General features: G+C 44.7%; 8 protein-coding genes, 4 long non-coding RNA genes and 1 pseudogene across 31 annotated transcripts; 8 read left to right on the plus strand and 5 right to left on the minus strand.

Annotated features, from left to right (window-relative positions):
* Positions 1–66,532: 66,532 nt before the first annotated feature.
* TAFA3 (TAFA chemokine like family member 3) lies at positions 66,533–76,502 on the minus strand. 2 transcript variants are annotated; one of them, XM_036122294.2, is made up of 6 exons: positions 76,229–76,502; positions 74,958–75,015; positions 73,221–73,438; positions 72,509–72,658; positions 71,548–71,672; positions 66,533–70,412 (listed from the first exon to the last, which is right to left on the minus strand). In XM_036122294.2, exons 3-6 carry the CDS (start codon positions 73,435–73,437, stop codon positions 70,401–70,403), a joined length of 504 nt encoding a protein of 167 aa, XP_035978187.1. In that variant the 5' UTR covers position 73,438; positions 74,958–75,015; positions 76,229–76,502; the 3' UTR covers positions 66,533–70,400. The 2 variants fall into 2 exon arrangements, with proteins under 2 accessions (XP_035978187.1, XP_077928721.1); XM_078072595.1 differs by having other exon boundaries at positions 66,534–70,412; positions 73,323–73,438.
* Positions 76,503–78,966: 2,464 nt separating this feature from the next.
* On the plus strand, positions 78,967–84,095 carry PPM1J (protein phosphatase, Mg2+/Mn2+ dependent 1J). Of its 4 annotated transcripts, XM_036122525.2 has the most exons (10): positions 78,967–79,308; positions 80,660–80,774; positions 81,252–81,539; positions 81,820–81,932; positions 82,202–82,286; positions 82,861–82,979; positions 83,181–83,244; positions 83,397–83,504; positions 83,619–83,770; positions 83,919–84,095. In XM_036122525.2, the coding sequence occupies exons 1-10, from the start codon at positions 78,989–78,991 to the stop codon at positions 84,064–84,066; spliced, it is 1,512 nt and encodes a 503-aa protein (XP_035978418.1). In that variant the 5' UTR covers positions 78,967–78,988; the 3' UTR covers positions 84,067–84,095. The 4 variants fall into 4 exon arrangements, with proteins under 4 accessions (XP_035978418.1, XP_035978424.1, XP_035978431.1 ...); XM_036122531.2 differs by lacking the exon at positions 83,397–83,504; XM_036122538.2 differs by lacking the exons at positions 82,861–82,979; positions 83,181–83,244.
* A 2,575-nt stretch (positions 84,096–86,670) lies between these two features.
* Positions 86,671–92,757, plus strand: RHOC (ras homolog family member C). 2 transcript variants are annotated; one of them, XM_036122593.2, is made up of 5 exons: positions 86,671–86,783; positions 90,004–90,167; positions 90,694–90,814; positions 91,141–91,271; positions 92,103–92,757. In XM_036122593.2, exons 2-5 carry the CDS (start codon positions 90,012–90,014, stop codon positions 92,274–92,276), a joined length of 582 nt encoding a protein of 193 aa, XP_035978486.1. In that variant the 5' UTR covers positions 86,671–86,783; positions 90,004–90,011; the 3' UTR covers positions 92,277–92,757. The 2 variants fall into 2 exon arrangements, with proteins under 2 accessions (XP_035978486.1, XP_035978495.1); XM_036122602.2 differs by lacking the exon at positions 86,671–86,783 and adding an exon at positions 88,656–88,801.
* Positions 92,758–93,173: 416 nt separating this feature from the next.
* On the minus strand, positions 93,174–115,865 carry MOV10 (Mov10 RNA helicase). Of its 6 annotated transcripts, XM_036122349.2 has the most exons (22): positions 115,521–115,671; positions 105,032–105,172; positions 103,782–103,862; positions 103,048–103,251; positions 102,582–102,817; positions 102,135–102,393; positions 100,819–100,953; positions 100,036–100,204; positions 99,115–99,269; positions 98,706–98,882; positions 98,446–98,593; positions 97,877–98,035; positions 97,529–97,632; positions 97,255–97,352; positions 96,941–97,157; positions 95,857–95,974; positions 95,456–95,647; positions 95,139–95,213; positions 94,176–94,301; positions 94,003–94,091; positions 93,587–93,708; positions 93,174–93,512 (listed from the first exon to the last, which is right to left on the minus strand). In XM_036122349.2, exons 4-22 carry the CDS (start codon positions 103,218–103,220, stop codon positions 93,421–93,423), a joined length of 2,844 nt encoding a protein of 947 aa, XP_035978242.2. In that variant the 5' UTR covers positions 103,221–103,251; positions 103,782–103,862; positions 105,032–105,172; positions 115,521–115,671; the 3' UTR covers positions 93,174–93,420. The 6 variants fall into 6 exon arrangements, 5 of the variants coding, with proteins under 5 accessions (XP_035978242.2, XP_035978249.2, XP_035978222.2 ...); XM_036122356.2 differs by lacking the exon at positions 103,782–103,862; XM_036122329.2 differs by lacking the exons at positions 103,782–103,862; positions 105,032–105,172 and having other exon boundaries at positions 115,521–115,865.
* LOC144381883 (uncharacterized) lies at positions 115,664–127,687 on the plus strand. Its single transcript, XR_013447983.1, has 2 exons — positions 115,664–115,724; positions 127,362–127,687. It is a non-coding gene; the product is annotated as an uncharacterized LOC144381883 (long non-coding RNA).
* On the minus strand, positions 119,957–169,045 carry CAPZA1 (capping actin protein of muscle Z-line subunit alpha 1). Of its 2 annotated transcripts, XM_036122569.2 has the most exons (11): positions 168,890–168,944; positions 168,172–168,411; positions 145,604–145,667; positions 143,200–143,251; positions 139,908–139,971; positions 133,896–134,102; positions 131,060–131,139; positions 130,389–130,467; positions 124,976–125,047; positions 121,967–122,029; positions 119,957–121,585 (listed from the first exon to the last, which is right to left on the minus strand). In XM_036122569.2, exons 2-11 carry the CDS (start codon positions 168,226–168,228, stop codon positions 121,445–121,447), a joined length of 879 nt encoding a protein of 292 aa, XP_035978462.1. In that variant the 5' UTR covers positions 168,229–168,411; positions 168,890–168,944; the 3' UTR covers positions 119,957–121,444. The 2 variants fall into 2 exon arrangements, with proteins under 2 accessions (XP_035978462.1, XP_035978469.1); XM_036122576.2 differs by lacking the exon at positions 168,172–168,411 and having other exon boundaries at positions 168,890–169,045.
* On the plus strand, positions 145,937–146,019 carry LOC118554859 (U4 spliceosomal RNA; annotated as a pseudogene).
* Positions 169,046–169,199: 154 nt separating the features above from the next.
* ST7L (suppression of tumorigenicity 7 like) lies at positions 169,200–238,329 on the plus strand. 8 transcript variants are annotated; one of them, XM_078072599.1, is made up of 16 exons: positions 169,200–169,484; positions 171,829–171,911; positions 175,110–175,269; positions 177,112–177,166; positions 180,870–180,985; positions 187,309–187,387; positions 197,400–197,554; positions 199,069–199,166; positions 199,433–199,547; positions 201,214–201,286; positions 202,566–202,668; positions 220,087–220,237; positions 223,685–223,777; positions 229,938–230,077; positions 232,536–232,680; positions 238,034–238,329. In XM_078072599.1, exons 3-15 carry the CDS (start codon positions 175,188–175,190, stop codon positions 232,641–232,643), a joined length of 1,368 nt encoding a protein of 455 aa, XP_077928725.1. In that variant the 5' UTR covers positions 169,200–169,484; positions 171,829–171,911; positions 175,110–175,187; the 3' UTR covers positions 232,644–232,680; positions 238,034–238,329. The 8 variants fall into 8 exon arrangements, 6 of the variants coding, with proteins under 6 accessions (XP_077928725.1, XP_035978271.1, XP_035978281.1 ...); XM_036122378.2 differs by lacking the exon at positions 169,200–169,484 and adding an exon at positions 169,632–169,864; XM_036122388.2 differs by lacking the exons at positions 169,200–169,484; positions 238,034–238,329 and adding exons at positions 169,632–169,864; positions 237,306–238,025.
* Positions 238,330–247,968: 9,639 nt separating this feature from the next.
* On the minus strand, positions 247,969–254,261 carry WNT2B (Wnt family member 2B). Its single transcript, XM_078072601.1, has 4 exons — positions 254,046–254,261; positions 252,733–253,010; positions 252,015–252,279; positions 247,969–249,002 (listed from the first exon to the last, which is right to left on the minus strand). Exons 1-4 carry the CDS (start codon positions 254,170–254,172, stop codon positions 248,773–248,775), a joined length of 900 nt encoding a protein of 299 aa, XP_077928727.1. The 5' UTR covers positions 254,173–254,261; the 3' UTR covers positions 247,969–248,772.
* A 12,506-nt stretch (positions 254,262–266,767) lies between these two features.
* Positions 266,768–292,482, plus strand: LOC144381884 (uncharacterized). The gene is made up of 3 exons (XR_013447984.1): positions 266,768–267,028; positions 286,258–286,470; positions 292,351–292,482. It is a non-coding gene; the product is annotated as an uncharacterized LOC144381884 (long non-coding RNA).
* On the minus strand, positions 288,557–339,941 carry CTTNBP2NL (CTTNBP2 N-terminal like). Its single transcript, XM_036122369.2, has 6 exons — positions 339,868–339,941; positions 327,166–327,289; positions 324,154–324,261; positions 298,284–298,514; positions 294,269–294,376; positions 288,557–292,698 (listed from the first exon to the last, which is right to left on the minus strand). The coding sequence occupies exons 3-6, from the start codon at positions 324,250–324,252 to the stop codon at positions 291,232–291,234; spliced, it is 1,905 nt and encodes a 634-aa protein (XP_035978262.1). The 5' UTR covers positions 324,253–324,261; positions 327,166–327,289; positions 339,868–339,941; the 3' UTR covers positions 288,557–291,231.
* A 28,864-nt stretch (positions 339,942–368,805) lies between these two features.
* LOC118554793 (uncharacterized) lies at positions 368,806–430,312 on the plus strand. 2 transcript variants are annotated; one of them, XR_004926651.2, is made up of 6 exons: positions 368,806–369,130; positions 370,451–370,944; positions 372,512–376,135; positions 379,621–379,654; positions 379,918–379,997; positions 429,225–430,312. It is a non-coding gene; the product is annotated as an uncharacterized LOC118554793 (long non-coding RNA). The 2 variants fall into 2 exon arrangements; XR_004926652.2 differs by lacking the exon at positions 429,225–430,312 and adding an exon at positions 383,020–383,397.
* Positions 430,313–477,661: 47,349 nt separating this feature from the next.
* Positions 477,662–482,338, plus strand: LOC144381755 (uncharacterized). The gene is made up of 3 exons (XR_013447537.1): positions 477,662–477,798; positions 481,747–481,870; positions 482,164–482,338. It is a non-coding gene; the product is annotated as an uncharacterized LOC144381755 (long non-coding RNA).
* The last annotated feature ends 94,378 nt before the right edge of the window (positions 482,339–576,716 follow it).

Here is a 576,716-nt window from a genome sequence, read left to right on the forward strand (position 1 = left end):
TGCACAAAAGGCACAAAGGCCCTCCTACAGCTCCTGTCAGACTCAGGCTACTGAGCCTCATGGAAGAAGGCACAAATCTGCCAACAACAGGTCCGATACCTTGGTTTCCTCCTCACCCAAAGGAAAAGAGAACTAGGGCCAGAGAGGAAAATGGTCATCATCTCCCTGCCACAGTCCCAGACAAAAAGGGGCCCACGAGAATTCCTGGGGGCTGCAGGATTCTGCCGCATCTGGATCCCTGGTTTCTCGGCAATAGCAAGAACCCTTTATGATCTCTTAGGGGGAACAGATCGAGAACCCCCTGCCTGGACTGAGGAAGCAGAAGCCGCCTTCACAGAGATAAAGACTGCCCTGGGATGGGCTCCAGCCCCGGGCCTACCAGATGTAGAAAAACCCTTCAATCTCTTTGTGCATGAAAAGGAAAAAATAGCGCTCAGGGTACTCACCCAGAATGTAAGACCCTGGCAACCACCAGTTGCTAACCTGTCAAAGAAGCTGGACCCCGTGGCAGTAGGATGGCCACTGTGCCTCAGGGCGCTGGCAGCCACAGTCCTACTCATCAAGGAGGCAGACAAACTTACCCTTGGGCAAGAACTTAACGTCAAGGTCCCTCATGCCGTTGTGTCCCCCATGAACGCACAGGGACACCGCTTCCTTTCCAACTCTTGGCTAGCACAATACCAGGGGCTCCTCTGTGAAAACCCGCAGGTCACCCTCAGAACAGTAAGGACATTAAATCCAGCAACCTTTCTCCCCACAGAAGAGGGGGAACCAGACCGTGACTGCTCCGAGGTGACTGATGAAGTCTACGCGAGCCGTCCAGATCTGCGGGATCAAGCCATAAAGAATCCAGAGCTCATGCTGTTCAGCAATGGCAGCAGTTACCTACAGGAGGGTGCCCGGAAAGTGGGTTATGCAGTAACCACAACCACTGAAGTCCTAGAAGCTAAGGCATTACCAGCTGGATGGTCAGCTCAATGCACTGAATTATATGCCTTAGTCTGAGCCCTCACCCTCGGTGAAGGCAAGCGAGTCAACATCTATACTGACTCTCGGTACACCTTTGCTACTGTACATATACATGGAGCCATCTACAAGGAAAGGGGCCTCCTAACCACAGCAGGAAAAGCTATCAAGAACAAGGAGGAGATACTGACACTCCTTGAAGCCGTCTGGCTTCCAAAGGAAGTAGAAATCCTGCACTGTAAGGGACACCAGAAAGGAGACAACCCCATAGCATGGGGAAACCATCTGGCAGATGAGGCAGCCAAGACCGCAGCCAGTGAGGACATGGACAGAGCCCCTTCCCTCACCATGGCCCTAACACCCCCAGAACAAGTCCCTCCACCCAGTTACACTAAAAAGGAAAAGGAATGGGCCATGGCTGAGGGAGCCACCCTGACTGAAAAGGGATGGTGGATGATGCCAGACTGGAGCATCTTTGTTCCAACAGCAACTGGAGGGCATCTAGTCAAGGAATACCACCGACTCACTCATCTGGGAAAAACTGCATTAGAGGCCCTTCTCAAGAAGCACTACTACGTCAGTCAGCTGCCAGCACTGTGCTGAGCAATGAGTAAATGATGCATAACATGTGCTAAAAATAATGCTCAGTCTGCACCATGGCCCCCACCAGGTGTCCAGAGGATGGGAGCAACCCGCTTCAAAGATCTAGAGGTAGACTTCACAGATGTGCAGGCGAGCAGGGGGTTCAGATATCTCCTAGTAATAGTATGCACATACTCTGGGTGGGTTCAAGCCTTCCCGACTAGGACAGAACAAAGCCGGGAAGTAGATAAAGTCCTCTAACGGGAGATCGTGCCTTGGCTTGGCCTGCCATTAACAATGATAGTGAAAATGGACCCGCATTTGTGGCAGACATTGTATAGGTCTTGACCAAATCTCTCAACATTACATGGAGACTCCACACTGCTTACTGGACCCAAAGTTCAGGAAAAGTAGAGTGAATGAATCCCACCCTCAAGGGAACCTTAGCAAAGTTTTGTCAGGAGACTAACTTCCATGGCCGGATCTGCTACCCCTAGCTCTCCTACGTGCTCACTGCACGCCCAGGACATCAGGTTTCTCCCCATTTGAATTAATATATGGCCAGCCTCCCCCGTGCTTGGGAAGCCTTCCAGGAAACTTGCCTCAGGTTGGAGATAAAGGGATAAAGGAGCAGCTTCAGGCTCCGGGGGCGACCGTAAATAAATTACAAAAGTACACCATCGAGAGGGCCCCAATCTCCTTAGGGTCTCAGGTACACTCCTTCCAGACAGGGGACTCAGTTTGGGTCAAAGATTGGAAGAAAGACCCCCTCAAACTGCAGTGGACAGGGCCCCACACTGTTATTGTAACCGCCTCTACTGCCCTCAAGGTCTTAGGTGTTACCCCATGGGTCCATCACTCCAGAGTGAAGAAAGCTCATCATTCAGACAAGGAGCCGCACCAGTGGAGAGTCCAGCCAGACTTCACGAACCCTCTCCGGCTTCACCTTCGACGAGACTCCACCAACTGATGGACACCTGCTCACCGTGGTCCCTGACTCTCATCAGCATGATTTCCCTCATCTTGGGAGTCGGACTCTACACTGTTGCCCCTCCCGACTGGACTTTCCTCCAGAGGCTTACTATTGTCATTGCTTATTGGGTGTCCCTAGGGTGTATTACTGCACTTACTTGTCCAAGGGTTTCATCTGCTATCGGGTTAGCCATGATGGCTCCCTCTACCTAAGGTCATAGATCCCACTTTTACTGGCCATCTGCTGTCTACTCCTGAGCACATTTCACCATGGTTTTCCTGGCCCCAGTCAGTCCCGGTCTTCTGCTACCTGGTGTGCTGTTCCTCCTCACTGCCTCTAGCTTGCCCGGCCAGGCAAGGGGGGCAAACTCTCGTATCACCATTACTGGCAAATGGACTTTCCAGCTTATCCCCCTCAATCCTGCACCAGTGCCCCCACTGACTTCTTCCACCTGGGATGGGCACACACCAAAGGTTAACCTCCATTTTGATGGATGCCAGCTTCTTGATACCTCCTGGGAACCTGATAGATGGTGTTCTTACCATGGCCCTCACTCAGGTTACCAGCTGGTAGATATCTACATCTGTGGGGGCCCTACGCCTAAACAGCCAAACACCTGTCCTCAGTTCTGCTTGCAAGCCTGGGGTTGTGAGTCATGGGTGGCGACTTGGCCAGGAATGGAACAATGGTCCACCAAGTGGTGGCACTTCAAACAACACAGTGACATCCAGATTTCCTTGTCACGCAACGCCACCCATCCTCTTGCTCTAACAATCACTGTATACCACTCACCCTCTCAGTTTAGAACCCAATGCCACATCACGCGCTACAGGAATCATTCTCCTGTTGGGCCAATATCACCCTATAGGAACCAACCCCATGGCCAAATTTATGATTAAGTCCATGTTCACTCTAAGCCTTACAGTCAACCCCCAGAGTCAGACAGAAAATAACTCGCCCTGGCGCATCCCTGGGTCCCCCATCCACACGCAGCAAGCATCTATAGCGCAACTGTTAGGTATGATTAATGCCTCCCACCAAGCGCTTAACCACTCAAATCCACCCCTAGCATCTGACTGCTGGATCCGTATAAAGCCCGGTCCCGTCCAATACCTAGGTGTCATCCTCAACCAATCTACCGTGTCACCTCCCACCTTGGCACCGGGGACCTCAGATTATCCCTTTCTGGCTCTGGTACCAATGTATGGCAACTCTTCCTCTCCCATCACGGGCCACAATTGGGTCTGTGTGCCTAACAACACTTTTCTGGCTTGTGATCCAAGTGTATACATCTGCATCACCCCGCGCAATCAATCATGCACACTTGTCAGTCTCTTACCCGATCTTTCAGTCCTCCCTGGGAAGGATGCCCCACTCATACGGAGACCTCCTAGCCGCCCTCAACACTCCCCCCGTGGCCATCCCTCTTATCGTGAGCCTGCTGGCCGCATCACGTGTTGCCCTCGGTGCCACTGGCATCGGGATGTCTCAGGTTCAGTACCAGGGGTTAACTCAACAACTCACGGAGGACTTTTCCACCCTCACTCTGTCGGCCCTGGCCCTGCAGCGCCAACTCGATTCACTGGCCTCAGTGGTCCTCCAAAACAGGCATGGGCTCGACTTACTCACGGCCGTGCAGGGGGAGTTCTGCCTCTTCTTACAGGAGGAATGTTGTTTCTATGCTAATGAGTTGGGGGTGGTCCAAGAAACTCTGACCCAATTACAGGAACGAGTACATCGCCGGTGGGAATCACTCCAGCGGACAACTTGGTGGGATACCTTCTCACAATGGTTCCCTTGGTTCGCCCCCCTCATCTGCCCCCTCCTATTGCTTCTCCTCATAGTAGCATTTGGTCCTTGTATTCTTAATGCCCTTACTAGGTTTATCTACTCAAATTGCTAAAATCAGATTCCAGTTACTCCTTACTCACTATTGCCCTGTAGAAGATGAAATAATGCCCTCTAAACTAGGTGTTTAAAGGGGCATCAAAGGGGGGAATGATAAGGAAAATCTGTGTCCTAAGATGGCCGACGGAGCCAGCGAGAGAGTCCCAGTCCTTGCCCCAGGGCTCTTCTGGGTTCTTCTCCTTGCCCTGCTTCGTGCACGTGCCCAAAGTGCCAAGTATGCAGAAGTAGAGGTGTATAAATTGCCCCCTTTGTTTGTGCTTGGGGCTCAGACCTTTGGAGACAACTCTCCTCTGAGCCCGCCAGCGTTAAATAAACCTCCTGTCCTCCAAGATCTCCAGGTTCCGCTTGGTTCTTCTGTCGGGCGATCCAGTCCAGGTTCTGTAACAATACCACCATCTTCTTTGTATATTCATCTATCAATGGACACTTGGGTTGCTTCCATAATTTGGCTATTGTAAATAATGCTGCAATAAATATAGGGTTGTTTATGCCTTTTTGAATTAGTGTTTTCATATTCTTTGGGTAAATACCCAGTAGTAGAATTACTGGATCATATGGTAATTCCATTTGTAATTTTTGAAGGACCTTCATACTATTTTCCACAGTGGTTGCACCAGTTTGCATTCCCAACAACAATGCAGGAGGGTTCCTATTTCTCCAAATCCTTGCCAATACTTCTTTCTTGTTTTTGATTATAGTCATTCTGACAGGTGTGAGGTGATATCTCATTGTGGTTTTGATTTGCATTTGCCTGATGATTAGTATTGTTGAATATCTTTTAATGTGCCTATTGGCCATCTGTATGTCTTCTTTGGAGAAATGTCTGTTCATGTCTTCTGCCCATTTTTTAATTGGATTCTTTGTTTTTTTGGTGTTGAGTTGTATAAGTTCTTTTTTTTATATATAAGTTCTTTATATATTTTGGATACTAACCCTTTATCAGAAATATCATTTGCAAATATCTTCTCCCATTCAATATGTTGGTTTTTTTGTTTTGTTGATTGTTTCTTTTGCTATGCAGAAGCTTCTTTTTTTTTTAGATTTTTTTTTAATTTATTTATCAGAGAGAGAGAGACAGAGGCAGGCAGAGGGAGAAGCAGGCTCCTTGCTGAGCAAGGAGCCCGATGCAGGACTCGATCCCAGGACACTGGGATCATGACCTGAGCCGAAGGCAGACGCTTAACCAACTGAGCCACTCAGGCGCCCCGTTATGCAGAAGCTTCTTATTTTGATAAAGTCCCAATAATTTGCTTTTGCTTTTGTTTCTCTTGCCTCAGGAGACATACCTAGAAAAATGTTGCTATGGCCAATGTCAAAGAAATTACAGCCAGTTCTCTTCTAGGATTTTTATGGTTTCAGGTCTCGCATTTAGGCCTTTAATCCCTTTTGAGTTTATTTTTGTGCATGGTGTAAGAAAGTGATACAGTTTCATTCTTTTGCATGTGGTTGTCCAGTTTTCCCAACACCATATGTTGAAGAGACTGTCTTCTCCCCATTGGATATTTTTGCCTTCTTTGTTGAAGATTAATTGACCATATAATCATGGGTTTATTTCTGGGCTCTCTATTCTATTCCTACAAAGCCCTTTTACATACAGTTTATCATCCAGTCCCTGCCAAAACCCAGGGGGGTAGGTATAATTAGAAACAATGACCCCTCTAAGTGCACTGTGGTATCCTGGATTGGGTCCTGGAACTAAAACAGGACATTAATGGAAAAACTCGTCTGTAGTTTAGTTACTAGGATTGTCCAATGTTTACTTCTTAGTTCTGACAAATAAACCAAGATAATAAAAGAGGTTAACATCAGAGGAAACTGGGTGAAGAGTGTATAGGAACTCTGTACTAATTTTTCTGTAAATCTAAAATTCTAAAATGAAAAGTAAAGAAAAAAAGACCACAACACTGATCCCCTATCTGGGCCTTCATCCTAGCAGGGCATCTACTATCAGAAGAAGGCAAAGCAAGAACATTACAGCTCAGAGGTGAGCACTGAAGATGGTGCTGATGGAAGCTCTGGAAACAAACAAGGATGGAAGAGTCTGAGTCTTGGGTAGTCCTGAAGGGTGAATAATGGCCAAACTGGTCATTTGGGTCCTGCACCAAAAAGAGTAAGAAAATTCCTAGTCCCCAAAGAATTCACAATCTGATATATAATCCTTTTCCTTGGCATTGGAATTCATAATGTGACTTCCTCACTTGTGGATTTCTTTTTCTAATATTCTTTGCTGTTTCAAGAATTAAAACAGCTTGCATTTGCTGAGCTTACTCCACCTGTGTCCCAGGAGGAAGTGGCCAGCAGCCATTAAGAAGCCAGGAGGGGAAGTGGGCTGGGATTAAGTCACCTCATTTGGGGTGCTAATAATCTGTATGTGTATAATTCAGAGAAGTTCACCCTGGGTATTTCTCTTGTTGTCTTTTGTTGCTGTGTTTTATTCTCTGGGCCCTCCCACCCCTACTTTTTCTTTTGTTTTTTGTTTGTTTGTTTGTGTTTTGTTTTTTTTTTTTTTTAGAAAGAAAAGAAAGGGGCCTGACTGCTTTTCTGACTATAATTCTAAATGCTTTTCACATTGGAGGCTATAGAAACATTTGGTAATACCTGTTGCCCCGGTCCTAGAACTGGGTAAATTCCAAGCATTATCTACTTTCTCAGATGCTAAGGATAAGCACAAGCAAGGAAGATGTGGGCCTGCAGGGGGGTAGTTTTCTGAGCCAGAAGCTCTGGAATGCTCCTAAACTCCTTCTGGGGGTGGACGTTCCTCATATTTCTCATCACCAATATTCATACATCATTCTGCCTCGTGTCCCCCCTGTCAGCCCCTCCCGGCCACAGCCCTGGGTCAGGTGCTCATGCTGCCTCATCAGGATTCTTGAAATGGCTTTCTAAGGACTCCCAGCCTTGGATCTCACTTTGTCACTTCCAACGCATCCTCGACACCACCACCGTCAAAGTATGGCTATTAAAGGGTTAAAACAGGAATCATATAAATATAGAATGAGCATGTGATAAAGATGAACTCACCCATGAAGAAACTAGCAGAATGGTAAATCTAGTTCAAAGGGAAGTTCAAGAAGCTACATTCAATGAAAACCAGAATGCTGAAATAAGGTCGCAAGCTTCCAGGTACAATAAAACTAATTGTTGCTTTTCCACACATTTAGATTCCTCACCCAGGGCCTTCATTCCTGGGTCTTTATCCGAGGCCTTGGGCAGAGGTCCTACCGGACACTTCCGCCCAGGCATCCCTACAGGGGAGGAGGGGAAATCATGAAGACACTTTCCCCCACTCCTCAGTCCCCAAACTGCTGGAGCCTTTCGTTCGGGACTCCCTCAATAGTAGGAGGACCCCCCCCCCAAGTCTGCACTGATCCACTTGACCCTCCGGAGAATGGAACAGGGGGAGTGGGCACTTCCTCGGGTTTAGCCTCTTGATTTTACCACTGCAGTAAGTGGTTAAAGGATTAACATTTAAGGCTGGTTGCTTTAATCAACTACTCCGACACCTGACAGCTCGGCTCTTTCTCCTCTAGTTCAGCTGAGCTCCCAATAGAGTTATATTTTTTACTGGACAAGAGATCATTTGCAACTCTGCAAGGCAAAAATACACATATGTGTGGGCACATAACATCTCAGAGCCTGGGCCCTAAACAATAGTAAATAGACAGCAAAGGTTTGTTCTCCTAGGTGCTAGAACCTAGAGAGTGAAATAATCTGTGGGTGGGTCCATTAGACAAGGCTCCATCCAGTAGGACTTTGAAAGGACACATAATCATCCTTTGCCCTATTTCTAAGTTTTATTTACTTTTAATTTTTTTAAATTTTTAAAGATTTTTATTTATTTATTTGACAGAGAGAGACACAGCGAGAGAGGGAACACAAGCAGGGGGAGTGGGAGAGGGAGAAACAGGCTTCCTGCTGAGCAGGGAGCCCGATGCGGGGCTTGATCCCAGGACCCTGGGATCATGACCTGAGCCGAAGGCAGACGTTTAAGGCCTGAGCCATCCAGGCGCCCCTATTTCTAAGCTGTAGATAATTTTGTGTAACACTGTCAAAATGAGGTCCCATTGCAACACTGTCACATAATTGCGGCCGATCCCGTAGGCGTGGCAGGTGTGGCGTCGGAACTCAGTCGCCAGCTTCCACCGTATCTCCCACAAGCCCCGGGCCGGCGATATCTGCAGCTCCACGCCAAAGGCACCAGCTGCCCCAGCTGGTCATCCGGCCCAGCAAGAATGGAGGTCTTTGAAGGATAGACATGGGTTCTCCTTTGTCCTATGGGGTCGATGGTGGTTCTTTCCCACATCTCCAGTTTTTCTTCCCAACTCCTGCCCCTGCGGGTCTGCAGTAATCCCAGGCCCACACCACAGAGACAACCACCTTCCACAAAATTCGTCATTATCCCCACAGTTACATAAGGTCCAACTCCTAGAATAAATCGTTTATGTCATAGCATTCTTAGAGATTCTGTTCTCTGCATAACCCTGCCTGATAAACCCCCAACATTTTCCAGCAGCCCTTTTGGGTTCTTTTTGTCTCCTTGTGGCTAGAGGGCAACAGTTATTAAGAGAATGAACCTCGAAATTAAATTCCAGCTCAGGTTCTTCCCAGGTTTGAGTCTCTAGGCAAGTTATTTAGTTTCTCGAAGTTTCTACCTCTGTGAAATGGGAACGATAATAGAACTCCCTTAGAAGTTTCCTATGGGGATTAAATAAGGTTAATGGTAGTAAAATCCTTAGCACCGTCTCTGACCTAGTGTAAACACTTAGTAAATATTCACTATTAGCATTACCTCTATCAGAAATGGCGTTTGTCACATTGCCTCGCTTTTCTGAAGCACCATCATCACACACACCAGATTGTGAACTTCTTGAGACAATGAGCAAAGAGATATCCCTTCTGCTTAGAGGAGCTGGAGAGGCTTCCTGGAAGAGGTGACATTTTAGCTGGGTCCTGACTTGCTGGATTGGGATTTGGTAGACCAAGAGAAGAATGGCATTGCTTCTGGAAAATAAAAAACAGAGATCGGTGTGTAGAGACCATCAGCAAAACCAGCTAGCCTTTGAAATTGTAGTCTTAATGCAGCAAGCATGTATAAGCAGACTATGCATCAGGCCCTGGGCTAGGCAAGGAGGATAGAATGCTAAATAGGTTTTCTGTATATTGGGGGCAATAAAAGGAAAGTGCTTACAGCACAGTGTATGAGGAGCATAAAAGTGCAGGGGCTGAACTTCAGGGACCAAGAATGAATCAAGGGCAGAGTGTTTCTAAGCCCAGGTCTGATGAGGGCAGAAATAGAGGACATCTCTGTGGGCTTACGGCCTGCCTTGGAGAAATGAATGAAGAAGCATCTGTGTTCCACTCTACTGGCAGACGTCCCCCCTCCATTCCCTCCCTCGCACCCTTTTGGGTGAACATGGATTAATAATGAGCAGAAAGTGAATGTTCTAAGCCCAACTCCCCTGGAATTAAGACCCTGGATTATAGAAGAAGCAACCAGAGGCTGGAGTGGCGCATCTAAGGTTATTGAGAAGAAAATGGGAGGTGCCTGGGTGGCTCAGTCAGTTAAGTGTCTGCCTTTGGCTCAGGTCATGATCTCAGGATCCCGGGATCGAGCCCCGTGTCGGGCTCCCTGCTCAGCAGGGAGTCTGCTTCTGCCTCTCTCTCTGCCCATAAGTCCACTCGTGCTCGTTCTCTCTCTCTCTCAAATGGATAAATAAAATCTTAAAAAAAAAAAAAAAGAAAGAAAGAAAATGGTATTACATGCCTAAAAGAAATGTGTCCAAAGGGGGACTAGTCAACAAACACAGGAAAATGTGTTCTTTGTTGGAATATAAGTTCTGTGAGGCAGGGACTTTGAATATCTGAAGATTTTATCTCTCATATGCAGTCAAGGGCAAGGGATCTGGTAGTACTCAAATATATGTTGAATATATAAAATAATGAATGAATGAAGACTCAAGAGATGGATCTCATGGGGGGAGGGTTGCTCAGATATAGTCAGCCAAAGAACTGTCATTTAAACATTGGAAGCCTCATGGGCGCCTGGGTGGCTTAGTTGGTTAAATGTCTGCCTTTGGCTCAGGTCATGATCCCGGGGGTCCTGGGGGTCTTGGGATCGAGCCCCACATGGGGTTCCCTGCTCAGCAGGGAGCATGCTTCTCCCTCTCCTCCTCACTCATGCTCTCCTCCCCACTTGTGCTCTCCCTATCTCTGTTGCTATCTCTGTCATTCTCTCAAATAAAATCTTAAAAACAAAACAAAACATTGGAAGCATCAATCAACTCCTTTGATTTCGTTTTCTCCCCATCCCACAGCACCTTGTCTTACCTCCCCCCGACCCACAGTTCTCTCAGACAAAAAAAAGAGAGAGAATGCTCAGCATGCAAGAACATTCCAGTCCACATAGCTGATACTTTCCTGTAAGAACTCACCTCTAGGTGAGCTGGTATATAAATGATCAGTGTCCGTCAGGCTCCCAGGCTCCATACAACCATAGGACACCAACAAGACCAAAGCATTCTAAGCTCACCAAGGCGGTGCCGCCCAAGTGAGCCTCCTGCCCCACGGGCCTGGCGACACCTCCACCATACCACCCACCTCTTTTGATTTTGACCCAATCACTGAAGTGTTTCTCCAACCATGGGAGGTGACCAACGGGGTCTCTCTTAGCAGCCTGGCTCTCTTAGCAGCCTCCCTGCCCCCCACATCCCATCTGGGTCAGCCCCGGCCTCTGGGACGTTCCCCAGGATGCTGCCTCCCTTGTGCTGCCTTCTCAGGAGGGGCAGACACCCAGAGCACCTGCTCGGGACCCGCCACGGCTGTTAGGCCTGCGAGCCCGCCCAGCCGCCTCCCGCACCTGCTACACCTCACCCCATTCCCACCGAGGCCAGGGGGTGTGGTGGCTCTGGCCTCAGAGCCCGGCTCCAGCGCTCCCTGGCCATGTGGCCCTGGGAAGGTCACTTCACTCCTCTGTGCCCCGGTCCCCTCATCTGCAGAAGAAGGATAACAAGGGTTGTATCAGCCAGAGTTCCGTGCAGAAATCCGAACACTGGGGTATTTGGGGCAGAAAGTGATTCACACCGGGGCTTAGGTGCTTGGGGGATGGTCTGGGTGGCTGGATGGGGGAGGGGAGGAGGGAAGGCTGAGGCTTGAGAGGCTCTGCCCCCCCTGGAGCCTCCGGAGCTGGGGGCATCTGGAGCCACGGGGCTGTGAGCAGGGGTGGGACTGCGCCCAGGACAGCAGTGCAGGAAAAGACGCAGGTCTGCATGACCCTGCGTGTCAGGAGGGAGCAGCCAAAGCCCAGGAAGGCGGCCTCTGGCTCCCTTCCACCTTCCGAGTCCCAGGTGAGGCCCGAGAGGCGGCTCACAGCGGGCACCCACGCTCTGGAAGGAGGCAGCCTGGGAAATGCAGCTGTAGCTTTCTGCCTGCAAAGGCCAGGAAATAGGGGGGAAGGGGCCCTGGGTGCTCCTCAGCCACAGAAGGTTAACCACAACCCCGTTCGTGCCTGGAGAGCGCCCACCCCGCCCCCCCCAGGCACACAGCGGGTGCTGAAGGAAGGCGGTTCTGGGGAGGGTTCTGGGGAGGCTCCGGTGGTGGTGACCGCCAGCTCCAGGCCAGGCCCCAGGAGATACAACAGCGAACAAGACAGAGCCCGACCCTGAAGAAGGGCTGACCCTCCAGGGCCAGCAGAGACTGGAATCACCAAGGAATGTGGTTGGTGTAACAGTGTGTCTGTCCTAAAAGCCTGGGGAGCACAAGGAGCTGAGAGCAGAGGGTGTGGGGCAGGGCACCTGGTGGAGAGGGCACAATTTGTAAGTCTGGCCACCCAGCCTGGGGTGGTGTTCACAGAACAGAAACAGAGTTCATAGAAAGCCCCCTTCCCTCCCATCAACTTCAAGGCCTGCATGTAATTCAAGTCTCCAATATATTTTTTTAAGATTTTATTTATTCATTTGACAGAGAGACACAGCGAGAGCGGGAACACAAGCAGGGGGGAGTGGGAGAGGGAGAAGCAGGCTTCCCGCCAAGCAGGGAACCCGATGCTGGGCTCGATGTGGGGCTCGATCCCAGGACTCTGGGATCATGACCTGAGCCGAAGGCACCAGCTTAACGACTGAGCCACCCAGGCGCCCCTCAAGTCTCCAATATTTATAAACATTTATAATGTAGCAGAAACCAGGGAGACCTCTCTGGTCGCACCTGTGGGAGAAATGTTTTCCTGATGACCTTACAAGATCTACAGCTGGGGCAGAAGATGAGGGGACAGGAGGAGAAAGGAAAGGCTGTTGCCAATTTCTAGGCACCCTGTCCCTCTCTTCTCCGCAGTGTGCGGCCCTGCGCGGCCACCCTGGCCGCCTCCCTCCCAACACAAACCTCCCCCAGGCAGGCAGCCCCGACATGTGCCTTTTGAAGGCCTGGAAGCCTGCACATCCTGTTGCCCGGGGGACCTCACACGGCGCTTCTTCAAGGGTTTCCACACGAGGAACCTGGAGAGGGGGCCGGTCTGGGGGCAGACAGGACTCCCTCCGTCCCCTACTCCCCGCTGCCCCTCACCCCGCAGAAGGCGCCCTCCCCGGCCCCCCTCGGGTCCAGCGCCCCAGGCTGGATGCGGCAGCGCGGGGCGCCCTCGTGTGGCCGGAAGCGGCGCTGCAGTTCGCCCCCGTCGTCCTCCTCCCGCCCCGGCGCGCTGCTGGCTGAGCTCCTGGCCGAGCCCCCAGGGACCCCCCCTGCACCCCGCCCAGGGACCCCCCCTGCGCCCCCGCCCGCGCTCACTGCTCCCCCCGGGGCCGGCGCCCAAGCTGCCCGCCCTCCTTCTTTCACCCCTGAAGATTTTCTCCCTGTATCTTCCAAGTCAATATTCGTGCATATCAAGGAGTGTGTATTAGTTATCTAACCCCGTGTAACCGATCACCCCTAAAATGTAGCAGTTTAGAATCGCAAACACTATCTCCCAGACTTTGCGTGGGTAAGGAATTCGGGAGGAGCTTAGCTGACTGGCTCGGGCTCGAGTGTCTCATGCAGCTGCCGTGGAGTCCTTGGCCAAGACCGCCGACCTGTGAAAGCTGGGGTGGGCCCACTACCGAGCTCACCGTCAGCTGTCTGTCATGCTCAGGAGCCCTTCCTTCCCTGCCGCTGGGGCCTCCCCATAAGGCTGCTAGGAACGTGTTCCTTGGCTTCCCAAAGAGCAAATGCTCCCCGAGAAAGAGAGCAAGAGAAACCAAAATAGAAGACATAGTGTCCATTAGAATCTAATCTTGGCAGTGACATACCATCAAGTCTGCCCTATTCTTTTTTTTTATTTTTTATTGTTATGTTAATCCCCATACATTACATCATTAGTTTTAGATGTAGTGTTCCATGATTCATTGTTTGTGCATAACACCTAGTGCTCCATGCAGAACGTGCCCTCCTCAATACCCATCACCAGGCTAACCCATCCTCCCACCACCCCCCCCTCTAGAACCCTCAGTTTGTTTTTCAGAGTCCATCGTCTCTCATGGTTCGTCTACTCCTCCGATTTCCCCCAAGTCTGCCCTATTCTATTGATCACACAGGCCAATCCTGGGACAATGCAGAAGGAAATGAGAATTCCAGGAGGCAGTGATCCCTGGGGTCCTTCTTAGAGGCGACCTACCACAAAATTTTTTTTTTTTAAGATTTTATTTATTTATTTGACAGAGCGAGAGAGCACAAGCAGGGGGAGTGGGAGAAGGAAAGGGAGAAGCAGGGTCCCCGCTGAGCAGGGAGCCCGATGCCGGGCTTGATCCCGGGACTCTGGGATCATGACCTGAGCCAAAGGCAGATGCTTAACCATCTGAGCCACCCAGGCGCCCCACATTTTTTTTTTTTTGAAGATTTTATTTATTTATTTGACAGAGAGAGGCACAGCGAGAGAGGGAACACAAGCAGGGGGAGTGGGAGAGGGAGAAGCAGGCTTCCCGCTGAGCGTGGAGCCTGATGCTGGGCTCGATCCCAGGACCCTGAGATCATGACCTGAGCCGAAGGCAGACACTTAACAACTGAGCCACTCAGGCGCCCCAGACATTTTTTTTTTTTAAGATTTTATTTGTTTATATGAGAGAGAGAGCAGAGCAGGGGGAGGGGTGGAGGGAGAGAGAATCCCAAGAATCTCTGTGTTGAGGATGGAGCCCAACGTGGACCTCAGACCCTGAGATCATGACCCGAAATCAAGATTCAGAGGCCCAACCGACTGAGCCACCCAGGCACCCCCCCACAAACATATTTTTTAAATGTTAGTTATAAAACAAAATATGGTCAACCCCATGAACCCATCACTCACACCAGAACTAGAGGATCATGTGCTCCCTTTCATCTACTCTTCTGCCTCCCTGCGTAAGAGGTAATCATCTTGAATGTTGTATTTATCACTCTTTTGCTTTTTAGAAAGTTTTGTCACAAAGTTACGAATGTCTAAACAATCGTTTTGTATTTTTGATCTTTACAGAAATGGCTGGCTGTAGGTAGTGAAGTCCTTCTTAGAAGCTCCGAGCTTCTATAAAACTCTTCCTTTCCCTTTTGCTCCCGGCTCGGCAGTGGGTAGACCTTCCCTGTCTTCTTATTTCTGGGTTACCTCTATGTTCTTTATTTACCCATTCTCCTGTGATGGACATTTGGGTTGTTGTCTCCACTCCTTTGCCATTCAAATAGGATGCTAAGTCCCTTTGGGACAGGTCTGCACAGGTGCATGCACAAGTTTTGCACTTGCATACCTAAGCAGAGGGTGCTGGGTCCCCAGATACGCAAACCTCCCATTTCACAAGATAACGCCGAATTGTTTCCCAACGTGGTTGCACCAATTCACGCCGTCACCCGCAACTTACAGTTCTGTTGGTGCTTGGGCACGTATGGCGGAAAGGCGGACTCAGGGGCCTGGTGGAGGCGGGAGGCCGAAGGGCAGAGGCTGGCAGTGGGGGAACCCGCCTGCCCACGGACCCCAGCTCAACTCAGCCAGAGGGGCTTTGGGCCCCGTAATACTGTGTTTCATCATAACAAATATACATCAGCTCTTTATCCCTGTTTCTGGCACAGAGCACCTAAAAGCCTTGAAATTTCCAAAGCAAGGAAAGCCGACTAAGGGGTCTTTTGTTATGTTAATGAGGTGACTTGGCCACCACCTAAGGATGGGGGCTAGTTGCCTGAGGGGCCCGCACAGGATTGAGGACTGGAACTTTCCGTCCCACCCCTGGCCTCCGGGGAGGGGAAGAAGGGCTGTTGGTTGAATTAATCCCCGAAGGGTAATGATTTAATCTGTCGTGACTAGGCCATGAAACCTCCATAAAAACCCAAAGGAACAGGTTTCTGAGAGCTTCAGGGTGGGGGAACAGGTGAAGATTCCAGCAGGGTGCAGCGCCTGGGGAAGGCCCAGAAGCTCCACGCCCTTTCTGCGTACCTTACCCTTGGCAGCTGCCCCATCTGGCAGTTCCTGAGTTACAGCCTTTTAGAATAAACTGGTGAGCTAGTAAGTAAGATGTCTCTCTGAGTTCTGTGAGCCCCTCTAGCAAATTAATGGAGCCTGAGCAGGGGGTTGGGGGAACCTCAGATTCACAGCCCGTCAGCCAAAAGTACCTAGAGTTTCAACTGGTATCTGAAGGGCGGGGGCAGTCTTGTAGGACTTGTTAAACAAAATCAACTGAATAAATTTGAAGATCAAATTGGCTTTATTCAGCAAGTCATGAATCGGGCAGCATCCCATCAAGTAGAAGGGACCCCTGAGGAACTCAGGCTTTTCTAGGCAGAAGGAGGGGAGGACAAGGAAGTGAAAAGTGGATTATTTCAGGCAAGATTATCTTGCCTTTGGGGAAGGCAGGGGGTCTTATCAACAGATGACCTCCCTAGTACTGACCAGGAAATTCCAGACTGGTTGGTTTAAAAGTCCACTCCTGGGAGAAGCTAAAACTGTAATTAGGTTAGGTATTAAGGCTTGTGGGGCTTAGCAAAAGTGACTCCATTTTGCACCTGTTGTTTCTTTTTAACAGACTGATCCCTTAACCTGTGGAATCTGATGCTATCTCTGGGCAGATAGGGACAGAAGTGAGTCAAATTGTAGACACCCAGCTGGTGTTGGAAAATTGCTTGTTAGTGTGGGGAAACTTGCGATGCTTCTGCACACATGTGCACTCGCTGGAATTGGGTCCAGAAACCAAGCATTTCTCTGCTCACCCAGCTGCTTCTGTTGATCCGGGGAAAACCATTTATACCCTCCTTGTTGTAAGAATTTCATGTTATAAGGACTTTGTGAGAATCCTAACAAAGAATCCATTGCGCAGCAAACACTCACTATAACATCTTTCCTTTCTTCCCCTTGCCCCCCCCCCCCACCCATGCATCACTCCTTTGGAAAGTGGAAGTAAATAAAAGAAACAAATTCCCAAGCAAATCACAGCGCTCTGAACTCCATGATCATTAACAGAGCATTAATTAATTGCTTACCCACAGAAAGGAGAAGTTAATTACCTGCCATGGAAATTTTAAAAAGAAAAAAGGAAACATGAGTTTCAATTTTAATTAGGGCCCCTGCATGGTGGGAATGGGAATGAGCTGGTTTCTCTGGGATCTAATTGTTGGCAACTGAAGTGCGGGCCTCTGGTCCCTGCACAGCCTCCTGCTCCTCTACCTCCCACCCAGAACTCGGGCCAGAACTTCTCTCAGAGGAGGGGGAGAAAGGAGGGGCAGGACTGCTCCCTCCGGGACACTGGCCCTCACTCCTCAGGAGCCGCTCGCTCGAGGGCAGGGATGTGGAAACGGCTGGCTCCCTGCTGCCTGCAACGTCAAGGGAGGAATAGTGGGAGACGCTGTGAGGTGCTGTGGCCCAGACCCCCTCTAGGCGGGACCCGCTCCCCGGCCCGTGGGATTGTTGCCAGCACTCAGCCTCAGGTACCAGCCCCTCCCAGACACCTTCACTAGGTCACACTGCCTTCCCAGGCCAGCCCGCACCCAGCGATCAACGTGAGGTAAAGGCCACCGCGCTCACCTCGATTTGGGACAACCTTGAAGGTCATCTGAGCTCTTGTGCTCCTGGCGGGATGTGCAGGGCCGTTACTCACACTGCCGTGCACCTCCCCCACCCCCAGTCCCGCCTCCAACCCCTCTCTTCCACAGGTGCTAATCCCGAGAGGACTCCCTCACATATGTCCTACGAGCTCACCTCCATCTTGGAGCTTGCTTCTTGGGCATCCCAACTTGGGACAGAGATTGAAATTAAGCAGTGTTAAAATTTTACGTTTTAGCAGCGCCTGGGTGGCTCAGTCCGACTCTTGATTTCGGCTCAGGTAGTGATCTCAGGATCATGGGATCGAGCCCCGTGCCAGGCTCTGTGCTTGGTATCGAGTCTGCTTGAGATTCTCTCTCCCTCTGCCCCTCCCCTTTCTCTCTAAAATAAATAGATACACCTTTTTTTTAAGTTTACATTTTGTAGAATCATCAGATTAAGGGAACCTCAGAAGGCATCCGATTGTGCCCGGCCGCCCTCCCAATACAGCCATACACTCAGCATCTGACCCAGCTAACGGGGCATCGGCTGTGTGATAGTGTATGACAGTGACAGGCTTGTCACCTCACACAGTGACCCTTCGGTTTCTGGACAGCTCTGGCGGCTGGAAGGCTCGTATCCTGGTCAGCTCCTGCCAGGCACAGCCACAGAGCGAGCAACGGTCCGTGTGGGTGCCAGTCCCTTTTCAGGCTGTGAGGAATATGGGATGGTGCAGATCCTGTGCAAGCCCTCAGACCAGCCCAGGTCTAGATGTGGGCAGGGCCCTGGTTCCCAGCGTCCTCGGCAGTCCTGAGAACATGTGTGTGGGGCTCGGCACCACCCCCAGGCAATGGAGTCCAGGCCCATTGGAGGACAGTCACCCAGTGGTCTGGACACTGTCTCTATGAGCAGCCTGGTCCCCAACTGGCTTATGTCGAACATTTCCCCGTATTTTTTTTTTTTTTAAAGATTTTATTTATTTATTTGACAGAGAGAGACATAGCGAGAGAGGGAACACAAGCAGGGGGAGAGGGAGAAGCAGGCTTCCCACTGAGCAGGGAGCCCGACGCGGGGCTCAATCCCAGGACCCTGGGATCATGACCTGAGCCGAAGGCAGACGCTTAACGACTGAGCCACCCAGGCGCCCCCTGGTATTTTTGATAAGGCTTGTCCCTACCTGCTCCTCTAAGAGCATCCCTAGCCTAACCCCCTGGGATCCCATTTAAAAGCGGCAGAAGTTGGGCGCCTGGGTGGCTCAGTTGGTTAAGCCACTGCCTTCAGCTCAGGTCATGATCCTGGAGTCCCGGGATCGAGTCCCGCATCGGGCTCCCTGCTCGGCGGGGAGCCTGCTTCGCCCTCTGACCCTCCCCCCTCTCATGCTCTCTCTCTCTATCTCATTCTCTCTCTCAAATAAATAAATAAAATCTTTAAAAAAAAAAAAAAAGCGGCGTAAGTCCCCAAGCTGGGGACCAGTTAAGCTAAGATTGGAAGGAAGGGTCAGAGTTCACCAGGCAGAGGCGGTGGTGGGAAGGGCTCATGGCAGGTTGGGAAGCAGGAAGGAGCCCTCCTTGAGGTCCTGGGGCTAAAGGACCCACTTCCCTCCACACCTAGCACGTTGGTGAGGATTGAGCTCTGAGCCAGAAATCCAGTCGTGTGGGAGCTGGGCCGTAACCCCAGGGTCTGGGCTTCCTTGTGGAGCACGCCGAGCTTCCGCCTCCACCTTCTGCAGCCCCGGGAGACGGACCCCACCTTCTCAGCTTGCGCAAGAGCACACAGAGGCTGGGAGCCCTTCGCAGGGCACCAGAGGGCGGAGCTGAGAACCCAGCTCAGCACGCTTCTCTGGTCTCAGCCGCGTCTGGAGCAGGGATCCGCAGAGGTCTCCCCAGCTTCCCAGGGGCAGCAGAACTGGGAGTTGAGTCACGGATGCGCCGTCGTGGGAAAGCGGGACCTGCGGCACAGCGGTGTGCACCTGGTTTTCTCCTGGGCTGTGCTGGGCGGGAGAGTATCCAAGGATCCAGGGCCCAGACCCCCAGCTGTGACAAAGCCCTGCGACCTGGGGCAAGTCCTTTCATCTCAGAATCTCAGAGCAAAGGAAGGAAGCTGTTTCCATGTGAGAAAGGCCTCCAGTCATCCTGGAGGCAAGGAGAAGTGTGCAGATTTAAACTGCATCAGGAGAGGGGCTCCTGGGTGGCTCAGTCGGTTAAGCGACTGCCTTCGGCTCAGGTCATGATCCCAGGGTCCTGGGATAGAGCCCCACATCGGGCTCCCTGCTCAGCGGGGAGTCTGCTTCTCCCTCTCTCTCTGCCCCCCCCCCAGCTTGTGCTCTCTCTCTCTCTCTCATTCACTCTCTCCCTCACAAATAAATAAATAAATAACAAAATCTTTAAAAATAAATAAACTGCATCAGGAGAGAGTCAAGCCAGACCCGTGGAAGAAGATCCAGCCTGAGAGGGTGGTGAGCACGGAGGGGCCTGGATGGAGGCATCCAGCAGCTTCTCAGCTTCTTCTGGCTCTCAGCACAGGAAATGAGGGAGGGAGCCAGCCAGCCAGCGGCCGGCACAGGCTCAGAATGCCGGCTGACGCCCCAGGGTTGGCTGTGCCACTCAGGAGAGAGCATGGATCAGGCCGCAGGAAGGAAACGGACCCTTGAGGGGCCAGGAGGGTTGGGAGACACCTAGGGGAGCAGAAGGAGGGCAGGTTGTAGGGAAGGGGTGCCAGATTGAGCTTTCTGCAGGCGGGGCCCAGGGGGCAGGGAGGGAAGAGGATGCTGGCCTTTTGGGGCTGCAGGGCCCACAAACAAATGAGATGGAAATAAGGAGGCAGGATTCCCCTCATCTCAGCTGGACTCTCCTGAGCCCCACACAGTAGGAGGCTTCATCCTCTGGGGCCCGGCCCCTAAGGACCTTCCCTCTCCCGACAGCCTCCCCCTCACCTGGGCTCTCTCCCTGGGCTGTTCCTCTGGGGCACCTACGACAGCCAGGGCCTTCCAGGTAGTCCACACAAAAGCGTCTACGGTCTGATGAAGACAACCTGCGCATTCACCCTCCAGGCCTTCATTCCCTGGGCAGGAGTGAGGGGTGCGGATGGGGTGAGGCTGAGTTGCATCTGTCTACACCAGAGGAGCTGTGCACCAGCCTGAGTGCAGGGGAAAGGACAAAATGACCTCCTGGGGGGCTGTCCAGCCCCGAGACCACCATCAGTTATTGGATGGTAACTATTCAGCAAATGCTCAGCAGGGAGAGATGGACGAGCCCTCAGCACGGAGCAGAGTCCGGGGCTGGGCTGAGCTTGGGGCCTGTTCCCGAATTAGGACCCAGGTGGGGTCAGTTACTAGGAGCCACAGCCCAGGGGAAAATCCACCTGCAGACGAGCCTTCTCCGTGGCATTCTGGGCTCCGAACTGTGGAGAGGGCGGCAGGAACGGTAAGGAAATGTTCCCAAGCCAAGGCCAGGCCTATCTAAAAGTCACTGTTGTCAAAGGTCTGGGGTGGGTTGGAGGAGGAGGGCTACATCGTTCAGTAAGCCAGTGAGCAGGCTGAGTGACTCGCAGACGCAGACTGAGGCTGGTGCCCGGCTGGACTCAGGGAGCACCCTTGCCTCCTGGGCAGTGATGTTGGGGGACACAGAGGAGGAAGGCGGCGGACAGGCACGAAAGTGCAGCTTGATCGGGCTTTGTTTCTCAAGGTACTCGGGAAGCCGCACAGGCCTGGTGCATGAGGCTGGAACCCAGGACCTCAGGAGCCTGCCCTTCCTATCCCCAATCGCATTCCCGGACAGGATGCGTGGTGGGTCTCACTTTTCACATCATTCTCTCTTCTCTCTTCCACGTTCTGGTACTTGCGACAGTCCTGTAAGGTGAGATCTGGGATCACTGAGCCTGGAGCAACCAAAAATGACCTGGATTCTGAGCATGGCTTTGGCACAGCTAAGCTGTGTGACCTCAGGCAAGTTCCATCCCCTCTCTGGGCCTCCATAGCTGTATCTCTGTAGGATAAAGGTGTAGGCATTGATACACCTGAGGTCACTTCTAGCTCTGACATTCTCTGCTCTAAGCCCCATATAACGGATAAGGAAATTGAGGCTGAGTTTGTGGGTGGCATGATTGGGAGAAAGATCTCTTCCTGTTGCCCCACAGGGACCTACCTCCTGCCTCCCTCTTCCCTTAGTTCAACCCAGGAGCCCAAGAGGGTAGCACCCTCTGCTGTCCTGTCTGCATCCCGGAGACTCATTTAAAGGAGAATCCAGTTTTTGGCTCATTTTCTCATCTGGACCCAGAAGCAAGAAGCTGAGCAGCGCTTAATGAAGCCAGGACCAACCCAATTATCAAAGGCACTTGGGTTAATAAGCGCCTTTCAATTCATGCAGGGAGCTAACACACTCAGAATAAAAAGGGAAGAAAAGCCATTATCTTGATATGTCTGGGCTCCTACCTGGGCTGAGACCCATGAAGTCATTATGGGTAATTATGGGCTGTGGTCTAGCAGAGCACACAATCCCACTTGCGTACAGGTGATGGGGGGGAGCGTGTGGCCCCTGTGAGGTCATAAAAGGGCAACTTTCCATTTGTAGTTAGTTCCCTTCCATCCCGCTTCTTAGGAGTGTCCCCACCGTGCTCCTTCAGTTCATAGTTCTGGTTTCATCCTCAACAGATTTGTTATCCCAAGTCTCCTTTCGTTCAGGGAGAAAAGTCACTGTGCTCTGAGATTCTATCACTGGGTACTCCAGAAGCCTTACTGAAGGAGCTTTCCTAATCCCCCGCCCCCTCAGCTCCCTCTGGGCTGGTGGTTGTCGAGACGAAGGCAAGGCCACAAAGATGGTGGAAACTGGTCAGGTTAGGTTTGCTGATGGATCAAAGGGAAGTGGGAAGAGAGAAGAATCTCAGATGCTAGGGGGGTGTTTGGCTGGATGGGGGTAGCATTTACTGAGATGAAGAAGACCCAAGGAGAAGCTTGTTCGGAAGAGGGGAAATAGAAAACGATGTTTGGCCAGGTTATATTGGAGATCCCTATCATACACATCTCAAATTTGGGATCTAGGGAAGGGTCAGTTCTAGAGATAGAGATTTGAGAGTCATAGAATATATATAAATCCATAAATTGGCTGAAATCATTTAGGGCGAATGTGTACATAGAGAAGTAATGGGCTTGCAGGACTGGCCCCTGGCCCCGAGGCACCCGACATTGAGAAGCTGAGCAGAAGGGGAGCAATTGCAGATTGCTGGGATGTGCTGCCCCTGCCTCTGTGAAGACAGGAACAGGAAGCCAAGATCCCTTCTTCCTCCTCCAGCTTCCAGTCTCCTCCTAGTGATCTCCAGTCGCGGGATAGAACAGGGTGCTAAAGAGCCAGTCAGAAATGTGGTTTCCAAAGCTCTTGCCCTCGCATCGCAAAGTAGAGGATAGATAGGACAGATTTGAAGCCGAGAGACCAGAGCTAATGGGCGCCCGCAATCTGCCTAAGGCCAGTCTGGACAGGGCTTTCTCCCAGACTTTCCTCCTGGCCTCTGAGAGCTAAGAGGTGGCAGAGTAGAGCAAAGATCAGGGGAAGCAGGCATCAGCTGAGAGCTGCCATATTGGGGGAAGTAGATCAGTCCATTAGCGCTGAGATCGGAATGGAGCAGCTGGGAACTGGCAGTGTAAGAAACCCACAGAGAGGAGCACCGGAGTGGCTCGGTCTATTAAGCAGCTGCCTTCAGCTCAGGTCATGATCTCAGGGTCCTGGGATCGAGCCTCAGGTCAGGCTCCCCACTCCGTGGGCAGCCTGCTTCTCCCTCTCCCTCTGCTTGCTGCTTCCCCTGCTCATGCTCACTCTCTCAAGTAAATAAATAAATAAAATATTAAAAAAACAAAACCCCACAGAGAAAGCAGTCGAGGGAGCTAAACTGATGGGACGATGGGAGGAGAGGCAAGAGGGAGGGAGGTCAGCCTTCCCTAAGAATAAGGATGAGAAAATATTTGGGCTTTCAGCTGTGATTCAGAGTAAAGCTCAGAGAGCTAATTCCATCTTTGAAGCCTCCTCCCCCCACATCCATCTCTGGTCAAGGCAGAGAAGGTCAGGGAAGCCTTAGTCCTTCCTTTCAAATCCCTTTGTGTTTTGTTTCTTTGAGATTTTATTTATTTATTTACTTGAAAGAGAGAGAGAGAGCAGGAGCATGAACAGAGGGAAGAGGCAGAAGGAGAGGGAGAAGCAGGCTCCCTGCCGAGCAGGGAACCCAATACAGGGCTCGATCCCAGGGTCCTGAGATCATGACCTGAACCGAAGGCAGATGCTTAACCGACTGAGCCACCCAGGAGCCCCTCAAATCCCTTTGGATTAGGTGGTTTTCAAAGTCCATTTCAAAATGGACTTCACCTGGAACAGGGCAGGGTGCAGAGACTTCCCAGATCTGAGAAGGGGTGGGGACCCTTGGGATGGGGGAACCTAGGCAATTCAGTTGTCTGTCTGGAGCGCTCCCCCCCACACCAACAATTCTTTAATTTAATGTCCTAAAAACAAACAAAAGAGGTAGGAAGTACTGCTTCCCCAAGAGGTCCAGACTGACTCACTTCCATCAGCTCACCCTTCAGATTCTTCTCATGCTCACCATCCGCCAGCAAGGACAACAGCTCCTGGGATTTAAAGACTATCAACCATCACCATACAGACGGGCTCTCTGAGCTTAGTCTTCTTTGATCTCTCACCACCCAAGGTTTCCTGTAGAGGTCCTAGTGCTTGATAATTTGAATCCCACTCCCAGTCTCTATGGTCATATGGATCCCTCCAGTCTCCCATGGTTCCCTATATGGCCTCAAGACTGAAAGTATTTTTAAAAATTTTATCTTATTTTTAGTAAGCTCCACACCTAATATGGGGCTTGAACTCAGGACCCAGAGATCATGAGTCACATACTCTACTGACTGAGCCAGCCAGGTTACCCAAGACTGAAGGCATTGTAAATACTTACAATCAAGGACTGGGGAAGACATCCTAACACGCTCCCATCTGGCTTCTCATGACCACGTGAGTCTCAAGTCCTTCAGCATAGTCAGGGCCAGTCCTGGCCCCCAAGCAAGGACTCTGGCCACTAGGCCATCACATCTTGCGCCACAGAGCTCCCCACCTTCTGCGTAGGGCCTACCACTTAGTGCCCTTCTTGGAACTCTCAGCCCACATTCTACATCCGATCTGTGCAAAAACAGAGGATAGAACCTAAGCTCACCACTGATCTGGATGAAAGCCCTGGTGACTATTTAAACTGAAACACATTAATAGCTCTGAATATTTTATGCCAGGTACATTAGAAGAACGAGCATTTTTTATTGAAGGCTGACCCCCCCCCCCCCCATCATGGGTATTAATACATTTTGCTTCAGTGTGTCAGCCAAAGGGAAATTCACTTTAAGGAACAAGGGAGGAGGCTCTTGGTCTCCTAGGTACTTTTGCCTAAGGAGGTAAATCTTGCATGGATAGAAGGTGTGGCCTGGCTTCTGACAAAAGTTCTAGAAGGCTCATCAGGAGAGCCTTTAAACCACCATGTGAGTAAGAGTCCTGCCATCATATCCTGGACAAAACCAGGCGGGGCTGAGCTACAGCTCTTTCCAGCAGATATTAATTCCCCAGTGTCTGACGTGGAGCCCCTTCTGGTTTTCTACAGAGGATAATAAAGAAGTAAATGGGCTTAATTGATTAGAGAGGGATTTAGTTGGTACGAGAAACTCACAGCAAAGAGCGGCTCTGTTTTCTCATGCTGACCCACTATTTCCCTCATGTTGAGTCTCTGACATGGCCACCCTTGGCCTGTGCTCTCAACCTCATTCATCAGTCAGGGTCTGCCTGAGAAGCAAACCATTCTAGCTATTTTAAGCACAAGAAATGTAAATCAGAGATTTAGGCTGTGGGAAGGGTTGAAGGAGGGGGCTCTCAGCTGAGCCTCCAGGGTAGGTCATAGAACTTCATCCAGTCGACCCAGCAGAATGACCAGTCTACCCTTCTCTTTTCCTTATTTGTTGGTCAAGCTGCTGTTAATTTACTGTTAAAGAGATTAAGAAACTATAAAGAAAATATAGTTAGATACTAAAGCAATATAAAACATGTTAGTTGTATTTAAAAACTTTTTTTTTTTTTTTTTGGTCATAAGATAATGACTCTTCAAGTCTATTGCAGGGTGAGGAGTCAATGAGAAAAAATTTCCTAGGAGCATTTTTTGGGGGGAATTTCACTTATACGTTGCATCCTGCCTGCTTACTCAGCCTTGCTCTGATGCTTCCCTGGGCTTCTCTCCTCAGCATTCAGCTTCTTTATCGGGTCCAGCCTGTTTGCATCAATAAGGGTGGGGCCCCTTGTTCAAAAAGCAGGAGGGAGGGGCACCTGGGTGGCTCAGTCGGTTAAGCCAGGTCAGGCTCCGTGCTTGATGGGAGTCTGCTTGGATATGCTCTCCCTCTGCCCCTTCCCCCGCTCCCTTTCTCTCTCAAAAATAAATAAATAAATCTTAAAAAAAAAAAAAGGGAGGAAAGAAGGACCATTAAGGTTACTAATATATAAGGCTTTTCCTTTCTTCCATAGCTTCTCTCTTGACTTGTTATGGTCTTTACTGGCTGTTTAATCTCATTCTAAGTAAAATAAAAATAATAATAAATTTGAATTATTAACAGACATCTTACAGTTCATCTTTATATTGCACAATTCCAGTTTTACATGCAAGTGCAAGGTCATTTCGTTCATGTAAAGAATCACCAAAGTTACACGAGTCCTATTTCATAGTTTGTACATCCCTACGCATTTTGTTCTTAGGCAGCAGGCACAAAACGAACTCCGCTGTTTTTCCTTTATTTCTTGATATGCGCGCATCCTATTCCACTTTCAGCTTGCACGTAACCACAGGACCGAATGGAAAGAACTGTGGCTTGTCCCGGCTTTCCTTCTATATTATCGTTTTTGTTGTAAGTGGTTGCCAATCCAAAGAAGTACCAAGAAGAAGGGAAATGGTAAGTTTCCTTGGTTGTTCATGTTTCTCAGAACTCTCTTGCCCTCCTTCTGGTTTGAAGCAAGTTCTGGTGTGAAGACCAAGTGTGGCCTCCACGGGTGGTCAGCGCCCTACCACCACTTGCTCAGACTCCAATGGAACACGCCTACCTTGTATTCCTCCCACACAGGAGGGCCGGCACTCATCAGGCGTCACAAAAGCGACCTGCGAATGGGGCACCAAGGAGCAACAAACACGCACCTGCACGTCTCTTCTGTCCACGTCCGTGCTCCATTGTCCCGCTGGACTTAACAAACACCAGTTCAAAGACAAAATCATTAGGAATTTCAAGCAGGTGGCATGAAACAAACATGTGGCCAGGGTGTAGGGAAATCAGAAGGAAGAACACATTATTTGGGGTTAGAAGCAGCAGAACAGTTAGTCAGCCCCTTGGCGCGATGGGGCCAGCACCCCAGAAGGAGAGGGTGACATTGAAGGGGATTCCTCAAGAGACAAGGAGACCTTCTGTTGAGGGGCACAGCAAATCCCAGGCAAACCCACAGGGAAGGAACTGGTGAAATAAGTACGCCGACCTCACTTTCCTCCCTCCCTCCCATCTCCTGTGGGGGCTCTCCCATTGTAAAATGAATGGGAAGCCAGAGGGCAAGTGTACCCATCTATATAGGTCAGCCTCCCAGAGCAGAGAGCAGGGTAGAGAGGGGTGGGCAGTGGATGAGGGCGGGGGAGGGAAACAGAAAATATCCCTGGGCCAAGGGGAAGGAGCAAGACCCCAGCTGGGCCATTCATACTCTTTCCCCTTGGAATCAGAATTCTGAGTGGAATAATAGGACAGAAGGTGGTTGGGGCTCATTCACCCTAACTGCCGTGTTAGTTATTATTGAGGTGGCAAGACTACAAGTTCTTGCTACCTGGATCCCCAGAGCTGCCTTAGTTCTGGTCCTTTCCTTGACTTAGTTATTCAGCTGTTCCTGCTATGCTATAGGATGTCCTACATTCTTCCAGGAAATTCTCCTTTTGCTTTAGTTAGCAAGAGTTCACTTTTGTTGCTCGAAAGCAACAAAACGATATAAACTCAAGCTAGGAGGAAGGGAAGACTCCCTCAAACTGGCAGCTGGGTGGATTTTGTGGACTGGATATGGGAGAGCCAGGAAGCAGCGAGACCAGCTCGGAGGTGCCTTCAATAGTCCACGGGAAGGACAATAAGGGTCTGAACCAGGAACAAGAGGACATGCTCTGGTGAGCATCGAGCCAGTCTCTGCCACAGTTTCCTAAGTTAAATATATAGCATCAGACCATGCGATGAACAGCAAAAGGTCTAATTTGGGGTCTGGAAATGTGGTCACCGTATGTGTTGACTTCCAATGATGGACCAGGCATGGTGGGTTTTTTGGGAGAGACAAAGATTAGTAAGATCTCGGTCTGGCCCTATAGGATGTCACCTATATAAAGATCTTTAATTTGAGGTAAAAAGCAAGATGGGCCCTAAGAGAGGGCACAAAAAAAATCCAGTGGGAGAACTGGGGAGGAAGGGTGCTCCTTCCAACAGTTGGGACCTGGGAGCAGCACAAAGGCCTGGACTTGAAATGGGTACTCTAGTTCTGTTACAGAAAAATGATTCTGACACTTGTTAAAATGGTAAGGAAGACTTTATCCAGGACTATTGCAATAGGGGAGAGAGGTGGGACTCCACCCCCAGTACAAAGCAAGGACAGCCAGGACTTAGGAGGAGGAGGTCAGTGCGTGGAAAACCACTGAGAAGTCACAACAAGGGCAGAGGGATTCTTGCTCAACTGACTTAGGAGGGGTCTTTCCTAAGACAGGGCTGAGCAGGCACAGAAAGGACAGGGCACAGGTCAGGGGCCAGGGTTGAGGCCTAGTCGAGAAGAGGGCTTGGAAGAGCCTGACTAAAGTCTGGTCAAGGAGAGAGTCTTTGCTGGTCCTCGGCCCTTTGCAGAGAGCTGTGCACATAGGCAAGCATGCCCGGGGTGTGGAGAGGGATGTGTGGGGGGCAGGAGGAGGGTGGTGCACAAACAGATACACAAGCCTCCAGGTGGGGACCTGCCTCCAGTCCCTTAACCTCCCACTGTAGGAGTGTCTCCTGCTTTGGGACAAGTGTGCAGAAACCCTCATTATACTGAAGCAGGGGCTTATTTGTGCTCCAAACGGAAGCCAACAAAAGCTCTAGGATTCCCATCCTGGCTTCATTTTATTTTTTTTTAAGATTTTATTTATTTATTTGACAGAGAGAGCACAAGCAGGGGGAGCAGCAGAGGGAGAGGGAGAAGCAGGCTCCCCGCTGAGCAGGAAGCCTGATGCGGGGCTCCATCCCAGGACCCTGGGATCATGACCTGAGCCGAAGGCAGACTCTTAACCAACTGAGCCACCCAGGCGCCCCCTGGCTTCATTTTATCAAAGCCTTGCAGTCTCCTTTCTGAGGGACTGAGCATGGGGTGGGTTGGAAGAGCCCAGAAAGCGAGGACTCAGTGAGGGTCCCCAATGAACCTCATGCCTGGGAGCCTCTTGGGAGGGGTTTCTACCCCGAACCTGCTCAGACGTATCCACTGCCGAGTAATCGAACTATAAAACTATGCTGGAGTTGGGGTATACTTCTGGGTGTTAAGAAAAATTACCCAAAACTTGTAAATGGGGCAACAGTGTCCTGGTATATACTTTCACACTTTTACTACAGCATTTCCAATGAGCTTCCCCATTGGGACCCACAGTCTATAAAGTCAGATGCTGTTTGGAAAGAAAAACAAACAAACAAACAAACACAACCACAGGCCCCAAAATGGAATCACTTATGCTAGGCCACGTCACCCAACGGGGACTTAATACCTCACCTGATGGCAGTTTCAACCTCCCCGACTCAGGAATTTTCTCTGTGGTCCCACAGGGTGATCTGCCACATGGGTTCTTTCTATCGCCCAAAGGAAGATGAATTAATCCACCTAACAAGACCCTTCTGTCTTCAAAGGGAAGTGACCTCCCTCAAAATAATCCTTTTTTCTGTTCATGACTCCCTTATCCAGCCTATAAAAACCTCTCCCTTTCTGTAGCCCTTTGGAGCTCCCCTCTGCTTGTTAATTGGGATGCTGCCAGATTTATGCAATGATTAATAAAGCCAATTACATCTTTTTTTAAAGATTTATTTATTTGAGAGAGAGTGAGAGAGAGGGCGTGTGCATGCTCAGGGACAGAAGCAGAGGGAAAGAGAATCCAAAGCAGACTACTGAGTGCAGAGCCGGAGGTGGGACTCGATCCCAGGACCCTGAGATCATGACCCGAGCTGAAAACAAGAGTCGGGCGCTTAACCAAGTGAGCCACCCAGGTGCCCCTAAAGGCAATTACATCTTTAAAATTTTTGTTATTTATCGGGGCGCTTGGGTGGCTCAGTCGTTAAGTGTCATGATCCCGGGGTCCTGGGATGGAGCTCCTCATCGGGCTCCCTGCTCAGCGGGAAGCCTGCTTCTCCCTCTCCCACTCCCCCTGCTTGTGTTCCCTCTCTCCCTGTGTGTCTCTCTCTCTGTGAAAATAAATAAATACAATCTTTAATAAAAAAAAAAATTTTTTTTGTTATTTACCAGCGTTAACTTTTAGACAATCCGTCAGTAGCAATGATTTCTTTTTGGCCAATAGAGGGGCAAATGTATTCTGTCCAGTAGAAAAGATAGGTCTGAAGCCTATAGGTTTATCGCCCGGTAGGACACCAAGCATGTTTTGTAGTTAGCAATCTCTCTTTCTCTGGCTAGTCTCCTGCCTCAGGTATCCTTCTGTGAAATGGCTTTACCGTTCTGCTCATTCCCGCACTAATGAATTAAGAAATGCTCATGATACATTGTCATGAGAGTCATGTTTTCACTTTTTGAAAATGATATTTTGACAAGGGGAACTTTCCCTGACCTGCGGTTTCTTGCCCTTTCAGACTCCCCCATAGACAACCACATCATCCAAACACAGGGACGGAGACCACAGGATGTTTGCGTGAAGGTGATAGAGTGTGGGCGTGGGGGTGGGAGTTGCAAGGTGGTCTCGGGCGTGTTCCTAGAAGATGGAATGTGTTCCCTAGTTCATCTTGCAGCATCATGTCACTCTGGAGTCTCTGAGTCCCACAGACCTGAGTCTAGGCGCACAGCGATGAGTGAGCTGCTGGGGAGCCTGGGCCTGAGTCCCTCCAGTGACACGGACCTGTGGGAATTGTGTGCAGCCTCCTCTAGCTCTCCTTTTTGCCTGCTCCCTTGAGGGAGGGGGAGGTGAGGGAGGAAAACGGTCATCCCGTGGATCATCGGATTGGCCGGTAAGGGCACTAACCCAAATTCGCTCTCTCCGGGGAGTCACACAGCCTATACTAGGTGAGTTGTCCCACAAAGGGAGCTTCATCTGTAGCAAATAGGAATCACTGGTCCAAAGCCATGACTCCCCAAGTAAGGGTGAATGGGTTTCTTTTATTCAGGGTTAGGATGACTATTTAGAAAAAGGGGGCCTTGTCATTGTACGTAGAGGAGAGCATAGGTCATGTTTGTGCCCTAAGGAAACATACCTAAGCATACATTGCATGTTCTGTAAATGAGGCTTGTGTTCCTGGGCGGAGATTTTAGTATTATAATGAGGTAGTCACGCCACGGTCACTCCATGGTCCATCGGCACAGGCGTGATTTGGGGCTTCAGCCAGGGTGGTCTGGGCCACCCCTCCAAGGCGGCAGTTAATGCTTGAAGGGCAGTTTGGGTTTCTATTATGGGATGCTATGCACCTCTGGTTTTTTGCCCGAGTTAGGAGATAAACTGGAAAGAGGAGCTTAAGGGAAAATGTGGGACAAAGTTCGGTGCATACAAGCAGGTGGGCAGTAAAGGTCAGATCTTGGGGTCCAGCTGGTGACAAGTCTACCCACCCAACTTCCATCTGCAAGGGGCAGTTTTCCTTTTGCCCGCCCCCCCCCGCCCTGCTGTGTAAATCCTTTAGGATTCAACACAAACACCCTCTCTCTCTCTGTTTCTGTCTGTCTGTCTGTCTCTCTCTCTCTCTCTCTCTCTCACACACACACACACCTGTCTAAAAAGATCCCTGCTCCACTGTTCTCGCTTCCCCACTGCCCTCCAGGTGCTTCTCCTCCTTTTTTCCTAAATGCATAAGGGGCGTTGGAGTTAGAAAGAGAGAGAGATAGCTTAGTGAAGCTTGGCCAATGTCTCCCAGGTCAGATAACAGAGCTTGAGTTCTCAAGGAATCAAAACTAATTCCAAAAAAAATGATAACAGAGAGAAAGAAAAAAAAAAAAAAAGAAAAAGATATAAATGGCAAGGACCCAAAGCCAATTTGTTTTAGCATGCTAATGAAGCGTGCACTGAAATGCATTATTTTTGCATACATTACTTTGAAATGCAAATTACAAGAACTGTCAGTAACTGTCTCCCTAATCTCCTGGGGTTGAAGGGCAAAGGGGAGAAAAGAACTTGAAAACTCATTTGCCAACTCTCTTCTGAAGCAGAGAAACCTCTGCCATCCCCAGGCTTGTCTTCTGTCCCACACTAAGCAGTGAAGTCCGAGAGTCCTGCTCACACTAAAAGTCAACGTGTTACCTTCGCGGCCTGTGGCCTTCAGAGGGCTACCAGCCTCGGGGACAGGTCTAAGAGTCAGAAGGAAAGCATTCACCTTGTTTCAGTTTTAGTATCCTCTCTGTAACCCCAACCGAGCCACAAAAAGAAGAGGGACGGGGGGGAGGGGGATGTCAGTGAAGGGAACAGGCGAACCATTAAACTGTCCTCCGCAAAGCTGATTGGAACTCCCAAGTTCAGAGCCCAGGCCAACTCATTCAGAAATCAGCACTTCTGTTCCTAACCTTCTATCACCGGCCCAGCCGTGTAGGTCTCAGAACACTGGCAGTCTGCCATTCCTTTATCGTGTGCCTTCTGAGGAGTCTGACTTGTGGTTAAAAACCTGTGTGCTTTGGGGTGCCCGGGTGGCTCGGTTGGTTAAGCCTTCGACTCAATTGCAGCTCAGGTCATGATCTCAGGGTTGTGAGATCGAGCCCCGCCTCGGGCTCTGTGCTCAGCGCAGAGTCTGCTTGAGATTCTCTCTCCCTCTCCCTTTGCCCCTCCCTCCGCTCGTGGGCGCCCTCTCTCTCTCTTTCTCTCTCTTTCTCTCTCTCTCTCTCAAAATAAATAAAATCCTTAAAAAAACAAAACCAAAACCTGTGTGCTTTTTCAGGCCTAATGTGAGGCAATCACAAAGGCTTTCCCAGCAGGCCCCGGCAGGGCTGCCCTCCCCACCCCAGACCCGGCCACAGTCAGCGCCTTCAGGTCCCCAAGGGGCATTGCAGTTGGGTTGCCGGTGGAGGGGCCCTGGCCAGCACTTCTCTCACATACTCACATTCCTCCCCTAACGCCCTCATTCCTATGTCTCTCGCCCTGGGGCCCTGGGCAGGTGCTTTACAAGGTAGGAGAGGAGTATCTGGAAGACGCTTTTCCCTCTCTGACTCAGCGCTCAAGACTTTTCCACTCCAACCCTTCCTTTTTGCCTCCCTCCCTCAACCTGGGTCCACAAAACCGCCAAAGCCTTTTGAATTGATTCCTGAGTGAGACCACCTCATGTCTGTGTTGATCCACTTGACCCTCAGCTGGTGGGGAAAATGGAACAAAGAGCTGGTGCTTCTTTGGTTTGAACTTCTGGCTTATCCCATTGCACTAAGTGGTTAAAGGCTTAACTCATTTATGGCTGGTGACCTTTAATCAGCTACTCAACACCTGACAGCCCTCTCTCTCTCTCCCCTCCAGCTCAGCTGAACTCCTAACAACTGCTCTTGCTATTGTCAAATCTATTAGACTAGGAAGTCCTTAAGGCCAAAAGCACTCTTTCCTGATAATAACAGGTAAGTTTTTCAGCATTTGCTGAATGCCAGACATAATGCTATGCACTTTGTGTGCATTAGCTTGGCTAATTCTCATGATAGTTGCCTTTATGATTGATCATTGTGTGCCAAGCACATTCTTACTCCCTTTCTTTAGATGGGAAAATTGTGGTTTAAAGACATTAACTGACTTGCCCAAATCACACAGCTTATAAGCGGCACAGTGGGAATTGGAACGCAGGCCTGTGCAATCTAAGGTCCAAATACTTTCTGACTCTCCTCCCTAGCACCTCTACACTTGGCACTTGCCTGAATTCCTGGCATTCAGCAGGGGCTCAATAAATACCTCTTGTGTGAATAATTCTCAAGTGTCCATCTTCCTCCCTAATTGCTCATTCCTATGCCTCGTAGCGTTAACGCAGGACATTTCAGTGAGTTGCCCCAATGCCACTTCTCAACTTGCCCAACACTGAGTGAATCATCTCCTCCATCTAAACATCTCTCCTTCCCAGTGGTTCCATTTTTCCCCCTATACCACCACTTTCCAGCCCCCAACCTCACAATCCGGCAGTCCCGTGTACTTATCACTTCCCAACTACCCCCATCCCGCCCTCCACAGCTCCATACCTAACCTGATACCAAGTTTGATTGCTTTCCTCTTTGAAGGGGTTCTTAGATGTGCACCTTCCCACCTCTCTGAAACCACTCCGGTCTCGGCTCGCCTCGCCTGGGCTGATGACCAATACAGCTACCGGCTCAGTCCATCCCTTTGAGGACACTTCTCCCCTTGGCTTCTCAGATCCTTAACCTCACAAGGTCATAGAGCCTGATAATGGGCCACATAAAATTGCATTTTATGATAAAATAATACGTTTGGTTAGGCTTGGGTCAGAGTGGAATTGGAGGTCTGTGTTTTGTTGAGGAAAGGAGATTGGTAGTTTCATGTTGTTAAAAATCAGTATGAATTTTTTTTTAAGATTTTATTTATTTATTTGACAGAGAGGGCACCTGGGTGGCTCAGTTGGTTAAGCAACTGCCTTTGGCTCAGGTCATGATCCTGGAGTCCCGGGATCGAGTCCCACATCGGCCTCCCTGCTCAGCGGGGAGTCTGCTTCTCCCTCTGATCCTCCCCCTCTCATGCTCTCTGTCTCCCATTCTCTCTCTCAGATAAATAAATAAAATCTTTAAAAAAAAAAAAAGAAATAATCCTATTAGTAATTGAAGATTATGAAAAATCCTGGTAAGAATCAAGTTTGCTGCTCCTGGGACTGCAGAACAAAAACTTTAAAGGGCAATACCTTTGGCTGGTTGGGTCTGGAATTATTGGACGGTTAGATGTGAGAAGTGGGGTGTAACTACCCTGTCATCCTTAAGATATCCCAGCCTCCCAACCCAGGCCACTATCAGTCCCATCCACTGGTGGCTGGGCCCCATCAGGGTTGGAGCCAGGCCAGAAGGAGGGGGTGGAGGGAAGCCCTGCGCCTGGGGTCCAGGGAAGAAAGCATGTCTGTGCACCTCTGTGGGCCCTGAAACCATGGTCTCCATTAGCCCCACGGTCTTGCCTCTCCTCTCCTAAGATCAGAGCACAGGCATTTTAAAGACCCTATCTGTCAAGATATATGAAGCCTTTGCAGACTCTTGTGAAAGTTTACACAAATCTGATTATCCCCCCGTGAACTAAATTACAGTAAATTCCTCCAACAAGATTAGCATCAAATAAATTTGCTGAATCTACTGCCAGTAGCCTTGGCCAGTGCTGGGGAAAGAGCAGAAAAAAATAGAGACCTCGGTCCCTTTCCTAGTCCATTCCTTCATTCTCTCCCCACCCATTGCTGAAACTTCAAGGGTGAGAGCTTATAAGTCACACATGCCATTTCTTCAATGATCTGCATCCACTGGGGCAGAATTTCATCTGTCCCTGATCACATCCTGCCCTGTCCTTCCCTCCTGCCGGAGGGTAAACAGCCCTTCATTATCCCAGCAGCTTTGTCTCTCTTCCCTGGCAGTTCCTCCCGGCTGGGGAGTGATAACTGAACCAAACGTTGGAGCTGAGATGAAAGTGATTTTTGTCCCAGAGGTTTGGGCTTGGGGTGGGTGTGAATGGACCAATAATTGGGTGTAGCCTGGGGAGGTCCTGCTCCATTATTACACAACTCAGAAATGTGATCAGGATCTAAATCTAAAGTCTTTCCCCCTGGGAGCCCCAGCTTTCTCCTCACATTCCAGCTCTAAATCTCTCTTTAATGTGCCAGGAGAGCGGGACTTGTCATTAGTCATAACTGTCAATCATCATTCCCTCCATCTTACCAAGCAGTGTCACCTAATATCATCTCCTCTAACCTTACCACAGCCCAGAGGCCCAGGTGGGTTGTTACCTCTATTTCTTTCTTTCTTTCTCTTTTCTTTTTTAAGATTTTATTTATTTATTAGAGAGAGAGCTCACAAGCATGAGCAGGTGGGGGAGGGGGCAGAGGGAAAAGGAGAAGCAGACTCCCTGCTGAGCAGAGAGCCCTGCTGGTGGCCACGACTTGGGGCTCGATCCCAGGACCCTGGGATCATGACCTGAGCTGAAGGCAAACGCTTAACCAATTGAGCCACCCAGGTACCCCATTCATAGAAGATGAGCATGAAGCTCAAACACCCCTGAGCCAGGCTGAAACCCCATCCTGAAGAGACCTCAGTGGACTCTGCCTGTGCCCCGCCCACATGCCCTTGGCATTCACCTCCACACATCCAAGGTTACCACTTAGAACCTCTGTGTGCCTGGCCATCCAGAACTACCAGACATTTGAAGGCCCCGGGAGCAGCAAGTGACAACAGGGCAGGGCATAAGCACCTAGCTTCCCAGCCCTCAGCTGGGATGACTCTTCAGCATGTCCTACGCCGCTGCTAAGCTTCCCCAGCAGGATGGGGCTCCAGCTGCCCACAGTGGTAACTGGCTTGATAACAACCCTTTATTAGCGTCCTTCCTTTCCCACCCCTATGGTGTTTCCTGCGATCGTCTCCCAAAATACTTTCTTGCACGCACATCCGTGTCTCCCGGGCTTGCTTCAGGAGAAGCCAAACCAGGACAAGTCACTTCAAAGGATGGCGCCCTAACTCTGGCCCTGCGATGGCGGCAGTAACAACAGGGTTGATGGGCTTCTCTGGAGCCCCCAGTGGGGCACACCTGGGGTCTACAAGGTGGGTTCCAGGTAGAATGACCTGCTCTCACCAGGAGGTGCAAATCCCAGTACTGGACAGTATGGGATGGGTGATAGGCCCTCATGAGAGAGCAAAGAGAGAGTATGTCCCTGGAAGTCAGGACAACTTGGCATGACACACTGGAAAATACTTAGCAGGAACCTGAGTTTATTGTGCATTTATTCAAGTTTCTAAAAATATTTACATTTTCAGTTTATAATCCTAGCTAAGTGACGTCAGGCAAACCACCTAAGCATTCTTGTGCATTGTTCATCCATCCATTCATTCATCAGACATTTCGAAAGCTCTGTGCCAGGTAGAGTGCTAAGTGATGGATGGAGAGATGTGACTACCCTCTGGAGCCCCCTAGTCTAGAGGGACAGACCCTCACTGGATCTGTGCTCTGAGAGGAGTAAACTCAAGATGCATGAGGAGTGCATGGAGAGGCTTCTCGCCCAGGCTTAGAAAGCCAGGAAAGGGTCCCTGAAGGAGCTGCCCCCTGAGTTGAGTCTTCAAGTAGCAGTTACTAAAGGGAACAGCATCCACAGCAGAGGGAACAGTACATGGCAGATATGGAGTGCAGAGAAGCCAGAAGGAGACAGGGGACCCGAAGCTGCTTCTCCATGGTATATTCCTGAACAGGTCACTTCACCAGGCTGGACCTTGGCTTCCCACTCGAACTGCTTTCTTCAATACTTGGTATAAGATTAAATACAGCAATGAACATGAATGTATAAAGTTCTTTAGAAATCTGAAAGATTGAAGAGTGAGCCTGGCTGCACTTACCCTACCCCTTCTGCTGGGAAAGAAGATGGTGGTTGGAGAGGTGATGCACAGAGTCGTATTTTCCCTTCCCCCCACCTTGTCTAAGTAGCCAGTGTGGTGGGAGGGGCCATACCTCAGACTGAGCAGCAGTAAGCATAATCCTGTGTAATGGCATTTGACAGCCGAGGGGACACTTTTACAATGATTTAGTCTGCATTTTTTTTTTATTGAGCTCCTAGGCCGGGGACTCTTCCAGGCACTGGGAACACAATGAAGAACCAGGGAGACATACTTGTGCCGTGTGGAGCCCAGCGTGGGAGGGTCGGGCAAGTAAACAGGCGATTTCCACAATCACACCTCACCCCCACAACAGCTGAGATTCTGCTTCCCGATTTCTCAATGAGGAAATGGGCCCAGAAGCGAGCGATGACTTGCCCAGAGTCACAACCAGATCGTGGTGGTGCCCCAGCCACCCCAAGGTCCCATCCCAACTCCAAGTCTGTTGGAAATACGGTGACAGAAGAGGATCAAAACAAGCTGCAGCTAGGTTGCTGCTGATCCGAATGTCCCATATTGAAATCTCCCCTCTGGGGGCCGTGGAGAAAGATTGCCAAAGCCGCTGATAAAATACAACAGCTGTGGGAGGAGGCTTTACATTGGATGTGCTGAACGGGAGTCCTTGATAATCCGCGTTTCATCAGGCAGAGCCAGATGTTGGGGCGGTGGACAGAGGGTGTGCAGGGGAGTAGGGATGACAGGAGATTGGCAACCTCTCTTCCAGGAATGAGAGCCATGAGTTCCCAGGTGCAGTGAGAGGATCCCAGGCCAGCGTCAGGAGAGTGACTCTGGGCACCCTCTGTCCAGACAGCCGAAGTGCTTGGCTAGAGAAGCTCAATAAGCTATCTGTTCATTCATCCACGGGCCAGACAGCTACTGAGCACTGACCAGGAACCAGACATTGTACTCAGTGCCCCGGAAACAAGGTCCATGAGACACAGTCTCTGTAATCAAGGGACTTAACAGTTTAGGAGGAGAGACCAACAGGCTAACTAAGGAAGGAATGGAGTGTTGTAAATCTCTGCCCAGTGGGGACACACAGAGGCCACGGCCAATTCTCCTGGGGGATGTCTGAAAAGATTATACGGTGGGAGTGTGAATCTTGGAAGATCAGTAAGGTTTGTGAGGCACAGAGGGAGGAAAGGTATTCTGACATTAATAACATCAACATCTCCAGCAGTTACTGGATGTGTGAACGTGGAGGGCCACATCCGGCTTCTGCCTTGGCTGACTGACAGGTAGCGGGGCCCTTCACCAAGATGGAGGATGTGGAAGGAATATGGCACATCTGAGGAGGGGGAGAGATCGTGAGCTTTGTTTCAAACAGAGGGGGAGCATTCACTGAGATGAGAGCCCTGGGAATGGTCACACGAGTGGGTGGGTAGCAGAGGAGGACTGAGGCTTTAAAGTGTTGGAGAAGGGGTGCCTGGGTGGCTCAGTTGTTAAGCGTCTGCCTTCGGCTCAGGTCATGATCCCAGGATCCTGGGATTGAGCCCCGCATCAGGCTCTCTGCTCAGTGGGGAGCCTGCTTCTCCCTCTCCCTCTGCTCCTCCCCCCACTCTTGCACACACACTCTCTCTCTCTCTGTCTCTCTCAAATAAATAAATTAAAAAAAAATCTTAAAGTGTTGGAGAAGTTGTCTACATAAATATTGGACTCTCTTAAGTCAGACGGTTCGTATCTTGCCCGTAGACCATGCAATTTACTCCTAGTGGGCCTCCTTGCCTCGCGGCCTCTAAACTGCTTCCCAAGTGATCCTAGGAAGCAGGAAGCAGGTCAGGCCAGATCTTGTGGGTTTGCAAGGCACTGAAGAGTGTGAATGGTATACTATGATTTTGTGTTCAAACGTGGGGGGTTTATTATGGGTTGAATTGTGTCCCCACAAAAGATAGGATCAAGTCCTAACTCTTGGCACCTGTGAATATTACCTTACTTGAAAACAGGTCTTTGCAGATCTAATCAACTTAAAATAAGGTCCTACTGGATAAGGGTGGGCCCTAATCCAACGACCCCTGTCCTGATAAGGAGAGAGGGACTCAGGCGTAGAGACACAGGAGAAGGCCACGTGATGACAGAGGCAGAGACTGGAGTGATCCAGCTACAAGCCAAGGAATGCCACCATTGCGGGCAACCACCGGAAGTGGAAAAGAATGGAGGAAGGATTCTTCCCTAGAGCAGTCAGAGGGAGTGTGGCCCTGGATTTCAGATTTCTGGTCTCTGGAATTGAGAAAGAATAAATTTCTGTTGTTTCAAGCCACCAATTTGTGATATAGTTTGTTACAGCAATCTTAGGAAAATACAGAGGGGGAGAGGAATACGTATGTATTTATATAATTGCTTAGATTTTTGAAACTAAATAATGAAGGCTGAACTAGCGGCTGGCTGATCTAGGTTAGCCTGGCTGAAATGACTGGGCGTGGGGGGTGGGGGGGACTCAGCTCTGTACTGCAGGCTGCTAGCAGGCTTGTCCGGGCCTGTTCTCGGGGCCTCTGTAAAAGGTGCAGTGAGTAAGCAGAAGAGCCAAGGAGCCTTAATGTCTGGGCTTGGAATGGACACACCATCACTTCTGCTCCATTCTGTTGGCCAAAGAGAGGCAGGAGGTCAGCCCAGATTCAAGGGCGGGAGGGACTTCTCTTCTTTAGAGAGAGACTGAAAAAACCACACAGCAAAAGATAGGTATGCAGATACACAGAGTGGAGATCTTGAGCCATTAATGCAGTCAGTCTATCCCACGTGTGTGTGTGTGTGTGCGTGTGTGTGTGTGTAGTGGGATAAAGCAAATGAGTCATTATATTCAAGTTCTTAAGACAATTTTCAGAATAAGAGACAAGAGATACAAATCAAATGAGATGTAAAAACAGAAAACTAAGAAGTTAAGTGCAAATTATGTCATATAGATTTTGAGTTGGAAGTAATAGTACAAACTCGGGATTTTTTTCTAATAAAAAGAAAAATATATTTAAATATTTTTAAATTTAATTCTTAAGGAAAGTTATATTTTTCTTTACCTAAGAAATATCTATTTCTTAGCTCTGTTCACCAGAAAGACCTAGAAACAGTGGCAAGCTGGTAACAATGGGCGCTGCTCCTATTCATGCCGTGTTCCCAAATATCATTTCCCACTAAAAAGAACTAGGGCTATTTGGAGAAATGGTTAATTCCAGCTGGAGCTGGAGATGTACAAGATAAGCCTGAATCTTCTCACCTTGCCTGAAATCAGCGGCCCTCTGGAAGACTTCTGGGGTTATGTTGGAAGGACGCGGCAGTCAGCTTAATTGGGTTTCGGCTAGCCCAAGTTGGGAAAATGTGAGCATCAAGAAGAATAATGACCACAAAGGATTATAACGTGTCAAAAATATAAAATCTAAGAGTTTATAATTATACTTTAAAATAAAAACTCATCGTTTGTCACCTTCAGAGGTTTCTGGGACACTAACTCATTTTTCTGAAAATTGATAAATAAAAAGAAAAAATCAATGAAGCATTTATCCTGCCTTTCTTGTAAAAAAAAAAAAAAACTGTATTCAGGTTAACCAAGCAGATGACGTTATTTTATTTTATTTTTTTTTAGATTTTATTTATTTATCAGAGAGACAGAGGCAGGCAGAGGGAGAAGCAGGCCCCTTGCTGAGCAAGGAGCCCGATGTGGGACTCGATCCCAGAACTCTGGGATCATGACCTGAGCCGAAGGCAGACGCTTAACTGACTGAGCCACCCAGGCGTCCCAATGACGTTATTTTTAATAGAAGAATCACAGCTAATAATGTCAGGAGGAATTATTGAAATAGAAAACTACCATCATTGTAACTCATGATAAAATAATGAATCTAGGCAACCATTAGGCTTCTTGGGAAATTTATAATAAATGGTTCAGGCTGACATTACTTGAACCCACTGATCAATCTTCACTTCCATAAAAGCGGGACAGCCAAACATCACGTTCCCACTGATGAGCTACAACAGGAAGGGCATGCACGACACAGCCTTTGACATACGTGTTCAACAAAATATGAACCAGAATCTAATTGGCTTTGTTTGCGTACCCCTAGAAGCAGACCCCAAAACTAGGATTCACTTTAAATAGTTTATTTGGGGAGTGACCCCAGAAAACCCCAACAGGGAAACAGGAAAGTGAGACAGACACTGTGAATCCCACAACTCAACCTCTCTGCAGAACTCCAACAGTGGAGAACAAATTGCAGGGTCACGCACCTACGGGATGAACTCCCGGTCCATTGGTGAAGGTTTGCTCTTACGGACTTGGATTCTCCTGCATCCCTGACTTGCCCCGAGCACAGGTAAGTGTGGCTCAGAGTGAGACAAAAAGTCTTAGGCAGTGAGATGACAACCTTTGGCAGCAGAAATGAATGCTCAGGGAAATGGAGAAGCATCACCAGTGTTTGCTACAGTGATCAATACTGTAGACCTAACTTCTACTTTACAGTAGAGTAACACGTTCAACAGTACCCAGATCCAGCCAAATCCAGATTGAAGGCAGCCAAATCCAGAATGTGAAAAATACTACATGAGAAATGACCTGTATTTCTTTCACAAATTAACGGCTTTTTAGAAAAAAGGGGGTGGGGGGGTGGGGGGTACAGTCAGTTGAGCTTCTGACTCGGTTTCGGCTCAGGTTGTGATCTCAGGGTCGGGAGATGGAGCCCAGTGTAAGGGCTCTGTGCTCAGCGGGGAGTCTGCTTGAAAATCTCTCCCCCTCCCTCTGCCCCTCCTGCTCATACTCTCTCTCTCTCAAAATAAATAAATAAAAATAAATAAATAAATCTTTTTTTATTAAAAAAAGGGGGGGCGAGTATTATAGATTAATAGAGACTTAGGTGAAGTATCAACCAAATGCAATGTGTAAATTTGGATCCTTATTTACATAAAAATACTGTAAAAAGACACTTCATATAGTCAGAAAAATAATTGAACATGGACTGAGTATCAGAGAATATGAAGAAATTACTGCTTATTGAGTGTCGTTATGGTTATTGTGACAATGTTTTTTTTTTTTAAGATTTTTTAAAATTTATTTATTTGACAGAGAGATAGAGAACACAAGTAGGCAGAGCAGCAGGCAGAGGGAGAGGGAGAAGCAGACTCTCTGCTGAGCAGGGAGCCCGATGGGGGGCTTGATCCCAGGTCCTTGGGATCATGACCTGAGCCGAAGGCAGCCGCTTAACCGACTAAGCCACCCAGGTGCCCCACAATGTTATTTTTTTTAAGCCCTTATCAGAGATTTAAAAAAATAGACAAAGCAAATTTAGGCAATAGGCAAAATGTTAACAGCTGTTAAATCCAGGTGATGAGTGTCCTTATACTCTTCTGCCTACTTTTCTGCCTGTTGCAAACTTGATAAGAGAGGAGAAAGGGAAAGAGGAGGAGGAGAAGGGGTGATGGGAGGAGAGGATGCCAGACTACCTGAGTTTGAATCCTGACCGATGCTTTTTCTAGCTGACTTAACTTGAGCAAGTTGCTTAAATTCTGCCTGTTTCTCTGTCTTCGAATTAGGCTACTCACAGTGCCTAATTCATAAGATCAGGGTGAAGATTAAGTGAGTTAATATCAGTGCTCAGTAAATATTAGCTATTCTTACACCACTGAGAGCGAGGTCCTATGTATGATGTGCGGGGAATGCCAGCCTCTGCACCAGTCAGATCTAGCTGGGGGTGTGGTTCGGTAAGAATAGGGTAGCTCTTCGCGAAAACACGAAAGCACGTGGCTGGGGAGCGGAGGGGAAGCTGTGTTCAGGCCCCGGGAATCCCAAGAGGAGGAAAGTAGAGTACTTACTGCATAGACAAAATATTGGGAGAGGAAGTATGACGTCCCAGGTACATTTCACAACCAGGCAGCAGTAAACTCATTCCAATGAAGTATAGGAGCAGGGTGAGGTGAAGCCCCAAGATCTCTCTGGCAGAACACCAAGGCCAGGAGTCAGGGAGCAGTTACTGATATTTCTTTCACTCTAACTGCTACAGGGGACCTCTGGGTCTGGAACAGGAAGCATCAGGTGTAGCATGTACCCACTCATGAGGCCCTGACCTTGACAGACAGACTGTGTGAATAAGGCAGGCTCACCATGCCTCTTCTAAGGACTCTCTCATTCCAGAAGATGCGTGGTATGCAAATTTCAAAGAGCTTATAGGGCCGGAAGTTATATTTTCCTGCCTCAATTCAAGCCTCTGAAACCAAAGGAAGCTTTAATGGCTCAGTCTGGAAAAGAGGTCTGTGTTTCAGCTCCTCTCCAGCAGCATAAATACACGTAGCCAGAGTGAGAATGAGCAGTGTCTGCAGAATGGCTCTAGAGTGATTATGCTCCTCTTCCTCCCTCCGAGCTCCGGCAGGTGGAAATCCCTACTCAGTCACTCCATCGACTTCTGGATGGTGTACAGGGTTTGCTAGGTTCAGGGGACAAAACTAGCTATCATGCCCCAAACAGCCTGCTGGGCCCTTGGGGAGAATTCACAGGGCGGCTGCTTCCTCCCACCCTCCACCCAACCGATCATTTCCAGTCTGTCCTGGACTTGAGTGCCCTCTGGTGAGCAGTAGACCTGATGGACACATTCCCAGGAGCTTGGGAGGAGTAGAGAGAGCAGCGTGGTACAGTGGGGGTGCAACGGAAAAAAGCTTGAATTTGCAGTTTGGAGAACTGGTTTCAAGTCCTAGCTCTGCCTCCGACTTATTTGTTCATTTGTTTGTTTATTTATTTCTCTTGGGAAAGTCAGTTGACATCTCCAAGCGTCTGCTTCCTTATTTGTAAAATGAGAATAATAATAAAACCTTGTGAGATCAAGTGAGATAACGGGAGAGCAGAGGAACTCTTTTCAAAATTCAATTTCATGCAGAGCCCCAATACATAAAACAGATTAAATGGCATTTTATAATGATTTATTATTGTTTTAGTTTTTATTTAAGTAATCTCTACATCCATCGCGGGGCTCAGACTCACGACCCCGAGATCAAGAGTTGCATGCTCTCCTGACTGAGTCAGCCAGGTGCCCCCAAATGGCATTTTATATGAAGAAATGTAGTTTATAAATTAAGATTTATAATATTAACTTATTAAAGGCAATGCTATAATAATTAAGAGGCTGCTTTGATGAATAGAAAAATTTAAAATTGAGCTATTGGATGATGGTCCCAATCTCGTGTATCCTGTTTCTTTCTCACCTTTATTTTGGTTGCACAGAACAAGAATCCTCATTCACACAAATAAGTAGTTGTAAATTTTAGCAGTGTTTTAAACCTTGTAATCTTAGGGTCCTCTTTAACTCTCTTAATTCCAGAAGCTTTAAAGAAGACTCATAGGGATTTCCCCTCAAATAGAAACAATAACAGTTTCCAGCAGCAGCTCAAATTCTTTATTTTAATAGTGAAGTTAAACACAAGGTAACCCACTCTGACAATAAATGCTAACTGTCTAGAAAGATATCATCACAATGTATCATGTGTTAACTTATTATACAGCAACAATTACACCATGGAAAAAATTGTGTCTAAACACATGGGCCTCATCTTGCATTTTACTGGGTGTTTTTTGAGCCTGCTACTTTTTTTTTAGATTTTATTTTATTTATTTGTTAGAGAGAGAGAGAGCACAAGCAGGGGGAGCAGCAGGCAGAGGGAGAGGCAGGCTCCCCATTGAGCAGGGAGCCCGATGCGGGACTCGATCCCAGGACCCTGGGATCATGGCCTGAGCCGAAGGCAGACGCTTAACCGGCTGAGCCATCCAGGCGCCCCGAGCCTGCTATTTTTGCGTATTCGCCAGCACAATCGTGAGTAGACACAGGCGGGTCTAGATTTTTTTTTTAAATGACAGAGCTACCATCTTCCTAGTGAATCATACTTAAAAGAAGTTCTAACTGAACTTGCACAGTCATGGCAAAAAAAAGAAAAAAAAAAGCTTTATTTGGAGGTCTTTCTGCCAAAGGGGAGTTGGGAAAATGTTGTCCCTTGCTGCCATTCCTGGACAGCCCTAACACGAACACTAGGAGGAGGATGGGGCAGTTGTCCCCCTTCCCACTGGGCCATCCTGCAACTCCACACTGACCAGGCAGAAGCCCTCCCAGCCCCCCATGGCTCTTTCTAATTCCTTCCTAGCAGCCGAGACATCCTGCTCAGTTGCTGTGGCTGTGGACAGCAGGACATCCAGGTAGCCCCACCAGGATAAGAGACCCCTGCTGTTCTAGAAGCCCAGCTAAAGGGGGCACTACTGCCCCAAGGGTTGTCAAAAACCTGGGCAGCCTGTGTCCCTGCCATCTGACAGACTTGTTCGCTTCAGAGAATTAGGTTGATTAAGGTCTGTTAGAGAATCCAGCTGGAAAGAACAAGTCCCAGAACCATGCAAGGCTTCCTAAATACTGCAACTGAGACAGAGGGTTTTCCTTGAGGGGACTTGGGGGTTCTTAGTCCAAAAGTAGCTGGCACTTCATTTACTTCAGGGAGGAAAGGGAAGTTTCCAATAACTTCTGCAGGGACCTGACTTCATGGGGTTGGGCACAGTCTGTTCTGAGGAAGTTAGTAGACAGATGTGGTGTGACAAAAAGAACATTATATTCAAAATAAGGAGTCCCTTCGTTCAGAATCACAAGCTGAGAGACCTTGAACAAGTCACTTGACCTCTTAGAGCCTCAGTTTCCTTACCTGTAAATGGATACAATACCTTACAGGGTTGTGATCAGGACTTTACAAACCCATGTATGTGGAGCACCTAAGGCTGAACCTCAAAATTATTACTTACATCTGAATAGAATACACCTCAATTGGCCACAGATCCTTTTAAGTATGCTAACAGATATCAGGGGAAGGAGGAAAGTGTGAGAAAGTATATAAGGAGACTAACATCACTAAGAAAGAGTAGGTACCTGGTCAATAGAAGTATTATTATTTCACTTTCGAGAGTTGAAAGGGACCTGAGAAGTTGTCTAAATAGGCCCAGAACACACTGCTGAACTGATCCATAGAAACTGTGAGGAATCACAAATGCTTGTTTTCAGCCACTAAGTTTGGGGGTGATTTGTTGTACAGAAACAGTTAACAGATACAAAATGTAATAGACCTCTCTCATTCTTACCTCCCTACCCACTTTTTTCCCCACCAGTTTCAGTTTATGTGATTGTGGGAAAGCACAGACTATCACAGCTCCAGAAGTGGGCATGAGAACCAGGCCTGGCCCATAGGTTGTTAACTAAAGTCTGCCAGGAGCCTCCGGGAAAGCTTTTTCTTTTCTCATAAAGGAACAGTTGATGCTAGTGCCTTCCCTTCTCTTCTTACTGCCTTGAACCTGGTGGTGAGTTTTGGAGCCGCAGCAGCCATTTTGTAACCATGAGGCAACGCTAGGAGCATTTTGAGGCTGTTGATGCATTGCCGAACCACTAAATCAACAGTGGCAACTGCCTACCTCCAGTCTTCCTGATATAAAACAAAAATTAATCTTTATTTTTAAATACACCTTATCTTTGTGTTGGTAGTCAAGTTGTCTGTTTCTTGCAGTTGAAAGCATTCCTAACAGAGCATCTCACTAGCTACAATAATTAATCAAAGCTATAAAGAAAATTGAGATCACTACAAATTACAAATTATTTTTATATTACTCTTTCTTCTTTGTAACTTCCAGTATTTTTACCTTATTTTTTTTAAGATTTTATTTATTTATTTGAGAGAGAGCAAGAAAGAGAGAGAGATCGTGAGCAGGGGGGAGGGACAGAGGGGAAGGGAGAGGGAGAGAATCTCTAACAGACACTGCACTGAGTGCAGAGCCCCACACAGGGCACGGTGCAGGGCTCAATCCCATGACCCTGAGATCATGACCTGAGCTGAAACCAAGAGTCAGAGGCTTAACCAACTGAGCCATTCAGGTGCCCCAACTTCCAGTGTTCTTAAAAATGCCTTTTAGTAAGCACCTATTTTTGTGGTAATGAGAGGGGGGAATGAAGATTGAAACAATTTGCTAGCAACAAACTCAAAGGATAGAAGCAGCCTGACCTACTGTCAGAAGACAGACCCAGGTGTGACCTTATGATGTTCAATTTCCTTAACTATAAAGTGGACATAATGTTTCCTATCTACTTCGTATGGATATTGTTAGAATGAAATAAGATGGGGCGCCTGAGTGGCTCAGTCGTTAAGCGTCTGCCTTCGGCTCAGGTCATGATCCCAGGGTCCTGGGATCGAGCCCCGCATCCGGCTCCCTGCTCGGCAGGAAGCCTGCTTCTCCCTCTCCCACTCCCCCTCCTTGTGTTCCTGCTCTCACTGTGTCTCTCTCTGTCAAATAAATAAATAAAATCTTTAAAAAAAAAAAAAAAAGAATGAAATAAGATCATGTTTATAAGTGTACCTGGTGCTAAATACTCTTTGTGTTTCCTATTAAAGTAGGAGTTCAGATGTAAGTGGCTGGGGGCTCCTGAGGGCAGGGAGGAAAGACTGGGTGTGGGAGCCTGGACAGCCACCTTCTGGTCACACCCCATACTTCCGGATCCAACCGCACCCCTTTCTGGGTGGTCTCTGCCCCGCTTGTGCAGGGGACAATGCAGCCCACTTCATCTGCCTCTTTGAGAAGTGAAATTCCCCTGCCAGCTCCACATCCCATCCTACTTACTTCTCAGATCTTTTGTTGATACTGAGTCTCTTTCATCTTGGTGAGCCATGTGTATCCTTTAGATTGTTCTCTAGAACTAAGGAGTAACTCCCTTTCCCCCAGCTGTCCCTGCAGCACTTTTTCCTGGCCTTCTACAGCTCTGTGCCTGTCTGTGTCTCTCGTCTCTCTTCTTTCTCTCTCTCTCTAGAGGCTAATTAGCTTTCACAGACGTGTTCTTTACGGTTATATCTTCAATGTTAAAAAATGTGAATGGCAACCGAGGTTTCTGGTGTGAAGTTTCTCCTCTGAAGTCTCTTAACAAGACACCCGGGACTGATGAAGGCGTGGAAGTGATGCCCAGAATACTGAGACAGGACTTTCTTCTTCTGCAACGAAAGGGGTGCTGCACCCCTGCAATCCCCTGTCCACCCTTAAGGGGTCCCTTCGCGGTTTCCTCCCACGCTGGTCTGCAGTCCTCTACAGGAAGGCAAGGAGCCTTCAGCTACAGAGAGATCGCGGCCACAGGGACCCCTAGGGCTCCCCTGACACCTGCACGCCCACCCTCCCGCACGCGTCCTCGCCGGCGCCCACGCACGTCACGGGTCCGCTCCACCTGCTCACACGGACGTCGTGCGCATGCTCAGCCCGCAAACCAGAGGTGCCTGACAGCCGTAGCTTTGTACCGCATGCCTAGGGCACAGAAAGACTTCACGTATATTATTCTCAAACCACTACACTAATTCTGTAAAGTAGGAGTTATTAACCACCTTTTCGTGGATGAGGAAACTGACTCGGAAGCGGAAAGGCACCGGTCCAACGGCGCAGGGCGGGTAAATGGTAGAACCAGATTCTGATTCTAAGTCAGTCTGGTCTTTCCCTGTGCCATGCCACCTCCTGGCCTGAAGCTAAGCCCTGACACCGTTAGTTAGAGAACACCCACTTGATGGATCTCGATGGAAGAAACTGTTTTCCTCTGTTAGGCAACGTGATTTTCTGCAGAAAGGGAGCTTGGTACTTAAGTGTGCTTCATCAATGTTTTCCTCCCTCTCCTTCCCCCTTTACTATTTGCTGGAACTGAGTTTTGATTAAAAAAAAAAAAAAAAGCTTTACCCATTCACTTCATTAGTCAGCTAAATGGCAGAGAAAACATCCAAAGAGAAACGCGGAGCTTAGCCACTTCCTTTAGCCTCTTGTCCAGCCCAGGCACATTTCCTAGAGCATCCACAGAGCAGGGACCTTCACAACAGAGGAGGACACCGGGGTAGCTCTGTCAGTTGAGTCTGCCTTGAGGGGCGCCTGGGTGGCTCAGTCGTTAAGCGTCTGCCTTTGGCTCGGGTCATGAACCCAGGATCTTGTGATCGAGCCCCGCATCGGGCTCCGTGTTTGGCGGGAAGCCTGCTTCTCACACTCCCGCTCCCCCTGCTTATGTTCCCTCTCTCGCTGTGTCTCTCTGTCAAATAAATGAATAAAATCTTAAAAAAAAAAAAAAGAAGAGTCTGCCTTGGGCTCAGGTCATGATCCCGGGGTCCTAGGAAGGAGTCCTGCATCATGCTCCTTGCAGGGAGCCTGCCCCTCCCCTCTGCTCATGCTCTCTCTCTCTCTCTCTCTCTCTCAAAATAAATAAATAGAATCTTAAAAAACAAAAAAAGGCCAGAGAGGAGGTGTGGGTTCCACCAGTTGGCAGCAGTTACATTAAATTTGTCTAAATAAAGGTTGTTTCTTCTAACTCCAGGCTCAGGGAAACTCATGTTTCAGAGGTTAGGAAGCAGACCTGATATTTGGTTCATTTCCTAATAAAATGAAGTTTTTAACTGGAAGACAAAGAAAGGAGAAGCACATCTGACATATTATTAACACCTGGACATGTTATTAACACAGCTGCCTCTATAAATCCTAGGATGGAAAAAATGGAAAGGCATCTATCAATGTAGGCTGTGTTAGAGGAAAGTCTCCATTGGCCCTAATCACACTCATCACATGCAGACCTGTGCACGCACACACACACACACACACACACACACACACCGAGGGGTTAAAAAGACAGAACCTTGGGCCCCCGCCTCAAAATGTCTCAGTGATTCAACAAATGTTTGTAGGAATAGACGGTTTATAAAGAAGATAAAGTGAATGAAAGCAAACAAAAATCCTGTTTTGTTGTTGAAGAAACAAATGATCGAATAAATATTTGTTCCTGTAACAAATATGTACTGATCAACTATCCTAGGCCTAGTGTTTGGTGCTGCGGCTGGGAGAGCAAACAGTCAATGGTAAATGAAGCACAGTGCTCACTGGCCTTTACAGATTCCCAGCCTGTTGGGAGAGAGACACAAGTCAACGGACAACTTCAAAACCCTGGGGTAAGGGCTACAATATCAACTCTGTTCGGGTTCTCACTCCTACCGGCCACCCATTTGTCCTCAAACTAAGCTACAGATCAAAAACAGTCCCGATCCAAATCCCAGCGGGCTTTTTGGGGTAGAAATTGACAAGCTGCATTACAAAATTCATATGGAAATATAAAGTGCCTGGAATAATAGTCCAAACAACTTTTAAAAGAAGCTCTAAGTTGAGAAAATAACTCTGATTTCAATACTTATTATAAAGTCAAGGCAATCGAGATACTGTGGTCTTGGCACAAAGTGTACCTGGAGGGTGGAAGATGAGTGGTCTTGGAGAGAGATGGGCCGTGGCCCATTCTGAGACTGGGGCTTAGCTCTGTCTCCTGCTAGCTGTGCTCTCTGGGCTTCAGAACAGGGGTAAATTAGATGATACCTCGGTTTTCTCACAGCTCTGACAGGTCAAGTGTACAGGGCACAACTACGGCCTGTCCTTGGGTTGAGAAGTCAGGGATTTCACAAATAACTTGAGAACAACCCTGGGCCTTCATAAGCAGGGGAGCCTAGCAGATTGTGATGAGAGAAGGGAAAAGCAAGTGGGATGGAGTCACAGTGTTCACATCACACACACACATGCACACACACACACATGCACGCACACACACATGCACACATGGGCCAAGGAGGAAGTAAACCCTCAGACCAACAAGTATTGGCTAATTCCCTCTTCCTCCCCTGCTGCTTCTGGCCAGAATATCCGGCTGTCCAGTGAGGCGATCTCCCAGAATCCTCGCCACATGGACTTTGCCTCCTGCATCCTTCCCCATCAAACCACAACCTTCTCTCCCTGAAGTTGTGAGGGCTGCTTTGACAAGAAGTGAAATCAGCCTGGTCCCAAACCTCTGCTTCTCATCCAGTGTCCTGGGGCAGTTCCGGAACCTCTCTGTGCCACAGTGCCCTCTCCGGGGCGGTGGGGCTAACAGTCGTACCTCTCAGTGTGAGGGCGCTGCTGTGGGTTAAATAGTAGACTGCTGAGGGCTGTGCCTAATAGTCACTCTGTTACCAGTATTATTATTTGGTTAATTCTATTCTCCCGGACAGGCCATGGCAGGTACCACTGTTTGTCTCTGAGAGCCAAGGAATCCACTGGGAGGGATGAAAATAAAGAGAAAGGAGAGAAATGGCTGTGGTCACAGGGCTCACCAGCCTTGTCACTCCCATCCCACCCACCAAATCTATCTCTCCTCTTTTCCTCTCTGCCCCAGCGTCCTGCCCCCTCCGCTTTGACTTGTTTTTCCCCTCCTTCTGAGTTAGGAATCAAGCCTGGGACATGGGGACGGAAAGGGGGAGGAGGAGGTAGGGAAAGAAGGGGAAAGAAAAGAGGAGGAATGGAGATTTCTTTTTCTTACTTTCCTTCCTTTTCTTTTCTTCCAGTCTGACTTCTAGAAAGGGGCCTAGATCCATTCCAGCCCAGCACCTTCGTGGAAAGAACTGCTAACTGTGTTGTAATCATTCTGTATTAAGCAGGTTCCTTGTCCCCAAAGTCACACCAGCCGAGGCTAGCCAGCCCGGTGAGCCTCACTCTGAAGTGCAAGCTCTTTCTAGCCCCCCATCCCTGGGAACAGATGGGAGTGCCCACCCCCACCCAACTCCCTCAGGAGGGCGTGTATCCCGCCTCCACTCCCCTACCCTCTGCTGCCCCCACTCCCAGCAGCCTGACAGACCTTCCCCTCTCAACTAAAGCATCTGGCTTGCTCCACAACCAGCCCCCCACCCCCAATTTCTGTCAACATCACTGCATCCAATGTTTGACGTTCTCTGACGTTTTCTGACCTTAAGACAAGGATTAAATTTTTTTTTAAGATTTTATTTATTTATTTGACAGAGAAATAGACAGAAGAGCACAAGCAGAGGGAATGGCAGAGGGAGAGGGAGAAGCAGGCTCTGCACTGAGCAGGGAGCCCGATGCGGAACTCGATCCCAGGACCCTGAGATCATGACCTGAGCCGAAGGCAGACGCTTAACCATCTGAACCACCCAGGCACCCCAACAAGGATTAAATTTTTATCAGCAAAGTACAATGTTCATTGAGTTCAAGTCCTTGGTAAATGTCACCACCAGTGGAGTCCAAACCTACCCTCCCACCCCCCACCCCCACCTCTGGTCCCTACCCCGCAGTCAGTGGAGAACAGAAAGACTGGGGTGGGGCTTCTCATGAGCCTGAGAGGTGGCATGCTTCCAGTGCCCTCCTCTGAGCCCAGTGTTGGCTGTGGGCCCTGGAGTGAGCAGGGGCCCCTCGAGCTCCATGGGTCCTCTGTCACCTTTAGTGACACAGTGACATTTTGGAGGCTGAGCCTGCCTGTTTACCTGCTTCAGTTTTGATGGTTTCTACATGTTCCTACTGGGCCTCACTCTCTCTCCTCTCCTGTCCTCCCCTCTCCTCTGCCTGGGTCAGAATGCCATAACGGCGCTCTCTCCCTCTGTCTCCCCCCCGACCCCCCTAATCCACAACCCCAGGGAGGACTAGCACACAGAAAGTGGTGAGCTGGGAAATAATGGAAATTATTCCTCTGCTCCCACGAGCACCCCTCCCATCTGTGTAAATGACCTTGGGGAGGGAGAAAGAAGCTGTTTTTCCTCCCAGCGTCCTCCTGGTCAGACAGGGGACAGGTCCCCACCTCCAAGCACATATATGATGCCCCAGAGGCCACCCAAGGACGTGTACAGTAGATATCGGGCCAGAGGGTGATGGAGGGCAGCATCAACCCTGGACACTGGCCTGAAGGTGGGGGTGGGAGGCAGGAGGAAGACGGGGGTTTGCTTCAGAGGAGCCACTTGGGAAAACGAGAGGGCCCGGGGAGGGAGGAGGAGGCGGAGGTGGAACCAGATGGGCCACCCTGCTCTGTCTGCATCCCCTATAATGAACTATCTGCCAGAGACTAATTTCCCCTCGAATGAAACTCCATTCTTAGGCCCTTCATCTGTGTATTCATTTCAGAGTAATTTCATTTTCCCTGATCCAGGGACAGGAGGAACTGCTGCAGAACAGGAACCTAAATGTGGTGTTTATTCTTTGGAGGGACTGCAACCTCCCTTCAGCCCACATCCCCAGCCCTACCTTCTCCCAGCCCAGCAGACAAGAGCAGCAAATACTTATTTCATGCCAGTTGCTCTACACAGACGTGTATGTTCCTTGTAACAGCACTGGGAATGTTCCATTCTTAGCTTTACTGTATCAAAGAGGAAATGGAGGCACCGTGAGGTTAAATAACTTGACCAAGGACACTCAGTTAATAAGTAATGGTGTTCCGGAACCTGGACTGGATCGGCCGACGGAAGAACCAAGCGGCACCCAGAGATCTTGGAGAATAGGAGGTTTATTTACTGCCGGCGGGCTCAGAGGAGAGTGGTCTCCAAAGGTCTGAGCCCTGAGCACAAAGGGGGCAATTTATACACTTCTACTTCCGCATGCTTGGCACTTTTGGTGGGTGCGCAAAGCAGGGCAGGGAGGGAGGAGGACCCAGATTGGTGCACGCGGGAAGCAGAGTGGGGAGAAGACCCTGGATTGGTGCGCACGGGAAGCAGAGCAGGGAGAAGACCCCAGAAGAGCCCCGGGGCAAGGACTGGGACTCTCTTGCTGGCTCGGTCGGCCATCTTAGGACACAGATTTTCCTTATCAATGGGACCTGGTTCAAAGCCCCATGGCCTGGCTCCCAGGCCACAGCCTGAACCACTGCGCTTCACTGTCTCTTGGATGAGCCACAAGTTTACTTCCTCTACATAGGCAAGTCAAGCAGAGCCCCCTCTGGAAGCCTGAGACCTAGGCTGTTCCAGAAGCCCTTGGTAGAGGCTGAGGGAGGTCAGGACTCAGGATGGAGGCACACTGCGACAGGTGCAAGAGTGGAGGGGGGACCTGGAGCAAGTGTATCTGCAACCAGCAACAGCCATGAAGACCAACCATGGGGGCATCCGTCTAGAGGAGTCAGGGGACCAATCCTCTCACTGGCCATTCACTTCTCAGACAAGGCCTCCCGGTCCAGAGCAGAAATGTGCTGCCCAAGGCTGCCCATCATAGGGACACGTATGCCTCCAGGCAACATGGCTCTCGGGAGAGGCTGCTGAAGTCCTCTCTGATTCTTGGTCTCTTTCCCACTGCTCTCTGAGCCCCTCATGGTGCTCCCTCTCCTTAGGGAATAACTTTGTCAACATGGGGCTGCTGGTTCCAAAACTAGACAAAGACATAACAAAAGAAAACTGCAGACCAAGATCACTCATGAACACAGATGTAAAAATCCTTAACAAAATACGAGCACATCAAATCCAACAATGTATAGAAAGAAAAATACATCATGATCAAATGGGGTGCCACCCAGGAACGGTGTGAAATTGGTTTAACATTCAAAAATCAATCATTAATCTACCATATCAGTCAACTAAAAAAGGAAAGCTATATAATCATCTCAATAGGTGCATAAAAGCATTTGATGAAATTCACCACCCATTCAGGATAAAATTTCTCAGCATACTAGGAATAGAAGAGAACATCCTCAGTCTCATAAAGAATACTTATGAAAAAAAGCTCCATCATTTCTGCAGTATTGCTATGCACTGAAGGTTTACATCCTCCCAAAATTCATATGTTGAAGTCCTAATCCTCAAAGCAATAGTATTTGGAGGTGAGGCCTTTGAGAGGTAATTAGGTCCTGAGGGTGGAGCCTTTGTGAAAGCGATTAGTGCCTTTATAAATAAGAGAAGACAGGAGAGAGCTGTTTCCTTGCTACATCATATGAGGATACAGCAAGGAGGCATCCATCGGCAAACCGGGAAGAGGGCTCTCGTCAAGAACTGAGTCAGCTGGCACCTTTATATTGGGCTTTCCAGCCTCCAGAACTGTGAGAAATAAATTTCTGCTGTTTAAGCCATCCCGCTCTGGTAGTTTTATGACACTAGCCCAAACAGACAAAGACAAATATTATATTGGTTGCAGAGATCAGCCAGGTTGTGTGTGGGAGAAGACCGCACATGGGCTACAATGCAGAAGGTATTCATTAGGGGCCATCTTAAAGGCTGGCTACAAGTGCCGAAGTAATTCAATAGGGAAAGAGAAGTCCTTCCAACAAATGGTGCTGGAATAATGGGATATCTATATAGGAGAAAATGAACTTCAACCCCTACTTCACACCATATATAAAACTTAACTTGAGGGGTGCCTGGGTGGCTCAGTCAGTTAAGCATCTGCCTTCGGCTCAGGTCATGATCTCAGGGTCCTGGGATCAAGTCCAGTGTCGGGCTCCCTGCTCTGCAGGGAGTCTGCTTCTCCCTCTCTCTCTGCCCCTCCCCACCACTCATTCTCTCTCTCTCTCCCTCTCTGTCTCCAATAAATAAATAAAATCTTTTAAAAAATAATTAAAAAAACCTTAACTTGAAATGAATTATAGATCCAAACATAACAGCTAAAACTCATAATTCAGAATAAGAAAACAAAGGAGAAAAATCCACGCAGCCTTGCATAAGGCAAAAGATTTCTTAGGTAGGACCCAAAAATCACAAACCATAAAAGAAAATGATGATCATTGGACTTCATCAAAACTAAAACGTTAGGGGTGCCTGGCTGGCTCAGTCAGTAGAGCACGTGACTCTGATCTCGGGTTGTGAGTTCAAGCCCCATGTTGGGTGTAGAGATTAAACAAACAAAACTAAAACTGTACTCTTTGAAACACAGAGTTAAGAAAATGTAAAGACAAGCCACAGACTGAGAGAAAATAATGCAAAACATATCTGAAATATATATTAAAAAATTTCTACAGCTCAATAATATAAAACGAATGACCTGATAGAAAGGATCAAAAGATTTGAACAGACACTGCAGTAAAGAAGGTTTATGAATTTTAAGAATGGGCACATGAAAAGGTGCTAAGCATCATTACTTATTAGAGAAATAAAATCTAAAAATAGAATAAGATGCAACAGGACATCTAGTAGAATAACTAAAATTTAAAAGGCTTACAATACCAAGTGTTGGTGAATATGTGGAGATGACTAGAATGTTCATATGCTACTGGTGAGATTGTAAAGTGGCTCAACCAGTTTGGTAGCTTCTTATAAGATTAAAAAGTCATTTTCCGTATGACCCAGCAATTCTATTTCTAGGTATTTAGCCAAGAAAAAGGAAATCATAGGTGCACACAGACTGGTTCAAATGTTCATAACAGCTTAATTCAAAATAGCCAAAAACTGGGAAGAAATCCAAATGTCTACAGACAAGAGAAAGGATTAAACAAATTGCACTACAACCAGAGATGGTTGTAGTGTAGAGAGGATGGATCACTCAGCAATCAAAAGGAGTAAACTACTGATCCTTCCAGCAATAGGGAGGATTCTCAACATTACCCTGAGTGAAAGAAGTCAGACACAGAAGAGTTCATACTGTATGATTCCATATATATGAAATCCTGGGAAATACAAACATACAATCTATGTTTGTAGGGTTGCCTGGAGCCCAGGTATGAGGGGCGGGGGGAAGGGTAGCCAGGGACAGGGCACAAGGGAACTTTTGAGCGGATGAAAATGTTCTGTATCTTGATCAGGGTGGTGGTATACAAATGTGTCAAACCTCATCAAAATGTCCATTTAAAATGGGTGGATTTGGAGCGCCTGGGTGGTTTAGTGGGTTAAGCGTCTGCTTTGGGCTAGGGTCATGATCCCAGGGCCCTGGAGTCCATCGCAGCGTCCCGGGATCGAGTCCCGCATCTGGCTCCCTGCTCAGCGGGGAGTCGGCTTCTCCCTCTCCCCCTGCCGCTCCCCCTGCTTGTGTTCTCTCGCGCTCTCTCTCTCAAATAAATTAATAAAATCTTTTTTAAAAAATTAAGGAAGCGCAGCATTCCGTTGGGCTTTACCTTTTGTACCCCTCCATTTGCTCCCACAGGGCCCGGGGCCTCTCTGTCTGAGACTTTCTCCGAGTGCCACAGGGCCCGTCCTCCAGAGTGACCCAAGAGTTAACACGGCCACTGAGCAGGCAGAGGGGGCACAAGTTCGGTCCCAAAGGCAGGCCGGAGGAGGGGATGGGCGGCGAGGGGCGGGGGGCCGAGGCCAAGCCGGCCGCGTGGGGTGTTGCGCTGCCAAACCGCGCAAGGCCAGGCCTCTCAACGACACGCGCCGCCGCCCGCCAGTTCTGGCCACCACCGCGCGGAGGCGGGATGCGCCCAGCGGACTCGGAGAGCCTGTCCCCGCGGCGGGGACCCCGCCCTCGCGTCCCAGAGGCCTCGGGATGGCACCGTGGCGTCCCGAGACCTGGATGCACCCGACTCGGCGGGACCGGCGCGAGCACGCCGTCCGCTGCAGGCCACCGGCCCCGCGGGCAGGCAGGAGCCCGGCAGGCGAACCGCCTAAGGGGGGCCGCGGTCGGAAAGGAGATGCTTCCCTGGGGAGAGCACCCCGCCCGGGAGGTGACCCGCTCTGGCTGGTCGACCCGCTAATCGGCGTCGGGGCTCACTCGGGACGCGACTCCGCGGCTCGGAATCGCCTAGAGCTTTCGGGCACGCTGCGCCCCACTCCTGCCCCACTGAGGCGCGTCTTCCAGACGCCCCCCAGGTCTGCGCGCTCCACGGCTCCCGCGGCGCCACCGCCGAGACCCTCCCCACCCCGCCGCGGCTGCCGGCAGCCCGCACTGCTCACCGCGGAGACGCGCCTCCCTCCCCCAGTCCGGCACACATCCCAACACACATCCCAACACACACACCCCTACACCCCGACCCCCCACTTCACCTCCGCTCCTTCTCCCTCTGGAACATCTAACTAATGTCTTCAATTGTAACCGTTTCCTTGTAAACTTAATTAAAAGATTTAACTGTAAAGATTGTTGATGTTCAATAGGCTTACTAAGCAGCTTAATGTTTAAAGATCAGCAATTGAAAGCAAACAATTGTTTGCACATCTCCTTGGCTGGTGGCCGGCGTCCTAGCGCGCACCTGGGAGCTGGCGAGGAGCGCGAAAGAGACCTCGCCGCGTGGGAGCGACCTCGACCTTCCAGCCTTGAAGATTGTCCCAGGTATCAGTCCCAAGGAGAAAAATTCAGCGCTCTTATCCTCAGGGCCATGGCCATCAAGGCCTCATGGCTTCGTCTTAGGCAGAGAGGAAGCCCTTAGGGAGGGTGCAAAGCGGGACTTGGGGCAGCTTCCGTTGCTCCTGCAATTCGTTGTCTGCAGGAGCTCTGAGAGGCCCCGACAGCCCTCGTTTGGCCAGCTACCAACAGCTTTTCAGCGTCCACCTCCCAACCCTCGTCAAAAAACAGGAGATGCTCCATCACGTGCCTTCCGGGGCTCCGACCAGGCTCTGGCTGGAATAGATCAAGCTGGGTCTGGGAATCCATGTGCATAAAAAGAAGCGAAAGAGAAACGTAACCGTGTGCCAGAGTGAAAGGGAGACCAACGTCCCAAACCTGCTGCAAGCCCAAAGGCCCACCCTAAATAGCCTGTCCCTCCTAGGCAGTGTGGCCTCCCCTCTTCACCGCCAATTCCTAGGTATCTGGTCCCGGGCAGTTGCCACAGTCCATCTCCAAACTCATCCTCTAGCCTTTCCTTGCAATTAGCCAAATTTTGAATGATGGCCCCTTAAAACATCAGTAACCAAAAGTACCAATGCGTGCTTAGTAAATGTATCCTTTTGTCTGTATACTGCCCAGAAGGCGACTCCAGTGGAGGGGTTAGGGGCCTTGGGGAGGGCAGCAGGTCGGGATGCTGGGTTCTCAAACAGCGCAGAGGCAGTCACCTGTCTGGTGCATGGGTGGGGTGCGGGCACTCACTCCTGATTGTGGGAGAGAAAAAAGGCAAGCATCCGTTAGGGAATGGAGAGAGATCTCAGAGCTTGATAATATCTCCATCTTCCTCCCTCCTCCTTCTGGACCCCCAGGCAACCACTGCTTTTCCCTCAAGGCCTTATTACTTCTTTTATGGATTATTGCCAAGCTACTAACTGGTTTCTCTGTCTGTATATTCACCCCAGCATCTGGCCTGACAGTCCTGTCTCTAATGTGGCAACCTGCTTCTGCCCTAGCCTAGGACCTTGCGAGTTTCTCTGTTGTCATGAGACACAACTCAGACTACACGGCAGCCAGCTTCTTTCTGAGCTCATCCTTGGTCAATTTTCAGCCTCGTCTCTCATGGTCTCTCCTTACCTCTTATATTCCAGCCACAGCTAACTACTCAAGCCTTCCTCCTTTATAAATGCTTTCCCCTTGGCCTTTGTAGACATGACACACAGACACACACACACACACAGACACACAGACACACACACTTTTTACTTGGCTGATTCCCATTCACCTTTAAAGACTTGGTCCTCAGGATGCCTTCCTTATGCTGGGTTTAGTTTCTTTTCTAAATAGTTTGTACTATAGCACAGAGAACACACATCTATCATGACACTTATTACCCAGTTCATCCCTCAACCCCTCCCATCTTTTCTAAGCATTAACGGTAAAGCATTTGGACTCTGGGCAGCTCAGTCCTGGAGGAGATGGCCAGAACACAATCCATGTGTGCTGCAAGAATATGAGCTTTAGGGCACACCTGGGTGGCTCAGTCAGTTGAGCCACTGACTTTCTGTTTCAGCTGAGGTCATGATCTCATGGGTTTTGGGATCCAGCCTGGGATAAGGCTCCTGCTCAGCGGGGAGTCTGCCTGTAGATTCTCTCCCTCTGCCCCTCCTCCAGCTCTCTCTGCCTCTAAAATAAATGAATAAATCTAAAAAAAAAAAAAAAAAAAAGAATATGAGCTTTAGAGCTGAGCAGATGTGGGTTCAAACCCTATTTGGCTTTTTTATCCTGTGTGATCTTTGGCAAATTACTTAACCTCCTTGAGTTTAGAGTCCTTGTCTGTAAAATCATAATAGTAATACCCACCTTATGGAATTGTTGTGAGGATTAAATGAGACAATTCACATAAAAAATGTCTGCCCCTCAATTCTCACTTAGCATGTGCTTTTTCCTGGTCCTGAATTCCCAGCCAGTGAGACAGTTAATGAAGGCCCTCAGACTTTTTTCCCTTTCTGAGCTTTTGCATCTGTACATTGCTATCAATAACATGTCACAGGGTCTTGTGGAGATTAACTGATTCAAGGTTATGTGAAACCAGTTTATTGAATTATAATGACGTGATAGGACTCAAGCAGGAAACACTTTTTTTAAAGAGTGGGGAGGGGCAGAAGGAGAGAGAGAGAGAGAGAAAGAGAGAGAACCCCAAGCAGATTCCATGCCCGATGTGTGAGCCCGACAGGGGGCTCAACCTCACAACCCTCAGATCATGACCTGGGCTGAAATGAAGAGTTGGAGGCACTGACTGAGCCACCCAGGTACTCCGAGTAGAAAACAGTTTTAGTCTTTTTTTTTTTTTTTAAGATTTTATTTATTTGAGAGAGAGTGAGAGAGAGAGAGCGCACAAGAATGGGGGAGGGGCAGAAGGAGAGGGAGAGAAGCAGACTCCACAGCTGAGCAGGGAGCCCGATGCAGGACTCCATTCTAGGACCCTGGGATCATGACCTAAGCTGAAGGCAGAAGTTTAACGAACGGACTGAGCCACCCAGGCGCCCCAGAAACACTTTTATTCTTTATCATGCCTTCACCTTTAACCTCAACATGTGGACTCATTTTTGTGGTTCTGGATGAAATCTTGGGCAACTTCTGTGTATTTTTCTGGTTGCTTTCAGGTAGTAAATAGTCCTGGTCACTTTCATGAGTGAGAAAAGAGAAGGAAGTAATTGGTTAGCGTTTACATTAATACACTCATATTAATGTAAGGAAGAAATACTTGTAACACTACAGTCTTCATTGCTATATCTGGTCATGTGGTCAAAGCTAGTGTTTTTAACTGATTCTCTAGTATTCTTTCCATATTCTCTTTGCTTTCAGCAAACACCTCACCTAATACAATCACTTAAAAATATCAATATTAACATATTTTCGCCTAGGCAGATAAGTTATTTTCAAAACCAGAAGAGCCCACAGTTGAGGGTCTGGAAAGCAAACATTTCCCTAGTGGGTCACTAGGAGTAACAATGGGAGGAGCCATTACCATTTTAACCCCTTGATTTTCAGATTCATGATCCTGGCTATGGAAGAAACCAGCACTATATATTGGTTGATCACTGGGGGGCATATACAGCATTCTGGGGGACATTACCCTGCCCAGTGTTGGCACTCAACTCATGTTGTCACTGAGTGTCCAAAAGATCGTTCTACCTTTCCTTCAGGCCATTTAGTTTAAGGTGATCAGGCACATTGTAATTCTATGAATTCTGTGAATTCTATGATCATGAGCCCATTACCATGTTTCATTTGCTGCTAAATGAGTTCCTTGGTCAGAAGCTATACTTAGTGGAATACCATGACAATAAATAAGATATTCTATAAGTCTCTGGATGGTGCTTTTGGCCGAAGCATGTGAACAGGGAAGGAAACTCCATGGCCACAGTAAGTATCTACTTGTGAGAAGAAGCACTGCCCCTTCCATTATGGAAGAGTTCCAATATAACCGACCTATCACCAGGTGGCTGGCTGCTCACCCTGGAAAATGGTGCCAACACTGAGGGTTCAGTGCTGGTCTCTGCTGTTGGCAGTAACCATATCAGACTTGATGAGTGGGACCCTATGTTGCAGAGTCACGCAGAGTTTCTATCTTTGCCACCATTTGCACTTTGATCATGAGCCATTGGGCAAAGCCAGGGACGACTGGAGAAAATGGGCAGGGAAAGAATATGGCATCTTGATGTCTTGACTATTAAGATCCTCCTCCAATGAGGTTGCACTTTGGTGAACACTCAAGTAAGATATGAATATTTTCACACTTTGTGTCAGTTTAGAATGGTTCAGCCACCTACCTCTTCCCCATCATCCTTATCACCAAGTTCCCAAATACAGTCCCTCCAATACTCTGAACTAAAAGTCAAACCTTTAGCCATAGCACACACACACCCTTTCTTTAGGGTCTATCTATACCTCTGGCCATCTCTCGTTTCAGGCAAAATGAGCAATTATGTGTACCACTCAAATTTCTGCATACTGGGAAGACTTAAGAGTCCCCTCTGAGTGGGGCAGTAGTGAGTCAGCTCTCCACCTTCAGGTAGTACCCAAAATAATTCAAATCATGCAGAACCAACTCATCCGTGCAGAACCATCAGTAAAGCAGGTCAGCCTTTTTTTTTGTTCCTCAGTCAACTGGTCATAGAGAACTACTTGTGAGACCATAGGCATGGGTTGAGAAAGAGGAGGCAGTTTAGTAGAAATAAGAGCCATGGGAATCTGAGGCACTTGTTCATGCAACTCCTTTTGCCTTTAAGCCTTGCTCAAGTCCAATCATGTATACATACCTTTTCCACCGATAAGGGAATGCTGCTGTGAATGCTCATCTTTATGGCTTTGTGGCCAAAGAACACCCTGTTGATGATGGGCAGCTCAGGTCATCGGTAACATGGTGATTCACAGTCAAACATTCAATCTCTAGTAGCGTCCAATAAATGCTGGAAGCTATCAAAAGGAAACTAGTTATCTGAAGAGAAAGGCATAGTTTGATCTGTAACCCTAAGGGTTTACTCGGATTCATCTTCAGAGGCTACCAAGGGCTCTACACAGTGTCTGTGGCTCCATATGGTACCAGACACTTCAAGCACCATCGGACGTGACAGTCAGGATGGCCCAAGGGGCGGAGAAGTTGGTACAGCAGCCTATACGTTTTTGCAGATCCTTCTCTTGTTCTGGATCCTACTCAAAGCTGGAAGACTTTCGACTTTTCTGACAAATTAGTGAGAGCATCATGCCCAAATGAAGAACATGTTATTTTTGAAATCCAAAGAGGCCCACTAAGCATTGTACCTCTTCCTTACTGGTAGGAGAAGCCAAAGGCAGCAACTTGTCTTTCATCTGAGCAGAGATGTTTTGACATGTCCCCAGTCACCAGGCTCCTGGAAAATTTACCAGGGTGGCAAGCTCCTTAATTTCTGTAGGATTTATTTCACACCATCCTGCATGCATGGGTCTTACCGAAGTGTCTAGAGTACTCGCTAATTCCCACTCACCAGGTCCATCCAGCACGATGGCATCCGTGTGGTTGACAAAGCCCTGAGGAAGGAGAGTGAAGGTGTATGGCTGGCCCTACCAGTTGAAAGTAAAATGCTTCTGGTGATCTTTACTAACAGGTGTAAAGAAACGACATTTGCCAGACCAATAGCTGAATAACAGGTGCAAGGGATGTCTTTGCTTCAGTAGAGAACTCATGTCTGGAATAGAAGCTGAAATTGAGTCAGCCTAATTAAGTTTATGACAATCCACTGTTATTCCCCCAAATCCATCTGTATGCCACGCAGGACAAACAGGTGAGTTGAAAGAGGATAATCACCATTACTACATCCTTCAAGTTCTGACGGTGACGTTCATCTCTGCAATCTCTCCAGGAACGATATTGCTTTGGGCTTACCATTTTGGTAGGTACAGGCCATTCTAGAGGCTTCTTCTTGACGTATCCCACCATTTTAGCCCTCATTGCATGTGTTAGTGAACCAATATGGGGTGGAAATGGAAGCGGTTCTTCTCATACCTATCTCTAATGATTCATTAGCAAAATGCTACTTCTCGCTCCTAAAGCCTTGGGCACCGCTGGTTTAGAGGTATTCATTCCCAAGACAAGAATGTCTCCAGCAGGGGACACCAAAATGATTCCATTAAAATGGAAGTAGAGACTGCCACCTGGCTACTTTGAGTTCGGTTTTCAGAAATCTCAACCCTGCAGCTACAGGAAATACAGGTTTATTTTAAGGCAATCACAGAACAATCCTGCTCCCTTACCTATGTCTTGAGTTGGGAATTTAAAGCCCTGAGCTCATAGTTTTCTTTCACCACGTTCTTGAGTGCACTTGGAAGCAGCTGACTAACCCTATTGTATTCTTTATCTCCATTATATTGTTCAGTGGTAGCAACTACTTGGTCACCCAGAGCCTTACCTTCTATAGGTATTTGATTCCAGGTGAGTTTAGGTGACAATTAATGTACCTGTCTTGCCACTGTGTGCCATAGTCACCAGTGTCACCTTTACCCTTGGCAATAGGGTCATTAATGCCTTTAAATCTAACCGTATTAACTCAAGATTCCTATCCTTAAGGTTCTATTCCTCCGGAATCATTTCTACTACCTGTAATATATTTGAGATTGATTTGACAATGACACTAATAGTGTTAACCAGGGTTCGATCAGGAAAGGAGAAACAGTAGCAGTGTTGTGTAATAAGGGATTTATTAGAGGAATAAGGCCTTCTACATTTTTGGAGAAACTGGGGAAATATGCAGCTGAATGGAGAAGTTGGAGGATCAGAGAAAAGATACTAATCAGCCTTCTGAAATCAGGCATGTCCAGTTGTTAGAGCAGGATCTAGAGAGTTGGTGGAGTTTACATGGAAGGCTGTTGCCTCTGTATCTGGAGGTTGGCCTGGGGTTGCTGTTGGTCAGAAGGGCTGAGATTTGCTAAGAAAAGCTTGATATGAGGTGACCTGGGTGGCTCATTCGGTTAAGCATCCAACTCTTGATCTCAGCTCAGGTCTTGATCTCGGGGTCATGAGTTCAAGCCCCGCTTTGGGCCCCACGCTGAGCATGGAGCCTACTTTAAAAAAAAAAAAGAGAAAGAAAAAGGGAAAGTTTGATGTGGAGTGAGGGAAAGTGAGTATATAGCCTGGGACCTGCTGGCACCTTTAACCATGACAACCTTCAGAGAATAATTGCCACTGATGCACTTCTCTGCCTTCTAACTTCAGCACTCTAGGGAAGAGAACTCTGGGAAATATAGTTTCAGCTTACCCAAATCAACACAGTACAAAACCACCACACGCCATGTATTAGCTGCCTGATAGTGAGCAAATTGTTTCATGTCTATGAGTTTCTCTAAGTCTCTTTTCCATCTCAGGATTTGGGCATTGTCTTCTGGAACACTGTCACCAGTTTTCTGGAAGATGCCCTGTTGCTGGTATGTCCCACTTGATATGGGCACTACCTCCTCCCACTGGCCATCTAGGACTCCCTCTCAGCCCCAGGACTTGTGGCAGTCTTTGCCAGTTGGGGCCACCTCTCACTTCCAGGCAGCCTTCTTGGGCAGTCCACACAGGCCCTCAGAAAACATGCAAACATCTGTGCTCCACTAAAATCTGGATGTGCAGCTTGCTCCCAAGAGAGTTCTCTGGGCTCACTATCCAGGCCAGGAAACCGTAGCCACTGGCTTCCAGATCATTTTCAGGCCTGAGTCCCTCTGTGCCCCACTGTCCAATTGATTCAAGTCAAGCTCTTGGAGTTCTTTTCTGCAATCCCCCTAAGTAGGGTATAGTAAGAAAGAATCAACACCTAACCTTCCCCTTGGCTGGGGGAGGGAGGAGTGGCAACCTTCTCCAGACAGATTTTCACTACCACCTGTTTTTCCACTTGAACTCTCTTATACAGTCTGGACGTGGGTAATGGACTATTGATCACCCCTTTTCCAAATCTGCAGAAATAGTCCACCATCTTGATTTAGAATGTGGCAGTAGTTGAGAATAGTTGATACCTATCTTTCTTTTCCTGACCTTTGGGCCCTCTGCCCAAATTTTGAGATGGGAAAGGTTCCATTTAACATACTGTTACCTACAGAAAGAGCCTAACATGGTGCTTGACACAAGGTAGACATTCACTAACAGAGGTGATGGTGGATGGTCAAACATGTGAATCAATCCCACCTTTGAAATGGTTGGAACCCTCTCCCCCTAAGCCAGACTGAAAAGGAGTTTGTACCCTCATGTAAGGCTTAAAAGGTAGTTGCCTGGCCCTCCTTATGCCTCATCTACATGTCTCTTCCAAATACAATGTTTACAGCCATCGGAGTCCAGTAGCTTCTGTACGCGTGCACACACCCAGATCCATAACCCACACTCAGTGACAAATCACAAGTCCCAGGAGGTCAGGGACCAGCTTAGCTGTTCACAGTGGGGGAAGAGAGCAATGAGCCCTCTCCTGTTCTGAAGTCCCATCTCAGTCACAGTAGATGGAGTGGGAACGTGACCTCGTGCGCTGAGCCCCGGGTAGCCAGTGCGCCCTGGTCTGACATCCAGGCTGGCCTCTGTCTTGATTAGTCAGTCTCTGTGCTAATCGGGCGTTTCTATATTGTGAATATTAGCCTTGTTTGTGGGCATGGAGATACTCAAACCCACAGATGCACAGAAACACCAGCAGCATGTGTGTATACTGTCACATCTTTACTCAGAGGTGCACACGCAGTTACTTTCCTTGTGTTTAAAAGTAGAAGTTACATGAACTTGGCAAAAATAAACTGAGCTGATCTGGGGTGCGATAACGTATTAAGGAAGCATTTATCTGCTTCAAATCTTTCTCTTGGCCTCCTAGTCTTTATGTCTTCATTCCTTTGGTTGTTAGTTCCCCAACACAGGCACGGCCTCCAAGAAATTCCAAACCCAGAAATACAGCGTCGAGTCATCATTTTCCAGATTGTAGGCACATACTGAGAAAGGTTCAATTTAAACACGAGGGCAGGGATTGGCAAAAGTTTTCTAGAAAGGGTCTGATAGTAAATATTTTAGGCCTTGTGGGCCTTATGGTCTCTTTACAGTGACTCAACTGCTGTCCCAGCAGGGAAGTAGTCCTAGACAATAACAAACCAATGAGTACAGTTATGTTGCAATAAAACTTTATTTGCAAAAACAGTCAGTGGGCCAGATTCAGCCCATGGGCCTTAGTTTGCCGACCCCCACACTAGAATCTAAAGAAGACAGAAGCCATCAAAACTGGCTTCACAGGTCTTCCAAACGTTGATAGGGGCTCCATTCTATCTCCTTCAGAAAGGACAAAAATCCACTGTTTTGGGTGTGGCATCAGTTTTCTTCTAATTATTTTGTGTTGTGCTTTGGTATTTTGATGTTCTTCTGAACGAGTTTTCTCAATCCCTCCTTTTTGTCTTTATTTTTCTCTTTCTGCATATATATCCCTAAATGCTTCTCATTCTTCTTCATTCTGTCCCCTTGCACCCACGGGGTTTGGAGATTTTAGAATGAGACTCTTTCACATCCATCCTTGCTAAAAATCCTGGTTTCATTCAGGTTCCTCATCTGTATTGGAGTACAGAGGCAATGTACAGCAAAGAACACTCATCTGGATCACTAGGTAGGACATACCACCACCTTGCTGTGTGACTTTGAGCCAATCACCTAACCTCTCTGAGCTTCCCTTTCCTCATCTGTCAAATGAGAGAGTTGGCTAACTGATCTCTAAAATCCCTTCTAGCTCTAAGCTTGTGATTTTAGGAAGCTGCAGCCTCAACTTGAGGCAGCTGTCAGGGGCCATTAATTACAGTGTCACTCACAGACCTTAATGAAACTGCCAGGAGGTCACAGAAATTAACCACATGATCTCTGGTACTTGGCAACCTTCACAGCTGAGGGGGTGGAGATACCAGCTAACCTGAGAGAATCTGAGAACCCAGCCCACTGACAAATGACTCCAGGACCCCTATGCTCCAGGAAAATTAATTTGCGTTCCTAAACTGCCATTGAAGTAGCTACAAAATGGGCACAAATATTGACTCGTTGGAAACAGGACCCTAGGGAGCTACGGTTGGAAGTAGGAGGCTTTCTCTTCTCCACCAGACCCTCCTGTGTTGTATGGAGCTCTCCTGGCCACATAAAGGACACCTCTCAAAGCCCACCAAATAAATGTATGAGTAGGTCATGAGGAAATGGAAGCAAATTCCAGCATGTGCCAGAGGAAAGAGGCTTTCTCTGCAAGCAGAGGTGAGAGACCTCAGGGAGGATCAGGGAACCAGGACTCTGGCTGAGGCAGGGGCTGGTGGTGGTTGGCAGCTGAGGTGGGGGCCGTGGGGGGAATTTATACAGCATCATCCCCACTCTCTCAGGCGCCCCCAGCTCATAGCCCAGCGGCTCGTGGATGCAGCAGATGGGCAGGGGGCTGGCACCCTCCCCCGCTTTCTTGGACACAGTCTCAAGGGATGGGGAGGGAGTGGAGAAGCCCACATCCTGGCCTTCAGGAGAGCAGGCCTTTATTGTCTGACTCTGCTAAAGCTGCCTCATTTGTAGCCTAAATAATTCACTCACCAATCTCTCAAGGAGCATTAGAAGGAAAACAAAACCCAACCCAGCCCTCACACTCAGGTTCCCACTGCACTGAAGGCAGGCCAGGAGGCTGGGAGGCTGGGAGGCTGGGAGGCAGCCCCAACCTGCATAGAAGGCCTGCCTTCAAAAAGGTTCACTGGGACTGGCAACCTTCCAAAAACAGCCTGGGGTCTGGTTTTGTACAGCCCTGGAGCTAAGAATGGTTGTTACATTTTTAAAAGGCTTTTTTAAAAAACAAAATAAAACAAAACACAACAACAAAGAAAAACATGTCAGAGACTATATATGGCCTGTAAAGCCTAAAATCATTGCTACCTGGCCCTTTCCAGAAAGTTTGCCAAACCCCTTTGTCCATTCTGCAGTCTTAAAGGAAGAGAAAGAGATGACAACCTCTGACCTACTCCTTGACTACCCCACTCCCTGACCCCACTGTGTGCAGAGATTCAAAGTTGGCAGAGTTCTGATATTTACAATCGAGTGAGAAGCTGGCATTATTTTCCCCCCCATTACCCAAACCAGAACTAAACAAAAACAAGAAGAAAAACCTTCGAGTGGGGTAAACAGTCTTGGTTCCGCTGCTTGGGGAAGAAGAGAAAGAACCAGGGAGGGGCTGAGATTCAGCCTCAGCCAATCATGGGGGGGGGGGGTGTGTGTGTCAGAATTCAGCATTGTCCTGGTGGTCTCTACTGATACCCCTCCCTTCAGGCTCCACACCCTCCACACACATCCTGTGATCCTGGTGATCCCAGCTGATCCCAGCTGATCCTAGCAGTCACTGAGCCTATAATTCTTTTACTGATGAGATATCCAACTAGCCCCTGTCTCTGAGTCCCTGAAGCCTGTGTCGGTCTGACTCTGCCAACCCTCAATCCTGGACAGAGGCTCCATCCAGCCCTGCAAGGCCTCCCCTACTACCCAGGAGGGCCTTGGAAGGGAGAGGACTGTGACCAGCTCTGGACTCCACCCAGAGCCTCTCCTGGAGCCAGAGCTTCTGAGAGTTCCATTCAGCTTAAGCACTCGGGAAGAGATGTGTCAGACTAGACACAATGGAGCTTCCAGCTCAGAGCGCCCCGGGTGTAACTGGGGTGAGTGATCTCTGGCTGTCATGGGGCCTGGTAGTAATTTGGGGGGCTGAGGGCAGAGTAGAGATCCAGTGGTCCCACATGCTGGCATATAAGTATTCCGGATTACTTCAGGTAACAGGGACCTGTTCTAGAGTCTCCCAAGAAAAATGCTGCTGCTATCCTGCCAGTCCTTTGCAGGTTCCTGTTCTTGAGCTACAAATAATACGGAAGGCCCAAGTTGAATCCCATATCCAGGTTAAGCCAAAGGCCTTAGAGATTTGGAAGCCCAAACTGGAAGATCTGGGGCAAGTCATCTTACCTCTTTGGGACTCAGCTTCCTCATCTGTTAAAATAAGCAAATAAACAAAAACCTGAGGTCCTTGGATGGGGGCGATTTTAAGGTCCTGTCCATCCCATTCCCAATGAATAGCCCAAACTAGGCCACACCTCCGCAGAGCTTTGCTGGAAAGTTGTCTGGCTTCACGTCGGCTTTCCTTCCCCAAGTCAACCCAGTCCCAAGCAAATGAGATACAGTTGGTCTCTCAGGGAGGAGAGGTTTTCCTTCGGCATGTTGGCAGCTTGCTGGGTGTTCGGACTGACATGAGGGAGGGAGGTGGCGGGTGGTGAATGTGACGTCTTGTCTTCTTGCCTTGTGGTGAGGGGGTGGCTGAAGGGCTGTGGGAGTCTCACCCTCGTACCCCCAACGTGCCCACAGCGTATGGTCCAGAAGCTGTACACAGTCCCATACCTTTAATGTCAATTAGCTCAATTGTCTTTCAACAACTCTCCAACTTGACTGGACATTCCTCAAGGGCAGGAATTGTATCTTGACCTTCTTCTGGGTCCCCCAGGAGAACCCAGCACAACACTAGGTATGTGGCCGGAGATCCGTCCTTATCTGCTGAGCAACTCAATTGAAATGCCCCTGGAAAGAGTGATCCTGCACTTGGCACAGGGCGTGTGTCCAGGTAAGTGAATCTCCACTTTTGTTGGCTGATAACAATACCATTCTGCAGTCCATGGCTCGGTCAAGCTGTCCTGTCCAGGCCGTGACCCCAAGAACTATCGTGTGACCTAGAGAGCAGGCAATGGGGGAAGGCTGGAGAAGGGAATGCCCAAGACTCCCCAGGAGATATAGGTCATATGAAGGTCATTGATGCTGATCCCTTAGCCCTAAAGCAGTGCAGACTGGAAGAGCCTGGCTGGCTTGGCCTACACAAATGTAAATCAGCACACCTCACCACTGCTTGCCTCAGAGTGGTGACCCAAACTGCAAGCACAGCGATCTATGGGCGACCAACCCAAACCTATAAAACAGTGACAAATGTCACAAGCCCTGTGGTGGGTCTCACTGTTTTCTGGTCTTAACCACACTCAGAATGGCTGTCTCCCTTGCCTGCTTGCAGATAGGAAGCTCGCCACTTTTTCTTGCTGTAGCTCCTTCTGTTCTGTGCTCTCCAAATATGTGGCTCTCTTCAGAGCCCTGAAGGCTGCCTTCTCTTCTCTGTTTACGTGTCTGCTTGTTTGCTCTGTATGGTGGTGGAAAGGGAGGGCAGGAGGCAGAGTTCTGCCTTGCCCCAAGTGTCACTCCTCTGTTCAAAGGGTGATGGCAGAATCATGCCACTGATTAGCTATGACACACATGGAATTGCTAACAAGTTTGATAAAATTTTAATTACCCCTTGTTCCCTGGGGCAGGCAGCTAACCATGAAAGTAATAATCCTCTTGGGTGCCGTAGAAATAAGATAATAAAGTGAGTGGAAGATGGGTGTGAGCTGTAGGGAGTTAATCCTGGGGGTTGGGGCGGGGTCTGAGGCAGGGGTGGGTGGGCGGAGTGGCTCCCCCCCGCCCCCCGGCACAGATGCCCCTCCAAATTATCTGGACCATTTCCTAATTCTCTACCTTGTTCTTATGGACCTGGCATTTTCTGGGAGACAAACTCACCCTAGGGAGAAGAGGAAACCAAGGCATATGGAGCATCAGGGATTAGCCCAGGACACATCAGATTTCAAATCCTGAGGCCCTAACTCCGGTCCCCAGAGTGGAGACAGTCCAGAGGGACTGTCCAGCCACGCATGTGCCCACGTAGTCATGGATCTCACCTTGGGACATGGATCTCCTAGACCCCCCAGCTCCTGTGCCCCCCTCTGTCCCACCCCATGTGAAGGGGGAAGAGTAGGGTGGGATGGAGTGGCCATCCCCGGATACCTTGGTGGTTTTGACTTTGTGTCCGCTGCTGCAGCTCCATCCTGACAGATCTGGGAGCACTTTGCACTCCTCCCCCGGCAGGCAGGGCTCCATCTGACACCACCACTTCTGCAGGACAATGGAGGCTGTGGGAGCAGGGGGCAGTGAGGGCAGCTCTAAGCTGTCCTCGAGGACAGAGTGCAGTCAAGGGCAGGAAGTCCGTGCAGAATGAAGGGCGAGTTTGCACACCACTGGCTTTGGGTCCTGCATTCCCCTGTCTTCCCTGACTCCTGGCTGCCCAGAAAGGCAGTCTCGGGCTGAGGCTGGGGCACACACCATATCACATTCGATCCCACTGATCCCTATACGTCACCAAAGACAGCACGGGGAGAAGGCAGGGCAAGTTCTCGAAGGAGCCCTCCGGTCAGCAGAGGGGTACGATCTTCAGCATTCCCACCTGGTGTATGTGAGCAAGTGCGCACCCCAGGCCAGGAGTGCAAAGCAGGCATGCGCGTGAGCACAAGCGGGCACGTTTATAGTCCTGCCACGTGAGTGTGAGCTCACGAGCATGGGTGGGATCGTGAGAGAGAGGTGGGTGTGAGTGACACATGTGTGTCCACGTGAAGGCCACCGAAGAATGAGAGGGGGGTGCGTGTAAGAGGCCGGTGGAGGAGCAGGAGGTGAAGAGGTCAACGTCTGACGCCATGTTTGGGAGAGAAGATTCGAGTGACAGAATGTCTAGCGCTAGGCAGGGAGTGTGGATAAGAGGGAGGGCAGGCGCAGATCAGGACCTCTCCTTATCTATGAAGCGGGGATGGTCCCCATCTGCCCTCCTCCCCGCAGAGGTTACCCATCATTTGAGACTGATCCTGAAAGCCCTGGGCTGGTATGAAATTGCATCCCGAGCAGATGGTGCGGCCTGGACAGACCTTCTTATCTCTGTGATTGGGCCCTCCCCGCCGGGGCCCGGCCTCTCACTCACCGTCCACGCAGGAGGGCTTTGCCCGCGTGGTGCCGGCCACCTGGCCAGAAAAGCAAGAGCACTGGACAGTCTGGGAGCGCTCCTCGATGCGGTTCCGGTTGCAGCAGCGATGAGCAGCAATCACCTCGCAGGTGCCCTGTTTCACCAGGACTGGAGCGACCAGACAAGGTCAGGGGCCCAGCCCACAAGGCCCGGCAGCCCTGCTCCCCTCCCACCTGCCCTGCTTGTTCTTGGGCCCTCCTCCCAGCCAAGGGGCGGGGTGTTCAAAGGATGGCCAACTGCAGGGGAGGAGGAGGAAACGAAATCCTCCTGCGCCCTATCCTTCCTTCTGCCCCAGTTAGGCCACGCTCATCCCTCTTTGGCAGGGCCTGGCCCTTGAGCAGAAAAAAGGTGGAATTCCCCACCAGGCCCCACTTCCTCTGGCCTCTTCCGGGTGAGGGCAAGGGCCCTGGGGGCTTACATTGCGTGGGGAGGATCATCTGCTTACACAGGCTTTAGCCATCCCAGAAGGAAAACCACAGAATTAGGCCAGGAGGCTAGACTTAAGCCTCCACCCCAGGGCCTCTCTCCCTGCAGAACACCTTCTGGCCTGGAAGGAAAGGTGAGCCACAGGTCTGCCCACACCTTCTCTGGCCTGGGATCGCAGAGCGGGGCAGATTTTCCTGGGTGAAAAACAGAGAAGGAGCCAGAACCCCTAGAATCTGCATTTTACCTGGCCTTGGAGATCTGCCTGCTGTGGAATGGGGTGGGGCGGTGCCCAGCTCTGCCGGCATCCCGGGAAACCCTCCCCCAGGCTCTGCCTCCTCGCCCAAACCTGTGGGAGTTGGCGGCTGCAAGGAAGCTGAGGCAAGGCGGGTCCACAGGCAGGCCAGGGAAAGTACCAGTAGCCAGTGGCCCATACTCCAGTTCTGAGAGGTCCTCTCACGCATCCTGCCGAGAGAAGCACACAGCCGGCTCAAGGCTGAGCAGGAGCTCCCCAGCACCCGGCCCCAGCACCATGCGCTCTGGGAGGCCCAGAGGTGGGCAGGATGCACACCTCATCCCTAGGGGCTCTCCGCCTGGCACAAGCTCACCATACAAAGTGGTGAGTGCCGTGGTAGGAAAGGGAGCAGGGAGACTGCCCGGTCGGGAAAGTCACAGACAGCTTTGTAGGGGAGATGCCATTTAAGAGGGTCTTTTTTTTTTTTTTTTTAAGATTTTATTCATTTATGTGACACAGAGAGACAGCGAGAGAGGGAATACAAGCAGGGGGAGTGGGAGAGGGAGAAGCAGGCTTCCCGCTGAGCAGGGAGCCCGATGAGGGGCTCGATCCCAGGACCCTGGGATCATGACCTGAGCCGAAGGCAGCCGCTTAATGACTGAGCCACCCAGGCGCCCCTAAAAGGGTCTTGAAGGATGAACCCAACATGGTCCCTTGGAGGGCTGTGCCACGGGAGGAACAATACTGCTGACCCCCATTTGTTGAGCACTTGACCCAGGCACGTCACATACGTGCTCTTGCGGCCCTCACAACTGTCCTACAAAGTGGGATTATTTGTACCCACAGATGAGCAAACTGATCCTCAGAAAGCCTGGCGACAACTTAAACAAGCACCAATAAAGGACTGGCTAAATACATCCGTGGAGCATCTGTGCAAATGCAGTTACATCCAGGCCGCTGTAAAATAGAAGGAGGAAATGCTTTACGTACTGAGGCGTGCAAAGATCTCTAACGATAAGCCACCATTAAGGGGAAAACAAACAAACAAACACAAAGTGCAGGATGGTGTGTAGAAAATGCGTAAAAGGGAGGGATTATATATGTTGCTTAAATATGCATAAGCTAGCTCTGGAAAATGTACCAAAGAAAACCTAGTAACATTGATTGCCACCAAGAAGGGGAACCGGTTCACTCAGAGATGGGGGTAGAACGGAGACTTAATCTTTCTCCCTGTTGCTTTTTATTGGGGGGAGGAGGGTTGAACTGAACTATAGGAATGTAATACCAATTCAATTTTAACAAATTTAAATTTAGAAAAGAAGAAACGACACCAGGGCTAAGAGAAGTCAAATGACTGCCCCAGGCCAGGGACACGTGGGTGGCAGAGCCCAGAGCCCAGAAGCCTGTCCTATTCCTACCCCACTACTTTGGTTTCTCCTCGGTTCTCTTCCTCTATCCTTGATGGGTCAGGCCTCCCATCTATCTCAGAGGACGAGCTAGAAACAGAGGGGATTCCAAGGAAGCAGAGGCAGAGAGCAGCAGGGGGCTGCCCGGGCATACCAGGAGTCTCGACCACCCCTCCTCGGCTGCACGACTGGCCCCTTGGGACATCGCTGGAGTCCCTCAGGCATCAGCAGTCCTGGGAACACCAGAGACCAAACCAAATGCCGGGACCTTGGATAGGGTGCTTGATCTCTGTCACCACCACCCGCCCTCAACTGTCACCCCTTCAGCTTTCTCCTCACTCACCTTTTTGGGGATCTTTCAGCTTCTGTCTGTTCATCCACAGGCCTCAGATTCACCCCACCTAGACAAGTAGGAAAGATTCTTGGGGGGTTGCCAGGGACAGAGGGAGTCCATGGCCCTGCAGGAGGTGAGGGAGAGCCTGGGTGAGGACAAAAGGTACAATGGAGTAGAGCCCAATTCTGAAGCTGTTCTTCAAGGTGCAGGGTGGGGGGCGGAGACTGTCCTCTGCCTTGCAGACTCTGCGAACACACAGGGCAGCTAGCCCGGGAAGAGTAGCCTGAGGATTCCTCTGTCCCAGGAGTGAAGCAGGGCCGATAGTGGGGACGTGTCTAGTAATCCACGCTATCAGGGTTCTGGCCTTGGGAGGGAGCTGAAGGCCAGGGGAAGGATTCCTGAGCAGGATCTGACAAAATGCTGCTCCAAGAGGCCCCTGGAAAAGACCCTAAGGTCTTGAATCCTTTTGCCTCCACCTCCTATCCCCACTGCACCTGTGTCCCGGACTGGAGCAGAGCTGGCTCCATTCTGCCACCCTCACCCCCATTTCCATTCCGGAGGGCTAGAATGGGGTGCCTCCCGGTCCCTAGCCTCAGGGGCCCCAGCCCAACAGCTTCTCCATTTCTCCCGACGACCTCTCTTCCCTCAGCCTCCAAAGGGAGGTAGAGCTGAAGCGTGAAGCAGGTAGGATGGTGGGGCCCAGAGAGGACTAGGCGGACAGATGCAGGAAGTGGTGCCAATACCCCACAGATGGGAGTGTTCCACGGGCAAGAGCTTCCCAGCCTTCTAGATGTATCTCTTTTCTGAGTAGGTATCTCCTCTCCCTGTCCCCTTCAGGAACCTTCATTTTGATCATTTCAAATACAGCTTTGTCTTCTCTCAGGCAGTCCTCATCCCTTTTCCCTCTGAGCTGCCACACCCGCCAACCCAGCTCTCCCATGAACCCCAAGACCCCAAAAATGGGGGGTGTGCTTTTGGGCTGAGTCCTCAGGCATTCTATTCCCTCCCTCAGGGAGAAGGGGAAAAGGAAGCTTCTGGGGTTTGTTCTGGGGTTCCACACTCCTGCCTCAGTTTACCAGCCTATTTTCCCCAAACCTAGATGCAAGGTATGGGGAAGCTGAGTTAGCAGCCAGCATACCAGCGTGGAGTTGAGGATGTGGACCGCGAGAAGCTTTAAGTTTCCCTGCCTTCTCCCGGCCCCCTCCGGCGCCCACTCACTGCTCCAAATTTCTGAGCCCCCAGCCCCAGGATCCACCTGCCCCACGGCGGTGCCCACTTGCCTCTGAGTCCCGCACCAAGACTCCGAAAGGCGGACTTCAGGCGGGAGCAGCCGGCTCGGGTGCTGTCAAGTCAGGAGCCCCGTGTCCCTCACCAAGTTGCCGCCGGCTCCCTGAGGCGGCGGGGCTTCGGCCAAACTGGCATCACTGTCTTGCCCGACCCCGCTCTGGGCACGGGGAACTCCTGGCCCGCCCGGCCAGCTCTGCAAGGCTCAGTCGGGGTGTTTCTGAGGCTCCCGCCGGCAGGCCAGGGAGCGCGCAGCCGCCGCCGCCTCCCTGTCGCCGGGGGCCGTCCCCGCTCCGCCAGCCCCCGCCGCCTCCTCCCGGACAGCTCCGGGCGCCGCGCAGTGCGCTCGGCGGGGCGGGCGGGCACAGACGCGCGCAGCGGCCCCTGGCGGCCGAGGCCAGAAGAGCGAGGAGACGCCTGCCGGTCCCGCCGTGCTGTCCGCAGTCCGGGTGAACGTCTCCCTGGTGCAGGCTGGGCTAACCCAAAGGGGTCCCTCAAAACTCTCCGCCTTGTGGCTTCTGGGGTGGGAGGGGGCTGCGTGTGGGGAGGGATTGCCAAGAACCCCAAGGGTTTGGAGTCTTGAAGATTCTAGAACTGCACTATCCAGTAGGATAGCCACTAGTCGTATGTGGTTATTTAAGTTTAAATACAAATTAAATAAAATCTAAAAATTGTCTTTTATTTGCTGTTGACATCCCCACTGACCATCTGGTGCTGGAGCTAGGGATCTTTCTGTCCTGGCTCTGTGGCTGGTGGGTGCTGTGAAGAGCAGGTATTAGGGAGCAGGGTGACACAGAGAAGTGGTAAGCCAACTGCCCCAGAAACACTGAGTAATAAAAATAGCCAGAATGTTATATTTTTTCATCAGTCTTGGCTTGCTGTTGTTGTTTATGCCATTTATCTGAGAGCTGGTTCCAGTTTTTCTTAAACAGGAGGGAAATACCCATAGCAGCAGCATGGTCTTTACCTCCGTTTGCCTTTGCCACTCTATGGGCCTTTGGATCTGATTTGTTTTTCTTTTCTTGTGACTTCTATTTTTCTGGCTGTCTCTGCCCGAAGTGTAGGTATAATTACAGCAAGCCTAAAGACCTGAACAAAGGGTCACCTGAGTGGCTCATTCGGTTAAGCATCTGCCTTTGGCTCAGGTCATGATCTCAGGGTCCTGGGATCAAGCTGGGCATTGGGCTCTCTGCTCAGTGGGGAGTCTGCTTCTCCCTCTCTCTCTGCACCTCCCCCCCCCCAGCTCATGCTCTCTCTCTCTCTGTCTCAAATAAATAAATAAATAAATATTTAAAAAAAAATACCTGAATGACCAGTGTGAGATTTTTATTTGGAAGCGGCGAGGAAAGCCACCCCTTCTGGGGGCACATTTTAGCTCAGGAACAGAGAAGGTTATGTTCAGGGAGCATTCTGCCCACAGAGCCCAGAGATGGAGTCCCAACCATGAACTCGGTGCCAGTGATTCCTGAGGGCTACCCTGACTCGCATTAGGGCCACAGGGCCTTGTCCCCATTTGGACAGTGCATGGGGTAGGAGGTGTCTCTGGAGATGTACTGATCAATTCCCTGATAGCTGCCTTAGGAACAGGTCTCTTTGGACTCAGCACCACTTTTCCCTTACAAGCAAGCGCTTAGCCTGGCCTCTGTCTCCCCCTGGCGGTGCCTACGGATCTTGTTCAGCCTGCAGGCTTAGCCTCTGCCTTCAGAGGAGGAAGGTCAAAGAGGGGTAACCCTCACTCTTCTCTCTGCCATTCACCTCCTCCTTAGCCCCTCCTCCACGATCCCGACAAATCAGCTTGGCTCATCAGACAGAACGGAGTTTGGGCGTTTGGGGACTGGCACGGGTGTGAGTCTCTCGTTGGCTGTGTGACCTCTTGCGGCAAGTCCTGTAAAATGACAGGCGCGTCATCGGTAAAAAGAACATAAAACCCACCTTGAAGGGCTGCTGTTTGGTATAAATGGTCTAATATATGGAAAGTGCTTTGTAGCGGGCCTACTATATAGTAAGTCCGAACAGTTACTGTTGTTATCCTTATTAACTAGCCCTGCTGTGGTCAGGGGAGGCCTAAATGTGGGGGGAAATTGGGTCCTGAGAAGGAAAGTGGAGTCAGAGTGGCAACCACTCTCCCAGATCTAGAGGTGGTCGTCGGTGGGGAACAGCGCCGTCAGGAGCCCAAGAACTTACCCCGGCTCCCTAATTCAGGATGGTCGGCTCCAGCCCGCGTCCTCAGCACCCCCACAGCACACCCAGCACCAGCCCCTCGCCCTCACTCCAGCAGCCTCAGCCAGAGGTATTGTCACACCAGGTGCCTCACACCCAGCGGTGGCGGAAGCTGCTGGTTTCGCTCTGAAGTCACCAGCTCCATCACCCTCCGGGCAGGCTGGCTGAACCGCGGGCGAGGAGACACCACCTCCGCCCCCCTGTCACAATGGGGAAGGTCTAGCCGATGTCTCATCTAGAGCACGTATGAAATAGGATGTGCTTCCCTCGGTCCTCTTCCCACAACAGCAGACCCTTCTTCCCCAAAGAAACTGAGGCGGAGCGAAGCCTGCACGCGGCGGGAAGGAGCAGCGAGCTGGTGGGGCGGTGCCGGGGGCGGCCCAGAACAGGAGGAAGTTTTGCCGCGACCCGCCCTGCCCGCCCAGAGCCAATGGACGGGAAGAGCCCGCAGGAGCGAGCACCGCCCACCGCGCGCCCTAGGGGGCGGGGCCCGCCTCGGGGCGGGGCCACGGCCGAGGGCGGGGCAGGGAGGCAGCATGCTAAACCGGGTGCGCTCGGCCGTGGCGCACCTGGTGAGCTCTGGGGGCGCCCCGCCTCCGCGCCCCAAGTCCCCAGATCTGCCCAACGCGCCCTTGGCGCAGACCGCCGCTCCTCCAGAAGCGCCCAGGAGCCCTCCGGCGAGGGCTGGGAGCGCAGCGCCGGCGAAGACGGTAGAGGCTCGAGTGAGCTTCTCCCGACCGACCTTCCTGCAGCTGAGCCCAGGGGGGCTGCGACGCGCCGACGACCACGCTGGCCGGGCTGTGCAAAGCCCCCCGGACACCGGCCGTCGCCTGCCCTGGAGCACGGGCTACGCCGAGTGAGCGCCCCCGGGAAGACCCTGGGCAGGATGGGACCCCCAGCCCCCATCCCCTTCCCCAGCTGGGCATCGCCGGCGCTGGGCTGCGTGCCCCTCGCGGTGCTCGGCGCGAGGAGTTCCCTTCTCCCAGGACCTTTGCTTTCCTTTGGGCTTCGGGCCGCAGCGCCCCCCTCCCCCGCCCCCTTAAGCCCTTTCTCAAGTCGGTGCAGTCTTCCTCAGGACCTTTCAGCTCGTTGACTACCCTCACCCGCGGCGCCTCAGGACCTTGTTCCCTTCCAGAGCCCGGAGGGTGGAGGGCCCCGTGGAGGATGAGTTGGCCAGTTCTCAGTCGGGGCCCGGCAGTTTAATGGCTAAGGGAGGCGGGGTTTCAAGGAGGGGGGGGTGCCCTTTTAATAGAGGAGATGGCGGCTGGAGAGACTCGCTCCTGGGCTTCCCGACCCCAGCGCCCCAGTTCTCTGTCCCTCTTACCGTTCCCCTCCCCCTCCACACCCAGAAATAGCCCGCGACACCAGGCGGCCTCCGGCTTCCCCAGGGGCGAGGGAGGGGGCCGCCCGGGGAAGCAGGAGGGTCCCCTTTGAATGCCTCTCGGAGGGAGGGCATGGCACTGGCCTGGCAAAGAAGTGGACGCCCGGTCGTAGTGGGGAGCCGCCGGCTGACCCCCAGGCCGCGTGTATTTTTAATGTATCTACTGGGAAAGCAGAGCACTGAGGGAGATGGGGGCGCTGAGGTCGCTGAGGGTGGTGGCTGGTAGACCCCGGGCCCCACCACTAGCTCCTTTAGCTTTCTGTTTGAGAAGAGTCCGTGGTTCTGTGGCTCCTGCGCAGTCCAGGTGGGCTTCCACCCCTACCCTATTTCAATTCCTGTTTCCCTGTCTGGGCTGGAGCACTTCCTCACTGCCAAAGCCGCAGAAACTTTCACTGGATGATTTTAAGATAAAGGTGGGTGTGCCCATGAGGGTGGGGTGCTGTGGACGAGGCACTAGAAAAGTTGATTAGGCTCCAGGGTGGGATGGAGGGTCTTGGCAAGCAGGGTGGTTAAGATCTCCTGCTGCCCCTGCCCAGCCCCTTCCCCAGCAGCCCGTGGGGGTGCGCCCTTTGCCAGGGACCGGGGAACCGAGGCAGGAACGAGCTGCTGCTGGCCTTTCTGTGAGGTGGTGGGGCCTGACGCCCAGACGGTATTCCTTGTGCCTTGCCCTGCTTCCCTTCTCCTCCTCTTTCTGGCCTGGATCCCAGGTGGCTATGACCTTTCTCGGTTTGGCCAGCAGGCTAGAGAGGGTGTGTGTGTCTAAGGTGGGGGTTATTCCGGGACCTGGCCTGGTGTCCAACCTGATGTGGTCACTCTGGCCTGGCAGGGTCATCAACGCTGGCAAAAGTCGGCACAATGAGGACCAGGCTTGCTGTGAGGTGGTGTATGTGGAAGGTCGGAGGAGTGTTTCAGGGGCGCCTAGGGAGCCTAGCCAAGGCCAGGTAAGTCCCCACCCCCTTCCCTCGCCTCCAGAGATGGTGACACCTCTCCCCGCGGATTCTAGGCATCCAGTTTTAAATCTCAGACCTAACTCCTCACCCAACTAGCTTTCTACCTCTGGCACAGAAGCTTCTACCTCTGGCACAGAACTGACATTGACCAGTTAGAATGTCAGTATAAATGTTCCATTTACCAGTTAGAATGTAGGTGCTCCTGTATTTATGGATGATTTAATTCATTGCCAATGTTTATTTTTGTATCTTTTATCCTCCGAGTTTGGCTTTTTTTGATGCTTTACTTTCTGACACATAATAGGCCCTTGGTAAATGAGTGAATAAATCTAATTTGCCTTTCATACCAAACTCGGACCTCCTCTCTGATGTTTGTATGGTTGCCTAGAGTCTTGCTCTTCTCCTTGTATCACACACACACACACACACACACACTCCCTCATTCACCTCCAACTTTTCCTCCACCAGGGACTCTGTTTCTACTACTGGGGCCTGTTTGATGGGCATGCAGGGGGCGGAGCTGCCGAAATGGCCTCCAGGCTTCTGCACCGCCACATCCGGGAGCAGCTAAAGGACCTGGTAGAGATACTCCAGGACCCCTTGCCACCTCCCCTCTGCCTCCCGTCTACCCCAGGAGCCCCAGGTTCCTCTGATTCTTCTCACGTGGTTGGTCCTCAGTCCTGCTGGTCTTCACAGAAGGAAGTGACCCATGAGAGCCTGGTAGTGGGGGCCATAGAGAATGCCTTCCAGTTCATGGTGAGTGGGTGGTCCCCGGGCAGGAGCCTGCTAGGCAGATACTCTGGTCAACTCTGTATGGGAATCAAATAGCCTAAGGGGCCCTGAGTACCCACAACACCTTTGAGGGCCTGAGCAGAGCTTGGTTCAGAGGGAGGGAAGGGGGAGTTATACCCATGTCTGCCCTCCCCTCCTCCAGTGTGGCTTGGCTGGGCCAGTTTATTTCTGCAGATGGGGGCAGTGGTTGTGGGCCTGGAACCTGTTCTTCATTCACCCCCTCTGACCCTTCCTCACATGGCAGGATGAGCAGATGGCCCGGGAGCGGCGTGGCCACCAAGTGGAGGGGGGCTGCTGTGCACTGGTTGTGGTCTACTTGCTAGGCAAGGTGTATGTGGCCAATGCAGGGGACAGCAGGTATGGGGAGGGGGTAGGGGGCCACCCTCTGGGATGGGGGAATAGAAGAGAATGAGGTGGTGGGTGTTACAAATCAAAAACCGGAGGGAGGGATGGTGTCAGGAGCGGTCACAGACATAAGGGATGGCCTGAAATAGCCACGAGGGGAGGAAAGATGGGGGTCTGGGTGAGGAACCCCAAGGGTCATTGTGGGGAAGCCCTGGTCTTTCTGGAATTCTCCACAAGGGGGCTGAGGAGAGCCCAGCCAAACCTTTTCTTTCTCTGGGCAGAGCCATCATTGTCCGGAACGGTGAAATCATTCCCATGTCCCGGGAGTTCACCCCGGAGACTGAGCGCCAGCGTCTTCAGCTGCTTGTAAGTAGGAACTAACCTCCCTGCTCCCGTTCTTTGTTGACTCTCGTGGCTCTCTGTGGCCTGTGGCCCCACCCTCACCATCCGGACCGCTCCTTACGGGCTGCTCGCTGGGAAGGCCGCTCTGCTCGGCAGCAATGGCTGAGCTGGTAGAGTACGTAGCAGGAAGGAACGTGGGCTACTCCAGGGCTCCCACTGTGGCCCCCGCTGAGGAAGGAAGTGGAGTCAGAGGCGGGGAAAGGAAGTAGCCAAGGCCCCTGAGAGGCAGTATGGTTTAGTGCTTTAAAGTACTGACTCCGGAGCTGGACTGCCTGGGATTGAATCCTGGTTCGAGCCCTTTGCTCATTGTTTGACGTGCAGATGGTTCCCTTAAGTGGCATCAGTAGCTCCTGCCTTAAGGGTTGTCGTGAGGTTCGGCGAGTTCATATACATTATTCGTATTAGAACAGTGCATGGCACATGGTAAAGAAACCCCATTTAAGGCCCTGCTGTAATTAACCTCATCTGTATGGCAGGGTGTGCTCTAAGCCTAATGCCCCCCTGGCCCTCTGCTCTGTCCGGCCACTCCCAACCGCAGGGCTTCCTGAAACCAGAGCTGCTAGGTGGTGAATTCACCCACCTTGAGTTCCCCCGCAGAATTCAGCCCAAGGAGCTGGGGCAGAGGATGCTGTACCGGGACCAGAACATGACCGGCTGGTAACACTTCCTTCAGAGCTGGGGCCCGTTCCCATGGCAACACAACCAGTCCCTCACCAGCAGCAAGGTGGAAGCTGGAGGCGGGGCCAGTCTGGGGGCTGGGGGCATGTGGTCCTTAGGGGTTTGTGTGAGGGGCATGGCTCCTCGGGGAGAGGGGCTTTGATGCCTGGGTGATGCGTCCTCTACTCCCCCCCTCCCCAGGGCCTACAAAAAGATCGAGCTGGAGGATCTCAGGTTTCCTCTGGTCTGTGGGGAGGGCAAAAAGGTAAACTCCATGGTAGAGGTGGGAGAGGGCAGGAGGACCCACCACAACCTGTCTAGGGAGGTGGAGGTTCTACCCCAGGGCAGGGGTGGGAGGGCCCACAGCTTCAGAGGTTGGGAGAGGGCCGTGGCAGCACCCATACTCATTCCCTTTAGGCTCGAGTGATGGCCACCATTGGGGTGACCCGGGGCTTGGGAGACCACAACCTCAAGGTCTGCAGCTCCACTCTGCCCATCAAGCCCTTCCTCTCCTGCTTCCCTGAGGTGAGCCGTATGGGGGCTTCCTCAACTATACCTTCCCTCTGGGGGCCCCAGGCTGGCTTTCTCCCAGGGTCCCTTTGTCCCCCAGCTCCTTCTCCACTCTCTTCTCCCCGCCAGGTACGAGTGTATGACCTGACGCAGTACGAGCACTGCCCAGATGACGTGCTAGTCCTGGGAACAGATGGACTGTGGGATGTGACCAGTGACTGGGAGGTAGCTGCCACTGTGGACAGGGTGCTGTCGGCCTATGAGCCCAATGATGCCAGCAGGTAGGGCTTGTATGGTGGTGGGGGCGGGGGTGACAGTGGGGAAGGTAGGGGCAAAGGGAAGCAATGCTGGGGGCCCCACATGAGGGCCTGTGTATCGCTCTTCCCATATACATGTTGGAACATAAATGTGCACGTGTGCTTCTGGCAGGTACACAGCTCTGGCCCAAGCTCTGGTCCTGGGGGCCCGGGGCATCCCCAGGGACCGTGGCTGGCGTCTCCCCAACAACAAGCTGGGTTCCGGGGATGACATCTCGGTCTTCGTCATCCCTCTAGGGGGGCCAGGCAGTTACTCCTGAGGGGCTCAGCACCACCCCTCCCACCACCCTCCTAGCCTCTCCATGCTTACCCTCTGCTGACCCAAACTCTGAACTTGTCTCCCTGACCTCCTTTAGTGGTAATGTAACTGAAGAAGGGGTCAGATCCAAAACTAATAGCTAGTGGCAAATAAACCAGATGGATAAAAATGTGTGTCTTGGGGCACCTGGGTGGCTCAGTCGTTAAGTGTCTGCCTTTGGCTCAGGTCATGATCCCAGGGTCCTGGGATCGAGCCCCGCATCGGGCTCCCTGCTCGGCGGGAAGCCTGCTTCTCCCTCTCCCACTCCCCCTGCTTGTGTTCCCTCTCTCACTGTGTTTCTCTCTGTTAAATAAATAACTAAAATCTTTAAAAAAAAAAATGTGTGTCTTTATTTACTTTGATTAGAAACCAAAAGGCTCTTTCAGGTGGTGGAAAGAACAGCAAAGCAGTCCTAAAAATGTAGTGCTCCCAGGTTCTGTCTTCCCCTTCTGCTTGTCCCACTCCGTGTGCTCTCATCCACTTCCAAGTCAGTATTTCCCCCAGATCTTTCCTGGGCTTTAGGCCCACATGTCCTACCTGTCTCCTGAACATCTAGACATCCCACGGGCATTTCAACTCAGTGTACTTCAAATGGAATCCACCATTTCCCTACAAACGTGTGCCTTCTTCTGGTTCATCATGTCCATGGGTATCAGCTCATGAGCCCAAGTTAGAAATCTTAGCGTTGGTCACCTTTGGCTTCTGGCTCTTCCCCAGCAAGTCAATCAATCACTACGTGCTGTTAATTATATATCACAAAATATATTTCCTATTTGTCCACCTATCCCCATCCCTACTGTTACTACTACATTAGGCTTTTAACTCTATCTCCAGGTCATGCCCCTGTATCCCTGAATGTAACCTGTCCACAGTGGGAATCCAAGCTGGTTATTCCCTTGAGAGAACATTTCAGTGGCTCCCTACTGCACCTAGACCAAAATCAACACTCAACTCTTGAGTGTGGCAGACAAGGACATTCATGATCTGGCCACCGTGTCCTTCCCTAGCCCTATCTTTCAGCCCCACCCCCACTCTCCTGGGGGTTCCGTAACTCTTTGGGCCTATTGTGGCTCCAACCCATTTAACATCTACTCATCACCTTATCTGGAAAACCTGACTCGTCCTTCAGGGCTGGGTATCCCATAGCCCTTGCGTGCCTCCAACACAACCACTGCCTCCTGTAAATATAACATGGAGTAGCAGTTAAGGGCAGAGGCTCTAGAGTCCTCCTATCCAGGTCCTGGTGCCAAACCCACCACTAGCTCTGCAACCTCTCTGAGCCTCAATTTGCTTCTCAGCAAAATGGAAGTAACAGTGCTACCTCACAGAGGTATTGTAAGGACTAAAGGAGTTCATGTCTGTATGTGGAGCCAGGTGCATGCAATAAGGATTCAATAACTTGCTATCTTTAAGTTGTTTGTGTTTGCATTTGGACTGTTAAGTTCTTTGAAGACCGAAATCAATCTGCAGTGTATGTTTATTGAGCGGGTGAAGAGGCCTGGGGACCAAACTTCTCTGGACCTCAGCTTACTCATTTATCAAATGTGTGGGCTGCACTTCAGAGCTTTAAAATCAACATGACTCCTGACGTTCATTCATTCAGAGAATATTTCTTGAAAAACGTACCTGCCACACAACATGCTAGGCAGTGGGGAATGACAGGTGGGAGGGGGATAAAGGACAGCGGGGAGAGAGCACCAACTCTGGAGCCAGACGGGCCTGATTGTCTGAACTCTCACTCTGTTCCATACAAATCACAAAGATTTGGGCAAGCCACTTCTCTGAGCCTCAGTTTCCTTACAGGCAAAAGGAGATGGGTATACTTAACCCCAAGATCCGTGATGAGTACTAAAAGGACTGAACTATGTAGCGAACAGGTCACAAACTAATTAAGTATTGGTAGACGTCCTCATCCTCCATCCTTATCCACCTTAACAGAAAGAGATACACGGGTAGGTAAATACCCGATGTGACGTATCAGACCGGGCCAAGGGACACTTGGCCCTAGCGGCACCGAAATAACGCACTGGGGATGGAAGTTGACTTCCCAGCTGGGGATCAGGAAAAGCCTCCAGGAGTGCCCTTTGACGGGTACTCAGTAATTGGACTCAAGGAAATTCCAGGCAGGGGGAAGGGAACTGTCAAGTGGAAAGGTGGCCTGGGTCTCAAGGGATCCGAAAAGTCCTCAAGGCTGGGGCGTGAGGTTGGGCAGTACTTACGCGGCAGGGTTCTACTAGCTGGGGGCGGCCGTCTTCCGCAGCCCCCTCCCGCGAGGTCCCAGGGGGTGTAGGCGCGCGTGGCCGCTTGGCCACGGGAGGGCAGCAGCGGCCCTTTCCCGACCGCACCCCGAGCGCCTCACAACTTTCCCGACGCCGGTCCGCCCCTGGGGGCTGGAAGGCGGGGCAGAGGCTGAGTCCTCCAGGGGTCCCGCCCGCCGCCCACTCCCCGACCGGCCAGAGATTCCACCCTCGACCCCCGGCCAGCAGCCGGGGCGAGCGCGGTGGCCCCAGGCTGGGCGGTGGGCAGGCGGAGCCAAGGGCCGCCCCAACCCCGGCCGGTCCCTCCCCCTGCCGGGCCCGCCCCGCCCCGCCGCGGCGCTGAAGGAGGGCGGGGCGGGGCCCCCCGGGTCAGTCTCAGCCTCCGGCACTGGCGGCGCAGCTGGAGGCAGCGGAGCGGAAGGTACTCGGGGCCGGGGGCTGGGGTGGCGGGGCGTCCCGGGAACTCGTCCCCGGGAGAGCACTTTCGCCCTCCTCCGCTTGGCCGGAGCTCTGGGCGCCGGGCGGGGAGGGGGCTTCGGCCAGAGCGCGCCGGGCTGTGCTGGGGTCAGCCCGGCTGGCCCCTCCCTGGGCCGCGGCGAGGGCTGTCCCCCACCCCACTCCGGGAACTGCCCCGCGGGGTCTCTCGCCTCCTGTGTCCGAGCCTGGGTCTCTGCCCTTCCCCTCCCGGCTTCCCGGAACCTTCCCCGCCGGGCGAGAAGCCAGGAGGCAACTTAGGGTCTCCGCGAGGGAGCCCCAGTCCAGCCGCTCTGGCTCCCAGGCCGGGTGGCCCGATGTGGACGTGGGCCGGGGTGTGAGTCCGGGCACGAATCCGCCTGGAGGTGGGAATTCCCCCAGGCCGGACCGGTGGAATGGCGGGAACCGGGGCGTGGTGTGACCAGGGGGGGCTGCCACTGCTCCCAGAGGTCTGGACGCCTCCCTAGAAGGTTCCTGGAGTGTACCTGGGGCGGGAGGTAGGGGAGATTGGGAAGGGTCTAGCTCCTTTTTATGTGTGCAAGAATCTCCTCTCCTCCAGACCCCTCCCTCCCTTGCACCCCGCAAACCTGGCTAAAGATTATCCTGGGGCTTTGGACTGGGAAGGTCCGAGGCTCAGTCCTATGCTCACTTCTGATTTTAAAGTTGAGACGGTATCTGATTCCTCCCCTAGCCCTCAGGGCTGGCCTGCAGGGTACAGCCCACCCCGGGTCATCTGGAAATCTAGAGAATGCTTGAGGAGAGAGAGGGTGGGATGTCTTGTCTGCCTGAAGACCCCAGGAGCGTCAGGCTCCATTCCAGCCTCTGTCAGGGTTCGGGTGCCCCTCTTAGGGTCAGTGGGGCGGTTCTTCTGGGGCTGCCTCTCACAGGGAGCTGTTTTCCTTGCCATGTTGGCCTTGGGCCTAGTGTCCTGGCCTGGCCTAGGCCAGCTGCTCTTCTTGCCCAATGAGAGCCCGAAGGGAAAGTCTTCTCATTGAGCTGGGGGCTCCAGGTCACTTAATGCATGTCCTTGCCCCTGAATTCTGTCCCGTGGCTCCCGCCATCTGGTGCCACCTAGACTGCCCTGCTGCCCGAGGCCAGTGGCACGCTCACACCTTAGCAACTGGTACTCACCATGGGGGTGACTGCCCTTCATCAACACTGCCCATCCCAGGCGGGGCTACCCCAGCCTGTTTTCGCCCAGCTGGACCAATGGAACTAGCTGGACCGATGGGACTAGCGGGAGTGGGTGGGGGGAGCTGATCACCTGGGCAGAATCTCCAGGGAGCACCCCCTTTTTGAAGGTGGTGTCCATTTTTGAAGGGGACCTGCTGGCATGGTGAATGCCTTCTTGCCTGTCTCTCGGGGTACCGGGGAGAGAGCCCCTTTTGAGGTGGGGAGAGTGTGGCGGTATCCTCTCAACTCCTATAAATTCTCTCTGACTCATATCCACTTCCTCTCATCCCGGTTTTGTGCATGCGTGTGTGTGTGTGTGTGTGTGTGTGTGTGTGTGTGTGGAGAGGAGGCAGGCCACCCAGGATCCCACCGTTGAAGAGAACTAGCTTTGGGCTTGGAGCATTCGCTTTCCTGAAAGACAGACCAAGCCAGGGCTGTGGGGTGGTGGTGGTCTGTGGGGAGTACAAGAGTTCAGCCCAGTTTGACAGGATGTGGGACTGAGAGAAAAAGCCAGGTTTGGGGCAGAGATCAGGTTACCATCCCCTCCGCTCTTAACTACTCCCTGCCTGGTTGGTGAGGCCACTGGCCCATGTTCAGCTCTTTTTTGGGAGCTCCTCCCAGCTCGGGCTCTAGCCCCCTCCCCCTTCCCAACAGCCTCGACGGCATCTCGGCTCCGGAGCCCGCCCTCTCTTCCTCCAAGCCTGGAGGCTTGGGAACCTCAGCTGGCCAGAGGGCAGCTCCTCTCCCCAGGGAGGGAGGAAGTGAGGCTCGGCTCAGGGGCAGGGAGGCTGGGTAGGTGTGATGAACTGTGCAGATGCTTGCTCGGGTGTGTTGGGGGCCGGGGACCTACAGAAACCTCAGGAAGCTGACTCCTCGCCCTGAGTCACAGGGAGGGGTGGGCAGGGTCTTGGGGTGAGCTGGACAGAGAGGGGTGGAAGGGGCTGTTCCAGGGGGTGGGTGGAGGGGACTCCCTAGTGGATTATTCTCAGTCACTCTGCTGTGGTGGATGTGTGGTTCCCTACAGTGTGGTCATTGTCCCCTGCCTGGGGCTGAGTGACCCAGTGTTGCTGCCAGGCCCAGGAGGAAGGGGGGAGGAGGGCAGACTGCCCGAATGTGGGCTGTGGGCACTGCCGGGACTGAGCCTCCTTTGTGTGACTCGGGGATGGCTTTGGGGACAGGGTTGGGGTGGGCCAGGGAAGCCGGTTAGCTGCTGCCACTGCCCTCTGTCTGGGTTTCCCTGCCTCTCCTCTTTTTCCCATCTCTGGGGAGATAGGTAGAAAAGGCAACAGACCCCACAGTCCCACAGCCCTGCCTTGAATGCCATCCCTGCCACAACTCGGAACACGTCGTAACCTTACTGAGCCTCACTTTCCCAGTGCGTCAAAATGGGAAGCGCACCATCCACCTTTGCAGGCTTCTGGGGCCTGAGGGAGATGATTTTTGTTGAAATGCTCAGCCCGGTTTCCCTTACCCACCCGTCACCTGGTAGTTGCTTCTGCCAGCCTGTGGGAGAGGGACTCCTCACTTGTGACTGGGCAGGCATGACTTGTCCTGAGTGAGGGACAGTGTGTTGTTGATTGGACCCTAGTGATTATGAAACTTTAAAAGTATCAAAATCCTGGTAACGCATCAAGTCTGACTTGAAGCCCTGGTATATATAGCAGATTAAAGCTGGCTCTTCCAGGCATGTCCCTAATCCCTGAGCACCCCTCTAAGTGTCCAGGATCCCACAGCTGGTGGTTCCCAGGTGGGTGGTTCCTCCACCTTTCGCCTCTGTATTCTAATCTGTCCAGGGAGACCTGTCTCTGTATTCTCATCTCCCCAGGGAGACAGCTCAGTTGTCTTAACAATTGGTTCTTGGCAAGAGCACGCCTGAGCAAGCCCCTTTCCCTCTCTTTGCTGGAGGCCTCGGTTTCCAGGTCTTGGGGGCCCCAGAGAAATGGTTTTGGATTTACTGGCTTTTCCCAAAATCCACCCTGCCTTTTTTCTGTCAGCCCCGGCCATGGCTGCGATCAGAAAGAAGCTGGTGATTGTGGGGGATGGGGCCTGTGGGAAGACCTGCCTCCTCATCGTCTTCAGCAAGGATCAGTTCCCCGAAGTCTATGTCCCCACTGTCTTTGAGAACTACATCGCAGACATAGAGGTGGACGGCAAACAGGTGAAGGCCAAGGCCCTTCCTGTCTCCCCTGGGAACCCCGCCCCGTCACCATGGACCTTGGATGTCCTTCCTCACCATCCATCCATCCCTGCTCCTCTCCCCCTGCTGGAACAGTACAATTTAGGAAGCGAAATTGTACTTTTAGGAAATCTAGAGACACCTCCTGGTTCTCTACGCCCTGGCTCTGTAATCTGGGCCCAGTCCTTTTGCCTCCGAGCTTAAAGCCCCTCCGACTGCAAAATGGGGATAATGGTAAGGCTGCCTTCAAAGGTCTTTGTGACTTAAAATCAAATCATGGTGCTCCTAAACTACATAAAGATCCAGCATCCATGCCTCAGGATTTCTAGAAGCTCACCTTATTTACATTGTGTGACGGTGACTCGCATTGTCCCTGGCACAGAGCAAGTGCTCAGGAGAGAGATGTTGAGTGAACCTAAAGGACCAGTGGTTTCAGAGGACCTCTGGGTGGCAGGGGAGGGGTGGAACTGGGGCCCTCCGGCAGCGGCTCACTGGCCCTGTGCGTCAGGTGGAGCTGGCTCTGTGGGACACAGCTGGGCAGGAAGACTATGATCGCCTGCGGCCTCTCTCCTACCCGGACACTGACGTCATCCTCATGTGCTTCTCCATCGACAGCCCCGACAGCCTGGGTGAGGTGGGGGTGAGGGTGTTGGAGGAAGGGCACTGAGAAGCCCTTGGAATCAACCAACCCGAGGTAGCTGTCATCTCGGCTCATTTCAGCCACCTTCCGAGATGGGGTGCTGTTATCCTCCTGCGCTGGGAGGACACTGGCCCTTGGGAGGGCTTGGTGGGGGGTGCTGTGGTGGTGGGGGGGCTCTGAGCTGTGAAAGGGACTGTTGTGCCCAAGAGCCTCTAACAGTGCTGTGGGGAGATAAGAGGGCCCTGGGGGTGGTGTTGGGGGGGGCTTTCTAGCCTAAGCGGAGGCACCAACACCTGCTGGGACACACGTGTGCAGAAAACATTCCTGAGAAGTGGACCCCGGAGGTGAAGCACTTCTGCCCCAACGTGCCCATCATCCTGGTGGGGAACAAGAAGGACCTGAGGCAAGATGAGCACACCAGGAGAGAGCTGGCCAAGATGAAGCAGGTGGGTGGGGTGGCCAGGCCGGGAGCCCCTGGAAGGGCTGATGACCCTCGTAGGGCCTACCCTCCAGCTGACCTCCCCTTGTGAGGTGGGGTGAGGTTTGCCTCCTCCTCCCCAGTGAGGCAGAACCCCAGAAGGGCCCTTAGCCTCAGGTCCTGATGAAATTGTCAGGAAATGGAGGGACTTGTCCAAGGTCACCTGGCATTTTAATGTCTTCATCTGTTGTCCATTCGGTTTGGGTTGGGACTATTAAGAGTACCCCTGTCCTCAGAGACAGCTTCTTACGGTAGGTGTTCTGCTTGGGCTGTGGTTGAGCCATCAGGGTACACCTGGGGAGGTGTGGGCATTGGAAATGGCTGGAAAGCCCACAGAGGGCGGGCCCTGGCTTACCTGGTAAGTGGCTCTGTGGCCAGAGGACTAGAGTCTATATGAAGTTGCCAGGATGAGGAATACAGACTATCCTGGAAGGATAATTATGGCAGAGTTTTAAGCTGGGTCATACCTGTATGTTAGAGAAATTCCTTTGGCAGGCCTAGAGCCTGGATTGGAAACAAGTGAGAACAGAGGTGGGGGGGTTGGTGAGGAGGTGCTGGATATTGTTCGGGCCAGAGGAGGGTGTACCATGGGATATGGGGCCAATGGAGGCAATTTTTAATGTAAACATTAGTGGCTCAGGTCCTGGCCTAGAAACTGCCCTGGGTGGCTGGGGCTTGAGTGCTTTGTGGGGTGAGGGCTGGAGATTATTTGTTCTAGTTACTACACTTTACGGGTAAAGTGGGGAGAGGTACACTTAGCCAGCGTTGTCCTTTGACCTCTGGCCTCCTGTCTTCTCAGGAACCCGTGCGATCTGAGGAGGGCCGGGACATGGCAAACCGGATCAGTGCCTTTGGCTACCTCGAGTGCTCAGCCAAGACCAAGGAGGGGGTGAGGGAGGTATTCGAGATGGCCACTCGGGCCGGCCTCCAGGTTCGCAAGAATAAGCGCCGGAGGGGTTGTCCCATTCTCTGAGACCACCCAGGCCTCCCCTATTCCCCCCCTTCCCTTCCCAGGGGTGCAGAAGCTGCCCACCTCCTGGCCCCACCCTGTTAGGGCTCCTTATGGAAGGCTCCCTTTTCAGCTCCCTCCAGCCCAGGACTGCATCTGAGTTTCCCCAGCGCCACCAGCCCCCATGGTGGTGGTGGTGGTGGTGGTGGTAGGCCGGCCCTCCCTCCCCGCACTCTGGGTACCTAGACGAATTCCTGCCCTTCCAGAACAGAGTCCCTCCTGCTGCTGCCTCAGTCCAGGGCTGGGGCTCTCGATCCCTTAGGCCTTCCCCAGAGGATCATCACACACCAGCACTTTATACACTTCTGGCTCACAGGAGTGTCTGGGGTAGGGGACTGGGAGGGTGTAACCCCGAGCCCCGGGTCCCTGGCATCTCTGCTTTGGACAGGGACCTTGTCTCTGGCTCTACTTGGTGGGGGGCACGAATAAAGGCCACAGGCTCCAACATATGTGTGGCAGCTTCCTGTCTTTCTCTCCTGGTCCCTGTCTTGGCCGTGAGCCTAGAGTCCCATCTCTCCTAAGTCGCTTGCCAGGCTGGTCCCCAGTCTGCAAAGGCAGGACTCCGGGGCAGGCAGGGTGGAGTCTTGGAGCAAAGGATGAGGTCATGCCTGGCTCTGGGCCTTGGAGGCGGGTGAGGGGAGTGGTCTGGAGCAGGGGCTAAACTTAGAAGCCTGTGGGTGGCTTCCTTGCCACCTCCCACTGGGTTTCCTCCCCCTGGACCTGGGGGCTGGGTTCCTCTCTGGTCGGGAGGGGTATGGCCTTGGGCAGGGTGTGACAGTCCCACCCTCCCATCTGGGGTCGGTCTGGGAGCTCAGGAAGGCCACAAGGCCAGAGCGGGCCAGGCTGAGGAGACAAGGAGGCTTTTGCATAGAACAAGATTTTGTTTTCAGTTTTTCTTCCTCCCCCTACCCCCAATTGTTAGCAGCTTGATGTGTCATTCTCCCCAGCAGGGGAGGGGCTGGAATGGCTTGGGTTGTAAACTCCCTCCCCAGCCTTCCTGTCCCGCGGAGGGGCAGCTCGGCTGGGCTCTGGTTCAGGCTGGGTTCTGGTTCAGGGTCGGGTGGGCGGTTAAGGCTTGGCTGGTGTGAGAAGGCGGTCAGCTGTGTCTTCAGAGCTCATTCCTCCACTCTGGCTCTACTTGCAGGGACAGGCCATCTTCTCCCTCCCGCTCCTGGGGGAGGTAGTCGTGACTTTGGGGCCCTAGAAAGAAAAGAGGTGAGCCTGTCTTCCTTACCTCCTCCCCTAGTGCTGTCCCCTACCTGGCCCAGCCATACCTGAGGTAGAGGGCCTGAGCTTGCTCAGGCCTTGGAGCAAGTTCTGTCCCTGCTGCAGGTCCAGTTTGGCAGGGAAGGGGCACCCGGTATACCCCCCGTTTTCTTTACAGAACTCCAGGAATCTGTGGGGTACAGGGACAGTCACACACATAGAGCTGCGCAAGCCTGGCCGAAGAGCGCTGTTAGAAGCTGGAGGCTAGGCCTTGGTCCTGCTACACCGGCCTGTGCCTCCAGGCCAGTTGCTTATCCTCTGCCAGGTAACTTAAATGGGAGTATTGTGAGGACGAACCGACGACGAACCCACTGAACAGACCTGCGGATTAACTGAGCCACAAGGAGGTGCTTAATCTAGCTGCACCTGCCCCAGGCTGGAGGTTGTGGCTACCCAGAGGGATTATGGGGGTGGGAATGCTCACACTTTCCAGTCAGGGTCATGGCCCAGGAGGAGCGGGTTGCCCACCACGATGAGCAAAGCCTTGGCCCGGGTCACAGCCACGTTGAACCTCTGGAAGGAAGGAGTGCTAGGGTCATGGGAGGGAAGGACCTTAAGGAAGGAAGAATTCCTCAAACCAGCCACCAGCCCTCGAACCTTGGGGTTCTTAAGGAAACCCAGGTTAAAGTCCAGATCCAGCTGCACAAAGCTCTGGCTGCTCCGGACGGTGGAAATGAGGATGACGCTGCGCTCTTGGCCTTGGAACTCTTCCACGGAGCCCACCTGGAGGGTGAGAGACAGGGCCTGCAGTGTGGGGCTCACAGGGGAAGCAGAGGGGTGCGCCCTGCCTCAGGGAGCTGGAGCTCCAAGGCTGGTGCAGGGAAGTCCCGGGCATTCGTCGCAGTGGAGGGAGTGGGCAGGAAAGAGAATGGGAAGATTGCCCTGGAAGCTGACACCTGAAGGGGGAATCCAGGTAAGGGGGTGGGGTGCGGGCTAGAAAGGGTTCTCAGCCAAGAAAACACGGTTGCAAGGACTTGGTAACTCAGAGCAGTGGTTTTCAAACTTGCAGAAAGACAATCACTAAGTACTTGTTAAAGACAAACTGGAGGCCTTTAAATCGGAGAGCAAACCCCGGCTGCACGCTAGATCACCTGAGGAGCCCTACAAAAATAGCGATGCCCTGGTTCTGGCCCCAGGTAGCTGTGCCAACCCGCCAGGTGGGGCTCTGGCAGCGGGCGCACTAAAAGCTTTCCAGGTGATTCTTATCTGCAGGCAGTGGTGAGAAGCACCACCTGAGAGTCCAAGCACTGACTGACTCAGAGGGTGGGAAGGGTGAGCAGGGACACTATCACATGACGGGTCAGGCAGGCTGGGAGTTCGGACTTCATCCTCAGGGCAGAGGCCTCAAACCGGCCTGGTGGGTAAGAATCAAGAATCTGGTGGGGTGCTTCTTGGTCCTGGCCCAGAAGGGCAAGCCGCCAAGCCGGGATCTGCAGGAGGGAGAGGGCTGGGGAGGGCCCCGCTGTGTCTCAGGCAGTGAGCCAGTGAGCGTGGGGCACCTGGGGAGGTCTCTGGGAGTGGAGGGAAGTGCGGGGAGTGTGCAACAGTGGTGAGTGTCACCTTCAAGTCTTTGATGTCATCCAGTCCCCGAAGCTCCTTGTCAAGTTTGGTGATGCAATGACGGATTTTTTCCACCTGGAAGATGGGGACAGGTGCCTTTCTCTCATTCCATTACCCCAGTGCAAAAGGGAGCCAGGCAGGTGGCCAGGGAGCTGGGGGGCAAAGAGGCAGGGACAGCTGACCTCTGAGCTCTTCTGAGATATGGGGCCAGCAGAGGCCTGAGCTCCTGGAACCTCCACCTAGTGATCTGGCTACGAAGGAGGTGCCATCTGGAGGGGGGGGGGTGTCCCACCCTCGATGGGAACTGAGGGCCTGACCTGCTTCCGATATGGAGAGATGACACCCACGCTTCGGGGGCTCAGGCGGGCTTTGCCCTTCTTGGAGGAGGGGGCCAGAAGCAGCTTCAGGTAGGAAGTCACTGTGGCAGCCTCTTCCGGGTTGAAGAATGATGGGCTGTTGCCCTCACGCTCATCCTTGCCCATTACGCCATGAAAGATGATGGGAAAGCCCTGGATAGGGGGTCAGGGGAAACCTTCAGCCAGACCTCCCGTCTCCCTTCCCTTCCACCCCCACACCCATGCAGGCAATGTGGGATCCCAGGCCAAGGTGACAAAGCCTGTGACTTCCACTCAGAGCCGCCTCCTACCTTGCACCTTCAGTAGGAGGGAAGCTGGGGTACAGGGGCGGCAGCCTGAGCCCCTGCCCTGTTCAGCCTCACCTGTCGAGGCAGACCCTCCCAGCGGCAGAAACGCTCTCGGTCCACAACGTCGGCACAGGCCTGCAGCTCCCCTTCATAATAGAGTCGGTTAGGGATATCCAGGATGGTGGGGTGGGACCTGGGAGGCGGAGGAGGAAGATTACTTCTGCCCCACCCTCGGGGTTCCCCCTGCTCTACCTGCTCTGGGTCCACACACATCATCCTCCTGTTGCCCACCCCCTGGACGGCAGACCTGTTGAGCTATGGTGCGCCGCTAGGCACTCAACTGCACGAGGCAGAACCCAACGGGGTTCCCGAGAGCATCTGGTCCGTGGATTTCATGGGCCAAATTTAAAAGGAAAACACAAGAAAGGGGGAACCCATCCTCAGGTTTCAATTTTGCCAAGGACGGACAGTACAAAAACACTGATCATCTACTATTGCCATTATTTGACGAAATAACGTGTTAACTCTAAAAGCAGAAGTAAGGGCGCCTGGGTGGCTCAGTTGGTTAAGCGACTGCCTTCAGCTCAGGTCATGATCCTGAAGTCCCGGGATCGAGTCCCGCATCGGGCTCCCTGCTCGGCAGGGAGTCTGCTTCTCCCTCTGACCCTCCTCCCTCTCATGCTCTCTGTCTCTCATTCTCTCTCTCGCAAATAAGTAAAACCTTAAAAAAAAAAAAAAAAATAAAAAAATAAAAGCAGAAGTAATAACACAACAGCTAAGGCCGACTGAACTCGTAAGTGGGACTTAATCTGAGGAACTCCGAACTTAGGAATTCATCTGAGCATTTTAGGTCCATGAACTCCTTGACTAAAGCAGATATACAGCTCTTTAATTTGAGTAACGATTAGGTTTATGAAAAACCGCCTTGTCCCAATTTTGCTGATTTCTCCTCGGACTGCCAGGAGACCAGACAATCCCACAACACACAGCTAAGCAAACCGCTCTAAAGTGAAGCCACTTGCAAGGCCAGAGCCCATGAGTAGCAGTGATGGGGCCAGAGTGGAGATCCCATAACCTGGGAGCAGCAGGACCGCAGGATGGAGCCGCGGGCGGGGGGCTGCGCGGGGCGGGTGAAGGCACGGTGAGGGGGCGGGGCTACCTGTAGTTGCGCAGCAGCTTGGTTATGAACTGGGGGTTATAGCCATTGGAGCCCTTCTTGTACAGGGCGTTGTAGGTCAGCAGCCGCTCCAGCAGTGAGTACCCCAGCCCATGCTTCTGGGTCAGCGGGGAGCGCAGCACGGGCCCCAGCTGCCTAGGGTCTCCTGCCAGCACCAGCTGCCCTCCTGGATTGTCTGTTTCCTTGACTTCCATCAGCCCTGAGAGGCGGGGTGCCGTGGGGAGAAAGTTAAGCAGTGGGACCTCCCCCAACCCCATGCAGGGCGGTACACACGCAGCCCACCCTGAACCCCTCACCTGCTATGGCCACCAGACTCTCGGGCTCCATGGAGTGGCCGGCCTCGTCGATGAAGATGTGTGTGAAGTGATCGATGGGAAACTGAGCTGAGACCAACCTGGGGAGCGTCAGGCCGAGCAGGGGTCATATCCGGGCACCTGACCACCAAACTTGAATGCCCACCCTGGCTGGGCCCTCACCCCACTGCCAGGCACTGTTCTTCCCCAGCCCACTACCTCCTTACTTACACACACGATGGACACACACATACACCCACACGCACACACTTCCCACCTGCTGGCCGTGATGAGGGTGGTAATCAAGACACGATATTCCTGCAGCTTCTTCTTGGCAGGAAACACGTAATCCCCCTTCTTTGCATCCCAGTTGCAGCAGGGCTGTGGAGTGTGGAGAGAGGGGGGGGATCAGCCAGCTCCACCCACCCTCACCCTCACTCTGGGTCTCCCAGGCAATTTTCTTCACCGCCCACGCACGGAAATGGAAGGCCAGAGAGGGGTCCCGACCCACCCAAGCTCCTGCAGCGAGTATCAGAATCCAGGTAACCTCATTTCCTGGCCCCAGCATCTACCCTGAACCTCCCAGCACCTGCCATCCCTCAGCCCTGCACACTTCTCCAGGTACCTTGATGTCCTCGGGCACCATGCGAATGTCCCTGCTGGGGGCCAGGAGGCGGTAGATGGAGCTGGGCAGGTGGACCCGGAGCCGCTGACAGAGGAGGTCAGCCCCTGAGTTGGACGGAGTGCAGGCCAGGATGTGGGCTTTGGGCAAGTGTTTCACCACCTGGGGTGGGGATAGGCACAGTGTGGGAAGCAGCTTCTTTGGCTCCAGAGGGAGGGGTAGGGGAGAGACTTGGTTGTGACTCATGTTGGCACGGGGTGGCATTTGTGTCCCAGACCTGAGGGAGGCAGTGACACAAAAGGCAAGTTCTGACCACCCCCCGCCCCCCAGTCCAAGTACGCACTTTACTGCTGGAAACTTGGTGTAGTAAACATTTGAGTCTATGATGGCCGAAACATGATTGGTGACTCCCGAGTCGTGCAGGACCCACCCTGCCCAACAATGCTCAGCGGCCACACGGACTCTTGAGGCCAGCCCGGGGGTGATCAGGGAGCTGGAGGCACCCAGAATCTGGGAGCTGCTTGGTCCCCGGGGGACTCAGCGTAGGCCCCGGGTCTATGCTCAGGCCCCACCTGCTTGATGGCTTCCACTAGGGTGACAGTCTTGCCAGTGCCCGGAGGCCCAAAGATGATGTAGGGGGCTGGACGGGTGGTACCCATGACAATGTACTTCATGGCCTGCAGCTGCTCAGGGTTCGACTCCAGACTGCGGTCATATAGCCTGGCAGAGGGGCCCGAAACAGGATGTCACCTGGTGTCACAAAGGCCTTCCCGACTCCATCCCCAGTGCCCCCCACTCCAAGTAGCCCCAGAGCACCCCTGCCCGGTCTCACTTGAGCTTCACATCTGAGGGCAGCAGCGAGACCCCACGGGAGGCCACGGGAAAGAGCATGGGCCACAGCGGCCAGCGCCCCGTGAGCTCCAGGGCGCGGTGCTGCACCCGCAGGGGCTGGCGGTTGAAGGTAAAGTTCACCTTGAAGGTCAGCCCATCCACAAAGCGGCTCAGGAGGCTTTGGGAAAGGAGAGGGGGAAAGAGCTCCAGTCAGGGGCCAGGACTCTCTGCATCTACCCTGATTTCCAGTCCCACCAGCAGAAGCTGCTACTGAGGCATCTCGGGGTTCCCCCTGAAGAAAAGCTCTGTCCCCGGGGTACCCCTCATCTCAGGGAGAAACACATCTGCTGCTCTGGCCTAAGAAATATCTATACACCCTACTGGCAGCTCATTGTTCCCCCAACACCCACCTCGTGGAAAAGCTCAGCTTGACACGGTCCAGTTCCACCTTATGTACAAAGCCCTTGTAGGTGACAGGGTCCTCCTGATGGGTCTCAGAGGACAAAAGTGCGAACAGGTGGTCACCCCGTAGCACTGAGGGGCGGCTCTCGGTCACCCCGGGAACCTGTGGGGTGTGGACACAAGCAAGCTTCTATCCCAGGGATGGCTACTGGAGGGCCCAGCCGCCCGGCTCTCCAGACCTCCTCTGAGGGACAAGGACTGAGGCGCTGTCCTTCTACCCCAAGACCCAGGGAGCTTTGCTGCTTTCCTCTTCCACCTGCCAGGGCAGAAGTCGGGGGATGAGCAAAGAGACAAGTCTGCCCCAACTGCACAGAGATGCTGAGCCCAGCAGTCCTGGGAACGCTCCTTGAACAATTTCAGGACTTGAAAGCCAGATTCCCAGCCCATCCGTTTGCCCTCTTGGCCAACTCGGATCCTACTCTGCCCTTGAAATCTTGCTCGAAGCTCAGCTACTGCAGGAACCTTTCCCTGCTCATCCCCAGCCCCCGCCTCTCTTAGCTGGTGTCCTCCTCGGCGCCCGAGTGCAGGACTCTATGCTCATGTGTTACTCGGGGCTTATGCGTACGACACTCGACATCTGAGAGCGGGAAGGGATCTAAGATATCTAGCCCAGCTCTGTACTTTTCAGATAAGGGAACTAAGGCCCAGAGAGAGCACGGGACTTGCTCAAGGCCGCATAGTTAGCAGTAGCCCTGTGTGGACTAAAACCCAGGCCCTCCCTCCCCATGACCCGCTCCGACACCCATTGGGGCAGAGGAGGCCTACTCTGCTCCTTGCTGAGCCCTCTGGGGGCAGGAACGTGCTCCCCCCTCAGCCTACGGGCTGGCTGATGTGAGCCCGCCCTCCCTACACCACATCCGAGCCCTGACCTCCAGTGTGAGCAGCCTGGGGTTCTGGTCTGCGGGGTCCCAGGTCATGGGCACCGACTCCAGGTCATAATGGCGGATGTCATGCTCCATCTGCAGCTCCTCCAGGTGCAGCAGGAGCCGGAGCTTCACCTCGTAGTTCCTCCACTGCAGGCCTGTCTCCAGCTGGGCCCTGGCGTGACGGGCGGGTGGACGGGAGAACAGGACGGGTCAGGCACCGCACTGCCCGGGAGCAGCCACCCTCTCCCATCCACAGCTCTGGGGCCCTGGAAGCACCAGGAATCAGAGAAGACTAGAAGGGCAGAGAAGTGGGTGGGGCTCTGAGGCCTCGGAGCACGGAGCCCCGGCTCTCCACTCCTTCCTTCCGACCTCAGACCTGACTTGGCATCCGCACCACGGATCCTAGGGCCTGGAACATTCTCCCGCCAAGATGCTCCTGTGACGTACGCCCTCGCCTCATTCAAATGTCATTCTCTGCTCAAATACCACCTTCTCAAAGAGGCCAGCACTAACTGCCCTCCGCAAGACAGCACACCCCATCCCCTTATCTGAAAGTGCAGCTTTACCTGCGTTCTTCGTAGCCCTCGGCACTACACGAAACCATGAGATAGATGCTCATTTTCCCCCACTGCCATGGGCAAGGCCGTCATGTGAATGATTCACCTTGAACAGGGCCTGCTCAGTACGGGAATGAAGGAACGGAGCACAGGAGGCTGAGGACAGACTACGGGGCAGTGCGAAGAGACACAGAGAGCAGCATGAGGGGCGCGGAAGGGTGGCTCTTACTTGATCTCTGCAATCTCCTTTGGGGCAGTGAAGATACTTGTCCCCTGAAGAAGGATGGGGAGCAGCTGCCGGAGGCGAGGGGGTGGGTAGTATGTGCCCAGCGCCATACTCAGCTCCAGGTCATAGCCCTTAGCGCTGCAAGAGTGGGGGAAGCAAAGTGACCACAAATTCAGAACTCTCTCCCCTTCAGAGAGGTGGAGAAGGCCCCTCCCCGGAAGATGCAAGAAGCCCTTCTAGAAAACTATTGCTGAAGGGGGTCAGCAGCTTTTGCCCAAGGAGGCAGAACTCACTACCCGATGAAGCTGCTCATCCCAAGGCTGGACCGGTCTCATTTTTGGAAAGCACCATACTTGGAAACTTTCAAAAAACACATATGGGGGCGCATGGGTGGCTCAGTCAGTTAAGCGTCTGCCTTCGGCTCGGGTCATGATCCCAGGGTCCTGGGATCGAGCCCCGCATCGGGCTCTCTGCTCAGTGGGGAGCCTGCTTCTCCCTCTCCCTCTGCCTGCCGCTCCCCCTGCTTGTGCTCTCTCTCTGTCTCTGTCAAATAAATAAATAAAATCTTAAAAAAGAAAAACCCCACATATGTAAGACACGTATATGTAAATAGTATGGGTATAAGTGATCAGAAAATAGCTAATAAATGAGTAAATAAATCACATTCTCATCATCCAGGGATAACCAACATTTAACTTTTTGGTAGGTAAACTTCTAGACTTTGCCAATTTGTATTACATACATATAGTTTTAACAAAAAGAGCTCAATTGCCTACAGTTTGCTTTTCTAGCTCAGTATCTTGTAAACCTCTAGCCATGTCAAAAAAAGAGGTCTAAACAAATTATAGGATTCCACTCATATCAAATGTCCATATAGGCAATCTATAGACACAGAAGGCACATGCGTGGTTGCTCAGGGCTGGGAGGAATGGGGAGCAAATGGGGTGGCAGCTAAAGGGCATGGGTTCCTTTGTGGGTGATGAAGTGTTCTAAGACGGATCATGGGGATAGTTGCCCTGAGAACCTTTAAATGGGTGAATTGTATGGTATGTGAATTATCTCCATAAATCTGTAAAAAGGAGAGAGAGAGGGGTCTACCACAGGCTGCCTGACTATCTATCATACGATCGAAAATGCTTAGCATTTTTTCAGAGTCACCTGCAACTTTCTTCCCCAACAGAAAAGGTCTCCGAGGCCCAGAGGAGTTACAAACTCACTTGGGAAAGGGGCGCCGGCTCGGGCTCTGGGCTCTTCCCACGGGCCCCCACTGTCACGCAGGGCACCCCAGCCTGGACTGGGTTGGAGGGAAAAGGAGTTACCGATCAGGTCTCTCTCCTTCCTCTATCCGGCTCGTCACTACAGGGTTTCCAGTGATCCGGGTCCGCTTGAAGGGAGTCGTGGGCTTCAGCTGTGCAGCCAGGGGACTGTGGGCAACGGCGGCCAAGAATCGGGCAATGTAGAAAGTACCAGCTCCTTCTGAACCCGGCTCCCCGGGGCCCAGCAGCTCCCAGAGCACCGTGGCCGGGAAGTAGCCCACAAAGCTGGTCTTGCAATGGACATGGAGCTCGTAGCACTCGCCTGAGGGGGACAGCGGAGTGAGAGGGGACAGGGGAAGGACGCTCCCCCAGCAGCCGCAGCTCAGGGTAGGAGCCCCCCCCCCCACCCACCCAACAGAGGGACAGCAAGAGCGTGTTTCCAGAGGCACCAACTCCTCCCAGGGCAAGCCCCTGTCCACCAAAGGCTCTTTCCTGCGGAAACCCACTCACCGGGGCCCAGTGGGCAGGGGAGCTCCTGGTCTCCATTGTAGAAGGCAAACTGGGGGGTCCGGCAGAGTGGGAAGAGGTGAGTGAGGGTGACAGGCTGGGTTCCTCCGTTCCGAAGCCTCAGGGTCAGCACCTCCTTGCGGTTCAAATCCAGGCGGATAAGGAGCTGCCCATCTCGGGCTTCATGGGGCCCCTGGACTTCCACGTCCACCCCATGTTTCCCGTGAAGATACTCAGCCCTGGGGAGAGCGGGAGTCAAGGCGGGGCTGGGACAGGAGGGGCCTAGAACAGGGGAGGCTGGCGAAGTGCCCGCTGAGCTCAGGAACCCCACCGCCTCTCCCCAGACCCAACTAGCTCTTTCCCTACCCTTCCCCCACTCCTTGAAGGAGGGGGCCTTACCCCAAACTGAGGCCACCCACTCTTCCCTCAGCCAGACAGCTTCCCCCCGCCAACACCCACACCCACACACCTGTCGTAGAAGATCTTGGCTAGCAGTGACTTGTGGTGTTTGCTGATGTCTGACCCCAGCTTCACTCTCCTCTTTTCTGGGAACCACACGTTGGCCCAGCGGTCGAGTCTGAAGAACCTGACCCGAGTCTTGGTGACGTAGGCCAGATTTGCAATCTTCATTCCATACAGCATGGAGGAGAAGCCAGGGGCAGGGGTCCCAAAGCTGCCGGAAGCAGAGGAGACTGGGAAGTGAGGGAAGGCAGGGCTGCCGGGGGGGTGGGGGTGGGGGTGGGGGGAGAAGGGGACGCTGTCTGCGGGTCGCTCTGTGTGGGACACACCAGCCCTGCTGCGGAACAGGACAGGACCCAGGGACAGAGACTCAGGCCGGGGTCATAGGAATTTTTAATGTTTTCAGGGAATTCAAGAGGACTTCCCAAGACAAAATATGATTGTTTTAAAACAGCAGGTTGTAGAGTGTGCATTTCTGAGGAGGAAAGCCCAGTATTGGGCTGGTGATTTGGAGGACTAAGGGAAGAGAGACAAAGAAATGAAGATTTGCGGGGGCGGGGGCAGAAAAAAAAAAGATAGCAGCAACCCAGCGGAAAGAGCTAGGGTTAAGGGGAAGCCGAGTGAGCTGATTCGGAGGGGTGGACCTGGGGTCCTGCCTGACGGTGAGGAGGGAGAGAGGGGTCAGAGAGAGCACAGATGTCCAGGGTGTGTGGACAAGGTGGCTGATCAGACAGCAGTTTCCACCTGAAGTCAAAGGGTGCAGGTGGAACCCAAGCAGGAAGGGAAAGGATCCTTCTCCAGAGATCAAATAGCTTGGTTTTGTGCCTAGAGAAGGTGAAGACAGGGAAAACTGGTCAGAAGGACAATAACCTCAAGGTTTAGTGCCTGGAATTCAGTTTAGTCAACTCAACACTTACAGAGACCTGTTATGTGCCAGACCCTGCGCTAGGCCCTGGGGGGGGTGGTTCAATGAGGCAGGAGACCCAGGCCTGCCTCGAGGAACCCAGCATAGACTGAACACATGGATTCCGGCGTTGCTGCCGGGGGCGCAGCCAAGGAGGAGCACGGAGCCAGGCTGGCCACGAAGGCTTCCCGGGGACAGCGGTCTGAACCGAGTCCTGAAGAAGGAATGGGTGTCAACCACGCACGAGAGCTCGGAGCGCCAAGTGTGAGCCAAGGTGGAGGGCTATGCAAGAACAGGTGCAGGGGGTCAGGGGGACCTCCCACTTGGCCCCTGGCCGGGTCACCTCGGGCTACGTCACTTCTTGGAGTCTCACTTTCCTCCCCTATGGAACAGGGATAAGGACAAGTTACCTGGCGGGGTTGCTATGAGGGTTACATGAGGGACGGGCGCTGCGGTGTCCATCTAGCCCAGCGCCTGGCACATAAGGAGATCTCCGTAAGGTGTGCTACGATTAGTATTACACACAGCCGGGGGGCACTACGGTGAAAAGGGCGGGGTGGGCGGGGTGGGAGGCAGCAGAGGTGGGCAGGGACCAGGTCACATAGGTTGGCATGCCAGGCCAGGAAGCCTAGACTTGACCCTTCCCCTCCTTTCCTGACAACCAGGAGCTGGGGGGCATCCCCACATGTGACACATCCAAGATCTGGAGAGCTGACCACCCTCCCTCGGTGCGTTCTAGGGAACGCAAGCAAATTCGTTCGTAAGAACCATGGTAATCCCTATTTAACTTGGAAGGCTAAAGCAGCATGGTCACTCACTAGCGTGTAACGAGATCATTTATGATCCGCACCATTCCCTGGTGCCCCCTGCCTGTCACTCTGCCCCTCTCCCTTCTCACCCCGAGCAAATGAGACTGATACTATTCGGAAAACTTGTGAATCAGCTCTGATTTGTTTCAAAGAGATAATAAATCATTTCGAGAACATAACAGAAAATGCTCAGTAAATGTTACCTACTATTATTAGTATTCATATTAGTAGTAATAGTAGTACTAAGAGTAGCAGTGGTAGTAGGAGTAGCAACAACTTACTTTCAGCCCACGGCAGAGGCTACACTGTGGTTACAGAACCCCCGCGGGTGGTGGGTTTTAAGCAGGGGAGTGGCAAGATCTTATGTGCATTTCAGATCACTCTGGCATCAGGATTGGAGGATGGATTTGCTGGAGGCAAGACTGTAGGCAGGGACACCAGTTAGAAAAAGGCCATTGCAACAGTCCAATTAAAAGATGACAAGGGCCTGAATGAGGTGGTGGTGAGGACAGAAGAAGGGCCAGATCTGATAATATTTAGAATGTAAAATCAGCAGAATCTGGTGATTGACAGGAGCGGGGAATGGAAGCGGGGGAAGACAGTGCTCAAATCCATGGCTTGGCTTCCGGGACCATTCCTGAGATAGCAGGTAAAGACAGGAGGAGGAGAAGGAGGAGGCTGGAGGGCCGACCATAACGTTTGGATTTGGACATGTTCAGTTCGAGACTCCTGTGGTCCAGAGGCAGCTGGCTCCAGGAGTCGGAAACTGAGAACTCAGGCCAAAGTCAAGCCTGAGTCTGGCCTAACACTCAGGAGTCCTCGGTGGTAGTTACAACCATGGAGGTGTGTGGGATCTCCCCAGGCAGTGTGAGTCCTCTGAGAAGAGTCGTGACCTGGACAACCCAGGGAGGAGGAGAAAACTTCCTAAGAGAGGGAGGACAATCAGCAGGAAGTCTCCACATCAGGTATCAGGCTCAAATGCTGCCGCCGAGAGGTCCAGTCGCAAAGGGACAGAAATCAGGAAGCGTCACTGTCATTCACCAGGGCCCCTTGGTAAATTCCACAGATGGAGCACAAACTCAAATGGCAAGAGAAGCCAGGCTCCACGGGCATCTTCCCTACCTGAGCCCTCTCCGGCACCTGCACAGGCCCATTTCTGAGCCATCAGTGGAAGAAGGACTCACGTCCCTCCTAACTCCACTTAAGGAAACAACAGTGCAGGTGCTGTGAGATGCAGCCGGCTCTCAGCTTACTGCTGGGGAGCAAACAGGGCTCTGAGGGGCCTGAGCAAACCTGAGAGCGCATGCCCTGTCTCGGGTTGGGGCCGGGGGGGAGGTACTCCTTGCTACTCATCTCCAGACAGCTGTGGCCGGCAGGGAATGGAGGCCCAAGATGGCCAGATCTTTTGGCTTTTAAGAGAAGCCCAAATCAGGGCGCCTGGGTGGCTGAGTTGGCTGGCTGTCCGACTCTTGGTTTCGGCTCAGGTCATGATCTCCTGCTCCGGAGAGGGAGCCCCGTATGTCAGGCTCCCCGCTCAGTGGGCAGTCTGCTTCCCCTGAGCCCCCTCTCCCCACTCGAACACACACTCTCTCTCTCAAATAAATGAATCTTAAAAAGAGAGACAGAGAGAGAGAAGCCCAAATCAAAATTTGAATGTGAAATCTATTTTTGGAAACTTCCGCATGGGCCCGAGGGCAGGAGGAACTCAACTTTGCAAGTTTTGCAACTTCACTTCCGCCTTGGGTACTACCACCTAAGTACTTCTCAAATTACTCCCCATGCCTATTACCACTCCTCAAATTCCCCTACCCCTGGTCTAAGGCGACAGCCATAACAAAAAAAAATTTTTTCCGTCAGAAACTTACTACATACTTGTGGAAAAAAAAAGTCCCAATTCTTGTATTCTACATCTAGGCACCTAGATTTCTAGGAAAAAAGATGAACACATCCAGATGGCCAGATGAAAAGACGTTCCAAAGGTAGAGAAATGCAAATTACAGTCACACTGAGACACCATTTTACTTCCATTAGACCAACAAAAGTGGAAAATAGAGCATGTATTACTCTTGGGCATATGTGCAGAAGTGGGCTCTTTAACATTGCTGGTAGAAAGGTGAAGTACGACAACCTTTCGGGAAATAATCTGGCAACATCTCCGAACATCTGAAATATAGGTATCCTTTAACTCAGGAATCACATTCCTGGGAAGGTATCCCATAGAAAGAACAGTGCCTAAGGATCTGATCCAATAATATTTAGAATGTAAAACAAATGTAAAGTAATTAATGTAATGTAAAGTGAGGATGCTTACTGCAGATTTATTCAGTGGCCGAAAACTGGAAACAAAAAAAATGCCCATCAACAGGGAGATGGCTGAATAAATCGCCAATGCCTATACCATGGAATACTAGGCAGGGGTGAAAAAAACACATCACACCTACCCAGATGGCTAAAATTTAAAAGCCTGACAACACCAAATGTTGCCGAGGACATGGACACACCAGAACACTCCTGCATTGTCAGAGTATAAACTGGTACAATCCCTTCGGAAAAAGGCGCTGTTTCGTGTCAAACTAAACATATGTCCCAATGTTCTGATTTTTAACGAAAAGAACATTACGGGTGCAATAAAAATTCATTAAATAATGCAACTGTAACACCTAGTACAGACCTAGCACTGGTATTTATCCAATAAATACTTGCTGGCAGAATGAGTGAAAGGATTATCAAATAATTTCAGACTATGCTTTTATAGACAAAACAGATGACATTGCAAACACTCAACCACTCTATGCTCTGACATAGAGCACTCTGCTGGGCAGGGGCCTGGGGTGTTCCATGTCAAGTTCTATACATGGTCCAAACTTGGACATACATGTAATTATATAATAGTATTACATACCATTATAAATATAATAAATATATAATTTACATAATCCTTTACACATACTGTCCAAACTTGGACACACATACAATAATATATGAATATATATATAATAACTACACATATAAATAAATATAATATATATATAAAGGGAGGCAGGTAGTGGAAAGGAAGGAAAATGAAGACCATGACCCGGTCACACTACTTTTAGATGACTATGTACATTTGGAATTATTAGTTATAAGCAAAAAGAATAAATTAAGGCTGACTTAAGTGATAAGAGCTATTTATCAGTAAGTTGTGGGGAAGTTGAGAAATGGGCTCAGGAAACCGGCAGGAACCAGGGAGGGCTGAGAAGCCTCATCCTAGACAAGGTCACAACAGAGGATGAGTCCAGCTGCCAACCACCAAGAAAGAAGTCAAGCAACTTGCCTAAGATTTAAAAATAAAAATAAACACATATTTACCCTGTGACCCAGCAACTCTCCTCCCAGGTATATCCCCAAGTGAAATGTACAAGAATGTTCACAGAGATTTTATTCAACATGGCCCTAAACCCAGAGCAATGTTCATGAACAGAAGAACAGATAAACAAACTGTGATTTGTATTCAGAGGAAGTATAATAACTCAGTGATAAAAAGAAGCTGCTGATGAACACAACATGGATGAATCTCAACCAGGCTGGCTCAGTTGATTGAGCGGGCGGACTCTCTACCTTGGGGTCATGAGTTCTCACCCCACGTTTGCGGTAGAGTTTACTTAAAACAAACAAAACATTATGCTGAGTGAAAGGTGGCTTTCACAAGAGTGCATACCTGGGGCGCCTGGGTGGCGAAGTCGGTTAAGCGCCCGACACTTGGTTTCAGCTCAGGTCATGATCTCAGGGTTGTGAGATCCAATGGTGGGCTCAGTGGGAAGTCTGCTGGGAATTCTCTCTCTCTATCTCTGCCCCCCTTCTCAAATAAATAAATAAAATTTTTTTTTAAAAAAACAAAAAACCCCAAGAGTGCATACCTCTTGATTCCATTAAATGAAGTTCCAGACAAGCACAATCTCAAAAAAAAAAAAAAAAATCAGAGCAGTGGTCTCCTCTGGGTGGGTAAGGGTGAAGACCAACCAGGAAAGATGAGGGAAATTTTGGGGGTGATGTCATGTTCTATGTCTTGATAGGGACTACACAGGATGTATGGATTTGTTAAAACTCATAGAATGGTACAGTTAAAATGCGTCCATTTCACGGTCTATAAGTTTTACTTAAATTTGGAACTCTTACGGTTAATAATAATCATGCTGAAGTGTTTGGGGAGAGGTGCACTGAAGTCGGTAACTTACTCAGAAATGCATCGAAAATACTAAGATGGATCGATGGACAGGTGTGCAAAATACTAATTAAGAAATCTAGGTGAGGGTATATGGGGGTTTGCTGTACAATCATTTCAACTTTTCTTTTTGTTTGAAGTTTGTCATAATAAAATGTTGGGGAAAAAAATCCCAACGATGTATTAGAGGTCTACCAGATGATCAGGAATGACTTCTGTGATGTACTGCTGAGTAAGAAAAGCAGGATATGGAAAACGCAGATAGCATGATCCTTTTTATTTTTATTTATTTATTTTTTAAGATTTTATTTATTTATTTGAGAGAGAGAGAGCATTAAGCAGGGGGAGCGGCAGGCAGAGGGAGAGGGAGAAGCAAGCTCCCCTCGGAGCAGGGAGCCTGACTTGGGGCTCAATCCATCCCAGGACTCTGGGATCATGACCTGAGCCTGGGCAGACACTTAGCGACTGAGCCACCCAGGTGCCCCAGCATGATCCTTTTTAAGTAAAACAACCCAAAGAACACCCTGGTTGATATCATGAGTTTTCTGAGCATGGGGCAGAAAGTGGAAATGGAGGTGGGATACTGATATGGGGAGGGACCCACAATTACAAGGATATATTATAATGATCCCAGAGGGGGCAAACCGAGAGGTTTGATGTACATACGGGTGCATAAAGAGATAAATGATGGGGTGGACACCCAAAGGATCAAAAAACTTACTAACATAGAACATTAAGGGCCCTCACTCCCAACTACCAGTTTAACTGTTTGAGGTGTATTTTTCTATATGTACTTTTTTATATAAAGACTTTTTTTAAAAAAAAAGATTTTATTTATTTATTTGGCAAAGAGAGAGCGCACAAGCTGGGAGAGCGGCAGGCAGAGGGTGAAGCAGGCTCCCTGCTGAGCAGGGAGCCTGACGCAGGACTCAGGCACCCCTAGACTTTTTTTTTTTTAAGTAGGCTCCACAACGAATCCGGGGCTTGAACTCACAACCCTGAGATCAGCACCTGAGAAGAATCTGGGGACTGCTGCTCTAGGCAGAAAAATCTTACCTTTTACCTTTAATTCTGTTCTACTTAATGATGAAAGGAAGAGAGAATGAAAAATGAACCAAAGTGAAAAGGATATGTTAATATTGTACCTGCATCATGTAAAGCAAAACGTGGTTGGTTGAACATCATAAGTAGCAAATAGAGGAGTATATGAGTTTAACATATATGGCTAATATTGGTGAGGGCGTTGTTTATATCATCTTAAACTAGAGATATTTTCAAGGCATAAAAATTTCAAGACATTTGGGGCGCCTGGGTGGCTCAGTGGGTTAAGCATCTGCCTTTGGCTCAGGGTCATGATCCCAGGGTCCTGGGATCGAGCCCCGTGTCGGGCTCCTTGCTCAGTGAGGAGGAGCCTGCTTCTCCCTCTCCCAGCACTCTCTGGCTCTCTCTCTCAAATAAATAAATATCTTAAAAAAAAAAAAAAAAAGATCTGAGATCAAGAGTCAGACACTCCACCGACTAAGCCACCCAAGTGCCCCAAAGACTTTTTTAAGCACACAAATTTTTCCTATGTGCAGCACACTCTCTCCTGCAACAGACTTCTTTCACCACCATGGACATCCTTCTCGGACATTTTACCAAGCCACCTCGCTCTTTCCAATGGCTCTAAAGGACAGCACGGTATGAATGCAGGTGGTGTGTTTCACTACTTGTCCAGTGATAGACAGTTAGGCACCTACAATTTTTGGCTATTTCAGATGTTATAATAACCATCCATGCACAAAAACTCTTGTAGGAGATTCATGGGACAAATGCCTTCAAAGCAGAACTTCCGGGTCAAACAGAATGACTCTTCACAACTTCGGAAAGTTCTGCCAAACCGTCCTCTAAACGGGTTGTACAAACTTAATGTTATCACTGACAAGAATTTGAGAATACCTTTTTCCCAGACCCTAACGCCAGAAATCTTCAATCTTTTCAACTTTTGACAATCTGATAAACAAACAAACAAAAATGGTACCTTGCTTAAATCTGCATTTCCCTGATCACTGACGAAGTCGAGGATCTTTCCTTCTGTTTGTTAGTCATTTGGGTTTCTTCCCCTAAACCAGCAGGAGTTATCGCCAAACACAAATTGGATCATGGCCCCCATTCATGACTCCACGGTCTATAAGATGGAGTCCAACCTTTTAAATATGGCATACTTGGATCCTCTGCATAACAAGGATAAAGCTAAAACAGACGCCATCAACATTTATTGGACACTCCTGAAGTCCCTGCATGCATGATCTCATTTAATCCTCACAACCAGGTAGCAACTATTATTATCCCATTTTAGAGAAGAAGATACTGAGGCACAGGTCCTCACGTCAATCCCTCCTCAACCCTCAACCGTACCTCGGCCATTCCCAACTACTTGGATCACTCTCCAGACTTTCCTGTCCCTGTGGGCCTCCTCAGTCTGTAACGCCCTGCCCTTGGCCCCTGTTATTGTATGGTAAACAATAATGAATCTTTTTAGATGCAGTGCAGGAAAAGCAGCTAGAGAAACGGCATTTCGGAACAAAATATCAAATCTGGCAACGATCTTAAAGGGACATCTAGTTCTGTGTTTTACAAACTGTGAGTTGCAACTCTCATTAGTGGGTCAAGACCAGGATTTTTATAAAACTGAAGTAGAACAGAATAAAAAGTATCAGAGGGCAGGGAGTGAGACTCCTTACTGTTTCAAGGACACACATTGTTCTGTGAAAGCGGAGCATCCCAGGCCCCGAAGTAAAATGTATTCTTTACTGCCAACAGAGGTCTAACCACCCAGCCATTCTCCACGCCAGAAGCATCTTTCTACAACCCTGAATCCGTCAACTCCTACTATGAACTTTCTGTGCTTTCCTATTTCTGTTAAGATTAAAAGTAAGCAGACAAACAAGGCCTCTTGGCAGCGGGCAAGGTCCTGCCCCATGGGGCCCCTGCCTCCCTCTGGCCTTCCCGTGACGGTCACGGAGTTCACGCTAAGCTCGTGAAGGTGCTACTCCCCCTGGGTCTGGAATGCTGTCCCCTTCCCCCTTACGTCCGTGAACTCCCGTTTATCTTTCCAGATTCTGTTCCAACATCACTTTCTCCCAGAAACCTCAGATTCCTAGACCAGGTCGGGGCTCCGAGTTACACACTCCAATCGCGTCCTGGACCTTTTGTTCCTAGCACTTATCACAACCGTAATTAAATAATGATGTTTCACTGCCGCCTCCTTCCTTAGACAGGTCCCTTCTGTGCATCTACAGCAGCTCGTGCGGTTTTGCTTTGCTCACAGGAAGCATTCGGCCAAGATTCGTTGAAGGAAAGAATGAGTCTCCTGCCCAAGTTCCTGTCATGAAACTTCTCGTGACACCCGTCGTTCCTCCATACGACAGCCCCCCAACCATCACTGTAGTAATGACAGCTACCACTTCCAGAGCCCACGCAACAGGCTTCACAACATAAAGGCTTTTACCTAGGCCATAGCTCATTTTGGCCTCACCCAACCCTCAGAGAAGGGCATTCTTTTAGGCACGGTAACAGGAACATTTAGATAGCTGTTCAAAATCCAATGCAAAACTCGTAAGTGGCCCAGCCAAGATCTGAACTCCAGCTATCTAAACCCTATCCCAGCCCGTGCAGGACTCTGTTTCATTTGTCCACACATCTGCCACCGCCCCCCACCCCCACTAGACTACGATGAGAGGCAGGAACCCAGGCACAGGCGCAGAGCCTCATTAAACATTATTTGCTAAATAATGACCAACTTGGCAGCGAGCATCACAACATCCTGAAATAACCTAGCTGGCCCCTCCCGGCATAGGAAATCTCCCTAGAATTCCTGCCAGGGGGTGACTTGCTATAGCTCTCGGGCAGCCCATTCTCTCGGAGATCAACTCTAGATCAACTCGACTTACTAATTCAATTCCATCCTGCCAGTACTTACAGAGCATCTACGACCTACCCGGGGACTGCCGAAAGGTGCAAATGTGACCAAACGCCTGTCCCCACCTTCAGACGATCTGACAGTCCGGTCGGGGAGCCAGCCACATATGAGCTCCAGCACAACACAATTGGGCTATATAACCTGGCTGTGGAGAACGAGCGCCGAGGGCCCAGAGGAAGCAGCAGTGAATTCCCACTGGGAGGACGAGGGTTGATGTCACAGCATTCCAGCCTGGGTTTAAAGGATGCGTTAATAAAGTTCTCTCTAATCCTAACAGAAATCTCCAGCCACCAGGCCCGGGGAGGGGCGGGGGGCATGTTGAATGAACCTAGTTCTGCCTTCTGGAGTGTGACAGGTATAATCCTCTCCACCATGACAGTCTTCAAAATATTCAAGGATTACTACCTTGTTTTCTCCAATGTCTCTCTTTTCAAGCACACATTTCTCAAGGTTGTTTTTTTTTTTTTAAAGTAATCTCTACATCCAACACGAGGCTTGAACTCATGACCCTGAAATCAAGAGTGGCATGCTCTACCAACTGAGCCAGCCAGGTGCCCTCTCTTAGGTTTTTCTGACTGGGTCTCACGACAGAATATGAATCAACATAGAAGCTTTTTCTCTTCCTCCTCCCGAGTATTAACACTACCTCTAGCCTTCAAATCCAAGGCCAAGGTCAATGTCACCTTCTCCATCGAATTCCCTAATTACAGGAGTGGCTTCTATTTGCATAAGAAAACACAAAATTCCCTAATAATTACAGGGGGTGGTATCTTATTTGCATAAAAACAAATGCATATAGTAAAAATTACTTTTGAAACCCCTTAAATTCACCCATGATGTGCATTACATCTGGTTTTCCGTATATGCAGTCTGACAGAGCCGGTTTTTCCCCAGGACTGGAACATACTGCGTAGCTTTGGTTTAGAGCTGATAAAAAGACTCTCTCCTTGACCCAACTTTAGTCAGGCTCCTCTGAACCCCCTTCTCGATTAGGCCTCAACCTTGCCCCCCACCCCTTAATGTGTCCTCTTAGTAATTTCCCATCCACTGACCCATCTCTCTGCTGTTGGCTATCAATTCCCAGCTGTCTTTGCTGTGTTGGGAGTAAAGCTTGCTTTCCCCTACTACAGCAGTCTTAAATAAAGTCTTCTCCACCAGTCTAACAAGTATCCAAAGAATACATTCTGTAACAGAGCCAAAAGTAGTTGACTTGTGTTCAGAACCACGCTGTACTTACATTTTGTGAACATAAGTGAATTCAGGGATGTGAAGGGTTGATAATGTCTCAGTTGTAACTGCTCTTTCCTTAATTCTCTTCGGCAGAGAGAAGTATATTCCTTATCTCTATTATATTCCTCACGTTATTTGACCATTTATGATAGTATCTTGTATGCATGCATACGCCATGCCTTTATTATAGCCTCTGGCTCCCCTGGGCTCGCGTATTATTCATCTTTAGATTCCCCACAGTGCCCAGCACAGGGTGAAGGTATAAACAGGTCATAATCGTTGCCCCTTTCTCAGATGTTGCTCGAGCCTGTTAATGTCCCTCTTAGAATGTGACACTCATTACTTGGGGGAAAAAAAAATCCAGATATGATCTGGTCACTACGTCCTCCCCCAACCGAAACCACACTTCTGTTAACACAGTCTACCACTTCTTTGACTTTTAGCGGCCACACCGGCCTTCTGGTCTGTTAAAACCCAGAGCGTTTTTCAGGAGGAAAGACAGGAAGCCGACATCCCCACCACCCCGTATTTATTTGTGTAAGTCTTCACATTTATCCCTGTTAAATCGTGTCGTGGTTTTCGGCCCAAGGCTGCAGCCTGCTGATAGGTGCTTCTGAAGCACAATTCTGTGGTTTGCCAGAGAGAAGTGTCTGATTTTCACTTCGATGCTAGCCGGAAAAGGGGACCAAACAGCCCGCAGCCACAGGGGGAGAAGGGCCTCCAGGAGGCTGGCCCTGGGTCTCCATGGAGAAGCCACAGGTGCTAATGGAGGTTTGGTACGCACGTAGTTTGCGCCCTTTTCTTCTTTGCCGAGCTGCCCGAGATTCTCCCTCCGACCCCGGCTCTCCTCAGCTCCCCGGGATAGCGGACCCCCCCTGCAGCAGCCCCTCGGCAGCGGGGCGGGGGGTCCCCGCAGAGCCCGCGCCAGGGCCGGCGGCCAGCGGCAGGCAGCTCCCTCCCGCGGTCCCGCGATGCCTGGGCCCCCCTCCCGAGTTCCCCTCCCCCCACGCCGAGCGCAACCGCCCCCCCCCGCTCCCCGCCCTCCCCCCGCGAGCGGCGCGTGAGCGCGGGACCCCGCTCCCCGGCCCGGGCCGCCGGTGGTGGTGGGGGGGGCGCGCGGGCTGCGCGGGAGGCTCTGCGCGGGGACCGGGCGCAGGGGCCCGGCCGGGCAGAGCGGGCGGGCGGGCTCCGGGCGGCGCTGGCGGGGCGTGGGCACGGCGCGGGAGGGGAGGTCTGCGCCGCCCCGGGACCGGCTTGCGCCACTGGGGGAGCTGCGTCCCACCGCGCCCCGGGGCGGGAAGGGTGGCCCCGCGGCGGGGGTCGTGGCGGCGAGCTGGGCCCGCGAATCTGGGCCGGGGAGTGGGCCGGCCCGTACCTGATCTTGAAATCCCAGTTATAAATGGTCCGCAGCCGCTCGCGATCTGTCTCCATGTCCAGTCCCCGATCGACCAGGAAACTCTCGAAGCACTGGCCCGTCTCCCGGAGCTGCCGGCAGCTGAACTTACTGGGCATCGCGGCGGCGGCTGCGGCCCAGGCAGGAGGGTCCGTGGAAATGAAACTGAAAGTCGCCGCCGCGGATGTAAGTTGGCGGCCCTGGGATGCGGGTGCAGCAGGGGGAAGCCCCCTAACTCTGACCCCTGGTCCTGCAGGCTCCCTTCTCCCCACCAGGCTTCCCTCCTCTGTTCTTTTCCTACCTGAGCCTTCCCTTCGGTCTCTCCGTCCTATCCCCTCCCCCTCCTCCCATTAACTCTTTCCTAAGGAGTCTGACCCCTCCCTCAGGGCCCTCCCCTTACCCCAAGCTCCCTCCCCTGGCTTCGAGCCAGAATCCGAACGTGGCTACCGCCTGGGGCCCCCCGAGCCGCCCTGGCGGACGTCCGAGCCTCAGCTAGGGCTACTCCCACGCCCACCCCCCAGGGCCTCGGGACTTAGTGAAAAGCGGGAGAGCAAAGGGCAGGGACTGGGACCTGGGTTGGCTGCAGCTGGGCTGGGGCAGCTCATCCAGCACCTCCCCCAGACTGCTAGGGACAGAAACCAGTACGGAAGCGAGCGGCACGCCCCCCTCCCCCATTCTCCCTCCTCGGGCTTTTCAGACGCAGGGAGGAAAGCATAAGAGCCAAAAGTTCGGGGGAAAGAACCAAGTGTCTCTGAGATAAAGGTGTGTGTACGTGTGGGAGGGAGGGACAAGGGGCTCCGCCAGCACGAACAGTCATTACTTTTCTCAGCCGCACAGGTTTCGTTTTAGCGGAAAGGCTGGTGATCCCTGCCCTTGAGCTACATATTTGGGCACTTAATTGCATTCCAGTCTGTATTGCTCTTTAATTGTTACGAGTATATAAGCAAGGGTTGCCCCAGTCATCAAAATATCAGCCTGAGAGCAAGAGGCTCTTCTGTGAGGCAATAACTGGTTAATAGCTACAGCATCAGTACCAGGAAGAGAAGTAAAAAAGAGCAGCGCGCTTCAGAAGACAGACTATTAAGACAAACTAAGGGGGGGTGGGGCTCCCACGACAAACATAAAACAAGCCTCTGCATCTGTTTATGGTCCCTAATAATACACACACACACACACACGCACACACACTAGAATGGGGCAAAGATAATAAAAGTTATATAAAAAATGTGTTTAAACAAATATACCAGAGTTCCAAATATATCGAAGGTAGTGTTGTTCTCCAAAGTAATTCCCTGTAGGAGGCCACACACTCAATCTAACCTAGTGTGAGGAATGTCCAGCACCCAGGTCACGCTCCAGCTGGGCTACTCTTGTGCCTTTTCCCAGGCCAACAACCAACTAAAGCCAGGAATAACAGATTTTAGCAACAGGAAATGCAAAGTCAGTGGGAACCAAAGCTAATGGGAAGGGGAAAACAGGGCAGGGGAAGTTCTTAGAATTTGTCTTAGAAGTTGATTATGCCAAGTAGAGGAAAACACTAGAAGAGCCGATTTTACCCTTTTTCTCCGCGATTACCTGGTGAGGTCTGAGAGTGGGAAAGAGCGGAACCCCTTAAAATCGCCTTGTTACTTACCATTTCAAAAACGTACCATCGGCCACACCCACACTGAATGCCTGGCTCCGTTCTGATAAGCAGATCTAAGTCCCCATTACTTTTGGATACCTAACACGCCCTTCCTCCCTGGTTAGGCCCATCTCCTAGATGTTGTCAAAACATGCAAACAGGGATAGTGCAGTACCAACTTGAGTCAAAATGTGATGTGAGTGGCTGTGGTTACAGTGAAACCTCTCTAAACCAGTTTCATCTAGAAAAATACACTTCACGTGTTGTAATTATTTTCACACATGGCTGTCTAGATGTCTAGAATGGTCTTCCTTCCCACCTTTGACATCCAGCTTGGGTCTCACTTCTCGAAACCTTCCCCAAATCCATCTGCACTTGTAAGAGTCTGATTTTAAAGTGGTTGATTTTAGTATGGGTCCAAGTAACACTGAAGGGAATCTGAAAGTTAACCATGGCCAGCGACACTACTAGAATAAACCCATATAGCCTCCCAAGAGAACTACTTTGGAGAATATTAAAAGCTCTGTATTTTCTTCATTACTTCTCATTACCTCATAGTTACTTGGGTTCTACAATTCAGCATTTGAATGTTCTCTCAGTTCAGGTATTCCAACTAGACTGTAGTCCTTAAGGCAGCTGTAAGTGGCCCTTCAACTGAATGCTGACATTGGTGAGAGGCTGTGGCAGGTACAGCTGATCCTCATTATTTGCAGACTGTGTCTTTGCAAGTTCACCTACTCCCTTAAGTTTATTCATCACCCCCAAATCGGTACTTGTGGTACCTTTGTAGTCATTCGTGGACATGTGCAGAGAGCGGCAAAACAAATTCAAGTCGCCCGGTGTACGTGTTCCTAGCTGAAATGGAACAAGGTAATGTTCTGCCTTCTTGTTCCAGCTCCTATTATAAACAAACGTCCTTTTCGTGGTCACATTTTTTGCATGTTTGTCCTTTTTGTTGGTGATCTCCTTGCTTAAAATGGCCCCCACGCCTGTGTGGTGCTGCAGTGCTGTCTGGGGTTCCTAAGCACAATGCTGTGATAGGCCTTACAGAGAAAATTCCTTTTAGATAAGCTTTGTTCAGGCATGAGTTATATTGCTGTTGACTGGGAGTTCAATGTTAATGAATAAACAATGTGTATTAAATAAGGTGATTTAAATAGAAACACATATAAAACAAGATCATGTATTGATCTGTTGACAAAAATGTTGTGGCCAGAAGTTCCCAGGAACCTAATCCTGTATTCCCCTACGAGCAGTGTTTAGTATTTGCCAACTCAGTGTTTGCTGACAACTTTACACTTACTGTGAATAAGGAGAATCAACAGTATATTCTTATGTGTAATAGTGCTCTTTGATACATTGGATTTGAAGAGGTATGAGATTGGTCTCTGCCCTCAGAGAGCTAAGATCTACTGTCTTTTTATACATACTCTGTTCAAGGGAGAATTTTAGCTAGCTCAACTTGTCTTATGAGACCATCCAGTTTTGTTCTGTATTTACCAATCCTCCTTTCTTTGATTTCCCAAGCAGCAGGCACCTTGGTAGTTTTATGTAAGATTGTAAAATTATAAATGGACATTCAGATATAGATCAGTCTTTTGTGAGTTTGGAGAAAATGTGCCAAGGTTTGCCAAGCATCTCCCGAACCCAGATGAGTCCAGCATCAAAGTTCTAGATTATAAAAGAGAACAGGCACTGGAAACTAGGCGACTAACAGCAGCACAACCACCCAGGCTCAAATGAAACAAATAGTTTTCAGCAGTGTAATTTCAAATCCAAATATAGGAGTGAGGCCTCACAGAAAACTGCTTTCCATCTGGCTGAGAAACCTTTGCCCTAGGATCCCACAGGCTGATTGCAGCAGTGCACGATAAAATGGACACAATTCAAGCAAATATTCTGCTGAAGGAGGTTAAGGGAGTCAGGTCTCTGCAGGACTTGGCAAGAAGGGCTGACTTCCTCCCAATTATACAAGTAACCAAGGGCTTCAGATGGCCAAGAGATTAAGAGTTTTTACAAAAGTCTGTATGGGCTAGGGAAATGGATGGGATAGGCTGGGGACAGGCCGATGGAGTTATTAAGTTAAAGGCAAGAACATTCGAATCTGTTTGCACTACAAGTACAGAGTGTAGTACAACAAATGTTCCCCCCAAAAGGTGGGAATTTGAACTGGCCTTAGGTGGAATGTGAATCACTGCAACTCCTCGGGTTCTCTCTTAGGAACCAGGATAAAAACCTTTCTCTCATGTCTGTAGCGAAGTCCAATTTGCACGGAAGGGAAGCTGCATTTAGAGTTAAGTCAATGTGAAATATCACCCAAGGTCAGGGATTCTTTCATTTCTACTTCCTGCCTAGTGACCACAACCATACTTGGGCCTTGCTTTCTCAATGACAGAGAAGATAACTAGAAATGGAAAACAAAAAAACTTTGGGGTACCGGCTGGGTCAGTTGGTAGAGCATGCAACTCCTGATCTTGGGGTTTTGAGTTTGAGCCCATGTTGGGAGTAGAGATTACTTAAAAATAAAATATTAAAAGAAAAAAACCCAAAAAACCTGTGAACCATCCGTAGCCTCTGGGCGAAGAGCAGTATTATCCATAGAGACAATGCTCAAAAAAAAAAAAAAAAAAAAGAGCTGTTCTTTCCAAGTCTTTGGATAATCGCTGAATATGTAATAGGTAGGAACCAATTTCGGAAACCCTGAACATTCTCATCAGATAAGACCAAACACAGTTCTATCTTACCTTGAGAACAAAAACTGAAGAGATGGATTGAAAAGGAGAGACTCAGACAATTTAAGAACAAAACAGGTATATTTCTATTGGACTACCTGATACAGAGGATAGTGCGATATGAATGGATAGTATGAATGACACATAATACAAATATATTTTATTTGAAATAAACAAAAATGCTTACACAGCTCAACAGGTCACTTGGAAACAAACTTGCTTGACTGTATTACTGAGCAAAAACAAAGCTGAAGCACAAACACCCTTCTTTTTTGACATTTATTTGGAGATAGGTAGGAAGACACTACTTGGTTTTTTAAAAACTGACCTTCCCTTAAGGCCTGGTCATAGAAGTGTAAACAATGTAAATGAATCCACCATTACCAGTTGTCATATCATATCTATGTCACCTGTGTATTCTGAGATCACACATATACCTGCCAATATACCTGGGAAGGGTTGCTATATCACAGTTACATTTTCTTGGCAGGCAGGACTGAGGAAGAGTAATTTGGAACAAGTTTTACATCCTATTTAGAACAAATCACTAGTATTCCCTTAAATAACAGGTTACAATAGAAAGATACTGCCTGGAATGTATCCTTTTCACTTTGGTTCATTTTTAGTTTTTGTTTGTGATTTACATAGTTGTTTGATTCATCTGCTTATAGTACAATCCTGCCACAAAGTATTAAAGCACAAGATACCTATTATTCCTTCAACATCTGCATTTTTCAAGTTTTATACTCTACTACATCCCTAGTATGTCAGCAGTTCTTGAATAATAAAAAATAATAATAAATGGGTAAAACCCTTCTAAAAATGCAGATGTTTGTAACTATAATGGTACTAGATGGGAAGGAGACAATGAGGGAAAAGAAAAAAAGCAAACACGTTCATGTGCAGGGAATGTGGTTCAAGTCTTTGGATTTAAAAACAACTTCCCCAGAGAAGCTGACTATAATGGAATTTCCAGAAAACTTCCTTTGCCCCCACAAAAGGACCTGAAAAGCCCAATCCAAACTTTTGAAAACTACAGTTATGAGATGCTATAAATGATGATCAGAGCAGTTGGAGGGAGAAGGATGAATGTGTCTTCCACTCAGCTAGTTTGTAGCATAGCCTCTTTAGCTGTTGGTGGATCAGTAAAAACCACTGAAGTACCAGAAGTGCTTTGAAGGACAGGGGTAGAAAAGTACTGAGCATATTACCTGTCTATATCAGTAACAGGGCTTCATGGCTAGGAAAATTTTCTAAACAGTAAAATGACTCCAGGATAGATCTCTCTCTCTCTCCATCATTAAATGTGGCAGAATTAAAAAAAAAAAAAAAATTTACAAGTAGATATAGTGAAAACAAAATTACAAGGCAGAGAACATAAAAGAATCAAGACGATGCTATAGGTTCAACAGTATTCCATGAGGCTAGAAAACCTGTTAGCTCTGAAAGCCCTAGCAAAATATCACTCTCGTTTATAAATCACTTATTTATCATATGACCGCATGTTGAATCCTTTCTTTCCACATACTGAAGAATCCTACATTCAGCCTTTAAGCATTCTGCATTTCTTTGCCAATCTTGTAGCTGAGTATCTTGTTCCAGTCGATTTTGGTGCGGGTAACCGGAAGCTGCCGGCGCAAGGCCTTGAATGTGGTGTCTGACATTGTTTGATAGTTTTCACTAATTGCTGTCTGCAATAGATAATTGAAGAGAAGTTGCTTGAACGGAAATGGATGGTTGTGATTAGGAAAGTAACTCTGTAGTCAAAGGACATGCTTGAGTCTTCTAAGAAGAACAGACAGTATGTAATATTCCTAGTAAGCTCCTCTCCCATCTCTGAAGCGAGTTAAGAAGCCCACTTACATTATTTCTAAAACTAGGGCTATAATCCCTTCCAATGTTGAAACCTTGGCTGTGAGCACAATGCCAGGTTGCAAGGTCTGTAGTCTCCATACTTACACTGAACAACACCGATATTTATGTTAAAAGGACAGAGAAGTCTAACAAAATGTGTTAGCAGCAAAGTAATAAGGTACTAAAGATCTAGAAAAATTAGTTCCAAGTCTTCTTACCTGATATTCATTTTCTGCATGCTCTATGATTTTAATAAACTCCTTGGCAGTTTGGACTTCATTCTAATGGAGGAAGAGGGGAAATAGGAATTTTTTTTAAGTATAAGCAGTCAATAAAAAGATATTGAAAAGACCATCTTAAAGAAATCTTAAGATTTGTAGAACAATTTATAGTTTGTCAAGTGCTCCCATGCACGTTACCTTCTTTGATTCTCACCACTACCCTGTGAAGTAGATCTGTTATTAGCATCACCTTCATTTTGCAGATGAGAAAACAGAATCCTTGTAAGTGACTAGACCAAAATTATACAGCTCTTGAAAGATAAAGACAGGGTCTGAAAAAAGACCCCATGCTCTTTCCAATCTACCACAGTATGCCCAAATGTCTTGAAATTTTTTTTAAGATTTTATTTATTTATCAGAGAGCGAGAGAGAGCGCACACAAGCAGGGGGAGCGGCAGAGGCAGGGGGAGAAGCAGGCTTCCTGCAGAGCAGGGAGCCCGATGTGGGGCTCGATCCCTGGACCCTGGGATCATGACCTGAGCCAAAGGCAGCCGCTTAACCCCGACTGAGCCACTCAGGCGCCCCAAATGTCTTGAAATTTTTATGCCTTGAAAATATCTCTGGTTTAAGATGATATAAACAACGCCCTCACCAATATTAGCCATATATGTTAAACTCATATACTCCTCTATTTGCTACTTATGATGTTCAACCAACCACATTTTGCTTTACATGATGCAGGTACAATATTAATGTATCCTTTTCACTTTGGTTCATTTTTCATTCTCTCTTCCTTTCATCATTAAGTAGAACAGAATTAAAGGTAAAAGGTAAGATTTTTCTGCCTAGAGCAGCAGTCCCCAAATTCTTTCAGTCAAAACCATCTTTTGTTTTCACAGCAACACTAAGACAAATCACTTGCTTTTCCACTTCCCCTCCCAAGTGTGCATAATGCAGGTCCCAGAAGCTACATGATGTGTGATGGCTTCATCACTCTGATGGCTAATGGAATGTGTGGGCACATATGAGAATCCAGTTGTCTTTTATTAAGTCAGACACTATGCAATTCGTAAAAATGTAAATCAATGCCATTCTTTGCACTATTTTTCTTTTTTTTTGTTGGTTTGTAAAATATAGTTGTTTTTCATGAAAATGTTATTTAGGTTAACAAGTAATGGATTTCTTATTGTAATTTTTTTTTAAGATTTTATTTATTTGTCAGAGAGAGAGAGCACAAGCAGGGGGAGCAGCAGTGGGAGAGGGAGAAGCAGGCTCCCTGCTGAGAAAGGAGCCCGATGTGGGACTTGATCCCAGGACCCTAGGATCATGACCTGAGCCGAAGGCAGACGCTTAACTGACTGAACCACCCAGGTGTCCCTGTTATTATATTTTTAAATTAATAAATATTTAACATTTCTCAGTTTTAATTTCTAATAAGGTATATATTGACAGATATACATAAACAAAAGCTATTTGGTTTTTTTGGTTTTTATTTTATTTTATTTTATTTTTTTATTTTTTTTTTTTAAAGATTTTATTTATTTATTTGAGAGAGAGAGAATGAGAGACAGAGAGCATGAGAGGGAGGAGGGTCAGAGGGAGAAGCAGACTCCCTGCTGAGCAGGGAGCCCGATGCGGGACTCGATCCAGGGACTCCAGGATCATGACCTGAGCCGAAGGCAGTCGCTTAACCAACTGAGCCACCCAGGCGCCCTTGGTTTTTATTTTTAAAATTATTTTTTATTTTATTTCTTTTTTATTTTTATTTTTATTTATTTATTTATTTTTTTAAAGATTTTTTTTTTTTTAATTTATTTATTTGAGAGAGAGAGAGAATGAGAGAGAGCAAGCACATGAGAGGGGGGAGGGTCAGAGGGAGAAGCAGACTCCCTGCCGAGCAGGGAGCCCGATGCGGGACTCGATCCAGGGACTCCAGGATCATGACCTGAGCCGAAGGCAGTCGCTTAACCAACTGAGCCACCCAGGCGCCCTTATTTCTTTTTTAAAGATTTATTTATTTATTTTAGAGAGAGAGAGAGTGTGTGCGCGCCTGTTGGGGGGGGAGGGGCAGAGGGAAAGAATCTCAAGCAGACTCTTTGCGGAGTGCAGAACCTAATGTGAGGCTTGATCCCACAACCCCGAGATCACAACCTGAGCCGAAATAAGGAGTTGGATGCTTAACCAACTGAGCCACCCAAGTATCCCTTTAATTTTTTAAAAAGTTTTATTTATTTATTTTTTAAAGATTTTATTTATTTATTTGGGAGAGAGAGAGAAAGCACAAGCAGAGGGAGCAGCAGAGGGAGAGGGAGAAGCAGGCTCTGCAAGGAGTCCGATGCAGGGCTTGATCCCAGGACCAATTTTTTTTTTAAGATTTTTTTTTTTTTTTAAATGTAAGATCTACACTCAACATGGGGCTCGAACTCACAACCCTGAGATCAAGAGTCACATGCTCCACCGACCAAGCCAGCCAGGTGCCCCAAACAAAAGCTATTTGAAGGTGCTCGATAACTTCTAGGATATAAAGAAGTACTGAGAATGCAAAAAAAAATTATGTCCCTTCTTTCCAGGTATAGAACACAATACTTTTTAATTGAATATTTCTAAAAATGTTCAGCTTCTCTAGTGATACGAATGTAGCCCTAGAGGATTTGCTGGCAAACTTTCCTTCTTCCTGGTATTTATTGACTAAAGATATTGCTATCCTTGAGCAAATCTCACAATTGAGAAAGAGAAAGAAGTGTGGATTCTCTAAAGCCATTATCAATATTTGTCATTATATCATGTTATGTTACATTATGTTATATTTCATAATTACTTCTTATATTTAGTCAAAGACTGTGAACTAATATAGTGGGTTGATTGCATACTTTTATAAGCTGCCAAAAACAAAGCACTGAAAACAAACTGAATTTCTAGTGGCAGAATCAGTACTCAGGATCAAAATCAACTTTTTGAAGAAAACTGAGGCACAAGTGAGACAGATATTAAGTATTCCACACTCACCGAAACAGTTACTGAATCCTGTACATCTTTATGACTAACCAACTGAACATTGCCATCTTCATAATAGTGAACCTGTGTGAGACAATGGTTGAGCAAGTTTATGTGTAGTTCATACAGAAACCTATTGCTAAGGTACAAATCCATGCCTAAAGCCATGCCCAATCTTTTTTTTTTTTTTTTAAAGCCATCTCCAATCTTTACCAACTCTGAACAAAATATTAATATGACCAACTGTAACTTACAATGGTGGTTAAAATTCACAGAATACTTTAAATTTTTAAGAATTCTCACTTTTCTTAGCAGGGGAAACTGATTATTAATTAAGTTCAACAAATATTTATTATGTGTTATTGCATTCCAGGCACTGTGCTAGTATTGTGAATACAAAGACCTTAAATAAGATTCCACTCTTAAGAGTATTAAAATAATTAAAATAAAATCTAACATTAGTTTTTCTCTGTGAAAACCAAGGAATTTTAATGGATCCTAATCCCTTACACATCTCTCCACATATACAATCATCAATATTGGTAAGTAGATCTGACCAAGTGCAGGAAAAACTTAATTGACAGTTAAAGACAAATTGAAAAAAATATGCTACTGGTAAATCAGACTACAAAAAAGCAAGACAAAAGCAGTTCTGAGGATGTATGGTAAAGTGGGGTGCTACAATTATGAGACCAATTAGCAAGAAGGAGGCATACACAAGAGACAGACTAACCAACGACATATCAGAAAGTTTTGGCAACTTACAAGATAGGTTCAGTCACCTTAACATGGCTACAAACTGGCCATATAAAATAGGATGAGTATCCTTTTGTTATGTGCATTTGAACAGGGTCTTGCAAATAGGAGTTGTCACCTAAATGGACAAGTAGAGAAGGACATCTAGCAAGGGGATAAAAAAAGTACAAGAGAATGGTTTAGTTTAGGGAAGAATAAAGAACTCACTGCAGATGAGTATGTGTGCAGGGTAGTGTGGCAGGAGACAGTGCTCTGATGTAAGCTGGAGACAGACTGTGAAAAGCAAACTGCCTTATAAACCATGTTAAGAATTCAGACTTTATCCTATTAAAGGTGATGGGACTCAGGGAAAGGGAATGTTTTAGAAAGATTAGACTTGTGTTATGAAGAAAATCACATGGAGGGAGTGAAACTGGGGTATAATGCTAGAATAGTAGTCTAGGTACTGCCCGTTTCCTTCATCTAGTCCAGGCTACCAGGAGACATTTGGACAAAAAGGAATGTTTGTAGAGATAAAGCAGAAAAAAAGAACTATACCTACACTACTACAGCTATTGAGTCCTTACTATATGTTAAACACTATGCCAAACATTTTAGTTGTTACTTATATTATCTCATTCAATCTTTACAAAAACTCTGAAACAGGGACCATTGTTATTCCTATTTTTATTTTTTTTAAAGATTTTATTTATTTGACAGAGAGAGCACAAGCGGGAGATGGGGGGGTTGGCAGGCAGAGGGAAAGGGAGAAGCAGGCTCCCTGCTGAGCAAGGAGCCTGACACCAGGTTTGATCCCAGGACCGTGAGATCATGACCTGGGCTGAAGGCAGACGCTTAACTGACTGAGCCACCCAGGCACCCCTGTTATTCCTGTTTTACAGATAAGGAAACTGAGGCTTGAGGCAGTTTAATAACTTATCCATGTTCACATACCGAGTAGGAAGAGGAGCTAGAACATGAATTAGGTCAAATTCCAGAACTAAAACCATGTCCAACATGCATAATACCTCCCAGTGTTAAGTTCTGTCACAAAATTAGAAATTCCCTGATCCAGGTAGAAGTAACGTGTCTCATTAGGGACACTCTTCTAAGATATCATTAGAAGGGGATTAAAACAGCCAAGCCTTCATCTAGGCAGAAACCACTATCGTATTAGCAAGAAAAGCACTTCCCTGGGCAATATGAATCCACTACAGAGCCTTGTTTAAGGGGACAAAAATAGCTGGCTCTGTCCAGATGCGCAACACAAACTAGACTTTCCATACCTTCTCCAAACACTTAAATTTCATCTTTTGGCTTTCTAAAGGAGTTTAAAGAGAAAAAGACAATTTAAGAATACACTGGAAAAGCAGGGAGTTGATAAATGCCTGTAATACCTACATGCAAGATATCAGAACAGAAAAGATCTGGGCAAAAAAGACTGGGCTAAGTAATGATGACATATAAAGGTTAAAATTCCAACAGACAAGTGAGATAGGGAAGCCAAATGGACTCCATTCTAGAAAGGCCCTTTTTCTGCTGTTTCTCTGCTAAGTCCTATTTACTCATGTTCTCATACTTTGCATCTGAGTAAACCAAAGAAGTTATGTTCCCACTGCAAGGGGACACAAGAAAGTTAATCATTTTCTAAGTTTCATCCCAGGCTCCCAAACACCTGATAACATCTAAGAAGAAATGGATCCCAAGCACATTCTAGGACATTAGCTTCGAACAAACCTTGGTTGATACTGGCATTAATACACCCTACCTTCGGTGATTTATGGAATACACCTATTGTTCACCTGGCACTCACCTTTAATTGGAACCTATCCTGAATTCCTGAAGGAACATGTACCCTGGATCCCTTTCCAGTATAAATCCCTAACGCCAAGTGATGGGGAGACTCACTTTTCCTTTCCTAAGTCTCCCAGACACTCCATCTGCTATACTCTACCACTTACACTATTCAATAAACTCTGCTCTCACTTCCTCTTGGCTTGAGTTTCATTCCTATGCTATGCAAAACCAAGGACCCTCCTGGCTGGTCCTATGGGGCCCCCTCTGAGTCTTCAGATCTGGCCTGCCTATGTTACAAGGACAAGGATGTTCAAAATACAGGTGGGTCACACCCAGACACTAGTTTTGTTTGATCATTTTTTAACTAAGAAACTGAAAGTCCAGAGGCTGAAAAGAACACTAGGAAGAGGAGTGAGTACAAACAGGACGAGGGATATTTAAAAAAATAGAGCTCTGTCCAGAGAAGAAACAAGGACTTACATATTTGAGACAGGTGTCTCAGAACCCATCTGAAAGAAGGAATTATGCAGGGCACATCTTTTTTTGTCCAAGAATAAGGACTATGCAACTGGTTTGAACTTCTATCATGTGTCTTAAGAACTAGAACATGAATAGGAATATAGAATAAGGCCGCTAAGGCTTGCTGTTTATAAACTCAGTTGAAAATTCTAAAAATATTGACTTCATTATCTAATACACCAATGACAAATTAAGCTTAAACTCTGAGGGTTTCCTTTTTTTTAATTTTTAAAAATTTTTTAAAGATTTTATTTTTAAGTAATCTCTATACCCAGCACGGTGCTTGAACTTACAACTCCGAGATCAAGAACCAGCCGGGTGCTGCAAACCCTGTTGTAAAACGAAACTTTTTCTTTTTTGGGCAGGGAAGGGAACAAATCATTTTACTGAGGTGCTTAGGGGGAGGAGTCCAAGGGCTGGGAGGACAATGACATCAGATATCCTCAATGAGATCCTTGGCCAGGATCTCCCCAGCTTCAAAGTTGCCAAAAGCAATAAAACCTTTCTAGGTCTCATCTGCTAATAAAAATTTCAACATGACTATCATCAACATAAATCCTCAGAAACTGTTGACTTCCCAGAACTACCCTTTTGCCTATAGAATAACCAAAGGGCTAAATATCTTAGTGACTTTTCCAAGTAATTCTCACTCTGATTTTTAAGATATGTATATGAAGCAAGCTTTTCCCCAAGGTGTGGTGAGCCAATCTGGTTAGAAGGTGTAAATAAGGTCTGGGTACTGACCCCTATTTGAAGTCTTATCAGAAACTATCACCCTTTATGATATGTACACTTAATTTATAGGTTTGCATTTGCAAAGTTGAAACACAAGCAACTATTTCCTTCTAGAAGAAAATAAAGTTACATAAATTTATAGTAAGCTGCTCAGTTAATGCTAATGTCACAGTTACGGGAGATCTAAAGCATTAGGCTACTCATATATACGGTTAAACAGAAATAGAATAATACATATGTTGTCTTAGGTTGGGCTCCCCCAGAAGCATACCCCTAGACAAAGATTTGAGAGGAAGTAATTTGGGAGGTAATCTCAGGAAGGACTAGTAGGGACTGTGTTACTGAGACACAGAAGGGAAGGAAGTGTTATAGGTGCATTAATGAACAGGTTATAGCTGGGCCCTGGACTCTGGAAGACTTAGCAGAACATGCTTCAGAGTTGTCCGACCTAACAGGTGAGGAAGCTGGCATATTTATCTACCAACTCTGGTATGTCACTACAGATTGCTCTAGAGCTGTGAACTTAACATTTCTAGCTTGCCTCATCTGAGTCGGGCATGCTCCTGTGGCTAGAAGTTCCCAGGAAGAAAGCTGCTGTTACTTGTAGCAGGGAGCTATCCTGAAAAGAGTGGGTACAGATGATATCTACCACATATGCTCTGATTAAATTATACCATTTAAAAAGGCAGCTCTTGCTAATTGTTATAAAAGCAAGACTTAACGCAATATAATAGAGGTACGATTAAATACTGATTTTCTCAGTTATCATTAACTTTTAATCTGACCTGAGAGTTAGCTGGGCTTAAGAATTAAATCACCCTCAATTTGAAAGTCAAATCTCTGCTAGGATATCAGAAGACTTTGACCCAGATAGGCATCCAATGAATTAACAAGCTCCTTATTCATCTGCCTATCTGTTCTGAAACAAGCATTAGAACTCTGCTCAGCTTGGTTACTTATATTCCATACATGATGACACTTGGCAATTCTCTCTAGTTCCTCTGTGTTATTTACTTGATTTTAAAACCTTCTGTTATTACTGTAAAAAACAAAACAATAATCCCATTCATGTAGCTGTTTTCAGAGCAAAGAGTTCAGTTTTATGTCTATGTACACACTTAAATGAGGTAATATACAAGAGACCCTAAGTAAGTTACAGCAGCTGCTAGTCACTTAATAATTGTTTTATTCTTTCTTAGAACTGCTATTTTAAAAAATTATTGTTATTATTATTATTATTTAAGTAGGCTCCATGCCCAGTGTGGAGCCCAATGCAGGGCTTGAACGAACTCACAACCCTGAGATCAAGACCTGAGCTGAGATCAGGAGCAGATGCTTAACTGACTGAACCACCCAGGTGCCCCCAGAACTGCTATTTGATAATTCCTGGAAAAACCTTAGGTTATCTTTGGAAGAGAAAAATAATAAGCAAGCAGTACATACCACATGACTATCCTTTATCAATCCAGAATAGCTCTTTTTAACTACTTCCCCACAAAGGAGGCTATTTCTATTTACTACCGTTCATCTTCCTTTGCATCTATCTACATATAGTTGTTCCTTACTTCAAATACCAACTTCCATGTTTGTTTTCAAGATGTGACATTTTAACATGGCCTATTAACATGTGGGGTCTCACCTGAATCTTAAGTACTCCAACCACCTGGGCTGTAGGTGGTGTGATGGTGAACTTCCACTCTGATCTCCAACGACCATTCCTATTAAAACACATACAAGACTGCATAGTTAGCTATTAGCCCAAGAAAGAGGTGATTTGCCACTAAGGCAGAGAATTTGGGAAGGGGGGGGTAAAAGTCATTTCCAGTTTGACATATCTAAGGCTCTGTCTACTCAAATATAAGTCTATATTCAAGTGCCTAAACATAAGCCTTTTCTAAGTTATTTTGACTTTCATTTTTCAATCTTGGAATAGAAAACCATGCCTATACTGTTCATGGGAGGCTCTTCCACACACAGATGGATGGGCTGCTGAGTTTTGCAATTAACTCACATATTATTAACCAAACCCAAGTAAAACTCAGATTTTCAACTAGGCACTTTATTAATCAATCACTTATTCTCACTCGATATTAACAACACTTTTTAAAAAGATAGATTATAAAATCTCAGAATTGAAAGGAATCTAAATGTTCATATCTAAATCCCTCGTTTTACAGATGGGGAACTGAAGTCTCTCAGTCAAATAAGTTATCCCAAACTAGTTAGATTAAAAACCAAGTTTCAACTGCTGGTTTGGTTTCTTTCCAATATAAATTAGATACAAATAGAAGAGAACATCTGCTTTCTTACCAGAAGTTTTTAGGCTGAAACTGGTGGCTTTCAATACATGCAATAATGGTCTGTTGCCCATCTATAGTTTTAGCATAAACCTATTGTTAAAAAAAAAAAAAGTTAGACTCTGAAAACATATTTAATCTAAGTGACAAACACTGTACAAAAGCAGCATACTAAATTCTTGGGGGAGACAAAGAATCAGGCAGGATGAGCTTATAACTCACAAGACTTCATGGGATGTGAACACAGAGCAGAACATGTTTAGTTCCACAAGAGACCATGACACAATGAACGCAGAAGGAAATACTACTCCTGACTAGGGGTACAAGGGAGATGCCGGTTAGGCTGGGCCTTACAAGACAGGTGAGATACTCATAAGCAGAGACTGAGAGGGAAGATGAGTAAACTGTTCAGACAGGAAACTGGGGGCTTGTTCAGTGAAATGGTGATAATCCAGGATAGTAGATTTAAGTCCTGTAGTTGTAGATGTAAGGTAAAAAGTCTGGACATTATTCTACAGGCAACGGACAGAACCAAAACAATATAACCGGAACTAAACGAAGAATAATATTGGTATACAGGATACAATGGAGGAAAAGCTGAAGTTGGTTAGGAGGCCAGAGCATTAATCTAGGCAATATGTCAGGGTAGTATCAGTGGGTATCAGGATGCAGAAGCATAACCAAGTCTAGCAATATACTGCAAGTGAAGGGCAAAAAAGGGGAAAGAGCCAAAGTACTTGCACGCTGAGATGACCAGAAAGATAGTAGTGTCATTAACAAATTGGGAAATTCAGCTAGTAGTTAGAAACCCCAACTGTTCCTTAATGTGGAAGAGGTGAACAGAAATGCAATACGAAGGAAAAGCAAAAAAAACAAATAGTGCTTTACAGTCCACAAAATGTTTTCATGTTTACTTTCCCTATATTGAATAACTATGAGCTTTCAAGAGAGAGAAATACAGCAATGGGGAATGCATACATTTACAAAGGTAGGGGAGAAGAAAAGAAGTAGAAATAGAATGAGTAAAGGGTGCTGACAGAGCAGTCTAAGCAAAAGAGAATTTCTGGAAGTAGCTGGTTGGTCTCAGTGTGAAATAGCATATGGAAGTCAAGGATGAAGAAAAGGATACTGAATCAGGCAATTCAGGAACCATCAATAACCTCAGAGAGAAATTTCTGTAAAGACTGAAGCCAAAATTCACAGGGTTAAGAAGTAGATAGGTAATGAAGAAGTGGCACTAGTAGGAGCAGAATGCTCCCAGGTGTGGTTATGTAGCAGAGAGAGATAAGGGAAGGAAAGAAGTGAAGGAGAGTGAGGAGGAGCAAGAGAGAAAAAGAGAAGAGAAGTAACTTACAGAAATTATTATGACTGAGGAAAAGTTTGTTCTCCTTAAGGACAGGAGAAATAAAAATATTTCTAGGTAAAGAGAAATGTATCAGATAGGATAATATAAAATCAAGAATAAGGATCCTTCTTCCTAAGATTAAGTACAGTGGAAGAGGGAAGACTGCTGAGTGTGGAAAGAAGAGAAAAAGATTTCATGTCAGTCTTACTAAAATGTGGGGGATCAGAAAGATGCCTAAGGACAATGGGAATGGTTTGGAACACGCTATATAGAAAACATCATAGGGAATATTGAGGTGACATTAAGAATTACTAAGCAGGAAAGCTCTGAAGATATAAAACACTTGGGTACAGTAGACACTGTTAGAACAATTCCATGGCTTTCTGTAGCTCATATGTTAGCTAAGACAAGTGAGAAAAGGACAAAGTAGGGTTACTTGGTGTAGAAGCTCTCCAAATTAAGAAGAGGTAGTGCCAAATTTTAAATAGGTAACAAATGTTAAGTAGAAAATACATTTAGGATTGCAAAGTCAATTTCTAAAAGAGTGTGTGTCATGTCTTCCTTTGCAATACTGGGTTGCAAAATGGAACTGTACTTACCCACCATAATGGGTTTTCTCCGTTATTTAAAAAATAAAAAACAAAAAACATGTAATAATAACAATATCCAACATTTAGGCAGAGCTTTCTTTGTGCCATTTTCCAAGCATTTTATATGCATTATTAGCTCATTTAATCTTCACAACAATCCTATGAGGTAAGAACTATTATTTCCATTTTGTAAGTGAAAACAGGCACTGAGATGTTAACTCATTTGCCCAAGGTCACATAGCTAATTAAGTGGCAAGACAAGGATTCAAACCAGTTAGTACGGCTTTAAGTAAGGGCTCTTAACCGATATTCTATCACTGCCATTTAACTCATCATTATTACATACTGAAAATATTCTAATAGACATTTTTTAATCATATCTGCAATTTTACAAAGGAAAAATCACGATAGTCAAATTTAGCATTTTTTAACATCAAGAGGTAGGAAAAAAAAGTCAAATTACCTGATTAAAAAAAATAGTTCAAATAGTTTTGACAATCCAATGAAAGCATGTAAACTATGTAAAAAGTAGCCTTCTATAAAAATGCCTATACCAAAAAGTCATAAATGTGGCAATAGCTGTCTTGACAGTCTTAATTTACTTTCTCCCCATGTCTAAAGATGTTTAAAAACTTTTTTTGATGGGTATAAGGCAATTTCTGATGAATAAATAAGACAAAGGTGAAATAGGATGCAATGAAATTTAAAATTTTTATGCACTGGGATTTTTAAAAAGAATTTTCCATATAAAATTTTCCATTCATACAAACTCTTTCAAAAATGAGTTAGGGAATAAAATACAGAGGAGACTCTAAGAAGAAAGAAGTGATATTTGCCTGGCCAAAGCCCCCAAAGGATAAGGTAAATGTAAGAAATAAAACATTCTTTAATAATGAAGCAGGCAGATACTTAACAGTACAGAAGCCATTGGAATAATGATCTTTCACATAGGTCCTTAGAGCACTGTCACAGGATTCTCTCCAAGACTTCAGACCTCCATCTACATCCTCTGGCTGGGGGTCACTTGCTTCTTTCCGTAAGTGATCAAACTTAAAGGAAATTTTGTTTCTTGGATCTAAAAATCTGCTATTCCCCAGGTCACCATGTTCTGTAATTAAGACCTTCCAAAGAATAATTACAAATATGAGTAATTGTAAAAAGACAGTTCTTGTCAAATTTTACAAAACAAATAAAAATTCTGAAGACAGTTAACTTTTCATTTAGACTTGGGTTTCTCTTCCATATTGATTTTTTAACAAAGTCATATTTTTTTTTAAATTTAATTTTATTTTTTAAGTAAACTCTACCCCGAACGTGGGGCTTGAACCCATGACCCCAAGATCAAGAGTAGCATGCTCTATTGACTGAGCCAGCCAGGTGCTCCTCAAGTCACATTTTTATTCTTTTTTCTTAAGATTTATTTATTTATTTATTTGAGAAAGAGAGAGAGAGAGGTTGGGGGGGGAGAGGGAGACACTCAAGCAGACTCTGTGCGGAGCCTAACTAGGGGCTTATCTCACAACCCTGAGATCACGACTTGAGCTGAAATAGAGTTGGACGTTCAACCAACTGCACCACCCAGGCGCTCCTCACATTTTTATTCTTATAAAAATATTACATTTATGGTTAAGCCACCTCTAAACCACAACATTTCCCCATCCTACCATTCATTTCTTGGTTTCTGTCTAATGTATTGCCAATGTATATACCTTATACATAGCTATAACAATAACTTATCTGTACACTTTTATATTCTTTTTTTACATATTTCATAAAACTTCCCCAGTCATTATACTTAGCATTTAAAATAGGTAATACATTCACATGGTTCAATAATGAAAAAATATATATAAAGTGAGATCTTTTTCTCACCTTTAACTCCTATTCACCAAATTCCTAATAAATTTCCTCTTCTCCACAAGGCAATTGATTTTATTAATTTAAAGCAAGGGTCAGCATGGCAGGTGCCACTTGTTTTTGTAAAGTTTTATTGAACACAGCCCTGCTTGTATGTTTTTGTATTGTCTATGGCTGCTTTCCTGCAATAGCAGGGTTGAGTAGTCACAACTGACCCCGTCCAGCAAAGCTGAAAATATTTACTCTCTGGCTCTTTAAAAAAAATTTGCCAATCCCTGATATATTCTTTCAGAGTTTCTTTTTTACAAATATAAGTATGAATATGTATTCTAACTCCCCACCCCTTTCTTTAACTCAAAAACTAGCATACTATACTATACTTAGTGTTATGGTTTTTTTTTTTTTTAAAACTTAATATATCTAGAAGAACTTTCCCGATAAGTACTCTGAGAACTTCTTTGTTTTTGTTACAGTTGTATACTACACCATTGTATGGATATACAAAAATTTATTCAACCAGTCCTCTATTAATGGATAGTTGGGTTGTTTCCAATCTTTTGCTATTATGAACAATACTGCAACAAATGTCCTTGTATGTTCATTATGTACAAATTATGTATGTGTGCCAAGCACTCATGTGAGATAAATTCTCTGAAGGGGGACAACTATGTCAAAGGGAAAAATGTATTCATAATATGGACATGCATAATATAGGGTGTCATACCAAGTTACAAGCACATCATGAATAGAAATTTTAATTGGCATTTCTTTTCATTTTTTAAAGTCATTTTCTAGTTGAACTCTTTATTAATTAGGCAGATAAAATTTTGCATGTGTCAAGTTTCACTTATTTTTTCCTAATTTCCCATTTGTCTTTTGACACATTTACCATTTTTAATAATTACACATAATTTCACAATAGTGACATACCATAATATACTTAATCATTTCTGAATTGAAGGAGGTTTAAGCTACTTACAGTTTCCATTATCGAGAGCCACTATAAATTCTACCATAAATAAAATCTTCTGCTTAAAAAAAATTCTTTGGAAAGAATTCCTAGTTTTGAGATTCCTGTCCTTATTACTAGACTAACCTTTAAAAAACTTGCTTATAATGATGGTGGGAACCATGAATGTAACTATTTCCTTAGTCTTACCCTCATAAAGCTTTCAAAAATCATCACAATTCTGTAACTTTCATAACTAAAAGGTAAATATATTCACATTAAATTTTAATCTGCATTTCCTTAATTACTACTTCTGGGCGATCTAACACTTGTCTTTCTTTTCTCTTTTTTCTTTTTTTTTTTTGATCTAACACTTTTCTAAGTATGCTTTGTTATTTCCCACTTGGGTGCAAGTGGTTCATGTCTGTTGCTTGTTTATTCACTGAACTCTTGGCATCATCCTTAGGTATCTGAATAACCTCTTTATCTATTATGCTTGAAAAACAGATCTACTCCTTTTTAAATCTTATTTTTAAGCCTTTTTATTATGCAACGGTCACTTTCTTTTATAAACTTCTTTCTTTTAAGTTTTTATTTATTTCAGTGCTCTCTACATCCAATGTGGGGCTGAAAATCAAAATCCTGAGATCAAGAGTTGTATGCTCCACTGACTGAGCCAGCCAGGCGCCTGCCTCCTTTTATGAACTTTTCTAATGTTTCATCATTACTTAAGTTATGATTCCCTTTCCATTTCCTACTAAATTTTTATGTTTTAAAAAAATATTTTACATTTAAACTCCACCTGGAATTAATCAAAATGTACAGTTGGCACTGGAAATCAAAGTTAGATTAATCTCATAAATTTTATCAATTGTTTCCTTTTCCCTTCTGTTTTATGGTACTTAGGGGCTTTCTGATTGTTGCCTTGTGTCTTTCATTAGTCTTCTTTCATTTGTTTATCTTGATCAGAATAATCTTGTATGGTCTATTTTTCATAGGAATTGTATGAAATCTATTTGAAAAACAAAGTTTCCGTATCATTTTTCTTATTCAGATAAGCTTTCCATATTATTTATACTTCTTATTCAGAAACATGGCATTTAAATCTATTTAATTTTCTATTTATTTCCTTGATTAAAGTGCGTGTGTGTGAACTGTATTGCAGACTTTTGCTAGTTTCCAATCCAAATCTATTCTCTCCTTTCCCTTACTAACAAAACTGCAAAGATTTTCAAAAAGACAATGTTAAAAAAAATGACACTTTCCAGCTAGGAATGACAGAGTTAAAGGAGTTCTGTCAATAACTTATCAGTGGAAGTTGCTTCTGGAAAGGCCAATAGCACTTTTTCCAACTTCCTCTTTTTCCCTTCCTGGAACATGGATTCAATGCCCTGAAATGGGGCAGCTCTCTTAAAGAGCATGATAATGAGGGGTGCCTGGGTGGCTCAGTCGGTTGGGCGTCTGCCTTCAGCTCAGGTCATGATCCCAGGGACCTGGGATGGAGCCCTGTGTCAGGCTCCCTGCTCAGCGAGGAGCCTGCTTCTCCCTCTCCCCGCCTGCTTGCGAGTTCTCTCTCTCGCTATCTCTCTCTCTCAAATCAATCAAGCTTAAAAAAAAAAAGAGCACGATAATGAAAACGACACCTATGGAAGGCGGAATAGAGAGCTGGAAGCAACTAGGATCTCTGATGACATGGTGAAGCTACTGTAACAGCTCTAATATTATCTCTGGACTTTTTTTTTTTTTTTAATTTTTTATTTATTTGCGAGAGAGAGAATGAGAGACAGAGAGCATGAGAGGGAGGAGGGTCAGAGGGAGAAGCAGACTGCCTGCTGAGCAGGGAGCCTGATGTGGGACTCGATCCTGGGACTCCAGGATCATGACCTGAGCCGAAGGCAGTCGCTTAACCAACTGAGCCACCCAGGCGCCCCTCTCTGGACTTCTTATATGACAAAAATCTCTACTTAGTTAACCTACTGTAGTCAATTTTTATTATATGCAGGAGTGTCATCTATTTTATTTTTGTCTTATTTTTTCCTTTGTGAGTATGTGTGTTTTATGGCAGCTACTTTATTTTTTTCAAAGATTTTATTTTTAAGTAATCTCTATACCCAACATGGTGCTCGAACTTAAAACCCTGAGATCAAGCACTGCATGCTCTACTCACTGAGACACCCAGGCGCGCCCCTATGGCATCTTTAATAATTTATACATCTTTCCTTGTTTTAGTGTCCAGTAATGGGTTTTTGTTGTTGCTGTTGTTATGGCTAAGAATGCAATCTCCTTTTGACTATATTTTAAGCTGGCTACTACTGGTACCTGGGAATGTTCTTATAATGTGTATCTGGACACATCTTATTATTTCAATAATTCCTCTCTATCTGCAAGCAATTTCTATTTTTTCAGTATTTATCTTTTACACTTGTAATTAATCTATTTTCATTAAAATTCAGATAAGCAAAAATATAAACCAAAACAAAAAAATATATATATAAACCAAAACAAACAATAAGCAAAACAAAATCTAGTAATCCTGTAATTCCAACACACAGAGTTAACATTTTGGTGTATATTTTCCCACATTTCTTTTTCTATGCACATGTATGTATCTTATAGTTTTGATTCTTAAGATGCATATGTCCTCCCATGACTTAACATTTCATAAAATGGGATTCATCTTATACTTGATGGCATCTTAGGACTGTGTCATAGTTTAATTGGCAGTGTTTTTTCTTAGTGATACATAAAATAATGGTGCACTTTTCACAAAATTTAATATACAATGATTCTGGAGTGCTTCGGTGGCTCAGTTCATTAAGTGTCTGCCTTCGGCTCAGGTCATGATCCCAGGGTCCTGGGATCGAACTCCACATTGGGCTCCCTGCTCAGGGTAGAGCTTGCTTCTCCCTCTCCTTCTGCCCCTCCTCCCCACTCATGCTTTCTCTTTCTCTCAAATAAATAAATAAAATCTTAAAAAAAAAAAAAAAAGATGCACTGATATATTAAGTTCACTTATATATCTATTTCAAAAATAAACTAGCACAATTCTACATATGCTCCTTTATGTTCTAGCTTAATATATCACAAACATCTTCTCAGGTCAGCATTTCCAGATCAGTATTTATACTGGTTTTCAATGACTACATGGTATTTTGGTCTACAGATAATTAATTTAATGTTGGGCATTTAGATTGTTCCCAACTTTTCACTATTATAAACCTTGCTTCAAATAATCTTTTTAATACATTTACATACTTATTTTCCTAGGAGAAATTCTGCAGGTTTATGGGTTCAAAGAAGATTGAGACTTTTATTTTTTATTTTTATTTTTTAAAGATTTTATTTATTTTTTTGATAGAGACACAGAGAGAGAGGGAACACAAGCAGGGGGAGTGGGAGAGGGAGAAGCAGGCTCTCCGCTGAGCAGGGAGCCCGATGCGGGGCTCGATCCCAGGACCCTGGGATCATGACCTGAGCCGAAGGCAGACACTTAACGACTGAGCCACCCAGGCGCCCCGAAGATTGAGACTTTTAAAAAGCATTTGGTATTTAGTGACATATTGCCTTTGAAGTGTACATTAATGAATTTGCAAAAGTCCTGTCATACCTGTTCAGGCCTCCTTTATTTTATATAGAAGGCAATAATGTGAGGATGATGATTACTGAAACAACATTTACTGAACACTTACCATGAGGACTATGGCCAAGGGACTGAAGCACCTCATTACAGAAAAAAATGTCATACAATGTTAATAACTATGATAATAATGGAAATATTTGCTTTGTTCCTCTATTTAAATAGGGATGCCTATTTTCCTATACAATGTCAAATTTGATGTATCATGTTATTCTCACCAAGGAGAATTACATACAACTATAAAATCTGTGTAAAACTCAACTCTTATTTTCACTATTTTATTAGGGGCAGCTCTCTTTTCCAGTCAAAGAAACTCCAAGTATTACGAGAGAGAGGAAGAATTTCCTAATATGTAGAACATTTACAAAAGCTATGAAAACTAAGACATGAATTTATTCAGCATCTTATCTTCAGACATCTGCTTTGGTTTCTAAGATTTCTACTACCACCCAGGCACAGCCTACCAAAATGAACAGTCATTACCTGATCTTCATATCCTTCTATCTTCACAGGTGTGAACTGATCCATGTTATACTGGGCAAATGCACTGTTTTTTAAAAAGTAAAAAAAGGAGGGGGGAAGAATTATATATAAATACAAAGGTAATTCACATAACAGTGAAAGAGAATGTGAAAACACTCTCTGGTGCTCTTTCCCTTTCTCTCTAGGCAACTGGTGTTTTCCTAATGCCTTCCAGCTTTCTGAAGGAACTCTTCTCCACAAAGATCTCAGATGTGCCCTATACTCTGAAATTACCTTTTCCTCTCCACCCCTAGGCTCCAATATAACTCCCCCTTAGACTATTCCTAAGTTTTAAGAAATCCAGTTTTCATGAATTACCAACAGTTTTCATCATTTAGACAGAAGCTTTCAGTAATTCAAAAAAATCTTCAATTGATGCACATTTTAGCAATGCTGTCTTCTTTATTCTGGGCTCTCTAAGGTAAGGCAGGTAGGAGAGACCACAATTAAATGTACTGGAAGACATCTGACATGAGGAGAGGGTGAAGTAAGAGTTGAGCATGAGTCAAGTCTCCGATGAGAGTTTAAGGCAGAAGAGATTATCTGAAAAGGGGGATATGAATAATCAAAGTGCATGCCTAATATTATTGTTTACTTGTCCAGTGCTACATTTATAAAATTGCATTTTCAATGGCTCCCTAGTACATCTTACAAAGTAAGCAAAAAGGTAAAGTGAAAAAAAATGGAAATAAGCTGCAGTGTAAAGAAGCATAATACACTTACAAAGTATCAGTCTTCTCAGAGAATTCTCTTGCCAAGGGAAGAGTTAAACACCTCTCCAGCCCAATTTTAACTTAGTAAAACACCTACTAGACCACTATTTTTAAGCAGACTATTAAATTCTTCCTAGACCTTTCAAGAGAAACCAAAGAAACAAATACTTAAAGCTAATCTTCAATCTTTTCATTTTAAGTTATTGTTGTGCTTTTTAATTAATCATTTCCTCAGAACACCACAACCCAATTAACAAAATGAGTCCTCAACACAGTAGTTCTTCAGAAAGGAATATAAATTAAGTGTTCATGGAAGTGGATTTTTTTTTTTTTAGAAAAGCTTAAGGAGTAAGGAATAAATAAGTATTCCATTCTAAAATACATCCTAAGATTATAGATTACAAATAACAACATCAAAATTTGTTAACATTTAATCCAATCTCAAGAAAATGGTATTTCCATTCTACCATTTCTGTGGGCCCAAAACTTGAGATCATCTTTGATTCTTCTTTCTCTCAAATTTCACATGCAATCCCATCAGCAAATCTTAAAGGTTCTACCTTGAATACATATTCAGAATCTGATTCCTTCCCATCACCCTTACTACTACCACTCTAGTCCAAACCACCGCCATTTATCTCTGAACTACTGCAGTAAGTCTTCTAACTACTCATCTTCCTTCAATCTTTGCCCCCTGCATAGCAACCAGTGATTATTCTAAAATATAATCTCATCGAGTCATTCTCTGCTCAGAACACTAATAATCTGCCCTCTCTTTCACAATAAAATCCTCTCTTTAACATGGCCTACAACACCCTAGTTAGTCCAGAAGGGCTGGGAATTATCAGAGAATGGTTCTAGGGATCGAAGCAAAGGCAGAAATCCAGGAAACAGTAAATCCGAAGTTGTTCAGGCCTCCTTTATTTTATATAGAAGGCAATAATGTGAGGATGATGATTACTGAAACAACATTTACTGAACACTTACTATGAGGACTATGGCCAAGGGACTGAAGCACCTCATTACAGAAAAAAAAAACCTGAATTTTTCATCCCTGTGGAAAATCAAATATTTGGGCATAAGACAGTTCTCCTTTAGTAAGAATGTTCTCTGAAAATCTAGAATCTATAAGAAACAGAGTATTTATGAAAACAAAGCTTTATTGTCAGGGCAATTAAAGCATCTGAACTAAATACCAAGTTCTACTGTTACTCCTAATTGGAAATGGGACAACAGGCTTAAGATACAATCAGTCTTGGGTCTTGGCATTCCACTCCCCCATCTCCTCTTCAGCAGTACTTTATCACGTGAAGGACAGAGTAGATTTATTTTGGGTAGCAGGATATACTAAGACCAATATATGGCAGGCAAGGAACTTGCCCTTGAAATAGTGAATTCCTTATTATTAGAAGCATTCAGATTGGATAATCATCTTTTGACAAAATGTAGATGAGGTTCTCTCAATGATAGAGCAGAGATAGACGGGTTGAACTAGCAAATCATGAATGCCTTTTTCTATGGCATTCTGTGCATCTAAGAGAAACCAGCATTAGAATGTATCTTTGGTGTGTGCCTAAATCAATGTATAATTAGAGTATCATTCATGATGACAATTATAGTGATGCTGTACAAATGTTAGGGTTTGCAGAATCTGGTCCCAAAATGAGGTTCAAAAGAGCAGCATGGACAGGGCAGAAGATGACTGTTTCCCAGGTAGCAGCTCTTAAGACAGTTTTCTATAGCTAAAATCTAAACCAACTGATTATCACACCAAATGCTTTTATGATAATTATTTGTTGCTCTACATCAAAATCCTTGTCCCATCCTCTTTACCCCACCCTTTCCCAGTCATTATCCTTTTCCGGTTTCCTCTTTACAAAGGAACTCTGGGCCAATTACATAGACAGTAACTGAAAGAGAATTTTGTATGTAAAGGAGAGTAGTGATAAAGCCAGATAACAGGGGGCCTTGAAAGCTAGACAGTGTTTAGATTTGAAGAAAACAAAAACACACATCACTGTAATGTTTTTGAGGACAAAGATAAAATGAAAATGGTATTTTCATTTAATTAGCCTGATAGTGATAAGGAATCAATGACTAGGTTGAATAACCATGCTATTATTCTACAGTTAATTCTATTAAGGCACTTTATGAATATCTACTATTTTGTGGCAATTTGAGAACATTATTCCTCAATAGCAGCCTAATTTTTCTATAGCTAGCATTTAAAAAAAATTCAACATGAACTAAAAGGAGTATAGAAGAAACCCTAACAGCTCATATTAAGCTCTGCTTTAATAGGGAAGATCTGGGCAAAAAGAAAAATAAAAAAAAATAAGATCACATATAATAAGTTTAAAGGAAGTAAACAACATGGCATGTTTTCTCCAAGTAAAAAAATACAACTAAAACTGCTAAAACCAACTGTTTTATACTGAAGTATTCTATTTTAAACTTAGTTTTCAGGGTACAAATTTATTATCAACATAGTTTATCCAAAATTAAAATAAATATATAAGTGGATCTTGAAGGATACTTACTGTGCTGCCCCTTCCCTGAGGAGATTGTCATTATTAAGCAGTAGCCGGACATCTGAGGAAAAAACATTAAAAGATGCTAAAATATTCAATAAAGGACAAACTTCAGAAATTTTTTAGTATATGTGCTGCCGAAGCGAGCACAAACTTCAGAAATTTTTTAAAAATTGGGCTTTGCAAAGTTAGTTTTCGGATATATGTACACATAGAAATTCTTTTTATTTTTGTAAATATTTTTGACAGAGAGAGAGAGAGAGAACACACAAGCAGGGGGAGCAGCAGGCAGAGGGAGAAGCAGGCCTCCTGTGGAGCAGGGAGCCCCATGAGGGGCTCCATCCCAGGACTCTGGGATCATGACCTGAGCCGAAGGCAGATGCTTAACCGACTGAGCCACCCAGGTGCCCCTACATAGAAATTCTAAAAAACAAAATGAACAGATGCTAATGTTCATAAATTTGCATGTAATTATTTGTGGTACAATAATCCAACAATAACTTCTCAAAGAATTATTCATAGCAAATGAAAAACATGGTTTAAAGAAAGTTATAGTTAGGACTGTTAATTTTGTATCTAAAGAATCCTTTAAAATGAGATTAAGAATTGGAGGCTTTTCTATTAACATCACACCAAGAAAGCTGGGCAAAATTCAGTCAGTGGCAGTGCAATTGGCAAATATATTTTTCTATGAAGCATCTAATGTAGGGGACTATATCCTTTTAAAAAGCTGTGTGTCAAGAGTCTAGTCACTCTTCTTTTGGAAGAGAAGGGTCCTTGTCACATAAGAAACTACCAAGCATTAACTCCAACAGGGAAGACTAATCATAAGCCAAAGGCCATTGACTCTTAGGGCTTCTGAAAGAAGAGGCTGGCGGAGGCCAGTGTGTAGCATGCCAGTAAAAACCAGCCCTCATGCCATAAGTAGCTTGCCAATTTTTTTTTTTTAGTTGCTTGCCAATTCTTAATCTAATGCTTTCATATCAATTATTCTCATGATATTCCTGTAAAGTACATTCAGTTGTCAGAAATAAAACAAGGGACTTCTAACTACAAAGGCTATTAATTTTGTTAAGACAAGAATTTATTTGAGCTAATCAGCTGGATAAAGTTCAAGTCGTAGGAAAATTTCCTAAAAGCTCAGTTGTTGAAAATTTGTATTTGGTTGATACGGAAAAAAGACCAGAGAAAATAAGGCTGCATTTGTTTCTCTTGCTATTAGTGTTCAAAATCTACAAATAACTCTATAAGGAACAATGTCTGGATTTATTTCTATTGTATTATTTACTCCTTATAGTAAATGTTTATATGTTCTCCTGGTTACTCTTTCTCTACATCATTAATTTTTATCGGTGGAGATTACTGATTGTTCTATGATGTATGGGGCTCTGGACCAAGTACAGATGAATATCACATAGTTCCTCTTAAGTAGGTAGCCATCTAATGTAAAACTAGAATTTCAAAATAAATGTTTGCTCAAATGAGCCAAGATGCACAAAGAACTTTACAATGAATTTAACAACTTAAAATGGGATTGTAGGGGCGCCTGGGTGGCTCAGTCGTTAAGCGTCTGCCTTCGGCTCAGGTCATGATCCCAGGGTCCTGGGATCGAGCCCAGCATCGGGCTCCCTGCTCAGCAGGAAGCCTGCTTCTCCCTCTCCCTCTCCCCCTGCTTGTGTTCCCTCTCTCGCTGTGTCTCTCTCTGTCAAGTAAATAAATAAAATCTTAAAAAAAAAAAAAATTAATTAAAAAAAATGGGATTGTAATGATTGATTTTATCATGGAGTTCAAGATGCCTCATCTACATTTTTCATTCTATATTACATTAAGCCAGTGAATAGCACAGAAGGTTATAAATGTATTGGAACAGTGGTTCCCAAACTGGCTGTGACTCAGAATCACCCAGGAGAACTTGATAAAACAGATTACCCAATTCCACCTCAGATCTAATGAATGAGAAATCTTAAGAGGATGGTAATGCTGGAAGCTGTATATGTAACAAGCTTCCCAGATGCAGTAAGTTCAGCCCCAATGGATTTAGAAAGTGTCCTATATGTATTACGGGCACATCTTGAATGAAAGCACTGCAGAAGCTTAAGCTATGACTTATAATGATAGATATAAAATTATGAAAACAATTTAATATTGCTTCTCAATTTAATCATATTAAACTACTTTAAATCATTTCTCACATAAGATAGGTATCCTAATTTATGGGTTAAGAATTTGCTTTTGACTCAGACCTAGGTTTGAATTCTTGCTCTGACACTTGACTAGCTAGGTGGCATTGGATAAGTTATTTTCACCTGTTTGAATCTTGATTTCCTTAGCTATAGCTATAATGTGCTGTAAGGATTAAAAGAGATAGCTTATACGTAATTAAGGAGAGCTTAAAATACTAATATTTACTCACCATTGAACACTTCATTAAATTCCCCTGGGGGCGCATGAGTGATGAATTTAGCAGCTATGCGTACCTAAAGAGAAATAAATAAAATAAGAGTAATATATAAAAGGAGAAGGAATTAACAGATTACAAAAATTTCTTCACATTCCTTGAAATAACACTTCCTGTTTAAACCTTTACTGTTTAGTAGCAAAATTTTTTTTCACAAAATACCCGAAAACTTTTATCATCAATATAGGTTGTCCTGATTTGGGGATATCCATGCTGCTTTGATTTTTAATTTTTCTTTAAAAAGTTGAATAATCTGTTTTTGGTCAAAATACACTACAGTCATAGCTTTGCCCAGTCCAGTGGCAGTATCATAGCCAATGAGGTTTATCTGAGGCACAATTATTGCTAATTTAAAACTTTTCCCAAAATATACCACAGTCACAAAAAGAGAAAGCTATGATCCTAATCTCTTATAAACATTTAAGCAAAACTAAATAAAATATGAGTAAACTGGTAGGATACCAAATTGTGTTTATAGTATTTATCCCAATGCAAGGATGGGTTCAATACTAATAAATCATATAAAGGAGGAAACCCTTGCGATTCTCTTAACTCATACTGGGAAAAAAAGACAAAATTCAACACTCAAATATCATAAAACAACAACAAAACTACTAATTCTGGGTAGGAATAAATTTCTTTAACTTGAAAAAGGATTATCTACCAAAATTCTACAGCATACCTAATAATGATGCAACAATGCAAGCAGTGTCCCTAATTTTAAAAACAAGACAAAGATGACTTCTATCACCTAAACTATTAAATGCTGTCCTAAAGGTTCTAAAGAATACTATCGACAATATTTCTTCTAAATCCCTCTCCTGCCCCCTATTGCCATTCTACTTTTCTGGATCTCCTATTTGAGATGGATGCTGAAATCTTTGGATCTAACTTGCATATCTCATTTTTTTCTCCTATATTTTTATCTTCTTTTGTCATTTTATACTTTATTTGGCGAGAAGGCCTCAGAGCTCCATTTTTCAATTCACGAAAATGCTCTTCAGTTATGTCTATTTTGCTATTCAGATAATTATTTTAACTGTTCTACTTTTAATTTCCATGACTTTTATTTTTGTGTGTATAATAATCTCTTGAGTCTCCTTGAGGGTATTAACTACACTGACTTTAAAGTCTTGCTCTATGGACTGTTTCCTAAGAATTTAGATCTACTTTTTGTTTGAGTTTGGTGCTTTTCTTTCGTAGCACTGGTTTTCCACAAATGTTTGGTGTTCCTCCTTGAATTTAATTTAGCTTATCTGTTCTGTTTACCTGCAATTTGTCTCCAGTGATTATAGGGGAGGGAAAGAGTAGACTCGCTGCTGGGTATGAGCAGATTAATTTCTGAGTGAGCTTCATAAGGGCCAGAGGCTACCTGAGGTATTGCCCTGCCTCTCTGCTCTCAGTGCTCATTCTCAACGCTATATATATGTATTTTTTAAAAAGATTTATTTATTTATTTGTGAGAGAGAGCACAAGCAGGGGGAGCGGCAGAGGGAGAGGGAGAAACAGGCTCCCCAAGCAGGGAGCCAGATGTGGGGCTCGATCCCAGGACCCTGAGATCATGACCCAAGTCTAAGGCAGATGCTCAACCAATTGAGCCACCCAGGTGCCCCTCAATGCTATATTCTGAGGACAGATGCATTTCTGTCTGTAGTTTAGGCCAAATGGGAGAGAAAAGAGGAGCCAAGTGGTACAGTTAGCTTACAGAACAGTTCCCCAATTAATCTACACCAAGACTCAGAAGAGTCCTTTCTTTCTTGCTTCTTAAATAAAGTTCTTCCAAATGGCTCCCACTTCCATAACAGTTTTCTTTAATGTGTTTTGGGTTATGATTTCTTCTGATCTTACTTTTGCCCCCTATGTATTTACCATTCTGCTTTCTTTCTATGAAGAACTGCTAAAAAATTTTGGTCCAATGATGGCACTCTCACTTTTCAAACAGTTACTAGTTCATTTCTCCTCTCATTCTATTTTTCCCTACTCTTTTCAAAATTCTAGTAAGGTTTGGCATAAAAGGTGAGGTGAAACCATGTGCTCAGTCTGCCATATAATTTAATCTCTTAGCTCTCATCAAGTCAAATGTGACATACAAAGAATGTACAAACCCATTTAAAAGAAAAAATAATTTGGAGTATCATTTTGCATTATACATATGTAATTATGATGTTAGCAATAACAGGACTGACCTCAAATGAGTCTCGCAGTATAATTCTAACACACTATGACAGAAAGAATGTTGAAAATTCCCTAATTTTTGATGTGATAATGAGTATGAAGATGATTCAATTCACTGATGAGGGGCAAAGAGGAACATGATATATCTATCTACCAATAAACTGAGCCCTGCTTTCTAATAAGGCATCCTCTGTTGACTTCTTAATTTCCTTCAAACAATTTTAAATTCTTGCTGACCCAATCAAATTAAGGCTACCATCAAAGTCAAACCATTCTTAAAAAGAAAAAAAGACTTTCAAGAGTCTTGAAAATAAGGCTGGGAACTGAGAAGAAAATAAGAAAAAGACAAAAAACACTTTACAACTTTAGGTTTATATGGAAAAGAAAAGCTAAAGCTGTCCCATGGACAAACTTATTTCTTTGTCAAGATAGACCTACTGACTGGGGCGTCTGGGTGGCTCAGTTGTTAAGCGTCTGCCTTCGGCTCAGGTCATGATCCCAGGGTCCTGGGATCGAGCCCCGCACCAGACTCCCTGCTCAGCGGGAAGCCTGCTTCTCCCTCTCCCACTCCCGCTGCTTCTGTTCCCTCTCTCGCTGTCTCTCTGTCAAATAAATAAATAAAATCTAAAAAAAAAAAAAAAAAAGATAGGCCTACTGACTGATGGAGCAAGGTACACCGGAAACCTGGATTCTAATTACTGGCTGTGTTGGTCCATTAACTAACTAGATTTGTCATTCTAGAAACACTACTAACCTTTTTTGGTCCTGAATTTCCTCATTATAATCCAATTCCTAAAAGAGATGAGAAGATCTGCAAAATTTCTTTGAGCTATAACTCTACCTGATTCTTTAAGACTTAGAAAACAAAACCTATATGTGTGTGGAAGCAGAGGGGAGGAATCCACACCACAAACACTTTATTTTTTTATTTTTTATTTTTAAAGATTTTTTATTTATTTATTTGAGAGAGAGAATGAGATGGAGAGAGAGCATGAGAGGGGGGAGGGTCAGAGGGAGAAGCAGACTCCCTGCCGAGCAGGGAGCCTGATGCGGGACTCGATCCCGGGACTCCAGGATCATGACCTGAGCCGAAGGCAGTAGCTTAACCAACTGAGCCACCCAGGCGCCCCCACACCACAAACACTTTAAAATATTCTTATGTACATAAAGTTTGAGAACCCTGCCATGACAGGGTAATTACAGATAATGTATTAGTTTTCTGGGATGAAAACTGGTGGAGATTGAGAGGAATACTCCATAAAGCTCTTATATTAACTAACAATAAAAAGAGCGGTTCTAATTAGGAAATAAGAAATGCTGCTCGACTCATGAAAATTATACTACACAGGGCTAACAGTTCCCATATGGATTGCCAACTGTGTATATTTGCGTTGGCATGTGCAGTTAATCATATTTCTGTCCTCATCAACTGTTGCTGTCAATCACTCATTTAAGAATGAGTCAATCACTCATTTAAGAAATTAGTAAACCTACTTCGACAGCAAACCTATAGTCTATTTGTGGCAGTATTGCGGCTATGGTCTATCCCACTTCTGTCCAGGTGCTTTTCCCATAACCCTTACATAATTGTGAAACTCCCTTCAGTCAAGAAAATTTAAGTGTTTGTAGTTCAAGGACGACACATACGTAGTAATACAGCAAGCAAGAATTAAAGGCTACAGTGAGGCACCAAGAAGATGTAATCAACTCTACATATGTATATAAGGAGGGGTGGGGTGGCCTTTAAATACAGTGATGTATGAGCTGGATTGAAGGATGAATAATACCAATGAGGGCATTCCAGTCAGAGGAAACAGTATGTACAAACTAAGACAACACAGTACAACAAACTGAATGTAGATATTTAAAAGATTTACAAAATGTAAAATAGTCCTACTTTTCCCACTAATTCTTTTTTTGTTTTGGAAAATAAAGCTTTTTTTTCCCCCCAAACAAAATACCAATCATTTATATTAACAGGTAATAATTATGTTTTTAAATAAACTAATGCCTTAAAAATCTCTTAAATTTTAATATTTAGTAAATAGATATAAGCTACATAAATAAAAACTTGATTCCTAAGAGTGTAAAGGAGTCCCGAGAGCAAAAACGTCTGAGAAGGGGCACCTGGGTGGCTCAGTCGTTAAGCGTCTGCCTTCGGCTCATGGGATCGAGCCCCACATCGGGCTCCCTGCTCTGCGAGAAGCCTGCTTCTCCCTCTCCCATTCCCCCTGCTTGTGTTCCCTCTGTCGCTGTCTCTCTGTCAAATAAATTTTAAAAATCTTAAAAAAAAAAAAAAAGTCTGAGAAGTGTTCTGTTGACATAGGTTGATGTTTATCATACGCTGTTGAGTGAAAAAAGTTCACACGATGTATTCCCGTTTTATTAAGAGTAAATATATTTACATACAAGTATAGCTACTAATTTTAATTAGGATTTCCTCTGGTATTACAAGATATTTTTCTTTCCTTTTTTGGCTTATCTCCATGTTCAAAAAGCTGTACAAGGAACATAAATTACTTGTATGATAAAGAGAATTTTTTTTCCCTCGAAGTTAGTACTTCTTAATCCCCTTTATCTATTTCACCCATTACTTCATTACTTGTATGTTAAAGATAATTTTTAAATTTTTAAAAATCAAAAGAGGAGCATGCGAACATCTCCCATCTAATAAATTTTTTTAAAAAATGAAAGAGGACAGGGGCGCCTGCTGGCTCAGTCAGTAGAGCATGAGACTCTTGATCTTGGGGTTGTGAATTTGGTTGTGAATTTGAGCCCCACGCTGGGTATAGAGATTACTTAAAAATAAAGTCTTAAAAAAAAAAAAAGATGAAAGAGGACATAAACAAGATAAAGGCTTTGGAGTGACATCAAAACTGAAAGCATGGGTCAAGGAAGCTATAGGTCAAGGAAGCTAAAGGACAGGATAAAGTGAATGCTAAAAGCAACAAGGAAGGCTTTTCAAAGTTATACTTTGCATATGCTTTTTGACCAGGAGCTTAACCTTATTCACTTCCTAGCTGCATAATGCCTTATGCTAGAAAATTTAGGATAGTTAATTGGTTAAATGAAGGGATTATATTGAAAAAGAAAAGTAAACTAAAACCTTGCTTCCATTTTCTAAAGGAAAAAAAACCACAAAGTGCACAAAAGTCAGAGGAGGAGGAATATCAAGTAGTAGTATTTGAATTCAGGCTTAAGTGCTGAAGAATTATAATTAAAGTGCTGAAAAAAAAAGTAAGTGATCTCCATAAATCTGAGAATATCAAGAATAGGAAAAATGGGGGCGCCTGGGTGGCTCAGATGGTTAAGTGTCGGCCTTCGGCTCAGGTCACGATCTCCAGGTCCTGGGATCCAGCCCCATTTCCAGCTCCCAGCTCAGCAGGGAGTCTGCTTCCCCCTCTCCCTCTGCCTTTCCCCCTGCTTGTGCTCTCTGTCTCTCAAATGAATAGGTAAAATCTTTAAAAAAAAAAAAAAAAAAAAAAAAAGGAAAAATGTCCAATTAAAGAAATTAAAACATCCCCTAATTTTTTTTTTTTTTAAGATTTTATTTACTTATTTGACAGAGAGAGACAGCGAGAGCAGGAACACAAGCAGGTGGAGTGGGAGAGGGAGAAGCAGGCTTCCCTCTGAGCAGGGAGCCCGATTCGGGGCTCGATCCCAGGACCCCGGATCATGACCTGCGCCAAAGGCAGATGCTTAACTTAAGACTGAGCCACCCAGACGCCCCAACATCCCCCAATTTTTAAATGAAAGCTGGTGACAGGTGAAGACATATATGCAACAGCAAGGGTGAAATTCTAAATGAATGGCTAAAAAGAATGTAGTCATCATTAAATGCCAAAGTTGGATCCCAAAAACACTATCATGGTCAATAATCCCTGTGTTATTTTCTGAGAGTTACTAAAAAAGGTGGACTACTTAGTATCAGATAAATCTTAGTATTTGTCAGTCTTTGACAACAGACTTTGAAGTGGCATGGTGATTTGTCACTATAACAATACCATAAAAATACCCTGAAATAGTAGTTGAAATCTTAATGCTACATTTATATATTCTCTATAAAAATCTAAAGTCTGCTCCATGGTCTCCAAGGCCCTTCAAAATTTGATTCCCTCACCCCCATGTCCTACTGTTTAGCTACTAGACCTTACAGCTATACTACTGCCTCGGGGCGATCACATTTCTTGTTCCTTTTGCCAGAAATGCTCTTCTGTCAGAGCATCTCTTTTCAGTCAAGTCTCTGTTCAAATGTCACCTCCTGACGTCCTGACTCCTACATACAAATTAGCCTCGATACTTTCTGTACCCTTCACAATTCTAGCCCATTTACTTTTTTTCTTCAGGGAACTTGTCAACACTGAACTACAGGGATGCCTGGTGGGCTCAGTTGGTGAAGCGTCTGACTCTGGATCTCAGCTCAGGTCATGATCTAGGGGCTGAGAGGTCAAGCCCCATGTAGGGCTCTGTGCTGGGTGTGGAACCTGCTTAAGAATCTCTCTTTTCCCTCTGCCCCCCTTCCCCCTCCCTCTCTCTAAAGGAAAAAAAAAAAAGAACTATACTTATGTTTCTTGCTCAACACCCCCAAAAGAATTCCAAGAACACAGAGCATGGATCAGCAAACTGCTAATGTAAAAGGCCAGACAGTGAACATTTTAGGGCTACGTGGGCCAGATGGTCTTGGTCCCAACTGTAAACAAATGAGCACAGTTGTGTTCCAGTAAGTTTTATTTATTTTTAATTGAGGTACTATTGGGAAATAAAGTTGTAAGATATTTAAAGTGTATGATGTGATTTGATAAACGTATACATTGTAAAGGATTGCCCCCACTGGGCTAATTTTTTAAAAATTTTTATTTATTCATTTGACAGAGAGAGAGAGAGAGCCCAGGGAAGGGGAGCAGCAGGCAGAGGGTGAGGGAGAAGCAGGCTCCCCACTGAGCAGAGAGCCAGGCCTGCCAATCCCAGGACTCAGAGATCTGAGCCGAAGGCAGACGCCCAACCGACCGAGACACCCAGATGACCTGCTAATTATTTTTTAAAAAGATTTTTTTATTTGACAGAGAGAAAGAGAGTGAGAGAACACAAGCAGGGGGAGTGGCAGAGGGAGAGGGAGCAGATCCCCGCCGAGCAGAAAACCAGACCCAGGGCTCCATACAGCACCCCAGGATCATGATCAGATGCTTAACAGACTGAACCACCCAGGCACTCCCCCCCCCCAAACATTATTTTGGATACTCTTATTTGTATTTCATGTAATTTTCCCATGTCATGAAATATTCTTCTTCTGATTTTCCCCCCTAACCATTCAAAAAACATTAGCGTGTAGTCTATATAAAAACATGCAGCGGATCAGATTTGCCAAGCCCTGGCACAGAACATAAGAACTCATTATGCTTGTTCCTTGCTGTATATGCAGAACTGAGATCTGGCACATGCTAGGAATGTAAATTAATGACTACTATTTTATTGTTTACAAAACTCTTTCATAACCAGTTTCTCTTTTGATCTTAAAACAGCTTGTTTAAGTAGGCAGGCAAGAGACACTTACCCCATTATAAAAGGAATAGATTCAGATAGTTTAAGTGCCTTGTCCAAGGTCATATACCTATACAGAGGTGGACCTGGAACTGGATAATCAACTATACTATGCAGTAGTAACAGGTATTAAAATTCAGGAGGATTATCTTTAGCATGGTATCACATGGATTTAGCCTAGCCCTTCTAGAATTTTTTTTTTTTATATCAGGAATTGAGTAGAGCCTTGCTTATGAAAGCTGCAGTTGAAACAAAGTTAGGAGGGATAAATACAATGATAAAAAATAATTTTAAAAGTCAGTATTATCTAGCTTCAAAACTGGGTCAAAACTGACAAGATGAAGGGCACCTGGGTGGCTTACCCGGCTAAGCATCTGCCTTCAGCTCAGGTCATGATCCCAGGGTCCTGAGACGGAGTCCCACTTTGGGGTCCCTGCTCAGCAGGGAGTCTGCTTCTCCCTCTACCCCTCCCCCTTGCTCATGATCTCTCACTCTCTCTCCAATAAATAGATTTAAAAAAAAAATCTAACAAGATGAAATTTGGTAGAGGTAAAACACATCAGTGGCAGAAGTAAAAAGGGAAAGAGAAATGGCTTAGTAGTTAGTGATTGCAAAAATATTTTTGAGGCAATACAAATGATGGATGACACTTTTAAAAACAGTGATTTAATCATTCTTAAGACTGGGGTGGGGAAAGAAAGTTGAAAGCAGGTATGTCGGGGTGCTTGGGTGGCTCAGCCAGTTAAGCGTCTGCCTTCGGCTCAGATCATGATCCCAGGGACCGAGCCCCGCATCAGGCTCCCTGTTTACGGGGAGCCTGCTTCTCCCTCTCTCTCTGCTTGTGCTCTCTCACTCACTCACTCGCTCTCAAATAAATAAAATAATAATAAAAAAAAGAAAGCATATATCCTATAGAAGGGAGGCATGTCATCCCCAGCCTAATAGAGAATCACTGATATGGAGGTTCTGGTTGAACAAAAACTGCTTTAAAAAAAAACAAAAACAAGGTTTTTAAAATAAATCCCGATTCCATAAAGTAGTAGTTTTACTGCACGTAGCATTTATCTGCAGTGAAGGATATAACTCCATGTATATCTACTTTATTTTATTTATTTTGTAAGAGATTTTAACTAATCTCTACACCCAATGGGGGGTTCAAACCTATACAACCTGGAGATCAATAGTCACACACTCCACCAACTGAGCCAACCAGGCGCCCCTCCACGTATATATTTTTTAAGTTTAAAAAAATTTTTATTTTATTTATTTTTTAGAGTGGGGGAGGGGCAGAGGGAAAAGGAGAGAGAGAGATTCTTAAGCAGGCTCAGTCTCACAACTCCAAGATCATGATCTGAGCTAAAGTCAAGAGTCACATGCTCCACCAACTGAGCCAGCCAGGCGCCTGCACATACATATATTTTGAAAGGAGAGTAACTCAAGTCTTACACACAATTCTAATCCTTTATATACTTAAATACTCCAATAATGTTGATTTCACAGAATCCACTGTATTATGTTTCTAACCTAAAAAGGGAGAATTTATTTATTTTTTTAAAAGATTTATTTGTCATAGAGAGAGACAGAGAGAGAGAAAGAGAGAGCGTGGCAGGGAGAGGGGGAAGCAGGCTTCCCGCTGAGCAAGGAGCCCCATGCGATGTGAGGGGTGCCTGAGTGGCTCAATTGTTAAGCATCTGCCTTCAGCTCAGGTCATGATCCCAGCGTCCTGGGATCGAGCCCCGCATCAGGCTCCCTGCTCCGCGGGAAGCCTGCTTCTCCCTTTCCCACTCCCCCTGCTTGTGTTCCCTCTCTCGCTGCCTCTTTCTCTGCCAAAAAATAAATAAAAAAATCTAAAAAAAAAAAGGAGCCCGATGCAGCACTCGATCCCAGAACCCTGGGATCATGACCTGAGCCAAAGGCAGACCTTACTTAACCAACTGAGCTACCCAGGCATCCAAAAGGGAGAATTTTGAATCTATAAGTATCATTAAGAGATAAGTTCTCCTAGATTTCAGTTTCCTCCCATTCTCCGTATTCTTTTCACCTCTCCCTAAAAGGGGGAAATAAAGAAAAATACCTAATCTTTGCAAGATTCAAAATTTCATTATTACATTACTAATACCTGTACTGAAAGTTTAAACATCAAACTGAGAAAGTAATAAACCTTTTATTGTTCCCCAGAAACTGCTAATTCTTTTTTTTTTTTTTAAGATTTTATTTATTTATTTGAGAGAGAGAGAATGAGAGACAGAGAGCACGAGAGGGAAGAGGGTCAGAGGGAGAAGCAGACCCCCTGCTGAGCAGGGAGCCCGATGCGGGACTCGATCCCAGGACTCCAGGATCATGACCTGAGCCAAAGGCAGTCGCTTAACCAACTGAGCCACCCAGGCGCCCCAGAAACTGCGAATTCTGTTAATTTTCAACTACTATAGTAAGAAACTTTAGAAAATATATTAAAAGACACTTAGAAAATTTATAAAACTTGGGTTTTTAGCTTATTAAATAATAATCTTTTAATAACAGACCCCACATATTTCAACATTACATCTATTCATAACTAGCTTTTAAAATTATTTTCTTGACAACCACATACAACAGGACTCGAGTACTTAACAACTACAGCTCTGTTTGAATGTCAGTGGATAACTCTGTACAGGCAAGGAAGAAATTTTTCCCTAGATAATAGCGCCATTCTACTTATCAGGAAGGCCCAGGCCAGTTTATATTGCCTAATATACTTGTATATATTGTATACTTCAGGAGCCAGATCTCTGTCAGCTTGTTTCTCTGGTGTCTACCAAAATCTTTACCTCCCTCATTGGACTACTGTGTGTATTAAAGACTTTGCTTCTGGGATTGACTTACACTGTCTTGAAAGTTTTGCCTCTCTTCTTATCTTTGCTGGTCTAAACCCTTCCCATCTTTTAAGGTTGGGTTCTTCTGTTTCTTTCCAAGAAGTACTCCCAGTACTTATAATTTCAAGAATCATCTACCATATTATAACATACTTTACCACACTTTGTTTGAACATTTATTATAGCACCTAAAATATAATTGCTATTGATAATTAGTTCTATAGATACTATCCTGTCCCCCAAAACTGAAGTTTTCTTTGCAAACTGCCTTGCTTTCCTTTTCTGTACTATACAAGGTCTAGCAAAGTAAACAGTATATAGCAGGCAATTGCTAAATGTTTACAAAAACCCTTTTGAATAAAACAATACTATGGAAGTCTTCTTAGCTTTTCATATTATTATGGGATACTATGGCAAAATGGAAAGATACAGGCTCTGGAGTTGGGACAGACCTGGATTTGAATTTCAATCACTTAATGTCTTTAAATCACATCCTTACCGTAAAGTGGGATAGTATCTACTTCTTACAATTTTTGTGAAATTAAATAAGATAATAATATTTGTCTTTGGCAGAATATTCAAAATATAGGGGCACCTGGCTGGCTCAGCTGGTGGAGCATGCAACTCTTGATTTCGGGGTTGTGGGTTCAAGCCCTATGTCAGGTGTAGAGATTATTTAAAAATAAAATCTTTTTTTTTTTTTTAAAGATTTTATTTATTTATTTGACAGAGAGAGAGATAGCGAGAGCAGGAACACAAGCAGGGGAGTGGGAGAGGGAGAAGCAGGCTTCCCGCCAAGCAGGGAGCCCGATGTGGGGCTCAATCCCGGGACCCTGGGATCATGACCTGAGCCGAAGGCAGACGCTTAACGACTGAGCCACCCAGGCGCCCCTAAAAATAAAATCTTAAAAAAATAAAAAAATAGGCACAATAAATGTCAGCTATTGTTAACTGGTCCTAGCAAGACAATTGCTGCTTTAAATTATCAAACTGAACAAACCCTTCAAATTATTAAGAAAATACTTTCTCTTTTCTAGAAATTCTTTGGATCCTAGTCACCTTATATTCCCCATCATTACAGTCTTTACCAAAAACTGTAAACAGCAGCAACCTTTTTACTGACCAAAAGTTCTCCAAAATGTCTCTGCTTCACTTCCCTTTAAAGTAGTAACACATCTTCCAAAGTTTACCTATGTTTTCAACCAGGCTACACTTAAAAAAGAATAGTAACCAATTGTACTTTTATAAATGTTTATTTTCCTTATATTATTCTACATCATTCCAGAAGTATTCAAGGATTAATAACTACATTTCTCCTCCTGAAAGAGATTTACCTTATTCTTATCCACTTGAGAGAGTAAGTTCTGTTTGCATGAAATTCAATGCTATTTCCTAAGAGATTTTTTTTGTTTGAAGATATTTAGATGTTATTTTTTTAAGGCTTTACTTTTTTTTTAAGATTTTATTTATTTATTTGAGATAGAGTGAGCGAGCGAGAGAGCAGGAGCAGGAGAGCAGAGGGAGAGGGTGAAGCAGGCTCCCCGCTGAGCAGGGACTCGATCCCAGGACTCTGGGATCATGAACTGAGCCGAAGGCAGACGTGCTTAACTGACGTGCTTAACTGACTGAGAACCCAGGCGCCCCAAGGCTTTACTCTTTTTAAGAGCAGTTTTAGGTTCACAGCAAAACTAAGAAGTTAAAGAAATGTTCCATACACTCCCTGCCCCCCAACGTCACATCTCTTCCATTATTAACACCCCTAGCGTAGTTCATTTGTTCATTTCATGAACTTATGCTGATACATCATCATCATCCAAAGCCCAGGGTTTACATTAGGGTTCACTGTTTTGTGTTGTACATTCTATAGATTTGGACAAATGTATGACATGTATCCACCATTACAGAATCATAGAGAATATATATATATATATATTTTTTTTTTTTTAAAGATTTTATTTATTTATTTGACAGAGAGAGACACAGCGAGAGAAGGAACACAAGCAGGGGGAGTGGGAGAGGGAGAAGCAGGCTTCCCGCGGAGCAGGGAGCCCGATGCGGGGCTCGATCCCAGGACCCTGGGATCATGACCCGAGCTGAAGGCAGACGCTTAACAACTGAGCCACCCAGGTGCCCCAGAATCATAGAGAATATTCACTGTGCTCTGCCTACTCTTCCCTCCCTCCCCCTTGCATGGTTTTGTTGTTTTCTTTTGTTTTAAGATTTTTTAAGATTTATTTGGAACAGAGAGAGAGTTTGAGAGCAAGAGTGGGGACGGGGAGTGTGGGTGCAGAGGGAGAAGCCGACTCCCCACTGAGCAGGGAGCCCAACGTGGAGGTCCATCCCAGGACCCTGGGATCATGACCTGAGCCGAAGGCAGGTGCTTAACTGCCTGAGCCACCCAGGTGCCCACCAACCCCCCTCATATTATTTTGACAAGAAATAATTTTTTTTTAAACATACATTGCCTCAATGTGGTTCATTTCTTCATCTGATTCTAAAGCTTTTAGTATATCAACAATAACCTGTCTGGGGCAATAATTTAATAGGCAAGTTCCAAGCTGCTGACATGTATATATGATAGTACAAAAGCTGTAGAATTGTGTCTTTATCAAATAAACAAATCCCTCCTGGCTGAGGGTTCTCAGAGGCTAGTGAGAATTTAATTTAGGGCTGTAATTCTAGAAAAAAAAAAATATTCTCAGTGATCTCTAGGACCAAATGGAATATTGGTTTCATTAAATAAAACTTACTGTAGCTGCTAGCTGTTTTTTTTAAATTTCAAATAAACTAAATATTATTTTCCTAGTTTAGAACTAGAGACACTATAAACACTCAGAATGTACTTAGAAATAAAAATTTAGCTATATATAGTTTATCATTATCAGTAAGGGCGAAGGCTTAAAAGCATAAAATGTCTTAAATTAGGATCAATATTATAAAAAACAAATGATGGCACTTCCAAATAATTTGCCTTGTTTACTCTTTCTAAACCATTTTAAAGTAGTTCTTAGAAACTGTTTCTCTATTAGCAACCAATTATAAGTTTTGTCAGGTAGAGAAAGCAGGTAAGTTTGTTTTAAGTAGAGCAATTTCATTCACTCATTCATTCATGGAAGATCTAATTGGCTTTATTTAATGATTAATGAACTGGGCAGCATCCCATCTAGCAAATAGAAAGGAACTCCCAACAATTTCATTTTAAAACTTCTATCGACTCTAGGGTGCCTGGGTGGCTCAGTTGGTTAAGCGACTGCCTTTGGCTCAGGTCATGATCCCGGGGTCCTGGGAATGAGTCCCACAATGGGCTTCCCTTGCTCAGCGGGAAGCCTGCTTCTCCCTCTCCCTCTGCCTGCCACTCTCCCGGCTTGTGCTCTCTCTCTCTGTCAAATAAATAAATAAAATCTTTAAAAAAACAAACACACACAAACAAAAAAACCTATCAACTCTAAAGAATAATTGCTTGAAAATTTATATTAAAGTAATTATATAACACACATGGAATATCAAAGTATCTTCTCGACCAAATGTTAGTCAGGCTCCTCTGAGCCCTCTCTTCAGCTAGGCCTTGATCTTGGCTCCATCCTATCTATGACCTGCCTAACCCAGTCCTACCAAGAATCCTGTTGTCAGTTTAGTGAGAATTCCCCCACTTCTGATATCTGATCAAGTTCCTTATCCCCCCCACCTTTGATGTGTAAGTCCTCAATCTGCCTTTAACAAGACTCCTGTTAGATGTGTTTAGCAAGAATCCCTCTACCCGTGAGTGTCCTCTTAGTAATTTTCTATCCACTGACCCCCTCATTCTGCTTGATGGCTATAGATCCCTGGCTGTTTCTGCCTCATTTGGAGCTGAGCTCTAGCTCTCTACACTAATGCAGAAATGTTGAATAAAGTCTTCTTATTTTAACAAGTGAAAGAATAATTTTTTCTTTAACAGGGCCATCATTGTATTTTATGTCACCTAGTATAACAGTATAAAATCATGACATACTTAAGCATAAAACTTACAACAGACAAGAACCAAAAATCTGCTCTTGCCTATTTTATTTTCTAGTTAATCTTTCCCAACAATTCCCTTTTAACTTCTCTATGCATGAAGTTAGAAGGAAATCATCCCTTCGTTCTCATTCTGGACTCTCCTAATATAAAACCTCAGAATGTTGGTAAAAAGATTTCCAAGTATACGTCGTAAGTGTTCATTTAGAAGTTCAAAGTCAGTGGTAAGCCTTAAGACATCAGCTACTGAACAGAAAAAAAAAATTTAAGTACTGGCTCAATCTCAGTGAAGACTTAAAAAATTGTCTTACCTTAAATGCAAAGTACCATTGCTATTCATATGGAAGGAGGTAAGAGACCCTATTTATTTTTTTAAGATTTTATTTATTTATTTGACACAGAGAGAGAGAGAGAGCGCAAGCAAACGTGCGCACAAGCAGGCAGAGCGGCAGGCAGAGGGAGAGGGAGAAGCAGGCTCCCTGCTCAGCTGGGAGCCCAATGTGGGGCTCGATCCCAGGACCCCCAGATCATGACCTTAGCCAAAGGCAGATGCTTAACCGACTAAGCCACCCAGGTGCCCCAAGACCCTATTTGTTTTAATTAGAGGATCTAAATGTCTAGATCAAGAACTGAGGAAGTAAAAAAGTCAGATATGTTCTAATGAGTCAGAAAAAAAGATAAAAATGAGTGAAAAGATCACAGAAGTAACTTGTTGCTTAGGAGCTGTGTTAAAATGTACACACTCTCACCACCTATTCTAGGTGACTGGGCAGACAGTTAAAGGATTCCAAGCGCCAGATATACAATGGGCATTGTTTTGGAAATAGGAAGACCAAGTTAAGAAACTAGGGAAAAATCCACACCGAACACCCTGAGATGCAGATGCCGAGAGCAATGACCAAAGTCCAAAAGGGCAGAGTTCCGTGGTGAGAACCTTTGCCGCATGGAAACAAAAGCAGTGGGAAACAGGAAGCTTCTGACATGAAGATCTACTGCACATCTGGCATGTTATGGCATTCTAAGTTAAAAGTACATCTTTTTGCCAATTTTAATTTTTCTTCAAAATCTTTGGAAGTCAAACGTAGTTTCCCATGCCAGCTTTAACATTTAACTGCTTAGGTCTTTGTTTCTTCATCTGTGGGTATAATACCTGCTTATATCTAGGACTGTTTTAAGAATCCAATGAGGTAACATGAGACAGACTTACACATAGCAGATACTTAAGTTTCTTTCCCTAAGTAAATGCCTAGATGTTACTGAAGTTTGAGTAACATGTTTTCTTTAAAGTTTGGATCTTTGTATTTACCAGTTTGTTCATTCACTCAAAACAACAGAACACTTTACTGGGTCCCAGGCACTGAGAGGAGTACTAAAGATAAAGACAAAAAGATTAGTGAAAGGGGCGCCTGGGCGGCTCAGTTAGTTAAGCGTCTGCCTTGGGCTCAGGTCATGATCCCAGGGTCCTGAGGTCAAGCCCCCATCAGGCTCGCTGCTCAGCAGGGAGTCTTCTCCCTCTCCCTATGCCCCCAACGCCTCACTTATGGGCTCTCGATCTCTTGCTCTCTCATTCTCAAATAAATAAATAAAATCTTAAAAAAAAAAAAAAAGAATAGTGAAAGAACCCAACAAATCCCCTTTTGCCTTAAGCTGATGGTTCTGAACTTCTGCTATATGTTAGGACACGCTGGGAACTTTAAAAATACTGATGCTTGGGTTTCACCCACAGAAACTCTGAGGTAACAGATACAGGGTATGGCTTGGGCATCAAGATTTTTTTTTTTTTAAGATTGTATACAGTCAGCACCTTGGCTTTTCAAATTTTTGTACACTTTACCACTGTTAGCAAACAAATCTATACAAATAACAGCCCTCAGTAAAGATCTATCAATCATTTAAAAATAACTATAATTCAAAGCCAAATTACTAGTGCACATACAGAGCACAGAACTTAAGAGGAAAGAGGAGATGGATATGGGCTGGGTTGGTGAAAGACTACTGTAAGGAAGCGGAAGGTGGGTCTAAACTGAGCTCTCCAAAGTGCTTTAGATTGTAGGGGGAAAAAAGAAGGAGGGCATTACAAATGAGGGAACAGGGGCACCTGGGTGGCTCAGTTGGTTAAGCGACTGCCTTCAGCTCAGGTCATGATCCTGGAGTCCCAGGATCCAGTCCCGCATCGGGCTCCCTGCTGAGCAGGGAGTCTGCTTCTCCCTCTGACCCTCCCCCCTCATGCTCTCTCTCTCTCTCTCTCTCTCTCTCTCAAATAAATAAATAAATAATCTTTAAAACAACAACAACAACAACAACAACACAAATGAGGGAACAGTAAGAATGACAAAAGGTAGGGAAAAAACAGCCTTTTGTAAGCAGACCAGTTTCATAGGAACAGAGGCTTTATTTGGAGATAATAGAAGAGTAGATTAAGATGAGTCAGATGACAGTAGTTTTGCTAATATCAAGTCTGGTTTTATTCTGTAGGTAATGGAGAAGTGCTGAAGCTTTCTGAGTGGGAAGCTCCATTAATAAAATTAAACTGTTAGCAATATGGAAGTATTGGAGTCCTCAATACGGCTTCACAAAATCTGAAAATCAGTCTGTCCTCTAACAGTTAGCTATGAAATCAAGACATACTATTAAAGTCAGATTCATTCATTCATTCAACAAATATCTGACAGCGTACTATGTGTCAGCACTGTTTTAGGCAATGGAGACTAACCAGTGTATGATTTTTGTGGACCTTACATTCAAATGGAGAAACAACAGACAACATTAAATAAACTACATGGTCTGATAGCCATTGATAAATGCTAAGGAATAAAAAATAAAGGAAGGTAAGGGGATAATGAAATGTCAGGATTTGGAAATATACAGGGTGACCAGAGAAGATTTCATGACTTCTGATGAAAGAGCTGAAGTAAGGATATAGAAGAGAACTCCAGCGTACAGAGCAAATGCAAAGACCCTTTTAGGTGAGAATGTGTGGTTAGAACAGGGAAGACCAGCAGAAAATAGGTGAGGTCAGAGAGGTAAGTGGTAAAGACACAGGGACTTGGAGTCAGAGTAAGAACTTTTATTCTGAAGAGGATGGGAAGCCATTGATTTTGAGCAAAAAAGTGACATGTTCCGACTTACATTTTCTAACCAGATTATTCTGGGTGCTGCACTGAAGATAGCCTGCTGGCTGGTGAGGAGGAGGCAAAAGTAGCAGCAGGGACACCAGAGAGAAAACTACTGCAATAACCTCAGTGAGCAATCACAGTGGCTTCTTCCATAGTATCTGGAATAAGGTGTGGTGAAAAACAGTCAAATTCTGGGTATATTTTGAAGGCAGAGCCTACAGGATTTGCTAATAGACTATATGTGGATTGTGAAAGAAACAGGAGTCAAAGATGACACTAAACTTTTTGGCCTGAGCAACTCAAGAATGAAGATGTTATTAAGAGGGGAAGGACTGCAGAAGCTGTAATATGTAAAATTTTGATACGTGAAAATGTAGAGAGAAAAAAGAGGCTGGAGGCAAAGAGAACAATTAAGAATGTTGTTAAAAATAATTCAAGCATCAGAAAAGGTCCTGAATGAAGGCTAATAGGAAAAGGATATGTGGATGGGCTGGACGTATTGTTAAGTAAAAGGTACATTTGTTTGCTTGTATATGCACAGAATAGAAAAGGTATAGAAGAAAGTGGTAATATTGGCTGCCTCTCAGGAACTGGATGGCTAGAAAACAGGGTGGGGAGACGTTTTACTCATGCTCTGTCCTACATTTTAATTTTAAGCAATGTGATTATAGTTCCTATACATTAAAAATAATTTTCTTAAAAATACTAATGGAAATGGAGGAACAGAATCTAATGACAGGAAGGAAGAACTTACAGAACTGGAATACTATTTGAATGTGAGAGAAGAGGCTAAGAAGGAAAAAGATGATGCCAACGTTCTGAGCCTGTGTGACTAAAAGGGAACAATAGTGGAATGAACTGAAATGCAAAGGGTGTCAGGAGGTTCTGATGAAGGGAAAAGGGAAAACAACAGGTAAGTGCATGTTAAAATTATCACCTAGTTCAGAAATCCCCAAGTAGTTAAATGGTCTTCAGTATCATGACTGATTTCTCCTACCCAGGGTTTCTATTTTCAGGAGCTGATCCATATAAGAACTTGAACTTCTTCTTCTTTTTTTTTTTTGGCATGTGAGAAAGTGAGAGAAATTCCTGAGTAGAAAAGCACAAATGATACCTGATCTTATAGTGTGTGCTTTTCTGAGCTCTAAAGGAGAGAACTTAAAGCAGATGAAGGAAATACTTTTATTAGGGCTTCTGCAAGCCTAGATGTATATACTCATTGTCATTTGGGTATGCATAAGGCTTTGCAGTTTTATGGTATTTACCAGGTGGTATTTACCAGGAAAAATGCTCCCAGAGGAATCTAATGTTCCCAGCAGTGGCATGGCAGATCACCAGCAATAGCAGATGCTCAGGCACAACGAATGTCCAAAGAACCCAGAGTGTGGGACACATTCCGGAACCCAAGAAATACCTAGAGATTACCAGAAATAATTGGGGGCAGGGGGAGGGGTGATGGAGCATGAGCTGAGGAAATATGAGAATGAAGGAAAAGTGTGACTGATTGGTCTGCTTCATATAAATAGGTTGTGCCTCAACTATGTACCTGGTGCTATGCTAGGCACTAAATAAAAAGATAGGGTTTCAGTTACCAAAGAATTCAGTTTCATTATCAGGCAAATGTGCAAAAGCAGAAAATGACAGAAACTCCTTAAACACTTTAATGTTTCATTTTTTAAAACAGACTGTTTTTATTAGTTTGTAAAAGTTAGTTAAACTTTGTTGGGTTACTTTGATCCAATTCTCCTTATCTATTTTACATGAAAACTGAGGCCCACACAGGTTAAGTGATGTTTCCAAAATCACACTGGTGGCTAAAAAGCTCAGCAGAGAGAGGCCAAATCTCCTGACACTCAGAATCATTCTTTCCCACTACACAATATTTCATTTATAATTCATTGAATGGACACCTCTATTCTGGTTTTTTCATTCATGGTTACATGGGAAAAACATGTGCATGTGAAAAAATGCACAGCTTCTGATTCAGACAAACCTAGGGTCTGAATTTTCCGACAAATTACACTACTTTCCTTAGCATTAACCTACACTCTTAACCAAAGACTGGGCATCTGAGTTTGCAACTGTTTAGGCTTTATGCGCCTATCCAAGGATTTTGTAACAGATTCTATAAATACTACTCAGCTAATCTAACTGAAAAAAGGGAAGATAAAGAATGGCAGTACTAATACGAATTGATGACTTGTTAGAAAACACCTATGGCAAATAAGCTCTAGGGTTTATCCTATGAGGGTAATAAATCATCTAGTAAATTAAGGAGGTAATATATAATTTAAAAAATCCAATTTAAAAGGATATTTTTCATGAGCTCTAACAGAGCCCTCAAATTTCTGTATCTATTTACATTTTCACATCTCTCCTAAGTAATTCTGATAAACCTGATTCTCAAAAAGTGCCTTAAAGATGATATGATTATCTAAGCTTAAGGCATATAGATTCATTTCTCAGTTACGGCATTTCTGAGGTTGTTCACAAATATCCTACTAGTTAATAAGCTGAAAGGAAAAATATGCTAATTGCACTTTTTTCAGCCTTAAAATTCTTTCTGCAATTACGTTTTAAAAATGCTGAATCATGAAATAAAGGAAACAGTGCAAGGAACCCAAATGAGAAATTTGTCTCATACTTCAAGTTTCCTAATTATGGTATCTTGTCATTTTGGTCTTGTTAAGCATTTGGAACCAAGTAACTGAAGAGTCTAAGTGACTAGAAGAATACAACTCATTCTCAGAAACTGAACTCGATAAAACTAAAAGCATTTATTTCTGCAAGTTGTTTTACACTTTCAACTTCCTGTTTTATTTAGGCAGCTCATCATGACCATTTCAGGTAACAATGTAGAAGTTCAAAAACCCAACTTCCTCTTTGTAAAGTGATAAAAACCCTAAGCAGTTACTTATGAGAATGGTTGATCTTACTAGCTTTTATAGAAGTACTTGCAAGGAAATCAGAGACTACCAACACCAAATTCACCTCTGGGTTCACTACTTTTAGGAAATGCAACAAAGATAAAAAGCAATATTAAAATATATATGCATGACATAAATGCCTTAAAAAAAATCCAAATCAAATGCAGTTGAGAATTTGGTTAAAAAGAGGATAAAATGGAAACGTTATAGAGTTCCTTAAAGGAAGAATCAATACAAATTACAGCTGAAAATATCCTGATTTTAAAAATTTGTAATTGTGCCTTGGCTGTGAAAATTTTATAGGACAAGAATCTCTCTTAAGGGTTGTTTATGAATGCTAAGACATTCATATCAACTAGTTTTGTTGGAAAAATACTTCAATTCCTGAATTCCTGAGTTAAAAGGAATTAGAAGTCCGGAGGAAAAGGGGGCAATGTAGCTATGAAGCTAAAGGAGAACTGAAGTAATCTTACAAGTCAAGGCCCTTTCTTTTTACTTACAGAGAAGCTAAAGGAGAACTGAAGTAATCTTACAAGTCAAGGCCCTTTCTTTTTACTTACAGATTCGCAACAGAGAAATACAGTTCAGTTTCTGTCTGGGAATAAGAATCTAACAAAATTTCAGTGATCTCAAATCATATGGATTATATGAGACTTCTTAATATCCGCTATTCATAGTTATCCACAATAATGAAGATGTAGCTAATCTAAAACTGTTTACTGAATATGAAATTCATCAGCATTTTTGGACAGATTTACCATACTAATTTTGACATGCTTGCTGTGTCATTATTAAAATTAAGCAACAAAAGAAGTATGCTGGGAAATAAGAGGAAACTGGTCACAAATCTGTTATAAAATCAAGACTATTAACGTTACTAAACATTGTCAATATCCAAAGACATCTCAATTTGCACTTTTCTTTTGAAATACATGTATTATATTTTCCCAAGTTTAATTAAAAAGGCATTCTAACCTATTGTGAAAGACAAAAACCCAACAATACTAGTAAATGTAGTATTGTTTGGACACCATAAACTTTGAAGTTTACTGTTATTTAAGTTTTTAGTGAAATTTTGTTGTAACAATATTTTTCCTTAAAACAAGTGGACCATCAGTTGAGCTAACAAATGTTTGGCTATTCTGATTTTTACTATAATTTAATTTCATCCGAATCAAAACTCTTTGACTTAGACTAGACATTTTATTACAGTCTTCTCTTCAGCATAAATTCATATATACGATGTCCTTTTCTCCCCTAAGTTTTACACATGAGAATTTTCAAGAATGAGAAAATTCAATGCTAAAGTATTATTCAATGACTTGTGTTTAGCACATTCTTCAGTATTTCAAAATGACATGGTATATGTAAGTATGACATATCAAATTATTCTGTACCGAGTACTCCTGGATCATAAACAGTCCCTTGCGCCATCCCATTCTTTTATTAAAAAAAGAAAGAGCCCAGACACATTTACAGAGCAAGAAAGAGTGCACTTTTTGTTACAGCCACTGTGGGAAACAAAAGACATAATTCTTGTCCTATAACAAGTCATCTAGTGAAATCACTCTAATTTCTACAGGCCCTAAAATCAGGTAGTTACTGAAAAGCCTGACAAAGTGTTAAGAAAGGTGTGCAGCTGTCAGCAAAAAGTTATTCCACCTAACGTAGAATATGCTCTTGTATTTAAAACACATTTGAAGAAGTAAATAGGCAAATTACACACTGACAAATTTAACTATACTCAAATACACCACAGTGGAGCATCAAAGAAGGCACGATGTTTTGTCCAGACTTGAATGTGTTAATATGAAGTTTATGTGCTATATAAAAAACCTTTATAGAGTTAAAAAAAAAAAAATCCGCTGGCTATTCTTGATTTGTTAACAAGAAATAGAAAACTATTTTTCAAAAATTACCGTTAATAGGATGTAAGACGCAAGGGATGGAGTCATCGCGGGCTTATGTGCATACATACAATCAATCAAGGGAGTGTCTACGGGGAAGAGTGGTGTTCAAATTCTGAAGCAAATGTCCTGAGGCTTACACATTTATTACTGAGAATCAGTTCAGCCGATAGTCAGTGAGAAAAGAGTGGATGGGCGGACAACACATGGGGACCTCTCCCTGTCGAGGAGTCGTGACAGCAAAATCACTTCCTGAGGAAGGAGGAGCAAAAGGGAAGTTAAGAGGCCACCCTGACCAGGAAGTGACTCGCCCTAAACTAGCCTCAATCATATTTAAAAATGGGGGGATGGGGAGAGCCCCAACAGTTAAAGGCGGTAAAATAACTGCTTCTTGATACGTCGAGACATCACCATTGCCCCCTCTCCTAATTACAGAAAAAAGTCCACAGTCACGATTCAATAAAGGAAAGTCTCTTCTCTTGCACGAAGGTCACTGGGCTGTGCCTCAGGCCCAGGAGGAGAAAAAGAGAGTTGAGGAATGGGGAACTGGGGCCACCGTGAGGCAGACGAAAGCCCCTAAAGAGAGAAGCGTCCCAACTGCAGAGCGTATGCCAGCACAGGCCAAGGAGCTTCTTTTTCCTGGGGACACTGCCAGGGTTCCCACCGCTGCCAGGTCGGGCCCCTGTTCCCTGTCGCGAGAGGAGGCAAGAGAGAGAGGCGGACCCCTTACCTTCTCCTCATCCGACACCCGGTCCTCGAAGTCGGCCATCTTGGGCTGCTCTGGCCCAACCCGGCCCCGGCGCGAGGCAGGCCGGGAAGGAAGCTGAGTGATGGAATCACCGCGGGGGCCGTCGGAAGGACCCGCCCGGAAACGCCGACCTAGAGGGCGCCATGTCAGTTACGGGCGGGGTGGTGGCTTCGAGCGTCGCCGCTCCGGGAAGTCTCAAACGCTGCCTTAAGCCTTTTCCTTAAATGATTTTAAGTCTAATCGCTTCCTCACTGAGTTACATTCATTTCCCCCATTCATCTGTGAGACGCTGGGAGCGTGTTTCGACTATTCCTGACACCCGAGCTCCATCCGACCAAATAGCAATTGCTACTGTAGGTTTTCCCAGTACCAGTGATCTCCGTGGCAGCCCGAGTCCAAAGGGCTAAGTGCTGCTCGGGCCCTGGAACGGTCGGTGGCTTTTCCAACCCCAGGAATAGGGTGAGAGGTGACTCTCACACGTATGGAAGCAAAAACATTTCACTCCGAGATCACATCTCAGTCCAGTTCCTCCAGAATATGTGCCGCTAGTCACCCCTTCCCGCCCTTCGAAGGAAAGGTAACCCCAGTCCTGGGGCTCTCCTCCACCTTCCAAATTTTCTTGGTCCGCTTTCCTTGGGACTCAGCCTCCACAGAGGCCAACTTCAGGTCCGCCACTATCCCAGGATTCCCGACTCCCGGTTTCCTGCCCTTCTCCCCTCCCAGCTCCCGGAGCCTGCGGGAGCGGCAAGATGGCGGACGGTGACGGCTTGGGTGAAGCAGCGAGTGCGGCGGCATCTCCTCCTGCACCTGCTCCCGGCCTGAACCTGTCGCTGGGCTGGAGGGAGCGGCTGCGGGCCGGGCTGGCGGGGACTGGGGCTTCGCTGTGGTTCGTGGCGGGGCTGGGACTGCTTTACGCTCTGAGGGTCCCGCTGAGGCTGTGTGAGAATTTGGCTGCGGGTGAGAGGCCCAGACCTCCCTGGGGACGGGCGGGGGAGCTAGAAGAGGGGCCGGGGGCAAGGGGCAAAGGGTAGAGATTCTCCGCAGTCACTGGAGGGCTTTGGAGAATGAGTCGGTGGTGCGCGACCTAGTAGCAACTCCGCAGCTGATTGTCAAACCTGAGCCGCGGCTATGGGCTCCTCCCTTGAGCTCTTAAGATCCGCCCCCTCTCTTCTGTCCTCGTTTACCCGAGGAAGAGCCACCTGACAAGCTGTAGGCTTCAGGTGGTATGACAGATGAGAGCATTTTCATATCGGTTGCAGAATTTATATACACTCCCAGCATTGGTAGGATCCCTTGAAAATCATTCTTTTGAGTCTTTCGCGGATTAGCTAAGAGTTCCCACACCCAGACAACAAAGATGAACGCTTCTGCAAAGACCTAAAAGGAAAAAAATGCCATGACCTTAGCCAACTATTATCATATTTTAAGATAGTTCTGTCAAGAAAGTTTTCGTGGTATCTTGGTCTATTCTTTGCTTTAGGCTTTATCTTGAGTAATAAAACAGTACAGGAAGTAAAGGGAAAGAGAGCTACAAACAGTAATGGGTTCTTTCCTTACTTCTTTTAACATTTGTAGAAAGCTTGCTATATTAGTCTGAGCTGAAGATACAAAGACGTATAAGAAGTGATGATCCCCGTGGATTCTGCAAATACTATCCTTTACCTGTAGCCAGGACAAAGTGGATGGGAGCCAGGGCCTCTTACCATGTCATTACAGTATTTTCACTCAAGCTCTGAACAAGATGAAAGTATTTCTGCTGTGTGATGACTGTGACTATCAGTACCTGTGGTTTATTTTTCTGCAGCAAGAAAAGGCAAATGTCTCCTTTTCTACTTCATAAAATGACCTGAAATACTGTGAGATAATGTTCGGAAATATTTTGGACTTTTTAAAACATAGGTTCTATGTAAGTTCAGATATAACTAACATACTAAAACTAAATAAATTGGCCTTCCTAGACTGTTTGAAAGAGCTAATTTGGTGTCTCTGTCACTGGTTAATGAAGTGCTTACTAGTGGTTTGCATGCTCAGTGAAATATTATTCATTGACTTTTATCATTTATTTTTCCACGTGTTAACTAGATCACCATTTAGATGAGAGTAGTTAACTATGATAGATTTTTATTTATTTCTGAAACCCGTAGTATTTATGAGACAGTTATTTGAAGTGAAAAATCTGGTCCAGGCTTTCAGTGAGTCAGGTTCACGGAGTTCTCTCAGTCTGTTGCTATTGTCTTTGGTTTATTTTGCCTCTCTATCTGACATACCAAATACATACACATACTCTAATTTGAAACACTGGTTTGTACCTCACCAAAATAATTAGGGAGTGGTTCTAAATCTCTTTTGTAACAGGATGTTTGTTTAGTTTATCCTTCGGGATTTGCAAAACTTCTTGTCGAAGTTATGGTTGATAGGTTCTTAATTTATTCTCAAAAGTAAACTGAATTATCTCATTTTGATTTGCTTATTTAACAAATTATCAATTTAAAATGCTACCCTTACATGTTCAAAGGTAATTTTTAAGATATGATAGAATGGGAATTTAAAGTACCTTTTTAGGGGCGCCTGGGTGGCTCAGTCGTTAAGCGACTGTCTTCGGCTCAGGTCATGATCCCGGAGTCCTGGGATCGAGCCCCGCATCGAGCCCGTATTGGGCTCCCTGCTCAGCGGGAAGCCTGCTTCTCCCTCTCCCACTCCCCCTGCTTGTGTTCCCTCTCTCTCTCTGTCAAATAAATTAAAAAAATCTTTAAAAAAAAAAAAAAACCTTTTTAAAAATTACAACTTTCTCAAATGAATCTCATACTAGATATTAAAACTATTTATGTTCCTCCACTCATAAAGACACCTGCATATTTTAACTTGAGTATTTTGAATTTGCGTTTTTTTTAAACTTTGATTTTTTTTTTTTCCTTTTGCAGTGACAGTATTTTTAAATTCATTGACACCCAAATTCTACGTGGCACTTACAGGAACATCTTCTTTGATATCAGGACTAATATTTGTAAGTAGTTTCCATTTCCTTCATGGTTTGGTATTTATCTAAAGATCAAATATCTTTATGGTTACAATAATTATAAATACTTATAGATCAGCATTCTCAACATATTTCAGAATTTGAAAAAACACTGCATCTTCCTCTCCACTTTTAGAGACTGGCAGTATTCATTTGTATATGAAAGACTATTGTATAATGGAAGGAGCAGGGGTTGGTGGTGGGTTCCCAACTAAATGCTTGCAGGGCCCAATTTAGTAACAAAAATGAATGAAATAGAGTGTAAAAATTAGGTTCCTTATTTACTTTTAGGACTGGGTAATCTGGACAATGCATGCTCCTTCTGGAAGGGGATAAAGCTAGTTGTTGCCATATAGATTTGCAGACCACTATAATGAGATCTTCCAATTTTTCATATGATTTGAAAGAATCTGGATGCAACAAGTTTTTATATAAAAGTCTCCCAATCTTGGCAACATTAATCTTGGCAACATCGGGCAAACGAAAAATTATGTCTTGAATTCAGCCTATAGGTTGCCAGTTATCTTCTCTGGAGTATTTAAGAGCAGAGTATTGGAGCCAAGCTAACCATCCCTTTATTTATTTATGTTTTAATTGTCAGAAGAAAATTTTTTAATTGAAGTATAGCTGACGTACAATATTATATTAGTTTTCAGAACCATCACTTTAGTTGTGTGACTTTGAGCAAGTTAATTAACTTTTCTAAGCTTTAATTTCCTCATCTATAAACTGGGGATGATAATATCAACTTCATAGGATTATGAAAACTAAATGAGATAATGTGTCTAAGAGCTTTCAATAACATGGTAGCTAGCTCAGAGTGAGCACTTAATGAATTTTGGGCCATTATTATTCTGAGATGACTTAACTTTCATTCAGCTTTCCCTTGTCTTAATTGGCTGAACTATCATTTTCAATTAAGAAATTAAAAAATATATATACATAATCTCTATTAACATCCCTGGGAACTAGTGTCTCCTAGTATAAACTTTGGAAAAATACTGCTACAGATAAAAATCTTAGGAAGTATGGCATACATGACCAATGAATTTTTCTGTGCTTTTTTTCTCATCTCTAGATGGTGCTCTTCTATTATAGTAGAAATAATGGCATTTGTATTGGAGTGTCTTTTGTTTCTGGTTTTTTTTTTAATAGGGACTAATACTTGGCCATTTTGTTAAAGTGAAATGCTAGACAAGAAAGGGATTTTCTCTTGATCAAAAAAAAAAAAAAATACTGAGGAATTTAAGATGAAATCTATGTGTTAGTATAGTTAAATTAGTTAAAATTTACTGATTATAAAGCCCACTCATAGTTAAGCATATTTTAGCATATTTAGTCAATAACATGTAAAAATCTAAATAAAGAGAATGATCTATCTCTAAACAACTGATGAGTGGAAAAAGCATTAGTCTTGGAACCAGAAGATGTAGTTTTGAGTCTCAACTCTGCCACTTAATAGCTGATAACTTTGGGCAAGTCACATAATTCTCTGAGTCTTAATTTCCTCATTTATAAGGGCGGAAAAGCTTACATATACATTATAGATGTATAAAACATAACATGTATAATATATAAAACAGTTCTTAACATTTGTTCTTTTTTAAACCAGAGTTTTAAATTTACAAAAATTAAGAAATTCATACTGTAATAGCATCATATGGTGGTGGTACACTTGTGGTGAGCAAAGCATAATGTGTAGAGAAGTCAGATCACTATATTATACACCTGAAACTAATGTAACATTGTGGATCAACTATACTCAAATAAAAAAACTTTTTTAAGTAAATGAATTAGGCTCAGTAAGAGATTAACAACAGTAGCTAATAATAAAATAGTGGTTATAACAATATACAATAAGAAAATTAGGAAATTCAAATAACATTTTAAAGGTTAAACTGTGTCATGACCCTTATAATATTGATGAGTTTTTATTAGCGAAGGTTATTATGTTTATAATTTCTTTTACCCCCTGAAATACTGAAGCTATCTATGCTGTTTGTGTTACTTCCATCTGAAGGGGAAGGAGCTAGCGTGCTTGGGAGCTTGAAGAATAACAATGAAGCCAGTTGTTTAGCTAATTATTACAAGTGAAAAGATTACTCTGAAAGGAAAATGCAAGATCCAGTGGGAGTGCATATAATACTCTTTTCTGTTCTGTGGAATCAGGGAAAGTTCCCTGAGGACCTGTCATTTAAGCTGAAACCTGAAAGAGCCAGGTAAAGGTAGTTGAGAATGCTAGAGTGTCCAAATATGAAACATTCTTCTAATTCAACACAGAGAGCCTTTTTTTTTTTTTTTTAAGTAATCTCTAGCCCAACATGGGGCTTGAACTTAGAACCTGGAGATTTAAGAGTTGCATGCTCTGCTGACTGAGCCAGCCAGGCGCTCCCACAGAGCTTCTTTTGATTCCTCTTTTTATAACAGTGATAGATCTTGAAAACATAAAAGAGTGAATATCATGATTTTTAAATGGTTCAATATGAGAATCAGCCTCTTAACCTACATTAATTATACTGCCAAATACTGGAGTAGTACTTCATTGTTTAAAAGGCATTTACAATTCTTGTTAACCATATTTAATGATAGGACATTGAGGCTCTGAGAGGCTAGAGGTTAAGTGACTTACCCAGAGCACACAGGTGGACTGGGAGTCAAATGTGGGCTTTCTAGCCCTAGTCTTAATCCACCATGCTAGTTATTTCAAAATTGTTTTTCTTTTAATTATGCTACAGATGGAGTAAAATGACAATGTAACGTAACAGAAGATTATTTACAGATTAAATGCTTCTTGCTGGTTTGTTTATTTGTTTGTTTTAAGTAATCTCTACACCCAACATGGAGCTCAAACTCACAACCCAGAGACCAAGAGTCACATGCCCTACTGACTGAGCCAGCCAGGCACCCTTGTTTCTTGTTGTTTTTTTTAATATTTCATTTACAGATATATTTCTTCTAGTTTTGCCTCAGCTTGTCTAAATTTCATAACAAAGCTATAAAAAAGGTATTTTATTTTTGCCTGGCATGTGCTATTGGGGAATCTTATGTTTGGCTTATTTTTTGGGAGGAGAGTACATTTAAAATTAAATTAAACGGGAACATCGTGAAAGAATGTTTTAATTTGAGCTCAAATGTCTGCTGATCAGTTCTATTTTAAGTCAAGGATTTTTTGTTTGTTTGTCATAGATATTTGAATGGTGGTACTTCCATAAGCACGGCACATCTTTTATTGAACAAGTATCTGTGAGCCATTTGCGACCACTGATGGGAGGAACAGAAAGCATTTCAGAGGCAGGTTCTCCTTCTAGCAACAGAGAAAGTGAAACCAGCAGACAGAATTTGTCAGGTGACTATTTATGTAAAAAGTTTTCAGAGCTGTATAGTTAAGATTGTGTTTGTCTCTGGGAGAGAGAAAACTCACAAGAGAGAAGTTTGTCTTTCATGTAAATATAGGTAATCTGCAGCTGATACGGAGAGCAATGATCATCAGAGACCCAGTCTCCCATTTTGTTAGCCTGCCATCTCTAAGTGAAGTTTTTCCTTGTGGTCCAAGACAGTTGCTCTCGTTTATGCCATCATACCCACATTCTAATCAGCAGGAAGGAGACTAGGCCAGTAGAAGGCCACCCTTTCCCCCTACTCAATCCCACAGCAGCCAAGGATACTTCTCGGAGTGTTACATACTATTTCAGCTTACTTCGTACTGGTCAGACCTCTGCCAAATGGCCACAAGTAGCTATAAGGGAAGCTAGAAATTGTAACCATTTTCTTAGCATACATATGCTCAGCTAGTAATTAGGAGATCTTCTTAGATAAAGGAGAGAACAGAGACAATTAGCCGTTTCTGCCAACATAGCAAAGTTAGGAAAAATACTTTTTCTTCTCAATATATTTACAAAAGCATCAAAATCTTAGTTATTCATGTATACATAATCCATTGTCATACTTTAATTGTAGGCTATTCCTCTATATGTAATCCAGTAATACAAAGTAAATATTATTAATGATATGCAATTAGGAAAGTAAAAATTTGAAGGCCAGATAGAAATGATATTTTTGGATTATTGTCCCTTTAATTTGATATCAGTAAAATTCATACAGTGATAATAGAAATGACCTAATTCCATAGAGTGCCATAAAGTCTCATTTGTTCAGTAAACCTAACCACTAGAGTTGTATTAGTTTAGTAGAAAAATACTGCCACTTTTTAGATGTGGTCAGGGAAAGTCTCTGAGAGAGTGCCATTTAAGCTGAGCCCTGAAGCATGAATGGTATTGACCAGGAATAGTAGGGATGGGACTGGCAACCATTTAAGAGTACAGGAAGGAATAATGGTATTTTTCTTTCCCCTTTTCTTTTCTCCTCTTTCATAAAATAATTACAGAACTCCTAAGAATGAGACATATTAAGATGAATATGACATAGATCTGTCTGCAAGAAGCTGAGTCCAGTATATAAATAATTATGACAATAATGCATTATGTAATCTTATTCCATGTTGTGAGATTGAGTATATCATTGCATACAGAGAGCGAAGACACTCCCTACCCTGCACTCTAGCCTAGCTATACTGTGTGGCTTTTATGATCCTTCCTCTCCTTAGAATGTTCTTAATCTGGCAACCTTCTACTCATCTTTTACCATGATTCAATGTCAGTTCAGATGTTACCTCCTTTCTAAAGCCTTTTCTAATTTCCCCAGAGAAAAATTAATCACTTTCTTTTTTTCTTCTCTTGGAACAAAAAGTATCTCTACTATAGCACTTATCACACAGTTTAGATGGTAGTTTACGTGACTGACTCTCATGTGACATTTCATTCATTTAAACAAGTCAGTTCCAAATGCTGTGCTAGGCTCCAAGAATACAAAAATGAACAAAGTTGTAAAAGCTCATATTCTAAAGGGAGAAACTGAAAACCAAATGGATAATCACATTGTAATATGTTAAGTGAAGTGCTGTAATTGAATTATGAACTAAATGCTATAGAGATAAAAATAGGAGACTGACTAGATTTAATTGTATGTTGCGTGACAGCAGGGGTGGTCCAGGCCTTATTCATCTTTGTGCTGTCTGGCTAGCACTGTGCATAGCATACAGTGACTATACAATGAATGTTGGTGAAATTAAGATTTAACTGCAGTTGATTAAGCTAATTCATTTCCCTTTTTCCTCCCCTTTGTTTTTTAGAATGCAAGGTATGGAGAAACCCTCTAAATCTTTTCCGAGGAGCAGAATATAGGAGGTATTGCATTTTGCTTTCAGTATAATTATAGCATTAGTTTTAGAGTAGAAGTATTACGGAAACATTTGTTTTTATAAACACATCACAGCTCTTCTAGTTGGAGACACTGATGTATAATAAGGTAAAATGATTAGCCCAAGCTTTAATTGGCAGCATCTTCACTGTATTTACTTCAATAATCATGAGAAACATTGCTTCAAACCATATGTTTGTGATAATAGTAAGTATACATTTGGCTCCTGGTTTTGGCAAAAAGCCTTTTCAGAGAATTCATGAGATTAAGAAAAGAAGTACAAATGTCAACATATGGTTATACATATATGCTCAATTCCAAAATTTGAGGACTCACAAGAAAATATCAACTTGAACGTTGAATATGAACTTCATTTGTGCAACAGTACCAGGGTATAGTATTTTTTTTTAATTTTTTTTTTTTTTTGAAAGAAAGAGAGCACACACGCATGTGTGGGGAGGAGCAGAGGCAGAGGCAGAGGGAAGAGAGACTCTCAAGCGAACTCCCCCAACATGGGGCTTAATCTCATGACCCTGTTATCATGACCTGAGCTGAAATCAAGAGTTGGTCGCTCAACCAACTGAGCCACCCAGGCGCCCCTTGTATTTTATATTTCTATTTGCTGTCCACACTACTATGTCCATTTCTCTTCTGGTTTTAACTCTAAACGAGAAAACAGCTTTTGACACTTAAACCCAAAGATACTTTGTTTTAATAAGAATTGTGTTTTACCTGGAGGTAGACTGGGGCATGTTATTTAATTCATTGAACAAGAAACATTAGGTGTCTACTATGTATGGCCACTGTGCAAAATGATGGGGATACAGAGTGACTGAGCAATAATCCCTGTGCTTAAAGACTCGATAGTGTAGGATAGTAATATCCTGGGAAGGGAAAGCTAGGTTTTTATGAGTGATGCCTTTAGTCTTTATTAAGGGATTCTGCAAGAAACAAGTCCTTGAACTTCTCAGTCCATTTGTTGAAATAAAAAGATTTTAGGCTATTTCTTATTGTTTTACAGTGTTCACAAAGATATAAAAAAATAAATTTCCTGTCTTGTTATCGGGAACACTTATACTTCTTTTTGAATGATTAGTTTCTCTTAATGTAAAAGTCTCAATTGCATTGATAATCATTGTGTGGTTTTAGAAAGCTTAAAGTCCTATTGTAGTCAGCGTTTAGTAAGTGTGCAGAACTCTGATATGTATTTCATATGTTAGATTCATTCCTGGCTCACTGTATGTTCAAATTTTTGCTTTTACTGAGTCTTTTTTATTTGCTTCTAATTAAGGTCATTAATATTGTACATTATATTTTTTTAACTCCTTTAAATCATTTTGGGAATAATGTAGATCGTTAATAAGTAGTCTTTTTACAAGTTTAGAATATGTAGCAAAACTTTGCTAGTTGAACAAGGATCTACTTTTTTTTTTTTTTTAAGATTTTATTTATTTATTTGACAGAGAGACAGTGAGAGAGGGAACACAAGCAGGGGGAGCAGGAGAGGGAGAAGCAGGCTTCCTGCTGAGCAGGGAGCCCGATGCGGGGCTCGATCCCAGGACCCTGGGACCATGACTTGAGCTGAAGGCAGATGTGTAACGACTGAGCCACCCAGGCGCCCCTACTTTTTTTTTTCTTTACGATAATTTCTCGCAAAATAGCTTAAAAACTTTAAATAGTAATGCAACTTGGACTATTAAATTACTTAAAATCTTTTATCATGTACATTTAAATAATACTTATAATGTGCTTTTAAAATACCTTTTTTTGGATTTTAAAATGTATGTATAGTCACTGTAGAAAATTGGAAAAATGAAGAGATGTATCAAAAGGAAAGTAAAAAAAAGAAAAAGTAAAAATCACCTTTTCCTACCACTAAGTGAAAACTGCTATTAGTATTTCCATCCAGTCTCTCTTCTGTATGCATGTATAGAAACAAAACTTGGGCATCATTATGTGTATATAATTTTACATCCTTTTTTTCTAACACAGTGTATGAATTTTCCACAGAATTTCTTTATATATGAATTGCTTTTTTTTTTTTTTTTTTTTTAAGAGGGGGAAGCAGAGGGGCAAAGGGAGAGGGAGAGAGAGAATCTTAAGCAGATGCTCCACTGGGTGTGGAGCCTGACAAGGGGCTTACTCCCAGGACCCTGAAATCATGACCTGAGCTGAAATCAAGAGTCAGACGCTTAAAGCCGACTGAGTCACCCAAGTGCCCCTTCATACATGAATTTCTTCAAAAACATGGTTTTTAATGATTGTACTCTATTCTGTTGTATGGAGGTACCTTACCTTACCTATTGCTCCCCTATCTGGGTCACAGATTATGTTTCACAGTCAACATTTACACTAGAGGGGTATCTTTATATATAAATATTTAGCATATGATATTAAACATCTGTGATTATTTCCTTAGGGCTGATTTGTAGCACTGAGATTCCGGAATTAAAGGGTTGAACAGTTTTTCCCCTCTCCCTGTTACTATTTTCTTTTTTTATTTATGGAGATTTTCAAAAATTAAAAAGTAGAGAGAATGGCATAGTAGAATTCCACACACCCATCCCCTACCTAGATGTGAATATTTTTAAGACTCCTAATAGATATTACCTAATTGATTTTTGGAAAGAGAAATGTAAATGCCAATTTACACTTATACCAGCAGTATGTGTGAGTCCATATTCCACCTCATCCTCAGCAACATATATTTGCCATTTGACAGATGAAAAGTAAAAATTTGTTAATTTAATTCACTCTTTGTTAATTACTGAGATTGGACCTTTAAAAATGTATTTATTAGCCAGTTTTGTTTTTTTTTTAAGATTTTATTTATTTATTTGGCAGAGAGAGAGATAGCGAGAACAGGAACACAAGCAAGGGGGAGTGGGAGAGGGAGAAGCAGGCTTCCTGCTGAGCAGGGAGCCCAGTGCGGGGCTCAATCCCAGGACCCTGGGATCATGACCAGAGCTGAAGCAGACGCTTAACGACTGAGCCACCCAGGCGCCCCTATTAGCCAGTTTGTTAACTTGCTATTAATTGTTGTGGGTTTCAGGGGGATATGAAAGTTTAAATTTCTAATTTAGTAAAATCTGGAAAAAGTTTCTATTTGCTTTCTGCTTTGAAAGCCCTTTACCATTTTGACATCTAATAAAAGGCCACCTATGTTTTCTTCTAGCTTCTTTGTAGTTTTACTTTTAATAATTCTAATTCACTGAGAATTTAAGTATATTTAATAAGGTATGTATCTAAGTCAAATTGTTCTATCCCCTCATCTAATTTAGAAGCACTAATAATCTGGCCTTTTCCCTTTTGATTTTTGATGTTTTATTGTCATACTCTAAGTAGTTTGTATTGTTATCTCTTGTTTTTCTGATAATAAGCTTTTAAAACATCCTGAAATATGGGCGCCTGGGTGGCTCAGTTGGTTAAGCCACTGCCTTCGGCTCAGGTCATGATCCTGGAGTCCCGGGATCGAGTCCCACATCGGGCTCCCTGCTCAGTGGGGGGTCTGCTCCCTCTGACCCTCCCCCTTCTCATGCTCTCATTCTCTCTCTCAAATAAATAAGTAAAATCTTTAAAACATCCTGAAATAGAAGTTGTAGCAGTATATTTTTGCATTTTAAATAGTGTCTGTTGTAGGTAAAGGTTCTCTCATGTTCAATTTACATATTTTCTTGTGTTTTGGTAAAGATACACTTGGGTGACTGGTAAAGAGCCACTTACATACTATGACATGAATTTGTCAGCTCAGGACCATCAGACGTTTTTCACCTGTGACACGGACTTTTTACGTCCTTCAGACACAGGTATGTGTCATATCTGTTCATGGGGTAAACAGTGGTGATGAAAATTATTTTAAAAAGTCTTTAGAGTTACTAATTATAATATACAAAGTTATTTGGCTTGAGGTTGTTTTGCATCATGGATAAGAGACCCAGATAAAATTGAAACTAATTATGAATGTAAACTAGGTTGTTACACTACCTACCTTTCTTATAAGGAATTTAAAGTATTTTATAAAAATGTAAAATTACTTCTTTTATTACTTAAAAAACCTTTCAGATCAAATACAGCAACTGTTCATGCAGAGAACAGTATACCCAGTTTGGTCTGGGGAATTAACATGTGCAATTATACATAAGAGTAAGGCAAAGTGTAAACCCAGGCATGGCATGTAGATTAAAATGGAGTATATTTTATCCCAGTCATAAATTAGAGGTGCATGGAAAGTGGTGGAAGATCATAGAAATGTCTGTGTTTAGGTCTAAGTCTTCTCTATGGAAGATAGTATTGAGACTCTTAAATACATGGTTAAAGACAGAGATCTTTATCACTATTCTTTTACTTGGAATGCCCTCTCCTTTCATATCTATCCTCCCACTTTTATGCTTCCTGCTTTTATCCTTCAAGATCCAAATTAAAAGTCACATTCTCTAGGAACCCTTCTCTGGGAACTCCAGAGTTAAACACTTTCTTCTCTGCAGTTCTACAGTACTTAGTCCAAGCCTCACTGAAACCATTCTAGTTAATTTATTCAACCACAAACATTTACTTGTTAATTTTATCATGTTGTTTTATTTTATTTTTTTTATTATGTTATGTTAATCACCATACATTACATCATTAGTTTTTTTTTTTTTTAAGATTTTATTTATTTATTTGACAGAGAGAGGCACAGGGAGAGAGGCAACACACGCAGGGGGAGTGGGAGAGGGAGAAGCAGGCTTCCCACAGAGCAGGCAGCCCGATGCGGGGCTCGATCCCAGGACCCTGGGATCATGACCTGAGCGGAAGGCAGACACTTAACGACTGAGCCACCCAGGCGCCCCACATCATTAGTTTTTGATGCAGTGTTCCATGATTCATTGTTTGCGTATAACACCCAGTGCTCCATTCATGTTGTTTTAATGTTTATCTTCCCTAATAGAGTGGGAAACTTTGGAAAGCAGGGACTATATTCTCATCATCTTTGAATCTTTATCGTCTAGCACATTGTCTGGCATACAGTAAATATTAATATTTATTCTTTGATGAAAGTATCAGTGAATGACCTTGGTGTCACAGATGTCTTAAGCAGTTTCACTAATAATAGCTAACACTTGTATAGCACTTATTATGCACCAAGCACTGTTCCAAGCAATTTATATAAATGTACTGATTTAATATTCCCAATCATTTTATGAGATAGGTACTTTTATCAGCCTCAGAAATAAAGGAATGGAAAAAAGGAAGGAAAGAAAGAAGGAAGGCAGGCAGGCAGGCAAAGGAAAATCAAGTTATATGCCAAGTAATCTAGGTAATAAATGATAAAGCTGGATTTCAAATTCAGGTCTGACTCTTAACCACTATACTACTACTGCTTCTACTCACCGTAGTGATAGGCAAAAGAAAATCACCACTAGGGGTCTGAAAAATAGCCAGTTTTCCAGCATTGAAGTGAATTTTTTGTGATCTATATCTGTTGGACTAAATATACTAAGGGTGGATGATAGCAGGAAATCCAAGGATCTTTGGAATGGTTACATAAATGGGTTTAATTGCAAATAGAAAAAGGAATTGCTTTATGTTTACATGCTTAGTGTTTATATTAATGGCAAAAGTGTTGGGTTGGGGAAATAACAGAAATAGAAATTAGTATGTCATGTTAACTTTAAGGACTAAAGTTGACTCTAAAAGTAACTCTAGAAATTAAGGCTTTTCCTCCTTGTCACAAGCAGAATTGCAGACATTGGCGGGCTTTTCAAGTAGCAACCATGGCTATCCACTAAAGCTGTGCTCTTAAAACATTTTTGTTCACTTATCTCCTAAAGGATTTTGAAAAACTATGTATCCTTTCAAACATTTTTAACTTGATATCATAAGATTAAATAATTGCAAAGAATATGATTTTTAGCATATTAAAGACAGTTGAAAATAAAACTAGAATACCCTATATTTGAATGTATCTCAAGAAATCTAATGACTTGATACCCACCATTATCCATTGAAAAAGACATTGATGAATACTCTTTAGCAGTAGTAAATTTTATGTAAGTCCTTTTGCTTCTTGAACTCATCCATTTCATACGTCTATATTATTTTATTATAATTATTATATACTTGAGAGTCTTATCACACATGCTTTTCCACAGTAAAATTTTTTGTGTAAGTTTTTAAAAATTTTAATTTCCTTTTATCATAAGATTCTAAATGGTATCATGTACTTTAGTTATATTTTTGTCAAATCCTTGGAGCTACATATTTGGTATTTTCAGCTTTAGAAAATGTTCTCCATATAACCTTGTTGGCCGGGTGAGTTCTCATTGTCAATTCTATCAACCAAATCAGACCGACTTTCTGACAGAAAAGTCTGACTTCATTTTAAGTCAAATAAACATGTTAACATGCATCTCTGTGACAACCATTTCTCTTCAGAATTTAGATTCTAAGAAAGATAGATAATTCTTGGAGCTTTGCCTAGAGCCTATCACTTGGCCAAAATAAGATTCCACCGCCTTTATTATCCTTTTTTTTTTTTTTAAAAGATTTTATTTATTTATTTGACAGAGAGAGAGAGAACAAGTAGGCAGATAGGCAGGCAGAGGGAGAGGGAGAAGCAGGCTCCCCGCTGAGCAGGGAGCCGGAGACGGGGCCTGATCCCAGGACCCTGGGGTCATGACCTGAGCCGAAGGCAGCCGCTTAACCGGCTGAGCCACCCAGGCGCCCCTATTATCCTTTACTAGTGCCCCCTTTGCCTTGCTGTGAGGGGACCTTCCCTTAGTAGCAACACATTCTTTGACAGTAAGGGGCGAGGGGTGCTGATAAGTGGAACTGATAAAAATTGTTATCACTCCCTCCCCTACAACATACTTGCATTCAGAGTATCCAGGGGCTAGAATACTCTTATTTCTAAAGCCAAGCTTCACTGTTAAGTAAAAGCAATTCCTGTTGTAGGTGCCTTGACAAACAAATGGCTTTCCCAAAACCCAAACTTTGAATTGTCCTTTGGGCACTTGGAGATTTTTACACTTTAGGGATTGCACCTTAGAAAGATTCAGGAGGGGGGCGCCTGGGTGGCTCAGATGGTTAAGCATCTGCCTTCGGCTCAGGTCATGATTCCAGGGTCCTGGGATCGAGCCCCACATCGGGCTCCTGGCTCAGCAGGGAGCCTGCTTCTCCTTCTCCCTCTGCCTCTCTCCCTGCTCATGCTCTCTCTCTCTGTATCTCTGTGTCTCAAATGAATAAATAAAATCTTTAAAAAAAAAAAAAAAAAAAGAAAGATTCAGGAGGGATGAGAAGTTAAGAGTTTTTTCTGTAAAGTAGAAGAAGGGAATATATCTTTTGGGGAGTGGCGAAGCAGATGTTGGGTAGGAAAGGGAAACCAGCATGATGCATAGACCAATCAGAGGAACATTCTTCAAGTAGATCAGTTCTAGGAAAGAGTCATATAATGTTGAGACTTTATAAATTGGTTTTCTTAAAACCACACATGCTATTTTGGTCCTTGCAAAGTTTCGTGTACTTCTAGAGGTATGCATAATCCCATGTAAATACCGAGCTCAAGGACAGACTCCATCTGTGAATTGATCCATTTTGATCTTTTCAGACACTCACATAAAGGTAATGATTTATATCTGTAGTTTTATATTTAAAAATGTATACATATGTGTGATATTACAAATTTCTCCTGATGAATTGTCATCAGTTACTAAGTTAGTAGATTCTGTTCTCATCTTATTCATTTATTTATTTAAGGCAGAAAACAAACATATCTTCAGGACCAGCCAGCAGTATTCTTTTTTCGTTGTTTTTTTTTTTTAAGATTTTATTTTTAAGTAATCTTTACACCCAACGTGGGGCTCAGACTCACAACCCTGAGCTCAAGAGTTTCATGCTCTACCAACTGAGCCATACAGGCGCCCCTGGTCAGCAGTGTTTTTGGAATAATTTGTTTTCATGGTATTTTCTCTTCAACACTTAAGAATCAGGAGATTTAACATTTGAACCCAGATTTACACTTTTTAGAAGTTGGAAAATATGGCAAAACTGGACCTGTAAGTCCACCTTGTAATAATCAATTAGACCCAAGCTGTGACTCTCTCCTTTAGACAGTGCACATGCTTTTAGTTTACGCATCTATGTTTTCTGCTTGGTCTTTGTAGGCATCTACATTTACAACCTCTGATTTTGGGATTGACTATTCTCTTTTCTGCTTGATAGCATATTGGAATATTATTTAACTTAAAAAAATAGATAAATTTGATTGAATTGCTGATTGCTTGTGTTGTTTTTTAAGCATATCAAGAGCTCTTAAAGAGGACAGTTAAGCAGCTCTTTCTGCCCACGGGTCCTGTCCCTGTGCTTTAATAAAACCACCTTTTTGCATTAAAAAAAAAAAAAAAGAGGACAGTTAAATACTAAATCAGCATTTTCCTTTTAATTATTCCTAAGCCTTGTTTTAGAAAGAAATACAAATTTTTCTTCTTGTACTTTATTTCCCCTTTCCCCTTTGACTTGGAACTGAATAAGTTGTGAGGATTAATCTTGAAAGTCTGGATAGAGCAGTTGAAAACTTAAGAATACGAATAAGAAAAAATGCTTAAAGGTGGATCAGATGACCTTAGTAAAAAAGAAAGAAGTGCAAAGAAGATGAGATAGTTTCCATGTATTAAATTAGCAAAGATTGATACTACTCAGTGTTGCTAAGTAGGGAAACAGTCTCTCTGTTTCTATCCTCCACTCTCCTCCACTGCCTGAAAGAATGTAAATTAATACAATCTTATTGAGAAGAGTTTGGGAGTTTATATCCAAAATCTTTTAAAAGATGCATACATTTTAATCAACGATTCCACTTCCAGAAAGGAAATATTGGGCCAGGCATGCAAAGGTAGATGTTGAAAGATGGTTATTACAACATTTCTATAATTAGCGAAAAATTGGGTGTAACTTAATAATTTAAAAGAATTATTTCAATAAATTTTGACATATACTTAATAGACTAGAAGACCAAATAGCCATTTAAAATGTTGATTAAGATTTCAGTATCCAAATTTGACTTGTAAGTTAAATCATGTAAGTTAAAGAAGAAAGCCCCATCATTAAAACTGACAAGTCTAATATTATTCTTTATTTTTATGTAATATTTTAAAGTTTCAGCAAAATCCTATTCTTTACCTGGTTATTATCAGATGGGTGCTGACTTGCATCAATTTGTCAAGTTCAGGAAGCATTAGCTGTCAGACAGCTGGTGACATGTTCGATATGAGAAATGTATTTTTGTTACACAAGTGGAATATATTGTCTTCTTTTCTAAGCCAAGACTAATATTTTGTTTCCAAAGGAAAACTCAAACATTTTCCACATTATTCTTTCTGGACAGTTGTAGGTTTTGTTCCAAAAGCAACATTCATAGATTCTTTATTTTTCTTATCAAACTTGAAATAGGCCAGATAGTTTCATGAATCTACTTTATTTGTTTGTTTAATTTTTAACAAACTTATTGTTTAGTATGAAATTTTATTGAGTATTTATTAGTATTAAATTTTCATTTTGGTATAGTAAATGGTAGCAAAACTAATATTATTATTTTAGAGAGACCTTAATTCAGGCTTTTGTTGAATCTTGGTACAGACATTTTCCATAAATGTACTAAATTCTAAATTAATTGCTTGTTCCACCTTTTTGTACAAAATGCAAATTCAAACATTCTTCCCGGATTGAATCATTGATTAGACAAAGACTTTGTTTTTAAGTGTTTTGTATATTTTTAACAGTTCCATAGGCCCTTTTCAAAGTGATAAAAGAACTAGAATATTTCATATTGATTATAATGTGATGTCACATAATTTTAATATGCATTTAGAAATATAAATGTTCATGTATAATAATGGTGTAATTAACTGGATTAAATACCTTATATATTGTACTCAAATCAGAGAAAGAATATATTTTTCTTATGTGTGATGCTTCCAAATTTAATTTAAATTTCTCATAAGATTAAGATGAACTGACACCCCAATTTCTAGTTTCTTATGTTTAAGAACATGTTATTTAAATCTTTGTTTACTCTCCTAGCTCATTCTTCACACGTTTTGCATAAGATTATTTATGTTTACCATCTCATCTACTTTTTGAAATATTTTTCCTACAGTTATGCAGAAGGCATGGAGGGAAAGAAATCCTCCAGCTCGAATCAAAGCAGCCTATCAAGCTTTAGAATTAAACAATGAGTAAGTTTGAAATATATGGAAAGTAAGTTTGTTTTGAAGGAAACTCAGGCAAATGATTTCATGTTCTTATGTCTCTTCCTAAGACACTTGGAGTCATTAGCAATCCCCTTTCTTTTTTTCTATACTAGAGACAAATTTTGCAGTGTTCATAGACATCTGTACTTTGCTTCTGAAATTACAAACTTATCAGTGCTTTTGAATAGAAATTATCCTAGAGATACTTTTTTAAATGGAGAATGTTGATCTAATTGGTGATAATTCTTGATAGTTAAAGAGTACTAAAATACTTATGCCACCTTTTTAAATTTTGTTTTTCATTTAAATCATTCATTTAAAGCATTCATTCAGTCCTGAGAACTTTAGTTGCTAATGGGTTTGGAGGCATGCAAAGAGGATTCAAAATAAGGAAAATGTAGCATTTATTTTTTATAGCTCTTTGTATAGATTCTATATTTTGAAAAGGCAAATGTAAAATTATAAGTTAACCTAATATTTAAGTGAAACAGATCAATAAGTATTAATCTGATACTAAATAAATGCCAAGAGTAAAATATGGCCCCAGTTGGGGTTAATCAAGAAATGCTTCCTGAATGATGTGAATTTAGCATTGTCCTCTGTATCCCTCAACAACCCCACCCCCCAAAATATGTTATCATTATTAAGAAGACCTTCCCAAGGTGGAGCAAAAATCACAGTGTAGGGAACTCAAAAGCAGTGAATCAACTTTATTGAAACTCTGGAAACTAATCAAAAGTTTAAAGCATCCTAGAGAATGCTTAATCAATTAAAAAAACAGCCAAATTTCTGTAAGTGAGCTTTATGGTGTTTTGACTTACACTGGCTCCATCCCCCACTCCCTTGCTCAGTGGCAGCTTTGAAGACAAAAGTCAGCATTCTGGGTATAGGTTCCTACTACCAGAGGAAGTGGAATGGATCTTATTGTTAAAGAATTGCGCTTGTTTATTTTGACCTGTCTGGTTGGCTCTCTGAAGGACCAGCTCAAAGGTCTTGCCTTTATTTGGGTTAATTCAGAACTCTCCCAGCGCAGACACAGCTATACTGGGGGGGGCATTTGTTGAAAACATTTAAAGGCAAATGCATTAGTCCCTGCTGCCCTGGGGCAAGTGATAACAGCTGGGGCAAACAATAGACAAACCAGAAAGCTTGAGAGGAAAGGCTGGGGAATGAGATACTTTGGAAAATAAAGGCTTTGAAAAACTCTGACATATTCCTGGGAATCTCAGATGTCCCACACATGCCCAGGTTTGGGCACATGCTCAGAAATGACTTAAGACCCTAAGCTCTGTCTAAATTTCAGGTTCTGCACAAACAGAAAGTAAAGGCTAAGGCAGAGTTGTAAACTGCCTGACTGAATGTTGAAGGTGTGCCCCAACACACACACAGAACCAATCTGCAGACTTGGGTTTTTTTGTTTTGTTTTTGGTTCCAGGTGTTTAAGGCAATCTCTATCAAATCACTGGCTGATGAATAAGCTAAAGGAGCAGAGGCTTCACTGGTCATATATGATAATGACTACAAACTTCAGATTAGTTCAGAGAAGTCATTAAACAAATAACTACAACAACAACAAGCCATGGGGAGGAGGGGGAAATCTGATTGCTAGAGTTGCTAGATTATAATCTTCAAAAGGTGCAGTTTTAAAGAAATTACAAGACATTCAAAGAAACAAACTATGCCTCATACACAGAAAAGAAAGGAAATGAATGGAGACTGTCCTCAAGGAAGTCCTCAAGACTTGGACTTTCCAGACAAAAACTTTAAATCAGATACTGTAAATATGCTCAAAGAGGTAAAGGAAGCCATGTACAAAGAACAAAAGGAAGTCATGAGAAGGATATCTCACCACTAGAGAATATCAATAAAGATTTAGAAATCTAGAAAGAAATTTAGGAAAAAAGTTTAGAAATAAAGATCAAGAAGCTCAGTGAACCTGAAGTAAGATATAATCAAAGAAATCTACAGTGAGACACATTATAATCAAGCTTTCAAAAACCAAGGACAAGGGGAAATTCCTGAAAACAGCAAGAGAGAAGTGATTCATCATGAATGAGTGATCCTCAATAAGATTAACAGCTGAGTTCTCATCAGAAACCATAGAAGCCAGAAGGCAGTGGGATGACAAAATCAAAATTCTGAAGAAAACTGTCAGCTTAGGATTCTTTTTCTTTTTTCTTTTTTTAAGATTTTATTTATTTAAGAAAGAGCACGCACAAGCATGAGCATGGGAGAGGGGCAGAAGCTGGCTCCCTCCTGAGCAGGGAGCCCAATTCGGGGCTTGATCCTGGAACCCGGGGATCATGACCTGAGCCAAAGGCAGGTGCTTAACTGACTGAGCCACCCAGGTGCCTCCACAGCTAAAGATTCTATATCCAACAAACCTATTCTTCAAAAATGAAGGAGAAATTAAGACATTCCCAGATAAACAGAAACTGAGAGAGTTCATTGCTAGTAGACCTATATTATAAGAAATGCTAAAAGGAGTTTTTCAAGGTGAAATAAAAGGATACTAGACAGTCTTGACTCCACACAAAGCAATAAAGAACACCAGTAAAGATAATTACATAAGCAAATATAAAAGTTAATGTATTTTGGGTTTGCAACAATTATTTTTTCAATATGATTTAGAAGACAACAATGTCAAACTAATTATAAATCTATATTGATGGACATACAGTTTATAAAAATGTAATTTGTGACAATAACAACATAAGGTATGGGGTGGGGGAAGAGCTATATAGAAGCAAAGTTTTGTATGCTATTGAAACTAAGTTGGTATTAACTGAAACTACATTGCTGTAAATTAAGATGTTAAAAGTAATTGTTAATTATTAACCACTAAGAAATAACTAAAAAAATATAGTAAAAGAAGCTAGAAGGGAATCAAAATGGTATGCTAGAAAATACCTAACACAATTACTGCCAGAAATAAGGACAAAAAAGGATATATAGAAAACAAATAGGAAAATAGCAGAAACAAGTCCTTCCTTATCATTAATTACTTAAATGTAAATGGATTAAACTCTGCAGTTAAAGGCATTGATTGGCAGAATGGATTTAAAAAACAGTTCAGCTATATGCTGTCTATAAGAGATTCATTTTAGATACAAAGATACAAAGAAGTAGAAGGTAAAAGTATGGAAAAAGATATTCCATGCAAATAGTAACCAAAAGAGAGATGCAGTGGCTATCCTATATCAGACAAAATAGACTTCAAGACAAAAAAAATTTTTTTAATTATTTGAGAGAGAGAGAGCAAGCAAGGGGAGGAAAAGAGGGAGAGGGACAAGCAGACTCTGTGCTGAGCATGGAGCCCAACACGGGACTTGATCTGAAACCCTGAGATCATGACCTGAGCTGAAATCAAGAGCCAGATGCTCAACCAGCTGAGCCACCCAGACGCTCCAACAAAATTTTTATAAGATAATTACATTATATAATGATAAAAGAGGTTTAATTCATCAAGAAGATACAACAATTATAAACTTATATGCATTTAATAACAGAGACCCAAAATATATGAAGCAAAAATTGACAGAATTGAAGGGAGGAATAGACAGTTGTTGGAAGCTTCAACACCATTTCAATAATGGATAGAATAATTAGACAAAAGATACACAATGAAATGAAAGACTTGAACAGCACTATAAACTAACTAGACCTAACAGACGTCCATATAGCGCTCTATCCAACAATAGTAGAGTACATGTTCTTCTCAAGTGTACATGGAACATTCTCTAGGATATATCATATGATATAAAGAATTCTCAATAAATTTCAAAAGATTGAAATTATACAAAGTACTTCAGCCACAGTGGAATAAAATTAGAAATCAAAAACACAAGGAGATCTGGAAATTTCACAATATTGGGACATGTGGAAGTTAGGCAAGAGTCTTAAACAACCAGTGAGTCAAAGAAGAAATCACAAAGAAAAGATAGAAAATACTTTGGGATGGATGAGTGAAAATGAAAGCACAACATACCAAAACTTAAGAGATACAGAGAAAGTGGAAACTGTAAACACAATACTAAAGAAAAACAGATCTCAAATCAATAACTTAAACTTTATACCGTAAGAAACTAGAAAATGAAGAGCCAACTAAACTACATGCAGAAGGAAAGCAGTAACAAAGAATAGAGTGAGATAAACAAAATAGAGAATAGAAAAGCAATAGAATCAATGAAACCAAAGGTTGGTTTTTTAAAAGATCAACAAAATTGGGGCACCTGGGTGACTCAGTCAGTTAGGTGTCTGCCTTTGGCTCAGATTATGCTCCCAGGGTCCTGGGACCAAGACCCGTGTCGCACTCCCGAGTCAGTGGAAAACCTGCTTCTCCCTCTCCCTCTGCTGCTCCTCCTTCTTGTGTGCTCTTTCTCTCCCTCTGTCAAATAAATAAATAAAATCTTAAAAAAATAAAGATCAACAAAATTGACAAACTTTTAGCTAGACTGACCAATTAAAAAAGAAGACTCAGATTACTGAAATTAAGAATGAAACTGGGAACATTACTACTTACCTTACAGAAATTAAAAGCTGAATACAGTGAACAATTTTATGTTTATAAATTAGATAAATGGACAAATTTCTAACAACACACTACCAAAACTGATTCAAGAAATAGAAAATCTGAGTAGACCTATAACAAGTGAAGATGATGGAATCAGTAATTTAAAAACTTCCAAACAAAGAAAACCCAGGACTAGATCCCTTCACTGGCAAGTGCTACCGAGAACTAGAAGAAGAATAAACACCAGTCCTTCTTAAACTCTTCAAAGAAATAGAAGGGAAGTAATTCTTCCTGACTCATCCTGTGAAGCCAATATTACCCTCATACCAAAACCAGACAAAGACATCACAAGAAACAAAAATTATAGACTAATATCCATTATGAATATAGATGCAAAAATCCTCAACAAAATACCTAGCACAGCAAATCCAGCAGCATATTAGAAGAATTATACACCAGGAACAAGTGGGGTTTGTCCCAAGAAGGCAAGGGTGGTGTAAAATATGAAAATCAGTCAATGTAAGATACCACATTAATAGAAAAAAAGAATAAGAACCACATGGTCATCTCTGTTGATACAGAAAATGTATTTGACAAAATCCTACACTATTTTATGATAAAAACACTAAGAAAAAAGGAATAGAGGGAAACTTCCTCAAACTGATAAAGGGCATCTGTGAAAAACCCACAGCTAACTACATATTTACAGATGAAAGACTGAAAAGTTTCTTTCTAAGATCAAGGTAAGACAAGGACATCATTTCTCTACTTCTGTTTAACGTTGTACTGGAAGTGCTAGCCAGTGCAATTGAGTAAGAAGAAGGAGGGAAGATGGCTTCCAAATCAGAAGGGAAAAAGTTAAAAAACCATCTTTATTCATAGATTATATGATCTTATACATAGAAAATCTCAAAGAATCCACACACAAAAAAAACCGTTACAGCTAGCAAAAGAGTTCAACAAAATTATTGTCTACGGGACATATAGAAAACAAATAGGAAAATGGCAGAAACAAGTCCTTCCTTATATCTGTCATATATCTATATACTAGGAGTGGACAGTCTGAAAAAGAAATTTATTTATTTATTTTAAAGGATTTATTTATTTGACAGAGAGAGACATAGTGAGAGAGGGAACATAAGCAGGGGGAGTAGGAGAGGGAGAAGCAGACTTCCCGCAGAGCAGGGAGCCTGATGCGGGGCTCAATCCCAGGACTCTGGGATCACGACCTGAGCTGAAGGCAGACGCTTAACGACTGAGCCACCCAGGTGCCCCAGAAATTTATTTTTTTAATATTTTATTTATTTATTAGAGAGTGGGGGGTGGGGAGAGGGAGAAGCAGGTTCCCCACAGAGCAGGGAGCCCAATGTGGGGCTCAATCCCAGAACCCCAAGATCATGACCTGAGCCAAAGGCAGACGTTTAACTGACTGAGCCACCCAGGCATCCCTGAAAAAGAAATTTAAAAAACAATTCCATTTACAATAGCATCAAAAGTGTTAAAATACTTAAATGGGGCGCCTGGGTGGCTCGGTCGTCAAGCGTCTGCCTTCAGCTCAGGTCATGATCCCAGGGTCCTGGGATCGAGCCCCGCATCGGGCTCCCTGCTCAGCGGGAAGCCTGCTTTTCCCTCTCCCACTCCCCCTGCTTGTGTTCCCTCTCTCGCTGTGTCTCTGTCAAATAAATAAAAAAAAAAAAAAAAAAAAAAGTGTTAAAATACTTAAAGATAAATTTAACCAAAGAGTGTAAGACTTGTACACTTTTTAAAAATGACAAAGTATTGTTGAAAAAGTTAAAGAATATCTAAATAAATGGAAAGACATCCCATGTTTATGAATTGGAATACTTAACATTGTTAAGATGGCAGCACTCCTCAAGTTGGTCTATAAATTCAGTGCAATCCCTATCAAAATTTCAATTGCCGTTATGAAATGGACAAGCTGATCCTAAAATTCACATTGAATTACAGGAGTCCTCAAACAGCCAAAACAACCTTGAAAAAGAACAAAGTTGGAAAACTCACTTCCTGATTTCAAAGCTTACTATGAAGCTGCAGTAATTAAATCATAAAAACAGACATCTAGATTAATGGAATCAAGTTGAGCCCAGAAATAAACCCATGCATTTATGGTCAATTGATTTTTTTTTAAAAGATTTATTTATTTTAGAGAGAGAGTGAGTGAGAGAGTGAGAGAAGGGGCAGAGGGAGAGAAACAGACTCCCCACTGAGTGGGGATCCCGAAGCAGGGCTTGATCTCATGACCCTGAGATCATGACCTGAGCTGAAACCAACAGTTGGGTGCCCAACTGACTGAGCCATCTAGGAGCCCCTGTGGTCAATTGATTTTTGACAAGGGTGCCAAGACCATTCAATGGGGAAAGAATAGTCTTCTCATTAAGTGATAGTGGGCAGATGGATAGCCACATGCAAAAGCAACCCTTAACTCACATCATGCACAATTAATTCAAAAAACAAAATAAAAATTAATCTAAGATCTAAATTTAAGTGCTTAGACAGAGAAAGAAAACATAGGGACAGATTTTTATGACTGGATTTGGCAATGTTTTCTTAGATATGACACCAAAAGCACAAGCAACAACAAAGAAAAAATTAGATAAATTAGACTTCGTCAAAGTTAAAAGCTTTTGTGCATTGAAGGATACTATCAAGAAAGTGAAAAGGCAACCCACAGAATGAGAGAAAATATTTGCAAGCCATATTTGATAAGAGTCCAGTATCCAGACTATATCAAGAATTCTTATAACTCAGTTACAAAATGATAATCCAATTAAAAATGGATGAAGGATTTCAACAGACATTTCTTCAAAGAAGGATTTAAACAGACATTCATATAAATGACCAATAAGCACATGAAAAGGTGCTCAGCATCATTCATAATTAGGGAAATGAAAGTGAAAACAACAGTGACATGCCCCTTCATAAGATGAGTATAACAAAAACAAAAACCTCCAGAAAATACCAAGTGTTTGCAAAAATACGGAGAAATAAGAACCGTCATACATTGCAGAGGAATGTAAAATGGTATCGCCACTGTGGAAAACAGGGCAGCAGCTCCTCAAAAAGATAAAATTAGAACTATTATATGACCCAGCAGTTCCACACCTAGGCATATACTGAAGAGTACTAAAAGCAGGTGTTTACAGCAATATTATTATAGCCCCAAACTGGAACCAACTCAGATGTCCATCAGCTGATTATGATTGGATAAACAGAATTGGTATATTTACACAGTGGTATATTAGTCATAAAAAGGAATGAAATACTGCTCCGTGCTACATGAGTGAACCTTGTATATATATTATAAGTCCCTGAATGACCTACTTTAAAATTAGCCAATTTTAGTATGTGAATTTTACCTTAATTAAAAAAACCCCAACCTTCCTAACAGTGAGATTCATTCAATACTTATAGAATTAATTTCTGTATTAACATCTCCATTAAAAATATTTTTGAACTGGGGCACCTGGGTGGCCCAGTTGTTAAGCGTCTGCCTTCGGCTCAGGTCATGATCCCAGGGTTTTGGGATGGAGCCCCACATCGGGTTCCCTGCTCCGCGGGAAGCCTGCTTCTCCCTCTCCCACTCCCTCTGCTTGTGTTCCCTCTCTCGCTGTGTTTCTCTGTCAAATAAATGAATAAAATCTTAAAATATATATATATATTTTTGAACGAATATAGGAAAGCTCTCAGAGGAAGAACCTCTTTTTATCATATAGTTAAACTGTAATTTAAAATACTTATATTTTGATTCTACTGCATCAATTTATACCCATCTAGATCTTTTAAAAATGTTTTTATTTTGTTATTTAAGAACATTTGAATTGGGCTTAGAATGGCAGTTTGGGAGCCTAGTGTTTAAAGCAGCAATATATCTAATGTTTCAGAGAAATCTGATATATGTAATGGAGAAATCTCTGTTGGTTAGTGAAATTATCATATAGTTCAATTTAGTGTACTATTTGAAGGATGCTGAAATGGTTTGATTTGCATTTTCTGAATTCAAAAGATCCTCCTTGTCCCCAGCGGTTTGATAGCTACCTTGCCATCATTTTTTTTTAAAAGATTTTATTTATTTATTTTTTTAGAGAGACAATGTGAATGGGGGGAGGGGCAAATGGAGAGGGGAGACAGAATCCCAAGCAGACTCCCTGCTGAGTGTAGAGCCCAACGCAGGGCTCAATCTCACGACCCTGAGATCATGACCTGAGCTGAAAAGAAGAGTCCCAGGCAACCCCCCCTTGCCATCATTTTTGTTTCATGCCTGGTCTTATACTTTTGCCAACAATTTCTCTTCTCTTGCTTAAACAGCGTTCAATAGAAATATAACATGAACCATATATGTAACTAAATTTTCTGGTAGCCAGATTTTAAAAGTAAAAAGAAATAGGTGAAATTAATTTAACGAATATATTTTATTTAGCTATATTCCAAATATTAAAATATTATTTTAACATATAATTGATATATTTCTTAAACTATTAAAGTATTTTACATTCTTCTAAGTCTTCAAAATCCAGTGTGCTCGTTACACTGACATCAGATCTCAATTTGGACTAGGCACGTTTCAGGTGTTCAATAACTACATGTAGTGAAGGACTTCAGTACTGGACAATGCAAGCTTAGATAATCAGAACTAGGACATTGTCTCCAGAAAAACTAGGATATGTACTTGCTATTTCTGGGAATGGAAAGGAAACTTTTTCTCTTTTTTACCCCCAAACAAGTTAACTTACCTTATTAGCCAGCTTTTGACATAACTGATACAAAGAGAAATCTTTGTGTTTTAGTGGGATGAAGAAAGGAAACTTGGAGTGAGCCTGGGTGTGATGAGTAAGAGCAGCAGTGTAGGAGGAAAGACTGGAATTCAGACCAAGGAAGTTTTGCTGTAATACGATTGAGGCTAAGTCCAAGAGAGGATGGGGCAGCACGCAGAAGGAAGGCTCAGGGTTGGGAAAAAGGGCTAGCCCTGGAATGATATATTTCAAAGTCAAATGTTAAAAGGTACCTAGTTGGCCATGGGACTTTCTTCTCAATCTTCATCCTCTCCCATACTTGCCCCTGTTAGATGGATATTACAGAGTATATAGTGGCTAAGAGCAGGCATGACCCCTAGAGTATATAGTCCCTTGAACTACTTTTTAGGTAATTCTTTATAGATCTTATTTCCCCCCCTTTCACAAAAGGAAAATATGAGACAAGCAGTTAGAGAATAGATAGAGAAGTAAAGCAGGTAGAAAATAAAGTGAAGAAAAGAAAAGTAGGAAAGGAGAAAAACTGTGGAAACACCAAAAATATACCAATATACCCCTAATAAATTAGAATATTGAGTGAAGGTTTTTTTTCTTCTTCAAGAGATGGAAAATGTAGGTAAAGGTAGGGAAATGTGATGCAGAACAAAGGGCATATCCAAGAGAAAATACTTCTTCACCATTTTACTTAAAATTGCCTTGCTTGCCTTCTTCATAGCTGCGCCACTGCATACGTTCTACTGGCTGAGGAAGAAGCAACAACTATTGTAGATGCTGAAAGATTATTTAAACAGGCACTCAAGGCAGGAGAAACAATTTACAGGCGGTCACAGCAGTGCCAGCACCAAAGTCCTCAGCATGAAGCTCAACTGAGTAAGCAAATTTGAACTGATTTTTACCTGTCTTTTATTTAGCTCCTGCAGTTGGCTCTTTTATGTTTAAGACACAAAACAACAATAATGAAAACAACCCTTAATACTTAGAAGTTAGCTTCTTTTCATAAGAGATAACTAATCTATTCATTATGTCTATAAGCCAGCAAGACAAATAGGCATTAGCTAGAGAATGCTTGTGGAAGGGAACAGATGTGCTTTGGTTATTGAGAGATGTGCTGCTTTGAGACTTAAGGTAATTTATTTCATGTGAGAATTGGGCTGGTCATTGGAGAAGCACAACTCAAAAATATCCAAGATTCAGGAGAGCCTTCTAGTAATGATAAGCAGCTATTACCTTTATCCTCACCCTTCCCCCAAGCAGTAGTAGAAGTACATCATTTGGTGTGCCCTTCAGACTGTATGTACCTCCACACAGTGCCAGGAAGTGACCCCTTTAGTATAACATCCAGTCTACACGTGGCATCAGTTCTTTCTTTCTTTGACTTTTCTCTATGGTATGTTTGAGAACATATGGGCCAAAGCAACTGAGATTCTTTCCTCTCTTAGGGATGCTCTCTCGGTTACTATTGAGATACTTCCACCAAAGATGTTAGAATCTGTAGAGCTGCTGCTTCCTGCTGTTTTTCGTGGCCAGAGGGTTTTAGTTTAATGATTTTGGCAGATAATGGGCAATAAATTGAAATATGTTTACATAATGCATTATCTGCTAGCAGTTAAGTTCTAAATCTTTTGTTTGTGGAAATTAAAATTTGGATAATGTTTTCTCTCCAAACTAAATATTGATGTATACAGTATGTTTCCTTAATGTATGTTGTTATAGCACACAACTGTGGGAATATATAATTTTGCAGTCTGGAACTAATGAAACTACATCTGTGAAAAAGCCATGCCATTTGTCTTTGTATATCTCAAATATGATTCTGAGATAGTTACAGAAATATTTGTGAGCTCTTACTAGAAAGAGTTTTATAGTTTGTTAATTACTAGCTGTTGAGCAAAAGTTCACACTAGCCATGGAGATTTTGTTTTGAACATCTTTTGTTTGTCAGTTCAAACAATAGAGAATATTAAAATAATAGATTGTTTATGCAGTAACTCAAAATAATAGGTCAGAATTAGTTTTTCCTATTAATGTATATATTTCTTTTATGTTAAAATATACTTGTCAAGTTTACACTGATTAATTTATATATAATGTATTCAGATTACTTATTGTTAGAGGCAAAAGTAATTCTATATATATATAGATTTTAAGCTTTTACCATAAAAAACTTCAAACATATACAAAAATAGAACAGTATAATGAACCCCCATTCAATGTTAGTCACCCAAATTCAATAATCATTAATAGTCTTCCATTCTGACACAGTTTAATTTTAATTGAAACTTCCCGGGTAAGCAAATAATTACTTATAGTTAATGGATAATATGTTAATGAAATAGTACTTTGTAATACAAAGTGATAGTTGTGTCATTTTTTTTTTTAAATAGGAAGAGATACCAATGTACTGGTATATATTAAAAGAAGATTAGCAATGTGTGCAAGAAAATTAGGAAGAATAAGAGAAGCAGTAAAAATAATGAGAGATGTAAGTAAGTTTGATGATTGGATGTTTATATTTCTTCCTTCAGAAACTGAAAATGTGGTTTAAGTTGCCAATTATTTTAATGTAAAATCATTGTTTTTTAATTGGTAGTTTTTATAACAAGCTATTTATTAATATACATGTACTTCTAAGGGTTGAGTCTCCACAGTTTTGTTAAGAAACTAAAGAATTTCTACTTTAATGAATCAGATTCAGCTCTATTGAGTTCCTTTGCTATAATTTTAATCTTTTTTCCTTTTAATGTACAGTTGATGAAAGAATTCCCTCCTCTTACCATGTTGAACATCCATGAGAATCTCCTAGAATCACTTTTAGAATTACAGGCCTATGCAGATGTTCAGGCAGTCCTAGCAAAATATGATGGTGAGTGATAATTGACTTAGTTGATAGCATGGTTAAAATATTTTTTTCAATTATGTAATCATAAATTTGATCCTATTCTGGTATTTCTTTGATTTTCTCTTCCCATCTTACTAGTCAGTATTTGGAATCCATGGATACAAGTTATAGTTTCTTCTTTATCAAGACTTTTGGGAGCAAAAGCCTACAAGCAGGAACTTTTCTTCTGTAAAAATTTATTCATTTGTTTATTGAGTGAGGGGCTTGGAATACAATGGTGAACAAGAAGACATGGACTTAGTCCTTGTAGGATTTCCAGTTTAGTAAAGGAACATACAGACAAATGAATAGTAGTTATATTGAAGCATAGTGTGTTAGGTGAGATAATTGGAAAAGTATGGGGTGCTATGGACATAGGATGGTACCTCATTTGTTTTGGAGTGTCAGAGACAGTTAACAGAAGTTGCTTTATGGTATGTATAAGAAATTCAGAATAACATTTTTACAATGCTTTTTGGTTACAAAGTATAATTTGTTATTTCATATGATCAGTATAATAATCTTGTGAGGTGGTAGGACAAGTTTGTTTACTCTTGTTAGTAAAAAGGAAACTGGAGTTGAAGAAGGTTAAGTAATTGGGTAAGGTCCCAGCCAGTAAGTGTGGCAAGCTAACACTTAAATCCAGGTATTCCATTTCTTTGTTTACTAGTCTTCCAATAGTAAGAAGTCAATATATATTGGCTCTTTTTATTATTATACTAAACAGTGCCAGTTCACCACAAATGGAGTTGGGAGAATTTTTAAGAAGCATGACCATTCTCCTCATTCTGAGTGAGGCATCAGCTTTTAACATCCAGATGAAAACATCCTAACTAGCATAATATTTCTGGTCATATCTTTCACTATAACATAGGTACAGGTCACATATTCACGGTTGTTCTGTTGTAAGTTCCTAGCCATTAGCTTGGGAATCCCCATGACTTGGAAAGTTTGAAATGTGTCACACTTGGAAAGAGAAGTTTATTTCTTTTAAACATCTGGAATTCTTACAAGTGCTTCACAATAGTGTAGGCTCATGGAGAAATTTGTGAGAAATTCTTTCCATATGTAACTTATCGGGTGCGTGGCCTGCTTATGATACAGTGAACAGGCTTAGCAACCAAATACAAAAAATCAGATAGGACCTGATTTATTCAAAATAAAATAAAACTAACAACTTAGATATGCTTCTGTATTTTCAGCTGTTTTTATGATTCCCCAGTTTTTACCATTCTAGAATCCTGTAGAAGCTAAAAGCAAATTTATTTCTTTAGTTCTCGATTTGCTGGTGTAACTCTGGAATCTAAAACTTCGAGAGAGTCCACTAGTACTACTCTCCTGATAACATTATTTTGGGCATTCTTTAAGAAAGGATTGATATAATTAATTATATTATAATTCCTGATTCTTTTTTTTATTTTATAAAAAATCCTTTAAGACAATGTAGAAAATACAAAAACATTGGAAGAAGAAAAAATTAAAATCACCTGTTGTATTACCTGGATTTGACTCCTGTTAAATATTTCTTTTTTTTTTTTTTTCCTGAATCTTAGTTTTTATCTGTTGAATTTGTACCAGGAATTATTCTTATTAAAAATTGTCTTAAGATATTTTTTGTGATTCTTACCTAAGTTGAAAATTACAATTACAGATATAAGCCTTCCAAAGTCAGCAGCAATCTGTTATACAGCAGCACTATTGAAGACAAGGACTGTTTCAGATAAGTAAGTATTGAAAACTACAGTAATTCAGAAAGACTACTAAACGCAAGGCGGGTTTCCCCTGCTATCTGAAAGTTCACTTTATGCCACTTCACTTTTATAAAACACTTACATTAATACCTGTGTTTGCTAACCGAAAGAAATCTGAACAGGGTGCTCACATTTATGAAATGGTAATTGCTTCTTCCCTTTACGCCATTCCAGCTTAGGAAAGGTTTCTTAGGAACGCTCTACTTGCAGATCGCAGGGGAAACCTGTATTGTTTTTCACCACTGACTTTAAACAATCCTTTTCCTCCCTATTTCCTTTTTTTTTTTTTTTTTTTTTTTAAGATTTTATTTATTTATTTATTTGAGAGAGAGAGAGAGAGAGAGAAACAGCATGAGAGGAGAGAGGGTCAAAGGGAGAAGCAGGCTCCCCACTGAGCCGGGAGCCGGATGTGGGACTCGATCCCAGGACTCCGGGACCATGACCTGAGCCGAAGGCAGTCGCTTAATCAACTAAGCCACCCAGGCGCCCTCCCTATTTCCTTTTGAATAACCCTTGATCTATCTCATGGGGCTTTGAGGCTTCTTACTAGTGTAGTGAGCACGGTTTTTAGAGCTAAATAAACCTGGATTCCAATTCACAGTCTACTGTATACCAGCTGTGGAACTTTGGGCACGTTAATCAGTTTGAGTCTCTTCCTTTCTGTAAAATGAGAATAATAATACTGTAGCATGGTTGTTTTTGGAGTACATTGTAGCTATGATGATAATAAGGTGTATGGTAGGGAAATAGTTTGATGCTGTCTGTTCTGAGATTATAATTCTAAAGTCTGTTTCCCTTGTCTTTTTGGCTGTCCTTAATGAATTTCTCTTTATTCCACAGATAAGATTTTCAGAAACCAAAGGGCAACCATTTTCTTTCGCCTTAGATTACTATGCCTCAATATGAATTAGAATGGAATATTCACAGTCTGTTTCCTCTCGGTGAAAATTTTATACGAATGTACCTCTATTTCATGAGATTCTCTGGATGTCCCTATGTAGCATTTCTTATTTTATCACCTTTCCCAGAATGTACCAGTGGACTTCTGAAGGCTTTCACTACCTAAATTTGAAGATTTCCATTTCTTATGCTGCCCTTCTTTATATGTTGACCCAAGGGCTTTATTTCATGTTTAGTAGTTATTTGGCTTTGTCTTTGGCTATCACCAGAAACCCCTGCTTCAGGAAGTTAGATTATGATCAAAATCCATGGATTTTTATATTAATTTTTTCATGTTGTGGTTTTCTTACAGATTCTCTCCCGAAACAGCTTCCAGAAGAGGACTAAGCACAGCAGAAATCAATGCTGTGGAAGCAATTCATAGAGCTGTGGAATTTAATCCTCATGTTCCAAAAGTGAGAAATTTTATGATGAAAATGCTACATTTATTTGAGTTTACCAAACTCATGAAAGTATGTAGACCAAAGTTTGGGTCTCTATAATTCTAGTCAGAATTACTTCAGTCTGTTATATATATATATATATATTTTTTTTTTTTAAAGATTTTATTTATTTATTTGACAGAGACAGACACAGTGAGAGAGGGAACACAAGCAGTGGGAGTGAGAGAGGGAGAAGCAGGCTTCCTGCGGAGCATGGAGCCCGATGTGGGGCTCGATCCCAGGACCCTGGGATCATGACCTGAGCTGAAGGCAGACGCTTAACGACTGAGCCACCCAGGCGCCCTGTTATATATTTTTTTAAAGATTTATTTATTTATTTGAGAGAGAGAGCTCGCATGAGCATGCACATTGGGGGCAGAGGCAGAGGGAGAGGGAGAGAGAGCCCTAAGCAGACTCTGCACTGAGTGCGGAGCCTGAGGCAGGGCTCGATCTCATGACCCTGAGATCACAACCTGAGCTGAAACCAAGAGTTGGACACTCAACCGACTGCACCACCCAGGCACCCCAAGTCTGTTAACAATTTTGATACTTATTGACTATAAAGGGAATCTGGAGTTTTCTTTGTGAGAAGGATTTTCATTACAAATTTCATTTCATTAGTTTAATTGATTAATTACAAGTTTAGTTTCTTTAGGCATTCCATGACTATTCAAATTTGTTCTTCTTGTGTTGGTTTTTGTTGTTATATTTTTCTAGGAATTTATTTCATAAAAATTTTGAAATTTATTGGCACAAAGATTTCATAAAATCCTTTCGTTATCTTGTTAATGTTTGCAGGATCAATTGTGATACCCACTGTTTAGTTCCTAACACTAGTTTTTTTATTTTCTTAACCAGATTCCCCAGGGATCTATCAATTTTATTAGTCTTTGCAAAGAACCAAGCTCTGGCTTTGTCAATCCGCTCTACTATTCGTTTCCTGGTTCATTCATTTCTGCTCTTTATGGGCTTTTTTCAACTTTCTTTGGCTCTATTTTATTATTTTTTTATTTCCTGTATCTTTTTGTATAGGTACTTAAATTAACACATTATTTTTCAGCCTTTCTTCTTTCTAAAATATTTGTTCAAGTCGGTAAACCTCTAAGTACAATGTTAACTGCATTGGATAGCAGTATTTTTTGTTTAATTTAATTCAACATATTTTCTAATTTCCATCTTGATTTCCTCTTTCTAAATATATCTTTAGAGATATATTTATTCCATTTAGCTATTTCTTAATTTCCAAACATGTGAAGATTATCTTTTTATCCATGATTTCTAGCATAATTGCATTATGGCCAGAGAACATACTCTATGATTTCACTCCTTTGAAACATTTTTCAATTCTTGAATTTCTGTTTATTTTTCACATCTCCTGTGTTATTTATAGTTTGTGATTCTCTGCCAAAATTTAAAATATACTTTTTTATCTCTTTGAAAATAGTTTAAAGTAGTTATCTTAAAGTCTTTCTCTGATAATCCACATATCTGGAACTTCTGTCTGTTTCTATAATGTGTTTTTTTCTGCTACAATTTCTTCTTGTCTTGCTTTCTCTTTTGCCTGATTTTCTTTGACTATGTACCCGCTATTTTAATGTAAAAAAAATGTAGAAATAACTTGAAACTTCAGATAATAGTATCGTCCTTCAGAGAGGATTTTCTTTGCTCTTAGATGCTTAGAAGAAGCAACCAGCAGGACAGAATCATCTTAATTCAGTTTCAGGGATTGATATTTTCTGGTCTCCCCAGATGACTAGAAACTGGGCTGAAATCCATGAATGTCTGGGTTTATTTCTGGTTCACCCTTATTCCTAGGATGAAGCTTTTCTGGGTCCCAATTCAATCCTGAGGATTTTACTAAGACTCTCACTCTTAGCACACCAGGAACTCCTGACTTTTGTTCCTTTAGCCTTATAAAACTGGCATAAAAAATGAACAGCCTCTTAGCCATCTTGTCCAGAATTGGCAAATGTGGCTTCTCTTATTGCTGCCTTCTTTGGACTGTTTGTTAATTCCTTACCCTTTGTTAATTCTCTGATGTATTTGATTAGGTTTTTAAAAATATTTTGTTGTTTGAGAGGGTTGATCTGAATTATCCAGTCTTCAATTATTGGAAGCAGAAGTTTGAAAATCCTTCTATATGAAATGCTCTGCTCTCTCATGCTGCAGAGTGGTTAAGAGAATGGATTCTGCAACTACACTGCCGAGGTTTGAATTCTGGCTCCACTACTTCCTAGATGTATGACCTGGGACAGGTTACTCAATTTCTCTGGACTTGAGTGACCTTGTGTATAAAATGGGGCTAATAATCATTATCCCTTAGAGTTGTTATTAAGATTAAATGAATTCATATCTTTAAAGTGCTTAGAAGAATGCCTGACACACAGTAAACATTTCAGAAGTGATTTTTAATGTTATTATCCAGGATGGGATAGAAATCTGTTCCCCTGTGCGAAGGTAAGCAGCAGTTATTAATCAGAACTATTCAAATTATTAATCAGAACTATTCAAATTAAATACATCCCTAAGGTCTCTAAAATTTTTATTTATTTTAATTCCCACTCAAAAAAACAAAATCTGCACCCTGCAGTTGTAGACTTGTTTTCTGCTTCAAAAATGCTCTCATGCAAAGTGTATTCTCAGCAGTAACAATTCTGATAATGTGCATTGTGTATTTGTCTTCAAAACTACTGCTGAAGGCACTTGGGTGGAGGGAGGGTAGTAGAAATCCCAGGCATTGCCCTATTTAAATTAAACTGTTAGATAGATAAAATATATTAATCTCCAGATTGAATCTGCTCTAGATAATCTATAATGCTTTTAGGGATACTTTTTTTTTTTTTTTTTACTTTAAACACACACACGAGAAGTTAAAGAAGACCTAAATAAATGGAGATATGTACCATGTACGTGGATTAGAAGACTCAATATTGTTAAGATCACAGGTCTCTCCAAACTGATCTGTAGATTCAATCTAATTCCTATTAAAATCCTATCAGGCCTGTTTGTAGAAATTCACAAGCTCATCCTAAAATTGATAAGAAAATGCAAAGGACATAAAATAGCCAAAACAATTTTGAGAAAGAACAAAATTGGAAGTTACCCAAGTTTACCCAATTTCAAGACCTTTTTAAGCTATAGTAGTTAAAATTATATTGGCATAAATATTAAAATATAGATCAATCGAAGACAATAAATAATCCTGAAATAAACTCACTTAATGATGATCAGTTGATTTTCTTTTTTTTTTTTTTAAAGATTTCATTTATTTATTTGAGGGGTAGAGAGGGTCAGAGAGAGAAGCAGACTCCCCGCTAAGCAGGGAGCCCGATGCGGGACTTGATCTCGGGACTCCGGGATCATGACATGAGCCGAAGGCAGTCACTTAACCGACTCAGCCACTCAGGCACCCCATCAATTGATTTTCAAGAAGAATTCCAAGGCAATGGGTGCCAAGGATAGTCTTTTTTATGGGGCTGGAACAAATGGTGCTGGAACAATCAGTTATCTAGATGGAGGAAAAAAGAAAAAAGAACCCAGACCCTTCCTTCACACCATTTACAAAAATGAAGTCAATATGGAACATAGATCTAAATGTAGGAGGTAAAATTATAAAACTTAGAGAAGGAAACAGAAGAAAATCTTTGTGACTTTGGGTTAGGCAAAGATTTCTTCAAAAACATGATCCATAAAAAAGTGGATAAATTGGACTCCTTAAAGTGTTTGCTCCTCAAAAGACATCATTAAGAAAATGGAAAGCCAAAGACTAGGGAAAAATATTTGCAAGTCATATACTATTAAAGTTCCATATCCAGAACTTATAAAGAACTCTTACAGCTCAATAATAAGAGGACAAACAACTTAATTAAGTTAGCGGGGCGCCTGGGTGGCTCAGTCATTAAGCGTCTGCCTTTGGCTCAGGTCATGATCCCAGAGTCCTGGGATCAAGCCCCGCATCGGGCTCCCTGCTCTGCGGGAAGCCTGCTTCTCCCTCTCCCACTCCGCCTGCTTGTGTTCCCTCTCTTGCTGTGTCTCTCTGTCAAATAAATAAAATCTTTAAAAAAAAAAAAGTAATTAGCAAAGGATTCAATAGTCACTTCACCAAAGAAGATATATGAATAGGTAATAAGCACATGAGAAGATAGCATCATTAGTCATTGGAGAAATACAAATTAAAAGCACAATATGATATTACTCTATACCCACTCAAATGGCTATACTCACAAAGACTGACAAAATCAAGTGTTGGCAAAATGTGGAGAAACTGCATACATTGCTGCTGGGCATATAAATTAGTATAGCTACTTTGGAAACAATTTTGTAGTTAAACATATGCTGGCCTTATGACCCATCAATTTCAGTCCTAGATATCTACCCAAGAGCAATAAAAACTTATGTCATACAGAGACTTGTATGCAAGTGTTCATAATAGTATTATTCACAATAGCCAAAAACTTGAAACAGTCCAAAAACAGGTGAGTGAACAAATAAATTGTAGTTATCTCCATACAATGGAACACTTCTTAGCACTAAAAAGGAACAAACTATAAGTACTTGTAACAACATAGATGGACCTCAAATAGTTTATGCCAAGGAAAGAAACCAGACACAAAAGACAGCATATTATATGATTTCATTAATATGAAATTTCTCGAGCAGGGAAAACAATAGACACAAAAAGCAGATCAGTGGTTCCCTGGAGCTGAGGGTGGGAGTATGGATTGACTGCAGACCAGCGTGAGGGAGCTTTTTGTGGTGATGGTTGCACAACTGTATAAATTCACTAAAAATCATTGAACTGTATACTTACAATGGTGAATTTTGTGATATGAAATACATATCTCAGTAAAACTGTAATGTATAATTTAAGTATATATTTAGTATATAATGTGTATATACTTTAACATTTTTAAATCATTTCTATTTGTAGGTAGAAATTTAAGTATTTTCCCCCAGCTAAACATCAAAGCCAGTTGACAGTTCCACTCTATCAAAATATCTAGCTAAGTAGAATGGTGCTATAAGCCTTACAGTATTGTTTGTGGATACACACTGTAGGCTGGGTATTTTTAAACAGGATCATTATTAAGGTTTTTTGGAGAAAATTTAAGCTCCAACAACTTGGATAATATCCCACCTAAATAACATTGGCGTTACATGAACTGGAGAGCTCTGGTCTGTAAGGCTATTTTTGCTAGGGTTTTACAAGTGATGAAGTATGTACTGATTCAGATTCCTCTTCCACCAATTATGTTCTCTATCCCTGTCTTTCAGCTGGAGCCAAGCAAACATAAAGGGCTGTAGGAGTTTTCTTCCTCAAACTTCAACTGTGGGTTGTGATAGCTTATTTAACCTAATGAACAGTGACCTTTACGTAAATAAATAAATAAATAAATAAATTTAATCTTCTTTTATTTTTACAAATTTATTACACAAATTTGTCAAATGTTGTATGACTCTTACCAGTAAAATGACAAAGGATAAAGCTATTTTAGCAGGAAATATTTTTTGGCAACTCTCCACATAACTACAACAGAAATGGCTGCAGGTCTAGCTGTGCAATTTGTTAAAGCTGGAAACTATTAGAAGCGCAATAGAGAAAGATCACATAAATCTCTTCAGGCTATGAATTCGCTTTAGATATTTCATTAATATTGATTGTTTGTACAGATTTTTTTAATCTACTGAATGAATTTCAGTGTACAGTAACTATGATAGTAATAGCAAAAAATTAGAACAGCATGTTTTCATGGGTTTTGACTTGTTCTTCATTACCTAGCTATGGCTTTGGTTCAAAATTTTTTTTAGTCGCCAAACAAGAAAAAGATTGTGCATCTTTCAGCTACTATAGAAATAGGTTCTTTTTTAAGAGTAGAAAATGTTTCATACCTTTTGACTATTCCACAACACCATGTTTCAGTCATTCTAGTGTCTTGTATCCTTTATTATCCAACCATCAGAGTTTTATAGAAGGTATTCTTTTTTTTAATTGAGATAATTCACATGCCATAAAATTCACCCTTTTAAAGTACAAAATTCAGTGGTTTTTAGTATATTCTTAAGGCTCTACAATCATCATCACTATCTAATACTAGAACATTTTCATTGCCCCAGAATGAAACGCGGTACCTATTAATAGTCACTCCCCATTCTTTTCTTCCCTAATCTCTGGCATCCACTAATCTTTTTTTTTTTTTTTTTAATTTTCATTTATTTATTTATTTATTTATTTATTATTTTTTAAATTTTTTTAAATTTTTTTATTGTTATGTTAATCCCCATACATTACATCATTAGTTTTAGATATAGTGTTCCATGATTCATTGTTTGTGCATAACACCCAGTGCTCCATGAAGAACGTGCCCTCCTCAATACCCATCACCAGGCTAACCCATCCTCCCACCCCCCTCCCCTCTAGAACCCTCAGTTTGTTTTTCAGAGTCCATTGTCTCTCATGGTTCTTCTCCCCCTCCGATTTCCCCCCCTTCATTCTTCCCCTCCTGCTACATTCTTCTTCTTCTTTTTTTCTTTCTTAACATATATTGCATTATTTGTTTCAGAGGTACAGATCTGAGATTCAACAGTCTTGCACAATTCACAGCGCTTACCAGAGCACATACTCTCCCCAGTGTCCATCACCAGTCACCCCATCCCTCCCACCCCACCCCCCACTCCAGCAACCCTCAGTTTGTTTCCTGAGATTAAGAATTCCTCATATCAGTGAGGTCATATGATACATGTCTTTCTCTGTTTGACTTATTTCGCTCAGCATAATACCCTCCAGTTCCATCCATGTCGTTGCAAATAGCAAGATCTCATTCCTTTTGATGGCTGCATAATATTCCATTGTATATATATACCACATCTTCTTTATCCATTCATCTGTTGATGGACATCTTGGCTCCTTCCACAGTTTGGCTACTGTGGACATTGCTGCTATAAACATCGGGGTGCACGTACCCTTTCGGGTCCCTACATTTGTATCTTTGGGGTAAATACCCAGTAGTGCAATTGCTGGATCGTATGGTAGCTCTATTTTCAACTTTTTGAGGAACCTCCATACTGTTTTCCAGAGTGGCTGCACCAGCTTGCATTCCCACCAACAGTGTAGGAGGGTTCCCCTTTCTCCACATCCCCGCCAACATCTGTCATTTCCTGACTTGTTAATTTTAGCCATTCTGACTGGTGTGAGGTGGTATCTCATTGAGGTTTTGATTTGGATTTCCCTGATGGCATCCACTAATCTTCTTTCTCTCTCTGTGGATTTGGAATCAGAATATGTGGCCTTTTTGTGTCTGACTTAGCATAATGTAGCATGTATCAATACTTCATTCCTTTTTATGGCTGAATAATATTCCATTGTATGGATAAGACTACATTTTCTTTATTCATCAATTGATGGCCATTCGGGTTGGTCCCACTTTTTGGCTATTTTGAATAATTATGCAATGAATATTCATGTGCACGTTTTTTTGTGAACACGTGGTTTCACTTCTTGGCTATAAACCTAGTAGCAGAATTGTTGGATCATATGGTAATTCCATGTTTAACTTTTTGAGAGACTTCCAAACTGTTTTCCAAAGTGGGTGCACTGTTTTACATTCCCACCAGCAATGTGTGAGGGTTTCAACTTCCATACATCCATGCCAACACTTGTTATTATTTGTCTTTTGATTATAGTTATCCTAGTAGGTGTGAACGGTGTCTCGTTGTGGTTTGGGTTTGCATTTCCTTAATGACTAATGATGTCAAACATCTATCTTTTAATGTGCTTTTTGGCCATTTGTATGACTTCTTTGGATAAAAGTTTATTCAAATCCTTTGAACACTTTTAATTTGTCTTTTTATTGTAGAAGGTATTCTTTAACATTATTCTTATGGTAAGCTATTGACACTCTTGACTGATATGGTCCAAAACCATTATGAATCTCCATAGTTGAAAATACCACTGTAACATAACTTCACCCCTGAAATGTAAATACGAGGATAGGTCATGAACCTTGCTGAGATATGAATGCTGAAGAGTCAGGGTTACTCATTAGATAAGTTACTCACATGTGTGCACAAGCCTCAGAGCACATGATTCAGATTTGTGCCTTAGCAAAATGATGGCTTTATAAGTCATGGATGTTTAGAGATACCATAGATGATTGAAATTGTAAGTATTAAATCCATGTCAGTGACCTATATAGATGTGATTGTTGACCTATTATACTTTACATATTAATTAAAATAGTATTGTCCCCAGCTTTAACTTAGAATCTAAAAATAGCTAGCTGCAATATTTCATTGAAGGTTTGTTTCCTAAGCATACTACCACCAAATTCTTCTAAATTTTACTGTTTTTATATTTAAATTTGAAATAATTATCTTTTTAAAAAGATTATTTATTTTAGAGAGAGAGAGTGTGCGCCAGAGCAATAGTGCAGGGGAGAAGGGCAGAGGGAGAGGAAGAGAATCTCAAGCAGACTCCATGCTGAGCACAGAGCCCAACGCAGGGCTTGATCCCACAATCCATGGGATCACGACCTGAGCCAAAACCAAGAGTTGGACGCTTAACTGACTGAGCCACCCAGGGGCCCCTGAAATAATTATCTTAAAAACAAAACCACAGGAATGCCTGGGTGGCTCAGTCGGTTAAGCATCTACCTTCGGCTCATGATCCCAAGGTCCTGGAATTGAGTCCCGCATCGGGCTTCTTGCTGAGCAGGGAATCTGCTTCTCCCTCTACCTGCCACTCCCCCTGCTTGTGCTCTCTCTCTCTCTGACAAATAAATAAGATCTTAAAAAAAAAAAATCACAGAATAGAAAGTCCAGAAATATATCCACATGTATAGTGTCCATTGATTTTTTTTTTTTTTAATCAAAATTTCTGTTTGTATTTTTGCAACTGATTTGTTTGGCAAAGGATTCCTATTCAGAATATATATATAGTGTGAAAAATGACCAAAAGCCTTGAACAGATACTTCATAAAAGAAGACATTGGAATGTCCAATAAACACATAAAGATGTGCTCAACATCATTAGTTATCAGGGAAATGCAATATAAAATCACAAGGTGCTGCTTCACACCTACCAGAATGGCTATAATTAAAAAGACTGATAAAATGTTGGTAAGATTGTATAACAATTAGAGCTCTGACACTTTGCTGCTAAACGTATAAAATGATACAACCACTTTAGAAAACTATTTGGCAATTTCTTATAAAGTTAAGCGTATATCTCACTTCTGTGAGCCAGCAATTCCACTCCAAGGTATAGACCCAAGAGAAATGAAACTGTATTTTTCCAAAAAGAATGTGAATGTTCATAACAGCTTTATTCATGATAGCCCCAAACTGGAAACAACCCAGATGTGCATTAACAAGTAAATGGACAAATTGCGATATATTTATTTAGTGGGATACTATTCAGCAATAAAAAGAAAGAACTGATACAAGTAAAATACGATTGAATCTCAAAAATACAGTATGGTACAGAAGAGTACAAGATGAATGATTCTACTCATGTGACGTTGAAAGGTGAACTGTGCTGGGAAGAAATCAGAATAGTAGTTACCTAAGGTGGTCAAGGCAGAGAGTTAACTGGAAAGGAGAACTTTCTGGGGTGATGAAAGTATTCTATGTCTTCATTTGGGTGTTACTTGTCCTCATTTGTCAAAACTAATTGAATTGCAGGAGTTAGGTCTGTGCATTTTACTGTTTTTAAATTATACCTCAGTAAAGAAAAAGAATTTGACTCAGCATGGAAAGCACTGTCAAAGTATCATGCCTTCTGATTAAATGCAATGATCTGTATGAAGCACTTAACACAGTGTCTGAGTATCAGGCAAGAGTATTGATCATGGCGAGTATTGTTTTATTATACCTCCACTGCCATTTTCTCTTCCTGTTTAAGCTGTTCTGTATGCACTCTTTTCTTGTGAATATTATTTTAGTGCTTATTGGCCTTAGCATGTGTCAAATTTGGGGATTTTGTTGAGACAAGGTAAAGGTGAAGTAATTGAGACAGTTAGGAATTAACTAATTTGAATTAGTTAATACCCTGAAAATAATTTATTTTGTGTCTGGCAGGAGAAGCTCTTGAGGGAAGAGTAAAGTAGAACATTTAAAAACAAAATAACAAACTTGAGCACATGTTTCAGAATATGTTATCTGTAGCTTTTAAAAATCATTATTTCTTATTTTACAAAAAAAGCTGTTTTGGGTTGCCAAGAAACCAGACCATGCCTGGAGGTTTCTTTAATTGCAAGGGGAATTTTAAAAATAAATTGATACAGAAAAGGAAAAATCCATTCTGGTTGATCAGAAATTGAAGCATGAAGGATGTTCTGAGTCCCATCCACTAACAGAAGATACCAGCTCTTTAGCAGCAAGCTTACATTTCATTGGCCAAACTATCTCTATTATAGCAGCATATATGAAGGATAAAAGAGGGAAACGTGCACTTGATGGAGACTTAATGGTATGGCAGGAATCAAAGGAGAAATGGGAAGTGGTGTTGAAATCTCTGACCCAAACTTAGGGCACAGAAAAGCACTATACCTTTCTGTTGTATTATGCTCTGGCCTAGGTGGACGAGTAGATATATAAAATGCTTATCTCTTGAGGTACTGCTCTGTAGGATGATATGGAAAGGAGTTTTCCTGTGGCAAATGCCCTCTCTAGTCTCCCTTCCTTTTCTTTTCAACATAAGATCACTTTCTCTTTGCTCCTGAGGCTGCCAGGAGTATTATGTTTTATTTCAATTTATTAATGTAGCAATTCTGTTTACTTTCTTTCTGGGAACTGTCTTTAGTCTCCCCCCTAATACACATCCATGTGGACTCTTTGCATTCAAGCTGCCTGCCCAATCTCATAGAATGTGCACTGAGAAAACTAATTGCAGAGATAAATTGGTTCTTGATGTGCATGACTGATCAAGAGCAAAGTACCTTAATTTCAGATGCCTTCAGAGAGATTTTTCTTTAACCTCTGCTTTTAAGAGGAAGATTATAAAGTATTATCATTACTTCAGGTCAGAATTATATTGCTTTTGGTCAAAAGCTGTTGTAAGATTTACAAAGTAATAGAAACGAAGTAATCTAAAGATAAATTATGAAGATCAAAGCAATTCAAAATTAAAGTGAATTTGAGTGTAAGCATAGGTATGGTTTTAGAGTAAAAAAGGCCTCAGACCATACATCATTTATGTCTTTTTTTTTTTTAACTACTAAAATAGCTTTAATTTTTTTTTTTTAATTTTTAGGGAAAAGCAAGAGACTTGAGTGTCATTTGAGTATGTTATCCATAGTTGGATACAAATTGTTCCAACAATTTCGGTTCTGTTCCAGATATAACAGTAGAGTGATTGATTTGGAGGTAATACGGAAGGTCCTGCAGCATATACTAGGTACCAGCCTTGGTTTATATCTTCAACTGTATTTTATTTGCTGATAATTTCCAAACCTGTATGTTTTAACTCTGGCTTCCTTCCTTGTCTATAGACTTGTATTTCTATCTAGTTGTGGAAATTTTTACCTGGATATCTGATAGGTACCTCAGCCACTTCAATGTGTCTCAAACTGAATTTTTAAAAAAAGATTTTATTTATTTATTTGAGAGAGAGAGCAGGCAGAGGAGCAGAGGGAGAGGGACAAGCAGACCCTGTGTTGGGCGCAGAGCTGACGCGGGGCTCGATCTCACGACCCTGAGATCGTGACCTGAGCTAGAATCAAGAGTCAGATGCTTAACCAACTGAGCCACCCAGGTGCCCCTCAAACTGAATTTTTTAAATCTTATTTTTAAGTGTCTTCTCCAGTTTGCCTGTCTTTCCTTATTTCTGTATTTTGATTTATGGCTTCACTATCATCTTCTCATCATTAAGCTTTACTTCTGCCCTTCCCAAACTGCCAACTCATAATCTTTTTGAAATGTCTTTCAGATCTAGCCATCTACTCCATCCTCTCTGTCACTGACCAGTGTAGGCCCTCACTACCTGCTCTTTAAAAAATTATCATTATTATTATAAAAGTAATGAGTGCTTCATAAAAAAGAAATCAGACCCTTCAGAAGTTTATAAAATAAAAAATCCAATTCTACTTCTTTCATGTAACTACTGTTTCTGTTTGGTTTATATTATTGCCAGACATTTTCTATGCATTTCTAAACACAGGTAAAGATATAGAAATAATCTCAAATACTTTCCATCTTTTGCTGGGGTGATTAAAACATATGTCTCAGTAGTCTCCCTGCCATAATCCTATCTCCATACTGGCCATCACCAGAGCTGTCTACCTAAATAGCAAAGCTGCTCTGCTTAAAGAGCCCTCTTTGTTCCCTATCACCTGTCAGATAAGGACCAACCCCTTAGTATTGCATATACAGAAACCCTTCACAGTCTGGGCCTGGCATCTGTCTCCAACCTTATTCCTTGCTGCTTCTGCTTTGCTCCTTATCTTATTATTCCCTGGATTGGTCATGTCTCATCATGTCTCCCTACCTTTGTACATATGCTTAATTTCTTCTCTACATGGCAAGTTTCTACTCATTCTTCAGGATCTTGCTCATCTGTTGCCTCTTCTGTAGAGGTGTCTTTACCATTTTTCCCAAGCAGAGATAATGGCTCTCTCTTCTCCATTCCTTCAATGCCTTAATCATATCTTGGCTTTGGTTTGGTTTTGTTTGTTTTTTGGTCTGTTTGTATGTCTCTTCCTTAGTTCCCTAAAAAGCAGAACTCTTGTTTTACATATCATTTTATGTTTGAAACTCTGCTTAATGCGTAACAGGCTTCAGTAGATGTTTGGTAAATAGACATGTCTGTACTTTGGACTTATTTTGCTATAAAGACCTAAGTTAGACAAACCAAGTTAAACAAAGTAAAATTTTAGATCCCATCACTTTTTGGGGAATTTTGAAGCCGTTTTACTTAACGTTCTTATGAGTTTCACTTAATGTTATTATTTTTGGCCTTTTAAGAATGGTAGTACAATTTCAGCATGACCTTATTTCTTATAAAATAACTCAGCTTTTTTTTTTTTTTAAGATTTTATTTACCTGAGAGAGAGAGCATGAGAGGGGGGAGGGTCAGACGGAGAAGCAGACTCCTCGCTGAGCAGGGAGCCCGATGCAGGACTCGATCCCAGGACTCCAGGATCATGACCCAAGCTGAAGGCAGTCACCCAACCAACTGAGCCACCCAGGCGCCCCAAAATAACCAGCTTTTAGTGGAACACTATATAACAATTAAAAATAATGAGTTAGATCTATATAGAGATAAGAAGAGATGTACAAGATATACTGTGAAGTAAAAAGTGAGTTCCATAAAAGTTTGATCCTGTTTTTAAGGATGTTATGTGTAAAGAAATCCAGACAAATATAAATTAGATTATCCTTTTCTCTTTATTCTTTTATTCTCTAGTCTTTTTTTAAAAAAGATTTTATTTATTTTATTTTAGAGAGAGCACAAGAGTGTGAGCAGGGGGAGGGGCAGAGGGAGCAAGCAGACTCCGAGCTGAGTGTGGAGCCCAACGTGGGGCTCCATCTCACAGCCCTGAGAACATGACCTGAGCTGAAACCAAGAGTCAGATGCTCAACTGACTGAGCCATCTAGGCGCCCCTATTCCCCAGTCTTTTAATATAGTATTTCTACTATGTAATTCTGCAGTGTTTGAATTTTTATGCACTAAGCATGTACTTTCAGAAGCAGAAAAAAACCCCAAACCAAACCAACCACTTTTCAGTTTTCAACCTTTCATATTCTTTTTTTTTTTTTTTTTAAAGATTTTATTTATTTGAGAGAGAGAGCATGAGAGGGAGGAGGGTCAGAGGGAGAAGCAGACTCCCCACTGAGCAGGGAGCCCGATGCGGGACTCGATCCCGGGACTCCAGGATCATGACCTGAGCCGAAGGCAGTCGCTTAACCAACTGAGCCACCCAGGCGCCCCAACCTTTCATATTCTTATTCACAGAAAAATAAAGTCTAGGTAGCAAAAGTTTATTTTGTTTTGTTTTTAGTTTGCCCAGAGAGTTAAAAAATATCTTTAAGAAAAAACTGAAATATAAACATGAGTCTGAAGACATTTTAGCTGTATATATCAGATCAGGTCAGTTAGTAAGTGTCTAAGTGCCTACTTTGGGAGTGGAGTGTGCCAGGTGCTATAGTAGAATATGAAGGATGTGGTTTCTATTGTGTAGTTACTTACAGCTTATGCTGGGTAGCAGAAATTCCTGAGTAGCATTTTGTGAAGGAAATAAGTTATAATCCTATAATTACCTACTTTAAAGATATCTTCCTTAAACGGAAAATTTTCCCTTATATTTTGAGAGTGGAACTTTATTTCAGTGTCTTATTATAAACTGAAACATAAGAATTGCTTTGTTTTAAAGTCAAATTGGAAAGGACATTTGCTTGTAGGTGAGATGTAATGAAAAATAAGATAGCATAAGAAGATTTTTTTTAATGATTAAATGGCAAAGATTTTAAAATATAACTCCTGAAGTCAGTTCCTAATAAACATGCCATATGTGTTTGACTATCTGAATTGTCACTCAGATCATTAAACTGAAAATATATAGTTGCTGTTCAAAAAAGTATTTTCTTGACATATTTAGTTGATATTTTCTCTAAGTTTGAATAATTGTTAAGTGAATATCTTTGGCTTACCAATTGCTAAGTGGCTACCAAGGTAGGTTTAATTTAAAGTTTCAGGGTTCTAAAACTCATTGAAAATAATTTGGGATACTTTGTCTCTTCTACCTGTAAAATGAAGTAGAATTTTAATAGAAAGGACTTGGTTTACGTATTAAAACAGTTTTCGTCTGAAAATGAGATACTCTTTTTATGATGGAGATTCCATTGTGACTGCTGCTTTTTTTTTTTTTTTTTTTTTTGCTTCCTACTGAAGAAGCTCTTAGTGCACTTGCTAAGAACATAAGGAGTCATGTCAGAGGTCAGCTATTTGAGTCCATTTTCCCACAGCCGCCTGGTGCGAGTGATCTTTTACTGTGTTTTAAAAAAATGGGCAAGGATTAGAGAGGATTAGAAAGAATATTACCCTCCTGAATATAGGCCCAAGGCACTAAGGGGAGAGAACCCAACCAGGCAGCAAATGGGCTTTGCTTGACCAGGACACAACCTCTGCTGCATTCCTTTAAGAAACTGAATGGGAAATGTTAAGTCCCCAAACTGGATTAGTAAATAATCTCATAGCTTGTGACATCTGCTAAAATAAATTGATGAGCAGACTGCATTCTTACACTTTGAGGAGAGAGCCAGAGACATCAAGATTAACTATTATTTTTTTTTTCCAGCTTTATTGAGGTATAGGAGTAAGAGTAATTAAAGATGGGCATTAAGCTCAGTGAGTGTTGGAAAGGCACATTTCATAAAAAAGAAAAAATTATTTTAGATATATTAATACAGTGCATACATATATATTGATTAATAACCTAAGGCTCAATTTTGAAACCACCACACTTTTTTGTTTCTTCCTGCTTGTAGCAGTTTTACAGTGTTTCACAAGTTTCAGCTCAAATTTATGTTGTTTATCTCCTTAGTTTGTGTAACAACCTGAGGAACTTAGAATTTGAAGTTTGAGAATGTATCATTTACAACACTTCTTAGAAGTGTTTCTCTTTCTATATTTTATAACAGAAGTTAAGTGGTTTGGACCTTACGACACATAATTTGGTATCAAGTTATGTAGCACCGAAGAGGTTGTTTCAAACCAGTCTAGTAGGGGAAATGTACTCTGGGTTTAGTCTTTGGAGGAAGTATTTAGCTAAGTGTTTTTTGAAAAGTTTTGTTTTAAGTTGACCACTTTAATAGTAAAGATGATGTACAAGTGGTTAATTTTGTGTCTTTTTTCATGGAATTAGTACATTTAATTATACTGCTTTTGTTGTGGATTATAATATTAAGGCAAGTATTTTCTTCAAGACTTTAAGATATCATTTAATTTCATATGTGAATAAGAACTGATAGGCCGTAACTTCTTTAAGAGGCACACTCACTAATTCCTTAAACGTGTCTTGCTCTAAGCATTCTTAGCCTCGTTCAAGTTGGCCTGTATTCCAACCCGCTGTTTCCCTACCCCACCACCCAGTCTGTTCATCTACATTTTACACATCTTTATATGTCAGTTCATATCCCCAATTCCATCAAGTGGTTTATTTTCAACTCCTAAATCATAATTAATACCTCCTGAACATATAGTTACCACATGACCCAGCACTTCCATTCCTAGGTATATACCCAAGAGAGATGAAAACATATGTTCCAATAAAAACTTGTGCATGAATGTTTATCGCAGCATTATTCATAATAGCCAAAAGATGAAAACAACCAAATGGTCACCAAATAATGAATGGATAAACAAATGTGGAATGTCCATATGATGGAATATTACTCAGCCACAAAAAGGAACAAGGTGCTGGTATGTGATGTAACATGGACGTACCTTGAAAACGCTGTGTGGGGTGAAAGAAACCGGTTACAATAAACCATATATTATGTGAGTCTTTTTGTATAAAATAGCCAGAACAGGCAAATCTATAGAGATGCAAAGTAGATTAGTGGTTGCTTAGGGGGAATGGGGGTTAGAGGGTAATAACTAAAGAGGATGGGGATTCTTTTTGCCGTGGTGAAAATGTTCTAAAATTGACTGTGGTAATAGTTGTACTTATCTGTGAATATACTAAAAACTATTGAGTTGTACACTTTTTTTTGAGTCATATACTTTAAATGGGTGAATTGTAAAATATGAATTATATCTCAATAAACCTATTATAAAAAAAGCTGAAAAAATTAATATCTTCTATCCAAATTCTTATATACACTGTTTATACCTCTAATAAAGCACTCAGCATAGTCTTATTATAATCATTAACTTAAGAAATCTGTCTTTCTATTACAGTAGGAAGCTCCAGAGAATCTAGTGTTTCCTAACATAGTGCTTTGCTCTCAGTAGATATTAATTTAATTGAACTTATTCACAATTAAGTTCTTCCACCTATAAGATGGGAATGAGAGAAAAAAAGAATTGAATGTCACCACAAAATGTTGTTCCAAAATTGTATTTTATGATTTTTATACTTAATTCTCTTTTGGAAAAATAGATATTTGCTCTCACATTATTTCCTCAGCTTGAATTTCCATTATGTATTTAGCAAGGTCATACGTAAGCCGTTTATCACCTTATTTTTGCCCTTAGGAATATTCTGATCTTTGGAATTTGCATAGATGAGCATTTTATACACATGCTATCAGTGTGACCCTCTTGTCATCTCAACTAGCTTAATATTTGTTTTTTAACATAAAATTTGAATCTACATTTTTGTGGGTGTTTGAACTTAACGTAATTTAATTTTTCGTTTTTCTGTGGTGTGTCTTTGTGTGTGTTATCTTTCTAGTACTTACTAGAGATGAAAAGTCTAATTTTACCTCCAGAGCACATTCTGAAGCGGGGTGATAGTGAAGCAATCGCCTATGCTTTCTTCCATCTTCAGCACTGGAAGAGAATAGAAGGTGCTCTTAATCTGTTACAGTGTACGTGGGAAGGCAGTAAGTATTCTTTTCCAAATGTACCGCTAATCTCTCGGACTATTCACTGCATTCCCAGGCAGCCTTTTTAAATCAGATTGTCTGAGTTTCCCTAAGTATTGTTGTTCAGATTGGTTTCAAAGTGAACCCAGAGGTGTTTATTTGGTTTATTGGTAGGAGAAATTTAATGTACTTATACTGATGCCACATTTAGGAAGAGCAAAATGAGAAACTGTTACAGTATTCTGCCATATGTTCATTTAAGTTACATATTTGTAAGGAAAGAAAATGAAAACTTACATCTCTTGGTTTATAGGCTTTTTAATGTGGTTGAGTTATTGTTCTAGTATTTTTTAAATTGGACTTTTGTTTAATTTTCAGATGTTTACATCATGAACTATTTTCTTCACAACTAATATCAACTCTTGTTCTTTTTTTTAAATCTATTTTTTTATTATGGTAAAATACACATAACATAAAAGTTACTATTTTAACCACTTTATTTATTTTTTATTGTTTTTTTAAAGATTTTATTTTTAAGTAATCTCCACACCCAACGTGGGGCTCGAACTCAAAACCCTGAGATCAAGTCGCACACTCTGCCGACTGGGTCAGCCAGGTACCCCCATTTTAACAGTTTTAAAATGTATGGTTCAATGGCATTATGTAATTCACATTGTTGTGCAACCATCACCATCATCTATCCCTAGAGCTTTTTCATCATCCCAAACTGAAAATTCTGTACCCATTAGACAATGACTCCCCATTCTTCCCCTCTCCAGCCCCTGGCAACCATTCTACTTTCTGTCTCTATGAGTTTGACTAGTCTAGATATCTTCTATAGTGGAATCATACAGTATTTGTCTCATTAAATCAGGCTTACTTCACTTAGCATAATGTAGCATGTGTCAGAAAAACATCCCTTTTTAGGGCTGAATAATATTCCATTGTATGTATATACTCTACTTTGTTTATACATCCATCTGTCAGTGGACATTTGGGTTGTTTCCACCTTTTGGTTATTATGAATAATGCTGCTGTGAACATGGGTATTACAAGTATTTGTTCAAGTTCCTGCTTTCAGTTCTTTTGAGTATATACCTAGAAGTGGAACCTGTAGATTATATAATTCTGTTTAATTTTTTGAGGAACTGTCTTACTATTTTCTATGGCACCTGTACCATTTTATATTCCACCAGCAATGCACAAGGGTTTCACTTTCTCTGTATCCTTGCTAACATTTGTTCTTTTTTTTTTTAATAATAGCCATACTAATAGGTGTGAAGTGGTATCTCATTGTGGTTTTGATTTGCATTTTCCTAATAATTAATGTTGTTGAGCATTTTTTTTATGCGCTAATTGACCATTTCTGTGTCTTCTTTGGAGAACTAGATTGTTTTTCAAGTAACTACCAGATCTCTTATTTGTAACTTCTTAAAATCACTTAGAAAATGAAAAAGCTTAACCAAAATATTTTGTCAGTTGAATTCTTATAATGATTGTCTTGGAAAGTACACTCCTGCTATCAATAGAAATTCAAAAATAAATTCAATACTCATTAACTAGAATTGGTTAACCCCCTCAGTTCCCAAACTTTGTAATGAGGCACCTTGGGGCATTGTAGCAAATTCACAAAAGTGTCATGGGATATTTTAAAAATTTCAGTGGAAACACAGCAATACTCAACATCTGTCAAGCATCATTCAAGCTGTTAGCTCTGCATAGTTCAAGGTTTCACCATTAGGTGGCTCTCCATTCTGTATTTCTTTTGATGTTGTCATAGCTTTGCAAAGCTGGGTTTTTCTTAATTGCTATGATTAAAAGAACTACCACACAAAAAAATCAGTGTGGAACAGGAAATGAGGATGGCGGTGTCCAATCTGATTCCAAGGTCTGAAAAGTTATGTGGTGTCCAACAGGTACATACATCCCATTAGTAAGAAAAGGTGATTGTTTAAAAATGAAATAATTAGAGGCGCCTGGCTGGTTCAGTCAGTAGAGCATGCTGCTCTTGATCTTGGGGTTGTAGGTTCAAGCCCCACATTGGGTGTTAGAAATTACTTAAAAAAATAAAGTCTTTTTAAAAAATGAAATAATTATTTTTCCCTTTAATTGACATATATATTTCCCCCCCAAATCACTGCTAAGTTGTTAGGACATAAACCTTTAAAGTTGTTTGGACCCACTACTTAAGTGGAATTGTTAGGTATTTTTTTCAGCCTAGGGTCATCATAAACAATTAGAGACATGAAGGGCACCATGTATCCTTAAAGCAAGAGAATTTGGGAACCTCTGCATTAACCACTTGCTAAGGGTCAGACACTGCTTGCCACTGACAATATGCAGATTAATGAAACTGGGACTACTAAAACTGAGGAGTGGAATGTCTTTGGGTAATTAGTCTTCCTTTTGCTTTTTCTCTAGTAGTCAATAAGCTCCTCAAAGCCAGGTCCTCTGTCTCATTGATCCTGTATGTGTCTTCAGTGCCTAATGTTCTGCCTGGCACATAGGAGGTTCTCAGTGAATATGTGACTTACACTGTATTTCATAAATAATCTTTATGAATGATTTCCTAGTGTTACCACTGATTTGCTCTGTGGCTTTGGACAAATCCCTACTTTTTATTGTGGCAGAACAAAATTCATATTTTGACAAAAGTTTATAGAGCTAAGCACTAAAGGAAAAACAAAAACATCACAATTTTGATGAATACTCAGCTAGCTGAGTAGCTAATAAAGATTCCTTCTTTAAGAATTCTGCAAGAGCTGATGATAATCTAGATCAGGGATGGGTAAACTTCTGTAAAGAGCCAGATGGTAAGTATTTAGTCTCTGTGGCCATAGTCTCTGTTATAGCTACCCAATTCTTGTAGCATGAAAGCAGCCTTACATAATACATAAATGAACAAGTGATTTTAACATCTGTATTCTAATAAAATTTTATTTATAAACATAAATAGTGGTCCAGGTCTGGCCAAAGGATGATGCTTTGGTGACCTCTGATTTAAGTTAAATTCTGCTTGTAGAAAACTTTGTTGCTATCTAACACATGAAGTTAGGAGCCATTGAGAAAACTCTTGTAGGTTGCCAACAGTTTGGGTCACAACAGTTATACATGTTGCAATTTTATGAAGATTCCTGGAAGAAAAGGAATTCATACCCACAGAGTTAGGTCTGTTGGGTTTATAGTGAAGAGACAGAGGCAAGAAGGACCTAGCCAGCCTTATCACCCACTACTCCCTTTAGTTTTATTCCAGCCAGACCATTCTATTCTCTAAATAAATCTTATTCTTCCTCTTAGTCCTTCTTTTGCTTACTTTGTTTCTTTCATCTAAAAGGTATCTCTAAAAAAATTAATAAATGCTATGTGAAAATTTTACAAAAGTATGTCTCCCAAGTAGCTTTGATCTGTAGTATGGGATGAAAGTGAGTCTGAATGGAATGTCAACTTCTGTATTTTTTTTCTCAGCTTTTAGAATGATTCCATATCCATTAGAGAAAGGCCATCTATTTTATCCTTATCCCAGCTGCACAGAGACTGCTGATAGAGAGCTATTACCTAGTAAGTAAATATTCTAGTTTTCCTAAACTTAAAAGTAGTTGTGAGATTGTTTTTCATAGTATTTTCTCATAGTAAAAGTGCCTTTGGTTGAAATTCAGGATACTGTTTAAAATACTATTTTAGCCATTTCTTGGATGTAGTTGCATAAGTTCATTCCCATATGTTTCTGGGGTAAAATGCTATGTGAGATGCAATGAAGAACACAAAAGTTGAAGATATTAAAAAGAGCAGTCATCTTACAAACATTTGAAGAAGAAATAATACCAATCCTTCACAAACTCTTTTCAGAAAAGAAAGGAGGAAGGAACACTTCCCAGCTTATTCTGTGAGACCAGTATTACCCTGATAACAAAACCAAAGACATTACAAGAAAACTATAGAATGATATCCCTCATGAATATAGACACAAACATGTTCAACAAAATATTAGCAAACTGAATCCAGCCATATATAAAAAAGATTATACTCCATGAGCAAGTGGGATTTACCTCACAAATGTAAGTGGCTTAACATCTCAAAAGGCAATGCATCATGTTAAGAGAATAAATGACAACAGATGCAGAAAAAGCGGCTGACAAAAATCCAACAACCATTCATGGTAAAAATTTTGAACAAACTAGGAGTAAGAGAATTTCCTTAACCTGATAAAGAGCATCTATGAAAACTCCACCGCTGAGAGGATACTTAATGGTGATTTTATGATTTAACCATTGAATGCTTTCTCTCTAAGATTAAGAATAATGCAAGGATGTCTGCTCTCTGCACTTCACTTCAGCATTGTACTGGAGATCCTAGTCAGTGCAATCAAGCCAGAAAAAAAAAAAAATAAAAAGGCATTCATGTTGGGAAAGAAGAAGAAAACTGTCTTTATTCACAGATGACATCATCTTCTATGTAGGAAATCCTAAGAAATTCATAAAAATACTATTAAATCTAATAAGTTTAGCAGGGTTGCAGGATATAATATCTGCATATAAAACTCAGTTGCATATTTATATACCGGCAGGGAATAATCAGTCCAAAAATGAAATTTAGAAAATACTTCTAATCACAGTAGCATCAAAAAGAACAAACAATTTAGGAATAATTTAAATGGCTTGTATACTAAAAACGACGTCATTTGCTGGGAGAAATTTAAAAAAAATTAAGTAAATGGAGAGACATTCCATGTTTATTGATTGGAAAACTGAATATTATTTATATGGCAGTTCTCTCCAAATTGATCTATAGATTCAATACAATCCCTACGAACAAAAACTGACAAGCTGATCTCAAAATCTATATGGAAAGGTAAAACACTCAGAAGAGCCAAAGCAGTCTTTACAAAGAATGAAATTGGAAGGACTACACTTTCCAGTTCTAAAAAGAGCAGTCTTAGACTTAGGGGGAGAACCAGAAGTATATAGGGTTATGATCGCTGAGAGTCCCATTGAGTCCCTGCTTTCAGGAAGCCAAACTTCTCAAAAGAATGGTCTATACTTATTTGTCTCAGCTGCCTTATCCACTCACTCTTCTCTGTGAACTGGTAAATTTCTGTGTAACTTTTCTTTTTATGATTTAACCAATAAGTAAGCATGCTGAAGGTTATAAACACTAGCGCCACATTTCCTTATGTGATATAAACCTGTGCCACAGTTTTTACAGTTCTGGGGCCATTAGAGCTCAAGTCTAAGAAGGAAAGTTGCAGTTTTACAACCAACAAATGTAGTGAGCTGAAAGGTCCAAACAGATAGATGAAAATTTAGGAGAGATTATGGAAGTTGAGTATGCTGATATTTTTCTCCCAGGGTCTTTTATTTTCTTCCATCCTCTGAGATAAGTTATCTGTTTTTTTCTTTGAACTCTCAAAGTACTTTGTGGACTTCTTAACCTCCCCCTTCTAGATTGTAAACTTGAAGGCCAGGATTCTCTTTATCATCCCTCTGTGTATCTCTGTAATGTTCACAATGTCTCTATAATGTTCACAATGAAAATTGATATTCAGTAAATATTTTAATTAGTCAAATTTATTAATTTATTCTTTTTCTTTTTTTTTTTTTAAAGATTTTATTTATTTATTTGACAGAGACACAGCAAGAGAGGGAACACAAGCAGGGGGAGCAGGAGAGGGAGAAGCAGGCTTCCCACTGAACAGGGAGCCAGATATGGGACTCGATCCCAGGACCCTGGGATCATGACCTGAGCTGAAGGCAGACGCCCAACGACTGAGCCACCCAGGCGCCCCTTCTTCTCTTTTTTTTTAGTTTCAGAGGTAGAGTTTATTGATTCATCAGTTGCATATAATACCCACTGCTCATTACATCAAGTGCCCTCCTTAATGTCATAAACAGGCCAAATACATTGTCAGTACTCAACAAAAATATTAAATATTAGTACCTTTTCCTCCTTATCCTACTCTGAACTCCTGAACTGCTCATGAGTTAATAGAAAGACTGATAAACAATGTGTTAAGTGCTGCATGTATGGAATAGATTATAAGGAAGCTGAAATGGGGTGTGCTGTCTCTCTAAGGGCAGGGATGATTCCCAAATCTGACTTGATTGACTTGAAGAATGGGAAATCCATCATACAGCAGGAGGAGCAGGTTTGGGAACGGAATGGGGGAAGTAAATAAATTCAGGCTTTGAGTATGTTGCATGTATACCACATCGTGTGTGTGTGTGTGCACATGTGTATGTATGCATGCTTAAATCTATCTATAGTCTATTTTGCACATATATACATATTTTTTGTATTTCTAAATAATATATGGGCCTAAGATATATTTATAAAACATATATGTATATTAAATATGTATATATTATATAAACAGTAAACGTTGTAGGTATTCTTTGGGAACAAGTAATAGCTGTTTTAAACTTAAAGGGAATTTGTTAGGAGAAGACGGGATTATCTCAAAGAATCCAAAGGCAGCTTCTGAAGCAGATTACCGTCAGACCTCAGAAGGGACTAGAACCAGAAACTAGAGGGCTATCAGGATTTCCAGGAGTCAGTTATCTGTATATCTCTATCTCTGGCTGCCTTTTTCCATCCCTCCTGTTCGTACTTTTCTTTTTCTCCTTCCGCAACGCCATCTCCTCTCTGTATGAACTCTCATTTCTGCTTCTCTCAATGTGTCTGCTTCATTTTTCTATCTTTCTCTTTGTCGTTTGGCTTTGCCTTCTTGGATACTCTTGTAGCCAAACTTGATGTCCTTACGTGGCTCTAGTTTACACGTTATCAGTTCAAGCAAATTGTACAGCATGAATAAGATCTCAATCTGGCTTCTAAAACTTCTGGAAGGGAGCATCAGATTTATCCAGGTGTTTATTCCTGGTGTGGTTAGCCATGGCCTAGGGACAGGGTCAGGTTGTGTAAACAGGATTCCTGGGGGTTCCACTATCTCTTTCTCTCTACATCGCTGTACATCACCAAACCAACTTGGGAATCATCATTTTCTAGGCATGGATGAGATCACTAAGGGAGACTGTGTAGAGTGAGAAGTAAACTAAGAGTGGAACCATGGGGGCACAAAAATGTTGAAGGAATGGGTGGCTGATAAGGAGTTGGGAAGATTCAGTGAAGGAGTGGACAGAGACAGGACAAGAACCAGAACTAGATAGGCTAGGAACTAAAAATTTCCAAGTGAGGAGGAGTATCTGATATCAAGGAAGGTGATTACTGTGAAGAATCCATTGACTCTGGCAATTAGAAGGTCATTAGTGAAAGAAATTTTATTTTCTTTCCTAGGATGGTGCTGGTAGTAGTTGTTCTTGTTGTTTTTCCATTTTAACAGAAACAAGGATATTTAAGGCAAAGGAGTCAGTCTTTAATTATGGAACATCAATATGCAGGAGTGTATTATATTAGGTTAATACATTTAGCCTAATATAATGCCCCCTCCAAATCATTACAAAAGTTGCTTAAGGCCAATTTTACATAGTAATATGAATAAAATCAGGGTTATTATTATGTATTGCCAGAGTCACAGGCTATAAGAACAGAGAGTTTGCTTTTTTGGCAGGCCTTTATTATTTCTAGGGTACTTACACATTTGCAAATTCCAGGAGGTAGGAGAGGAGGGATATGCTGGTGGTTTTGTTTGATTGTATTGTTTGTTCTGAGAGCATTTGTCTGTCTCTGACTGTGGTAGAATGAACAAATTTTTAATAATGTGGAGTTCTAATACCCAGGAGTACTTAATGTTTTTTTGTTTTCAATTCTCCTTCAACCTTGATATGACTTACAACATTCTGGAATTTGCTTAGGAACCTCATAAGTTCAGACTTGAACTATTCCCTTAGTTCACATAGCTATTTAGTTGTCTTTTATGCCTCCTGATAAATTTTTCTCTACAAGCCAGTGATGAAATTTGAACTTTACTTCCAAGGGAGTGTTTCTGTACTAGTCATCCATTATACTGATGTATTAGCCAAACATTGACTGACAAACGAATCTACAGAAAGCAATCCAAAAAGAAAAAATTAGGTCTCTCCTATAATATAAAAAGCTCATATTTTAAGAAATTATCTTACTAAAACTATATCGTTTTCTACCTTAAAAAGTGGAAATAGGGGTACCTGGGTGGCTCAGTCGTTAAGCGTCTGCCTTCGGCTCAGGTCATGATTCCAGGGTCCTGGGATTGAGCCCCGCATCAGGCTCCCTGCTCGGCAGGAAGCCTGCTTCTCCCTCTCCCTCTGCCCCTGCTTGTGTTCCCTCTCTCGCTGTCTCTCTCTCTGTCAAATAAATAAAAAATCTTAAAAAAAGAAAAAAAGTGGAAATAATACTATCTGTCTCTTAAGGCTATTGAAAAAAATCAAACTAATAGAAATTAAAGCACTTTGTAAATCATAAAATGCTATACAGTTTAATTTTATCAACGTTGCTGTCTCTCACGCGATAGGAATTTTAGTGACCATTGGTATACATAAGTGTTCCCTGTCTTTGCAAGTACCATGGTTTATTTCTCTTGGTTTGCTAGAAGAAGTTGGCCTCTCATGCTTGAGGGACAGGGCAAAAGGGACTGCTGGTTTTTTGGGTGCTGAAAGTACAATGTTGTCCACAGCTTCTAATGTTTCTAACTTTTTTAAAACAAATTCAGATTTGGTGTGCTTTTACTTTAAATGTGACCCAAGCCTCTGGAAATTTTCTGGATTTTTAATGAGTTCAGTTTTTGGCATATACTTTTGAGTATAGTATAAGACATAAAAAATATGGCTACCAAAGGAAACTTAGGTGTAATCTTCTCTGTGAATCGTTATGTTGGAAAAAGTGAAATTTATAGCTGACCTTGATTCAGTACTGAATTAGTCATCCCTTACTTATGCAGGATATTACATCAGGAATTCTTGGGTTTGTGTCCAGCCCTGAGCAGTCAACTTCCTGGACAATGAAGTCCCAGAATAGCTCTCCGTTTAACAGACATTTATTGAGCACCTACTGTGTGCCACGCATGGTGATAGTCACATCTCAGCATTGGTATTCAGGTATTTTCAATCAAATTTCAAATAAGATATAAATACTTGAATACTATTAGTAATGAAATATCCAGTCATTAGAAAAATAATACCTGAGTTAATGTGTGAATGTGATAAAATAAGACAAGGGACTTGATTTATGTTCAGAACCTTAGGGCTTTGGTGTTCTAGTTCCATTTTTACGGTGCTCTATGAAATGCCACACATAGAACATTTATTAATAGCTGGGTAAAATTATGGTTCTGGGAAATCTGCAACCACACGTCTGTCTCTCGATCAGTATACTTGTCTCTGAGCTCCTGAAGAGCAAGAATTATAACAACTCACATTTAAGGACTTACAGTGTTCATCATAACAACTCCATAGCAACTATGAGAGGGTTTAGCAACTTATTCAAGACCACACAGCTAATAAGTGACAAAGCTCTTTTTCAAAACCACCTCAGCATGACTTTACAATTAATGTTCTTTCCCACGATGCCATCTTATTCCCAGTCCCCAGCACAGTCCTCTGGCTCTGTAGATATGCTGTCGATGCTGGAATAAATAATGGTTAACTTTCTTCTACCTTGCTTAGCCAGAGATGCCCTGTTCTTTTTTAAAACAATTATTTTCCTTTTAGTTTTAAACTTCATTTGAAAATATTAAAACTGGCTTACACTATATTCTTAAATAAAATCCATTTCTACCTTTTCTCCCTTACAGCCTTTCATCATGTTTCTGTTTACCCAAAGAAGGAGCTTCCTTTTTTCATCCATTTCACAGCAGGACTGTGTTCTTCTACAGCAATGATAGCTCTTCTCACACACCAGTTTCCTGAAATCATGGGTGTTTTTGCTAAAGCTGTAAGTATGATCTCAAGGACTTGTGTAGAGTATTTGTAAAACACACAAGAAACCATCTCTGATCTGTTTGTGCTAAACCAGTTGATCAGTGGAAGATGTTTGTATAGTAAATTACAGGAATTGATTTGTAAAGTTGCTGCTATAAATATGTCAAACATAAGTTTTTGCTAACTTGAGCTATGTTTTTGTTGCTTAAAAGTTTAAAAGAATACAATGGCATAACATGATAAAGTTGGTCTTTGTAGATCACTTTTGGTGGTAAACATAGCACTTGTTACTAGCTAAGGAATAACCCAACTCTTTTAAATGCTTTCTTTTTGGCACTAAAAAAAATTTCCCTATTTGAGAAACAATTCCCTATTTCGGAAACAATTCCCTATTTCGATTTTTCCATTTAAATGAAATCATTAATGGTAAGGTTTGCTGATGGAGAATAAGTAGGTAAGATGGGACAGATGGAACATTCACCCTGGGTACAGAATGTGCTTCTTTTTTTTTTTTTAAAGATTTATTTATTTATTTGAGAGAGCGAGAATTAGAGAGAGAGAGAGAGAGTACACGAGAGGGGGTAGGGTTAGAGGGAGAAGCAGGCTCCTCGCTGAGCAGGGAGCCTGATGCGGGACTCGATCCCAGGACTCCAGGATCATGACCTGAGCCGAAGGCAGTCGCTTAACCAACTGAGCCACCCAGGCGCCCCAGAATGTGCTTCTTTACTCAAAGCTGCTCACTGTTGTATCTGCATGTTCTTAATTGACCTTCCCCAACGTTGGGTGTAGAACCATGGATAGACCTTTATTTTCATTTTTATCCTTTAATTTGAACTACTTCCCCATTTCCTGAGCCAGGTCCAGAAGGTACTTGAGGACTGATATTAGAATATCCCATGATTGTTTACTCTTCTACACAAACTTAGTAATTAATGTCACTGGCTCAGAGTAAAATTACCAACTTTAAGTTGCTAAGCCTTTAAAAAATGGGTCTTTCTTATACATCTTCACATTTTTACCAGGTAACAATAGTTCAAACCCAAAAGGAAAATGCTAATTCATTTTAGTCTCAAATCAAAAAGCATTGAGAACTGTAGCAGCACTAGCCCTTACTCGGCAACGTAATTTCTATATTTTTCTCTGTATGCCTCCGTTCTAACTCCCTGTTGCCTCACAATTTCTTTTTCTGCCTTAAGAACAGTTTATTTTGTGCCTTAAAGATTAGTTGGTTTTCTTTTGGCACCAGGAGTAAAAGCACTGGTTTGCCTTTTTCCCTGAAGGTCAGCTGTATAATGTGTTAAGTTGCCACTGGCGGTAGGCCTAGCAGTCTGAGACTGCACTTGATTCTGGGTCAGTCTTCAAGGAGAATGACTTTCCACTGTTGTTCAGGGAGTATAGATATTTGGGTTGGAAACTGACTGTTTCCTTTTAGTGTGAAAGGGAAGTGTAGTGATCATACCGTAACTGTTGTTCGCAGTGGTGCTGACTGGGGAGTGAGTGCATCTCAAACTGAGATGACCTTACTGTGTACTCTGGCATGGAAAAAAATTGACTGGAAAGGGAATCCCGTCCATTTAACAACTGGAAAAATATATGCAGCTGTGTATTTGAGATCACAGGCAGGCAGTGGGAGAGATGGTCCTTGGGGTTCTCTCAGAGTATTGGAAAGGAGGTAAAATCGAGTGAGGAGAGAGATTTAGAATCTGGAATCGATATGTAGCAATTGTTAGTAGTATACTTCCATGAGGTACTGGCTAAAATGAGTGCAGAGTGTATTCACTGTCTGCTCTATCCATCAATGTTAGTATGTAGCATCTGTCTTTACCTGAGACATGGCTGATGCACCAGAAGAGTCTTTAAGATTACATCGCACAAGCTCCTTAGCACTCCTGCAGCGGAGTCTGAGAATGAATAATTATATATTTTAAAGTGGAAGCTTCTTTTTTTAGACTAAAAGTTATTAATTTACTGTGATTCTAGTTAATGAACAATAAACAGGCATTTATTTACCATCCTTTGATATTTGTATAGTTGGTGGTATATAGTTATAAATGTGCCTCACAGCAAACTTTTATAGCCACATTTTATGCAGTGGCCTTTACATGTACATTTTTAGTTCCTAAAAGCTAACTCTTTACTCAAGGTACCTGCAGACCAGTATTTGGCATGCCGCAGTACCAAGGGCAGGTTCCACTGAAGAATTTATGGAAAATGATTACATGCAGGCCATCTCCAGCTTATAAACACAACGTATAAATGCCTCCCAGCCAGCCAGCCAGCAAGGGAGCTGGAGGCTCAAATTCTGCTTCTTCCCCTACTTAATGGTGTATGCAGTAGGAGCTTCACCATCACCCAGGAGCTTGTTAGAAAGGCAGAATCTCAGGCGCCACTCCAAACTTCCTGAATCTGCCCTTTAACAAGATCATCTGTGCATTTAAAACTTGAGAAACCCTGCTCTCGTCTCCCCGCAGTCGGAGGAATTTAGACGCCTGGATAGTGCCGCCTCTTCCAGGCAGAAAAGGGGCAGCATTACAGAATGGCATGAGCGTAGGCTCTGGAGCCAGACTGCTTTCCTTTGAGTTCCAGCCCTGACACTTACTGGCTGTGCAACTTCAGGTAAGTTCCTTAGCCATTTCTCCCCCTCATTGTAAAAGGGGAATAGTACTACCTTGTAGGTGTTTGTGAGGGTTAAAGGAGTTTAAAATATGACAGGTGTTTAGAACCATGTCTGTCCACAGGAGAAACTAGGGAAGTGTCACTCTTGTCGCCACCCATCATTGTCATCATTATCACCAAAGTGCAGCTGTGATGAGAAATCCTAACCCCTTCATGTTGGGAGGAGCTGTGTCCTGAAAGTAAGCTCAAAATGTATTTTCCCATAGAAATTGCAGTATAAATGGTGGCTAGGTGTCATTTAAACAATACTGCTGGTACATTATGTGTATTTGTACCACCAAAAGTGGAGAAATGTTTCAGATTGTAGGCGCTGGCAAACTGCCTGGTAGAACATCAAGTATTGATAAATTGCAAACGGCCTATGTTAGGAGTTTCAATTACGTCAGGTATTTGATAGCCGAATATAGTGGAAATCAATCTATTTAGTAAAGCAAAGCAGTTTCAGAAAATTTCCTAAATTTTTTCCATTGTTATCACGGTCTCTTCCTCATCCAATATATTTTTATATTAGCTCATATGCTAGAGTAAATTTAATTTGAATTTGTTAAAATACCTTTGTCACAAAAATTGCTTTTTTGTGAAGTAAGGCACTAGAGATTAATGCTTTTTCATAATCTTCACTGTTCCTCACATTGAGATAAATGGAAGGGTATGAACTAGAATGGTTAGTGATTTTAGTGCCCCATCTTTTGCATGGTATGAAGCTGTGTGGAATAAGACTTTAGTTTCAGCAAGCTCGGACTTTCTTTCTTGATTTTTCTCCTGGCTGAGATGAAAACCATGTCTGGGGGCGCCTGGGTGGCTCAGTCGTTAAGCGTCTGCCTTCGGCTCAGGTCATGATCCCAGGGTCCTGGGATCGAGCCCCGCATCGGGCTCCCCGCTCAGCGGGAAGCCTGCTTCTCCCTCTCTCACACCCTCGCTTGTGTTCCTGCTCTCGCTAACTCTCTCTCTGTGTCAAATAAATAAATAAAATCTTAAAAAAAAAAAAAAAAAAAAAGAAAACCATGTCTGACATTCGACATAGAGCAATAAAAAAAAAAAAAAATTGCATAAATCCCTGGAGATGTGGAATGTGCTGATATCAGAGCTGATATTCTCCAAGGCCAGAATTCCTGAAAAAGGAAAAATTGCTTTTAAGTGGTAGGTCATTTTCTCACCTGCTTTGAAGCCTGCTGGGTTAAATATGAGAGTTCAAAGTAAGGGTAGCCAGCAAACCAAATGAACTGGAATCCGATTCTGCTTATCTGAAAGGAGCTTCTTTATTTAAGAGCAGCAATGCCCTCTCCTTAGAGAACCAATCTTCATCTAGCCTGGCCCCTTTCATTTCTCTCCTGCAAGAAAAGCTTTCTTCTTAGTAAGCCTTGGGAGGGCGTTATCACAGCAGTGAACACTATAGATGGTCTTTGGGGGTTTCACTGACTTACTGATAAATTCAGGCTTGTGGCATGTGACTTCAGTACTTTGAATTCAGAAGTGTGTTTGCATATAAAAATCTCTAGTTGGGTTTTAATGAAACAGGCTAGATAGCCTTTGCAACCTGGCAGAAAAAGGTGTTAATGGGTAAAGACAGGAATCAGAAAGATTTCCAAATAAATAGTTTGTTTCACTAAAGCAAAACTTTGTTGAAATCCGTTTCACTGAACACACACTGTAGCTGTGCTGAGGTGGGAATGGGCCCTGTTTCCACATATTTTTACTAATCTTTATGTGGGAAAATGTGGTTGGACATGCCAGTGATGAATTTCTGAGCAACTCATAATTGGCTGGCTCCACTGTAACTAGGGCCTAACAATCTGCTTGATTAATTCTTTAAGGACTACATTAGCCAAGTTGTATGATTTCCAAAGATATAGAAAGTCAGATGTTATGCTAACAAAAGACCTTTCTACAGAATGTCCCACTGGGATTTCTTCAGCCCCTTCCCAAAAATAATTAACATTTTTCTCCCCAAATTACATTTTAAAAAATAATAAGCAGAAATAAATGCCAAGTGTGTTTTACTGAATAGTGATCAAAACTTTTGAGGTTTGTACACTATTCTCATCATTTTTTTCAGGGCAAAGATCGTCTTCATACCTAGGGGAGTTGATAGATAATTATAACTTTATATTGATATATACCAGTAGAAAAAATATATTATTTCTAAAGGTTCCTAATTTTCCATTGTCATAACCAGTGACATGAAATCTGTTCATAGGTGAAAGTGATTTTTTTATATTCTCCATCTGATTTCATTCATGCTAAAAACCTATGATAATTGTATCGCTCTTTATTGAATACATAGGGCCACATTCAGAAATTCAACCAACAAGTAAAACAAGTTTCTTCACTTTGTTTGAAAATGGATTACATTTCAAAGCTGTGAGACTTCTTTAGTTCCTAAGAACTGACATAGTTTTTAAAACATTTTGAATTGTAACCAAGCTTATATTCCCATAAAATATTGTTCTGTAGCCATGCTCTTTCCACAGCAATATATCTGGGGTATTTCCCAGAGATTATACTGATAATAAAAGGAGCCCATTGTGTGACAGGTCAAAAAATTTTAAATGTTTACATTTTTGTTCCCTTGTTAGTGCCACTGAATTCAGTCTTTATTTGGGCAGTCTAGCATATTCCAATTTTTATTTTCTTAATCAATTGGGATATTTCTAGCAAAAGAAAAGATGTTCCCTACTTCCATTAAGGGCATTTCTCATGCTTCATTCTCATTGTTTTCCTTTAAAAAGAACCAGACTGAGAAGATTGTGATATTGCTGTTGTTCTTCTTTATCCATATTTTCTGAGTACTAAACTCTTATTTTCAAAGCGGGGGAAAAAAAGAATAAAAATTAAGACAGTGTACTTTTTAACACATGTTTATACCCCTTCCCCAGGGTTTCCTTCAGTTTTGAAGTTTGTGGAAAACACCCTCTTTCCCTATTAACATGTGCCTGTCAAGTATGAAGTTCACAAAAGCTTTCCTTCCCTGAATTTATTTGGCAGTATATTTAATCATCCTTTCCCCCCCAAAGCAGATGTCTCAGTGCCAAAGTTTAGGACATCCTGTCACTAACTGCTACTGATATATTGATTGCTTAATCATTAGCACTTGGGGCAAATGGACTGCATAGCAGTTTTCAGAAGAGTGGTGCTTAGATATTGATGTCAATTGCTTACTCTAACCCCATTACATGAGTGATACTAGAATTCACATTAGGAAACCTACTGATTTTTCTTTTAGAAAACCTTTGTTTTTTGCAGACCCCGCAAAGTCCTCTAAATGGAGAGAATAATGGGATACAGAATAAAATTATAATCTTGAGGAATAGTTTTTATTGGCTTCTTTCTTGAGTTGAACTTTGCTCTTTCTCCCACCAATCAAATTTCTAATGCTCAAGAGAACTAAATTTGTATGACTATTTAATATATTACGATTCTAAACCAGGAGTAATTTAGATTTCAGTTAGTTATTATCTTTGTTCTTAAGAGTGTATATTTAGACTCTCATTTATTCTTACCCGAGCCATTGGAGGACAGATTGTGGTTTTCCAGTGTTTTAGATGGGCAAGTTTGAGTCATTCAAGTAAAGTGATTTGCTTGAAATCACACAACAGGTAGCCCTTTAGTGATGATATATATGCTTGGTTTCAATAAAGTGTCAGTTCACAACTTAGGCCAAAACAAGTACAAAAGAATATATTTCAAACAAAATATAGTGAGGCTGAAGGGATATAGAATGATGGCATGGTGATAGTAAAGTGGTTTTGCTAGAGAAGTCTTCCTACAGGAGATGAATTTGGAGAAGAGTTTTAAATGAGAAGGCTAATATGGATTTTCAGAAAATAGGAAGGACGGTTAGGCTGCAGAAATGCTTACGGCAAAAACCAAAACATCAGTAGACACACTGTCTGGAGAACTCTTCACTCTTCACAACATAAGCCTATTTGATGAACTCTGATGCTTTAAAATAAAGAATGCCCATTTACTTTTTTTGTCTTTCAAGTTGGTTCACTTTAATTTCATTCCTTTTCTTGCTAGTAAGCCACTTAAGAACGAAGAACACTGTTTGGTCCCTTCCATCTGCACTTATACAACGGTATAAAAAACTTCAGCCTATCTAACTCTCTGAAATGTACAGTAATATGAAAGAAGCAGCGGGCACTGCTTTGTAATGATTCAGAGGGAATTTGATTGACTCTCTGAAATGGTAAAAAAAAAAAAAAAGAGAAGAAACTTTTAATATAAAGTACAAATGTATACCCCATGTTTCAATATCATTCTTCTTTCAAAATCAGAGGGTAAATTTGTGAAGGATTATCTGGGGAAGTTTAACTGAACAGAATAAACTTTGGTCTAAAATATAACGTGTGCGTATCTTCTGGCTAACATGGGAATTTTAGGTAGCAGATGTACTTCTAGTAGTTGTATCAGTAGGTAGGAAACGTAGGTGTGTTTCTTAATGCTGATGAGGCCTTGATACAAGATTGGCTATTGATAGTATTCTTTCTGAATCTGAGGAAAAATAAAATTATCTGTCTTATTTTTGTAATGACATTAAGATTGTCTACGTCCATCTCTAACAGCCAGCTTCAAGAAAAGAAACTACTTGGGCTTCAGATGCTGCTCAACAAAATTAAGAGAACTGATATTCAGAGAATTCAGACCACATAATCACCCTCTCATCTCATCCTATAGTTTCAAGCATTCTGAAAATGAAACGTATATGTATTCTTCAAAGTGTTGGAAAGGGCTCTATTCTTATTGAGCACTTGTAAATTACGAGGAGGATATATAGAGAGAGAGAAGCAGTTTGGGGAAGAATTCAGAAGGGAGCATATTCTCACAGCCTTTGTTAGGAACGTGCCCGCTCTTATTTTCGTCTATTCAAGATGCCAGAGTCCCACTTTCTTTGTGAAGCCAGAGTTCAAGCTTTGACTCCCAGGTAGCAGCAGCTTTACAATTAAACTTTAATCCCTTAGTGTTTGTTAGACTCCTATCTAGAGTATAGCTGCAACTATTCTTGGCGGGCAAATACATTGCTGTGTTTCCTGCAGTCACAGTGAGATAGAAGAATGTTCTCTGGCTGGGGTATGGATGAAGGCACTTTACTAATCTTATGCATAATTCATCCTTGGTTGCTGGGGTACTCAGAGTTGAAACTTTGCCCTCTGATAAAATTCAGCTGGATTTTTTATTTACTTGACTCTGATCCCTTTGGATTTAGCCCTTATTGAGAGCCTGGGGATTCTTAATTCAACTAAGCCCTAGCTGCGTAGACTTTTCTTATTAATTTGCTCTTGGTGTATTTTAGCTATTGTTCAGACCGCCGTAAACAACAACAGCAACAACAGCTGCGCTAAAGAACATGCAGTTCAGAGGCCTGGAGACCCTGAAAAGATTTCTTCTTTCGGTATTAGCTGATTGACTGGAAGGACTCCAATAGGGCTTATCTTAGTTTGTTTTCAAAGTGTAATTTTTAAAGAGCCTCCGCATTTAAAACTATGTGAACTCTTGTTCTATAGCATGCCACAGTATGGTAATGATTATTCTGTAATGTACTCCACGTTTTCACCATTCGTATTCATTATATTAAGATGTTACTACCGATGGATCTGTTCCTTCCTTCCTTCAATGAGCAGGTATGTGTTGGGCCCCTCTATGGAGTATGAGATACAGTGTGTGTCCACAGGTAACTCGTAGTCTAGCAGCAGGGGGTTTGAGACAGGCAAGGGATGTGTTAGTATAAGACAGAAGCTGCTGCCACAGCAGTAGATTAGCTCACCCTTGCATGTTTATTCATTTGACTGGAAGTGACTGAGGAGTTATTTTCACGTGCCTCACATAAGATGTAGTGACCTAAAAAGTCATTTTAGACTCAGGACTTTCCCTTTTGGAAGACTGTTCAGTTAGGAGCTCTTTCAGTCACACAAGGAAGGTAGAAAGAGGAGCCTCTATTCTCTTTCAAACATGAGGCATGTAGGACTTTCATCTTAACACTTAACTGAGCAAGTACATGTTTTTATAAACAGTGGTATTCCTTATGTTTATCTGAATGGTTTAAACTTCATCGAAAAGTGAAGCGTTCCACAATTCAGAATTTAAATAAGAAATATCTCGCCTCAGATTCACATAGTAGCTGCCATAACACAAAAGCCTCTCACGCTCCTACATTTTCATTGTCCTTGTTTGTGTCCTCTCATTTCTAATAATGACAGATTGATAAAAGATAAGGGCCATTCTGGTTTGGAAAATGAAACAGCACGATGTCATTGTGAAGCAGAATGGGGTAGCAAGAGTTAGGACTAAAATTACTTGGCTCTGTGGTCATGTGAGAGAGACGCGAAGGAGCCACTCAGAATTTCCCAGAGCCTACTGTTAATGTCAAAGCTGCATCCTGCAGTCACTGATTCTAAAAACCGGCACAAGTGTTAATTTTTTAAAAATAATAAAAAGACATTGGGGTAGGCACTGAAATAAGGTTCCTTTTCCTTCTCTCCCAAGCTGAATTTTGCTGATCAATTCTGCATCCTGGACAATTCTACCTTTTTATAGGGGGGACCACCAAGATTTTCTAAGGAACTACAAAATATTTCCAATCTTTATTGGCTCAATCAAGTTTATGTGCTAACTGGATCACTGGGGATATGACCTTGGAATACATATTTCAAAATAGGCACAGGACCTGTCCTTGGGGAGCTTATACTAATTGGGCATGTCATCAATAAATATGGTAAAATGATGGAAGTTTATGGCCCAAGACCGTACTAGGGGGTCAAAGAGTATACTGATTTAACTCGGTGTGGCAGCAGAAGAAAGGAAGTGGGGCAATTTGAACAATGACTTGGAGGCAGAAGACTGCAGATGAGGCTTTGGAATTTACTGGTGATTGTTAGTTCTCTAGCAATCCATCCAAGCTTGCAATATCTGCTGGTATAAATAGAAATTATCATTCTTTGGGTAGGTTAACAGAATATGTATCTCCAGATGATGAGTTAGATGCATGATAGCATCTTCCAGCTCAGAAGTTTGATTTGTAACATGCTGGTAAGGAGGCACATTCATATTTCTGGGTTGTAAGGAGCCCACTCTCATCCATTCACCTGTGTTCCCGTTTAGACTAGACCATGTCTACCAATATTAGGTCTCTAGAGAAAGAGTTAAGTCAAAAGTCAATTCCAGAACCCCTTCCCGGCTACCACCTACTCCCATAGGACTTGGACAAAGATAATGAACACAGTTACTTAACTTTTTTTTTTTAACTTTTACCTTTCAGGTGGCATTGAGAGTAATCATCTCTCTTGGCCTCAAGCTCCATATTAAATTATTTTTTTTAATTGCTTTTGAGCAGTAACTTTTCTTTGGTCGCTTAACCAGTCATACAAGTTGAGACTTCTGTCTCGATGTCCATTTTATACTAGCTGCCCTGGGAGAACAGATGAAAAATAATAAGTCAGTTAGATATTTTATGAGTATTGAGATCCCTTCCATTCAGAAATGTAAATAAAATAACCAGCATGAGCAATCAGCTTATGTCAGATTCCGTGGGTTTATGTTACATAGGGAAATTATAGTGCAACCTGAAACATGCCTCTTAATGAATTCATAGTGGTGTCACAGTTGAATGTAAACCCTTGAGCTTTTCTATTGCGAAAGGTTTCAGGAATCACCTTTTATAAACTGCCTAGGGAAGGAGGAAAAAACTAAGATGATACCAACAAATGCTGTCACTGTGTAAGTGGCTGCCTCCCAGCACCAAATTGTGCCAGTTAAGTAAAGCAAACACTTAGGATACTGCTCACCTTTTGGCTTATTCAGTGGTGTGTGTGTGTGTGTGTATTCTAATACAGTTGACCCTTGAACGACATAGGAGTTACGGGCACTGAACTCCTGTACAGTCAAAAACCCACTTACGACTTTTGACTCCCCATAAACTTAATGTTGACCGGAACCCTCGTCAACATAAACAGTTAACACACATATTGTATGTTGTATTGTTACATACTGTATTCTTATAATTAAGAAAATGTTATTAAGAAAGTCATCAGGAAGAGAAACAAATACATTTCCAGTACTGCACTGTGTTTATAAAACAAATCTGCGTAGAAGTGGACCTATGCACTTCAAATCTGTGTTGTGCAAGGGTCAACTTACTCTGTTTCTGAAAGAAGCACAAGGAGAGTGCTGTGGAAGAATGGGTTGTCCTTGTGATTTTTGTCCTCAAAAATTAAGAAAGCTCAGTAAGGAAGTAGGACAGGAGCCTGGTAAATAGCTCTGTTTTTACCTTCACGATGCAAGAAGCCAGTGACCTAACTGGAAGTTAGGAAATTGGAATTTGTCTCTTGTTTTTGGCAGCCACTCTTATCTAGCAGCTTGTAGTGCACAAGACCTGTCTTCTCCCTTATCAGTGAACTGGTGTGGCGGTCCCTAAAGCTCTTTCATCACTCTCCTCCCATTCACTGTGGCCTCACATATGATGAATCTGCTCGCCACAAAAGTCCCGTATGTCAAACGGGACATCGAGGCCTGTCAAATTCTAAGGTGGGGAGTGAGAGAAAGAACCACATATTTTTAATTTTAAATTATTCCTTTTTTACATTGTAATTTCTTAAGAGTTTGGCTGAATTTATGCCAGCGTCTGGGCCTGTAAGCCTCCATTAATGCATCACAATTGTGGACAGAATATTTCACATCTCTTATTTAGTCTAGAACCTCAAATGCTAGTGAGTTGTCATTAACACTTAGCATTTGTTATGTACAGTGTAGCTCTCTTTTCATCCCTATACATGTAACAAACGGACTCATCCCCGTGCTTTCCCATCGGTGTCCCGGCGTTGATGGACATAGATCAAGATGCTGCACGGCCCTGCAGGGGCTCCACACCATGTGACAGTCGAGGCGCATGCAGCTAGCTCACATTAGTTCAGCTCTTATCTCAGCATTCTCATTTCTCGGTCGTCCCCAGTGTATATAATATGTACCGGCTTGAAATTCCTTATATATTGCTTGCACATTCTTCTACGTTTCAGCGCATACCAGTTCCTTCGCTGTAGAACCCCTTCTCTGACTCCCCTCCACCAGTCCATCCCTTATCTTTTAGAACTCCAACTCAGAAGTCACCCCTGTAGAAAGGCTGCCGCATCACCTCCGCCGGATTGCTCTGTTCGGAGACTTCTGTTTCTCAGTCCATTCCTCGAACTGTTTTTCCTTTGTGATTGTTGCCTGTGTAGCTTGTCACCCAACAGGCATAATGATCCAAGGAATGATGATTTTCCTGTATGCCTTGTCTTTGTCTATTACATACAAACATTTTGAAGGCCACGGCCTTCTCAATTTCCCCAGAGTTCTAGTCCGCCCTCCACACCTTTTCCCTTTACATCATAGCTGACTGCCTGGAGGAACAGGCCACGTGTTCAGGGCTTGGCCTCCACCTCAGCATGAGTGTGGCAGCCTGCTGAATAGGCCCTGACAAATGGGAAGGATTTAACCCTTCGGCTTGGCAGTCTCTGCATTCTACTCAGACGCCTTCAAGGAGTAGATGTGGGATCAGAAATAGGTCTGGAGACGGGAGCAGGGAAATTTTTAATGAAGGCTTTGTCCTTCCTTTTCACACAAGACCCATGAAGCTGCTGTCGTCAGCAGCTCACCCGACACTCTCCTGCTCTGCCTCTTTTCCAGGAGTCAGGGTTAGTTTCAGAAAAAGCCTCTTGCTAGAAGCCATGACCTCGTACTTTTATCCCCTACATCTGGTGTGCGGCCTCATGGGGCTGTGCTGCTATGCAGGAGGTGAGCAGTGGAATTCTTTAGATGATGACTTCTGAGCCCACATGCGGAGGCAGTGGGGGTGGGGAGCAGGGAGAGCCGTGAGAGCCAAGATCGATGGACCAAAAAGTAAGGTTTGCTCTGGGACAGATCCTGACTATAGGTAGACTGTTTTCATGAGGTGTCCTTCCCCTAGCTCAAGTGGGGGCCTAGGTCTATGATGGATGAACATTGTGTTCCTGCAGTTTTCCCTTCTGCCTTCACAGTTGGGGTGCAGGAGTGGGATAGGTAGGGTATGTGCAGGCTTATGCTGTTTCTGAAGGAATGCATTCCAGGGTTGAACAGGGAAGGGTTCCCCTTGCACACATCCTCTCTTGGAGCTGCTTTGTCTCACTGTCTTGGACCTAAACAGAAGTCCAGATTTTGAATGAGGGTGGGAGGAGGGGGGTTGAGAGCAGCAAAAGTTTTTGATCAAGTAAAAATCTGTTGTCTGCCTCATCTCATAGGGGTTTCTCTGCAGGGTGGATTCTCCTTGCCTTGGTGTAGATAAATTACTTGTCTCAGCTAGAGGTCCCAGGACTTTTACCAGGCCTTGAGTAGGCATCTGGCCTGGGATAGGACAGGTTTTTAGCACTCTCATTCCCTCTTCTCACTTTCCTAGCCCAGGAGTTGACAGCGTTTAAAAAAAGAAAGAGTGAAACCTCAAAGGAAATTCTAATACATACTTTAGAAGCCCAAAGCCTTAACAGTTTCCGCTCACGGCTTCTCAGGACTACTTGTACTCTTTGCGCTTAGCATCACTTTAAAAGAACTAGATAAAATTAAAACAAATGGTTAAAGTGTTAATCTGAAGAAGAAAAAAAGGAATAGAAAGTACTAGGAGCCAGAGTAGATTAAATGCAGACTACTTAGTGTAGTGATCATTTTGTGGCAGTGGAAACAGTGGCCAAAATGACAGGGGATTCGTTGATGTGGTGAAGGAAGGCGTAGGCTGTTCCTGTTGTAAATTCTGCTCACCTATACTCTCCTTGAATATTTTGTATCCATTTCTGTTCTGAAGGGGCTGGGACTCTGGCCCTTCCAGCCTGAGGTAGTCTCAGTCTTTGAGGAGAACACACAGGGTGTGAAGTGAGAAACCCCGGACTTGAGTTCTGTCTGCGCCACTCCGTATCACATGACCTCAGACAGATCCCTGAGCCTTTCTGAACAGCACCTGTGCAGTGAGAATGTCTTCCTCCTCACAGGGTCGGTGTGAAAATTAGGTATATGTTAAAGCATTTTGTCCTTGAAAATGCTTCTCATGAACATCACAGTTATTCTCCGGGAACCCCACCCAGACAGTTGTCATTAGGACAGCTGTGGATTACCTGGTCTTCCCTTTTTCTTCACTCAGTTTAGCCTTTCTGTTTGGTCAGGCCTGCATACAGGGGCTGCTGGTGGTGAAGTAAAGTCACCAGATTTGAGCTACTTTTGGTCAAAGAAAGAGAACGTCTACGTCTAGCTGCTCCACCTATAGCCTCATAGGCAAGAACGGAAGTGAGCACACAGTAGTTCAGAGTTAAGGGATCAGGGGCAGAATGCTTCCCTTGCTTTCTCAACTCCAGGATGACTAAAATGTCTTCAGTAAATGAGGAAGAGCCCCAAAGATGCTCAGGGATAACTTAAGCCATGAATGGAAAGTGGAAAAATTTACTTAAAAACTCTCCCCCTCTTCTATCCCTTTGACCTTCGGGGTCAGGGACAGGCATATTATTGACACTCCACTGGCTATTGCCTGAAACCTGCCAGTCACCCAAAGAGATTAACAGCTTCTAGGAAAGCTCAGTTTAGTGCAGCAGCTGTGACATATTTACCCTAGAAAAGTCACTGCTTGCTCCTCTCCAGGACCTCTCTCTTATGGACATTATCTCTGGAACCCAAAGCTATCCTGTTTTCTAACCGAATAAAAGTTAAAAACAACAGGTCTTGGGCTGCAGGCTTGGTAATTCTACCTCGTGCAGTCCTAGGAGGCTGCCCCGTCATCCTTAGCACACAGGGCACAGATTGGACTATCCCCAGCGTGAACCAGCCATGGGAAGTCCCACAGTCTTAGCCATTCTGCTTGGGTGGCAATTGTCTCCTGTTGATCTCTCCCCTCCATGCCTTTTCTGCATCCTTTCCCTGCCACTTCCCAGGGGAATACCAGTCCCCAAACCGCACAGCTGCTCGCGTATTGATAATGGAACTTTTTAACGTTCCTTGGTGATGGCTGAATCCCTGAAGTTGGTATGACTTTTGAAGGATTTGATTGAAATCCAGTTGCTTGTTTTATTGTCGGGGAGAGGGAGGCGGACTAGAACTCTGCTGCAGTCTGGGAGAAGCTATGTGTATGTCCACAGAAGCGCAGCTCATGTGTGTGCATTTCCTCCCCGTTGTGCGCAGGCTCACAGGAGGAGCAAAGAGTGGAAAGGAAGCATCTCTTTCTTGTTTTCCAACATTGCTTCAAAGGTGCCCAACCCCCGTAGTAGCAGGCAGTTCCCAAGTGGAGGGTGGGGGCAGAGGCCTCCACCAAGGCCATCAATAACCAGGTGTGAGCTACAGGTCTCCGTGTAATGTGAAGCTCTCCCGTATTTCATTTCTGCACCCAGGGGGCGGCTCTGCAGGATTGCTTACGGAGAGCTCTGTGTCTGGCACCTCTCTCCACAAGGCCCAGGCGCCCAGGGTCCCACGGACCTGCCCAGGAATGCATCACATTATTCTCTGGTGCTGTAATTTGGCTGCAGGAGCTAGGCTGACGGCCTCCCAGGGATGAGAAACATACTCTCCCTGGCGGCCTCCCTTGGGCTTCTGCCCTATGACCACTGAGGGCATTTAAAAATCTCAGAAAGGGTGAGGAAAAAAGAAAAATCCTGATTATCTCTCTTATATTAAGCCATATAGAAACCAACGTCCTGAGTGGGTCCAAGAATTTGGCAAAAGACTTAGTGGTTGGTGTTCTTGCTAAGGGAGGTGAGAAAAAGGAAAAGAAATTACTCTCTGCAATAGGGAGGAAGAGAAACGAGGTTGTAAGTAGTCACGAGTCAGACCTACAAGACTTTTTGCAAACAGACGTTCAGGGCCAGGCAGTGTTTAATTTTTTTAAATAATCCGAAGTCCCTGATTTCATTTTTCCAGCATCATTCTAAGAAAGCGTATGGGTTAGCGCTATTATTCAAGGCTAGCAATCACAGAAGTTGGCTCTTACGTGCAGAACTGGGTTCAGGCTGGCGTTCTTACTTGTACATGAGGGAAACTGGCCACAGGCTCTGCAGCCGAGGTATTTCAGCCACGTGCCTTCTCTAAAAGAGGCTAAGACCTTTAAAGGATAGAGATCATGTCTTTGAAGCTAACTTTGTATCCAAATGGCACTTTCTGCAAGGCATCCTACTAAATATTGAAAGTTAGAAGAGATGAGGACCGACACGAAGGAGTGTCAGAGAGGAGAGGGGCGAAGGGACTGCTGCCAGAGGGACAGACCTCTACTGACCAGAGGATGGGTGGGAGGGGGTGGTTAGAGGCAGTGAGTGGGTGGCAGCAGAACTAAATGGAGCCCTGACTGCACCAAATGCAGTTCTCCTTTTGCTGCTTGTTCCACATAAATTTGTTTGTTTGTTTATTGCGGAATGGATGCCTGTTGTCCAAAGCCAATTGGAATGCAGAGGCAAGCTAAGAAATAAGAGGAAAAAGTAATTGTTTGGCCATCATTCCTTCTTGGGACCACATAGCCTCAATAGTGGGGTTCACATGGACCTCTTTTCTCTCTCTGTCCACCGCACTGTTCATACATGTCACTCTCTGGCCAGCTTGCTCTTAACCACTCACAGGAACGAACTACAGTTTGGAGCCCAGGAGAAGCACAGAGCAGTATGAGATGCCAGAAGAGGCTCAGTTCCTTCCACGGGGTAAGAACTGAAAAGGAATAGGTGACAGAGCACAGGCAGAGTGAACTTGGGTTGAAGTCCCAGGAAGGCCTAGCTATCCTTTATGCGGTAACCTGGGCGTTCTTGTGAGTAGGGGCGGACTGGGACCCGAGGCTCTACTCAAAGACAGTACCCTTATGTCAATTCTTGCAGTTCTAGTCTTGATTCAGACTGACTATGACCCCCTTACCTTTCCACTACTCCAAGGCTTTCTTCCTCCTAATCCCAGCTCAAGATGTCAGAAGCTCTTCTCTTCCCCTCCCATATCCCCCTCCCTAATCCCACCATTGGCTCATCAGTTATCCACTCTGCAAGGAAGACATTCCCCTGGCCTGACTCACTCAGTCCCATTTCTCCACAGGAATCCCCTCACCGCAGACCACAAGGGCCCTGACTAGCTCATGTTTTGTGTTAATGGATGTGAAACCGGAGCAAACCCCTCACCAAAAGAAAAACCACCCTAAACTCTCCCACACAGGTCTCAGCAGGTTACACAAATATTAGTCCTATCATCCAAATAAATCTGCCCCCATGGCCCAGAGCTCTGGCTCCCCCATCCTTCTGCTGCCTGTGCAGAGTGAAGCTGCGCCACAAACACGTGAGGACCCCAAGGGTTGTTGGAGAGGAACTTGGAAAGGAGGGGGGGTGCCTATACTCAGAATTCCTTGTGTAGGCCCCTTAATCTACAGCCTGCTGTCAATACTGTACAGTTCTAAATGGAAGGTTCTAAGAGACATCATGATGGGCTAGACCAGTTAGGGACTTTGGTAAGAGCGTCCGATGGCTGGAATGGGGGTCATAATTAAAACTCAATATCTGAGATAGGTTTGTAACCTCGCTTTACAGAGGAGACGATAAAGGCTCAGAGAATGTGGGTATCTTGCTCAAAATATCAAAAACAGTAAATGGCACAGCTGTGGTTTCAACCCAGGTCCGTCATGACTGCGAATTTCTATGCCACTTTGGTCTTTTACAGTATCACCAGGCAAGAGATAGCCATTGTCTGAGTCACATAAAAACAGGACAGGACGGTTTTGGGGACTCCATGTCCTAGCCTCTAGCTTACTAAGTCTACCATCCCTGGAGACTCCTCTACTGCAAGCTTAGTTGAAACATAGCATAGAAGTAGCATAGAAGAAACTCCCCTATTTAAGCCAAAGATGGAGTGAACAGTAATAATCACCAGGACTTGGACAGTCACTAAAAAAAAATTTTGTTGAATAAATGGGGAAAGGCTGCTTTCTGAGCTGTTTACCATTTTGGCCCCAAGCCCCAGCTCTCCTTCCCTCTGTAGCCACTGGCTTCCATTCCCAGCTTTGAAGACCAGGATCCTCTCCTAAAAATTGCTCAAGCCAAAGATCCCTGCCTAGTATACCTGCCTAGTATACACTGATGCCTCATGTGGGGCCCTTGAGATCAGACCTGCTACCCTCTCCCACCCCCCATGAGTCCCATACCTTTTACTGAGTATTTCCCAAACCTGGCTGACCTCTAGAATAATGCATAGGAACTTAAAAAAAAAAAAAAAAAATCAAATCCCAAGGCCTAGGTAGGCTTACTAAATTACTCTTTCTCGGGAGTGTTCCAGGGTATTCTAGTGATCTGGTAGGCATAAGAACCACTACATGCCACTCGGTTTGAACAGGCAGCAGGTGAATAAGAGGCGAGTGAGCAACATGCTGTCTGATATAGGTTGAAAAGAGGCGGGAGATTGGATGAGAATGTATGTTTGTGTAGTCATATAATTTTTTTCCCCTACAAAATACAGCAGTTTATAAACCTATGAGCATGTGAATGGAACCTTGTCCACTATGGCTAACTCTTATCTAGCAATCCCAGACTCTTGATAATGGAAGAAGGTTGTAGCCTAAGAGTTTCTTTTGGGGTACCAGGCAGTGTGCTCAAACTGACCCAGGGAAGAGATGTGGTTTCATCTCTGTCCCATCTCCCCTCAGTCAGGTAGGAACACAAAGAAGCTCTCCCCAGGTACCCTTCCTCTTGCACACACAAGAAGTGTCAGGAAGCCGGTGCAAAGGAAAGGAAAGATGAGCCTTGACCATGTGCTTTAGTGCAACTTCTATCACTCTGAAGACCCCTCCCTCTTCCACTCTCCCTTCTAACCTCCCAAGGGGGCAGTCAGGGAGCCATTCAATTTCTTAGATCCCCTGTCAACTCCTTCCCAGGGCTAAGGAACCAGTCAGGACACGAGAGTCCTTCTGGATTACTCTCCCAAGTCCTTAAATAGAAACTGTAGCAGCCCAGAGTTGAGGGTAGAGGAAGGTGTGCATGCAAAGATCTTGTGCTTTTGAGTCAGGAGGTTTGAAGTAGAGGGATGAGTGAGGTATTTCTGTGTTCAGGTCTGGTCCAGCCACTCTGCCTTCTTGGGGGCCTTGCAAGTGTGGACGTCCACAGTGTTTCTGCACTCCTTGCATCGCACTGCACAGCACCAGTGGAATTTGCACTCACACTGGGTGACACGGGTGACTCGAGTTGTGTCATACCCTCGGCCACAGCACATGATTTCGCAGCCATCCGTCCCTTTAGATGTCTTGCTGCAGACACGGCCCGCAGTGCCTAGGGAACCTGGGTTGGGGAAGAGAGAGAGTGAGAACCAAGCTACCTCTTCCTTCAGCTGCTCTGGGTTCCCTTACCCACATCCTCACGAGGAAACCATAAAGAATCCCTTTTCCTGAAAATATGCCCAACTAGCCAAAATGACCATCTCCTTGCTTCCCTCTGCACCAGCCTGGCTTCTTCCCACCATCAAGGCTCCCCAAAGACCATTGACTTCACCTGCAACAACCCCCCCCCCAACCCGGCCAATACACAGCTCCGTATCTCTTTCAAGACCTGGCCTTAAAATGCTCCCAACTGTTAAAGCTGGGTAAGGGCTCTCCGTGTTTGAAGTTATCCATACTAAAAAGTTAAAAAAACAAAAAACAAAAAAACAACTTAGCCTATAATTTATCTTTTCCAAGAAGTCTTGCCACAACTCTGATCCAGCTACCATTTGTTAGTATTTTGGTCCTTAGTTGATATTTTATTAAGTTGTACCATACAGGGAAGTAGTATAGTATGGCCATTAAAAGCACAGGCCTTATTGTCAGATTGTCCAAGTTTAAATTCCAGCTCCGCCACATCCTAGCTATGTGATTTTGCAAGGTAGTTAATCTCTCTGGACTTCAGTCTTCTCCTATGAAAATAGGCATAATAATAGCATCTAACTCAGTGGATTGTTACACTATGTCTATAATCTCTGTTCAACTGAGGAGGCAAACTGATTAGCATGACTGCCCAGAAGCATATCCCTATGGAATTCCTACAGAATATCCCTTGCCCCTTACAGTAGGAACTCTTGAAGGGTAAGGATGATGTTATCCCCCTGCACAGAGAATGCTCAGGACTTCATTCTGACCAATTTTAGCAAAAGAGATCCTGACAACAGATCATAAAATCATAGAATTTTGGATGGGATGGACCCTAGAAAGTACCTACCCTAGTGTTTCCCCAGAGATGGGACATGAACTGGCCTGGGGGCTGAAGGAGGGGAACAGACTGACTGATTCTCTCACAGCAGGCTGCACATTCTACTGCCATATGCAAAGAAAATGCTAGAACTTAGGACTTCTATATTTGTTTTTTATCTCATAAACTTAAAATCTCTACTTTGTGTGTTTTATAATGTACATATTAATACAGTGGAATATATCTATCTGTTATAAGTAAATATCCACATTTTGGAGGTACATACTCCCAAGCATTTTTTATCGATAGGAATATACAACCCAAAATGTTAGGAGGCCACTCCTCCAGCCTGTGACCTAACTAGTCCTACTCTCTCCTTCTCCTAACTCCAAGGACTGGGGCTTAAGTCCTTCTCTTGTGCACCCAAAGCCTCTTCTATGGACTGGAGCTGAGCTCTCCAGTGTAATAGCCACTAGCCACATGTGATCATCTAGATTTAAATTAACTAAAATTAAATACAATTTAAAACTCAGTTTCTCAGTCACACTAGCTACATTTCAGATACTCAATAATCCCATGTGGTTAAGTGGCTACTGTATTGGAAAGCACAGATGTAGAACATCTCTATCATCACAGGAAGTTCCAACTGGACAGGACTGCTTTGGAGGGAATTTCTGGCTCCTTACTCCCTTGTAGGATGACTTATACCCTTTGAATTCCAGGCCCCACTTTGGGTTTTATGAGACTTAATTTTATGCCTCCGAGGAAAACCAACGCATACAGGACCCATCCTCCCTTCTAACTCCAAAGATCCTACCCCAAAGGTGCATTTTAGGTATGGCAGCCTAGGCTTACACCTTGGATGTTATGGAGTTATTTCAAGACATTCAGAGAGTAGACCTCTGAATTGCATCACGTAGAAAGAAAACATACCTAGTGGCAGGACGTCACTGGGAGAATTGGAAGGGCTCTTTCCACCCTTTTTCTCCTAGCACCATCCAAAGGACACAAACTACTTTCTGTGTTACTTGGGTGAAGCCCCACCCTCTTTCTGTGCCCAGTTTTGCTCTGAGCCACTCGACTCTCCAGGAATGACCGTGATGGGTGAAAACAAACAGAACTGAAGACAGCTGAGGTCTCTGGCTCTATCTCACCCAAGGCCTGAGTGCCAAGTCTACAGAGAAGAGCCTGGGAGCGCATGACAGACCAGGGGAAGAGCTGTTCTTTTGCACAGCAGGTTGTTCCTTGTCTAACCTGTCTGAACCTGAAATATGAGCCAAGATGGTGACTTCTACTCTGTGGGGGCAATAGCATATCAAGCTCCAGGATCCCCAAGAATTCCACCATAAATATCTGGAACAGATTGAAAAACAATTTGCTGCTTTCTGCTAGTGGTTAGCCCTGCTGGGATTTCCTCTTTCCTTGCTTTCCCAGTTCCATTTTTGAATCTTCAATGGCAGCACACTGGATACAGCCTTTCAAGGCCACTCATGGTCTGATCCAAACCCATCTATCTACTTCAAGTCCCTCCATCCCAAACCTTCACTCAGTCAGATTAATCTGAGTTCTCGGTTCCGAGAACGAACGTGTACTTTCCCACCTGCCACTCTGCTTCTCTGCCTGTTCTTCTCTCTAGGCTGTCCAGGTAATCCCTACACTTGAAGAAAGAGCTTAAGTTCCACATTTTCAAATAAGCTTTTCTGGATTTCTCCAGTCATCTGTCTTTTGCAGTTGCATTTGTCTCCCTGTTACATCTCATTTCTTTAGCTAGGCTGTAAAGAGCCAGAGACTTAGGGCTCCATCACATGCTTCTTCTGTTCAACCCACCCATTGCTTGCTATGGAAAATGGGTGACTCATTTAAACATTCCCTGCATAGTACCTACTGTACCCCAGATGCTGGGGATAGAAAGGTGTGACAGATGACCTCTCCCCTGCTTGGGCAGCCCTGGGACTGGTGGACTGAGGCATTCACCACCAATCTCATTATCAGGTGTTCGTGTCGGGAGGAGACCGACTCCTCCTACAGTACCGCTTCCCTAACTCCTGAGGCTGACCACACCGTGATTAACCAGGGCTGCGTGCACCAAGAGCTGGGGGCTCCATATCCCTACCTGCTTTCCTTACTCACCTGCAGCCTTGTCCAAGACACAGTAGTCTGGGGAGTTGTCAAAGTAGACAAGGTCAGTCCGGGTGGCACGGCGATAGCCTTGGCGGGCTGCTGTGAAGTTGGCGCCATCCTGGGTTGCTGTCACCTGCACGGCGCCATCATAGCGCCGCCGCAGGTAATCACCCGTGCGGCGGAAGTCTGAGAGTGCACGCCAGCAGGTGCGCAGAGTACAGGAGCCGCTCACGCCGTGGCACTTACACTCGAGCTTCAGAAACCGCCGCACGGCCTGGGTGGTGGGGAAGCAGGTGAGGGAGAGGCAGCCAGTCAGGGCACTTTTTAGTCCTCCCCGGGGCTAAAAGCAGGAATGCTCCGACATCTGCCGGACCTGGCCTAGGCTGGACAGAAGGGCCATCGGCTGTTCTCTCCCCCTATCAGATCCCACCCATTCTTCCTGACCAAAGTCAAGAATCTCTTCTTCCATGAATCCTTCCTGGAACTTCTTCCCCTCTTTTCTCTGCCTTTCCCTTCTTTCCACCTATGTGAAGACACATTATGCACCTGGTTGAATCTAGGCATTCCCAAGCTCCCTTGCATTTACTGCTCCAATGCCATGGGGGTTGGGGTCTTTGGAAGTGATCCAGAAGCCTTTAGTGCTTCCACCTTCGCATTCAGTCCATGATCACACACCCTGGTCACCCCCAGCAGACATGAACGTACGTGCATAGACATGAGTACTGACCGTGCGACCACAGCGGTTGTTATGTAAGTTCATGAGGGCCCGGGCATCCTTAAGCCTCTTTTCCTTGGCATCCACAAAGGCCTTGGCAAAGCGAACACCATAGTGGATGTTGTCACTGCAGCCACCCCAGTCAAAATCCCCACGTTGGTCATGGTGTCGGCCACGGGTGTAGGGGTCACAGCTGCACACACTCAGTTCACCCTGGCTACAGGCGCGGGTGATAGCATGGACCACCCCCGCTGACGAGATGGCATATACAAATGCTGCCTCCCGGCTGCCTGCAGAGAGAGAGGGAGAAGTAGGGTTCAGCAGAGAGGCCCACATCTGTCCCCTTGTTCAGCCCACACAACCCCCAACTCTGCAACCTCCTCTCTTCTTGTCTTTCCCAGAGCAACTCCTGTACCCCCTTTATTCAAGGCACCCTTCCCTTCCAAGAGCATTCCCCAGAGTATCTGACCTCTTCGCCTTGGCCCTCACCACTCTCTATCCACTTTGTACATCTGACCTCTTGGGCTGACCTGTACTCTTGCCTTCTTCCAAACTCCCTGGGTCCATCCATTGAAAAGTTTCACAGTGAGTCATCCTCTCCCACAGAGGGGATGGCTCAGCTAAGCCTGCCTCGGTCCACATTCCAGGCCTTTTCAGGCCTACTCTGCTGGACAGTTCCCTTACAATAGAGACCCCCAGCCCAGGGGTCAGCCTGTTTGGGGAGACCTGCTACTTTCCCCGGCCTGCTTCCTTCCCATCCTGCTCTTGGCGATTGATAACTCATCACCCCTGTCCCCCAGACACCGCCAGATTCCCATCTCGTTCCCTTTCTCCTAGTTTATTGTCTAGCTCGGCTTAGCTTTTTTGCTGAGCTGGGGCCAAGCCGCCAACTCTCCAAATATTTACATATCACCTTTCTGTTTATCCCTTGCCGCCATTACTGGAGTGTTGGGAGGGTTGGGGTGAGGGTTGGGCTGAGGGTAGTGATGGTGGCAGTAAGAACAGAGCAGCCATTCCCAGTCCTCAGCCCTACACCCAGGCTGGGCTTGGGGACGGGGGGGAAAGGGAAGAAGGGAGAAGGAGGTGCCAGGGAATGCTGTACCTTTGTGCCATTATCCCAGAACACTGGAATTTAGAGGGGTCCCTGCCTACATCTCTCAGTAACTGAGGGTCGGTTCCCAGCCATCTCCTGGGCTCTGCCCTCAACCGTCTCTCTGATGATGAAGCAGTGTGGAGGAGAGGGGAGGAGGATCATGCCTACCCCCCACCCCCCACCCCGGGCACAGAAGGGGAAGCAGGTGGGGCAGGGTGGAAGAGGCCCCTACTTCGGAGCATGACGCGGCCAAAGACAGTGTGGTCCCGGTCCAGCGTGGTGCAGTTCCAGCGGTGGTGGCGGAACTGGTGCTGACACTCCCGGATCCATTCTCGGGCGCCCTCGCCCACCGAGCGCATGATGTCTGGGTACCGCTGGCACAGCTGCCGCTGCCGGCTCACCAGGCCAGGGATATTGTCACAGATCACTCGCGCCCCCAGGGCCCCGATGTACCTGCAAGGTGGAGATGGCCCTGTCAGAGCAGCCTGGTCCTTTTCCTGCCTCGGGAGGGGGATCAGGAGGGGAGAGGTTTGGCATTCACAGCTTGAAGAGGTTCCTTCCCCTCCTCCAACCCACATTCCCGGAGGCCAACGGGTGCAGCTTTCCCCACAAGCTCTGGAGAAATGGTTATGCAGTTGCAGAGAGTCATTGAGTGGTCTCTCACCATCATCCGCTCCCCAGCCAGAGGCCAAAGTGACACACACTTGCAGAACACGGGCCAGGCATGTGTCACATACATAGACGCCGTGGGCATGTCACACAAACCCATTGCCTGTTTATTTAATAAACATTAAGAGCCTCAGAGAAAAATAAACTAACAAAACAAGAGTCTGAGACAACACTCTTACACCCACATGTGAGAGGCACGTCCTACATGGCTGGTCCATGAAGACATGGTTTGGGGGAGAAGGATGGAGACAGGGAGGGGCCGGTGGGAAGAGACATCATGGGCAACTGGGAGGAATGCTTACAGCTCTAGTCAGATCCGTGTAACTAAAACTCCTCACCCCCAATCCTGAGGTCTGGGGAGGAACACTCCCCCCACAGATTTCCTCCCTGTACCCTTATTTCTAGGTCCCACGGCCTTTCTTAACTAACGAGTCTTTGAAAATCATCCTCCCCAACCTATAAGGGATGATGTCCTGGGTGAACCTGCATGGGCAGAGGGCTGTTAGCAGTGGGAAGCCAAAGCCAAGATAAAGCAACAGGGGTGACCCTCCCCATATTCCAGTCCCCAGTCCACCTAATTCAAGCAATTGGAAGGAGGTCAGTTGGGGTGGGCTACTAAAAGTTAGCTGGGTTGCTAGAGTCACTCCCAAATTTCTCAAGGCAATATTTTCTCTTCACTCAAACGCTCTTAGCCCTGGACTCCACCGCAAGCCTTGGGAAGAATGTTTCAGGGAAGACAGGACTGCATCGTGACCTTTTCTCCCCACAAGGCCACCAAATGCGATCTGACCCATTCATCCACTTCTCACTCCCTCGCTGTCTCTCCCAACATCTAGCACCTTCCTTGGCTTGCTGGGGATTCTCTGTTCTCCTAACACATCAAAGGGATACCTTTGTCCCCTTCTCTGAACAGGTGGGGGTCAAGGAGGGCAGTTGCTGCTACAGGCTGGAAAGATTTGGTTTGGTCTGTGAATGAGCGAGCCTGTGGTTTGGGAAAGATCCCAAAAATGAGCCTAGAAGTGGGTGAGGAGAACAGAAGGCAGCCAGTGGGGAGAGGGGAAAAGCTGGACCGCCCTGGGCTCTATGTCCCCCTCCCCCCCCGCCCACATTTGCGCACCCGGCCCTCACCCACAAACTAGGTCACCGCTGGTGACACCAACTCAAACAAACACAAGGAGGGCTGATGCTTGCCTCTTCTGGAGCTGAGCAGGGCTGATGGGGCCCATCTGTCCCCGGGGAACAGGGAGAGGGCTGGCCCACCACTGACAAATCCCATGGAATCAGCGTCCCCAGCAGCACTGTCCATCAGGGCAATAGCTTCCAGGAACAAACAAAATAAACACCCCGGGCTGGGCCAGGCCGGAAAAGGCCGCCTGACGCACAGCCTGGAGTTACACCCACTGCCGCGGTGCTTTGTTTGGAGAATCAAGACCGTTGGAATTGGAGCTCGTCCCTGTCTCACCGCCGTTCTGCTTCCCCAGTTCAACCCAAGTACTGCTCTAAGCAATGGGTGTTTGTTTTTTTTACTGGGGCTTGGAAAGAGGGGGGTTGGATGGGAATGGGAGACCAGTAATCCAGCCCTCATGAGACAGTCTGGAGTGGGGCAGGCCAAACTCTGGCAAAAAGTCCTTCCTGTGGTCTGACTTAAATCCATTCTGCTGCAGCCCACATTGGTCCTTCTTGTTACATCCTCACTGAGCGTGGGAACATCTGTTCAGTATCTAAGACAGGAAGATAATTATGTTTCTCCACAACCACCCATACCCTCTAAGTAGCTGCACTAAGTACCCCACTAAGATTCTGCAGAGCAGGGCGCTTGCCTGCGGGCCAGTGGTCAGGCCCTTGTAGTTGGTGTGGGGGCCTCCAATAAAACTGAGCCTGAGCCCCCTCTCAATTCAACACATGCCTGCAGAATGCCTACCGTGTGCCAAGCATGGAGCTCAGCTGTTAGGGCACAAAGATGTTTAAGGCACCCCCCAGCTCATTGGCTGGTAAGAGGGGGTGAAATGCCCCGACTCCAGCTCTGTTTTCCCTTTCAGAAGTTTTCACTTCCTTCCCGGCTTCCTGCCCCAGAATGCTCCCTACACCTGCTTTTGACCAATTCACATCCCTTCCTTTGACAGAGTGACTCATACCCTACTCTAGCCCCTTGCTTCTCAAAGTGTGGCCCCGATAAAGAACAGCAGTATCGGCATCATCTGGGGATCTGTTAGAAATGCAGAGCCTTGGGCCCCACCCCCGGCCTACTGAATCAGAATCTGCATTTTTACCAACATCCCCAGGTGATTCAGACACCCTGTTCCACGAAGGTAGGGATTTTTGTCTGTTTTGTTCACTTTGCTATCCCCAGAACCTAGAAATGTGTCTGGCACATAGTAGATACTTAATAACTGTTTGTTGAATAAACACCTAACTGCTCTGATTTACTGCCAACTCTCTTTTCCCCCTAGCCGGCCATAAACTTCATTTCAATTACAGCCTCACTCCTGTTGACATTGCCAGCCTATTTGCAGATGTTTTATATTTGTGTCTTTTTAATGAGGCCAGGGATCCTCTTTTCATTTCCCCTCTTACAGTCCCTAGTGTACACAATTCAGCCCAGCCCACACAGGGCTTTGAATGCAGGGATAAAACTATTACTCTCCCTGGATCTCTCTATACCACATTTATATGGTGCTTTACAGTTGATAAAATGTTTACCTTAACAAAAATCGTACGAGACAGAGAGATCTCCATTTTACAGATGAAGAAACTGAGGTTCAGGGAGTGTAAGTGATAACACCCAGCTCTGTCCATCAGGGCTAGTCAGAGGAGAACCAGGTGAACCAAGGACATCTGATTCCAAAATCCAAGTTCATTTTCATCCCAAGAGCAAGAGAGACAATACAGTGCTTAACCAGGAATAGAGCAATCTAGCTCCAAAACTGGTGTGCACTTGGGCAAGTCTCTTACCACTCCCCTCCTAGCCCTCATTGTCTTCATGCGTGAAATGGGGATAATAATAGTATCTACCTCCCTGGATTACTCTGGGGATTGAAGAAGATGATGCTCATAAGGTACTTAGCTCTAGTGTCCAGAGCTTAGTAAAGGCTCATGAAATGGCAGTCGTCGTTGGTAACAATAATGCTAGTATTATGATACCACTCTGTTCCTCTCCCTTCGTGAATCCACGAACACTGTCCTGCTCTTGGGATTCCCTACATCCAGCTCCCTGCAGAATGCAAAATAGAAAAGGGAAGCACATGCGAGGAGCCCCCTATTTCTTGTTCTGTTTATCACAGAATAAGAAGAGACCATCTGTTTCCTCCTCCAGCAAGAGGTGGGGAGAGGGAAGGAGTGACTGGAGAGTAAGGGAAGGGCTGTGGGGAAGATCAGACTGTTAGCTGGCGATAGTGATGACCTTCTGCTCCGGATTGGAACATGGACACACACAGAGTCAACAGGCATCTCTTCCAGGGTTTGGACAGAATATCAATCTTGCTGGGGTTTTTTCCTAAAGGAAAGAGAGATAATCACCTTGGGTGCCTGACCTGCCTTTAGAAAGCAGCTTTCCACTTTATCTCAGAAGTGATGACCACTGAGGCAGTCATCTAGGGCCTACAGCTGTGACAGGTGTGACTCAAGGAGATTGAAATGACCTCTGCACTCACTCCCCGTCCTGGATCCATTGCTGCCTTCCTCGCTTTCACTGGGACTGCTGAATCCCTCTGTATCACTGGCTTGCCCCCTCTCTAGCTCTTCTACCCAGAGTTTTTCCAAAATATTTAATGTGAACCACGTGGGGTGAGAGTAGAAGGGAGAAAGGAAAGGAAAGGGAGTAGCCAAGTAGCATTTGGGGACTGGGAAGCACGCTAGTTGGGTCTTTAGGAAGCACTACCAGGATGCTGAAATTAGCAAAGTGTCGCTTCATCACCTAAACACCAAGTGGTCCCCAAACTACCTCCCAAACTGGTAAGAAGCAATCAAGAGTCCCTAAAGGCAAACTGCCATCTGGGATGGATAAAGATGGGCAGTGGTCACTTCATCCTCTCTCCATCGGGCCACTGAACACACAAATCCCCAGCCAAACTGAGCCCCTGATGGTAAAGGGTGGCTCTGTTGAAAGGCTTTTCTCCTTGTCGTCCCCTCTTCTCTTTCCCTTCCTAAAAGAATGTTTCAAGCCAGATGTAAGATACGGCCTCCCTTCTCCCCCATCCAGAACCCCCTCCCTTGCCTTCCCCAACACTGCAGAGATTAAAAAGATCCAAAAGAGAGATTTTTCTGAAACAGGAAAATGGGGGGTGGGGGGTGGGGATGGAGAGCAACGCATCTTGAAATGATAGGAATCTGCAGCCCAAGCTTGCTGGCCCCTCAGCCAGCCCACCCCTCACCCTTCTAGCCAAGATTCCAAGTCTAGAGGAGAAAAGCCACAGGGTGCAAGGGGAGGAGAGACCCCTCTTTGTGGTGGGGAGGGTGGGGGGGAGGGGCAGCGTAAGGAAAGGAAGGGGCACTGCATGGGTAGGGAGGGGCAAGAGCCCAGTCTGAGGCCAGTTTGATTGGGGGGGGGGGTCAGTGAAGAGGAAAGATGAGAAGACAGTCTTTTCTCAGCCCAACTCCCCCCCCCAACCCCCCCCCCCAGAAGGTGGGGGAGGGGGGAGAGCAGCTCTTTCTCCTGAGAGAAAATGATGAATGCCATCCAGGGCTGGGGGGGGTGGGGGGCCGCAGGAGGATTCGGAAAAGAACAGACATCCAGTGGGTGTTTAATGCCTTTTGCCTCATCTGCCCTCTTGTGAAGTGTCTGGAGTCTCAGGCCTGCAAGAAATCCGAGGGGAGGGTCTCTTAATACTGTGGGACTCCAGAAGCCTCTAGTTCTTGGAGGGGAGAGAGATGGAAGAGATAGGGTGGTCATCTAGGGGAAGAAAAAGGAAGAAGGGAGGGATATCAAGGTTCGAAGTAACCTCCTCAAAGCTGCCACTGAAGACAAACGCCAAAATTATGCAAACCCAAGTGTTTTGTTTGTTTTAATTGTGGGAGTTAATGGAGTATTTTTGCACTGATTCCATTTCTGAACCTTGCGCTGCGTGCTGCAGCCTCCCCGAAGTCTTACTGCGTTCCCGGGTGGGGTGGACGAGCGAGAGGCCCGTGCGCCCTTGCTAGCTGCGCTTTTCTCCACTTCTCAGGGGGGCGACCGTAGGCGATCAGAGGGTCCTTTGGACGGCCACCCAAGGCCCCCCGGATAGGCGACTGGTTCCTTGAATCCACCCTGCGAGAAACCTGGAAAGTAGCTTTTGCTCCTAAGAGGACTGAGCTGAACTGGAGCGGGCCCAGCACACGAGAGTCTGGGAAGTCTCGACCACCGGGCGTCCTTGCTCCGAATGCCCACGGCCCACCTCGCTGGGCGAGCTGCACACCTATCCACCCACCTCCCCCCACACACTCCGCGACTTCGGTGACAGTCCTGCTCGAATCGTCTCTAATTCCGTCGAAGCGAAAGCCTGGTCTGAGCAGCCCGTGCCAGGAGCTGCGTATTGCCTCTGGGCGCCTCCGGCCGGACTCTGCCCAGCGCCTCACCCTCCCCACCCCGAGAGCCGCGCTCACCACCAGGATGTGTCTACGCGGGCCGGCAGCGTCAGCAGCAGCAGCAGCAGCGGGCAGGCAAGACCGAGGCGGGCCGAAGCCCGAGAGCCGTCGGGGGCCGCGGGTCCTGGCGCGAGCGCGGGGACAGGGGCGCGGGTGCGCCGAGGGGGGAGCTGCGCGGCTTCCTCCGCACTACCCGGCTTCAGCATAGCTCCCCGATGACTCCCGCCGCGCGGCCCGGAGGGGCGTGGACGGGGCACCGGCTCGGGGTACTCAGGCTGCTCCCACCTCACCCCCCTGGGGGGCCATAGGGCTCGCCGCTGGCCGGGGACCCAGGGGCACCTGGAGTCCAGGAGCCGGGTCGCAGGGTCCCGGAGAGGGGCGCAAGGAACGGGGTCCGGAAGCCGACGGGGGCGCGCCAAGCTCGGGGTCCGGGACGCGCTGCCCCGGCGCTGGGCGCGGTGTCAGGGGGTCGGCGGCGCGGAGTGGGGCTGCGGGCAGAGTGTGCGGACAGCCCCTCGGCCGCGGGCTCTCATTGGACGGCGCGGGGCGGGGCCGAAGCCGGGGACACGCGCGGCCCTCTGGGCGGCTCCGCCCGCGTCAGCCCCGGGCGCTCCGCAGCGCCCGAGGTGTGGCGGCCGCCTCCGCCCCTCGGCGCTCCGCGCACCACCGCGCCGCGCCCCCACCTGCTCCCGCGGGACGCGACGGGGCGCGGGGCGCCTTTCGGAGCCCGCAGCGCCCAGTCCCGGCCGACGCCGCGCCACCGGGTCCTAGCGTCCTTCATGCGGCAACCCCAACTTCCGTGGGTGATGGCCTGGAGCGCAGAATGGGGGGGGGGCTGCAGGCACTTCCCCTGCCCTCTAACCTCCAGTGACACTGGAGCTGAGCCACGGAGGATGCAGTCATTTCCTCGGTCCTTTCTCGGTTCTTGCGCTTCTGTGAAATGGGTAGAACCTCTGCCACCGGGAGTTGCGGGAGGATCTTAACTCCCTTTCAGCGCTGCCAAACTGGGGCGCCTTAGACAGCCGGCTTCAGGTAGGGGCTTCTCTCATCTAGGGCTTGCTGCTCCTCGTTCCTCCCACCCGCCTGCCCGGCCCCGATGCTTCCCTCTGGCCTGGGGACCGGGAGTCGAAGGCGGAAGCGGAGGGGGCACACCTGCGGACCGGACAGGGACTCCCCGCCCTTTACCGCCCGGCCTCAGCAGGACTAAGTCTCTCTCGGCTCCCCCGGTGCCTCGGTCCCCCACCCCCTCGGGCGGGGCTGCAAGTATGAAAGAATCAGAAACAGCTGGGCGGCTTTCCCGAACCAGAGGCCAGGGTGGGGGTCCTGCTGAGAGAGTGGAAGCCCCGGAGCCATTTCTCCCCTTCGCCTTTCCATCCTTCCTCCTCCCCACCGCCCCCTCACCCCCTCCGCCACCCAGCCCCTGCACACCGCCCCGGGGCGTGGTAAATCAGGAGGAGGTGTGGAGGTGCCCACTGCTGAAAGTGGCACCCCTCTTCTCTCCCCGCACTCACCAGGCAGGCACGTAGAACCTCTGGGGTCAGAGTGGCCCTTCACTGAGATGCAAAAAGTTTTTAAAACCCTGGCCTTACAACTTGGAGAGTTTGCCCAGGGAATGGCCCTGACCTCTTCTCCAGCCTCAGTTTCTCCTGCCTAGCCCCTCATTCCCAGGTGTCTTTCGTGCCTCTCCCCGTGATTTATCTAAACTATAAAGCCTTGGTGTAAACAATGCGCTGGAAACTGCCCACCCTCCTCAACACCAAACTCCCTGTCAGTTCTTGGTTGGGGGCAGGCGGTGGTTCGAAGGGGGATGTTAGAGACGCCAGAGTGTGAGTGGACAGGGTGCAGCTGGCTTCAGAGACGCTGCAGACATCCAGGGGCAGATGTGGGGGAGAAGGGCTCAGAAGGACCTTTAACCCTCCCCCCCCCTCACTCCTTTAACCTCACTTTCTGTGGCAGGGGGCAGAGTGTATTCATTAATTAAACAAATACTTATTTACTGCCTACCACGTTCCAGACTGTGCTAGGCACCAAGGACACATCAGTGAACAAAGCAAAACAAAATAATTTCTACCCTCATGGAGTTTACCTTCTATTGAGGGAAGCTGGACAATACATAGTAAACATCCTAAGTAACATATAGTATGTCAGAAAGGGTAAGTACAGTGGGGAAAACAGAGTTGTAACTAGGATGATCAAGGTAGGCTCATTAAGGCGACATTCAAGCGAAGACTTGAGGCCAGGGAATAAGCCAGGCAGATTCTTGGTGAAGAGCATCCCCAGCGAAGGGAACAGCCAACACAGAGACCCCACGGTGGGAGTGGGCTGGTCTGCAAAAGCTAGCCAGTAGCCAGCCAGCTGGAGCCAAGGAGCTGGGGAGGAGAGGAGTTCAGCGAGGTAGCCAGGGTGGTCCACATCCTGCAGGGTGGGGGATAGGGGTGGGAAGTAGGGGCTGGACTGGAGTTGCATAGGAGTGGGAGAGGGTTGAATGCAAAGACCAAGCAGGGCCAGCATGCAGCCACACACATCCCTCCCTGCCAACCAGCTGACCCTTCCCTCCCCTTCTTTCCTTTCTCTCAGTCTGGGAGGCTCCAGTTGGCCCTCGTGTCAGACTCTCTGCTGAGCGTCCCTGAGAGGGGCAGGTGAGAGAGGAGTGGGCCCAGGCTCATTCCTGGCCCGGACCCTTTCCTTGAACCACTGTTTCACCTCCCCCCAGCCCAGCCCCACCCTGATGCTGGGCAGCGGTCTACAAGGTCTGCAAGCTCTGGCAGCCTCTCCCAGACACCCCTGTGTGTTTAGGCCTGGGTGGGACTCTGGCCCTGGGTTTATTTCTACATATGGGCCCGAGGTTGTGGGGTGGGCTGGAGATGATCACATCCGCCCTAACCGTGTGTGGACTCACCCACATGGGCCCCAAACTCACTTCTGAGGCCCCTTCTTTGGCTTCAGCTGTCCTCACAGTCAAGTGGGACTGTGTCTTGGCACAACAGAGATGCTCAACTATTAAAGCATGTTGCTGAGTGAAGGGGGCCCCCAGAAACATCAGCAGCTCCAGGAGCAAGGGCAGTGGGTGAGGGGACAAGACTTCTCCCCAGTGCTTATAGGCTACCTCTGCTCTAGAGTGGACAACCCGAGATGGGGCTCTGCTCCTTCCTCTTCTTCTTCCCCTCCCCTCTGAGCCCCCAGTTCCCCAGGAGGAACCCCAGGCTGCAGGAGCCAGCTGACTGCAAGAACTGCACTCAACCACTTAACTAGAGAACAAATACGGAGCCAGAGAAGAGGTTTTCTGGGATCTGCCACTTTGGACTTCAGATCTCAAAATAAACTTCCAGTCTCAAGGTCCTAGACGCTCCTGGAGAGCTCAGCTCCTCACGCGAGGGCCTGTTGTGGGGCTTCCAGCCAGAGGGTCAAGGCCAGAGACTAGGCTAGGGCCTGAACTGCCCCTCCCTCCCTCCCTCCCACCCCCTACCCCCACTGCACCCTAATGGTGGGGCGGCGGGGAGGCGGTCACTGATTTGGGAGTCAAGTTCTGGTCTGGAGGGCCCTGCATGGAGTCAGGTTGGCACTTATTGAGCACCTGCTGGATGCCCCGCACTGGCCAGAGCATCCTAAATGACACAGAAGGAGAGAAAGGGCCTTACTCCCCAGCTGTTTTCAGGCAAATACAATCAAGTCCCCTGAGTGGCAGCGCACTAGACTCCGCTGTTCAGGGCTGTATACCGCAGATTGAGTGCGCAGCGTCAGCAGAGACGCGAGGAAGAATTTCAGCCCCTCAGCCCCTCCCGCCAGAGGCCACTAGATTGCCTGGGGCCTCCAGCAGGGCACCTTCCCCCCAGCCAGCAGGGCCAAGTCTCCCTTCTTCCTCAAGGTGGCACCATAGCCTGCCGCCTTCTCAAAAGTGGCTGCCCAAAGAAGGGTCCCCCCTCACGCTGGGTATCTAACCTCATACTCTGCTCCCCCATGGGGACTACTTTCACTCTCTTCTCAGCTGTGTGGGGCTGAATGATTTTGAGTTTTTACTGGCCCTTAGATGGGAGTGGAGATGAGCTAAGGGGAGCTCGGGTGGTGTGGGTAAACAGCTCTTACTCTACCCGGGTTAAGCCCCTGAGGAGGCCACCCGCCCCCTTCCCTGGGCCTCTTTGGTGATGACCTTCTCTCTTTCCTGGTGGGTGGGAGGTGGTGTGGATGGTAATGAGCAGAGAGAAAGGCCGAGAAGGGGCTGGGGGGAGGTTTGGATGGGAGTCAAGGAATTCCTGAGCCTGCTGCTTGCACAAGGGGCCCTGAGACGCCTTTCCTGAGGTTTCTTTGCAGACGGAGGCAAGTCTTATTTGAAATAGGGCCAGGTTCACACAGGCCCCTCGTGCCCCCACCCCATCTCTCCCTCCCCAGCCACCCCATGCAGGTGTCTAGGGAAGACGAGAGAGCTTGGGAAGAACCCAGGGGCTTTTAAGGAGGGTGGAGTGGGGAATCTACACTTTGTACACAGCCTGACTGGCCTCTCCTTGGTATTTATGAGCTCCCAGGCGAGGCATGGAACGTGTCTCAAAGAGGCCAGGCCAAGAGGGCTTTGGAGGGAAGAAGGATCCAGCCCAAACCAGGGAAGGGGACTTGGTGGGGCAGAGCAGTGACAGGGACCCTCTTCCTCCCAGCCAGTAGCCAAATAGGAGAGTAGATTCTTCCCCCAAGGGGCCTGGGAGAAAGGAAAACAGGGAGCTAAGGGAGAAGGGAACGAAGAGAGGAGGCTTGGGGAGGCTTGGGGAGGCGGAATCATGGGGGCGGGGCAAGGGGGTCTGGAGCCTTTTAGCACTTTGGCTGTAATCAGACTGGAGCCAGGCGGTAGGCGGGCTCACAGCCATCCTGGGCGGGTGGCCCAGGTTCTGTGTGAGGCCAGTGGGTGTGCTGCTGGGATTCTGGGTGGTCACTGACCAGCCTAACCCCAAGGGAGAGAGGTTCCCACTTTGCCCCCAGCTACCCTCTCCCAATCTGCCTGTATCAAATAGTCTAAACATTGAACTCTCTTTCTCTCCCCGCCACCTGCTCTGGGCCCTAGAACGTTCTGGAAGCGAGATTTGCTTCCAGTGGTCACAAATCTGCAGAGCCCATACGATCTGCCTCCCTCCCCTTCTGCCTCCCTCATTTCACTCTGCCTCTTGCTCTCCCCATGTCCTCTCTGTCTCTCTAGGTCTGTCTCTGTCTGGCTCACATTACAGTCATGCTGTGTCCATTCCTACCTTTCTATGTTTGTCTCTCAGTCTGTCTTCCTTTTCTCTCTGTGTGTCTGTGTCTGCCGGCCTTTCGTCCTCTGTCTGAACCTCTCTCCATCTTTCCCTCTCTTCATGAATCTATATGACTGTCTTCCATCATTCTTTCACTCTCCATGTCTTTTCTGACTCTCTGTGTACGGGTCTGTGTTCCCTCTCTATTTTTCTCCCCTGTGTCTCTGTTTCTCTTTGTCTCTGTTCCTTTCTCCTGCTCTCGGTCCCACACTTGCCCCGCAGGCCCTGCGACACAGTGCAGGATGGGTGCATTGGACTGAAAGAAATCAGAAAACGGGAGTTTTCCCCTCCACTCAGCCATGCACAATTTCCATGCCTCTGAAGGTCACTTTTGCACTCCTGGCCTCAGTTTCCTCACTGGCGAAACAAGGAGGGTGGACGTCTAGTTCCCTCTGTGGGGGCCAATTTCTGTCTTTCTCTCTCTCGTTTCTTGTAGCACAGCCCACCCGATTCTCCAGGGCCTCTGCTTTTCTGCTCCCGAAGATTTGACCCCGGAGCCAGGACTCCACATCCTTCGGACCCCAGTGGGAAGGAGTCTTTGATACTCTCAGCCAGCAGGCCCCAAAAGGAGGACTCCTCACTCTTTCACCTCCTTAAACATCAGGGTAGACAAAGTCCCTTTCTGGGGCCATGTCTGGCATACAAACCAGATTAGCTCATCTCTCTAATCCTCTTTGTGCTGGGGCCTCTGCCAGGCAGGGACACCCACAGCGCAGAGCGAGGGTGTGTGTGTGTGTGTGAGTGTGTGTGCAGATTCTCGGAGAAGGCCAGACCAAGGTTCTCCTCTCTCTGGTACCCCCTCCTGCCTGAAAAGCCCAAATCAGCAGCCTTCAACTGCATAAGAAACCTCATCAGGCTTGAGCCAAATCAGGGTTCTCAGAATCCCAGCCTGCCCCACCCCCCCAATCTCCGTTTCTACAGCGTCTCTAGGGCCGGAGAAATCATTCCCAGAACCCACCCCTTCTCCATACATAACCAATGGCATATGTGCGAATATTAGTCTGTAGTCTAGGAAAAGGGTGCTTCCATCCCTTCTTGGAAAGCCTGGAAAGGCTGGAGTGTGACTCAGGGCACAGGGGACATGGGGGGCGGGGGGCGGGGGTGGGGAGTAGGAGGGAATAGGCCGTCCCCCGGCTTCACACTCTTGAGTTGGAGGCCTCCAGCCCCTCTGAAGTTTCATTTGGAGAGGTCTTTCTTGGCTGATAAGATCAAAGCATTCCCTCAGCCAAATCATTACCTTACTTTCGAGGCAATTATAGAACTTATTGTATCAATTAGCCAGGTCTCCAGCTGCAGCCGGTTATCTCCGTCTGCCGGGCGCTCGAAGAAGAAAGGGTCGGCCGGCCCAGGCAGGCGGGCCGGAGACGAAGGGGCGGGAGCGGGGCCGGGCCGGGGAGCTGTCCGGCTGCTTTCAGCAGAGACGGGCCGGGGGAGGGCCCGGGGGCGCCCTTCCGAGGACGGCAGAACCCCGCGGCTCCTCGCGCGCCCCGCCCCTGCCGCGGGAGCGCTCCCTTCCGCGGCCCGATGTGGCCCGGGAGGGCGAGCCGGCTGAGCCCGGGGAGACAGCGAGACCGTCAGGCCAGGCCGGGCCCGGGCTCCGCGGAGGAAAGCGCCGAGCCGGCCAAGACGCGCGTCCCTTCCCCACTCGCCGGTGCGTGACTCACTCTGTGGGCCGCGCGCCCCGCAGTGGCCTTTCCCGGAAAGGCATGGCAGGGTGAGCTTCGTCTGCGTGGGGACTGGGTGCGTGGCACGGAGAAGTGGGTGTCCCCATGGGTGCGGGAGTGCGGCCTCCTTTGTTCCTACCCTGTCTGCAGCCCTTTCCTGCAGAACCACGCTCGCACGTGGTGTTTGGGGTCAAGCGGCGGGTCCCTTAGAGCTCCAGTGCTCAAACGTTTTGGTTTCAGATCGCCTTTACACTACAACTTATCAAGGATCCCAAAGACCTTTTAGTTATGAGAGTTATAGCTACCCATATTAAAAATTACAAGGAGGGGCGCCTGGGTGGCTCAGTCGATTAAGCATCTGCCTTCGGCTCAGGTCATGATCTCAGGGTCCCACAGCTGGCTTCCTGCTCCCAGGCTCCCTGCTCAGCGGGGTGTCTGCTTGTCCCTCTCCCTCTGCTCCCTCCCCCCCACCCACGCCCACCCCCGCTTGTGTGCTCTCCCCCCCACCCCATCTCAGATAAATAAATAAAATCTTAAAAAAAAATTACAAAATGGCCAAAGCTGGACAACTGGAGCAACAAAATAGTTTTGGATTATAATCCAAAGTATAAATAAATATACATGAATCTGTACTGATATGAATAAATGAGCAAATAAATACAAGGTGAGGGGAGACGAATCTCCCACGCAGAATTCCAAATAACTTATGTAACTACTCCTTAAGTGTGGGCTCCAGGTTGTGACTTCCTTAAAAGAGTACAGAACAGAAAAGGGGACGGTGGCGGGGGGGGGCAGTAACTTAGTCAGGTGTTCAAAGTCAACATCAACAGTGATAACTCATGTTGATGATATGTACCCTGGATGAGAAAGACACTTTACCTCTGTGGTTTTCCTCCCCATAACCCCTGTGTAATCATAAGATTGATTCACACCTGTTGAATTATTCTTGCAACCCAGGGATAAACCCTACTTGACCGTGATATATGATCCTTTTTTTTTTTTAAAGGTTTTATTTATTTATTTGAGAGAGAGCACGAGCAGGGGGTGGGGGCAGAGGGAGAAGGACAACTACCATATTTTTATTTTATCTTATTTAAAAAATGTTTTTTTAATATTTTATTTATTAGAACGAGTGAGTGCATGAGCAGGGGCGGGGGTGGAGGGTAGAGGAGAAGGAGAAGCAGACTCCCTGCTGAGTGGGGAACCCAACGTGGGGCTCAATCCCAGGACCCCAAGATCATGACCTGAGCCGAAGGCAGATGCTTAACTGACTGAGCCACCTAGGTGTCCCACAATCTCTGTCTTTTAATTGGTGTATTTAGACCATTGACATTTAAAGGGACTATTGATATAATTGGATTGATGTTTCACCATATTTGTTTCTGTATTCTATTTGTTGCCCTGGTTCTTTGTTCCTCTTTTTTGTCTTCTACTCTTTTTCTGCCTTTTGTGATTTTAATTGAACATTTTATATGATTTCATTTTCTGTCCTTTCTTAGCATATCAATTGTACTTCTTTTTTAATGGCTGCCCTAGAGTTTGCAATATACGTTTATAACAGATCCAGGTCCACTTGCAAATAGCACTGTATGGCTTCACTGGTAGTATGAGTATCTTATAATTACAAAATAATCCTCATTCATCCCTCCTGTCCTTTGTATCATTGTGTCATTCATATCACTTATATTTAAGCATACATAAGCATATGTATATCCTTAAGCATACATACTCAAGTACATTATTGCTATTATTATTTTGAACAAACTGATCTATTCGATCAATTAAGTATAAGAACAATAAATTTTTGTTTTTTTACTTTCACCTGTTTTTTTTCTGATACTTTTCCTTTTGTTATGTAGATGTGAATTTTTGACCCACATCATTTCCCTTCTCTAAAGAACTTCTTTTAATATTTTCTGCAAGGCAGGTCACCTGGCAACAAATTCAATTTTTGTTTATCTGAGAAAGTCTTTATTTCTCCTTAATTTTTTTTTTTTTAAGATTTTTTTTTTATTTATTTGCGAGAGAGACAATGAGAGACAGAGAGCACGAGAGGGAGGAGGGTCAGAGGGAGAAGCAGACTCCCTGCTGAGCAGGGACCCTGATGTGGGACTCGATCCCGGGACTCCAGGATCATGACCTGAGCCGAAGGCAGTCGCTTAACCAACTGAGCCACCCAGGCGCCCTCTCCTTAATTTTTGAAGGATAATTTCACAGTGTATAGAATTCTATGTTGGTGGGTTTTTTTCTCTCAACGCTTTAAATATTTTACTCTATTTTCTTCTTGCTTGCCTGGTTTCTGAAGAAAAGTCAGATGTAATTTTTATCTTTGCTCCTCTATCAGTGAGGTGGTTATTCCCTCTGGCTTCTCTCAAAACGTTTTCTGTATCACTGGTTTTCTGCAGTTGGAATGTTATATACCTAGGTGCTTACATTGCCCACCTATTATTGCATACTGTTTACTTTATCTGTTAGAGCCCTTAACATATTAATTGTAGTTGTTTTAAATTCTCTGCCAACATCTCTGCCATGCCTGAGTCTGTTTTTGATAAATCTTTGAATCTCTGTCTCTTCAAACTGTGTGTTTTACCCTTTTATTTATTTTTTTAAGATTTATTTATTCATTTTAATCATTTGTTTTTTTTTAATTTTTATTTATTTATTTGAGAGAGAGAGAGGGAATGGGGAAGGAGACGAGGGAGAGGGACAAGCAGACTCCACGCTGAGTGCAGAGCCCAATGTGGGGCTTGATCCCACGACCCTGAGATCGTGACCTGAGCAAAAACCAAGAGTCAGATGGTTAACCAACTGATCCACCCAGGCACCCTTTATTTATTCATTGGAGAGAGAGAGAGAGAGAGAGAGAGTGCTTGTGCACTCAAGTTAGGGGTGGGGCACAGGGAGAGGGAGAGAATGTTCAAGCAGACTTCCTGCTGAGGGCAGAGCCCAACACAGGGCTTGATCCCATGACCCATGAGATCATGACCTGAGCCAAAATTAAGAGTTGGATACTTAACCAACTGAGCCACCCAGGCACCCCTGTTTTTTTACCCTTTTGTTATGTTGTGATTTTTTTCTTAATAGCTGGACCTGAGGTAAAAGGAACTTCAGTAAATAAGCCTTTAGTAATGTGGTGGTGAGGTGCGGAAGCATTTGATGGTCCTGTGATTAGGCTGCAGTCTTTTAATGAACATTTGCCTCTGGACTGTGAACTTCACCAGTGTTTCTCATAGCTTAGTTCCTCTGCTTAGGTGGGAAATGATAGAGTGGGCCGGAATGGGGTATTTCCCTTCTTCCACATGGAAGAGTAGAGTGGGCTAGAGTTGCATATTTTCTTTTCACCAGTTTGGTTAGGCTCTGAAGAAAACACAAATAATTTAGGCTCTGGTAAAATAGTTTCTCCCTAGGGAAGGCTTTGTTAAGATCAAAATGCTCTGGTGTATTTCAAAATGATTACTTGCTCATTCTCCCTGCTGGAAGCATGAGGGGATTTTTTTTTTTTTTAAGATTTTAAAAATTTATTTATTTGAATGAGAGCGAAAGTGATCACAAGGGGAGAGGGATGACAGTGGGAGAGGGAGAAGCAGACTCACCGCTGAGCAGGGAGCCCAATGCGGGGCCCGATCCCAGACCCTGAGATCATGACCTGAGCCGAAGGCAGACACCTAACCCACTGAGCTGACCAGGCGCCCCAAGGGGATTCTTCTCGAATATTCACTCTGAGAATCAGGTCAAGCTCCTGAAGGTAAAATTCACAAAAGTGCAGGAGGGAGGGTTCCCCTATCACTGGTTTCTCCTGGAGTTGTTAAGTCTCAGACTTGTCACACTGACAACCTCTAGCACTTTGTCAATTACAGTTTAAGCTTACCTACTTAGGTTTTCCTGGCACTGTTTCCTGCAGAGGTTTCTGCTCCAGTAAGTTGTGATTCTCCATTTTCACCTGTCTTCTCTTCTCCAATTTCGGGAGCAGTGGTTTGCCCTGTGACCTCACTTCTCTGATGGTTTTAAGAAAATATGTTGATTTTTCCATTTGTTCAACTTGTGTTAACAAGTTGAACAGCTTCCAAACTTCTCGTATGCCAGACCAGAAACCAGAAGTCTTGAGTTTCTTTTTATATTGATTTATAAAAGTTTCTTTACATGTTATGGAAAACAAATCTTTGTCATATATGTTGCAAACTTTCCCCTATTTTACTTTTTCTCTTAATTTTGTTTATCATGACTTGTCATAAAAATATGTTTATGGCCTCAAGATTATTATCTTACTTAGGAAGGTGTTCTCTGCTCCTACAATTATAAAACTAATCTCCTAATTTTTTCCAATGCTTTTATGTTCTTTCATTTAACTCTTTAATAATTTGGAATTTGTTTATGGTATGTGGTGTGAGGTAGGAGTCTAACTTAATTTTCCCCCCCCAAATCTTCCTAACTCTTCACCCTCCTCACACTTTTCCCTTAGCCTGGAATGTTCTTCCTGTGTTTAACTAATTAGTAGAATCTTATTTGTCTTTCAAGGTCCTGCTCCATGTAGCCTTTCTTGACCAGCTCAAAATGTTTTGGCTGCTTCTGAAATTCTATCACATTTGTGATTTATTTGACTCATTAATTTATCGCTTATAATTTGCTGCCTGACATTTTAACTACCACTTATATTTACTTTTTTTGAATACCCTTTGTATGTTAGGCGCTCTACAAGCCAGCTAATACCACTCTTCAAGATCCTTTAGTCTGCTGGGAAGAAGAAACACAAGTGCAACTTCATACAAGTGCTGTGGTTGCTCAGCATATGGAAGAGTGATTTCTAGGTTTAGTTAGTGGAGGGGTGTTGGAGTTCAGGGAGGTCTTTCTGGAAGAGGTAGATTTTGACCTAAGCCTTCAGAGATGGGTAGGATTTGATACACAAAAATGGGGAAATGAGCATGTCAGGCATGGAGAATGTCAATATAGTCTTTTCTCTAAGAATATAAGTTCTTTGGGGCACTAGCGTGGCTCAGTTGGTTGGGCGTCTGACTTCAGCTCAGGTCATGATCTTGGGGTCCTGGGATTGAGCCCCACGTTGGGTTCCCTGCTCAGTGGGAAGTCTGCTTGTCCCTCTCCCTCTGCCCCTCCTCCTGCTTATGCTCTCTCTCTCAAATAAATATATAAAATCTTTAAAAAAGCATAAATTATTTGAGAACAAAGGAAATTCTTATTCTTGTATCTCTCTCTTCAAGCCCCCTTCCTCACTCACACGTGGCAGAACAGCTTTGCTACAGGTTACCTTGAAAACTGAATCCCTTACCAGGACTTCTCTCAGCGTCTCTGTCAGAATGAACTGGGGATTCCAAGGCTGATCTTCTCTACTTGGATTCCCTTCTCTTCCAACCCCCCTGAGACCTCCCTCCAACAGTTACTCCCAGCTCCAGAGCTTCTTATTGTCTTTTGGACCTGAGGTGCACGGAGTTGGGTTACTCCTCCTCCTCAATTCTTAACACGTGACCACCATCAAACTTGTCTGTTTCTTTATCCCCTTATCCCATTCCCCACTCCTATTCCCTTACCCTGTTTTATAGGCATCTGCTCTAATGTGACTGAAATATGCCCTCGGATATGTATGTATCCTTATGTGTTGTTTGTGTGTGTATTCCTTGTTTTTAATTTTTATAGATAGTACTGTGATACAGCCCTTGTATGAGTCAGGTTTGCCGAAGTAACAAGTCTAAAATCTCAGTGGCTTATGACAACATTTATTTCTTGCTCACATTACATGTTAGTGATCGTGAGTTGGAGGTTGAAGTTCTCTACCTCCATATTCTCACTTTAGGATCCACGATCCAGCCTTTTGATGGACATGCTATTCTCTTGCAAAAGAAAACAGCAAAGGAATTGGCAGCAATTGTAATGCTTCTTAAAACTTCAGCTTGGACTTGGCATTTGATCCCACCAGTCATATCTAATCCTAACCCCGGGATGAGGAGGTGTACCTGTTGTGAGCGTTGTCACTGCAAGTTTCATCCAATAGGTGGGATGGATAATCCTGTCACAGTGAAGAGAGTGAATTGCTGAGAATAATAATGCGACTAATCTTAGACCTCTTTCGTTTTTATTTTTTCCACGCTATTATGTTAAAAAAGTATCTGTTCTTGTTGGTGTGTAGACATGTGTAGTTCACTGCTCCTAAGCATTGCATTGTATTCCATAATGAACATTTGTCATATTTTACTTATCCATTCTCCCAGTGATAAACATCTAAGTACCTTGAACCCAGGCTATCACAGTGACCACCTTCCCAAACGTCTTCATACATGACCTTTCAGTGTGCATATTTATCTAGGATTGCTGGGTTTCAGGATGCTTAATTTCACCATTAACTTCCACTCTCCCAGTGGGGAACGAGAATTCCCATTTTTTCTTGTTCTTGACAACCGGTGATCTTTTTCAACCTTTTGATATTACTTATTTTATAAAGTTGCGTCTCATTGTAGTGGGTTTTTTTTTCCAAGTAGATTCCACATGCTGTGTGGAGCCCAATGTGGGGCTTGAACTCACGACCCTGAGATCAAGACCTGAGCTGAGATCAAGAGTTGGACACTTAACTGACTAAGCCCCCCAGGCACCCCTTATTGTAGTTTAAATGTGCATATGTCTTATCAGTGAATTTGACTGTACATAATTGGGATTTCTTTTCTGTGAATTGCCCATTTGCCCATTTTTCTACTCAGCTTCCAGCCTTCTTACTGAGTTGCAGAAGTTTTTTGTATGTTTTAATATCTCCATGACAATTTTAGATGTTGCATCTATCTCCTCTGAGTGTAACTGTCTGCTAATCTTATCTATTCTGTTCTTTATTGAACAGAAATCCTTAATTTTGATGTAGTCAGACCTATCCATTTTTACCTCATGGTTTTATACTTCTTGGGTTTTACTTGAGAAGTCTTCATTATCCAAGGATCACAAAAGAATTTTTTTACATTTTCTTCAGATAGCATTATAGTTTAATGTTATACTTCAGTTTTTATTCCATCTAGATTGGATTTTATATATGGTTCAAGGTCTTTTATTTTTTCCATATCATGAGTCAACCTGTCTCTGTCCCTTAGCCAGGTACTCCTGGTCTATAAGTAAACTCCAATTTTTTTTTTTTTTTTTTTTTTTTTTTTAAAGATTTTATTTATTTATTTGAGAGAGAGAATGAGAGACAGAGAGCATGAGAGGGAGGAGGGTCAGAGGGAGAAGCAGACTCCCTGCCGAGCAGGGAGCCCGATGCGGGACTCGATCCCGGGACTCCAGGATCATGACCTGAGCCGAAGGCAGTCGCTTAACCAACTGAGCCACCCAGGCGCCCAAACTCCAATTTTTTTAAACTTCTTCCTTAACCACTAAACTTCATGAAAACATAGTCTGCACTCTCCATTAAGGAGAACTCCATTTTTTTCCATCTTAATTTTTGTAACTTCTATTTATTTCTTAATCTTCCATAATCTGGTTTCAGTACCCAAAATTATATTTGGAATTGTTCTCAGTATCATCACAAAATGCCTCCTAATTGCTGGGTTTTGTGGCCCATTTTCATCCTGTATTTGCCTTGATTGACCTTTCCATAGTTTATTACTGAAAGCAGGCCCCATACTTCTTCAAAAGCTTCTCCTTCTCTGCCTTGAGAGCCTTGAGACCTTGTTTCCACTTGGTTCCTCTCTCTCTCTTCCTCCCCCCCTTCCTTTTTACCTGTCTTCTTTTGGGCAACATAATTATTTTGAGATTCATTCATGTTGTTGCATTTATTGATACTTCATTCTTTTTAATTGCTGAGAAGTATTTCATTTTATGGATATACCACAGTTTATCCATTCAAATGGGTAGTTATCCAAATATAGGTATTTGGGTAATTTTTAGTTTTTGGTCACTACACAAAACTGCTATGAACATTATTTTACAATCTCTGTATAGGCATATACTTTCATTTCTTTTGTGTAAATATGTTGGAGTGGAATGGCTGAATGGTATGCCAGGCAGGTGTATGTTTAACTCTTAAAGAAACTACCAAACTATTTTCCAAAGTAGTTGTACTACTTACGGTCCTATGAGCAGTTCCAGTTGCCCTATGTCCTTATCAGCACTTAGTATGGAGAGTCACTTTAATTTTAGCCATTCTAATAGGTATGTAGTGTTATCTCATTGTGGTTTTTCATTTGCATCTCCCTGATGGCTACTGATGTTGAACAGTTTTTCATTTACTTATTTGCCTCTTGTATGTCTTCTTATTTGAAGTATCTAGTCAAATATTTTCCACACTTTTTATTGGGTTGTTTGTTTTCCTATTACTGGGTTTTGAGAATTCTTTATATATTTTGGATATAAGTCCTTTATTAGATATGTGACTTGAAAACCCATTTTCTAGTCAATGACTTATCTTTCCATTTTCTTAAAAAAGTCTTTCAAAGAGCAGAAGCTTTTTATTTTGATTAAGTCCAATTTATCAATTTGTTCTGTATGGATAGTGCTTTTGGCAACATATTAAGAAATCTTAGCCTAACCCAGGGTCACAAAGACATTGTCTTGTGTTTTCTTCTAGATGTTTTATGGTATTAGGTTTTACATGTAGGTGTTCAATATATCTTGAGCTAATTTTTGTATATGGTGTGAAGTATGGATCAAAGTTTGTTTTTTGCATACAGATGTCCAATTTTCCAGCACCATTTGTTGAAAAGACTATCCTTGCTTCACTGAATTGCTTTTACACCTTTGTAAAAAAAAAAAAATCACCTGATTACATATTTGAGAATCTATTTCTAGACTCTCTATTTTGTTCCATTAATCTGTTTATTTTGATGCCAGTACCACACTCTCTTAATTACTGTGGCTTTATAAGAAGTCTCAAAACCAGATAGTGACATTTTCCAATTTTGCTCTTATTATTCAAAGTTGTTTTGACTATGTAAAGCTCTTCACATTGAAAATAAAGTTAGAATTATCTACTTCTACAAAAAAGGCTGTTGAGATTTTGATTGGGATTGCATTGTGAATCTATCGAGCGATTTGGGGAGAATTAATGTCTTAGCAATATTGTCTTCTGGTCCATGAACTCAGTATATCTTTCCATTTATTTAGGTCTTCTTCAGATTCTCTCAGCAATGTTTTGTAGTTCTCAGAGTACAAGTCTTGCACATGTTTTGTTGAATTTATCCTTAAGTATTTTAAAATTTTAATGCTATTGTAAGTGGTATTGCTTATTAATTTCTATTTCCATTTTTAGTATAAAGAATAAAGAATATCTTCTGTTCTGCAACCTTGCTAAACTCACTTATTAGTTCTAGTATCATTTTCTTTTTTAAAACGATAGAATCCATTAGGGGTGCCTGGCTGGCTGAGTTGGTAGAGCATGTGATTCTTGGTCTCAGGGTTGTGAGCTTGAGCCCCATGTTGGGTGTAGAGATAACTGAAAATTTAAAAAAAGTGAATGAAAAAAATAGAATCTATTAGATTTTATACTTAACACTAGGTTTGCAAATAAAGACAGTTTTACATCTTTCTTCCAATCTGGCTATCTTTTGTTCCTTTTTCTTGTTTTACTGCAATGGCTAGTACTTCCAGTATAATGTTCATGGAATATGGGTATTATTGTCTTATCCCTAATTTAGGGAAAAGCATTTAGTCTTTCATAATTAAATTTGATGTAAGCTGTAGGTTTCTCCCTTCCACTATCAGGTTGAGGAAGTTCCTTTCTATTTCTGGTTTAATGAGTTTTTTTTTTTTAACCTGAAATGGATGTTGGATTTTGTCAAATGCTTTTCCTGAATCTATTTTTTTCACTCAAAAAATTCTGCATTTTTTTTTTTCAAAACCAAATGCTGGAACATGATTTTAAGTTACCAATGGCATTAGACATTGGATCCGATGGATAATTACAATAGCCACATTCCAAAATATTCTTTTCACTGAGAGTAAACTTTATGAAAGTTACTCTTCCAGAAAACATACTCAGTAAGTGTGGTAATGTAGCAACAAACTTGGGCTTATAAGCCTTTGAGATTTTTAAGTAATCTTCATGATGTTGATCAGAAAATTCTTTCATTGTGGAATTCTCCAGTATCCAGAATTGTATCACCTGGGAATATTGACCTGATCATACAGTTTTCTTTTTGAATTGTTGATATGGTGCATTACATTGATTGACTTTCAAATGTTAAACCAATTTTGCATTCCTGAGATAACCCCAGTTGGTCATTATGTATTTTTATGTATTATTGGATTTGGTTTCTTAAAAATTTTTAAAGATTTTTGCATCTTTGTTTATGAGGGCTGTTGGTTTGTAGTTTTCTTTTGTCATATTACTGCTTGGTCTTATAGAATTAGCTGGGGAGTGTTTCAACCTCTTCAATAGTCTGGAAGAGTTTTTGTAGAATTCTTTTTTTTTTTTCTTTAAATGTTTGTAAGATTCACCAATAAAACCATGTGGGCTTAGAGTTTTCCTTGGTGGGAAAGTTTTAAACTAAGAAGTCGATTTCTTTGATTTGTGCAGGGCTGTTCACATTACCTATTTCTTCTTGAGGGAGTTTTGCTAATTTGTGCATTTCAAGTAATTTGTCCATTTCATACAAGTTATTGAATTTATTGACATAAAATTGCTCATAATATTCCCTTATTATCCTTTTAACATCTGTGCATTCTGTAGTGATGGCACCTCTCCTTCCTTATATTTGCCACCTGAATGTTTTCTCTTTTATTTCTGATCATTCTGGCTCTAGGTTTGCAATTTTATTGATCTTAAAGAGCCAGCTTTGGGTTTCATTGATTTTTCTCTGTCGTTTTTGTTTTCCATTTTACTGATTTCTGCTGTGATTTTTATACTTTCCTTTCTTGTGCTTACTTTTTCTGTTTTATTTTTAGAAGAATTTATTTTAGAGAGAGAGAGAGAGAGTGTGCGCGCGCGAGCACGTGAGTTGGGGGAAGGGAGGGGGGAGAGAAATCCTCAAGCAGACTCCCTGATGAGATGGAGCCTGCCACAGGCTTGATCCCAGGACCCCGAGGTCATTACCTGAGCTGCAATCAAGAGTTGGAAGCTTAACCAACTGAACCACCCAGGCACCCCTGTTTTCTTAATTGACTGAATCCTTTCTTCCTTTTAAAATATAGACATTAGTGTTATAAATTTCCCTCTAAGTACTGCCTTATCTGTGTCCCACAAATATCAATATGTTGCCTTTTCATTTTCTTTTGTATTAAAATATTTTTTAATTTTTTTTTTTTTAATTTCTTCATTGACCCATGGGCTATTTAGGAGTGTGTTGTTTTTCAAATATTTGGGGATTCTCCAGATACTTTTCTGTTGTTGATTTCTAATTTCATCCCATTGTAGTCAGAGAACCTGCTTTGTATGATTTAAATCCTCTTAATTTTATCCAGACAAGTTAATGATCTATCAGGTAAATATTCTGTGGGTACTCAAAAATATTATCTATTCTACTGCATTTGGTTGGAGTATTCCAAAACAATTTACCCTATTTGTATCCTTATATTGAAAGTGGATTTTTTGTAGGCAGGTCTTGTTTTTTATTTTTTATTTTTATTTTTTTTAAAGATTTTATTTATTTATTTGAGAGAGAGAGAATGAGAGACAGAGAGCATGAGAGGGAGGAGGGTCAGAGGGAGAAGCAGACTCCCTGCCGAGCAGGGAGCCCGATGCGGGACTCGATCCCAAGACTCCAGGATCATGACCTGAGCCGAAGGCAGTCGCTTAACCAACTGAGCCACCCAGGCGCCCGGCAGGTCTTGTTTTTTAATACGAACTGATGATCTCTGCCTTTTGTTGGGTTGTTTAGACCATTTCATTTTAAGTGATTATTGAGATGGCTGGTTTTCAGTCAACATTGCTATTTTTCTATCATCTGTTCTTTGCTCCTCTTTTTCTTTGTTTTGAATTGAGTATTTTTTATGACTTTTTATCTCTTTTGTTGTCTTATGAACTTTGTTTTGGTTTTTGGTGATTGCTTTAAGGCCTACAGTATACATATTTAACTTCATGTGGTCTAGCTTCATGTGCTCTAGCGTCACGTGATATGTTGAGTCATGTATAGTATAATAATAATCTTACAGAAGTATACTTCCATTTCTCCTCTCTCTGTTTTTGTGCACTTGTTGTCATACATTTTACTTCTATGTTGTAAATCCCACAATGAATTTTTATTTTTTATTTTTGAAAAAGATATTTTATTTATTTATTTGAGAGAGAGAGAGAAGAAGCAGGGGGAGCGGCAGAGGGAGAGGGAGAAGCAGGCTCCCCGCTGAGCAGGGAGCCTGATGTGGGACTCGATCCCAGGACCCTGGGATCATGATCTGAGCTGAAGGCAGAAGCCTGACTGAGCCACCCAGGCCCCCCCCCCACCGACAATGAATTTTTAAAGAGATTTAAAGAATAAGAAAAATTATCTTTTATATTTACCCACATAGGTACCATTTTTAGTGTTTTTCATCCCTTTGTGTAGATACAGATTTTTAGTGTCATTTTCCTTTTGCCTGAAGTACTCTCTTTAATATTTCTTGTACCACAAGTCTGACAGTGATGAACTCTTTTGCCTTGGGCATGTCTAAGAAAAGTATTTGCCTTCACTTTTGGAAGGTATTGTCACTAGGAGTAGAATTCTAGGTTGACAGTTTTTTTCCTCAGCACTCTACAGCTATTGCCTCACTCTCTTTAGGATTATATTGTTACGCTTGAGAAGTCTGCCGTTATTTTTAGTCGAGTTCATCTATATATGATATGGGCTTTTTTTCTCCAGTTGTTTTGAAGGTTTTCTTTTTATTGCTAGTTTTAAAAAGTTTGATTATGATGATCCTTGGTGTGTTTTCCTTTAGGTTTCTTGTGCTGAGGGCACATTTACATTTTTCTGTCTGTGGGCTTATAATTTTCATCAAATTTGGAAAAATTTGGCCATTAGTTGTTCAAATATTTTCCTTCAGGGGCTCCAATAAAACTTATATTAGGTCGCTTGAATTTGTCTTAAAGCTCATTGGTATTCTGTTCATTGTTAAAAATCTTTTTTTTAAATGTTCTATGTTTCACTGTGGATGGTTTTTATTGCTATTTTTTCAAGTTTAACGATCATTTCTTTTATAATGTATAATCTGCTGTTAATACCATCCAATTTGGGGCACCTGGGTGGCTCAGTCGTTAAGTGTCTGCCTTCGGCTCCTGGGATCTAGCCCCACATTGGGTTCCCACCTCAGCAGGAAGCCTGCTTCTCCCTCTCCCACTCCCCCTGCTTGTGTTCCCTCTCTCGCTGTGTCTCTCTGTCAAATAAATAAATAAAATCTTCAAAAAAAAAAAATACCATCCAATTTTTTTTTTATCTCAGGTAGTGTGGTTTTCATCTCTAGAAGTTTGATTTGGATCTTTTCCATGTCTTTCATATTGTTAACAGACTCCGTCTTTCTTTTATCTCCTTCAGCATATGGAATGCAGTTAACATAGCTGTTTTAATATAATTGTCTAATAATGTGTCATTTTTGGCTAATTTTCAATTGATTGATTTGTCTCCTAATTATGGGCCATATTTTTCTGCTTCTTTGCATGCCTAGCAATTTTTTACTGAATGCTAGACATTGCGATTTTTAACTTTTAGTTACACTTTTTAGTGTAAGTGCTGCTGAATCAAGCACTTGAGGCTTGCTTTTAAACTTTTTTTCTTAGGTGGGAGCAGCAGAGTAGCACCTACTCTAGGGTTAATTTTGGCCCACCATAGAGACAAAAACCTTTTGGGCACTCTATCCAATATTCTGCGAATTATTATGAGATTTGTTATTCTGGCTGCTGAGAACAGAAACTACTAGTCCCACATGAGCTCTGAGTATTGTTCCATCTAATCCTTTTGGGTGGTTTCCTTACATGCATATGTCGATTAGTATTCAGTTGAAGATTCTAGTAGGGGGCCTCTGAAGATCTCTGGAGATGTCTCTCATTGCAGCTCTCCTGTCTCCAATACTCCTCCCTCCCGACTCCTGGCATTATCTCAACTTAGGGAGATTGCCAGGCCATTCCTCGATTACCCCTCACTGCTGGGACCATCATAGGACCCACTTTGTTGGTTTCCCATTTCAGTCCTTTTTTGCCTAAAGTCCAATGTCTTGAAAATTGTTAATATATTTTACTCAGCGTTTAGTTGTTTTAGGTGGGAGCATAAAGCCACTCCCTGTTTTTCCATCTTGGTCAGAAGCAGAACTCTTTAAAATTAAATTTGGCTCCATACTCTTTGATTATATCCTCATATTTATGGTGCATTTATAATTGCGTGCATTGCATTATTAAATATTTTCCTGACAAGAGAGAAATTTTGTTTTGATTAGACATTGACGAGAAATTAATTGCCCATTATGATTTGACACATCCAATAACTGGATGAATTTTCTAGAGACCAGCTTCTGACTCCATTCATTTAAAACCTTCTTTCTCCTCCACTTCTCACTTTCCTTCTAGTGCCAGGTGCTCTAGGATATATCAATAGCAATACAACCTTCGGCGCTAGTGCTTCACATCCTGCCAAGTGAAGCAGGATGATGATGATCAGAGCATTCCTGGAAGCCATTCCTACACCGGGATGGCTAGCAAAAACTCAGCTCTACACGGAAGTGACTACAAACCACATAAATGTATTTCACTTAAAAATAGTCCCCTTTAGATGAATTCCAAAAATGCTTGTGGCCACCATTCCAAGGTCACCCAACATGGGGGAAAATATGATGTAGGAGAAGTCAGAATAAAGAGAGACAGCAGTCTTTTTTTAAGATTTTATTTGACAGAGAGAGAGCACAAGTGGTGGGGGAGGTGGGCAGAAGGAGAGGGAGAAACAGACTCACAGCTGAGCAGGGAGCCAGATGCTGGGCTCCATCCCAGGACCCTGGGATCATGATCTGAGCCGAAGGCAGACGCTTCACGACTCAGCCACCCAGACGCCCAGAGAGACAGCAGTCTTAACTGATTGCAGTTATCTTACTTTTGCAAATTTTATAAAAACATTTGACCACGTGGACACATTCCTTGGGCTCTTCAGGGTTGGGAAGGGGCCATATCAGTGACGGTCCTTGAAGCTTAAACTTCATTAGCTTCATGTGTAACTGTTTCTGCTCATGATGCCTCAGTTCAGGCTCCCAGCGGTTCACCAGAGAGAGTCCAAATCCTTTCCCTGGGCAGACCCTCCCCTTTCCTCTTCCTATTTTCTTCTGCAGATCCACACTCCCACCCCAGGCTTCTCACCATGCCCACGGGCAACTCAGTGCGTTGCAAACGTTCTTCTCCTTCCTTGGAATGTCCTTCATCCCCTTCTTCGCTTGAGAGCAGCTCCCCCTCCTTGAAGACCGGGACACGTGTCACTGCCTGTGTGTGACCACTGCTGACTCCCCCGGGAATTCCCTGTGCTGCCACGGCTTCTTCCTGTTCTCCTTACAGTCTCACCGGTCAGTGTTCTCGGAGCCACAGACGCTACCAGCTGTCGCTTGCCCAGGGCGTACGCGTGCCCTGCCGAGTCTGCGGTCTTGGATCGGCTGTTAAGGCTCCCAACGGTCCTGCGAGGCGGCTGCTGTTATTCTCTCCCCTCTCGCTAGTTCGGGCTTCCACCCGTGCCGCACGCGGGGACTGCTCCCCATCGGGGAGGCGGCTGAGCGCGGGCCCCCCGGAGGGACGCACCCCTGCTCGCGCCCGCGGCTGTCCCGCGGGTCCCTTCCCGACCGCAAGACCCCGTCCTTACCCGGAGAAGCACAGCGACTCAAACGCCAGGGGGCGCCAGCGGCTCAGCTTTCCGACCGAGGGCGGGGCTGCCGGCGGCCGGGAGCCGCCCCGCGGGGGAGCCACCCAGCTTCCCGGCCAGACGCGCCGGCGGGGGGGGGGGCGCCCTTTCACCCGCCGCCGCTCCCCGCCAAGGCGGCGAGGCCTCCGCCGGGTGCTCACCGGGGGCCGGGCGCTTGCCCGCGTCATTGCACCGGATTCTCGCAAAACCGTCAGCGGGAGGCCGGCGGAGCTTCATTTTCAGTGCGTTGCCCAAGGCTACACAAGGATGACCGAGCCCTTGTTCTGCACTAGCTTTTGCATCCCCGTGTTCTCCGTGCAACGTACCGCGTACACACGCCCCTGTCATCACAAACCCGCATCCTGCGCCCTTCAGTGTATTTAAATCCGGTGCCTTCGACCCGGAGATTTCCCGGCTCTGCTGAACTTCTTAGGCACATCGGGCCCCGTCGCCCACTGGGGGGCACCTGCTGCGTCCATCCCAGCGCTGGCCCGAGATGTCACATGTGCGAGACTTGTTCTCCCGACAGAGTGTAGATTCCAGCCCTTAGCATGAGGCTTGACGCGGAGTCGGTTCTTAATAAACACATGGTGACTAGAGGGCCCACACGCCCAGCGTGTGTGTGTGTGTGTGTGTGTGTGTGTGTGTGTGTGTGTGTGTGATTAACATAGCTCAGGGCCTGCACAGAGCCAGCAGCAACAAACCACGGTTGAAAATATGCGATGGAGGATTTAACAGTTTGACGTTTCTGTTTTGTTCTACCGCCTTTACATTTGTGTCCAGCTGGGCCTGCGAACACCCAGAAGGCGAGGATGAGGAATGTGGGCGCATGTGGCTGGGGGAGGGGGGCAATGCGTGGTACTGGGGAAAGGGGAAGGCACAGGGCAGGGCGCATAGCTTTCCCATGGCGAGAATAAGGCCCACATAGAGAAAGAGAGAGAGGGAGGGAGGGAGATGCCAAGATCTCAGCGAGAGCAGAAGGAAAATGAGCCCTGAATAGGAGCCTTGTGTGTGGCCCCATGGTGCTGACTCACCAAGACACAGGGGAAGGAAAACACGCTGGGGCTGAAGAAGGGGCCTGTGTGCTGTGGTCGCCGCTCTAAACCACCCTACCACCCTGAGGACACCCTGTCTGCTCTGAGGCCCCACGCGTTCTGGAAGGCTCTGCTTTGGGCTGGGTGCCCCGGGGGAGCGGGACAGTGGGTACCGCACAGAAGGGAGATGGGCAAGTCTTTTGGGAATGCCAAAGGCCCCTCCTGGGAGAGCTGTGTGTTCGGAGCTCAGGTGGGGAAGGAGGACCGGAGGCGGAGGGTCTCTGTGTCCAAGCATTCAGCCGCCCCCACCTCCACGGGCAGGTCAGACTCGCAGGCGCGGGGCACAGAGATGCTGGTGGCTTCCGCGGCTTCTTGTCCACACCCGAGGAGCAAGGCAGGCCTCATGAGTAAGAGCTTCCCGAGCTGATGCTAGACAGATGGTAGCACAGCCCGGGGACAGAAGCTCTCCCGGTTCCCCACGCCCCGCCTCACCTCAGCTGTCAAACCGGTCCAGGGACATGAGGACGGGATTTTTGTGGCGACAAGTATGGCAGGCAGCCCGAGGCCGGTGGGCAGAGGATGAGGCTGGGAATGCGGGGCAGCCCAGGTGAACGAGACCAAAGCCCGGCCGTTGTAGAGAAGCCGGTGAGAGGAGGACTTCTTGGTTCCAGGTCAGCGCTGGGAGGAGCGGTCAGTGCGGGCTGAGGAGACGGCCTGCGCTCTGCCATTCACGAGGCCTGGCAGCTTGGGCCTCGTTCCCTAACCCGTAACAGGTCAGAGCTAGAACCCAGGGTGGGAAGGGGCCATGTCGGGTGTCTGAGCTTTCTGCTAGCTCTGACATTTGAGGACTCCAGGGGGGTCGGCAAGTCGTCTTTCTCCTTCTTCTTCACCAAAACCCTCCTGCCTTCGGGGGCCTGTTCCTGCTGAGAGGCTCCAGGCTTTCTCCAGTAATCCCAGGGGCTTCGTACTTAGGCGCATGCCTGACAGTAAGCGCCTACTCCTAACTCCCCGAATGTATTATTACCGTTTTGACTGTCGTGTGGCCAGGGGAAGGGGAGTGGACTTGAGGGCCGAACGGGGGCCGGTCTGAATCCGAGTCACCAGCTCTCAGCCCTGCTCTGCTGTGGGCCTCAGGCGGCCCTGATTTACCCCAGGGGGTGAGAAAGAATCACTGCTCCCCAGGTAGCTGTGTTGTTCAAAGTAAGGAACACGGAAGGGCACCACATAAATACTCCGAAAATGTGCCTGCCCGCCTTGAGAGGCCTTAATCACGGCCCGAAGGAACACAGGAGAGTGTGAGACGGAGATTGGGAAGCAGGAGGCTTACCAGGGCTGTACCCTTGGCTTCCACCGGATCGGACAGAGGGGAGGAAAAAGGGAGGGAAGGCTGAGCTGTGGGAGTCTCTCAGTAGACGGCTCAGCCAACCCTACAGGGGTTTGAAGCAGGGAATGACCCTTCAGTGTTCCCTTGATTTGGGACAGGAGGCCAGGTTTTTGTCTTTTTGTTTCTGGTTTTTTTGTTTGTTTGTTTTGTTTAATTTTACTTATCTGAGAGAGAGAGAGAGAGAGAGCAGGAGCAGGGGGTGGGGGGTGAGGAACAGAGGGAGAGGGAGAAGCAGGCTTCCTGCTGAGCAGAGAGCAGGATGCGGGGCTCGATCCCAGGACCCTGACATCATGACCCGAGCTGAAGGCAGCCGCCTAGCGGACTGAGCCACCCAGGCGCCCCGGGGCCAGGTCTTTATACGGCACGCCAATCAGTCTTTGGACATGAGCTGCCCCTTGAAGGAGAGGTGACCTTGGTCAAGTTAATTTCAGTTCAGGCAATTCCTAGAAGGGGCCTATAGCCGAGGGCTGTTTACTGTCAGCATTTCCGGCAGCTAGGGAAATAAATCCTTCGTTTCTTTTTTTTCTTAAGATTTTATTTATTTGAGAGAGAGAGAGAGAGCATGAGTGGAGGGAGGTGCAGAGGGAGAGAGGGAGAAGCAGACTCACCACTGAGTAGGGAGCCCCCCCCCCCACAACGCAGGGCTCAATCCCAGGACCCTGAGATCATGACCTGAGCCAAAGGCAGATGCCAAACTGAGCCCCCCAGGCGCCCCTAAATCCATTTCTGATGGGATCTGAGTGTCTACTGTGTGGTTAATCTGTTGGACTCTTGTCGAATTAAGTAGGTGACTGACTCCCCAGGGATAAGGCCGATCTTGTTGCAACACTTCCCAGTAATTTCGTGGAGGCAACCACTTCACAGTGGCATGGAGAGCTACACGATACCCCCTGTGCTCCCCACTCTAATGGCAAAGCTGCTTTTATATCCCTCCAAGGCAGTAAGTCACTCGCAGGTGTCCCAGAAGTCAGACTCGTTCGACGCTTTCCAAAGCTTGATGTTCATTTTTCTCTTTTGCTGATGGAGGTTTTGAGGGTAGGAGGGAACGCTTATGGGGAATGCAGTATTTTTGCAAGACGGTCCTTTCTCTCTTTGCCTTTTCCTAGGTCTTCCCTACAAGTTACTGGGGGAATGTTTGCAGAGTGCTGTGACCCTGGGGGCTCCTTCCACCAGCCCCAAGCCCTTGCAGAACGCACACCACATGAAACAGCACTGCGTTCTTGGGGACTCCTAGTGCCTCTATCTCTGACCACATCCGAAGACTAGGACAAGCCAATTGAGACATAATGCAAACACAGGGAGATACTGCAGAACCCCAGGTAAAGAATGCTTTGAAAGAGGAGAAAAGACATTTGCTCCTTTTCTAGTAACTTTTTCCTGCCCACCAAGAGCTCTGTGTGCTACCATAGGGAGAGACAGAGGGAGAGGAGGGAGAGAATCTCAAGCAGGTTCCACGCCCAGCTCAGAACCCTACATGAGGCTTGATCTCAAGATCCTGAGATCTTGACCCAAGCTGAAAGCAAGAGTTGGAGGCTCAATGGACTGAGCCACCCAGGCGCCCCTGTTTTTGTTCAACTTATCTGACCTGATAAAGGTCTCCTGGTATTGGTTAGATCTGAGAATCCACTCCTGGGGGTGGGGGTTGTTAGGGCAAGTGGAAGGAACAATGTGGTGTCCTGTAGGGTTCACACCGGGTCCATCCTAAGAATCAGCCCAGGTACTCACCTAGAGCCTCACCTTGGGCTACGGAATCAGACTCCCTAGGGCTGGGGCCTGGGCACGGCCAACAGGCACCTCAGGAGAACCCAGGAAACACAAGTAGTGGCAAGTGGGTAGCCCTGGGGACTTCAATCCAGGCTGGCACTTACCAAGGGCCCTTGTGCGAGCCTCTGGTCCTCAGCGATCTCATCTGCACAGGGGACATAATATGGTGCTTGGACCCAAGTAAGCACTCTTGGCTCTGAATATCATTGAGGTTCCGGCAAACCAGATTCAAGAGTTTAAGACATCTCCGCAGGTCAGAGGCAAAGAGCAAGTTCTTGTGAAAGAACAAGTAAGGGCTGTGAGGCGCTGTTTCTCAAAATGGGAGCCTCAGGCCACCTGCATCAGCCGGCCCCCAGGCCCAATTCTCAGGAGTCCTTATTTTGGAAGGCTTCTCAGGTTACAGTAAAGTTTGAGAACACTACCCCAGTCTCCTTTCTCCTCCTCTGCTTTTACCAATGAATTGGCCATTGATAACACTAGCAGATGGGTGCTCTCAAGTTTTCTCATCTGGTTTTACAAATGACTCCCGTGGAACAGTGCTCATTGCCTACTTTGGACTCATGATCATGAGAACAGATAGAATTTTGAAGCCAGCGTTTCAAGACATTTGAAGTTGTTTGAAGGACCAAGCATCAGAAGAGCACTTTATAAATTAATTATATATATATATATATATAAATTAATTGACAAGGCTCCTTCCGGGGAAGATGGTGGAGCAGGAGGATCCTAGGCTCACCTGTCCCACAGATACACCTAGATAACACCCACATCAGTATAAATAACCCAGAAAATGACCCAAAGACTGGTAGAGCAATCTCCACAACTAAATGTAGAGAAGAGGCCACATCCGAGAGGGTAGGAAGGGCGGAGACGTGGTCTGGAGCCAAAGAGACCTGCAGGACTGTCCGTGGGAGGGAGGGGCGCTCTGGGCGCAGAGAGGGGAGAGGAGGAGACCCCACGCCAGGCATGAGGGACCCGCACTGTGAAGACAAGGCAGCATTGCTGACAGTGAGGCTGTTATGGAAAACAGATATACCCGGTGTTTGCTGAAATGACCATTAACTGGCTTAAACGGTGGAAACTTAACATATGTAAACATCCCCACCCGCTCCACATCTTTTGCACATCAAAGGTGTTCTCAGGTGCTTCTGTCTGCCTACAGCTTGCGCTGGCTCACAGTGCCGCACCTCACCACCGGACTAGGAGACAAGGGATACATTAGTCACTTGTAGAATGCAAGGGCAGGACAAGATCAGGCATTCTTCAGCTCGAGTACATGAATCATGGATGGCTTCAGGGTCTTTGGATCCTGGGAAGCCATCAACCACATTCTGCCTGTTAGTATATCCATTTTTCTGGGGATGGAGTCAAGCGTTTCTTAGATTCTCAAAAGGCCCAGAACCCCTTTAAACCCCTCCAGGACTGGATCACCGCAAAGGCTTCCTCCAGCTCTAAGGTTCTCAAGAACCAACAGCCCAGCTCCTTTTGGAGTCTAACCTGGACAGGTCACTGACTTCACTTGGTTTTCAAAAGACACGGGCGTGTGTACTCCCTCGACACCTGCTCCTTCCCAGACAAAACAGGCCTGGTTGTGCAACAGCCTTCACTTTGTACAAACAAGATTAGATTTTCCCCAGACAGTATGATTTAACTTGTTTTAATGTAGTCTGCTATAAAAATGGATGAAGACTTCTGCATGGTACATTGGGCTTTACAAATGAGAATGACTAGTTAATGCTTGTGGTATGCGTTGCGCATCCATCGGCACCTGGTGACTAGCCATCTAGCATCCACAACATGGGTTAGTACCAAAATTGTGAATCATGGAACTTTTACTTAGCACACACACACGATCTACAGCAAACTTAAATACCAATCTATAATACCTAGCTGGATTATTGGATCCATTGCAGTATTGTGCTTATTTATCTTAGAAGATAGGCAACTAGCAAAAATACACATTTCTTTTGCATCTCCCCACCCCCATATTACACTGTAAAAGAAATACATTATTCAGTGCACTTCCTAAGAAATAAACATCCTTATAGTATCTCTCTCTCTCTATATATATATCTATGCCGAAACAAAGGGAAGAGTACAATGCAAATTTTAAGATTACCATTTAAAGCAAGAGAGGTAATAACACTCTGGGACTGTAGCCCCTCTCCTGTTTAGGAAGGTCAGCTCTTTTATCACTTCATTTGGCCGTGCGTGGGAATGAAGTTTAATGCATGATTGCTTTGGGCAGTTTATAAGATACCCCGTTCACCATTTGGTAGACATCCTGGGGCATGAGGAGTATTTTAATTTTTGATGTATTGGCCTTAATCAAACCCTAAGCCCTGGAGACACCAATTGTGATTTATACGTTGATCTCCATCACCGGCCCGTCCCCCATCAATTCATACTGGATTAAGAGAAAACAGATTTAAATTACAGCAGGAGGACAGGGCTGCTGGGTAGGTGTTGGCTAGGGAGAATGTATGAGAGGACACCAAGGCCTCTCCATCCCTGTGGACACAAAGTCCTAGAACTACCTTGTCTGAGCTGGGTTGCAGTCTTGTTTGGAAGATGGGGATCGTCCTTATATCCTATGGCCTCTGTCAGCTGTACTAGCCTACACGTTGGAAAGAGGGGAGGTGTCTGGCCTCACAAACTCACAATGATGGAAATGACAGAAGTTTCTAGAATGAAAGACGTTGCAACTTGGCAGCTTGTGAGCTAGACCCAGCTGCAGAAGTGTTTAACCAGCAGTTTCGAATTGTTTTTGAGTCTGTTTTGATATTTAAAAGTGAGAAGGTTTCTATGAAAATTTGGATTTCACAAAAATTTGAGGAGCTGGTAACCTGGTCTAGCACTACTGCATGGCAACAAGCAGCTGGGGCTGAACAGCAGGGGCCCTTGCCTATCAGAGGGGGCTCAGGCACTTCAGTTTGCTAGGCCTTCCCCCATCCCAGCTGACTTATAGCACTTGATTGAGTGACCTGTTTCAGCCATTTAGATGGCCAGTTGAGTTTTGTGACACTGCGGTTTTGGGCCCTGGCATTTGAGGACGCTGACGACCTGACTTCATCTGGAATTTCCGCCCCCCGTCCCCGTGGACAAGATTCCTCCTTTGACCGACTGGGTCCCAGCCACACTGAGTTGCTCTGTTAGGTAATCTTAATGTGCATTTCTACTCGCCCTTTATGCTCTATTGCAAACTCCAAAGATACAATCACACTAATATTTATGTGTTTAAGTGTGTGTGTGTCAGACACGCAAAGGGCTGTGTATCTATACAGATCTATGTATACTTCCATTTAGGGAAAAGTTAATTTGGTTGCACAGATACACCAAGTGCTGGCAGCTCCGAGAGTAAGTGTAACAATTTGGTAAAACCTATATAATTCTGACTTATAATATTACAGAGACAATGAACTTAAGTTATTGCTTTTTGATTACATAATAAAGATCTCATCCTGTTGCAAAACTTTTTATACAGAACGAGTAACCATTTCCTATTCAAGTAATAGCAATTGGAATCAGAAGTTCCTTACACAACAGTAGATGCCTGAAGACATTTTTTGAATGGAGATGTGATTTCATTCTATTCAAGGACGGCTGCGGGAAACTGGGAGTGACTTAATTTTTCAGAAGTACGAGAAAATCAGCACCCCCCACTGCCTCCTGCCCGGGAGGGCTTCTCAAGGGCTCTATAGAGCTCAGCTCAGTGGTGAGGTCACACCCACCTTTGGATTCCCCTTCTGACGCAGCCTTGTTTCTGAACCCAAAGCTTATATTAAAAACAGTAAAAGAGGTTTAAAAGCAGTGTTGTTTTTTAACATTCAGGATTCACAGAGGATCTCATTTTCTGCAATTAGATGATCCATTTTGTGTTTTCGCTGCAGAATCACATTCGCATGGCAGTCCTATTTCAGGCACTTTTGAGACATGTTCATCTGGAATAAAAATCTGCACGAACCACTTCTGCATAATTCACAATGAGTGTTGAGCGATTCCAGTCCCAAAATAGACAGCAAATCACCACCTGGTCCTCAATTAGCTTTCTCCATCACAACGAGATGGTGACTGCTGAGCTTGAGACGTCTTTGAGGTGCCCTTCCAGCGTCAGTACAAAGGTGTGAGGCATAAAAATCCAAACGACTCAGTTTCTACTTAAAAAAAAAATACAAAAAGGCGAAATACACTAAATGGATTCTACAGATGGTTTCAGCTACTGTCAAAATAAATAACATGATCTGACTCAACGGTCGGACTCCGAGCTCTTGGACGAAATCTGCTGGAATGTCAGCTGTGGAGACTCCCGCGAGGGACTAGCTGCTGGTAGGCAGGAGTATCTCCACGTCCTTGCCGTTAGCCACGACAGCCGTGGAAGAGCAGCTGACGGCCAGGTCTTCCGTGGTGGCCAAAGAGGAGGCCTGGGAATGAGTTTTGGTCAGTGGAGTGGTGGTGGATGGAGAAGGGGTGAGGCCAGGTTTTTTGGGCGGGATGGGTGGAGGGTTTCCTCTCTCAGCCCTGGGGATGGTGGGGGACTTGATCCCTGGAGACAGAGGGCTCAGAGGACTGGACACTTTCCCTGGAGTGGGGGAATGGCTGGCGTCGCCTCTTGGGCTGGCAGTGTTGGCCAGATTCCGATAGTCTGTGCCAAAGGGAGAGCTGTTGGGGGAGACAGGCTTGATCGGCCCTTGCTGGCTAGTGAATCTGGAGAGCACCTGAGTGACGGTGTTGCGGGCCAGCTGCTTGGCGGCAGAGTTGTCTATGAGGGTGGGCGACAGGTCCCTGGATGGGGGGCTCTGCACACCACTGGCCTGCTGGTCCTGATCCGCTTGGGACTGAAATTTGTGCCGAGCCGCCTGGAACCGCTGGTTGATCCCCACTTGGTAGGATGACTGGTAGCCGGGGCTGCTGGCTGAGGACCCCAGCAGGCGCTTAGTCAGCACTGGGGAGGAGCAAGGAGAGGATGTGAGGGAGGAGGAGGCCGTGCTGCTGGGAGACAGGGAGCCCCCACTGGACGGGAGGTGAGCAGGTGCTGGGCCAGGAGTCTCGATTCCCACAGGACACCCGCCGTTCTCCACTGCTTTCTCTTGGGCCGACCCCACAGGCCTCTCTCGTGGAGGCACTTGGTTTTCCCCGCTGCTGCCTACCACCAGCTCCTTGGCAGTCTGTACCTCGGGCTCCAAATGGCCGTTGGTTTTTGCGAACGAGTAAGCAGGAGTGGCGGGACCAGGCGGCCCGGCGGCGCTCACCTTGGCTGCGCTGCTCCCCTGGCTTCTCTCCGTTTGGCAGAACACAGACACCAGCACGGGAGGCTCAGTGGCCGTGCCTTTCGACACGGTCACCGGCCTCCTCGCTTGCTCAGGAGGGCTAGTGTGCAGGTGAGAAGCCTCCAGAGCCTTCACTATCTTCTTCAGGCTTTCCATCTCTTCCTTCAGGGTTCTGGTCCGGTTCTCCTCTCGGTTCAGTTTTGCCCTCAGTTGTTCGCGCTCGATGTCGAACTCGGACAGCTGCTTCTCCACCTGCGCCTCCGTCTGCAGGCCCCGCCTCCTCTCGGCCGCCAGCTCCTCCTCCAGCTTGCTCGCGCGGCTCTTCTCCTTCTCCAGCTTCAGGCTCAGCTCGCCGGCCTTCTGGCCCTCCTCGGCCGCCTTGCCCGTGGCTTTCCTGCACTCGAGCGCCAGCAGGGACGACAGCTGCTTGTGACGGCAGCGCTCCTCCTCCAGCTGACTGGACAGCTTCTTCTGCTCTTTCTCGAACTTTTTCACCTGGGACTTCTCAAATTCCAGCTAGAAGAGAAGGCCACCGGACAGCCTGATTAGGATAAGACAACAAAGAGAGCGGTTGCAAAACACCCCGGCGAGCTCTGGTCTGGGCACGGCTGCCCCGCACGCCGCGAGCTTAGCTCCCGTATCTCCGAAGCATCGGAGCCCCTGCCACCCGAACGTGCGCACTAGGGTTTAACTTTCTCTGCTGATTTCGGAGGCACTTCTAGTTCTTACGTTGTTGGCGGCGGGAATCCGTGTTGCAGGTCTGCAGAGGGGTCAGAAGATCAGAACCGCTCAGGACTGATAACAGAAAGCCGCACACAGCGGGTTTCGTGATGAATGCGGATGAAAACAAAACTATTCATTTATTCATCTTAACTCCAGTATAGTTAACGTAGTGTTCTGTCAGTTTCAGGGGTACAAGACAGGGCTCATCATCCTAAGTGTACTCTTAGGAAAACAAAACTTTTCAAGTTTCAGTAATCATTCTTTCTGGTCTTAAAAACAAACAAATAGTTGCATTTAAACCGTACTTTTGAGGAAAAAAATAAAACAAGACGACACCGGAGAGGGAGACAAACCATAAGAGACTCTTAACCATAGGAAACAGACAGAGGGTTGCTGGGGGGGGGGGAGGGGGGGGCAGGCACGTGATGTAATGAGCGCTGGGTGTTATAGAAGGCTGATGAATCACTGACCTCTACCTCTGAAACTAATATTATATGTTAATTAATTGAATTTAAATTAAAAATAAATACATAAATAAACTGTGCTTTTTACACAAATGCAGTCTATTTTAATTATTATTTCCACCCTATTTAAGGCACAGAAACTCTTGAGCAAGAGGGAAAGGGTTGATGGAACCCTATTAGTCAATGTTTTTCAAACCCATTAACGGATGAGGAAACCAATCTCATGAGCCACGATTAAAGTTTAAAAAAATGAATGGCTATTGTAAGCAGTAAGGGTCATATATAATTTCATGAGATTTTTGTTTCAGGCATGTGTTTAGGTATGTCTATACACTGGGTTGTGATGTCAAATGTATTTGTTACTGGATTCCCAAGTCAAAATGCTTGAGAGTTCGAAGCTAGTGTTCCCAAAGTATGTTCTATGGGATGACAGTCCCAAGGTGAGTGAGCTCTGTCAAAAAAAGATTCTATGTGGGGCACCTGGGTGGCTCAGTCTGTTGGGCGTCTGCCTTTGGGTCAGGTCATGATCCCACGGTCCTGGGATCGAGCCCCGTGTTGGGCTCCCTGCTTGGTGGCGAGCCTGCTTCTCCCTCCTCTCCCCGCTCCTGCTCTCTCTCGCTATCCCTGTCTCTCTCAAATAAATAAATAAAAAATCTTAAAAAAAAAAAAGATTCTATGAAAATGTAGATTTGCTAAACTTAGAAACCATCTTGTTCTTTTTCTGTACTCAAGGGTCTAAGAAATTAGAAACCTATTTAACTTTGTGGCCAGTATTTCCCAGATTTATTTGACCACAAGGCCCTTTGTTTCGGAGCAACACTAATTTACACCCTGCAGGACTATCTTTGAGAAATGCTATTCTAGCCGCATGGTGCTGTGACCCCCTCCACCGTCACCACCTGCTGAGTCAGCCGCTCTCTCTCTTTCTCCAGCATGTAGGTGACATCATCTCCTTCAGCTGTGTCCTGCGCATGCCTCTGCCTTTCTTCCTCAAGGTCTAGGATCACCTTTAAAAGAATTAAAGAAACAAAAATTCCAAATATCAAGAAAACACACTTATAATACAACACAATTAAATACTAAGCACCTCTCTAAGCACCTAAGATAGTTCCAGAGATCAATCCATCCATCCCAGTCAGGGCCATCAAGGATCACTTTATCTAGTAGGGTGAAAGATATGCGAGCTATGTGCTAGAAAACAGTAAGATCTATGCTTTATTTCAGGATGCACAAAATGGCAAGTAAATAGAAGAGAGCAACTAAAGAGCTCTAGGGGTTGAGAAGGTTTCCGAGAATTAATAGATCCAGCAACTGCAGGCAGTTTGCTCAGACTAGGGGATGGGGGCAGGTGATGAAGCAAGACAGGACCACGGAGAGCTGAAAGCCGAGATCCTCCCCTCAAGCTCAAATCACTGTGCCCTGCTTAGTTAGTAACATGCATTTTGTATATAGTTAGCTGAGAGGTGGAGAGACTCTTGAGCTCAGCCTGCACATAAAAAGCCTCAACACTTGGGATCCTATGTGGAGATTTTTCAGAAGGCCTTTTAATTAATCTGCCTACCCCATTCCACTTATCCTGGCACCAAAGGATTAAGCCCAATTTGAAGGTGAATACTGTACACATTTAAAGGGACATTTCCCACATAATCCCACCTATAACTGCACAAGATTCTGAAAGGCCAGGGATTTCTTAGCAGCTTCTGTTCCTGCTTCCCAGGTGCCTTGGCCCAGACCTTTAGGGCATAGCCCTGTCCTCCCATCTCTCAGCGTTTCTCTTCACTAATAGTTTTCTTGAATGGAGAGAGAAGAGTTTCTGGGACATGAAGCCCAAAATGTTTTCATTTAACAAAAATGAAAACATCTTGGTGTTCTTCCTTTTGGTTTAAAAAAAAAAAAGCCTAACTTGGGGCGCCTGGCTGGCTCAGTCATTAGAGCATGGGACTCTTGATTCGGGGTTGTGAGTTCGAGCTCCACGTCGGGTGTAGAGATTACTTAATAAAATCCTAAAAAAAACCAAAAACCAAAACAAAAAACCCCCCCAAAACCCTAACTTTTCAATTTAATAGAAAAACAATTTTGGCTAATGGTGGTCCATCATCTCCTCTCCTTTTGGAAAGCCCTCTAAAATTACAGAAATGGAATGAAAAGATAAAAACCCTCAAAGACAGAGATTGTAGCAGACGAGAAATGTTAATAACATTTGAAGAGGGCAGGAGGCAGGAGGGTGGTAGCTACTTTGGTATGGGGGAGGAAGCTGTTTTGCCCTGCAGGGCCCCAAAGAGATCTGGAACCTGGAGGCGGCCGGTGCTGCAGAGGAGAGGTGAGATGTGGGGTAGGAAACAAGGGCACTGGCTCAAAATCTGTATTTTCCAGAAGGTATTTGTCCCCTCAACCTGATTCCTGTACATAGAATGTTAGGCATCCACTGCCCAGGCATAAGGCAGATGTTTATCCTCAGAAGAAACAGAATGTGGCAGGCTCAGGATTTGGGAATACCAGAGAATGAGGGTGAGGAAAGGGGGATGTGTCTGTTTTAGGAAGGTGGTAGGGTGGAGTGGGAGGCAGGGTGTAAGATAAATCCGTATCTATAACGAGAGGAAGCATTAATATAAGTGTCAAGAACTGATAAGCAGGGGGGATAGTATACCATTTAGAAATATGGAATTTAGCTACCAAAATAAATGGTCAAAAGGAGAAAGTGGTTGTCTCTGAATATGGAGGTTGTCTCTGAATAAGAGGGAATGGGGAGAGGTGGACTAGGGAACTCTGTGTTACATAATAAGCAGGGTAAGCATGTAATTTACAGTTCAAACCACAACACTTCTGAGAGTCAAAGGGGGTATTCTTAATGACTATGCTGAGGCGACAGACATCAACTGGGACTCTCTTGGGCAAACAGGGACAATAAGCACCCTAATTATAAGCCTCTAGGTACTGTTTGATTTGTAACAAAGTCAGTGTTTTATTTTGATAAAACACTTACAAACAGGCAGTTGGTTTGAAACTATTTAACACTCAAAGAATCTTACATTGAAATATAGTATTAAAGAATTTTGAGTTATTTTTAACTTCTTCCTCTCCCTCATCACCTAGAGCCACAAATCATCCCATCGCTATACCTTTCATGGGCGTCACAGCCAGCCAACCCTTCAGGGCAGCTCAGCTGCTTCATGGAGGAAGGGGGAAAAAGGCCTATCAAACAAGCACGCTGTGAAGACTTTCTTAGAGGATTACGTAAAAGGCCCCCAAATTTAGGCAACTATCTCAGACCCACCGACGCATTTTAAACTGGGCATAAATGTCTTTAGATTAGTTCATTCTAGACCAGAGGTTAAACTCTGCTGGGCCTTGGACAACTCTGAGAATTCAATTAAAGATGTGGGAAAAAATTAACATTCTATAAAAACGTATGGACTTTTGGCATTCTGTATATTTTTGGGGGGGATCATGGAACATCTGAGGCCAATTCCATGGTTAAGAATCTCCACCCCAGGGGTGCCTGGGTGGCTCAGTCGTTAAGCATCTGCCTTTGGCTCAGGTCATGATCTCAGGGTCCTGGGATGGAGCCCCACATCAGGCTTCCTGCTCTGCGGGAAGCCTGCTTCTCCTTCTCCCACTCCACCTGCTTGTGTTCCTTCTCTCACTGTCTCTCTCTCTGTCAAATAAATAAGTGAAATCTTAAAAAAAAAAAAAAAATCTCCACCCTGGCCTTTCATTTGGACACTGGGAAGAGTAAGAAAAATCATGGGCAAGACCTATGCCTAAGCAATCTGTCAGGTGTATTTTAAGCAGATGGCTCTCTAACGTAGGTAATCATAAAAGTAAACTAAAGTACATCAATTTGCAGCTGCTGACCCAATTTTTCAGAATAAAATGCTTCCTACTTAAATGTGTTGATGTCTCCCTTGCTGGTATAAATCTAAACCCATAGTTTTAGAAAATGTAGATTCTAGCCAAGCATCTTTTACAGGCCAAATCTGAGTGGTAAATCAGGTTGGGGAATAAAATCACAAGCACTAGAATTCCAATGAGATGAGGTAGAGGAAAGCACAGGTTTGCCTAACTAGGGGCTGTAAGATCTGGAGCCAAACGCGTGCGCGCGCGCGAGCGTGTACACACACACACACACACACACACACACACACACACACACACACTTTCCTAATAGGGCAGAACAGCTTTAAGGTAAACAATCCTCGGGACTGTTTACGGTTTTAGAAGTAAAAAGCAACGAATCTCAAAACTAGAGATATATAGGGGCGCCTGGCTGGCCCAGTCGTCTACCTTCGGCTCAGATCATGATCCCAGGGTCCTGGGATCGAGCCCTGCATCGGGCTCCCTGCTCTGCAGGAAGCCCGCTTCTCCCTCTTCTACTCCCCCTGCTTGTGTTCCCTCTCTCGCTGTGTCTCTATGTCAAATAAATAAATAAAATCTTTAAAAAAAAACCAACAAAACTAGAGATATATAAAAACAATCCATTGGCTTGCATGTTTATAATCAGGTAAATTCTCTCTCTCTCTCATACAGCATTCCCCAAATACCTGTTAATCTTGCTATTTATCACTTAAGTAAGCAAATAGGGAACGCTCTGTTCAGCCACAAGCTTGGTCAAACCCCAATTTGTTGCCAAAGGTTGGATGTTCAAGAGCTGAAAAAACAGAGCAAGTGTTTTGGAGGGTCCTATCAGGAAGGAATGCCGTCTTAAATAATGTGTCTGGCATAGTCCCTAAATTTAACATGTTGAGTAACTTGTGTTTTCTCTCTGAGCTCTTGGCTCCTGGGTAGGCTGAGGGGCTTCTGACACCTGGGAGACCTCCCAGTTGAATTACTGTGGGAACCGGCAGCTGACAAGACAGGATCAGGCATCATTCATCACGAGAGTTTATGGGGCACGAGGCAGGCGGGTGAACGTACTTTGCGGTGCCTGCTCTCGGCGGCAGCCAGCTGGGACAGCATGCGCTCCTGCATGCTCTTACACTGCTTCATCACCACCTTAAGGACAGAGAGTGGGTTTGTGCAGACTGGCTGCTTTTCGCCATCATTCTTCTCCTTCAGTGTCTCGAAGTCTCTCTGTAGAGCCATTAAAGGATCACTGATGTTGTATTTTCCATAGCGTTCTTCAATGAAAGTATCTCTGTGTTGGGCCTGGGAAAGAGGAAAAAATGAGCATTTTGCTTTTTAACACTATTGCGGAGGGGGATTTGCTAGGAGTTATACGTTAAAGATGGTAGTGTGAGTATGAATGGAACCTTCTGACTACAAATCTGATTGGTGATTGGGCCATTTTAATGAAGAAACGACACCAGAAAGGGGGCATGGTATAATAATATTAAAGAGGACAAATTCTTACGTAGAGCTAACTATGTATTAAACATTGTTATAAGCATTTACATTCACATTAACTTACTTAAATTTCATTAGCCTTTAAGATAGTGCTATCATTTTCAATTTGGAGATGAGAAAACTATTATAATGTGGTCAAGTAACAGGTTACTCATTTAGCAAGTGGTCAGAATCAGGATTTAAACGTAGGCAGTCTGGCCTTCAGCACCATGCTTACTGCCTCTGCTTATGAATGCTTGTAACTGCCAGCAGGGATACCTTATCCTTTCTTTCTGCGTTATGGCATTTGCATTTCTAAAATATGGTAAACATGAGAATTTTGAGTTTACGTATTTAGGTGTGTAATAAGGCGGTTGCAGATAAGTAAAGAATGCTAAAAGTGTTTCCACGTTATATTCTACGACATTTGTGATCTGAACATACAGAACCTCACTCAGTTATTGGTCAGTCAAGAGGGCGGAGGCACTCACGACCAGAGGTGCAGACAAAATCCCTTCTACCTGCTGCCAAATTCCACCCCTTCTTCTAGTCTCTCTTCGCTGCTACCTGCCATCTTCCTTTCTGTCCCCTTCAGGGCTTGGTGGGCTTCAGGGATGAGAGAGAAGGTGAGCAGGGAATGCGGGCTGGTGCTGGAGTCTGGTTTAGGGCTTTGGGCCTGCGTGCCAAATTGGATCCAAGGATCAGGAAGGGAGTGGAAAGATATTCTTTGGCCTCCCTATTCTTTCAGGTCTACTAGGAAGGACCTGAAGTAATACTCCGTATGAGCATTACATATTACATGCAGGTGAACAGAGTGACATTAACAATTACTTTACTACACAGACATTAAAAAGGTTCCTGAGACATTTTACAATGAAAAAAAAGGCAAGTGTTAATACAGCATTGAAGAAACTTTCTCAAAAACCACAGCAAAATACTATATAATTTAAACTCTCAAATGAAATCTAGTCATGAAAACTGTTATTTATCAATTTTTAAAAAATTATTTCACCAAAAGCTAGGTTTTCTTTTTCTTTTTTGGGGGGTGGGAGGAGCTAGGTTTTCTTACTACCGGCATCCACGAAGAGGAACCCATATGAAAAGAAAGGGAAATTCACAATTTGATGGCTATGCTTAAAAAACAAAGCAAAACAAAAACAAAAAAAACCCTTCAAGACACTAGAGCAAACATGGGGTTTAACACAGAAGTATGTCTCAGTCCTGAAAACATGATGCATCCTTCATTAAACTGTCCTAGTTCAAGACCTAGGAATCACTTAGATTTATGCTATCAATTTGTGTTGGTATCAATTGGCAAATGTTCAAAGCAGAGTTAGAAACCCTGGGTTTTACTTCTGGCTTAACTACAACCATTAAGACAAAAATTTTTTAAGATTTTTTTTTTTTAACTAATTTCTACACCCAACATGCGGCTCGAACTCATGACCCTGAGGATCAAGAGTCGCAGTTCCTCTGACTTGAACCAGCCAGGTGCCCCTAACTACAACCATTTTAAATGATGACATTATTGGGGTATTTGGATAAAACTGGTATACTGGAACTATGAAGAACCAAACTGATTTGTTCCTTTTAGTTACCATCTTAAGATAACCATCTTCCTGCCCTTACTACAAGTGTGTGCGTACATGTGGGTGTGTAAGCATGTGGATTAAAGGGGTAAGGATTTGAAAGATAGAGTCCAAGACAGACTCCTATTTTTTCAGCTCCCAATTAAAAAGAAAATCCTCAGTAAAATTTCAAAATAGTCTTTATTCCATTTTAGGATGGAGAAAGACAAGACCAATTCCTGAACTGGCTATTTTTATTCTTTTTTAACATCATGGCAAGAGTAAAACAGAAAAGGCTAGTTTTTAGTTACATTTTTAAAAGGAATAGTGTCAGACAACAGAGACTCATCAATATTTTCCTTTCACCAAGAACATCTGTTTCTTTAAGTTCAGGTATAAAAACTTGAGATTGACAACCCAGGATTTGATGAAAGTACCTGTCTGTAGCTACTTATGTCCTAAAGGCAAATCCAAGTTCAGAAAAATGCTCAAAGGAAGCAAGAGGAAAAAACACTCTCTTTGAAAAGTTGAAATTCCACTTTTCTTACTGTCATGTTGTTTTATTCATGATTACCATTTTGGTCTGATTAGCGATGGGAAAGGAATGATTCTTGGTACTGAAATTGGTTTGGTAGGGCAGAAAGGAACACGGAAACCTGAGTATTTCTATAGCCTTCTCCTTTTCAGAACAGCATGGAGGAAGTGGGATGGGAGAGCAAGAGCTAGGAGTACGATTCATGACCTTGACAGATCTGCTGAGAAGCTGTCTCTCAGGCTGGAGTATATAGCTAACTAATACTTAAAAACATGACTTTTTAAAACCCACACTGTTATTATCCTGTATAATTAATAAGCATCACTGAGTTACGAGTAATAGATGAGGAGCTTCTTTGGTGAGGTCTCAGACTTCTCTGAGAACAGTTGTTAAGCTGTCTGTTTTCTCTTGAAGTACTTCACAGTAATTCCATAATCACTTGCATAGTAATTACAAGTTATACAAAATTGGTGGTTTTGCACATAAATGAAAAGAATCTGTGGAATAATCTAAAAAAGGCTCCTTGTCACAAAACAGTTCTTTAAGTACATTCAAATATGGGGCCCAGATATGGGGAAAGTGAATTCAAAGTCTGTATTTATTATAACGAAACACTGGATTAGAAAATGGGAGATGGACTATGGTATTTTTCAACCAACTTAATGCCTCAGTCGGGTGGATTGTATGGATGACAGGTTTAATAGAACAAATAATAACAACAACAACCAAAAATAGATGTTAAGAATTGAAGAATGAAAAGAGCTTTCATGGAGGTGTGTATTGGTTATCTATTCCTGCATAACAAATCACTCCCAAATATAGCAGCGCAAGCAGTAAACCTTTTTGTTTTTTTTTATCTCACGCAGTTTCTGAGGGTCAGGAATCTAGAAGGGTTTGAGCTGGGTGGTTCTGACTCTGTGTCTCATGAGGCTGCTGTCGAGTTGGCCAGGGCTGCAGTCATCTGAAGACAGTTGGGCTGGTGCATCCATTTCCCAGCTTACTGGGATGTTGGCATAGGCTTTGGTTCCTTGCATGTGCTGGCTTCCCACAGAGCAAGTGACATGACAGAACAAGAGAGAGAGAAAAGAGAGAGGAGAGAGAGGGTGGGGGGACAGAGAGGGGGAGAGAGGGATGGGGGGGTGAGAGGGAGGGAGGGGGCGGAGAGAGAGATCGACACCAAGATGGGTGTCCCAGTGTCGTTTATAACTTAAAGTTATAAAGTTAAGTGACTGATGTATTCTACTGGTGACACAGACCAACCCCGGCAAATGTGGGAGGGGACTAAACAAAGGTGTGAATATCAGCAGGTGGGGTGGGGCGCCTGGGTGGCTCAGTCCTTAAGCGTCTGCCTTCAGCTCGCGTAGTGATCCCAGGGTCCTCGGATTGAGCCCCGCATCGGGCTCCCTGCTTGGCCCTCTCCCCCTGCTTGTGTTCCCTCTCTTGCTATGTCTCTCTCTGTCAAATAAATAAATAATATCTTAAAAAAATATATATGAGCAGGTGGGGACATTGGGGGCCATCCTGGAGGCTGCCTACCACAAGGTGAACGACTACATATGCTACCACTATTGTTTACATCTCAAGTCAAATTTAGAGACCAAGTCCCTACTAAATACTAAAAACTGTTAAGGCTAAGTTTTCATACTTTAATGGTATTTCAGCTATTTTATAAGAAATTTTAAATGAGGGGCGCCTGGGTGGCTCAGTCGGTTAAGCGTCTGCCTTCGGCTCAGGTCATGGTCGCAGGGTCCTGGGATCGAGCCCCACATCGGGCTCCCTGCTCAGTGGGAAGCCTGCTTCTTCCTCTTCCACTCCCCCTGCTTGTGTTCCCTCTCTCGCTGTATCTCTCTCTATCAAATAAATAAAAAATCTTAAAAAAAAAAAAAAAAAAAGAAATTTTAAATGATCTGGATTTGACTTTTGAAGGGAGGAATTCAGTAATACAGCTAAAATCAATTAACTTCTTGCAATTTCATTATTTTCCCTTCACTGACAACATATATCTTAACTGAACAGAAATTTCTACATTGTCAGAAAACATCATGGCCTTTAATTTCAGACAACAGGAATATAATTGGCTGGACAGACAGATTCACTGATAGAGGGTATGGCCACAGCAGACAAAACACACTAGTCATGTATTACTCACTTTTCCTGTCACAGGCTGAATGAAACACCACCACTACTGAAAGCTTAAAATAAAATTGTATAATGTTCTTGGAGTCTGCCATGCTTGCTCTCCAAAATTTTCAGCTTTGCTATGACAAACTTCAAAAAGAAGTATGAAACAGTCACCTCCTCTCCCCTCCCCAATATAATTTATACTATTAGATATATCACATATGACAATATACATAAATAGTATAATATAATACATAAAAACAGTGCAATATATACATAGTACAGTATAATAGTATCCTACTGTAGGAATATATGTGTGTGTATCTATCTGTACATTTTTTTCCAATATTAAAGTAGGAAATCAACCTCTTTATTCTTTGGATGATGATCACCAACATGAAAAATGGTTCCAAATCTAAAAGTGAAGACTTAAGGCTCACCTAACCGGGGGTTTACATTCAAGTACAAGTTTTATTTTCAAGACTCCGGCTGGTACCCTAACTGGAATAGGATACATCTTTGCAATTTACTGCCAATTCTGAAATGATACTTTTAAAAGTAATCACCAATACAAACTTTGTGCCTTTATAAATACCTGACTATCTCTACGCCAGAGACCAGAAAGACCAGAGAACATGACTCTAGGATGGTTTTATTTATTTATTTTTTTAAAGATTTTATTTATTTATTTGACAGAGAGAGACACAGCGAGAGAGGAAACACAAGCAGAGGGAATGGGAGAGGGAGAAGCAGGCTTCCCACAGAGCAGGGAGCCCGATGCGGGGCTCGATCTCAGGACCCTGGGATCATGACCTGAGCCAAAGGCAGACGCTTAACAACTGAGCCACCCAGGCGCCCCTCTAGGATGGTTTTAATTAACGCAGCACAAAATCATGTTAAAAACTATCCTTTTCACACACAAGTTGAATCTACTAATCCTCAAATAATTTATACTCTGGAGTCCCTGATAAACTATAAGTAGCTGCCTGAGTAACTGGAAATAAAGCAACCATTCTGGATAAAGATGCAACAACATTACAACAAGTATACCCTCTGTTCTGGAAGTTCCTTTTACTTGCTCAAAGTAAACTGGATTTCAATATTTGACAATATCGATTAGAGAGGATTTAGCCACATTTGAATTAAACTTTAATTTTTGGAAAAGAGTACAAAACTTGACATGAAAATTTTTATGATTTAAAAAATACTTTTTTAAAAAAAATATTTTATTTATTTATTTGACAGAGAGAGACACAGCCAGAGAGGGAACACAAGCAGGGGGAGTGGGAGAGGGAGAAGCAGGCTTCCTGCAGAGCAGGGAGCCCGATGCAGGGCTTGATCCCAGGACCCCGGGATCATGACCTGAGCTGAAGGTAGACGCTTAACAACTGAGCCACCCAGGCACCCCTAAAAAATACTTCTAACATTATTGAAAACCCAGTGCTCTTTCCACTTAACCATAAATGCTATTTTCTCACATCTATACATTTATTTTCTATACACTGATTTTAATACATTTTCTATACATTTATTTTCTTTAATAATTGTTGGCTCTGGAGTCTAAGAGAACTGGGATTGTATCTGGGCTCTACGACTTTCTATCTGTATACTTTCAGCAATTCCCTTAACTTCTCTGTCCCTCATGCGTAAAATTAAGGTAACGATCTACCTATAGATTTGTTATAAAAATTAAATGAGTAATATAAAATGCTTCCTATAACTACCTGGCACATAGTAAGTACTATAAATAGGAATTAATTTTTCAGTAACCAAGTTTAGGATATAGGCTTTCCTTTATTTTAGACCCAATGACTAAACTTACTCCTGGAGATTTGAGAGTTTATAAAACTGGATTGAGCCAGGAAATCTTCATTAAAAGCAAACAAAATTCACCAATCTACAGGTAACTCCAAAGTAATACATCAGTAAAAATATACTGGGAACCTGGATAACCAATAACAGTATTTATTTAGCAATTAATCCTGAACTGCTATGTGACATTTTATGTAATGTCATCAATTGGTATTTATCCCCTGCATTATGTTTAAACATTTTCCAGTTTTCTGTTTTGTTTTTCTTCCTGCCCAGATTGTAATGATGCAAAGGAAAAAGCACTTCTCATACATCTTTCTTCTTCCTATATCCTATATTTCCACTTCAGCCTAAGGCATTTAACAGATGTTCACTTTCCAGCTCTTTCCTGATGCCTCAGCCTTTCCTAACTCTCATCATTTTTAGTGAGGTCAATATTTTATTTTGTTGTCAACAAAATCTATGATTTATTCAGTATAATCATTTAAGGTAATACTAATTTATACATTTAGCAAACTGACTTTAAAGTAGAATGAGCGTCAAAGATGCCCTTTGGAGTCAGTTTGCGGCTGCAGATGTTTATAAAATCAATTATTTACATAAGGATAGATAACTATTTGTTATTGTTTGACTAAAGTGCACTAAATTCTTTTGAAGACTAAAAATGGTAAGTTTAGTCCAAATAGCTATAAGTGTGATACTTCCAGCTAGTAGGCTGCTTGTTGATAGAATAAGAATATGGGTATAAAGGAAGCTGGATCCTATTTCCCCTAGAGCTGACGCTTTGCAGCACTCTATGATCAGTAGACTTGGTGCGCCGGAGGCGTTTGTGCTGGTCGTCCGTCTAGGGGAGCGGCCTGTCGTGCTGATTACCAGGTGGACTTGCCCCTTTGGAGACAGGCCTCCAGGGCGCAGGGGGGCGGGGCTTGGTGTAAGGCTCTGGCCTCTACGAGGTGGCGCTGTTTTGTTCCCGGAAGGTTTTCGGCACTGATGGGCAGGATGAATATGGCGGCACCTCCTACCCCCGCCAATCTAGCCCTGGAGCTGAAAGTTCACGTCCTCCACTCTTCAGGAAGTCCTCACAGAAAAGCAATCAATCACCACTCTTGTGTCCCTGGCTTCTGTCAGAACTCTGCCTTCACCTTGCCTGTGTTTGAGCTGTTTTATCTCAGGCGTGTGACTGTGTTTCAAAACTCCAAATTTTAGGGATTCCTGTGGCGCTGATGGAATGGATAAAGATGTGGTGTGCACCTGCGCACGGTGGAATATCACTCAGCCATCAAAAAGAATGAGGGATGCCTGGGTGGCTCAGTTGGTTAAGCGTCTACCTTCGGCTCAGGTCACGATACCAGAGTTCTGGGATCGAGTCCCACATCGGGCTCCTTGCTCAGTGAGGACTCTGCTTCTCCCTCTGCCTGCCTCTGTCTCTCTCTCTCTCTGACAAATGAATAAAATCTTAAAAAAATATATTAAAAAGAATGAAATCTTGCCATTTGCAATGATGTGGATAGAGCTAGAATGTATCATGCTAAGCAAAATAAGTTATTCAGAGAAAGATACCATATGATTTCACTCATATGTGGAATTTAAGAAACAAAACAGATGAACATATGGGAAGGGAGAAAAAAAAGGAGAGAGGGAAACAAACCCTAAGAGACTCTTAACAATAGAGAAGAAACCGAGGGTGGATGGAAGGAGGTGGGTGGGGAATGGGCTAAATGGGTGATGGTTACTAAAGAAGGCACTTGTGGTGATAACGTGTTGTATGTAAGTGATGAATCACCGAATTCTACTCCTGAAACCAATATCGCACTGTATGTTAACTAAAATAAAAAAAAAAAAAAAAAAAAGAAAAGAATATAGGTAAACAGCTTAATGTAGCTGCTTCACCATTCAAATTCCAAAAAAGTCTTGTGAAAACTCCTAGTGAAATTGAAATAAATGTATTCAGTTTTGTTTTTTGTTCTGTTTTATTTTGGGGGTGGGTCTATGTGTGTGGCTGAAACAAATTACATATACAATCTGGACTAGGGTCTCCATAAATAATTTTTGAGTTGGGGAAGAAAATGTGCAAAGAGATTCAATAAGTACTGAATAAATTAATGCTCTGAACATAAATTAAGAATTTTCAAGTATAATTTTAATGGTACATTAGATCCTGATCTCTTTTATTCAGGAGACTATAATGAGACCTCATTGACACCATTCTCCATACACAAAAAACAGGGATGGATCGCAGACCTAAAGATAAAATAGGAATGGCCAAAAAGCACATAAAAAAGTGCTCAACTCATTAGTGATCAAAGAGATGTAAATTAAAACAATGATCAGATAACACTAGAAAGCTACTAGAAAGGCATTAAGATTAAAGACTGACGACATCAAATGTTGGAAAGGATCTGGAGCAACTCACCATATTGCTGGTGGGAGTATAAACAGTATAACTACTTTGGAAATCTGGAAATTAATCATAAAGTTAGAAAAATGCCTACCTTCAGTTAAGTATTTATCCAAAAGAAATGAAAACATAAATCCACAAAAAGACTTATAACAACTGTCTGAAGCAGCTTTATTCATAACAGCCCCAAACTGGACATGATCACCACAGTTTTATGGTGGAAAAATTACAACAGCAGTTGCCTCTGGGTGTAGGGGAACAAGTAAACAGGATGGGGCACAAGATGACTTTTTGGTGTGATGGGACTGTATATCTTGATGGGGACGTAGGTCAAATGGATGTGTGCATTTGTCAAAACTTATTGATCTGTGCATCAACACTTAAGATTTGTGCATTTCACTATACCTAAATTACATCTCTAGTTCAAAAATATAAAAATACATAATGAGAGTTAAAGGGAAAATGAAGTTGTATGAAATATATATAGTGTTTCAGAAACATGGGCAGCTCGAACCAAAGTAATTTTAATCACAATTAAACAATGAAGGAGGTGCTAATACTGTAGTGCTTATTACCCGCTGGGCAGCGTGCACATCTAATCTAATCCTAACGACACAGCTCTAGAGGTAGACATCACTTACATCTCTATTTTATAGAAGAAACCGAACATTAACATGTGACTTTCCCAAGGTCACAAAGCCAGTTAAGTAGTAGAAGTACTGTAAATGGTATATAAGTACTGAATACGTTAGCTGAATCAGTACTACATAAACAGATATTCCCCAGGACTTTGTAGGAATTAATTTCAATTTAGTAGGTCTCTCTCAGTAGCTTAAAAATGAAACAGAACAGAAAACATTGCAGAACACTGAATATTGTGAGTCATGTTTCGAGATACTTTTCTTCTGACCTAAGAATATAGGTGTGTGTATCTGTATCATGTGTCTGTGTCTGCATGTATGTCCCCTGGGTCACAATACAGTCTATTTTTTACTATGTGTCCCTGTCAAAAAGGTATGAAAAACACTAGAATAGAATGAAGAACCCAATTAGTCTGACTCCTGAATCTATGATTTTAAACAGTTTAAGCTATCATAAATAAATAAATTCTGAAAGTGATAAAGTAATCAGTATTATTGTTTTATTTTAAACTAATGAATGTTATAAATGTCTACAAACCACGAGATGTTTGGGCTAACATCAAATATACAAAAATGTTAACAAAAAAAATCTCCGTTTTATCAGGGTTAGACAACCGAATGCAGCACTGGAGAGGTCTGGGAAAATTTCCTGGACACAGGGCTGATTCACAAGGGCACATGCTGTGAATGCTTTTACTGACCACTTAATGTTTGCTGGGTACTACAAATGCTGAGTGATGTGGGCAATGATATGGGGAGATAGACTTGACTAAGTAAGATGTAGTCTTCTGCTCTTAAGGAGCTTAAAATTTGCCAGACAAGTTCAAGGCCTAACAGCAGAAATAAACAAGCTGCCTTTGCTTGTTTAAATGTTTTCTAAACAGTATCATTAATGTTTAGAGGAACACCAAGTACAATTTATTTGATCAGGACTTTCTAAGACTCAGACCTTACACTCAGAAGGAATAGGAAGGAAAAGGCCAACCCTGGAAGTGGGCGGATTCTGGCAGATAAATGGGACTATCAGCAATATAATGAATCACAGGAAACACCAGGAGGTTGAGGGGGGCATATAATCCAAAAACCGTCTCTGAAGTATTGCATAGGGAGACCCAGACCACAGACTATAACCTGTGTGCAGTCCTTTAAGTAACTAGGAACTTGAAAAACTTCTTTCTTAAAGGTGTGCTCAGCCTCTTTAACTCACAATGTATTAGCAGTGAAGAAACTAACTTCAAGTAAAATAGCTAAAAAGAGCTCATAAATAAGACTGAAAGGGGATCTTCCTCTTCCTCTAGTTAGGGGTTTCTATGGAGGGAGCTGTCTGATTGTGGGATGAGTCTTTTTAAAGATTTTTTTTTTTTAATTTATTTATTTGACAGAGAGAGAGACACAGCGAGAGAGGGAACACAAGCAAAGGGAGTGGGAGAGGGAGAAGCAGGCTTCCCGCCAAGCAGGGAGTCCGATGCGGGCTCGATCCCAGGACCCTGCGATCATGACCCGAGCCGAAGGCAGATGCTTAACCCACTGAGCTACCCAGGCGCCCCTGTGGGATGAGTCTTAACTCTAAGCATTTTTTCAAGGCGACATTCTTATGTTACAAACACAGTCTGATATTATGAGAAAGCAGAGGTAAGGTCGTGAGAAGAGGGTCCTTATTAGCATAGCTGAGGAGTAGAAAGTGTTCACATTGAGAAGTTCAGTGAGGAAAAAGGACTAAGAAGTTTTGTGGGGTTTGAGGAGGGTGGCGGGAGCCTAGAGACAGGGGAGAATGAAAAAGGGGAGTCTCAAGCCACAGTGAGAGTAAGATGTCAGGGCAGGCGAATGGAAGCAGGGACTGTGCTAATTCTACCTGCCGATGAGAGAAGGTAGGACAGAGTATCTATGATGACGTACCAAGAGAGCACAAGCCCGAGGCTGGGAAGGCGGCAACCTCTATTGTCCCTGTGGACTCACAGGGAGAGAGGCGGCTAGCTATTCAGTTTGAACCAGCCTGCATACAGGAGAGACTGGGGACTCAAAGTAGGGAAGGATCATTTTTTTTTTGTTTTTTTTTTTTAGAGAACAGAAGAGGAACAGGGGGAAAGAAGCCAAGACTGAGAAGAGAAAGGTGGGCTCTAAGTGCATTATGGGTGTTTCATGATAATTTATTAAATGTGAACTGGCAATGTTCATCACTACAGGAAGGTACTGGATAAATATGCATACGGTGAAACCCAGCACGCTCAAATTGACCCCTGCTACTACTAATTCCAAGTAATCCCAACCCACGACCACCTTTATCTCCATAATAAAAGTGTGCTGAGGGGATTAGAATACCATGGATGGGAAGAACAGGAGTTATCTTTGTTTGGAGATATAAGAGCGCTTCCTTTTTACTCTAAAGGGTAGCAATACTTAGGAAACTTTAAATGTCACCAAGGACAAGAATGGGATAACCCAGGCCCCCCCTTGACCACTTTAATCCCAAAAGCAACGGCACCAGTGGCTTTTTTTAAGCCACTAAGACTGTCTCAGCCTCTTCCTTAATGACTTCTCGGCCTCCTCTAGAGAAGGTCATCACTTGTCCCAGGAAAAGAAGGTTTTAAAGGGAAAAGAAAGGATTTCAAAGGGAAAAGTGATCCATTTGGAAAACAACCAGAGAAAGGGGAGAGGAGGAAGATTTGGTGGGAGCCAAAAGCAAAACCAAAAACCCAATGGAGAAATGGGAGATAAGTAAATACGTCGTTCTGAAAGATAAGAGAGAGGTTATGTATAATTTAGACAGATGCCCATGGAGGCCCTTAGCTCAAATGTCTGGGCGACAATATTTTTGGAAATATCTAGATAGATAAAGACAAGCGATACTGTACTCTTTAAAAAGAGATAATACACTATTTTCAACGAGGCTCACAAAGCTCCCGCTACTCATCAGTCAGGGAATGCAGGTGACCACATCCCATTCTGACAGGTAGGGTCGCTGAGGTAAAATGTCAGTTGAAAACTAAAATATGGGGGCGCCTGGGGGGCTCAGTCAGCTAAGCGTCTGCCTTCAGTTCAGGTCATGATCCCAGGGTTCTCGTATCAAGCCCTGCATCAGGCTCCCTGCTCAGTGAGGAGCCTGCTTCTCTCTCTCTGCTGCTCCCCCTGCTTGTGCTCTCTCTCACTCTCGCTCTCTCTCAAATAAATAAATAAAATCTTTAAAAAAAAAAAGAAAACTAAAATATGGTCTTTCATTTTTTTTTTTAGATGAAGACCCCGGCATATTGAACAAAGGTACATATCCCAAGTATTTGGTATCCTTTAAGACAAATATGGAAACAAACACAAGCAATGATTTCCTGTCTGAAGAACAAATTGTTCCTTCTTAGTTCAGGGTGAAATGTAAATAATGTCACTGAGTGGGAATTATCAACAGTAAAGTTATGAAATTATTACTATAGTTAAGCCTCTCTTCTCAAAAATATGAATTAATAAGCGGCAATCTATTTTGGGCCTTGAATACATTCAAGTTAGACCCAAAGGTCCTGAACTTATTCTCTCATATGACAAATATTTCTGCAAGAACTGATGAGGTTCTAGATATTTAGGATGCAGTGCTGAACAAGATTAAGTATCCATCCCTCACGGAGCTTACATTTAGTGCAAAAGAGAAATATCAGATATAAAAAAGAGAGATGAAAATCTCTATTTTCTGTGATGCTTATCAGCATGAATTGATAAATTCCCGTATTATCACTAATCTAGTGCAGACAAAAAAAAAGAAATCACATTAAGTATGATTCAATCCTACAAAAACTTATTGGATACAATAATGTGAGAGGTTTTATGTATGAAGTTTCCAGTCAATAAGAACAGAGACTTCTGACTTCAATAACACAGTCACATACTCATTTCTACCAAGGAATTCAGTCTTTTGTCGAACAGACAGCTAGTGAATTAGATTAAAATAATATTTTGAAGTTATGCGTATCTTAGAACTCACTAGGTGGAGCTGGCTTTTCGGATGCAGAAAATACTTTTTGTTGTTGTTAAACAATGGAATATTATGAACTACAGATATGAAACTGAAGCCAGGAAAAATACTTTGAAGGGTTATAGGTCTCCTGCTATGATAATAACATTTCTTGAAATTTTAGTCACGTAGTTCCTCATACATATGTTGTCAGCTCTATTAAATTTGAGTCCATGACCTGTGAAAGAATCTGCTTTGAAAGAACTTTTAGGCATCCTGTTCAAAAGCAGAATTTGAAAATTAATGGGAAATTTACTCTTTGCTCTTTTTGGGAGAAAATCAGGGATGTGGTGGTAACAAGCTCATGCTCTCCCAAGCATGCTAGGCTTCTCTCTACCCTCTTAACTCTATTGTAGAATTAATACAGATTTATGTGAGAGTATAAATCACTTAGAAGTAAAGACAGTTAAGAAGTAAATGTTGTTCTTAACTCCTTAATGTTCCAGTTCATACTATATTTCTTAAAAATATAATTTTTATTTTAATTTCATCATAAATGAATATTTTCTAATAAAAAATTTAACTATATAGATAAAGCCAAAGTCCTTCCTGAACACAACCCAATCTCTCTTTCCTCCTCAAGAGTTTTTAGTATAATGGGTATCCTCTCAGACTTTCTCCAAGCATACCCATAAATGTGTGTATGTGTACTTTTTCACTTATTGTGTCTCAGAGATCTTTCTAATAAGTCAGTACATTGCTTGTTTTTTTCTCCTTAAAAAAAAAAGGCGATTACATCATATGCCATAGTAAGGGTGTACCAGTTGATGTTGCTATATTTTATTAACGGACATTTAGGTTGTGTGTACAGTTTTCTAACACTGTATTAAACAACACTGCAATGAGCATCCTTGTGCATGGATGTGACTAGTTTGGCGGAATAGATACATTCCTCTGCTTTTCTAAGGGAATAAATTCCCACATAATAAAATTCCCTGCTTCATTCAATATATGCTCCCTGGCCATAAAGATTTTCAGCAAACATACAAGATGGTTTCCTCCTATCTTTCCAATTATTCCCGTAACTGGCTAAACTGAAATACTAAATCATGGACCACAGGCTTTAATCTTGCAAGCAACCTCTCCGTCTTCCTTTCTCTTCTCTTTAAGGGGAGCAACTAGAAATAACCTCTGATTAATCCCAAATCACAAGGCTCACACATGCAAGGAAGACACAATAAGAGGAAGTCAAAATAACAGGAATAAGCTGTTTCCCTTTTTTATTTGTTTTAGTTTCAGGCTGAATAAATGCAGTGAAATTCCCCATTGCTATAATCTTTTGTGAAGCCTCTCCCCAACTGCTAGAGACCTGTGTGTTTTACAAGCTAAGTTCCTCCTTTCTTGCCTCAAAGGCATACGAAAAACAGGCCATAGGAAGATGTCGGTTAAATGAGAAATTGGCTTATTTTTTGGAACTTTTACTCTCGAACCACTAAATGCCATAATTTGTAATATGAATGATGATGTGGTCAAATCTGTTCAGCCAGTAGCTGATATCAGACAACTACTCTTAAGAGGTAGCTGTTTTTTCTGGGGCTCAATGTTTTTCTGAATGCAATAACAATGTTCAACCACTTAAGAATGCAGTCTTCTTTTTTTTTTTTTTTTAAATATAAATACCCTATTTAGAAACAGTCCATATATGACCAGCCTTTCCTGCTTCTTTTGGCTCTTTTCTGCCAGAGTACCCACCACTGAACCTGGTATATCCCTTTCAGTAATTTCATTCTCTTCCCAGGGCAGAACATTTTTTGGAGCTCCTACTATTCTTAAAGGAACCAAGCCAAGGGGAAGCAAGGAAGAGGTATTTTGAGATGTATTTCTGGCTTCACCAGCTGCAACTTAATACTGTTTCTTCCTTTTTTTTTTTTTCTATGCCCACTGTTCTGTGCCTTATTTATTCACTTACTATATCTTGGAGAATGTTATACATAAAGATCTATCTCTCATTCTCTTTAATGGTTGCATAGTATTCTATTGTATAATCATACCATAATTTACTTGGCTGGAACCCTACTAACAGACACGTAAGTTGTTTCCAGCATTTTTTTTTTTTTTTAAGATTTTATTTATTTATTTGACAGAGAAAGACACAGTGAGAGAGGGAACACAAGCAGGGGGAGTGGGAGAGGGAGAAGCAGGCTTCCCGCTGAGCAGGGAGCCTGACGCGGGGCTCCACCCCAGGACCCTGGGATCATGACCTGAGCCGAAGGCAGATGCTTAATGACTGAGCCACCCGGGTGCCCCTGTTTCCAGCATTTTGCTGCTATGACCAATATTGCAATAAATATCCTTACACATACACTTTATTGGATGGGTCTAAGTACATTTGTAGGATAAATCTCTAAAAGTGGGTCATGAAACTAGGTTAGTAGGATCACAATCATGAAACTAGGTTAGTAGCATTTAATGAAAAATAAAGTACAAAAGACAAGAAAATAGTATAATATAGCATGGCATAGTATAAATATTATAGTAAAACATAAAGTTAGTATACATTGTGGTGAAATTTTTGTTTTAGTTAATTCATGTATGTTGGTGTCTATGTGTGGCCTGGATTGTGGCAGAACAATGGAATGTATTTCAAAACTGTTTGAAAGATACCTCTTTAGACTCTGGTATGATAAACAGTATCTTTATCATAGCTTTCTTTCTTCTTCCTCAAAACTCTATGCACTTTTTATTGTATAGCTCGGGAACTTAGGTTGGTTTTTCAGGCAGAGACAATTGAGTTATTTAGGGTGGGTTGGAAAAAGAATAATATTAACACTATCAGGAACAACAAATAAGTTAGAATTTAATTGTAGTTCTAATTAGCTCTAACATCTTTCCCTACAAACTGAATAATATGTAACTAAATTATCTTCTTAGGGCATGACTGTTAATAAACAGAAATTTGAACAAGAAGCTGTTGTATAGGGGCGCCTGGGTGGCTCAGATGGTTTAGCCTCTGCCTTCGGCTCAGGTCATGATCCCAGGGTCCTGGGATCGAGTCTCACATTCAGCTCGCTGCTCAGCGGAGAGCCTGCTTCTCCCTCTCCCTCTGCACCTCCCCCTGCTCATGCTCTCTCTCTCTCTGTATCTCTGTCTCAAATGAATAAATAAAAAAAAATCTTAAAAAAAAAAGAAGCTGTTGTATAAGATTACTGTATTTAAAAGCAAATGTTTCTGATTTCAAAGTAATTTACATATAATACAGAAGTTTTGGAGAAAAAAATTAAAATGTGCATATGATTCCACTACCCAGGGACACCACTATTAATACTAAAACTACAGATTTCAGGGGTGCCTGGGTCGCTCAGTCAGTTAATTGTCTGACTCTTGATTTCAGCTCAGGTCATGATCTCAGGGTTGTGAGATCAAGCCCCGCCTTGGGCTCTGTGCTGGGCATGGAGTCTGCTTAAGATTTCTCTCTCTCCCTCTGTCCCTCCCCGTCCCCCCCCCTCCACTTGTGCATGTACGGACACTCTTTCTCTCTCTAGAAAAAAATAAATAAAAATAAAACTACAAATTTCAATCTATTTGTTTGAGTCCTTTTCTTGTGTATACACACATGCACACGTTATTCTTATAATCAAGATTAGAAGATATATTTAATGTTATGTACTGCTTTGCAAATTTAATATTACACTGTAGGAACATTACCATGTCATTAAAACGTCTTCATATGCATCATGTTTTGTTCTGTTTTTTTAAGATTTTATTTATTTTACAGAGAGAGAGAGAGAGGAAACACAAGCAGAGGGGAGGAGAAGAGGGAGAGGGAGAAACAGGCTCCCCACTGAGCAGGGAGCCCGACGCGGGGCTTGATCTCCAGGACCCTGGCAGATGCTTAACCGACTGAGCCACCCAGGCACCATTTATTTACACAGCTACATAAAATAGCTATGTAAAATAGCTACCTAACAATCCACCATGTGGATGTATAACCTAATTCATGTAGCCATTAAGCAAAGGCTACTTTTTATAAAGAATTAATTGGAACTAGAACAATATAACTATGTTATCATGAGCTGTTTGGGGAGTAATTGGAAGTAACTTATAGAAAATTTTTTCTGTAAATAAATTTTTACATAAAACCATTTAGACTACAGCAACTCTCTTCAATAAACAGATGTCCTGAGATTAGTATACTTAATAAAAGAAACCAACATTGAATTTTTAATTCAAAAGCATAACAGAAAAGTAATACTATGTCTAACTATACTGCAGTAACTCTCTGAAACAGCATTCAGATATAGGGATGTTGCCTTATAAATAAATCCCCTTTAAAATAAATTTTCTTCTTGTGGTCCAAATTAACAATGAGAAAAAGAATGCTTTCTAGGAAATAATAAAGAAACAGTATATTTTGATGTGTATTTACTGGCTAGTGATATGACATACAATTTAAATCATTTAACATGAAAAGATAATCTCAAAGATAATCTTTAAACTTCAATTAGATAGATTAGTTCTGTTACCCTTAGGAAAGAGGTAATAATATTCTATCAGAAGGTGAAAAATGTACAATATTGTTTGTTTTTCCTCTTTAGAAAAATTATTTATTCAAAATAATAAATAAAATTATTTATCAAAAAATAAGAGAGGGGCACCTGGGTGGCTCGGTCAGTTAAACGTCTGCCTTTGGCTCAGGTCATGATCCCAGGGTCCTGGGATTGAGCCCCGCATCTGGCTCTCTGCTCAGTGGGGAGTCTGCTTCTCCCTCTCCCTCTGCCTGCTGTTCCCCCTGCTTGTGCTCTCCCTCTCTCTAATAAATAAATAAAATCTTTAAAAAAAATAAGAAGATAGTAAACTATTAAAACTAATAAAGACAAGGGATAAAGGCTGCTTTAAAGGGAGCAGTTCATTAAAGCAACAGAAGTACTGTTTCTTTTTTTGAGACGGCTAATGATTTTTAAATTACTATTAAGTTTTGCTGTTGGAAAAATAATTACTGAACTCTCTTCAGCAAAATTTTAAAAATTAAATTACAGAATTTTAGTTTCTAAAAAGGAGTAGAGCAAAGCTGAAAAAGCTACTCCACATCACTCTACTTGATGTAAGAGATTGCAGGAGGCAAGGGAAAGGAAAGCAAAAATGAACTACTGGGACTTTATGAAGATAAAAAAACTTCTACACAGCGAAAGAAACAATCAACAAAACTAAAAGACAACCTATGGAATGGGAGAAGATATCTGCAAATGACATATTTGATAAAGGGTTAGTATCCAAAATCTATAAAAGACTTATTAAACTTAACACCCAAAAAAACGAATAGTCCAGTTAAGAAATGGGCAGAAGGCCAAGAACAGACATTTTTCCAAAAAAGACATCCAGATGGCTAACAGACACATGAAAAGATGTTCAACAGCACTCATCATCAGGGAAATACAAATCAAAACCACAATGAGATATCACCTTACACCGGTCAGAATGGCTAAAATGAACAACTCAGGAAACAACATGTTGGCGAGGATACAAAGAAAGGCAAACCCTCTTATACTGTTGGTAGGAATGCAAACTGGTGTAGCCACTCTGGAAAACAGTATGGAGGCTCCTCAAGAAGTTAAAAATAGAACTACCCTACTAGTGATACATCTGACAAAAGATGGGAAAGACATCTGAAAACTATACACTGAAAACTATAAAGCACTGCTGAGAGACCTAAATAAATGGAGAGAAATACCATATTCATGGATTAGAAAAGATAATATTCTACAGAGGAAGGATAGTCTTTTCGACCAGTGGTGCTAGAACAATTGGACATCCATATGAACAGAAAGACTTTGATCCATATGTTGTACTATATAACAAATTAATTAATTCAAGTTGTATCATAGACCTAAGTGTAAAACTTAAACTATAAAATTATAGGAAAAAGCACAGGAGAAAACCTTTCTGATCTTGGTTTAGGCAAAGAAGCAAAATCCATAAAAGAAACATTGAGAAACTGGACTTCATCAAAATGAAAAACTTTTGCTCTTCAAAAGATACAGTTAAGGGGTGCCTGGGTAGCTCAGTCAGTTGAACGTCTGGCTTTGGCTCAGGTCATTATCTCAGGGTCCTGGGATCGAGCCCTGCGTCTTGCTCCCTGTTCACCATGGAGTCTGCTTGTCCTTCTGCCCTGCCCCCCCGCTCATGTTTTCTCTTTCCCTCTCCCTCAAATAAATAAGTAAAATCTTAAAAAAGAAAAAAAAAAAATACAGTGAAGAGAATAAAATGAGAAGCCACCAACAGGGAGAAAATATTTGCAAGATATATATCTGATAAAGCACTTGCACCCAGGTAAATCAGAAATCCTCAAAATTCAATGATGAGAAAACAATTTTAAAAACGGCCAAAAAATTTGAACAAGTCAGGAAACAATACAGATGGTGAAGAAGCACATGAAAAGGTGCTCAACATCATTAGTCAATAAGGAAATGCAAATTGGGGCGCCTGGGTGGCTCAGTCGTTAAGCGTCTGCCTTCAGCTCAGGTCATGATCCCAGGGTCCTGGGATCGAGCCCCACATCGGGCTCCCTGCTCCCCAGGAAGCCTGCTTCTCTCTCTCCCACTCTCCCTGCTTGTGTTCCCTCTCTGGCTGTGTCTCTCTGTCAAATAAATAAATAAAATCTTAAAAAAAAAAAAAAGGAAATGCAAATTAAAACTGCAATGAGATATTACACACCTATTAGAAAGGCTAAGATTAAAAAAGACTGGCCATACCAAGTGTTGGTGAGAATGTAAAGTAGTATAACCACTCTGGAAAAGTTTGGCAGTTTCTTAACAACAACAAACAAACAAACATACACCCACCAGGTAACAGAACCATTTCATTCCTGGGTACTTATCCAAAAAAAATGAAAGCATATGCCTATGCAAAGCCTTGTATAGGCAGTTTTATTTGCAGCAGTTCAAAACTGGAAACAATGAAAATGTTCACCAAAAGATGTGGAGCAGACATATGATGGAACACTACTCAGTAATAAAAGGAATGGACTATTAATACAATAACAACATGGATAAATCTCAAGATAATCACACTGAGTGAAATACCAGGCCAAGGAAAAAAAAATGTACATTCTGTATGATTCCACTTATATAAAATCCCAGAAAATGTAAACTAATCTCTACTGGATTAGTGGGTTGGGTGCCAGTGTAGGGAGGAGTAGGGAAGGTTAGGTAAAAGAGTCACAGAGGGGCATGGGGAAAATTTGGGGGAGGGGATGGATATGTTCACTATCTTGATTGTAGTAATGGTTTTATGAGGGTATACATGTAACAAAATATCAATTTATACACATTAAATATATGCAGCTTATTGTATGTCAATATATGCCAAATCAAACAATGGAGAAATACACAAGGAAATCAATGGGAAAAATAAATCCATTCTAAAAAGGCTTCCACCTTGTCCCTGTATTTCCTGTTTTCATTAGGGGTGGGAGGGGGGTATAACATAACATCTGTTTCATGCCCCAGAGCACACCCTTAACCCTTGCCGGCTGTCTCAAAATACATGCTTTTGGTGGTGGGGGTGGGGGTGGGTCAACTCACAACCATCAATTCCCACAAGAAAAACAAGCTAAAGTGTAAGCCCTATTGACAACAAATATTTATTCTAAAGATTCATTTTTGTATGAAGAACAGCATATTTTCAGTATTTCTTGCTTTATGGAATATACTTTTGTTCGAAATGGATGGACTGTAAAACTTTTGTTCTAATAATCATAACTAAGAGTAAATGAGTCTATTTTCCAAAGTTTTTAAATGGCCATTAAGGGTCCTCCATCTTCCTCTGGAGTAGTCAAACCTCGCTGGGAAGCCATCTCCTAGAGCTGCTTAGAATTAATGAGCTGAGGCTCCCTTGTTGAACTGTGTGATTCCACCCCAGCCTCCCCGGGATAGTTAGTTCATGAGCAATGTAATTTGCTTTCACTGTGGAAGGGATTCCTATAGTGTTCTCATTCATGAAAATAAACTGGTCAAAGAGAAAGATTTTCACAAAGAATGTTTTGTTCTGACATAATCTCTTGTAAAACAGAAAATCACTTTATATAAAAGTTCAATTAGGACCAAATAAAGTATAAATGGCCTCTGTAACAATTAGAATTTAAATATAGAAAAGTTGAATATTACACTATTTTCTACTGACTTTCCTGGTTCTATGCCAAACATGTCTTGGCTGCAATAGAAGAATGAGGAGGCTTTCATATTCTGGGGGAGAAAAGTAACTATGGTGGGGGTTTTTCTAGAAGGATGTAGTTGCAATCTGGTACTTTGCAGAAATTCTGGAAAATGAATGAAGTTCTTTTTTTTAATTAAAAAAAATTTTTTTATTATGTTATGTTAATCACCATACATTACATCATTAGTTTTTGATGCAGTGGAATGAAGTTCTTTTATAATTATAGCTCTATATGTAGGATCTGGGACCTTTATAATAAATATATCCCTATATAAACCCAACCCTGCCAATGTGACCTACTATTTATTTAGCAGCAACAGTGAACGATGTGGTTTTGTTCAAAGCTGTAAGTTTGAAGAACAGATTTTATGCCCAGGAAAAAAAATCTATTTTGAAGGTAAGGAGGGAAAAAAAAGATAAGCTTTTTTACTTAAACAGAAGGAAAAAACCAATCATAACTATTTCAAAACCTTTTCAACCCACTAGACATGAATTAAGAAAATACTAAATGGAAGAAAATTAGTAAGCTGCCATATTAGTCCGAGAAGTCCAACAGGTGTTTATTATTAAGCAAGAATTACAGAAATAATAATAGTAAAATCTTTATATATTACAGAAGCCCAAACAAATAAACTAATATAAAAAACAAAAAACTACAAATAAAGAGAGATTTCATTTTAACTTTAAGAATCTGGTATGGCAGTTGCTTTTCTCAAAGGGACTGAAACAGTTTTGACCCCAGCTGCTACTTATTTTATCTAACAATAGACCGTTTAAAGACGTCCCACTTCTGGCTAAGCTATTCATTTCAATCTAAACTGCATCTAGCTTAAGCCTCAGAAGATAACTTTATCACCTCCAAGCCCTATGCAGACTAAACACAACACTTGTGCCCGATTCTGAATGGTATCTTATATCCAAATGCTCCCTTAATTATAGCTCCTGCTTCTCAAGCTGCTCTTTCAACTTGTCAGAAGCTGCCTGAAGTAACTAAAATTGGATTCGCGCAGAAAAAATGTATTTTAGGAAAACATGTGCAACAAGCACCTACGCATCCGTTAACATTAAAACCAGAAGGCAGTATGTTGCAGCCACATAAGAACAAGCTGTAAAATTTAATAATTCACAACGTTCACTTTGAAATCTTATGGCAGTCTTTTAAAGCAATGCATCACAATGGTACAATCATTTCATCTGTTTGACAAACCTTTATTGAGTGTCTATATGCTAGGCCCTATGCTTGGTGCTGAGGATATAATGATTAGCAAAATAGACACATAAAGCTCTATAGGTTTGTTTGATTTCTAAGGCTGAAAAGCAAAGAGAAAATAAGGTCAGCCTGGTTTTTTCATTAGAGACAGCCATCCCCCCACCACCCTACCTCAATTGTGAAGGGGCTGAGGCACACAAGTTTTTGTAAAAGTCAACTGTAATATTTATGGGGAACCGGCTCCTGGAGTCCCAGTGCCAGTAGGGGTAGATCCTCAGCTGAGTCTCTTTAACAAATGTTGCCAAATTACTGTAGTTTCCTAAAATCTGATGGCTATTTGTAATAATACTGCTCCTGGAAAATGCTTTCTGGGTTTTACAAGGAGTCATTGCCATGAGCCAAGTACTTCCCAGTGCAGCCTAAGTGGCGAACTCTTTGGGTTCTAAGCTGATAATGCCTACAGACCAGAGAGCCAGGATCTCAGATAAGAACCAAGATAAAGAAGTGAGAAAACACCAGGCAATAGAAGTGAGGATTACGAACGAGCTCAAACTTCCCTCAATCCTTTTTTCTCTTCTCTTCATTGAGCAGAAAAATATGGGATAAGAAATGGGAGGGTGCCCTGGGTTTAATCAGGTTAGGACTACTGGTAACAATGGAGGGGGTTATAAGAAATAGAATAGTTTCCAAGGATGTACAGGGAAAGGAAGAAAATTCACCAATAGTGACAAAAGGGGAAGGAAGGCCTGTGGAAGTGGCAGAAATGAGTCACCAGCCAGAGTGAACATTTATATGCAATGTATGTTGGCAGGAGAGTCATTAAAAAACTGGGCACCTCTGAGGGCACACTAAAGTCATCCATTCATAACATTAGCAACCACTGACTGTTCCTTGGATATGGGGAACATGGTATGCACTGAAAGAATCTACATGAAGGGGAAAAAATGACTCCTACACTGTTGCAGTATCTGCAATGCCTGGCAAATTGTAGTGTTACACACAAATGCTAGTTATTAATCATTTATTCTTATTACAGAGAAGGAAGCTGTGCTCCAGACAGATTGAATGACGTGACCAAAGTCATACAGTTCTAATTAGTGGTATGGGAGGCAAAGACTCAGGCAATAAACTTTAACGTATGTGACTAGGCATGTGTCAAAGCCATAAACATGTGATCCGCAGGGAGCCATGCAAAGCCAAGACTGAAGCAAGCAGGGAAAGGAAGAAAAGAAGACAGACTCCGTCCCCACCCCCACCCCCACATATCAGAAGGGAATTGCCTCATGCACTCTGGAGAATGAAACCACTGGAAATTACTTATCACGTATGACAAAGCTACCGGGGAAACAAAACAAAACAAAAAAACCCAATAGTTTTCAGTGATAAACTACCCTGAGGCATATTTATTAGACAGAAATGTCAGTCTTTTTCAGTCATTCTTGAAAAACAAATTAAGTGTAAGAGCATATAGAAATAATAGGTTTAGATTTTATTTTTATCACAAATATAATTTTGGAGTAACCCAAGAAAAGACTACCCAGATATGACTAAATGAACAACACATTTACTCTATATCAGTGCAGGAAGGGAAAAAGGCTTTTTGTATGAACTCTATTGAGTGGTTGTTGTTGGCTACTTAGGAAATCACTGATTCTCTAAGCCTCCTTGAAAATTATCTAGAAAATTATCTTTGTTGCTCTAAAAAAAATCTGCAACAATGGAGCTTCATATGAACACACATGAAATAAATATTAATGCAATATTTAATAAAGAGGATAATTTTGAAAACAAAAAACACCCAAAGTACTTCATAAACCTTTTACCAATGAGCTTTAAGATGTATACTGATATAATCTCTAACTAAAATTTGAAACTATAAACATCTTCTTAGATCCTTAGACTTGGTGAGCTTTGCAGGGACTATGCTCTCTCCAGCATGCTCAAGTCTCTTTTCTTTGACCATTTCTCCTCCTTCTCATCCTCCTGCTGCTCACACAGATACCGTTACTGTCTTTTCTTTGCCTCTCCAAATCTGATCTCAAGACAAATTGGGAAACATCCTTCCAACGGTGTACAGGATTCATGAAACTTGAAAGGAGGTATACCCCCTTGTATTTTTTAAATTAGACTTTATTTTTTTAGAGCAGTTTTATTTTTTGTTTTATTTTTACTTACTATTTTTAAGTAGGTTCCACGCCCAGTGTGGAGCCCAGTGTGGGGCTTGAACTCATGACCCTGAGATCAACACCTGAGCTGAGATCCAGAGCTGGACGCTTGACTGACTGAGCCACCCAGGCACCCCTTTTAGAGCAGTTTTAGGCTCATGGAAAAACTGAGTGGAAAGCATATCACAGACCCGCCTCCCCCACCCCTTGTGTCTTAACAGATACCAAATACTAAATCAAGAATTCTTGGGGCGCCTGGGTGGCTCAGTCGTTAAGCGTCTGCCTTCGGCTCAGGTCATGATCCCAGGGTCCTGGGATCGAGTCCCGCATCGGGCTCCCTGCTCGGCGGGAAGCCTGCTTCTCCCTCTCCCACTCCCCCTGCTTGTGTTCTCTCTCTCGCTGTGTCTCTCTCTGTCAAATAAATAAATCTTTAAAAAAAAAAGAAAAAAGTAAGAATTCTTTATCTGGGGTCTAGGGAATCCAGAGATGGTCTTCATGGAGTCCTTGATCTCCCAGATATTATATCCTGAATTTTGGTATACGGATGTATATACATTTTTTAGGAAGCAAGTCTCATTAGGTTCTGAAGCAGTTGGCATTCAAAAATGGTTAAGGCCTCTAAGCTAAAGAACGAAGTTCAAGGTCCAGACATGAGGTAGAGAGACTTAAGGAACTATTTTGGGGTCAGAAAGGCTTTACCAACGTCCCTAAAGGCATACCACACAGGTAGCTGCCAGAGCAAGTATCAGTATGTATACCCAGGCCTTGAACTTCAACAGGAGCTACAGAAACATCCAGGTTAAAGAAATTACAACCAATGAAATGACTTTCAAAACATACGATGACCTCTTTTTTTCTTTAACACACCTTTAAAGCCTCTATCACGAGGTCCCTTGCTTCAAGCTCTCCTTCAAGAATACTGAATAGTGTTAGGAGTTCAGGCTTGCTGAGTTTTTCCAGATTCATCCTGAAAGCCTAAAACAAAGACAATGATCAGACAATCTCCAGAAGACAGAGTGAGTCTGATATTACTAAAGAAAAAAATAAATTGAGTCAGACAAGAAAAGAGCAACAATTACAGTAAAAAAATGCTTTAAGATGGCAAACTGTACAATTAAGTAGAAAAAATAAGAGCTTTCTGGTGTTAATCATAAACTGAGCAGTAAGAGAAAATAAAATTCACCTTAATTATGGATTTCATCACTACTCACAAAGATCAATTTTCCATCATTTTTTTCCTCCAGGCATATTTACGAACATCCTGGGAGGTCTCAGAAAGAATTAGTCATGAGTTTAGTTCACTAGAAGCGCAGGTAAAATTTGTGTTACCATGAATACTATTTCACCAGAAAATCATGAGATCATGAAAAGATTTCCCAGTTTTAGAGAATCAAATTCCTAAAGTGTATATAAAACATTCTGGCATCCCTCCAAACGAAATTTGGGCAAAGACAATGTCCGGTGGCAGTATGGGAGACATTTTTCTTTTAAACCATCTACTTTCACGTGATAGGTGTTCTCTGTGAAACAGTTAAAAAGGAAAAACACCTATCACGGTATTTATATTTCATATAGTAAAATAAGACTTCAATGCAACCATCATACAAATATACTTTTAAATAATTTCTTAAAATATACTGTCCTTAGTAAAAATCTTAATTGGACAGATTACTACAAACTGAATTTATCTGACTCAGCAAGTTCACGTTTCTGAGAAGTCTTACATCTTTTGAAATATGTTAAATGGCAAACTGCATAGCACAAACTCAGTCCTTTCCACAAGATTAATTTCTCAAAATCCACACAGAGACAGAAGTTAGACTGCTACACAATTTTCCAAGGGTCTTCTGACCAGGGGTATAGTAAGATACATTTTATAACTTCCGAGACTGAGCAAATACTACTTTCCTTCTCCCCCTTTTTAATTCCAAATTGTCACTCTCATACAGTTTCCTTTAAAGTGAATTACAACATGACGAGTTCACACACCCTCCAGTAATTCCCAACTCTTATGAGCACATTAAATTTTAGGAGGCACACAAAAGAGTCATTGATTCCTTCCAGAGCTACTGCCTCTCAGTGAGGGAGAGCGTGTAGAAAAGGCGTACTTCACTGTTGTTAGATTGTGTTCCAAGACATGCTGTATGAATCTTTTGCCATATGGCAAAATATGTTCCATCTAACTTCAGCTCTAACTGCTAACTTTCTAACTACCGAGTTTCAGCAGCTGGTAAGTGATCCTCACTTCTGGATTACAGAAGACCTCTCACAACAGGTATTTTAAAAATAACTAAAAAAAAACAAAAACAAAAGCCCACAAACCTAAGAAAGCCACACACTTAATTTAAGATGGTATGTTGGAAAGAGCGTATGGCTTTGCAGTCAGATAGATGCCAGGTCTGCATCATCTTAGTTGCATGATTCGGGGCAAGTTTTCTGATTCTCTGTTTTCTTATCTGTGAAAGGGGGATGATGATATCTAACTCATAGGGTTGCTGTGAAGATTGGATTAATAAATGTAAAACATCTTGCCAAATTCCTGATACAAGCTAAACAATGGTTTAACTATTAATAACTACTATCCTCTCTCACTTTCCACAAGAATTCTAAGAAAGGCATTATCAGAATTGGGGGCAGCCAAGATCTGACCTCAGAAATACCTTCAAGCTGCCCTTTTGTGGTTGGGAAACATAAATGAAGAGGGGTGATAGCAACCTGGAGTGAAGAACGGTGAGGAATTTAAGCCACCAGTTGAGTCACACTGGTTTCTTAGATGAAACCCTTCCCCTTCTTCCTGATGTTTTCATGGTTTAATCTTGCAGAAATTAAAAAGCAGAGGAAAAATCCTATCATTTTATGCCCATCCTCTTCCCTCCCATGATGTTCAGCAGAATAATGGGCAGTTGTAAAGGTACTCTGCGAATACCAACTACACTGAGTAAATGAACTGGATGCAGAAGTACCAAAGTAATAATGGTAGTGTTCACACGTATTCTTCTTTTTTTCTTTCAATATCTTTGTAGCCTTTCAATACTCTTATTTAGAGATCTAAAACTGGGGCTGAAGGAAGCAGTGGCATGTGAAGAAAGCATAACAGACTGGGAGTGAGGAGTGCAAAATTTAAATCTGAGGTCCGCCACTAAGCAGCTCTATGGCCTTGGGGAAAAAAGTTACCCAGTTGCTCCGGCACTGAGTTTCCTCACAGGTAAAATCAGACAGACTAGATAATCTCCAAAGTCCTTCTTTTTTCCATTCTAAGCTTTCATGGGTAAAAATCAAGAATTAATTGTTAGAGAATCCAATGAAATAAGAATAAAGTGAGTATACAACGAACTAAAAACAGACTGTACCTAAATCAAAGTCTTGGATCTGTTGTGATAAATACACATCCTCATAAAAGAGAAAAATTGAAACAATCTTCAGAGTCACTTTAATTATAAAGGAGTCCAGCCTAGGCAAGAAAAAATTCCATTCTATGTCAATGGCATAAAGCACTATAGTCTTGTGATCTACATTTGTAGATCGCTTCTGCACACAAATTTTAATATCTGGAGCACTCTGCTAATATGTACCCACTCGTCCAGCTGAGTGTCTACATGAAGTGAATACAATACAAATATGACACAGGAGGAAAAAAAGGGTCACAGCTGTGTAACTGAAAAACCAATATGACTGTTTTCACATATTCCCATAACCTTTCTTTAGAAATACTAAAATTCAGCAGTTCTTTGCTGTTCTTTATATTTGAATCCAATCTCAATACACAAGACATTGCAATAAATTTAATATAAAGGAAAGACCGTAAAACTGCATTATGTTTTAGGTGATAGCAATATTCCTGGGAGTGGGGGTAGCGGTGGGGGTGGGGGTGATACTGACCTGATAATTGGCAGTCACACTTTCGTCCTCGAGTATAAATTCTTAAGGTCTTCTTCAGTTAAAATTTGGGAAAATTGACAAATATATTTAAAATGCCATCAGCATGGTGGAAAAGTGTCCGATGCTGCAAAATAATAAGAAATTTATTGTCTATGTGACCATACTATAAACGATTTGATAAATCCCATGAATGTCAACTGTCATTACAGCTGATAAGGCCTGACAGGTGTGGGTTGACAGAGACAAGAAAGAAAACAGCTACTTCTTCAAGTCGAAGCTGAGTAATATAGCAAAACTACCATGCATATGACTTCCCTTTTGCAATTACAGTTAGGGAAGGTGAGGGCTTTCAAAATCATTTTTACTTTAAGATGTCCACTGCCATTTCAAGGACTAACTTATGAGAGTCCTGGAAGAGAAATGACTGTCTCCCTGAATTGACAAAAGCCTATTTGCTTAAATCACCATGACTGATGCACAATACACTCAGATGGGAAAATAACATAATTACAAACGAACTTTTCAAACTGCTAAATTTTGTAAGGTACGCACTTACCCCCTCACCTCCTGCCAGTTAATGAACAAACAAATCAACCTGTCACCATCTGGACTTTGTCTGTAAGGCTAATTACTCATCTCAGCTCCTACCTTTTCCCAAATATTAAGTGTTGAATTATATGCAAATTCTGTGTTTATGTTTTCCTAATAGTATATCAGACCCAGCAAACTTTTTTTTTTAAGATTTTATTTATTTGACAGAGAGAGACAGCGAGAGAGGGAACACAAGCAGGGGGAGTGGGAGAGGGAGAAGCAGGCCTCCCACTGAGCAGGGAGCCTGATGTGGGGCTCGATCCCAGGACCCTGGGATCACGACCTGGGCCGAAGGCAGACGCTTAACGACTGAGCCACCCAGGCGCCCCTAAGACCCAGCAAACTTTTAAAAAGATGATAGGCTTTAAATTTTATATGAGGAGACATAACTTTTGTCTTGTACTTTAAGGCAACAACTCTTAAACTTGACTCCCATTTTTGCCTAATATATAAATGATGTGGCCCAAGATACTCGGAAAAAGGCTGTTGCTAATTCCATATTAATTGTCAGAAATATGACTGCCAGATTTTTGGCATGCTGTATCGTAGTCTACAGACTCATTCTCTACTTGCTTTCTAAATGAGCTGTTACTTGTCACTGTCATCATCCATTAAGTAACTCTGAAAGACAAGATCATTTCAGCCAGATGCTCAGCTCATTCCTTCCATTTGAATGTCTCCAAGACGCAACTTTCCTTAGAGTTTAGAGGCAGATAGGTCTGTTCAAGGCATGCCACAGTCTATAAATTTGAAATAAAAACCACTCGTAGACAAGTTGTTTGGATACATTATCATACACTGTGGTATAGCTAACTGTAGCTATATTAAGCTTTATAGTTTTCTCAATTAAAAAATAAATATATATAAGAAAAGAGATAAATTATACATATTTTAAAACCCTGGAAAAAATAAGCCTATTTATGGGATATGTACGAAACTTATTTTTAGGTTATCAATAAATGATTTTAAACATCAGTTTGCCCAGCACACCATTTGGTCTATTCACATGCTACTTTCCATCAAGTTGGGGCCAACAGTCAGGAGTGTGTGAGTCTTCTATACAAACTTTTAGGTGCCAACAGTCACAAGCGTTGAGGCTATCAAGAAGGGCACCCTCACTCCTCCCTGAGCCTCCTAAATGGCAGTGCTGATTTTGCCATGGAGATATGTTGCTGTGGCTTGGGTTCTGTTCATTTTATTCTGACCTTTTCCCTTCTCTGGATAATACCCAAGCTCCATTTGTTCTGGTTCTGGTTGTACCTTTTTATTCTTGAGGAAGTCCCAGCTTTTGCTCTGGAACTCTGAATTAATTCTACAGGATAGCAGGCGTTGTTGCCTTTTTTACCACAGAGAGACTGGTTGGCAGAAAAAGAAACACCCCAAACAGTTTCTATAGCTATGTAAGCAGGAGGGCAGGGCAGGGTGGAGTACAAGTACGATGTTTGTCTATCTAGTATCTGGGTGTATGTCTTTATGTGGAACTGTAGGCTTGATTTCTAAATGGTGGATAGTATGGGGCACGAAAGAGGGAAAGCACATTTTTGGATGAGTCTTAGATAATTTGGACATAGAAACACTTTAAAAAATCTACAAGATCTGTTTTTTTTTTTTAAGTCAACTTGGCTAGTATAAAAAACAAATCAGTTGTTTTGCCCAGAAAATCACGCTTGCAAACTGCATAAAAATCACTTCTTTAATATATACTGAGACATCAAATTTAAAAAACTTATACTTGGGCTGCAATTGACTGGGATTCAGGCCATTTAGTAAGTTTTAGTATTAGCAATAAGATAGAAAGCAAATTTGCTCCAATTATGTAAGGATTTTCACATACGTATCAGCTAAGCCAACATATAGGAGGCCAATTAATTCTTAAAATTCAGAGTCAACACTGACATACAAAATGGGTGTTTTTGACAGCTTTCTACTAGATAATGTACTTCCTTAAAAACCCAGAATACATGAAACTTAAAAAATAAACATGTCACATTTATAAATACTAAATCTAAATACAGACAAAAATGCACTGCTATTTTTAAAAATGTATCCAAAGCAACCTACTATCTGGGGGTGGAGGGCGTTGACATACCTTGACTATCTCAAAAAGATTTAAGTTTCCCCACCCTCTGGCACTTCTAGTTTTTCAGAAGGGTTATTTATGCATTTAGGGGTAAGAGAATGACAACATTCCAAATTGTACTTCTCATTCCACTTTTGGCATTTTAGAATTAGGCTAGGGAAGAAAAACATGTCAAAATACTATCAGAAAATAATTTTCTGACCAAGAAAGCAATCTTTTGTACATTTACTAAAGAGAGCTGTTTTTGCTATTATTATTTACAAAGGTTCTAAAACCAAGATATAAAAACAAATATTTTACTGAATTCTACAATACTAAGCAATATAAGCTTTACTACAAATGTCAAATCAATCTTTCAGTTGAAGATAAAAGATATTACTGGACTATTTGGATCCTTGGGCTAGGGGACGCCTGGGTGGCTCAGTCAGTTAAGCTCTGACTCTTGATTTCGGAGCAGGTCATGATCTCAGGGTCGTGCAACTGAGCCCAGCATTGGGCTCCACACTGAGTGTGGAGCCTGCTTAAGATTCTCCCTCTCCCTCTGCCCCCACCCCCTGCTCTCTCTTTCTCTCTCTCAGGAAAAAAAAAAAGTGTTTGGGCTAAATTGGGTGCCTGCCCCCATTCATATATTGAAGTCTTGATCCCCAGCACCTCAGAATGTAATACATTTGGAGACACGGTCTTTAAAAAGGGAATTAAGTTAAAATGCAGTTATGGGGGGGGGGCGGCTAATCTAATATGGCTGTATCCTAGGAAGAGGGGGAAACTTGGACACAAACATGTGACAGGGAAAGATCATGTGAAGACATAGGGGAAAAATGGTCACTACAGCCAAAGAGAGAGGCCTCAGAAGAACCAATCCTGCTGACACGCTGATTTCCAATTTCTAGCCTCCAGGATTGCGAGAAAATAAATTTCTGTTGTTTAAGCCACCTGGTCTATGGTACCTTGTTATGGCAGCCCTAGCAAACTAATACAACATGTTAACCATTTATTACTTTAAAGTCTCTTAGAGCAACTAGATCTAAGCCTTCCCTTTACCAGGAGAGTGCTGTAACATTTCTCAGAATGCCTTGCTTTGTCTTATTGCTATCAGTTTGTTTTTTCGAGCCACACAATATAGTATTATATAAAACAGAATGGTTTCAAAACAGTTTCGGAGATTATAAATTTCAGGATCCTGAAATGTAATACGAATAATGCACTTAGAAAGAAATTGCAACAGTGCTAAGGGATCGAGATGCTTGTATATCCAATAGTCAATACAGACTTTGAAGTAGGCCTCAAGAAACCAGTTCTGTAATGAAGCTAATTAAGGTTGACATTAAAAATACTTTCAGTACTCTATTCAAACATACTCTTTTCACAGCAGATTCTAGGATGCCAGATTTTCTGGCTTTATGCTTAGTACAGAAATGAATAATGATATAATTGAGCCTATCAATGTTAATCACCACCACCTCAGAGTTTTATAGCAGAGTTTTCCAAGAAGAATTCAAGCAGGAATAGTAATAACAAAAAAGATAAACATTTATTGAGCTAAATAAAAACAAAACAAAAAAGATAAACATTAATGTGTTCCAGGCAGTGTTCCAAGTACTTGCCATGAATTAATTCAACCCCCAGAACAACCTTAGATGACAGATGTTATAACCACCATCACATCCCCATCTTACAGACTGAAAAAGTGAGGCACAGAGGCTAAATAACTTGCTCAAAGTCTCCAATCTAGTATGCAGCAGAAATGGGATTTGAACCTATGTAATTTTTTTTAAAGATTTTATTTATTTATTTGTCAGAGAGAGAGAGAGAGAGAGCACAAGCAGGGCGAGCGGCAGGCAGAGGGAGAAGCAGGCTCCCCGCTGAGCAAGGAGCCTGATGCGGGACTCCATCCCAGGACCCAAGGATCATGACCTGTGCTGAAGGCACCACTTAACCGACTGAGCCACCCAGGCGTCCCAGGAACCTAAGTAATTTGATTCCAGCAGCTTCCTTAACAACTCCTGCTACCCCGTAACTACTATTCACATCTGATCTTCTCATTTTACCAACTTTAGGAGTTGTGTGGTAGAAAAACCTCAGCTAAAACGTGATCCACAAATCTGGAAGGGACCTCAGAAATAATCTAATTCAGCACTCTTCATTTTACAGATGAAAACTGAGGCCAGGATTGTTCAGTGAATTCCTGAAGATTACAGTTAAATAGTAAAACGAAGCCTAACACTTAGGGATCTTTTGAAGATCCAGTCTAATCCATTTTCTGGGACACCATGATGGATATCAGATTTTTGTTTTGTTTAGCTCTGTTTTTTTTTTTTTTAAGATTTTATTTATTTATTTGACAGAGAGAGAGAGAGAGACAGTGAGAGAGGGAACACAAGCAGGGGGAATGGGAGAGGGAGAAGCAGGCTTCCCACTGCGCAGGGAGCCCGATGCGGGGCTTGATCCCAGGACCCCGGGATCATGACCTGAGCTGAAGGCAGACGCTTAACGACTGAGCCACCCAGGCGCCCCTTGTTTAGCTCTGTTTTAAGACTCACGCATCTCTGGTGTATCTCTTCCTGTGTGTGAATATCCATCTCTTTCTCTAAGTGTATATGTGTATACTTCTGTCTCTTTCATTGTTGCCAATAAGATTTGTATGTGTATTGAGGAAAAGAAGGAAGTGGCCTCATGCCCATAAACAAACATTTAAACATCTCTCTCCCAAAATGAGGACATTTAGCACAACGCTATTAAAAACAGGTCTGTCTACCTGGATATCTGTTTACACCCTTTCAAGTATTCTCATCTAAGACAAGACCAAACCAGAAGAACTACATTAGTTAAGCTACTGGAATGTACGTTAATGAAAACGAATAATAGATTTTATGTTAATATTTTTCATTAAAAAATGTCTTTTAACATTAGAAAAATACCAAAGTATGAACCGAGTATATTTGTCAGTTGACTTTATTTAGTTTAAATGAAATTATAACAAGATTTCACTGACATCTATGTATCATCTATGTGTCTATCATTCCCCAAACTTTTGTTTTTCTAAAATAATGCCACCATGAGTTGTAAAATACTGCAACGAAGAAAAAATAACATATAGATTGATTTTCTTTCCAGTGAAATGATTCATGGGCCACAATTCTAGGAGCAGCCTGAAATACAAAAACCCTTCAAATGTCAATGTAGAAGGAAGTCATTGACTCCATCAGGATTCCAAACTGGTAAGAAACAGAACATACAGTACAAGGATGAGCCATAAAACAGTCAAGGTATCTGTGTTGTAGCTATGCCCATAACCTGACTCTCCCAGAACTGCAAAAATTCCACAACAAATATTATAACTGATAGTGGTGTTTTACCTTTTAAATTCTATCTTCCTTTCTTTTTAAATGAAAAAAAAATCTTTTTTTTTGAGAGAGAGTGCATGCCTACACACAAGTGGGGTGGGGGGGAAGGGGAAGCGGGGGGGGGGCAGGGAGAGGGAGAGAGAGAATCAATGCGGGGCCCAACTCGGGGCTAGATCTCCGGACCCTGAGACCACGACTTGAGCCGAAATCAAGAGTCGGACGCTTAACTGACTGAGCCACCCAGGCGCCCCTTAAATTTTGTCTTCTAAATCAGATCATGGATTTTAAAAAAAAAAAAAAGTTTAACAATCTGCTATCAGCTGGAAATCACCAACGACGGACCTAGTAACTGTTTTTGCTCCAAGGTTCTTTGGGGACAGTAATTCTCCTGAGAGGCGGTATGTTGCAGTGAAAAGCTGTGTGGGCTTTGGAGCAGGACAGGCCTAGGTTTGCATCCTGGCTCTGCTACTTCATCATTCCTTGATCCACTTAACCTCTCAGTTTTCAGTTCTCCATCTATAAAATGGGCTCACACCACCTACTCTAACAGGATATCGACCAGTTAAAATGAGTGACTGGTCAGTTCTCATCCCTGGAGCACATATGTGGTTTCATCAGCAAGGATAATAAAGTTTCCCTTTTCTGGTGATGAGATGCCAGTTTCTACCATTCATGTGTCTAATTTAGAAATCAAAACAAGTTTACTCCTTCTGACTTGACGGGTTGATCTGCTCCAGGAAGGAGATGGCCTGCCTGGCCAGTTTCTGGGAAAGTCGGCTCAGGGACACACACAGCGTTTGTTCAGGCCAATGGTTATCTCCATACTTGGGTTAAGAAAAGGACATCCTTCTGCTACACTAGATTTTTGTGATTCAGGACACAGGTGAAAAGCATGCCTTTGCTTCCACGAATTTTTACAGCTTTTAATCAAATCACAATTTTAACTTAATGCCTGAGAAATGGATTTTCTAAACATAGCATGGCTATTTTTTACATTATGATAAATGCATAGTGGATATGTATCTATATTCATAACCCAGGACTAGTTATCACCTTCTGTTGTATCAGTTCTTCTGTTTACATATCTGTCTTCTAAGACTTTGCTCTCCTATACAAACTCAACTTGATTAAACTTAGCACCTAGCAGTGTGGTTCAAAGGGGGGTATCTAAAAAATGCTGGTTGGAAAGAAATGTACAGTATAAAACCTTGAATTATGGCCAACAAGACTGGGCTTTATCCTTTAGGAAATGAGAAGCCACTAAACATTTTTAACCAGGTGAATTTCAGAACAAAAGCATAGTTTTAGGAAAGGAAAGAGCTGCTTTGACTGATGAGAAATTGGAAGCAGAAAAAGTAGTTAGGAGAAAACTTCAACAGCGCAGGCATGAGGTGAAAATGTGTGACCTAGGATGGCAGCAGTCAGGATGGAAGAGAAATGACGGATGCAGGATATTTCGTGCAGAATTTACAGTAACTTGGTACTGGTTTCGTTCCACAAGGCAGGAGGGGAAATAGTCCCAGATGGGCTGAACTTTTAGACTGACTGACTAGAATGATGACGCCACTAACAGAAACAGGGATGTTAGAAAAGGAACTGGTTTTAAGGGGAAAATGGTCACTCATATGAGACATGCTGAATGGGAAGTCATCAGACTGCCAAGAGGAACGAATGTGTTAAGAGTCGGTCAGTGTGGGGAAGGCTACAGGTTTAGAAGTGGAGAAGTCTTCAGGGGTAGAGCCCCTTAAGAAAATTTCTTCTGTGCCTCCAATTTAAGAACAAGAGGCAATGGGAAGGAGCTGATACATGGGACTAGACCTGGTCATTTTTGTACCCTCCACTATTAAATCACTTAGGAATCAGATTGGTTCTGTCCTTCCTCCTGTACCACACCACCTGCTGCAACAGAAAGGACTGGTTAGCAGAAACGGAGAGACGGGGCACCCCTTCCCCCACACCTCCCCAAAGCAAAGTTAGTGCTTCTCTCTTTTCCCTGTAACTTGTTACTTACCCTTTGTTCTTTTCTCCTTTGTAACTTACAGTTCTTATCTCTTGTTAAAATAATTCATCCCTGCTTGCTTCTCCCTGCTGTACTTCTTCCCCGGCTCTCCCCGGTCTAGGAGGGCAAACCCACAGCACTCTTCAGCCTCACCCTCCCTAGCAGCTGTGTACAAAGGACCCAAGCAGATGCTCTCAAGGCTCAAGGTCAGAAGTTTTTTTGGTCTGTAAACCCCATCATCCTGTGCTCTCCTATTTTCTTTTCTAGTTTCTACTGAACTCAGTAACAATTAAGGATAACATTCTTTGTGGCTCCACAAGTCAGAAAGGCTTCATTTAGCAGCAGAGGATACATTTAGATCAGAAACTCTGGCTTTGGACCTGAAATACAGAATTTGGAAATACTTGGCAGGGAAGAACCATACTACTGCATTCTTTACTTCAATGCCTGCCTGTAGTCCTGTTTTCCTCAACACACACACACCCCTGTCCTTGACTCCCCCCACCTCCACTCTTAACTCCCGTCTATTGTTTCTTCTCACCTGGTCCCATCATCACTCCTTACTTTGGGGGCAGTTGGGGGAGTTGTCTTCAAAAGGCAAAAACCACTTCTGATGAAAATTACCACTGAAAATCCTTAAATCTAGGCTGCTGAGGTGCAACCCTGTACTGTCATCCCAGTGTCTACAAAACCATTTATAGGACACTGAGGATGGAGGTACTTAAGATGGTAGAGTTTGGAGTGTAGCAACTGACAAGGCAGAGGAGACACCAGATGGTTGAATCCCTTGCCTTTCTTTTTCTCAGGCCAAAAAATTCAAGAAAGATAATTTGCATGACAAAATTACAAAACACATACTCTATGAGGCAGACACACATACTCTCCTAAAAATCCTTGTATCAGATATCTGAGATCATGACAGATATAAGCTTTGTTTCCTCAACTTAGGAATCTTAGCTATATATTGAAATATTTAAAAGCAATCAAATGATAACAAAAATCATACACTGTTTCTTCACCTCTGTTAAAATGCTAAAGGAGTAAAAGAATATTTAATATTAAATTCTGTAACTCACATGCAAAGTGCTAATAAGGACGGCAATAATACCTACCAATATTGTGTGCTTCCTACATGCCAGGGATCTTGCTCTGTGATTTATGTATACATTAGTTCATGTAAACCTTAAAAAAAAAAACCACTCTCAGAATTACTTCTATGTCACCGCTGAGGAAAATGGGATATGGTGAGATAGAAAACTGCTCTTGCCTGGGTCACACAGTAAAAGAGCAGCAGAGCTGGGATTTGAACCCAGGTTTGCCTTTAGAGTCTCTGCTGTCAATTCCCGCACTCTATAGCCTCACAATAAATAAGCTGTTTTCTCACTGAAATGCTTTGAACTGAAACTTCGAAGATGTGATTTTTAGTTCTTAGCAGAAACATGCAGGAAATAAAAAATGGCCTTCAGAAGCAGGCTGACAAGCCATTCCTGGGGTCAACCACCACAGATGGGACAGATTTCCTCTAGAAATAAATCTCTGCTTCTCATATCATGCCACCAAATGCCAGTTCAATGGCAACTCCTCGAAACACGGTTGTCCTACACTCAGAAAAGCCGAGAATTCCAATCCTGTTCTGCAAATTAACTGGTAGCATTGCAAACCTGATTCTGCCAAGACACAAATCCATTATAGACCGAGTGCACTGAGCCCACCATAATCGGTCCGCCTGATTCCATTCAGGGACCCAATACTATTTGTGTCCCTGTTCATGTATTTAGTGCTAGTTCAGAAAAGCACAAAATCGACTAAAAATCCACTTAAAAAAATCCTGAAGTAGATCAGGAACTTGTCAAAATCAAACACTTGGAAACCATTCTTAAAAATAAGCAATCAGTTCCTAGTGTGCACTCCTAAATTCACCTCCTTCCACTCAGGTCAGATTCTCAGAAAAATAAAATCCTAAAAAGACTAGCAATGATTACATTAATAAGTCGGCTTCAAATTTCATTACAAAATTATATATATATATATATATAAACATCAGCTATTTTCTTACAGGAAATTCAGTATTTTAGAGTCACTTAAGATACGGGAGTTTCCTAAGACATCAGGTAGGGAAAATAAAGTTAAATCAAGGCAAAAAGAAATGGACTGTTTATATTAAGTTGTGCCATATCCTATCAACAATTTATCTTTCTAGTCTACCCTAAGGTGACAGCTTCAAACTGAGTTTAACAAACCCTTGTCCCAGGCACTGGGAAAGGCACAATGATTAAAAAAAAAATTACTACTACCTGCTCTCAATGAATTTATAATTGAGTGACACAGATTAGACATATACATAAAAATCCTCTGCATACAATGCTTTTCCTCATCTAATATGACCAAACAGTTGTCGAAAAAGTCAGAGGAAAGATTTCCAAGACCCAGACGTGTATCAGACAGGTCTTGCTTATTGTGCCAAATAATCAAAGAGCATGATTTGCTTTTTCCTCTCTGCTCATTAAGGCTCTGGCAATGAACACTGCTTTGGTTTCCTTAGTCTCTTACCTCAGTTTATTTTCTGTTCTCTGCTCATGTAATAAGATATATCTTTTTGGGATTTCCTGTTCTGCTTTTAGTTTTTTTCTGCTGCTATTGCCGGGGGCCCACGTCTTACCCTCTCCTATCACAGTTAAGTTTTGTGTTTGCTGGGGAGACCTACCACACGGTTCTTTCTTTGTGCTTTTTTACTGGAGATCTGGAAACAATCTCTGAACAGATCTGTGAGCACTGAGAATGGCTCTGAAAACTTCGAAGCTAACTATTCAAAAATAATAAACTTCTGGAAGTCTACCTTCAGAAAGTCTAATCAGGAAGGTAAAAGCCATTATAACCGCCCACCATGATTTCAACTCTTTTTTTTTTTTTTTTTAAAGATTTTATTTATTTATTTGACAGAGAGAGGGAACACAAGCAGGGGGAGTGGGAGAGGGAGAAGCAAGCTTCCTGCCGAGCAGGGAGCCCGATGTGGGGCTCGATCCCAAGACCCTGGGATCATGACCTGAGCCGAAGGCAGACGCTTAACGACAGAGCCACCCAGGTGCCCCATGATTTCAACTCTTTGCATCTCATTGCTGTTAGCTTGGCTACAGGTAACAGTAGTAAGATGGACTTCAGATTGAAAGCAAAAGAAATGATGTTAAAATATATGGCAAATTTTAATACATGGAAGGGCTACCAATAGATGATTACTGGGGATTCAATGTCATTAACATTAGGCCAAAATCATCAGTATTTTGCACCTGCTGAAATGAAGGTCAACTTGACAAAGCCTTTATGAGCACAATACAGAGACACTTCTTGGTGGTTACAGGTCTGTGAATAGCTGGAGTTGACCTTGCTTTTATTTATCCTTATCTCTGAGATTTAAAACTCGCTCTTACTTTTCATCCCCTAAATTTTGGTAGTTAATATCGGTGTTATAAAACCAATCAGCAACATCATGTGTGTTTCAATTTCCCCTGGAAGGAAAAACCCACCATAAAAAAGGGGCTACAGAGTAACCAAAGGCCACAGGATGAGATTAATGATAAACCTAGATGGCTGAACCTGAATTTTCTTCAAACACTTCCTGCCTTTTGTTTCAACAGAACTACACCTTCAAGGTTAACTGCAGTCTCCCTGAGCAACGGACCAGCCCACCCTAAACTGGGAGATACTCATTCCTAATCTAATGCTCTTTATATACTTATCTACACTGTTTTATTTGAAAACATGCTATTACTCACTGACAAACAATATACACTGCATTCTACCCACGTAAGGCCAACTCTGCAGATAACCAACACACCCACCTATCTGTGAAACATAAAAGGATGGTTTTTTTCATCAAGTTCCCAAGGGCAGAAATAGGGTAGAAAGCAAAAATGAAACGCAACTCAAACCTAAAAAGCCCTTGGAAGTTGGGTTCTCCCACAAGGAGCAGAGATTGGAGGGAAGGTACAAAGGGTGAAGGGGGAGTGGGGAGCTTGTACTTCTCCTTCCTCCAGAGTCTAAAACAGCCCCGAAGCAGGTGAGCTCTGGACCCCCGCCACCTCCCCCCTCCCCCGCCCAAGGGAACAGAGGAGCCGAGGGGCTTCTGGAGGAAGCCTGAGTATCAGAGAGTGGGGGATGGGAAGAACTGAAGTCGGGAAGGCCGCTTCTTCTGTGGAGCAGGCTGTCTAGGTCGGGTCTTGATTTCTGCTTCACCCATCTTTTTTGGAAAACACTGATTTTTATCTTACGGGTGAAACTAGCTCTGGTCCCACTCTAGAGAGCAGGGACAAGTGTAGGGAGGGGTGTCTGGCCTCCGGGGGTACAAAATGGGGGTGGGGGCGGCAGCCTAGAGAATGGGAACCTGTACGCCCTCCCGAAGGTTGAGGCGCTGGGCGAGCGGGGCCCTTGAACGAGGGGTGTCAGGAGGGAAGCCCCTTTACGGAGCTGGGATTGACGGGGGACAATAAGTAGTTGCGAGGACCCTCGGGGGATGAGGAGCCGCCTCCTCGGGGAATACCTTGAGGCGGAGGAGACGGCCCCGCCCCCTCAGGGGATGGGCGCAAGTGGCAGTTGGGACGGTGGTGGGAGGACACCGGTGGTCCTACCCTTGCTTTTCTCTCGGGAACCCGGCCCCCCAGCCACCGCCAAGCCCCAGCCCAGGCGGCTCCTACCTTTTGCCGGCGCTCCGGGCTCTGCTCCCCGCCGCCTCCGCCACCCGCTCCCATCCACAGCCCCCCGAGGCCCCGCCCCTCAACCGCCAGGCGGGCGCAATGGCATTCACCAGGGCCAATCGCCGCCTCGCGTCCTCAGCCCCGGCACCAGTCCGCGCCGGCTGGAGGAGGGGCTTCTCCAATGTCATTTAGGCTCCTCCCGGGGCCCCAGGATCCCTTTTGTTTGGGGAGAGCCAGGCTGGGATTGAGCTCGCGTCACTTCCTGGAGGAAGCGACCTCCTCCGGCCCGGGCTCCGGGGTGGGCTCGCGCCCCTCCCGGCTCCGCTTCTGCAACTTTCCACCTTGTGGGAGGCTTCTGGGCAGCACGGTGGCGTTTCGTGCTTTACCCTCCCGGTCTGGGAAGCTTAGGAATGGCGGGCTTTGGGTGCCCAGGCTGATTGGGTACATTAACGTTTCATTTTATCCAAAATGTTAATAAATGAAATACCCTTTGGTGTCTGCTTTAGAATTCGTTGTCGAAAACCTGGTAACGTGGCTTTCCTGCTGTCTCTTTCTCTTGGACCAGCTTGTGGGTGTGGTGCTAGAAGCAAGAGCGCAAAGATGATAAATCCGGAGACACCCCCCGCCCCGCCCCGCCCTTCTCTTTTCCCATGACATGTGGAAGAGAAACACTAGCGCTGGAGTCCCTGGCGCGGGGACACCGGGTAGCACCAGGGAGAGCAAAACCCGGTCCGACCTGCCTTCCAGGCAGAAGTGGAGTAATTGCAAATTAGTCTGTCGAGGTTTTCCACGCTATGCGTGTCCGATGAGGGGATATTTTTGTGTCCTTGGCCCCATTTTATTGTGGGGCAATGGCGTTTGCAGTGAAGCTGGAACAAAGGGCAGTATAGAGGATGCAAGGAATGTCTGTCCCTTCTTGTGAACACAGGAATGCAGATCTTGCTGTTAGCAGCAAGCCCTCCCAGGACCAAATAACCCAGAGAAGAAAGAGGATGCATCCCTAGTTGCATCCCTGTCTGAGGTTAAGTTTTCTGGATTCCTTTTTCATAGACTGCACTCCAGTTCACCAGATCAATTTAGCTGGTTAAAATAATAGTAACCACATTATTTTAAATACAACATAATAAATACTTATAATACAGTTAAAAATTTATAATGAGTAAATAATGTATTGCTTTGAATACATTATGCCTGATCATAACAATTATTATTAAGCAAGATAGTATTAGGGGCATAGTATTGATCTAGGAAGACATGTCATCACAGTGGCTGGTACTTTCATATGATATCTTACTTAATCTGCGCTATTATATGATAAATCTATCCTAACCTGTAAGATAGACATCATCCTGCCTATTTTACAGATGAGAAGATAGCAATGAAAAGAAATCAAATAAGGTCACAGAGCTGGTAAATGGTAAAGAAAGAACTTCCAATGAGGATGGAAGGCTCTAAACCTGTGCCATATTCTGCTCACTGCACATTGACTCTCACAAGGAGAACTGGTCCACAGAACTGGTCCACTGGAAGAGTACAAAAACAGCATCAGGGCCAGAAAAAGTCTCCACGCCTGCCTGCTATTGATCGTAGGCCCGAGAGAGTCATCCCTATTTAAGGACAGCAAGACTGTACTGAGGTGCTCAACAGCAGCCCAAGTGTTTTTGAAGTAATGACATAGGAAATTCAGAACGGAAAGACATCGTTCCCTGTGTTCAGGAGACCAGACAATCTGAAAGGCAGGAGGAAGGCCAGGCACATAGTAGGTGCTTGGTGAACACTGACCTGACTTGAAACAAAATGTCTGAAATGGTTAAAAACACAGAGTGGGAGGTGCTGGAATAGGCCCACAAATGTGAAAAATCTCATTTCCTCCTCCTCCCTGTCGCCCTGCCTCTGCATTTGCCATGAGGAAGTGCCTCATTGCCCGACAATGAGACAGATGTGGGAGAACAGGCTATTTTCTGCTAGCTTCTGAGTCACCCTAAGAGTTGTCCTAGTGAATCAGCTCCTCCCTCCCTCCCCTCCTTTCCTTTGTAGCTGTTAACCCACCACCACCCATTCTACTCCCAGGCTGGTTTACTTCCTTTATGGCAACCAGCAGCTCCCCTGACTCCCTGGCTCCCTCTCCCCATTCCTGAGTGAGTGTGGGAGGACCTAGCAAGAATAACATCATCCCTGCCTGGTAGGAATCAGAGTCCTAAGGGTGTTCAGATTGCTTTCCTTTTGATTCATCGCCTCTGAAGGCAGTGAACAGGCAGGGTTTGTAAAGCCAATGGTGACCTTTAGGCTACAGTGTGGGAAAGTTCTGAAGTTTTGTGATTCTTCGGTACATAAAGCATGTAAATAAATTTAGAGTCTAGTACAAAGGTGTACGCAGAGGTAGAGAGTGGGTTCATAATAATATCTTAAGTTTGTATAACATTTGTATATCTATTACTTTATCAACTTGCCAGTAAATATTTATTAAATGCCTACTGTGTTTCAGGCAACACCTTCATAAGAAGTGGTCAAGATTATAGCTCATGTCAATTTTTCTCCAAATAGGTAAACTTCCTAGGTAGGTGTTCCATAAATGTTTATTTGCTGGTTTGGGGAGATAATGACAGAGCAGACTAGAAGGGCTAGACTAGGAGTAAAAAAAAATTAGAGTTCTGTTGGAGTTCTCTCTCTTCACAAACCATATAAGTTTCCCAGGGCTGCTGGATATTACCACAAACTGGATGGCTTAAAACAACAGAAATTTATTCTCTTTCAGTCTGGATCCTAGAAGTCTGAAATCCAGGTGTTGACAGGTTGGTTCCTTGGGGGAGGGAGCTCTGAGGGAGGATCCATTCCTTGCTTGTCTCCTAGCTTCTGGTGGCTCGGACCATCCTTGGCTTTCCTTGGCTGGTAGCTGCATCATCCCAGGCTCTGCCTGTGTTCACATGGCCTTCTTCCCTGGGTGTCTTTTGTCTCCATACATCCTCTTCTCTTCTTATAAGGATATATAAGGATAACAGTCATACTGGATTTAGAGCTCACCCTAGTCTAGTATGACCTTGTCTTAACTCATTACATCTGCAAAGGCCTTTATTTCCGAACAAGTTCACATTCTGAGGTTCCAGGTGGACATGAATTTTGGGAAGGAGGGAAAACCATTCAAATCAGCATGCAAACATTCCCCACTTAACTCCATTTAAGTTCGTTGGTAAATAGCATGAAACTAAGGAACTGATTCTTAAAGATCATTTCAGTTCTATGACTATATGATAAATTGTATATGCCAGAAACATTTCTCAAGCCTTTACTGCATGCCAGGCACTGTGAAATTGCCTTACAGTTCATCTTATTTAACCTATAAAAGAATTCCAGGAGAAAGGTGTGAATATTCCCATTTTACAGATGAGGAAGCTGAGGCACAGAGAAGTTCATGGTCATGGAATTCATAAGGGATGAATAATGAATATTTACTCAGATCTGATCCCAAAGTGTACATTCATAATTACTATGCTCTATCATCTCTCCATCATGCTGGATGGGTTAGGAATATGGGGAATGCCACAAATATTTTAAAATTTGATTTATGGAATACCTGGAGCTGTGTAGCAATCTTCCTGGGGTTATGAGTATAGTTCGAACCTATTTTAAAACAAGGGAAAGCAAGAGAGGAGGGGGTGGTGGGTGGCCATGGAAATTTAGTAGGGAAGAGGAGAGTTATGGGCACTTACCTGAACCTCAGTTTCCCCATTTGTAAAATGGAGTAATAGTTCCTGCCCACAACACCAGGTCGTTGTGACTATCCAAGACAGATGATGGACATGAAAGTATTTGGTAAACTCTATGAGGGATTATTATAAACTGCCTGGGAGATCTTGCTCAAGCTCATTCTCCTCTCTGGGCTCCAGCCCTTCAGCTAACATCTGGGGGTTGAACATCTGGGGCTCTATAAGACTCCTTCTAGCTGTGAGCGACTGGGACTTGCTGAGATGCTTGGGGGCTAGACGTAGAAGTTGGAGTGACTGGGAAAAGTGGCCAGTCTTCCCTATCTCGGGTTTTCCTCGACCTCCAGGGAGCTCCTCCACCAGGGGACCCAGAGGTGGAAGTTTAGAAGCCCAGGAGAGCTCTCTAGGCTGGTACCAAGCTGAAGCAGGAGGTAAGGTGTGCGCTCTCCACGGATCCCTGCATTTTCTCCCATCATTTGTCTCCACAAAGGCCTTTCCGCGTAATCCTTGAGCGTTCTCTTCCTGCTTGGATCGGCCCGACTGGGCGACTGGTACACACAGGGAGTGGAGAGGTTTTGGGGCGTGGCCCTCACTGTGTTCCCGAGCTTATTGCTCCCCCTAGTGCCCAGCAATGCGTCCTGCAGCCGTCTTCTTTCCTCCTGGCCATCCCCCAGCGCTCCAGGAAGGCTTCTCACCTGGCGGTTTTTCCTTTTATGGATGTAGGCTGAGCGCGCAACAGGTAAGGGGCTCCAAGGACCACCTTCAGGGACGGATTCTCTGGCTTCCAGCTAAATATTGGAGCCAGCTTGGCCATGAGGGAGCAGCAACACTCTTCTCCTGGATTGGGTAGGGGTAGGTTGGGAAGGAAAGGGAAAGAAATGTAACCTTGAGTGCCTCCCTGGTATCAGGCACTGTGCCAAGGTGCTTTACCTATATTACCTGTGTAATCCTTGTAATCTCTGCATGTATAATCCTTGTGATCTCTACACATATAATCCTTTAGATATATAATCCTTGTGACCAGCCTAAGAGGTGATTACTATTACGTCTAGATTTTCAGATAAGAAAGCAAGTGCAGAGAGGTTAAAACAACAATAGTGCTAACAACATCAGTCAAATTGTTCAGTGCCTACTTAACAGCAGGCACATTATTTCTTTTAATTCTCACCACAAACCTTTAAAACAGTTACTGTAGGGCGCCTGGGTGGCTCAGTTGTTAAGCTTCTGCCTTTGGCTCAGGTCATGGTCCCAGGGTCCTGGGATTGAGTTCCACATCGGGCTCCCCGCTCTGTGGGAAGCCTGCTTCTCTCTCTCCCACTCCCCCTGCTTGTGTTCCCTCTCTTGCTGTGTCTCTCTCTGTCAAATAAATAAAATCTTAAAAAATATAAAATAGTTACTGTAATCTCCATTTTACTCAGGAGGTCACTGAGATTTAGGGAGTGTAAGAAGGGGATAGCTGAGAAGCTCGACTGAGGTCAAAGAGCGAGGTCCTCCCGACCCCAATCCCACCCCTGCACCACTGCCTCATGGAGCCGGCACGTGGACGTGGGACGGAGCGGGACGGAGCCCAGACCTCTGTGACTCATTGTTCTTTCCATTACTGGGGCTGCTTGGTGGCCCTCCTTCAGGACCAGGAAACAAAAGTCATGTGGTTTTCTGGATCTGCAAACTGGAGATAGGATGGCAGCAAAAAAGCCAGGGCCAAAGTCCGTGGATTCCTGGGGAAAGGTGTCACAGGGCAGCATCCTGGGAATTGCACTACAGTATTCTGTTAGGGGCCGTGGGGAGAGCATCCAGAGGACCCTGAGTCCTGTCTCCCTCATCCTCTGTGGAGCATCCTAGCCACAAGCCCCCCTGAAGTTGGTGGGCTGGGATGATGGATGTAAAGCGCATAGAGGGGCAAAAGAGAAATGCAGATGGCAAGCGGTCTAGCCCAGATAAAAAAATTCATGGAGGTAGATGAGATAAGCCACAAAGTTCCCAAATCATCCGGGCAAGTTCCCAAGGATTGGGGTCATTTTTAACTCACCCCCTCATTCCCAAACAACAGATTAGTCATAGGTCTCTGGAAGAATACTCCATGTCCCTTTGAATGAGCCTCAAATTTCCCTCTTCATTTTAATCTCTGAAATTATTAAGTTATTATGAAGAGACAGATACCAGATGATGAGTTGATAAACTGGTTGATGTTATGTTTGTTACTTCCAAATATAAATTTCACAGAGGCAAACAGTTGGGAAAAGATTTCGGTTGGCCACTTACTTTTTTATTTTTATTTTATTTTTTTGTAAACTGACTTAGTTCATTGAAGGTTAACTCTTTCCCTCTCTTCCAATCTCTCCCCTTTCTGTCTCTCTTCTGGTTCCTTCTCCGTCCCAGGTGGCTTCTTTCCCCAAAGTTTTGAGCCAGACCCCCCTCCTGGGCTGAGTAGCCTTGCCGGAAGGGCTGAAAGAGGACCAGCCTTCTTTCTCTTTCCCCTCTATTCCCCCTTCTTCCCTATACATGACCTGACATTAAGCAAAATGTAATTTCTGTGCTACATCCACAGATAGAGCTTTGGCTCGGCCGAGCTGCCCTACGATTTTGATCAGATGAAAGTCAATTACACACTTCCCCTGGTCTGTTTTTTCAGCTGAGGCCCTATGCAGTTGGTTGAATGGGTCCTTGTTGCTCAAAAAAGGGAGAAATATTTGTAGGGAAAGTAATGACCCAGTTACGGCTGCACCGTCATTTCTAGGCAGTTTCCTGGTAAGTGGCCCTTGGGAGTAGGCTGATGCTAGAAGCTTCTGTGCCTGCATTTCCTGCTTCATGGCTCCTGCTTGGCCCCTGCAGGGTCTAGTTGGCCTTGAACAGAATGACCAGGGGACCCAAGTTGGAAGGAATCTGTACATTTCTTGTCCCCTTTTCTTTTCAGGTGCTCATAGGCTTGAGGGGAGGTGGGCTTGTGTAACTTGTTGATCTCAGTTCTCCTTCTTTCTGTAACCACACTTCCCAAATAACATCATTCAACCCACTGTCTTATGTCATAGTCAGTATTCCTCCCGATGTAAGGGACAGAAGACTCCATCTAAACTGGCCAAAACGAAAACACTCATCATTAGCTTATGCACTGAAAAAGTCCGGGACTAGACTGTCTTCAAATAAGACTTGAGACAGCTTCTCAGAAATGTTAGTAGGACCAGGTTTCTCTCTCTGTAACTCTCAACTCTACTTCTGTGTTGGTTCTGTTTTCAGACATGCTTTCTTCCTCAGTTGGCAGTAAGCATAGTCGCTCCAGCTTCATATTCAGTCATATTCACCTCCCTCTTTCCCAGAAGCCCGACAAAAATCCCACTCTGTTCTCTGGGCTCTGCTTGGACCTTCTGTTCATCCCTGAACCAATCACTGTGATCAGGGGGAAGAGTTGCTTTGATTGACTAGATCTGGGTCATGTGCTCTATCTGGAGCTATGGATTAAGCATGGGGAAAAGCTATAACCTCAAATGAAAATTCATTCATTCATTCATTCATTCATTCACTCATTAGCAGAAAAAATGGGGATGGATGTTTGGGAAGCAAATAGTGAGTGTTTACTCCACATTTGGGGGGTTGTCTCATATTTGCTCTCAGGTCAATTTGAGCTGCAGCTTGCTTCTCTAACTTTGCCCAACTCTTGACCTGGTCTCTCCTTGCTACTGGTCATTGTCAGAAACTCTAGGATGGCTGGTCTTTGTCCTTTGTTGTCCAAAGCACTACTGGAGAAAGACTCTTGTGTGTAGCAGCTTTTCATTGAGGATTTGGGGTCTGGGGATGATATGGACAGTGTTATAAAAAGCTTTTAAGGTTTGGAGGTTCTTGGGAATGCCTGGGTGGCTCAGTTGGTTAAGCATCTGCCTTTGGCTCAGGTCATGATCCCAGGGTCCTGGCTTCGAATTCCACATCAGGGTCCTTGCTCAGCGGGGAGCCTGCTTCTCCCTCTGCCTCTGCTTCTCCCCCTGCTTGTGTTCACTCTCTCTCTCTCTGAAAAATAAATAAATAAAATCTTTTAAAAAATGTTTTAAAAAAAGCTTGGAGGTTTTCAGATTTGAGGGTATATCAGAATCATCTGGAAGCCTTGTTAAATCAGAGATCGCCAGACCCCACTTCCAGAGTTTCAACAAAAATATGTTGAGTCCCTGTGCGCTGGGCCCTAAGGCTGGAGTGGTGGCCTGCTCCAAAATGTCTCTAGCTTTGCTCTGCAGAGCAGTTTAACTCCTTGTGGCCCAAACTTCTCTCATCTCAGTTCTGCCCAGGGGACCCTCACTTTTCATTGCCAGAGAAGCCCAGGAAGTCACTCTTCTCAACGAAGGAATCAATTTGCACTCTCTGGTGGAGGTCAGCTGCCTCAAACTGCAGCCAGCCTCTGTGATCATATTTTTATTTATTTTCCCGTGGCATTGACAAACAGGGAATGTTGGTGAAGCAGGTGCTAGAGGTAGAGAAGAGGTGTAGCTTCAGAGGCACGAGAGAGGGAGTGGGCTCTACCAACTCCAGGGTAAGCATAGTGGAAGGAGAGCGACTTTACCGCCCCACCTCCTAGCTATGGGACCCAAGTGAGTCTCTTATCTACTGTGAGTTTCAAATCCCTCATCCATAAAATTGAAAAGATAACACTGTTTTTACTATAGGATTGTAGTGAAGATGAAACAAGACCCCAGGAGATTTATTTATACCTTTTTCTCTCTGCCACCAATCTGTCACCAAGTCCTGTCAGTTTTACCTCCTGAATGTCTCAGATTCTTTTATGTCTATTTCTACCTGCACCTCCACCTTGGCCTGTCCATCGTCCTGTCTCTCCATGACCATAGCTTTGTCTTCTGAGGGGTCTTCCAGCATTCATTTCTGGCCCCTCCGGTCTATTTTCTGCAGCAGGCTGAATCGATTTGAGGAAGACACACCTGATCATGTCACACCCCTCCCTCCCAATCAAAACTTTTCAATGCTCTTAGGACAACCAGATTCACAAAACTCTCCTTATTTGGTTCCTGTGTATCTCTCTGGAGTCATCTGGTGCCACTCTGCCCCAGACAACTGGTGATAAGACCATCTCCTTGAACAAACTTTAGTCGGGCTCCCCGGAACCATCTTGCTCCCTCCCCGGCCTCACTGGGCCTGCGTGGCCAGCTTTAGCAATAATCCTGCTGAGTCAGTTTAGGATGATATCATGCATGATATCTTTTTTTTTTTTTTAAAGATTTTTATTTATTTATTGAGAGAGAGAGAGAGAGAATGATAGAGAGAAAGCATGAGAGGGAGGAAGGTCAGAGGGAGAAGCAGGCTCCCTGCTCAGCAGGGAGCCTGATGCGGGACTTGATCCCGGGACTCCAGGATCATGACCTGAGCCGAAGGCAGTCGCTTAACCAATTGAGCCACCCAGCGCCCCTATCATGCATGATATCTGATCAAGTTCTTCATCCCCCTTCTTTGACATAAAGGTCCTTGGCCTGCCTTCATCAAGAATCCTGTTAAGTCAGTTTAGCAAGAATTCCCCTACCCTTGATGTGTCTTCTTAGAAAATTTCCTTTCACTGACCCCTCACTTGGCTTGTTGGCTATAAATCCCCCTTTGTCCATTTGGATTTGGAGTTGAACCTGATCTTTCTCCTCTTGCCACAGCTGTAATGCTCATTGCAATATTTCTGTATAAAGTCTTCCTCACTGTTTCAACAAGTGTCAGGATAATTTTTTAAAAAAATATTTTATTTATTTATTTGACAGAGAGAGAGACAGTGAGAGAGGGAACACAAGCAGGGGGAGTGGGAGAGGGAGAAGCAGGCTTCCCGCTGAGCAGAGAGCCCGAAGCGGGCTCAGTCCCAGGACCCTGGGATCATGACCTGAGCCGAAGACAGACGCTTAACCGACTGAACCACCAGGCGCCCCCATTTTCTTCTAGTGATTAACAACAAATACTTCCAACCCTAAAAGCCTGTGGGCTTATCTTTAGGGACAACAGAGAAAAAGGAACACAGTGTCATAAGGGACAGAGTTGGTAGGGCATCAGGGAAGAGACAGAAATGAAGTTGAATTTTTAGGCTGTGGGTGTAGGAAAAAAAAGGGAGTCTTCCCACATCCCCCTGAAGCAGGGGGCTTGACAGATGGAAGGTGCATGTGGTTTCCTTCTAGGTGGTGGAATTTCAAGGGGCCCAGCTGTCCCTGGAGCCTGGTCTGTGGGAAGTATGTGTGAGCACGGCCTGTGCCCATCCTCCTTGCCATGCAGCTGCTGTCGGCTCGTGGAATTTGCTGTTTTCTCTCAAACTGTTTCAGAAACATGTGGTTCCATTTGTTTCCCTAACAGGGAGTGCTTTCTCATTACCTTAAAGTAGTTGTTTTTATGAACTGGGATAAACACCTGGTAGGCAGGAGTTTTATCTCATGGTCATTCCAATTTGAATTCCATTATTTCTCTTGCTTACCCGCGGAGGGGGAAAATATACTTTCTAAACACAGTTTTCTTTTTTCTGGTTTCCCAGACAGATGCACCATCACATAATAGCACCTCTGCAGCTGGCTGCATCTGCCCACATTACCAATGGCAGGAGGTTCTGGGGGTGACCATGGCGCTTCAGGGGCGGGGGAGTGGGGCGGTGGGAGCAGCATTCCTTATCTTGAAATACTGAAGCTTGTCAGTCTGAGAAGGTGCCATTCAGTGATGTGTACCAACTGCATTCTCACTCCCCATCCTTCTGGGATGGGAGCAGAAGTGGTAATGGGGAGAAGGAAAGGATAAGCGGATGAACCAACACTTAGCAGTACTTAGCAATGGTATCCTTCTGTTTCATCTATTTCTCAAAATAACCTTAGAATATAGATATTGGTCTTTCTAGTTCATAGATAAGGAAGGCGGGGTTCAGAGAATCAACATAATATACTAAAGATACATTTGTAGTAGGCAGGAATTTGAATCTGCTTCTATCTGATTCCAAACCCAGTGTCTTTTGTACTATGTCTCTGAGGCCCTGAGAGGGGTGAGGATTTGCTCCGGGTCATGCAGCCAGCTTATGAGCAAAAGGAGGGGGAGAGAGGCAGGACTAGACAGAACATGTGGGTCATGTGCTTGATCAAGAACTTGATCAAGAACTTGATCAGATATCATGCATAGGAGAGGGAAAGAGATTTGAGGAAGTTTTTGGCTGCTAGTGATTCCATCTTTTGTTTATTCAACAAATATATATACAGTGCTTACTAAGCATTAGGCACAGGGTATCAACTTATATGAAGAATGCAGTAGAAAAGGCAGGCTTGAGGTTATGTGCCGTGGTTGATCTCAGTTTTGGACACGTTGAGTTGATATAGGTTTTTCATCAGGCCTTTGGTTATATCTGTCTGGAGCTCGGAAGAAAAGTGTGCAAGAAATGTAAATTTGAGGGGCACCTGGCTGGCTTAAGTGTCAGAATCTTGATTTTGGCTCAGGTCATGATCATGAGATCAAGCTCCATGTCAGCTCCTCACTCTGTGTGGAGTCTGCTTAATATTCTCTCTCTCCCTTTGCTCCTCCACTTATCACACCCTCTCTCTCTAAAAAAAAAAAAAAAAAATCTATATATATATATATAGATATAGATAGATAGATAGATAGATTTGAGATTGATCTCAATCTCAATAAGTGGTGGTTGTATCATTAGCAATGAGTGAAATGTCAGGTTATATGAGAGAGAAGAACATCGAGAATGGAACATCAGGTAATCCCTATGTTTCAAAGGGCAAACAAAGCGAAGCGTCTATAAAAAAGGTTAAGAAAGGGGCTGCCTGGGTGGCTCAGTCGTTGAGTGTCTGCCTTCGGCTCGGGTCGTGATCCCAGGGTCCTGGGATCGAGCCCCGCATTGGGCTCCCTGCTCAGCAGGAAGCCTGCTTCTCCCACTCCCACTCCCCCTGCCTGTGTTCCCTCTCTCGCTGTGTCTCTCTCTGTCAAATAAATAAATAAAATCTTAAAAAAAAAAAAAAAAAGAAGGTTAAGAAGGACTGTCCAGACACGTAGGCAGAGAATCAGGAGGAGGGATGAATTTAGATTTTTTTCCCACTTCCTGTTTAAAAAACAACCTACTGTGGTGTAATTTACATACAACCAGCACACCCCTTCTGAGTGTACTATTCCCAGACAGAGGCCACCATCAGATGCTACCACCTCAGCAGGTGGCGGGCGGTTCTGGTGTAGTTTTGACATATGTATACACCGTGTAACCTCCACTCCAGTCAAGATACAGAACATTTGCATCATAGTAAAAGTTCCCACATGCCCCTCCACAGTTATTCCCATGCACTGCCTTCTCCAGGCCACCACCGATCTGGTGTCTATCCCCATAGGTTAGTTTTACTTAGTCTAGAATTTCATATCAGTGAAATCACACAGTATACACTCTTTAGTTATCTCAATGTCATTGCATGGTTCGGTTGCTTGATCTTTTTTATTTCTGGGTAAAATTTCACTGAATGAATATACTGCAAGTTGTTTATTCATTCACCTGTTGATGGACATTTGGGTTATTTCTAGTTCGGGACTATTATGAATGAAACAGCTATGAACATTTGTGTATAAATTTGTGTATATGGTTTTTCGTTTTTCTTGGTAAATATCTAGGAGTGGAATTGCTTGGTCAAATATTAAATGTATATATACATATTTTAAAGATTTTGTATTTATTTATTTGACAGAGAGAGACACAGGGAGAGAGGGCACTCAAGCAGGGGGAGTGGGAGAGGGAGAAGCAGGCTTCCTGCTGAGCAGAGAGCCCCATGCGGGGCTCGAACCCAGGACCCTGGGATCATGACCTGAGCCGAAGGATCGCTTAACGACTGAGCCACCCAGGCGTCCCTATTAACTGTATATTTAAGAGAAATTGCTTAACGTCTTTCCAAAGCGGTTATACCATTTTACACTCTCATCAGTAATATATGAGATTTCCAGATGCTCCATTTTTCACTTTACTTGATATCATTACTGTTTTAAAATTTCAGTCATTCTGGTAGGTATGTGATAGTACCTAATTCTGGTTTTAATTTGCATTATCTGTTGTATCAATTTGATGATCGAATATCTTGTTATGTGCTTATTGCTATTCTTTGAGTCTACTTAGTTCCATTTGTGGATATGTCTATCCTTACTGTAATTTCACATTGTATTGATTATTGTACTTGTAAAACTCTTGTACTTGTAATAAATCTTCAAGTTAAGTTATATATTTATTTTTTTCAAAATGGTTTTGGCTATTCTAGGTCCCTTGAACTTCCACATAAATTTTTGTTTTGTTTTTTTTTAAGTAGGCTTCACGCCCAGTGTGGAGCCCAGTGCAGGGCTTGAACTCATGATCCTGAGATCAAGACCTGAGCAGACATCAAGAGTTGTACCTTAACCGACTGAGCTACCCAGGCATCCCACATGAATTTTATTTTATTTTTTTATTTTTTATTTTTTTTTAAAGATTTTATTTATTTGACAGAGAGAGCACAAGCAGAGGGAGAGAGAGGGAGAAGCAGGCTCCCTGCTGAGCAATGAGCCCGATGCGGGACCCTATCCCAGGACCTCGGGATCATGACCCAGGCCGAAGGCAGCCGCTTAACCAACTGAGCCACCCAGGCGTCCCCCTCACATGAATTTTAAAATCAGCTTGTCAATGTCTACAAAATAAAGCCTGCTGGGATTTTTACTAGAATTATGCTGGGAAGAGTTACTTTGGGAAGACATGACATCTTAACAATGTTTTATCTTCTCATCTATTTTTAAAGGTGTTTAAAAATTTCTCTCACCTTGAGGCACATGGGTGGCTCAGTGGGTTGAGTGGCTGACTCTTGATCTCAGCTTGGGTCATGAGTTCAAGCCCTGTGCTGAGCTCCACACTAAGCGTGGAGCCTACTTAAAAAAAATTCTTTCACCAATGTTTTCTAGTTTTTCCATGGATGTTTTGCATATATTTTGTTAAATTTACTCCTAAGTATTTTATGTTTTGATGCACTTTTATTATATGCCTTGGTTTTTCATGTTTCTTGCTTGTGGTTTCTTCTGTGGACTTAGAATTTTCATAAAATTTGGAAGGATTTTGGTCATCATTTCTTCATTTTTTTGGTAAATATCTAGGAGTGGAATTGCTTGGTCAAATATTAAATGTATATATATATATTTTAAAGATTCTCCTCTTTCTTTTTTCCTGTAGGGTCCACTTGCACATATAATAGGTTATTTAAAGTGTCTCACAGCTTCACTAATGCCCTGATCATTTTTTTTTCCAGATGCTCAATCTTTCCTTTACTTTCTTGACTATATGGAATATAGTTTTTTTTTTTTTTTAAGATTTATTTATTTATTTTAGAGAAAGAGAGAGAAAGAGAGAGCACGGGGGGAGGGGCCGAGGGAGAAGGAGACAATCTCAAGCAGACTCCCTGCTGAGTGCAGAACCCCATGCAGGGCTTGATTTCATGACTGCGAGATCATGACCTGAGCCAAAATCAAGAGTTGGATGCTTAACCAACTGAGCCACCCAGGCGCCCCTGGAATAGAGTTTTAATAACTTATAATATCTTTGTCTACTAATTCTATCATGTATGTCATTTCCAGGACAGTTTTCATTGATTGATTTTTTTTTCATTATGAATTGTATTTTTCTGCTTATTTGCATATCTTGTGATTTTTTTTTTTTTGTCTTGTGATTTTTGATAGGATTCCAGACATTATGTATTTTACCCTCTTGGGTGCTGGATATTTTTGTATTCCTATAAATATACTTGAGTATTGTCCTGGGACATAGTTAAGTTACTTGGAAACTGGTCCTTTTGAGGTTTGCTTTGTTAGGTATGGCCAGAACTGTCTATTGTCTAAGGCCAATTGTCCACTACTGAATACCCTTCTGAATACTCACTTGATAACCTGTAAATTATGAGGTTTTCAACTTTGGCTGGTGGGTAAACACTGAGGATGTTCCCCTTTACTCCCTACAGGTTTTTTTTTTTTTTTCCTTCAGCTTTGGATATTTTCCTCACTTGAAGGTGTGATCAGCACTCAAGCTGAAGAGTCAAGGGAGACCCTCTGTAGATCTCTGAAGCTCTCTCTCTGTGTGCAGCTCTCTCATCTCTGAGGCTCTTCCATGTGAACTCTAGCTGACTTGACCTCCTTGGACTGCCAGCATGATCTAAACCAAGGGAGCCTTGTTGGCTCTGGCTGGGTGATCATAGGGCTCATCTTGCTGATTTCCTCTCTCTTAGGGATCACTGCTTGTGCTGCCTGATATCTAATGTCTGAAAACTGTTGTTTCATATATTTTGTCTGGTGTTTTAGTTGTTTCAGGTGGGAGAGTAAATTTTGTCCCTGTTACTCCATCTGATTAGAATTGAAGTCCTGATACAATCTCAAATGGCATAAAGTTTAAATTTTTTCAATAATTTATTCATAGTTTATGAAAAAACAGTTGACTTTTGGTATTTGGCTTTGTATCCTGTAACCTTGTTTAATTTGTTACTAGTTTTCACATTGGGGGGAGGTAGATTTCTTAGGAATTTCTATATACACAGTCATGTCATCTGTAAGTACAGAAAGTTTTCTTTCTTCCTTTGCAAACTGTGTTCTCTCTCTCCCCCTAACCCACCCTCCCCATACCTTATTGTTGTGTTAGGTACTGTATTACAATGTTAAATGGAGGTGGAAAAAGCAAACCTTCTTGCCTTGATCTTGATCTTGAGAGAGGAAAGAATTCAGTCTTTCATCATTAAGTATCATGCTAGCTCTAAGCTTTTTGTAGGTGTCTTTTGGGCTAAAAAGGTTTCTTCTATTCCTAATTTGCTGAGAGTCTCACAATGAATGGATGTTGAATTTTATCAAATGCTTTTTCTGCATCAGTTCAGATGATAATTTTTTCTCCTTTATTCTCTTAATGTGGTAAATTATAGTGGTCAATTATCACTAAATCAATCTTGCAGTCCTGAGATAAACTCCACTTGATCGTGATTTATTATCCCCTTAAAAATCCTTTCTTTAAATTTATGTATTCTATTTACTAATATTTTATTGAGGGTTTTGCATCGACAGTCATGAGAGATATTGGCCCAATTTTATTTCCTTGTAGTGTGTTTGTCAGGTTTTGGTATTGGGGTAATACTGACTTCATAAAATGAGTTGGTAATAATTCATTCTTATTTTACTTTCCATAAGAATTTGAGTTTGATTGGTATCCTTTCTCCCCTCAGTGATAAGTAGAATTCATCAGTGAAGCTGTTGGGCCTGGGGTTTTCCTTGTGGAAAGTTTTTAAATTAAAAATTCAATTTATTTAATAGATAAAGGGCTATTCCGATTTTCTATTTCTCTTGTGACAGCTTTAGTAATTTGTCTTTCAAGGAATTTGTACACTTCATATCTTCTCCCCCCCAGCTTTATTGAAGTGTAACTGACAAAAAATTGTAAGATATTTAAATCATATTCTTTTAATATTAATAGAATTTGCAGTGGTTTCTTCTATTATTCCGGATATTGTCAATTTGTGTTTCTCTCTCTCTCTCTTTTTTTTAATCTATGTACAGATTAATTAGCTTTTGCTGCATTGCCAAATCCTACCATCTTAATAACTTGCAATAACACATTTATTGCATGTTTATGGCTTTATGACCAGGGTCTGACAGCTCAGATCCAGGCTGTGGATTGTATTCAGGTCTGCTCTTTGTGTTTTTTATTCTGGGGCTCAGGCTGGTAGAGAGCGGTGATGGTGGGCACCCTTTTCACATGGCTGAGGACTAGAGTGCAAGAGGGCAGTGAAAAAGTCTCTTTTTGGAACTGACCACATTGTCAGTTCAATTCCCCTGTCATTGACCAATGCAAGTCTCATAGCCAAGTCCAAAGTAAACTGGGGAAGGGAAGAATACTCTGCCCACAGTGACCCATGGCAAGGGTGGAAGAGAAGAAAATTTTGAGCAAATAATACATCTGCCAAAGGAATGTCACAGAATCCAAGGAAAGAGATAATAGTTATCACTGTAAAGTGCTCCGTTGTCAAATAAAAAAAGATAAGGATACAAATTATTCTTTGAATTTCATTGATGAGTTTAGATATGGAAATTTTTCTGAATAGTGGTAGTTAGAGCCAGGTTAAAAGAGAAACGGAGGTGACAAGAAAATTGAGGAAAGAAAACAATCAGTGAGGACTACATTTTCTAGAAGCTTGGCTTAAAAGGAAATGACAAAGACATTGTCACAACCAGTGGGGAGTATAGGACCTGGAGATGTGTGTGTGTGTGTGTGTGTGTGTTTAATTGATAATACTTGCACATGTTTATAGGCTGAGTGAAAGAGGCTGGTAAAGAAAGGAAAGTGGAAGATACCAATATGTCAGTTATCAATATATTGCCTCTCCACTCCAAATATACCCTGTATTGCCTGCTCTGTGATCGTAGAGCTAGACCCTGTAAACATTTCTCTTTCACCAGCTGGCACAATGGTAAGCTTTGTTAATGAAGGGTGCTGAAGGGACACTGGGAGAAAAGAGCTTTTCTTCTTGGTTTCCATGTGCTTCTCTTGGCAGCCTCCTGCGGCTGAACATCGGCAACATATGGTGGCCAGCTGCAAGTGTGGCAACCAGCTACACACGGGGGCCCCTCCCTGTGGACAGCTTTTCTCAGCTTACCAGAGTGTGGCATCCTTACAGGTGTTTTCCCAGCAAGCACCTCACCAAGGATGTCCTTTGGCACCCTGGGTAGCTTTCTGGGCTGTGTGTGGTGGTCTCAGCAAGTTCTGCAGCACAGACCCTCCATGCGGGTGGTTTCTTCAAGTACCCCAGAGGGTGGGTGGCTTCTTGCTGAATTCTATTGGCACTCTATCTCAGCCAGCCTATCTGTCATCCCTTTGCAACATAGGTTAGGCCCCTGGGGGTTGGGGCCTTTTCCAGATTTATTTCTTCTCTGGATACTCTGTCTCAGCCCCAGAGGTAGAAGTTCCTCCCCATATTGGGCAATGTGTCTTTTATAGAGTTCTCTCTTTCCCTTTGGAAGGTAATCCTCTGGCACAGTTAATAATTATATTAAAATTTCCCTCTTCACATTAGGGTGTGGTTTCTGTCTCCTGAGTGGACCCTGACTGATACACCAATAAAGGAAAGGATTAGAAATGTCAGAGATGGAGAGGACATGGAAGACAAGAATTCAGACCCAGGGGGAAAGGCTGATTCTGAACAGGGAGAGCAACATCTTTTGAGGCTGGAGACCATAGGAAGGATTCAAGGTGGGTAATCTGTGACTATATTTATGAGAGAAGGGGGGATGAGAAGCGGAGGGAGTTCCTGGCTTTGACTTTCTCAGTGAAGTAGGAGGAAGGCTATCTGCTGAGGGGTTGGGGAGAATGAGGCAGATTTGCAATAGCCCTTGATGAACCTTGCAAAAGACCGATTTGTGCCAGAGTGTACAATTTTCTCTACCAGCACTCAGAAATCCAGCCTTCAAAGCAGGGCAGACAGGTTGTAGAACTGACTCAGGGTCAGGGTTCTCCAGGACTTGTGAGCAGAAGGAAAAGGGAGCAAGGGTATTGAGGAGGCTGATGAGAAATCATCTAAGATATTGACCAGAGGTCTCTCTTGGATTTCAAAGGATTGAGCCCCGGGGTTGAGGGGGAGGGAAGATAAACTGTGAGGCCATAAAAGGGTGGAAGTGCTGGTACTCAGTGAAGTCAAGGAGTGGAGAAGTAGGAGGACTAGAAGAGAGTTGGCAAGGTCATGGTCCAAGTGGGATGTTGAAGATTTTGGGAAGGCGGAGCCATGCCAGTAAGGGTCCAGTTGTGGCCTTGACAAGGAAAGTAGGTAATTTGAAGTGATCAGGACAGAGTTGGGGGAGGCGAGGGTGCCAGATGGGTTGGCCTCAGCAATTTGTCTCAGGATGGTGGTAGGAGTTAATGTAGCGGTGAGTGGGGAGAGTCCTCAGCTGGTGGGGGCCAGGGTCAATGACAGCAACAAAAGGTGAGGGCGATGAGCCATGCAGCTTGAGCAGGGCTTTAAATGAGAGTAGAAGAGCAATAGCATGGAACTGGCAGGGGGTATTGGGAGACCGCTGACTCCAAGTGCACCCTTCTTGGTTGGAAAATGGAACTCGTGGGAGGAAGAGCCGCCTCCACACAAGAAGGCTGCAAGGGGGCCAGCGTCCTTGGGGTAAGGCCAGGTTTTAGTTACGGTGAGGAGGAGGACATAGTGAAAGTTCTTGGAGGGTGTTGTGAACGTAGAATTTGTTTATAGTGGAATGAAGGTTATCAAGAGCACAGCGGGAAGTATTCACAAGAAAAACAGCGGCACGGAGGTAGAGAGGACAAAGGTGATGAGTGGTCCAGGAAGGGGACTCAAAACACAGCAACTGAGTTTTTCAACCATGTATCACGGTCCATGGAAGGCACACCGTAGGTGCTCAATTAATGTATCTGAGTAACTGAATAAATCAGTGAATAAACAAAGTCTCTTTTTTTGCAGTTGCTTACTTTGGTTCTCGGGGACTGAGTTTCTCCGTTTGTTTATTGGGAACGCTGCTGCTTTTATCCCCCTAGTTCTGAAATTTATAGCAGTTTCCTCTCCAAAGCCCCAATTCTTTCCATCTGGCAGAGTGGGTGTCTTATTATTCTATCCCATTTCACCCTCGGAGTGCAGGGAAAGTCTGGGATGAATCTTCCTCTGGCGACAACTTGGGAGAAACAAGTTCAGAGAGAGCAAAGCACTCGCCCACTCTCAAGGATTAAGATTTACAGTAAGACAGGGAATGAAATAACAGTGCTCCCCCCTCCCCGCAACCCGTTCCAGCCTGTTCCTGGCCCCCAAAGCAGCCCCAGAAGGGTGCATGGGGGACTCCGGGAGAGTAGCTGTCCAAGGCAGGCTGTGGACGGTCAGCCTCTGTGCAAGGCAGCCTCCAGCAGGTGGGGGTGTGGAGTTGCAGAAGGCTGGCAGCCTGGAGTGGACCGAGAAGGCAGAGACGCCTTGCGGCTGCAACCTTCTGATTTGGACTTCGGAAGGGAGCAGCTCTTCAGAGGAATGAGGTGTTTGGGGTATGCACAGACAAGCTTGGGAGATGGACTTCTGCCACCCCCTCATTTCCAGCAATCACTCCTCCGGAGAGGGGCAGGAAACAACAGGAAATAGATATTCGCTGCCCCTGTTTCCTCTTTGTCCTCAAGCTCTGAGTCCTGAGGTCTTGATGGTGGGGAGTATAGCCTAATGGAGAGTGCACAAGGTTTGTGGCTTCTAAGTCCCAGCGCCCCCACATTCTAGCTGGTGCACGCCAGCTACTTCCAGACCTCTTTGTGTGAGTCATAAAGGTGTCTGCCCCACCTTCTCAAGCTTTTGTCCTGAAATATAGGTGAAAGCCTTGGCAGACTGAAGACTGTAAAATATGCAGATTTATTATTAATGATTAATGGGTAGTTAAGAGCAAAAATTTTTTGCTCTTGATCTATTCTAGAGGAGGAAAGAGGAACTCTAGGGAAGGTATGGGCAGAAGACTTTGCTATTAGCAGAAGAGCTGACCCTTTTGACTATATGTGTTCATCTCTGTGAGGTCATTGAGTGGAGGGGTAAGAATGCCAATTTGCCATAGAACATTGGAGGGAGGTGTAAACACTTGGAAAACAGAGACCATGAAAATAAACTCACATCTATTAAGTATCTACTATATTCCAGGCACATTATATGTGTTGTTTATTTATTTTTTATTTTTTTTAAAGATTTTATTTATTTGAGAGAAAGAGAGAGAGAGAACATGAGCAGGGGGAGGGGCAGGGGGAGAGAGAGAAGCAGATTCCCCTGTTGAGCAAGGAGCCCGATGCGGGGCTCGATTCCAGGACCCTGAGATCATGACCTGAGCTGAAGGCAGACGCTTAACCGACTGAGCCACCCAGGCACCCTACATGTGTTGTTTAATTTAATATTCACAACTGTCCGACAAGATAGGATTAATTATCTATCTAACTAGAAATGGAACCTTAGAATCTGAGAGGTTAAGTACTAGCAGAGGGTTACCCCGGTAAAAAGTAGTATGGCAGGATTTGAACCCAGGCCTGTTTGGCTCTAATAGCCCAGGCCTTTCCTGCTGTAGTGTGTGGCCTTCATACTTGACTAAATCTCCAAAAACCTTTCTAAGGACCTTTCTCAAGCTGGTTACTTAAGAATCAGGGAACTTGTTAAAAGGCATATTCCTTTTTTTTTTAAATAAAAGATTTATTTATTTATTTTAGAGAAGTGGGGAGGGGCAGGAGGAGAGGGAGAAAGGGTCTTTTTTTTTTAAGATTTTATTTATTTATTTGAGAGAGAGAATGAGATAGAGAGAGCATGGGGCGGGGGAGGGTCAGAGGGAGAAGCAGACTCCCTGCTGAGCAGGGAGCCGGATGCAGGACTTGATTCCGGGACTCCAGGATCATGACCTGAGCTGATGGCAGTCGCTTAACCAACTGAGCCACCCAGGCGCCCAGGAGAGGAAGAAAGAGTCTTTTTTTTTTTTTTAAATTTTTATTGTTATGTTAATCACCATACATTACATCATTAGTTTTTGATGTAGTGTTCCATGATTCATTGTTTGTGCATAACACCCAGTGCTCCATGCAGAACGTGCCCTCCCCAATACCCATCACCAGGCTAACCCATCCTCCCACCCTCCTCCCCTCTAGAACCCTCAGTTTGTTTTTCAGAGTCCATCGTCTCTCATGCTTCGTCTCCCCCTCCGATTTCCCCCCCTTCATGAGGAAGAAAGAGTCTTAAGCAGACTCTGTGGTCGGGCTCGATCTCACCACCCTGAGATCACCATCTGAACCAAAACCAAGAGTTGGCCACTTAACTGACTGTGCCCCCCAGGAGCCCCAAAATGCATATCCTTAAGCCCCGCCCCTGGGAGAATGTCATCAAAGATTTAGTTTTTTCCTTTCTCTTTCTTGCTTTTCATTCCACGTCCTCCTCCATTACTTCGGCTGTTTAAGGGGCTACAGTAGTCAATATTTTTGTCTTTTGGACATCTTATACCTTATTATACCTTTTCTTGAAAACACTGGCAAATGCATATTCATTTTGTCAAGCCAGGGACCCCTGAGATTCCCCAACAGACTGTTCTATACTCAGCAGCTCCCTCTCGTTCCAGTAACACGTTTTTATCCACCGTATTCTGCTGGGGGTGTAGGAGGCGTCTTTTGGACACAGTTCATTACTGGGAGAGGCCTCCACCTGGGGAGGACCTGGCCCTGGGAGGGAAACAGAAGCAGAAAGCAGTGGATTCCTGGGGTTTTATTCACCTGATCATTCGGTAAGGACTTACGGGGTACTATGTGGCAGGCAGTGGGTGAGATGTTGGGGATGGAGCAATGCAGAAGACAGACAAAGTCTCTGCTCCCACGGGGCTTTACATAGGTGGGCACAGAAGGCCTGTCTGATGAGGCAGCGTTTGAGCTGAGACCTGACAGAGTGACAGAATGAACCATGAATTGCTGGGGAAAGCATACCAGGCAGAGGGAACAGCACGTGCGAAGACTCTAAGCAGGGGTCCCTTGGGTGTATTTGAGGAGCTGCAAGAAGGCCAGCATCCAGCAAGAAGGCTGGAGTGGAATGTGTAAAGAAGAGCGAGGTAGAAGATGAGATGGGAGAGGTAACAGCTTGGAACATGTGGGGCCTTGTAGGCCGTTGTGAGAATTGTGGGTTTTGTTCCAAGTAAGATGAGAAGGCATTGGAGAGTTTTGTGCAGGGGGGTGACATGATTCAATTGAGGTTTTAATGGGGTAAAACACTCTGGGTGTTGGGTTGAGAATTAATTCTACGGGGGCAAGGCTGCTAGCTATATCCCAAGGCAGCTCTGGAGCTCTCTTGAGCATTTTGTCTGATTCCAGTCCTCATCTCTCTCTACCCTGTTGGCCAGAGGGGGAACACAGGCTGACTCTGATCCTCTACCATCATCCTCTCTGCTCCTCCTGTCCCTCCCAGTTGTACGCCGTAATTCCCAATAGTTGCAAACTGATGGGGGGGCAGACACGGTGGTGGGGCATGTTGCCCACATTAGTGGTGTCTGGATATGCTAAGCCAGAACGCCCCCGTTCTATCAGACATCAAGAGATTTCAACTGTAGGAACAAAGTGGCAGAGCCGTAACTCATTTACTCACCGACTCACTCACTCATTCTTTTAACCTCTGTCGAGCACATTCCATATGCCAAGCCCTGCATGAGCTGCTGGAGAACTAGAAGTTTTTGAAAAGGTCCCTAAATGTATAAACACTGCCTTAGCAGAAACTCTCCAACTAATTACTAACATTTATCAAGCACTTTTGATGGGTCAGACACTGATTTAAGTGCTTTTTATGTATTACCATATTTAATCATTTAAATTAACTCTATTAGGCAGGTACTATTTTACTTGTCATTTCAAAGATGAGGAAATTGAGGCACCCGGAGGTTAAGTAACCTGCTCAAGGTCACCCAGCTATGAAGTAAAGTGAGAGCTGAGCCCAGACAACCTAGCTCTAGAGTCTGCACTACTGTACTTCTCAGACTAGAGGAGAGAGAGCTAAACACATAGTTATAAAGCCACGTGATGAGTCCTCACTAGAAGTACTGGGAGCTTTTAACATTATTGAGGGGCAAGGCCCAAAGCCGTTTCAAATTTCCAATCCTGTTAATGCCACTGTAGTATATAACTTCTCCTCATAAAATGCTGTAAAGTACAACTAAGATTTTTAAGTGATGCTTCCAGATTCTTAATAAAAGATTAAAGTAATTTATAAAGCTATTTTCTGGCTAAGAACCATCCCTTTCTTGAACTGCTTCACTCACTCATCATTTCCATCCCAAGCTGATAGCCTTTCTTTGGGCACTCCATTCTTCATAAAGGAAAAAAAAAAAAAGTTTTTATAACAAGTAGAGGCCAATCAAGCTGGGTTGTGCTAGGAAGGCCTGGAGGTGCATGGGGGCTCGGCTCACTCATCGTCTTAGCTACTCCTCTTCTGTGAGGACCTCCCAGCTGGCTAGAGTCAAGTCTGTGCTTCGGGAAAATGACAAATCACTGCAAGTTGTGGACCTTTGGGATCCTTTGGGAACCGCTGAAACCACCAATCTTACATCCTAGAAAGTTCAGGGGATATGTTACTGGAGTCCCCGGTGCTAGGAGAGTTAGTTAGTTAGCCTAACTCTGCTTGGAAAAGACAAGGAAAGCTTCAAGGGGTAGATTAGTGTTGAGTGGGGCTTGAAAGATGCACTGACTTTCATCAGGCAGTAAGGTGAAGGAAGGGTGTTCTAGTAAAGGGAGAGTTAGTTTCAAGGATCTGGGGGAAAGGTCAGCTGTCTGGGCCTTCTTGGATTGTTCCATCCTAAAACACTGAAAGTCTTGCGGGTGGAATCAAAGTGGGACTTTTCCACTTTGTAGACTATTGTAGTAAGAAGTTATATACTCTCTCATGAGTGTTCTCTCTCTCTTTGAAGCTTTATTGAGATATAATTGGCATACAATAAAATGCACATAATTAAAATTTACAAATTTTATAAGTTTTAAATGTATTTATGAAACCGTTGCCGCAATCAAGATAGTGCACCTATCCATCACCCCTAGATGTTTCCTTGTGATCTTTTATACTCCCTCCTTCCCACTCTTTCTTGCCTCTTCTACTCCCTGCCTCTAGCAACCACTGATCTGATCTCTGTCATTATAGATCAATTTGCATTTTCTAAAATTTTATATAAATGAAATCATACAAAATGTACTCTTTTTTTCTACACATAATTCTTTTACTTCTTTCACTTAGCATCATTACTTTAAGATTCATCCATATTGTGTGTACAGTAGTTCATGCCTTTTTATTGTTTAGTAATACTCCATTGTATGGGGGCACCTGGGTGGCTCAGTCATTAAGCGTCTGCCTTCAGCTCAGGTCATGATCCCAAGGTCCTGGGATCGGGCCCCACGGTGGGCACCCTGCTCAGTGGGGAGTCTGCTTCTCCTTCTCCCTCTGCCCCTCCCCCCACTCATGCTGTCTCTTTCTCTCTCTCAAATAAATAAATAAAATCTTTAAAAAAAAATACTCCGGGGCGCCTGGGTGGCTCAGTCGTTAAGCGTCTGCCTTCGGCTCAGGTCATGATCCCAGGGTCCTGGGATCGAGCCCCGCATCGGGCTCCCTGATCAATGGGAAGCCTGTTTCTCCCTCTCCCACTTCCCCTGCTTGTGTTCCCTGTCTCGCTGTGTCTTTCTCTGTCAAATAAATAAATAAAATCTTTAAAAAAAAAAAAAATACTCCGTTGTATGGATGTCCCACCATTTATTTCTCCATTCTGCTAATAATGGGTGTGTGGGTTGCCTCCAGTTTTGGACTATTGCAAGTTAAGTGGCTATAAGCGTTCTTAGGTGAGTCTTTATGGACTTGTTCTGTTTTTTCTTTTGGGTAAATATCTTGGAATAAGGTAGGAATATGTTTACTTTAAAAAAAAAAAACTGCCAGTTTTCCTCAATGGTCAAACCATGAAAATTTCAGTTGTTCTACATCCTTGCCAACACTTGTATGACCATCTTTTGAATTTTAGAAATTCTAAGAGACATGTAGTGGTACCTCATTGTGGTTTTAAATTTACATTTCTCTAACGACTAGAGGTCAAGATCTTCTCCTATACTATTTATTTTCCATCTGTTTTCTTCGTTGAAGTGTCTGCTCAAATCATCAGCCCATTTAAAAAATTGGTTGTCTGCAATGTTGAGTTTGTAGAGTCTGTTACGTATTCTGGACACAAGTATTTTATCAGATACACGTTTTACGAAGAGTGTCTCCAAGTACATGGCATGTTATTTTATTCTCTTAGCAGGGCCTTTCGTAGAGCAAAAATGCTAATTTTGACGAAGTTCAATGTATCAACTTGTTTTCTTGTCTGGATTGTGGTTATAGGTGCCAAGTCTCAGAAACCTTTGCTTAACCCAAGTTCACAAAAGTCTTCTATGTTTTCTTTTAGAAGTTTTAGGTTTTTTTTTAATTGAGATATAGCTCACCTACTCTTTAAAAGTGCACACTTCAGTGGTTTTAGAATATTCACAAAGTTATGCAACCATCACCAGTATCTAATTCTGGAACATTTTCATCACCTCCTCAAAAAACCCTGTACCCATGAAGCAATCATTCCCCATTTCTCCCTCCTCCCAGACCCTGGCAACCACTCCTCTACTTTCTGTCTCTATGGATTTGTCTATTCTGGACATTTCACATAAATGGAATCATATAATATGTGGCTTCCGTGTATGACTTGTTCACTTAGCATAATGTTTTCAAGGTTCATCAAGATGGTAGCATATATTAGTACTCCAGTCTATTTTATGCCTGCATAATATTCTGTTGCATGGATATATTATATCTGGTTTATGTATTCACCAACTGGTGGACGTTTGGACCCTCCATGTTTTGGCTCTTGTGAATAATGCTGGCATGAATATTTGTGTGTGAGGTTTTGTATGGACGTATGTTTCCAGGTCTCTTGGATATATAACCTAGGGGTGGAATTGCTGAGTCATATGGGATATGGTTAAGCTTTCTGAGGAACTGCCACACTGTTTTCCAAGGCAGGAGTATTGTACACTCTTAGCGGCAATGCATGAGAGCTCCAATTTCTCCGCATCCTCTCCAATACTTGTTATTGTTCTTGTTCTTTTTTTAAGTATAATCATCCTAGTGAGTGTGAAGTAGTAGGTCATTTTGGTTTTGATTTGAGAGCCCAAGCAGGGGGAGCAGCAGGCAGAGGGAGAGGGAGAAGCCCCTCCTCTCTGCAGGGAGCCCGATGTAGGACTCGATCCCAGGACCCTGGGATCATGACCTGAGCCGAAGGCAGATGCTTAACGACTGAGCCACCCAAGCGCCCCAATTTGCAATTTCTTAATGACTAATGATGTTAAACATCTTTTCGTGTATCTATCGACTATATATTTTCTTTGGAGAAATGTCTATTTAGATTCTTTGCCCATTTTTAATTGGGTTACTGTTTTTTTTTTTTTTGTTGAGTTTTAAGCGTTCTTTATTTTTTTTGATACTAGTCTCTTATCAGATATATGATTTGCAAATATCCCATTTTTTGGATTGTCTTTTCACTTAGTGGGGAAGATCGAGTTTCTCACCATTAAGTATGATATTAGCTGCAGGTTTTTGTAGCTATTCTTTATCAAGTTGAGGAATTCCCCTCTATTCCTAGCTTACTAAAAATTTTCATTATGAATTGGTGTTGGATTGTCAAATGCTTTTTCTGTATCTATTGATATGATCATGTGAATTTTCTTTTTTAGCCTGTTAATGTATAGATTACATTAATTGGTTTTTAAATGTTGAACCAAGCTTGTATACTTGGGATAAATCCCACTTGGTCATGGTGTATAAATTTTTTATACATTGTTGGATTTGATTTGCTAATATTTTGCTGAGGATATAGTTCAAAGGTTTTAATTTTGATGAATTACAATTTATATATATTTTCTTTTTTGCTTGTATTCATTTACTTTTTATTTATTCATTTATTTATTTTTAAAAAATATTTTATTTATTTATTTGACAGAGAGAGACACAGCGAGAGAGGGAACACAAGCAGGGGGAGTGGGAAAGGGAGAAGCAGGCTTCCTGCTGAGCAGGGAGCCCGATGCGGGGCTCGATCCCAGGACCCTGGGATCATGACCTGAGCTGAAGGCAGATGCTTAACGACTGAGCCACCCAGGAGCCCCTCATCTACTTTTTAAACAAAACACGCGAATCATCAAATATTCTCATTAAGGACAACATATAATAAAACCCTGTATCTCAATTTCATGTTATGGCAGTTTAAGGGGTGGAATTGACATGGAATTGACATGAGACAGTGAGGGCGACTGTTTACTTGGACTTTAGACTTCAGAGTATGGTTGAATGTTAGCCACAGACCTTGAGCATTGAGCACCTACTAATCAAGGATAACTAACTGTTTGGGAATTCCTCTAGTCCTTGATCCTTTAGTAGCTTTCGTCTAGAAGGGCTGAAGACACAGCTGCCAATTGGAAGTTACTCTCTGGGCAGCAATGTTGCTTCAAGGGTGAGTGAGAGTGAGGATAAAAGGTCAGGATGAGCAGGAGCTTTGGAGTCAGATTGTTGATTCATCCCAGAGGCTGAATGAAATTAGGAGTACAAAAGGGAACTGACATCTGTGAAAGGACAAGGCAGGAAGCCAGGAGGAGGTCTCAGCCCATGATACAGACCTGATCAAACCTCTGCCAGTCCCAGGGGGTGCTCTGGGGCAAAATCGCTTGTTAGAGCACTTCAGTGTGTTGGTAGGAAAGGGCCGGGCCTGTGTACCACCTTGCTCAACCATTGGCTGGGGCCACTCTTGAGAAGAGCATAACCGTGACTCAAAAGCTGATGAGTCCTTGAAGGAACTAATTGCTGGAGGCCACCAGAACCAACACTCTGGGCAGCAGGGCAGGAAGTCATTTACTGAAGGGGTGACAGAAGCAGTAACTATCCATGTATGCCATGCACACAGATCTGAGGTTCAAATCCCAGCAATGTGTGCCCACAGGCAAGCACTCTGACTCAGTTGTTTCATCTGAAAGATGGGGAAAAGGATTTCCTTGCGGGGTTGTAGGAAGTTTAAATAAGATGAGGGTGAACATAGTGCCTGATATAGTATGGACACTCAATAAGGTTTCTTCCTCTCCCCCAGACGCTAACTAGCCAAGGGCAGATCTTGTTCCATGGACCCATTTCCGCCCTACTCTTTTTTTTTTTTCCTCAAGATTTTATTTATTTGACAGAGAGAGAGAAAGAGCAAGCACAAGCAGGGGGAGCAGCAGGCAGGGGAGAGGCAAGCTCCCCGAGCGGGGAGCCTGATGTGGGGCTCGATCACAGGACCCTGGGATCATGACCTGAGCCAAAGGCAGATGCTTAACCTACTGAGCCACGCAGCCTGCCCCCCCCCCTTTATAAACTTAGTTTTTTCTCACTTTCCGCTAGGGGATCAAGCCTCTAAGGCAGTTTCCAGACTCTGGATTTGCCTCCGTGTCCAGGGCCTGACTCGTTCCTCTCCTGCCCTTTTCAGCCTGGAAACTCAAAGACCTCCGTGGCTGTGGGGACCACTGGATGATGTTAGCATGAGGTGGGGTAATGCTTCCTGGAATGCACCAGAAGTAAGCGCATTGCACCATCTCTCCCAGCCGCCTGTGAGTGCGTTTCACTGAGGATTCCTGTAAGAGGAAACCGTCTTGTTCCTCTTTCTAAGTGCCTCATTAAAAGCCCGAGGACAGACTCCCCCGCCCTTCCCTTAAGGCCTCTACCTGGGGGGTGAGGCCACGCCTGCACGGGAAAGAGGAAGACTTGCTCTGGGCGGCGCACTATCTTTCATCGGGGTGCTCTAACTAGAGGGGCGCAGGTCTCCACGGTCCGGTCACTTTCTGTGTGCCTGTAACCTGGCCCAGTTTACTGGGGAGTCTCCACTCTTTGGAGCATAAACACACAGCAGTTTTATTTCTTCCAGTAACTGCCCCCGGCTGCTTTTTGCCAGATCGCTCTTTCCTGCTGGGGAGCAGCTCCCTTAAGGACATCTTGGTCTGCTTCCACAACTTTCCAGCCACTTTCCGTTACTACAACAGTCTCATTCCGGTAATTAAGACTCAAGCTTTTACATTTTTAAAGCTTCCACTGCAAACTTGCTTCAGAGATCTTCTTCCTCCCTCCCCTCCGGCAATAGCTAGGGCCAGGCCGGTGTGTGGGGCAGTGCGGGGGACCGGGGCGGGGGGGGGGGGGGCTGGCTTGAAGGCATCTCATCCACCTCCTCTTGGAGGCCTTAGCATCTCAGTTGGAGGCTGAGAGGAGGGACGGGGAGTAAGAGGCCTCTTTGTATGACTTATGGGGGCAGGGGACGTGTCTCGTGTCCTTTACCTCTTCCTGGTTCTTTCTGGTTCTGTTAGATGCTGGAGGGTTCATCTAGCCCCCTCCATCACTGAGGACCATCCTCCCCCCCCCCCCCCGCCCTCCGACCCTGCCATCCCCCAGCTATACCTCCCTTTGGCCTCACCACTGGCACAGGCTTCCAATGACTCCATTCTCTGGCTTAGGCATCCGACTCTGAATTCAGCAGTAACCTGGGCAAAGCTCTGGCTCCTGCCCTTGAGCTGACTTCTGTGCATCTCCGCGTGGAGCCACAGGCCTGCTGGAGTAACCGTGGCCTTCAAGGGTCACACAGACCTGGGACAGGAGAGCTGCCCCCATCCATCATCCTGGTTGTACTGTACCAAGTCCCCTCAAGCCCTGCTGGGTGGGCTAGTGCCCTGGGCCTCCTGCTTTCGGGATCTCCAGGCCTGCAGAGGGTCCTAGTCTTTACATTCAAGTACGATCCTAGACCTCAGGTACAAATGTCAAAGGCTCGGCTTTTCTTTCCCACCGTGGGAGTGTGGGACAAAAAAGGCATTCAGCGGCAGCCCTAGGCTTCCGGGATCTTTGACGGTGCTCTGTGCCTGGGAGGCATTGGCGGGGGTTTGTGCATCCTCTTTCCCTTCGCATCAGGGCAGGAAGGCACCCCATCTCTTCTCCCCAAGGGGAGGAAGGCTTAGCCTCGGGTTGATGTGAGGGATTTGTGCCTCCATCAACCCTGTGTGGAGGTGGCTGGCTCCATCTGCTGGTGGCTGGCTGCTAGCACTCCGGGGGTGCCCCATCTTCAGGCCTTGGCTTCAAGTCGATGATGACGGGAAAACACGCGAGGATTTGCCCAGCAGTATACCAGAATACCTTGTCTCTTCTCCTCTAAACTGTGTTGAAGTTGTTCTTCCTCCGGGAAGGATTCCTTGGTTAAATCCCGTCAGACTGAAATTCTCCTTTCCCGTGTCCTCCCTCAGCTCTCAGGCTCTCGGTGGGTAGCTGGTTCACATGCATGTGAGCGAGTGGGGTTTAATTCATGTCTTGCCCGGTTTTTGTGTGTTCCAGGGGTAGCTGGTACTCATCGGACTCTTGCCACGTGCCATCTCCTGCCCCAGGCACGTCACGGACTTCATCTCATTCAGTCCTCACGCCCCGATCCAAGGAGCCCGGTGCTATTATTATGCCCACTTTACAGATGAGAAAACTCAACAGAGAGAAACATGTTCAATAGCTTCTCTAAGATTTATAGCCAGAAAGTGATGTCAACAAGCAATCTAAATCCCAAGCTCCACTGTCTACCGATATTCCGTTCTGCCCACTTGGTTTGATACCATGGTCCCGCTGCCCCCTCCGCCTTCCTCACCCCCAAAGCCCTAAGTGAGTACTTGCAGATCAGTGTGAAGTACTTCCCAGAATAAGTTTGTTTGGACTATCAACATCCGCCCAGCTGGGGCCGGTGCAAGAGCTGAACGAGCCATGGTGAGGTTGTGACTGACTTGTAAGCAGGCCGAGCTCTGCGGTCCTGTGGAAGGCATCAGCAGGGAGCCTTTGGTCAGAAGGTGAAGCTCTTCATCAAAGCCCTCCTCTAACACTTTTAGATTAATTTCTTCCCTGGTGAGGCCTGGGGTCTTGGCCACATATCCAGGATAGTCCACCTGAGCGCTTCTTTCTGTCTGGACAGTGAGATGAATCTTAATGAATCTGTGTAGTGCATTTACTTCCCTTGTCTCCTAGAGGCTTGTAACCACTCTGAGTAGAAAGGTATTATCGTCATTCTCATTTTATGGGTGAGGAAACTGAGGCACAGAGGTGAGAGGCTTGCCTGAGGTTTTGTGGCTTATATGCGCTGGAACTGGGACCTGGACCCAAATCTCCTATGTCCATTCTGTCCTGCTGCAGGTAGATCCTCAGTGCCCTTCACCCGAGACCCTCAAGCTCCTGCCCCCCCTGCTGTGGGCTCTGCTCGCCACGGGTATTGCTTTCCCTCCCCGTTAACCATGTCCACGCCCCTTGCTCCTGTCTCTTCTAGCCTCCTCTCGTTGGCCTCACCCAAAACCTCCCTGCCTCTCCCAGGGCCTGGAAGTGCCTCTCGGGGTAGGGGGACGGGGTCTTGAAGCCTTCTGACTGAGACCCCCACACCCCTAGAGGGGCTGCTCACTGTCTTTATTGGCCCTCGTCACAGTGGGTGTTATTTATTGTGGGATAAATGTATTTCCAAATAAAACAGAAAACGAACAACTAAGCGCAGTGACAGGGCTGTAAAAAACCCTGCCGGCTTGCTCACTTGAAGAAAAGCCTGCATAACTAATTAACCCCTGGCAGGCCTCCGTGGTGTTTGGAAACAAGCTTGGAATTAATATTGCCCTTCTCAGCTGCTGGAGCCAGCCTCTAAATCTTTATTGGGCAGCAGCAAGAGAGAGACACACGGAGTTGTGGAGACAGCGAGAGGCCAAGATGGAAGTGTAGACAGAGAAAGGGAGCAAGGTAAATATAGTTATCCCTCCGCCTCTGTACCCGGATAGATCATCTTCGCTAGACTTGGGATGCTAGGAAGACAGACAGACAGACAGACTGCGTTTCTTCTTAAAGCGAGAGGTAAGGGGAGAAAACAGAGCCTTTATCTAGCTCAGAGCACATCTTGTTTCTAGACCACCGAAGTCAGAAATCAGAAGCTTCTGGGCTGGAAGGGGCCGATGAGAGGTCATCCCATTCAGTGGTTTTAAAGTTATTTTTAGCAGCAAAACCGTTTTTTTTTTTTGGAATGAAATCACCTGCAGAAGTGCCACCTGTAAAGTGGCTCCAAGCAGAGCATGCCATGGGAGCCTGTGGCTTCTAGCTTCCCTCCCCCCCCCACGCCCCCAGAGGGCAGGCAGCATCCTCGGGACGCTCGGGGCTCTGGAGAGCGCCGCTGGGAAACTAAACCTGCATCGGCCTCTGTGTGGCTGGGCTCTGGAATGTCCCTGGTTCTTCACTGGGTTCAGGCTGAGCCTAATTTGGGAGGTCACCAGAAGGGACAGTGGGGTAGGGAGGAGCCACCTGCTGCAGGAGGTGGGCTACCCAAGGGGACCTCTACTCTCTCGCTCTTGAACCTGTCGGGTTCTGGAACTCTGATGTTTTCTTTCCCAGGGGACCTTTGTTGGCAGGAGATGGGGAACTGGCTTGTTGAACTTCAGTGATGGAGTCTCAGTGGGTGAACTTCATGAGTCATTACCTGACCCTGACTTGGCCTCAGGGAGGCTCTGTATAGCTCCACATCAAGTTCAGGAGGGGGAACCAAGAGTATGAGAAGGATACCTCCTTTCTCTGAAAGAATATGGGCGGCGGCCAGGAGGGGACTTCCCAAGAGACCATCCAGGTATGCCCTGTAGGGATGACTTGTTATCTACAGGGAAATTGTACTTCCTATGTGTGTTTTTTTCCTCATCAAGGAAGGTGAGGCAGTGGCCTGAGGCTGGAAATCATCCATTTGTGTGTCTCTGGAGGGGGGGGGGTGTTTCTGGAGGCCCTGTTCTCAGCATTAAGAGGGGAAAACCCCCAAGGCCAGGTGGAAGGGCCTCTCTTGAAGTCAGTGGTGGGTGAGGGAGAAGGATTGGAGACAGAGAGATCAGGCACTGTGTTTGGAGCTTTCCCATCATAACCCTGAATGCCCTTGGCTCAGGCCGAGACAACAAGGGGGCACGGTAAGGAGGAGAAAACACAAATCAAGAAGTAATGCTTTTTTTGAAGGAGAAATTATAAATTGCAATTTAATCACATAATCACTTTGACACTCTCAAGCAAGCTAATTTCTTCCCTTGCCTCATTTCATCCACTCAGTGAGATGAATCTTAATGAATAATGTCCTATGAATATTTAATTTTTGATCAATTTGAATTTTCTCTGGCATACCTGCTGGAGACATAAATCAGCTCCTTTTACCCAGCAGAGTGAATTTGGATAGTGGTCTGGGTGGCTCTCTGGCCATGGCCACAGAAGTGGCTTGCCTGAAAGTTTGGGGTTCTGGCTTGCCACCATCTCGATATCATGATTCGATGTCCCTGGTTGCCTTCCCAGAGCTGGGTTCTCTATACCACCCCACCAGCAGATGCCTGAAGCCAGTGACTGTCCAAGCAGACAAGATGGATCTGCATGGCTTTCCACGGGCGCCTCCTCTTTTTCCATCCTTTTTGATTCAGGGACTTAAGGAAGCCTCCCTCCTGATACTGACTTTCTCCTTCCTGGCCCCTGGGGACAAGGGTTATCGTTCAGAAGACAGCCATCTAGAAAGGCAACAGTAGGAGATGTACCTTTCTCAGCTGTTTGGGAAGGCTTCTTTCATGAGATAATACTTGATAATTGGACAGTGCTTTACAGTTTGCAAAGTGACCTCATGTGCACCTTTTCTTTTCATGTGTTAACACCTCCCTGTGTTTTTACCTCTCTTTCCTAACTGGGAGGTGAGGGAATGGGGTCGGAGAGAGCTCTTTCTTACTTCGGGTCAAGAGGGTAAGTAGAGGAGCTCCCATCCTGGAAGGACTGCTTAAGTTAAAAACCAGGAAAATGGGTCCAAACTGAGCTGTCTATACAAAGGAAAGATTGAGTATTGGGGACTGGGATCTGGAGGAAGAAAGAGGAGGATCCTGAATAGGCAAGCTGGGAGGGGGGCTCAATAATGAGTCAAGGACGGTGATGGTACTTTTTGAGGAAATAATTGCCTCAAGGGGATAGATAACATGTTTACAATACATTTCGAATGTATATCCATATCCCGGAAGTTTTCTTTTCTTGAGGTTCTCCACCCATGAAAGCGACGAGTTTTAGTGCTCCAGGAAGGGCAGGAACCACCTAGAACAAAGAGGTCATTGTTTAGCTTTAAATCTCAGAGACAACTTCCTGTCTTTGAGTCCATTAGGACCCAGAAGTCTTTTTTATTTTTTTAAAGATTTAATTTATTTATTTGAGAGAGAGAGAAGGAGAGACAGTGAGAGAGTACGAGCGGGGAGGAGAGGGAGAAGTGCGCTCCCTGCAGAGCAAGGAGCCTGATGTGGGGCTCGATCCCAGGACCCTGGGATCATGACCTGAGCTGAAGGCAGATGTTTAACTGACTGAGCTACCCAGGCGCCCAGGACCCAACAGTCTTGAAAGTAAGGTTTCATATACAAGGAAAATAAATTTTTAAATTCATTAGGGTAGAGGTAATTCAGACTACGGTGTGAGGAAGTCTTTTGGGAAGCTGAGGGGATGTGGAGGAAGAAGGGAAAGACGGAGGAAGGACAGTAGAGTCAGAATCCAGTGTCCTCATTTTCTACTCCCATGGGCCAGAATATTGGACACTGTTGAAACATTCCAGTGGTATGAATGAACTCAAGAACATGGGATTTAATGTCTCCAGCCTTATATTCCCCTCAACATGGCAAAGGAGTTAAAGTGAAGGGAGGTGGGTGTTAGATGAGACGGAGGCAGATCTTCTGTTCTTCAAGGCCTGGGCTGTTGTGCAGCAGAACTTAGAAGTTTTTATTTGCCCTGGTTGAGGTGCTGAGAGGATTTGTAGTTGAGCAGGGGTTGGCACAAACACTTGACAGAGCAAGGGACTGTGCAACTGGAGGAAAAGGACCAGAACTATGGTCTTTAGTTGTGGTTGTTAGTGTGTTATCCTGGATAACAAGTCAGTCAGGATTAGTTGTGGGCATATGTAGGAACCAGACCAGATGACCAATCCAGGGCAGAGGTCAGCTTTGACCAGAGGTTATTTCTCCTCTCTCTCTACAAGATCAAGTCAACTACACCATCTACCTAGCTACCATTAAGGAAGAGTCAGGGTGGTGGTGGAGTGTTGGAGGAGAAAATCTGGAAGCCTGAACCATATGCTCTGAAGAGACTGAACCATCCAAACAGATGTTTCTGTCAGTACCAATAATTTCCAAGATTAGCTCCTTATTTTAACCTAAGTTTCTAGAATACAGAACTTGAGCAAAGCTTATATGCTAAAGCTTTACTGAATAGTGCAGCCCTACTGTAGCAAGAATAAAGGGAAAAAAGAAAGTGAGGTGGGGAAGGAGAGAAGACATTGAGCTAGCCATGGCTTCTCAAGAAAACCCCTTTGACTGTTCAGGCAAAAGGGCCTTCTTCCAGATGGGCCATGAGAAACCACCACACCTCAAAGTAGTCAGTGGATGGTTTGAACTGATTTACTGTTTTTAACTCTTTCCTATCTTTTAATGGTCAGCATTTGCCTCTAGTGCACTATGAGGTTGAGCCCTCTGGTCTTTCTGAGGAGATTCTGAAGAAGGAGGAGATCCCATGTCTATGATGTGGCCCTTTGTGGTAGTTTAAAAATATGTCCACAGATGCTTTCATACTCTCCTCAGGAAGAAGAGCCCAATTCCTCTCCATGTGAGTGAGGGCTGGTCTTGGTGACTTATTTCTAACAAACAAAATAAAGTAAGAATAACAATGTGTGATTTTTCAGAGAGTAGGCCATAAAAGACATTGTGTCTTCCTCCTTGCTCTTAAATTACTTGCTCTGAGAGAAGTCAGCTTCCATGTTGTGAGGCTACTCAAGTAGCCTATGGAGAGGCCTACATGGTGAGGATCCAAAGCCTTTCCTGCCAATAGTCATGACAGTGAGCCATCTTGGAAGTGGATCTCCAGTTTACAACCTGAAACTGAAGTGCAGTCAAGCCTTCAGTGACTGCAATTCCTGTCAACATCTTGACTGCCATTTCAAGAGAGACAACTGGCCAGACCAACCGCCCCCCTCCCCCACACCAGGTAAGCCACTTCAGATTCTTGACCCACAGAAACTGTGAGATAATAACTATTTGTTACTTTGGGCCCCTGGTTTTGAAGTAATTTGTTACAAAGCAATAAGTAAAAATATACTCTTTATCTGAGTCTAGAAGTGGTAAGAGGAACAAGAATCTTCATAGCTCTTATTGAATCAGATCTGGGCACCAGAGCTGCTGTAACTCCTCCCATGGCAGGCAACTGGAGCATCTGCTGAAGTCCTCACTTTGGGGAAAGCTGAGATAGATAGCAGTGTTAGGAGATGAGGTAGTGGGAGCAGTGGCTGGGACGATCCATTGAGCATGTGGCTGGGTGGGAGAGGAAGTAGGGTCAAGCAGATCTGGGGAGACCCATATACTGGGTCTGATGCACTGGGTTCCTGTTCCTTAGTTCTACACTTCCCACTCCGACAGAGTCTCCTGAAGCACAATTAAGCATGTTTCAGAGAAATAAAGAAACCACAAATGTTTTGCATAGCTGCATGATTGTGTGAGTGGAATAGAGACGATTGTTTTTGTTAAAATAATAAATTCCCATTGCAAAAATATTAAAACAGTGTGGGAAACGCACAAAAGACAAAGCAAGCATCACCCAACAACCCATGATCCAGAGAGAACACTGTTATATAACTTAATTTTTCACACTCACTCCTTATGTTGACATTTTCCCTTGCCAATAAATATAATTATACTTATCTTTTCATCAAATATAACGGACTAGATGTTCCATGAAACTCCTCCAGGGACAGTATGCCCCAAGTGATGGAATATATATATATATATTTCCTCCCCCTTTAAAAATGCGTGAAGGCATGGCTGAGTTGGCACAAAATAAAGGGAATTTCTTAGAGATAAAAACCAAAAAACCAAAAAAAAACCCCACAAAAAACAAAAAACCAAAAAACCAAACCCACAAAAAACCCCAAACCCCAAAATGAATCTGTGAATCTAAAAGAGTAATGTATAGAACTAGTCTTTGTCTTGGAGCTTATTTGGGGTTTAATAGGTAATGTGGGCCATCTACATGACAGATGGGAGTTAGATCCCAGAGCCCAAGCAGGCTGGATTCTTACACAAAGCTGGGATCCCAGATGGGTGAAACTCCCAGTAGGTGAACTAGAGAAAACACTCTACAGAAAAAGAAAGTTGGTGAAGAAACTTGCTTGTCATCCTTGACTCTAACGGAAAGGAAGAAAAAATATGAAGATAAGTGTTTTCTTGGAGAAACATGAATTCATCCAAAAACCCATGCTGAAAATTTGGTGTCCTGGATTGGTGAGATACCCAGGGCTTGTAAAGAACATATTTTAAAACTTGGCCTCAGAGAATTCCACAGAAAAAGTTCCAAGGGACATGGACTTCACAATCAACATTCAGCAGACACATGAGGAAGTAAAGTAGCCTGAATGAGACTCAGTATAAATCACAAATTCCTCAAAGACTATAATGATCTGCACTTATTCAATATAGAATATGAAATACATATATTTAATTTCTTTCTGAAATAAAAGAGTATTGAAAGTATAATGAGGCAACAAAAGGCTATCAGAATAACCTAATCAGATGTGAAAGAGAACCAAATATAACTTTTAGAAAAGAAAAATATATAATCATTAAAATGAACAACTCAATGGATGTGATAATAAATTAGACACAGCTGAAGAAAGAACTAGTGATCTGGAAGTTTCTCTGAAGAATGACAATAGACAAAGAGATGAAAGAGATAAAAGATATAAAGGGCAGAGTGAGGAAATACAACATACATATAATTGAACTCCCAAAGGATGACAGAGAGAATGGAAACATTAAAAAAGATAATGACTGACAAATTTCCAGTCCTAATGAGAGACACCGGTCCTCAGTTTCAACAAGCCCAGTGAATCCAAAACAGGATAAAGGAAAAGAAGCCCATGTTTTGTAGAAAAACAGAACACTGAAGACACAAAGAGGATCCTAAAAATAGAAAAGACAGATTACCTACAAAGTAATGAGCATTTGACCCATGGCTTATTTTTCAACAGTATCTACAGAAGCCAGAAGACTATGAAATGATAAATTGGAAGTGCTAAGTGGAAATATGCTAGAATTCTACCACCGCTAAGATGATCTCTTAAACATGAAGGCAAAATAAAGACAATTTAAAGATGTTTTAAGAACAAAAGTGGTACAATTGACTCTTAAGACACACTTATTGAAGGAACTTATACAGATATATGCCAGGAAGAAGAAAACTGATTGTTGTAGGTTTGCAGTACAAGAAGGAAAGGTGGAAACAGAAAACGGTAAATGCATAAATAAATATTGATTATATGTAATAATAATAGTAATCTAACTTGTGGGGTGAAAAATCAAGTTAGAACTAAAATCATGGACAGAAGAACACAAATTGACCATATGTGGATAGAGATTGAAAATAGGAAAAATGAAACTTTCCTTTTTTTTAAAAAAAGATTTTATTTATTTATCTGACAGAGAGAGCGAGACAGAGAGCATGAGTGGGGGGAGGGGCAGAGGGAGAAGCAGGCTCCTGGCTGAGCAGGGAGCCCTACATGGGGCTCAATCCCAGGACCCCGGGACCTGAGCGGAAGGCAGACACTTAACTACCTGAGCCACCCAGGCGCCTTTCCCTTTGTTAAGAGATACATAGATGTGTGATAAAATGATGAAGGAAAGGAAAGGAACAATTAGCCCAAAATGTGGGGTTGTGGGTTACTGGAGTGGGATTGGATAAGGCATGTAGGAGGCTCCAAAGATGTTGTGAATATTCTATTTCTTTTTTTTGTCTTTTTTGGGGAGCAGTTAAGAATACTACATATACTGGGCGCCTGGGTGGCTCAGTTGGTTAAGCAACTGCCTTCGGCTCAGGTCATGATCCTGGAGTCCCGGGATCGAGTCCCACATCAGGCTCCCTGCTCGGCAGGGAGTCTGCTTCTCCCTCTGACCCTCTTCCCTCTCGTGCTCTCTATCTCTCATTCTCTGTCTCTCAAATAGATAAATAAAATCTTAAAAAAAAAAGAATACTACTTATACTTATTTCAACAAACTTTTTTTTTGAGTATTGTTGACACAGTGTTATAGTAGTTTCAGGCATATAGCACGAATATCCTATTTCTTAAGATAGGTGTTGGATATTTGGTTGTGTATTTTTTATTATCACAATTCTTTTTTTTTTTTAAGATTTTATTTATTTATTTGAGAGAGAGAGAATGAGAAAGAGAGCACATGAGAGGGGGGAGGGTCCGAGGGAGAAGCAGACTCCCTGCCGAGCAGGGAGCCCGATGCGGGACTCGATCCCGGGACTCCAGGATCATGACCCGAGCCGAAGGCAGTCGCCCAACCAACTGAGCCACCCAGGCACCCCTATCACAATTCTTTAAAATGTAAATATCTATTATACATAGTTTTTGGAATAATTGTAAGTGATGTTGTGATGACCGTTGTTCTAACATGTCTCTTTTCATACACGTTCAGGTAAATTCCTGGAAAGAAGGTTTTGAGGAAAAAGGTGAGGACAGCAAGTTTTCTTTGAGACTTATCGCCAATTTCTCCTCCTGTCCCCCCTGCAAAAGGGTGCGCCCACCTCTACTCCTACCAGCAGTGCATAAAAGGGCCCATTTCTCCACACCCTAGGGTCACTGCTTTCTGTGTACTTTTTCTAAAATGTGCTGTTATCATCTATGCCAGCATGGTGAGCTGGGTGTATTTGACGAGATGGGAATGGGATGAACAGTTTATGAAGTTGGTGGTAACCTTAACCCCATTTTACAGATAATGCAACTGAGAATCTCTGACGTTGCGTGACTGGTCCAGGCTCATCCTGTGACCCAGGCTCCTAACTGCATGCTCAGGTCAGTGGTCTTTTTACTATATCCCACTGGTGTCCAAACTCTATGGAACCTTCGTGTTGGAGCAGTCTGGTGCTTCCCATGAAAGGAGTTCCTAGTCCAGTCAAGCCAGAAAAGAAGGCAGGAAGAACGTGTGCTTTGTGGGGTGCTCGTGGAGACAGGGGAGTAGGGCTGGGCGAGAGAAATTGCCAGCATTTCTATCCTCAAATCTGAGACACACTGCCTTCCTTGGTCCTTCTTCTTTAAGCCCCGGATTATAAACTTTGGAGACAGGGCTGGAGGCCTATTTAATCAGCTCCGTGTCTGGCACATGGAAAATGTTCACTAAATATTTGCTGGCTCTTGAACAAACGCTGGTTGATATTTTTGTCACAAAATGTGGGAGGGAGACCCGTCCCTTTGGCTCAGCCAGCTTTCTTTCTCTGCATGAAGTGAGTCTGAACCAGGGCAGGAGAAGGGACAAGTTGACCTTGCAAGGTTCCTTCCTGCTGGCAAGACGAGGACTGTCGGCAGGCCGTGCTGCAGTGAGCAGCCCCCACCCGTAGCTCCCTCCAAGGTGCATTGGCTCCAAGTGATTAGCGGGGAGATTGGCAGGCGTAGTGGCAATGGGAGTTTAATGTTCTGGAAACCCCGTCTTTTTCCTTTTCTCGGTGGTTTTCCCTGGTGAGACAGGGAAAGGTCTTGCAGCTTAACAGGCAGACAGGGATGAGGCCCAGGAGTTTTGCCATCGGAGACTGGAATTTATCACTGTGACACTAAGCCCAGGCCAGGCTGCATCTGGCGGGGAGAAGTGGCAGGCTGGGGAGAAGGAACTCTGTCCTGCACCAAGACCCTGCCATGACCCTGAGATTTGACCAAGTGTCCATCCCCGGGGGCGCATCAGCCCAAGGCAGGCCAGGATACCTTAGGCTCGTGGCCTCTGGCTGTAGCAAATGGAATCCCTTGGTCTAAGTTGGCTCTAAGCTGGTAGCTAACATCCTCTGGTGGGTCCTAAGTCCTTGTGCTCATTAAAGAGGACTTGGTGTGGGACGCCTGGGTGGCTCAGTCGGTTAAGCGTCTGCCTTCAGCTCAGGTCATGATCCTGGGGTCCTGGGATTGAGCCCCACATCGGGCTCCCTGCTCGGCAGGGAGTCTGCTTCTCCCTCTGCCTTCCACTCTCCCTGCTTGTGTGTGCTCTCTCTCTGACAAATAAATAAATAAAATCTTAAAAAAAATAAATAAAATCTTAAAAAAAAAATACAGAGGACTTGGTGTGATTGCAAGAGCTGACAGACCTGTGTCAATGTCTCAGCTCTTCTGTACGAGCTGTTTGATACTGGGGAAGCGTCTCTTCCCACGAGCCTCCCTGGTCCCCCTCTGAGAATAGGAGCTCCTGTTGAGAGCCTTGAACAAGTACCTTAGGCTCTCTGTACCCCGGTTCCTTCCCCTGTAAGAGGGGGATGATAACAACACACGCTTTAGAGGATCATTGTGATAAGGAAATGAGCTAACAGTCATAAAATGTTAAGTCACCCCGGCACGTAGTACTATCAAATTGTTTATTTTGATCAAGTCCCCCTCTCCCCCTCTGCCCCCTCTCCCCCTGCCTCTCATCCCTCCTGCCCCTATGTTGTTTGCTGGGCTATAAGATGTGATTTGGGTATTGATTTCCTGATTTGTAATCGGTGCTTCTTGGAGTTACCCTCCTTGTCTGGGGCCCCAGCTCCTAACTCAGTCTCACCATGTCCTTCTACTCAGGATTGGAGGCTGCCACCAAGGGCCCTGCCTAGATGGATGCTTCCAGAACCCCACTGACATCTTTATGATTCTAATCACTGTCTTTGCTCAAAGACCTTTGCCGCCTACCCACGCCTCCCTCAGAGATCCAGTGCTGACCTCTGCCCCATGCGTTCCTGGTTTCCTTTCTTTCTTTCCTAGCCAGAGCTGCCAGGCTTCCAGCAGGCCCCAAGGCTAAGTCCATCCAAGGCACAGTGGGGTCTCTCTAGGTTGGCTTTCATCTTTCGTGGCCCAGGTGGGCAAGGGGTGGGCAAGGGCCAAGAGCTTCCTGGTTTTCAGTCTGTCATTTCCTCTAGATACTTCTCCATGCTAAGTATAGGAATCCTTTTTGGGGACCTCATGTTTTTGTAAGGCAGCCCACCTCATTGCTGACTAGCTCTACTGAACAACAGCAAAGCACATAGTAATAATAATAATCATGGCAGCTATCATTTATTGAGTGCTTACTATATGTCAGGTTGCTAGACATACATCATCTCTAATTTTTATAGAAACCCGAAGTATAGGCTTTATTATCTCCATTTTACAGATGTGGAAAATGAGGCCTAGAGTGGAGAAGTGATTTGCTTAGAGGTGTAGCTGGGAGGGAAACCTGGTTTGCTCACATTCAAAGTCAGTGCTGTGTCGCCTGCACCCAACTGCTCTCATGGGCTGGATCCGCCTGTCTGTCTCTTCCATCACTGGGGGAGGCAACACACAATCTGTCTTCCCTCTCGCCCATGTTTGCCTTTAATATAGTTGAGAGAGCTGTCATTTCACTTTTAAGTTTTGTCCTCTTCAGGCTAAATAGACTCGACTATTTGTTAAATTATATGAAATTGTTTCTGGGCATCTCAACATCTTGGCCTCCCTCTTCTGGATATGCTTGTTGGTTAATGTCTTCATGATGTGTTGTATTCTGTGTCCCAGACCCAGAGCTTGAGGTAGGAGGAATCTCTCTTGGCAGTGTACTGCTATGGTTTGAGAGCATGGGCTTAACAGTGAGGCTGCCCTAGGTTCGAATACTGGCTCTGCCCCATTTTCCTAGCTTTGTCATTGGGGCAGATTACAGTTTCCATAGGTGTTGTGCCATCCACATCTTCTCCTTGCAGTACAACGACACTCTTCCCATTGAGTGGTGGGGTCTATGTTCCTTCCCCGTGAAACTGGGCAGAACTTTGGGACCACTACAAGATGGCAGATGTGGTACTGTGTGGCTTCGAAGGCTAGGTCATAAAAATGCCATGTGCTTTCATCTTGTTCTCTTTAGAATTCAGGGTCCTTCTCTGAAGAAGCTCCAACTGACCCAAGTGGAGAGACTGTGTGGAGAGGCCACTTGCAGGTGTTTTGGCTGCTAGCCCAGTTGAAGTCCAAGACCATAGCCAACATTGACCACTGGACATGTACATGTCGGGAAGAGTCTTTGAGAGGACTCTATCCCTAGCCACCATCTGACCGCAGCCTCATGAGTGACCTCAAGCAAGCATCACCCAACTGAGCCCAGTCAACCCCCAGAATAAAATTACTGTTTGAAGACACTAAGTTTAGGGGTGACTCATCATGTAGCAATAAGCAGAACTGTGATCTTAAGCTTCACTCAGTCAGCCTTAGTTTCTTTATCTGTGAGATGGGGACTATGAAATCTACCTTAGAGGATTATTATGAGAATTGAAAGACAATGGATATAAAATATTTAGCACGTGCTTGCTGCGTAATAATTGTGCAACAAATAATGATTTATGGTTAATGACGTCGTGAGTGACGTAGGAAGGGGACCTGACTGAGACCTTAGATCCAGGTCGAGAGAGAAGATTGGGAAATTGAGCTTGCAGTGGGGCAACCTCCAGCGAAGAAGGGAGTCAACCATAGGTTCCAAGTGAGCAGTGAGTTGTGACAAGATACAGGCAGCGTGCAGGGTGAAGGAGACCAGTCCAATGTGGGAGGCTTTCCTCCCGGGGGTGCACGGTGCGTGTGAAATAGCAGCATTAAGACCAGAGGTGAGAGGCAAGACCTTGGTGCCACCCGGAGCTGGTTGTTGGGAGGATGCAGGTGGGGTGCAGAAACCTTTCCCTGAATGATTGAGCAGAGTTGGGGATTGCCCCACAGCAAACCTCAAAGGTGACAGGGGTTTATGGGAGCATCCCAGATATTTGAGGTCACAGCTGGTAGAGTCAACAGGGCGACAGGATGGGGCGCCAGGGAGGATGCCTGGGTAAATTCATGTTCATGGTGTTTTTGCAGCTTGGCCCCCTGCTTCAGAGGGCAAAGACCTCAGGGGCTGAAAGGCACAGGCTGCTGGAGCAAGTGTTTGAAAGATTCAGGCACCCACAAACTCTTAAATCTTAAAAAGCAAAGCTAACCTCCCCCCTCCCTGAAAAGCCCACCACCACCAAACCCCATACTCCAAGCCCACAAAGAATACATATGATAGCTGTAGAAAAATTCTATGATCTAAGAAGCAAAAAGAGCAAAATAAAAATCGCCCCCATTCCTACAGCCAGAGAGAACCTCGGTGAGCATTTTGGTATACACGTAGCCTTCCGGACAGGCATACAAAAGTAGAGCATACTGTACGTTCTGTTTGGTAACCTGCTTTTATCACTTTTATCGCCTAATGATGTGCCCTAGACCACTTTCCATGTTAGGAAATATGCATCTGCAGTTCTGAGCTTTTCAAACTGGGGACATGTAACCGTACGCCAAGGGTTCTGCAAAGCTGCAGGAGAACCATGGCTCATCACTCTAGAGCATCAGTTTTACTCGGTGGTAAGTCACTTAAAATATTATTTTTACATTAAAACAAACCCAGATATCGTATGGAGGAGAGTACAAAATTTGCATGAATTTTTAGAAACTACGAGACTTCGAAGAATTATCCTGCTCGCTTCATTCTTCTGCACCACCATTTTTTATAGCAGACAGCATTAACTTATGGGGATCAGTTGAATGAGCTGAGGAAGAGGAGGGGGGAAGCCATGTGACAGTTCAGGGGCAAGAGGGCACCCAAGGCCCTTCCTCGAGGCACAAAGCCCCTTGCCTGATAGGAAGTGAGATGATCTTAACAATGTGGGTATCTTCGTGTCATGGCTTGGACTCTAGAGCCTGGCCTGAGTCGGTGGCTTAATTCTAATCTATGCGACCCCTAACCTCCCCCTCCCAACCTGATGGCATAGAACAGTTGAAGGCTGGGGTGCATCAGGGTAGGGACAATGTGGTTGTATATGACATGGTACTCAGAACTGACCCAGCAACTTCAGATGTGGTCTGCCCTGTGCACAGCTCTGCTATTTCTGTCCCAGCTTTGCTATTAGCAGATTAACGTGACCACAGACAATTTCCTTAACCTCTGCTTGAATCTTGTCATCCATAAACTTGTGATAGAAGTAGCAGCTCATAGGGTTGTTGAGGGCATTAAATGGGTAAAGCTCGATACTTAGAGTATCACTTGGGACATAGTAGGTGTTCAATATATGTTAATTATTATTATGTAATCTATGATTGCAAAAGCTTCTCATGGTAAATGTGTCCCACTCTGGTTTCAAACTGAGCTTGTGGGTAATTAAAACTCTTGGGTCTTTTTTTTTTTTTAAGATTTTATTTATTTATTTGAGAGAGAGAGAATGAGAGAGAGAGCACAAGAGGGGGGAGAGTCAGAGGGAGAAGCAGACTCCCTGCTAAGCAGGGAGCCTGATGTGGGACTCGATCCCGGGACTCCAGGATCATGACCTGAGCCGAAGGCAGTCGCTTAACCAACTGAGCCACCCAGGTGCCCTCTTGGGTCTTTTTCATTGGAATTGTTATCAAGCTTGTATTCTCTGTGCTGTTATTAGTTTTTAATTGCATGGATTATTAATATTCATTTTCTTGATTCTGGTCTATTGTTTTATCCTGTGGTAGTTATCCAACAACTAAGTCATCCTTTCCAAAGTGAATTGGGTTTCAGGTTCTAATGACATTTATAATTTTGGCATCCCCATTTTACAGATGACAAAACTGAGGGAAGGGGATTGTTACTTACTGAGTGTGTCCTTTGTGCCAGACATTGGGATAGGTGCTTTGCATACAGGATCTCAGTTAATCCCCAGAACGATCTACGGAGGCAGGATTTATTATTCATTTTAGCAGATACAGAAAATGCAGCTCAGAATGGTTAAGCAGATTGCCCAAGTTTACCCAGCTGGTTCAGGTTTTTCCCCTAAATCATCAGCGTTTGGGGTTCTCTGTAAACTTAAACAACATGTTTCTATTCAAGCTGTTGAAGTAGATGCTTATAGGACAAAGCCAAGGACAGAGACAAATCATTGGAGAATCCCTTCTAGGTAGATCTATAACTCTCATGTCAATTCCTGAATCAATACACTTTGTATAGGATCATTCAATCACTGAAATTGGAATTGGTTGCTGCTACTGGAAACTGAGGTCTAGAGCTTCTTAAGAAGTCATAAAGAAATCTCCTTCCATCACATCTTTAAGGGGAGGACCCCCATTGTCCTGGCAATTTCCTTGTCCCCTCTCAGCTGGAGTCTGGATGCTTATAGAGTCACGGGTCCCAAATCAATCCCAGAACATGTTCCTTTTCAAGCTCAGTGTGAGAAGCTTTATGGAGCATCCTGGAAACAGTATCTACCTGTCTTTACTCTTGCCATTGATTAAAGCCAGCAGCTGGAGCACCAGGAGCCCAGACTGTAGGCCCAGGATGGCTGATGAGAGGGAAGAGAATCGATAGCAGTGGTCGGACCCAAAGAAGCCGTACCCTTCTTTCTCTCTCAGTGTAGCCTTGACAGGGGAACTGTTAGGTCAAGAGAAAAGGAGGGGGATTTGTCTAATGCAAAGTTCTCCCAGGTTGGTCTCTGCTCCATTTTGGGTGGAAAGAAGCAGCGGGGTAGGTGGTGGCATGGAGGCTGTGCCTGTGGGCTCTGGAACTGTGCCCCGGGGGGCTTGGGGGCTGCGGCAGGAATGGCGCTTTTCTGTAGGCAGTAGTCATGAGAAAATAGTATGGCCCAAGCCCTGGACACTGTGATGAATGCTCTGGTCTACATTGATTGGAGGGACCTCAAGAAGAATGAGAGAAGGGGAGTCGGGAGAGGGTACCCCGATCCCTGACCAGGGAATGAGGGTCCGATCTGGAGTGGTCCCCAAACTCCCCCATTCCCATTTCTGTGGCTACACAGAGGCAGGTGTAGTACAGCGGAACAGTTGGACCTGGAATGACCTTGATCTTCGACCTCCTCCATTTGAACCTTCTGGAGTTGGGACAAGTAAGGTAGCGATCTTCTGTTTCTGTCCACATAGCTGCTCAAAATCCTCCAGGATTCCATTCCACTTAGAAGAAAATCCAAAGTGCTTGCTGTGGACCCCAGGGCCCTGCATGCTCCGGCCTCTGCCCCTCTCCAGCCTCGCCACCCACAGCAGCCTCCACGCTGTGCTGTGAGCATGCCAAGCATGCTCCTACCCCAGGGTCTTCTCAATTTCTGTTCCCTCTCTCTTACGGTTACCAGCTTTAGCCACTAAGAATACAGGGTGCCCAGTTAACATTGACTTTCAGATAAATGATGAATCATTTTTAGTATAAGTAGGTCCTCTGCAAAATTTGTTTGTCTGAATTTCAAATGTAACTGGGCATCCTGTGCTTTATCGGGCAATCCTAGGAGCTCTCTGCAATGCTGTGCCCTCAGAAACTTCCTTCAGGCCTCCATGATTCACCAGTCCTGTGGGCAGTAGCAGCCCCATCAATCTACTCTCGTGTCCTGCTTCACCTCCCTCAGAGCTCTGACCATTATTGTTTATTTATTGTGATGTGATATTGTTTATTTATTCATCCGTTTGTTGACTTTGCGTCTCCCAGGCACATGCAGGCTCCACGAAAGCAGGGATTTATGTCTTCACCGTAGTATCTTCGGTCTCTTGGCTCACTGGGGCTCAATAAACACTTGCTGAGTGATCCAGTGACCTCTTACCATGGCTCACCCTTTGCAATATGGCCCTGTTGACCTCTCCGATCTCATTTCAGGCCACTCCCCTCCCTATGGGGCACTGGCCATGCTGGTCTTCCCCTTGGTCCTCAGACTTGCCAAGCCCATTCCTGCCTCAGGCTTTGGGATTTGCTGCCGGGCCCAAGCCTTCTTTGCTGTCCAGATGACTGTTCCTCCTCTCCTCTTAGGACTCAGGGAGGGCTTCCCTGACCTCTCCGTCCAAAACAGCCCTCTGACCCTACACTTTCATTCCCACGACTGAGTTTTATTTCCTTTAAGACACTTATTGCTCTAGGAAATCATATGTTGAATGATTGGTTGGCTTTTATCTTGTGTCTCCAGCACACAAAAATGTCAGCTCTGTGGAGACATCAGCTATGTGTGACTGCTGTGTCACTGTGTCCCCAGCACCTAGCCCCATGCTTGGCATATAATATGAACAATAAATATATGTTGACTGAGTGAGCGAAGGGGTGACTTTGGAGAGGGCAATATACCCCACCTTGCAGGAGCATTGGGAACTGCAGAGAGGGGGAGGATGAGCCTAGGAACCAGCCTGGAGAGGGTTTCCACCGGGAAGCTGGAGTGTACTGCCCGCCTCCATGACCGCTTGTGTTTGATTAGCCCAACTGATTGGGGGTGAGGAAGTCTAGAAAAGGCTTCTTAGCTCCCTGCTTCTCTCAGTGTCGGTGGCAATTAGGACAGACCATACCCTTCCCACTGGAATGTCTCCTTTAGGCCCAGAGAAAAGAGTGTCTCCTCCATGCTGCTCCCTTCCTCCCTTTGCTACTTGCTGCAGATGGTGACAAGACCCAAGGGGATGGTGATATCCTGGTGACCTTGGAGGTTGCTGTGGAAGCTGGCAGTCCGGCTCCCTGAACAGTGGTGGAGGACCTGAACGTCCTGCCTGGGCTGTCACGTGAGAAAGAAGCCAGCTTCTCGTGTTTTCAATCACTGAACCTTGGGGGTTGTAACCAAAGTGTAGTCTTGCTAATTAATACATGGCTGAATCCACTGTGTCTACTGTATAGAAAGTGCCTGATACATCTCTTGTTGTTGAGTTCCCTGGTGAGGGAGATGTTTATTCCTGCATGTGGAACAGAATCGTGTTAACTAACTAAACAGAACCAGCTGGTTTCCCTTATTTGTGCAGATAGTGCTCATGTCCACAAGGTCATCAAACTCCCTCTGTCTGGGTTGAGCAGGGGACAAACATGTGAAGTATTGTCCTTTGAGGTGCAAGTGAAAAAGAATTTGCGAGGGTCCCTGTAGTCATGGAAAGGCAGCTATCATGGTCTCCCACTCTGTCTGCATTGCCCTGAAGACCCCTAGGAGGGAGATGCCACAGCGTGGTTGGCTGCACCTGTAGAAGGTCCCCGTGGTGAAATGCCAGGGACTCGTGATGAAAATTCTCAGCACACTGCTGCTAGATCTTCCTGGATGAACTGTCTGCTTTTTTTGACGGGTGCCTCCACTTTCAGATTGGTTTCCTGACCCTTCTGTGTTGAAAGACCTTTGGAATTTCTATAGCCTGAGGCTTCGTTGCACCCTCTTAAATTCAGTTTCCTTGAAGAGTTTTTGCATGAGGCTTGACAATTTTCTTCGTGCAGAGTCTTCATCTCCCCTTACAATGGAACCTAATCTTGCCTTCTCTACTACTACTACTACGTGTAGGCAAGGACAAATCCTCCTCTCTGTAGTTCAACCAAGAGCGATTGTGTTGGGTTTTTTTGTTTTTTCTTGTTTATTTTTTTTAAGAAATTTTACTTTGACATTAAGGAAGCAAGTAAATTTGAGAACATAGACCATCAAATTTAGAGAGTATTGGTTTCCTGGTGGGCACAACTTAGAGTCTGTCAGTTCATAGATGAATCACCCGACATGTATTTATTGGGCTCCTATGCGGCATTGCACTGGGCACGGGGCATGCAAGAGGAAGGGCGTGCAGTTCAGTCTCAAAGAGCTCCCGGGACATACAAAAAACCGATGTGATAAATGCAATAATGGAGGCACATAGCAGGTGGGATTTTTTAACACAGTTTAGGAGGCTCCAGATTCCTTCCTCTACTAGGTGCTGTCTGAGGAGAACTGCCCCCAGATGTTCCTTTTCGGTTTTGGGGCACCACATTTTCTTATTTCTTCTTTTGCCCCCCATTGCAGGGGAGAAAAGATTGCAGAAGGAACCAAAGACAAGCGTACACATTGGATTTTAGGGACAGTCCTGCATTTATGTATTATCCTTTTAAATAAATATAATTAGGTAAATGCGTAACTTCATGTGACTTACTCTGCATAGCTTTATAGGGTTCTGCCTATAAACAAATATAATAACTCAGAAAAAAATCCCTTGAGTAGACTAGAGCCGCCTTTCCGATTTGGAAAATACGGCTGCTTCTTTAAGTGAACAACAGGTGGAGAGTAACCCCTACCCTGGGTATCGGCTTACTTCTGAAGAATCTGGGCCCCAAGCTGTACCTGGTAGTCCCCGAGGTGGCGGGCCTTCAGGTCCCCTGGGAGGAGCGCCGGCTACTCTCATTCACCAGGGTTCCTCCTACAGGAGAAGGAAGGAGCCCTGGTCAGCTCTAGAAGGCACGCCTCCCTTCAGTCTTTGTTCTCTTGATCCAATTCTGGGCTGAAGAAAAGAACAGGGAGAAAGAGAAACAAAAGGCCCTGGGCATGGGGGGACAGAGGGGAGGCAAAGGTGGGGTGACATGCAGAGAAGGTGGCCACTGGCCCAGTGCTTTCCTGTGTAAGTCCCAAGTGGGCTTGTGAGGGTCACAGAGCACAAGGCAATGGTGTTCTCGTCTGTGTTGGCTTCTGGCATTATCTGTCTCTGATTCTGCTACTTATTCTGTCTTCTTCTTCTTCTTTTTTTTTTTAAAGATTTTATTTATTTATTTGAGAGAGAGAGAGAGCATGCATGAGTTGGGGGAGGAGCAGAGGCAGAGGGAGAAGCAGACTCCCCATAGAGCAGGCATCCTGCCACGGGGGCTCGATCCCAGGACCCCCGATCCTGATCCGAGCCAAAGGCAGATGCTTAATCGACCGAGCCACCCAGGTGCACCCTTTATTCTGTCTTCTGGTGGCTTCCTGGAGGGAACTATATTTGACTTGGAGGGTGGGGAAGGTGAGTGCTCCCCACAGTCAGGGGAGATCTCCTTTATTCCTTAGGTTGGGGTGCTGAACTAGGGTCCCCTAGGGATGGATTCTAAAGATTCCCTTCTCAATTCCATGTGTGAGGATGGGAAGGAAAAAGAATTGGCCGTAAGTTATCCACTTCTACTCTATTCTGAGAGGGACACTGAGACGGCCCGCAGCGCGTCTCCCTGCGGCACCCCTCCCCCATCTACTGACACAAGCCCTGGTGGAAATACCTGGGTTTAGGGCACAGGACCTGGGCTTGCGTTTTAGGCCTCCTGCTTAACAGCTGAAGGCCTAACTTTTCACAGATTTGCTTTCCTCTTCTGCATAACGACAATGTGTAAACAATGCCTCTGAATAGCAAAGTGTTGTGCAAGTGATGGTAAGTAACAAGGTCAGTAACCCTACCCTTTGGTCTTGCAGCATAAAAACCTTGGGACCCTCTCCAGATCATGACATTCTTCAGGGTCTACCGTCTTCCCCAGGGCCCTAGAAGAAAAAGATGTGGGGAGACCTTCTGCACCCTTATGGGATTCTCTCTCTCTCTCCTGTGGGGAACTTGCCCAGACATCTCCTTTCCCTCTTCATGTCTGTGCAGATGCTCCTCTCTGGCTTTGGTGCCTTGTCTGCCTGGTCCGCTAGGATATTCCTGACTCATGGTCCAGTACGGACATTGCTTGCACTCTCCACTGAGCAGGGAGCCTGATCTGGGGCTCGATCCCAGGACCCTGGGATCATGACCCAAACAAGAGGCAGACGCTTAACCGACTGGAGCCACCCAGACGCCCCGCTATCTTTCTCATTAGACTGTGAGCTCTTCCAAGTCAAGGGCCATGTTTTCTGACTCAGGGCCAAAAACATAGGTGTGCTTTCATGTCTTCATTTTCATGGCTGAGTTTGAAAGGGCTCAAGGAGAGCTTGATGGCACTCCCACGGTGCGGGTGTGGAAGGAGGGAGTGTTGGTTGGGAGGGAGTGGGAAGGAGGTAAGCAGTAATGTCTCTCTGGCTTTTCAAATACCTGGAGGTAAGGAGAAGAGGAGATGCCATGGGAGCACCCGGGGTCATACTTAAGGCTCCATAACTTGCTCAGCAACATGCATCCGCAGGAGGGAGAGGCTCTCCATGAGATGAAGAATGGACTGGAACTAGAAGACTTGGATTCAGATCCCCCTTCTGTCCATTTACTGACAGCGGTATTGACCGTGACAGCCATTCTGAGCCTGAGTGTCCTGCTCTGGGGGGGGGGAAAAAATCTACTTGTCTCGTGGTTTCATAGCAAAGATGGTGTGCTGTTTACCGAATCCTGTCTCCTTTCCTCTTTTGCTCCTTTCTTCCCTTAGAAATACAATGCACCGTGTTGACTGAGTTCTGACCCTGGGTGTGAGTGGAACTGATGTTCCCACGTGCAGGCCGGGCCCGCAGAAACCTCCTGCAGGATCTCGCATACTCTCTTTCCCTGCCTGAGCTCTAGAAGGGAAGGACTTGGAGGTTCTAGGGGCTGGCAGCGCCACAGGGTGAAAGAGGCCTGGGTTCCCAATGTCAAGGCAGGTTAGAGTTTCCCCTCCTTTCTGCCATCTGCACGGAACTGTAATGTGAATGAGAAATACGTTCCTGATGTTAAAGCCACTGAAATTTTGGGATCATGCATTATAGCAGATAGCATACTTTTTGACAGGGTGTAAACTGACAGAAGTTCTGCAGAAACTTCCAAGTGTTATACTAATGTTACTGGCTATCATCATGGCTTTTATTCTAGAAAAACCTTTTGAATGCACAGCTATGGATTTCCCCCAGGCTTATATGGTCTCTGCCTCTTCTGAAGGATAGAGAGGGGACCAGGGGAGACCCTTGGAAAATATCCAGTGGAGTAACTATGCAGAGGTGTGCATCCTTGGGTGCCATGCCTGGGTGCCAAGACTCTGTCCTGGAAGGGGAGTCCTGATGGACTATCACACTTGGAAGAGAGGCTCATCTCAGAATAGACTCTGGGCAGCAGAGGCCAGTACAGGGGGCCATCATGTGAGCCTGGGGCCGGCTGTCTGAGCATCAGCTGCTTGAGGGCTGAGCACTCACTCCAGGGCTAAAAAAGGGAGGTGAAATTGAACCCGTTGTCAACAGGCTCCTAAAGACCTTGTTGACCATGTGAGCCGCCCAGAACCCTGTTCCCTGCATATGTGTCTGCCCTCAGAGGCTGATCCCACTTGACTCTTCTTTTTTTAAAATATTTTATTTATTTATTTGACAGAGAGAGAGATATCGAGAGAGGGAACACAAGCAGGGGCAGAGGGAGAGGGAGAAGCAGGCTTCCCGCTGAGCAGGGAGCCCGACATGGGGCTCGATCCCAGGACCCTGGGACCATGACCTGAGCCGAAGGCAGACGCTTAATGACTGAGCCATCCAGGCGCCCCGATCCCACTTGACTCTTAACCATGGTCTTCTGACCTGGCCCGGCCGAGGCCTGATAGAAGACACAGAACACCCTGCAGATGTTGACTTGTCCTATGATCTGGGCAGGTGTAGTGAGGTAGAATATGGATGGGTCCAGATAGTCTCCCAGGCTGTTTCTGCAAGAATAATCAAGGAGCCACACTCCTGACTTATAGAAAGGAGAGGGAAGGAAAAAGGAGGGGACTCACTTTATTGATCACCAGTCATGGGACAGATACTTTATCTGCATGACCTCTTTGAATCCTTACAACAGCTCTGAGATAGGGATTATTGTTCCCCCTCTCACAGATGAAGAAACTGAGGCACAGGGAGGTAGAATAACCTGCCCAGGATCACACAGCTAGTAATTGTTAGAGCCGGCATTCTCTAGCTTAGAGACTGTGTCCTCGACACTGCCCCTTGCAGCCTTCCCGAACGGGTATGGTTCTGTCTTCCAGGTCAGGCTGAGACAAGTGACCCCCAGCTCTGTCCTGGGATTCCTCATGGTGTTGGCCTTTCTCACTAGCATGTCTGCCTCCTGAGTTTGGGAGAAACTCCTTTCTGTGAGCATGTGAGGCCTTAGGTCAATAGGAAGAAGCTGCCAGGCAAAGGGAATGGGGAGGGGGAAGGTGGGTCCTGGGGAGAAGGAAGGGGAGGAGGGTGAGGGGAGAAGAAGAAAAGGAGGGGAAGAAGAAGCTGAGAGAGCCAAACATGGAAAGGAAGGGAAGGTCAAGGGGAAGGAGGTAGAAGTTGCCTCCCTGGAGGTTTTCAACTTGAGTGGGGTGTTCTCACTGTGGGGAAGGAGGGTGGCACACCGCCCCCGGGGTGTCTAGGTGTCCTTCAGTGCCTCACGGTCTGTACTGTGGTACAGTACTTATCTTTGGTATTTATCTGGCTCTCAGTTTAGCCTAGCCCAGAAATTGAGCACAGTTTCAGCTATTTTCAGTTGAGCAATTGATCATTGAAAACCTAGCACCACTGTGAGTCTCCTCCGGGAGCTGCACGAGCCACACCTTGGGCTCGAACCTGCTTCATGGGCTGTGTCGAGGAGGACAGCCATCCCTTCCAGGCTGGATGTGCCTGGCCTGGGAGGCCCAGATGGATACCACCACGTGGTTTTCTGGCAGCTCTGCTGGGGCCATCTAGCCAGCTGCCCTGAGAGACGCCCCGCATGACGCTGTGTTTGTTTTTTTCCACCTGTCATTCCATTAATGCTTGTGTCTAAGTCCCAGAACTCTCATCAACAGCCAGCACCACTTCGCTGATGCTGATTGGAGGTGAAAAAATCCATCAAAAAGCAAGCTGCTTCACCAGCGGCAGGCCTCTGGCTCAGGGCGGCTCTGGGCTGGGTGAAGGAACAGCCTCCCTGCAACTTTCCCAGAGTCTCTCCACGGGGCTGAGCTCCAGGGAAGGTCGGGAGGGCTCTGACCAGTGGCTGGTGGAGAAGATGCACTTTCTGTATTTTCCCCAGACTTGGAGGGAAGTAGGAGTGAGCAAGGGCTGAGCCTCACGTGGTGACCTGAAGATGAGCTCACGTACTGGCGTCAGAGAGGGGAAGAAATCTTCAGGCAGAGAGGCTCATTAAGCCTCCTTACACGAGAATTCCCCTGTTGTGGAAAATTGAGATTCTTCACGGGGTTTTCAAGTTAATCTGTTAGAACCACTTGTTTATTTTACTTTCAAAATACCACCCCCCCCTTTTTTGTGTGTGCAGAAAGTAATGCCTTTAGTCATGTCCCTAATTTTGAGAGGCTCTGCTGAGTCTTTTTCACTGGTTGAATTATAACAAGACCTGTGAGGTCATAGTCCGTGAATTAATTATAGCGAGGCTGGTGAGAAAATTCTACCTCCTTTGATAAACACAGCTTAGCGACTTTAAGTGAACAATTTTCTACAGCAAACGTTTCAACACATGTTGTCTCCTTTAGCAAACTTTAATGGGCTCCTGATTACAAGTCAACTGTCCTTAGAACTCTAAAACCGTTCAGGATTATAGGAAAGTTCTTTGCCTTTTTTCATACAGAGACTGAGGTGGAGACTCAGCTTTGTAATGACAAGATACAGAAAAAGTATGGATTTAACCTAAAATTTGTATCTGATATGTAAACATCTTCTGACCTTTTTCATGTGAGCCCAGGCCCATGCTAACCCTGGTTTTGCATCCACAAAGCACTGGTATCAATAGCTTCTTTACTTAATGTTTTTTTTTTTATTAGGCACCATTAAATCAAGGCTAAATAAAAGAATTTGGGCCTATTTCATATATATATACACACATATATACTTCCATATTTACTGCTATTTGCTGAGCAAGCTGCTCTGCCATAGAATGGGGAACAATTGGAAAAAAACTGGAAAGAAGAAAAGTAGTGGGACAGCTGTCTTCAGATTTGATCCTCTCCTGTGTACCACCTGAGATCTTATGAATATAGAGGCCTCCCTTGCAAGGGAGCAGAGCCTGGAGACCAGGGAAGTGTAGCATCCTAGAATTAGAAGGGACGGTATGGTGCTTTTTGTCTGATCCTTGTCCAGCGTGTGATTTTGTCTGAACCGTATCCATAGTGGGACTCCTTATGAGCATAGCACTCCCCCTGGGGCCTGGTACACAGTAGGTGCTTAATAAATATCAAATGATTAGATGGATCAGTAGGCAACCCCTCTGGGTGGAGGCAGAACCACCATCTCCCATGCTACCTGCATTGTTTGGGCCCCAGAGAATATATTTCTTCCCTCCTTTTATGTGGAGCTTCTAATTGTGACTAGCTATGACTCTTGCCAGTTGGTGCCCCACCGGTCTGCTCTGGGACATTGAGTGACAGTGGGACCATTAGGAGCAGGCTGCTCCCACGTCATCTTGGCTGATCATTCTGAAGATGGAGTAGTAGCTGGATGACAGGCCGGTTATATTCTGGCTGTGGTGTATTGGACATTTCTTAGACTGAAGAGCTCAAAGTATTGTCCCTAACATCACCTCCGCATGTCCTCCTGATATCCCAGAGGAAGGCAAGAAAGTTCCATTTCATTAGGCTAAGCATTGGCAAACTTCTTCTCTAAAGGACCGTATAGCAAACATTTTAAGTTTTGTGGGCCATGGTTTCTGTCACAACCACTCCATTCTGCCATTGTGGTGTCATTGTGGTGTGAAAGCAGACATAAGAGGTAAACAAGTGGATGTGGTTGTATTCTAATAAAACTTTATTTATAAAAACAGGCAGCGGGCCAGAATTGCCCATGGGCCATACTTCATGTTAGACTGCAGGGTCTACAAAGCGGGGAGTGTATCTGTTTTGTCTTGAGGGGGAGTATATAGTAGTGGCTAAGAGCATGGTCTGGGATCAGACAGTCTGAGTTCAAATTCTGTTCTACTACCTCCAAGCTGAGTGATCATGAGCGAGTTGCTTAATTTCTCTGTCCCTCAGTGTCCTCATCTGTAAAAGGAGGCTAATAATAGTGTCTATCTCACTGGGCTATTGTGAGAATTAAATGAGATAATATATGCAAAGTGTTTAGAAAAGTGCCTATCCATAAAAAGCATGTAATGAATGTTTAGCTGTTATTAGTTGGATCTCCGATACTTATCCCCGTGCCTGCCACAATGAAGATGCTCAGTAAATATTTACATCATGAACCTGAGGCCCAGGAAGGAAAAAACATCTCATGTGATGTCTTAGGGTGACGTGGGAGTGGCACTGTGTCATGAAGCCACATGGCTGACTTCCAGATTTCTGTCCTGTTTTTCTAGAAGTCTTCTGTGGAACAACATGTTCTTGTTATGAAGACTTCAAATTATTTATAGTCTCATCATTCTCTCTAAGACAATTTTTTTATAAGCTCATCGCCTTCACTCTCTTAACCCTGGAAACCATCTTCCCTGAGTGACAGGGGCTAGGGAAAAACCTTCAACTTCTAGGATGTTCTCTGTGTGTGTGTGTGTGTGTGTCTCCACTTTTCCAAGGTCTGACACCGTTGCGGTGACAGGGAAGCGGGATGAGGTCTGGGTAATGGGGGTGATGGTGAGGTGCGTGGTACAGGAAGGGGGAGCCTTGCCGCCTCACCTGTTCTGCGTCCTGGATCGCCTGGACTGGGGGATCCACCGGTGGTGAGGACTTCCACTTCTGAAAAGAGATTAAGGATGAATTTCATACCCTATTTAGCTTTCAGGGGCTCACCAGCTTCACACCTGAGAGGAGCTGTTGATGGTCTCCCCACCTCCTGCCATTCTCAGTTACTGTCTTTTCAACACCCCCACCCCTCTCCTCAGCCACCACAGCCAGAGGGAGGAAGGTGAGGGGTGTGTGTGTGTGAGGGGCTCCCCTCCTCTCTGTGATGGCATTTCCTAGGCCTGAGCGGACTGGGGAAGCCTCAGGCAGCTAGCTGACAGATGCGGGAAGGGTGAGGCAAGGGAAGACGCCAAGGGAAGGACTTGGTTTTGCAGGGCCATGGGATCTATTTCTAGAGGCAAAAATGTGTGAATGCTCAGCAACCCAGGGAAGGGCTTGGGTGAGCTCATGGTGTCTGCACAGGCATGGCGCTGGGAGAAGCTCTCCCAGGGAGGACTCCCCTGTGTGAGGGGCAGGCCCTAGTGCCCACCCTCAGCTCCCACGAAGGCACGGTCCCTCCATCTCTCCACCATAGACATGACTGCACACTCGCCCCGGGTAGGGGCTCAGAGAAAGACTCTCTCCCTGCAATTCCAGGCTCCTCCAGCATCTGGGTCAGGTGTTAACAAGGTCCCTGCTCTCTCTTCCTTGGGGGAGATCTGACCCTCCCTCACTCGCAGAGGTCACCAAAAGTGGGACAGGGAGCAAACCAACCCATGAGAGTTGGGCTCTAGTTTCTCTATTCTCCTGGCAGCCAATTGTTTCCACACCCGGGCAGGGCTACTGGCCAAATGTCTCCTGCGTGAACTTCTTTGCAGGCTCCTGAGAGTGAGTAGGCCCTTAAACTTTGTACACTCGATGTCTCACTTGCCTCACCCTGGGCCAGCCCTCCTCCTCTGTAAACCACGAAGAGCCCATGCAGCAAGATCACCAGCTGAGCAGCTGGAAGGCCATGGGGGCGTGTGGCGGCTGCTGGGGCCGGACTGCCCCCAGAGGTGGTGGTGGGGCGGACCGCTCCTTTGCTTTGGTACGGGGCTGCATGAGGTCCGTGTGGCCAGGGCCAGATGACCTCTCCAAGCTCTGGCCACTATTACTTCTTCAGTTCTTCCCCAGATCTCAAAAGAGCAAGTCACTGGCAAAGCAAGAGCCTATGGGGGCTTTGAAGATAGGGACTGTGAGTTTGGGGTTTGCTTGAAAAAGAAAATGACTTTATTTGCTCCTTGGTGCCCTGACAGCTTGACGATTAGCAGCTCAGTTCTTTCTGTTCTCCCCTGCCAGCAGAGCCTCTCGATCCGAGGTCGCTGAATGTTGTATTGGCTTCAGAAGCGGGTGAACACCTGGGTAGGCATGTAGTGTCGGCTTATGTGTGTTTGTGCATTTTCTTGGGGAGAGGCCTGAGCTTTGGTCAGATTCTCAGAGAGGTCAGTGGTATTAAAGGGATTAAGAAGCACTGATGCTTTGTCTATTGAAGCAGAAAATTGTTCTGGGGAAGATTGGCCGGGGAGTTCCTTATCTAAGGACAGAGCTTTGTCATTGGAGATGAGTGGACATAAGGGACGGGAGCCATGGGACTTGTTAGAGCCATCTGGTCTACATCCCTGGGCCTCAGGAGAAATTTCTCTGTGGGGTGTTTGAGAGTTCTTGTAACACTCACCTTTCCTTAAATGTTTATTGGTTTTATCCGTTGTTACTAAAACAAAACAAAACAAAACAAAACAAAACAAAACAAAACAAACATCAACCCACATGAAGAGAATGAGAAAACAAGCCACAGACTGGGAGAAAAATATTTGCCAAAGACACATTTGATAAGGACTGTTATTCAAAATAGACACAGAACTCTGAAAACTCAACAATCAGAAAACGAACAACCTTATTAAAAAACAGGTAAGACATCTGAACGGACAAATTACCAAAGAAGATACACAGATGGCAAACGAGCATATGAAAGATGCTCCTCATCACAGGTCATCAGGGAAACAATAATGAGATATGACTTCACACCTATTAGAGTGGTCAAAATCCAGAACACGGACAACACCAAATGCTGGCGAGGATGCGGAGAAGCGGGAGCTCTTGTTCGTTGCTGGTGGGAAGGCACAATGCTGCAGCCACTTTGGAAGACAGTTGGACAGTTTCTTATAAAATTAAACGTACTCTTACCATTCGATCCAGCCATCGTGCTCCTTGGTCTTTGCCCAGAAGAAATTGTGTGTGTCCACACAAAAACCTGCCCGCGGATGTTTACAGCAGCTCTATTTTTTTTTTTTTTTTTAAGATTTTATTTATTTATTTGCCAGAGAGAGACACAGCGAGAGAGGGAACACAAGCAGGGGGAGTGGGAGAGGGAGAAGCAGGCTTTCCCGCTGAGCAGGGAGCCCGATGCGGGGCTCGATCCCAGGACCCTGGGATCATGACCCGAGCCGAAGGCAGACGCTTAACGACTGAGCCACCCAGGCGCCCCTACAGCAGCTCTATTAACAGTTGCCAAACACTTGGAGGGAACCAAGATGTCTTTCAGTGGGTGAATAGATACATACACTGGGGCACATGCAGACAATGGAATGTTATTCAGCGCTGAAAAGAAATGAGCTATCAAGCCATGAGAAGACATGGAGGAAACTGAAATGCACATTACTAAGTGAAAGAAGCCAATCTGAAAAGGCTGCATACTGCAGGATTCCAACTATATGACATTCTGGAAAAGGCAAAGCTATAGAGACAGCAAAAAGATCAGTAGTTGCCAGGAGTTAGGGGAGCGGCTTTTCAAGGCTGCGTATTTTCCTCAGGAATGGGGTGCGTGGGGTGGGAAGCAGAGGTTCCGTGCTATTCTCAGGTGGGTTGGGGCCCGGGCCATCTCTGGTGACCACCGGAAGTCAGCAGTGGGCTCCTTCTTCACTGCAGAGGGAGAGAAGAAAGATGTGGAAGGGGTGTTGGCCCAGGACAGAACTGTGAACCAAAGTTGCAAAGACTAGCAAGGAGCCCGCAGAATAACATCAGGGTGCCCTTCTACCAGCCCAGGGCTTTCTTCATAACAGGCGCTCTGCTAAGTGCCGCATAAATATCACGTATCTAGTCCTTACAACAACCTTATGATAATCAGGGCTGATACGAAAAATATTTAAAAACTGGTATGACACGGGGGTTGCCCAAACAGAGTGGAAGCAGCTGGAATGGGGACAGGAGGCCCCTGTGTGTTAGGCGCTGACCCTTTGGTTTCTGGGTCGGGAAGAGGTCTGGGCAGTCTGGGGAAGGGGCCGAGGTCAGGGTGGGGAGAACACTGGGGCAGGCGTGGGGGAGGTTTGACCAGGGGTTCTTAAACTTTAGCCTGCTTTAGAATCACCTAGAAGGCTTGTTAAACCATAGATTACCAGACCCCATCTCTGGAGGTTCTGATTCAGGAGGTCTGTAGTGGAGCCCAGGAACGTGCATTTCTAAGAAGTGCCCAGGCCACGCTGATGTTGCTGATCTAGAAACCACACTTTGAGAACCACTGCTCTTTCCCAGATATTTCAGTATTTTAATAACTGGCACAGCTATAGTTAACTCTGAGGCCTGGGAGTAAGAATTACTTTCACCTCCATTTTACAGATGGGCAAACAGAGGCTGAGAGGTGTGATGTAACTTGCCAGAGATCATACACCCAGGGGATGATGCAGCCCCGAATCCAGTGTGCCTGACTTCAGAGAGCGCGCTCTCTCCCTCAGTTTCCAGGCTCCCACTGTCCCTGGGGCCTGCAGAGGGCTGGGCAAGAGACCCACCACCTCTGGGGGAGCCCCTGGCCTTTGACAGGGCCGGAGGCTCGCTGGAGCCCTGCCTGCTCTCCCTGGGGGCCTGGGAATGGCTCCCGACGCCTGAGCCCTGAGCGGCTTGGTGCTCGCTTCCCCAGGCCCCCACCTTCCCAGCAGCAGCTGTGAAGTTGACGAATTACACTAAAGTGTGATGCCTCCTTGGGAGCCGGTTCCAGGATGGGCTGTGATGGCTTCCTGAGAAGGCGACAGGCACGTGGTCTGCAGACGAGAGCCTCCCGCTCCCCTACCCAGCACAGCAGCTGCTCAGAGGCAGCGTGGGCCCAGAGCGGCTCGCCGGGGGAGCCTATTAGGAGCCACAACACTGCGAAAAGCACAGCAGAAACGCTCCATTAAATCTGGCGGGGGGCCTGCTTAACAATGGGACCTGCCCCAGGAGTCCTAGCTCCGCTCCATGCTGCCTCAGTGGCCAGCCCGGCTCTCCCTCTCCGCCCCTGCAGTGCCTTCCCAAAGGAGCTCTGGGCCTGAGTGACTCGGAGGTTCTGGCTGAAGCCGGCAGGAGTGCGGCTGGGAGGCTGTGGGGAGAGCCCCGGCGGGGAGCAAACCGCCCAGTGGAGATGCTCTCCACGCTGCCCAGGGTGGGCACGGCCATGCTGTTTTGGCATGCCTCATGATCTTTTATGGTTTTTTTTTTTTTTTTCATTTTTTCAAATTTAAATTCAATTAATTAACATAATGTATTATTAGTTTCAGAGGTAGAGGTCAGGGATTCATCAGTCTTATATAACACCCAGTGCTCATTACAGCATGTGCCCTCCTTAATACCCATCACCCAGTTACCCCATCCCCCACCCACCTCCCCTCCAGCAACCCTCAGTTTGTTTCCTATGATTAAGAGTCTCTTTATGGTTTGTCTTCCTCTCTGATTTCGTCTTGTTTTATTTTTTCCTCTCTTCCCCCGTGATCTTCTGTTTTGTTCCTTAAATTCCACATATGAGTGAGATCATATAATAATTGTCTTTCTCTGATTGACTTATTTCACTTAGCGTAATACCCTCCAGTTCCATCCACATCGATGTAAATGGTAAGTATTCATCCTTTCTGATGGCTGAGTAATATTCCATTGTATATATGAACCACTTCTTCTTTATCCATTCATCTGTTGAAGGGCATCTGGGCTCTTTCCATAGTTTGGCTATTGTGGACATTGCTGCTATAAACATTGGGGTGCAGGTGCCCCTTCGAATCACTGCATTTGTATCTTTGGGGTAAATACCCAGTAATGCAATTGCTGGGTCCTAGGGTAGCTCTATTTTCAACTTTTTGAGGAAACGCCATACTGTTTTCCAGAGTGGCTGCACCAGCTTGCATTCCCACCAACAGTTCAAGAGGGTTCCCCTTTCTCCACATCCTCGCCAACATCTGTCGTTTCCTGACTTGTTAATTTTAGCCATTTTCCTGACTTGTTAATTTTAGTCATTCTGACGGGTGTGGGTGGTATCTCATTGATCTTGATGAAGATGCAGGGTGCTCTGAGCAACGGGCCTCTGCTCTAGACCTTGCACTTCAGGGGGTCCCACTCTAGCCCTCTTCTTGCCATAACCCTTCCCAAGGGGCAAGGAATCCTTGGGGCCAAGAGGATATGCCCTTCCAAGGCCTGTGACCGCCTCTCTACACCATAGTTCAGGTAACCAGGAATTCCCTGCTCGAATGCTGGCTTCTAGTGTCTGTGTGGGTTTCCATCCCAGCACACCCCTTAAAGATGGCCTGTGTCGTTAAGGAGTGTGGTCAGAGCTTGGACAAGTGGGCTGGAAGTCCACATGTATGTGTGTGTGGTCCCATATGGGTGAGACAGAAGCTGCCGGTGTGGGAAGAGGTGGGAGTCAGGCTGGGGGCTAGAAGTCATCTCTCCCCATAGCTCCATGTGCCAGAGCAGAGCTCCAAGGAGGCTGAGAATTTCAACGGAAACTTTCCAGGCTTATGATGGTGCATTTGTCAAGGATAGAGTGTATTTTATCTAACAGTTTGTTAGCTCGATTTATAACATTTAAGTCTCTTGCTCTTGGCCCCGTAAGTGTTAGGGGTGGGCCCAAGGGAAGGGGGCGGTGGGAGCAGGCTCCAGAGGGCTCCCGGAAGCAGGCCAAGCGCATGCTTTCAGCCCACCAGGCACGGTGTCAGTGAGGAGGGCAGACCTGGGTAATGCTCCAAGCCCCCGGGGGAGCGCTCATTGTCTTCTGGGATGAGAATGATGACGACAAGCCTGCTGACTAGCTGGCAGGAGCCCTGTGAAGGGCTGCTTAGATGAGCCCTACCCCTTGAGTTTTGACTGTGGCCTTGACCTCACCTTTGACCCGCTGCTCTCCTCCCTTATAATCTGGTGCTTTCGTCTCTTCCCCTTTCTGGTGGTTCTCCCCTGTGTGGCCCTCCCCTCCCACCCCAGCACAGAGGCAGCATGACGTTGCATGGTGACTTTCGGGGGGGAACGGGCCCCGCCGTCCTGGGGGTCCCCTGCCGTGCTGGAGACCTCAGTCGGACTTGGCAGGGTTAAGAGTGGTGCTGCTGGAGGATTTATTTGGGGGGTGGGGAAGGTAGACAGGAGAGTCCACGTCTGCGATTTCCAAATGGGCTCACTATTGGCAGAGGTGGGTAGAGAGGAAAGGCTGTGAGAAGGCCCTTCCTGCTTTTATCAGAAACCAAACATTCCTTTGGAGGACTTCCCTGGATGGCCATCTCTCTCTCTGTATCTCTACCATCTATCTCTCTGCTGATCTGTCTCTGTCTCCATTTCATCTCTCTCTCTCTCTCTCTCTCTTTTGAGCTCTCCACTGACTGCCAACTCTATCCTAGGCTGTAGGCCATGCCATTATCTTCTTTATTCCTCCTGAGAACTCTGTGAAGCATTATCCCCATTTTGTCAGTGGGGAAAGCCGAGACTTCCCCAAGTGGAACAACCAGCCTAAGGTCGCAGAGCTCACAAATGGTAGAGTTGGGCCCTGAGTCCATGCACCTGATTTTGCGTTCTATGTTTCTGTGCTGTTTCCACAGAAGGAAGATTATCCCTGGGTGCTTTTGTTTTTTCCTTCAGTCAGAAACTAGGTTTTTTTTTTTTTTTTTTTCTCAATCAGGAAAGAGAAATGCTGCCTCCAGTGTTTGCTTATCTCTCTCCAGCAGTGCTCCCACAGGTCCCGGGCCCGGCTCTGAGGAGCGGGGTGGGAGCCAGGCGCCCGCTCTCGCCATGCCACCTGCAGACGCTGCCCATCTGCTCCCGGAGCCCCTTGAGCCACCCGCGCGGCTGTCTGCTGCTGTCTGGAGGTACCCGGCAGTCAGACCGCACAGGCCGGCTTTGACAAAGTGACAGAAGCTGTAAAAACAGCTGTTTGACATTCCCTGCTGTTTTTGCAAACCAAACAACCAACAAAGAGGTTGAATGAAATGCAGAAAATACCCTTGTTTTCATGTGGATGAGGATATTTTTACTTAGAGAACATTTATTTTACCTCTGCCTTGCTCTCTTCCCTGTTTACCTACCTGCTCATTTCCCTCCCTCCCTGCCTCTTTCCCCCTACATTTTCTTTCTTTCTTTTTTTTTTTTTAAGATTTTATTTATTTATTTGACAGAGAGATAAAGAGCACAAGTAGGCAGAGTGGCAGGCAGAGGGAGAGGGAGAAGCAGGCTTTCTGCTGAGCAGGGAGCTGGACGTGGGGCTTGATCCCAGGACCCCAGGATCATGACCTGAGCCGAAGGCAGACGCTTAACTGACTGAGCCACCCAGGCGCACCCCTCCCACACTTTCCTTCCTCCTTCCCTTCCTTCCTTCCTTCCTTCCTTCCTTCCTCCCTCCATTCTTTCCTTCTTTACCTTTCTTTCTTTCCTCCCTTCCTCCCTCCCTCCGTCCCTCCCTCCCTCCTTCTTCCTTCTTTGCTTTTTCTTTCCATTAAAAAAAATCTAACTGCTTTTGTTTCTGTGTCTTTTTTTCCATCTAAATTTTCTTCTCCCCAAGGACACTCTAACTATTTCTCTTTGTTCCTCATTTTTCACATCTTCTATGATTTGCATATCAATTCATCTCTCTAGCTTTGGGTACATAGCATCCCACATGTACAGTTTTATGGATTCCAGGGTTAATTTTATGATATCCAAGGTGTCTGCAGTTAATCCAAGGTGAAGGTGGGGGATTCTAGAACAAAACAGACCCACCCCTTTCCCCAACCATCATTTAACTTAGATGAATAAAAGTATGCATAAAAGCACAGAGGCCCTATGGACAGTCCCCCCGGCCACGTCCATCGCCTCCACCTCCAGGAACCCGGACACTTGTTCTTGTTCTTTTTTTTTTTTAAAGATTTTATTTATTTATTTGAGAGAGAGAATGAGAGACAGAGAGCACAAGAGGGAAGAGAGTCAGAGGGAGAAGCAGACGCCCCGCTGAGCAGGGAGCCCGATATGGGACTCGATCCCAGGACTCCAGGATCATAACCTGAGCTGAAGGCAGTCGCTTAACCAACTGAGCCACCCAGGTGCCCTGTTCTTGTTCTTTTGTTTGTTTGTTTGTTTGTTTGTTTAGACTTTAACTTTGGGATTGTGGCCCTCTCCCTCCTGTGGCTCCTTCATGGTTCAAATGCACAAGTCATGTCGAACCAGCAAACTCTCTTTCCTTCCAGCAAGAGGAGTTCCAGCTTTCAAGGTATATGCAGGGAGAAAGAGGTAAACCAGAAGCACCCACCTGGCTCGTTAAATGTAGCTTGACCATGCTTAACATACAAGATGGACTTTTATACCCCTGACCAACCAGGGTCCTTGGAATCACTGGGTCCTTCTGGATTCCAGGTCCTTCCTCGTAAGCAGGTTAGCTGCCCTGCTGGAGTCCTTTTGGGTTCTCTTGAACATTTTCTCCTGTGTCTATGGTCTCTGTTAAATTCCTCCAGGGTCCTGTCCCCCAACCCCCATCTCCCTCATCATTTCCTTCTTTCTTAGATTCTCTCAGACAGAGCTGTACTCTTCAGTTGTTATCTTCCTGGTTGCCCATTGTAATTTGTTCTCTATGCTTCCTCATCTATTGTTCTAGATTTCTTTTCTAAGAAATGTCCTTTTCTCCTCCTCCTTTTTTGACTTCCTATTGTCCTGTCCATCAAGGCCCCCATGGCTCATCTCAGAATTGGCATTCTGGAGTTGCCTATGTCACTGTGTGCCTAAGATGGTTTTGAGTCTGCAATGGAGAATAGATACCCAGAGTGCTGTTTAGAAGGGAGGTCGTAGACTCTTGGTGGGTATGTGTCTTAGTCCTGCAGACTCGTCCCCCTGTGGGGAGGGGCATCACCGGGAGGAGGAGTGGGCATCAGGGGTCTCTAAACTAACCAGTGGCAGACGTCCAGTTACCCTGGGTTAGGGCTGGGACTGTATATACCTCTTACTGAGCCCCAAAATTTGATTGACCCTACATCCATCACTCTGGGGTTTGCTGACTTCCTATTCCTGGAGACGTTCCTGTTGCGAGGGGGCAGGGGCAGAACCGTAACCAGAGTGGGACTGGAGGCCTGCGACCTTTCCTTTAGTGTTAGCACCTTTCTGATTCCAGCCAAGAATGTGTCGTGTTTCCAAAACATGCTCAGCAACAATGTGTTAGGTCTATTCTGGTTTCTGCATTGATTTACAGTGAATAAAAATTAAGTTGGTACTAAATTTTATGGACTCTTTAAAAAAAAAATTCCTCCTCTTTGAGCTTTAACTAGATAGTGCCTGTGGGAGCCAAAGGCAACTTTTAATTAGCATAGTACTACTGCCGAGAGAGAGGAACCCTGATAATTGCCCTGTGCCCCCACATTTATTGCAGCCTTCCTTTACCCTGTGACATGCCTCCAGGTACCCATCTTTTAGGGCTCCCTTCAAGACTCATTTTCATTATAAAGCCTGCTCTGGCCAATGCAGCCCTAGCCTTCACTTGTCTGACGCCCCGGTCGTGTGCCAAAATATGACGTCACTCACCCTCACCCCCATCCCCGGTCCCTGGTGTTAGTGAGGACCTTTCCGTGGATATGCTCTTTCTTGCTAACGGGTGCTCCAGATAAGTCACTTGAGGGTAGGAAAAACATCCCAAGGGGTTCTTACCTATAACGTGACTGTCCTTCTATTTTAATGGGTTACCAGGTATGAACGAAGGAGAGACGTGGGAGGGAGAGTGTGAAGTGGCGGTTACTCACATCCCTTACACAGTGTGGAGGGAGGTGGTCTCTGGGGTGATGGTTCTCAAGCTTTAGCGATTCTCAGACTCACCCAGCAGCTTGTAGGAAGTGCACATGCCCAGTTGTATTGCTTCAGGGTCTCGCAAGGATTCTGATGCAGACCAAGATTAAAGAACAACTTTCCCTGGGGCCATGACTTGCAAAACCAACTCCACAGATAGGAAATACCACATGAATTTTTTAAAAAATGTTTCTTTTCTTTCTTTTTTCTTTTTTTAAGATAAAGAAGTTTCCAAATGAAAGTCGAGAAAATACAAATGAAAAACATTCTGAGAACATAGACACAGACACACACGTACCAATAACAATTGTAATTAACAAAAATACTCATAAATGTCAAATGCAAAATTGGCTGTTTCATTTGAGCTGGTAGGTTTAATTGATTTATAATTAATCCTAGGTTTATCTTCAGCTCTGGCCTGTTTGCATTTGACCTTCCTACCTGTCTTCCAGCTCTCTGTGGTTTCTGTAGCTTGGCTCATTAACTTGGATTTTACAGTCCCGAGGAAGAAACCCTGACTGCCTGGGTCAGGCTTCCTCATTCTGGGCTTCCAGGACCCTGTCCTGCCTTCCACCTGCTGTCTGAGCGCTTGTCTTGACATGTGGGACTATCCTCTCACTCCACTGTTTATTCAGGGCATTTAAACATTTTAAATAGTCTCCTAATTCCTTACACTGATTTAAAAATCTTAAGTATAAAGTAAACCAATACTGTATGGCGTATTCCTCCTCCCAATTGGCTTAAAATAGCCTTTCGATGTTGGAGACAAGATTAGAAAGCCATCCTCTGAAATGGAAAAAAAGAGGATGAGTTTAGAATACACATAACTAACCCGCTCTGAATTTGTCAATGTATTTCTAGTGAGTTTAGACCAATTTGAAAATCTCCCACGTCTTCCCAAATTAAAACGTGATGTGAAGAAAAGTCGTATAATTAATTATAACATGTTTAAGACGATGTTGTCAAACAGGAGGTTGGGTACTGTCTTGAGTCCAGATAAAAAGGAACCCCAAATAAAACATTTTTCAGCACACGCACCTGCTATCCTATCTCCTTGGTAGGCATGTTCGTAGAATAGAGAAGGGATATATTCAAATAGAGCATATATCCTAGAACAGGACAACATTTCTAATCGAAAATTTCAAATTTCACATTCTATACTTGGCTTCTTAACCTGGCCCAGTGGGGTTTAGTAGGTTGATATTTTGTCTCAGATTTCTTGTTCCTTACTGGTAACTTCTGTCCTGGGATTGGCTTTTGAAACTAGTTTCAACTTAAAAAGTTGAATGCATAGAAACAGGGAGTTGAGTGGTGCTTGCCAGGGACGGGGAGGTGGAGGAAACAGGGAGAGGCTGGTCAAAGGGTATCCATTTCCAGTCAGAAGATGACTAAGTTCTGAGGATCTAAGATACAGCATGGTGACTACAGTTGATAATGCCGTGCTGTGTACTTGAAATTGGCTGTGTGAGTAGATCTTTAGCATTCTCACCAGGAAGGGGGGGGGAAGGAACTATGTGAGGTGGTGGATGTGTTAATTAACTTGATTGTGGACATCATTTCACTACGTACGCATATCAAATCATCATGCTGTACACTTTAAATATATTACAACTTTATTTGTTAATTGCACCTCAATAAATCCTGTGCCCCCAGAAACAGAACTTCAGTATCTCTGAAGACCTTCAGCTCCCTTTGCCCTGTTCTCACTCACCACGTGAAGATGCCCTCCTTGGGTCTCTTGACAGGAAGGCAGGGTGGGCAGCTTTTACCTTCAGCTCCAGAAATGCAAACCTCTTGAGAGCTGAAAATGCCCTTGCGTCCCCAGAGTAGGGTATTCAAGAGCCCCATTTGGAAGCAGGTGTTGGCCACACCTCGGCATGAGCAGCCCTCTACTGATCTTCTCCCTACCACCAGTCACTAAACGGTTTACCGAGACTGAGGAGCTTGTATGTCGAACCAGAAGAAGAGAAGCAAAGGGGACTCTGACAGCTAGATAATAAAATAATAGCAAGTAACATGTCAGAGGTCACATAGCTAGTAAACAGCAGACCTGGGATTCCAACTCCGCCTGATTTTTGACCAGTATGTTGTACTGTCTTCTGTGTAAGTGCAGAGTAGAGAGAAGCTGACATTTGGATTGTGACAAGCTTGGGATTAACCACTCTGGAGGCTGGGCTTAGAACACAAGGACCAATCTAGGCCCCCAGGGAAGCTGGGCTGATACTGCAGAAACGCTCCCGTCTGGGCAGGTTGGGTCCTGGAACCAAGGAGGCCTGAGGCCACCGCTGGAGGATAGTGCCTGGGGCCCATCTGGGAAGGACATAAGCTGGTGTCCTCTTCATTCCCTCACTTTGTTTTCACTTTGTACATAGCAGCTGCTTCTTACAGATGTGTAACTTGATTGATTGAAACCAAAGTTCGAAATCCCAAGGACAGTGCCAAAATGTCCATCAAGCGGGGGCTGATGGATGACAGTTGGTAGAAGAGGAGGAGGCAGACTAGGGGACTCCCCATCTTGAAGCTATTTTGTGCACTAAGTCCCGGCTTTACTTCAGATAGTCTGTGTGGGGTCACTTGAGGGTTGATGGAGATTTGGGGAGACTAAATTTCTTCCCTCAAGCCATTCCCTGGTGGGACGCTGGTGTGAGCCAGAAGTGGCTGTTTTGAATATGTCTGTAAGTTTCAGCTACATCCCTATGTGAACGGTGTGATGGTGTACTTGTGTCCTGAGAAATATGGAACAGCCAGAGCCCTGGTCCTTGCCTTCTGTGGAGCGGGGGCATGGCGACCATGTCTGAAATCTACCCAGCTGGAGAACCGAACAGGGGGAGCTTGGGAATCTGCACTCTGGGATGGGAGTGTGCTCAGTGATCAAGAGTGGATAAGATTCCATTAGAGGTAAATGTTGTCAGACAGCAGGCTGGAAAGATATATTTTAAGCTGAGAAATTACTTAATAAATTCAGACCAACACTCTGTGACATTTCCCACAAGACTTTAATGCTGTTTACAAATTCCAGAGAACACCCTGAGTCGTTTCTGGCATGGGCTTATGATTTATTTCAAAGGAAAATGGGACAGAGTGTGTGGGTTTGTGTTTAATGTGAAAAGGGATTTGGAGATGAAAAGTCAACTGGCATGAAAGATTGCAGGGCAAATGCAAAGTAGCAGAGCATGTGGGTGGCCTTGGAGCATGTAATAGGGTATTGAGAAAGGAAGGGGCCTCTCACCATTCCAGCGCTAACCAAACAGTTCCATTCGCACAGGCCAATAATGCATTTAAAGAGGATGAGTTAGGAGGCAATGTTAGATCCAGGGTCCCAAAGACTTTCACAGCAAGAACAGGCAGAGCTTCTGTCCCAAGGAAGGAGGCCAGTTAGAGTTCATTCTGCACAAAAGTCAACATTTAGAGGACATGTCCTTCATCTGCAGCAAGATGGACTTCAGTTAGACCAAAGGAAGGCATTCTGAAAGAAAACAAGACTTTGGACTTAGAACACGAAGGGAGATCTGGAAGCAAAGTTTTCATGTCTGATGTTCTGTGTTTCTTGGAAACAGAGGGATGGATTAGGTGGCTTTGTGGTTTAATCTCCGTGCAGTACAGAGACCCTATGGGGGTTGGGGAAGGACTTGTATCCCCAGTTGGCTGCTGGAGTGGTCCAGGGGATAGTGGGTTCAAGAACTAGGGGATGAGGGAGGCAGCAACGTGGGGCCAGATGGGCAGGGACCGGACAAAGCGAAGAAGGATCTTCTCTTTCTCTTTCTGCCTCTCCCCTTCTCTCCAGGAAGCTCCCAGTCCCATTCATCTTGCTTGCCATGGTGTATGTGGTTTGAATGGGAAACGAGGACAGTGATATTCCCCATCTCTCTTGGGAAAAAAAAATGACATTCCGTTTGGTTTTGGAAAATACACAATATTCCACTTATAAAATATTCAATCACTGTCATTAATCCTCCCGGCTGGGCTGGCCCTGCCCCACTTTGGCTTGAGCTGCAGACTTTGGCTGTGGCCACAGGCCCAGGAACCTCTCAGGTTTCTCTTGTAACATAATTAGCGGAGTGAGTGTCCTCTGTTCTTCTGAGGCTGAGCTCTCCAGAGTAGGGGCCTGGGTCTGCCGGGGGCCTTCAAAGCAATCTCTAGGTTTAAAGGCAAAAGGCTCCAGTTGCCCCTCGGCCTCCTGTGACTGGGCTGAAAATTTATACAAAAGTCCTAGGCCTCGGCAAGTTAATTCCTCTTGACGCAACCGAGGGCACCAGTTCCAAAGGTCTTAGCCCACTCTCCAAAGCTCAACCGCCCTAAGAGTTTGACAGGCCTCCCCGTCCTGTGCTGGCCTGGCTGTTCTTCTTTCTTCTTTTTCAAGCTTATCTCTCCCCCCTTCCTCTTCTCCTCTCTGTCTTTTCTTATTGTTTCAATTTTGTTTATTTATTTAATCAATCACAGAAGTCCAAAATGTCAGAGCTGGAAGAGGCTTTGGGCACCACCTAGTCCGGTCCCTTTTGTGGCAGAGGAGAAAACCCAGGCCCAGAAAGGGGACTTTAGCAGATGTTTTCCCCCAAGTGGTAAAGCAAGACCGCCACTGGGCTTGTGGGCTGGGGAGCACCGCTGGCCGTGCTGCCCGTGGGCTGGCCTCCCGAGGATTCTCCTGACCGGCTCACTCTCAGATGACGAACTGAGGCCCTGGGCTGGGGGCAAGGTGGCGGGAGAGTCATTCCGTTCTAGCTCCTGTGACAGTGTTTTCCGTGCATGACTGTGCTCTCTGCTGAAGGCAGCTGTCTGCCCAAACCTCATTTTCCTGCCCAGACTCTCAGCTCTCTGTGCGTCAGCCTCTTGTGCTTCCAGAGTTCTCTTGGCTTCAGTTCTCGGGCTGTCCCTAGGATACACCCTCTAGGACCTACTCTAGGATCCTGCTCTCTACCCTGGGCTGAGGGTTCTGTGCTCTTGCCCCTCCTAGCCCCTGGGACACCCTCCTCTCTCCCCACTCCCTCTACCTGCCTGAGCCACTACTCAAACTCTGCAAGAGCTCCACATCGACTTGGATTTGGCATTTGGTGACTGACTGTTCCTTGGAAGTTTTTTGGGAGGGAGCTTCAAGCTTTAACAAGTAGGAAGAAGGGGACGCTATTCATCTCTGGGGGGTGGGTCCACCTGACTGTCCCCTGAGCCTCAGCCCTGAGCCCAAGGGAGAACCATGGCAATTCTTGCTTCTAGAATGTTCCATTTGCTGCTGGAGAGACTGCTTGGGCCCGGATTGGGAGGAGTCTGTGGGTAACTGTCCTTAGCACTCAGCTGCTGGCACCAGACTCCTGCTGAGGGTGGGGATGTCTCCCTCGGGGCAGGCTAGGCAGACACCCCGATGCTCACCCTCTCCCCACCCCTTCAACTTCAGGTCCTTCCAAAGTCCACCCAGGCCCAGGGATGGGGGCCAGCCGAGAATCGCAGAGTTGCGGAGGCCTTGGGAGTCAACTCCTTCGTGGCTAGCATAAGGAAACTGAAGGGCAGGAAGGGGCAGTCACCCCAAGTCCTGCAGGTGGTTGGTGATAGGGCCAGAGCACGAGTGAGGGCCCCTGCTTTCCAGGATATAAGGGGTCGTTGCCAGCACTACTTCCATGTTGTTTCCCCACATCTCTGTGAGGTCAGCGGAACAGGGAGATGGCCTCATTTTCCTGGGTGCCAAGAGTCCTGTCCGGTGCTCTGAGAGCAGACTTCTCAGTCTTACTTGGGTTGCACTATTGCTTGGAGGGGTGCTGAAGGATCGGGCAGACATTGACCTGGGCTCCAGACCAGCCTTGCCACGACCTTTCTGGGGTAGCTCTGTCCCTTTCTGTATTTCTGGATCTCCACTACCACAAGGGCACGAGTCAGAAGTGGACGGTTAGTTCATGGTGGCTGGAAATTACAAAGGTCTTTCACTCATGAAAAGGAAAGTTGCCCTTTCATTTGCATGCCTATAACGTTGTTTGGGGACAAGGGAGGGAAGGGGGTGGTGTGGAGGGGAGAGGGGCCTGCCCCCAGATGCTCCTGATATTCATCTGGTTCTGTTTTTCTTCTGTTCCTTTTGGCGTTATAATTCCATGATTCTAAAATGAAACATTCTGTTTCCCAATAACCTTTCTACCGAAGGGGTTGACCTAGTGGCCGCAAGCAAAAAATAAATCAGAGAAGCTGTTTGACTCTGCATCTGAAGCTGAGGCTGGAGGAGAGTGGCCGGAATCCACGATCCACTTGGGTTTGTTCAACTGAAACAGCCCACCTGTCAGCAGGCTTCCCCCAAGTCCTGGTCAGCCAGCCCCCCGGAGAGTCACATGCCATTTTAAAACATTCCAAGAAGAACAAAGCTAAGGCTAAATAAGCCATAGCAGCCGGGACACAGCTTCTCTCTTCTCACAGAAAGATGATGGCTTGCTCTGGGCTTTGTCTGAATACAGTGGTCAGCCATCCCTCCAAACATTCCCCCATCTCCAGGATGCCCTGAAATGATGAAGGGGACAATTCATGTGATCCTGCTAACAAGGGCTTACGGATTGATGGGGTGAGGGCAGAGCCAGACCTGCCACAACAAACATTTTCCTTCTGGATGCAGTCCTTGTCCTAACATTGGCTCTGGGCTTCCTGTGATGCCTGTTCATAAATGATTCAGGCCCCAATTCAGAGCATTAAAGCTCTCTCTCTCTCTCCTTCCTTCACTAGGGAGCAAAAACAGCGGCCCGATGCTGGGATTTAATACCCAGTAAAGCTTTCAGGTTCAAGAAGAATAAGCCAGCACCATAAACAGCACACAAATCCCACATGCAGCCAGTGATAGTTGCCAACTTGGCTGGGGCTCAGGGGAGGTGAGGGGAGGAGAGAAAGTGGGGCTCCGGACCCATTTGGGGGGCTTCTGGGGAAGGGTAGCATGCTCTTTTCAAGGGTGCAGTGGAAGGGCGGTGGCCTTGCATGGCTAGTGGGAAGCAGCTTTCTTAGTTCTCTGAGAGCTTTGGACCAGCTGATTTGATCACTTCTCAGGAAGGCCAGACACCTCCCCGGGACTGGCGGTCCCAAGGCCAGGCCACCAAGGACCTTTGTTACTATTCTACGGGCCCCAGTTTGAGGGGGAGGCAGCGTGTGGGTTTTTCTAGGCCTGGACAGACATTCCCACTGCCCACAAGGAGGCCGGAATCCCATTTCCCTGGCTCGTCCCACTGCCCCTACCATCTTAGCCATCCCTCCCGGCCCAGCCTGGACCCTGCGTAAAGCTTTCTTCAGCCCTCCAGCCCAGTTTTCTGAAGTCCAGTCATAATCCATCTCTATAACCAGTAATAATAATGGTGAGGATAAAGTGCCAGTAACCGTGGTCTGAGCTACCATTTGCTAAGCGCCTACTCTGGGTCAGGTTCTCTCCTGTGTGCTTTCTTGTATGAACTCAGTCTATCCTCACAACACACGGCCTTATGAGGTATGTCCTAGCAGCGCCCCGAGTTCGCTGGTAAGGAAGTGGAGGCCCTGTTCATTTTGGTTTAATGCCAGTGTCCATCTTCCCTACACGGAGCTCCTGAGGGAACGGGTGTGGACAGCGAGTATTCAGGGCTCTGCTAGGCAAGAGCTGACTAACCCTCCCAGCAGCAAGGTGAGGTGGTCATTCCTTAAATGAGTTCAGAGAGGTTAAGTAACTCGCTGGTGGAGCTCAAGTCCCACAGCTTATGAGTGCCACAGCAGGACCTAGAATATGGGTGTTCTGTGTCTTCTATCACCTGGAGGTTGAATGCACAGTCCAGCCACTGCTTAGCAGATGGGAGACCTGGGTCTTAACCTTCCTGCCCTTCAGTCTCATTATCTGAGAAAGGGTAGGTAGAAGTTCCGACTTCTAAAGTGGTGGGGAGCATTGAATAAGACGAATGCATGAGAGGAGCATGGAACAGGGTCCCTGGTACACAGTAGGCACCCAGTAAGTACTGAATATTTTTATCACGGCTCAATGCAGTGCAATGCAGCAAATGTATAATGAGCACCAATGATGTGACTCTGGACCAGACGCTGTATTAGGTGCTTCCCTGTTTTATTTCTCTTCTGCACTCTCCACGGCGCCTTGAAAGGATGAAGCATAAAGTAGCTGATCAGTAAATGCTTTCTGATTGATTTCTGCCATATAGGTTGGGGATGGGTGCCCAAAGAGCTCTTCTGCCCGTCAATGTGAATGTCTCCTTCCCTCAGCCTTTCTTTTCCTCTCTGCAGTACCTGATTTTGGAAGAACCAGTGGCTGCGTGATGGGACAAAAACTTGCTTCTGAGGTTTTTAGGTTTTACACTAACCTTGACCTGATTAGGTTACTCCCACCCTTGGGCTTAGAGCTTATCTCAGGTCCCCTTGCATGCTTCGATTCTTAGTGGAGGTGAGTGGCAACGGAGGGGAGACCTTGCAATCCTTCTGAACTTTTAGCACTTGGATCTCAACTTTGGAACTCGGCTTCTACTTCAAGTTGTTTTTAGCCGAGAAGTAGAAGAAGTGGATATAAGAAACTATTTGTTGTATGGGTCATGTCTCTGCTTCTAACCACGGCTGCGCCTGTGCGGGCTGCACTCAGCATGCGCCCTTTCCTGTTGTAACCCCAGCTCAAGTCAAGGAAGGATTCTGTGAATATGTGTGTGTACACATGTGTGGAGTCGCTGCTTATGGATAGGTCTTGTTTCTGAGCTGCCCATTGACCTCTGGCTACAACTATTGGAAGGGAAGAGACTACCAATTTGTTGAGGGCTTCTTATTTAAACATTGCTGAAGTTGGCTAAATTGATCAGTTTGTGGGGCTTCCTGGGACCCTGTTATGTGTGTGTGGGGGGTAGTGGTGGAGGGAGCAAGTCAAACCCTATGCCTCGTCTCGGCAAATGGAGAAATGCAGCCTGGCTCAGTCCTGGAAGTTGGATGGAAAAATCAGGGCAGAAAGGGACATTGCTGGGACCCCGAGTGTCTCAGATGGTTAAGCATCTGCCTTCGGCTCAGGTCATGATCTCAGGGTCCTGGGATCGAGCCCCACATCGGGCTCCCTGCTCAGTGGGGAGCCTGCTTCTCCCTCTCCCTCTGCTGCTCCCTCTGCTTGGGCTCTCTCACTCTCTCTGTCAAGTAAATAAATAAAATCTTTAAAAAAAAAGAAAAGAAAGGGACATTGCTGAGACCCCTCTTTCACACCATCTAGACAGTTGAGGCTTTCCCTTCAACAGTGTTGCCATGGAGAGAGGAAATCGAGCCACAGCAAAGCTCTCCAGGAATTAGTTGTGAGACCCTCCAGGGGCAATCCTCCAATCCTTGGAGGGCATTCCAAGTCTTTCCTGGAAACTTGGGATACCCTGTGTATTTCTCCTTCAGCTCCCTTGGGAGTTACTGATTTTCAGTTCTCTCGGGGACCCTTCTTACAGAGAAAAGATCTGCTCTTACTCTTTGAATTAGCTGCTACTAACTCCTAGGTTGAAAAGGAAATGGATATACCTGACCAAGAACCAGAGAAGAGTGTGGGAAGAGAAAGGGTGGGGAGGAACCTGGACCCTCTTAGCTCCTCAGCCTGGATTTGCACTTCCTTCTAAGAGTATATATCCTAAAGAGTGCACTGAAAGAGAATGCTTTTCAGAGTTGCCTTGTACTTGCTAGAAACATGGTAATGAGTTGGCAGGGCAAAGTCCCATGGTAGAAATCTGTGTTAGGGAAGGCTCCAACTGGGATCCTGATGTTCTGTCAAATGCCCGGAGTCCATGATGTCCCAGCAGGTGGGGCCTGGGGTGTGAGCCTTCCTTTCCCTTTGCAAGGCTGCTAAAATTAGAGGGAGGACAGCAGAATCTGAGAAATTTGTGAATGGGCAAAGGGCGCCTGGGCGGGGGCATCTTAGAGTAGCAGTCCTAGAAGCGCCTTACGAGCCAACAGGATGAACGGTCAGCTCCAAGGCTCGGCCGCAGCACCCACCTTCTCTGGGAACCCCTCCAGAAGCCGTCAGCCTTGTCTCCCCCTCACCCCCTCATACATCCACACATCCCCCAGTCTCAGCCCTTACTGTGTTACATGGAAATGACTTGTTGACACTTTGTCTCCCTGTCTAGACTGAGGCATCCTTGAGGGAGCCTGTCTCCCTTCTGTACTTCTGTGCCTGACAGGTCTCAGGGGTGCAGTAAATGTTCTTCGGTTAATCAAACTAAAAGGACTGGCATGGGGTCGGCACAACGCAAGGGCTAGCTTCCTTCCTTTCTGCACACCGGCAGAGTTGGCTTTTGACCCTTAGCATGAAGATTGCTTACTTTGGTTTTTTTTCTTTTTAAGATTTTATTTATTTTTTGGGGGGGGCGTGGGGAGAGAGAGAGAGATGCACGAGCGCACAAGCAGGGGGAGCGGCAGGCAGAGGGAGAAGCAGACTCCCTGCTGAGCAAGGAGCCCGATGCAGGGCTCGATCCCAGGACCCTGGGATCATGACCTGGGGGGAAGGCAGACGCTTAACCAGCTGGTCCACCCAGGCATCCCTGATTGCTCACTTTGAAGATGGGAACCTTTCCAGCCCGTGCCAGCTTCCACCTGCCCCTCCTGACCCCCTCAGTCTCCTGGCCTGTGCTCAGGGACCGGGGGCTGTTATGGTAGAGGCTACCTGAACTGAGCATACCTATGCTGCAGTATAAATTCTAAAGCGGAGAGAGACAAGTTAGAGGGATCATCCACTCTGGGATGTTGTCCATGCAGCCCCCCATTAGTATGCATCGCTGAGAGTTGGCTGTGGAGCCCCGTTCTTCAGCACCCCTCCTCTTACACACCCCGGCTTAGATAGAGTAAGGCAGAGCCACTTGGCTAAGAAATTATCTCTGCTTTCTGCCAAGGAAGGAAGGCAGGAGCAGGAGCTTTTCCTTGGGGGCGAATTATTTAATCACTCGTCTTTCCCCTTGAATCAGTGCAACTAATGAACATCTTTGCTTCTTCCTCCTTTCCCCTCTGCCCTCCCCCTTTCCCATCAGCCTCTTATTATTCACATTCATTTCCTCTTCTTGCTTTTGCCTGCGTCCTCAATGACTCTACCTAGGGAGGGCTGGTCCACATTGCGTGCCAGTCTTCTTTCCCTCTGCTCCTCATCCGTCCCCTACCCTGGCCTCTCCCCACTTCAGGGGCACAATCAGCCTCTTCTGGGCCGTTTCCCCGCTGCTGAGGACCGGAAATGCCAGGACCTGCGGGTGTCACCTGCAGAAAAGGCCCTTGCACTGCCTCTGGGAGGGAGCAGTCAGAACCAGGAGGCGGGGCCGGGCGGAGGGAGCGGGGAAGAGCAGAGTCATTTGTCATGGCTAAATGGAAATTTATTGCTATAATCCCAGGGCTAGAGAAAAGCTTCAGCAAGGCGGGCAAAGGGAACAGGAACTTCAACAATTGCTAGAAAAACAAGCTACATCCCCCAACCAATCTATTGGCTGGTGGTTCTTATTTCCAAGGTATGGTTGTCCTGGGCCCCCCTGGCAGCTCTGAGGCCTGGGTACCCTGAGGTCAGATGGCATGGAGAACCGGGCTGCCCCCCTCTTTGACAGCCCCACAGGTGTCTGCTCTGGGCAGTTGCCGGCCAGGGGTCCAAATAGGAATTCTTCTGCCTGCCTTCTTCCCTTTCTGTGAGGCTGGGGCAGACACTCCCTGGACACTATGCTTACACGAGAGCTCAATCCACAAACCTGGTTTCCTGAACGCCTAGCTCTTCCTTCGGTACTGTGGACGATGCAAAAGAGGATGGTGCGTCCTCGTGCCTCAAAGAGCTTGTCATCTAGTTGAGGAGAGAAGACCAGCACAATGATTGTGGCTTTGTGTTGAGTATGTACGAACAGGGAGGGGTGTGGAGAAGAGAGAGCTCCGGGTGAGCTAGAGGTCAAGCAGTCAACTCGTATTCCTTAATCGGGTACAACAATTTACAAAGTGTACAAAAACTAATCTTATTTTGGCATTTTAACTCTTCTGCCAACATTCTGTTGCCAGCATTCATTCTTTCACCATTTGAAAGGTGGGGCCCCCAAGGCTGCAAAAATTCAAGCTATAGCTTGACTTGGACACCAGTGTTCTGGCTTTGGGTTCTTTACACCCTAAAGAAGGGTGAGATGAGGCTCAAGGTGAGTAGGATTTAGCTTAGTGCAGAACAAAGGAAAGGAAAATTCAAGGAGGAGAAATAGTGTGAGCAGGATGTAGGCTCGGCACATGGCAGAGGCTTCAAAGTGTTACAGGAATGAATAGATACACAAATGAATTCAAGAATGCCCCATGACCTGGGACAGTGACGAGACGGAGAGGACAGCAGCAGAGTCATCTGTCATGGCTCAATGGAAATCTAGTGCTACAGTGCCAGGGCTAGAGAAAGGCTTCTCTAGTTTGCAACACGTGGGCCCAGAGCAGTGAGAGAGAAAGGGTGGATGAGCCGTGGGGATGGCTAGATTATGGATGGAGGGCTGGGGATGCAGGCGCAGGAGTCTGGCTTGATGTGAGAGGCCCAGAGAAAGCCACCGCATTCTGGAACAAGGGCATCTCCCCTGAAGGCGAGAGAGTTGTGCCTACCTCTGTGTCTTCCATGCTTTGCAGCATGGCCTACCCAAGGGAGCAGCAGTGGAGGGCAGAGTCCCGCGTGGAATTACAAGATGACAGTTCTGGGCTCAGATCTGCAGCTTCTGGGCCTGGCACAGTTCTGATAACTTCTCCAAACTTCAGCTTCTCTACTCCCTCAGAACTCAGCTGAAACATTACTTCCCTGATACTCTGATGAAATCAGGCCCTCTGTCAGAGATTTTCACGGCAACCTCTATTTGTCCCTTGTGGCACTTGTCACAGTTGTAATTAGTTGTCTAATATCCGTGGGTCCAGGACAGGGGCTGTACCTGTCATGTTCAGTGTTGAATCCCTAGCTCAGAGCGTGGAACCGGGAACAGTTCTTAAGAAGTATTGGCTTAATGAATGAATGGATTTGTCAAATGGGGATAGTAATATTAACTCACAGAGCAGAGGGTCAGAGGTCGTCTCATAAATTCTTGGTAAAGCAGTAGATAAATGGGAGAGATTATTGTCATTGGGACCTGGATAAAGACCATGCTGAGAGTAGGGGCAGGGACAGACTCCAGTGTCATCATCCAGGGTGAGGTCTGGGGGAGAGGGGTTTAGAATGGCAGGGATATATGGAAGGAAGAATGACAAAGCACAGTGCTCAGCTGTCCATATATAGAATGAAGAAGAGAAAAGAAGCCTTAAAGTTTCCAGCCAGAAAGATTCAGGGAATGAAAAATGTCCTCTGGGGCAATGGCGAGCCCTTTCTCTAGGGCTCCGTTGGCCTCCCACATCCCCTCTCCAGAGTTTTGTCTGTCTTTCCTTCCTGCACTATCTCTGGTTCTTTATAATTCTCTGCTTGGGTGTTTCTTTGTCTCCATTTACATTTTTAGTCTTTGGCCCCTCCCTGCCTCGGACTCCCAGCCTGCACCTTCTTCTTCTTCTTTTTTTTAAAGGTTTATTGATTTGTTTTAGAGAGGCAGGGGAGGGGCAGAGGGAGAGAGAGAATCTCGAGCAGACTCCCCGCTGAGCATGGAGCCTGATGTGGGGCTCCATCTCGAGACCGTGAGGTCATGACCTGAACTGAAACCAAGAGTTGGATGCCCAACAGGCTGAGCCACCCAGGCGCCCCCAGCCTGCACCTTCTCTTCTCGTCAAATTTTTCTTCCTCTGCTTCTTTCCTCTGCCTTTAGATCCTTTGGCCCACCTTGTCTTCACTCCCACTCTCTACTTGGTGCTTTCCCCTTTGGATGTTTCTCTCTTCCCACCTGCCTTCCCACCACTTATCTTCTGTTGCTGGCATCCTGGATGCTTCCCAGGACCTGCCAGGTGGGTCAACAACAACACTGTGGGTTTCTCATGGTTATTCTCTCAGTCCTTCCACCCCACCACCTGATATGGTCTCCCCTCAGTTCTTCCTGCCTGAATTCTGAAACCAAGCAGATACCTGCTGATTGGTGAAGTAGGCACCAGGACTGACAATATTTCAGCCTCTTTTATATCCCTTTCTATGTTTCCCCTTGTCCAAATGGAGCAAACCTGAGGATTTCCCACCCTTGGGACTCAGCCTTCCCCATCCCCAACCTAGAATGCCTTGTGTTCCCTTGTCTGCTCTGCCGGGCTCCGGCCTCCCTCCTTCCTCCTAACCTAATAATGAGGCAAATACCTCACTGTCTCTTTGTGCCTTAATTTAATTCCACCAAATGTGTACATTTGTCTTCACATCAGAATTCCTGTCTAGAAAACTGTCAGGGGACAGACATGGCCCCGGCTGGTGTCACTATCTTTCAGTCTAGCTCAGTGTTATACAAAAGTGGGCTCCTCATAAACATTTTCTGATACCAATGTTCATGATGTTGCTGGATGAAGGTGATGATAAGTAAGATGAGTCCTGGCGATATTTCTGGAACCATGCCTGGCACATAATAGGTATTCAATAACTATTAGTAGACTCTTAATCTGAATGATCATGTTAATTGCTTTTCAAGACTGCTTTTGTGAATGCAAATAATGAAAACAGATTCAGAGGAGCTTAAGGTAGAAGGAGACTCTATAGGGGTGTAGGTGAGCCTGGACCCAAGGGCGGGCCATACATCCGGGCTGCACTGGAGTCCGGAGGCTGGAAGTAGAACGTTGTCAAAGCTGTCCAGCTATGTGGTCTTGTCTCTCCCTGTACAACTGCTCTCTTCTTCTCTTTCTCTGAGACAAGTTTCCTCTGCTCCTCTGTGCACCTGGCAGGATAGGGCCACCCGGTCCTGGCATTAGTCATCTCTCTAAGTTCCAGGGCCACCAACTTGCATTCCAGTTCTTCACATCCTTATTTGTCAGAGAGAAATGTGATTGGCCCCGCTGAGGTTAAGCCCCTTTGGCCACTTGGCTGTGGAGGGGAGCAGGATCACGTTCTTCAAACAGGCACAGAAACACTCCCCTCCAGAGTGACAGGAGCGATTCTTAAAAGGGATGGTATGTGTTGGTGGAGGGGTGGTGTTGGTGGTCGGAACAGGGCAGATACAATGGCAAGTGCCCCTTGCACAAAATAGGGTAGAAAGAATGAAGTCTGTCAGATCGGATAGAGCCATGTCAGTCAACTTGAGCTCTCACAGCCAGTTACCTGGGACTTGTGCATCTCAGTTGGGGGCCACTCCGTGAAGCTGGGCCCCCAAATGAGTGCGGGACTTAGCTCGTCCAGTGGGAGGAAAGCAGCACCAGAGCACGCCTCGATGCTTCACCCTCGGGGGACCTTCAGGTCCAGGTCCGCCCTGTCTGCCCTCCACTCATTTCCCGTCCGCTCCCAGGAAGGGAGATTTATAAACTGAGCCAAGCCTGAGTGGCAGCCCCTTCACAGAAGCTGATTACGCAGGCAAAAGCTCGTCCGCTCCTGGAGAAGATAAAGAGAGGCATCTTCCCACACTGGCTGCAGCGATGGATGAGTTTACCCTTCTTGCCCTTCTGCAAATGATTACTTTGGTTCAGATAAGGAGCCCAAGTGGCTGGCAAACCAGCAGATTCCTATAATCTCTTTCCTAAGATTTGAGCTTAAACAACTTCACATCCACCCCATCACCCCCCCCCCCCCCCACCTCTTGCAATATCTACTTTGTGATCTCCTCTGAGAAGAAACAAATGTTTGGGCTTCTTGGCAGGTCCGGGTGGTCTGGAAGCACGTGGATGCCGGGAAAAAGCAAAGTCCACCTAGCAATGGAGTATTGTGGTTAAAAATTCAGGCCTGGCCTAGACAGAACAGGGTTTGCATCCTGGTCGGTTGCCCAGTAGTTATTAAAGTATTTTTATGATTATTTTTAAAATTTATATTTAAAAAAAATCATGGGCAGGGCGCCTGGGTGGCTAGTCGGTTAAGAGTCTGCCTTCAGCTCAGGTCATGAACTCAGGGTCCCAGGATCGAGCCCCGCATCGGGCTCTCTGCTTAGTGGGGAGTTTGCTTCTTCCTCTCCCTCTGCTTCTCTCCTGGCTCATTCTCTCTCTCAAATAAATAAATAAAATCTTTAAAAACCAAAACAAAAACAAAAACAAAAATCATGGGCAACCTAAGAACCATGGGGATTTCTTTACATTATTTTATAGTCTGGTTTTGTTTTTCTTTTGCATTATATTTTGAGGGAATATCATAATCTTTTCAGCGCCTTGGGCCTTTAAGTTCTGGGTCTTTCATTTATTAAATGTTACCTGGGTCAAATAAGTAAATAAACTAATTGTATACCAATCCCATGTGGATATTCTGAGGATAAAATGGGATAATCCATGTGAGCCCCTAGCCCAGTTCCTGGCACATAATTGAGCTATTACATGGTATATATAATGGAATATTACTCAGCCATAAAAAAAGGAAACCTTGCCATCTGCAACAACATGGATGGAGCTAGAGAGTATTATGCTAAGTGAAATAAGTCAGAGAAAGACAAAGACCATACGATTTCACTCATATGTGGAATTTAAGAAACAAAACAAATGAACAAAGAAAAAAAAGAGAGAGAGAGGCAAACCAAGATACCGACTCTCGGCCATAGAGAACAAGCTGATCGGGGTGGGGGTGGGTGGGGGATAGGTGAAACAAGTGATGGGGATTAAGGAGGGCACTTGTGATGAGCACTGGGTGATGTATGGAAGTGCTGAATCACTATATTGACTCCTGAAACTAATATTACACTGTATGTTAACTAAATGGAATTAAAATGAAAGCTAAAAAACAAATAAAAATAAATAACTTATAGTTACTATCATTATCTCATAAAGTGACCATCAACTCTGAGAAGAGAAGTGTTTTTAAAAATATGGGCCCGAAGTTGGCAAACAGCCACATCCTGATGGAATGATTCCCTTGGTGGGCACTACCTGAGATTTAGGGTGGGGCAGCAGAAGCAGGAGGGGGAGGAGGAGGCATCCTGCTTTTTTTTTCTTTATTTCTTTTTATTTATTATACATCCTGCTGAAGTATTTTCCCAATACTTCAGCATCTAGAAAAGTATGCAAACAATCAAGTGCTAACATCTTATATCCCCCTTGGATTGAACCTTTCCTATTCAATTTCTCTCATCATTTTAGGATTCAGATGGTACGTGTCATTCTATCCATTCCGCTGTGGTCCTCTGGCCCTGGCCTGAGATTTAGGAATCTATTTCTTGGAGTTGGAATTTCCTCCTTCATTTATCATCATTTGGTTCTTATTTTACACTGTCAAGAAAGTTATTTCTCAAATCTCACCTAAGGACTAGGGTTCTCTCTGAGTCTCCTGAGATTATGGGGTATTGGAGAACATTCCAGATTCTTTGCTACCTCTTGGTAAGAGAATTGTTTGATTGATTGATTCATCCATCCATCTATTCATTCATTCATTCATTCATTCACTCATTCAGCTATTCTTGAGCATTTACCAAGGACTGGGCTCTGTGCCGGGTAATGGGCATCTGGGCTTTTGTGAGACATTTAAACTGCCCCTGACCCATCGAGCTGCCAGGGAAGGAGGTGTGACACTGAAATCTTTCCTCCCCAGATAGCAAGGCAGTAGTTCCCATACTTCGTATTCATTCTTGCTCCTAAACCCACTTGCTGATTCTCTAATTGAATAGTTTGCACACAGAGTAAATTTTCTTCATATTTTCAGTGCCTGCCTGGCTTTTCAGGCAGAGGATAATATCCCTTTGTGTGCTAATCGGCTTTCCGGGATCATCCACATTCTCTAGCTTCTCAAATGAAACTCGACCTGGGCCCTCTTGGGCAAATAGAATCCTGGAATTTGCATAAATGATTAAATCTGGCCTTTTAAATTGGGCCAGGGTGCTTCCCAGCTTGCTCTGTGCTCCCTCCTCGTGGGCGTGGCTCTGTGGCACACGAGAGATCAGCGCCTTTGCCCCCCAAGCCTGTGGGCAGTGGGCATGGGTGGTTCAAGGTTACTGGGTGAAGAGCTCTAGCTTTACAGCTCAGTCCCAGCTCTGCCATTACTAAGTGTAAAACCTGGGGCAAATTCTCTGAATTCTTGCTTCTTACTTGTCTCATCCATAAAATGGGGCTAATAGCGCCAAACTGTTGCAAGAATGAAAGCAGGTAATGCCGGGAAAACGATGCAAACAGTGTTTCAGCCAGAGCGAGTAAGCAGTCGGTAAATAGAAACAACAACAACAATGATCGTTTTCCAGGCGGAAGAGGCAGCAGGGGTCTGCAAATTCCATTTTGTGTCTTGGGGTTTGTTGGCAGGTTCCACGGAGGTAGCTGCCTCATGCTACAGTGGAAGGAAGGAAGGAAGGAAGGAAGGAAGGAAGGAAGGAAGGAAGGAAGGGAGGGAGGGAGGGAGGGAAGGGAAAGTTGCATTTATTAAGACAGACACCGGGCTGGGTGCATTCTCTGCTTTCTCGCTTAACTTGCAAACACCTCCACGAGGCATTAGGCATTGCAGTCCCCCCATTCCAGAGAAGGAGGCTACCACAGACGCTGGTAGCTTGCACTAGGATCACAGGGGGCCGGGAAGCAGTGAGCGCAAGTGATGAGCTGCTTCCATGCTAGCAGAAGAAATGAGAAGAGTAGCTATATTGATTTGTCTGTTCAGGCTTGGGCCCTACACACATCATCTACCTCCACTCCCTGAGTTGTTAGTGCCCAAGTTTGCAGGTAAGAACAGGAAGCTCAGAGGAAGCAAATGGCCCGGCCAAGGGCAGAGCAAGCACGCGGTTGGATCTCTCTGCCTGCCAGGCTGGTGCTCCCTCCCAAGTAGCTGGAATTGCCCTGCTCTGCTGGGAGGCGCCTATGTGACCTTGGGCAGGTCACTTAACTCATTTACAGTGCAGCTTCTTTCCCTATAAAACAGAAGATGACAGCCGCCCTGCCTGTCTCTCAGGGCTGCCAGGAGCCTCAAATGGGGTAATGGATGTGAGAGGGCTTTATCAACTGGAAAGCTCTGTAGAGTTGGAGGGGTTATAACCATCACTCCATAAAACTCCCACACGCAGCACGTCTCCATCTCCCTCCTGATGCTGTCGCCCGGCTTTAGCTTTGAGAGTCTGCCAGATCAGCTTCCTGTCTCCTGGCACCAGGGAGGAAGGTCCTCCTGCCTCTGCAGTCCCACTGCCTCACTGGAGACTCTCAGAGCGTGCTGAATGGCGGAGGCTTGAACTGGACCCAGGGCATGGTGGAATGAGCCCCCCGGGTCTCCCCAGCTGACGGGGGCTGTGTCTGGGGGGCCTCTGCCCTCTCTCAGGCCTGCAAACCCTATCCCAGGCCAGGGCTCTGCTGGGACCTCACTGAGCACCTCTGAGCTCCCCAAAGTCCCCCACCGCAGCTAGACGACTCTGGTCAAGTAGCTTCCCTGCCCAAGGAGCTTAGACTTTCCATTTTCAGTTGCTTTCAATTGAGGGCTCAGAAGAAACCACCTCCCATGTGTTAAGGACTCCTTTTAAACTCAGTTCCTGCAGGCTTTTCTCTCTCTCTCTTCTTGCCTCCTTTGCCCTCCTTAACCTGAGAAACAGGCCTTCCCCCACTCCTCCTCAACGCGGCCACATCCAGTAGCTGGGAGCTCACCTAAGCCTTCTAATTGGACTGTTTCCCTTTGGGACTCCTTCTGACGGCACGGCTGTAGAAGCCTGTAAACATGATCTTGTCCAACCTTGTCATTCCACGGATGAGAAACGGAGAGCAGAGCAGAGAGTATTTATTCAAGGGCTCTCGGTGTATTAGCTCCCTTCATCCTTGGGAGGATCTTGTTGCGATGTGGTGGAAGTGGAGGGTGTTCAGGTTCGCCTCATTTGACATGGTTGGGTTCACTGAGTGCAAGCCACGTTCCAAAATGACCAGCAGGAGACATGGAAGACTTAGCCATACTCCTGTCTTTCTAGAATATTCTATGTACACGACTATCCAGAGGCACGAGGCCGGGATAAAATGATCTTGGGAGTTTGCCTTTCCCTGAAACTGTTTTGTGCTTGTCTGCTGCATCCGGTTCCTAAGCTGTGGGAGAGGTTCCTAGGTACCTCGCAGCTTTTTGGCACTTAGGAAATGTGAAATAATCGTTATTGTCAGTTGTAGCCTAAAGGAGTAAGCTGCATGACATTCCTTTCTCCTACCTGCTCCCGTGATCAAAAAGACAAAGCAAATGAGACGATCTCCTCCTTGCCCAGAGACAATCTCATTGCCTCCGCTCCGACGACCATAGAGCAGCGAGCGGTGTTATTGCCGTCTCTCCAAAACAGATGGGAGACCAACCTTACCGGAGGAGTGAAGAGTTTGCTATTCAAGCTTAGCTGCAAACTTGACAGTGAAACACATCCCAGAATCAAAGCCTTCTTTCTCTGCTGCCTCCAGGTTGGAGGCTGTTTCCCTAGCCCAGTGTGGGGAAGGCAGAGGAAGTTTCCTTCAGCTTTTTGAAAAAAGGCTCGGGTCCTGCCGTGGCCCCTACTACTCCAGACGGCAAGTGGGTCACTTGGGCAAGCACACAAGGAGGGTCCCACCGCACTGGGGCTGTATGGGCAGTCTGCTGCAAGACTCCCTTCCAGTTGGCTCACTTATTTATAGGCAAAGCTGAGAGCTTTGGGGGATGGGTGCAATAGGGACTATTGGTGGCAGGTTTTGCCTCCCCCTATTGTCCCCAATAATTCAGGGCTGGCTCCACACTTGCCTACCCCACGTAGTGAAATAAAAGCCCTACCGTTAAGGAGGATGGTCTAGTGACTATATACAACCCGGACATGCCCTACCTCTGCCTCCTTTATCTCTGAGTACCCGTCTTACCCCCCCACCCCCCAAACTTCATCCCAATGAGGCTCAGCAAAGTATTCCACTGACCCCTACAGTCCTCTCCCTTGGGGACTTCTGGCAAACACATTCTCTCTAGCTTCTTACATCTCCAGAGATATTTTACTTCTCTTTATGGTCGGCATCTGGGGGAGTGGCCTGGCTGGTCCACCCTTGATTCTGTTCAGACTACAGGTTTTTCACCTCGCTGGGTCTGCTTGGGAATTCTAATCCGTACGTTGTGGACCCTGACTCCCGTTTTCTCTCCTGGGACTGATGCCAACCTGTTTCTAGCTCTAGTTTGTTCCGGCTCTCCTCTTCCTATACCCCTGTACCCAAGAAAAGCCATCTTCTTCCTGTTCTCTTGGCACTGGCCTCCCAAGGTCCCAGGGAAGGTTCAAACTTTGTTCTCCTATTCAGATGGCCTTTCTTCCTGCTACTACATACCCTGTTTATCCAGAGCCCATCTCTGGCCATGAGGAAGTCGCTGGGCAGCTGGTTTCCCAGGGTTAGTGCTCTGCTGCCCCCTGGGGACGCACATTCTACAGGCCCGTTTGGGAGACCCATAGTTTCCACATCTAGGATAAACCAAAGGAAAGCTCCGAAGTCAACATTCTTCTTTATATGCTTCCCTTTCCTCCCTCCGCATCCCCCCTCCCCCGCTCCTGCTGCTGCTTCTAAGCCCACAGATGTTTTCTCCAGCTGCATGAGCCCCTGCAGAAGCCAGGTGAGAGTGTCATGGCTTTCCTTCCAGCTCAGGGTTGGGGCCTGTGGAGAGCAGGCTGGTTCCTTCCAAGCTGCCAGATCCTTTTGTCCAGGGAGAAAGCAATCATTGTAGATTTGCTCCAGCCTGGGCCCCGCTAGAACAAACACACATGTGCATATTAACACCCACATGCCAAAAATTCAATTCCAGCAAACAACCAGACCCTGCTAATTAAAATGTCTAATCCATTTAAATGAATGCAACAATTAACTTAGCCAGACCATAATTGTGTGATTTGAATACTCGTCCTTTTCATTCCCATCTAGTTGGCGGGAAGACTCATTTCCTGGGTGGGGTCCAAACCTCGTGATCTTTGAAATGAAATTTATTGCTCGGCTTCCCTCTACAGAAGGCCTCGCCCCTCACCTGTCACCTGTCACCTCACCCGATGAGACTGACCCCTGCTTTCCGGAAACTTGGGCCATCATGGATTACTTCTGGTTCGAGCCATGCTGATGGAGAAACACATTGGGTCAGAGTTATCCTCTCCCTGGAATGCTCCTTCCCTGCAGGCGCCTCTCTTGGAATTTCTACCTGGGATGGGAAAATTGGGGGCTGTGATCGTCTCTGTTGTTCCTATTCCTGCTCCATCCAAAGACTGCCACTTTAACCCTGTTAGCATCAGGGCCAGAGAGATAGAGAGAGAGAGAGAATCAAAGAGACAAAAAGAGAATCAGGGACTGAGATACAGGGAAAGAGAGAGGGGCATCTTTTGCCCACACAACTTGAGTATAGGAAAGATAAACATCAGAGATGTATTCTCATCACCTGTGCCCGGACCTAAGGGCTCCCGCCTGCCCCCATCTCTGGTCTGCTCTTCACCTCCTGACTCGCATCTTGAAACATTTATTGAGTGTGTACATGCAAGGCCCCGAGGTGGTCGCTGGAGAGAGATAAGACAGGAGCATCGATAAGTAGAAGTAAACAGAAGGGGTACCACGAGAGAGGTACGAGAGACTGCAGCGGTCGTCCTAGAACGGCCACATGGCACAGCGTGGGGTCTTGTGGCGCAGAGCTGGACAGAAGCAGAGGCTGGGGCACTTGAAGAGGTGTTTGCATAGCAAGAGTGCTGTTTTTACTGAGATTCCGGGGGCGGATCCGGGTTTTTGGGAGCGTGAAGCTTTTTAATTGACAGGGAGGTTATTTAAGGAAACCCCCCCAAAATTGTGAATAAGGAATTAGGCATAAAATCAAATATTTATTTCAAATGGAAAATAGATCATAATAAATTATATATTTTTAAAGCTGACAATACCACAAACACCACAGAAAAAGAATGGACTTAAAAAAAGAATGAGCTGACTGGCACACCTCTTAGAGCGTTTTCTCCCTCTGTTTTTTTGGTCGCGTGCTCTTTAATGCTTCTTCATAGGACGTCAGTTGTGGAGTGTCATTGTCTAAAGAGAGAATAAAAGGAGAATTCTGTCTTTCTTCTGACACAGCTGATCAAAATCTGTTTTTTTTATAAATCATAGTTCGGATTCATAAACCATGAGGCTCCACACACACATGGCGCCTGTTTCTGGGTTAACGCCGCCGGTTTGTGCCCTGCAACTTCGGAATTGGGTAGATTCCGTGGGAGGAGCCATGGGCACGGTCACCACGCATTCACTCGCTGGCTCTGCCCCCCCAGCGCCCCACGCGCCCCCCCCCCACCGTGTCACGGTGCTGTGATTTGACACAGTGCGTGGGAAGCGTACTCCATGAGTCATTTCTAAGCAGTAACTTAACTAAATGGAAAACTGGGAACTAGTTACACGTAACTAACCCAGCTAAAAGCTTTCCCCGTTCACCTCGGCCTGAGCTGGGTCCCACGGTCACTCTGGGGCAACTGCTGAGAAGCCAAGTGTGATGGAGGGAGGCTGGGATGGGAAGAGATAGCTGGTTTCACTACTCGGGCTTAAAACATATTACTTTAGAGAGTTTTACAAAAACATAAGATCATGTAAATACATCGCCAGGGCCTCTCCTGGAACCTCCAGGGGCTTCTGAGAAGTGAGGGGCCTTGATGCGTAAGGCTGCATGGTTTTATCATAAAGTTATCTTTATAATATATATATTATATAATATATAATATAATAATAATTATACATATATAAAATATAAAATATATATATTATATATATAAATATATAAAATATATATATAAATATATATATAATTATAATATAAAAATATATAATCTTCGATTATAAACTTATTTGGGAAGGTGATGGAAATTGCTAGAGAGATGGATCTCTCCCTGCTTACCCCTTAGGGCTGAAGAGAGATAGAGAGAGAGTGTTGCACAGTAATGAAGGGTATCCATTTTGGAGTCGGTGGTTCTGGGTTCAAGTTCTGGCTCTGTAATTTAGGAGTTCTGTGACCCTGGGCAAACCGCCTCCACCCCAGCTTTCTCATCTGTGAAAAGGGGGTCCTCATAGAATCGGCATGCCGGATAAATGTGACAATGCATGAAAGGTATATAATAGCAAATGATCGCTGCTGGCTGTTCTTTATTTTTCAGAGGGAGGAGAGATAACTTCCAGCTCCTGGGTGGCAGGGTGAGGGTGGAGGGCAGAGTCTCCTAAAGGAGGGACATTTGACCTGGGCCTTAAAGTTCTGGGACCAAAACATTTGAAATGGGGAGGCACGTGACCGTGGAGACATGTCCAGTTTGGCTGGAAAGTTTGTTATGAGTTTAACAAGGTAGTTTGGGGCGGAAAAGGGCCATAGACCCTAGGCTTTATTTCGCACAATTTGACACGATCAGATCTAGGATTCTGAAACACAAGTCCTGGGCGGTGGGAGAGGACGACTGAGTGGGGAGGAAGCATGTAGTGTGAGACTTGCTGGTAATTATTGAGATAGTCCTGGCAGGACGTGGAGGACCGAACCGGGCAGGGTCAGAACATGAACGCACATCGAGAAGAACAGGCTCCACGCTGACGGCATGGTTAGCCTGAATCTCTCTGAATTGTTTATCCTGCTCTCTGCTGGGGCTTGACAAATAGAGACCAGGCCGGCAGAGCTGTGGCCGGTGCCAGGCCCTTTCAGGCATGCACGGCGCCCTCGCTTGGCAGAATCCTGCTCCCTGGGCCTGAAGGGTCACTCCCAGCGCTGGCTGCAGCTGGCTGACTTGTCCTCACATCTGAGTAGGCTCTTTCTCAGCTGGGGGGAGCTGCCAGCAAGAGCCGGCCTCCAGCAGGCTGATGGGCACTGTGATTTATTTTAGGCTGAAATGACATTGGGACAACAACACCTCTTGCAGAAAACGATTTGGGCCCTGTAATTGCTAGCCTGCAGGCGGGGAAGGAGGTCGCTCTCTCCTCTCAGAACCTGCCAGAGTAGCAAGGATGGCATCAGCAGGCCCTTTTGGACACAGAGACTCAGAGCCCCCTCTCCTGGCCACCTGCCTGGAGCCTCAACCCACAATCTCGTGTAGTGATACCAGGCAGGCGCCAGAGATGAAGGGATTAGGCCCAAGGCATTAGCCAGCCAGGATGCGGCATTTTGCCCAAAGGTTTCTACCTCATTTGGATCAAGCACTGTTCTGAAGTCTCTGCCCATTGATTCAGAAGATGGTTGCAAACCCAATAAATCATTAATGGTCATTCTCACACATCCATTTGCACGATACAGAAGATGGAGGCACAGATTGCTTCAGATCAGGCAAAATGGAACTTAGAGTCCCTTATTACAGATTCTATATCTCATGAGAGACCCGCCCCCTCTCATTTGCCTGTGTTCGTATCTTTATCCCAGTTGCATAGTGCCTATATAGTTTTTGGCACATCAATTAGTATTAATTTGTTGACTGATTGCATTCTGAGATGAATAATAATTTGGACCAGGTAATTTAATTTCTATTATTTTATTATGGGAAGGAGGAGGGAAGGCTAGTATATGTCTTCATTTATTCACTCATTCATGCCACGAATATTTATCGAGTGCTTACTGTGTTCTAGGCACTGTACTATGTGCAGGAGACAGAATAGCAAACAGGCTACAGCTCCTGCCTCAGGGAGCTACGGTGTCATGGTCCATAGGTAAGTACTTAACACATCACCTTCGGGGAAGTACCTTGTGCTATGTAAGCACATTCCAGGCACACTTAACCCAGACAAAGGGTGCAGGGGGTGGTGGTCAGGGAAGGCTTATCAGGGGTGTTGATGTCTCCCCTGGGAGCTGAGGGAAGTGTGGGAGTTAGCCAGGTGACAGGTGGTAGAGAGGTGTAGGTGAGGCCAGTCCATGGCCCAGGACACCATGGAGCAGATCCTGGTCTAGAGGAAGAGTTGGCCAAAGAGAAAAGGTAATTACAATAGTGCGGAAGTCCTGGGATTGGGGGAAAGAGTACTTAAGGGAGATTTACCGATGAAGTGTTTCTGGAGACACAACTGAACTGACTCCAGGCAACTCAAGATGAAGGCCATTATGGTTTCTTACAGAAGCAAAGGGAAACCAGAACAACCAGGATGGTTCTAGTGTGCTCACTAGTACAGCCTCCTTGGTCGGGCCTGACAGTGAATGCCATGAGTTCCAGCTGCCGGGTCTCTGGGTGCTCCAGTCTTCAACTTCCTGGGAGGAAAACTCTGATTGGCCAGATTGGGTCAGGGGTCTCTACCTTTGCACCAATCAGGCACGGGAAGGGAAGGGGCCTATGGGTAGACATGGTCAATCCTACCTTGACCCTGTGAAGCCTACCTTCAGCTCTGTGTTTTTTGTTTTGCTTTGTTTTTAGAGTGCAAATAGGGAAGGAGGGAGTTTCACTAAGAGAAGGTGCAGTAGGGAGGTAGGAAGTTAGGAAGGTTTCCTAATGTCTTCACTTTATTGAGCTGGAAAGGTCTGGTACTTATTTGCAAGGACCATGGGTTTCTCTTCTTCCATGCCAGCCATTTCTGCCCGTGACTGGATCTCACACACCCAACTCTAGCACTGCTAGTCTTCGGTATGTCCTTCAGCATCTCTGACAAATTCAGGAATCTGGAGTCCTGAGAAGTTTCCAGGGCTATGACTTAAGGGCTTGGGGGGAGAGAGAAAGATATTTTGGAAGTATGGGGAAGTGGAGAAACTCTGTAGACATCTAGGGAGAGGGAGGGGGTATAGAGAAACGTGCTACTTTCCTAAGTCTGATTTGGGTTTATCCAAGTGAATAATTTCTCAGGTAGCCAGGAGGAGCCGTAAGCCCCACGAGACTGGGGCTGCTCAGAATTCAGGCTGTAGTTCTGACAGCTTCAAGTTGGAATCAAGCTTAGCATTGGGGCCTGTGAGGTCCTTTGCTTGCTTCACTCTATCCTCCAGGCCCAGGGCAGAATTCCCAGAGGCTGAGAACATTGCTGTGCTGTGTCTTTGCAGATTCATGTTAGGGGCAGATGAGTATTTAGCCCCTCACTCCTCTTTGCTTGCTTACCAGGCAAATGACTTGATACTCCCTGGCCTAGGGAGTGAGAAGGAGTCAGGCTCTGAACAGACATCTTTGCTTGGAGAGAGGACACCCTCCAGCCTCTTCCTCTTGGTGTCCTAGGCTATGGACCGGTCTCACCTACCCCTCTCCACCACCTCTTCACCTGGCTAATGGACACGTTTCCCAAGAACACTTGGCCAGTTGGGTGGGCAATTGTTCTTAGCCTCTTAAGATCTTAGACAACCCAGTCTAGAAGGCTTCTCAGATATCTGTTAGTGCATCCTTTGATTTTATAGAGAAGGAAGTTGTGCCCAGAGAGAGGATGGGACTTGCCCAAGGTCAATCAGCTAATTTGTAACAGAACTGACACCAGAACCCAGACCTTTCAAAGCCAGGTGAGCCATCACTTGTGTTGCTTCTCGCACCTCACATTTCTGTGGGAGGACTGAATGTGCTGAGACCTTAGAGCCAGCTTCCCTCTTGCTGTCACCTTCCCTAAGGGTCAGGGTCGTTCTCAAGCCAGCTCCAGGGGTAAGGAATAACTCCTGAACTTCCCTCTTTTCCATTAAGCATTTTTCCTTGGATAAGGAGATCTTGGGTCCAAGAGTCAGACCCAGGCTTTGCTAGGAGTCATTTGATTCAAGGACGTGCTTCTTAGAGCTTTATCACCAATTTAAGGAGCCCCTAATCCCAGGCTCTATTGACCTCGAGGACAAGTATACTTTTAGTAGAAGGCCCCTCATCATATCTGAACTACAGAAGAGAGCAAGAGAGCAAGAGGAACTGACTTGGGTTGTGGGGTGGTTAGACCACTTGCCAGCTTGCAGACTTTGTGCTCTAGACGATTTTGTATGGACAGGGTGGTGACAGCAGTGGCCCAAACTCCTAGAGATCTCCCAGTCATCCAGGGATGCTGTGATCAGTTCAAGGCCAGCGGCTTTGCCTGCCTTTCAGAGCCAACAGCCTCTTCAGATGAGAGAGGATGTGAGCCTATCAGCTTTTCCCTTCCCTTTCAGGGAGAGCTTCTTTAGGACTTGAAATGCCAATGTCACAGCTCCAGGGACAATGATTTTATCATTTCTTTAGAGAGTAGTATGATCTCTCTCTCTCTCTCTCTCTTTTTTTTTTTTTGTTAGGAGGAAAGGGAAATGATCAAAAAGAGAGAGAGAAGAGTTTTGAAAACTTTTTTAGATGGTGGATTTTGTGTGTGTGCATGCATCTGTGCACGAGTGTGTGTGTGCGCACGCGCTTCCTCCAAGGCAGCTCTTGATGAACAGCAACCTTCGATATCCGGAGCTATACCCTGTTTACTCTTCACTGGTAGACTCTGGGTGTTTGGTAAATAAAACACCTCTAAAGCACGGTGATAAGCCCCACTTGAGGGCCAAATTGGGTGTCTCTTTACTGTAGTAACAAACATGACAATGATTTACTAGAGGGAAAAATGACAAAATCCAATCCTTCCTGAAAATGATAATAGCTCACAGTTACTGGGCAAGTACTCAATGGCAGGCACTCTTACAAGCTCTTCACACACTCAGGATTGACTCATTTGATCCTTCTGTTAACTCTGGGTAGGTAATTTTGTTTTCCTCTTTGTATGAATCATGAAGAAACCGAGGTCCTGAGGGGCTAAATAATTTGCCCAAATCACACTGGTGGCAAGAGGTGGAGCCAGGACTTAAACTCTGCTGTTTGGTTCCAGGTCTTTCCTGGCTCTTAGCTGCCATGTGATCTTCTACTTCTACTATTGCTGTTTCTTCTTTCTCATTTTCGTTCTCCTTCTTCTTTTTTGATACTTCTTCTTAAGGCCCATGTCTGAGTGATTGCTCTGACACCTACTGCAATAGAATCTGAAAGCTGTGGGGTTAACTCAGTACCTGCTGGGAATGGCTGTGTCAGGGAGAAGACTGGCCTAGACACATCTTCAAACTACCACCCAACTCTGCAGTTTCTAGGAGATTTGACCACTATTGCTGGCCACCTGCTTGCCTCCCCCAAAGCCTGTAAAATACAGGCCATTCTCACTGGCAGATCAGTCGTGGCTAATTCAGGGCTAGTTTCCCTCCACACCAACCCCCACGGTGCAGTTGTCCAGGCAATGCTGAACAGTCTCCAGTGATGGGGACCTTACTGTCCCACAAAGCAGCTCTTTGCATCTTTGGATAATTGTGATCGTTCAGAGTTGGGGCTGAAGTCTGCCTTCCTGTAGCCTCCTGTCCCCTGGTGGAAGAGATTTGGGCCCTCAACCACAAGCAACCTTTGAAAATTTTGGAGAAAACCTTTACCTATACCCAGAATCTTCTCTTTCCTAGGTGACACCTTCTCAGTTCCTTCTATGACAGAACTTGAGGACCAGCCTAGCCTCTTAATGGCTTGTCCACATTCCTGTTAATGAATCACTGAGATGTGGCCTGGTAAGAACAAAGCATCGCAGGGCAGTCCCTTCCCTCCTTGCAGAGATTCTATTAACGAAGCTTCAGGTGAGAGTCACTCGAGACAAACCTCATCCCAGGCTACTTACAAGGCTTATGATTGATAATCTCAGGCATCAGAGGAAGTATCTGCAGCTTCACATAGGAATCATTTGAAGATCTTTTAAATAATACTAGAAACTCTTATTTAATTGGTCTGATATGCTGCTTAAGTATTAGGATTTTAAAAACTCTCCAGGTATTTCTAGTGTATGGCCAAGATACGAAAACCTGGTCATACTAAGACCAAGCTGGAATGTAATTCTTTTTTTTTTTTAAGATTTTATTTATTTCTTTGACAGAGAGACACACAGCGAGAGAGGGAACACAAGCAGGGGGAGTGGGAGAGGGAGAAGCAGGCTTCCCGCAGAGCAGGGAGCCCGATGCAGTGCTCGATCTCAGGACCCTGGGATCATGACCCGAGCTGAAGGCAGACGCTTAACAAATGAGCCACCCAGGCGCCCCTGGAATGTAATTCTTATGAGAACAGGGACTTGGTCTCTCTGGTTTCCTGCTATATTCCCAGCAACAACATAGGAGATCTTGCTCAGGAAGCATTTGTTGATGAATGAATGAATCCTTTGCACGTTTCTGAGTGCTTGCTTATCACTTCATCAATTGTCCCTGATAAAGTAATGATAGAAGGGCATTGAGAGACTATCTCTGCCTCGGACAGGGAGGGATGGAGTTAGCTGTGTCTGGTTCCTGGCCAACACGCAGTTAAATTATCTAAGTAGGACAGAACAGAGCTTGCTGGCACATGGGAAGGGTTCTTGGGTCACTGTGCTCCTGTGAAGGAGGCTGTGTTGAGAACATGGTGACAACTTTGTGTTTAATTAACATGGCTCTAGAGGGATCTGGAGCAGAATTTAATGGAGGCTAAGATTACCCACAGACTGGGGAAAGGGTCAGCTCAGATCAAAGGAAACATCTGGAGACATGGAATAAGGCCTTACTGAGAAGAAGTGGGTAAAAGAGCTCGTTTCACTGGCTGGAAATTTTGTGAGGCATTTGAGACAACTGAACTCTGAGAGGCGTGGAGAGGGCATGCTGTTAGGTTGCAGCTGTGCCTGAGGGTCTGGGGCTCTCCCTGCATCCAGGATACTGCCTCCATGGAGACTTGAGGAGCCCATCCCCACCTTCCCTCCCACCTTATGTTCAATGTGAGCATAGAGGTTCCAAGGGGGAAGAACCCATGTAGAGGAAAGGACACTGAATATGAGAGGAAGGAGCCTAAACTGAGAGCACGAGTGTGATAGGGGCATGAGGTACAGGAGTCATGGAGGAGGAAGAATCTGGTAAGGAGCAGCTTTCTGATGGGCAAGCATTGTGGAAATATGGTAAAGAAAGGAAGAGATGTGTGTAGATAGAGAGGACTTGAGTGTGTGTTTAAAGTAGGCAAGATGGAAGGTTCAGAGCTTTCTTCTGGTAACAGGGAGGGGAACTGATAATGTATACATTATCTCATTTAATCCTCACAATTCTCCTAAAAGGTAGAGAGTGTCAACCCTACTTTATCCATGAGGATGCTGAGGCTCACAGAGATTCGGTGACTTGCCTAAAGTCACCAAACCAAGTAAGTGGAGAGTTGGATCACATATAAATTTGCCTGTCCCAGAAGCTTGAGTTCAGAAGGGAGAAACATAGCTGGATGGGGAGGGCTCAAAATTCAAATCTTAATGTTTAGGGGTGCCTGGGTGGCTCAGTCAGTTAAGCGTCTGCCTTCAGCTCAGGTGATGATCCCAGTGGGGTCCTGGGATCGAGCACCACATCAGGCTCCCTGCTCAGTGGGAAGCCTGCTTCTCCCTCTGCCTGCTGTTCCCCCTGCTTGTGCTCTCTCTCTCTGACAAATAAATAAATAAAAAATCTTCAAAAAATTCAAATCTCAATGTTTAAAGAAGCTAAGTTTATATTGATATAAGTAATATAGTATAATTGATGTAAGTAATAAATTGATACAAATAATATAAGTAATGTCTTCCTTCTAATTGCCCAATCTATGTAGAAACTACTATCAGGAGACGGTGAATTATTTGCAGGTATGGATTACTTTCCAAAGTCTTGCCTTCCAGGCTTCCCCTTAGATGGGACACACCTCTAAATCGTCGGGACAAATCCTCCCAAAGCTGAAGGACTGGGACAGGGCTTCCAGGGTATTACTATCCCACTCCCCTTCCTCTCCTTCCATCTGGAATGTGAAGTAATTATAGGCACTTACTATAGTGGAAAGAGCCCGGGTCCAGGAGACATGATGTCTGAACTCAAGGCTCTCCTCTGCTACTGTCTCCCCTGCACATTTTCCTCTCTCTTCTGGTTGACAGAATCCCTCTTTCCTGTGGGTACTCATACTATGTGGTTTTTATGGAGCTGCCCCATGGTCATTGTCTGTAAGGGTCCCTGTAATTCAGAGCCGCTGATGACTGTCTTTCCAATCAAGTGTAGAGAAGAAGAGAGAGACAGAATTCTGACAGGGGCGCCTGGGTGGCTCAGTCAGTTGGGCGTCTGCCTTTGGCTTAGGTCATGATCCTGGAGTCCTGGGATCGAGCTCCTGCTCAGTGGAGAGCCTGCTTCTCCCTCTCCCTCTGCCCTTCCCACCTGCTTGTGCACTCTCTCTCAAATAAACAAAATATATATAAAAAAATTCTGACAATGCCTGAGCACCTGGATCCCACTGCGCTGGATTCTGCACATTTCAGTCAAGTGATCCCACGAATACCAGATTGTCTGCAAAGATAGCCCCAGTAACTTCTCCTATCTCGGGGTGCATGTTTCTTTGCAATGTGAAGTTGTCTCCTCTTATAGACAAATAGAGTCTATTTCCCCTCTCCTTGGCTTTGTGGCTTGATTGGGCCAATAGAATGTGGCAGAACTGACAGGTATTCCTTCTAAGCTTTGGTCTTAAGAGGGCCTGCACCTTCAGCTCTCATCCTCCTGAATCCTTGAGATCATTGTGCTTTGAATAAGCCTGGTTTAGTCCCTTGAGAATGGGAGAACACGAAGAGAGAGGCCCAGCCATCTCAGCAGAGCTCAGGCCAGCCTGCCAGCTGAATGAATAACAGTGAGTGGTGGAAGAACTACCCTACTAACTCACACAATTATGAGAAAGAATAAATTGTTATTGTTTTAAGTCACTAGTTTGGAGGGTGGTTTGTTATGCAGAAATAGATATGTGATTCATGAAAATATGGTCATCAGTTCATTCTGTGACCTGTGTATTAATCATAGTTTTTTATTTCAAGTAAAGCAAAATTGGCTTTTGCTAATTTGACCTGTATAATAATTTATCCAAAAGATATTGGGCCATCAGGAGGGCTGAAGTTCCATGATCAAAGTTTCTCAGCCAGAAACATACTCTTAAATTAGAACTCTCCACCAGGATCCCTCCCATGGCTGTGCCAGGAATTCAACTGTACTAGAATTGTCAATGATACCAGAGAGAACATCCCTTACTACCTGCTGGTTTCTTTGCATCACTAGCTCCTGATTCAAAGTCCAGGGTGGGTGCTTCTTTTTTTTTTTTTTTTTTAGGATTTTTTATTTATTTATTTGACAGAGAGAGAATGAGAGAAAGAGCACATGAGAGGGGGGAGGGTCAGAGGGAGAAGCAGGCTTCCTGTGGAGCAGGGATCCCGATGTGGGACTTGATCCAGGGACTCCAGGATCATGACCTGAGCCGAAGGCAGTTGCTTAACCAACTGAGCCACCCAGGTACCCGTGGGGTGGGTGCTTCTGACAGATCAACTCTAGGCCATGCATCTACATGCTGGCTACAGGGAGTCTGGGAAACTATCTGTCATTTCGGCTGTTATAACGGGAGGCAGACTCATAAGATGGTAGATTTTCCCAAATGTAGGAAGTGGTCCAAAAAGAATGACCATGTCTTTTTACAGTTCTCCCCTTTTCCAGATCAACATCAATGTCCACTCTTCTTTCCATATTTGTACTTCTAAAAGAAAAAGACCCTAAAGCAATTCAGCTATCTCTTAGCCCCAAACAGCTTATTTCCTCCCCAAATTCTCAACAGATATTATATCTAACTTCAAGCTAAGGATCCGTGGATGATATCTATTGGTCCTCTAGCTCTGGCATGAATTTGCATTAATATTATGTAACTTACAGAATAAATTGTGAACCTGATCACAACCAACACACTCCATATGAAAAAGTGAGGGAAAGGGAGAAGAAAGGAGAGTCACATTTGTTAAAATATATAAATATGTGCATAATACACCATGGAAGATGATTCACATAGGTACTTCTATCCTTGTTTGTACTATAGTTGAAATTCAGTTTCTTTATGGATGGTATTTAAATTTTCCTCCTCCATTAACTTGCCCATGTTTCTTTTTGTTTTCATTCAGTACTCAGTCAGTCCAGGTTCTTAAATATTGGTGAGGGATGCAAACATTCATTTTCGAGGGATTTTATCCTTAAGTAGTTTTTATCTGCATCGAATTGCAATGGTTTCCTATCAATCTATGTGACTATGGGAAATAGGAATATCATAAGTTGCCTTTTGGTATCCCTTGTGCTCAATGCATACTCTTTCCAGACTCAGTGTGTTGTGGCAATATTATTTCCCTTTGAGATCTAGAGCAAGTACTCTAAACAACATAGTAATCCCATTTTTTAGCTTGTTCATTCAGAGGAAATAGGAACCACAAATGGCTAAGTTAGAGCCTCAACTTTCAATTCAGTGAGCTAATTGTAGTGTTTCCTGGTAGGCACGTTCTTCCTGGGATGCTAAAATTTCTAAGTCTGCAATGCACGGAGTCATAAAGATTGGAGGCACAAACTTTGCTAACATATTTAGTGTGATAGTGAGAAGTGCCATCCCCGTGTCCATCCCTCGGTTTCTAGACTCATGATTTCTAGATATGTAAGAAGTATGTTGCTTCATCCTGTATACTTCATGGCACCTCAACCATGCAAGTGAGTTGGATGAGGAGTAGCAACACGTGAGGAGCAGGCATACTGGGAATATAAGTTCATGAAACTCACTTGTGCCATTAAGACTGTCTTGAGCCTGGTCCTGTTTATATCACCTCCATAGACAACGGTGTGTTGCTGGCCCTGCCTGATTTATAGTTAGGTGGATTAGATAACATCCAGCTCAGGATAGGTAGCTCAGGTTGCATGATTATCTGGTATCTAATGGCCATGCATTCAACCAAGGCCTAGTAGCAAGCCAAGAGCTGTTTCTTAAAGGGGTGATAATAACTTGCTCAAGAGGACCTGGCTTTCTCCAAAACCTCACGGACCTGTTCTACAATTCTATCCAACCTTGCTTCAAACTCCATACACCATCCTGATCTGCCAAAGACACCTCAAGTAGCATTAAATCTTGTGAATCATAAGGACCAACTGAAGAGATGCTTATATTGCAGCCTGAACTAGGTAAAGAATTTTTCTTCCCCTGAACTCTTCTAGAAGTTGGCAGCCTTCTTGGTCTCCTGGAAAATGGATTGGAGCAGTAACCAAAATATGATATATGTTGCTTCTAAAATGCAAAGAGACCCTTGAAATGTTATGTCAGTTTTCTTCATTTTAAGAGGTACACGGTAGGGAAAATTATCTTTTATTTTATTATTATTTTTAAAATTATTTTTTTAAATTCAATTAGTTAACATATGGTGCATCACTAGTTTCAGATGTAGAGCTCAGTCATTCATCCGTTGCATTTAACACCCAGTGCTCATTACATTGTGTGCCCTCCTTAATGCCCATCACCCGGTTACCCCATCACCCCACTGTCCTCCCTTCCAACAACCTTCAGTTTGTTTCCTGTAGTTAAGAGTCTCTTGTGGTTTGTCTCCCTCTCTGATTTTGTTTTATTTTATTTTTCCCTTCCTTTCCCTATGATCCTCTGTTTTGTTTCTTAAAGTCCACATATGAGTGAAACCATATGATAATTGTCTTTCTCTGATTGACTTTGTCTTTTATTTTAGAGGAAATAATCAGACATAGTCCACCTTTGGCCCTCTCCCCTATAGTAGAAGGCACCTATATTTTCACATTTTCCCCCTCACATTTCTGGTATATGTATGTATCTCACTAAGGCATCCAGTGAACCATTACTTCTTGCTGTTCACATCCTGTCATGTCAACATCCTTGTAAAACAGTATATTCTTGGTGGATGTTTGATGATCAAGGGATCAGAAAACTAATTTGTGGTTCATATCTGAGGGCAGACACACCCCTACAGCCAGATTGTGTTAAGGTACTCTTGTCCCTACCAGGTGAAATCTTCAGGTGTTCTCTGCTTAGGAAGAGAGAAAAAATATTTGCTGGATAGTTGCGTTACAGGTACCAGGGAGTATGTTGATTTGTTCCCGTAGAAAGACCATATCTGACTCTCTGATTATAACTAGGACTACCATTTGATTATGTTTATAATTATTCATGGCCATTTGTGAAGGTTCAACTGTCTTCCAAATTGGCCAAACTGGCCGGTTAAATTGGAACGTAAGAGAAATCACTACCTCTGCATCCATCAGATATTTAGGGGTGATACTAAATCTCTCTGAATCTTTTAGGGGGGAAAGCTTGCATTTTATTTACCATTTTGGTAGTGAGAGGAAATTCCAGGTGCGTCTACTTGACTCTTCTTACCCAGGAGCCTTTATTCCCTTGCTCTCTAGTAAGAGAACTTGTGCGAGGATGTTGCTGGTCACTCAATATGTCTATTCCAGCCATCTGCTCAGGAACTGGGTAAATGACCAAAGGTTTGGGCTTGAGGTCCCACTGGGCCTACCATGAGGTAGACTTAGAGAAAACTCCATTTATTGCCTGTCACCCATTAGTACCTGCTCTGACACCACAATAGTGTTTTGGGTCTTCAGATTTTGCTATTACGTAGAGCCAGACCAGTGTCGAGTAATCTTGAGAGGGACTCTAGGTGTTTCCTTTTCCCTAGTACACAGATCCTCTGGTAACTGGTTGCAGAGTAGCTTGGGGATTTCTGGGGAAAAGATTCAGGGTATAGTTACCATGTAACTGCAGGTTTCTTACTCAAGGGTACTCAGCTTCCCCTTCATATGTGGAGAACTGAGTTTGTGAACTGACTCAGGTATGAGGAATGAAAGAGGGACCATAGAGCATTAGGATATTTTAGGCTTCAGTAACAGAAAGTCTTGACCGGCTTAAACAATAAGAAAATATTTCTCATATAATGAGAAGTCTGAAGGCAGGGTTGGCTAATTCAACAGCTGAAAATGTCATTAAGGACCTGGGCTCTTTATATTTCCTTGCTCTGCCCTTCTCAGCATATTGGTTTATTTCCCTCTGTGGTTGCAAGTTGGCTGCCATCTTGGCTGCTAGAACCACATACATCAGGTGATGTCTAAGAGAAGAGGGACTCTTCCTTCCTTAGAGTTTGTTTTTTTGGAGTAAGGAATCCGCTCCCAGAAATCTCATTGGACATCTTTCTTTCTTTTTTTTTTTTAATGTATTTATTTGACACAGAGAGAGATAGCGAGAGCAGGAACACAAGTAGGGGGAGTGGGAGAAGGAGAAGCAGGCTTCTTGGTGAGCAGGGAACCCGATGCGGGGCTCGATCCCAGGACCCTGGGATCATGACCTGAACCGAAGGCAGACACTTAATGACTGAGCCACCCAGGCGCCTCTCGTTGGACTTCCGTTAGAAAGGAGGAAGGGGGGTTATTCATGAATGGTTGTTGGGTGGGAAATGAACAAGGTCTGCTATAGACTGCAACTCTCATTCATGATGGCATAAGTCAGGCCTCTATTCATTAAGTCTGTCAAATCAAAATAAGGACCTTATTGATGTGTCCACCTCAGTTTCTTTTGAGATACCATGAGCTGCCATATCTGTGATCCCTGTGGGTCAGACCATTCTGATTATTGGGCTGGCCAGCTGCCTACCGTGATAGCCAAGCTCACTATGCCTGGCAATTAGTGCTGTTCCCAAGCTGGTGTTGCTTATGACATCCAGTCCAATTGAAATTGTGTATCTCATTTCCAACTACAGCTTTTCTCCATCAGCATCCTTAGCTGATAGATAACAACCGCTCTGGCTTTTCATAAAGATGTTGGCACTCCCTTAACAATGTATTTACCATTATCTTGACAAAAGAAGTGTGTTTTTGGTCCTCTTGGGAGACATAGTTAGGAGATAAGTAAACAGTCATGATAAATCCCCTCCAACATTCCTATCTCCCTTGGTCTTCAAATGTACTTCCTCTAAATTATACCTTGTAATTTCTGGCATCTCAACTACATTTAGTATGGAACACAAATGAGTCCAGGTTTCTGTCAACCTACCCAGCAAGCAATTAAAATGACTCCTAGAGGCTGAAGCTGGTACATCCAATGCAGAGTCACTGGTAGATGCCACCATATCAGTAAACTCAGCTGACCTAAAATTATGGTTTTCCCTTGTTGGCCTAGCACTTTTAGAATCTACTCCCCAGGTCTCTGCTAATATCAATGATCAAAGTCACATGCTTTTGTCTATAATGTTTTCCCTTCAGATATTGGATATGGACTTCATCCCCTCCCCATGCATTGCCCCCACCCAGTCCCAGGGACATGTTGAGATCTAACTCTAGTTGTAGGTGTGGAGACAATGAGGGGAAGAGGGGGTTGAGGATAGAGGAAGAGGTTGAGGAAGGTATAGAGGGGGTTGAGGATAGAAGAAGGGATAGAGGTTGAGGAAGAGAACTGGCTTTCCCTTGCAAAGTAACACCCTCAGGTTAGATCATTGGGATTTTTAAGTAAGGTGGGAATAGACAGATGAGAAGAAAAGGAGGGGCTGCTTTGGCTGACAAGAGAGATAGGAATCAATGAAGTTTAGAAATTCAATGCTTTCTGGGTTATCTGAATCTTCCCATACATCTCTGTTTCAGTTCTCAAGACTACCTGTTTTCTGATCAATGCTCTAATTTTCACCTAAGCAATAGTGCAAGGCTGCAAATTCAATTAATCTTGTAATTCAGCAACCTGCAGGATAAAACTTTGAGCTTGATTTTTGTCTATTTCAATATTGTGGCTGTAGACAAAAGAGATTCTTCTGGTACAGTCATAGAAAATCCTTGGTTTTCATTTTTTGTCTTGAGTTGAGAACTTAGGAATTGTGTTTTTTTATTCTCTTTTTTAAAAAATCCACCGAACACTATTAGAAGCAAGCTTTTTATCTTCAGATCTTGAATTTCTCATGCCCTTTATATTGTTCTTTTTATACCATAAGCCTTGACTTCAATAGGTATAGGTGACACAGATAAAAACTTAATGGTTTTCACTATTGTTCACCATGTTTTGGGAGAGTCACACCTCTTAATCCTAGCTAAATTTTCCCTGTGGTCAGCCCTGACCATGCCCCAGACCACCCCCGATTCCTGCCAATTTCTGGAGGCTGTGTGTCTGCCCAACTCTTTTTGGCATTAGCCAAGGCTTTTATTTGCAAACAACAGAAAGAGACCATGGCTAAGTCAGGGAGGAAAAGAACGGTTGATGAAAAGGATGTTGGGCATTCACTGAATCAGGAGTTTTATACCCAGGAACAACATCCAGAACCACGTCGTTAAGAGGTAAGATCTTCCTCTGTCCCCTTTCCATTGAATCACTATCTCCCAATCATGATAGCATGATACGGAGCAGAGAGGCTGGTTGGCAAAAGACTAGGTCAAGTGCCTCTACCCTGGCTAAAAGAGAAGCACAGGAAGTAATTATCTGGCATGTTCATTTTCGGTTGTGGGAGGCGGGCTCCACGCCCTGCCTGGACTCTGAAGGCCAGAGCTCCCCACAACGAAAGAAGGAGCTGGATTGCTAAACAGCCAAAGCAATTGGTAGATGTCCATTAGCTCCCATCAGAGGCACTCCCTCCTGTGTTCGTCAGTTTCCTCCACTGTAGAAAAAAGGGTTTGGTGTCGATGATCACAAAGGTTGCTCCTAGAGCTATCATTCTGTGGTTTTGCCACTCTCCTCTGTCCCCTGCAGGGTGGGCGATCCCAGCTCACACTGATCCAGGATAGGCAATGAGTCCTTGTGGGGCTCTAGTCACAGGTGGGAGGGGGTCGGGCAGAGGCGAGTTGGCCTGAGACGGGCCATCCCAGGGGATGAAGGCCACCCTCCCCAGCTCCCGGCTGCTGTGAGGCTGAGCCCTGGTGGAGCTGTGTCTGCACTAGGTTTACACTGATGCAGAAAATAGAAGCAGTGTCAGGCCAGCGCTGTGAGTGATCTGGAGAACAAAGTCATTTTTCAAGACACTGCCCTGTTTGAGCGCTGGGGGTCGAGGTGACAGATTTTGTAGACAATGTTATGGGAAAAAAAAAAAAATTCCACTACCTTGAGTGATTTTGAAGCCTCTAGAAATATTTGGCAAGTGTGAACAGTTGGTTCCCCGCATTTTCTCTTTAATCAATTGCTTCTTTAAGAAGCGGCTGTGTGCAGGCAGAGAGCTGTGTATTTCTCCCCCCTCCCTCTGGCTGCCTTTCCAGCACACTGGTTTTTCAATATGAAGAGGCAAAACTTTCTCCACAATCCCCGAAATGGTGCCTGCATATTAAAAATACACCAGCTTTTTTTTGCTGTTTGCCCGCGGATTTGTTTCATTTCATACCTCACTGAAGCCTCCTCTCTGCTCAGAACGCACTGTACCCAGTTGTGAGGAGAGAAGGGGGGCGCGGGGTGGGGGGACTTGAGAGAGCATCCCTTGTTTTCTTAGCAAACTCTGAGAAGTGCTGAAATTGAAGTTTGAGCTTTGAATGAACAGAAACCTGAGGACTTTAGGAGGAATTTTAATTCCTTGGCTTGCCTGGAGCTTTGATTCTGGCTGAGCCTACACCTGAGGGTGGGATCCATGAGTCACTTCCCAAAAGCTGGGCACTGGGACACAGGGCCTGAATTGCCACTGCCTTTGTGCCCACATCCAGCTGGGATGCAGATGCACATCTGTGCCCCTAAACGGGTGGGGCAAGGATTTGCATAACTGAATATGAGACTCCGCAGCAGAAACCAAACCATTTTCCCTTACATCTGTTTACCACCTATAGTAAGTTAAATTGTGTTCCCTCCCCTCCCCCAAATTTTTATTCACCCAGAACCTCATAATGTGACCTTACTTGGAAATAGAATCTTTGCAGATGTAATTAAGGATTAAGGATCTAATCATTTCACATGAAATCATGCTAGAGTTAGGGTGGGCATGAAATCCAGGGACTGGTGTCCTTATAAGAAGGGGGTGTACACAGAGAGACAGAAAAAGGCCACGTGAAGATGGAAGCCGAGACTGGTGTGATGAGTCTGTAAGCCAGGGGATGTCAAGGGTTGCCGGCAGCCATCAGTATGTCAAGGGTTACCGGCAGCCATCAGTATGTCAAGGGTTGCCGGCAGCCATCAGTATCTGAATGAGAGGCACAGGACAAATCTCCCTCAGAGCCTCCAGAAGGAACCAGCCCTGCTGGCATCTTGATTTTGGACCTCAGGCTTCCCAAACTGTGAGCGAAGAAATTTCTGTTGTTTTAAGCCACTAAGTTGGAGGTGATCGGTTCTGGCAGCCCGAGGAAGTCACTGTATAACCTATTGAACATTCCTTGCCATCTTGCCCTCAGCCGATAATGTCGTGCAAAACTTTCTCCTCTCTCAGTTTCAGCTCAAATGTCACAACCTTAGTGAACTTCCTGGAATCTTCATTAAAAATTAACCATTTCCTTCTGTGTTTCTATGGCCTCGGCACCGACTCTGTTGCCTCTGGGTTTAGTGAGTTGTCCCAGCATGTTCCTCCCTCCTTGACTGTGGGCTTCCTGAGGGCAGGGGCGGATCTCCTCATCTCTATCTTTCCAACACCCGGTAAAGTGCCTGGCACATCGTAGACAGTAGTAAATGCAGGTGGAGAATGGATGGAACGGAATAAGGGCGTCCTCCAAAGACAGTGCTCCAAGTGCTGCTAACTTTCTGGAGAGGAGCAGCTTGGCCCTGTGATCATTCTCTCCCTCACCTGAATGCTTTTCTGCCCTTCTGATGTCATCTCTGCCCTCTGCACTTAGCTGCCTACTGTGAACACATTTCTACCTATGTCTTAATGGCTACTCTTGCTGTCAGCCGCTCCCAGTTTAAGGCAAGGCTCTATGTGGGCTCATCCATACTCAAAAGATAGAAAAGCCTCACACTGAAGGACTGGTGTGTGTGTGTGTGTTGGGGGGGGGTGGGAGGGTGACCTACTGGCTCAACCAAGGACAGAGAGGTGGAAGATAGGAAGGAGCACATAGGCTACTCCGGGGGGAGATGGTCCATGCTGGCTGTCTCTCCCTCTGTATTGTGCCCCCCCCCCAACCTCAACTCCATTCCTACCAACCACCAAATGATCTGGATCATTGGGTATAAGGAAAACTCTTTGTCCTCATTGGGCTAGTTTGTATTTTGTTGTTGTTGTTGTTGTTACTGCAAAACAAAACCCCAGGAATTTGACAGAATTAAGCTATTTTATCTTCTTTACATTTTTAAACAAAAGAAGGAAAGGGAAGGAGAGGTTGTGTTCAGACAACATCCTGGGCACGGGCACACACCAGAGTGAGGTGGGGAGAGTGGCAACCCATGCATGAGCCGAACTGACCCCTGGGATGCTGTGGGCCCTCCCTGCCGCGTGGACCTGAGGCCTCAGGTGGGCCCATGAGGAGTTTGGCCAGTGTGGCTGGGCACGTGATGGGTCCTGGGAGAAAGCAGCTAGAGAGAGCGAGTGTCCCTCTCCAGTGATGGAGACCGTGTGTCCTTGCAGAGTCCCCCACAGGCCGTGGGCTGCTTTCCACCAGCACACCTGAGGGACCCTCGCCACCCTCAGATGCTTGGGGAGGTGGCTGAGTATGGCAGTGATCTGTGGGGACCACGGCGGATTCCACTTCAGAATCCACAGAGGCTGAGGATGATTTATGAGGGAGGCGTGGATTCCCTGACTTCAGCTCCCTCTGGACTCTCTGGAAGATTCTGGTCATTTTATTTCATTTCTAAATCACCAGATTGTCCTTCACCCTGAGCCAATGGTCCTGGGACTTAAAGGGAGCCACTTTGCTGGAGCCATTAATCACAGAAGCCTGGCGGGGTCTTGTGGGGAGCTCTCCTCGCCTTCCCTGCTCCACTTCCATGGAGGTTCTCTTGTCCTTGAAGTGTCCTCTTCCCACGACTTGGATTTTGCTCTGACAGGGGACCAAGCCTTGTGCAGAGAGTGCTTTTGGGAGGAGAGAGAGACTGAGAGAAAGACTGACGCGATCACTCCCTCGTTCATTTGTTTATTCATTCTGTATTAAGGACTAACCTTGTGCCCGGCTCTGTCTATCTGGGAATATAGCCATGAACAAAACACACAAATAACTGCCCTCAAGGTGCTTATGTTCCAGTTCCAGTCAGACTCAAACAGTTGTTGTGCTGTTTCTCACCGCTGAACAGAGGCAGAAAGTGAGACAGAGGGGTGGATGCAAGCCAGGTATCCACACACAGGAGTCCTTAGCACCAGACACCCCTGTTTCTCAGAGGGGTGGCCTGGGGCTTGGGGGATGTTGCTAAACACGATCACTTTACCGAAGAGTTACTTTTTCCTCTACTCAGAGTCCGCTGGGTGAGGATGAGGCTGGAAGGCAGCTTGACCAACCACAGCCGCCTCTGCAGTTGGCTCACAGGGGAACCACATATCCTGGAAGGGGACCCAGGGCTGGAGGGAGATGTGAGTGTGAGCGTGTTTTATCTATGTAACAGGGACAGATCGTTCAGAGCAACGTGCAGCTTTTGATTTTAGCACTTGTTTTCTCTGGTCTGAGCCTCCCACTAGATGTGGAAGATTCTGGTTGGATGAGAGAGGTGAGTTCTGAGACTAAGTTTCTAGGTAAGGGTGGCTGTGTTTGCCTTCTCCGTTAGAGCGAGCCAAGGACCAGTATCCCACCAGCCTCCAGGGGGCGGTCGGGAGAGCTCCCGGGGAAACTGGGGGAGAAGAAAGGAGGTGGGGAGGTTGGACCTGGCTGCAGGGGGTCTGTTCCCGGGCCTGAGGAGTCCGAGGGAGCCACAGGCAGAGAGTCAGGGCTCCGACCAGTTAGAAAGGAGACATTCCTGAGTGAGCTGACAGAGTATGGCTCTCCCTTATCTACAAAGGGGGCCAGTAGGCCCAGTCTCTCACAATCAAGCAGCAGCTGGATGGGGGTGTCACTGGGACTGTGGAGGAGTCTCAGGCGGAGTGGGCCAAGCGGTGAGCCGCCAGGCCGCAGGGCCCGAGAGACGGCCCCAGAGGGACCACCAGAGGGAGAAGGCTGCACGTCGTGGGTCCCCGGGGAGAGAGCACTCCTGGCCTGCGCCCCAGGGACCTCCGCTTGGCAGTCTGAAGCTGTGGCGTCTCAGCTCTGGGCAGGAGCCGCGCTCCCCACAAGCTCCTAGGGCTCCTCGTCTCCAAAAATAGGGTCTGGATGTGATCTGTGATCTGCAGCGCCCCCCCCCCCTTTTTTTTCTTAAATAGGAGAACAAGTTACTTTTTAAACAAAATTTTGCAAGGAACCTCAGTCTTAAAAACAACTTTAAGAAGCAGAGCTGTTTTGGTTGAAGCAGGGCAGGGGCTGGAGTCCTGCCTGCTCAGCCCCTCTCCTCCCCTGCTGAAGGCCCCTGAAGGACTGGCGACCACCCGGGTTTCCTCAGTGCTGGGTTTGAGAATCTCTGGGCACATGCCGTGTAAGCCCTCTTTGGCCTGTAACATTCGGTGCTGTGCAGCTGGTTTTCTCAGGGCCAGGCAGGCAAGCCGAGGGCCCGGGGGAGCTGAGGATATGCATTTCTGGCACCTTCCAACAGGATCTGGCCATAAGGTGTTCTTCCGGTGCACTTTGTAGTTTATTTTGTCTGTTTCTCTTAATCTCTGTTTTGCACTCCAGAGGCTCTTGTCGGATGTCTGCCAGTGTTGGGGAAGCCTGCCTGGAGCCTCCCCGTTTGGGCAAGGTTAACTGCCCTCCCCGGCCCCTGGAAGCCCGGGGTCGCTTGCTGCCAACCATATGCGTCCAACAGGCTGCCGCCCCGGGCATGGGTGCCACCCGGATGCCCCGAGGGGGAGGGCTCCGGAGCCGCTACTCCTCCGCCCTTTTCTTCCTCTTCTTCTTATTTTAGCTACCCCAAACCTCCACTACCTCCACCTCCAGAAATCCCCGGTGCTGCCAATTCTAGGGCATTTTGAGGATTCTGTGGTATAAATCAGGTTGATTTTCAGCTTCCCTCACTCCGTGCAGTCACTTGGATGTCTTGAGGCTGTCAAGTTCATTATCCTTTGCCCATCCACTTTGCAGCTTCCAAAATTTTATGGCTGTTTTCTCCTTTCCCATCCTGCCTTGTCCTTGTGGGTTTATGCCTTTGTAAACAATCCCGTTGCTGTACTTTTAGTGAGGTGTGGGGAGAGAGTGAAATTAGATGCTCACTTTACCACTTTTACCAGGAAATCTGTCTTTCTGTTTCCTGCGGTGGCAAGGCTTCAGATACTTGGTGTGGGCTGCATGAGCTAGCAGAGAAAAGCTGCTCTAGTCCCTGTCTTGATGGTCCATTGGTCACTGTTCTAGGCCCAGCATTTTCTCCCTGTCCTGATCCTACCCCTGCCAATCATTCTCCTTCCACTTGTCGTACTTCAACACCCTCCCGATTCCTCTGCATCACTCTTTCCACTTAGATGCCCTTGGGCCCTTGTCAAGATACTTTCCATCCATCAAGAAAAGAGGGAAAAAAAAAAATCAATGGATTTTTTTTTTTTTTTTTTAAACTGAGCACCTAGGTAGGCTCTATGGGTATGGGAATCAGATTTTCTGAGTCCCAAATTGGAATTTTTATTATGGTCCCACATTCAAAAGATTGTTTGGCTGATGTAGTTTAAACACGAAAATTTTCAACATTCAGGGAGCAACAGGACAGAATACTTGAAATCTGATTTGCCTCAGACGATCTGGGATGTCGTCATTGTATCTGGGGGGAAAAGTGAGGAAAACCTTTTTTCTCCAGGGGCTTTGGGCCAGTTGGGTTGGGAAAATGGAAACACTTCCAAAGACAATACCAGGTATTTTGGCCATGGCCAAGTAAGTGATAGGAAGTGCCCCAGGAACTTTGAGAAAAGGAGATCCTGGATGTGTGGGGCTGGTCAAAAAAGGGGAAGGCTTCCTGGAGACAGGTTTTAAGGATGGGCCTTGAAAACTGCCCATAGATGTCCAAGGCCAGTTCTGTGGTGAAGAAGTTGGGAGCTGGCTTGAGGAAATCCCTGCTTTTGTTGTCATCTCTTCCTCTACCGCCTTTCACCTTCACCAGTCACCTCTGCCATCGGACTACATGGGCCTCGTGGTCATTCCTCATCAACCTTAAAACTTTGTCTCATTTGGGATTAGGTTCAGCTATAAGTAGCAGAGATTCAAAATAACTGTGGTTGAAACATGAGAGTTACTTCTCTCTCAGCAGAGTCCATAGGGATAGAGTTTGGGACTGGTCAGGAGATTCTGTTCTATGAAGTCCTCAACAATGTGGGTTCTTTCCAGCTCACTGTGGTTCTCATCCTGGGGGACCAAGATGGAATAAGTGCTCCAGCCATCACATCCATATTCCAGGCAGCACTGTGGAGGATAGAATAAAAAGAAGAAAGAGGATCAAAGGAGGATCACAAGCCATCTAGTAAGAGAGGTTCCTAGAAGCTGCTACACATCACTTTTGTTTCTGTCTGATAGGCCAGAACTTGGTCAAGTGCAAAGTACGTTGGTATCTATAGCCTTTATTCTGAGTGGCCAGTTGTTACTATGGAAGAGGGGATATTGGGACAACCAGAGATCATGGCTACACTGTCACCATCCATCACTCTCACTTCTACATTTGGCCACTTCATCTATTTGTCTTTCTGTCATTGGTGCTTTCCTCCATCCATTCATCTTTTTCTATGTGGCCACCATCACTCAGAATCGATGAAGGTCAGAGCTGCAAGAAAACTAAAAGTCTGGTCTCCTCGTACAGTTGAAGAAAGGAAAGTGCGAGAACGAGAAAGAACGTGACTTGTCTAAGGTCAGTCACACGGCTGAATAGTCGCAGAATCGTTATCAGATCGCCAGGATAAACATTTGTCTAAACTGAACACCTAAGTGCTGAGGGAGCAAGACAGAAATAAAGGTGCTCCAAGCCAACTCACTTAGCCAGGGATGTCTTCCGGGAGAAGTGAGGGCTGGAATGAGTTTGGAGAAAGAGAAAGTCATCTAGAAGAGAGGAAAATGTTTATGAGAGGAATGGCCTAGATAAAGCCACAGAGTCGAGTTAGAGTATTTTGTTAGAGCCTGTGAGGTTTTTTTTAAATAAAGATTTTATTTATTTATTTGAGAGAAAGAGAGCGAGAGAGAACACAAGCAGGGGGAGGGGCCGAGGGGGAAGTGGGCTCCCCACTGAGCAAGGAGCCCAATGCGGCACTCGATCCCAGGGCTCTGGGATCATGACCTGAGCCGAAGGCAGACACTTAATTGACTGAGCCCCCCAGGCACCCCAAGCCTGTGAGTTTGAACAAAATGGAGGGCATGGTGTCAGCTACCATGAAAAATTAAACGGTGACTTGCGGTAGGAGACAGCCGAGCATTGGCTGGATGGACTTTGAACTGTACCCTAGAGCTTGGAAACACTAAAGAAATATGGCCATTTCAGGCTTTTTAGGTTTAGCAGAACCTGGTTCAGTACCATCTCTATCCATCTGTCTCTGCCTCTCTCCCCTTGGCTGATGTAGTTTAAACACAAAAATTTTCAACATTCAGGGAGCAGCAGGACAGAATACTTGAAATCTGATTTGCCCCAGATGATCTGGGATGTCATCATTGTATCTGGGGGGAAAAGTGAGGAAAACCTTTCCTCACCTCTGCCCCTGTCTCAGTTTCCTTCTCCCTGTTTCCATGTCTTGTTTGTTTCCTCTCTAGCCTCTGGCAGCAGCTTTAATGCATACAAAATATTTCCTGTGATCCGCTTAATAACCACTGATGGGTTTCCAACTCTGAACCCAAACAGATCTCCAATCTCCACACCTCTGAGGTTGGTGCTCCCTTAGCCTCCCTCCTATACTTTATGAAAGCAGAGTCCAGGCTGGTTTTTCCCTAACCTGGGCACCCAAGATGGTGACAGACACGGAAAAAGCTGGATAGTTGCCCCCTCCTCTGCGATGGGGCTTGAGAGACATGCTCCCGCCACAGCTCCTGTGGACTAAGAGCCTGTCCTCCTCCCTTGAAATCTACCAGCTCTGAAATTTATGATGAATTCCCTGTCCCTACTCCCAGAGGTAGCTGCCAAGGAGACAGGTTAAAAGCCTATATTTATGGCAAGTGACACTTTCTGAACAAGATGTTGATTAAGGGGCATGTTGGGTTCTTAGTGTTCCACAGGCTCCAGAGGCCGAGCAGTGAGTGTGAAGACTGTGCGTGGGCTGGGACACCTACTACCCTCCTAAGCCTGGAGGCCATCAGGGGCCGTTGGGGTCAGGGGTCCTTACAGTGCTGTGCTGTAGTTCACTCACACTGGCAGACGGTTAAATGTCCAGGAATATTACAAGCTACTGGTTATACTGTTGGTGGCTTGAAACTGGCCATGGTGGGAGTATTTGCACCACGAAAATGGGCGAGCACTGTGAATCGGGGTTGTAGGTCCTCCCCTGCAGGACAACTGGTTTACCAGCACTCCACTGGGTCACCCTCACTTGGGGCACTTTGTGGGGAGGGTGGCAGCTGTGTGAGATCCTTGAGGCTTTGCTAGGGTTCTGGCCAGATTGGAGGGATTTCTGATCTGATTGGGGAGAATTGCTCCACCTGGGGGTGGGAGGCTGGTTTTGGAAGAGGAGCAGAAAAGTCAATTAAAATAAACTTCATTGTACCAAGTGAGGCAGAGCTGTACCCGAGTTTCTTATCTGGTCCAGAAACCCAGGACAGTGGACAAATGCATCGCAGTGACTCTGTTTCCTTACAGTGAAAAAAAAATTAGCTCAGATATACTTTTCAGTCAGCATATTCCTCTCTTGGTTATCTTATCTACTAACATCTTTGCTTCCTTAATGCTCATTTTCTTTGCAAAGGCAAAGAGTAGCTCTGTAATCACAAACCCCAATATATAGATGTCTAAACATGTTTTGACTACCATTTAATAGCAGGCTGAGAGCTGTATAGCTCCTGCCAATGTGCACAGTACTGCGAAGGGCTGACTCAGGTCCAGTTATCAGTGTGAACCAGAATAAGAAAATCTCTAACGTGTGAAGCAAATACTCAAATGCATCTGGTCAACCCGGGCCTTTTGCTGGCTAAGGCCCCTCCTTGTGAGGATGGAGTGAAAGTGACTTCTGCACTGTCAAGTGAGTGTCTTGGCTTTAATTGAACATTAAGTCATAGGGGGCCTCTTGAATTAACACTGGGCATTAAGATCAAGCACTGCAGACTGTTTTCTATGTATAGATATTATAGTGCATAATCAAACACACAGAGAGAACATAGATCCTCACAGACGCATAGGGGGAATCCTTGGAGAGTCAGTATAGGAGAGAGCCACCCAGGGCTACGGATATAACTGCTGGAAACAGACCCAAGGAAAGTAATGTAATTGCCATTAACCAGAGCAAATGGCCCGGCTGATGGATGCCAGCAACATGTGAAGGCTTGATAATCGTCTGTTCATCCGGGATGAATGTGACGCTCTCGTTCCTCTACAAAGTATTTATTTGTATGAGATTAGATTTGACTGGGGAATGCTTCTCCCTTTTCTAAGTTATTAACCTCTAATAAAAGACTATAGCCACGGGGTGCCTGGGTCGCCCAGTCGTTAAGCGTCTGCCTTTGGCTCAGGTCATGATCCCAGGGTCCTGGGATCGAGCCCCGCATCGGGCTCCCTGCTCAGCGGGGAGCCTGCTTCTCCCTCTCCCACTCACCCTGCTTGTGTTCCCTCTCTCTCTGTGTCTCTCTCTGTCAAATAAATAAAATCTTTAAAAAAAAAAAAGGCTATAGCCAAATTCCCTGACAACCTCACATGTGGAAATAAAACCATCATTTTTATGGTATGCAGCTGCCATGCATTTTCCCTTCACGATCGAGGGTTACAAGAAAAAAGGAAAAAAGAATTGGGGGTATAGTCAGCTCACAGGGGGTGTTTCTCTCTCCATTGGCATCCCCCCTTGGGGGTTTGTTCTTTTTTGGCGGGTGGGGGGTGCTTTCTAGCTTCCAGCCTTTCCCCATTTACAAACGCATGGTGATGGCTCTTCCCCATCGTGTGCACTTCAGAGCTTGTCCCCACTTTCAGGCAGAGCTGCCATTGTGGTTAATTCTGAAGGAGGGGCCTTTGGATGGAGATGGGTTTGTGGTTTGGAGGCAGTGTGTCAATCAGTCAGTCAACAAATCTTTATTTATCTCAGTGGGTGCAGAGCTGCCTATTAGGTGGTTGGGACACGTGAGCTCCCTGCCTGCAGTTTCTCCATCTCACACCATCCTACACCCAACTGTCTCATTAACTCTTTCTCAGACACACTCCTGATCCTGTTGAGCTCTCGCTCAAACACTCTTGGTGGCTCCCCATTTCCTCCAGGGAAAAAATGAATCCATGCAGCTTAGCCTACCATTCTGGAGTACCTGCACTTTGACCCGTTGTCAGAGCTTTAACTTGCCTCCTGTGAGCCTCTTCATGACCACAAATGGAACTACTCCCTGTTCCCATCTCTGTGCCTTTGCTTCCTCTGTCCCTTTTCCACCTCATGTCTGTGTGTCCAGTTTCTTCCCCCATGAGGGATCTCCCCCACCCCCACACTCTGACAGTACCTCGTTTGTACCTCTTTTCTGGCACATCCATTTTTACCTTGTCATGCAGCAATTCATGAGGCAGGAGGGAAGTGAGGAGCACAGACCCAGAATTCGAATCCCAGCTTTGCTCCTTACCACCTATGTGAACTCTCTGAGTCTCAATTTCTTCATATCTAAAATGGGAAGAATTTTAATACCTCTTTTGTGGATAACTGCAAAGATTAAATGGCTTAATTTAGATAAAGTGCCTAAAATATGGTCTGGTAGATAGTAAGTACCACAGAAGTATTAGCTGCCATTATTTGCACACACACACACACAAATACTGTTTTACAATGGCTTGGGATTCAGTAAGAATTATCTACAAATGAGGCAAGACTGTTTCTAACTCTAAAGGTCTATAGTAACAATGGAGACCTATAGAATTGAACATTTCCACCAATATTTACTGAGAGAGCCTTTTATACCAGGTACAGTGTCTCATTTTAACTCTTGACATGACTATTATGTTCTCCATCTTCAAGCATGAAATACTGAAATTCAGAGAGGTTCAAGGATATCCTCAGGGAAGCTCAGCTTGGATGGACTGGAACCAGAGTCTTCTGATTTCCAACCACATCTAGTCTTTACTGCTGCCCTCCGTCTCTGATTCATTAGGAAGACCTACGTTGCTAAGTCTGAGACATTTGGATCCCCAGGGAAGGTTTATATTGCCGCTGCCATGGTCAGCAAGGGCCTGCTATGTCCGGAGAACCCTCACCACATTCCATAAACACAGACCCATGATCTTATATCTTACAGAGTGAAAATGTTAGGCCCAGACAAAAGTGGATAGGGAACTATGGTGAGCTATGTATGGCCAGTCCACTCTTCAGCTCACTGCCAGGAACACTGGAGGTCAGATTTCTCTGTTCCTTCCTCCCAGGTGGCAAAAGAATGCACAGACTCCGGGAACACTCGCAGTCTTCTCTAGGAGTCTAACGAAAATTAATTAGGAAATCCCCAAACAAAACAATGATAGATTGTCTAATCATGCATGTCAAAGCCAAATAGAAATGTTTTGGAATTATTAGCAATTTTGGATGATCTGACCCATTCCTTTCCTCCACCTAGTTTGGAAATAGAACATGTACTTTTCTAGATGTTCAGCCCTCAACTCCCAAATGCATTTACTTTCGCCTTCTAGGATGCCCTTCCCTCACCATTGTCTACCCAAGTGTTGGTTTGGGATGTCTCTGCCTGGTGCCTGCACTCCACAGAGTGGCTTATGTCAGTGTGCTTGATACAACTTGGAAGTTCCTGGAACGCAGAGCCTGTATTCCTGTAATTCTTTCCATAAGTAGCCCAGCACAGTGCCAAGTGAAGTATGGGACTTAAAGCTTTGATGGTGATGACAATTAGCATGTCTGTGTCTGGAGCAAATTAAATTGTCTAAATTATTCAGGCCTGGACTCCTACGTTTTGATGATCTGGGTTCTTGTTCAGATCCCAGACTCATTAGTTGTGTGTTTCAGTCAGGGTCCTGGCAAGAAACAGTGGGTACATTCAAAAGTCAATGAACGGGGTTTTAAAGAGGGGGTATATGCAGGTTTAAGGGAAACCAACCAAGAATGGTGAAGCACTGTGAGCCTAGCAACAGCAGGGGAACTGCTACCCACCTCAGCACCTGGAGAGGCCTTTAACTATTACGGAGGAGAGGGCCACCTGGCAGCACCTATGGCTGTGAGACAGAGAAACATAGCCACTGCCAAACCATGACCAGACAGGAAAATAAAAATCCCAGTTTCTTTCTTCTCCCATCCTTTGTTTTCTTGACATTTCTTCTCATTGGCCCAAACTAATAGAAAGCCAGAGGGTCGGGGAGCCTACTGATGCAGTCCCCAGGGGAAAAGTGGATCTGGGGCGAGTGGGGAAACAAATGGACACTATCCAGTCTACCGTGCAACCTTAGACAAGTTCCTTAAAAATCCTTTGACTCTCAGTTTTTAATTTGTAAAATAAGGATAATTATCTTACCTAGCCATAGGGTTGTTGAATGTAAGAACCATGAGACATTATACAAATGGATGGGGTTGTGATAATTTTTTTGAATGTGCTTAGCTGGCTTTTATTTCATTTGTATGGATCAATCTGACCAAAGATAAGCCATGGGGGATACATGCCCAGAGCAAGGAGAAGGCTTTAGCAGGCACACCCAGCGGGCCAGGGGTCATGGAAGGACCCAGGCCTTTCAGTGCTGCTGTCTCCACAGAGTAGGACAGAAATTTCGAATTTGTTCTTGATTCATATTGAAGGAATCTCTTTTTTTTTTTTATGGTATTTATTCAGGTTTATGGAGCACATAAAGACCTACAAAGGCAGCCTTTTGATGTAGTTATGCAGCTATAAACTTATACAGCTGTAATAATTGTGTTTTAATGATTTCTTTATATTGCCATAATTGGTAGAGTTAATGATCACGTCAACTGGATGAAGAAAAGAATGCTCCTTGCGGCCAATCCCCTTCTTATCCTCTCAGGCTCTCTAGAGTGTATAGAAAGATAGATGTTTCCTGACTTCCCTTTATCCACAGCTAATGGACCCCCAACTGGTAATCACTGAACCTCCTAAGTTCTCCTTGGAAAGGCGTCCATTTGATACACATATTTAGTTTGCCCTTGTTTCATGAGCAAACTTCCTCACCTCTCTCTCCAGAAGGAGCCAGGCTGGCACATTGTCTATTCCTCTTCCTCTGGCTGCTATAGTTTCTCTGCACAGTAATTTTCCACTTCAGGCTTCATTACTGGAGAAAGATCTGGGAAATAAAAGGGTTTGGGGCTGGTGTATGCACGTGTGCCTGTTATTTAATCATGTCCCAAGGGCTGAGAAAAAAGTTCCTCTGAGATCAGAGCTGGATGAAAGATCCTGATTTTAGCTGGAGGGGAAAGGGGGAGCTAAAAATCAGCTTGACTGAAAATTTTCATAAAATTTGCAAAATCCTGAAACTGAAAGTTCTGCAGTGCAGAGGCACTCTCATGCAATGTAAACAGGGTCAGTTAGGGCCTCTTGGAGCCAGGCTGAGGTGGGGGCCACTGTCAGTCAAGCTAATGTTGGGCTTGGGATGGGGGTGGAGGGAACTGACCCTCAAAATAGAGATCGCTTTGGGCAAGACTAGAAAATAAATAATCCCCTTCCTCCCACCTTTCCCATCTGCTTCTGGCAAAGAGAGGAAAAGGAAGCCAGTTAACCGCCTCCCTGGTTTGACGTGCAGTGCTGAAATTCTGGACAGCTCCCCCGGGGCGAGTTGTGGGGGGTGGCTGTCAACTTGATTATTGGTGAAAGTGATGGTGGTGGTGGTGGGGTCAGTAAGTGGGGTCACAAAAAAGACTGTGAAGAGGAAGTGAGGGGTGGGTATTTTGAGCAGAGCATAACCAAAGCTGGTTGATGGTCAATAAATAACTATTAATCGACTTGATCATTTAAATTGGTTTTGCAGTGAGTCAGTGCCAGCAGACTTCCTCATTTCCTTATGCTTTGTTGAGGCTAATCTGGAAAGGAGATTTCATGTCCTGAGCACTCACCAACCAATAGTGCAGAGCGGAATCAAGGGAACAGTCAGTGTGGCAGGGGAGGCCAGCCTGGTATGAAACATTTGCCAGAGCAGTTTTATAAAATGGTTCGTCCTTGAGCATGCCTGAGAGTTGGCTGCAAACTGGTTCTGGATAAGGAGAGAATCTCTCCCATTCCAAGAGCTATCTGCACAAAGAACTTATTTCTGTATCCCCCCAGAGATATGGAGGGATAAAAATCCTCCAGGCGGATTTGCCTCTGGCCGCCAACTTTGAACTGGGCTGGGAGAAAGAAGAATAGAATGAAGGAAAGACTTGTCATGAGCATTTTGGCCTTAATTTGAGTCTGAATAATTTGCTCCTAGAAGTATAACTTAGGAAGGCTTCTATTTCCACTCTGGAAATACCTCTTCCTTTATTCCACCTGAAATAACATCTGAAGACACTAGGGCCAATGTGCAGCTTTAGGAAGTTAGCACTTCACGGCTAGATGATTACCAGGTGATACTATACCTTGATGCGAGTTGATCCAATCAGTATTTTAAAATTCTGACAATGAGGTGAGATCAACAGCGTTGGAAGAGGAAGAAGCTGATATAGGGAAATGGGAAGGATGGACAAAATTTGGTAGCCCTGGAGTCCTGGTCTTTGGGGGAAATCTTAGAGGAGGATTTTTTTTTCCCCTGAGGATTAGGAGAAGAGTACCAGGAGGTGAGGGAACTAAAGGGATGCTTCATCTACTTTGACAATTTTCATCATTCCAGATCTGGTCTGTGGTAGACCCTTTTCCTTAAGTGAACACTAGTCACTCTCTTACTCATCATATGACCTACTGCATTCTGATTTGTCAGTAGGCAGGCTCATCCTGTATGATACAGCAATATGGCTTGGGGTTAGTATACAGTTAGAGGGTTTTCGGTTACAGACAACTGATTGACCACAAAATGACATTGTGGTGTTGAGCTTTATGGTTTTCACAAAAATCTGTGAAGAAGACAGGAGAGGACCAGGGATCTTAGACTCATGGAAGGGTGCCGAATGTCCTGTGGACATTCAGCACATAAGTGGCAGAACCAGGAACTTGGATGCTCAGTGTTCTCCTACACCAGTCAATAGTTGAGATGGAAATATCTCTCTTATTGAGCATCTTTCAGTATAATCTTGCTAATCAGGGGGATGAACAAAGTGGCTTTGGCTTTGGAAGGGCTCGGTCTCTGTGTTGTTACTTATTCAAGGCAATATACTCAGAAGGATGCAGGATTCTGAGAATGTAATTGTTGAAAATCCCCAAGAACCCCACAGGCTACAGTTGTTTGGCCACTCAGGTTCTTTCCAGTTCAGAACTGTAGCCATTTGGCAACTTCTTCAAGTGTACATCACTGAGAATCAATGGTGATGAGGTTCCTTCCATTATATCTCCCTCACTTTACAGAGCCTCAGGCATAATAAATGTGGTGAAAGTGCCTGCCAGATGAAAATTAGGACTATTTGCCACTAATACACTGTCTTCCCTTAACCTCTGCCAATATAGGAAGAGATCCAAAAATAAAGTGAAGGAGTGGGTGACTTAATTCAGATACAGACTTGATAAATTCTCCCTCTGTTTGTGTGTTTTTCCAGCCGCTGGTTCTCTTTAGGCTTGCCTTGTGGCCGTACAGCTATTCTAAACCCCTGGTCATTCTTATGAGTCTCTTGGAATCATCTTTTTAGTGGTTCTCTTGAAATGTACTCCTTGATTTTCACAAAATTAAGATATCCTCATTAAATCATGAAGATCCATCCATCCTTTCATCTACCCAATCATACCACCATTCATCTATCTAAGCAAGTGTCTATCCATCTGTCCATTCAACAAATACTCAGCACTCAGAAAATCTCTGTATCAAGTGCTGTGGGAGATCCCAAAATAAAGAAAATACAGTCTCTGTATTAGTTAGAGTCCAAGCCAAAAAAATAGGAAGACCACCTTAAATATTTACAGTAGAGAGAATTTAGTGTAAGAAACTGATGATAGTAGAATTGGAAAGCCATACAGGAGATGGTATGACAACCCAGAAATTAGCAACGCTTAGAAGATACTACTGCCCCTAGGCTGGGAAGACAAAGGTATGTGAGATGTTACCAGAGCCCAGGAATTGGGTCACCAGTAGGAAGCTGGAACCATGGTCGATATGTTCAGTGGGAGCTTGAACCAGGGTGGATGTGTCTAGTGGGAGCTAGAGTCATGGAAGAGTCACTGTTGAGGCAGAGATACTACCTGAGACAAAGAGGAAGAGGGAGAAATCACCTGGCTTCTCCGTTCCTCCTGTCCTCTACTCTCCATTGGCTGAACCCAGCCAGAAGCCTGGGAGATGCAACCTGCAGGGGCCAATTTTCCTGTCCTTACCACAATACAGAATAGAGCAAAGGAAGGGTCCAAAATGGATCTGAGGGTAAATGGGTGTAGTACCAGCACAGCCCCAGAACTGAGGATGGGGAAGGGGAGTCCTGGATCTAGTTCACTCAGACCCTAGTAAAATCTCTGATTTTAGAATGGCTTTAGGAAGGAAACTGGAACTTTGGTAAAATATCTTGAGGATCCTTTTAGGAATCTAGTAAAAGACTGGATACTTTTCCCAACATAACTGCTCTCTAGAAGGGCTAACTGTGATTAAGGACTTTTGGGTTGAATGTAAATACATCATCATGGTGCCTCTTTGACCAGTAAATGATTGTTTATGATGCTTGATCATCAGTTACTATTCCAGGCTCCACGCATTCCCCATTCCAGTCAAACCAAATTAGTCATGCTCTTTCATATCATCTTGCCTTGGCTAGAGCTGTTCCCTTTGCCTGAAGAGTTCTTGTCCCTCTTTTCTGCTTGGAGAATTCTTTCTCCTCCTTTGATAACCAGCTCAAATGTCACATCTTCTGTGAAGGCACCCTTTATCCTGCCTCTCCGCCACCCCCCCTAGCACTTTCTTCATATCTCCGTTATAGTGCCCAGAATAATGTGTATTGGTGGTTAGTTATTTGTATGTCTGTCTCTTCCATTAGTCAACAATTTATGGGGTACAGGGGCCACATCTTAATTACTCCTGTCCACATACAAGTATAGCACAACCTCTGGCACAGGTCATCAATAAACTTTAGTTGAGAGATTGAATGTGTTATTGCATATGTCCAAAAGCATATAGATAGATAAATAAAACATCTGTTCTCTGAAAGCCTCAACCTCCTGCCCCTACCCCAGGCGTGATAGTTATCAGTTATTGAAGTGGCTGGGGTATCCGGCCAGCTGAATCTCCAGCCCTGGCCTTCCCATGCACGAGACCATAAACATCCCTTTGGAAAGAAATCACTAGAGCAGTTGAGTCTGAGGACTGTGAGCAGCTACTGGTACTTTTATTTTTTGATGTTTTATAAATGTGTCTTCTCAGCCCAGCCCAACACGACTAGGCAGAGCTCTTGTCTGTTTTGAACAACTCAGACAGCTTTTACAGCTTGATCATTTGAGTAAATTTCTAGATGCAGAAAACAGGATCTTTTCTCCCTTTCTCCTTCATATTTTATCCTTTCTTTTCTTCTGCCAAGTGAAAGACCTCTGCCCTGCACCTAGCCATGTCTAGACCTTTGAGGTCTTGGCCTGGTCTAGGGAAAAAACACTATCAGGTTGTTTCTTTCAGGGCCCCTGACCCTCTTTCTTAGCTTACTTCCCTTTTTTTTTAAGCTGATTGACCGACTCTCAGGCTACTCCATGGCTCCCATGACTAAGAGGGCAGTGGGTCTGGATAGGAACTTCTTGTTGTTCAGGTAAAATGATAATATCAACAAGAGCTAATATCCTTCCTCCCAGATGTGCCAATTTTTTTGTTTTCTTTTTCATCTTTGATATTTTCCCAGGTAGTTCTGTAGACTAGAAGGTAACCATCAGCTCCTTTATGGTGGCTAAAATGAGACCAGGACAGACAAAAATCACAGCTGGAGGTAGTGGGCAAAACCGGAAGTCGAGCTGGGGGTCCTGAGCCCCAGCGCTGGATGTCACCTGAGTCTGTGGAGGAGATAAAAACATAGACAGGGTGGTCTCAGACACTATCAGGTGAGAAGCTGGGGCCTAGACACGAGACTGGTGAGGATACCTTATGTCAGTTGGTGACAGTGGGGGACTGGCGTCCCTCTGAGGTTTCTGCTCAGCCTGCCCCCCCTGCCCCCCCCATCCCCTGCACTTCCTCTTGCCTGCTGGTGAGAGATGGAGATGAGCAGTGAAGTGAACATTTTTCTTGGGACCAACAGCAGGATTTCTCTGAATCTTGGTCTCATGTGTTTATGTGGCCTCAAGCAAATTACTGAATCTATCTAAAATCTGTATTTCTCACCTGTAAATGGAGAAAATTTCTGCCTAAAGACTGTCTTGAGGATTAAATGAGATAGGGAGTTTAGCCATGTGCCTGGCACATAGTAGATACCCAACTATTTATGACTACAAGGATTTTTATTACACAGGCTCACTCCCTCTTACTTGTCTCTTGCCTAGCCTTCAGCTTTAGGGCTGGGCTGTCCTCTTGGTCATCCTAGGCCTCTCAGAGGAAGGACAGGCTCCAGCTGTAGAAAGCCTGCAGCCTCTGAGCCCAAACCCACAGGTGTATTCCTGTGTTTTCTCTCTCAGTTCCTCTCTCATGCGTTCCCAGTTCCCATGCGCAGGGAGATTCCCCGGAAAGAGGTTAGAAGGAGGAGGCCTCCCGGGTGAAGGGGGGACAGATGGGCTCTGTGAACAATGACAAGTAAGGGACAAGGGCTGGTCTAATTAAAGGGAGGGAGAAGCCCAGGATCACTCTTTGGAAATCACTGTGTATATGGGGTAGGGAGTGAGGGGGCGGTGGTGAAGATGCTACATGGTATTTCCTAGTTAACTGGGATTCAGCAATTGCACTACTAGGTATTTAGCCAAAGAATACAAAAATACTAATTTGAAGGGATGCATGCACCCTGATGTTTCTAGCAGCCTTATCAACATAGCCAATTATGGAAACAGCCCAAGTGTCCATCAACTGGTGAATGGATAAAGATGTGGGGTATATGTATGTGTATATATATATATATATATATATATATATATATATATATATATATAATGAAATATTACTCAGCCATCAAAAAGAATGAAATCTTGCCTTTTGCAACAAAATGGATGGAGCTAGAGAGTATTATGTTAAGTGAAACAAGTCAGTCATAGAAGGACAAATGCCTATGATTTTACTCATATGTGGAATTAAAGGAACAAAACAAATGAGCAAAGGGAAAAAAAAAGAGAGAGAGACAAACCAAGAAACAGACTCTTAACTCTAGAGAACACCCTGATAGTTACCAGAGGAGAGGTGGGTGGGGGATGGGTGAAATAGGTGATGGGGATTAAGGAGTGCACCTGCTGTGATGAGCACGGGGTGTCATCATGAGTTGAATCACTCTATTATACACCTGAAACTAATACTACACTGTATGTTAACTATACTGGAATTTAAATAAAAACTTGGTCATATCCTATCTTTCTGCCCAGCAGGAAGCACTGGGCCTGATTATCAGAGCCTCTCCTCTTCGTGCCACACTTGCCCCAGAATGTACCAATCAGTTCTGCTCCTAATGTCATGAATTCCCCTCATTTATGTCTTGGTAGGAATCTACCCCACACTCTAGTATTTTCAAGAGTACTTGCCCTGCCGAGTGTCTGGGTCATGGGAGGATCCCAGGCACTGGCCCATGGTTGCTATCTCATAGTAGGGGCCTCAAGGTGGTTCTGGCTGTTCTCCCTTCATGCAATTTCCTGGGCAGGACTCCTGGATTGAGCTGGAGGCTCAGGTCTCTCTGTCACACAACCTTTGTCCCAATACCCCTCTTTGTTTTTGTTCTTGGGGTGGTTGGAGCTGAGCTTCGCAGCTGAGCAGGGCTAGCTTTCACCACTGTCTGGGAAGATTGGATCTGGCTGCTTATAGACATTCCCAGGCCATTTGATGAATGGGTCCATGTAAATGAGGGTGGCAAATGGTTGGTGGGGAGGGTGGGGAGGAGACAGAGGGCCATCTCCTTGCCCTCACTGAAAGGTTTGGAAATTTCTGCAGACATGGATTCTCCTCCTTTTTCTACTCTGATCCTCAACTTCCCTTTCTCACTGTCATTTCCTCTTTCCTCCTCCACTTCCGGCAATGACTGGGTGGCTCTCAAAATAACAAGCGTCTTCAGGGATGCCTGCAGCTGGAGGAGACTTGTTTCTTATGAGCTCTGAACTGTGCTCTTGCAGGCTACTGCAGATGTTGGTGAACCAGGATATGTCTGACCTAGTGCTTTGATCCAGATGCCAGCCAAGATCAGGGGAAATGGCAGGGTTGCCCCAGGAAGGGCTGGGTGGAGCCACATATTTGCAAGCTGAGGGATGATGTTCCAGGGAGCTGGTGCACTGGTCCTCCGGGAATGTCTGAAGACAGAATTTTAGGTTTGGGGCTGTATTTATACTGACAATGGATATGGGTGGGTAAGTGACAGGCTGGCCCATTCCATGGCAGTGTCCACAGTTCTCCAATGTCATGCTGCTCAGATATACTAACATCCTCTGTCTTTTTATAATGCAGCCTATTTCACTGACCTGGATATTCAGCAAGTGATTGGAACTCACCTGTTGCTCTATACCACTCTAGAAAGATCCAAGTTTATAAATCTATTTCTAAAAATATTAGACCCCTTTCTTCATCATGCCTTCAAAATTTGTGTTAATCTAACTAGAACCACAACCCATAGGCAGCTTCCACTAAAATTTGATTTGAAATTTGAAATTCCGCTAAAATCCATCCAGGATTAAAAATCTGAGTCTGGGAGCAAGACCCTCCAATGAACTTGCATCTTGTCTGGTAATCTAGAAGGTCTGGGCCCATGAAGGAAGTCAGATTGCAATAGGGCAAAAGAGTGGATCCCCCTGGGCCCAGACTGTCTTTGGTCTGGGCTACTCTTTTTTTTTTTTTTTTTTAAAGATTTTTATTTATTTATTTGACAGAGAGAGAGACACAGCGAGAGAGGGAACACAAGCAGGGGGAGTGGGAGAGGGAGAAGCAGGCTTCCCGCGGAGCAGGGAGCCCAATGCGGGGCCCGATCCCAGGACCTGGAATCATGACCCGAGCCGAAGGCAGATGCTTAACGACTGAGCCACCCAGGCGCCCCATGGGCTACTCTTAATAGTCCAGGGCTTGAGCTACATCTTGGGACACAGTGTGGGCAGACCCGGGGCTAGACCTATCCACGGGATAGGGCAGGTCTGAGGGAAAGAGCTTTTGTGACTAAGTACCTGAGTGGTAGGGAGCCATGGCCCAGGTGGGCAGTCAGCATGGGGAAGGGCGTGGGGCCAGGGAGAGGGCAGGTCTGATGAGAGGCGTCCTGACAGGTAGGCTTGGGCAGACAGACAAGGAATCCAGCTCATGTGATTTTTGGAGGCCAGACAAGCATGCCATTGTCATTAAGTACATTTTCTTCATGCTGTTTTTTAATGGCATTTATTTATTTTTTTTATAATATTCTTATCTCAAAGGCAATCTCAGGTGGCTTTATTGTATAGATGTTACTAAAAATCCTTCTTGAGCTTTCAATCATTGATGTAAAATATGTAAGATGAACAACATAGAGTCAGGCTGCAAAACTCCTATAAATAGATACACCGAACCAGAAATCTACTTGCCTGCGCTTTTAATTTTGGTATAATTTCACACTTACAGAAGAGTTGTTATCTTTTTGCCCCATTCGCTTTATTATGCAGTCAGGTACGTTTGAAAGCAGGAGGCCACACTGTAACCATCAAGCCTGGGGAAGGGGTGCCAGTCGCAAGGGGACGTGCCACCACAGGCAGGGTGGTCCTGGAGGGACAGGGGACAGAGACGGTCAACAGAGCCTCAGAAAACATGCCAAAGTGGCCCCTGAGGCGATTTTCCAGAGGGACGGGGCTACCTAAGGCCCAGTTTGGCCACTTCTGCTGTGTCATTTTGGGTCAACTGCTGAGCCCCTATGAGCCTCCTTGGCAAATGGGGAGATTCAAGTCTATCTCAGCAGGTTTCCTGGGAGGATGGAATGAGCTTTTGTGTGAAAAGTATTTTACAGGGCCTGGCACATAGTGCCCAATAAGTGGCAATTTTTAATAATCATGATGATGATGATTTGAGTAAGAAGAATAGCTCCGGAGGTTGAGGTTTGGAGCCGGAGGCCTGGCCCAGCTGGACTCCACAGGTGAGGCCGACGGGTCGGGGCCGCAGCCGGAGGGAGGGTGGTCACGCACCTGCAGCTCAGGCAGGACTCATGCTTCCCTGGGCATCATCGGGGGACTGCTGGCCTGGAGAGGGCCTCGTGAGGGATTCTTCTGCATGAGAAACCGAGTTCCTGTGGCGAAACTCCAGGGGTTGGGCATTTTGGGTAAGGAGAGATTCAAACTGACAGCCATGGGATTCCCCTCCCTTGGTCCGAGGAAGTATGAATGGAATATGTGAGATGCTGGAAGCCCTCCTACATGGTAAGTTCAAAGAACAGAAAGTGTCTCACTTCTCTGAGGATTCCAAACAGACTTTGTAAAAATGTAATTAAGTTCCAAGTCCCTGGAAATCAATCATGCTCCCAGGAACTAATACCTTGGCTTGTTGATTAGAAGTGAGGGGAGCCAGGGGCAATTACTCTCTGATGAGGGAATTTCTTCACTCAGAGATCCAAGGGCTCAGAGAGCCAAGGCCAGGGACCTGGGGGCTAGAGAGCGGTAGGGGTGAGAGGCAGCTTCTGGGAGCTGCAGCTAATTACACATGAACTGTTTACTTGGGCTGAAGTTCTCAGTTGGCTATAAAGTCCACCTCCTGATCTGCACTTGAGTCTCAGGAGCTTCTCTTCCTACTGGGGGAAGCTGAGCAGAAAAGATGACTGGGTCCCAGGGCTCCATGAGGCCATCAGTCACTGCTTAGGCCATTTTCCTACTGTCGGGCAGAGTGCGAGCAAGTGGGCAGATGGGACACCTGCTGGTTAGCCACTCCCCCACCCAGAGGCTCCAGGCTTCTCAGCCCTGCCCTGGGCACCGGGTCTGGTGCTTGCTCCCGGGTGTTGATGAGCTTCCCTCGGGAAGGAGGTGACACCGAACAGGAAGTCAGGAGCCCTGGGGCCCGGCCAGGGTTCTGCCTCTCACCAGCCCGGTGACTGGGAGTGGCGGGGCCTCTGGCCTCCGTTCGGACAGTGCAATCCATCAGGTCCCTCCCATCTTGGACCCCATCTCCCTGATTCCCTGCTCCATGGGAGGGGATAGAGGGCAGCCTGGTAGGTGAGAGGCAGGCTGAATGCAGGGAGAAAAGGAGGGGATGGAGCACAAGGAGGTGGTTTAGATGCAGAAGGGATGATGGATGGCGGGTTGAGGATGGTTCACAGGCTCAGAAATCAGTCTGCTGACAAAGCGACGCTGGCTCGGCTCCTGAGAATCGTGGAGGGCTTGGAGGACTGTGGGGGAGGGGCTGATTCAGCCTAGCTGGGTTTCTCCCAAACCAGACAACCAGCTGGGCGGGGACCCTCCCAAACTTGACAACCAGCTGGCCAGCTGGGCCCACGGACCCGGGCATGCTGAAGGGGTGAGGGTGGAGGAGTGAGGCAACAGCCAGAAACTCTTTCAGAAGGACCTGTCTCAGTGTCCTTCTCTCCATGTGGGCTCCAGACCCGCAGCCCCCTGAGTGCCAGTGGGTGGCCAGCAGCAGGGCCGCCCGAGGCAGGGAAGGGCTGAGGGTCGGAGGGGTCGCTCAGATGGTGCCCGCCCCAGCGTCAGTGAAGCCTCTGCCCATGAGCCGAAGGCCTGCTCTCCAGGGCCTGGGCACTGGGAGGGAAGGCAGGGGCCCTGAGAGCGTGTGAGAAAGCACTGGAGACACTTTCAAGCCCTTGCTGTAAAAACGTAGAAAGAAAATCATTACCTCTACCTTCATGGCTGTCATTTCCAGCCCGGCCTCCACTCGGCAGGACGCAGAGGTGGCAGTCCCCGCCTCTGATAGTTCTCTTTCAGGGGGGTTCTCACAAAACTTTGGGCTAGAAATTCTTCCCTTCACAGGTCAAGCAGCTGGGGGTGTCCTGCTGGAGGGGCTGGCCCAGAGGAGCCACTTTGGTATCATAAGGACTTTGGTTCAAATCCCAGATCATCTCCTTATTAGCCGAGTGACTTCAAACTAGAGACTCATTTCCTCATCTGTAAAATGGGGGCAAGAGTAAATCTTCCTCATAAAGCCCATGAGGATTAAAGGGATCATCCATGTAAAGAGTTTTGCACAGCACCTAGTTCATAAGAAGCTGTTACTACGGGGTACCTGGGTGGCTCAGTCGGTTAAGCATCTGCCTTCGGCTCAGGTCATGATCCCAGGGTCCTGGGATTGAGTCCTGCATTGGGCTCCTTGCTCATCAGTGAGTCTGTTTCTCCCTCCACCTGCTTGCTCACACGCTCTCTCTCTCTCAAATAAATAAATAAAATCTTAAAAAAAAAAAGGAAGTTGTTACTATTACTATATTATTATTGTTATTGTTATTAAAGTTCCTGACAGAGCCAGGCCTAGAATCCAGTTCACCTGACTGTAGGACAAGTGTCATCCTGAAACTTCGCCTTGACCAGATGGAGTTGCTTGGGGTTCCTTGGCCCATGTGGGGCTCTTCAGAGGCCGGGAGTTGGCTAACATGAACTCTGCAGCTTTGGGTTCCAGAACAGCTCAGCGGGTGTCTGTTCTCAACCGTCTGCGTTGGCGGTCCTGCACTCCCCGCTTCCGTTTCTCAGACCCCTACTGGAGGGGGCTGAAGGTCCTCTGACCTCCCTTGTCCCAAAGGGCAGCTCCAGGAGTGGAGCCCCGGACCCCTGCGTTTCTCTCCCGGCGCACGGGGCCGCTCTCCTGACCTGGTGTTTGGACTGCGCCATCGAGGGCTGTTTGCTTTCCCAAGCCCAGCTGCTAATGGCTAATTTTCCATGAATCATAATCGCTTTACCCCATTAGGCAGGATAATGAAGATTGGATGGTGGGCCTGTTGGCTCAGCACACAGACACACTGACAACTGTCCCGGGCTCTCCCCCAGTGCCCATCCACAGCGTCGGCTGCCTCCTCCCCTGACACCTGGGTCAGCCTCACCCTGGGGGCTCGAAGGGCAGCACACCGTCCACAGCCCCAGGGTGGGTCCTTCAGTGACGTCCACCGGATGTTTATTGCGCACCGCTTGCAGGAGACCCGCTGCCCAGCTTGCTACTCTTATTAAGCCCACCTTACAGATGAGAAAACCGAGGCCGTGAGAGGTTGATAAAGTGCTCAAAGTCACACCGAGGAGGAGACAGAGCGGGGACTTGAATCCGGGCAATCTGACTCCAGAGCCTAGGCTCTTCATGACCTCTCCCTGGTCTGTGTGTGGAAAGGACACACAGTTTTCCTTCTTCCCCATTTCCGTCTCCATCCTCCGGCTTTGTATTTTCATTTGTAAAGACCCAGGCAGCTCCCGCATTATAGGGCATGGCGCTGAAATCTTGGTTGCTTTGCAATTAGCAGAAGGTTATAGATCCCCTAGCTCTTCGGCTATCCCCTGAAGACAATTAAATGCAGAAAACTAAAAATGTGGAGGGAAAAGAATCCTGCATTACGAAACCAAATAGAAATCTTTCAAGGTATCTGTTGTTTTTGGATTATCCAGGAGTGTGGATAATCAAGAGTTGGCTGTATTTTTATGCGCAACCGAATCTGCAGCTTCCACACCGCTACTGCAGGACAATTTTGGACAACAAATTAGTTTCAGATGAAGGACTTTTCCTCCTCCTTGAAAAACATTCTTCATTTCAAATTATCCTTGCTGCCAGCCATCAGGGCGGACAAGAAAGCAGAGAATTAAGCTGTTGATACAAATCCTGGCTCTCCGCTGTCCTCATTTGCTCATCACAAATTCTCTATCTTCCCCTTCAGGGGACCATCCCGAGCAGGGAGGAGGAGTGGCGGGCTTCAAAGCTCTGAGAGAACTTTCCTTCCACCCTGCTGGAGGCCTTTGCTCTTTGACAAGCCCTCAGCCGATTCTAGAAATGGGGCCAGCTCCGAGGGGCCTCTGAGCAGCTGGGATGGGACCGGCAGCTTGTCGCCTGGGCCGAGCTCCCTGGCAGGAGACCACACTGGAAGGGCACGGTTGCCAGCTGTGGTCTCCCTGTCCCCCCACCCCCTCCCGGCAGCCAGCGGGAAGGAGGACCCAGGGGAAGGTGTGCAGCTACACTTGTGAACACAGCCTAACGAACAGAGTCATGAGGTTGCACACCTGGAAATAATGTAACATTGTCTATCGGCTACAATGAAAAAAACCCCTCAAAATTAAAACAATGAAAAAATAGAAAAAAGAAAATAAAGTGGGAGGTCCAGGGGCACACACAACAAGGCGGGCTTGGTGTCAGTGCTCTGTGGACCTGGCCTTTTTTAATCATCTCCGTTACAATTCCTGGAAGAGGGTACACCTGTCTTCCAGGTGGGGAAACTGAGGCGTGGGGAGGTTGCCATTTTTCCGGGGTCATAAGGCTCATAAGTGGTCTTCCGGGGACCAGAACTCTGACCCATGCCAGAAGCTTTGTTCTTTCACTTATTCTGGGCGACCGCTTGCTGTTTGGTCTGTATCTGCCATTTGGTCTCCATTTGGAAGGGGAGGGCTTCCTTTAGATCCAGCTCCAGACTAAATTATAATTCCTCCTTTCCTGGATTGGACTCCCACATGAAGTCCCACATCACAGGTGCCCCTTCACTTCCTAGAAGGGAAGGAAATCACATCAGAAATGTTACAGAACCATCTTCAAAAGAAGATGAAATCGGCCGTGTGACTTTGAAGCATTGAGTTATGGTTCTATTGTTTTGTAATAGTACAAAAAAGTTACAAAACGTCCATCAAATTAGAAAATCCAAAGAAGAAAGAGCGCTTTGGTGTCAGTTGGCTGATAACCTTCAATACTAGCATATCTACCCAGTTGGCATTCTGCCCTTCTGCCCATGTGATCTTGTTCTTTGTGATAGCAAAGCATCAGAATAGCAAACGTATATAGCACTTGCAGTGTGCGTCAGGAACTGTTCGAAGCGCCTTTCCTTCATAGCTTATTTAGTCTCTACAATAAGCATATGAGGTAACTACTATTATCCCCAATTTATAGATGAGGAACGTGAAGCCCAGTGTGGCTAGGTAACTCGTTCAAGGTCACACAGCAAGTAAAAGGCAGAAGTGAGATTTGAACTTGGCTAGTCTGGTTCCAGAAACTGTGCTCTTAATCATGCCCATATAGACTCTTCCACAGCTCTGTGTCACTCAGTGTGCACATTTCTTGCTCTCCATTGGGGGTATACTCTGTTGGGTATGATAACTTCAGCTGTGATCTCTTGCTTGGTTCTCTGGGCCTCTGAGAATCACGCTACGTCTGCCCTTGGTGTTTCCCCCCCGGGGACAGCTCTTGCCTTGATAATGGAGCTCCGTAGCACCAGGGGCCTGGGTTTTTCCTTCTCCCTGCAGGGAGCCCAGTGCCGCACCTTGCAAGAACTTTGCTCCTTTGCACGTTGCTTGTTTGATAAATGCATATTGGCTGTCCACTCTGTGCTGTCACTGGCCGAAGTGCTGAGAAGTGTGGGAGCAGCACAAAGCCCACTGGGGAACTCTCTCTCTGTTCCACCCTCTACCCAACTCCATCCTTACCCAGAAGGCAAGGACAACTGAAGATCCGGGGCAGCCTTGAAAGAAAAGCCATCACACCAGGGCAGCCGAGGAGGGGTATAGGAAGGGGAGAGCAGCAGGGGATTCCAGATAATGACCCTCAGGCCTCTTCAGCCCCAGCTCTGGCTAGATACTGTGCTCCTAGAGAGTGGGCTCCCAAGCAGAATTGTTTCTGGCTCCCCCATCGTGGCCGGCACAAAGTAGATCTTGAGTAACTGCCTTTTGGTGGTGTTGGTGGTGTTGGTTTTTAATTGTATTTGGAGTGTAATTGACATAATATTTTATTAGTTTCAGGTGTCCCACATAGTGTTTTGACAATTCTATACATAATGAAACGCTCGCCAAGATGAGTGGAGTTGGCATCTGTCGCCATACAGAGTAGTATTTCCTTTTGGATGAGTGGAGCTGCACCTTGGGCATTGTTTGGTGCTGGTTACAAGGAGGAATGTTCAGGATTCCACAGGGAGACTTGGGGCTTGTGTCGCCCAGGGTCCCCAAAAGAAAATGAATTTATCCCAGGTGGTTCCAAAGAAGAGGCCTTAATGAGGGGATGGTTTCCAGAGGTGTGGGCAGGGTTAAGGGCAGAAACACGGAATGGTGAGCCCCCGAAGGCTGGAGAGACGAGGTGGACTGAGCCGTACCCCCAGGGGAGCTGTGTAAAGGGGACCACCCTGCTGGAGCTACAGTCAGGGAGGGTTAGAGCTAGACTTGTGGCCCCGAAGCAGGCAGGTGTGGGGAGGAAGCGCCCCCACATCTCTCCTCCCTCCTTCCTTCTGAACTCTGCCAGTGCTTCCCACTGGCACACCTGCCGGGAACACTGAGGGAGCCTGGCTGATGCAGTCCCCCAGGGCCAGCCTTCTGGGGCACAGAGGAGGGGAGAACAATGCAGATGTAACATGAGCGGAGCATGGTTCTTCCTGTCCCTCCTGCCCACCTTCAGCTTCTCCTCTGCAGGAGCAGCCAGAACCTGGGGCTCAGCCTGATGCGGGGCAACTGGGCTCTGGTTCTCACTCCCTCTCCCTCCGCCTCCCCCCTCTCTCTCTTTTTCTCTCTCTCTCCATTGAGAGGCCCCATTTGTCCTTGCCTGGTTCTAGGCATCCTGCACTGCTTCTCTTCTCCTTCCCAGCCCTCCACTCCCTCCTTCCAACCCACTGGAAGAACCTTAGCAGCTGGGCCAGTCCAGAGCCAGTGGTTGCTCCTGACTCCTGTTTTCCAGCGGCCAGCTCAGTGGACTGTCAACTGATTTGTTTGCTCATTCAGTAAATGCTTTGGGGGCCCCTTCTATGTGCCTGGCACTGTGCTAGGATTCAGAGATGGTTATTGCCTCTGATCATCAGTACCACCGGCTAGTGCCTGTGGCGCAGTTTGCCAACCTGGCTTCAGTCCAGTGTGTTCCAGGCAGGCTCTTCTGTTACCAGGTGAGGGGACTAGGTTTGCAGCCTGCCAGATTTTGTGTCTGTGGACAAACAGGGGGAGGGGCCTATTTCCTGGAAATTGTGTGACTTTGGACAAGTCATCTAGCATCTCTCTCTAGTCTTTCTATGTGGGTGGAAGATACACCCACCAACCCTCCCTTGCAGGAGTTACGGCTTTCCCATCCTACCAGGTCCTAATGGGGCGATCAGTCATGATGCCCTGCCTCCTACCACTGGCTCATGACCTAGACTGGCCTATCAGTGCACCCCATTCATCCTGCACAGCGATTCATCTAGATGTGGGCGTGGAACACTACGATTATCTGTGGGTTTTCCCTGACTGCTCCCCCTTCCCTCCCACCTGTCTTTCTTAGCTTTCTCCATCTCAGTGACAATTCCATCCTTCCTGTTGCTCAGAGAAGAAATCTTGGAGTCCCTCTCGACACTTCTCTTTCTGCCAGTTCACATATGACCCATCGGGAAGTCACGATGGCTCCATTTCAAAATATATCCCAAATCTTACCACTGCTTCCAGTCCAGTTGAAGCACCAGGGTCTCTCCGCTGTCTTACCGAAATAGTTTCCTAATTGGTCTCATGGTCTCAATTCATGCCTCCTGCAGTCAGCCCGCAACACAGCAGCCAGAATGAAGCTTTTAAAATGTAAGTCAGAGCCTGTCATTTCTCTGCCCCAAGCCTGTCGGTGACAACCCATTTCTCTCTCTATAAAGCCATACATAAAGCGTCCCTCCAACCCTTCAGTGACAACCCATTTTTCTCTCTCTACAAGGCCATACATGAAACGTCCCCCCCCCCCCCGCTGTGATTTCTTAGACCTGGTTATCTCTACTGTCCCCTTTCTCACTCTGCTCTTGTGATGTGGCCCCTTCCCTGTTCCTCCAACATTCCAGGCACACCCCTCCTCAGGACCTTAGCTGACATGCTCTTCCTTCTGGTACCTGCTTGCTCACTGTTCTGCCTCCTTCAGATCAAGGGCCACTTTCTCAATGAGGCCTTCTCTGCCCCTCCCTCCAGGTCAATGATGTACCACCTAGCACTGCTATCTCCCTAGCATTTTCTCTGCAATTAGCACCATATTACTGGCTATATACTTCATCTACTTATTTTGTCATTTTTTATTTCCCCCCGCCCTGCCTCCAATAGAGTATCTATTCTGCAAGGGCATGAGATTTACGTTTGTTTTGTTTATGGCTGTGCCCCTGAGCTTGACCGTAGTAGGTATGGCCTAAATCCTCGTTGAATGAACGCATGGACTTGATGTATTGGTACTGGGAGGAGGGGCTCTCCCCTGTCTGCTTGGTTGGCCCTCAGGATGCAGGCTTGGTGCAGTTCCCTCTCCCACCACATGGAGAGAGCCTCCCTGAGAGTGTGGCCCACACACAGAAAGGTCAGAGGTGAAGACGTCAAGTTCTGAAGACATGGTTTGAGTCCCTGGAACGAATCCATGTCTCCACCAGATGCAGCCCACTCCTGCCTGGGCTTCCCAGTCCCCTGGAACCTCCCTTTGGCCTGGCTGGTTTGAGATAGGGGATCACTTGCAACCGAATGAACCTGGACAAGAAATTCTGGCTTCTGGGGACTGTGCTGATTTGGCCAAGGGAGTCGACACACTTGGAAGGGGGAGCTAGCCATTAGAGGTGAGTGCTGGTATTTGTTCTGCTGGGTTCCCTCATCCCAGATTGGCTGGGCACAGTATTCCAACTCTGAGAGAATCTGAGAGCAGGGGCTGAGTTTCCCCGGCTCTGCCCTTTGCAGATCTACTGAAGGCAGACCTCCACCTGGGACACAGGGCCACATGGGACAGACTGGTAGTCCCACCTGATTCCAGCCCGTCTCAGATCACTGCAAGCAGTATCGGGAAAGGGGTGTCCTGGGCACTTGAAATAGCTTTGACCATGGTATCTGAAACTCTAGGCCAGAGTGTTGGCTCTGCCATTTACCTTGGGCAAGTCACCATGTCCCCGTGGCCTCAGTTTCCATCTGTAAAGTGAGAAGGTTGAAATAAATTACTCTTAAAGTTCCTTTCAGCGTGACCTTCAATGGGGGCAGTAGAGCATTATGGTTAAGTATGCAGGTCCTGGGGTCAGACCGCCTGAGGTCAGTTCTACTTATCTATGTATGCCTAACCTCTGAGCCTCATATTAAAATGGGAATAGGGGCACCTGGGTGGCTCAGTTTGTTGAACATCCAACTCTTGATTTTGGCTCAGGTCATGATCTCAGGGGCATGGGATCAAGCCCCGCATTGGGCTCTGCACTCCGCTCGGAGTCTGCTCGAGATTCTCTCTCCCTCTCCCTCTGCCCCTACCTCCCTCAACGCATGTGTGCACATGCTCTCTCTAAATAAATAAATAAATATGTAAATAAATAAATAAAATCTTAAAAATAAAAATAAAATGGGAATCATCATAGTACCTACATCATGGGGTGGCTATAAGAATTAAATGAGTAGAACATATAGTTCTAGGCATACACTAAGTCCTCATAAATGTTAGCTATTATATTATTATTATTATTTACTATTTTACTATTCTTGAAAATATTTTTCCTGGATCTTGGAGTGATTTCTGTGACCATCTTTAAGGTTGACCCCCTCCAAAGGTAGGGCCCTCCCCCAGGGTTTGCAGCTGCCTTGCTTGTACATGAGCAATGACCATTCTCTCCTTCTGCGGGGACCGGAGGCAGCAAAGAGTGGCCCCAAGGGCCAGGAGTCAGCTTCCCCTTCTGACTGAAGGCTGGGGCTGACATCACTCACTTAATTTGGAGAATTTCTACAGCACTTCCAGCATATTTTGCTTGGGCTGGCTTATTTACACCAACCGTATATCTTATCACTGTCATAAATTTTTATTCCTATGGACATGTCTAAACTTATGGGTTGAAATAACATAATTTACATGATGTTTAGTATGCAGATTGGGTTAATCTGTTTCTGTAAATTCACCACCAGGCCTGTGCCTCACCCTTTCCCTCCAGGACTTCAACCTGATTTGAATATTGCACTCAGTTATGAGGGGGGCGGTGCGACACGCTTGGGTCACAAGCCACCCCCAGGCAGCCGAGCACCCTGCAGCCCGCCTGGCACATAGCTTCCCTCAGCAGAGGGGTTCTTCCCCCTGGACTGCTCCCACAGACCCTCCATCTGAAGGTTTAGGAGCCACCAGGAACCACTTTTCTATCTTAGGCTGCATCCTGAGATAAGAATGTCAGTGCCAGTGAGAGCAGGGGGCCGTGAACCTGGGAAAAAACGGGCAGATACAGAGGAGAGAAGCTGATGCCAAGTGTTATTGGGGAGGTGACCGCTGTAGGCAAGCGGGCTCAGTCCACTGAGGCCGCTGGAGATGGTTTTGAACATGCCTCAGACTGGTCCCAGCAAAGGGGGAGGGAGCAGGGGTACTGATGCACCAACAGCCTGCTGGCCTTGGCTGAGAGCTGTTCCCAGTGCAGCTGGCCCACCCTTGTGCAGGCCAGAGAAGCCTTAGGTGAGAGTGGTAGGCACCCACGGAAAGACACTGTTGGCTTTTAGCTGAATAAAAAATAATGAGGCTCAGTGAGGGGTACAGTTTTTTTCAGTTTGGTGCTCAATAAATGCTTGTTGAATGGGTGATGTATGATTGGCCAAGTTTCTCCCATGAGCCTCTAACAGCCTTTTGGATCTCACTAATTTCCGTGGTCTAGAGAGACCACCCCCAGCAGGTGACAATGGAGTCTCTGGTCTAGAACAAGGACCCATCAAAGTGTTTGTTGTGATGCTCTTGCGACTTCTCTGACTTGGTAGAATCAGTGATTCTCACTGGCATTGCTATCTCCTGGAGACCTTCTAGGACATTCTACTACTCTATTCTCAGATTCTGCTTCAGCTGGTGTGGGGTGTGCCTGTAACATCGGTCATTGTAAAAGATCCTCAGAGGATTCTAAAGCACATCTGGAGGTTGAGAACTATTATTCTATGCTCCTGCTTTAACTGATCCCCTGGACTCAACTCTTTGTTTGCTGGGACTTAAAAAGTCAGACACAAAATTGTCAACACCCCCCTCTAAATTCTCAAGTCATAGGGAGAAATGTTTGAAAACTATCACCCATTAGAAGAAGATATTTGGCATAGTATTATATTTAATAGTTGTAATTTAGAAGCAACCAAATGGAATATTATGCAGCCAGAATAGATGATTTTGTAGATAGTATAGTAACTCAGAAAAAGGCCTAGGAAAGACAATTAAGTAAAAAAAAAGCAGAATGCCAACTTGCGTCTACATTATGAGTGGAACTATATAAAATTATGCATGCATATAAATAAAGCACCATAGGGGGACCAGAGAAAAATGAAAGCAGTGGATGTGTTAGCTTAATAGGATAGTGGATGATGCTTCTTTCTGAATTATTTCTTTATTGTTGCAGTAAGTAACAGAAACAACGAAATGGCCGTGTTGCTCCAAGCACACAGCAAGATCCCCTGCCTCTCTGGAAGAGTTCCTTAGGCTTTTTTTTTTTTTTTTCTTTTACCATCTCTGTGACACTGGGATCAACCTCTGCACTTGTTGGAGAACTTCTTTGCCTATTAAGTGCCTGATGTATGCCAGCACAATGCTACTACAATGACTGATATACATCAGTCATTGCTCTGCAGGTGCTCACTGTAAAGAGGGAGAAATTGACATAAGAACAAACATTCCAATAATTGCAAGACAATGACATGAGCATGATAATGGGGGTATGAACAAAGTTCTGTGTAAGCTCAGATAAATTTGCTTCAAGGGAATCTGGAAAGGTAGAAAAGAGGAAATGACATTTGATCTTGGTCTTGAAGTGTAAGTAGGAGTTTGCCGGGTAGAAAGTGGATGGGTATAGTGTGGGGTGGGGAGGAACAGGCATTCCAAACAGAACGTATAAGGGCAAAGACTTATAAAAGCATGGAATGTTTAGCAAATGCAAATAGTTAGGCTTAAGATGGAACACATTCATTTATCAATTTATTCAACAAGTAATTCTTGAGTATTTTTTTGTGTCTCAAACACTGGGCTAGATATTGGGGAGACCAAGATTATCAACTTTGGCTCTGCCTCAAATACTGATCATAATAACAGCAGATATTTTTTAAATGCTTAATATGCATTAACTTAGGTATTCCTCCTAACAGTTTTATGAGTGGGCACCACTCTTATTTCCTTTACAAATGATGAAATTGAAACTGAGAGAGTTTCAAGGACTTGTTCATGGCCGCACATTTATCACACAGTGGAGCTACTGGTGCTTACAGTCTAGCAGAAGAAACAAAGAGGCATGATTACAGAGCGGGGTGATAAATCTAAGATGGAAGTAGGGGAGCTCAGAGGAGGGGCCTAGAAGCAGTCAAGGAAGACTTTTTGGAGAAGGGACTTATTGAGCCCTAGAGGATGTGTAGGCAGTAGACACAGATTGTGGAGGTGTGGGGAAGAAAGAGAGGGGCTCTATGATGACGGATGATAGAGCTGGTGGGGTTGGTTGGGGTCAGTTTATGAAAAGTCCTTGAAACCCTGCTAGGGAGCTGAGACTTCATTCTATAAGCAATGGTGAACTAACAAGCTTCTTTGTTCTCTTGTTAATCAGGAGGCTGAGTCACTTTGGGAATGATTCAGCCACACCAACCATGAACTCTCGATGACTTGGGCTAATGAGGAGAAGAATGGCGTGCATGATCTAAAAATAATGGACAACGGGAATGGTCCTCATGGTGGGTACCGGGTCACGATTTGTTGCTCTGGGGGAGGCAGCTGATTTGCTTCGTTCCTTAAAGCTCCTACTCTGGCCCATGTTAAATCTGCTTGTTCTGGAGGGCACCTGTGGCCATCACACCAGTCTCAGTATCACAGGGGGCTGGGAGAAGAAACCCCCTCTGGCTAACAGTAGCAAGATAGAGTCCTGCATATGCTGGTGGTTACCACCACCCCCATCTCTAGGACATCCATTGGATCTGGAAGGGTGGAAGTGAGTTCACTGTCCCCCCCTGCTCACCCCCCCCCCCAGGGGCTGAGATTGCTGGGATGGCTGGAGCAGAGAGAGACTTGGAGGTTTTACAAAAGCTCTGGCTTTGGAAGGAAGGGTGCTGAGTGATTAAAGCTGCAAACTGCCTGGAACCGCCAACTGAAAAAGCTATAAAATTCAGAGCGGCACAGGAAGCGTTGACCCTGAGACCACATGCCTGGAGGTGAGATTTTTTCCCACACGTTTTATTGTGTTAATGCAGAGGTATTCTGTGAGTAGAATCCAGGGGGCCATCAAGTCTATGTTCAGGTGGATGTAAAGGGATGGGTTTTGATCCTGCTCTGAGAAAGCTGCCTTGGGGCCCAGGCAGAGAGCACATTACTGCACTAGGTAGCTAAGGAAAGTTAAGAGAAAGTTCTTGGTTGAATTGAGAAAGGGACCTATAAATAACTGTAAAATCCTGACTAGCTGTGCCTCCTTCTGTGGTAGATACAGACCTGGACGCAGAGGCCCAGACCACGTGAGGTGGGGACCCAGCTCTGCCACTAACTTAGGAAGTCACCTCATCTCTCTGCACCTGTTCCCTTCACTGTGGAATGAGAGGGTCAGGCTACATGACATCTCAGCGTCCCCCAGTCTCAATTGTCTCTCACTTGGGGATGCCATTTTATGAACAGAAAATTCAAAGACTATTGATAAAGGCCACAAAAGTGCAGATTTGCTCACAACACAGAGACTTTCAGAGAGCTGGGGTGCCAAGGGAGGTTGGTTGGGGTGGCCTGCCTGGGTGCAAGGAATAAGGAGGTGTATTGTCTACGGAGGACTTTAAAGCAATAATGAAACCAAGAAGTCAGTCTGATTTTTGTGGTTGCCATGCGCTGATGATTCCAAGCAACATCACTGATAAAAGGCTCCTCCTCACCTGGGCGGACCACTCCAACCACACACCCCTCTTTGGTATGCCACTGGTTAGCTGTATAATTGTCTCGGTATTCTTTCGATTTCTCTGACTACAGAGGGAGAGAATCTCGCCAAGGTGTTAACTCTTTCGTTACTACCTCGTAGCACCAATTTGCGTCTGGTCAAGAAGAGTGATGAGTGACTCTGAATCACCCTTTTAGCAAGGAGGGTGGGCTACAGCAGTGGGCTGGAGTGGCACCAAGGAAGCAGGGACAATAAAATGGAGAGATTGGAACATGGAGTGAGGTGTGGAATGGGCTGGTGGGTGCCTTAGGAAGGCAAGTCCTGAACATGTGGCCTGTGGGCAGGGTGGGGACAGCTCCCTGAAGGCCAGGTCAGGCTGGACTTGTGGTGCCTAAGAATGGAGCCCAAGTGCATCTCAGTTTTGATTTCTCAGATCCTTGGCATTTGGGACCTTCCCTTATACCATTGGATTTTTGTCTTAAAGATTTGAATGCTACTTAGTACCTCGCAACATTTCCTTTGGTACACATCAGATAGATTTCTTAGGAATGACCTGTTCTGCATTCCTCAGGTCACACCACCCACCGTCCTTCTTTGGATTGAATTTCCTTCCCACCCTGTCCTGGTCTCTAGAACCTTCTGGGGACCTGCATATCCCGCATGATGCTTCCATTCTGCAGGGTTGGTCCCCTCAGTGCCCAGCCTTCTGCATGATGGTGTTACTTCAGGGTGTGTTCACACTTTCCAAGGAGACACTCTTGACAGCAGTAGAATAATCTGTGCATATTCTCTGGGAGCTGAATGGGCTGCTCTGGAGAGGACTGGAGGGGTCTCCCAGAAAAATAGCAGTGTGGTATCAATAGTCTTGATAGGGATGTCAAACCTAAAGGGAGAAATCCTTGCCAAATGAAATAAGATGTTGTTTCTTGGTTTTTGTTCCATTTGTTTGCCAAGTGAGAGCCCAGTTAGGAGCAATTACATTTACAACCAACCCAACCCAATCCAAACCAAGCCACGAGGACCAGGTTCTGGTTTCTCGCAGATTTGCAGTGTGCTAAACTTTGTCTTTTACACATACCGGGGACATATTCCCTCTTGCACATTTAGTTCCTAGTTGTTATCTGGCAGGAAGAGAAGAGGAAGGGTCAGCTTCGGCTGGAGTTTCTTTTCTTTCTCGCCCTTTCTTTTCTGATTCTGAAAGCCACATGCACTTACTATAGAAAGTTGAGGAAGTGAACATTCCAGATAGAAAAAACTACTTCCTGTGAATCCCATCACTGAGATGACCATTGTCAACCTGCCGCTGTAGTCTCAGAAGTTCTGTTTGTGAGGGCTTGCTCGGTCAAGTTCAGGCTTTTACTGGAGGCCCCTGCGGCACTGGTCCTCTCTGGACCCGGTGGAAAAGTTTACTGTTCTGGTCCATGCTCCGTCCCAGCCCAGAGGAAGCTGCGGTCTCTCCCTCAGCTGGTTCCCCGAAGGTCTGGCATGTGCATGTCTTACTCCTCTAGCCTCTGTGCTACAGCCTCTGGAGCTGGGTCCTTCGATTTTCTTTTGAAATGCTTTTTCTTGCTCACAGTTCGCAACCTTCACACACATACAACATTTCTTCATTTATTAACGTGAAGTCATTTCACACTCATTTTATTCCCAGATATTGATTGAAAACAGCACACACGATTATAATGTTATCGTGGATATTTACAATTTCTTCGGCCGGTTAGCAAGCAAGACCCACGTTCCAGTTTCGGGAAAAGCCCCCCTTGGAGGCAGACCCCTTTTCTCTCCCAATGGAAAGCAGAGGAGAGTTTCTCTCTTTCCCAGCCCAAGGGCCAGCAGGGGGCTGGACTAAGACACTGCTTCAGTGGCTCAGGTGCTACTCTCGCACACGCTAAGGATTCAGGAGCAGTGCAGACATTCTTATAGTGTTGCAGAGCCTTGGGGATTTGGCACTTAGGCATGTGGGTTTTGAGTATCCCTCGGTGGCATTGGCCTGTGGTGGCAGAGATGCTGTTCTGCCCAGCCAGGTCTAAGGAGTGACCTGGATCACTTCTACTGGCCATCCTGGGTTCTGGACCTGTGTTAGAGCCTGGTTCTCCAGTCTTCTGTTGATTCTGTGAGTTATGATATTCTTCTAAAATAATTCATTTTCTCTGAACAGTAGCCAGACTGCTTTTAACAAAGAACCCTAACTTAGACCATTGGATTTTTGTCTTAAAGATTTGAATGCTACTTAGTACCTTGCAACACACTAATTTGAATTTCTGTTATTTATTACCTCTGCTTCCCCAGGCCACATAAGTGGGGAAGAGAGAAAGAGGGATGGAGGGGACGAAAAGAGCATTGTAACAGTGTTCCCCCAGCTCTACTCTTAGATGTAATAGTAGGGAACCTCAATCATTCCTTCCAAGAAGGTCCACAATGTACCACAATGCTCCTAACTGCCTGGCACTCAGCCCTGCATCTCCTCCTCATCCAACCCAGAGGTTTCCCGGGGGGGGGGGGGGGCTCTTGCAAGTCTTTTTGCTTCCATCCCCCTCTGTCTGTGAGCTGCCTGACTTCCTCAAACCATATTCACTAGCCAGCTATTCAGACTGGTTCTTCTCTTTGAAGAAACGTAGCTATTTCAGCTGTTGTCCTGAGCTATAATCTGGGCCTCAGGAACGGCCATGCACTCTGGGGGGACCTCATGGGCAAGTGCCACAATCCCTTCCTGGAGCCTCAGTCTTTTCTTCTCTGTCGCTCCAGGTCTGCCCATCCCCAGGGGAATTATTTTCAAGTCTCATGATCTTCTCTCAGGTCACACCCCATACGATCTGGCAAAGTGCAGCGGAGAGAGAAGGCTGGGAGAGGTGTGATCAGGAGCCACATCTATCTGCTGTGTTGGAGCAGAAGCTGAGCAGACAGACCCATATAAGTGCTGGCAGGAAAGCCAGTCCATGTTGGGGATGATGGGCCCAGAAAGATCCTGCCTCAGGCCAGAATGGGAGCAAGAATATATTTTTTTCAAAGCTCGTGGGTCTAACAAGATCTCTAGGATCCCAAGAGCCAGCAAAGAACAGGAGTCCAGGGAGGCAGACAGAGAAGCAGTGTCCTCAACACAGCGAAGGTTTGCAGCCAAGAGTGCAGAAATGAATAGTTGTGGGTTGGGGGGTGGGAGGTGTGGCATGGAACTAGGACAGATAGATTTTTTTTTTCTCAAACCATATCTGTATTCTAGGTATTCTAAGTCTAAATAGTCCATGGTTAAGAAAGTTTGGGAATTATGGCATTCTAAATCCCTCTTTCAGAGATTTATGATTCATTTTACTATATTAAAGGTTCGGAGTCCTGTAATTACAAACAAAACAAAATCTGAAAAAAACCCCAAAAAACCCCCAAAATCTGTTTAGCAGGAGAATAAATAAAATAATTTAGGCAGAAGACATTTTCTTTTTTTTTAATTACCTTTTTCAACTTCATGAGTATTTAAAGAGGCAGCCAGCTAAGTCATAAAACTGTTTTTTTAAAATTCTGATTATCTTATAATTCTAAAAGAGTATATATAATGCATACAAGTGGCTTTAAAATAGTAGTAAAATACCTTACAAAACAGAATATTACCAATCCTTCTGAAGCCTGGCTGTGTGCCCCTCCCAGTTCACATTCCTCTTCTTTATCCAGAAGTAACTCCAAACAGAATTTGATCACTGTTGCATGTATTCCCAAATAATATATCCTTTCGTCTCACCTGCTTTAAATATTGCACCAATTTGGAATCATTCTTTTTGTAATCTTCTGTAATCTATGTTGATACGTTCTATAATTAATTCGCTCTCCTTGTCATGCAGTATTTCACAAGCTAGGTATCCATGTCCTATTGAACATTTGGGGGGTAGTTCCATTTTTTTTTTCTTTTTTGTTACTAGAAACAACACCATTGTGACCTTTATCTTACTTTCTCCTGTGAGTATGAGCAAGTTTCTCTGTGATCTATCTCTCAGTGTGGGTATTACTGGGTCAAAGGAAGGATGCATGCCATTGACTTTACTAGAAACTCTTTTCCAGAGTGGTTGTACCAATTTACCCTCTGACTGCTATTCACATATTTAACCAGCATTTGTATTTTCAGAAGTTTTATTTGTTTACAACCTGGTGGGTGTGAAATACCTCATTTTACTTTTATTTGCATTTCCTGTACTTGCCACTTTGACACCCCCTCTTCCAGTCTTCTCTCACGTGCAGGCTCGGCCTGGGAAACAGGTTACCATCACAATTAAAGTCCATATGATGAGTTATTATGTAGCCTTTGTAACTGAAAGATAAAGATACAAATTACATAATTCATAGTTCTTTGTTACAGGCAAATCTGGCCAACTTTAATGGAGAAGGAATTTGGGGGTGGAATATTAAAGTAAATATAGTACTTACAGGAAGGCTGGAGGACCAAGCTCAGAGAAAGGGCCAGAAGCCAGGAAGACCAGCAGGAAGCACAGAATGATTCACCCCCACAGGACCTGTCTGGTTATGAATCACTGCTGTTTACATGAGCCACTGCTGCCCAGGGACATGCAAAGATAATGCCACTGAATGCTGCCCCTGGAGTTCCAACAGCTCAATTTCTTCTCTATTTTATGTCAGTGAATTTGGCATATCAATTTCACTTATTATAAACCATTATTGAGTTCAGATTTCAGTCAATCAAGCAAATTGTTAGAGGCATTCTTACTACTAAAGCAAATGCATTAAATACAGATTCTCAGCTAAGTGTGCTTGTATTGATAAATTCTGCCTTGTTTAAAGTAATATACCATCCTCAGAATCCACACCCATACATTATTTCCTCCATTTCTAATAAATGAGGAGAAACAAGCAAGTCTCTGGGGTGTAGAAGCTATGACCTCTTGCATGAGATTTTTACTGAGATCTGCTCATAGTTATGAATCTGGAGACAAGAGGTATGTGTAGGGTGAGTTTTAAGGAACAGAAGAATCCCCTGAAAGGCAACTGTCTTGGGTGACGTTACTGCAAGTTTGACTAGTCCCCTTGGGCAAGAGAGAAGTAAGCAAGGGAGCCTCAGGGGATGTAAGTGGTTTAATTTCTTAGATTCGTCCAAGTTCACCAAAATGTTTCTGTTCAAAGTCTCAGGTTTTACTCCTTTGTATAGTCAAGTCCTAAGTTTCACATAGGAGAACTGGTAAAGCTATGAATTAAACTTGTATTGTAATTCTGCAACAGGCACAATGACATTTAGAATCTTATTTTCAGCCATATCTGCTCTGTGGCTACAAGGATTAGAGGATAATTTTAGAACCGCCATAGACACTCTCTAGTTCTCTGACCATGGCTTATGCTGAAAGTTTAAATCTTTAAATTTATCATTTTCTTTGTGTAAGCTCTCCAATGTCGTCAGAAATAGCTAGCTTCCAGGTGGTTCTTTCCCTGGCTTTGGATAGTTTCCTCACTGTACACTGATCAGTACCCTTTTGAATGCAGATCTCTGGAGTTCTCTCTCTGTGTAGCTCTCTCTTCTTTGGTCCCCTGTCCTGCTAACTCTATCCATATTGACCTGCCTGGCCTCCCAGCTTTATCTCCTGACCTCGGGGAATCCTTTGGGTTGGCAGGGATGCTCTCTCCCTGTGCCATGTATGGTCTGGAAACTCAAGTCAGTGAGCCTGGGTGATTGTAGGCTTGTCTCCTTTGTTTTCCATTTCTCAGGATCACTGCCCTTTGTGACACTGGCAACATTGTTTTCCCTATAGTTTGTCCTTTTGTGGTTGTTTTTGATAAGATGGTAAATCCAGTCCCTGTTATTCCATCTTGATTGGGAGTGGAAATCTGCCAGCTTTATTTTGGTTGACATTTTCACCACTTTCAATCTTTCTCTGTTCTTATATTAGTTAGATTTTATTTCTTCATCTAGTCCAATAGTCTTTATATTTCTCTTTTTACTGGACAACATAGTTTATTTACACTTAACGTTATTACTGACGCATGTTAATTCAAACTTACCATTTATTTTGTGCTTTCTATTTTCCTCCAATATTGTTTTTTTTCTTTCCATTTTTACTTTCTTTTGGATTGGGTTTTTAAAAACTTTGTATTTTCAATCTCCACGAATTTGGACATTATACATTCTATTTCTGTTATTTGAGTGATCACCCTTAAAATTATAATGTGTGTCTTTACTTTGTCAAGATACAATGTTAGTAACTTTATCCTTTCTTATTTTTATTTTTCATTTTTAATAAACACACTTATTTTATATTCTGTCCAATATCTGAAGTCTTTGTGGGTCTAATTTATGTACTTAAATTGTGAGATCATGCTCACTGGAGCTTAATTGTGAAAGTTCTCTGAGTCTAAGTTTAACGTGTATTACTCTGGAGAGAATTTGCATTTGGTATACTCAATCTGGGATTATGATTGACCTGAGACCTCTTTAACTTATTATTGGATTTTTAAAAACTTTTCAGATAGAGTGAATTCCACATATTCTCCATAAGTTGGTGTGTCAAGAGAGACCTTTTTTTTTTTTTTTAAATTTCTTTCCTCGGTCAGTTTCAAGACTCTGACAGGCAAACATCCTTTTGTCTCCCTTTTTGGGGTTATTTTTCCTGGTTCACCCTTTCACGGAGGGGATCAGCTTCTCAGGGGCTCAGATTCATGCAAGGGTGTCAGATTTACCTTTACACCTTACGCAGGCCCAGGCCTTTCTCCAGGGAAACTCCATTAAAAAGGAAGCTCCAGTTGCCAGGGATAAGCAGTTGTCCTCAGGGCAGCTGGCTCCTTAGCGCTCACATCTCTGAGTTGCTGTTTTTGTCTCCTTTGTGGCTTATGAGGATTTTTTGTTTTTTTTTTTTTTTGTATTGTCATGCTGCTTCTGCTACGCAGTAGACATTTAAAAAGATATTTAGAAATATTTCATACAGTCTTTTTTGGTTTCTTTGTAGCTGATGGTTTCTCAAGATATCTCATCTGAAATATTGTCACAAATGGAAACCAAAGTCTTCATTTTATTTCCTACCCAACTGCTAATATCCCCCAGAATACTCTTCTGTTGACAGATGCCGTGCCATGGCAAGCTAGATTTTAGTTCAGTTTGAGGTTGAACTTTTTGTTAGAGTGCCCAGAAGATGGAGTATGCTGAGTATGCCAAGGAGGTGGTGAGTTCTCTGGGGGTTTTAAGGTACAGACATGATCCTTCAATTGGTAATTTTGGAGAGTAATTTATGCACCATGGACAGAAGAATGGAGAGATAAAAATTGTTAAAACTCACAATTCTTTGATACTGTTGGTAGTCCTAATGGTGGTAGATAATGGATAATGGTGGTGGTAATAGTGGTAGAAATACACTCACTAATGAGTACCTATTGTATATATGGCATACATTGTGCTGGAAACTTAACATGAATTGTCTCCTTTTTTTCCTTATAACAATCTTATTGTGGTAGGTATTATTATCCCTAAAGTACAGATTGGAAAAGTGAGGTTGTAAGAAAATAAATTTCCTAAGGTCACATGTTAAGTGACTCACCCAGAGTTAAATTTTGAGTCAGATGGTTTCAAAGCCAAGGTGTTTTCCTCTATGTCATGCTGTGGATAGCCCCTGTGATAGGACAGTAGAGAGGGATAAGGCTGTCATAGCCACCTCCCAGGGGTAGTTGTGCAAATTCTTTCCTGCTCTTGCTTTAAGCTTGTCCATATTTTTCTGCTTAATTCCCCACCATTCAGATTTTCAATTGCTGTTTGAAAGGGAGAATTATATGCAACCCCCAAATCAATTTTGCTAAAAAAGAAGAGCTTCCAAGTACATGCCACTGGGGGATCACATAATGGCATCACTTTGATTTTTACTGCAAATGCTTAGGGATAAACACGGTAGTAAATATGCTATCCTGTTTAGAAATTTAAATATTCTCGGCAAGTTCATTAGGTCCTGTCACATCCACGCATATGGCTGCTTCTTGTGTGGGAGTGATACTCCCAACCTGACAACTGCTCTTCCCAAAGACAGATGTTGTTGGGTGGGGGCCTGATGGACGCTCCTCACACTGAGGGCAGAGAGTTGAGAGGCAGCCCTTTGAAGAATTACTGATAGTGTTGTTGCAGTAAAGAGTCTGATTTCATTTCTGATACTTGACTGCTGACAGCTTCTTAAAGCCCACTTCCCTTTCTCTTTCTGCCCCATATCTGGGCAAGCTTATAAGAAAAACAAGGTGCTTCTTGTTTTAGCATCAGTGGGAGGTTCAAACCACCCAAGCCCAGGTCCTCACCCCAGCCCCATTCCGTAATCACCATAAAACTCCAACCCACTTGTCCTTCATTGCTCTCTTTCAAGCCATTTTTGGCCCCTTGGGAGCCTATCCTGCTCTTCCCAAGAGTTTCACTATGTAAGCAATAAAACTTTTCATAGTCTCTTTGCCTATGTGTATACAGCATCATCAATCTTGACACCCAGAACTGAATTTTGGGTAGGGGTAGTTTATTCTCTGTGGAGTGATCATAGTAGTTGGGAAGGGGAAGATTGAGCAAAAAATGACAAGGACCTAGGTTTCTGGATGCTTGGCTGTCTGTGCTAGCTGCTGATAACTCTGCAGTGTTCCTGAAAGCAAGGTATGCAGAAGGCAGGATTAAGCAAATGCCCCAGTTTTATCACTATGAGGCTTTGGCATCAAACCTCTGTATGGTCCTCTAGTCATATGGCTATGCCATCATGGACAACTCCTATTGCCTAGGCTGGAGGCAGCTTAGTACCAAGAATCAAGACATGTTGAGCTTCTGAGCCTCTTTCTCCCTAAATCATACTCAAATATCATCTATCCCCATCAGGATATGGAGAGCGTATTAGCCAGCAAAAAGTAGCTTGATGTGATATTGATCTCATGCCTACAACTTTTCTCTCCTCTGCCCTTTCAAGATGTGGGAACTCTTAGGCCTAAGCATATTCTGAGGCCATTTTATTAATCTGGACTATTGGAAATGAGAGAGGGTGTGAAAAAAGGGGAGAAATGGATGAGCATTTTCAAGCAGGAGCTTAGCACTGACCTCCTTAACTATCTGGTCTCCTGGGAAGAGAGGGTGGTGGTGATGGAGGAAGGGAAGGGGGGAGAGAGAGAGAGAGAGAGAGAGGAGGAGGAGGAGGAGGAGGAGGAGGAAGGGAAGGAGGAGGAAGAGGAAAAGAGAACAGAAGAGAGAGGAGAGGAGAGAGAAGGTTGACCAGAACCCTAGCACTATGACATCAGAATGGAAGTCCTTGACTTGTGCAGTCCCAAGCAGTCCTCCTTCTGGTGTTAAAAAGAGGGATGGTAGACATAGGGACAGGATGCATTACCTAGTAACAGTAGATAAGTGGGACTTTTCCAAATCCCATCATGTCAGAATGATGAGCTTATGAAATTAGAGAAAGTAAATTTTAGGGTAAAGAGTTTTATTTCTTCCTTTCCAGTCTGGATGCTTTTTTGTTTGTTTTTCCTAATTGCACCTTGATAGTAGCTCCAGTACAATGTTAAATAAGAGTGGAGAGAGTGGACATTCTTGCCTTGTTCCTGATCTTAGGAGAAAAACATTCAGTTTTTCACTATTTAGTATTATGTTAGCTATACGTTTCCCGTGTATTCCCATATATTCTTTGGTCCTTTATGAAGCTGACAAAATTCCCTTCTATTCTAATTTTGCATAAATTTTTTATCATGAAGAGGTATTTTGAATTTTGGCAAATGATTTTTCTATAACTTTTGAGATAATTCTATGATTTTTCTTTTTCAGACTGTTAATGTGGCTTTACTGATTGATTTTTAATGTTAAATTGATCTTGCATTCTGGGGATAAACTCCACTTGGTTGTGATGTATTGGCCTTTTTATGTATTGCTGGATTCAATTAGCTTAAATTTTGCTAAGGATTTTTGTTTCTGTGTTCATGTTGGAAAGTAGTTTGTACTTTAGGTTTCTTAGACTAACCAACTGGTTTTGGAATCAGGGTAATGCTGGAGTCAGACTGAGTTGGGAGTGTCCCCTCAACTTTTGTTTTGTGGAAGAGTTTATGTGAAATAGGCATTATAACTTCCTTAAATGCCACCAGTAAAATTGTTCATGCCTAGAGTTGTATTTATGGAGAGGGTTTTACAAACGAATTTCTTTCATATATGCAGAGCTATTCAAGCTATTTCTTCCTGAGCAAGTTTTGATAACATGTATCTTTAAAGGAATTTGTCCATTTATGTAAGTTGTAGTTATTGGCATAAATTTTTTCATAATATTTGCTTATTCTCCTTTTAATATCTGTAAGATCTGTAGTTATGCCCCTTCTCTCATTCCTGATATTCATAATTTGTTCTCTTTCTTTTCCCTGCCCCCATCAGTCTGCTTAGAAGGTTATCACTTCTATTGATATTTTATTTTATTTTAATTTTTAAGAAGATTTTATTTATTTTAGAGAGAGATAGCATAAGCAGGGGGAGGGGCAGAGAGAGAGGGAGAAGCAGACTCCCTGCTGAACAGGGAGCCCAACATGGGGCTCAATCCCAGGACCCTGGAATCATGACCTGAGCCAAAGGCAGATGCTTAATCGACTGACCCACCCAGGTGCCCACTTTTATTGATATTTTAAAAGAAACATTTAGTTTTGCTGTTTTTCTCCATTTTTTTTTAAAGGATTTATTTATTTTGGGGTGGGGCGGGGCAGAGGGAGAGGGAGAGAAAGTCTTAGGCAGACTCTGCACTGAGCATGGAACCCATCATGGGGCTCAATCTCATGACCCCAAGATCATGACCTGAGGCAAAACCAAGAGTTGAACACTTAACCGGCTGCACCACCTACGTGCCCCTTTCTTCATTATTTTTCTGTTTTGCATTTCGTTGATTTCTGTTCTTATCTTTATTATTTACTTCCTAATGCTTACTTTAGATTTTATTTTTATTTTTCTAGTTTCCTAAGCTTAGGTCATTGATTTTAAACCATTCTATTTTTTTAATACAAGGTTTTCAATGCTAAGAATTACCCATTATGCCCTGCTTTAGCTTCAAAAAAAAAAAAAAAGAAATTTTGATATGTTGTGTTTTTATTTTTCTCAGTGAAAATATTTTCTGATTTCCTTTGTGATTCTTTGGCTAATGGGTTATTTAGAAATGAGTTGTTTAGTTTCAAAATATTTGGTTATTTTCCATATATTTTTCTGTGGTTGATGTCTACTTTAATGCCCATTGTGGGCAGAGAACATTCTCCGGATGATTTTAATCCATTTCAGTTCTTCACCCTGCCCAAGAGGTGAACTAGCCAACAATCTCTGTGCCTGGGCAGGAGCCACTAAGGAACTCATCATTGTATTCAGAAAAGCAAAACCCTGTAGGGAAAAGGTGTTGGCCCCAACCTATCTTGAGGTGAAGGCATGAAGCAATAGGGAAATCTATAATCTAATAGACAAATCTCTAGGCATTTTCCTCCCCTTGCTCCCAAATGAGCAAGAAGTTTTCCTTAAAGGTGAGAGACTAAGTCAACTTTTTCCATAGCACTTGGCAAATCGAGTTTAGCCCAGAGTGTGGCATTCAGCCAGAACCTCTGAACTAAATATGCCATTCATTTTCTCCCCATGCCACCTTATTGTTAGAAAACCTGCCCATCCACAGCTTGGAAGGGCTGGCTCTAATTATCATGTATCTCTATCTCTATAATAATCTGGTTGTGCTAATGTAGACACCTGGCCCTAGCTGAGTTAATAAATGGCTCTTTGCAGGGAATATGGAATGGGACTAGAGATGGAGCCATTAATTCAGGGTTGCTGAGCTGCAAGATTTCATTAGTGGTGGTGGTGGGGTGAGGCCACCATTTCAGGGCATTCATGACAGACCATGCAAAAGTGGGTGAAGGAGCACAGAAACTGGCCTGGGGAGAGAAAAAGATAGAGAAAATAACATGGAAGATTTGAAAGACATGCAGTTTGGGGTGGAAAAAGGATAGAGGCAGAAAAAGAACATGTCAACTCCCCATTTCCTATGAGGCCCCTTGTATTTTTTTTTTTTTTTTTTTTACAATTTTGTTCTCTGATATTCCCCTGGGTCTTCAAAATAAATTCCATTTTATTCAAGCTAGCAAAAGTGAACATCTCTTCCTTGCAACCAAAATGCTCCTAAAACATCTCATTTACTCAGTTTACCTCTTTAACTCCAGTATGATGGCTAGAATAATTAGCCTGAACCACTGGCCCCTTTTCCAGAAACCCTATTGTCCTGGCTAGGAAACAAGAGTCCCCTTTGAGAGAAAGGCCAACTTCTACTGGGGCTGGTATCTGGTTGATAATGATTCATGGAGGCAAGTAGGAAATGTGATTATGGCTATTGCTGCTTTCTGGTCTCCTCACTCTGTCTGGCCTCTGCAATATGCAGGAACCAAGGCAGGGGGCATCAGGAATTGCCCATGGCCTTGGGAGCTGCAGCAACGTCTCCTTGCTCCCTGGTTGTAGTCCTGGAAGGGCTGTTGATTTCCTTAAGGGTAATGCACCAATCTCACACTGCAGTGCCTGAGGAGTCAGAGAGTAGTCACCTAACATGAGGATAGAAATGTAGAAAATATGCTCAACGTCCCTTGAGTCAGATTTAACTTTAATGCTCTTTAGCGCAGGTGGTTCCCATTAATTTGCACGTATTTATTGAGCATCTACTGTCCATCAATTATCTCGTTTCTCTGTTCCCTATTTGCTCCTCTTCTGACTGCTGTTCCTTAATTTACATTCCAAGAACCTTTTCTTCTCCAATACTCCCTTGGGTTACTGACTCATTTCTCTGTTTTATTGCTGAACTTTCTCAAAGAGCCATCCAGTTACTATCTCTACTTCCTTAACCTTTCACTAACTCCATATCTCTGTGCCATCTATCTTCTGCTTTCTCCAAGATACAGTTTGGTTCTCTGAATTTCCCTGCATCATTACAACAAATGCCTTTCTTCTTAAGTTAGTTGAAGTGACTTTCAGTTCCTTATAAGTAAACAATTTCTAAGACATCCTCATTTCCTCAGTTCACCTCTCTGACTTCTACATGACAACTACTATAGTCAGATTCAGGGTGTTTTCCCTTCAAGCATTCAAGGCACTGGAGATTTCTCTGGAAAAGACCAAGGGGACCTAGGAAACCCCAGATCTTGCCTTGCCTTGGCCACATCTCCATTGATGTTCTTGAAGTGGCTGTGCACACACAGCAATTGGAAAACCACAAGCCCCTGTGTTATTGGTTGGGCTAAGGCTTAATACCTTACCACAGGGATTTTTGGTCAAATCAGTTGGAACATGCCGCTTAAGCTCCAGCCCAAGGAGAATCTCTCTGCAGCCTGTCTTCAAGCTTGAGTAAGCAGTGGCTCAGTTACTACTCCAGAAACAGGAAGCAGAAGAGAGGATCAGTCAGAGGCTTGAAATCTGACAGTGAGATCAGCATTTAACTCATTCTCTGCTGGAAGACCTCACTCCTCATAGAGTGATCAGAGTGAATTACTCATAAAAATTATTTTTCTTTAGGGTGTAGAGACATATTGTTAGGCAATGTGGAGGAACATAATCCGTTAACAAATTTGATGCTTACTACCTATTAACCTTAGCCCATTTTTAGTATGCACACAGATATATCTAACCCTTTATTTGCATTTCACTTCTCTTGCCCCAAATAATTATTCTCAAAGTAATTTGGTATATAATTGTTATGCCATTAATTCACAAAGTTATTATATTGTTCTTTCATTCAGCAAATATTTATTGGGCCAAGCAGTAGAGATAAAAAGTGAATCTGTAAGGCAAGATCCCTAGTCTAAGGAGCTCACAATTTATAAGCTAGAGGAGGGGGTGGGAAGCAACAGATTTAGAAGCAGGTAAGCACCATGAGGTGTTTGTGAGAAAAGTATGAAAACGTGTACAAGGAGAGAACAGAGGAGGGAGGCTCAGAGAAGCTGGGTCCACTTCCTGGTTCCCCCTTTCCTGTTCACCTCCAGCCCAAGTAAGTCTCTTTTGATTTTGTCAGTCAATCAGAGAAAGCAAGGTCTTTTGGCTGGGCTCTCCAGCCTTTTTTGTTTGTTTTTTTATGGTTAACAAACAGCCCCTGATAACAGGTCATTAGTGCTGGAAGGGCCCGAGAAGACATTTGGTTACTCTCTGAATTTTAGGAGCTGGAGGCCCAGAGGGGGCAACGCATTTGTCCAGTATGACCAGCCAGCCAGTATCACAGCAGGCCCAGAACAGAACATTGAACAAATCCTGCACTGTCTGTATTGGAGGGGCTCTTAAAGATCTTCTGGTTCAACACCCTCAGATACAGGATAGGGAAACAGGATCACCCAAGGAACAACTAGATCAAAGTCACAGAGCTGGTCATGGTCAGGTCCTGGATCCCTGACCTCCCAGCCCAGCCACCCCCCTCACTGATGTGCCTGCCCCAGGCATCCTTACATCCAGCTTGGGAATCCCCAGTCGCTCTCTGGAAGACATGTCCCAGGATCTCCAGCTAAAGATAGGCTCTTCACAGGCCATAGTGGTGTTCCCTGGTGTTTTAGCTCCAAACTTCTCTCTCTAGTCTTTTCTGGGTGTCAAGTCCCCTGGTCAGCTCCTGGAGCTCTTGTTCTTCTTTGTTCTCCAACTCGTAAGCTTTCCATAGCTTCCTGCTTCTCTTGATCTTGACTATGTCCTCCTTGGTTTGATCTGGTTTCTCTGGTCAGCTTCCCTCACCCCAGCTTCCCTGCCAACTCCTCATTTCTCAGACAGTCAGCCCCTGCCTTCCCAGTAGCTACCTCTTCCCCAGACATAGTCTCTAGCTCCTCCCAGGTACTCTGAATTTGTTCTGTGATACAGAGCCTCTGGCTGGCTTGTCAAGCCTATGTATCCTTTCTCACAATAATGCCACTTAATTTTATTTTATTTTTGCCATGATTCATAATTTAATGGCTGTGCTTGTTTTGGTCCCTGGTCCCCCATTTCTGCTGCTTATGGGCCCACTGCTCTGGAGTCAGGGTTTTCTGCTCAAAGACATGGATGTGCAGGAGCTCTTCTGCTAGGTACCTGTTCACCAGCCCTTGTCTCTGAAGCAGCGTCTTCACCTTGAACTTGGCTGACACCACCAGAACTTGGGAGTGGGACATGAAACAGTTGGGAGTAGTGTCCTCCACTTCCATGAGTACTGCCTCCAGGTCCCACTGCAGTTTCTCCTGGAGGAGAACTTGGCACTCTTCCATTGCATCAGCCCAGCCAGGACGGAACCCCAGCTCCAACCCCAGTGCTTTTAAACATATTAACTAAAATACATAGAACAAGAAAAGAAATTTATTATTTGGGAAAACATTTATCAAAACATAAAAAACCCAAATTTGTGATATAGGAATATATGTGCTTTTTTGGCCAGTGTGTTAAATTATGAGATCTAGTGGTAAGTCCAATGACTTCCATAATGTTGAAGTAGTTGAAGCACAAATGATATTGCAAGAGGTCTATAACAGTTGTAATGTGATACGAAATCATCTGTACTCTTCATTACGGACAAATTCACAGGTATCACATATACTGCTGTAGTTTGTTGCCTACATTCATAATTGAATGCTAAATTTCAGTTAGAATTTAGTAAAAATGAAAATATAATGTTTTTCCCATACAAGTTCATGGATCCCCTAAATATTATGCACAAACCCTTTGGCCATTATAGACTTCAGGTCAAGAAATCCTGTCCTAGATGATCCCATGGCTTGAGATGCTGTATCTGTGTAGATATTACCTGAACTTCTATCCCCAGACCACAGTATCGCTTTGGATGTCTCATAGACACCTATAAAATTCCACATGTCAAAAATAAATTTTTGGTCTTATCCCCCCAAACAGCTTCTCTTATTTTTTTCTCATCTCTATAAATATTACCTCATTCCTCCTGGAATTCATTCTTTTTCACTTTTATCTCTAATTTATAAATCATTCCATCATAAGTTTACTCACCAAATATTTAGTCAGCACTTGCTTTATGCCAAGCAGTGTTACGGGCATTGGGATTTAGCAACGTATAAGATGAGTTCTTGATATCACGGACTTACGAGACACTGATACTATACCTCCAAAATGTTTCTTCGGTCTTGCTACTTCTTTCCATATCCACTGCCATCTCTTCAGCCTGAGCCACTTCAAACTCTTGCTTGCAATAGTCTTCTAACTATAGTCTGTGCCAGACCTGTTCTGGTCCAATCCTTTCTCTGTGCAGCTGCCGAGGTGAGGAGAGGGTCACGTCCTTCCACTGCTGAAACCCTTCAGTGACTTTCCACCACACTTAGAATAAATCAGACTCCTCACCTGGAAGGTCCTGTGTGATCAGGCCCTCAGCTACCCACTGTCTTCCTCTCCTACCAATTCTCCACCAGTTCTCTCTGACCCTCCTGGCTTTGCAGTTCATTGCAGGTATCAGTTTCTTGCCTCAGGACCTTTGCCTGCCTTTAGGCCTGGCTGGCTCCTAATCACCCTTCAGATCTTAACCTAGTTCATCTTTTTCCAAAATGCCACCCCCTTAGAGAGCCCTTTCCTAACCCCTCAATCTAAATTAGGTCCCTCTCTCATTCTCTGTTAGAGCAACTTTTTTCCTTTATATAACAAGCTACTAGTTATATTATTTTATATAATATTCAAGTGTCTATTTAATATCTGTTTCTTCCACTACATTGCAAGTTCCAAGAAGGCAAGAATTTTGTCTATTTTGCTCACCAGCTGCATAATATTTCCTGGCATATTGTTAGTGCTTAAAAAATGTGTAGCCTTTGAATGAGTTATGAGTTACTATACCTTCATCTCTGACATCTGCCCCCAAACTCATCACATATTCCAGGTTCATACTTCCTCTTTTATGCACAGGCATATTAAAACTCTATCTGTACTTAAATTATTCCCAACCTAATGAGATACCGTTATTCTCAAATTCATCTATCCATCCATCCATTCATCCACTTAACCATTATTTATTAAGCACCTTCTAATTGCAAGGCACCATGCCAGGCAGTACATAAGATTGAAAGATGAATAAGACATGGTCCTTGTCCTCAAGACATTTGCAACCTAGAATAGGATTTAAGAAGTTGCCTAATAGCCATAGTGGAAAAATAGGTGCTATGTGCCATGGTCAGCATAGTCAGTGGTGACAGAGGTGCAAAAAAGGTAGATAATTCTTCCAACTAGAGATTTCAGGAAAGCTTTCATGGAGAAGATGGTATATGAGTTGGATCTGAACAATGGGCAGGATTAGATAGCCAGAGGTGGTAGAAGAGGCATCCCAGATGAAATAACTTACTGTACATAGACTAAATAACATGCAGAAATAAACACAGGCATATCGTGGGATCCATGAGTGGTCCATAGCCTAGGTTACTTGTAGGGATGCTATGGAAGGCAGGGATGGGGTATGTGACATTTTGTTCTTTATTGATACCTACTGGGGAGTCAGCAAAGATTGTTGGACAGAGGAATAAAATAAGAGTTTGGAGGGAGAACTGGAAAGACCTAACTGCCTGTGTGATTTTTTTTTTTTTTTTTTTTTTTTTTACAGATTTTATTTATTTATTTGAGAGCGAGAGAGAGACAGTGAGAGCTGGCGGGGGTGGGGGGGGAGGGCAGAGGGAGAGGGAGAAGCCCAATGCAGGGCTCAATCTCAGGACCTTAGAATCATGACCTGAGCTGAAAGCAGATGTTTAACCAACTGAGCCACCCAGGCGCACCCTGCCTGTGTGATTTTAAGTTAGGTTGATTTTCTTTATTCAGCTAAGAGATAAACAAAACATGGGGGCGGGAAGAGTTCAGGGAAGAAAGCTTCCTGTGTGGTTGGAGTGGATGGGGACGTCTTTGTGGAGTAGGTGGGACATCCCTTTGCCTTCCACCTGGGACACTGATTCATGGACATTAAAGGAGTCAAACTCGAAGTTCCAATGGCCACTCTCATCCTTAGACTGAGGGGTCACTGACTCCACAGCTTAGGCTGCCATAACAAAATACCACTGACTGGGTGGCTTAAACAACAGAAACTTACTTTCTCCCAATTCTGGAGGCTGAGAAGTTCAAGATGAAAGTGCTGACGGATTGCTTCCTGGTGAGCATCTTGGCTTGCAGACAGCAACTTCTTGCTGTGTCCTCCCAGTCTTTCCTTGGTGTATGTACGTACATACATACATTATAAGGCCACCAATCCTGTTGGATTACCTCCTAAAAGCTCAATTTCCAAATACAGTCATACTGGGAATTAGGGCTTCAAAATATGAATTTGGGGGTACGTAATTCAGTCCATAGTATGGAACAAATCAGCCTTCACATCCTTTTGAATCAAAGACCATGCAGGCTTCTAATTCAGTGATTTTCAAGTAATGTTTCAAGTAGCACTAGGCATTTCAAATAGCACCTTCTGGGGACCCCTCACAAGGGACAAAATATAAGTAGACTCTACCCATTTTATATATTGGGCCTCCACATAGGATTTCCTCTAAAGAAAAGGTTATGCTGCTAAAAAAATATTAGAAAACACTTGACCTAGTTTGACGACTTCATTTTACCAGGAGAAGAGAGGACCCCGAGATTCAGAAAGATAAAGAGACTTGCTCACAGTCATGCAACAAGGTAGAGACAAAGTCTAGTAGCCAATGTGCACAACTAGAATCCTGTGCATGGACTCCTTGTCCAGTATTTTGTCCATGTTTCTCATAGATTCCTCTAGGTTCAAGAGGGGAGGCCATGGATGTCCCCATTGTGGGCATGACTAATGGTATAGAGTGGTTGCTCTTGGCATAGAGTGGTTGTTAACTGAAGATCTTGTCCAGAAGAGGAACTAGGGCCTTCCAACTCCAGAAAGCACTGATCTTTTATCTCTTCCTCCTTTCCTACTTGGTCTGCATGCCCAAGTTTTTATAATGAGTTGACAGGAATTATAGACTTTCAAATAATTTAGAAGTTTTTCCTAAACAAGTGTGCCCAGAAAATTTTTGCCATAGATGTGTAGGTGTTGCTCTGATTTGCTCTCTGTCAGCCACCCAGAAGAATCAGAGGAGGTAAATGGTTACCTCTCTGGAGATGAGAGAGACAAAACCTTGCCATGTAGGGAGAGATTGATGTGCTGAAGTTTGTCAGATCAACTCTAATCCTTCAAGGAGGCAAAGACACATAATGAAAACAAAGATCAAAGCTGTTGAAGCAAAGGAAGATCCTATTTGAGGCTCCTTCTGAGCTCAGAATGCCCAGACTTGGGATGCAAAAGTCATTTTCATAGAAAAAGAATTGATTTAAAAAAATCTATTTCCCTTGTGGCTAAAGGGGAGTGTGAGAAGGTGGCAGAGAGCTCCATGCATGGCCCCTCCCGGTTCCTGGAATAAAGGCCCTTCACTTGCCCTCATCCACAAAGATGTATCAGCTAAAGCTGCTTGCTGCTACTTTAAGATACAGGCCATCCAGATGGCCAAATGCTTTCCCTTGGACCATATCCTTTTTATTATTCACTCATCATCCTTCAGGTCATAGCTTAAATGTTTTTATCTTTTCAGAAAGACATTTCCTGACCATCCTGCCTCCCCCGTTATTATTCTCAACATGAAGCTTTTCCTCTCCTTCAAAGCACTTAACCTAGGGTATAATTATATATTTATATGTTTGGCGTTTGCCTTTCCCAGACGCTAAGCTCCACTTGGGCTGTGATAAACACCAGTGTATTACGGGTGCTTGATCAGTATCTGGCACATCATAGGCACTCAGTGAATATTTATTGGATGAACAAGTGTTTTATTTCTACTAATGTGGAAGTTTTGTTGTTTTATCTTATTTTGTTGAGGACCAACTGCCTGTGTCTTTATGTTACATTCAATAATCTTGGTAGCTGTGGATTTTCAGCCTAAAGCCAAGAAAATGAAGGAGTGTGAGAAATGATTTTAGTTTGTAATTGTTCAATGAAAGATCAAATCTCTGAATGGGACTTTCCATGGCATTCATTCATTTACTCTTTCAGCAAATGTTTATTGATCAAGTACTGTATTATTTGCACTGTAAAAGTACAAGGGATACAGCATGAATGAGATAGAAATGGTCTCTACCCTAATGGAGCAGATAGAAAAAAGTCAAGAAAAATCAGCAAGGTTGTTGAGAGCATACGCAGGATGGTGAGCTGGAGTGTAAGTGGGGGAAACTACACTGAGAGGGGGCTGAAAAAGGTTGCTCTATACCAAGGCCTTGGTGTTGAGAATGCATCAGCCATGCAAAACATAGACAGAAGGAACAGTAAATGCTAGAGCCTGAAGGTGGGGATGAGCTTAGCATGTTGGAGGGACAGAGAGAGAAGGATGGCCAGAGTAGAGTAAGCAAGGGGGAGCGTGGATTGAAATAAGATTGGCCACAAAGAGATCCAAAACCACGATAATAGGTTTAGATTTTATTTTAAGAGCAACAGGAAGCTGTTGGAAGATTTTAAACCGAGGAGTGGCATGATTTGGTTTATATTTTAGAAAGAGTGGAGATTGGATTAGAGAAGGGTAAGATAGATCCAAAGAGACAAGTGAGCCTATCACAGTAGTTAAAGCAGAGATGGGGGCTTGACCTTGGGTGATGGCAGTGGGAATGAAGAGAAGTGGACACTTGAGATTTATCTGGAGGTAGAAGTGACAGGTTTCAGTGATGAACTGAATGTAGAGGATGAGGGAGAGGGAGAAATTGAGGATGATTCTACTATGACAAATGGCCTTTTCCTTGAAGTCATACATCTTTTCAATTTGCTACTGACTTGACCCACCCTGATTTTCATCATTATAAACCATTAAGGCTTTCACTATTCCCTCCTTGACATCACTTAGGCTCCATGTTTAGCATCTTAATTCAATAATGTATAATCTATATGGCTCATATCTTGATCTTCACAGCTCACTGAACCTCTTTAAATGGTCTGCAACACACATGAATTAAACATGGTGGGCAAAGTGAGAGAAACTCTAAGTGGCAGACATCCCTGCTCTCTTAGCCAAGTGTTCTGAGCAGAATCCAGGTGAGGCTCTTGACTGAAAGGCAGTTGATGACCACTGTCTCAGCAGGTATTTTCAGGAAAGTTGGGGAAAGTCAAGTGTCTCAAGGATAAAAGGATATGGGGAAATTAAGGAGGGAGAGAGAGACAAAGTCTGAAATATCAGGACTGCCAATCAAGCATCTTTTTTTTTTTTTTTTAAAGATTTTATTTATTTATTTGAGAGAGAGAGAATGAGAGAGAGCAAGTACATGAGAGGGGGGAGGGTCAGAGGGAGAAGCAGACTCCCTGCTGAGCAGGGAGCCCGATGTGGGACTCGATCCAGGGACTCCAGGATCATGACCTGAGCCGAAGGCAGTCGCTTAACCAACTGAGCCACCCAGGCGCCCGCATCTTTTTTTTTTTAAAAGATTTTATTTATTTATTTGACAGAGAGACAGAGATAGCAAGAGCAGGAACACAAACAGGGGAAGTGAGAGAGGGAGAAGCAGGCTTCCCACTGAGCATGGAGCCAGATGCGGGGCTCGATCCCAGGACCCTGGGATCATGACCTGAGCTGAAGGCAGATGCTTATGACTGAGACACCCAGGCACACCCCCAATCAAGCATCTTGACCAACTTGAGATACTGGGCTAGATGAGATGACCAGTGTTTCATTAAGCCAGGCAGTGTTTGTGTGTAGACACAGAGCCAAAGAGGAAGGGTAAGATGGAGCTGGGTAGGGAGAAATGAGGCTGGTAATAGGAATAACAGTGGCCACTATTTACTTTAGTCTTACTGTTTGTCATGCAATGTGCTAAGCCCTTTGGGCAATTTGTACTATTTAATCCTCATAACCACCCCTGTGAGGATGATCTCCATTTTACAGATTAAAAAACAGACTCAAGGAAGTTTAGGTAACTTACTTACAGACAAATAACAAATAATGGATAGAGCAAGGATTTTTTTTTTCAATATGTGCCCTCTTTAATACCCATCACCAGGCTAACCCATCCCCCTACCCCCTTCCCCTCTAGAACCCCCAGTTTGTTTCTCAGAGTCCATAGTCTCCCATGGTTCATCTCCCCCTCCGATTTCCTCCCCTTCATTTTTCCCTTCCTACTCTCTTCTTCTTCTTCTTCTCCTTTTTTTTTTTTTTTTTTTTAACATACAATGTATTATTTGTTTCAGAGGTACAGGTCTGTGATTCATCAGTCTTACACAGTTCACGGCACTCAACATAGCACATACCCTCCCCAATGTCTATCACCCATCCAACCCATCCCTCCCACCCCCCCACCACTCCAGCAACCCTCAGTTTGTTTCCTGAGATTAAGAATTCCTCATATCAGTGAGATCATGTGATACATGTCTTTCTCTGATTGACTTACTTCGCTTAGCATAATACCTTCTAGTTCCATCCACGTCATTGCAAATGGCAAGATTTCGGTTTTTTTGATGGCTGCCTAATATTCCGTTGTATATATATATACCACATCTTCATTCATCTGTTGATGGACATCTTGGCTCTTTCCGTAGTTTGGCTGTTGTGGACATTGCTGCTATAAACATTGGGTGCACGTACCCCTTCACATCACTACATTTGTATCTTTGGGGTAAATACCCAGTAGTGCAATTGCTGGGTTGTACGGTAGCTCTATTTTCAACTTTTTGAGGAACCTCCATACTGTTTTCTAGAGTGGCTGCACCTGCTTGCATTCCCACCAACAGTGTAGGAGGGTTCCCTTTCTCCACATCCTTGCCAACATCTGTCGTTTCCTGACTTGTTAATTTTAGCCATTCTGACTGATGTGAGGTGGTATCTCACTGAGGTTTTGATTTGGATTTCCCTGATGTGAAGCAATGTTGAGCACTTTTTCATGTGTCTCTTGGCCATTTGGATGTCTTCTTTGGAAAAATGTCTTTTCATGTCTTCTGCCCATTTCTTGATTGGATCACTTGTTCTTTGGGTGTTGAGTTTAAGAAGTTCTTTATAGATTTTGGATACTAGCCCTTTATCTGATATGTCATTTGCAAATATCTTCTCCCATTCTGTCGGTTGTCTTTTGGTTTTGTTGACTGTTTCCTTTGCTGTGCAAAAGCTTTTTATCTTGATAAGTCCCAATAGTTCATTTTTGCCCTTGCTTCCCTTGCCTTTGGCAATGTTTCTAGGAGGAAGTTGCTGTGGCTGAGGTCGAAGAGGTTGCTACCTGTGTTCTCCTCTAGGATTTTGATGGACTCCTGTCTCACATTTAGGACTTTCATCCATTTTGAGTCTATTTTTGTGTGTGGTGTAAGGAAATGGTCCAGTTTCATTCTTCTGCATGTGTCTGTCCAATTTTCCCAACACCATTTGTTGAAGAGACAGTCTTTTTTCCATTGGACATTCTTTCCTGCTTTGTCGAAGATTAGTTGACCATAGAGTTGAGGGTCCATTTCTGGGCTCTCTATTCTGTTCCATTGATCTGTGTGTCTGTTTTTGTGCCAGTACCATACTGTCTTGATGATTACAGCTTTGTAATAGAGCTTCAGGTCCGGAACTGTGATGCCAGCAGCTTTGCTTTTCTTTTTCAACATTCCTCTAGCTATTTGGGGTCTTTTCTGGTTCCATACAAATTTTAGGATTATTTGTTCCATTTCTTTGAAAAAAGTTGATGGTATTTTGATAGGGATTGCTTTAAATGTGTAGATTGCTCTAGGTAGCATTGACATCTTCACAATATTTGTTCTTCCAGTCCATGAGCATGGAATGTTTTTCCATTTCTTTGTGTCTTCCTCAATTTCTTTCATGAGTATTTTATAGTTTTCTGAGTACAGATTCTTTGCCTCTTTGGTTAGATTTATTCCTAGGTATGTTATGGTTTGGGGTGCAATTGTAAATGGGATCGACTCCTTAATTTCTCTTTCTTCTGTCTTGTTGTTGGTGTGTAGAAATGCAACTGCTTTCTGTCCATTGATTTTATATCCTGCCACTTCACTGAATTCTTGTATGAGTTCTAGCAGTTTTGAGGTGGAGTCTTTTGGGTTTTCCACATAAAGTATCATATCATCTGCAAAGAGTGAGAGTTTGACTTCTTCTTTGCTGATTCGGATGCCTTATATTTCTTTTTGTTGTCTGATTGCTGTGGCTAGGACTTCTAGTACTATGTTGAATAGCAGTGGTGATAGTGGACATCCCTGCCGTGTTCCTGACCTTAGGGGAAAAGCTCTCAGTTTTTCCCCATTGAGAATGATATTCACTGTGGGTTTTTCATAGATGGCTTTTATATTGAGGTGTGTACCCTCTATCCCTACACTCTGAAGAGTTTGATCAAGAAAGGATTCTGTACTTTGTCAAATGCTTTTTCTGCATCTATTGAGAGGATCATATGGTTCTTGTTCTTTCTTTTATTAATGTATTGTATCACATTGATTAATTTGTGGATGCTGAACCAACCTTGCAGCCCAGGAATAAATCCCACTTGGTCGTGATGAATAATCCTTTTAATGTACTGTTGGATCCTATTAGCTAGTATTTTGGTGAGAATTTTTGCATCCATGTTCATCAGGGATATTGGTCTGTAATTCTCCTTTTTGATGGGGTCTTCATCTGATTTTGGGATCAAGGTAATGCTGGCCTCATAAAACGAGTTTGGAAGTTTTCTTTCCATTTCTATTTTTTGGAACAGTTTCAGAAGAATAGGTATTAATTCTTCTTTAAATGTTTGATAGAATTCCCCTGGGAAAAAATCTGGTCCTGGGCTCTTGTTTGTTGGGAGATTTTTGATTACTGCTTCAGTTTCCTTAGTGGTTATGGGTCTGTTCAGGTTTTCTATTTCTTCCTGGTTCAGTTTTGGTAGTTTACACATCTCTAGGAATGCATCCATTTCTTTCAGATTATCTAATTTGCTGGCATATAGTTGCTCATAATATGTTCTTATAATTGTTTGTATTTCTTTGGTGTTGGTTGTGATCTTTCCTCTTTCATTAATGATTTTATTTATTTGGGTCATATCTCTTTTCTTTTTGATAAGGATGGCCAGGGGTTTATCAATCTTATTAATTCTTTCAAAGAACCAGTTCCTAGTTTCATTGATCTGTTCTACTGTTCTTTTGGTTTCTATTTCATTGATTTCTGCTCTGCTCTTTATTATTTCTCTTCTCCTGTTCAGTTTAGGCTTTATTTGCTGTTCTTTCTCCAGCTCTTTTAGGTGTAGGGTTAGGTTGTGTATTTGAGACCTTTGCTGTTTCTTGAGAAAGGCTTGTACTGCTATATACTTTCCTCTCAGGACCGCCTTTGCTGCATACCAAAGATTTTGAACAGTTGTGTTTTCATTTTCATTTGTTTCCATGAATTTTTTTAATTCTTCCTTAATTTCCTGGTTGACCCATTCATTCTTTAGTAGGATGCTCTTTAGCCTCCATGTATTTGAGTTCTTTTCGACTTTCCTCTTGTGATTGAGTTCTAGTTTCAAAGCATTGTGGTCCAAAAATATGCAGGGAATGATCCCAATCTTTTGGTACCGGTTGAGACCTGATTTGTGACCTAGGATGTGATCTATTCTGGAGAATATTCCATGGGCACTAGAGAAGAATGTGTATTCTGTTGCTTTGGGATGGAATGTTCTGAATAGATCTGTGAAGTCCATTTGGTCCAGTGTGTCATTTAAAGTCTTTATTTCCTTGTTGATCTTTTGCTTAGATGATCTGTCCATTTCAGTGAGGGGGGTGTTAAAGTCCCCTACTATTATTATATTGTTGTTGATGTGTTTCTTTGCTTTTGTTATTAATTAGCTTATATAATTGGCTGCTCCCATGTTAGGGGCATAGATATTTACAGTTGTTAGAACTTCTTGTTGGATAGACCCTTTAAGTATGATATAGTGTCCTTCCTCATCTCTTATTATAGTCTTTGGTTTAAAATCTAATTTGTCTGATATAAGGATTGCCACCCCAGGTTTCTTTTGATGTCCATTAGCATAGTAAATGGTTTTCCACCCCCTCACTTTCAATCTGGAGGTGTCTTTGCATCTAAAATTAGTCTCTTGCAGACAGCATATCGATGGGTCTTGTTTTTTAATCCAATCTGATAGCCTGTGTCTTTTGATTGGGGCATTTAGCCCATTTACATTCAGGGTAACTATCGAAAGGTATGAATTTAGTGCCATTGTGTTGCCTGTAAGGTGACTGTTACTGTATATTGTTTATGTTCCTTTCTGGCCTATGTTACTTTTAGGCTCTCTCTTTGCTTAGAGGACCCCTTTCAATATTTCTTGTAGGGCTGGTTTCATGTTTGCAAATTCCTTTAGTTTTTGTTTTTCCTGGAAGCTTTTTATCTCTCCTATTTTCAATGACAGCCTAGCTGGATATAGTATTCTTGGCTGCATATTTTTCTCATTTAGTGCTCTAAATATATCATGCCAGTCCTTTCTGGCCTGCCAGGTCTCTGTGGATAGGTCTGTTGCCAATCTAATGTTTCTACCATTGTAGGTTACAGACCTCTTGTCCTGAGCTGCTTTCAGGATTTTCTCTTTGTCTCCGAGACTTGTAAGTTTTACTATTAGATGTCGGGGTGTTTATTTTTATTGATTTTGAGGGGGGTTCTCTGTGCCTCCTGGATTTTGATGCCTGTTTCCTTCCCCAAATTAGGGAAGTTCTCTGTTATAATTTGCTCCAATATACCTTCCGCCCCCCTCTCTCTTTCTTCTTCTTCTGGGATCCCAATTATTCTAATATTGTTTCATCTTATGGTATTATTTATCTCTTGAATTCTGCCCTCGTGATCCAGTAGTTGTTTATCTCTCTTTTTCTTAACTTTTTTTTTTTTTTTTAAAGATTTTATTTATTTATTTGACAGAGAGACAGCTAGAGAGGGAACACAAGCAGGGGGAATGGGAGAGGGAGAAGCAGGCTTTCCGTGGAGCAGGGAGCCCAATGCAGGGCTCGATCCCAGGACCCTGGGATCATGACCTGAACTGAAGGCAGACGCTTAATGACTGAGCCACCCAGGTGCCCCTCTCAGCTTCTTTATTCTCCATCATTTGTTCTTCTATATCACTAATTCTCTCTTCTGCCTCATTTATCCTAGCAGTTAGAGCCTCCATTTTTGATTGCACCTCATTAATAGCCTTTTTCATTTCAACTTGGTTAGATTTTAGTTCTTTTATTTCTCCAGAAAGGGTTTCTCTAGTATCTTCCACGCTTTTTTCAAGCCCAGCTAGTATCTTTATAATCGTCATTCTGTATGTCTGTATTGATTAGGTCCCTGGTAGTCGGTACTGCTTCCTGTTCTTTTTTTTGAGGTGAGTTTTTCTGTCTTGTCATTTTGTCCAGAGGAGAATAGATGAATGAGAGAACAAAATGCTAACAGGGTAACAATGACCCCAGAAAAATATACACTAAACAAATCAAAAGAGACCCGAAACTGGGGGAAAAGAAAGGGAAAGAAAGAAAAAAGAGAAAAGAAAAAGAAAAAGAAAAAAGGATATGATCAAATATGATCAGGCTGGTGAATAGATCAGTGCCACACACTAGATTTTGGGTGTATTTTGGTCTGTTAGAAGAAACTGCCTCCCAAATTTTTAAAGAAAGAAAAACTTATATATGTACAAAAATAAGGGTAAATACAATGAAGGGATGGAATATGACTGTATAAAGATGAAAATTATAAAAGATTTTATAAAAGGAATTGATAAGAAGTTGGTTGAAAAAGAAAGAAGAGAAATTTGAGAAAAAAAAAAAGAGAGAATGTGATCAGGCAGGAGACTAGAACGAACACATACACTAGAGATTTAGGGTATATTTTGGTCTGTTAGAAGAAACTGTATCCCAAAATTTTAAAGAGAGAACAACCCTCTCTTTAGAATGACTCTAGAAATGAAAAATAAAAAAGATTTTTATTTATTTATTTTTTAAAAGATTTTATTTATTTATTTGACAGGACATAGTGAGAGAGGGAACACAAGCAGGGGGAGTGGGAGAGGGAGAAGCAGGCTTCCCGCTGAGCAGGGAGCCTGATACAATGAGGGGCTCGATCCCAGGACCCTGGGATCATGACCTGAGCCGAAGGCAGACAATTAATGACTTAGCCACCCAGGTGCCCCTAAAAAATATTTTTAAAAAAGGGATTGATAAGATGTTGGTTGAAAAAGGAAAAAAGAAAAATTCAAAAAAAAAAATAGAAAAAGAAAAAAAAGAAAATTAAAAAAAATTAACTTTGAAAGACTAAAGAATCATGGTAAAAAAGCCATGGATTCTATGTGCAATATTCCCCTAGCTCTGGAGTTCTGTTCTCATTGATCGGTAAACTTGGTCTTGGCTGGCTGTTCTCGCTGATCTTCTGGGGGAGGGGCCTGTTGCCGTGGTTCCCAAATGTCTTTGCCGGAGGCGGAATTGCCCCACCTTTGCCGGTCCGGGCTAAGTAATCTGCTCGGGTTTGCTCTCGGGAGCTTTTGTTCCCTGCAAGCTTTCCCTACAGCTTTGGAGGCCGAGAGTGAAAATGGCGGCCTCCCAATCTCTGCCCTGGAGAAGCCGAGAACTCGGGGCCCCGCTCCTCAGTGAGCCCCCAGAGAAAAGCAGTCAGTCACTCCCGTCTCCCCGGTCTCTGGCTGCACTCCGTGCTCACCCGGCCTGTGACTGAGCATCTCTATCTCTGGCACCCGACTCGGTGTGGAGTCTCCAAACCCAGCAGATCCCTGCGGTGCGCTCCCGCGCTGCTCCTCCTGGGGGAGGAAGGTGAGTCTCCCTGGATCTGCCGCTTGTTGGGTCCCTGCTGGAGCAGCAGTGGCCTGACTGTGCCGCGGATCACGGTTTATGACAACCCCGAGCTGAGAGCCCGCGCCTGGGCTCCATCTCTGCAGCTGGCTTCCCTGCTCCGATACCTGGGAGCTCTGCCGCACTCAGGCACCCCCGGTCTTTCTGTGACCCCGAGGGTCCTGAGACCACACTGTCCCGCGAGGGTTCCACCCCCTGCTTAGCCACTGGAGCGACCTCCCTCAGTGGAGCCGACTTCTAAAAGTTCCGATTTTGTGCTCCGCGGCTCTATCACTTGCCAGAAGCGGCTGACAGAGGCCCCCTCCCCCGCCGTCTATCCTCCCGAATATCGCCTCGGATTCACTTCTCCGCACGTCCTACCTTCCAGAAAGTGGTCGCTTTTCTGTTCAGAGAGTTGCTGCTCTTCTTTTCTTCAATCTCCTGTTGAGTTCGTAAGTGTTCAGAATGGTTTGATCCCCATCCAGCTGAATTCCTGGGACCAGACGAAATCCGGGTCTCCTACTCCTCCACCATCTTGCTCCTCCTTCTAGAGCAAGGATTTAAACCCAGATTAGTGTGACTGCAAGCCTGTGAGTACTAACTACACTGCCTTCTTCAAACTAGAGAGAGACTAGGTGGAAGGCAGAGGAGGGTCAGATGGAGGGAGGGAGAAAGCTTAGGAGAACAAATGCACTTGATCTTGCAAAAAAGTAGTTGACTAAAATGAAGGAGAATCTAACCTGAAGGGAAAAAAGTAGATTAGTGTATGACATGAGAGTGGATCAAATCTTATGAAATTTCTAGAGATGGGTACGGTGTGTTAGCAGCCTCCCACTCTATTTCCCTGCTGGCTGTAGGCTCATAACTTCTGCCTTTATTGCTGTTTCTGCTCCCAGCCATGAAACTCTCTATCTTGAGATGAGCCAATAGCCCCTGACTTCCCTGACCCAGACCAAAGCCCACCCTGGGAATGGAGGGGTTGCAGAGAAGAGCTGTATGAACCCTGATTCCTGAGTGAAGGAAATTCATGCTGGATGAAAGACCCCAAAGGAGAAGAGCTGCCCTGTAATTAGCTGAGATTTATAACTTGGCACAAAAACTGCTTATATTAGATACTCATTTTCCCTGCTCTTGCTCCACATTTTCAATGAAATTCCACTAGTATCCTTGTGGCTCCTGTATCCCAGAGGACATTCCAGGAAAAGGTTGTTTTACTATTCAGAGAAAGAGGACTGGAATAATTAAAGGCTCATATCTTCTGCATCTATGTCCTGGGTGCACTGCACTCAGTCTATTAACAAGTATTTATTGAGACCCAACTAGAGGGCTATTTATTGTTTAGTCTATTGTATAATCATTAGTACAATTGATATTAATGTACCCACATCCTGTACTCAATAACAGAGCTATACAAATGAAAGTGACAGATACAGACCCTGTCCTCATAAAGCTTATAGAGAACTGGAGTAGATAGATATTGAATAAGAAGTAAGAACCTGTAAGTGCACTTGTAGTACAAGAGATATATAAGTATTCTGACATTCTGGCATCAGACCTCAGTTTGTGCCCTTAAGCAGCTCTTTGACCTCAAGTAAGTAATTTTTAATCACAGTGAGCTTTAGTTTCTTCATCTGCAAAATGAAGACCATTCATTCATGCAATACATATTTATTGAAGAGCTCTAGAATTAGTTTAGCTAAAATAACAAGAGAAGACCTTGCTGGAGATGGTGTTTAAGCTGATACTTGACTGATGTGAAGGTATCAGTCATGTGGAGGTTGACAGTGGGGGGAGGTATTTCAGAAGAAGGGAATGTGCTTGCAAAGGCTATGAGGTAGGAATGAGCACAACCCTGTCCTACACTACTCCCAGGCAGAGTACTATGAACTGCTGATACAAAAGTGATTTATTATTGTTTTGTCCTCAACATTTTTAGATATGGTTATTATTCTGAATTTCAATCCCTACCTCAGTGATCTTCCTTTATAACTATGGAGGGAATATCTAGAATCTTTGAGAATATAAGATGGTGGCTAGCAAAGTGCCAAGTGGTGAAACTCAGAGAGAATGTGCTGTGGAGGATTGAGGGGTGGGGAGGTCAGTGTAGGAAGGGATAGGTACATCCTCTTTGTCATGGGTTTAGATACACCAAATGGTGAGTGTGATCTGGGCTAGAGATGCCCCAAGTGGTGGAAACCATAGGTGCTGAGCTGCAACCTGCAGTCCCATCTTCCTCTGTTGTTAAACCTAGTGGAAAGGCCATGTTGTTGCAATGGTTTGGTCTCCCTGTGGAGCCACTGGCCTTGCGAAGAACCCCTTGTGGGGTATGGGGAAGCAGAGACTGGATCCAGAAAGAAGTATGAGGGAGAAAGAGAACAATTGAGGGGGCCAAAGGAGCCCCAGGTAAGTAGGAGTTGGCTTAATTGGTTAGAACCTTGGTCATTAGAACCCAAGCTCTCTCCTGCCTCCTGTCCTCCCTAAAACTCTCAGACTGTAGATAACATGGTTCATGGACCTGGCTCTTTAATCCTGGCTTCATTTCAACTCCAAGATTGGATTTTTTGTTGTAGCCTATGTTGGGGACCATATGGGCATTTCAAACATCCCATGCCCCCAAACCAATAAATACAAATGAAAACAAATCAGCTCAAAATATGTTCTCTCTGTCTCTTGCAGGCTGAGCCCTGGTGGCAACAGCTGCAGAGGAGGTGAGGGGCCCCCATGCTGCTGCCCAACTGGCTGTCCCCCAAGCTCCTCACACAGTGACATCCTTTAATTACACTGATAATTCTTTTGAAGGCAGCTCCTTCACCCAAAGTGGCTTTCTCACTTCTGGGAGGAGGCCAGAAAGCTGCAGTTTTTGCCGCCATATCAGGGACTTAAGCTTATCTCAAGAGTGTTATAGAAAGTTTGCCCTTCTAGCAACATGTGGCTCAGTTGCCTGGGGAGGAAGTAGCAGACCCTTCTCTTCTTCAGTAGAACAGAACCTCTATCGTAGATGCAGTGGTTTGTCCTTGGTGAGTGTTGTTGTGCAGGGAGCGGGGAGGGGTAGGTTTGGGTTTAATGAATGAACTGTTAGTTCTCAGTAGAGGAAATCTCAATTCACAGATGAGCCAAGGTAGGAGGGGAGTTTCCTGACATAAATTAGACATAAAAAGAGACAATTTAGGTAAGAGTAGCATCAGCTTTCCTGCAAAACTGTAATTGGAGAACTGTTTATTTATTGATGTTATTGCCTGGATTCAAAGAAATGACTTCACAATGAACCCACACATACTTATTGAGCACCCAGGGCTTGCCATGTACTCTCCATCCTAAGTTTCTTTTCCTTAGGGTGGTGCTGTTCCTCTAGAGCATGATCAGCAAACTATGGCCCTTGGGCCAAATCCAGCCACCTGTTTTGTTAATAAAGTTTTATTGGAATACAGTCATGCCCATTCATTTGCGTATTGTTTGTGCCTTCTTTCACACTACAGTGGCAGAGTTGAGCAGTGTGGCAGAGACTATATGGCCTGCAGAACTGAAAATAATTACAATTTTGCCTTTTACAGAAAAGTTTGCCATTTCTGCTCTCAAGTTTTGTATTCGGACAAAGAATTTCACAATGAGATGATATGGGTTCAAATCCCAGCTCTGTCACTTATTAGCTGTGGGTTTGGGACATGTATCTCAGATTCCACATGTGTGAAATGGCTCTGACAATTGTACTTATCTCATAGGGTGGTTATGAGGATTGGGGTGATAACGTAAGCACTGTCTGTTGCAAAATAAATGCTCTGTAGAGAGAAGCTGTTATTTTTATTACTAATCCTATGCTCCAGGCAGTAGGCTAAACATGTCATGTATGTTGGCTCAGTTAATCATTGCACCTTTCCTATGAGGCAGGCATTGTCATTTCTACTTTACAGGGAGGGACCTGTAGCATAGAATGTTGCTCTGGGTCACAGGACTCATAGATGGCAAAGTAGTCGATGTGAACCTACATCCCATGGATCCCTCAGGAGGCAAAATGGTGGAGTAGCTGTGGGGACAGTTAGGGGCTAGGGAGAGCCAAACCACCCTTCAGCTTTTGCCAGCATCAGTCCCAGCTCCAGGAGGAAACTGTGAAGACATTTCCTGAGTAGGTGCAGAGGTGCTTCTCAGGGGGTGAGGGCAGAGTGCACCCTGCAGCCTGTGGAGGAAATAAGCCTCTGGGTCATTTCATTTTAAGAAATGGAGCAGCCATGGCCAGAACCCTGGAAACACTTGTGTCAGGGAGTTGACAAGGTCTGCTTTGGGACATGGGATGGAATTGCAAGGTTTCCTCCATTTCCTGTCACCCTCACCTTTAATTTCCACCCACAGCTTCCTCATGTCATCCTGGGACTGGACAAGAAGTGCCTGGGTTGGGAGGGGGAGGGTAGAGCTGAGATGAGGATGGTGTTTAACAGTCATGATGGAATAGAGTCAGGGAGGGGAGGGTGATGAAGCTACCAGGTGGTGTCTTGAAGCCAAATCATACATATTTTAAGGCAAACTCCAGAAGCTTTATTCAGTTACCTGGGTCTATTGATGTCACTTGGACTGGATCAATATATCTTCCTGGAGAATTTAGAGAGAAAAATCTATGTGGGGCCTGTTCTGTAGGGAGAGCACGTTGGTACCAGAGTGACAGCTCCGTGATGAGAGTACTGAGCACTCAGGAACTGATGCCTGTGCCATCTCCATGGCAGGAGCTTGCCCCTATCCTCCAGATGCGGCAAGTGGTATGAGTGGAGAGTGAACAAGTGGGAGGCTGTCATACATTCACACACAAAAGGATCCAGCATTTACTGAACTCCTATGGTGTGCCAGGCTGCGCAGTGGACACTAGAGTTTCAAGACTAGTGGGACACCACAACTGTCCTTATGGGACAAGCTTTGGGATTGCTTTGCCTATGGAGTGGGCTCTGAGGGAGACCCCAGCTGCCATGGGCACTGGCAGAGCAGGGGTGTGGAGCTCCCTCCTTCACCAGCTGACTTGGTGATTCTTTGTGAGGGGATGACAGGGATAGGTTGCTTCTCTAAAACCAGCCCCCCACCCACTCCTGGGGTACACACAGCGACCATGCCTGAAGCCCGAGTTACCTGGGTTGTTTAGTCTCACATTATTTTGTTCTGTCTCCTTGTTCCTCATCTTCTGTTGTTGTTTTGCATCCCCAAATGGGAGGGCTTCATTAAGCTAGTTAAAAAGGCACCAGGGAAAAGCATGACAGAAAATCACTTGGGCTTTCCTGAGTGACATGGAGTGAGCACCAGCTCTGCTTTTCTTTCCCACAGTCTGAGCTTCCTCTGATCCTGTGACTGTGGGATGGAGGTTGGGGGTGGTAGAGAGGCAGCAAGGAGAATGAAGACCTTGCTCAAGTAGCTGAGCTTAAGCCCAGGCTGCCCGGCCCTTAAGGCAGTCACCATACCCTTACTCATCCTCCTCCTCGTTCTTCCACTCACACCATATTCTAGTAAGCCATAAGACATAGAGTCTCAATCGCTGGTATGCTTTTGGAGAAGCATGCTCATGTATAGCTGCTGCTTCAGGACCTTTCTAAAAGGGGATGGCACAGATTCCTTGACCAATATGGGGTGCACCTGGGCATTGGGATAGGTTTTTCCTCTATCTGGTTCAAATCCTTCTTGTTTTTGCCCAAAGCCAAAGATCTCTTGGAAGGGAAGAATGGAAGAGATATTTGGCATCATGATAATTGATCTTGCTTGGAAACAACTCAGGAGGGCTTCTCCAGCCTGAGAATATCCTCTGTTCCTGATATGACCTAGACTTTGTCGCACAGTAATTCATGGTTTATTATACAACCCCATATAAATGCAGAACGCTGTACTGGATCCTACATTCTTGTCTTGGGACAGTTGGAGGCAGGGAGAGTGTGGGCTCAGAGCTGACATGGAGACTCCATCCTGCCTCTTGGTGGCTGAGGATACTCATGTATTTTCTTTCTTTCCAACCTGAGGCTCCTCCTGGGAGAGAGTGATCACTACTTGACTTCTAATCTTTCCCTCCCACCTGCCCTTAGAGTACCAACTACCCAGTTTTTGGCCCCTGAGGGAGGCAGTGTCTGGAGTGCCTCTCTACCCGTGGAGGAGCTCATACCTTCTCCAGGCCTATGCAAGCCAGACTGCCAGAGAAGAATTGCTCCCAGCATGACGGACTGATTAGTTAAAGTCTGGCAAATCTAAGTCTCAAAATCCCCAGTCTCTCTTGGTGGTCTCTTGATAGAGAGAGGGAGTGAGAGAACAGATCTGAACTATAAATTGCTTTGTGTTATTTAAAATAAGGTACTCAGACACTGGGCACTACACTGTAATTCTTTTTCAACATTTTATCATTTTATTATGGAAAATTTTGAACATACATTAAAATTGAAAGAATTTTACAGTGAACACCTATATATCCACTACCCAGTTTCTATCTTTAGCACTGTACTATACTTGTCCTATCACATCATCCCTTTCTCCATTCTTCTAGCCATCTATCAAACCTTCTCAGCTGCCACCCCAGACCCCAGACCACATGAATCAGAAACTCCAAAGGTGGGCCCAACAATCTGCATTTTAACAAACCTGGTGATTCTGATGCTTGCTCAAATTTAAGAACCACTTAAACTTTTTGATGCATTTCAAAATAAATTGGAGATATTGGTACACTTCCCCTTAAATACTTTATTCAATAAATATTTATTGAGCACTTACCAGGTGCAAGGCACTCTTCTGAATGCTAGGGACATAGTTTCTCACAGCCTGATAGACTCAGGATAACGGTCATTAAGTTGACAGAGACAGAAGGCAGAAGGGAAGAAATAAAAGGGAGGGAGGTGGAGAGAGAGGCATCTCAGCAGGAAGGTAAGTAAGCAAAGCAGAGTTGAAAACTTTTCAAGAGATTATTGGGATATGTTACTGACTAGCAACTGACAAGAAGCAAATAGAACAGAAGCCCCTTAAGTTTTTGAAGGACTTGAACTATTAAGGGATTTCACGGTGTTTGCCCAGTAGGATTTAGGAATTTGTTGCAGATGAGGAACTGCTGCGCATCTTTTATTCTTTCTCCTTTTCACTGGGAATGATCATTGCAGTTACATTGTCCTTATTCTATCACTGTGTGTGGCACAGGGGCTGCTCTCCAGGGTACTGAAGCCAGAGCCATCAGTCTCTGCCAAGGACTGACCCAGCATGAAGCAACCCTAACTGTTGCGTAGACATTTGGAGCTGCTAGGCAAAATTTCAGAAATGACCTTCTTGGGCTTTCCAAAAAAGAAACTGCTCTCCATATTCCATCAATACAAAGAAGGAAAAGGAGAGAAAGAGGGAATGAGAGAGTGAGAGCCAAAAGTGAGTTTCATTGTGCTTCTTTGTTGCTTCACACTGAGTCAAGCAAATAATTAGGCCTAGGTAAATAGAATTATCTGAGTCAGTGAGTAGTGTTCCTATACACTTAAAGGGTTTAGCTTGATTTTGATATGTAACTGACACTTTGTGACACTTTAGAACAGTGATTCTTAAAGTGTGGTCTCTGGATTAGCAGCATCAACATCAGCTGAGAACCAGTTATAAATGCAAATTCTCAGTCCCTACCCCAGACCAAATGAATCAGAAACTCTGGAAGTAGGCTCCCCAAATCTGTGTTTTAAACCCTCCAGGTAATTTTGGTGCTTGCTAAAGTTTCAGAACCTCCACATCTAGAGCAATGCTTTTCACTGTTGGCTGCACATTAGAATCACCTGGAGCTTTGTAAAATATTGAAGCCAGGTACCCCCCCCCCAAAAAAAATTGAATCAGAGGTTGTGGGAATGATGTTCAGGATTTGTTGTGTTTTAAAATTTCTGCAGGTGGGGCGTCTGGCTGGCTCAGTCAGTAAAGAATGCAACTCTCAATCTCAGGGTCATGAGTTCAAGCCCCATGTTGGGCATGGAGCCAACTTAAAAAAATAATAATCAAAATAAAAAAAATTAAAATTTACACAGGTGATTCTAATCTGCAGCAGTGTTGAATCATTGTCTTAAAAGTTTAGAGAACACATAGAAATAGCCACTGAGTCAACAGGGAATGACAACTCCCAGCACCATGACTTCTAGCTATCAGCCTTGGGTTTCTAGGGCCCCGAAGCCTTTCTGGAATTCCTTGAAGACAGACTAGGCCATTATAGCTGCACAAAGACATCTCACTGATATGAAGTAGGAGGATACTGAGCACATTTGCATAAAATTGATACAAAGGTGGAGTTTCACCACCATTGATTATAAGGCCTAATTTGTGGCATTGTTTAGATTAACACCATCATATTATAACCCTTTGATGAGGTCATCACATTCTGGTTAGTCTATGATTCCCCCCCACTGTCCTCCTTGATTATCTGCTTCTGGATGGACAGGGAGGCACAGTCATGTGGAGTAGAAGTCATAAAAACAAAATATGTAGAAACTTTGCTAAGCCATCTTGAGGAGTGAAAATGGGGAGCTCTCAATACATTACCTCTCTGCATCTCTTATGGTATATGGAGACAGTGGGACGGGCTGAAAGGAAAAAAAGTATGTTCAACTGTGGTTTATAAACTGTAAAGTATTCTAGAAATTTAAGGCAGTATTATGTTTTTCTTCTTAAATTAATAATTGTGCAGGTGGGCATCATTGCAGTGTGGTCTGATCCTAGAGGAATCTAAATGCCATACATTGAATGAAGCATCTTAACAGCATTTCTGTTAAATTAGAGTTTTGGGGAGCTGTGGACTCAGTTGAAGGTTTAATATGTGAGACCAGCCAGGGATTCATCTCCTACTCCCTTCTCTGCGTTTTATAAAATGACCCAGATCTGAGGCCCTGTAAGATCCTATCAAATTACATCTGTTTTTAAGGACATAATGAAATGGCATCTTAGAAGGAATGAGGACAGGTTGGGGCCATTTTGGGGGCAATACAGCTAAAATGCCTTTCATCAGTCTCATTTGTTTTTCCCTTAAGTCCCAGAGACACTTTTAATCAATGTTTTAGGAACTGGATGTCATTTGAAGAAGTTAAGATTTCAATCATAGCAGGGGTGATGTTAGAAAAATTTTTAAATAAATTCACTTCATTGCACTTTGAACAGATGCCAAAATGTATCTCTTCATTCCAGAGCAAAGCTACTTGAGAGACATTGAAACTCCCTCCCAACATTACTTCTAGAGTCTCCATGCTATTCCCCTGCATTATTTACCATGATAAACACCCAAAATAGCATTAGCCTGGCAAATATAGGGCATGGGTTGGGAGCTGGGGTTGGGATTTACCCAACCCATTATGGAAGCTGTGCCTGACTTAGAAAGGAAAGTTGACCTCCTTCTTCAGGCATCATTCAAATTGGAAGAGATTTCAGATCATTTAATTGTGTAGGCTTTGGAAGACTCTAGGAGAGTTTAGATGTTTGTTTGGCAATATAATAATTTTCTCTGCACTACTACAAAATGCAATGGAGAGAGAAGGTGATAGGGGCAGTGTACTTCATATCCAAGGTTGGTTCTTGGCATCATTGTGAAAAAAGATGTTGTCCCTGCCACCATTGTCCTTATTCCATGCTTTTTGGTCCCTTTTTGTATCCTCCATCCCAGGGCCAGGACTAGGATGAGGCAAGCATGGTGTCTAGGGTAAAAAATTTAAGGAAGCATCACTCACCCACTTTATTTTTTTTTTAATTTTATTTTATTATGTTATGTTAGCCACCATACATTACATCATTAGTTTTTGATGTAGTGTTCCAAGATTCATCGTTTGCATATAACACCCAGTGCTCCATGCAATACAAGCCCTCCTTAATACCCACCACTGGGCTAACCCATCTCCCCACTCCCCTCCCCTCTAAAACCCTCAGTTTGTTTCTCAGAGTCCATAGTCTCTCATGATTCATCTCCCCCTCTGATTTCCCTCCTTCATTTTTCCCTTCCTAGTATCTTCTTTTTTTTTAAAAAACATATAATGTATTATTTGTTTCAGAGGTACAGGTCTGTGATTCATTAGTTTTACACAATTCACAGCCCTCACCATTCACTCACCCACTTTAAACACCCAGCGTTTACGTACTAGTGCCTGCATGTTTCTTCCCTATCTTATCACCAGGAAAACCATATGATAAACTAATTTATGACAGAGTGTTGGAAGCATACTGAACTACTCACTCTCAGGAATATGTGTATGTCCAAAGAGGAATTTCCGGAAAGGCAGTATTTCATGCAAGGAAATGTCCTTTTCAGTCTTAGCTTATATATAAAAAAAGTTGAAATCAAAATCTTGAAGAGATATCTGAACTCCCATAGTCCTTGTAGCACTATTGACAATAATCAACAGATGAATCGATAAAGAAAATGTGAGATATGTATTCATATATGTATCTATATATGTATAAAATGGACTATTATTCAGCCTTAAAAAAGAAGGAAACCCTGCCATTTATGATCACACGAATAGGGGGTATCATGCTAAGTGAAATAAGCCAGAAAAGAAGGACAAATACTACATGATACCACTCATTCGAGGAATCTTAAGTAGTCAAATTCATAGAAGAGAGACTGGAATATTGGTTGCCATGGGTAGAAGAAGGGGGAAATGGGAAGGTGTTAATTAGAGGGTACCAAAGTTCAGTTACCCAAGATTAATAAGTTCTAGAAATATATTGTACAGAGCCTACAGTTAACAACACTATATTATATTCTTAAAAATTTGGTAAGAGGGTAGATCTTATAATACGTGTTCTTTTCACAAAATAAATAAATAAAGAGGACTGGAGGAAACTTTTGAAGATGATGGATATGTTTATGGCATAGATTGTGGTGATAGTTTCATAGAGTTTATGCTTATCTCCAAGCTCATCCATTTGTATACATTAAATATGTATAGCTTATTGCATGTCAATCATACCTCAATAAAATGGTTTTTTTAATATAATATGGAACAATAAGAGACTTCATTGACTAAAGGGAAGAATTCATGGAAGTAATGGAAGATAAAATTGAAAAGAAATGTTGGGGTCAAATTATGAAGGGCTCTGAATAAAGGCTTCAGGTTACGGAGAGTGACATAACTGGGTTGAGAATGTTTGTAATCTGAGGAACATGGGAAAGGTCACATTCACCTATAATATCTTTCCCTTTGGCCCATTAGAGTTTAATTCGAGTTTCCCATTAGAGATGAACACATTCATAGTAACAGGTCCTATTCAGTCCCTGAATATAAGCATTTATTCATACTTTAGTGTAAACTAGTGTATACTAAACTAGTGTAAACTAGTAATCTAGTTTAGCATAAACTAGTGACCTAGTGTAAACTAGTAACCTAGTTTAATGTAACCTAGTGTAAAATAGTAACCTAGTTTAGTATAACCTGGTAACATAACATAAACTAGTAACCTACTTTAGTGTAACCTAGTAACCTAGTATAAACTAATAACTTAGTTAAGGTAACCCAAGAACCTAGCATAAACTAGTAACCTAGTGTAGCACAAACTAGTAAATTAGTGTGAACTAAACTAGTTTACTAGGGACATGGACATATTCCTTGTAGTAACTCATGAAAATGAGGCATTTGGGGCTAAATTTATAAAAGGAGGCACTGTCCATGAAGGGCAGACTTTAAGAGCATTCTCCAGTATAATACTTGGGGCAACAGACTACAATCAAGAAAATGGTAACAACACAGGAGGCAGCCATGAGATAATATATATCAATGATGATAACTAACTTATAATTCATAAATCAATTTCACTTCCATTATTTCATTTTATTCTCATAACGGCTCCAAGAGGAAGATGAGACAGTGATTACTTTTATCAACAAGCACACTGAACATCTCAGACTTTCATGCCCTGAAGGTCACCAAGTCTCTGCCAGAAACTCAGAAACCAAGCATTCTTTTTGCCACCCTACAAAACTTACCTATTTCATACTCTTCCCAAAGGCCAGTCCTTCAGGGTTTTAAAACTGGTTCTTCTATTAAATGCTATTGTGTTTCTGAGACTGTGACCCTTGAAGCCATGAACACTGACAGATCTGTGAATGACAAAATCAAGGCAGCTCAGCTTGTCCTAGTCTTGACCTTCCATCTTTGAACTTCTATTTATGTTCTATTTGTCAGTGGATTTTTAGAACAAATGGAGTAGAAAGAAGGAATATGAGTGGTTACAGAGGTTGAAAGAGTATTATTGTTTTATTATAATATGGAATATTTACTATTACAATTATTGCTTAGACATGTTGTCAGCACTTTCAGGGAGAGGACTCTGAGCCAAACAACTGAGAGTCCATATTGTGCAGTTATTAATACTGCATAATTGATATGCTCATTACCTCCAAACCTTGGGCAACTAATTTCCTACTGAGTTTCCACTTTATTCTTCTACCCACAGAGACTCTTGCTTCCTGAGCCTGGAACCTGGAGCTGGAAACAGGTGCTTGGGGACCTCACTGCACCCCCAAGGGAGATGTCTGGTAGCTTGGAGTTGGTGTGGCAGCAAAGAAGTCCCTTTTTTTTTTTTTTTAAAGATTTTATTTATTTATTTATTTGACAGAGAGAGAGACAGCGAGAGAGGGAACACAAGCAGGGGGAGTGGGAGAGGGAGAAGCAGGCTTCCTGCCGAGCAGGGAGCCCGATGCGGGGCTCGATCCCAGGACCCTGAGATCATGACCTGAGCCGAAGGCAGTCACTTAACCAACTGAGCCACCCAGGCGCCCCAAAGAAGTCCCTTTGTTAGACTCATGGGAGGCAGAGAGGGAGGGATCTGCCAACATAGAAAGAACAGTAACTCACTTATACAGTAATGTAGTTGACAACATTTGTGCCCTGTTATCTCACCAAGTCTTCAGGACAACCTGAGGAAGCAAGCAGGGTAGACAGCACTGTGAAGACACTGAGACTGAGAGGAACAAAGTTCCTCTCCTGAAGTTACCTGGATGGAGAGCGTTGAGGCTGCTACGTGACCTCAGAGCACCCAAGACCAGATGCAGTGTTTTAGCTAAACCACCCTGCTTTCTAGGAAATGGAAATTTTCCATATTCAGGGAGCACTCTTGTACAATTTGAACCCCCATGACCATTTCTATTTAAAACGTTGGTGGGGAGCATCCTTAGTTCTGAGCTTGAAGACCCAGCTCTGGTGTCACCATTTCCAGAAGCTCCTCCTCCTCCTCTTCTTCTTCTTCTGATTTTATTTCTTTATTTGAGAGAGAAAGAGACAGAGACAGAGCATGAACAAAGGGGAGGAGGCAGAGGGAGAAACAGATTCCCCACTGAGCAGGGAGCCCGATGTGGGGCTTGATCCCAGGACCCTGAGATCATGACCTGAGTCAAAGGCAGTTGCTTAACCAACTGAGCCACCCAGGTGCCCCTAGAAGCTCTTCTTCCTGACTTCAACCTCTCAGCTTGGGTTTAGGTGCCTTTCCACTGGGCTCTCACCTAGGCTTTACCTCAATGATAGGTTGTTTACTTATCACTTATTTGCTTACTTGGTCTCAGTTACTAAGCTGTGAGCTGCTTTGGATCCGGGTCTTATTCATTGGCTCTTCAGGTGCCTAGAATATAGTTGGTGGGCAATACAACTTGAACCGAATGCCCTTGTCTGAGTCCTTTGTCCCTGCATGGACTTAGTGCTTCTCCTTCCCTCTTGACATTTTCAGGTCTCCTACTCTCTACTCTTAGAAAAGGTTCTTATGGTCTCACTCACCCTGAGGTATGAGTGATTGAGAGTCTGATGTGGAATCCTTCCTTGTGGTGTCTGTATTTTAACAATCAATTGGCACCACCATTGTAGAATTTCCAGCATGGGAAATCCTGGTGGTATTGTTTCATCGTTGTGGTAGTGGTGGTGGTGGTGGTGGTGTGTGTTGAGAGAAGGCTGCTATTCCCTGATGTATCACTGCAATGCAAAGTGGCCAAGTAAAGGGTCTGTCTCTGAGACTATTGGTCTCGTATCTGTGAGAGCATGTGAGTGCATCTATCAGAACATGATGTGTGTGTATGTGCATGCATCTGTATACCCTTGAGCTCCTAGAACAAGAGAAAAAGAGAGGATGAAACATACACAGTCTATTTCTCCCCAGAGACAATGCCAGCAAAGGAAGGGCCTGAGAGGGAAGAAGACTAATATAGTTGGAGCTGGTCACCTTCTTCCTCCTCCCCATCCTCTGTCCCTTCTCCCTTCTGACACATCTGGGAAGACTCTGGCCAGCACTCAGGCCTATCTGGAATTTAGCAATGACTAAATCAGATCACCATTGGGCTCCTGGATGGGTTTAGTAAACTTGTACAATATAGAGGCAATATGGGCACAGAGCAGGTTGGAGGATGGGACTGAGAAAGAATCAAGGGCAGAGAACACAGCACGCCATTCGCCTGCTCTCCAAAACACCATGAAATTTTAATGCCCACAAATGTGCGCTCAGGTCACTCATTCAGAGGTCACACTCTGAATCACAGGCACATTTCTTCATCATTGGTTCAACAACCATTTGGTGCGTGCCTCTTCACTCCAGGCACTGGGCAGGATGCTACATGGGGTAGATGGTGCTGAATCCCCTCAGGACCTCATTGGCACCTCCCTTCCTAATGCTGTTCTCAGTTTTGCTGAAGTTATAAGCTTCTAAGGGCAGGACCTAGATTCTAATCATCTCTGCCTCTCTCCAAATATCTTGTGTAATACTTTGCCCATAGGTCTTACACATACATTTCTTGAACAAGTAAATAAGTTCATTAATGAATGAAGTGCAAGATAAGACTTCTACCTTTAAGGAGTTGACAGTCTATTAAGGGAGAAAATACTTAAATAAAAGACTTCCAAGATCCCTTCCAGGGGCGCCTGGGTGGCTCAGTCATTAAGCGTCTGCCTTCGGCTTGGGTCATGATCTCAGAGTCCTGGGATTGAGCCCAGCATTGGGCTCCCTGCTCGGCGGGAAGCCTGCTTCTCCCTCTCTCACTCCCCCTGCTTGTGTTCCTGCTCTTGCTATCTCTCTCTCTGTCAAATAAATAAATAAAATCTTTAAAAAAAATCCCTTCCAATTTTGTGATTCTGTTTTTATGAAATATCTACGATATCATGCAGAATGTCACACATTCCATATGTTCATTATCACAGAGGAGAAGAGACTCAGCTTTAGATTCAACCCACTATTCAGTATCTGCTATTTGTCCAATAGTATTCCAGGCACTTCTGAATTATTGTCTCACTTCATCTTGACAACACTCTTATTCAACATGCAATATAGCTTAATGATAATAGTAGATATTGTTTATCGAGAGTTGCTTTGTGCCAGGCAATATGCTAAACTCTGTGTATGAATGATCTCATTTAATCCCCACAACAGGCCTATAACTAGGATATTATTTTTCTATTTTAGTGGAAACTGAGGCCAATGGGGAGTAAACAACATGTCCAAGAGACATGGTGTTAGTTACTGGCTGTCTTGGGGCTTGAATCCCATCGGTTTGACATCAGTATCTGGACTTTTAATCACTTTGGCTGGGATGCATAAGGGCTCTGGGAAAACATCCTATGTTTGATTCCTGGCCCATCACTCTGTAGCTGTGTGATCTTGGGAAGCTCAGGCTCTCTGAGCTACAATTCCCTCATTTGCAAAGCAGGAATGAGTAACCACTCCCTCAGAAGATTGTTGTAAGGATTCAGTGAGATAATATATATATGTACATGCCTGTCACATAGTAGGTGTCAATGCATGTTAGTCTTCTTCTTTTTAAAAATAAGGTAACTTTAAAAATGGACCAGCAAAGCACTTGTCCTTCAAACCCGCCCTATTGAATCATTTCCCTGCCCCTAGCCAGATTCTATAGCTTTTCCAGTCATTTTCAGATATTAGAAATTTTATTTTCAGGTATTAAAAAGGCCAGGTGGATCTAAATCAATACTTTCATTTCACATCCAATTTAAGCTTTTCTCTTTCTTCCCAACTTGGGACCTCCCTGTGCTTGTTAGCCAGCAGTGGGGCGAGGGTGGCTGTTTATTTATTTAAGCTACCTGTTCCATCCCATCCCACTGACTGGCCTTCCCTGGGGCTCCTCCAGGGCTGGACAAAAGGAGGAATAGAGGGAAAGGCACATCGGCCTTGATTGGCACTGCTGTAATTTGGTAGCAAGGTCCTCTGTGTGTTCAGTGGGTGCCCAAATGCTGGCTCTTTCCCTCCTGGGGTGCTTCTATGGGTCCTTTAAAAGGTTTCCTCATGGGGGCGCCTGGGTGGCTCAGTTGGTTAAGCGACTGCCTTCGGCTCAGGTCGTGATCCTGGAGTCCCGGGATCGAGTCCCGCGTCGGGCTCCCTGCTCAGCAGGGAGTCTGCTTCTCCCTCTGACCCTCCTCCCTCTCATGCTCTCTGTCTCTCATTCTCTCTCTCGCAAATAAATAAAATCTTAAAAATAAAAAAAAATTAAAAAAAAAAAGGTTTCCTCATGGTCCTCCAACAACTAGAGTCTGTGTATGACCTCCAGTGACTTCCTCTAAGCTCCTTCTCCAGGGTCACCCCCCAACCTCTCTATAGCGGTCACTTCACCCAGCAGGCAGTCCTCTAGGGCAGGTCCCCCTCAGAACAGCTCTCCTGCTGTGACATTCACTTGTCCCATGCAAAGCTCCACCAGATGCAGGATGCTCAGGCTCTCCACACAGGCAGTCAGCCTGCCCCTGACCTTCTGACTTTGCTAGGTGACGATCAGATGCCAGTCTCCAGTCTCCCTGCACCTCAAGCTCTCCAGGATACAGTTCCGACTCTCCAGAAACTCATGCCCTTCTTTGCTCCAGTCTCATGGAGGGACAGTGATCAGGGCCCCTTCTTAGTCCAGCCGCTTCCAGTGAATCCCCTCAATTAACCTCCAGCCCTCTCTCTTGTATGAGATTGAGGTGGGTGGTGGGATGAAGGTCCCAGATTGAATTTCCTTATTTCCTGGTAAGCCTTGCAGATAAGATGCATCTAAGCACCCTCTTTAGAATGTCTACACAGTTAATTGTCATTTTTCTCAGCTTTGGGACCTCAGCCCAAACTCCAAGATGATAAAAAACATATCCAATAATGTACTGTTTCAATTCTCTCTCTTTTCTATGTACAGTGCACATAGTTTTCAAAGTCAAAAGGTATCACAAGGGGAATAACAGAAAAGAGCAGTTGCCTTTTCTATCCATCATGTCTCTTTGTCCCTTTTCCCAAAAGCAACAATTTTCAACTTTTTCTGCTATTTATTTTGGTAATCATGTCCTTGTTTCTAAATGACACACACTTATAATCATGTGTTGATTTTTAAATTTCAGAGATTATCTGTTGTCTTCCACACAACAGATGCCAGAGAGGGGAATTTAAGTCTTTCACTACCTGTCCTCCCCCACCACAATTCTTTCTTTTCCTCCACCCTCCTGATATAGTTCTCCAACATTTTTTTATTAAATAGTGTATCTGTTGATGCTATGTAAATGTTAACAGTTAAGTCACATATTGTACTGATTATATTTCTGCTCTTGAATAACTTTTTGTTTTCCTTAGAATCGATCTCTGCTCATTTTAGTTGTTTGCTTAGTTTGTAATATGTAAATACTTCAAACTCCTTGACAAAACCATCACACTCTTCTCCATAAAGTTGAACACATGAGATCATCTGTCTGTTCTGGGTTTTGGGGTAGAACCACCCACAGGAGCCTTCAGCCATCCTGTTCTCTCTGCCCTGGTTTCTCTCTGGGACCCACTACACTGCCACCATCTTGGGATTTTCCTTCACTATCATCAGGGAAATCATGCCTTTCAACTCTGGTAGATCTTGATTTGATATCTTTCTCTTTCTTGGTTTATATTTTCTTTTCATTTTGGTGGAGTGAATCTTCAGGAGCTTCCTGAGAAAGGTTCATGATAGATAAATTTTTTCAGACCTTGTTGGAAATGTCAGACAGAGTAAGAAAAAGTTTGGCTGGGTATTGAACTGTAGGTTAGAAGACATTTTTTTTCCTCTCAGAACTTTAAATGTATTGGTTTGTTGTCTCCTAGCTTCCAACGTTTTCAATGATAAATCTAATGCTATATTCATATCTAATTTTTTGCCTGTGGTTCTTCTCTTTATCTTTGTTATTCTGAAGTTTCACAATCATGTGTCTTGATATGGCTTTTTTATTTTTAAATTATTTTTTAATTTTTATTTTAAATTGCGGTACAATTGACATATAACATTGTATTTGTTTTACAACCACATATAGTTCTTTTAAAATTCATTATGCCGGGTATGCTGTTTGTCCTCTCATTCTTTCATGGTATTTTTATTAGCTGGATATTGATCTCTATCACCCCCTTCCACTCCCCACTTTTTTTAAACTTTCCATCTCAACTTCTTGTTTTACCATCTGGAAAATATCTTCACTTTTTTTTTTATCCTTCCAGCAGTCTATTAAAATTTTTATTTCTGCTTTTATATTTTTAATTTATAAAAATTCTTTTGTACTCTTTCAATTTTTTTTATAGTACTCTGCTTTTGTTCCATGGATGAAATATCTTCTCTTTTGGGAAATTATAGTTAAAAACTTTTTTCTTGTTTTTTACATTGTCTGTTTCCTTTAAATTCACTGTTTCTTTTTGTTCTTTGGATTCTGTCTTTCTAGTATTTAGATTCTCAGTTAATCTCTGTCTTTTAAGGTGACTCAGTCCTGCCTTCAGGTGTGCCTGGTATCCCCAAATCCAAAGTCTTGTTTGAACTTCTTCGATGTATAAACTTGACTCAAGGCTTATATAGGGAGGTAGAGGTGTAGTTTCATGGCTCTTAGACTGGGAGTGGTTCTGGGGCTCTGGATCACTTATATAGACTTTTAAATGTCTTCCTGGCTTACCCCCAGCTCTCACACTTGCCTCCAGAGCTACCTAGAGGCTGCCTATTCTTGAGTCTTTTTGTGGTCAGCTTTATTTCCTCAGAAACATAGCCTTTATGTTCTGCATTTTATTAGGCAGTACAATCCCAGAGATACAGGAATGAGGGGAAATGGGGGTAAGGCAGGGAAGGAGGGGGAGCCAATGCAAAAATGTATTACTGTGCTGGTCCCCACTTGGTTTAAGAGAAACTGGTTCCTTAATCTTACAGGACTGACTTCCAAATATGAGTGAATGTGCTTTGGTACAATCTATTTGAGGTTTAGGAAAGAGAATAATTTACCCACTAGTCCCTTGCTCCCACTGGCCACAAGTTCACCCCATAGGGAGTTAGCTTTTCTGTTGTTCTGAGTTGCTTAGAATGGGCACTGAGCATGTAGATTTATACTTTAAAAATAAATTTTTAGTCATTTTAGAAATTTTGAGTTTTGAGAAGAAATAAACCTGTGTGTTTATTCTGTCATGAATCAATGCCCATAATTATCTATGTGGAATGATTTGTATGGGGACCTTGGTCTCCTATGCCTACCCCTCTATTCACTCTGATACTTAAAGTTCCATAATTGTTTCTTTTTGTCCCTGATATGAAAGTAATCCCTTTTGTCCATGAGCTTTCTTGGTCACCAGCTCCCTTATAGAAGGAGGATCTCTTTCAGATATATGGGAGAGGATTCTAGAAGGCATTCTGAGACAGTAGAACCTTAGCTAGAACTCAGGGACCCATATGATTTCCATGGAAGAAAATGGGATGTGGGGGCAGGTAAGACTTTCTAGGCATAATGAAGAATAAGGAGTAAAGATGGAGAAGTGGGAAGGAGCACAATGTGTTCAGAGACCAGCAATTAGCTTTCATTGACTAGTGTTTGGGGTTTTGTAGGATATGGAGTTGGAAAGTTTGCTTGCAGAGGCCCTTGGATGCCAGGTTAAGGAGCTGGGACTTGATTCTGCATGCAGTGTGAGTGTTTGAGCACTGAGTGATCCAATCCTATCAATGCCTTGGGAGGATTAACCCAGTTGTTGGGCTGGGATGCCAGTAGAGGAAGATCCAGAAGCTGTGCACAACTTGAGAAACGTAGTGAAGATTTGGAAGAGAAATTGGGGGACAGACATGGAAGATCCCCAAAGAGGCCTTAAAGTTTTGCCAAGCAAAGTTAAGGCTCAGGGCCAGACTGCACATGCTCCCTTCACATGGCCAACTCTTTCTCATCCTTCAAAAGTCATTTCAAAGGTCATGTATTCCAGGGTGCCTTCATTGCCACCCCTCTCTGGGCTGAGTCAGGGGCCCCTCTTTGGCACAGCCATGGTCCCTGGGCTTGGATCCACCATAACACTTCTTATGTTATGCTGTTAAGAATTTAATTTGTCTGAAATCTCTTTGTGCACAGGGTCTCTGTTTTAATCAACTGTGTGTCCCCGGAGATCAGGACAGAGTCTTGCCTGTAGCAAATGCTCAATAAGTGCTTGTTGAATTAATGAGTAAGTCTAGGGGTGTCCTGCTAAATTGTGTTTGCTGACTTTCTCCGGCAATAGTCAGCAGCCTGTGAGGAGAAGCAGAAGAAGAAGATAGAGGAACTAGGCCAAGATCAGGAGCTGGCATGGTGGTTCTGAGAACAGCAAGGCATCAGAGGTCTAGGATGTTGGGGGGAGAGCATCAAAATACACTCCATGGGGTATCACTTCACAACAGTCAGGATGGCTCATATCAAAAGGACAAGAATAACAAGTGTTGGTGAGGATGTGGAGAAAAGAGAACCCTCATATGTTGTTGGTGCGAATGCAAACTGGTGCAGCCACTGTGGAAAACAGGATGGAATTTCCCCAAAAAATTAAAAATAGAAATACTGTATGAGCCAGTAATTCCACTACTGGGTACTTACCCAAAGAAAATGAAAACATTAATTCAAAAATATATACACACCCTATTGAACAATAGCAAAGACATGGAAAGAACCTAAGTGTCCATCAGTGGATGAATGGTAAAGAAAATGTGGTGTGTATATACAAGGAATACTAGTTAACCATAAAAAAGAATGAAATTTTGCTATTTGCAACAATATGGATGGAACTTGGGGGGTATTATGCTAAGTGGAATAAGTCAGACAGAGACAGACAAATGCAGTATGACTTCACTTATACGTGAATTCTAAAAGAGAAAACAACCAACCAACCAAAAGAAGACATATAGATACAGAGAATAGATTGGTGGTTGCCAGAGGGGAGAGGGTGGGAGAAATGGGTGAAGGGGAATATGAGGTACAAACTTCCAGTTATAAAATAAGTCATTGGGATGTAATGTACAGCATAATGACTAGTCAATAATATTGCATTGCAAATTTGGAAGTTGCTAAGAAAGTAAATCTTAAAAGTTCTCATCACAGGAAAAACATTTTTTGTAACTTTGTATGGTGAGAGATGGTAACTAGACTTATTGTGGTGATCACTTCGTGGTGTATACAAATGTCCAATCATTATGTTGTACACCTGAAACTAATGTAATGTATGTCAATTATACTTCAATAAAAAAATAAACTCCATAGAACTCAGGATGGATCAAGAGGTACACCTTGCAGATAAATGATTGTTGTAATTATCAATAGCATTTATTGATCACAAGGGAGTATTTCTATTTCTTGTGCTATGAGCCCCATGACAATCCTCTGAGGTGTGAAAGACTTGGGTTATTACACCCACTCTACAATGAGTCTTTTGAGACTCAGTTGACAGAGGGATACTAAATTTCAGAGTCAGAACTCAGACTCATGCTTTGAACTTCTCATTCCAGGATGTTTCAGCTTCAACACACACACTCCTGACACATACACACTTGGCAGGTGCACAGATGAGCACACACAAGTTTGGGTTCACAGAAGTGCACACAGAAGCATAGACCCTAAAACTGGAAGCTGTAACAACGTATTTCACTGTGGGTCTTCCAAAACCCACCTCTCTAAGGCTGTCAGACTGCATAAGCTGCCAGAGAAGGAGGGGAAAAAAAATCAAAGAATCTCCTTGACAGCTCCCATTAAGTGAAATATGAGGTGAGACAGAACGAAATAAAATTGGGAATGAAATGACAGGGTTTTTCTATCTGACCGAAAACGTTTGAAAACCATTGGTCTGATTGCTACCCATTCATCACCTGCCTCAGCTGGTGCAGACCCTCTCTGCAGGCCCCTTCTTCATGTTCACCAGAAAGAAAATCTTTTTGGAAAGGGGATGCCCCTGCCAAGTCAGCTCAGAAAAGCACTTCATGTCGTGGATAGGCCTCCTAGATGCACTAGCTTCCCATCTCCGAACACTAAGGTCCTATTCCAGCATGACCCTGTTCCCAGAACATCTCCTCTTTTTAGTTCTTATTTCCTACACAGTCTCCACATTCCCAGAGCAGTCCTCATTCCCTTTCTAAAACATTCAATAATCAACAGCAACCCATTCCTTAGATCACCCTCTATTTCCAGACCATCCCATATTCCTGGCCCATGTCTCCCATTCTTAACTCAGATTCCCATTTTCAGGACAGCCCTCCATCCTCAGAATCTAGAACCCAATTCAAGGAGCAGAGCACAGAGTTTCCAGGTCACTCTCCCGTCCCTTGTCCACGTGGAGTGGAGCCCTGGTTTGTAGGGACTTTGGTGAATTTCCTGGTAAGCACAGCCTCCTCTCCCAAGCCAGTCTCCTCCCTTTGCCTCACTTCCCTCTGCGGGAGTGAGAACCTACAGAACAGTTTGCAAGAGCTATACAGTCAGCGAGAATTAAAGTAAGTCCAAGCAAATCAGCTCATGCCTCATGGAGGGCTCTCCAGCTCATTTCTAATGCTTTATTTCAGCCTGAGCTTATGAAGAGGCTTGATACCCATTCTCTGTCTTCTCCACCCCCTGCCTGCCTATTAGGGACAGGAGGCATTGCCACTTCCCACTAGGGTTAGATAGAGGAATCAACTTCCCCGGCTCCAGCTTCCTGCTTTAATCTGTGCTCTCCTATCAATTCTAATCTGCTTCCTGGGGGCCATTTTTGTTCCATTAATTACCAACTAAAAAATCCATACTGGATCCTACAGATGCCCCTCCATGTATCACATAATAGTCACTCTTCCCTCTGCCCCGTCTAACCACTCTCCCGTACTTACTATCAAAGGACTAGCTGTTACCCTCCTCTCTTGTGCCCTAGCTCTGTGACCTTGGGAAGTCTGGGTGTTTTCACCTAAATTCGAGGTAATAACTCTTGTTTTGGGGGATTGAGAGAATGTATGTGAAAGTGCCGAGCACTTGATGCCCTGGGACCTGTCTTCCTGCCACCCCACTGGCTGTTTGTCTGTGCCAGCCCCACCCTGGCCAGTGGGCTCATCTGCCTTCAACACTTGGCTTGCTCTCCCCTGGTGTCAGGGTATTCCTCTAGATTTTCAAGATGAATAAAATAGTATGAGAATAAAGAGAACACGATAGGAGTTGGACTGTAAGAAAAGGCCTCGTCATCCTTCATGTCCATTGTTATGACAAAGGTTCATTCACTCATTGAACAAATATTAATTGAGCACCTACTGCAGCCTGGCAGGGGGCAGGATGCATATAGGAGCTATTTGGTAAAATCCTATTCACACAGTAATTCTGGATCTGTCAAGATTTCCCAATTTGTCAGCCTGACAGTTAAGAATATCTTCTTCCTATGGGTATAAACTCATTTTCTTCTCAATTCAGAGGGTCACTTTTCTCTATCCAGTAATACACCCAATCCCATAAATGGACCCCTGCTTCACCTCCAACACCTGTTTTCTGGGCAGCAGAGAGAAAAGCAAAGCTGCCACCAACTAAAACCTCCAGGCTGAAAACCCATCCCCTTTAAGCCCTTGCTCAGGGATCCTCTAGTAGGCAGGGTGGTGGGTGCTTTCCACCAGGATCACCAGATTTGCATGCTCTCTGAAGGCAGGAAGGAAGAGAGGAAGGGAAGGCAAGAAGCAAGGAAGGAAGGAAAGAAGGAAGGAAGGAAGGAAGGAAGGAAGGAAGGAAGGAAGGAAGGAAGGAAGGAAGGAAAAAAAGAAGGAAGGAAAGGAGGAAGGAAGGAAAAAAAGAAGGAAAGAAGGAAAGAAGGGAGGGAGGGAGGGAGGGAGGGAGGAAGGAAGACTTTTTCATTCCTGACCCAGGCTGGGCTGTCCTTAGAACTCTCTTCACTCCCTTGTGATTCCTATAATACTTTCCATGGCAAGAAGGTGCTCAGAGCACTTGGCTTTTCTTTTCTATGATGGTGTTTCATTTGTTTTCCCTGTCTGAGGTGAATATCTGTTGATCCAAATTGATAACAATAGGGAGCTGTTATTGACATGGTGCAGGGTGCATCATCCATCCAGATTCTTGGGACCTTAGTCTTAGGGATATTTCCTGGACGATGGGGAGGAAAGAAGCGTGGACAGGCTGGGTGATGGGCTGGGTGGAATTCTTAGTTACTCAGCCCATTAGCTGTGGCTGCTCCCCTTTGCGCTTGTCACTTTCCATTTGCTTTCCCTTTGTCTTTAGTCAATTCGTATTACTCTGCCTCCCTAGCCAGGCGTGATGTTACCTGGTACTATTCCAATTCTGAACCTGCCTGCATATTAATCTTGACAATGCACCTGTGGTTTCACTCATTCTTACTTCAGCTGCTAATCCAAATGGTGCCATCTGTCCCATGTATTGGCTTGTTTATATCAAAAGAAGGGTTTGGAGTAAGGCACACTGATTCACACTTCCATTGACCACTGGTCACAGTGAGCAATTTGTTAGGTAATTGATATGCAGGTGAGGGAGGGCCACAAAATTGGTGCTATGGGTCATGGGACTTTTCCCTTTTGTGGCTACATGGTTCCCTCGTTACCCTAAGGGGTGTGAGTGTGTGTGTGTGTATTTTCTTATTTGGGAATGTTTTCCAAGTACTTACCTTGTGCCAGGGGGCTATTCAGAGATGACAGGGATCTGGCCTTTGCAACTTTTCTCTTGGGAAGTGTTTCTCAGCGTGGTGCCCAGAATACCAAAATTGGAATGTCCTGGGAGCTGGGCGGGGGGTCGGTGATGGCGGGGCTGCGCTTGTTAAAACACAGATTCCCTGACCTCCACCGACTCAGAGAATGTGAGTCTCTGGAGTGGGGCCCAAGTCTCTGAGCTTAACAAGCGCCCTGGTCATTCTGATGCAAACCAGGTTTGACAGCCACTTGGATCAAGGTAGCGCTGCAGCATGTGGAGCTGGGGCTCCCAACCTCAGCACTCTTGACATTGTGTGCTGGGCAATTTTTGTTACGGGGGCGGTCCCGTGCAGTGTAGGATATTTAGCAGCATCCCTGGCTTCGACCTACAAGATGCCAGTAGCAGTTCCTTGCATCGTTATGACCACTAGAATTGTTTCTAGATATTGCCGAGTGTCCCCCATAAGGCACATCATCCCCAGTTGGGAACCACTGATCGAGAGGACGGAGCAGAGGCGCTGCAGCTGGAGATTTGCGCGTGGGCTCTGCCACAGACCGGCTGAGATGCTCCAGGCAAATTACTTTGCTTCTCTGAGCTTCGAGTTCCTTATCTGTAAGATGAGGAAGGTAACAATTCTGGCCTCAGAGGATTGCTGGGATTGTTACAGGTGAGAGGTGAGTGCTCAGCAAAGCTAGCTTTCTATCTTCCCTTCCGGAGGGGACAGGAGCTCTCCATGGCTGCATGTTTGGGGGCTGGACTTGGGGGTGGGAAATGTCTCCCTTCTGGGGACAAGCAGGCATCAGGTGGTGGAACAAAAGAGTTAATAAGCGGACTGAGGGCAGCCGTAGTCGGGGTGGGGTGGGGTGGGGGGAGCAGCAGAGATCAGAGTGGGGAGCTACAAGCCTTGGGTATACCCGGGCACCCACTGCTGCCCTCCCGCCCTGCTGGCTCTGGAGTGCTAGCCACGAACCAGCTCACTGCCTATGCGTGCTCTGCAGCCCCATGGCTCCTGTGACCCTCTCTGTGGCCTGCTGCGAGCTCCCAAGTTGCCGATGGGCCTGCAAGCCCCTGGTGTCTGCCTGTGCTTCTTCCTCCCCCCCAACCCCCTGCCCAGCTGGGGCCACGCAGCTGCGGACCCCGGGGTTCTTGAAGCCCCTGCCCTGCTGGCTTGCAGTCTGCGGGGCACAGCAAGGCTGCATTGTGAGAAGTGTATTTTTAGCTGCCCTGGCCCCCGTGCCTATTTTTAGCACCCAGCAGAGGGCTGGGCAGCTTGGCTATGCTCAATGGGAGGCCAGGCAATTGGCTTCTGACCGGGCATGCTGCTCTACCAGCCCAGCCAAGTTGGCTCAGCTTCAGGTGGGATAATTACAGTAGTAAATTCTGGATTTTGCAGCTCAAGCTTCAACCGAGGCAGTGGTGATCGCCATTCAGGAGAGTTCATTTTCCCCTGCCCCGGATTTGAAACCCTCTGATGTCATAAGGCTCCAAGTCTGAGGAATGAAAAAGGAGGCGAGGTTGGCAGGAAATTCTGAAGAGCCAAGATGAGGGACAGAGGAAGAAATAGAGACCTGACAGAAAGAGACCCAGAGAACCCGGAGGAGAAAGAGGGGGCTAAAAGCAGAGACAAACTGACGAAGACTGAAGTAGAGGAAGGTTTAGCGGTGGCTATGGGGGGGCAGAGACAGAGGCCGGAAGATGGTAACAGAAACAGAGAGACGAGAGCAGACGATTCAGCCCCAACAGCTCAGGCTTATTGATCCGGGGTGTGGGGAGCTGTTGTGAAGTCCTGACCTGCATTCTCTCTTTAAATGTTTACACCCACAATACCGGGACTGTCGTGACCACGTCTCAGAGGGGGACTGAATGGCTAAGCAACTTGCCCGGAATTACCCGGAATGAGCAGTGCGTGGCCAGGATCCAAGCTCATGCCTGGCTTCAGAGCCCAGCTCAGTCAGTACGTTCAAGGGGTGGGACAGGTGTGGACAGATGCAGGATAGAGGACCCAGGGCGAGACACACATCACTGCTATGGTCTGCTGAGCACCTGGAGGCCAATACCTTGTCTGTTTCCCTGGGAATATGGCTCTCTGAAATGGGTGCCATTGATCCAGGTGTCAGGACTGAATTACAGCACTTTCCCCAAACATGTGTCACAGTGATAGGGTCTCTGTGTCACTGCCGAGGGCCGCCTGGCATGCTTCCCGTCAGAGTGATCACAGCCCAGCTGTTTTGCTATGTGGACATACTATCGTGCACTGTGTCATTAAGCTAATTGAACAGGCCAACTTTTCTGAGGATGGAGGTGGGGGCTGAGGGCAGTGGGACATTGTAGCTTTGGACTTGCCTATTGTCATTCACATCCTGACCTAACACTGCCCACTGCTCTTCTCTGGAACCGTGAGATCCCTCAGCCCCTGCCAAGGGTACAGATGATAAATGCTGTGCCTGGAGAGGTATTATTCTTGTTAATGATCTCCACCTCAGAAAACCTCAGCCCCCCATGGAGACCCCGTTCATCTTTCTACATTTGTTGAGCCTTCAACCAACAGAGGCAACAAGAAAGCCATTTCCAACAACAAGGGCCTGCCTGTGTAGACAGCAATCATAAGTCATTCTTTCCCCTCCGGGTTCCTGCCCCTCCTACCCCTGCATACCCATCCGTCCCCATAAATCTCCTGAGCAGGGAGAGATTTTTACAGGGACTATGGCTACCCCTGTCTGGGTGGTCCCTGACTACTCCTGACACCTTTAGGAAGAGAACCACGGGAATTATTATATTAATTATATTATATCATATTCCTAAATCAAAATATATGGGTAGTCAGGTTGGTGCTTCACAGTACACTGTCATCAGGGAGGCAGAGAATGGAGACCTGACTGTCTGCTGATTTGAAGGCGTGTTGGGAAAGGGAGAATGTGGGGATCATTTGTGAGGTCTGTTGGGCTGGCCAAACAGCTGTGCCACTTATTGTTATGGTGGGGCCTTTTGCAGGATTGCTGCCACTATCGAAAGGGGTGGATGCCTTCTAGAGCACCTGCCCTTAGGGACATGACAGGGTACGTGGAGAGGCAGGATATGTGAATTCATCAGCACAGTGAACCAGTTATTGAAATAGCAAATCACTTCCATACTAGTTGGTTGGTAAATAGTACAAGGGGTTGAGCCCAGAAGTGTCCATTTGATGTTGCCTGGAGGTGTGGCCAGATTAGTGGGTCACGAGGTCTGGGAACACTGGGGAGCAAATATAGGGGACTCCCAGCAGCTGTTGAGCAAACTGAGATTGTGGGGACATACTTGACCCCTCCTCCAGAGTGGCCCAGCTTTGATGGGACACTGAAACAGGTGCAGGGTGGGCAGGGTTGGTGGCAGCTCTGTCAGGGGGACCCGGGACAGATGTCTGAACCTGGGCCATGGGGAAGCATTGGCATCAGATTCACACCCAGCCAGGGTGTGACTTCTGCAGAGAGCTCCCTACCGGGGGACCTCCCGACGAGCAACTGAATAGGAAAATCGTTGGAAGAGTTAGATCCAGCTCCTACATCTGATCATGGTCAGAGAGGGCCACTGTTTAGCCAGGGAGGACGCCTCAAACAAAAGATCACACCAACAGTTCTTAAAAATAAAGAAATGAATAGGCTGTCATCAAAATGGCTTGATGGGTGACTTTCAGTGTAACAGACATCACGTGGTAGGCAGTTTTAGTTAGAGAACAACAGGGAATAGATTTAAAATTTTTAAATTTATATATTGACTTCTGTGTTGATTTATATTACTACACTCGTTATTAAATGTTCTGAGTGTTACCCTTGCCCAGATACATATACTCCAAGTCCAGGAATAGTTCCAAGGTCAAAGCAGCCAACACAGACCCAGGTCCCTGAGCAGCACGAACCAGCAGGCAGAAAGCACGGCCACAGGGAAGGGGGTTGGGGGCAGGCAGAATCACAGTCACAAAGGCCTTGGAAGGTCAGCAGGAACATTCTGGGGCAGAACACTGTGTGCATGGGGCACGAGGGAGCAGGCACTTGGCACACCTCCCGCACTCTCACAGGGCAAAGCTAAGAACATTGGGACCCTTGGGGCCTGCCCGTGACTGCACCAGACACTTGAACCTCAAGCGCCCTTTGAAATATGAGAAAGAAAAGCTGCCTCTGAATCCTTGAAAGGCTGGGACAGTTAGAGCCCTTAGTACTGCCACAGCCACTGTAAAGAAGGAACAGGAAGGAGGGAACTAGTGAGAGAGTGGTAATTAATAGTTTCTTGTGGCTTATTTCTGATGTGATCACGAGGTTGATGTTTCCGCAGTCTAGTACAAACTTCATTAAGTTTACTTGCCTGCCAGGCACCTGCCCTTTCTCCTGTCCCGTCCTGTCAAAGATAAATGACCCCAGTGGCTCAGCTGGTCCCTCCCTCCTAAGCACTGCCTCGAACAAAGGGTTGGTGGAGGACACCTGAATGGTAGCCGTGATCTGGCCTCAGCCGAACCAGCAGGAATGAACAGCCAAAGGGTCCTTCCCACCTGCCTTTTCCCCGCCAACACAGGGAGATGGCATTCAAAGCCAGGCTGCCAGTCAGAACTGAATTTAAGGTGCTACACCCGTGAGGTCTTCCTTAATCCTTAAATCCAAGTGAACCAGATAATGGGGGCTCAGGACGATCTCCAGGCCAGGGAGATGGCTGAGCAAGCAATTTATCATAATAATCATGAAATCTCAGCCTTGGAAGGGATCAGAAAGATCACCTCCTTCAGCCACCCATCCAAAGCTCGAGTTCCTTCTGCACAAGAAATTGCCAGGACTACGCTTGAACTCCTCCAGGGACAGGGAACTCATTACTCCAGAGGCAGCTCATTCCATCCTCAGATAGCTCTGACTGAGTCCAAAATCTGTTCCCTCTAACTTCAAACTTATAGTCTTAGTACTCCTGACTGAGTCAATAAGTTAGAAAGATAAAAACTGATTTATCTTCCACAAACCTCATCGTATATTTGAAGAGAGAGATTCTGTTATCCCTGGAGTTTTCTCTTAAGTCTGGCTAAACATCCTCAACTCCTTCACCAATTTTTCAGATGATGTGAATTATGTCTCTTTAAATCTGTCACTCCCAGAATTGACAAAATACTGCAAGCACAAAGCAGGACAGGACTATCACCTCCCTCGTTTTAGACATCATGCTTCTAATAATCACATTGGCTTTTATGTCAGCTGCATTACTTGGTTAATGAGCCTTTTGAGACTTATATGTGGGCCAATAATAATACACTGTAAGATGTGCCAGTTTATCGGAGCCAGGAAATAGCTTAATGGCATTGGTAAGGATGATATTGTATGTAATGGCTACTGATGGCAGATCAACAAACCCCAGAAAGCTCTGCCAATTTAACGAGGGGACTGTGGCACAGTAAACCAATGATTTTTTTTTCAGTGATTTTAAATTATATTAATTAATTCATTAATTGATTATGTTTAAGAGAATGACTTTAGGAGTGTGCTGAATCTGTTGAAACCAGAATTAACAGGTAACTTGTTTACTATCAGGACAACCACCCAAATAATAAGTTATTAAATGCACATTAACATACAATAATTGTGCATAGAATAACTAAGCAATTAATTAACATTTAATGCAATTCATAGTAAATTAGATAGCAAGACTTATTAAATGTCAATTAGCCATATTAACTACTGACACCTAAGTTATTCAACATGGTAATGCTAATTAATTTCTTATTTCTTACAAGCTTAATGACTTAACAAAAATGTATTTACATATTTAGAGATTCTTAGAGTCACCAGCCAGCCAGCAATGAGAGTGGCTGTCTGCATGGAAGTTTGGGAAAAGAGATTGGGGAAATCGATTAGTGTTTGATTGGGGGCCTCTTCCCTGTATCCTTTTTTACTGTTTTCTTCTTAGGGGATTATTTTAGAAGGGAAGGGTGTGGGAGAATGTATTGGGGGTGGTCCCAGGGAGCACTGTGAGGGGATAGGAGGGTGACACAGAGAAGGGGCAGAGCCTATGAAAATGCCTTAATGAGCAGGTTTCTGCTGTGGGCAAAGCCCCCTCTCCGTGGGACCCTCTGAAAGATCCTGTGAAATAATAGGCAAGGGACCAGGCTCTAGAGATGCAAAAGAGCATGGCCCTGTCCCCACCTTCAAAGGCTTACAGAACAGCTCAGCGGTGAGGAAAGTGTCAGGGTAGAGAAAGGCATGAGGTCGATATGGGCACATGGAAAGGACAGTAAATCCAGTCAATGTAGGGTCACCCAGAGGTGATGATGCACACGTTCAGATACAAAGAATGAGTAGGCATCAAGCAGGCAAAGGGGCATGGTAAGTGTATCTTAGGTAGAGGAAACAGCTTGTAACAGCCTGGATGGGAAAGCCAGCCCGTGGTCTGGTTGAGAGCAGGGAGGGAGGAGGAGGAAGGGAGGGTTGTATATTGAGAGGAGAGAGCGCAGAGGTAAGCAGAGAATAGATTATAAACGGGCCTTGAAGGTCTTGGTAAAGGGTGGGACACCCCCTGGTAAGGGTCTTGGTAAGGTGTGGGACACGCACATGTTTGTGCAAAGGGCCTGCAGTCCTCCAACTCAGTTCTGGATTCTGGACTGAGGGTTGTAGTTTGTTGACAGGATTTGGAAGTCAGCACAATGAGTAGAGGAATTCTTCCAGAATTCGTGGGCCTTCTTCTTCATGTAAGGAAGTGGTCTTCAGGATGCCCATCTATGGCAGGTGCCCTGAATGAGCAAACACACTCACAGGGAAGGTGTAGGAAAAGACAAGAGCATGCTGGATGAGAACAACAAACACACCTTGGTGCAAGTCTTGGCTCTTCTATTTACAGACTGTGACATTAGGCCAATTTCTTAAGCTCTTCCTTATCTGTAAAATAGGAGACTGGGCAGGATTATCAAGAGAGCTAGATTAGATGTATGTAAGTGCCTGGCCTATGGCAAGAAGCCCAGTGGGTGTTACTTTTCTGCTCCATAACCTTCCAACATTCAGAAATCACATGATGTAAACATCAATAATTGTCTATATACATAACAGGAAAACTGTACAATGGCATCTTCAAATATTTGAAGACAATCCTTCTTCATATGATAGGCTTTCTAGACCCTTACTATGCTGAGTGTCTTCTTCTGCATAATTTCTAGATGGTAATTGTTCTAGAGGGACTCACCATTCCAAAATTGTCTTGGCTGGAGCTGGACCAAGGTCTGGATGTAATCTGAGCAGCACAGAGCACAGCTGGGCAGTTACAGCCCGCGTTCCGGGTCCCATAATCCTCTCTGAGCAGCCTCAGCTACCACCACCTTCTGAGCAGCTACCTAACTGGAGGTACACATGGACTTTGTGGTCAAGTCTCACGGTCTCCTCCACCTTCCAGCCCCCACCACCACGTCTTGCTCATTGAACCTACCAGACTGCCAGGTTTTGAGGAGAGGCTCAGTCTTGTTCAGTTCTGGTCACACAGTGTTGGGATTTGATATAAGTGTGGAGTCAGTGTGGTGGAATGGAAAGAGAATCAGCCTTGGAACCAGTTGGATCTGGGTCCAAACGTCGGCTTTGAAATCTACTGGCAACAAAACCATAGGCAATTCAGGTAACGTCTTTGTACCTTAGCTTTGCCATCTGTAAAATAAATACAGGAGGGTTGTTGTAAGAATGAAACAGGTTATGGACGGAAAATGTCTGGCACATGTAGGCATTCAAGAAGTCTTTGTCTTTCTCTGTACTTTGCCCCGGGCTCTGGGATACAAAGATGAGCGAAGTAGGCCTGATTTTTACAAAAGGTACTATATACAGTGATAGAAGAAGAAGGGAATTGTGGGTTTGACATATAGAAAGTTCTCAGTAAGCATCCGATGAACAAATAAATATTTCTTCCATCAAGCCGTATATACCAAATCTTATCCTTACACAATTAATTTTGAAGAAATCTAAAAGCAGGGCTTTCACATTTATCTGGTTAAATTGATCTAATTGGTTATAACCATTGTTCCAGCCTGTCAGAATATTTTTAGAGTCTTTATTCCAGCACACAATACATTATCTATTGTATTCAGCTTTGCGCCACCTAAAGGTCTGGTGTCTCATCAAATGCATTGACAAACACAGTGCCCAGGATGGCATAGGAGAGACGCCTGTGACAGCCCACTAGTGACTTCCCTCCGGGGGGTTCCTCTGTGCCTAGGATATCTGGGCATTGGAAGAGCTCCTGGAACAAAACTCTACAGATGCTGCCAGTGGTCACTTCGGGGGCCCCCAGCCTGGTGTGGGGCCAAAGCAGCCATAATTCCTTCTAAGCAGTGACAGCTCTTAATCAGCACCCTGCTTAAACCATGAGTCAAAGGGGCCAGATATGCAGCATCCCATCCCCATCAACTTGCAGAGCACTCTGCACTCTTCTTCTTCTTCTGATCCACCTGCCACACTGCTGCCAGAGGGATCTGTAATTTAATTGGCTACATCACTTACCTGTTTAAAACCCTTCTGGGGTGGGTTGCCTGAAACATGAACTCCAAGCTCCCAAACACAGTAAAAAGGCTCTCCGTGGTTTAGCTGTTGTGTATTTCTTGACCTTTTTTTCCCAACACCCCATTGTTCATAATTTAAGTTCTATAAATCCTTAATTAGTCAACTTACCAACGTATATCTCAATATTCCACCACTGTACTTTTGCTCACGCCATTCTTTGTGGAAGAGATGCCTTCCCTTCTTCCTGCCCCCCTTTCCTTGTCTATGCTTCTCAGTCTTCCAGAACGGGGGTCCACTCCTTTGTCCCACAGCCTGCATCCAGGACGGGTTAGAGGGCCCTTCTGGGCTCTCCTAGACTCCTGAGCATAACCCATCACCGAATCACTTAGTACACTGATGCAATCATTTGTCTGACTAGACTCAAGTCATCTGGAGTGGGAAGATCAAATATTGCTTATCAGAGACTTGCCAGCTACTATTCTAGGACCTGGTATATGGTCAACGTGCAATAAATGATACTTGAAGCTTGTGTGTGTGTGTGTGTGTGTGTGTGTGTTCATTCTCAGAGCATTTCTACTAAGTCCTAATGATTTCCCTGAGAGTTAGAATAGAAAGAGTTTTGAGGTGGAAACTGAGGCTAGCTCTCTCAACTAGGATTCGAGTCTAACTTGACTTCCTAGCCTGTCATTTCCACCAATAACCGCACTGCCTTGCTGTGTCTGTAACATCTAGACCGAATGTATTTGTGGCCCTGGCTTTCCTGGGAATGCTCAGGCATCATTTTGGAGAGAGGAGGTGAATTTATACCAGGATATAAATGACAAATCGCTGAGCTTATCTCTGGCAAGAAGTGTTCCTGGAGACCCTCTGCCTTATCCTACTGGAACTCACCTTTATTGGTAAGATTTCAGATAAGCCAGCAACTGGCACAGGAAATACCACCAAGAAATGACTGGGGGTCATTAGCAACTGTGAAACCACACAGTATAGGCAACCGTTTTCTCCAGCTCCGTGTAGCGTCAGTTCAACCTGCTAGAAATTCTGGGTAGTCCCGCGGCACTGGCCACATGCTAGGTCTCAAGGTTAGGAGCATATTGGAGGGCTGACAAGGGGGGTGGGAAGGATGAATGGGGCAAAGGAGAGAAACCTGGTATATGGCCCTTGAGAGCAGAAGTCTAAGGCTACACCTGCCCCCCGACAGGCTTACAGAGAAGCTGGGCTGCAGACGAAACCTCACACCTGTTCAGTCGAGGCTGTAGCTCAGATCTCTTAAGGATACTGAGCATAAATAAACTGTCCCTCTATGGAACCACGATGCCAGAAATCTCACACATGGACAGAATATTTATGAGGTGGCTCCTTGGATCTTCAAGGCAGGCTTTGAGCTCAAGTTCTTTCTCCTGGCGGAGCTTTTGATTACAGTCTGGGGCTGCTTCTGGCTTTGTCACTGGAGGCAGCTGTCGTCCTGTGTGTCCCCTGGTTCCCTGTCAACAAGGAACAGGAGGCTGCGCTGAGGACAGCTGGCCAGCACCTTCCTGGAGGAAGGAGAGTTCAGGGCCCAAGGACCCCCAGCCAAGAAAGTTCGAATGCTCAGCTCTATTTGGAGGGTGCCAGGCAGAAACGGAATCTGCAAGAGAGCGAGGCGAAGAAGAGAGCACAGGACAAAGCCATGTGTTGATCATCCAAAAGCAAGGGAATTATATGGAACATTACCCTTGTATCTTCAGGCTGGCACAGGCTCCTCAGAGACTGGCTCTAAGGTGAAGACAGATTGGTGGAGAATAGCTTCCCTGCCCCCGTCTCCGCCCCCCACATCCATGAACCTCAGTGGTTGCCCAGCTTCTTGGTCTCCTGAGAGGTGAATCACCTTCATGTCATAATTCAAGTGTTAATCTGCACATAATGCACGCTGAGTTTGTCCCAGAAGGAGGCATTCCTGGTGACTTAAATGTTATGGTGGCCGTGCACAGGGAGGCGGCTGGAGAGGGAGCTCGCCCATAGTCAGCCTTCAGCCCTGTTCCTCACCTTCTGGGCTGACTGTCAGAGACAGTGCCCTCCCTACACCTGTTCCCTCCTGTTTCAGCTCAGCCCCTCGTGGCTGCCTTCTGCTCCAGACTCCCACCCACCCCCCCAAAACCTGACAATGGATGGGGGCTTCCTGGTCAGAACCTGGAGAGCTCCAAGCCCAGCCAGGCTCCTTGGAAATGCAACCGCTTCTGGGTTGGGATTCCTACTTGATGGGGTTCCCAGACTGTGCCTTAGTCCCCCCCACCCCCCATTGCCACCACCGCAGTGTGTCCTGATCACCAAGCCACTCCCTCACTATTTACTGCCTTACTCTGCCTCAGTTTCCCCGATAAGCATGGTTAACAGCCTCTCATGGGTCTAGATTCTTCTGCTCATAGGCTGGGTGTGAAAGGTACTCATATATGGTTTTGGAAGGGGTGGAAAGAGGTAGAAGGTGCAGCCGTGGCGTGACCTGATGAAACACTCCTGAGGCACCTGACAAATGGGTGAGTGACCCTGATTTCTTCTCAAAGGCCCCTCCCACCCTGCCAATGAGGAGAACAAGGTTCACACAATCCCACAGCAAAGCGTGCAGCACCTCCTAAGTTGGGAACACGTGTGTGGAGATGGAAAGATGTTAAGGAGAGGGAAGGAAAAGTGGTGGTGAGACACAGGTTTCCAGGACCAGAGTGGGTCTCTCTGCACATGACTTTGGGTGAGTGGAGGAACGAGAGGAATGTTCGTGGGCCTGAGGCAATGGGGAGCTGAGCCCCTGGGATGCTGTCACTGGTCTTGCCTAATGTTTATTGGTCAAGTGCCTTATACATGCTCACCACCCATTGTCTCCCATAATCCTCACAAGGACCACTGAGGAAGGCACCGTTGTGCCCACCTGCTGATGATGGCTCAGCTCAGAGGGGAGGAATGGAGGTGGTTTCGAGAAATAGTGTAATGATAACAAGCCTCCCACCTGTGCACACACTTTGCAGTTCACACAGTACTTTCATCTCTATTTTTTTTCATACTCGTGGCCACTGTGGGAAACAGTCAGGAAAGGAGCAGCCATGCCCATTTTAGAGACTTCACAAGCCTTCCTTGAAAGCCCACTGTATTAAGGTTTTTTTTTTTTTTTTTTATTTATTTGACAGAGAGAAAGACAGCCAGAGAGGGAACACAAGCAGGGGGAGTGGGAGAGGGAGAAGCAGGCTTCCCGCGGAGCAGGGAGCCTGATGCGGGGCTCGATCCCAGGACCCTGGGATCATGACCTGAGCCGAAGGCAGACGCTTAACGACTGAGCCACCCAGGCGCCCCGAAAGCCCACTGTATTGAATGCCGAGGAATATCTGCTCCTCTAGGAGTCTGTGGCTTAGATGTTGTTCTCCCATCTAAAGAGACAGGGTAAATCCGACAGCAAAGATTTAGAGAGCTCAGTGTCTGAAACCTCAGACAGCTGCTGGGGCCTCATGTCCCCAAGAAAGCCCGGGAACTAGAAGAAGTTAGTGTATTGGAATGAAGGCGTGGAAATAGACCCCTCACGTTTCTTTCAGCAGGCTTGACTCTAACCTTATGCGGTGCCTCCCATCACTACCTGAGGTCGCGCGCAGACTCAGAGATGATAAAACGCTTCACCAGAGGAAGCCCGGCTGGTAGTGGCTGCACGAGGACATGAGTGACAGTTTTTTGGAACTTGCTGCAATATTTTTTCCCACCATGCCACACTGTTTCCTGAACGGTCAGGGGCCATTTTACTGGACAAGGTCGAATATCCTTTGAATAGTGATTTTTATCTTTATAGGGCCAGCTTTACTGACTGCTTGTTCCTTTATTCCTTCTTCCCCTTACCCACTGCGACTGCCTCACCAGGCGTCCAGGGTCCTGGTGATGCTCCCGTTTGCCTTGAGCCCTTTCTAGGCTGCCCCAGCAGGCGTCCCTCCCAGGCAGGCTGCCGAGAACTCACGGATGCTGGCGCTGTGATCCAGGGCTGACCCCCGGGCAGCCACAGTCAATACTGGAATCTGAGTGTGGGTCTTCAAGAGGGATGCGCTTCTGCCCACCCTGCCTTCCCCTCCACTGCTATTAAAGCCTCGCGACTGAAGCTTTCAGGGCCTGACAGATGCACATCAGCTCTGGTCAGAGATTTCTATTTCTCTCTCTTTTTAAAAATTTTTTATTATTATGTTAATCACCATACATTACATCATTAGTTTTTGATGTAGTGTTCCATGATACATTGTTTGTGCATAACACCCAGTGCTCCATGCAGAACGTGCCCTCTTTAATACCGATCACCAGGCTAACGCATCCCCCCACCCCCTTCCCTCTAGAACCCTCGGTTTGTTTCTCAGAGTCCATAGTCTCTCATGGTTCATCTCTCCCTCTGATTTCCCCCCCTTCGTTCTTCCCCTCCTGCTATCTTCTTCTTTTTTTTTTTTCTTAACATATATTGCATTATTTGTTTCAGAGGTACAGATCTGTGATTCAACAGTCTTGCACAATTCACAGCGCTCACCATAGCACATACCCTCCCCAATGTCTATCACCCAGCCACCCCATCCTTTCCACCCCACCCCCCACTCCAGCAACCCTCAGTTTGTTTCCTGAGATTAAGAATTCCTCATATCAGTGAGGTCATATGATACATGTCTTTCTTCTGGTCAGAGGTTTCTAAAAGAATTTTATTGCTTTGTGTTTGTTTCTGCGTATCATTACTGGGTTTTAAGACTCCAGATGTCCTTGGGGCTCAACCCTTGATTGCAAGTGGGAGCAAAGTAAAAATGAGCCCAAGTGCTTGGGGAGGACGGGTGGCAATTAAAGATCAAGATGAGTAAATGGGGAAGACAGACACCGTCCCCTCTTACCAGGACTAAATTAAACATCTGCCTCGCCGGATGACTCTTGCAGCGTCCTAGAGACTGAGGGAGCGGAGCGGGCTGGAGAGGGGATGCTTTGTTATTAATAGTACTTTTCTAATGGTTTCCAGTGAATTCGCAGGGCTTTTTTAGGAAGCCAATCAAGGCATCTGCAAAGTGTGATAATCATGTTCTTGCTTTTCAATGTTTACTACGTTTACCTACCTTGGTAAAGTTTTTAACCTTTCCGTGACTGTTCTCTTATCTGCAGAACGGGCATAATAATGGTACCACCCCAAATGGTACCAACAACCATAGGGTTATTGTGTGAATTAAGTGAAAAACCAAAAAGTACTAGAAGCAGTTCCTGGAGTATAGTGAGCATACAATACAGTTGTAGTTATTTTTATTATTATTTATACATCATGTCTTATTTAATCAGCTCAGGCTTTCAAAACAGCAATAAATAATAGTGGTAATGGTAATAGGACTTTTTACGTTGTTTCTGGAACCCAACGGGGCTCTATCTAATCCATCAAGTAGGATGTTGACTCTTAGCATGAGTGACTCTATTACTGAATCTCCCTTGGGTGTATCTTCCATCCTCTGGAGCACATATGACTAACCAAGGCCTCCTGTGTCCTCACCGCCTCTTGCTCATATGGACTAGTCAGCATGATGTCATCCACATAATGGATTGATGTGATGTCCTGTGGGATGACCTGATGTTCCAGATCTCCTTAGACTAGATTATGACAGAAGGTAGTAGAGTAAAATAGCCCAGGGGCAAAACTGAAAATGAATATAATCTGTTCCATGTGAGCATGAACTCTTTCTGATCCTCTCTCTTGGTTGGGGCAGAAAAGAATGCATCTGTCAAATCAGAGGATGGGGGGCACATTGTGTGCCTGAGACGCTATGTTTGATATAGCTGCTAGGGCTGGGACTCCCGCTTGGTTGAGCCAATGGGAGCCCATAGTCACTCTCCAGAGTCCATCCAGTTTCTACTGGAGTCAGGCTGGAGAATTAAATGGACATATGAAAGGGACTTCCCACCCCTGCATCCTTTAAAGATAGCATTAAATCTTTGCCATCCCTCCAGGAATGATCTCCTATTTTTTATTTGCTATGTTGGCCAAAAAGGGGAGAATCAGAGACTTCCATGTGGTCTCTCCCTGATGTTAACTTTTGCCCCACAGGCCAAGGACCCACTGTGGCGTTTACTCCCACTGCCGGTTACATCAATCCTGGTGATATATTAGAGAGCAGGCAAATGACCACCAGTTGGGTCCACAACCCAGTGGACTTCTAGAAGCTGACTTTGATCAGGTTATTATCTGGCTCCTCTGTGCCCCCACTCTGAAGTGGCACGATGAAGGTGTAGGTCTGGGTGTCAATATTAACTTGGACCTAGTGTTCGATAGTCCTCAAAATGGGTATTTCTCTTTTTCCAGTGTGCAGATACTCAAGTAAATGTCTGTGGATCCCTTTGGGGAGTCTTTACAGCATATGCTTGCCATACTGATACAGGTTCCTTCGTCCTCGGGACCCAGCCATCATCAGATGATTTCCAGATCTGAAAATTGGCTCTGCAAGGGATCATGACTTTTTATTGGAGCAACTGACCTCCTCCTCATAATACATTCTTACCTTCTTCTGACTGCATATATTAAGCAGAGCCCATCTATTTTGCTCCTAGGAACACCGTGTTCTGTTAACCATCTCCATAACTCTCCACAGGTCAGGATCCCTTGGCTGTCACGCTGACTTTGCCAGTCATTACAGTAATTGCAACTTTCTGGCTGCTGGTGGTTAAATGCTGTCGCCTGACCTCTATCGCTTGGAGTGAGTATACTTGGAGGGCATCATCCTCATTGCCAGTCAGCCAAGCTCCATGACCATTTCTGCTACCTTTAGCCCTGGCCTGCAGAGGGGAGCCATAGCTGAACTTTAGAGTGATTCAGGCACCCTCTTGCCAGTGCCATCCTGATGGCCTGAGCCTCCTAAGTCACATAATCCTTAACTGGGTCTTCTGGCCTCACTTCCCTAAGCCTTTTATCCTTGCCCCCATCTGCCACAGCAATTTATGCATTTTAGCTTTGCTCAGTATAGGCCTTCACTTTTTTCTAAGCTTCTAAGAGCCACCCTAGTAGATAGTTCATCCATCTCTTGGAGTCCTTAGCAGGGTGTTAAATTTAATTTTGTGAGAGAGTGTCCCAAAGTCAACGGACCCTGGTTTATCAAGTCCTATGTCCCCTTGAGCATACATCTTACACATTCAGTCCTGTGGGTACCTCCTGGGCTCCTGACTGAACATGTTAGCTAATTCTCCTAGCTCCTTCAGAATGCAATCTCTTTCCTCCCTTTTCAGGTCCAGCTTTTCCCTAGTTTGGTCATGAGAGATTTGCCCCTAGTTATCAGAATGGCAGCTAGGGGGAGGTAGGGACAGCTCCTGAAGGGTAGCTCTGTTTCCTTGTGTGAGAGAGGCCTCTGCAGTATCTTCCCATATGGTGGACGTCCCAGCTTTTAATAGGGAAGGTGGGCCATCTGCAGGCTCTGAGGGTCCAGGGGAGGCTGCAGGACACAGTCCTCTCAGGTCTCCACCCAGATGCCCCATCCCATTTTTCAGGGTCCCAGCTTTTCCCAACAAGGGATAGCATAACAGAATCCCCTTGACTGAGCCATTAAATCATTCTTGTTGAAAGCTCCATGACTCTAACTATAGATCCCGAGTTATATCCATTCTCCCACTGTAGGAGATAAGGGCCTCTACCAAAGAAGTTCTGGGTTCTCAAACTTAGTTGTAAGTTGCTTAGATGCTCAGTATAGTGCTGTAGGACATCAATGCAACTTTGTAATAACCGGCCAAACCCATGGTCCTTGTAGTTTTGTTCCTCATACTCTTTAAATGCCAGGATGTTCCCTCCCCCAGAATGTTTTCCCAAGTCACCACTGCAATTTTTAGCAATAAAACCATTGACTTGTGCAAGGGACTACCCATGGCCCCACATACCACCCAACAGGGTCCTCCTTTCCTGATGAGCAGAGAGTGATCCAGTCTCTGAGCCCCATCTCTGCCCCAGTTTTTTTGGACCACTTCTGGAATCAACTGCATCATTTGGGTGCCAAAATGGGCTTAGAAGTGCAAGAGGTTCATTGGAGGTATGCTCATGAAAGACAGGGACGAGAGACCTAAAGTCAGCAGGAAAATCCTTCAAACCCAGATGCCGAGCTGACACCATAAAACGGGGGGAGGAGGGATGAAGACTGGCTGGGAGGAGCCTGAGACCGCGGGGCAGCTCCGACAGAGTCTCAGTCGGTGTAGCGGGAGAACTGGTGCATGTTGCTCTTAAAGGAGTCCCACTGGGCAGAAATGGCCAGGCCTGGGGATTCCCTCTGTGCTGAGTGACCGGCTGCTCACTGCCCGGGGAGAACATGACCTTGGCTCAGGCACTGCAGCAGCCTGAAGGTGCTGTGGCTGGAGGCTGTCATCTGCTCTCAGAGATGCCTCTTGGTTGCCACAACTATGACTTAACAAAATCCCCAAGTCATATGTCTGTGAATATGTGAGCACAAATGTGCATAAAGATCTATAAATAGGGGCACCTGGGTGGCTCAGTTGGTTAAGCCATCGACTCTGGTTTTGGCTCAGGTCATGATTTCAGGGTCCTGAGATCGAGCCCCGCACCCTCACACCCCCCAACCCCTGATGGGCCTTGGTGCTCAGTGGGGAGTCTGCTTGGGATTCTCTCTCTCCCTCTCCCTCTCCCTCTGCCCTTCCCCTTGCTCTCATGTGTTCCCTTTCTCTAAAATAAGATAAATAAATAAAATCTTAAAAAAAAGAAAAAGATCTACAAATATACCACCAGGCACACAAAAGAAGTTACCTCTCAGGAATGGAGTAATAGTGGGAGAATTGAAGGAAACACTTTCACATTATATTCCTTGTATTTCTGTCTTGATTTAATTTTTATAATAATTTATGCTCATAATAATAATTCGTGTGACTAAAAATAAACATAAACTTATCCTCTGAGGCCCCTTAAATCCTTTCTCTTAAATTCAGCTGTGATGTATATTAACATCCCACCTTTGCTTTTTTAAATTTGAGCTTACCTGACGTAGCTTCACCAACACTTTTACTTTTAATATTTCTGAGCTATTTTGTTTGAGGTATCTCTCTTGAGTTTAAATAGTTTGAAGATTTCCTTATTTATCTAAGAGAGAGCGAGAGAGGTGAGCAAGCAGGGGGAGGTGCAGAGGGAGGGGGATAATCCTGAAGCCGATTCCCTGCTGAGTGCAGAGGCTGACCCTGAGATCACGACCGCAGCCGAAACCAAGCATCAGCAGTTTAATGACTAAGGCACCCGGGCACCCCGAGTTTCAAGATTTTAAATTCAACTTGAGATTTTCTTGTCTTTTGAAGGGGATTTTTAAATCTATGTTTTTTTATTCTTGTGACACCTATCATTTTGTTTTATGCTACGGCCCTTGGGTTCCTGTTTGTACACAACAGAAATAGAATCTAACTCACATAGCGGAAAAGGTACATATTGTCCTGACTGGGAAGATAGAGGAACAGGCTTGGAGAAGAAGCAGGAACTATGGAATGCAAAGACAGAGCTGAGATCATGAGGTCATGCCCCGGGAATATGCCAAGGACACTGCAGCTGGACCTTTCTAACAGCCACCCCTGAACTGCACTGTTCCTGGTTACTTTGCCCCACTGGACTCTTGACTCCATAGCAGTCATCCCCATAGAATCTCTCAATGCACCTGCGCTTTGTGCCACTCCTCAATTTTCAGAGCCATAGGTGGGAGCATCGGACTGGCTGAGCCCAAGATTCAAGGCTGGCCAGATGTCAGGGAGAGAGGGATCCCACACCTTAGCTTCTAACCCAGGAGCCAGAGCCCCGCCAGGTGCTGAGCAGTCAGGAAAAACAAACACCCACCACGTATGCATTGGTTGTTTATGACTTCTTTTCCTCTCTTTTGGTTTTTATTCTTTATTTTTCCCTTTGCTTTAAAAAAAAATCATCTCCAGTGTTTAAAAGTATAGGTACCACATTGAATACACTTACATTTCTGAAAGTTATCTTTTATTTATTTATTTATTTTTTACTTTTTGAACTTCTTACTTTTGTGTTTCACTGAATGTTTTAAGTCAACAGTGAAACTTTATCTTTGGGTGCCTCCTGTCTAAGACTAAAGTTCTAACAATCTTACTCTTTCCCCCATTCATTTCACCATGCCTGCCATGGCCATCTTTTTCCTCTTGGTATCATTTCTTTGCCCTTGCCTCTAAATTCTGGGAGTTTCTCAAATTTGTCCTTCTAATCACTAATTCCACTTTCTACTAGGAAAAAAAGAAATCCTCGTTTTTTTATTACCTCCAAAATAGACTCTAATTCTTCTTCTTTTTTTTTTTTAAGATTTATTTTATTTTATTTATTTGTCAAAAGGAGAGAGAGCACAAGCAGAAGGAGAAGCAGACTCCTTGGTGAGCAAGGAGCCCGATGCGGGGCTCGATCCCAGGACCCTGAGATCATGACCTGAGCTGAAGGCAGACACTTAACCGACTGAGCCACCCAGGAGTCCCGACTCTGATTCTTCTAATACACAGTTTTACTTTCCTTCAAATTCTTCCACATATCATTCAACTCTTTTTTAAATATATTATTACATGTTTATTTCACTAAGTACTGGGTTCTGTTGATGTTTCCTAGAGGCATTGTATTCTTGCACCCTGTGCAAAATGTCAGATCATTTCTGGAAATATTCCTCTGGGTCCTATAGTGTATCATTTTCAGTGGTGTATAAGCAGAATGACTAAATGTTTGGTTGTGGCTCAAATACTTGGCTATGGCAATGGTAACTTTTAATTTTCTGTCCCATTGAAAAGATCATTAAGTCTTATATGATTACAAATTAAATGGAATCATAAATCATTAGTTTTCTTTCACAAATGATTTAATATACATTTGATAGTTTTATCACATTACTAATAGAAAAATAATTGATCTGTTTTCCCCTTGCCCTCCCCACCCTGCATCTGGGCCTCAGAACTCTGCATGTGTTCACCAGCTTGCGTCTCGCTGTCTTCTGGATGGTGCTCCTTTTCTCTTGTACTTTGGGCTCCCTATCAGACATGTGCTCTTGCTCACCTAGAGCAAAGCAAGGTCTTCCAAACTGTTTAGATCATCTCCACTTTGTAGGTGTATCAGGGTAGACTACATTCTATAACAAACAACTCCAAAATATCAGTTCAACATAGTAAAAAATCATTTTTCGCCCACATCCCAGTACAATGTGTATTGGTGTTGGGAAGTGAGGCAGAGGCTAGTTCCCCTACTCATAGAGGGACCTGGGCTCCTCCTATCTGGTGTCTCCACCCTCCTCTATGCCTTTGGGACCCTCTCTATTCAATCAGAGGATGGAGAAAGAGCACGGAGGATAGTGCTTGGGAGGTTTCCATGGGCCAGTCCTGGAGGTGGCCCCGTCACTCTGCCCATATTCCACTGATCAGAACTCAGGCATGTGGGTGCACCCAACCGTAAGGAAGGCTGTAAAATACAGTCTATCTGTGGGTCTAGGAAGAAGTGAGGAGCACCAGCAGGCTCTGCCACATGAGGAAAAGCCTCCATGTGATATGAAATTAAACCCAGGAAAGGTTTCTCATTCCCATTCTGCTTGTCTCTTAGAAAGCAGAAATTCTCTCCAGATCCCGCCGTTCAGTTTTCCATGAGGCTTCGTTTTCAATGTTGTGACTTTTCATCCTCATCTATGTTTCTGTGGGTATTTTATTTTATTTTAAAGATTTATTTATTTATTTTAGAGAGAGCAGGGGGGAAGGGCAGAGGGAGAGGGAAAGAGAGAGTCTTAAGCAGACTCTGCACTTAGCTCGGAGCCCAACTCAGGGCTTGATCTCACGACCCTGAGATCACAACCTGAGCCAAAACTGAAAGTCAGACACTCAACTGACTGTGCCCCCCAGGCACCCCTCTGTGGGTATTTTAGTGGGCAAGTTGATAAAGACTTCACTGGGAAATGTTAGTCAGGCGCAATTTTAAACTGGAAGGTTTCCTTGAGTCCTTCCTGATAGATGTTTTATTTTATGTTGTTTTGTTTTGGACCTCCATGAAGGACTGCACATTTATTTCCCTTAAGGTTCATTTTGTTACAGTGAGACCATCATTTGAACCTGTAAAGATTTCTTTGTATCTCAATACTATCCTCAGGGATAACGTTGGAGTTTCCAGGAGGCTGCTGTGCATATAACCCAGATCATTCTTTCTGGGGCAGATGGAGGTGAGTGAGCGAGGTGGAGAGGGCTGGTCTCTCTTGTATGATTTGGTGACAGGTTGACCAGAATATTTGTCATAGCTCCTCCATCCTACAACTCAGCTGGCCACTACCCTCTCCCACATGGTTCATTTGTTTGCTTGGTGACACTGCTAGAGGACTGGGGAGAGAGAAGGAAAGAGGCCTGAGAATACCAAGTCACCGTGCCATTAAAGACCAGCCTGTGTCCCTCCTCCTTCCTTTTTCCTACCCTTGGCTGCTCTAAAGTCAAGTTGCTGGGAGTACTTATTCATCTCTGCTTAGATGGGAAAGACTGTGGTCCTCCCCCTCTAGGCTCTGGTTGAACAATGAGTGCATTTAAATTGGAAAGCCAGTGTTAGATATGATAGTTAATTCTATGTGTCAACTTGGCTAGGCCATGGGACCTGGATATTTAGTCAAGCACTGGATTAGATGTTTCAGTGAAGATACTTTTTAGATGAGATTAACACTTAAAGATTAGACTGTGGGTAAAGCAGATTATCCTCCATAATGTGGTGAGTCTCATCTAATCAATTGACGGTCTTAAGAGGAAAAAGACTGACCTCTCCTAAGGAAGAGGGAATTCCGTCAGCAGACTGCCTTTAGACTCTAGCTACAACATCAAACTCTTCCCTGGGTCTCCAGCCTGCTGGTCTACCCTGCAGATTTTGGACTTCTCAGCTTCCATGATCACATGAGCCAGCTCCTCAAAATCTCTCTCTCTCTCTCTTATCTATCTATCTATCTATCTATCTATCTATCTATCTATCTATCTATCATCATCATCTACCTATCTATCTATCATCTATCTATCTCCTACTGGTTCTGTTTCTTGGAGACAAAGTCACTATCTCTAGACATCCTTCTTTCCCTTTCCCCCACCTGTTTTTCTTTAGCTCTCCCATGGCCCAACCTCCTCCTCATCATCTGTGTCATCACCATGACCATTTGTGATGTGTCAGAAATTGCAGAGTGTTTATATCCATTATATAATTTTTTCTTCACAATAATCCTATGAGATAGAAATTATTATTTTCCTCATTCTGCAGATAAGGAGTTTATGGTCCAGGGAGGAAAAATGATTTGCCCAAGGTCATGTAGCTACTGAGTAAAAAAATAATTTTCAAACCGGAAATGTCTAACCCCAAAGCCCTCAGTAATAATCACAACACTGTCATATCTATTAGAAACTTTATTTCACAGGTATTATACAAATCAAAATTTACCATACAGAAGCTGAGTTTTGCTGGAGGGGAGGTGGGTGGGGGGATGAGGTAACTGGGTGACAGGCATTAAGGAGGGCACGTGATGTGGTGAGCACTGGGTATTATGTGCAACTGATGAATTACTGAACTCTACATCTGAAACTAATGATGTTCTGTATGTTGGCTAATTGAATTAAAAAAAATTTAACATGCAGTGACCTCCAGAAGCTGAGTGTCCACAAGGGCCACTGGATTGGAGAGCACCATGGACACAGAGAAGTTAATGCAGCTAAGGGTAAAGAGCAGTCTATGGAATTGATCAGATCTGGGATCAAGTTCTAGCTCCATTACATTTACTGTCTCTGTGAACTTAGATAACTTTCTTAACCTCCATGTTCTCGTTTCTTCTTTGGTAAAATGGAAATAACACTACTTACCATGGTTTATTGAGGATTAATTGAGCTAAAGTATGCAAAATGCATGTTTTAAATCATCAGTGAGTAATAACCTCTCAATAAACAAAAGCTGTTTTTTTAAAGGACAATTGAAACATGGAAAGCAAAAGCCATAGATGGAAAAAACTAAATGGCCAGGAGCACAATGTCTATATCTGCTTCTGCTTTTGAGGTTCACTCAAAAGTGAACTCACTCAATTTACTTGCTGCCAGGAGATTTTCAGCAGTGCCCAGCTGAGCACCAAGGCAAGAGAGAGGAGGCAGCAGTCAGACAAATTTGTTTGGACCCTTCAAGTAGTAGCATTCTTGGTACTATATTGTCACTTTGTCCTAGGATCTGGCTCTAAAGTCACATTCTAGATAACCCTCTCTTTACCCCGTGCTTTATAGCTTTGACCCTCAATGAAAGGAGGGGAGGAAAGCAGCTCTGAAAAGTCAGTGTTTCCTGTTGCTGCAAATCTTTGGGGAGATCTCTAAGGACAGTGAGGGGATAGATGAATGACTCCTAAAAGACCTGGTTGCACTTCTTTTGGTCTGCTGAAGGGAGATAATGTTTTTTGGCACTATCAAAGACCTTACTAAAGGATTCTAAACATTTAACTTCATTAAAATCTCACCATCAATTCTACTCTATCCTGGGGCTGCTAATGAAGGGGAAGAGTCATTTGCAAACTTGAGCCAATGTGAACTATCTTGGCTCCCCCTGGAGAAGATGCACGTGGCTTGTGTCAGCTGGGTGGCTTTACTGAAAACCCAATCTCATAATCAAAATCTCTGTAATTCAGTCTCGATTATTTTACGGTGTCCCACTGCATCAACCAGCTGCAAAGACAGTCCTGCATTTGGTGAATTACCCATCTCTCTCCAAAGAGCCACACTAAAGGAATTTTACCATGTGTTGCCTTTTTTCTTTTTTCCTGAGAAATGATTTCCAAATTGTACCCACTCCTTTCTCCTGCAACCTTGAGGACCCAGCCAGAGCCCAAAGAGGGAAGCACTGGCAGAAATTCTCATGCTTATAGATGGAGATTGTTGCACCTGAATAAGTGTCTCAGTGACCAGAATGGGGTTGGGGTGGGTATATTCACCTCATTCCCTGACCTATGAGTCATCTATTAAGTGCCTGGAGATTTTGAACTTTGTGTGGTTTCCTTGGATTGGTGGTTCTTCCAAAAGAACAAGACCATGATTTTAATTTTGATAGGTGACGAGATAGACATTACATGTATTTTTTGTTTGTTTGTTGTTGTTTTCCCAAAGGTGTTGGATAGCACCCAAGACTAGGGTCCTAGGAAAACCTTAAGAATTCCTTTTTCCTCTCTCAACCTGACTGGTTTCTTCAAAAGGTCAGGAGTATATCAGATCTGTATCTAGCATGCTCCCTACCAACACCTCCCCCCAAAAAAAGCCATAGGATAGATCAGGCCAAGTTTAACTTAGTAGATCTCAAGGGGAGAAGCATGCACTAGGACTCAGAAGTGCTGAGTGAGTTTCAGACCCCCTATTCTCATGCTGTGAGACCTAAACTCTCTTAACCTCAGTTTCCTTATCTATAAAATGGGGAAAACTATACTGGCTTCACAGAGTTGTGAGGAAAAAATAAGATGCACTTTGTGAAATGTGCTTTGTAAATGCTAACATGCTTTACAAATACAAGTTATTTTTGGTTAATATGAAATATTAGGCCAAAGCTTTGTTTGCTACATTCCTCTTACATCTCTTGATCCCAGGTGCTTAGGGCAAATCTCTTGGCCCTAACGTCAAATGTCAGAAAAGGTCCCCACTGTGCTCTGTGACTTGCAAAACAAATTCTTCTTCAAAGTAAAACAAAACAAAACCAAAACCATTCTTTTTGTGTGTGTGTGTGTCCAGGGTCTGCATGGAGAACAGTGATAAATCCAGTTAGTAGATGTATAAAGCTTTTGCAATTTAAAAATCAATTTTCAATATGCTTCTTAAGTGTGCCTCACAACAACACTTGGGAGGTGCATTAGGACAGATACATGCCCATTTTATAAACAAGGATACGGGACTCAGAATCTTGCAGCATTTAAGTGGTAGACGCAGGACCTGAATGCAAGTCTTCTTACCACAAATCCCAGTCTTGCCAGTACTGTCTCCCATACTACACTGACTACTCGAACAGAAGGGTGTGCACAAATCAGTCCCATCGTGTCAGAAAAATCTGCCATCCTGAAGGAGAATCAGCTGCAGAGCCCAGTAGCTAATGTTTTACCCACCCAAGAGTCACATTAAAAGGTAAACAAATTCTGTTCTCAGGGAACTCACATCTAATACACAAGGCTAAGTTCTACTCAACAAGGGTCTCCATAAAACTCTGGTCTCAGATTACAGTTGTTGTTGTTGGTGATGATTATCAATACAGTTGTTGGTCTTGGTGGTGATGATTATCACTGTGTTGGAAAGGATAAATTCAGGGGACTTCCTGGAGGAAGTGGTCCTTAAAATTTAAGAAGAGTGGGTAAAGTGACAAATATTCTATAACTCAGGTTGACCAAGATTCAAAGGAATGGACTGGGAGTAGAGATAAGAGAGCATTTGTTTGCCTGCTCTACAATCTATGGACTTTTCTACTCCTCTATACCTGTAACATAAACTTGAAATAGACCCAGTAACTATAAACTAATATTTACATAATGTGCTAGTACATAATGTGCTTGCAGAGCACTTTGATTTTTGTTATTTTTCAAAATTTAATCTTCATGGCAATTTTGTCAAGTAGTGTCTTCATCTGGGTTTCCAGAAACCTGAGATGAAGGTTTATGCAATACTAATTTATTAGGCCATGCAAGTGCAGGGAGTAGGAGTGAGGGAAAATAGAAGCTAACCAGGGGAAGAGAGAGCACCAATATATGGATGCATCACTGAGTTGGCCCCTGCTACATGTGACTGACTGATTTCATGGTGTAGCTCTCTGAGAAGCTGCATAAATTACATCTCAGGATTGTCAATCTGGAGGAAATGGCAAAGCATTTATCCACTGATTCTTTTCTCCTCTAAGATTTGCCCCTTGGAGAATTATTCACCCACACTTTTGGGCTTCAAAGATGTGGGTGCCAAGCAGGACCCTGCAACATGCTAAGTCTTGAGGACAAGAAAACACTGTGACAGGAGACAAGCTGCTCTAGGTGCAGGCATAAGTTGAGATACTGTAGGATAGCATTTACTTGAAGTCAGTAAAAGCTCATGCAGGGCTGGTTATCACAGTAAGGACTGAAAGAAGAGACAGGAGACAAGACCCAAGAGGAGCTGAAGTGGTCCACACAGGGTGTCTGATACAGTCCACCCCTTGTGCTGCTCAGCTCTTGTGCACCTATCTGGCTCCCATTATACAATATGGAGCCACGCTCAGGGCCATCCCTGAAGGGGGCCATATTGTGGCTGCAGTTCTTTTTTAGTTGGCTCCAATCTACTGTGTTGAGTCATCTGTGAACTTGGCTGTTCTTTCCTCCTCCATCAGCTATTATAGGGAAACCCCCTGAGGCCATAGGTTTGAGCTGAGGAAGGGACATCATTTCACTAGAGGTAGATGATACGGAACTCTAGGCCATATAGTCATGTGATTTATTTAGGCCCTTTGAGCCTACTTGGGCCTGATCTCCAAAAACATAATTTCTGTTAGACAACTGATTGTTACTGTGCTCGCCCATCCTTATGACTTGGTGGGTATGGTCCTTTTCAGATCATGATGGGTAACTCAGGTCACATAATTACTTGGTATTCCATGGTCAGGCATTTGGTTTCTACTAGGATCCAGTAGCTTACCAGGGGCTATTTTTTAAATGGAAAGTAGTTCTCTGCTGCAAAGTTCTGGCCTTTTTTCAGAACCTTAGGTTCTGCACTTTAAAGCTCCTATTGAAGCTTGCCAACAGACACAACCTTGTCTACACAGATATCTTGAACACCGTTGGATCTGCTGAGTCATACACCCTCTGTGGCTGGGAGGTTATTCTGCCACTGGGGTTGCTGCAGAGCTCTTTTGTTCCTGGCCCTATTTGAAACTGGCAGCCTGCTGAGTCATTCGAAATTTTAGTTAGAGCATTATGCCCTACTGTGGTATATTCTACCCTAAAATCCAAAGAAGTCTATCAGCACTGTGCCTTTTTCTTAATGGTACGAGATGCAAAGTGCTGTAACTTGACCTTTACCTTAGAGGCAATGTCCTGATATGCCCCAAACTACTGGACTCATAAAACTTCACCAATAGGTCAGGCCCTTGAATCTTCTTGTGGTTTATCTCTTACCTTTTAGTATGCTCATGTCTTACTAGGCATCTAGAGTAGTTGCCTCTTCCTGCTCAGTGAGTCCAGATAGTAAGATATCATTAATAATGAAGCATATACTGTTCTATGGAATTTTAAGATGATCAAGATCTCAGTAGGCTATAGTGTGATGGAGAGTTAACATAGCCCTGGAGAAAGACACCTAATGCATATTGCTGTCTCCGTCCTATGCAGATAACTGCTTTTATCCTCTTTTTGATGGGGATTGAGAACTAAGTATTTGCCAGTTCAATAGCTGCATAGCAAGTGCCAAAGGCTATGTTAGTCTGCCTCAATAAAGATATCAGATCCAGCACAGCAACTATGATTGGGGCTGCTACTTACTTCTGGTAGCTCACCATCAAATGCCTATATTCACCCGTTTTTTGCAGGGACCACCCTGGTGAATTAAATGAAGATATGATGAGCCCATTGCCCTTACATCTTTTAAATCTTAGATGGAGGTGCTAACCTCTGCAATTTCTCCTAGACTGTGCTTCTGATTACTATTTTGCTCAGTGAAGAAGGTGGGGAGTCAGTCAATTTCAGAGGCTTTCACTTGGCCATTACTAGCATAATGACCCTTACTTCATAGACTAGGGAATCATTGGGAGCACTCTGCCAGCTTCTAAGTACTCTATCCCAATTATACTCTTGGAGGCCAGGGATATAGCCATAGAGTGGGTCTGCAGACACAGGGGATCTGTTGTGAGATGGACTAGAGCCAGGATTCTCTTTATTACCTGGCCTCCACAAACTCCCCCTCTAATTAGGACTACGATGACATTTCAGGTCCTATGGGTTGGTGTCAGAACCCATATAGAAAAGTTCTTAAGAAGTCAGGATATTTCCCTTTCCCTGCTGTACATATACCCTAGAAAAGAGCCACATGTTCCTACTGGGAAGGCTCAGAGGAATATTTCCCATATATACTTGAGTTGGCATTGCGGAGTCCTTACTTGAGGAAACCCCATCTCATCTTCAATCAGTGAGCTCTGTGTCTGCATACTGTCTTTGATCAAAAATTAAATAAAGACCATGATTTTCCATTTTGGTGGCTGGATGACCGCCAGCAGTCTTCTGCTCATTAACTCTTGGAACTTTTTTTTTTTTAACACATAAGTTGAAAAATACTGTATGTGACTCTAGGAGCACAGCCATTGCACAACGGTGTGCTGCAACCAGCTCACCTATCAGTTCACAAGAACCGATAGTGCATATCTCTTTCCAACTTGGTGTTGAATGAAGTCAGAATGATGGCTTGAAAATGATCATGATGGGAGGATTTACACTATGGAAATTGGCAAATGCTACAAGTAAGGTTTGTCTGTTTTTTATAGAGAGCTGGTCCTTAAACATTTACCAGTCTATTACCACCATTGCCAGAGATCCCTAATGTTCAAAGCACCCTGATTTCTACTTTGGCCTTGCTGCCCATTACAATAATTATGTCCACCATGCCTCTGATGGTTAAGTACAGCCACCCAACCTTCACCTTTCTTTTATCCTATCAAATCCATTGATGCTAGGAATTGGGTTTGAGAGGGTCTGTGGCAGTTCTCCCATCAGCTATTTCAGCTCACAGAGGAAAGCCCCCACCATTACATTTCTCAAAGATGCTAGTGCGTCTCTCATGCAAGTGTTCCTTACTGCTTTAGTGAAGGGGCTCTTCTCTGGGCCATCCTGGAGGACATGGTCAGGAGGTCTCAGGTCTGACAAAGCACATCCATTCACATGCCTGCTTTCCTGATCTTTTCTTCAATATCATGCCAAGGAAGTTCCAAGAGCTCCACCTAATTTACTGTAGGTCATTATCATGTCTGAGTCAAGAAGTCATCCCAACACATTGTGCAGATAGGCTCAAGGTGTCCTTTTCAGAATATAGGGAAGATCCTCCAAGTCAAAAAATATTTCTGATTTAGTCCATTTCCTGCCCACCCACAAAGATCCATTTCTAGACACCTTATCCTTGTTACTGCCTGTAATTCCTTCAGCATGTAAGCAACCTCCTCCCAGACCAGAGATTGCACTTCACTGCTTGAGCTGTGCTGCAGTGTGATCCTGGTGATTTCCTTGGAGGCTTGAAGGATAGCTGAAGGTTTTGAAGAGAACAGTCATCATCTTGCAAAGCACCAGCCTCATCTCCAAGCAAGAAGAGGCTGCTCTCCCCCAGCAGTGGAATTTGAGGGCTCAAGATTCTCAGGCTTGTCCACTCAAATGCCCCCAATCCAGGTTTCATGATCCCTCTCTTTTCCTGTGTGAGTCTTGACTCCAATGTAAGAGAGTAGAAGTTGATCATGTATTCTTCTTGACAGTTACAGCATCTGTACAATGAGATGCTGGGCTTGATCCTCAGCATTGTGCATCCTGAAGCTTTAGGAAATGAGAGTCTCCTTAAAGCTGCCACGGAGGGCCTCTGGCTTTCACACTGTGCTTTGACTTGGCAGTTAGCTTCCCCAAGCCAATCATTTTCTTTAATCAAGGTTTCCAATGCAGTGAGCAAAAGCCAGGTCACTCCACATAATTATCAGTGCTCATATACCTTTCAAGTATCACCGCCATCATATTCAGTGCCTCATCCTACACATCATCACAACCTGAAGTGAAAGCTTAGTATTTCTATACCACCATAGGCTATAGGCTATCACCACCCTCCCCACTATTAGCAATGGGGCCCTTATTGCCATCAGACTGAGTGATCCGCCTTCAAAATCCCATCCTGGGGATGGGGGTCTACTTTCTAAGATCTGCCTTCTACTCTGGATACCAGTTGTCTTAGCCTGGGTTAAGAAACTGAAAACAGGAAACAGACTGATGAAAAGTTTTGTGTGCTATTGCTTTGTTAGAAAGTACAAACCCAGGAAGCAGGAATGAGATCGGAGGGGTGAAACAGGGAACAGAAGGGTTACTGTGAGACTGTGTTAGCAACCAGCTGCTCCTAGGTGTGATTGATTACTTGACTGCACAAGATCATCCTCTGAGAAGCCATGTAGACAGCATCTTGGCAACATTCATCCAGGGAGATACCTGGGGAAGAACTTACCCACGGACTCCAACTCCTGTTTTTCCCTTAGGGGCACTAACTCCCCTACATTTCTGGGTTGCATGTATGTGTGTATCAAGCAGGGTCCTGAGATGTTTCACGCCACAACGTCAACAGAGAGCCCTATTGTAGGAGGCCAGAGTTGTGCAGGAGGGGTGCAAGGCACCATTGGGTCATGCCTGTGTGAAGTCATGCAGAGCTCATGTAGAGCTGGAGGCTTCAGTGGCAGATGGGACAAGAGACAGGTGAGGCCAAGTGGTGCCTAAGAGTGTCTCATCCAAGTAGGTAGACTGGACCATCAGATCCTTGAGGGCAGAGACTGTGTCTTACTCATCTCAGAATATCCCTAACATGATGTCTGGCACATAGTTTTATTGATCAGTAAATATCTGTTAATGTCGATTAAATGATTGGCATTATTTCCCCCATTTTTTTCCAGTTGCATTGAGCCATAATTAACATATGTCACTGTGTAAGTATAAGGTGTGCAGCATACATGGTTTGATTTACATATTGTGAAATGATTACAATAAGTTTAGTTAGCATCCATCAGCTCATATGGGTACAATAAAAAGAAAAAGCAAAATAAAAGAAAACACGTTTTTCCTTGTGATGAGAATTTTTTTTCATATTATAGATACAGAAAACAAGGCTCAGGTGGGGCTGTCAACTTTTCCAAACCCAGCATACCTGGTACATAGGGGCCTGGAGGCATGAACTCCGGACCTCCTCCTAGCCATGCTGAAGGTAATCAGCTCTCATAGTGTCCCTCAGTGGCTATTCTTTAGGGGATAGAATACCATTTATTCTTCCCAAGTCAGCTCCTCCCAGAATTCTATTTATGCAATTCAAATAAGCATTGGAAGGTAAATTGGCAACCAGCCATTGTTTCACATGCTGATTTCCAAAACACAAGACTGTCCCAGTCATAGGAACTAATAGCAAACATAATGAACTTCAGCTCAGTGCCTACAACCTAAGAAAGCCCCGGGCTGACTGTTCATGTGACCTCCAAACAGGTCCGGAGTTCATCAGTACCTGCAACTATTTAGATGCCCAGGATGCTAACCTCTCTCGACACCTTCCTCCCCTCAATCCCCAAAGCCCTTTCACCAAGCAGCTGGTACTAATCACTGGTGTTTATAGACTTTTCAAAGGGTAGGGCACAGTGCAAAGTGTTTTACAGATAGTATGTCATTTCAACTTCACAGTAATCCTATTCGGTAGATTGTTTTTATCAGTTACAAGGAGACATTTGAAGCCCAGAGAGGCTGAATGATTAGTACCACATCATTCACTCAGTAAGTGGCAAAATCAAACCTGAATTCAGGTCTGCAGATTTTACATCCCACTCTCTCCCCATGCCGCAACTCTTAACTTTAAGGCAAATTAATAAATGAACAAATAGTAATTGAGCATCTGCCATGTACCAGGCTCTGAGCTAGGAACTTTCAGAGTATTCTCATCCAGCTGAAGACAATCTTGTTTCTTATTTTATAGGGGAGGAAAATGATGTCCTGGCTTGTCAGCTATGGACAGACTTGGGATTTGAATTCTGTTTGACTATAAGGCTTTTCTTTCCTTCTCTCTTTCCCTCCCTCCCTCCTTCCTTCCTTCCCTCCCTCCCTCCTTCCCTTCCTTCCTTCCTTTCTTCCTTCCCTCCTTCCCCAATTAATCTGTACCAATTTGGCTAAGGTTGGAATCTCAGCCTTCTTGAGAGATCATTTATACATTGTGCCAAGCTCAGTATTTAACCCATGGGAAGCCCTTGAATAAAGTTAATTCCCACCCCTCTCCACCCTGGAATCACCTAGAGAACTTTTATCACACTTCCTTTCCACTCCTTGGTGAGTAGAAAGGGGCAGCTCTTTTGTAGCTACACTGGGGGGGGGGGGTAGAGATTCTGTCTCTTCCTCTGCCTGAAGAGCGATGTCTGGCAGGTGGTCGAGTTTGACCCTTGCAGGGACACCTAGAAGAGCTGAGGCACCCTGTCAGCACTGGGGCTCCTTTCTGTTAGTTTCTGAAGAAGTAATGGAAAAGGAAACTTTGCAGGATCTCATAGTTTCTGAAGAATTAATGGAAAAGGAAACTTTGCAGGATCTCATCCCGGGCTTTGTTTTCTCTTCTTTCTTGTTTGGCAAAGGAAGGCCCCTGCTGGCCTTTTAATCCCAAGGAAAACTTAACAAACACTTGCTGCAAACCACCTTGCTCCCTCCCCCCCCCCCCCCCCCCCCCGCATCAAATAACCTCCCCCACTTCGGAGATTTGCCTTCCAATCCCTGCAAAGGAGCAGCAGAGAAGGCAGGATATGGAGTCTCATTAAGTTTCTTTGCTGTGCCAGTCGACTGTCCCAGAGGGGGATGTAATGCTCTCTTTGTAATACCCAGCCCCTCTCACAAGTTGGCAGCTTCTTTCTCTCAACTTGTATTCTTGGCTAAGAATGTGTTCAAAGGGATTTTAGAAAAGCCTCCCCAAATACCAGTTTACTGACTTTCTCAGAGCGTTTCTGAGATGGCACAAGGATGTGGCAGCTCTGAAGTCGGCTTCCTCTTGCTAATGAGTCTCAGGCTGAGGGTCTTCCCCAGCACAGAGTGATGGGGATGAGGGGGGCAGCTCTGCCCCACTTCCTTTTGCCCTGGACTGACCCCCATTCTCTGGCCTGCATCCTGTCCCCACTGGAGCTGGGGGTGTCTGGCCAGTCTTGGGGCCAGGTGCTTCCCCAGAGAGTCCTGCTCAGCTGGGGATGCAGCGTGCATCTCCACACTCAACTTTGGAATCTCACAAGCTCCTTGTCCAATCCCCAGGGTATCTCTGGCCTTGCCATTCCCCCCAGGTCTGGTTCTGTTCTGTATATCTTTGTTAAGAGCATAAAGAGGTCTTTTCTGGTGTAGGTCTCCAGAGTTCTGAGATCGTTCTATTTTGATGAATTTTATAATGCCAAGTATTGGACCCCATTCTTGGGACCTCCCCTGGAATAATAAAATAAGTAACTAGTATAGCTCAGGTATTGTTCCAAGTGCTTTATTCATTTAATCCTATAATTATTACTTTTTAAAGTAAGTACTATAATTTTTCTTTATTTTAAAGAAAAGAAAACTGAGACACCAAGAGATTAAATTACTCTCCCAATGCCACTTAAACTAGGAAGTGATAGAGTTAGGATTATAATCTGGTCTCTCTCATGCTCTTAACCATGACATTAAATTTCTCTGAGCAAGTGGGCACCTGAGGTTAAGCTGAGCAGGGGGCCCTGCATGATCCCCTCCTCTCTCCTGTCAAAACCTTCATTTCTCCTCACTCCCATCATGGAGAGACTCCTCCAGACCAGAGCAACTGTTCCCTGTACACTGTCACAACCACACCATTCCCTCTGCCACTCTGGATTTGCTCATCAGCCACTTCTGTCCTTGAATCCCTTCCCCATCTACCCCAATTGAAATCCCACCTTACTTTCCTTCCAAAATCATTCCTAAGTCTTCTCTACTCCAGGAAGATACCCTTGTCTTACCCAATTCTTCCCATCTCCTGATTCAAATTCATTTATGGCTCCCCTTGGGATGGGGGCAGGGGTGGAACACACTGAGAATTTCTAGATGGGTGACCCTGGAGCTCTCACAGAGAGAATCTTGACCCAAGGTAGGGCATCCTCCTTAAGGCCCCAGGAATCTATTCTTCTGTCACCTCATTCACTGTGTCATCTTGCTATGAGCATGGCGCTGCGTTAGGGTTGTGAGATGCTAAGATAATAAGGTGCAGTCTTTGCCCTAGACATAGCTGCAGACTAGTATTGGGTTGATAGTAAATGTACATAAATAATTACCGTACAAGGAAGTGAGTGGTCAGTGTCCCAATTGAGACACCAAGTGCTTGAGGGCCCTAAGATGGGAGAGATCATCCAGCTGATGACGGGGAAGAAAGGGCAAATGGCATCTGAGCTTGACCTTGAGGGATATGCTCATTTTGCAGATAAGGTTTCCAAGGCTAATGGACAATATAAAAATAGCAATGCAGCAGGAATATTTGGGATTGGATAAAGGAATCTGTGTGAAGTAAACATGAGAAATGAGACCGGAAATTAAACTGTGGTCAAAATGGAAAGAATCTTACATATTAGAAAGCATACTTTAAAAAAATCATAGCTCTTAGAGAATAAAGACTGGGATTAAATAGTGCATGCAGTCAGGAGCCTCTGTAGGTGGGGAGGGAAATAATCAAAATTAACTCTGATAGCCATGTGCAAGAGTTGGAGTGCTCCACAGCTATTGTAGAGACCAACAGGCCTTTGTAGAGATGTAAGAAAAATCTATGACAGTGGGTACTGACAGGAAAGGATGAACGTGAGAGACATTTCATTGGTAGATTAAATGAGATTTGCCATCTGACTAGATACAGAGAGGGAAGGAGTAAAAATGAGTCTAGGACAAGAACAGAAATAGGAAAGTGGGGGGAAATGTAGATTTTGGTAGGTGGAGTGGGATGGAGAAGACTGATAATGTTGGGACTCATTGGGTTTGAGGAACCAAAGTACCTCTAGTGAAGTTGTTAGTACACTATTTAGCATTTGGCAGAAGCTGGAGCAGCATAGGTCTGGTGGTACCTGGCAGAGAGGAGTACTCAGGGCCATTAAGGATTTGGGTCTCTGCTGCCACCTCCTACCCAAGCTAAGGGCAGGTTTACCCAAGTTCAGCTATTTCCTGATCTCCTTCTCATTCAGGTAGAAGCCCACTTGGTCCGCAAGCATCACTGTCTTGGGTTTCTGCCTCACTTTAAAAATGTATCTTTTCTTCCCAAGGTCAGCCTGACCTCACTGCCACAATCCTGGACCTCAGGGGAAGAAGCTCCTGGATGGAGATACTAATACCTGGCCTTTCTTCCAGCTCTCATTCACGTTGTTTTTCTTAATGTTACTCACAGAGTGACTTTTCTAATGTGTTAGAAAGAAAATCCTCCCCAAATTGCTTTCTATTCATGGGGTTAGGGGCAGGGCAATTAGTTATTAACTAAATCCAAAACCCCTGCCCCTTCATCAGAAAAGTTCAGAATCAGGAACATCCGTTTTCCTCTCCATTGGTATTGCTGATCCTGACACTAATTAGAATGAGTGAGAACCTTCCTCTTTGAGCTGTTGTCCCATAATAAAGTAAATATGGTATTGATTTTCCAAACATGCTCAGTTGGGAGTAAATCTTTAACAAATGTGCATCCTTACTGAGTGTTACTCATTCCTCTGCATTTCCACAAGTCTTTCTATGTTTTTGGCACCTTTGAGGGGAGTGTCAATGAATTAATTGTCTAGGAGTTGAGGAGAAACCAGGATGGGAAAGAAAGAGGAAGGATAGAAGAAAAAAACTTCCTTATTTGCCTTTCAAAAATAGCATTTTAGAAGTAGTCATCATTCATGAGGAACACTCACAGATATGAGTTCTTTAGATCCTCAATCCATGAGGAAAAAATATCAGTTTAGTCCAAAAACACTTATTGAGCATCTACTAGAAGCCAGGCAATCAAAAGCTCAGAAAATGTGAAAACAAATAAGACAAAAAATGAGACCCATAAAGAGCCCATATTCTCAGTAGGGAAGACAGATATGTAATAAAAAAGTAAGATCCTAGGACATACATAAAATAGTCCAAGTATGTACAAGGTCTAGAGCCAGAACAAAGACTCACCTCTAGGTGGAGTCCACAGAGGATGGGATTCTTAGCAAGATTTTGAAAACAGAAAAGAGAAATTAGAGGAAATTTCAGGCAGAAGCAAGGCCATGTAACAGCATGGTATGGCTATAGGATTGTGAGGAGTCTTGTCTTGCTGGTGAAAAAGGTTGGCTGGAAATGCTTCAGGATAGGTAGGAAGGTCAGGTGGTCTCCAGGAGAGATAGTCATGAGCTAACCATAATCCCACAAAGTACCTTGTAGGCCACTAAACAGCTTGACCTTTTCCTAAAGGTTAAAAAAAGACAGTAAGAGATTCTTAAAAAGGGCCTAACTTTACATCTATAGGTTTTAGGAGAAAAATATAAGTTCAGTTTGGGACATATTAAATTTGAAGTTCCTATCTAAATTAGTTAAATTTAGATATATATAAATTAAAACAGCCAATTGGAACATATGGGGTTGGAACCAAGAGGATGGTTTGGGGAGGAGATACAGATAGGGGCATCGTCACATAGGTGATAGCTGAAGCCAGTGTAGAGGATGAGATGCCCCAAGGAGAGTACGTGGAGTCAAAGACAGAGATCAGGGCAGTACCTGAGGAATATCAGCCTTCAAAAGGTAGCTGAGAAAGGTAGAGAAAGAGCCTTGAGAGAGATCAAGAAGGAATGTCCTAAGTATTAGAGGATAACATAGACAGAGTGGGGTCAGGAAAGTCAAGGCATATTTCAAGAAAAGGTGTGGTCATCAGAGTCGACTGTAGAGAAGTCAAGCAAATTATTGACTAGAAAGAGTCCCCTGGATTTATCAAATGTAAGAATCTATCAGTGGAAGAGTCAGTCTCAGTGATGGACTGGTGGGTGAAAGCCCGAATGAAAGAGGAGAACATGGAGGTAACAATTGAAGTCTTCTCTTTTTTAAAACTGTAACTGTAAAGATAGGTGGAGATGGGGGAAACATTGAATCCAGAGAGTTATTATTTAATTGCATGTTTGTGCAATAGTAGGAAGGAGCCATTCTGAAAAGGGAAGATACAAGATAGAGGAGCTAGTTGAAGGAATAAGTTTCCTGGTCCCCGAGAAGGCAAGGGAGTGTGGATTGGGATAAGACTCAGAGTACAGAAGTTGTGGCCTTGGGCAAGAGGAAGGGCAGGTCTTCTTCCTAGGGAGGAACAAGACAAGTAGTGAAAGTGGAGGGAGAAACAAGAAAGAAAATGAAATCGATTGTTTTGAGGCTAACAGGAGCTGATTAGACGAAATCACATTACAACTTTTTGACCCGGCATCACTGTGATGGAAATCTCTGTACATCAAAAGCGGTCCAAGTTCTGGCTAGTAGCCCACACATATGACAAAGCCAAATCCTGTGGTCAAAGAATATGGGTAATTCTTGGAGGTGGTATTAAGAAGCTATTGCCAATAATGGAAAAGTGCTTCAAAAGGAAAGCACAAATGACTTCCAAGTAGAAGCTGATTGGGCAATTATTGTGTAGGTGGATGCATCTCCTGACTCCTCCCCAATTTCCTGTAGGGCTTAGTTAAAAATTAACCCTGGTTAAACATGCTACCCAAAAAGCCAATTGGGCATAATCTGACACTTCATGGATAGATAATAGAAAGTATCCCACCCCACACTGCAGCTGCCCCTTGGCCCTAAGAGATCTCCCATTCCCCATGGAGGCCCTGTCTAGAGATCAAGTCTGGAATCAAATACTGAGAAATTAATTAGGCCCAACCAGGAGATGTCTCAATTTATATTGGTTTCCCTCTCCAAAAGTAAGGGGGGATGGATCTGCATCCTCCTGGAAACTAACTGCACCAATTGCAAGGCAGTGGGTGAAGTTAGTTTGACTTTGCTGCCCTTAGCTTCTTTCATCCTTTTTCTTTTTTTGGCAGCTAGACCCTCTTCTCTCCTTCAGGCATGACACCTCCTGATCTCTACCCTTCACCTGCCGTGAAAACTCACTTTCAGTATAGGATCTGAAACTTCATTTAGTCGTTCACACCTTAGTATAAACCTAAGGAACTCGGTTTGCTCTCTTGAGGGCATGGTCACACAAAGACTTCTCTTTTAATTGTAATAAAGCTTTGATCTCTGTCAGAAGGGTTGGACTTATGGAAGCAGGAGAGAGATGGCTTTGGGGACTGAACCTTTCTTAGCACGTGATCACTCTTCTAGGTTTATGCCTGATTTTGCATGTATCCATGGCTTCAACCTGTGGTGGGGCAAATGGAGGTCACTGGAGTCACCCACACCCCAGTGTAAACCATGAAGACTCAGGCTCTGTGATCGCTGCCCTTGTTCTAACCTCCTAAATCTTCCAGAACTAGGGCAGGGCACCCAGCCTCTTGTCTGGGGTGACAGCCCAGTGGTGGCCAGAGCCTTTGAAGATTTTTCTCTCTGGCATCCTGATCATTTTCCTTCATAGTTCTTTGTTGTTGGAGAATGGATATAATATAGCATAAATACTGGGAGACAAATGTAGCAAAAACACAGCTTCTTATTGCCTTCCCCCAAACCCTGATGACCACGTTTTTTTCTGTCTGTCTCCTTATGGAAGTCAGTGCAGTTGGATGGCCCTTGCTCTTTAATGTACCCAAGCATCTCTGGATGCCTGCAATTCAGGTGTTGGGGCAGTGGCTTTGGGTAGGCTGTTTCATTCAAGCTTCACCTTCAGGGAAACAACTGTGTCTTAGAAAAGTCCCATATCTCTAATCTTGTCCATGCATACTTCTATAGCAAAGGATGAAAAATTGGAGCTGACGTCATGTGGATTATTTATATGGATAAAATCCCACCAGGTTGCTCATGATGTACCACAAATGCTTGCCATTCTGCTACTCTGGCCCTAGGAAAAGCAATTGCATTTGACACAGTAATCAGTTGCCCCTGAGAACATGGTTCCTTTAAAATTTTCAGACAGTAGTGGAAAGACTGTAGTGGAAAGAGCTCTGGGTCCAGCCCTTAGGATGTTGTGACCCAGCATCCCTAGGATAAAGTTTCACCAAACATCAGAAGTAGAATCTTGGTTAGACTGAAACTACTTCATCCCTAAATATTACTTGTCTCTCTGTCCTTGAAAGGGACTCTAGCACTAGGAAAGCCAAGAATGATAGGGAGCTTGTGCCCAAAGCAGAGAACCGAGGGAAAGACACTCACACAGCAAAATTTTTTGAATATTTTTTTCCTGATTATATAAGCAACATGTGATATATGTCCATTGAGGACATTTTGGAAATGAAGAAAGGCATAAAGAAGAAAGTTAAAATTACTCATCATTCCATCTACCCATAACATTATGGTGTACTTCCTATAAGCCCTTTTTATATTTTACAAAATGGAAGCATATTACATGTAATTTTATGACCAGATTTTTGCACTTTACATTATACCACGAACGTAGCTAGTTTGATCAGAAAGTCTTAAACTCATCAAGGTATAAACACGGAATATTTCTACTTTTCCAATCATTGTTGCTACTGTGCTATGTCAAATTTCCTCCTTCCACTGGGGAGAAGACACCTTTGACAACAGCTCAATCTGATTCCATAACTTTCAGTCATATTCATTTATTAAAATGGTTTCATTTTGGTTTTTAAGCCTAGTATTTCCCATTAAAAAAAATTTCAATCTCATATTTGATTGATTCAAACCTCTCTTCAGATCTCCTATCCCCAAGGGACTGGCTAGACTTGCAGTTTGTACTGGAAAGGACAGAGGGGGCAGAGGGCGTAGTCTGTTGTTTCTCATGCATCCCCTTTCTCTTCCTTGCCCTGGTCCCTCCTGTATGGGGATGTGCAGAGAAGAGAAGGGAAAAGAAATACCTCTTTTTGTGACTGTCCTTGGCGAGTCGCTGCCCCTTCCTGTTGGTTGGCACCACTATTCTAGATCTTTGTCATCGATCTATATAGATGACGGGGGACTCAACAGGTCTTATTGATGAGGTACCTATCCCCATGGTGCTCCTTTCTTCCTCCAACTTAAACATACTTACTATGCTCGTATACCTTCCATGGCCTTCCATGTGGGCCCTAAATGTCTGGAGAGAACTCAAGGAGATAATTCTTGCCCCCTCATCACTTGGCCATATCACCACACTTCCCTTGGCCCCCAGCGATCTCCTCCCAGCTCAACAGAACCTAAGAACCAGCTGTCAGACCCTCCCTCTTGGATATGCCCTCAACATTTATAAACCATCCTCTTGGGACCCCCCTTTTTAGCTTGAAAATGATGATAAGTTGCATTTTCTCCCTCTCCTCTTCCATGGGCACATAAAGAGTGGATAAACTCTTCACAAACACTAGACTCCCTAAAAGGGTGACTTTATTTTATATCTCCATGATAAAAAGTCAACAAATCAGTTCTACTTTTCTCAATATTTAAATATTTTGTTTTCAATGGCTCTCTGTTTCTGCTGTAAACTGCACTATTCTCAAGGCTCAATCAGTACCATCGTATTATGATGGCACTTTGCAACAACTTTTCATGGCTGTGTTTCATTCCATCATATAAGATCACAATATTGTCAAAAATTTGGTTGCCTCTATTTTTATATTATAAACAATGCTGTAATGAACATCTTTGTTCATATTTTATATAATCTTCTTAGGATTATAGCTAACAGTTATTAAGCACATATTATGTGCTGGCATTTTGTTAAGGACTTTACAAACATTATCTTATTTTGTCCTCATAGGATATAGGTACTATTGCTAGATTGATAGACATACAGAGTTCGTTCATTTATGCAACAATAATACCAAGCTCCTACAAATGTCAGGCACTGTTCCCAGTGTTCTCATTCATTTCTACCTGCCCTGATCGTGGTGCATTGCCCCAGCCCTGAAATTTGCCACGTGGGAGTAGGGCTGCATGGAAGCAGAGCAGGGCAACCTTCCCATGCAGGCTGAG

Source organism: Halichoerus grypus, chromosome 5, assembly GCF_964656455.1.
Source record: "Halichoerus grypus chromosome 5, mHalGry1.hap1.1, whole genome shotgun sequence".
In the NCBI taxonomy this organism is placed as follows: domain Eukaryota; kingdom Metazoa; phylum Chordata; class Mammalia; order Carnivora; family Phocidae; genus Halichoerus; species Halichoerus grypus.

Excerpts from the sequence above, each read along its gene's own strand:
- ST7L (XM_036122378.2), top strand. The coding sequence starts at position 169,657 with ATGGCGGACGGTGACGGCTTGGGTGAAGCAGCGAGTGCGGCGGCATCT. Across the intron at positions 197,555-199,068 it reads TCAGCATGAAGCTCAACTGA|GAAGAGATACCAATGTACTG; the intron begins GTAAGCAAATTT and ends TTTTTTAAATAG. Across the intron at positions 199,167-199,432 it reads CAGTAAAAATAATGAGAGAT|TTGATGAAAGAATTCCCTCC; the intron begins GTAAGTAAGTTT and ends TTTAATGTACAG.
- TAFA3 (XM_036122294.2), bottom strand. The coding sequence starts at position 73,437 with ATGCGTGAGAGGACCTCTCAGAACTGGAGTATGGGCCACTGGCTACTG. Across the intron at positions 72,659-73,220 it reads AGGCAGATCTCCAAGGCCAG|TCCTGGTGAAACAGGGCACC; the intron begins GTAAAATGCAGA and ends TGGTCGCTCCAG. Across the intron at positions 71,673-72,508 it reads AAAGCCCTCCTGCGTGGACG|CCTCCATTGTCCTGCAGAAG; the intron begins GTGAGTGAGAGG and ends CTGCTCCCACAG.
- CAPZA1 (XM_036122569.2), bottom strand. The coding sequence starts at position 168,228 with ATGTATGCACATAAGCCCGCGATGACTCCATCCCTTGCGTCTTACATC. Across the intron at positions 143,252-145,603 it reads ATTTAATGAAGTGTTCAATG|ATGTCCGGCTACTGCTTAAT; the intron begins GTGAGTAAATAT and ends TTTTTTCCTCAG. Across the intron at positions 131,140-133,895 it reads ATTCCAATGGCTTCTGTACT|GTTTATGCTAAAACTATAGA; the intron begins GTTAAGTATCTG and ends TTTTAACAATAG.
- CTTNBP2NL (XM_036122369.2), bottom strand. The coding sequence starts at position 324,252 with ATGAATCTGGAAAAACTCAGCAAGCCTGAACTCCTAACACTATTCAGT. Across the intron at positions 298,515-324,153 it reads TCGTGATAGAGGCTTTAAAG|GCCCAACACAGAGATACTTT; the intron begins GTGTGTTAAAGA and ends CCTCTTTCCCAG. Across the intron at positions 294,377-298,283 it reads CCGAGAGCAGGCACCGCAAA|GTGATCCTAGACCTTGAGGA; the intron begins GTACGTTCACCC and ends ATTCTTTTAAAG.
- WNT2B (XM_078072601.1), bottom strand. The coding sequence starts at position 254,172 with ATGCGCTCGGTGGGCGAGGGCGCCCGAGAATGGATCCGGGAGTGTCAG. Across the intron at positions 253,011-254,045 it reads TGGCCGCGTCATGCTCCGAA|GCAGCCGGGAGGCAGCATTT; the intron begins GTAGGGGCCTCT and ends CTCTCTCTGCAG. Across the intron at positions 249,003-252,014 it reads TGTCTTGGACAAGGCTGCAG|GTTCCCTAGGCACTGCGGGC; the intron begins GTGAGTAAGGAA and ends TCCCCAACCCAG.
- PPM1J (XM_036122525.2), top strand. The coding sequence starts at position 78,989 with ATGCTAAACCGGGTGCGCTCGGCCGTGGCGCACCTGGTGAGCTCTGGG. Across the intron at positions 81,933-82,201 it reads GCCAATGCAGGGGACAGCAG|AGCCATCATTGTCCGGAACG; the intron begins GTATGGGGAGGG and ends TTCTCTGGGCAG. Across the intron at positions 83,245-83,396 it reads TCTGTGGGGAGGGCAAAAAG|GCTCGAGTGATGGCCACCAT; the intron begins GTAAACTCCATG and ends CATTCCCTTTAG.
- RHOC (XM_036122593.2), top strand. The coding sequence starts at position 90,012 with ATGGCTGCGATCAGAAAGAAGCTGGTGATTGTGGGGGATGGGGCCTGT. Across the intron at positions 90,815-91,140 it reads CGACAGCCCCGACAGCCTGG|AAAACATTCCTGAGAAGTGG; the intron begins GTGAGGTGGGGG and ends ACACGTGTGCAG. Across the intron at positions 91,272-92,102 it reads AGCTGGCCAAGATGAAGCAG|GAACCCGTGCGATCTGAGGA; the intron begins GTGGGTGGGGTG and ends CTGTCTTCTCAG.
- MOV10 (XM_036122329.2), bottom strand. The coding sequence starts at position 115,657 with ATGCCCAGTAAGTTCAGCTGCCGGCAGCTCCGGGAGACGGGCCAGTGC. Across the intron at positions 100,954-102,134 it reads GAAGGAGAGAGACCTGATCG|CGCTAAGGGCTATGACCTGG; the intron begins GTAACTCCTTTT and ends CCACTCTTGCAG. Across the intron at positions 98,594-98,705 it reads CCCTCAGATGTGAAGCTCAA|GCTATATGACCGCAGTCTGG; the intron begins GTGAGACCGGGC and ends CCCCTCTGCCAG.